The 521,212-nt window shown below is 42.7% G+C and overlaps 2 protein-coding genes across 7 annotated transcripts; both read left to right on the forward strand.

Annotated features, from left to right (window-relative positions):
• The first annotated feature begins 41,449 nt into the window (after positions 1-41,449).
• On the forward strand, positions 41,450-294,156 carry MEGF10 (multiple EGF like domains 10). Of its 3 annotated transcripts, XM_030193579.1 has the most exons (26): positions 41,450-41,465; positions 49,955-49,962; positions 50,734-50,858; positions 53,429-53,530; positions 67,045-67,145; positions 74,397-74,489; positions 133,223-133,469; positions 139,675-139,795; positions 148,637-148,773; positions 174,361-174,573; positions 192,845-193,019; positions 193,631-193,751; positions 196,588-196,751; positions 210,419-210,521; positions 241,168-241,314; positions 245,712-245,846; positions 247,834-247,962; positions 264,483-264,611; positions 271,107-271,235; positions 272,865-272,993; positions 274,930-275,166; positions 277,251-277,378; positions 281,757-281,883; positions 285,140-285,184; positions 288,202-288,408; positions 292,562-294,156. In XM_030193579.1, the coding sequence occupies exons 3-26, from the start codon at positions 50,743-50,745 to the stop codon at positions 292,720-292,722; spliced, it is 3,396 nt and encodes a 1,131-aa protein (XP_030049439.1). In that variant the 5' UTR covers positions 41,450-41,465; positions 49,955-49,962; positions 50,734-50,742; the 3' UTR covers positions 292,723-294,156. The 3 variants fall into 3 exon arrangements, with proteins under 3 accessions (XP_030049439.1, XP_030049437.1, XP_030049438.1); XM_030193577.1 differs by lacking the exons at positions 41,450-41,465; positions 49,955-49,962 and having other exon boundaries at positions 50,743-50,858; positions 281,760-281,883; XM_030193578.1 differs by lacking the exons at positions 41,450-41,465; positions 49,955-49,962; positions 285,140-285,184 and having other exon boundaries at positions 50,743-50,858; positions 281,760-281,883.
• A 29,164-nt stretch (positions 294,157-323,320) lies between these two features.
• Positions 323,321-390,463, forward strand: PRRC1 (proline rich coiled-coil 1). Of its 4 annotated transcripts, none has more exons than XM_030193582.1 (10): positions 323,321-323,433; positions 329,616-329,655; positions 329,759-329,889; positions 333,635-334,042; positions 336,764-336,915; positions 350,166-350,268; positions 354,623-354,786; positions 366,021-366,124; positions 372,074-372,176; positions 388,876-390,463. In XM_030193582.1, exons 3-10 carry the CDS (start codon positions 329,778-329,780, stop codon positions 389,083-389,085), a joined length of 1,356 nt encoding a protein of 451 aa, XP_030049442.1. In that variant the 5' UTR covers positions 323,321-323,433; positions 329,616-329,655; positions 329,759-329,777; the 3' UTR covers positions 389,086-390,463. The 4 variants fall into 4 exon arrangements, with proteins under 4 accessions (XP_030049442.1, XP_030049440.1, XP_030049443.1 ...); XM_030193583.1 differs by lacking the exon at positions 323,321-323,433 and adding an exon at positions 323,461-323,511; XM_030193584.1 differs by lacking the exon at positions 323,321-323,433 and adding an exon at positions 323,855-323,879.
• Positions 390,464-521,212: the final 130,749 nt, after the last annotated feature.

Consider the following 521,212-nt stretch of genomic DNA (forward strand, 5'->3'; position numbering starts at 1 on the left):
TTCCACAAATACCAGAATTACTTCATTGCAGATTACAGTAGAAGAGCTGGGAACAATAACCCAGAAAATTATAATCTATCAAACTCAACTATGCTGTCTATAAATAATAAATATTTTCTGGATATCAAAATGCAGGAAAATTGTGGACAATGGTAGAGGATGCAGCCTTATAACATTTTCAACTAACTTTTAAATGAGTTGTTAATTTTAACAAACTCTGGATATCTGAGATCTTTTTTTTTTTGTAGAATTTAAGAGAATCTTCAGAGATGGATAAATAACATTCTGCTCTATTGGGTAATTCTGTGAGATACAGCAGTTGATCAAGTACTAATTACTATTGTTCTCACATGTCTCTCCCACTTTGTTTTACTGTGTCGTTGGATTTCTTTATTGGGTTTTCAATACAAGTACAGTAACTAAAAAAGAGAAAGTGTGTACTTTATCTCAGGGGTTATCAATAGAAATCAAACAAAATAAAACATGGAAAAGAAAATAAGATGATACCTTTTTTATTGGACATAACTTAATACAAGAAATGTATTAAGTTATGTCCAATAAAAAAGGTATCATCTTATTTTCTTTTCCATGTTTTATTTCTATTGATAACCTTAAGAGTGGACTAACACGGCTACCACACTTCTCAGGGGTTAAAAATCCATGTGGGGTTACACTGCATGCATATTTACACCTGTACTGAGGTCGGACAGTGCACACATGTGCTTGCCCACAGGAACCGTGGAGAAAATGGCCAGCTTTACCCCTTTCTATGAGAAATGCATTGATTTCTAGTTGACTGTTTACTGAAATTGTTAAGGGCCAATTTAGTGGGATATCAAGCGCAGACTCCAGGGAAACAAAACCAAACACGATTTTTGCAGCGTGCCAGACGGAGCAGCTCACAAGATAGCAAATAAATGCTATACAGTTTACAGAGCTTTAAACTTCGGTTTGCATTTCAATAGATTCAGAAAAAGGTGTTCGGTAGCTGGATGTGAACGAACCCAGTACCAGCTTCAAAAATGGCATTTGAAACTCGCACGGCAGTACAAGGGAGAGCACCAATGCAAGTCAGTAGATCTCTACCACCAGGGCTTTGCAGCAACAGCTAGCGTTGCCATCAGGGTGCACTGGCAGAGCAGCACCGGGAAGCACAGTGTGGCTGGCATGTGCTTGTGGTGGGGAGGAGGTTTCCCTTCTTAGTCGGATCCTTTCTGTGGGGCAGAGTGACAGCAAGGGGAGTAGTGTCCAGGGAACCCCGTTGGACCAGCAGTGAAGACACAGCAGCAACACTGTGATCCCCCTCCCTCCCTGCAGAGGGAGGACACGGGACTGACTGTGGCTGGGAACTTCACTCCCAGGACAAACAGTGATCGCGGGACACAGGGAGAGAACAGATTTCTCAGTAGCTCAGTAGCTTCTTTCTGCAGTCGAGCAGGGTTTCGGTTCACTGGCCAAGGAAAAAGTGCTGCACAGTCTCTGGAGTAGAAGTTGAACCGCTTAAAGGACTAGAAGTTGAACTGCTTAGAGGAAGGTGTCGTGAATGAGGTAAGGACAAAAGTCTGAGAGAAGATGAAAGTGCTAACTAATGCACCTGCAAGGAATTCTTAGGTTGGGAGGATGCACTGGTGATTACCTGCGTTTGCCTGGCTGGAGGAAGGGGAGAGGAGGTTCAAGTATTTCCCCGAAGGTCCAACTGATTCATAAGGACAGTGATTCCTTAATATCACTAATGTGTGCTTAGCACAGCAAAAAATGGCTTATCACAGGGCGTGCTCAGACATTTTGCGGTAATTTCTGTGTGTACACACGCTAGCCATGCGCTAAAAAAATTTAAATGCATTTTTTAGCGCTGGGGTGGTCCTGGGGGCAGAGAGTGGGTGTGTTCTGCGCTAATTGGTTAATGCAGCTACATTGCTGCGTACTAACCGATTAGCATGTGGTTAGCATGTTAATGGGTGGCGGTAGGTGCTCATGCGCTAATGGAAAAATTAGTACATGGCCATTAGTTGGGGAAATAGAAAAATTGGCCATTTTACCCTAGCAGCAAAAATGGCCTTAGCATGTAGCAGGGGCGTAGCCAGACTTCGGCGGGAGGGGGGAGGTCCAGAGCCTGAGGTGAGGGGGCACATATTAGCCCCCCCCCAGCGCTGGCGCCCCCCACCGGTGCCACTGCCCCTCCCCCGTACCTTTTGACCCCTCTCCCGCTGCCACCAACTCTCCCCCATCACCACCAGGTAGCTTTGCTGGCGGGAGTCCCCAACCCCCGCCAGCCGAAGTCCCCTTCAGTGCCAGTCTCCGAGTCCAGCGCGTTCGCTGATCTGGATGCTGTTTCTGTGAGTCCTGACGTCCTGCACGGTGGCAGCGGGAGGGGAGGTTGAATGTGGCGGGGGAGGGTCAGCGGCAGGGGGGTGAAAACAGGGGGGCCAGGGCTAAATCTGCGGGGGCCCATGCCCCCGTGGCCCCACCTAGCTACACCCCTGACGTGTAGAAAAGACCCATATAAGGATGACCTAAGACCACTTTTTACCGCAGTTTGGCAAAAAGGCCCCTTAAACAGCTCAAAAGGTAGGTCCCAGGAAGAAACTGACTGGCTGTTAATTAAAACTTTTGGATTTCTGTACAAAAGTGAGGACTGAGGATTAAGTGCCCAAGGGTCCCACAAAAACAACAAAAATATCAGTGTAGGATCAGCACGGGTGAGATTTTGTGCTGCCTTGGTCCCACCTGATTAGGTTTTGTGTCTTCTGCTGCTTTGGAAATGTGGGGATGACATATGAATGAACTGTGCCAGTGTGGCTGCTTTGATGTTTTTTTATACACAGTGTAATGGCAGAGCTGGGCGAGCAGCCCTTTTCAACCTTTCAGCAGTTGAATATTACTAGACCTTCTTCAAATGCTCATCCTCACCTAATTCCGGCTGGTGATTTTAAAGCTTTTCAGTTGTGTAAAAGAGTTGCCCTGAGGCTCAAAGAACCATTAACAATTTCTTAGTCTCAGCTTGAGTATTGCTGGTTTATTTGCCTTATTTTATTGGGTTTCAAAAACAGTTTATTCCTGTTTGACGGGATGGCAGTATGCATTTTTATTCTCTTTTCGACAATGCTGACTTTTCTCTGCTCTTACTACTCTGCTGCATGTTCGTAGGGGTTAACTGTGGTTACACTGTTTCTGCTTCTGCTGTGCAAACTTACCCCCCTGTTTACTAAGTTGTGTTAGCAGCTGCCGTGCGGTTTAGTAAACAGGGGGGTTAGAAAACACAAAACTGGACCCGATACACAGCTAAAGGATGATGTGGGAGTGGGGCACGTATAATGTGGCTGGCTCCAAGGTATTTGATGACCTAGGCCAGGGGTGGGCAACTTGCGGCCCGCCATTGAATTTTATGTGGACTGCGAGACTGTGGAAAGTAGACACAGAAAACTGTACCAATGTTGTTAAGATGAATTTTGGTGATTTTAAATGCTGTGGGGCCCGTTTTCTAAAACTTAGCATGCATTCATGGATATTAGCACATGCTAAATGCTGTATATCTTATTTATTCCTATGGCCTCTATGGCACTTAGCATATTCTAATGTCCATTATTTTGCATTAAGGTTTAGTAACAGGGCCCCTATAGTTCACAAATATTTTCAGAGTAGCAGCAGAGAGCTGATTAAACTTTTAAAGTAATGACAGAAGTATATGGTAACAGGCCATTGTGGTCATAACTTTTATTCATTCAGGGGGTCTTTTACTAACGCTTAGCTTGAGTTATCTGCAGCAGGGCCCATAGGAATAAAATTGGCCCTGCAGTAGATAACTCGAGCTAAGCTTTATAAAAGACCCGCTCAGTCTTCCCATTGAATTTTGTTTGTAGTAAATTAAATGGCTCATTTGTTAATTTTTGTGGTGGCTTGCTAGGGATAGTACTGACATTCATGCAGCCCTCTGTGTATAAAGTTTGCTCCCCCCACCCTAGTTAAACCTTCACCTTTTTGCCCCCCCTCCACGAACAGTGGCTGAAGCCTTTCTCAACTCTTGTGGATGAGGTAACTGCTGTTATTTATTTATTTATTTATTGCATTTGTATCCCACATTTTCCCACCTATTTGCAGGCTCAATGTGGCTTACATAGATCTGTTATGGCATTGCCATTCCAGGGTATCAGATACAATTGGTGATGCAAAGAGATTGAGGATGGGAAAGAAGTTCTAGGAAGATAGATAATGAAAGATCACATTCATACTGGGGAGGATTAGTAAGGTGGTATAGTTAAGCTATGGGCTCTCTTTGTAGGCCTTGTTAAAGAGATATGTCTTCAGGGATTTGTGAAAGTTAGGTAATTCGTCAATTGTTTTCAGGTCAGCTGGTAGTGTGTTCCACAACTGTGTACTCATGTAAGAGAAGGATGTCGCATGTATAAGCTTGTATTTTAGTCCTTTACAGCTGGGGAAGTGTAGATTAAGAAATTTTCGGGATGATCTTTTGGCATTTCTGGGAGGTAGGTCCACAAGGTTTAGCATGTAGGTCGGGGCGTCTCCGTGAATGATTTTGTGTACAATTGTGCAAATCTTGAACGCGGTCCATTCCTTAAGTGGGAGCCAGTGAAGTTTCTCTCTTAGGGGTTTTGCACTTTCATATTTTGGTTTTCCAAATATGAGTCTGGCGGCAGTATCCTGGGCTGTTTGGAGTTTCTTGATGGTCTGTTCTTTGCAGCCAGCGTACAGTGCATTGCAATAATCCAGGTGACTTAATACCATTGACTGTACCAGGATCCGGAAGATGGAAAAATGAATGTATGTGTAGATGCAATATAATTATTAGATTACTTTAATGAATAGTTTTCTTTTTATCTATCAGTGTGTTGGTATAATAACAATAATGCATATACATATATTTAGTCAGATAAACCAAGATTAAAAAAAAATAAAAAAAATAATAATCAACAAAGATTTTAAAGAATTTATCATCATATATAGGTATAAAAAACATGTGTATGATCAAAAAATATGGTCACAAAATATACATATGAGTTTATCTTGTTGGGCAGACTGGATGGACCGTACAGGTCTTTTTCTGCCGTCACTTACTATGTTACTATGTGAAGACAAGAACAGAAAGTAATAGAAAAATAAGACAGAATGGGAAGAGAGGGGGAAGAAATTAGGTGTGAGACCAAGACAAGTGAAAGGATATATTAAACCAGACACACTCCAAAGGCTAAAGAACGGTTCAGTTAAGGTTTATTTAGGACTGTGTGCTGTTTAATTTGCCTTCAGGTTATGTTCAAACTCAGGTCCTGGCTATGAAAGGGTCTGACTCACCTACGTCCAATGATTCTGCAAATTAGCTGTATTTTGTTGGACTCTTGCAAAACTTCAGGCACAGGCAGCTCCTTGTGACTCTGGGCAAGTCATTTAACCCTCCATTGCCCCATGTAAGCCGCATTGAGCCTGCCATGAGTGGGAAAGCGCAGGGTACAAATGTAACAAAAAAAAAATGAAAACGACTGTGAATTTTAGAAGGATGCACATGTAAAACGAGGCCATTTAAGCGATCGAGAGAGAAGGGAGGGTTCCAGTGGCAGGAAGAAGTCTGGCTCAGTCTCCCACTCCTGTACAAAGTCATCACACCAATTATGCTCTACTGGCTACTGGTCCTTCTTCCAGAGTTGCCAGATGACAAAAATTTTCTCATCCATCCCGTACCCAAAAGCAGCCCAATAAATAGACCAACAATCAAAAATGGCTATGTGCAAGGGGGGGGGGGGGAGCAGTCCCCTTCCTTAGTCAGTGCCTCACCTGTGTGCTGCTGTATGCTTGCTCTGCCTTCTTCTCCTCCAAAATCAACTCCACATGGTGGTCACTCACTGCTCTGCTCACCGCCTGTTAGCGTATCTGGGTTTTAAAAAAGGTTAGGACAAGTTCCTGGAGGAAAAGTCTAAAGTCTGCTATTGAGATATATATGGGGAAGCCAGTGTTTATCTCTGGGATTGGTAGCATGGAATATTGCTGCTGTTTGGGTTTCTGCCAAGTACTTAAGTAGAGGAGTGTGGTAGCCGTGTTAGTCCACTGTTAAGGTTATCAATAGAAATCAAACAAAATAAAACATGGAAAAGAAAATAAGATGATACCTTTTTTATTGGACATAACTTAATACATTTCTTGATTAGCTTTCGAAGGTTGCCCTTCTTCGTCAGATCGGAAATAAGCAAATGTCCGATCTGACGAAGAAGGGCAACCTTCGAAAGCTAATCAAGAAATGTATTAAGTTATGTCCAATAAAAAAGGTATCATCTTATTTTCTTTTCCATGTTTTATTTTGTTTGATTTCTATTGATAACCTGCCAAGTACTTGTGATCTGGATTGGCCACTGCTGAAAACAGGATACTGGGCTAGATGGACCACTGGTCTGACCCAGTATGGCTATTCTTTTGTTCTTATGTCCCACCCCCTAAATGTCCACATTACAACTTCCCTACTCCTAAGTGTCCAGTCTCTCCCTTTCCCCTAGTGCCCCCCACTAATACACACAACTGTTCAGCATCTCATTCTCCATTCGCCTGAGTGGACTGACCCTTACATCACGTGGATGTGGCTGTTGCAGCTCTGCTGAGTCTGCCCAGGCATGCATCTCTCAACCAGAGTTCACCCAGACAATGCAAGGTCTTGAAAATCCATCATGATCAAGGCCTGCTGTGTCCTGCACCTCTCCAAACTTCCTGTTATGTAGGCACAGGATGCTGCAAGCCTGAGCCGTGATGGGTGCACAAGGCCCTGCGCTATCTGGGCTGACTCTTGTTTGTTCTCACTGACGTCGGTGCTGGGCAAGATGGTGGAGGCTATTATTAAGAATAAAATTGCAGAGCATATACAAAAACATGGACTGATGAGACAAAGTCAGCATGGATTTAGTGAAGGGAAGTCTTGCCTCACCAATCTAATGCATTTTTTTGAGGGGGTAAGCAAACATGTGGACAATGGGGAGCCGGTTGATATTGTATATCTGGATTTTCAGAAGGCGTTTGACAAAGTGCCGCACGAAAGACTCCTGAAGAAATTGCAGAGTCATGGAATCGGAGGTAGGGTATTATTATGGATTAAGAACTGGTTGAAAGATAGGAAGCAGAGAGTAGGATTGCGTGGCCAGTATTCTCAGTGGAGGAGGGTAGTTAGTGGGGTCCCGCAGGGGTCTGTGCTGGGTCCGTTGCTTTTTAATGTATTTATAAATGACCTAGAGATGGGAATAACTAGTGAGGTAATTAAATTCGCCGATGACACAAAATTATTCAGGGTCGTCAAGTCGCAGGAGGAATGTGAACGATTACAGGAGGACCTTGCGAGACTGGGAGAATGGGCGTGCAAGTGGCAGATGAAGTTCAATGTTGACAAGTGCAAAGTGATGCATGTGGGTAAGAGGAACCCGAATTATAGCTACGTCTTGCAAGGTTCCGCGTTAGGAGTTACGGATCAAGAAAGGGATCTGGGTGTCGTCGTCGATGATACGCTGAAACCTTCTGCTCAGTGTGCTGCTGCGGCTAGGAAAGCGAATAGAATGTTGGGTGTTATTAGGAAGGGTATGGAGTCCAGGTGTGCGGATGTTATAATGCCGTTGTATCGCTCCATGGTGCGACCGCACCTGGAGTATTGTGTTCAGTACTGGTCTCCGTATCTCAAAAAAGATATAGTAGAATTGGAAAAGGTACAGCGAAGGGCAACGAAAATGATAGTGGGGATGGGACAACTTTCCTATGAAGAGAGGCTGAGAAGGCTAGGGCTTTTCAGCTTGGAGAAGAGACGGCTGAGGGGAGATATGATAGAAGTGTATAAAATAATGAGTGGAATGGATCGGGTGGATGTGAAGCGACTGTTCACGCTATCCAAAAATACTAGGACTAGAGGGCATGAGTTGAAGCTACAGTGTGGTAAATTTAAAACGAATCGGAGAAAATTTTTCTTCACCCAACGTGTAATTAGACTCTGGAATTCGTTGCCGGAGAACGTGGTACGGGCGGTTAGCTTGACGGAGTTTAAAAAGGGGTTAGATAGATTCCTAAAGGACAAGTCCATAGACCGCTATTAAATGGACTTGGAAAAATTCCGCATTTTTAGGTATAACTTGTCTGGAATGTTTTTACGTTTGGGGAGCGTGCCAGGTGCCCTTGACCTGGATTGGCCACTGTCGGTGACAGGATGCTGGGCTAGATGGACCTTTGGTCTTTCCCAGTATGGCACTACTTATGTACTTACTGTATGTACTTATGACTACTGCCCCCAAATTGTGGTACCCTAGATGGTCAGGTCTTGTGGGGAACCTCTCTGCTCCACTTCCTAATGCTCTGGAGTAAGGGTTCCCTGACCTGTCCTGAGGAGCCCCCAGCCAGTAGAGTTTTCAGAATGCCTACAATGGTTATTATGCATGAGATAAACAAACAGATTTATCTCATGCATAGTCATTGTGGATATCCTGAAACCCCTACTGGCTGTGGCATCCACAGCACAGTTTTGGGAAGCCCTGCTCTGGAATATGATGGGGTAGCTGGTTAAAAGCCCTTCCCTCTCCCCATGGGTTAGTGGCGTAGCCACAGGTGGGCTTGGGTGGGCCAGGGCCCACCCATTTATGGCTCAGGCCCACCCAACAGTAGCACATGTTTAGTGGTAACTGGTGGGAATCCCAAGCTCCGCCAGCTGAAGATTTTCCCCTGATGGTAACGAAAACGCTACTCTCCATGACACTGGCACCTGCGCATGCTCAGTTTTCAGTGCATGACTGCTGCCAAGGTGGAAAGAAGCGTTTTCCCACCAGCTGAGATAATTTTTTTTGTGTGTGTGGGGGGGGGGGGGGGGGGGGGAACACTTGGTGTCCACCCAATTCTTGCCTAGGCCCACCCAAAATCTGTTGTCTGGCTACGCCCCTGCCATGGGTCCTGTGATAGCAGAGAAAGTGGGGCAGCAAACCCTGTGCTGACAGTAGGGAGGTGGAAAACAACAAAACAGATCAGTGGAAAATTAAAATAGACTTTATTAATAAAATAACATCTACAGTATATTGGCCGACACAGGCCGCAGGGTGTATGACGGCTCCTGCATGTCATCATCTGTCTAATTCATATGGTTTGTGCTGTTATTTTTTGAAGTTTAAGCCTATGAGGAAAAAAGTTTTTGTTTCCTGAGCATTTATGGTTACTGGTACACACATTTATAAACATTGATAGTAAGGGTCATTGAGTAGCCCCTGACGCAGCCCTGCTGGGCGAAACACGGCCTATGTCGGGCAATATACTCTAGATGTTATTTTATTACTAAAGTCTATTTTAATTTTCCACTGATCTGCTTTGTTGTTTTCCATCTTGGAGTTTGCGGATCGTCTGCCTTGCTGTTTTCTTGGATCCTGACAGTAGGGAGGACATATTATGCAGATCATTCCAAAGAGAGTGATGAATCTTGGGACTGCATCATTATGTGCACAGGGCTGTACTAGTTGCCTTGGGAAAAGCAGTGAGATGGTGCAAAATCAAGACTGGACCAGCTTTTCCAGCCTGCAGAAACCTTTAACAGCAACATTGGCAGCTGGGGTTTTTTTTTTTTGGAGATAACTATTCCCCCCCCCCCCCCCCCCCGAGTGTACAATTTCAGAGGAACTTGTAATAATCAGGATACAAGGTATGGAGAGCGCTTGTCTTTTTTTCCCATCAATGAGCGACAGTTAATGCTGGAAGAAGTTTGGAGGGGATGTACCTAAATCTGGTCCTGGAGTACCCCTCGCCAGTCAGGTTTTCAGGATATCCACAATGAATATGCTTGAAAGAGAATTGTATATAATGGAGGCAGTGTATGCAAATCAAGTTCATGCATATTCATTGTGGATATCCTGAAAACCTGACTGGCAAGAGGCACTCCAGGACTGGACTTGGGAAACACTGCTCTACATGAGGGACAGAACATCATAATCCTACTCTCTCCTCTGTTCACAAATGAGGCTGCACTTCCTCCTGAAGGGGAGTCTCCAGGGATGTGTTTGCTCTAATTCCCTAGGTCACTGGACTGTATTCAACCAGGAAAAAAAGGACTCCATTATCAGGCTGATGCAGTTTCTAAAAGGATTTGGTTAAAACCTTCCCAGACACATTCCTTTTCAAAGCTGAAAACAGAACAGGATGGCTCTTGAAGAGTTTTATTTACTATAGGGTTTTTCATTCCAAAAGAACAAAACGGGGGGGGGGGGGGGGGGGGGGGGAGGACTATTTTGAGTAAGATTCCGATTCCGCTCCTCTTCACTTCTGCTGGGAATGACATCAGAGGTGTAGGTAGACGGGTTTCATATATATTTACTTAGCTGCAAGCAACAGACTTAAAAACACACTAGAAAGAAGTGCAAAAGTCACATCTGGGTGAGGGAGCCAGAACATGGAAAGCAATGGTGACAAGGAAGAAATAAACTGGTTTTAAGAACATTCTTATTCTTAATTGAACCTAATCTCTTTTACAAGAGGGGTCTAAGGTCAGACCTCCTTTTGGAGTCAGCCAGAGAAAGCCGTTGCTTGCATGGGAAACGGGGAAACGTGCAGGCTCTCCCTGTCCTAATTCCACGCCACCTTAGCTGCCAGGGCTCCTGTTTTTGGGAAACACTCTGAAATGCCATCATTTCTTCCTAAGGTCTGCAGGGATTTTGTTTTCATGTTTGACTGACTCATTTGCACCCGCACAGCACCACCTGGGTGAATCTGGATGAGTAATTTCCAGCTGTCATTGTCTGGCTTTTTATTTTCAAAAAGGCTTACCCCACCGATCCAACTTAAATGCCTGATCCCTGCAACACAACAAACCTAAAGTACGTAATGGACAAAACTCAACTCTTCCGTTGTACGTTTCCCTAATGTGGCCATTCCACATGAACTTTATTTTACCACTACATCATTTTGTATTTGTTTTCTCCGGAGTCTGCAAACGCTTCTCCGGTACTATGCAAGCCACATTGAGCCTACAATTAGGTGGGAAAAATGTGAGATACAAATTTAACAAATAAAAATAAAATAAAATAATTAAATAAATGTAAAGTAGTGGTATTATATGGTGTCCAGTGCTGTCACTTTCATAGAAGGTGATGGGGATGAGGAATGAGCTCCAGTCTATCCCATTTCTTTTCTGCTGCAGTCTTCGAGATTTCAGTTGGTGTAATTCTCTATCGATCACCTAAAGTTAGGCACCAGGGATCATATTGATAATTACGCATGTAATTGCCGTAAGAGGAAACCGTCATAAGTCTGCAGTTAGGTGTCTAACTTTAGGAGCGAGCAACTTATCAGGGGCGTAGCCAGACTTCGGCGGGAGGGGGATCCAGAGCCTGAGGTGAGGGGGCACATTTTAGCCCCCCCCATGACGCTGCTGACCCCCCACCATTGCCGACCCCCCCCACCACCGCCACCATCAACTTTGCCCCCCCTGCCAACGACCCTCTTGACCTCTCTCCCGTCGCCAACCCTCCCCCGCCACCGCCTACCTTTGCTGGCGGAGGACCTCAACCCCCGCCAGCCGAGGTCCTCTTCTTCCGGCGCAAGGCTTCGTTGTGTTTCTGTGAGTCTGATGTCCTGCACGTTGTATGTGCAGGATGTCAGACTCACAGAAACAGAATGAAGCCTTGCGCTGGAAGAAGAGGACCTCGGCTGGCGGGGGTTGGGGTCCCCCACCAGCAAAGGTAGGTGACGGCGGGGGAGGGTTGGCGGCAGGAGGGGGGTCGAGAGGGTCGTCGGCAGGGGGGCCCAGGGCCAAACCTACAGGGGCCCAGGCCCCTGTGGCCCCACCTAGCTACGCCTCTGCTTATGTTAGCTCAATGATAATGATGATAATGATAAACTGATCTTATATCCCGCTAGTATCTCACAGTTCAAAGCAGGTCACATAATCACAAGAGACCAGAAACAAACTTCTGGGAATAAAAACGAAGAATGCAAACAAACAAAAATGTAGATGCAAGACATATATTTCTGAAACAAACAAGTTTTCATCCTTTTTTCTAAAATCAAAATATGATTGGGAAGAATGAAAAACATCTGCAAAAATCTTTCCAAAGCCTGGCTGCCTGAAAGTTCAAACTTATTTCAAATAAATGTAATCTATAGGCAGTTAGGCACGTATCTGTTAGTACTCTATAACCTCCACACCCCTAATCTAATCTAATCCAGTTCTTATATTGGGAGTTTTATGTAGATTACATAAAAACAATCAGGCATACCTGAAAAATACATAAATAACCTGTTACATTACAATAGCCTACAAATAAACCAACAAGGTCTATGAATTTAATACAGTTATTTCTTGAAAAGCCACGTTTTTAAGGCGTTCAACAGACGATAGTTATCAAGATGTCTAGCAGTCAACGGTAATGCCCTCCATAGTTTGACTCCTGCAAAGGAGAAAGCAGACTGAAACGACTTTATAAACCTATTAGCTTCAGCAGAGGGTAAATGTAATATCAAATACCTCACAGTTTCTTAATACTATCATAAATTGGAAAGATTATGAGAGAGAGCATATATTGAGGAGCCTGGCTATGTAGTATCTTAAAAACAGTAATACAAACGTAAAACTTTATTCAAGCTTGGATGGGTGGCCAGTGGGCCTTAATCAACAATGGTGTTGCTCTGGCAAACGTTCCTGCAGAATAAACCAACCTAACCACTGTATTCTGTAAAGTCTTCAGTTTTTTCAAAAGTGTACGGCTACATCCTACATATATCATATTACAATAATCCCCTGATTTGCCTCGCCCTCTTGCAAAATTGTACGCTATTGTAAAATGCTAATGGCAGTTACTTGTATACTGCTAATTAGATCCAATTAACAGCAATTATAACCAGTTATTGCTCTGTTAACATCAATTAACAGCTCATTATTAAATTAAATTACGCGTGTGCCACTATTCTAGAACTTCTGCTGCGAGTTTATAGAATCGGGGTGGGGGTGGGGATTCTGTGTTGCAAAGCGGAAGAGGGCTGTGTGTTTTAGTGGGGGAGAGGAGAGAAATGGAGGGACAGGTGAGATGGAGTGCAGATGTGTCAGACTATAAAAGGGTAGGAGGTGACCCTAGGATTCCCTGTCTGTAGAGACAGGCCCAGTTAGTTCTCCTTTTAATTATCATTTCAAGCATACGGGTGTAGCTGCAGTTTCTTATAATGAGAATAAAAGCAGGCCTGGATTTAGGCAATAGATGACATATCGAGCATCACAATTTCAAGACACTGAGGAGCTCATTTTCAAAAGAGAAAAACGTCCAAAAAGTGGCATAAATCTGCATTTGGATGTTTTTATCACAAAAATGTCCAAATTGGTATTTTCAAAACCAATTTTTAGATGTTTTTCTATGAAGTGCATAACAAGGGGGCGTGTCAGGGGCGTGTTAAAGGTGGGATCTGGGCGTTCCTAACACTGGGACGTTTTTCAGCCATAATGGAACAAAACAAAACCATCCAGGACTAAAACTAAGACGTTTTGAGCTAGACCTGTTTTTATAACGAATAAGGCACTAAAGGGTGCCCTAAATGACCAGATGACCACTGGAGGGAATCAGGGTTGACCCCCCCCCAATACCCCCAGATGTCACTGATCCCCTACCACTCCCCACAAATGTGAATACAAATATGACTTAGCAACAGCTTCAGATGTTAGAGCCAGGTCTATTAGAGCAGCATGCAGGTCCCTGGAGTAGTGTAGTGGTCAGTGCAGAGCAGTGCACCATGGAGTGGGGGACTCTGGTCCCTATCTCCCCTCTACCTGTCACATTTGTGTTGGAAAATGTGAGCCCCTCCAAAACTCACCAGAAACCCACTGTACCCACATATAGGTGCCCTCTTCACCCATAAGGGCTATTGTGTACAGCTGTGGGCAGTGGATTTTAGGTGGGGTTTAGGGGGCTCAGCATACAAGATAAGGGAGCATGTTTTTGAAGTCCACTAGGGTGCTCCATTTATCTTCTTGGATGTCTGGGAGACCGGTCTACTAAAAATGCTTGCCCCTCCTACATCCCAATGGCTTGATTTTCTACCTTTTTCACCTGGACATTTTTGTTTTGAAAATGGACCAAAAAAACAAAACGTCCAAAGCACAAAACCTTGTTAGAAGCAGTATTTTCTAAAACAAAAGATAATTCTTTTTTGGAAAGTGAACTTCTTTTTTTATTCAAGTTTTGGACGTGCTTTGCAAAACATCTAAAGTTGGACTTAGACGTCATATCGAAAATGCCCCTCTAACTCACCAAATACCTGGGCTAAACACTATAGGGCCATGGTCTCTGATCTTTGGAAGAGAAAACTCTTTTCTCCATTACTATCTGGTCCTGCCTTTGTGCACCAACACCTTAAATTGGGCCTAAATAAAACCAGGACCAGCTCAGATGGAATTTTAACATCTTGCTGAAAAAAGCACGTAGGGCCAGATTCTAGAAATGGCCCTGAAAATGCAGCACCAATAAAAATTCACTACTCAATGCTATTCTATAAAGGGCACTTTGGGATGAGCACTCTTAATAGAATAGCACTGAACACCTAATTCGGCACTCAACTGTTGAAGTATTAACAAAGGAGTTTCCCATCGTTTGTTTGAGGCTTTTCCTCCTATAACAGTAATATCGACTCTAGTAGATATCTGAGAAATGTGATTCGTTTTACGAAGAAGCGATATCCTACGAGCTCTAGTTGAAGATTTAGACTAATTCCTATTAGTTTTGCACATAACATGACAGGAATGAACCTCTTGTTCATTTGACACTCTATACAATGTTCTCAGAATGCAGCACCCCAGAGCTTCCCAAACCTGTCCTGGTGAATCCTTAGCCATTCAGGGTTTCATTATATTTACGCAAGTCTATTTCATGGCCCTGGCAACTCATGGTCAGAGCCCCTGGTTTTCTGCAGAAGATATTTCAAGATACATTTTTGTTAGTTTTGTTTTCTATTAGCTTTTGAAAAAACAAAGCACAATGGTATTATCAACAGACATAAGGTATCAATCATCAAATAAAATACTATGACAGTGAGCCCAGGATTAACTGTACCACACATATTGAAATTTAACCTACAAAAGCACTGAAATTGGTTTGCAAAACTAAACACAGTACTACAGTTAAGGACCTCATTTTCAAACCTGCATTAGTGTTAGCCTGTTTTATAGACTTTTGGCAATAGCAGTCAGCAATTAGCATATCTGGGTTTAAAAAAAGTTTGGACAAGTTCCTGGAGGAAGAGTCCATAGTCAACTATTGAGCTAGACATGGAGAAAGACACTGCTGTTCCTGGAATTGGTAGCATGGAATCTTGCCATTATTTGTGACCTGGATGGCCACTGCTGGAAGCAGAATATTGAGCTAGATGGACCATCACTCTGCCCCAGTATGGCTATTCATATGTTAGAAAAAACATCTTTATTGACATTTTCAGTTATAAGGGATACATTCAGATTGGAATCATAACAAAACCCAGCACAGACAATAGTCAGCAGTTCAACACAAAGTAATCTCCCCAGCCCACCCTCAGCTCAATCCTTCCTGTAACATCAACAGGCCAATATGATAAATTTTGACAGTCCCCATAAGAGAAACATTCAATAGGATAGGCTAGCATCAAGTTGAACCTAACTTCTCAAATTATTGAGTAAAGAACTTTGCAATCAAAGTGTTAAGGAAAATGAAAAGGGAGTCCACAATTTAATGAATGAATTAATGTTCTTGTCAGCCCCTCCCAGGACTGACAGTCTTTCCATATGGAGCAAATAGTGCGTCTAATTTTGTCATAATATGCAATTAGATGCACCATTTGGGTATATCCAGGTACTTGTGACCTGGATTGGCCACTGTTGGAAACAGGATACTGGGCTAGATGGATCTTTGGTCTGACCCAGTATGGTTATACTTATGTTCTTATTTTTTTTAGCAATTAAACCTTTCTTACAAATAATCAAGATTCAACTGTATCAACTTTAAGTCATCTTTTAAATCCAGTAAACATAATGTTATACTCTTGGGGAAAAACTGTCCCGAAAGATTTTCTACTTGACTCCATAAACTATCCTAAAATTTCACACTACCAGGACGTGTCCACCAACAATGGAACTAGGTTCCTTCCCCATTCTTACATCTATGCCAATTCCCCCGATCTTCCCTCTCAAATCCTACCACCCATTTAGAGTGCATATAAAGTCTATGGAGCATCCTAAAATGTGATTCTCTCAACAAAGAGCTCTCTGTCAAATTCACCTCACCTCACACTCCCTCCAAAAAGTCCCCCTAGGTATATTTGTTAACCAGGTCTTCTGGATTATATGTTGAAAAGGCTTTTTTTTGACATTTTCTCATATATTCTGTGTAATACTTTCCTGTAACTCCTTTAATCACTCCCTCCTGTGGCCAAAAATGGTCAAACTCAACTGCACTCCATGAGTCAATAGTGGTTGTACATAATGTTTCATTTCTATATATTGATACTTATCCTGCTTGCAGAGATATTTGTTTTCAAGCTCTTTGAAGGAAAGCACTTGGATGTGTCTCTTCTTTACGCAAATGGTGTAATATATGAATACCCTTCCAATCCCTTTCTCTGAATTCTATCCTTTGCATTCCCAGGGGAAATCCTCTATTCCCAAAGAGAGGTAGATAGGAGGAACAGTGTGCTGGCATCCCAGATCTCTGTCTGATCATTTTCCATGCCCATTTTACAGAATTGAGAAGCATATCATGTTTCAAATATTCAGACAAGTCTCACCTGTTCAAATGTAAAAGATATGATAATTCGTAAGTTTTCCCCATATTTTGTGTCTCAAAAATCCAGTCCCTCGCTTGTTGTATTAAACAGGCTATCTTGAAAACTTAAGATCTGGGAGACTCATACCACCTTCTTCCTTTAGAAACTGTAATGATGTTGGTTTCATTCTAGGTTTCTTTGCCTTCCCAAATAACAATTTATGCCACAAACAGAGATCTTTACCCAACAGTGTTAACTTGTATCAATGTGTGTTATGTGCCTAGTTATTAAGCACTGAGAATAGTAGGGCTTGTGTTAAACAACATATACTAACTTGCATTAATGGACATTAATGTATTTTAAAATGTTTTGACATAGGTTAAATGAGGCTGAGGGAGTGGAGAGTAAAGCGACTTGTATAAGGTCATGTGGTGTGTTAGCAAGGTGGAGGGGCATAATCGAACTGGGCACCCATCTTTAAAGGCACCCATCTCTAAGGACGGCCTGGCGAAGGGGCGGGGCATCCCGTATTATCGAAACAAGATGGGCGTCCATCTTTCATTTCGATAATACGGTCGGGGATGGCCAAATCTCAACATTTAGGTCGACCTAAGGGATGGTCAACCTAAATGTTGAGATCACCGGTCTTAGAGATGGCCGGCCTCGGTTTTCGCCGATAATGGAAACCGAGGACGGCCATCTCAAAAACAGCCAAATCCATGCCATTTGGTCATGGGAGGAGCCAGCATTTGTAGTGCACTGGTACCCTCTCACATGCCAGGACACCAACCGGGCACCCTAGGGGGCACTGCAGTGGACTTCAAAAATTGCTCCCAGGTGCATAGCTCCCTTACCTTGGGTGCTGAGCCCCCCTAAACCCACTACCCACAACTGTACAACACTACCATAGCCCTTAAAGGATAACGGGGGGCATCTAGATGGGGGTACAGTGGGATTCGGGTGGGTTTTGGAGGGCTCCCATTTACCACCACAAGTGCTGGTAAATGTGAGCCCTTCAAAATCCACCCAAAATCCACTGTACCCACATGTAGGTGCCCCCCTTCACCCCTTAGGGCTATGGTAGTGGTGTACAGTTGTGGGGAGTGGGTTTTGGTGGAGTTTGGGGGGCATTGAATATCTGAGGTTACTTCACCTACGGCCCCAGCTTACAAGCCATTTACTGCTGTGGGCTGATATCGACCCCATAGTAACATATTAAGGGCCCTGTTTACTAAGCCGTGCTAGAGATGCGTTAGTGCTTTTAGCGTGCACTAACCATTACCATTCGCTAACTGTGTAGGCGCCCACAATATTCCTATGGGCGCCTACACAGTTAGCGTGTGCACCTTAGTAAACAGAGCCCTAAATGATGACAAATAGAGACCTGTCTGATCCATCTAGTCTGCCTAATGAAGTGATTAGACCTGTACCTGCCATTCCTTGCATGTTACAATGCTGTATGCCTTGTATGCCTTCTAATACAGGTTTGCTGTCCTGTCAAAAAAAAACATAGAGTAACATAATAAATGACAGCAGATAAAGACCTGAACTGTCCATCCAGTCTGCCCAACAAGATAAATTCATTTTACTTGGTATGTGCTATTTTATATGTATACCCGAGTTTGATTTGTCCTTGCCTTTCTCAGGGCACAGACTGTAAAAGTCCACCCAGCACTGTTCCTGTACTAAAAGTTCTGAAGCTAACGTTGAAGCCCCTTAAAATTTACCCTCCAGCCCATCCATATCTATTCAGCCACGATCACAGTGCAGACCATAGAAGTCCGCCCAGCATTGGTTTTACTCTCCAATTACTGCTGTCGCCACCCAATCTCAGCTAAGATTCTGTAGATCCATTCCTTCTACACAGGATTCCTTTGTGTTTATCCCACACATGATTGAATTCCATTGCCGTTTTCATCTCCACCACCTCCCGCGGGAGGGCATTCCACGTATCCACCACCCTCTCTGAGAAAAAATACTTCCTGACATTACTCCTGAATCTGTCCCCACCCTCCAACCTCAATTCATGTCCTTTAGTTGTATTCCTGTAGTCACTACTGTTTTTATAACACTCAGGGCTTCATAATTCAGTAATAGAAATGGCTGGTGGCCCAATTCACATTTTATAAGACATTTATATCCGATGTTTAGAAGGGCTTTAGCTGCCAAAACAGAAAGAAAAAAAAAAAACAAGTCAGTTCCATAGATTTGCTTTGTTGGTTGGTGGTTTGTATTTATTTATTTATTGCTGCCTAAAACCTCTGCATATCTATTTATTAATTATTTATTTATTTATTGCACTTGTATTCCACATTTTCCCACCTATTTGCAGGCTCAATGTGGCTTACAGAGACTTGTTATGGCAGCGCCATGTCAGGGTAAAGAGTACATTCGGTATTACAGAGAGATCAGATATTACATTCGGTGTTACAAAGAAATCGAGTAGAACAAGCGAATCTACTCAAGCAGTTATAAACAAAGACATTCTGAATAAGGTAGGTGTAGTGTTATGGTGAGTTAAGAGTTATCGTGGTAAGCCTTGTTGGAGAGAGAGGTTTTCAGGGATTTGCGGAAGTTGGTCAGTTCGCTGATCGTTTTCAAGTGATCTGCAATCACACAAAAGGCTTGATTTGGGCTCTTCTGTTTTTTAATTTTTTTTTTCTTTATTGAAAATGTTCAAGCCAGAGATTTTTGATCTTGGTTTTACAGAAAGTTTCCTCTACCTAGCTTTATAACGCACACATCATGCAGTGATCGGCAGAGTTTTCAGTGTCATGTTAAACTGATTAATTCTAGGAAAGCGATTATGAAACGGTTTTACTCACAGAGATCCTGCCAAAGTGAGCATGGAAAATGAGATGGATGGTGTGAAACCATGCCTTTCAGCCTAAGCCGGCAGTGACAATAATTGTTACACAGCACTAGTCAGGGGACAGCAACACAAAGAAGCTATTATGCATGACTGGCTGGCATCAATGCCCACGCCGGTCAACAGCCATGACGAAGAGTGGTGGCCCCCAGGAAGCTGATACACTGAAAGCAGTCACTTTGAAGGTATTTTTTTTAAAGGATCAGATTCTACTGAACTAAGATTTATAATAAATCTGCCAGTGTTGGTGGCATTCCTATCTACAATAGGGACCTGCAAGGATGCGTCATAAATTGAAGTCATGCATCATGTGTACTGTCGTAACAGGAAATGCTTTCAGGCATTTAGAACTTCAGAGAAACCTCTAGTCTGTCACCTGCTGGCACATCCATTACTGAGGGTGTGCATTTTTTTAGTTCTTTTCAGTTCATTAGCGCACCTAAAACTAACCAAAATAAACACCTGAAAATCAGAAAAAAGACTGAAAAAGCCAAAAATGACGCATTATTGGCTCTCTTCATTTAGATTTAGAGTTCTCTTTGCAGTTGTTTTTAAGCCTGGCTCTTTCCATATTTGATTGTCCGGATAGCATCTGTGCTGTTTGTTGCATTATTTAAGGACCTCTGAAGAAGACCTCACTGCCAAAAATACGGCCTGTGTTGAATCCAGGGATGTAGCTACTATGGGGCCATGGGGGCCTGGGCCCCCGTAGATTTGGCCCTGGGCCCCCCTGCCAACGACCCTCTCAACCCCCCTGCCGCCAACCCGCCATTGCCATCTGCTACCTTTTCTGGCGGGGGACCCCAATCCCCACCAGCCGAAGTCTTCTTCCTTTGTTTGGTTTCTGAGTCTGACGTATGTGCAGGACGTCAGACTCAGAAACCAAACGAAGGAAGAAGACTTTGGCTGGCAGGGGTTGGGGTCCCTGCCAGCAAAGGTAGGCGACGGCGGGTGGGGGCGGGAGAGTCGAGAGGGTCATTGGCAGGGGGGGGTTCAAAGTTGTTGGTGGTCGTGCTGGTGTTTGCGGGGGTGTCAGCAGTGGCGCCAGGGGGGGGGGCTAAAATGTGCCCCCTCACCTTGGGCTCTGGACCCCCCTCCCGCCGAAGTCTGGCTATGCCCCTGGTTGAATCCAGGATTGTTACTTCTACCTGTTTACCATTTGGAATAAATTAGCATGCTATTACCTTTGATCATAGGGGTGGTAAAGCCCCGTGCTGATCCAGTGCTATTTTGAGAGTGCTTTTGATCATCTGCTCATCAGTTTGGCTATTTCTAATTAATGTGGCCAAGATGTACAGCCACATAGGAATGGACTCCTAAAATTTGAGAATAAAAGGGCTGGACAATAGTACATTTCCGGAGGAAAAAAAGCACAGGTGAGGGGCTAATGAGAGATTCCACTGTCCACTCCAGTTGCAGTGGAGAAAAGAAAGCAAATTCCAGTGGCTCACCCCATTCCACTGGCCGTGGGCCACTCTATGAATATGCAGGTTGTGTGTGATGCCCTGTGGGAGATTGTGGATGTGTGTGCACGATACCCAGGTTCCACCCATGATGCCTACATATTACAGCATTCTGGAATCTACTGCAGGTTCAACCGAGGAGATTACCGGTGGCTGGCTCCTAGGGAAGTGCAACAGGGATCCACAAATCCCTTACCCCCTCCTTCCACAAACCTTCAGCACTTCCTCCCTCTAGATGTTTCTATAACCCACAATCCCCACCCCACCTCCACAAGGTACCCAGACCAACCAATACACATCCATGTCTCCCATTCTGCTTCCCCCTAGAGGTGATAGAGGATACCCATAGCAGACCTGGCTCATGACCCTGCTAGTGCACCCCTGAACTGTGATAGAGGAGGACTACAACAACAGACATACCACATGCGGCATCATAGAGCGCACCTTTGACCAGCTAAAGAATAGGTTGTGATGTCTCGATCAGTCCAGAGGGGAGCTTCTCTATAGCCCAGAAAAGGTGGCTAAGATCTTCATGGCCTGCTGCATGCTTCACAGCATGACTCAGTGCAGAGGACAGGCCCTTCCAGAGGATCCACAACCACAGCAACCACAGCAGCAGGATCAGGGCTGTGCCTAGGGTCTCTGGCGCCCCCCTGCAGACCATCAGTTGGAGTGTGTGCACGCGCATCCCGCTTTAAATTTACTTCTCTCCGCCTCCGGCTCCAACGTCTGCGCAGCATCAGTGAATGTGCTGTCTGTCTGATGTCTCTCCACCAGCCTTCCCTTCGCTCGTTCGTTACCTCTGTGTCCCGCCTTCTTCTGATGTCATTTCCTTGAGGGTGGGACACAGAGGGAACGAACGAGCGAAGGGAAGGCTGGTGGAGAGACGTCAGACAGGCAGCGCTTTCACTGACTCTGCGCAGACGTCGGAGGCAGAGCAAGGTAAATTTAAAGCGCCGGGAAATCGGGGATGGAGCGGAGGAGTTAGGTTTTTAAAAAAAATACAACTTGACGGCGCGGCACCTTTGAAGGCAGGCGCCCCCTGCGGCGCTTACTGCGCTTACTATGTTGGCATGGCCCTGAGCAGGATGAAGACTAAGATGATGAGGAGCCCCCCTCTACACCCTCCCACAGAGCAGAGCAAAGTGCACACCAGCCAGGGAGAGGACTCCTACAGACCAATTTCTAGTGAAGATAAATATCATTTTTTTGTGGTAACAGCCCCCTCAACACTACCACCCCCCTCTCTGTGCACCCCCCCAATCGCATCCCTCTCCCCTCCCCTCTCCCTGCACACACACCTCATCAAACCCCTCTCCCCCTCCCCAGCACACACTGCTCAGCACACCCATCTCTCCTCCCCTCCCCCTCCCCTAGCACACCCCCCCCCATCACACCCATCTCCCCCTCCCTCCAGCACACACACCACACTAAGGCATCAATGTACAGCCAAGGCCTACTTCCCCTATCCCCATCCCCGTGGGGCTGCAGCACTCCCACCCCATGGCCGAGCAGCTGGTGGCAGCCCGGGCCTTGTTGCAGCAGACCCAGTGTCAGAATCATCCCCTGTGGGGCTCACAGTCCCCTCCAATTCCACAACGAAAACTACTGCCTCACCTGCCCACCGGAAATCTGGCCAACGAGTGGGCTGAGTGTCTTGCTGTGCTCTGGGCACAGGACCCAGCATTATCCAGCAGTCCTCCAAGTCTGGAGGTTTCATGCATGGCAGGATGGAATGTGCTCAGGATATATAAAAATTGTATAGCTCTTCTTTCCATGAATGTGAGAGCCATGCATACTGGACTCTGATTGGTCAAATTCATTATCCTTGACAGGCAAAAAGCATTCAATCAATTGGAGCCTGGCCTACATGGCTCCCTCATTCATATACTTCTTCATGCTCCCCACTGTTTGACTGGAATGTTGGGCTTCATGTAGGGGATGGCATGGAACGTCTCCTCCCTCCCTCCCCCCCCCCAATTCTGGCTGTGCCCATGGGACATTACAAGATGCCACCCAGCCACAGCTGTTGGCCAGCCCCCCTCCCTTCTTCCATAGAGCTTTCTGTCTTTGGAGAGCTGAGGCAGAGGGCTAGAAATTTCCTAAATTTCTGTTTGCATTCTGTCACATTTCAGGAAGATAAACTTTGCTTAACCATCAGTTGCAGGACTTTGCAAGTCTGTGTAGACAGACATGACTTCACTCCTCCAATCAGTATGCAAATGATGCCCTGAACAATCTAGGAATGTGCGGGAGGTTTCTAGGCTTAATTATTGCCACTGATGGAACTTTTAATTAGCAATCTAATTATTTCTAGTCCTTATCGGCACCAGCATTTTTGTTTAAAGGATTCCATGCACCTATCTGCATGAAGGTACTGCTTCTCTTCGGCTCTATGCATAGGAGAGCCAGACTCACACAGAGACCTAAAGCGTGGGGATCAGTTAACTTGCAAAATCCATGATGTAAGTACAGTGTACAGACCAGAAAGGCAGAAAAAAATGATTGCGCCCTGTGCCAGAGATTTCAAATGCAAGACAAGTTTCTAAACGCTTTTGTCATGCTGTTTCATTCTTCGGTAGTTAAATATCTAGCTCTGTTGCTGCAACTCTGCTCTTGGCTTTCTCTCATTTGCTGGGCACAAAGGACCCAATGTGCTGCTGCTAAAGAGAAATCAGTCACTTTAGGTGTGAAAATTTGCTCTGCTCAGGAGGCCAGTGTGCCCCTGGCTGCAGAATATGGGCGGTTTAGAGGAGTCTAGTTGCTCTGCTGTGGAAGAAGCAAGAGGATGGATTGGTTTGCTGGAATGCCTCTGGTGGGTGGCGTGGGGAGGAGGGACGAGGACAGGGGAGGAGGGAAAAGGCAAGCCATCCTACCTTTCATGATGGTCACCTAACTCTTTTAGTACTATTTTCTAGCTTTGTATGTGGTGGTGGTGGTGGTGTTGGGGGTGAAGAAATACATTGGTAGGTTGAAGAAATACATCAATACATCACAACCTACCAATGTAATACATCACAACCTAGCTACTATCAAGAAAGTGTTTGTCTATTTCTGTTTTTGAACTTGATCACGGTACATTCCATGACATCTCTATCCACCCATTACCTACTATTCAGAAATATTTTGCTTATATCTACTTGTTTAAATCTTGAATACGCTACCTTATGACACCTGTACCTATTATCAAAACTGTTTTGCTTCTTACATCCAGTTGTTAATACTCGAGTTTGTTATTCTCTATATAACAACAATAACTCTGTAAGCCACATTGAGTTTGCAAAGAGGTGGAAAAATGTGGGATATAAATGCAATAAATAAATAAAAAAAAACCACAATTGCAACAAAAGTTTGTTTTTCTCAATGTTGTGTCTATGAGGAAATGCTGACTACATCTGGTCCACTCTCTTTGCTTTTGGTTGCAAATTACTACAGTATGCAAATACGCTTTGTAGGGGTGAAAGTTTCCCCGAGCTTCAGGTCTGGTAAATATTGACCAAATACATGTGATGTCTTGTTTGTTAGTCGTTGTATTTGTTGGACATTAGTTATATATTTTTGACTACAATACAATATATCTGCCTATTGGGCTGTTATCATTTGTTAGAACACCCAGCCCAAAATATTAGGGAGCTCTGGTATATTAGAAGCACAGATCCAAATATAGTTTAGTCTTAATATAACTAAGTGATGCAATAAACATTCAGGAGCCCGATTTACAAATGTTTTTTTTCTTGTGAGCATGGTAGAAAATCCTCTTTATAAGTTGGTCCTTAGATAGCTAGAATACTCTTATTCCAGAAGGTGAAAATATATATTTCTCTTAGGACTGGACTTAGTAACCTGTGTTAATGCACTTTGGTTTAGTTGCTTGGTACATTTTGAGGGGCATAATCGAACGCGAACGCCCATCTCCATGGGCGCCTATCTCGGAGGACGGGTACGCGTGTCTTGTGTGCAAGGACGGTGAGCCCTTAGGTCCCGTAAGGCCCCGAGGGACCTTAAGGAACAGCCGTGCAACCCCAAGTCTTCACCCGCAGCGACCGCCGTTCACCAAGGGTTGAGCCCCCAGCTGCAGGCGGTCAACGGGACTTCAGGAACCGCGGGGTGCCGAGCTGACCCGGACAGGGACCAGGAGAGCAGAGGGCAGATGGAGAAAGAGAACATCCGATAACGGGCAAAGTTCAGGGCAGGCAGCAGACAACGAAGTCAAGATCCGGCAAGAGGTTGAGGCAGGCAGCGAGCAGGGAAAACCAGGAACAGTCCAAAGGTCAAAACCAGAAGAACAAGGAATGCAGAGAAACACAGGAACCACAGGAAACAGGCCTCGGGAACAGAACCTGAAGCAAAGTTCTAACTCAGTCTCTTCCTTAAGTACTGCCCAGCATCAGCCGCCCCGCCCCCGCAGGTATAGCCAACCAACCCGAGCCTGGCTATTGACAGAGCCCTTCTGATTGGCTCTGTCTGCCCAATCCAGCACATCAGAGGCGGAGCTCCAAACCCCCGCGCCCGGAAGAGACGAGGACGCCGGCCAACGCGCCCGGGCACCACCTCCTTCTCCAGTGCAAACACTGCCCCCACAACCGGCGACCGAGAGACCGGCGGCCGCAATCGCCGGCCTCAGGCCTCGGCCCCGGGCCGAGCGGCCATCACCGCGGCGGGGCTCGGCTCCCTGCCACGGCCCCCGAATCGCCGCCCCTTGCCGCGGTGGACGCCGGTTCCCGCCCCCCGTGGCGGAGGTGCCGGAGGGAGCAGCGGACGCGACAACGCGAAGGGGCGGGACAGACCATATTTTCGAAAAAGATGGGCGTCCATCTTTTGTTTCGATAATACGGTTTGTGCTGGGCAAATGCATCGCATTTGGGTGGATTTGAGCTGGGCGGTTATCGGTTTTCAGCGATAATGGAAACCGAAGGCGCCCAGCTAAAAAACGAACAAATCCAAGGCATTTGGTCGTGGGAGGGGCCAGGATTTGTAGTGCACTGGTTCCCCTCACATGCCAGGACACCAACCGGGCACCCTAGGGGGGACTTGTAAAAAGTAAAAAAATTAAAATAGCTCCCTTCCCTTGGGTGCTGAGCCCCCCAAATCCCCCCCAAAACCCACTGCCCACAACTCTACACCATTACCATAGCACTTATGGCTGAAGGGGGGCACCTAGATGTGGGTACAGTAGGTTTTGGGGGTGGTTTGGAGCGCTCCCATTTAGCAGCACAAGTGAAAAAAGGTAGGGGGGATGGGCCTGGGCCCACCTACCTGAAGTCCACTGCACCCACTAACAACTGCTCCAGGGACCTGCATACTGCTGTGATGGAGCTGGGTATGACATTTGAGGCTGGCATACAGGCTGGAAAAAAAAAAGTTTTGACAGTTCTTTTTTTTTTTTTGGTGGGAGGGGGTTAGTGACCACTGGGGGAGTCAGGGGAGGTCATCCCCGATTCCCTCTGGTGGTCATCTGGGCAGTTGGGGCACTTTTTGGGGACTTATTCGTGAAAAAAAAGGCTCCAAAAACGTGACCCAAATTCTGGCTTCTGGCGCCCCTTTTTTTTTCCATTATTGGCTGAGCGCGCCCATCTCTCCTCGGCTGATAAACACGCCCCAGTCCCGCCTTCACCACGCCTCCAACATGCCCCCCATCAACTTTGTTCATTCCTGCGACAGAGTGCAGTTGGAGGTGCCCAAAATCGGCTTTCGATTATACCGATTTGGGTTCCCATGAGAGAAAGGCGCCCATCTCCCGATTTGGGTTGAAATATGGGCGTCTGTCTCTTTCGAAAATAAGCTGGTTTCTATACCACTTTTTTGGGGAAAAACAAGGCAGTGCACAGTAGAAGGTTAAAGTCAATAGGGTATCAAAAATATAAGACAAAATAGAGCAAAATGACAAGAGCGAGGGGAATCTATACAACAAGGAGGTAAAGGAGTGGAGCAGGTAACAAACAGGATTGATCCACTGCCTAATTAGGCAGGTCAAGGGGACAAGGTCTGCTCAAATTAGTGGGGTTTAAGACTCAAATTTCACAAGAGAAGGCCCGTTCCTGAAATAACTCAGAAAAAAATTCCACAAGGAAGGTGCTAAAGTAAGAGAAGACAGAGCAACATATTTCCTCATGACAAATTACAGAAACAGAGGGCAGCAAGAATGGAGAGGACAGGCACAGGGGGCTTAAGGACAATGAGAGATAAAAAAAAAAGATATCACAAACAAACACCACCACCACAATAGTGTTTTCACTTAGTAAGCTCTTATGTTGACCTGGTCCACCTGGTATTCTATGTTTGGTTGAGGCATGACTGTCTCACTCTGATCTGGCCTTCCTCAACTAATGTTGCCCTCTAGGTTATCAGTATTAGCTCCTCTACGGCCTGCTAAAAAAGGAGGCAGTTTGGTTATTTATTCCCTTCTCATGGTACATCCATGAGATTTTTTTCTCTCTCCTTTACCTTAATCTGCCTTCTACTATTGATTTTCTCTTAATTTATCAGCCACCTTCAGGGGCCGATGATCAAAACACCGGCGCTATTCTGAATAGCTCCATAAAAATACCATCAGAATGGCGCAGAAGAACAATGTTCTAATGCTCAAAGCTAATGAGATGCAAATATAGGCGCGCTCATAGCTTTGAGCATTAGGGAGTTCGGCGGGAGGATTGTGTTTGGCGCGTGCGCAGAAGAGTTCAGCTCCTGTGTGCATGCGCCTGGTAAAAACTCGAACGTGAAGCACACATTGGCATCTGTTTTCTGCAACCTAAATATAAGTGTTTACAATCTTTTTTTCTGGATGCACGGACGCCAATGTGTGCTTTGTTTTTTTTCTACCCGATGTGCCCCGCTCCCCGGGTGCAGCGCCCCCCCAGATGCAGCGTGACCCCCCCTGTGTGCACGCCGCTGAGGGGGTGCCACGCGCGCCTATCCTTTGTTTGTTCCTTGCTCCCTCTGCCCCGGAACAGGAAGTAAGTAACCTGTTCTGGGGCAGAGGGAGCATGGAACGAATGAAGGACAGGCGCGCGCGGCACCCCCCCAGCGGCGTGCACCCGAGGCGGACCACCCCCCCCCCTTGTTACACCACTGTCTACAGCATGGCTGCATAAAATTTAGACGCAGGACAAGAATACCAATACCAGTGTGTGCTTCACGTTCAGGCCTGCTGTTCCTCACAACCAGGTTCAAGGGCTTGCATGGGCTTCCTTCTGCTTCCAAAAGCAATCAAAACCAGTAGAGTTTGCAGAAAGAATCATAAGAGAAGCACGAGAATAATGGGGAAACTTCTCTTCCTACACCCTAAGGCCTGCTCAGACCTGACGTTCTATTTTACAGCGGTAAGGCACCTTTGTTTCGGGCACTCTTTTCTGATCATTGGGGAAGAATACAAAATGACCTCATTTAAATAAGCTTGACTACATTTGCATGCTATCTGCCCTAAGGCCTGGCATGCTCGTTTGTTGCGCTAGACCCCTCTGATCATTCTGCGCTGGTAAATGCAGGTGCTGGTACGATGCTAATGGCCTCTAGCACCCGCGTTTACTTTTGATCATCGGCACCTCAGTTTCTCTTTCCTCTGTCATCTTATCTCCTGGCACACCCTTTCCTCTCGTTCTGTCGTCCTCCTTTGGGATCTTAATATTTTCTCCTGTGATGACTTCTTTGATGTAATCATTTATGACTTTTTGTCTTGTCTCCATGATGCAGGACTCATTCACCTTTTATCATTCCCCACACAATCTGTTGAATGTACCCTGAATGCGCTCATAACTCATTCTATTTTTGTGCCCAACTCCGTTTTGACACTTCCCTGGTCAGATCTCTGTTTGGTGTCTTTCACAATAAACCCTCCTTCCATATTTGCTATTCCTAGCATCTCTCACCCTGTTATTTTTAGGAACATCTGGGGCCTTATCCCTTATACATTTTTTCACCACTGTGATTAATTCCCTTCAGATTTTTCTTCTTTACCTTTACAAGACCAGGTTCACACCTGGAATAATATTTTGTATAGCACATTGGCTCCTGAGCACACTTACAATACTGAGTTGCATCACTCACAGCCGTGGTTTCACCAGGGCATCTGTCTTCTGAGACATCAACTCCACAGTAGGATCCTTCTCTTTCCAATCTTCAAGCTTTTAAAGATAACGTTGTCTTCTATAAAACCTTCCTGGCCAAGGCAAAGAGAATATCTCTTCAGATTATTGCAGCTTGATTCTAAATATTACACATCTTTTTTTCATATTTTTTAATTGTTGTACTAATATGTTTCCAGCTGTGAAACAATCTCAGCTTTCAGCTGGAGGCTTCGCAACAGGCTTCTTTGAGGAGATCATAATTCTAAAGTAGGGTTTAATTCAATATCACCCTGACCCACCCCCTTTCCTCTTGCCCACATGCAACCCTCCACTTCAGACAGAGTCATTATAACTTCTCTCATCTGTAATCTGCCATTAAAATCGTCTGTAGTACCTGAAGATTGAAGGGTGACCAATGTAACTCCAATTTTTAAAAAGGGTTCCAGGAATGATCCGGGAAATTACAGACTGGTAAGCCTTGACATCAGTGTCAGGCAAAATAGTGGAATCTATTATAAAGAATAAAATTATAGATAAACATGGTTTAATGGGATAGAGTCAGTATGGATTCAGCCAAGGGAAGTCTTGCCTCACCAATTTGCTTCATTTCTTTGAAAGCGTGAATAAACATGTTGATAAAAGTGAGCCAATTGATATAGGATATCTAGATTTTCAGAATGTTTTTGACAAAGTTCCTGATGAGAGATTCCTGAGAAAATTAAAAAGTCTTGGGATAGGAGGCAATGTTCTGTTGTGGATTTGGAATTGTCTATTGGATGGAAAACAGAGGGTAGGGTTAAAGGGCCATTTCACTCAATGGAGGAGGGTGAATAGTGGAGTGCCGCAGGGATCTGCACTGGGAGCAGTGCTATTTAACATATTTATAAATGATCTGGAAATCAGAATGACAAGTGAGGTGATTAAATTTGCAGATGACACAAAATTACTCAAGGTTGATAACACATGTGGACTGTGAAAAATTGCAGAAGACCTTAGGAAATTGGAAGAGTAGGCGTCCAAATGTCAGATGAAATGTAATGTAGACAAATAGAAAGTGATGCACATTGGGAAAAATAGTCCGAATCATAGTTACCTGATGCTAGTGTCCACCTTGAGGGCCAGCACCCAAGATAATGATCTAGGTGTCAAAGACAATATGCTGAAATCTTCTCCCCAGTGTGTGGCGGTGGCCAAAAAAGGAGAGCAACCAAAATGATAAAGGGGATGGAACTCCTCTCATATGAGAGAGGCTAAACAGGTTAGGGCTCTTCAGCTAGGAAAAAAGACGGCCGAGGGGAGATATCATTGACGTCTATAAAATCCTGAGTGGTATAGAATGAGTAGAAGTGAATCGATTTTATTACTCTTTCAAAAAGTACAAAGACTGGGGGACACTCATTGAAGTTAAATGGAAATACTTTTTAAGAAAATAGGAGGAAATATTTTTTCACAAATAGTTAAGCTCTGTAACTCAGGAGGATGTAGTAACTTCAGTTAGTGTATCTGGGTTTAAAGGTTTAGACAAATTCCTGGAGAAAAAAATCCATAGTCTGGTATTGAGACAGACATGGGAAAGCCACTGCTTGTCCTGGGATTGGTAGAATGGAATGTTGCTACTATTTGGGTTTCTAAAAAGTATATAAAAGGGGAAGGGGACACTCCACAATAAATCACCTGTAAAATCACAAGTACCTGGCAGAAACCCAAATAGTCACCAGTAAAAAACAGAAGTGCACCAAACGTGGCTAAATATTTTGAAAAAAACAATATCTTAAAATCTATATACTATTTTTCTTATTTTTAAATGATTTTTCTTTGCTTGAAGCATTAGCGTCTTTAAGAAGCTTTCAGAAGCTTAGCTGAAATTGGGTGGCGGAGCAGTTGGTGGGAAGAGGGGGTGGTGGTTGGGAGGCGAGGATAGGGGAGGGCAGACTTATATGGTCTGTAACAGAGCCGGTGATGGGAGGCGGGACTGGTGGTTGGGAGGCGGGAAATACTGCTGGGCAGACTTATATGGTCTGTGCCCTGAAAAGGACAGGTACAAATTCAAGGTAAGGTATACACATATGAGTTTGTCATGGGCAGACTGGATGGACCATGCAGGTCTTTTTCTGCCGTCATCTACTATGTTACTATGTAAGATGGTGCTGCATTTTTAATGCGCTGTACAATTCTTGCAGTGACCTTCTTTAAAACCACCCCGAAGCAGGTCGTTATAACTGAAATGCCATCTTGCTGCCTGTGGGCTTCGGGAGCAAGAATGCTCTTCACAGTGCTGTGAACCTGTTGATTCAGCAGCCTTTTAATTGTTGTTTGATGTGTAAAAGTTTGAAACAAGAAAATAAAATAGCATTAGGCTTTTTTGAGGCAGATGATTAACATTACTGAGAGTGCTTTGGATCTGAAATAGCTGTGCTCTATAAGAAATCCAATAGCCTAGTTCACTTTGTATGATGCTTCATAATTTAAAAAAATAAGAAAAATAGTGTATAGATTTTAAGATATTGTTTTTTTCAAGATATTTAGCCACGTTTGGTGCACTTCTGTTTTTTACTGGTGACTATTTGAGTTTCTGTCAGGTACTTGTGACCTGGATTGGCCACTGTTGGAAACAGGATACTGGGCTAGATGGACCATTGGTCTTACCCAGTATGGCTACTCTTATGTTCTTATGTTGAGTCACCATTTCTGTCTCAACGTGGCTAAATTTGTTTTCTCATTAAACCCATTTTTACCACGTATAGAGCTGTTGCCTTCCTATCTTCTAGTGTGTTTTTTCCAGCCACAACTACCATTTCTCCATTCAGTGGTAACTACCTGCCTATCTACTTCAGTCTTTCCTGATATATGGAAGCAGGCAGCAGATCTTAAGGCAGATCACCCCTCCGTGAATAATTACAGATCTATTTCCACTCTTTCTTTTGTTTTCAAGCAGGGGCATAGGCAGACCTGCCATTTTGGGTGGGCCCAGAGTTAACCTGGGTGGGCCCTTCCCACCCCCACCCCGTACATACATTCAATATACTGTTTTTTTAATGACACGACGTCTGCCCGTTTCTGTTTGAAACCCCTCCCCCAGTCCTACCTCAGAGAGCCAATGCCTTTCGCAATTCCTATAGGCAATCTGCGCCGGCTCTGCAGGCTTCTCTACCACTTTCCTGCCAAAGAAACAAGAAGTGACATCATTGAGAGCAGGACATGCTTACTGGGTGGGCCTGAGGCAAGACTGGGTGGGTCTGTGCCCACCCAGGCCCACCCCTAGCTACGCCACTGTTTTCAAGGTTGTAGAGAAGTTTATAGCAGATTAGCTTACCGATCATCTAGAAAAGACAAATGCTTACATCTCTGTCAAACTGGATTTCATGTCCACCACTCAACTGAGCAAACTCTTCTTGGTCTCACCAATTATATCAGATTGATACTGGATGGAGGGAGAGATGTCCTTCTCTTCCTTGATCTGTCAGCCACTTTTGATTTGGTGAGTCATACTACATTTATTTAGAGTGGCTAATTTGAATATCTGTTTACAATGCACTTGTTTTCAATCTTATCTTACTAATCGCTCGTTTGTTGTCCTTTATTCTTCTGTCATATTCAAACCTTGACTGCTTTTATTGGGTGTTCCTCAAGGTTCCATTCTAGGTCCTATACTATTTAATGTTTTCCCTGTCTCCCTTGCCCTACTCATTCATTCTGGGCTTTACTTTTTTCAAAATGGCCCTTGAATCCTCAGGGAGAGCCAATTAACACAGTAGTAGCTGACCTCAAAGTTCTTATTGGACCATGCGGACAAATCATAGGAACCAAACATGAAGGAGTCCCCCTATACAATACTTTCTGCACCAAAGTCAAAATTTTATAAGATGCCCTATATTCCACAGTCAACCAAATATATCATTTATACAATAGTGTCACATGATCTCTCCACCCTACACCCCCCAACAATCAAATTCCCGCATTCTGCAAAGTCCTCAACCTCTTCACAAATAATACACCATCCCTAAATAAACTGCATTGCTATAATCCAATTTTGAAATAACCAAAGAATGCAAGAAAACATGCAATATAGCATTATCAAAATATGGTCTAATTGCATGTAACATCCTCAAAGCACAAAACCCTAAATGAACCACCCGGGAAACCTGTTGCTCAAACTGTAATTCTGAATTCAGTACAACACCCAAATACTGAAACATCTCACACAATTTCTACTCCAGCACTTTTGAATAGCCTTCCTCTCTTCCTCAGTGCCTTCTATCAAATTTAAATCATAGCGTAAATCTTTTCATTTCTCTGTAACCTTTTCAAATCCATTAAACAAATAACTCCTCTATCTTCTGTTCTTTTCCTACCTTTTATATCACAGAAAGGCGGTACATCAAATCCCATTCCTCTCTCCCTTCCTTACTTAAGAACATAACATAAGAGCATAAGTGTTGATATTTAAGAAATATATGATGCTTAATTCTAAGTGGTTTGAGTGATTATCGTAATTAGGTATTTTCCTTGTAATTTTTATTAGTATGTATATGTATCATCTGAATGATTGGTTCATGTTCTTTTTTTATTTATTGTAACTCACATTGAGCTATATATTTGGTGTTTGTGGTTTATAAGTTTTCTATAGTTATAATAATAATAAAGTATCCTGTTTCCAGCAGTGGCCAATCCAGGCCACAAATACTTGGCAAGATCCCTAAAGAGTAAAACAGAATTTTTGCTGCTTAACCTAGAAATAAGCAGTGGATTGAATTTTCCCAAGTCCATCTCAAAATAGTGGCCTATGGATTTTTCTTTTAGGAAATTAGCCAAACCTTTTTTTAAAACCTGCTAAGCTAACTGCTTTTACTACATTCTCTGGCAACAAATTCCAGAGTTTAATTACAAATCAAGGCATATTTTCAAAGCACTTAGACTTACCAAGTTATGTGGAGGGGCATTTTCGATATGACGTCTAAGTCCGACTTTGGACGTTTTGCTCAATATGTCTCGAAGCCAAGTAGCAAATATAGCTCTGGGCTCAGCCAAAATATCAGGTCTGGCTACGCCACTGGCCAAAACTGAACCCCAAATTTGGTCAGCCTCTGTATATCATTAAAATCTTCAGTACTTGAAGATTGGAGGGTGACCAATGTAATGCAAATTTTTAAAAAGGGTTCCAGATTGATCTGGGAAATCACAGACTGGGGAGCTTGACATCAGTGCTAGGCCTGATGGTAGAAACTATTATAAAGAACTAAATTACTGAACATGTAAGACATGGGCTAATGGAACAAAGTCAACATGGATGTAGCCAAGGGATTCCTTGCCTCACCATTTTTTTAAAGGCATGAATAGACGTGTTAATCTCAGACTTACTGTGGGACCTCCCACAGTAAGTCCTTTTAAGCTTATTACAGCTTAGTAAAAGGACCCCTTAATTTCCCTAGCACCACCATCATGTCCCCAAATAGAGTGGAAAGATTTGTAAGTCATCTGCTTAACAATGATATTTTAACAAGGTTCCCTGGATGACCTTAATGAATATGAATCCAAATTAAATAACTAAGGGAATAAAACCCTGTAGAACATGTTACATCACAAACCTTTGATAGATTCTGCCCCAAATGCACTTAATACCAGATTAAAAAAAAATAGTTCCAAACCATTGACAAATAAATCCACTGATCCCTGCCACCCAGATGCCTTTGGGGGAATCGATATAACCCAGAAAATTGACGTTTTTCTAGCATGGCATATAACTTATACTTCTACATGCACTTCAGTACTTGACAAACTTTGCAGTTATGGAGGGGCATAATTGAACGAAAACGCCTATCTCCATGGGCGTTTATCTCCGAGAACGGGTCCGTGAAGGGGTGGACCGAACCGTATTTTGGGAAAAAATAGACGCCCATGTTTTATTCAACAATGTGTGAGCTGGGCGTTTTTGTTTTTCAGCGATAATGGAAAATGAAAGCGCCCAGCTCAAAAACGAATAAATCCAAGACATTTATTCGTGGGAGGGGCCAGATTCGTAGTGCACTGGTCCCCCTCACATGCCAGGACATCAACCGGGCACCCTAGGGGGCACTTTTACAAAACCAAAAAAACAGGTAAAAGAGCTCCCAGGTGCATAGCACCCTTCCCTTGTGTGTTGAGCCCCCCAAATCCCCCTCAAAACCCACTGCCCACAAGTCTACACCATTACTATAGCCCTAAGGGGTGAAGGGGGGCACCTACATGTGGGTACAGTGGGTTTGGGGGGGGTTGGACGACTAATAAGCATTAAGCAGCACAATTGTAACAGGTAGGAGAGGGATGGGCCTAGGTCCACCTGCCTGAAGTCCACTGCACCCACTAATAACTGCTCCAGTGACCTGCATACTGCTGCCAGGGAGCTGGGTATGACATTTGAGGGTGAAAATAAAAAGTTGTGAAACATCATTTTTTTGTGGTGGGAGGGGGTTAGTGACCACTGGGGGAGTCAGGGGAGGTCATCCCCGATTCCCTCCAGTGGTCATCTGGTCATTTAAGGCACTTTTTGGGGCCTTATTCGTGAAAAAACAGGGTCCAGGAAAAGTGTCCTAAATTCTAGCTAAAAACGCATACTTTTTTCCCATTATCGGTGAAATGCGCCCATCTTTGTTCGGCAGATAACCACGCCCCAGTTCCGCCTTCGCCACACCTCTGACACACCCCCATCAACTTTGTCCGCATCCGCGACGGAGTGCAGTTGAAAACGTCCAAAAATCGGCTTTCGATTATACCGCTTTATTCGTTTTTGTGAGATAAACGTCCATCTCCCGATTTAGGTCGGAACTTGGGCGTTTTTCTCGTTCGATTATAAGCAGGATGGTCTGCCGGGATTTAAGATCAAGATCTAGGAGTCATTTTAGTAAATGGGCTGTTGTGCCCACTGTCCGTTTGAGTAGCACAAAAGGAAAAATAACACATTCAAGTTAATGTTTAAAACTTGTTTGGAATTGAAAGAAAAACGTTGTCACAGAGCTAGATTGCATCTCCTGGTTCAGCTTGAAAAGATATCCAAAGAGCAGGCCAGATAGCCGATTTACCAGTGGTCCAGCTGGCTTTGTATATAAATTTACTGCTTAAACCCTGTGATACAGTAGGGCCTTTAGTGACTCTTTAATCCACACCCCGTGCAGATGACCCGAGTGAACCATCCTAGAAGACAAGAAGCTTGTTGTGCAGGAGGAGGCAAGAGGAACAGTTGCTCCTAGTCTGATGTGCAGCTGTGACATGTATTGTTTGGAAATTAGAGAAATTTGAGCTCTTAATCCCTTTTTTTTGGTACAGATGTTGTGAACGACATGTGTTTCTGAAATACGTGCTAGACTGCATTACATGAGTGCAACTAGGACCTACAGTGGTCAGACACTTATTATGACTGATTTGCAGAAGTTCATGCCGTTGATGCATTCTTTCATGTTCTTTGCTGTTCTTTCTACAGTATAGCTTGGGAATATGGTATGTATATCCCTATTTACAGTCTGAACTATGACTATCAATCATTTCTATAGTGCTACCAGATACACGTAAGAAAAAGTCCTTCTCCAGTCTAGTCAAGACACACACGCACCAGGCACATGGACAAGATGAGCCAAATAAGAGGCTTCTGGTTACAATTAAAAAAAAAATTATAGGTGGGATTTAATAAAAAGAATCTGCCTATCAGTAAAGTTGCAGCAAAGTAGAAATCAGGTATTAAATCTTACTGTCACTTTATTCAGTTAATTATCCTTTTAAACATTTTTAGAAGCTGGTCAAATTTCTTCTTTTTTTCTTTTGGTTTCTTGAATTTTTTTTCTATTTTTCTATTTTTTTTTTATTTTAAAAATATTTTTAAGTTTATTTTTGCTTCTTTTCCTTTATTTTTACTTTTCTTCATCCTAGTATACGCTTTACCCTCATCCTGCTCTCCCTCCCACTTGAGATTCAGTCTCAATAGCAAGAATCTTATTATTAATGAGTGTTAAGGAAGAAGGAACTGTTACATCAGGTCTTTTAAACCACGAGATCTGTGTCTTACTTGGATTCAATTTAAGTTTATTTAAAAATGCCCAATCTTAAATTGTATTATTCCTTGAGTTGATGATATCAGGTAAATCTGAGAGATAGGAGGTACTGGCAAAAGAAACAAGATGCATAGAATAGTAACATTTCCCTAATATTCAGACCAATTTTTCCCAGAGAGGACATAAAAAAATTAAACAATACTGGGGACAGATGTGAACCCTGGGGAACTCTGCACCCTGGTGATCAATACTTAGAGAGCATCCCTTTCTGTCACACACAGTAGCTGCGATTCAGCAAAAAATCTCTGAACCAATTAAGTACTGAATCTGAAATTCCAATGTCTGCTAACCTAGGGATCCTTTTACTAAGCTGTGGGAAATAGGGCCCTACATTAGTGGTGGGGACCATTTTCCACATGCACCAGAGCCCTTTTTACCGCAGCAGGTAAAATGCCCCCCTGAAAAAATTTGCATGCAGCAAGATAACTCTTACCGCAGGGAGCACTTTTTAACCCATTGAAGTGGCTATAAGGGCTCCCGGGGTAACTCGGTGGTAACCGGGCAGCATGCAGTGGTGCCCGATTACCGCCGGGTTAGCGCCATGCTACAAAATAAAATTTTCCCGACGCACTGGAAATGGTGCATGCTCAAGCCAGAACTACCGCCGGCAGCCGTGTTGGGCCGGCGGTAGCTCCGGGATAGCGTGCAGTAAACATGCCTTGTAAAAGGGCCCTCTAGTGAAGAAGCAATTAAGAAATTCTACATTTGGAGGGAGAGAGGTTATGTGGGGAGCATTTTTGATATGACATCTAAATACGAGTTTGGACATTTTGCTGAAAACGTCCAAAAATCGAATAGTGAAAATGACCATTTTCAAACCAGAAAAAATGTCTACCTTTTTTCTTTGAAAATGGCAATTTTCTAGATATTGTTGTGCTTAGTGAGTATCTTTTTGGACTATTTTCAAAATAAAAACGTCCAAGTGAAAAACGCACAAATCAGGCCATTGGGATGTAGAAAGAGCCAGCTTTCCTAGTACACTGGCCACACAGGCATCCCAGCAGAGCAGTAGGGCACCCTAGGGGGCACTGCAGTGGACTTCAGAAGGAATGGATCCTCAGAAGCTTAACCGAGATTTGGTGGCAGAGCCGGTGGTGAGAGGCGGGGCTGGTGGTTGGGAGGCGGGGCTAGTGCTGGGCAGACTTCTACAAATCAAGGTAAGGTATACACAAAAAGTAGCACATAAGAGTTTATCTTGTTGGGCAGACTGGATGGACCATACAGGTCTTTTTCTGCTGTCATCTACTATGTTTCTGTGTTCACATAAAAGGTCCCAGGTACACATCTCTCCACTGCCTCCTCATATTGTAGGGGGAGCCCTTCAAAACCTACCAGAAACCTAATGTACCCAACCACATACCACTACAATAGCCCTTATGGCAGTAGTTTTTTTATTTTTGGGGGGGGGGGGGGGGGGTTGGGTGGGCTCATAATATTGGATTATGAGCCTTGGGTCACCTTCTCTACAGTGCATTGCACTGACCACTAGGCTATTCCAGGAACCTGCTTGCTGCTCTAATAGGACTGGCCATAACATCTGAAGCTGTTATAGAGGCTGATATGTACTGTTTCATTTACATTTTTGTGGGGTGGGAGGGGGTCAGTGATCACTAAAGGAGTAAGGGAGTCCATTCCTTTATTTCTGCAGTGGTTTGGTTATTTAGGGCACTATTTTGTGGTTTATTCGTTAATAAAACATGTCTAGACCAAAACGTCCAACTTATAGCCCTGGACGTTTTTGTTTTGTTACATTATGGCAGAAAAACGTCCATGTGCTAGGAGCACCCAGATCCTGCCCTTAACACACCCGTGACATGCCTCCTTGTGATTTGAATGCACATTTGATGGACTTCATAGAAAAACTGGAAAGGCAGATAAGGGGGGAGGGCAGTTTGAAAGGTGTAGTTCCCTAATCTCTATGTTATGTGAATCAAATTTGTGTGCTGCTGCTGCTACTGTAATGGCTTCTATCATACAAATGCATTGGACCATGTTTTTCTGGGGGGGGGGGGGGGGGAATTTATTTCTGATCTGCCACATTTTTTCATCTACATGTATCTATTCACTGGGTTTTCCTCTAAGCCAAGTTTGGGTCCCATTCCTTTAAATTTTTGGAAAGTAATTTTGCCCGCAGACAGACATTTTTCCAACCCCTTTTGTATAATTTATTTCTGTTATGTTGGAAAGAATAAAAATCAGTTAACAGTCTGTAAGTGCTAATAATCTACTACCCCTTGCATCTCTCTTCTTCTATAAGGGGAAATAGTTTGGATGAGTTTCCACAATGCACAATGAATGACTGGATGTTTGCTGAAGTCAGTCTCTGAAACACTATTACTTTAATGGAACTGTTCCCTAGTCATTGTGCTTTTTGAAAGAGTAAACATGTTTACTATTCTACTCCATCCAGGTTTTTAAAAAATTCAGTAAAAGAAAAGCTTTTTTATTCAATTATTTGAGGCATCATACAACTATGCTGTTAGGCTATTGAGACTTTCAAGTTGCTCTGTCATCAGATAATAGCCGTGTCAATAAAGTTATTGTAAATTCAACAGCCAGTTCAGATTCTTTCCGTGCACAACCGTTCTTTATGTGCACATGCAAACAAAAATGTTTCAAGGGTTATCTGATGACAGAAAAGCTCATAAGTCTCACTGGCCTGATAGCAATATTATAAGATACTGCAAATTGTTTATTAATAAAATCTTTCTTTTACTGATTTTTTTAGGCCCTTAAGAGAAAATCCTAAAACTGGGCACCTGAATAGAGGCACCCAGAAGACACCTGGTTGGAGCCTATTCTGTAAAGGAATGTAGGCACCTAATTTCCTTTAAGAATACTAATGTAACTGTCAAAATTCATGCCTGTATGCTAGGCAACAAGGAGGTTTGATTGACAGGAGACAGCACCACATGACAAGGCTGATGCCATCTACACCCAAGGAGGTTTAATTGCTTCCCTACACAGCAGCTGCCATCTTGATACACTCAAAATACATTACTCCATATGGTGGCAAGCTCTGCCTACTGGCATCAGGACAGGTAATGGGCCAAGCACGCTCCTGCTGTCTCCTGTCAATTAAACCTCCTGGTTAGGCCTGAACACTTATACCAGTCATAGAGCTGGTGTAAGTGCTCACACTAAATGCCAGAGGTATGTGCATAACATCATTCTCTAAGTTATTCACTTGTGAGGCCTGCCCATGCTCAACCCCCTGATTTATGCCTCTTTACAGAATAGCGCTTAAGTGGAATTTTGGCTTTTGTGTCTGTATGTGCACACCCTATGCTGTCTATTAAGATATTTTATTGTATATTGTGCCATACTATGTACTGTTATTTGAATATTTTTACTGCTGCAATTGTCTATTGCCTATGTTCGACTTATGAGTATGTTTACTAAAGCGTGTTAGTAAATGGGCTTAGTGTGTGCTAACACAGGACTTTCCTGCATACTAAGCCGGTGGATATTGTGTATCTGGATTTTCAAAAGACGTTTGACAAAGTGCCTCATGAAAGACTCCTGAGGAAACTAGAGAATCATGGGATCGGAGGTAGGGTATTACTATGGATTAAGAGCTGGTTGAAAGATAGGAAGCAAAGAGTAGGGTTGAATGGTCAGTATTCTGAGTGGAGAAGGGTAGTTAGTGGGGTTCTGCAGGGGTCTGTGCTGGGACCACTGCTTTTTAACATATTTATAAATGACCTAGAAATGGGAGTAACTAGTGAGGTAATTAAATTTGCAGATGACACAAAATTATTCAGGGTTGTCAAGTCGCAGGAGGAGTATGAAAGATTACAGGAGGACCTCGCGAGACTGGGGGATTGGGCGTGCAAGTGGCAGATGAAGTTCAATGTTGACAAGTGCAAAGTGATGCGTGTGGGTAAGAGGAACCTGAATTACAGCTATGTCATGCAAGGTTCCGCGTTAGGAGTTACGGACCTAGAAAGGAATCTGAGAGTTATCGTTGATAAGACGTTAAAAACTTCTGTTCAGTGTGCTGTGATGGCTAAGAAAGCGCACAGAATGTTGAGTATTATTAGGAAAGGGATGGAAAACAAACCCGAGGATGTTATAATGCCATTGCATCGCTCCATTGTGCGACCGCACATCGAGTATTGCGTCCAATTCTGGTCCCCGCATCTAAAAAAAGATATAAAGGAATTAGAAAAGGTGCAGAGAAGGGCGACAAAAATGATAAAGGGAATGGAACGACTTCCCTATGAGGAAAGGCTGAGAAGGTTAGGGTTCTTCAGCTTGGAGAAAAGGCGGCTGAGGGGTGATATGATAGAAGTCTACAGATAGTGAGTGGAGTAGAGCGGACAGATGTGAAGCGTTTGTTTACACTTTCAAACAACAACAAAACCAGGGGACACAAGATGAAGCTAGAATATGGTAGATTTAAAACAAATAGGAGAAAGTATTTCTTTACTCAGCGTGTAGTTGGACTCTGGAACTCATTGCCGAAGAATGTAGTGACAGCAGCTGGCCTTACGGAATTTAAAGGGGTTTGGACAGATTCCTGAGGGAAAAGTCCATTGAACATTATTAAAAATTGTTTTTTTTTTTTTGGGGGGGGGGGGGGGGTTGCCGGGTTCTTGAAGCCTGGATTGGCTGCTGTCGGAGACAGGATGCTGGGCTTGATGGACCCTTGCTCTTTCCCAGTATGGCGGTGCTTATGTACTTATGTGCTTATGTACTAAGCCCATTTCTACTGCGCCCAGGAAATAGGGCATTTTCAAGTATTTCGTTTTCAGGTTATGTGCTAATGTTTGCATTAACACATGTAACCTGAAAAAAAAATGACGCAAGAGCCCTTTTGGAGTCAATAAGGGCTCCCCGCATTATGGATGCGGTAACCAGTTGGTGCGCACACATATCGATGTGCTAGCTGACTAGCATGTCCATGCCCATTCTCTGCACCTGACACGCCCCCTCCAAAAATAAATACAAAAATATAAATAATGCATGCTTAAAGCACACAAAAAAGGTTACTTACAAAAAAAAAAAAATGCTGTAATATGCTTTTTGGTAAACGTTTTCACATGCACTAAGGGCTAGATTCTATATATGGTGCCTGAAAAATACACCTAAGCGTATTCTATAAGTGGCCCCTAGATTTAAGCATATGTAGAATATGCTTGGTTGATATCCCAGCACCGAGAACTAAGTGAATCCATTTACACCAAGGGAAATGTGGCATAAATACTGGTGCGTAGATTTAGGCACAGGGGGCACATTCTATAACAGTGCAGATAAATTTTGGAATGCCCGTGAAACACCCATATCCCCGCCCATAACCACACCCATTTTGGCTCTGTGCATTAGAATTTAGGCACTGTACGCTACAGAATACGCTTAGAAAGTTATGCACGTAAATTCTAATTATTGCCAAATAGTGCTCATTCTTGTTTGTTAAGTGCTGTTAAAAATGCTGATTGACTTGTTAAGCCAATTAAGTTGCACATGTTGTTATAGAATATGCTTAGATTTCAGCACGGAACGCTAGGCGCGATATATAGAATCCTACGGTAAGTGTGCATTAGGTCTTAATGCCTTTTAATAGACATACCTCTTAGTCTTACTGTACACTGCCTTGGGTGAATTTGTTCAAAAAGGTGGTAAATAAATAAGTAATTAATCAATCAATTCATTCATTCATTAATGTTTGCTATTTATTATACACAGTGTTTAAGGGTTTGGCAATTAGCAAAGTCCAGTAGTTTCTTTTGGAATTGTCCAAATCATTCACCTGACATTATTTTTACATAGAACATTTTATTTATTTATTTGTAGCATTTGTATCCCACATTTTCCCACCAATTTGCAAGCTCAATGTGGCTTACATTTGCCGTAGTGGTGATTGCCATTTCTGGTTAACAGAATTACAAATGATATTGCATTCAAGTGCGTATATACATGGTAAAAGAATACATTATGGTATTGCATATAGGTTCCTGCGTGATGGATTGGATTGTAACTTATGTTATGTCATCAATTATAGAGAGATCTTCTTCGACATAGGGTTAAAGTGGTACTGCATTAAGGTGCGTACATACATGGTAGAGAAAAATACGTTATGGTATTGCATATAAGTTCCTGAGTAATAGATTGGATTGTAACATATGTTGGGTCGTCATTTATAAAGAAATCATTTTCGACATTAGGTTAGAAGTGGTAGTGATTGTTCATTAATAGCAGTGAGGTTAATCAGTCATGTGATGAGAGATCGGTTCTGTCTCGTTCATGATCAGTCTTATTGTTTGAGATCGGAATTGGGATGTCCAGGTCAGGATGTTCTTAGTTCTAGTGGTATTTTACAAAAGGCTCTTCTGAATGTGGAACTTTTTGTAAAACACCTATATGTGCCTGCACATGGAATCAAATCAGCCATTGTACAAATATAAACATGGAAAAAATAAGCAGCACAAACCCACAAACTTCAATGTGGAAAAGGGCTATCCAGAGGCGTATCTAGGTGGGGCTCCAGGAAAGCAACCACTCCCCCAAACGGACTTCCGCTGGTGTCGGTGCCTATTTTTCAGGCAGTGCGCACTCACGCCTACGTAGTCCACTCTCCACTCCCCCTGGCGTCACAACCTGGCTATGCTTCTGGGGCCATCCCATTTTACAAAACTAGATGTGTAAATAATGAGGCCACAGTTTTTATATGTGTTCATTTTGGAGACAGATATAAACAGTGGGGTGTTAAGGAGAATTACACCCTTGATCCCTTGCAATTTTCAAAAATGTGTGTTCCCTTTGAGTTGGTATAAAACCTGATGGGAAAAGTTTTCCCTATAAAGGTGTATTCCTTTTGTAATATATGTGTAGATTTCTGACCTGCCCAAGGCATGCTTAAACCTCACCCCCACCCCTTGAAATCTTTGTGTGATGTGGATCTCCATATGTAAATAGCGGCTTTCTGAAATTGCCATTTGCACTTGTGTACAATCTACATGTGTAAATGCTGATGTTTACATGTGGAGATGCATATAAAATAAACATCTTGGGGGGAAGTTATTAATGCGGGCTACTATTAAGATGTGTTATTTTACCGTTAACTCCAGTCTCATTGTATAACATGGGATCTTTGGTAAAACAGCACGAGTTAGTGGTAAAATAACACAGTGTGGTAGTGTGAATGATGAGAAGGCATGGAATCCTCATAAAATACAGACAGAGGGCAGTGCAGTGTCAAAAGGAAAGCTTTATTACTGTACAAAAGGGAAATAGGTCTGTTTTCTCACAGATTTTGCACTCTCAGTAAAGTTTCTCAAACACAATCCTTGAACCTTGTCCCTGACAGGTTCCACACTCAATATATACTACTGTTCCTTCTTCATTCAGGGTCCCTGCAGTTTGTCTCAGACACAGCTTCCGCAGGTTAAATATCCAGTCACTTCCTGTTAATTCACTCTCTTAATTTAGTTTCCAAGAAAACTTCTCCTACCTCACTGAAGCCTCTGCTGAGGGCCGCTTCTCTTCCCCAGGCTCTGCAGCCAACGGGAACACCTTGAGAGACCTCTGCACTTGGTGCTTCTCTGATCTGTTCAACTTCAGGGCACTTAACTCCAGCCTAGTCTGAACTCCGCCCCTCTGACTCAGCCCTTAGCAGACTAGCGCCACCTGTTGTAAGGTGACTGAACTGCACCAGTGAAGGAGTACTTTTCACTATCCCATCTATTCCCTCCCACACATCTTAACATATTGATAACTATGCCCCTTAATGTGGGATATTTTGGGGCCTCTTGTTACTTATGAGATTTGACATTCTCCTTTCCTCTGATTCTGGCCAGTCTTATGTTTAAATCAATCAAGCTCCAGAGCTGTCAGACTTTAATGAGCTGATGCTAACTGTTGGCAGAGAACCTGTTACCTACTGCATGACTGCTGGAACCACAAATTCCGTCTTCTTACTGTGTGGCAGCACTATTGTTGGCCCAGTGTCTGACACAGTCTCTCCAGTCAATCACTGCTAAGTGCCTAATTGTAGCTGTGCCAATTAAGCAGAAGGACCCTGTTCATGCTCTTGGTGCTTTATTAAAGAGCATAACACAGTGTCTCATTAAATCTACAATCAATCTTGATTTCTGAATTGGCAACCTAGATGTCTGTGTTAGTAAGGAAATCCCTGGGAAGGGGGCATTATGAGTTTATGATCAGCCAAACAAGTTATTATGTTCTTACACCTGCATGGATTGCTGATTTAATCAATGAATGTAACTGTGCTGCATCCAAAATTATAAAACCACTTTTCCATGACTATGTGACTGCCTGTTTGTGATGCCAGTGATGGAGTGTAACCTGCAAGGAGTGGCAGGTGTGGATCTGACCTCCTTATTGGCCAGGGTCAGTGGATCTTGATTCATATATTCCTTTGCCAGTTGTGTCTCTTGCGTGCCAGTAGAACTGGACAGGATTGCCCTGTTGGGCAGATATGGCCCTTGCATTTCTAAGATTAAAAGAGCACCAGGTTTAATAATGCAATTTAGATTACCTGCTGTGCAGTATGTGCAGCCCTGAATTCTGTATTTGTGAGTTTTGTACATTTTTAATCTTGTCTTTTATGCTGTGTAAAGGGAGAAGCTTAAAGGGCAATTCTGTAAAGGGCGCCCAGATTTAAGTGCCAATTGTGTGCTCCATTTTATGGAACAGGCACACTCGCATGTGTGAATGATGTCACAAATGGCTAGGCGCTATTCTATAAAACTGATGCATTAGTTGCATGGTGCATAACAGTGAATGAGCTGTATCAGCGGGCGGAGTAACCAGATCCATACTATAGATTAAGGAATCTGTGATTGCTTTTGCTTGTTCACTGAAAGTTAGCAGACCATTGGCCTTTTCTAACGATAAGAGGAATGTAGAAACTTTAAACAGCATTCATCTTTCTTTAATGACAGTATTACTGAATGGACTGGCCTGATAGTAATAGTGTTGCCAGTGAGTCTTAATAAAAAAACAAAACAAAAACAAAACATGACCATGATTCTTCGATGTACCAACGAGTGCAAAATCATGCATAGGGCAAAATCTCTGTAGGACAGAGCTGAATATTGGTCTAAAGCACATATGTTTTTGCAGCCTGAGAAAAAACACCACAGAGAGTCATGGATCCCATGAGAAATTTTGTAGAAGTCAGAGAGGTGTGGTAGCCACGTTAGTCCACTCTTAAAGGTTATCAATAGAAATCAAACAAAATAAAACATGGAAAAGAAAATAAGATGATACCTTTTTTATTGGACATAACTTAATACATTTCTTGATTAGCTTTCGAAGGTTGCCCTTCTTCGTCGATCTGATGAGGAAGGGCAACCTTCGAAAGCTAATCAAGAAATGTATTAAGTTATGTCCAATAAAAAAGGTATCATCTTATTTTCTTTTCCATGTTTTATTTTGTTTGATTTCTATTGATAACCTGTAGAAGTCAGCAAATGCATTTTTTCATTCTCTCACATTGCACACAGACAACCACTACCACATGTATGTGAAAATGAGGATTTTCAAAGCAGGATCTGCTCACTGATATCCCACTTTCACCTGTGTGAGAAACTGTGTAAATGAGATTGCAAGAGTTAAAATGAACTCCTGTCGCTAACCTAAACACTTTAGCAATGCTAATCAGTTGGACTGATTTTCTGTTGTAATTTTCTACAATAATTAAGTAAATGATCTGACATGCAATCAAGTTCTGCACTAGGGGGTTGATACAAAGCCAATATTGTTTTTATTTCCATTTTTATTCTTTCTCACCTAATGGAACTTTGGAAAGATAAGTGGTTGAGAATGTTTGTCTGGCAGACTGGGAGCAAATCATCTTTCTGAAAATTTAATGGAATTGGACTCAATTGGTGTGGGTAAAAAAACTGGGGAAAAGCACATTGAGTTAAAAAAAAAAATGGGCCAGCTCAAACTTAGGGTTCTAGAGATATGAAGTCTCCCACAAAATGATTGAATACATTTCTGTGAAAGAGGCAGTTCCAGCAGCTGCAACATATATACCTTGATACACTAAAACAGGGGTTTCCCAAACCAGATCATGGAGGCACCCCCAGCCAGTCAGGTTTTTGGAATATCCACAATGAATATTCATGAGAGAGATTTGCATTGTGGATATCCTAAAAACCTGACTGGCTGGGGGTGCCTCCAGGATCAGGTTTGGGAACCAGTGCACTAAAACATAGTGGTTAGGGAACTGCTCCTTTCAAACTGTCCTCCCCCTCTCCTCTCCTAATCCTAGATATACAACTGCCAACACAGATACATACACCAACACACATGCCTGCAGATATACCAATAGACATAATGCCACAGGCCAGACCCTCCAGGTCAGCAGGAATTCATTAATATATTACTTTTTCCCATAAATGAGGCAGGACATTGACTACTTTGGGATTCTTATTTATTCAAACTTTCACCATTGAGTTTATATATTAAGGTTTTCAATCCTAAATGTTTCATGTATTCATGATTGTTGTTATTTCCTTTTACTATATTTTCTCAATTTGATGTATGTTATGTAAGCCACATTGAATTTGAGATTATAATGAGAAAATGTGGGATAAAAATGTCAAAATAAATAAAAATAAATAAATGTACTATTGACACGCTTTAGGTGGATGCTTCACCGTAGGCTTCTAATGAGTAATTTTGAAAGCTAAATTCTTCCCCCTTTCACAGTTTAATCCAGAGTGCATTTCCAACAGGCAACCAGATCGCCTTTATAATCTAGCCTGAGTCTTCATAGTGCAGACTGGAGCCTCTGGGTTTTAATGTGCCATCCTATCAGCTTCCTGACTGCTGGTTATGGAGCCCTTTTACTGAAGGGTGTTAGAATCTGGGTGTAGCATGTCTTAACGTGAGGCTACGCCCAGATTCTACACAGCACAATGTAAGGCATTTTTGATTAACTTGTTTTTCAGGTCATGCGCTAATATTCACATTAGCGTGAATTACCTGTAAAAAGTTAAGGGCCCTTTACTAAGCTGCGGTAAAACGTCGCTTGTAGTAGTGTGGGTATGTGTTTTTGGTGTGCTCTGGGCCTCTTTTATTTACTGTGCCTGGGAAAAAAAAAAGGCTTTTTTAATGGGGCAGTAAATGGCTGTGTGCTAAAATAAAAAGTAGCTTGTAGTCTGAGCCCTTACTGCCACCTGTTGACCTGGCAGTAAGAGCAGTAGTCATGCAGCATGCACCATTGTGATCATGCTGCCGATTACCGCCGGGAACGCCCCCCCATGGTAGAAAATAGAAAAATATTTTCTCCTGCGGAATACAGCGCATGCCAACTTTGAAATTACCGCCAGGTGGCAGGGGCGTAGGCAGACTTTCGTGGGAGGGGGTCCAGAGCCCGAGATGAGGGGGCACATTTTAGCCCCCCCCAGTGCCGCAGACCCCCCGCCATTGCTAACCCGCCGCCGCCACCACCTCCACCGCCGATGACCCTCTCTACCCCCCTCCCGCCGCCAACCCTCCCCTGCCATTGCCGTTGCCTACCTTTGCTGGCGGGGGACCCCAACCCCCGCCAGCCGAGGTCCTCTTCTTCCTTCGTTCTGTTTCTGAGTCTGACGTCCTGCACATTGTACGTGCAGGACATCAGACTCAGAAACAGAATGAAGGAAGAAGAGGACCTTGGCTGGCGGGGGTTGGGGTCCCCCGCTAGCAAAGGTAGGCGACGGCGAGTTGGCGGCGGGAAGGGGGGGTCGAGACCCCACTTAGCTACGCCCTTGCCAGGTGGGCATGCTAACCCAGCAGTAGTGTCAATTTGGCACGTTATACGAGCAGTAGCCCATCTGCCGCTTCGTAAAAGGGCCCCTTAATGTGGAAGCACTTACCATTTCCTATTTAGGGGTCCTTTTACTAAGCTGCAGTAAAACGTGGCCTGTGGTAGTGACAGCTTGTCTTTTGGTTGCACGCTGGGCTATTTTTTACCACGTCTAGGAAAAAGGGCCTTTTTTTTAAGGGACTTGAAAATGGACCTGCACTAAAATTGAAACCAGCATCCATTTTCAGCCTGAGACCTTACTGCCACCCATTGATCTAGTGGTAAGGGCTCACATGCTACACGTGCGGTGACCGGTCGGCACATGCCAACTGCTGAATAATTCCGGAAACGCCGCCCATGGTAGGAAATAAAAAAAGAAATTTGTCCAGGCATTATAGGCACGTGCCAAATCCAAAATTACCACCAGGGGGCGTGCTAGCCTGGTGGTAGTCTTGTTTTGGCGCGTGCTGCACACACGTAGAGCCTACTGCACCTTTGTAGAGGGCCCCTAAGTGATCTCACGTTAATACAGTGTCAGCCAATTAGTGCACGCAAATGTAAACAAGCTAGCCGGATAATGCTTTCGTGCCCATTCGCCACGCATGACACATCCCCTCAAAAATATTTGTAAAAAATAGCAAATGCGTGAGTTAGTGTGTGCTAACAGACAAAACACTGCAAAATGCTTAAATGCATTTAGCAGTAGCCTGTTTTTCACATGCTAAGCATGCGTTTGGGCTTTATGCCCTTTAGTTAAAGGGCCCTCATAACTTATGAAACAGTGCAATTAAACAAGTCCATATGTATAAAATAAAGAAAGTGGAAAAAACTGGCTATTTGATCTTTCTGCTAAATTTATCCCCTGATATTCAAAACCATTTCACTGACCAGGAATGGCACCTGGCCAGTTAACTGATACTTAGCAGGCCATCTGGCGATATTCAGCGGGAGATAGTTGGCCGTCTCCCGCTAAATATCGCCGGTTAGTGCCTAGCAGATAGCAGGTTATATTGCAGGATAATTTTGTTTTAAAAGCTTTACTGGCAGGTGTCTTGAAACAGCTTCAGCGAAACATGGACCATGTCAAGACCCGCTTTCATCTCTTAAGCTAAGTGAAAGCTTTTCTTAAAAAATTAAAATAAGTTTTGCACAGAGAATGTTACAAAAGGTGGCACTTGGAGGCATTCACTATACATTATTAGAGAAGTTCTGTGATTACATGCCTGGACAACTATTTTGAAGATTCTCAAATCTGTGATTGTCCTAAGAAAGCATATGAGCATGTCCCTATTCATATACATTTATAAGCATAGGAGGAATTGAAGGAGACTTAGGGCTAGGTTTACTAAGCGGAACTATGGGCGCGTTAGCATTTTTAACGTGCGTAAATGGTGTATGTGCATTAAATGCTAATGTGCCCATAGAAATGTATAGGCACGTTAGCATTTAACACACCTTAAATTTACAGGTGCTTTAAAAACACTAACGCACCTTAGTAAACATACCCCTTAATGAAACGTTGCATATGTTATATGCAGATACTTTCTCTGTCCCTTGTGGGCTAACAATCTAAGTTTTGTACCTGGGGCAATTGAGGGTTAAGTGACTTGCCCAGGGTCACAAAGATCCACAGTACGAATTGAACCCAGTTCTCCTGGTTTTCAGCCCACTGCATTAACCATTATACTACTCATCCACTCAAAATTCTGAGGCAATTACACAACAGATTTTCATAAATCTCCATATTTACTTGTATTTTTGTGTCTTCTCTTGTGTCAACTAGACTGGGAAAATGGTTCTACCTTCACCCTGTCTCAGATTCTTCCCATTTATCCTTTTCCATCCATGGATGGGGACATCACTTTCTCTAAATCTGGAAGATCCGAATGTCTGCAGCCACTGGGAAAGGTGAGGATTGAACCGCTGTGTTAAGACTAGTTTAAACCAGTACTGTCTTTCACCTGCATTTTCATGTGCTCCCAGTTCCCACTGTACTTGCTGCCTCTTCCTTCCGAATTAAAACAACAGCTTTTGTGGTTAATACTACCAATATTAAAAAAAGGGACAGAACTGCATCAGGGCAGTATAATATAATGCCAGTTGTATATTTACAAGGCATAGGATAAATTAAACACTGCTTGCTTCCTGGAGTGCTTTAGAACTGTAAGGCAGACCTCTCAGTAAGAGGATGGGGTTAAGTCTGGAGGCACTACATACAGTAAAAGAAAGGAAGAGTGGTATTTAGAAAGCAGCAGTGACTAGTACACTGGAATAAAGGGTCTGTGCCACTCAGGGCAGGGGCTTACCCAGTTTGCTTGCCACCCCCCCCCCCCCCCAGACTGTCGGCTGTGCTGGTCCCCTGCCCTGGAACAGGAAGTAAAATCAGTGGGGGCAGGGGACTGGTGGAGTCAACAGCCGCATGACTGCTCTGTGCACCCCCTTGCTGCTTGCACCCAGGGTGGACCACTCCCACTGCCCCACCCTTGGTACGGTACTAGTTTAGGAGAGGTAAAATCCTTGAGACCTAATTAGGAGTGAAAATAAACATAGGCATTCCCACATACTGTACCCCTTCACTTGACAATAAATCATATATGGCAAAAACAAGGCCACAGCTTTATTAAATTAACAAAATCCAATACAATCATTAAGTGCATCGATATCATTGATCGGTCCCCTTTTCAGTCTAGCAAATTATATAGATTAGGCAAATCTCAGTATGCCACTTCAGGCAGTTCATGAATCTTCCTGTGCCACAAATTTTTAATAGCCACCTTACGGCTACCTATCTAGACAGATCTTTAAGTATTGTTTACAACATTAGATTTTAGAGGAAAGAAATATCACGATTGACTATTATTGACTATTATTATATTCATAATCCACTATATAGAAGTGGAGTTTTTTAAGACCGAGGATTATAACGGAGTCCAAGGAACGCTGGCGTTTGAGCACATTAAGCACAGTAACGCCATGCAAGGACTGATGAGGTCTTTTTCTCTGCTTCAAGTTTAATATAGAGAAAAGATAAAAAGATAAAATAAGAGAAAATAAAAAAAGACAAAGATAAGTAGGATTAATAGAATGGATACCGCATTGTACATAGGGCCTTAAAATTAGACAGAATTACACTATTGTTGTTCTCCCCAAACTTCCATGTTCTGTGAGTTTTCTCTGCTAATTAAGTTGCAAACTACTTACATACTGCACCCGCAATCATTTCTTAATTAGTTTATATGTGCTTTGTACAGTGATATTTAGAGAGGCATAATTGAAAAGGGCGCCCACGTTTTCCTGAGGACGTCCCGACGAAGGGGCGGGGAACCCATATTATCAAAAAAATCTTGACATTTAGGTCGTCCCTTCAGATGGTCGTCCTTAGACTTGGTCGTTTCTGATTTTCGGCGATAATGGAAACTAAGGACGCCCATCTCAGAAACAACCAAATGCAAGCCCTTTGGTCGTGGGAGGAGCCAGCATTCATACTGCACTGGTCCCCCTGACATGTCAGGACACCAACCAGGCACCCTAGGGGGCACTGCAGTGGACTTCAGAAAAAGCTCCCAGGTACATAGCTCCCTTACCTTATGTGCTGAGCCCCCCAACCCCCCCCCCCAAACCCACTACCTGCAACTGTACACCACTACCATAGCCCTTAGGGGTGAAGGGGGCACCTAGATGTGGGTACAGTGGGTTTGTGGTGGGTGTTGGAGGGCTCACATTTACCACCACAAGTGTAACAGATAGGGGGGATGGGCCTGGGTCCGCCTGCTTGAAGTGCACTGCACCCACTAACACTGCTCTAGGGACCTGCATACTGCTGCGATGGACCTGAGTATGACATTTGAGGCTGGCACAAAATATTTTTAAAGTTCTTTTTTGAGGGTGGGAGGGGGTTAGTGACCACTGGGGGAGTAAGGGGAGGTCATCCCTGATTCCCTCTGGTGGTCATCTGGTCAGTTCAGGCACCTTTTTGTGCCTTGGTCATAACAGGACCAAGTAAAGTCGTCCAGATGCTCGTCAGGGATGCCCTTTTTTTCCATTATGGGTCGAGGACGCCCATGTGTTAGGCATGCCCAAGTCCCGCCTTCTCTATGCCTCTGATACGCTCCCGGGAACTTTGGTTGTCCCCACAATGGAAAGCAGTTGGGGATGCCCAAAATTGGCTTTCGATTATGCCAATTTGGGTGATTCTATGAGAAGGTGAATCGAAAATAAGCCTGATAACCTCTTGATACTATGTATGTAAAGTTGCAGCACATTACCACACCTGTATGAGAATGAGTTTAACGTGGAGATCTAGGGGGAAGGTGGGAGATGTATAAGGGTAGGACTAAAGGTGGATGGGTTAGGATTTTATAAGATTGTTTTTATTGTAACTTGCCTTCATCTTTTTGGTGAGGCATAAATAATGAAATAATGGAAAATAAATATATTTAATAATATTCATATAATAATAAAGCTCTCTCTCTTTTTAGTTATTCAGTTACTGTTCAAGAATCCTACGCACACCCCTTTGATCAAATTTACTACACCAGCTGCACTGATATACTGAACTGGTTTAAATGCACGAGGCACAGGTAATATGTTAATATGTTCATAGAGGTTGTTTCTGAAAAGACGCATGTGTTTCCTATGATTGTGCTATTCTGTGTGTCATAAAATACATGTATGTGACATAGGTTGCAATCAGTAGGGTTTTCTTTACAAACATTTAGATGTCATAATTTTAAAGAAGCTGTTCTATTTAAGAAACAGAGAAATGGGTCAAGTCTGATCTAGTATACTATTATGCTTCAATTTTTCGATTATTCTTCTATTGTATATTACACTATTTTGTTTCTTGATGTTGACTGGTTTTCCTTTTTTTTGTTGTTTTCTACGTTGCTCTAAGCTGCTTATGAGAACACGAGGCACCTCTGTCATTATTGTGTCATGGGGATGCAGTGCAGAGCCCGGATGGAATTCCAACTGCTTTGTGCTTCTGAAGGCCATTATACATTCATTGTCTGATGGGGATCATGATCACAGAGTGAACACAGTCTGATCAAAAAAATCTGTTCTCACTTTGCAATAATGGGGTAGAAAGAAAGTCTCAGATCAGGAAGTAAAGTAAAAATGAAAACCATGAAGCACAGCCATGCATGGAACCCATGCCTTTTGTTTTTCTGCTGTGAATGTGAGTAGGGCACAGACACTCTGAAGTCTAGAATGCCAGACCCATTAGTATACTGAATACATTGTTCATATCTGACTGAATAATAGTCTAAAACTGAATATGAATAACAAATACACTGTACAAATTTTACACAGGATTCTCCAGTGTCTTTGCTGAACTTTCCTTTATTATTTACTACTTCCAGTTTGACCTTTGTGTTGTGAAGCAAACTTTCATATTTCACTTTTTTTTGTTACATTTGTACCCTGCACTTTCCCACTCATGGCAGGCTCAATGTGGCTTACACAGGGCAATGGAGGGTTAAGTGACTTGCCCAGAGTCACAAGGAGCTGCCTGTGCCTGAAGTTGGAATTGAACTCAGTTCCTCAGGACCAAAGTCCACCACCCTAACCACTAGGCCACTCCTCCACTTACATTTTATGCAAATTTGGCTATTCTAAGTGTCATAATTTAGGCTTTTATATGCTATAGAAGAGAGTTGTTAAATCTTGCTTAAAGAAAATGGATAAATGAAATCTTGTGTGGAAGTATTTTACACTAATGCATGAAGATCCAAGCAGAGCTGTATGCACCATGTGCAAGGCATTGATTTCTCATGATGTAGGCCAGTCAAAAAACTTCACAACCTTTGCTTTAAATAATCATTTAAACCACAAACATGCCAATGAATTTAAAAGCATGCTAGTGAATCTTGAGATGCTGCTGGTTCAAAGTTCAAATAAAAACCTAGAAAGTCAACTGAGCTTAAGCAATTTTATGTCAAGAAAGGCAGCAGGATATAGACAGCTCAGAGGCCCGGAGAGTGCAAGAGGCTATCAATGAAATGATAACCATTGATATTCAGCCTTTCTTCATTGTTGAAGGTGTTGGCTTTAAAAAGCTAACATCCACTCTAGAGTCTAGATACAAAATGCCATCAAAGAAATATTTTTTAGAAAAGGTTACCCTGTCAATGTATGAACAGATTAAAGAATTTCTTTCACCAGTGATTTGTGGACCTAACTGAATCTTTTTCAAATCTTACTATCGGATCAATGATGGCTTCTAGGAATAGTTTGCTATTTTGCATTGTGAGCATTTTCATGGAAGTCACACAGGAGCTTGCCTAGCTGAAGCTCTGTCTGAAAGGCTGGCTAATTGGAATATTCATGATTTCATATGAGATAATGGGGCCAACATATCAAAAGCCCTGAGTGATGCAGAGATACGTAGCATGAGTTGCTTTGTTCACACACTCCAATTATGCATTCACAAGTCTTTATTCTTACAAGTGACACTGATTAACATAGGAAGAAAATTTTAGTTGGACATTTTAATCATTCATTCAATGCCACATCATCTCTATGTGCTATTCAATGTGAACAGATCAACTTCTGGCCTATGCTGTGACTTAGATGAAACTCAATATATTTCACGTTAGAACATTTGTTAGAGCAAAAGAGGGCTATACTGAATGTTCTCTCAAAGGATTGGTAGGTTGTGAGCCAACATTTAAAATTGTGAACATAAATTTGTCTTTACAATTTCTTAAGAGTCAATCTTTATCAACATTTAACAACATTGAATATATTTGTCAAACTACGAATGTTAACTATTCTCAAATGAATGTGCTTATTTAGAACATGAAAGATTTTCCTTTTTTCTTTTTCCAGTTTTCCAATAGTCATAAACAGTGTCCAGATTTATAATATTTCCAGTGGCTAAATGTAATGAATCTACCCCTCTTCTGCTGCTCAGCTGCAAGTATAGGGTGCTCCTTCCTTTCCTACTTATTCTGACTCCAGAATCTCCGCTTCCCCCTTCTATCCCCCCTTCATAATTTACTTTCTCCCAATGCAGTAGTTGCAAGAATAGCTTCCCCCCACCATTCCCCATGTCAGTACTTCCAGTGATAACTGTTCCTCAAGTTGTACAGTGGAGGAGTAGCCTACTACTACTACTATTTATCATAGCCTAATGGTTAGTGTAGTGGACTTTGGTTCTGGGGAATTGGGTTTGATTCCCACTACAGCTCCTTGTGACTGTGGGCAAGTCACTTAACCCTCCATTGCCCCATATAGAAATAAGTACTGTTATATACTATGTAAACTGTTTTAAATGTAGTTGCAAAAACCACAGAAAGGCGGTATATGAAGTCCCTTTCCCTTTTCCTTTTTTAGCTCTGATATAGAGGCTTTCCTTAAAAGGCTTACGTTCAGGTGTGCTGCCTGGTTGTGCCCTCTGTCTGACAGGGCAGAGAGTGCAACCTGGTAGTGCACCTAAGTGCAGGCCTGTAGAGGAAAGCCCCACACTGTTACTACAAAGGTCAGGGCCGCCGAGAGACTGGGCCAGGCCCGGAGCAAGGCCGCCCCCCTCCGTCCGCCACCGGGCCGGGCCCCCTGCATTGAAATCACAGCGCCTCTCACCTCCGTGTGAAAGTGCTGCAGGCAGCAGCAGATCACCTCCCTTCGGGCATCCTTCCCTCCCTGTGTCCCGCCCTAGCTGAAGTTACGTCAGACGAGGGCGGGACACTGGGAAGGAAGGAGGGGGCCCGAAGGGAGGTGATCTGCTACTGCCTGCAGCACTTTCATATGGAGCTGAGAGGTGCTGTGATCTGAATGCAGAGGGCCTGGCCCGCTGGCAGACGGAGGGCAGGTGAGATTGCGGCGCCGGCCCCCCCTGGAGGCCCGGGCCTGGAGAACTTTGTCCCCCCTGCCCACCCCCTCTCGGCAGCCCTGGCAAAGGTTATACAGCTTCAGAAACAGGTATTACTGGAAGCACTGCCATGGGGAAAGGAGGGAGCGTGCACTACTATAAAAATTTCTTCACCGAGACCTTAAAATTTGTGTGCTAATACATGCGAGTGCAGCTTAGTGGGAACATTGGCTATACTGCTTTGCATTTCTGAAGTGGATGATGTTAAGGGATTAAACGTTCAGCAATGGACCTTGATGAAAGTTTGATACCTCCATGAAAGCCTTTTGAACAGTTAATCCACAAAAGAAGTAATTCCTCATCAACTGTTTCCATTGTTTTGCCTGCAGTGAAGTCTTCACTTCTGTACCTCAATAACATGTCTGATGATGAAATAAAGAAAGCAGTCTCGGAGACAATAAAACCTGTTACAGAGCGATTTTCACATGTTCGAAGATGCATTTCTTACAGTTGCCACATGCATCGAACTAAGGTTTAAATGATAAATGATAACAGGTGAATTAAAATGGACTGAGGCGAAAATTTAAGGAAAAATTTCAACAACTTTAGACCTTGAAAGTGAAATTAATAAATTCCTCATTGTGTCATATTTGCCATGAATTGAAGACCTAAACCTGAGTTTGTGATTCCTTCCACTATTGTTCATTACAGTTGGGTCTATTTTTTTTTATTTTTTTTATTTTAAGATTTTACACTTTATAATCAAGTACATACTTGTTTGAAAAGCAATACATTGCAAAACTAATATAAGGAAAATAAAAATAAATTGCAAGAAAAACATTTAACTTCATGCTCAAGTCCACAATTGGAAACAAGGTGTTGGAAATGGAATATATTTGAAGTATTTTTATCAGGATGGAGCTAGTAAAGATAACAGGTCAGTGTTTGAGAGCGTTTAAACATAATCAATGGGTAGATGTTTAAATGCCCCTGTTCTGCCTTGAAGTGAGAAATGTTGTTAGTTGAGCCGGATCAAAGAAAGTAAATTTATTTGACTGGTATCTTACCACACACTTACATGGGTACCGCAAGAAAAATGTGGCTCCCAGCTGAATTACTGCTGGTTTCATTAATAGGAATAATTTCCTGCGCTTTTGTGTCTCTCTAGAAACATCAGGAAACATTTGAACTTTCTGACCTAGAAATGTTTTGTCCTTATTCTTGAAGAACATAGACATCAACCATTGCTTGTCTGGTGCAAGCGCCACAGTCACTATTAACGTAGTTGGAATTATATCTTCAATGTCTGTAGTTTCTAGTAACGCTGTAACATTCATTAATTGGTCTTGTTCTTTTTTATCAGAATCTTCTTTAATTGGAAGATAGTAAACATATGTAAAAGGAGGAATCAACTCTTCTTTTATCCCAAATATCTCCATCAAATATTTCTTCCACATTTCCCTAGGGGGTTTGGTTATATGTTTAGGGAAATTTAACAAGCGTAAATTATTACCTCTAGCAGTATTTTCAAGAAGTTCAGTTTTTCTCCTTAATGAAGATAAATCCTTCATCATTGCCACCTGGTGTGTTTGAAGTATTTTTATATCTATATCATTTTTCTCCCTTGTCTTTTCCAATTCCCCTACTTTTATGTCCAACTTCTTTATTTTTTCCTCATGATTTTTCATTTCCTGATTTAATGTATTTATCTGAGGAGTAAGTGACTTTCCTAAGTCTGCTATCAGAGTCCACAAAGAGTCCATAGTTACTTCAGCTGGTTTGAGCATTTGAAAAGAAAAAAGTGGTGGTATTATTACCTCTTCCTGTAAGGACAGATCCATATTCAAACCAGCAACACTTCGCACCGAAGTAGTTGATATAATCGGCGTTTCAATCAAGGCACCCTGCTCTCCAAACGGTCGTTGTTCCGCCTCCCGACTCTGGTCGGTCTCACCACTCTCTGGGGAACGGTCTAGAGTCGTCTCCGAAGGAGTGCTAAAGCCAAAAGGCTGAGGGGGCGGTTCCCGTATGTCGGGGCTGAGCGTGAGCTCTAGCCCAGGAGACGCCGCTGTGCTTCCATCTGCACTAGCGTGTATCAGCGGGCTGGCTCCCGACAATCCAAACGCAGTAGATGATGGTACTGCAGTCATCTGTAAAAAGGACCGAATGTCTTGAGACGAAGATACCGTGCGTTCTGGGGCCCGGGAAGCGGACTTGCCTCGTCGCTTCGGCATCTCTAAAGGTAACGTTAGAGAACTGCAGGAACACTGCCTGTTAGCGTATTAGCTCGGCAGCCATCTTGTTTCCTCCAGTTGGGTCTATTTTTTTGAAAGGAGAACGTGACTTTCCCTTGAAAACAAAGAATGGTGTTACGGATAGCAAACTTAGCAAACTTTTAATAGGTCTCCCAAGAACAATTTTCCTTAGTTGTAAGTTAGAAGAAAAGAGTAATAGTGAAGTTATTAAAAAGCATAGTAAAAGAATGACTAAAGACTCCCTAAGCATTGAAATAACAATAATGACTATTTCTAATATTATTTTAAAAATTAAGAAATTATATTGTTTTATGTTAACATGCTATTTGCCAATTATTTGTATTTGGTATTCATCTTTGGGTATATGTCCAAAGGGGCATGGCCAAAGGGAACATCTGCCTGCTTTGGAGCCCCCTTCAGGGACAGTTAAGAGCAAGAAATTATTTTTCTCACTATGGTGAAGAAACAAAAGGAAATGGTGTTGGACCATGATGATCAACGGATCTATGGTCTCCCATGTAATACCCATTACTCCATGTGTGTACTTTCTCCCCTGTGGAGAGTTCAATCTTCTTGGTTCGCAGACACCTCCTCTCCAACCTGGTGGTTTTCTCCGAATATGAGGATTGACATAAATCCTCATATCCTACCTCAACTATGGAGATTTTGTAGACTAATCACTTGGAAATGGGTTTTACACCTGCTCAACTTTCCAAGGTGGTTTCTTTACCTTCTGAGGGAAAGAGTTTTATGCCTGTGATTGTTCTTCCAGACGAGGGTGAAATAACACTGAAAGATACATGGACTGTAGTATCCAGGACAGAGGCTTCTTTGAGGGGACTTCGATCCAGTTGTGTACTTTTTCTGAGGAAGCGGTCTTGAAATTTTCTGATCAAGAAAAAAAGGATGGAAGGTTTCCAGTCTCAGTTAATTAAAGAAGAATCTCAAAGTATTACACTTCTTACATAAGTACCTAAGTATTGCCATACTGGGAAAGACCAAAGGTCCATCATGCCCAGCATCCTGTTTCCAACAGTGGTCAATCCAGATCACTTGTTACAGCAGCTTCTACTGTTAAGGACAGTTTGTGGACTCAAAGGGGCCCTTTTACTAAGCTGCGCTAAAAGGGGGTCTGCGCTAGCATCAGCACATGTTTGACATGCGCTGAGGCTCCCATTTACCGCAGCAAGTAAAAGGCTGTCCATTTTTGGCAAAAAGAAATGGCCGTGCCCGTGCAGTAAGTGAACCGCATACTGCACGGCCATTTTGGTGGGGAGGCCTTACTGCCAGCCATTGAGATGGCAGTAAGGGCCCTCATGCTAACCCGGCGGTAACCGGGCAGCGATTACCACCGGTTAAGTTTCGGCGCTACAAAAATCAGAAAACTTCTGTAGCACTGGAAATGGCGCTCGCTGGGGGTGGGAACTACTGCCAGGTTCCTGAGGTAGTCTGGTGATAGTTCCAGACTGGTGTGTGGCAAGCCCTGGGTGGGCTTGCCGCGTCTTAGTAAAAGGGCCCCATAATTTCTTAGAAATGTTTGAAAATATATTTTGGGCTAGGAATTTGAGATGGTTAAATTTTCTTTGTACTCAAGATGGTTACATTTTCTTTGTACTCATTATCTTGCTCCGTTAGAATTGTTTAAAAAGTATCTTGAAGTGTTTCTCTACCCTGCAGTGGAATCTCTATTTTAGTTAATTTGTATTATTTGCCTAGAAGTGTCAGAGTTACTGATGCTGAGAGGGGAGAAGTGGATCATAGAGTGAGTGTTGATTCTGGATTTTTCTGTCTTTCTGCAGTCTTCCCAGGATGATACACCAATTCAGGCTACATTGTTAGTTACATTCTTTTCTGAGGGCTCCTTTTATAAAACAGCGCTATCAATTAGCATGCATTGAATGTGAAGAAGCCCGTGGGAATTGAATGAGCTTCTTCTCATTCAATGTGCTGCTTCTTGGTAGCATCACTTTGTAAAATGAGCCCTGCGCTTGAACAATAAAAATTTTTGAACTGTTGGTTTATGAAAAATTATGCTACTCTTTGTTGTCAGAAGGTTTGTATGTTCCTGGATGGGGCCAGGCCTACTCAACTTCATTGGAAGTCTATCTTGGTTTTAAAATCTTGAGTTTTGGCCTTGGAAATCTTATTTTCCCTCATATTTCCTTGCAAGTGTCTGTTGCATATGATTGTACTCGCTATAACTTTTCATATTTCTCCCAACTGGAGTGTTGTTTTGGTGGATAAGACATCTGATAATATTTCTTAATGCAACTTGGGGTGTTAATTGATGGCACATTGATAAGTTTGATTTTTGTTTTTGCCTGATTTCTCTTCTGGCTATATACTTTTTAATTTCTTTTCTCTCCGTGATATGGACTACTTGTATTGTTTTTAAAATTACTACTTATGTTCTATTGCCTACAATTTCTTTGTAGCTATAGGGCCCTGTTTACTAAGGTGCATTAGCGTTTTTAACACACCTATAATTAGCATGCGCACTAACTGTGTAGGCACCTATAATTAGCATGCACACTAACTGTGGAGGAGTGGCCTAGTGGCTAGGGTGGTGGACTTTGGTCCTGGGGAACTGAGGAATTGAGTTCAATTCCCTGCACAGGCAGCTCCTTATGACTCTGGGCAAGTCACTTAACCCTCCATTGCCTGCTACATTGAGCTTGCCAAGAGTGGGAAAGCACAGGGTACAAATGTAACAAAATAAAAATAAAAAACTGTGAAGGCACCTATAGAGATATTGTAGGTGTGTACATGGTTAACGCATGTTAAAAATGCTAATGCGCCTATAATGCAGCCTAGTAAACAGGGCCCATAATGTCTGTAAAAAGTAAATGCTAAAAAAAGGGTTTAAATTTATTGTGTTGATATTATAAGTAGCATACTGTGTGTTATGTGTACTGTTATTGGAATATTTATTTTTGTAATTATTTATTGTGATGGCAAGGTTGTTTTTGCCTTGGGTGAATTTATTTGAAAAAGGCAATGAATAAATCCACATAAATAAATACATAAATACATTTATTGATTTACTTATTGAATTTCAAGAGTCCTTCCCCGTGGCTCTAATGTTTAGTACAAATTGCAACCTATTTACAAAGCCGCACGGCAATGCCGACATAGCCCATTTAATGAGCTGTGTCTGCATTACCGCACCGGCAGCTACTAGCACAGCATTGTAAACAGGGAGATAAAATAGCAACAAATTTTTATTTTGAAATGCCCATGTAATCCTTTCCTGGGCTTGGCTAAGCCCTCCATGAGTAGGGAGGGGGAGAGGGGTGGGAGCCACTCATAATTGGGATGAATCTCTCTTCTGTTTCTACATATACACTAAGTTCCTATGTGTGAGCCCTCTGATGGGGGGATAGTTCTATCCAGGGCCCTGGCATACAGTTAGAATTACAGTGGAAGGCTGAAATAGTGTTTCAATATGTATTTACTGATGCAGTATGAGATGATGCAAAAAAGCGATATTGTTCAGGTATATAGCCAGTTCAGTAAATGAAAAGCGTAACTCCTAATGGCTTTGTATCTGTGATCCCTGGAATTAATTTTATCCCTGGAATCTTTTTTATCCCACGAACCACTCTTTCTGTGGTTCTTGGATGACTTCATAGACTATTTAAATAGGGAATCTTCAGTATTCAAATGAATCTCTCTCTCATACCTTGGATCCCATGTAGACTCCTTCACCAATTAAACTTTCTCATCCTTTTCATCTCTTTGGTATGCTTATTTATTTAATTAACATATTTATATTCTATGCAATCTAAATAGTTCTCGGCAGATTACACTATCAACACACACAATACATTCAAAACGAACAATACACAATCAAAGACATCGTAATAAAAACAAAACAATAAAAAATTAAGGCAGGAGGAAACAATAAAGAATCAATGCGGTTTCTAACAAGTTGGTAGCAAAAATTCTGCTCAAACCTAATTCACTCTCAAGGATTCTCTCAGGGTTAGACAAGAGAAAAAAAAACTCTGTAAACAGCCATGTTAAAGGTAATTCTATAATCTGGGCATGTAAATGCTAAGGGGCCCTTTTACTAAGCTGTTTAGGTGCTTACATGTGCCAAATGTGCACCAATTCAGAACTATGGCCTGGCTACTGCATTTCCTATCTCTGCCTTCTAGAGGTTTCCTGGAGGGTGGACCCATGCCCACCAGGCAGAATTCCAGGCAAGAAAACTCTGGCTGCTAAATAAGTATTAGACATAATAAATGTTTATTTAAATTGTCAAAGAAGCCAATCAGTAATTATTGAAATAGTAACAAATAAACTCCCAATACAGTATAATATGTAGCAAATAAAAACAGAGTTTTCCCTGGGAGCTGTCAATATGTCCACCTGCTAGTAGACACACTGAGGCTCACCATCCTCAGTTCTGTTTCCTCTTAAATACTTTTTCTTCCTTTCTTCATTATCTTAATTATAATTACCCTTTCTACCTAATGAATATGGATTTTTCCAGTATATTCTGTTTCCTGTTATGATGAATCCAGTTTCCAGCATGTTCCATCAAATTCTATCATTTACTCTCTTAAATTGACAGGGCCTGTTATGTACATAAGCATAAGTTTTCATTAGATAATGGGTAAAGTTACCATGTTATTACCCCCACACTCTTGCTAAGGCTACAATTTTACCGACACCCACTTACTTCTCCTTTTGATTGTTTTATCTGGATACTTCAGATGTCCTTAGTCATAGGAGTCTCTAGCTCTTAGTTGCTGACCAGCAACTTATCACAAGTTAGCATAGGCCAAATGTCAAACCACAGCCTTAGAAAGGTATTTTTCAGAAAAAAGCACATTATAGCTCTCTTGCAACTCTTAAGTCTGCTCCCAGCTCAAGAAAAGCAAAATAGCTATATTAAAATAAAAAGCTAGAAATCTGGAGGCTTGCACCTTTTCACAGTCTGTATGATATACACTACCATGTGGCCTGGGCGGTAATTTCATTTTTTACGTGCATCCACTACGCGAGCTGGAAAATATATTTTATTTTCTGGTGCACAGCGCTAACCAGGCAGCAATTGGCATTGTATGTGTGCTGATGATTACTGCCTGTTTAATGCATGAGACCTTACCGCTAAGTCAATGGGTGGTGGTAAGGTCTCAGGCCCAAAATGGACGCATGCCAATTTTCATTTTGCTGCATGTCCATTTTCATCTACACCAGCGCAGGCCACTTTTTGGTGCACCTTAGTAAAAGGACCCCTTAGAATACCAGTGCTTTTACACGCATATGTACACATATACCCACGAAATGCAAGCAGAGTGAAAAGGTACTATTCTGCAAATACCTTCTTAACTAACATAGTGTCTGTTTTTGTGAGGGGCATACACAGGGGTGGAGCATGGGTGGGAATCCCACTCATATGTGTAATTTATGGAATACATCCCTGCCACATTTAGATGCCCACACTCCAGCTTTGTGGTCGGTGTAAGATGTATAAATATTAAATAGCTAGGTTCCTTTATAGAATAGGCTGTTGCTGAGCAGCCTTGAGGTGCTTAAATTGAGGTGCCCAGTTAAAGACCCTTAGTGGACACCCCTAGTTTCTCTGCTGGGAGAGCCTGTCATTGGAATGCTCTGACTCCTTTCCTTCAGGTACCACTGAGACAACCAAATCTCTCTCCTTACGCTCTCCCCTGTTCAGATAATGGGGGTCACTTAGGGGTCCTTTTACTAAGCTGTGGGACAAAGGTCCCTTCGGTATTGGTGGGGGCTGTTTTTCCCATGCACCAGGGCCCTTTTTGCCGCAGTGGATAAAAAGCCCCCGCCCCCCCCAAAATGGCCACGCGGTAAGATAATCCTTACCGCATGGCCATGCGGCGGGGAGCACTTACCACCACCTCAATGGTAACCGGACAGTGCCACGCTAGGGAAAAAAAATTACCCGGAGTACCAGAAATGGTGCGCGCTCCAGCCAGAACTACCACCAGTGGCCTTGTTGGGCTGGCATTAGTTCCATTTTAGCATGTGGTAAGTCTGCATTGGGCTTACCACCGCTTTGTAAAAGACCCCCTTAGTAAAAAAGACCTGGATATGCCTTGTGACTCCACTGTTACTTTGGGAATGGAAGAGTAAGCCAAAAATCTTCCTTCCCATAACCCAAGGAAAACTAAGTTTCTCACCTTGCCATTCAGAGATTACTATCCTTTATTGCATTCATACTCTATGAATAAAATAAGAATTGCAAGTGAGCATACAGGACAACTGCCTGTTGTTTCAACATAAATACCTAATAGAAATCGGCCTCGATGGGGCACACTGTTAGAGCTCCTGCACATTCTATGAAATCCAACTGGAAATAGCTACAGGGAAAGACGCCAAGATCCTATTGTGGAGGAGTGGCCTAGTGGTTAGGGTGGTGGACTTTGGTCCTGAGGCCCTGAGTTCGATTCCCAGCACAGGCAGCTCCTTGTGACTCTGGGCAAGTCACTTAACCCTCCATTGCCTGCTGCATTGAGCCTGCCATGAGTGGGAAAGTGCAGGGTACAAATGTAATAAAAATAAAATAAATTCCCTCAAACGCTAAACAGAAATGGCCACAAGAAAACAGGTTGCGATCCTGCTTCCTTAATACCTAATAAAAATGGCTACACTGAATATAAAAGCTGAAACTCACCATTATAGCAAACACCCCAGGAACTGCTGTAGCCAATGGCAGACTCCTTTAATACTCCCACGTTTATTTCCATCTTCATATACCTACCAGCTATCAAAATATCACCTAAGTAGCATGACCCCTCAAAAGGGACACACTCTGTTAACAGATAGGCTGTACATACAAATGTAGATAAATAGTGCTCATATTTGTTGCATTATACTACACACCATTTTGTTTTAAGGAGAATTTTAATGATATTGCCATAGTTTTAGATTTATTTTTAGAAATAAATAAAAAATATAGAGTAAATGCTACTATAAATATATCCCACAGTTTGTGTGTAATGATTATTTTCTGTAATGTTCAGCTGTATGCCAGGATGCCAGACCCCATGCTCATGGCCGGCCAGTGACCCACTTCTTTTGGAGGAAACACTAGCAGCCCAGGCTTCCTCATAGAGGTCAGGGAACAGTTAGCAGAAAGGATCACAGCGGAGCGGAAGAGTCTTTTCACACAGAATTTTCTTCTATGTTTTACAATTTAAGTTGGTCTTCCAGTGATATGAATGAATACTGTACAAGTGCTTTTAAAACAAATTCCAGAGTTAAATAATTTTGGACATGTAAATTGCTATATGTCCAAAATTAGGCATCCAAAATGGTTTGGGATTTTGGGTATTCTGATGGTGATACCACTTACCCGACTGACTTTATATGTCTAAAAAGCGATGCTCAACCACTAAATACACAAATAAACCCCCTTGTTTACTAACCCACACGGCAATGCCAACATTCACAGTGAATGGGCTGTGTCGGCATTAGTGCATGGCAGCCGCTAGCATGGCTTAGTAAACAGGGGGGGGGGGGGGGGGTTAAGGTCATACATGGATATTTAGTGATTCCACCTAAGAGATAGCAAACTTGAATATACTTAATGATTTGAAACCATCTGTTAGGCGCTTCAAATTATACATTCAGCTGAAAATTTACCTCACAATGCTGTAATAGTGATGCACACTTGGTTGACTGTGTTTAAATGCTGTTTAAATATGTGCACCAGAATTTTACCATTCAGTCATTCTTGATCTAACTCATGTCCTGTCTGCTGACAAAGGAAGGGATGCTTTACTGAGATGCTGAATGAGATGCATTCTTGATTGCTGAACCTTTCAATACCATTTCTCTACTAGTAAGGGATGGCCACCTGCTCTCAAGGGTATGATAATATCATATCTTTGTGGTGCAGGGAAAGATCACTAGCCTTGTCCAACAGCAGTTCAACTCATTGGTCCACCTTTATTCCATTTTTTTCTATTGACTGAATGCTAGTTTGAATCAACTACATTTGCAAGATATGTAATACCCAACACCCTTGCTTTTTCAGAATCAGTTATCGGACAGCATATAGGCGTGGAGAAAAAACCATGTACCGGCGCAAATCCCAGTGCTGCCCAGGATTTTATGAAAACAGGGAAATGTGTGTCCGTAAGTGCAACATTTTTGTGAATTGAAATATGCCACTTATGAAGATTAATCTTGTGTATGTTGTCATAGAAGGCAGCCTAAGAACAGAGAATGAAGTGGGGGTAGAGCCTGTTTGAGGAGGGAGAGGAGTGTAGCAAAAGGACAGTGGTGGTTGAAGGCAGGGTTGTTCGTCATATGGATATAGTAGGCTTGCTGGTGAAGTGCAATAGCCTAGATGGAAAGATGTGTAAATTTGAAAAGTATGAAGTCAGCATGGAAATGGGATTTTAGTCTGAGTGAGTGCAGGAATCATACAAGAAGTGAACATTAGAAGTGAGCCAAGTGTAACCCCTGCCAGCCTGAGAACTCTTGCAGCTGCTATTTTCCTACTGTGCATGTGTACAATTTTAGGGAGGTAAAACTGGCTCTTGCAAGTTTAACTCTCTCGGAACTTAGGGTTCCAGCTTGGAAAGCCACTCTCTTCACACCCCCTTCTCCAAATGAAATAGTCCAGGCCAGATGTTGTTATCAATTAAAGGTTTATTTAAAGGTTTATTTAAAGGGGTAAGTAACAAAAAATAATAATGACAGAGGAGAAAATACCAAACAGTTTCAATTATTTCATTTCAGGGGCACAGCCAGACACCCAATTTTAGGTGGGCCTGGGCCCAAGGTGGGTGGACAGAAGCGTACCCTGCCCCTGCCCCACAGGTGATTCGATCTCTCTCTCTCCCACCTGCTGCATACCATATGATTTCTCACCCCCCCCCCCCATGTACCTTGTAAATAGCAGATCTTCACCAGCAGTGAGCAGCAACTGATACACACTGCTCATGCCAACCCCACAGCCTTCCCTCTGATGAAACATCCTGTTTCTGCATAGGTGGGAGTACGTCAGGGAGAAGGCTGTGGGACCAGTGCGAACAGTGTGTATCACTTGCTGCTCGCTGCTGATGAAAATCTGCTATTTAACAGGTAAGCAGGAGGAAGAGTTTGTAGTTTTCGGCTGGCGGGGCTTGGGGAACCCTGCCAACCACATAATAGGTGTGCTTCTACTGGGTAGGCCTGTGTCCAGTGTGGTTGGGCCTGCATGGTTATGCCACTGTTTCATTCCAATTCATTTACTAAGAATTTGCTATATCACTTGTTCGCAAATGATCACGATGGTTTACAATTCTAACATAATAACTGTATAAAAATTTGGAAAGACCTGCACACACACATACAGAAATTAAACCTTAAAGTAGAGCAGTCCTTCTTTTTAGTCCTGGAGTCTCACTTATGTTAAGCATACCTCCCTACTATCTCCTTTTTTCTAAGATATATTTTGCAGAGCTGGATTGAACTCGGATGTGGTCATAGATTCAGTTCCTTCTGGCTACCTGGTCCTCCCTGCCCAGATACAGTGGATATTTGCTGTATCCTCTCCTTCTTTTATAGGATCAGTGGCTCCCTGCTGCTCTCTTGTACTTCTGAGATGCTTACTTTCTCTCCTTGGTTGTACATATTATTTTCCCAGCACTGTGATTCAGTGGCTTGGCCAGCCAAAGACTCGTTCCCCTTTGCTCTATGGTTTAATAACCACTAACAGTGGCGTAGGAAGGGGGGGGGGAGCGGTCCGCCCTGGGTGCACGCCGCTGGAGGGTGTCGGCTCTGCGCTGGTGCACTGCCCTCTCTGCCCCGGAACAGGTTACTTCCTGTTCCGGGACAGAGAGAGCAGTGAACCAGTGCGGAGCCGACACACCCCAGCAACGTGCAGTCGGGGCGGATCGGCCCTCCCGCCCGTCCCTCGCCGCAGGTATGCGCTCCGGGGGGGGGGGGGGGTGCGCTCCAGCGGGAGGAGGGTGCACCGTGCTGCACCGGGGGGGGGGGGGGGGTGCGCAGCGGCGACCCGCCCTGGGTGTCAGCTCCCCTCGCTACGGCTCTGACCAGTAAACCAAAGATAGGCAACATTCTTTAGACTTGTTAATTATACCAGATCCGAATTCCTTACATAAGTACATAAGTAATGCCACACTGGGAAAAGACCAAGGGTCCATCGAGCCCAGCATCCTGTCCACGACAGTGGCCAATCCAGGCCAAGGGCACCTGGCAAGCTTCCCAAACGTACAAACATTCTATACATGTTATTCCTAGAATTATGGATTTTTCCCAAGTCCATTTAGTAGCGGTTTATGGACTTGTCCTTTAGGAAACCGTCTAACCCCTTTTTAAACTCTGCCAAGCTAACCGCCTCCACCACGTTCTCCGGCAACAAATTCCAGAGTTTAATTACGCGTTGAGTGAAGAAAGATTTTCTCCGATTTGTTTTAAATTTACTACACTGTAGTTTCATCGCATGCCCCCTAGTCCTAGTATTTTTGGAAAGCATGAACAGATGCTTCACATCCACCTGTTCCACTCCACTCATTATTTTATATACCTGTATCATGTCTCCCCTCAGCTGTCTCTTCTCCAAGCTGAAAAGCCCTAGCTTCCTTAGTCTTTCTTCATTTTAGTCGCCCTTCGCTGCACCTTTTTTAATTCCATTATATCTTTCTTGAGATGCGGCGACCAGAATTGAACACAATAAAGGTGCGGTCGCACCATGGAGCGATATAACGGCATTATAACATCCTCACACCTGTTTTCCATACCTTTCCTAATAATACCCAATATTCTATTTGCTTTCTGAGCCACAGCAGCACACTGAGCAGAAGGTTTCAGTGTATTATCGACGACGACACCCAGATCCCTTTCTTGGTCCGTAACTCCTAACGTGGAACCTTGCATGACGTAGCTATAATTCGGGTTCTTTTTTCCCACGTGCATCACCTTGCACTTGCTCACATTAAACATCATCTACCATCTAGCCACCCAGTCTCCCAGTCTCGTAAGGTCCTTCTGTAATTTTTCACAATCCTGTCGCGAGTTAACGACTTTGAATAACTTTGTGTCATCAGCAAATTTAATTACCTCGCTAGTTACTCTCATCTCTAAATCATTTATAAATATATTAAAAAGCAGCGGTCCTAGCACAGACCCCTGAGGAACCCCACTAACTACCCTTCTCCATTGTGAATACTGCCCATTTAACCCCACTCTCTGTTTCCTATCCTTCAACCAGTTTTTAATCCACAATAGGACTTTTCCTCCTATCCCATGACCCTCCAATTTCCTCTGTAGCCTTTCATGAGGTACCTTGTCAAACGCCTTTTGAAAATCCAGATACACTATGAGGCATATTTTCAAAGCACTTTGGGAGGCTAAGTTCCATAGGTTTCTATGGAACTTTGGGAGGCTAAGTGCTTTGAAAATATGCCTCAATATCAACCGGCTCCCCTTTGTCCACATGTTTGTTTACTCCTTCAAAGAATTGAAGTAAATTGGTCAGGCAAGATTTCCCCACACAAAAGCCGTGCTGACTCGGTCTCAGTAATCCATGTCCTTGGATGTGCTCTGTAATCTTGTTTTTAATAATAGCCTCTACCATTTTCCCCGGCACCGACGTCAGACTCACCGGTCTATAATTTCCCGGATCTCCCCTGGAACCTTTTTAAAAATGGGCGTTACATTGGCCACCCTCCAATCTCCTCCTATCATTACCTCACTAGTCAGAAGACTCCTCCCCTTTTTCTGGAAACTGCAGGGGTATAAACAGGCCACAACATAATTCTAAAGGTCTCTGCCATTTAAGCAAGGCAGAATCCTAGAGGCTTCTACACAAGGTTGGGGATTGATATGTCTTATACAATGAGGGAGGATTCATGAGAGAGTGTCCAAAGTACAAGACCAATATAGTTTCATAAAAAGAAACTGCTTCATCAATTTGCAAGTTTGTGGAAGAGAGATAGCAGTGAAGAGGATGCAAGATCCATTAGGTTGGAGATTCCCAAAGATTTGTGGTGGCTAGATGGTCACTAAGTATGAAATTTACCAGAAGATGGTCAGATAAGTGAATAACACAGGCGGACTAACTTAACAGAGGGCAATTGGAGGAAGGTAATCAAGGTAGTGGCCATGTTGATGAATGGGGGCAATAGGGCATAGCTGGATAGTAAATGAGATTTAGGCAAAGAGCTTTGAGGCATAAGAGTCAGAGGGGATCATCAGTATGGATGGATATAGTGGGATGGAGGTTCATGGAAGAAGGAAAGTTAGGAGTTGAAATTGATGAGGAAGAAAAGGGGCTTACCAGGGCATTGATAGAAGAGAGCTAGGAAGAGTGATATCAGGTGCAATAGTTTGATGGAGTAGGTCTAAAAGAAAGAAAATGAGTGGGATAAAGGAGGAAGAGGGGGTCTGATACCTGGAGGATGGGGAGAGTAATAGCCCGACACTGCCTCTGCCACAGCCATAGTTACTAGGGCTCTTCTTCCATTCTCTATAAGGGGGGAGGAGGGAAAGCTTAACAAATCAGGTCCTGAATGAGGTGTGTGGGAAAAACATAACTTTTATTGAGAGAGCAGTAATTGAAACAAGGTCCTCAAGAGAAAGCCTGGTCTTGAAACATGACAATGGAGGGAATGAGAGACAAAAATGTCTTGAATATAGGACATCTTGTTAGAAAGAAAAGCAGGCATTTCATACAGAACATGAACCATAGAGAAAAGACAGAGAAAGGAGAAATATAAGGAAAGCTGAAGAGAGGTTATCAGGTTTATATACATAAATGGGATGAGAGTTGACTTGAAGGGCCAGAATTGATTGGGATCAGAGTCTCCAGCAGAGAGGAGGAGGAAGAGGAGGAGAAGAATACAGAGAAGAGGAATGGAGCTATGATGATAGTGATGAAGATGAGATGGCCTCAGCAAAAGTGGTAATGGCTGGTTGAGAGAAAGAAATCTTTGAAGGTTGAGAGCAACAGACAAGCAGAAAAGAAAAATGCTTGGTTGGTGGAGACTACATGGAAGGGGGTCAGTGAACTTAATCTTTGGATTGATTTGCAATAAAGAATATGATTATGGAAGGATAACATCAGGAAGAAGTGTAGTGAAAGGAAAGGAAGAAAAAAAAAAGAAGAAGTGGTGCTTACCCTATGGTAGTTGGAGTGTGTCGAGTTAATTCTAAGCTACTGGAATGTGTTGTTGAATTGACTATCTGTTATATGCTACTACTACTACTTATCATTTCTAAAGCGCTACTAGACGTACGCAGCGCTGTACACTTGAACATGAAGAGACAGTCCCTGCTCGACAGAGCTTACAATCTAATTAGGCCAGACAAACAGGACAAACAAGAGATAAGGGAATATTAAAGTGAGGATGATAAAATAAGGGTTCGAACAAGTGAATAAGGGTTAGGAGTTAAAAGCAGCATCAAAAAGGTGGGCTTTTAGCTTAGATTTGGAGACGGCCAGAGATGGAGCTTGATGTATCGGCTCAGGAAGTCTATTCCAGGCATATGGTGCAGCAAGATAAAAGGAACGGAGTCTGGAGTTAGCAGTGGAGGAGAAGGGTGCAGATAAGAGAGATTTACTCAGTGAACGGAGTTCCCGGGGAGGAATGTAGGGAGAGATGAGAGTGGAGAGGTACAGTGATGTCCACTGATTGAACAACTATAGAATGGCAGAATTTTTATGGCAGAGTTGCAATTTTTATGCCAGGCTCCCCCAGAAAATGTACATGAGTGATTCAAGAAACTTCTACCAACTTGAGCTTGGTTGGATACCTTCTTTGAGATGTATCTTCAGCTTTGCTTGTTGACTGGTAGTTACTTTCACTTTCTCCCTGGCCAGGAATGTATCACTTCTGTAGTGTGCCCAGAATCAACCAACCTCGATAAATGAAGGATCTGAGCTTGGATGTCCTTTGCCTCTGCATAAAATATATTGTGTTACTGCCTGAGCCCTAGAGATGGCCATTATTAGCAGTTGTTTTGATTTAATTTTAGTTTAGAAACATAGCCCCTGCTTTCTTGTAGAAGATTTTTTCAAGATTTTGTAGCAGGAGATTAAAAATTCTGCATCAACTATCAACTGTGGCAGAATACATATGTATATATTTGCATATTAAATGATGTTTTTTAAAAACAGTGTAAACACAAAGACATGTTTTGGCATTTCTTTTCTGCCCAGTTAATAATGGAAGGGTGAAGGGTTTGAAAGATGGGGATCCAGAAGGGATTGCTGAGGAAATAAATGGAGATAGAGTATCAGGCAGGAGGGGCAAAGGATGGAATGGATGGAGATGGAAGGGGAGGTGGAAGAGAGGATGGGGATAATCATGGAGCAGAGGATGGAGAGGTAGAGAGAAGGAGGAGGGGAAGAGGAAGAGGGCAGAGGAGGAACATGAAGAGGAAGAAAAGAGGGAATCACAATGCACAGCCCCTCCAATCCCCTCCCTCACATCAACTCACTCCTCTCCTTCACCATAAAACCCCGATTCTCTGTCCTCCCAAACCTACTCATTCATTCTCCATCCCCACCCCATAACCCCCTCACTCATGGTTTTCTTCTGTCACTTTTTTCCCTTCTTTTCTGATCCCCATCCAGCTTATGAGGATGACAATGGGCCGAGGCACTGCATTGCTGCTGTCATGTCCCCCAATCTTCTGGCTGGGGCCAATTTTGTGCCTTGAGCCATTTGGGACTCTGTAGCATTGTACAGTTCAAAGCATGGCACTCTAGCCTGACAGCAGAAGAATGGTCCAAATGCAGATTTATGCCACTTTTTGGACATTTTTCTCTTTTGAAAATGAGCTCCATTGTAACATAGTACATGATGGCAGATAAAGACCTGCACAGTCCATCCAGTCTGCCTAATAAGAGAAACTCACAGTATATGATGCAATATATATTCTTGATCTTGATCTGTCTTTGCCATTTTCTGGGCACAGACTGTAGAAGTCTGCACGGCACTGAATGTACTGAATTGCTGTTGTAATCCACTCCAGCCCACCTAAATCCATCTAGCCATAATCGAGGCACAGACCGTAGAAGTCTGTCTGGCACTGGCCTTATGTCCCAATTACTAGAGTTACTGTCCGAGCACGGCTAAGTTTTGTTTTGATTCCATATAGGAATCCTTTGTGTTTATCCTATGCATTTTTAAATTCTGTTACCGTTTTCATCTCTGCCACATATATGAGAGGATACATGCCGGCTGTGAAATAAGACTGAAATGCTGAGTCCAGAGAGCATTTTAGTGTGTCTGTGAAATGCATCAGGAAAACTGTAAACCGTGAACTTGCTGTCTTTGTTCATGTTTTTGATGACATTTGAGATAAGAATATGAAACAGCTGTATCGTGAATCTTATTTTTCTTGTTTATGACTGGTTTCTTTCTTTGACAGCTCACTGCTCTGATAAATGCGTACATGGCCGTTGTATTGCTCCAAACATCTGTCAGTGTGAACCTGGCTGGGGTGGGCCCAACTGCTCCAGTGGTAAGATTTCACCTGCTCTTGTCTGTCAAAAATTGTCATTCTAGACTGGCAGTTTTCGAGGATCATTCTTCGTATGTCTCTCTCCTTTAAATAAGTACACTCATTTTGGTAGGGGATTGAGAACTTAGGGGTCCTTTTACAAAGGTGCGCTGAAAAATGGCTTGCAAAAGTGTAGGTGCAGGTTTTGGGCGCTCGCCGATCCATTTTTTTAGCGCCCCTTTAAAAAAAGGCCTCTTTTTTTGCTGAAAATGGACGTGTGGCAAAATCAAAATTGCCACGTGACCATTTTGGGTCTGAGACCTTACCGCCAGCTATAGACCTAGCGGTAAAGAATCTGGGTGGTAATGACCTACATGTGTCAGAAATTACTGCAAGGGCCACGCGGTAACTGGACAGTAACTCCAATTTGGCGCACATTCAGCACGCGTAGGGGCCTACGTAACTTAGTAAAAGGGGCCCTAAGTGCTCTCATGGGTCATACATTTAACTGGTGCTAGCATTTGCACTCCTCAAAGATAACCATGCAATTATTGAGAAGACAAACAGATACAGATGTTGATAAATACATTAGTGCCAATCTGTTCATGTGTTGTTCTTTCCCAGCAGAATGGTAAAACTTTACCATAAGCAGATGTAACCCTGGTTTCATCATACAGCTCTGGGCACCAGCTAGCTCTTTGGGTCAGGTACCTGAACCAGGGCCACAAAGAATAGTTTTATTTCACTGAGCTGAGCACAGGCCGGGACTGGGCTTGATCCTGGTAGGCCGTAGGGTTTTAAGACCTACTTTTACTTATTCTGTTTATTAGTCTGTGAGTAAATTGGTTTCACTCGCACTCCAAAGAAACTCTCCACTCCAGGTTTTATGACAAAATGCAATAAAGTGGAACACTGCAACAGGTAGATATCCAAACTACAGGTCCCTTCATATCAAAACAGTTCACTTTGCTGAAAGAGGTTTTTGTTTTTATTACAAATAAGGGAAGGGGAATTGGGACTTGATATACTGCCTTTCTGAGGTTTATGCAACTACATTCAAAGTGGTTTACATATATTCAGGTACTTATTTTGTACCAGGGGCAATGGAGGGTTAATTGACTTGCTCACAGTCACAAGGAGCTGCAGTGGGAATTGAACCCAGGATCAAAGTCCACTGCACTAACCACTAGGCTACCCCTCCACAAGGCACAAAAAGGTGCCTGAAATGACCCGATGACCACTGGAGGGAATCGGGGATGACCTCCCGTTACTCGCCCAGTGGTCACTAACCCCCTCCCAACCTCAAAAAACATGATTAAAACTATTACGTGCCAGCCTCAGATGTCATACTTAGGTCCATGACTGCTCATGTAGGTCCCTGGAGTAGTTTAGTAGTAGGTGCAGCGCACTTCAGACAGGTGGACCCAGGCCCATACCCACCCTAATACTTTTGTGTGGGGGAAACAGCGAGCCCTCCAAAACCCACCAGAAACCCTCTGTACCCACATATAGGTGCCCCCTTCACCCATAAGGGCTATGGTAGTGGTGTACTGTTGGGGGTAGTGGGTTTGGGGGGGTTGGGGGGCTCAGCATACAAAGTAAGGGAGCTATGTACCTGGGAGCATTTTATGACATCCACTGCAGTGCCCCCTAGGGTGCCCGATTGATGTCCTGGCATGTCAGGGGGACCAGTGTACTACAAATGCTGGCTCCTCCCACGTCCAAATGGCTTGCATTTGGATGTTTTAGACTTGGACATCATTGGTTTCGAAAATCGCTGAAAATCAAAGACGTCCAAATCAAAGGACATCCTTGGTATTTTCAAAACGAAAGATGGGTGTCCATCTTTTTTCGAAAATGACCTTTTCCCCGCCTCCGACTTTGGACGTTTTACAAAGACGTCCAAATTCCAACTTAGACTTTTCTTTTGAAAATGCCCCTCCAAATCTTTGGCAGATTGGCCTGAATGTTTTAAATTAGACATTGAATTTTAATGAAGGGGTAGATCACTATGGAACGTAATTATTTTATGTAGTGTACGCTGCTCATGGCACCAGTTTTGAGTTAAATATATTTGCTTCACTTTATATGAACTGCCCTTAAACAGCTATTTGAAGCTTTGTAAAATTTTAACAAAAGTAAAAAAAAAAAAAAAATCACCCTGTAGTTTGTGCTCAATTGGAGTTGTGAAAGAGCCTTTGTTGTACCTTGAAGTGAAAGATCCCCTGGAATTTTAATGTTTCCACATAGCAATTGTATGGCAGACTTGAACTGAGTTTCACATTGGTTTACTGTGCTTCAAGCAGGGATTAGCTAAGGGCAAGAGTATTTTGTTTGCAGGCTGCTGAATCAGTGCTTGGGACTTCAGTTTTGGCATGCCTCCACTTTTCAAGCAGAGTAGGAAAGAGACCTTGCATTCATGTCATTGTACTGCTGTAGACTGCAATTGGTCCTTCGCCTCTCTGTAACAAGAAATAAGATTTTTGTTGACCAGCTTCTGAAGGAGAATGCGTAACTTGAGCAATGCGGGTTGGTGAGGTGTTGGTATGACACAAGAACTTAGTGTTTCCTCTTGGTCACTCAGGGGGTAAATCTATAACCTGGAACCAACGTTTAAGCACGATATTTGCACAGGCAGTGAGCTTGTTCTTATAGTGGACTAGCGTAAACTGGCATTGGTGCACGCAAATACAGCACGTCTGTGGCTGGAGTAAATAGACATGCCTAAATGCCGCATTTATGTGCATAACTTACAGTATCCTGTAAATAGCTTGTGTAACTGTCAGCCCCACCTATGACACGCCCATGCCCCTCCTCAAAAAATGGAAAAAGGATCCAAATGAAGAAAACAAGAAGCAACATAAGCACTGGCAAGTTAGACGGAAAGCACTGATAAAGAAGGCTAAAAGAGAATATGAAGAGAAACTTGCCACAGAGGTGAAAACTCATGGGGCCTTGTTTACTAAGGTGCACTTTCATTTTTAGCGCATGCTAAAAATTAGCACACGCTAACTGTGTAGATACCCATAGGAATACGGGTATCAGCATCTACATGGTTAGCACACACTAATGCTTAGCGTGCGCTAAAAACACTAACGCACCTCTAGTGCAGCTTAGCAAACAGGGCCCATAGTCAGTAAGCCTGACTTCAGTGCTGGGTAAAACAGTGGAAACTATTATATAGAATAATATTACTGAACACATAGACAAACATAGTTTAATGGGACAGAGTCAATATGGATTCAGCCAAGGGAAGTCTTGCCTCACCGATTTGCTTGAATAAGTATGTGGATAAAGGTGAGCTGATTGATGTGTTGTATCTAGATTTTCAGAAAGCTTTTGACAATGTCCCTTATGAGAGACTCCTGAGAAATTGAAAAAGTCATGGGATAGGAGGCAATGTTCTGTTGTGGATTAGGAACTGGTGAAAATAATTGGGTCTGCCAGAACGGTTTGGGCAGCGGAGGCACTGGGATTTCTTCTACCCTGAAAAGGACTACATATCCCCATAAAATAATTACTCTGACCTTGTATTTGCTCATGACTGCTATACACGTTCTGAGAACTAACAAGCTACATGATCAGTAAGACACCCAGGATTAAGTGGATGTAATAATGTAGTCTTTATTAAACCATCTCACCCAAAGTACTGCAGGCAATTAGGTGTTCATCTCTGGAACATGATGGGACAGCGCTTCACACAGCAGGTGCAGTCTGATCTCTCTCTTCAGCCTTCTGCCCCGATACCCTTCAGACTGCCCTTTTTATACTCTTCTGATTCTATTCATCCCAATGGACCCTAACTTTCTCACCAGAACTCTTTGGCCCTTATCAGTTGATAAGAATGACTTCACATGTTCCCAAGCCTTCCCCTAGCCCCCCTTTTGGATTCCCCTCTCCCTCTATCTGCTCCCAAATACCTCATTTCAGCATTTGCTGCAGTGAAATGTGTGTCAGAGATGATCTTTGATTTTTACAGGCCTAGTTCTTAGCCTGAGCCATTGGCCTGTATTTCACTGAGAGCAAGGGACAGCATATTTCTACACTGGTTAATGGACAGAAAACAGAGAGTTTGGTAAAAGGGCCCCTTAGTTTAGGTTCCTAGTGCTGAGCAGTGGCCTGGGCCCCCATAGATTTAGCCCTGGACCCCCCTGCCGATGACCCTTTCGACCAACCTTCTGCCGCCAACCCTCCCCCACCATCACCGTGGGCTACCTTTGCTGGTGGGGGACCCCAATCCCCGCCAGCCGAGGAGGTCCTCTTCTTCCCCCGAAGGCGTTGTTCTGTTTCTGACGGTAGTTGGTTGTCCCACTGTTGAAAGCTGTTTGTCTGCCATGTACTTTCTCTCCATATTCTTCCTCGCCCTCTTTCTCGTCCCCTTCCACGATACGGATTGGTTGGATAATAAGGTGCCTTGTTGGTCTTGATGGGATTGTTGAGGTTCCACACTTTGTCTAAAAAATGATCCTGATGTAGTTCATCATCCATCCTTCTGTTGATAAGCAGCATAAAATGTATTGAACTTTTTTGGGATCTTGCCAGGCAGGGCTTTTTTTGTGCCGGTACGCACCGGTACGGCGTACCGGCACCTTTTTTTCTCCAGCGAGTCCTGCACCCTTCCTCTCACTCCCCTACTTACTGTTTTTTTTACAGACTCAGCAGCGTGAACTGTGCAGCGATTGAGAGAGGCTGGCAACGTCGGAGCTTCCCTCTGCGAGTCCCGCCTACTTTGTTTCAACTTCCTGTTTTCGCATAGGCAGGACTCGCAGAGGGAAGCTCTGACACTGCCAGCCTCTCTCAATCGCTGCACTGTTCGCGCTGCCGAGTTCGATGCTGGCAGCCTTTATCGCTTCACTGTCTGGCAAGCAGGCAGGCAGACAGTGGAGAAGGAGGATGGGCTGCAGGAAGAAGAATAGCTGGACATGGATGGGAGGAGAGGGCAGGGAAGAGTGAATCGCTGGACATGGAGGGGAGGGGAGAGAGGAAAATCACTGGACATGGATGAGAGAGGAGGGCAGGGAATAGAAAATTGCTGGATATGGATGGGAGGGGAGGGCAGGGGAGAGAGGAGAATCGCTGGACATGGATGGGAGGGGAAAGCAGGGAAGAGAGAATTGCTGGACATGGATGTGAGGGGAGGTAAGGGAAGAGATTCACTGGACATGGATGGAAAGGGAGGGCAGGGGAGAGAGGAGAATCGCTGGACATGGGAGGGGAGGACAGGGGAGAGAGGAGACATGCTGGACATGGATGGAGGGGAGGAAAGAAAAAAAAAAAGAAAATGCACATGGATGGAGATGAGGGAAAGGGAAGAGAGGAGAAAAACTGCACATGGATGGAGAAAATAGGCAAAAGCTGGATCCACGTTATACCTCCTCCAGTCAATTCCATGGAGGAGGACCTAGCTTTTACTTATGGATGTAGGGCAAGAAATGAAGAAGAAAGGGGGGAAGTAAAGAAATAAATGGAAAGGAAGCCCTGGAAGCAGAGTTAAGAGAACAGATAGAGAGCAGCAGAATCAGAGACTGGGACCAATATGGATAGAAAAACAAAGTTTTCCATAATTGCCAATTATCTGGACTCATAACATTCTAGTTACACTGGAACTATTGGACATTGGATGTGATGAACTTTCTGTCCCCATAAGACAATGCTTATTAACTTATGTAACAGACAAATTATGGAGAAACTCTCCAATCTGGGTCTTACACCATCTGATCAGGACCATTTCATTTAACACACCAATAAGATCCTATTCCATTTTTGTATTGCCTGCTCTGGACAGACCGTGCCACAGTGAGACAAATCTAAGTTAGGTATCTGCAAACATTTTTCCAGATCAGTTTTTCCTCTTTCTAATTATAAAGGTAAACTGTTATTCACGCTTTCCAAAGACAAACCCACTTTAACTAAAAAATGTAACCTTGACTGTTAAGACCAAATTACTGTGTTTCACAACCTACCACTAAATCTATCCCTACAACATTTATTTATTTGTTTGTTACATTTGTACCCCACACTTTCCCACTCATAGCAGGTTCAATGCGGCTTACGTAGTAGTAAGATTAAAAAGTATAATGGAGAAAATACAGTCTAAGCTTAACAAAGTAAAGGAGATGTGTAGATAGTATGAGCTGGTCACCCTTCCAGACTCCAGCCAGGCCTGACCCTGCTTAGCTTCCTCCACACACACAGTCACTACTGGGCTCTAGCCTTCTAGGTAACTCACAGGATTCTGTCTCAAACACTGGGGAGCTTTCTGCCTCCTCTTCTCCCTTCACAAAATGCTCATCAACACCAGGCTTCTTATAATTAAGGGTTTTATTAATGGCCATTTAACATACTCCTCATGGCTTATTTCTTCTTCTTTAACATAAACATTTCTTCAAGTCAAACATAGCAAAAAGGCACTTTACTCAGAGCCTGCTACTTAAACCCTTCTCCAACTTAAGACAGTTCCTCAAACTCAAACAGTCTAACACAAGCATCTACTTTCCTTCTCCAGCTGTCACCTTTTCCAGAGAGAGCTTCCCCAGTGTTTCCATCCTCCCTCCTACAGCTTTCCACCACTCTCTTAATAGAGCTGCCTGCAACCCTCTCACACCTGGTTCAATTTCCCAATCAATTGCTGGCTTCTCACTCTCCTGCCTAGAATCCTCCCCCTGACTCTGATTCCCTTGCTGCTGCAGTGCATTCTGGACCTTGTAGTTCCCTGCCTCCTCACAGTAGGTAACATTATAAGGGAGAAGGGTATAAGAAGTAGGAGGAGGAGCTAGTTTTAGGCTAGCTTGAGATAATCAGGTGATAGGGTTGGGTAAACATAGGGAAAAATTGGAGGAGGTGTGGTCTTAGACATTGACATTGTCACAGGGTCAGGTGAAGAATAGGTGGGTACATAAAGTTAGGTCGTGGATGGGACGATCATTTGACAATATAACTAAATCTAAAAGATGTCCTGCTCTGTGTGTGTTGCAAGAAAAGATAGACTAGATAAGAAATAATGTGCTATCCTATCGTTTTTTAGGTCCGTTTTCAAATGGCACTTAAAATGTTCAGCGTTGGATGTCTTATTGCCACTTTAGCTGCATTTTCACAGAACTGCATGTATAAAACAATATGTGTAGTTCAGTACATGTATAATTTTATACACATAGAAAAATGGGTGTGAAAGACATTTTGGGGTTGGGATCCACTATATATCCACTCTGCATATGTGTAGGCACCAATACTGGGTACCTATACATTTAGGGTCTGATATTCAGTTGGTGGCAATCAAGAGTTTGCTGACCACCACTGGCATTATCCCCAGAAATTCAATGCCAGGCCATCTCTGGGCTCCAACGTTGAATTTCTGGGTATACGTAACCGGCAAAAACATAACCAGTTATGTGTGATATTCAGCATTTAGGGTTTTTTTTTTACTAAGGTACGCTAGTGTTTTTAGTGCATGCTAGAAACAGGTGTGCACTAAACGCTAGAGACGCCAATGTATTCCTATGGGCATCTCTAACGTTTAGCGTGCGCCTATTTTTAGCATGCTTAAAACGCTAGCGCTCCTTAGTAAAAGACCCCCTTAACTGGCTGTGGTGAACCACATAAAGATAGGACTGTATTTTATGTGGTCCTATTTATGGGATTACCTTGGTTGGTTAAGTGCTGAATATCGGCCTTTAACCAGCCAAGTGCTGACTCCACCCCCAGAATGCCCCCCAAATAGCTGGTTTTGTGTTGGGCGCTAACCAGACATTTTCAGTGGCACTAGCTGGTTAAGTGCTGCTGAATATGCCTGGTTCTCCCTGAACAGGCATTTTAAATGTTCATGAGCCTCTCCTAGCCATTTAAATCATTTTAAAATATCGGTCCCTTCTTATATACGTTTGGTTTGAACATGTCAAAACTAGATATGACCTGAAGCTTCTGGGTCAAACCTATAATCTAGATGTGTGGGTGCCCAATATTGGCACCTAAACCTATACCCCGCCCCCCAGTTGTTTATATATATATATATATATATATATATATATATATATATATAATATTTTGTTTTTGTTACATTTGTACCCTGCGCTTTCCCACTCATAGCAGGTTCAATGCGGCTTACATATTATATATGGCAAAGTTACACGTACAAATCTGTGCACATTGCTGATTTGCACTTGCAACTTAATTGACTAATTAGCTAATCAACACCAATAATTGACTGCTAGCAACCAATTATTCAGCTTGAAAAGACCTTACAATCTCGATGTGGGGACTTACTTTAAAATATATTTTATAACTGTCCCAAACATCCACACGTTTACACTTTTACATATTCCATAGTCCTTTCCTTTTAAGTTTTTTTTGTTTTAAGTTTTGTTTGAAGAACGGGGATATTCAGAATAATCAACAGCTTGTCCCATTTGGGCACAGCGTCCCATATGGCGCTGTGTACATCTTCATAGATCTACCCGACATTTTCAAAACATTTTTTTTTCCTTTAATTTGTTTTTACTGTCTTCAGCACTCCAAATAGCATATAACTTCTAGCTTTTATACTACAATTAGTTGTAGTTAACTTGGGCAGCAATAGTACCACCGAGTGAAACCTCTGTCGACATGGCCAGGTTTTGTTTTTCTTCATCAGGGCAGAGGTTTGCAACTCATGGTCTGCTCTTGCAAATGCAAAAAAAGAGCAACCAATTATTGGCATTAATTGGCCTTCATTGGGGTTTATGTGCAGATCGTATTTTGTAATGATCTGTGTGCGGATCCTAGGGTGTGTATTTTTTTTTGGGGAGGGGGGGGCATTCATATAAATTACATGCATTCTTATACAATATGCCCAATCTGTGCCTAATTTAGATATCGGCACTAGGCAACTTAAGTTAGGTATGGATTAGACGCTCTTCTATAAAATGTTGATGCCCTTTATAGAATACCGCTCAACGTATAATTTTTGCATGCTGATTTTTTGGCGTGATTTACTGAATCTAGCCCATAGAGGGCAAGTCTATGATGCTGTGCTTATATTGAGGTACCTATTCAACAGAGCAAAGCAGATGCCTCCTTTCCTTTATAGAATACTAGATAGATAATTGTGAGCACATAACCCTAACCAAAGAGCTGGTGTAAGTGCTTGTGCCTAAATGCCAGATATATACGTAATTTCTTGTATTCTGTAAGTTATATTTATTTATTTATTAGGATTTATTTGCTGCCTTTTTGAAGAAATTCACTTAAGGCAGTGTACAGCAAGAATAAATCAAACATAAGCAATAGACAATTAGAGCAGTAAAAATATTCAAATAACCAATACAGAGTATGGCATAGTATACTATCCAGCTTATTTTCGAAAGAGAAAGACGCCCATATTTCAACCCAAATCGGGAGATGGGCGTCCGTTTCCCGTGGGCGCCCAAATCGGTATAATCGAAACCTGATTTTTGGCGTCCTCAACTGCAGTCCGTCACGGAGATGAACAAAGGTCACGGGGGCGTGTCGGAGGCGTGGTGAAGGCGGGACTGGGGCGTGGTTATCGGCCAAGGAGAGATGGGCATCTTTAGCTGATAATCGAAACAAGAAGGGCATTTTTGACGAGAATTCGGTCCGTTTTATTTGGACCCTTTTTTTTCAGGTCCAAGTCCCAAAAAATGCCCCAACTGACAAGATGACCACCGGAGGGAATTGGGGATGACCTCCCCTGACTCCCCCAACGGTCACTAACCCCCTCCCACCAAAAAAACCCACTTTACAAACTTTTTTTCCCAGCCTGTATGCCAGCCTCAAATGCCGTACCCACCTCCATGACAGCAGAATGTGTTCTATCCTCTGACAGCCTTTCCCTGGTTCTGATGTGGGTCTCGGGTGAGTGTGACACCTTTTCTGTTAAGGGCACTGCAGAGTCACATCAGCAATGCATTGTGGTGGGTGTAGGGTATTGGGCTCCGTGATTCCACTAGCTTGTGTTAAATGCTCACGATCTTAGTAGTTGGTAGGCTCTACTCCCATGGTGCTTTTCCCTCTGCTTACTGGGTCAGAGTGTGCCCTGTTTTGTTTCCGGTAGTCCATGAGGTAGTGGCCATTTGTGTAAGACCCCTTTAGATCCCTTTCATGTGTTAGCTACGTTACAGCACTTAGTTCTTACCTTGAATGTTGCTGAAAGAGGGCATTGTACAGCATTCTGCCAGCTCTGACCTACTGCTAATCTCAGTACAAGGGAGACTCGTTGCCAGTGGGGCACAACTTCTGATCTGCAGTTAACTGTGAGTAAAGGTGCTTATTCAAATAAAGGACGTTTTCAGCGAGATTAGTCTTCAGGTGTGAACTGCTGTGCCAAGGTTATACACCAGCAACAAGTCCTGTCCCTGGAGCACTTTTAGTGGGTACTGCAGTGCACATCAGGCAGGCAGACCCATGCCCATCCCCCCTCCCATCTGTAACACTTGTGGTGGTAAATAGGAGGCCTCTAAAACCCACTGTACCCACATGTAGTTGCCCCCTTCACACCTAAGAGCTATGGTAGTGTTGTACATTTGTCCCTCCCATGACCAAATGATTTGGATTAGGATGTTTCTGAGCTGGGCGTTTTTAGTTTCCATTATCGCTAAAAAAAAAAAACGTCCATCTCAGAAAGGACCAAATCCATGGCATTTGGTCCGTCCAAACCGTATTTTCGAAACAAAAGATGGACACCCATCTTTTTCAAAAATACGGTCTGTCCCGCATCTTCTCATACCCGTTTTCGGACATAGACGCCCATGGACATAGACGCGTTCGATTATGCCCCTCCACATTACAATGCCAACACAATACGTGATAAAACATTTTAATAGATAGCATAGAGTATAAGCAAAGATGGAACATATAGATAGATAGAGTAACAGGAGTAAGAAAATAAGGTATTAATTAAAAAAAAAAAGTTGCAAATGAGGTCAGAAAGGTGCTTGAACATTTTCTTAGCTAGGGTAGGAGTGGGTAAACATATCCTGCTATAGCATGTGCAGTCAGTGTCATTTACTTCTATTAAAAGCTAGGTTGAAGAGCCAAGCTTTCACCTGCTTCCTGAAGTAGACATAGTCTTGTGTTAATGAAGTCTTTCAGGGAGTGCATTCTGCATGGGGGCTACTTTGGAGAAGGCTCGCTTGCAGGTATCACATTGTGTGATGTTCTTTGTAGAGGGTATGGTTAGGGATACTTCTTGGGAGGACCTTAGTGACCTTGAAGGTATGTAGAGGGAGATCCTGTTCTTCAAGTAGTCTGGTCAATTTCCTTTAAGGGCCTTGAAGGTCAAACAGACAGTTTTAAATTTGGCTCTATATTGTACTGGTAGCCAGTGAAGTTTATGCTAAAATGGTGTGATGTGATCACGTCACTTACAACCTTCTATTAGTCTTGCTGCAGCATTCTGAATCAATTGGTGTTCGTGCAAACCCTTTGTAGTCAGACCATTGTAGAGTGCATTACAGTAATCTAGTCTTGATATTATCATGGCATGCACAACTGAGACAAGTCTTGCCTTCTCAATGTAAGGAGACAGGCAGCGTAGTTGTCATAAATGATAGAAGCTGCTTTTGAAGGTTGCTTGGATTAATATATTTATAAATGATTTAGAGATGGGAGTAACTAGCGAGGTAATTAAATTTGCTGATGACACAAAGTTATTCAAAGTCATTAACTCGTGACAGGATTGTGAAAAATTACAGAAGGACCTTACGAGACTGGGAGACTGGGCAGCTAAATGGCAGATGACGTTTAATGTGAGCAAGTGCAAGGTGATGCATGTGGGAAAAAAGAACCCGAATTATAGCTACGTCATGCAAGGTTCCACGTTAGGAGTTACGGACCAAGAAAGCGATCTGGGTGTCGTCGTCATCGATAATACACTTCTGCTCAGTGTGCTGCTGTGGCTAGGAAAGCGAATAGAATGTTGGGTATTATTATTAGGAAAGGTATGGAAAACAGGTGTGAGGATGTTATAATGCCATTGTATCGCTCCATGGTGCGACCGCACCTTGAGTATTGTGTTCAATTCTGGTCACCGCATCTCAAGAAAGATATAGTAGAATTGGAAAAGTTGCAGCGAAGGGCGACTAAAATGATAGCGGGGATGGGACAACTTCCCTATGAAGAAAGACTAAGGAGGCTAGGGCTTTTCAGCTTGGAGAAGAGACGGCTGAGGGGAGACATGATAGAGGTATATAAAATAATGAGTGGAGTGGAACAGGTGGATGTGAAGCGTCTGTTCAAACTTTCCAAAAACACTAGGACTAGGGGGCATGCGATGAAACTACAGTGTAGTAAATTTAAAACAAATCGGAGAAAATGCTTCTTCACCCAACGCGTAATTAAACTCTGGAATTCATTGCCGGAGAACGTGGTGAAGGCGGTTAGCTTAGCAGAGTTTAAAAAGGAGTTAGACGGTTTCCTAAAGGACAAGTCCATAAACCGCTACTAAATGGACTTGGGAAAAATCCACAGTTCCAGGAATAACATGTATAGAATGTTTGTACGTTTGGGAAGCTTGCCAGGTGCCGCTGTCGTGGACAAGATGCTGGACTCGATGGACCCTTGGTCTTTTCCCAGTGTGGCATTACTTATGTACTTATGGATTTGGGGGATCAGAGCACTGGAGCCGACTCTGTGGGTGTTCTGGGTGCTTGACCACCCCCAGTATTGAGAAAATTCCTTGTATGTATTGTCAACCAGTGTTTAAGCATGAATGACTATAACCAGTACAGAGTGGCAGTTGCGGTTCTGGCCACCCGGATGGATTGTGCAGGTCTTTATCTGCCATAATTTAGTGTATTACTGGGTTACTTGACCCTGGCAGCAGACAATACACTTAAGCAGCTTTCTGGATGTCAGGGTTTGGGGGGGGGGGTTGTAATAATATGTGCTGTTTCACACCTGAAAGGCTCTATGTATGCCTTTGTGTGTCATGGATGTAGGAGCATTTCTTGTTCTGAAAAAGTGGGCTGTCTCTTGTTTTCTTTTCTTGTGGTGATTATGAGAGATCTTCTGAAAGGGACAGACTGTATTTTTTCAGTTCTGATTGTAAGAAATCGTACATTCTATACAAGGAATGTTAAATGCCAAAATGAACATCCTCAGTGCTTTGACACTGGACCACATGTAACAGAGCAGCAATAATAATATGATGATATCTTAATAATACATCATCAGCCATCATTGGTGTATAATTCAGAAGCTGCCTGCACCACAACTGCTCAGCCGTCTGTTAAAACCTTGGTATTCCAGTGGACGTGACAGATTTTCTGTCTATATTTTCCATTGTGAGTGAACAAGGAAGTCTTTAATATTAGGTGTTGGCGCTCGAGCCTTCTCATTACTTTCACAGTATGGTGCTGAAGACTGCGGATTTACGGGCCATGGCTGGCTGAGTAGTTCTGTCAGAACTCAGCCTGCTGTGTAAAGCAGGCAGTGGGAGGTGGAGATTTCGTAATATAAGCAATGAGCCTCTCTACTTTCTCACTGTGGCTTTTCTCACTGTGCCCTTCCACCAACTTAGTTAACTGTTTATATGGACACCTGGTTCATGCAGCAATGACTCCTGTTTGCTGAAAAGTGAAAATGTTCAGTAATTACAAAAGTACAGGGAGTATGTGGAACAAAATGCATGCTCTTTACCAGGCACTAACCCCTTCATTCTATAATAGGTTACCTAAAGTTAGGTGCCAGTTACCCACAAGTTATAGAATTCTACCTTTACTTACTTAAGTGCTAGCTGTGCACTCAGTAGTAGTATATAACATTGGCATACAACATGCTTAGCACGTAATTGCAAGGGTTGCACACATGGAGGGCCATAATCGAACTGGGCGCCCATCTTTAAGGGCGCCCATCTCTAAGGACGTCCCCTGAAGGGGCGGGGCATCCCGTATTATCAAAACAAGATGGGCGTCCATCTTTCATTTCGATAATACGGTCAGGGACACCCAAATCTTGACATTTAGGTTGACTATCTTGACATTTAGGTCGACCTTAGAGATGGGCGACCTCGGTTTTCGCCGATAATGGAAACCGAGGACGCCCATCTCAAAAATGACCAAATCCAAAGCATTTGGTCATGGGAGGAGCCAGCATTTGTAATGCACTGGTCCGCCTGACATGCCAGGACACCAACTGGGCACCCTAGGGGGCACTGCAGTGGACGTCACAAATTGCTCCCAGGTGCATAGCTCCCTTACCTTGGGTGCTGAGCCCCCCAAAACCTACTCCCCACAACTCTACACCACTACCATAGCCCATAGGGATGAAGGGGGGCACCTACATTTGGGTACAGTGGGTTTCGGGTGGGTTTTGGAGGGCTCCCATTTACCACCACAAGTGTAACAGGTAGGAGGGGGGATGGTCCTGGGTTCGCTTGTCTGAAGTGCACTGAACCCACAAAAAACTGCTCCAGGGACCTGCATACTGTTGGTTATGACATTTGAGGCTGGCATAGAGGCTGGAAAAATGTGGGGGTTTTTTTGGCTTGGGAGGGGGTTGGTGACCACTGGGGGAGTAAGGGGAGGTCATCCCCGATTCCTTCTGGTGGTCATCTGGTCAGTTCGGGCACCTTTTCGAGGCTTGGTCTTGAAAAAAAAGGGACCAAGTAAAGTCGGCCAAATGCTAGTCAAGGACGCCCTTCTTTTTTCCATTATTGGCCGAGGACGCCCATCTCTTAACCACGCCCCCGTCCCACCTTCGGTACACTGCCGACAAGCCCCCTTGAACTTCAGTTGTCCACGCGACGGAAAGCAGTTGAGGACGCCCAAAATCGGCTTTCGATTATGTCGATTTGGGCGACCTTAGGAAAAGAACGCCCATCTCCCGATTTGTGTCGGAAGATGAGCACCCTTCTCCTTCGAAAATAAGCAGGATAGGCACTACTGTTCCTGCTAAGCTGAGCAGGAGTCCTCCACCTACAGTCTTGCCAGTGGGGGCTGCTGTTTCACTATCACTTTTTCAATAGTGAGGAATAGGCAAGCTCTGCAGGAGTACAGGAAAACTGCCTATCCCTTGCAATTGAAAACACCATGTTGAAGCACCGCCCCCCCTACTGGCGGCAGTGCATTTAGAGGACTCCCACTCAGCTTAGAAGGAACAGTGATGGGCAAGGCTTGGGTGAGGCTTAAGCGGGCCCCACATTTATATGTATAACTTGCAGAATACTGTAATATACATGCTAAAAGTGATGCATCTAGGCTCGCACATTTATGCCTGCTATTGACTCGGCGTAAGTGGGCATTCGAAAAATGCCAGTTTATGCTAGTGTTCTGTAATGGAATCTGGGCACCCGATACTGTGATAGAATTACCGCTTAGCACACTGCCTCACGGTGCCTAACTTTGGCGCCCTTTATAGATATACGCTCTAACAGTGCAATAAGGCAATTTCAAGAAGGAATGAGTGTAACATGATGTCAGTTCAATTGTCAGAATTAAATATGCAGCAGAATTATTGAAATGTATAGCATAATATTGATTATGCTGAATCAGATACCAAAATACAGCTTTAAAAATATTTGAAACTGCGGCAGAAACTGGCTTTGATAGCAGAGCTAGTCAATTACAAACACTTAACAGAGACAAAAGGACTGCTGCAAGGATCTCACCTCCCCCTTCCGCCCCCTTTAACAAAAGACTAAGAGACTGTTTCAAAGTTTTAAATTGACTCTCTTCCTCTGATCAAAAAAGCCTGGCTGATCAATACAACAAAGATCAAAGGTAACCAGTAGAGGCAAGGAGACAGGCAGGTGGGAAAAGTGTAAAATCCAGCTACTAAAGACAAAGGACACCTGCTGGCCGCCCCAGACAAATCTTATCAAAGGAGTATCTGTCATAGAGATTCAAGCAGGAAACCTTGCACTTCAATAAACCATTTGTCAGCAAAATCCAGACAGGAAGTCTTGTGATGTCATAAGACATGAGACCAAGATACCACAATGCTTTGCAACTACTCAGGGTCGTGTGCAAACCAGGAAGAAAATGCTCACAGGACATGCACTCATTCTTCCCTGCAAACTAAGAGCATAAAAACAAAAGCTGTTTCCCCAAGACTCGGATTCTCTCTTCAGCTGCAGTCCAGATCCATCTCTGCAGATGCCTTGCTCTTGAACATGTGCTCATCAACCAGCTGGACCACAGCATGCTCAGTAACAAAGATCCTGTAAGTTAAACTATAACCTTAAGATTTAAGCCTGTTACTTTGTTCTATTTTATGCACAAATTCTCTGTTCTAAGATCCTTTTAAAAGCTATCTCTCGTTTGCAATATTATTTATATTAAATAAATGTTTTTGAAGCTAAAAATATAGTCTCTTTGTGTTCTGAGTATATGGTCATGGCCACTTTTAAAATTTAGTGCCATGCTCTGAGTACATACTTTTAAATCTTGCAATATGTGCTAGTGAAATTACAGAAATATAGCATTTAATTCCTTTGTATTCTTGCAATTGTAAATCATTCTTACCTTATAGGTAAGTGGTGGAGAAACATTAGTGAGTGCTCTAGCTATCCCCAAGTATAAATTAATTCCTTGGTACATGAGAATAAGCTGGTAGCCTTTCCTTGGAACCTAAGTAATTCTTCAAAATTAACATGCTGCTAAGGGTCCTCAAGTCAAGATAGAGCAAACCAGTGTGTTTCTTCTAGCAAAAAAGGTGCCGGTACTCAAATGTCAGGCCTCCCTTCAGGGATGAGGTGCAGGACCTCAGAAACAGAAGGAAGCCTTTTGCGAGAAGAAGAGGACCTCGGCTGGCGGGGTTGGGGTCCCCTGCCAGCAAAGGCAGGCGATGGCGGGTTGGTGGTGGGAGGGGGGAGTCGAGAAGATCGGCGGCAGGGGGGGGGCAAAGTCGGCAATGGCGGGGTGGGGAGTCAGCGGCGCTGGGGGGGGGAGCTAAAATGTGCCCCCTCACCTCAGGCTTTGGACCTCCCCTCCCTTTGAAGTCTGGCTACGCCCCTGCTACCCGCACGCTAGCCCTACCGCTGCTTAGTAAAAAGGGCCCCTAAGGTTCTTCTAAAAACCTAGCAGTTATCACTTTTAAAAAGTGCTAACAGGCATATGTAGCACTGTACTGATGCACAGTTCCTACTGCATATAGCTTACAGCAAATGATTTTCGAACAGTTTACAGAGTCTGGCACTTTTGCGATTAGATTATTGTAATTCCCTTTATTTGGGTTTGAATTTGACTAAGATACAGGCTCTGCAGATTATTCAGAATGCAGCAGCTCGCATGCTTGGGGGCATAAAGAGATTTGAGCATGATTCCCCCATTTTGAAATGTTTGCATTGGTTGCCAGTAAGATTTTGTTTACAATATAACATTTTTGACTTTGATCCATCAACATATATATGGTAAGATCCCACAATAGTTTGTGGATTCTTTGCTCATGCATGAACCACAACTACTACTACTACTTATAATTTCTACAGTGCTACTAGACGTACGCAGCGCTGTACACTTGAACATGAAGAGACAATCCCTGCTCAAAAGAGCTTACAATCTAATCTGGACAGACAAACAGGACAAATAAGGGATAATAAGGGAATTAATAAGGTGGGAAAGATAAAACATACAAGGGTACTGTACAAGTGTATAGGGGTTAGGAGTTAAAAGTACAACAAGATTTACGTTATGTGAAGATGAAACAGATGTGTCTGTCGTTTATCAGAAACAAGGAATTGTGCTTTTTTTGTAGCTGAGGGGAACTTGTGGGTTATTTATGACTTTGTACAGATTATCAATGATGTAAGAAATTGTTGAAAACTTGTTATTTTGTAAAAGATTTCATTGATGGATGAAGATTAGTCTTTCTGAAGCAGCTCTTTCTATTATGTTTATGGCGCTTAAGATTTTTGAGTTTTTATGTCTGTTAATGTCTGATCGATATGTTTTATATTGTGAATGTTTTTATTGTAACCCGCTTTGATTTTAACGTGGGATATAGATTTATGAAATAAAAAAATAAAAATTAAAGACAAAGTGCACACAGTACATAGAGGGGCATAATCGACCAGAAACGCCTATCTCCATGGGCGTTAATCTCCGAGAACGGGTCCGTGAAGGGGCGGAGTGAACCGTATTTTTTAAAAAAAATAGACGCCCATGCTTTATTCGCCAAGGTGTGAGCTGGGCGTTTTTGCTTTTCACCGATAATGGAAAATGAAATCGCCCAGCTCAAAAACGAATAAATGCAAGGCATTTGTTCGTGGGAGGGGCCAGGATTCATAGTGCACTGGTCCCCCTCACATGCCAGGACACCAACCGGGCACCCTAGGGGGCACTTTTACAAAAACAAAAAAAAAGGTAAAAGAGCTCCCAGGTGCATAGCACCCTTCCCTTGGGTGTTGAGCCCCCAAATCCCCCTCAAAACCCACTGCCCACAAGTCTACACCAGTACTATAGCCCTAAGCGGTGAAGGGGGGCACCTACATGTGGGTACAGGGGGTTTGGGGGGGGGTTGGACGACTAGTAGCATTAAGCAGCACAATTGTAACAGGTAGGGGGGGGATGGGCCTGGGTCCACCTGCCTGACGTCCACTGCACCCCCTAACAACTGTTCCAGGGACCTGCATACTGCTGCTTGGGAGGAGGGTATGACATTTGAGGGTGAAAGTAAAAAGTTGTGAAACATCATTTGTTGTGGTGGGAGGGGGTTAGTGACCACTGGGGGAGTCAGGGGAGGTCATCCCCGACTCCCTCTGGGGGTCATCTGGTCATTTAGGGCACTTTTTGGGGCCTTATTCGTCAAAAAACAGGGTCCAGGAAAAGTGCCCTAAATTCTAGCTACAAACGCATCCATTATCGGCGAAGGGCGCCCATCTCTGTTCGGGTGATAACCACGCCCCAGTTCCGCCTTCACCACGCCTCCGACACTCCCCCGTCAACTTTGTCCGCATCCGCGACGGAGTGCAGTTGAAAGCGTCCAAAGTTCGGCTTTCGATTATGCCGCTTTATTTGTTTTTGTGAGAAGAACGCCCATCTCCCGATTTAGGTCGGAACTTGGGCGTTATTCTCGTTCGATTATAAGCAGGATAGTCTCCCAGACAGAGTCTGCTACAGCACAGCAGGCAAGTACTAATAAGCAAATTGATTAGAGCCTGCAGTCTTTATCTGCCAGCATCTGCTTTGAGGGATCCCATTCCTGATTCATAACATCACAATACATCTTTATCTGAATTGAGGAACTCAGTGTTCCCACTTCTTTTCTGTCCTGTTGTTTTTGCATATTTGGATTACTCTTCTTTGAGAGTCATTAAGGAGTGAATGCATAATTAAAATAGATCTGTGAATTATGCACATTTTAAAATGAATATCCAAATAAGACTTTTCCCACCTAAACAGCTTTCAACAGAACATAACATCGAAAGAAGGCATAATGATTTTTGAAACTTGCACGTCTTCTGCCATGACCGAGAAGTGGTTCAAAATTACAGGGAGGTGTATAGTGTGTTAGTGCATATAATGACAAGGTTTAGGTTTCTTGGATGTGGCTGAGGATGCTGCAGTGGTAGTATTCATAGTCTGCTTCACAAAAATATCCACATAAGTTTTCTAGATATCTTTATAAGGATAAGATGGCCGAAAATCCACACAAGAGCTGGGCTGCTGCATATGTGTTTCTAACTTATATGCATAAGTTATATTTGTAAGGGTAACTTTTGCAGACAAGTTATTTCTATAAAAATAACTTAGCTGTATAAGGAATTGTTGCACGGTTCATTTATATGGATAAAGTTATCTGAACAACAATTGAAGATATGCCCTGGCCCTCTTCAGCTTTCATATATTGGCTAAGGGGCTCATTTTCAAAACAAAAAAAAATGTCCAAAGATTGTCATAAGCTGACAGAAGGATGTTTTTGTCTTAAAAACATCCATGTTGCAGTTTTTGACACCCGTATTTTAGATGTTTTGCTACACAGTTTGTCCAAATTTCAAGGAAGTGTGTTAGGGGTATGTTTTGGGTGGGACATGGGTGGGATATAGGCGGCCCCAAAAGATGGATGTTTTTCTGCAATGATACACAATGAAAACATCTAGGGCCAAAATTAAGACATTTTTGGCTAGACCTGTTTCAATCACAACTAAGTGACCAAAAGGTGTCCTAAATGACCCATGGAGGGATTAAGGCATAACCGTCCTTTATCCCCCAGTGGTCACTGACCCCTTCCAACCCCCCCCCCCCCCAAAAGATGTGAAAGAAGCAGTACATACCAGCCTCTATGACAGCTTTAGATATTATGGCCAGTCCTATTAGAGCAGCAAACAGGTCCCTAGTGGTCAGTGCAGAGCACTGTAGAGAAGGAAATCCAGGCCCATATTCCACTCTAACTGGTACACTTGTGGTGGAAAGTGTGAGCTCTAAGATATCCACCAAAACCTATTGTACCTTCATATAGGTGACACTTGCAGGCATGAGTGTTATTGTAGTGGTGTACTGTTATGTACAATAAATTTTTGGTGGGTTTTGGAGGGTTCACCATACACTATAAAGGGGTAACGGTGAGATATGTACCTGAGACCTTTTATGTGAAGTCCACTGCAGTGCCCCCTAGGATGCCCCACTGCTCTGCTTGGATGTCTGTGTGGCCAGTCTACTAAGAATGCTGGCCCCCCCCCCCCCCCCCCCCCCACACATCCCAATGGCTTGTTTTTGTGCGTTTTTCTCTTGAATGTTTTTTTCCCCCGAAAATGGTCCTAAAAGATAGATGTGCTGAGCACAGAAACATCTAGCAAATGCCATTTGCAGAACAAAAAGCTGAATATTTTTCTGGTTTGAAAATGGCCATTTTCGCTACTGGAATTTTCGACATTTGTCACAAAACGTCCAAAATCGAATTTTGAAATCATATTGAAAATGCCCCTCCCCATGTCTGCTTAAACAGAAAAATTTTATCCATTTTGCTGGCAGATGAGTTTTAAAGCAATCAGCAGCCAATGCTATCTACATATGTGCCTTTGAATATATGACCTTTCTCTGATGATGAAGTACATAACTTACCAATGGGTCCTATCCTCAATAAAAGGGTTTTAAAGAATCTAACTGTAATTGACAGAGATCATAGAACATGTTTTATCTTTAAATTTTACTAAATATTTACAGAAAAATCTTAATGTAAATTTGCACTAAGAGAAAATGTTTGGCATATAAACATCTTCCTTGATATTCTGCTGGTGATGGAGAGCATTTTTCTAAATGTTGACCACTGTTGACTAAACTAGACTTGGATCTTCAATGCTGGGCCATGTCCAGGTGATACCTGGAAGTTATGTAGGTATGGCCAATATTCAGGCACAGTTAGGACTGCTATTTATGTGGTCCTTCTTTAATATAAGCAAGTGCAAAGAGATGCATGTGGGGAAAAAAGAACCCCTAACTATAGCTACGTAATGCAAGGTTCCACATTAGGAGACACAGACCAGGACAGGGATCTTGGTATCATCGTTGATGATACGTTGAAACCCTCTGCTCAGTGTGTGGCAGCGGCTAAGAAAGCAAATAGAATGTTAGGTATTATTAGGAAAGGAATGGAAAAAATGAAGACGTTATAATGCCTTTGTATTGCTCCACAGTGTGACTGCACCTCAATTATTGTGTGCAATTCTGGTCAGCATCTGAAAAAAAAATATAGCGGAACTAGAAAAGGTACCGAGAAGGGCAACAAAAAATGATAAAGGGGATGGGATGACTTCCCTAGGAGGAAAGGCTAAAGCAGCTAGGGCTCTTCTGCTTTTCATCTTGTAAGTCCTTTTCGCTGTTGCATGGTTCTCTGTCACAAGTTCCCCGGTGAATACTTAGGGACTGATGCACTTATGTCCCCAGAAAGAACCGCCTGCTATTTCCACCCTGGTAAAAATTACTAAGATGGAAATAGCGGGCGATTCACTAAAGAAGATGCATGCAAATGGCAGATGACATTTAATATGAGCAAGTGCAAAGTGATGTACAGTGGTGGAAATAAGTATTTGATCCCTTGCTGATTTTGTAAGTTTGCCCACTGACAAAGACATGAGCAGCCCATAATTGAAGGGTAGGTTATTGGTAACAGTGAGAGATAGCACATCACAAATTAAATCCGGAAAATCACATTGTGGAAAGTATATGAATTTATTTGCATTCTGCAGAGGGAAATAAGTATTTGATCCCCCACCAACCAGTAAGAGATCTGGCCCCTACAGACCAGGTAGATGCTCCAAATCAACTCGTTACCTGCATGACAGACAGCTGTCGGCAATGGTCACCTGTATGAAAGACACCTGTCCACAGACTCAGTGAATCAGTCAGACTCTAACCTCTACAAAATGGCCAAGAGCAAGGAGCTGTCTAAGGATGTCAGGGACAAGATCATACACCTGCACAAGGCTGGAATGGGCTACAAAACCATCAGTAAGACGCTGGGCGAGAAGGAGACAACTGTTGGTGCCATAGTAAGAAAATGGAAGAAGTACAAAATGACTGTCAATCGACAAAGATCTGGGGCTCCACGCAAAATCTCACCTCGTGGGGTATCCTTGATCATGAGGAAGGTTAGAAATCAGCCTACAACTACAAGGGGGGAACTTGTCAATGATCTCAAGGCAGCTGGGACCACTGTCACCACGAAAACCATTGGTAACACATTACGACATAACGGATTGCAATCCTGCAGTGCCCGCAAGGTCCCCCTGCTCCGGAAGGCACATGTGACGGCCCGTCTGAAGTTTGCCAGTGAACACCTGGATGATGCCGAGAGTGATTGGGAGAAGGTGCTGTGGTCAGATGAGACAAAAATTGAGCTCTTTGGCATGAACTCAACTCGCCGTGTTTGGAGGAAGAGAAATGCTGCCTATGACCCAAAGAACACCGTCCCCACTGTCAAGCTTGGAGGTGGAAATGTTATGTTTTGGGGGTGTTTCTCTGCTAAGGGCACAGGACTACTTCACCGCATCAATGGGAGAATGGATGGGGCCATGTACCGTACAATTCTGAGTGACAACCTCCTTCCCTCCGCCAGGGCCTTAAAAATGGGTCGTGGCTGGGTCTTCCAGCACGACAATGACCCAAAACATACAGCCAAGGCAACAAAGGAGTGGCTCAGGAAGAAGCACATTAGGGTCATGGAGTGGCCTAGCCAGTCACCAGACCTTAATCCCATTGAAAACTTATGGAGGGAGCTGAAGCTGCGAGTTGCCAAGCGACAGCCCAGAACTCTTAATGATTTAGAGATGATCTGCAAAGAGGAGTGGACCAAAATTCCTCCTGACATGTGTGCAAACCTCATCATCAACTACAGAAGACGTCTGACCGCTGTGCTTGCCAACAAGGGTTTTGCCACCAAGTATTAGGTCTTGTTTGCCAGAGGGATTAAATACTTATTTCCCTCTGCAGAATGCAAATAAATTCATATACTTTCCACAATGTGATTTTCCGGATTTAATTTGTGATGTGCTATCTCTCACTGTTACCAATAACCTACCCTTCAATTATGGGCTGCTCATGTCTTTGTCAGTGGGCAAACTTACAAAATCAGCAAGGGATCAAATACTTATTTCCACCACTGTATGTAGGAGAGAGGAACCCAAACTATAGCTATGTGATGCAAGGTTTCACATTTGGAGTCACCGCTCAGGAAAAGGATCTAGGTGTTGTTGCTGATGATATATTGAAAACCTCTGCTCAGTGTGCAGCAGTGGCTAAGAAAGCTAATAGAATGCTAGGAATTATTAGGAAAGGAATTAAAAACTAAAATGAGAATATTATAATGTCTTTGTAGCACTCCATGGTGTTATCGCACCTCGAATATTGGGTGCAATTTTGGTCACTGCATCTCAAAAAATATATAGCGGAATTAGAAAAGGTACAGAGAAAGGTGGCAAAAATAACACATGGGATGGGACGACTTCCCTATGACGAAAGGCTAAAGAGGCTAAAGAGGCTTAAGGCTCTTCAGCTTGGAAAAGAGATGGCTAAGGGGAGATATGATTGAGGTGTATACAATGCTGAGTGGAATGGATGGACATGAATCCAAAATACAAAGACTAGGGGGCATGCAGTGAAACTAGTAAGTAGTAAATTTAAAACAAATCAGAGAAAATATTTCTTCACTCAACCTGTAATTAAACTCTGGAATTTGTTGCCAGAGAATGTTGAAAAAGTAGTTAGCTTTGCAGGGTTTAAAAAAGGTTTGGTTACTTTCCTAAAAGAAAAGTCCATAAGCCATTATTAAGATGGACTTGTGAATATCCACTGCTTATTTCTAGGATAAGCAACATAAAATGTGTTTTAATCTTTGGGATCTTGCTAGGCACTTGTGACCTGGATTGGCCACTGTTGGAAACAGGATGCTGGGTTAGAAGGACCTTCTGTCTATCCCAGTATGGTAACTCTTATGTTCTTATAAATGGTGCAGTCTATTAGGGGTCATCTTTGTGTGGGAGTTTGTGCTTTCAAACAAAGTCTAATCTTTTCCAAAAATAGAGAACTGAACCCAATTGTTACCTGCTATATTCCTTATGATGAGGTTCCTTTATCAGTTCTTCTCTGCATTTCACCTTGCAACATATGATTTACTTAGAGTGCCCAATGGAGTCATTAGAGTAGCTATTATGCATAAACTCCCACTGACAGTCTGAAACCTGAGGAAAACCATTAAGTGGCAGTGTGCCCATCTTACCAGAACAACAGCTGGGCTGTTTCTAGCCTGCTGGGTTTTTTTTTTAAGTTTTTGAATACCAGACAGCAGTGGAAGCCACTGTGCAATATGATATTTGGCTAGTCTAGTCCCAAAGCTAATAACAAGGAAGCAAATACCTCAGAAGGAAGATGTACTTCACCCAAGCGTTGTTTTCATCTTTGTATCCTTATTTATTTATTCATTATGATTTATTTTGTGCAAATAAATCCCTTTAATCACCTGAGGAAAACTCATTGGTTAAAAGTCACGTGATATATAAAGTTAGGGGTTCTTTCCATTAAGTACCAACCATTCACAGTGAGATATGGGTGGGCACAGGCCCACCCATTCTTGGTTCAGGCCTTGTCTTGCCCACCAAAAAGGTTCAGTGGTAGCCACCTCACTCTGCTCTCTCCTGTCCTTGGATTTGGCACCCGCCCCCACCCATGGCCCACTAACTCCCCCTCCCTTTGATCTACTTCAGCATCCTTGCTGGTGCAGCCATGGTGCACAGTTACTGCCTGTGTTGGCTGCACAGGCTTCCCACTGCCACGTTCCTCTCTGGTGGGGTGTGGCAGAGGAAAGCCTTCGAGGCTGGCACAGGCAGATGTGCATCGTTGCTGCACCAGTGAAGATGCTGAGGTAGATTGGGGAGGTTGCAGGGCCACGGGCGGGGGCAAATGCCAGATCTGGGGCAGAGGAGAGGGAGAGAAATGCAAGACAAGTGGTGGTGGTGGTGTTTTGAAAGGCCCACCTATCTTAACTTTAGGCCCTCCCAAAATGGTAGGTCTGGCTGTGCCACTGACATGCAGCTGTGCCTGGAGTCAGAGACCTTTGCTGTCTCCATTTTGTGCCATTCTATTTTTCCTTCCACAATTATTATTTATTATTTTTATAGTGTTACTAGACATATGCAATGCAACGCTGTACACAAACATGTAAGTTTCGAGTTTATTAAAGCTTGATATACTGCGTATCATTGCACATCTATGTGGTTTAGCATTTAAAATTATCAAGAGTGAAAAAAAGAATAGAATGCCATACTTATATTTAAAAGATAAAGACAGTCTCTTTTCTACAGAGAGCTTACAATATAAACAGGACAAATAAGGGATTAGGAAGTTACATTTAGTATGGGAATGATTAAAACAACATATGTACTGAACAGGTCAATAAGGGGATAAGTGCTAAGAGCAGCATCAGCTCCAAGTACTTCATCAGGTAATAAAGGTATTTGACTTAAAGGAAAGTCAAGAATGGATAGAAATCCATGAATTTAATTCTTACCTTTATATAGTTGCCAGAGGGAAGTTGTTACTAGTCTCTAGTATTTGGAGAGATCATTTTGAAGTCTCTGTTGGATAATATCATTAATCATTAGAAGTGTACGGGGCGAATTCATGAATGGAGGAATCGAAATCCCACACTCTGATTATCGAACTCTGCTCACCTGACCATTGAAATTAGCCCCTTATCCAGCTGGTAGGGAAGAAAAGGTGAATGGAAGCCTCTTGTTATTTTATACATATAAGCATGCTGGAAATGAATGACTTTATTCCATTCTGGGAGAATGAGAGGCGAGACGTTTCTCCAGGGACCTTTTTCAGAATAAAAGTCTTAGTTCCTTTATGAAGTTGTTTTTGAAAATCAAGAAGAACTTAGCTGCTGCTGCTGCTCTTCTAAAATCACTTGCTGTTGGCTCTTCCTTGGAGAACTGTCATGTTTTTCCTTGACAGGTTTCTTATTTGCTCATTGCTCAGTGACAGGAGCACTACTATTTATTTATTTATTTATTTATTTATTTATTGCATTTGTATCCCACATTTTCCCACCTATTTGCGGGCTCAGTGTGGCTTACAATAAGACATGAATAATAGAAATACATTTGTTACGACTAAGTTATGGATTACATTGAACAGAGTTGTACGAGACATTCGAATATCAATGGGAGTATAACAATGGGACATCAACATAGAAACATTAGAAGGAGACAATGGGAAAAAAGGGCATTGAAAGTATCATGGTACATCATGAACTATCATGTTATCATGAACCGGAAGCCAGTAAGAAACCCATAATGCTGTTAACCACTTGACTGCAATTCAGCACATACAGTACAGTGCCACCTCTTTGTAGGGGCGATTAAGAGAAGCCCCTTACTAATTCTTTAAATTGTGTGAATTGAAACCTCACAGGTTAACTCTGCCTCTGATAGTGAATGGATTTTTTGTGGCTACAGGGAAACCAGCCGTCTCTGTTGGGATATGAAACTATAAAATGAAAGGATTTATACAAAACCATTTCCCCATTTGTAAAATGGGAGGTGACATGGAGATCTAGGGATAGATTTACTGTTGTTAATTTCTAGGTGCTATTGAATAAAATGGGACCTGCAGTAAAAAAAAAAAAAAAAAGCCCATTAATGCATTTTACCACACAGGATATTATGGTAGCACCTTTTAGTTAATCTAACCCTTAGTGTGATGACATTTGAACATAAAATTCAAAGCAGGAGAGGGGTTTTGTCTTTTTTTCCTTCTTTTCGGTCACTCTATCAGAAGACACAGAAATCAGGAGAGAAATTCCTGGCTTGATGGGAGTTAGACCCTAAGCACGAAGCAGGCCAAAGGACCAAGGAAAAAGAGAGGATTAACTTCTTCTACATTTAGGAGAGGTTGGAACTCCAAGCTGGAGCTGATATTATTTGGATGAGGAGGCCTCAGGTTCAAAGAAGTTGTCCAAAGTATTTGGACAACATTGTATTTTTCACCCAATTCTCTTGGCAGCATTTTCACTCTGAAACCTTCCTGGTGAGGGAGAGGTGTCACTCACAGAGAGTGCTTGAACTTGGAGGAGAAGGCTTTCATTGTCAGAATGGCTGATAGATTGAAAATATGCCCCAATCCAATGAGTTAGAGGTGTGAGGAGTTGAGAAATATCCACACAAACGCTCAAAAGGCTTCTTAGAGCTTTGAAGAAGTGAAGAATGTTGAAAGTAAGTGTCCTTTGAACTTTGCTTTTGTAGAAGAGAGGAAAGATTTGGCAAGTCTAGAATAGGACGAGACCAGTTCAGTTGCCATGTGTTAGAAAGAGTATAGAAGAGAGCACTACTACAGAGGAAAAAGAAGGTTTCCAAGGTGCATTAAATTTCATACTTAATGATGTGAGATGCTTATAAGGAATGGTGTTGGGGGAGGGGGGAGGAAGGTGAAATCAGGGCTTCTCCCCTGGCCAGAGAGTCCCAAGTCTGCCTGAACCTGAAGAAGGCACAGATGGAAGTAGGTTTTGGGGTCCCCTCCCAAATTTCCACACTGAGTTCCACCCATGAATAACACCAGCTCTGGTAGTTGTAGCTATAGTAGCGCTATAGAAATGATAAGTAGTAGTAGTATATTCCAACATTCTAGTCAATAAATAGAAAATGAAAGTATTTTTCTACCTTTGTTGTCTGGTCATTTTATTTTTTTTTAATTGTATTGGTCCCAATCTCTGGTTCTGTTTTCCTCTGTCTTCACTTAACTCTTAATAGTATCTCCTGTCCATTTCACATATCTTACTACTACTACTTAACATTTCTAGAGCGCTACAAGGGTTACGCAGCGCTGTACAGATTAAGAAAAGGACAGTCCCTGCTCCAAGGAGCTTACAATCTAATGGGCAAAATGTCAAGTAGGGGCAGGCCAGATTTCCCCCCCCCTCCCCCCCGCTTCTTCCTTCCCACCTCTTTTATTTATTTATTTATCTTTTCACTCTTCTAAATTATCATGCTGTTTTCTAGGGCATAGTGTAGCTTGTCATTCTCATTTTTCACTATTTTTTGATCCTTTGCCCATATACTCTTTTGGTTGCATTCACATTTTTGCATACTGTCTGTATATTTGACACATTGCTGTTATGACCTATAGTTGTCAAGTATTCTCTGGCGGCAGAATCAGAGAGAGGCTTGTTGTAATTCAAAATGAGGCTTGGCTTCTATTTATCACTGGATGCAGATCCTTTATTTATGCAGAACAATAGAGCCTGTGATCTACATGCAGATAATCCACAGGAGAACAATGCAGACCAGTACATTGTTCTCCTGTGGATTCTTTGTCTATGTACACGTCAGATGCCTTGGCATTTTGTATTCTTTGTCCACTTTGTGTGAGCCACTGTGTTTTCAGTGTGATCTACAGTTGCGATTTCAATGTCCATACACTCGTTCACCACTGGTAAATTTTTATTATTCATATCATTGCTTTCTGTGGCTCTAGAATATTTTGAGAGCATTGATCAAATTTCACTTGTTCACATTTTTACGTTGTGCCCCAGTGGGCTCTAAACCAGTGTTTCCCCAAGTCTAGTCCTGGAGTACCCCTTGCCAATCAGGTTTTCAGGATATCCACAATGAATATTGTAGAAAGTCTCTTGCTGGTCCAGGCGGTGGAGCCCTGCCCCCACCAGCTAAGAGCTCCTGTTCTTCCTTTTTTTCCTTTCTTCAGCAGGCTTTTTTCCTACAGCTCACTAGAGCCAGGGCTGTTTAAACACAGGTTAATTTACAGCCAGGCCTTTCTCACACCTCTCACTAGAGCCAGGCTGTTTTAAACACAGTCTCACAATATAGCCAGGCTTTTCAAACACAGGCCCCAAAATATAGCCAGGCTTTTCAAACACAGTCTCCAAAGTGTAGCCAGGCTTTTCAAACCCAGTCTCCCAAAATGTAGTCAGGCTTTTCAAACCCAGGCCCAAAATATAGCCAGGCTTTTCAAACACAGCCTCAAAAAGTAGCCAGGCTTTTCAAACACAGCCTCAAAAAGTAGCCTGGCTTTTCAAACCCAGTCTCAAAATATAGCCAGGCTTTGCAAACAGTCCCCAAAATGTAGCCAGGCTTTTCAAACACAGTCCCCAAAATGTAGCCAGGCTTTTCAAACACAGTCTCAAAATATAGCCCGGCTTTGCAAACACAGTCCCCAAAATGTAGCCAGGCTTTTCAAACACAGTCTCAAAATATAGCCCGGCTTTGCAAACACAGTCCCCAAAATGTAGCCAGGCTTTTCAAACACAGTCTCAAAATATAGCCCGGCTTTGCAAACACAGTCCCCAAAATGTAGCCCGGCTTTTCAAACACAGTCTCAAAATATAGCCAGGCTTTGCAAACAGTCCCCAAAATGTAGCCCGGCTTTTCAAACACAGTCTCAAAATATAGCCAGGCTTTGCAAACACAGTCCCCAAAATATAGCCAGGCTTTTCAAACACAGTCTCAATGGCAGCACTGCTTTTTCAAATACAACCCTACTTGCAGTGAGGCTCCTTTAAACCCAGTCCCAATGGTAGTAAGGTTCGTTTACCCACAGTCTCCATTGCAGCAATGCTCTTTTAAACACAGTCCCCCATTGAAGCAATGCTTTTCCAAACACAGCCCTAATTGCAGTAAGGCTCTTTTCAACACAGTCCCAATTGCAGCACTGCTTTTCCAAATACAGCCCTACTTGCAGTAAGGCCCTTTTAAACACAGTCCCAATCGCATTCGCATTCAGCCTCGGGTCCCACCCTCTTGGTCAGCCTTATTCTCCTGACCTCCTCCCGCTTGACCCGGGCAGCCCACTATACCTCCTGCTCTGACTGAGTCAGAGCCAACAGCTCCATGGGTTCCTCTGGTACATCCTCTGGTTCTCCTTGTTCCATCTCCTCTGGCTCATCTCCCTCTTTCTCCTCAGGAGCCCAGCCCATTTTCTCCTCTCCCCACCCCTCTTGCAGCTGATTCCCTTTTTCCTCATTAACCGGGCTCTGGGGCTTTTCTTTCCCCGCCCACTTATTCCACCACCTTTTCCACCAAGGTGGAGCCTCAGCTTTCTCCCTTTTTGGTTGGCCCCCTTCTGGAGCTTCTGGGATGTGCACCCTATTTCTCCTCTTTACTAGGTGCTCTCCTGGGGCTTTCTGGGACTTGTAGTTTTCTACCCTTATGTCCCTCTTGGGCAGGATCGGACCCTCCCCAGTATCTTCTTTCCTTTTTTGGTAGCTGGGGTTCCTCCCCAGCCTATTTCTTCCTGCATGCTCCTTACCATACTCCTTACATACCCCCCCCCCCCTTACGCTCACACTCCCCTTCCTTTTTTCTTCTTCCTCTGGGTCGTCTCCTACCCGGGATAGGGCATCCACATTCCCCAAACACTTCCCCGGACGATGCTCCACTGTGTACTGGAAGGGTTGCAAGGCTAAGTACCAACGCATCAGCCTTCCGTTGTTGTTTTTCATTAAGTTAAGCCACTTCAGAGGAGCATGATCCGTCACCAGCTTGAAGGGTCTCCCTTCTAGATAGACTGTACATTCCTGCACCGCCCATCTTATGGCTAAACACTCCCTCTCTATGGTAGAGTAATGGATCTCATGAGGTAGGAGTTTTCGGCTTAGATACAGAACCGGGTGCTCCGCCCCTTCATGTTCTTGAGACAGCACCGCCCCTAGCCCCCTACCCGAAGCATCGGTTTGCAGGATAAAAGGTTTATTGAAATCTACGGCCCTTAACACGGGTTCCTGGCACAGGGCATTCTGCATCTGCTCTAGGGCCCGCAACTCCTCCTCCCCCCATCTCAGCCGATCGGGATTCTTACCCTTCAACATATCGGTTAAGGGGGTAGCGATTTCAGAAAAGTGTGGGATGAATCGCCTGTAATACCCCACCATACCCAGGAAGCTCCGCAATTGTTTTTTCCGGTTGGGTCTGGGAAATTCTTGGATGCCTTTAACTTTGTTCAACAAAGGACGCACCTCTCCCCGGCCTACGTTATAGCCCAAGTACTTGACCCTATATTGGGCAAAACAACATTTCTTAGGGTTAAGGGTAAGCCCAGCCTCCCGGAAAGCTTGCAGCACTGCCCCTACCCGCTTTAAATGGGTGTTCCAGTCCTCACTGTGGATGACCACATCATCCATATACGCTGCCGCATAGGTCTGATGTGGTCTGAGTACTTGGTCCAGCAAGCGCTGGCAGCTGGCTGCTGCTGAATTGAGGCCGAAAGGCAGCCTTTTAAATTGGTATAAGCCCATGGGAGTACTAAAAGCGGTCTTCGCTTGGGCCTCGTGAGACAGGGGGATTTGCCAGTACCCTTTTGTTAAATCTAGAGTGGTCAGATACTGGGCAGCCCCCAACCTGTCCACTAGCTCCTCTATGTATGGCATAGGATAAGCATCTGTTTGGGAGATTGTATTAAGCTGCCTGAAATCAATACAAAATCTCCACTCCCCTTCCGGTTTAGGTACTAACACTACCGGGCTGGACCAAGGACTATGGGACTCCTCAATTACCCCAAAGTCCAACATTTCTTGTACTTGGGTAATGACTTCCCTCCTTTTCATCGGGGAGAGTCTATAGGGTTTTTGCCTTACTATCATACCCGGCTTGGTTACTATATCATGCTCTACTAAATGGGTACTCCCCGGACAGGCTGTCAACACATCCTTAAAGCTCTCTAAGAGCCTTCCTATTTCCTTCCTTTTTTCCTGGGGTAACTGGGGGTTAACTCCGGGCTCCCCATGCTTAAAAATCTCCCTTATCTGAGGCCCTAATTCCTCGCCCCCCTTTTCTTCCTCACAGGTTTGATACCCTACCCTCCCTACCCAAGGTTTCATTAGATTAACGTGAAATGTTTGTACCCTACCCCTCTCATTCGCCACCTCATAGGTGAGGGGACCGAGTCTCCTCCTTACGACCCAGGGTCCTTTCCACCGGGAGGAGAACCTATGGGGATCCTCAGAGATTAAGATCAAGACCCTGTCCCCTGGAGAAAATTCCCTCTCCCGGGTCCCTTTGTCATAATGTCCTTTTTGTTGTTCTTGGCTATGTTCTAGTCGGTCTTGGGCATATTCTTGTATTCTATCTAACCTGCCTCTTAGATCATGTAAATACTCCACCACAGTTTGATCGGTGGTCTCGGGGGGCACCCAGTGCTCCTGTACTATATCTAGCATCCCCCTGGGCCGCCTTCCAAACATTAATTCAAAAGGAGAAACTCCTAAGGAGTCTTGCATCTTCTCCCGGTAGGCATACAACACAAATGGTAAAAGCTGGTCCCACCCGGTCCTGTCCACCCCTAGGGCTTTCTTGAGCATACCCTTTAAGGTCCGATTAAAGCGCTCCACCATCCCATTGGTTTGGGGATGGTAAGCCGCCGTGCGTATATGTTTTATTCCAAAGGCCTCCCATACCTGCCTCAATGTTTGGGACATAAAATTGGACCCCCGGTCCGTCAATACTTCTTGGGGAAAACCTACCTCGCAAAAAATTTTTATGAGCTCCCTAGCGATATTCCTCGCCGAAATATTCCTCAAGGGCAGTGCCCATGGATATCAGGTGGCCATATCCATCACCACTAGCACGTAGAGAAACCCTCTCTGGGATCTTGTCACCGGTCCCACGATATCCATGGCCATTCTCCTTCCAGGTTGTTCTACCCTCGGCAGCGGCATTAAAGGGGCTTTTGGAGGGAACCTGTCAGATACCTTTTGACAGTTGGGACAGGATTTACAATACTTTTCTACCTCCCCATAAAGGGGTGGATCACGTGGGAGCATGAGCTGAACGGCGGCACGTTGTTGGGGCTCCGAGATCCATGCCCGATAATTGAATAAAACAAAGCTTCTCTGGACAATACTCGGCCTAGCGAATTGATCACTGTATGGACAGATACTTAAGGAGGACGGATGGGGCGATGGCGCAACGATCTTCCAAGAAAGAGAAGATAGAAAAAGTAAAGACAACCGGCCCCGAAAAAAACAATATGGCGGAGGTGGAGGTATTACAACCGGGGAATTTCTCCGAAGCGCAACTCGCGCAAATTACCACAGCCGTGGCGAAAGCCTGGGACCCAAAATGGGCGGAAATGGAGAGGACACTGGAAAGCCTAACCACGAGGTTGGATGGTGTGGGGACGCGAGTGGGAGATCTCGAAACGCGTGTGGCGGCGTTAGAGGATGATGGCCGTGGATATGGCCCTGACATTGCGACCCTTACAAAACAATTAAAAGAAAGCCATGAGAAACTGGAGGAGCTAGAAAATCGCTCTCGCAGGAATAATATCCGAATAGTCGGGTTACCAGAGACTATTCCAGAACGTAATTTGACCTGCTGGCTTGAGAATTGGCTTGCAAAGGAACTCGCGCTCTCAGACACCATAGGCCCGCTCGTGATAGAGCGAGCCCACAGAGTAGGCCGCAAGGCAGAACAGCAGACAAGGCCAAGAATAGTAATGGCCAGAATTTTCAACTTCCGCCACAAAAATGAAATCTTACAAGGCTTCCGACTGCGGAGAGGATCTTTAATACATGATGGAAACAAAATTCTAATTTTCCAAGACTTTTCAGCAGAGGTGCAACAGCAAAGACGCAAGTTCCACCCGGTATGCTCTGCCCTGGCGCAGAAAAACATAAAATTTACCTTGAAGTTCCCAGCCACCTTAAGAGTCTTGATCAAAGGCAAATGGGAATCATTTCCATCAGTTCCAGTAGCTACAGCGGCAATAAAAGAGGCCGGTTTGATGGAAGCTACCTGAAAGTTGGCTGTTAGTCCAGGGGAGCAGCCGAAGGCACTAATGTTGGTAAGCGAAGGGCATGGACTCACGTCCTGGAGTGATCTCCACATCCATCTTCGAGGTTTAGGGGATGGAAATTGGGTGTTTATGGTTATGGGGAAGGGATAGAAGGGGGGGAAGGCTAGGGGGGGAGGGGGGGATAAGATTTGGACACTGTACATCTTGGCATAAGAGATTTGGAAAGAAGAGGGGGGCAGGCATCACGTGTATGACACAATGTACTGTAAACGTTAGATATGATGGTTAGAATTGTGACATGGAATATAGGGGGAGTAAATTCCCCAATTAAGAGGGCGAAAATCCTAACAGCCTTACGGAGACATAGGGCAGATATTGCCTGTTTACAGGAAACGCACCTAAACGATCTAGAACACAGTAAGCTGCAAAAGATGTGGGTGGGAGAGGTGTTCTCGGTGCCGGCACAGGGGAAGAAAGGAGGAGTGGCCATACTATTCCGTAAAGGGCTAATATACAAAGCGGTACAGGTAGCGGTTGGGAAGGATGGAAGATATATCATCATTAAGATATGGATGCCGGGACAGGAGATAAGGCTAGTGGTTCTCTACGGACCAAATAACTATGACCCAGCCTTCCTCCGGAATTTAAGAGGGAAATGTGTTACCAAAGGACGAGAGAAATTGGTAATAGTGGGAGACTTCAATTTAGTGGTAGACCCCCAAATAGATTGCTCAAATAGCACCTCTGCCCACTACATCGGGCAAAGAGCAAAAGCTATGACCTCTTTTATCAGGGATCTTGAGTTAATAGATATTTGGAGAGCCCTACACCCTACAGAGCGAGAATACACACACCGGTCTAGGGCGCATGGCACGCAATCCCGACTAGACTATATATTAGTAGAACAGACAATGTTCACGCAAGTGGTGACGGCGGACATAGGCCCTGAGGAAATCTCAGACCATGCCTTTGTGTGGGTGGACTTGGAGCTCCAGACAGATCGGGAAGGATATAGGGGCTGGAGATTTCCAGCCTACTTGTACTCAGACCCCAAATTTGCACAATATTTAGCGGCCAAGTGGGAGGACTATGCAAAAAATAATATGCAGCATGTGCATACCCAGCCTGCCCTGTTCTGGGCAGCTTCTAAAACGGTTCTGAGGGGAGACATAATTGCTTACTGTAGTAAACGTAATAAAAATAGGGCTGCAGGCATTTTGCTATTAGAAAAAAGACTTAAGAGAGCCCAGAGAACACATGCTCAACGGCCGACATCAGACACGCTAGACGCCCTCAAATCCATTCAAGCTACACTAAACTCCCTGCTACACGAGAAGGAAAGTAGATCCACCCTGCATTATAAATACAGACTGCACAAATTTGGGAATAAAACTGGCAGGCTACTAGCCAGAGTAATTCGGTCGCAGGGAGGTCCCAGGGCAGTGACCACCTTGCGAGACGCAGCAGGGAACTTAAAACGAGATCATGGGGAAATTGGTCAAATATTCACAGAGTATTACTCCAAATTATACAGGAAACAACAGGCACCCCAAAAGGCAGACATGGTAAAATATATTGAGGAAGCTCAACTTCCCAGATTAACAGACCATCAAATAGAAATGCTAAATGCCCCATTGACAATAAAGGAGCTGCAACAGGCGGTGAAAGCACTGAAATTCCGGTCAGCCCCAGGCCCAGATGGACTTTCTGGCGAGTATTACAAACTGCTCCCTCCCAAAGCAATAATCCACCTTTTAAGTTACTATGATGAGGTGCTTGGTGATGGCTGTTTTCCACCTTATGCTAACACAGCTTTGGTGACACTAATTCCCAAAATAGGGAAGCCGATAGAGCAGCCAGGGTCATATAGGCCTATATCTCTACTAAATGTAGAAGTAAAGCTCCTAGCGAAAATCTTGGCAGAGCGTCTCGCAGGGTGTTTGCCTAGCATTATTGGACCCGAGCAGGTGGGCTTTATAAAAAAACGAAGAGCAGTCCATAATGTACGGAAATTGCTACTAGCGATGGCAATATGTAAAGAAAAAGAGGTGCCGGCGTGGGTGGTTAGCTTGGACGCAGAGAAGGCTTTTGACCAGGTGAATTGGGAGTTTTTATTTCAGGTGCTGGCACACATAGGGGTAGGGGGCTGGTTTGCGGGAGCGGTCCAGGTCCTCTATACAGAGCCCAAGGCTAGTGTGATGGTTAATGGCAGGAAGGAGAGAGAGTTTCCCATCTGTAGAGGTACCAGGCAGGGCTGTCCGCTTTCACCATTGCTATTCATACTGGCATTAGAACCATTATTAAAACACTTACTCGGTAATGAAGACATAAAAGGAGTGGAGATGCAGGGCAGGCCACTGAAAGTACTCGCATATGCAGATGACCTGTTACTGACGTTGACAGACCCTAATACCTCCTTAGCAATAGTACTGAGAGAGGTGGAAGAGTATGGCATGCACTCTGGGTTCAGATTAAATTATAACAAATCATTTATACTTCCATTGAAAGAGGGGGAGGGGGGCAGGTGGAGAGGCCCCACATCCTTGCAATGGACCCAAAATCCAATCACATATCTTGGTATACAGTTACCTGCAAATTTGGAAGCTCTATATAAGGAGAATGTTGGGAGGTTACTGGCAGAGACGGAGGAGAAGTTGAGCATGTGGAGATCACTGCCCATTACGCTTATGGGAAGAATTGCCCTTTACAATATGTGTATAATCCCCAAGTGGTTGTACGTGTTCCAGACTATACCACTATACTTGAAAAAGACAGACGAGAGAAAATTGACTAACATTACGCAAAGATTTCTCTGGCAGGGGAAGAGGGCGCGCCTTCCACTGTCCACCTTGACGATCCCAGTGGAGTATGGAGGACTTGGTCTGCTAAGTGTGAGACAACTGACAGTGGCGTGTGGAATGCGGCATATAAATGACTGGTACCGAGGGACGGAGGAGTTTTCTAATACCGCACTGGAGACACAATTGGTACCCCAATTGCACTTTTCTAACTACTTGCACGTGGGAGGAGGACCCATACCAGGGGTACTAAAGTACTCAGGGATAATGACTTCGGCTAAAGCGACGTGGGCTTGGATATGCCGGCTACACAAATTCCCCGCAAGAGTGACTCCGTTCCGGTCCATCTGTGGAAACAGAGACTTTGCGCCTGGAAATTTGTACGCGGTATTCCACAGATGGAGACAAAAGGGAGTGGAATACCTGCTGCAAGTGCTCACTCTGGAGGGAACGATAAAGCCGTTTACAGAACTGCAGAGGGAATATGGTCTGGAGGAGAGAGACAGATTTCATTACTTGCAGCTCAAACATTATATTGGAACTCTGCCATGGGAATGGCTGGCAGAAGATGTGCAAGAGGAGCTGGGGACGGCATTTTCACTGGGGGCGCAGCAGGAGGTGCCCCTAACTTACCATCATAGGCATATCCGAGATACAGCGGCGGAAGTGGATTACTTGCGACTGGCAGAAAAGTGGAGAGAGGACCTATTGATTGATATCACAGAGACGCAGGTAAAAGCACATATTCTATCCATCAGACGTTTATCCAAAGCAGTGAGTCAGTGGGAAATACAATACAAATTTGTGATGAGGCTGTATGTTGCCCCCCGCAGAGCTTTTCATCTGGGAGTGTCTCCTTGGGGCTCCTGCCCCAAGTGCGGAGGAGAGGGGGCATCATTGGGACACATGTTCTGGAGATGCAGGATAGTGGAGAAATTTTGGAGAGATGTGCTAACGTATGTTTCCAGGATATGGGGTTCACAGTGGACATATGACGCGGCCCTGCTGTTTGGACATCCGAGGCTAAGGGCGCCTAGACCCAAAGGATTCGCGACATTTGTGTCGAAAGCCACCATCGTTGCCAAACAAGTGATCTTGGCAGAGTGGATAACAAAGAACCCGCCCACCCGGCAGGCATGGAGAGTCAGGATGCTGTATCTAATGCGCCTGGAACGCCAAGAACATTACACCCTTGACTCGGCAGCAGGGCAGAAATTCCAACAGTGTTGGGCGACCTTGTGGCAGACTCTCACGCCGGCGGCCCGGAGTCACCTGTTGAACCTCTAGAGACTATGTGGACAATAATACAATGAGAGACTGATGCTACCTCCCCATAAATCCCGGGCCAATAAAATCTGGCCAATATTTGGTTTAGGGTAGCTTGGGAGCCCTTATGCCCCCCCAGGGGATGATCATGGGCCAGCTTTACCACCGGAGAACGGAAAGCCCGGGGAACTACTAGCTGTTTCCCGCCCCCCGAGTTTTCCCAGCTAGGCACCTTCCTATACAATATATTCCCTTCCACCATGAACCCGGGGCCTGCCTGATCTTCCCCCTGTTGAGCTCTTTCCCACGCATACTCCAGAGTAGGGTCATTGGCCTGCTCTCGGTGAAATTGTGGAAACTGTTCCCTCAATTCCGCTGGGGCCAGCGGCAAGTAACTTTCCCTCTGCACCCTCTGAAGAGCCTCCCTTCTATCCTTCTGTTCCTTTTTTTTCACGGCTTTCCCTTTTCTTTCTCTGCCCGGATCTCCCAGGACCTCGCCCTGAAAAGGAAAAATACCCCCTAAGTCTTCCCCTCCCCCCTCTGCCTCACGGTTAGACTGAGCCCTGGTAGTAACCAACACTTTTTTTTCTCCCATACATTCCATAAACTGGGGCCAATCCCTTCCTAAGATCATCTCATGAGGTAATCTGGGCAGAATAGCCACCGCCAACTTTATGTCCCCCAGGGGTCCCTGTAAGTTGACCCTGTGGAGAGCATAAGGCGTCTTAGCCCCATGAATACATTGTATGGACACTTTTCCTTCATAGATCTCCCTCCCCGGGGGTCTCCTCCTCCGTATTTGTTCCCAGAGCCCTCTAGAGATCATGGACTGATCTGCGCCTGAGTCCAACATTGCCGTAATGGGCACCCCCTCCACCTTAACCTGAGTAAGGTACCGGGGCCTACCCCCTTTTTCCACCCGAGAGATCCATCCCTTCCTCCACTGGCAATCCTTTTTTAAATGTCCCGGCTTCCCACATTTGAAGCATACCCGATTCCCAAAAGGGCCAGCCTTTTTACTGGGCCCGGCAACTACTTCGGTCCTCTTACTCCCAGCCGGGGGCTCTGGCTTGCTGAGGGAAACTTTGGGAGGAACCTCTTTCTCCACCACCCGCGTTTTCCCTCCCTCCAGCCCTGGGGTTCCCCACTGCTGGGCCTCTAGGTAGCACTCCAACCCTGCAGTCACCCCCTCCACCGTTTTACACCCCCTTTTTATTAATTCAGCCCTAATTCCTTCGGGCAGACCCTGAAGGAATTGCTCCACCACCAGCTCCTGCAATACCTCTTGCAGGCTGTGTTGCTCGGGCTCTAGCCATTTTTTCACTAAATCCATTAGTTTATTTGCTACGGCTTTAGGGGGGGGGTCCCCTTTTCCCACTTTGTGGCTCTAAACTTACGTCTGTAAGCTTGGGTACTGAGGCCATATCTATCCTTAATAGCTTCTTTCAGTCTGTCATAATTGGCAGCATCTACTGGGGATAAATCCCTAAAGGCTGCCAAAGCCTCCCCGGACAAAGAGGGCACTAACCTCACAGCCCATTGCTCTCTGGGCCACCCCGCCGACCCAGCCACCCTCTCAAAGGCCGTCAAAAAATCGTCCACATTGTCTTGTTCTGACAACTTCCCCCAGTTAAGTGTATGTAGTGATACTGGTCCTACCGCTCCTCCTCCACCGATCCTCTGTCCATTAGTTCCGGCTTCCTCCTCACGGGGAGCGGCAGCCCCGCTCTGAAAAAACTCCTGTAGCATGTGCAGTACGGGTTGCTGTTGATCCCGTGCGGCGGTTAGGGAGTCCTCGACTATTTTGGCTGTCAGCTCCTGTTGTTTTTGAAACTGCAGAGTCATCCATCCGAAGATCTCCTGGGGATCCATCTCCACCCACCGGCAACCGTACCTGGGGAAGAAACAACAGAAAACCACCTCCAAGTGCGATTACCCCTTTTGGATGTTGAAAGTCTTATTTTTCCCTTTTATCCCCCCAAGTTAGGCCCGCTTACCGGAACCCAAGATGGGTCTGCGCCTTTCTCAGCGTTGGCCCTCACGAGGGCTTCCCCTTCCGTCCGGTCACCGTCTCCCCTCCAACGACAGGTCCTGCAGAAAGATCCCACCACTGCCACCACTTGTAGAAAGTCTCTTGCTGGTCCAGGCGGTGGAGCCCTGCCCCCACCAGCTAAGAGCTCCTGTTCTTCCTTTTTTTCTTTCTTCAGCAGGCTTTTTTTCCTACAGCTCACTAGAGCCAGGGCTGTTTAAACACAAGTTAATTTACAGCCAGGCCTTTCTCACACCTCTCACTAGAGCCAGGCTGTTTTAAACACAGTCTCACAATATAGCCAGGCTTTTCAAACACAGGCCCCAAAATATAGCCAGGCTTTTCAAACACAGGCCCCAAAATATAGCCAGGCTTTTCAAACACAGTCTCCAAAGTATAGCCAGGCTTTTCAAACCCAGTCTCCCAAAATGTAGTCAGGCTTTTCAAACCCAGGCCCAAAATATAGCCAGGCTTTTCAAACACAGCCTCAAAAAGTAGCCCGGCTTTTCAAACCCAGTCTCAAAATATAGCCAGGCTTTGCAAACACAGTCCCCAAAATGTAGCCCGGCTTTTCAAACACAGTCTCAAAATATAGCCAGGCTTTGCAAACACAGTCTCAATGGCAGCACTGCTTTTTCAAATACAACCCTACTTGCAGTGAGGCTCCTTTAAACCCAGTCCCAATGGTAGTAAGGTTCGTTTACCCACAGTCTCCATTGCAGCAATGCTCTTTTAAACACAGTCCCCCATTGAAGCAATGCTTTTCCAAACACAGCCCTAATTGCAGTAAGGCTCTTTTCAACACAGTCCCAATTGCAGCACTGCTTTTCCAAATACAGCCCTACTTGCAGTAAGGCCCTTTTAAACACAGTCCCAATCGCATTCAGGCTTTGTGCGGGGACAAAGCCTCGGGTCCCACCCTCTTGGTCAGCCTTATTCTCCTGACCTCCTCCCGCTTGACCCGGGCAGCCCACTATACCTCCTGCTCTGACTGAGTCAGAGCCAACAGCTCCATGGGTTCTTCTGGTACATCCTCTGGTTCTCCTTGTTCCATCTCCTCTGGCTCATCTCCCTCTTTCTCCTCAGGAGCCCAGCCCATTTTCTCCTCTCCCCACCCCTCTTGCAGCTGATTCCCTTTTTCCTCATTAACCGGGCTCTGGGGCTTTTCTTTCCCCGCCCACTTATTCCACCACCTTTTCCACCAAGGTGGAGCCTCAGCTTTCTCCCTTTTTGGTTGGCCCCCTTCTGGAGCTTCTGGGATGTGCACCCTATTTCTCCTCTTTACTAGGTGCTCTCCTGGGGCTTTCTGGGACTTGTAGTTTTCTACCCTTATGTCCCTCTTGGGCAGGATCGGACCCTCCCCAGTATCTTCTTTCCTTTTTTGGTAGCTGGGGTTCCTCCCCAGCCTATTTCTTCCTGCATGCTCCTTACCATACTCCTTACAATATGTATGAACTTGATTTGCATACACTGTCTCCATTATATGCAAATCTCTTTTGTCTTTTGCCCCTTTAATGACAGCGATTTTATTTGACATTATCTCATTTTGGTATATTATATGCTTTTTATGTATTTATACTGTTTCCATTATGTATGTTTTTATTCAAAGCACTTAGACTTACAAAGTTACCATGGAACTTTTCTTGTACATCATATGAGTGCAACCTTTTTTGTACATATTGATTATTTAATATATATTTATGAGTCAATTTTGTTATCCTCAGTTTTTATTATTTATAGTGTCATCTATATTATTTCTATATTGATAATTATTTTTAATACATTTTACTCATTATGTATATATGTTTTTGTTTTATTGTTTTCTGTTGTTTGTTATCACATTTACAGAAGTGTCTAGACTCCTGAGGCAGGCGCATGTAGCACCAAAATGCAGGATTGCATCAAGTCACCCTTGTGTTGGAACTTCATTGGTCTACCCCTCCCCCTTTTTTGGTTTGTTTTATATCTGTGTTGGTGTGCCTGGGGGTGCCTTCTTCTTTTTGCTGATTTTATATCTTTCTCCATGCCCATCATCCATCTCCCATCTCTGTCTCCCCCCCCCCCCCCATATTCAGCATCTCCCATCTGTATGTCACTGTCTTACCCTAATCTTCAGCAACTCCCATCTCTGTGTCCTTGTCAGTAACATAGTAAATGACAACAGATAAAAGACCTGTATGGTCCATCTAGTCTGCCCAACAAGATAAACTCATAGCATAAGGTATGATGTGCTACTACATATGTATACTTGATTTTGATTTGTCCTTGCCATTTTCAGGGCACAGACCATAGAAGTTTGCCTAGCACTGGCCTTGCTCTCCAACTGCTGAAGTTGTAATCGAAGCCGCACTCCAGCCCATCCAGATCTGTCGAGCCATGGTCAAGGCACAGACAATAGAAGTCTGCCTGGTATTGGCCTATCTGTCCAGTGCCGGGTTGTAGACAGATAAGCCAGTGCCCGGCACTTCTGTATCTCCCTTCTCTATATCCATAACCCCCCCCCCCCTTGTCCAGCATTGCCCCTCTGTGTCCATGTCCCAATGCTCCCCCCATCCAGCATTGCTCTTCTGTGTTCATGTCCCACTGACTCTCCCCCATGCTCAATATCCCTCCTTCCTGTGTCCCTAACCCTTCCTATATCCAGTTTCTCCACACTCTCTGCCCTCCCTGTCCAACATGGCCTCTCTTTGTCCTATGCTTCCTCCACTCCCATGTGGTCCAGCATCTCTTTGTCTCTCTTCTTTCCATTCCCATCCAGTATTTTCTCCCACTTTTCTGTCCATTCCCTATAGGCTGCTATCTCTTCCTGTCTCTCTTCCCTTTCCTATCCCCCCTCTATCCTCTATCCCCCACAGTCCAGCATCTCTCTCTTACCTTCACTTTCCCCTCATAGTCCACAATCTCCCCCTCTCCATGATTTTCTCACTAGTAATCTAGCATCTTTCCTGCCTTTTTCCGCAGAGGTCCAGAACTTCTCCTTTTCCATACCCCCTGGCTGTAGTACCTGTCCCTCTCCCCCACACTGCACAAGTCCAGTGCCTCTCCCTTCTGCCACCTCCAAGGGCAGCAACTATCAATCTTCCTTCATTTCTTCCTCTCCCCATGGTCTGCCATCTCCCTCCCCACCTAGTTTAGCATCTCCTCCCTTTCCTGTTTCCTCACCCGTAGTCCTGCATCTCTCTTTCCCCCTCTCCTCACAGGTCCAGAACCTATTCCCCTCCTCCTCCCACCCATGAGCCTAGCACTTCTTCTTTCTGCCCCCTGCAGATGCAGCACACCTCTCTTCCTCCTGCAGCCCCTGCCCCCCTGCACAATTCAGTACCTGGTCTGCTTCCTTTCTTAACTACACTGCCCCCCTCCTCAGTCCTTTAAACCTTTTTTTTCTTTGCCAGCAGTGGCAGCAGCAGTGATTACAGGTTGCCTGAGCTGACACCAGGTCCTTCTCTCTGCTGCATCTCACCCAACTTCCTGTTTATGCATGGGCAGGAGGCAGCAGAGGAAAGGATCTGGCATCAGCTCAGGCAGGCTGTAATCATTACTGCTGCTACTGCTGGCAAAAAAAAAAGCTTTGAAAGACCGGGGAGGTGGGCAGTAGAGCTGAGAAAGGAAGCAAATAGACCAGGTACTGGACTCACAGGGGGGGGGGGGGGGGGGCTGAGGGAGGAAAAGAGAGAGATGCTGCACCTACAGAGGGAGAGGAGAAAAAGAAGGGAAGCGAGATACACGCTGAAATCTTCATAGAATTTTTAAAAAAGTCATGGCAGAGCTGGGAATTTAGTGAATCCCTTGACAGCTCTGACTGCACACCACTTGGGGGGGGGGGGGGGGGGGGGGGCTGGTGATATGTAGAATATACATGCTCAAAGGGCCTTGATCAAGAATTCAAACTTCAAAATTATTAGGGATTATAAGCTTAATGCAAACTACCCTTCCTTAGATAGAGTATGAAAGTTTGCTCAATAATAGGGATGCTCAAGCACCCACAGAGTTGGCGCCCATGGTCTCGATCACTTTTTAATTTGGCTTTTTAAGCATGCTCACAGTCTGCATATCATTAGCTTAGCGCACTGCACTTGAGGAAAAAGTGTGCTAACATTGGATGATCCAGTTTTAGTGCTTGTTTTAATGTGTAGGTTCCTAAAACACTTAAAGAAGAAACTGTGGCTAACTGCATTACTGAAAATATCTGTCTACTGTCAGTCCCTGCTCCTATGGCATTGTGGTGGGCATGGCACAAATTAGGTGTACGGCTCTGAGAATCATCATGTTTTCTCTGAAAACATCTGCATGAATGTCAGTGGATCATAGCAAATATTCCACTTCCAGAAGCCAGTAATATGTACGAAAAGCCCACAGTTAGTCAAAAATGACTGGTTTGTGGCCTACACAAAATATTTTTACTGTATTTTTATTGGAAACAGCTGAAACAAACTTGCTATTCTTAGATGGTGAGTAATATGGTTTCTGAATCAAGCTGTAAGAATGTCAGAAACATTTGCTCCATATAAAGATTTTAGGCCTAAATGTGTCTTTAAAGGAGTTTGGTATTCTACTTTCGAGAGTATTTGCTGATTTTTGCTAATGTTCTAGTCTCTTTCATGTTGTTTTCCCTGATCAACTCAATGAGTACACCTGAGCAATATCTATCCACTGTACAAATTTCACCTTCTCTTCCTGTGGCTAAACTTCAGTGAACTCTCACTTCTCTCAGTCTTCTATCTTGCCGCCACCGTTTCTCATCTCTACCTTTGTTCTTACCTGTCCTGTCCCCTGTGACTGATGGGCTGGAACTGTTCCAGGGAACCAATCAACCATGAGGAGAAGCAGGAAGCTCAGAGATACTTCTTCCTGGCTTCTAGTTTCAAGTTGCATATTTTTTGATATACCGCCTTATCGGGGTGGTTTCCAATATAAACAAAATAAAATTGCATTTTAAAGAGTGAACTAAAATTCAAATATAGGAAAGAAAGAGAATGGATTAGCTCTGCCAATGTATTTCTCTGCATCTCCATCCATCCAGCAACTGTTCAAGAGTGAGAGGGGAGAACTAGTGCTCATAAGACTTTTGAAAAAGGTATGTCTTAAGAGAAGTTTTGCACCTCTGAAATGAGGTTTCTAAGCGAGGGAATGAGGCAAAGTCATTCCATAAAATAGGGCCTGTGATGCTAAAAAGAGATTGTCAGAAGGTATCCAAATACATTTACTGAAATTGTGATGATCAGAGTATGGGAGGAAGTTCAGGATACTAACAGGCAGGAAAGAAAGAGTGGCAGTCCTGAATAATGGATTTTGTGAACGAGTGTCCCTATTTTGTAACTTATTCGATACATTCACAGAGGTCCTAGTGCTCACCTATCCAGTGCCTCCTCTGTGGTTGATCCCATACTGGAGTGAGCTTTGTACCTTCTCCGCCTACCCTACTAATACTACTACTACTATTTAGCATTTCTATAGCGCTACAAGGCATACGCAGCGCTGCACAAACATAGAAGAAAGACAGTCCCTGCTCAAAGAGCTTAGAATCCTGTGCACTCCACTATTCACCCTCCTTTCTTTGAGAAAAATGGCCATTTAACCCTACCCTCTGTTTTCTGTCCAATAGCCAATTCCTAATCCACAGAAGGACATTGCCTCCTATCCTATTTTTTCAGGAGTCTCTTCTGAGGAACTTTGTCAAAAGCTTTCTGAAAATCTAGATATACTACATCTAGACACACCTACACAGGCTTATAAGTACATAAGTACATAAGTAGTGCCATACTGGGAAAGACCAAAGGTCCATCTAGCCCAGCATCCTGTCACCGACAGTGGCCAATCCAGGTCAAGGGCACCTGGCACGCTCCCCAAACGTAAAAACATTCCAGACAAGTTATACCTAAAAATGCGGAATTTTTCCAAGTCCATTTAATAGCGGTCTATGGACTTGTCCTTTAGGAATCTATCTAACCCCTTTTTAAACTCCGTCAAGCTAACCGCCCGTACCACGTTCTCCGGCAACGAATTCCAGAGTCTAATTACACGTTGGGTGAAGAAAAATTTTCTCCGATTCGTTTTAAATTTACCACACTGTAGCTTCAATTCATGCCCTCTAGTCCTAGTATTTTTGGATAGCGTGAACAGTCGCTTCACATCCACCCGATCCATTCCACTCATTATTTTATACACTTCTATCATATCTCCCCTCAGCCGTCTCTTCTCCAAGCTGAAAAGCCCTAGCCTTCTCAGCCTCTCTTCATAGGAAAGTCGTCCCATCCCCACTATCATTTTCGTCGCCCTTCGCTGTACCTTTTCCAATTCTACTATATCTTTTTTGAGATACGGAGACCAGTACTGAACACAATACTCCAGGTGCGGTCGCACCATGGAGCGATACAACGGCATTAAAGAAGGGTTTTGACAAAGTTCCTCATAAGAGACTCCTGAAAAAATAGGATAGGAGGCAATGTCCTTCTGTGGATTGGCTATTGGACAGAAAACAGAGGGTAGGGTTAAATGGCCATTTTTCTCAAAGAAAGGAGGGTGAATAGTAGAGTGCACAGGATTCTGTACTGGGACCGGTGCTATTTAACATATTTATAAATGATCTGGAAAACGGAAGGATGAGTGAGCTGATTAAATTTGCAGATGACACAAAACTATTTAAAGTTGTCAAAACACATATGGATTGTTATAAATTGCAGGAAGATCTTAGGAAACTGGAAGACTGGGAATCCAAATGACAGATGAAATTTAATGTGTCCAAATGCAACGTGATGCATATTGGGAAGAATAATCTGAATCATAGTTACCTGATGCTGGGGTCCACCTTAGGAGTCAAAACTCAAGAAAAAGATTTAGACAATATGCTGAAATCTTCTGTCCAGTGTGCGGCAGTGGCCAAGAAAGCAAACAGGATGCTAGGAATTATTAGGAAAGGGATGCAAAATAAGACCAAGAATATTATAATGCCTCTGTATCACTCCATGATGTGACCTCTTGAGTATTGCGTTCAATTCTGGTCGCTGTATCTCAAAAATGATATAGTGGAATTAGAAAAGGTTCAAAGAAGCGTGACCAAAATGATAAAGGGGATGAAACTCCTCCCATAAGAAGAAAGGCTAAAGAGATTAGGTCTCTTTAGCTTGAAATAGAGATGGCTGAGGATGGATAAGATTGAGGTCTATAAAATCCTGAGTGGTTTAGAATGAGTAGAAGTGAAATAATTTTTCACTCTTTCAAAAAGCAAAAGTACACTCAATGAAATTACATGGAAATACTTTAAAAACAAATAGGAGGAAATATTTTCTCACTGAAAGAATAGTTAAGCTCTAGAACCTGCTTGGTTGTGAAAACAAATGGACCAAGTAAAGTCAGCCAAGGGTTCGTCAGGGACGCCTTTCTTTTTTCCATTATCAGTCAAGGGCGCCCATCTCTTAACCATTCCAGAGGATGTGGTAACAGTGGTTAGCGTATCTGGGTTTAAAAAATGCTTGGACAAGTTCCAGGAGGAAAAGTCCATAGTCTGTTATTGAGATGGACATGGGGGAAGCCACTGCTTGCCCTGGGATTGGAAGCATGGAATGTTGCTACTAATTGGGTTTCTGTCAGATGCTTGTGACCTGGATTTGCCACTTTTTGAAGCAGAATACTGGGCTAGATGGATCATTGGTCTGGTCCAGTATGGCTATTCTTCTGTTCTTATGTGACTGCCCCAGGTCCTGGTGTAAATGCACCATTCACAGAGACAGAAAGCAGCCTTGCTGACAGCCAGTAATAATAAGTTTATTAGAAGAGCAACTTTAAAAACAAAGAGGAATCTGAATGTCAAGATAACCAGTCAAATATTTTGTCAGAGGGTGCCTACCTCAGGGCCAAATTCAAAAGCCACTTTATTAGCATGCTGATTCCACCTAAGGAAATATACACATAAAGGATGTATAAAGATATTTTCTAGAAAGCGTTTAGGGGGGAATCCATCAAAGCTTTAGCATGTGCTAAATGCTAAGAAGACCCATGGACATCTTAACATTTAGCGTGTGCTACAGCTTTGATGAATTATCCCCTTACTGACTTACTTAACAAAATCAAAAGAGATACAAAAGGAAAAAGACTTTTTGCTTACAGTTTCAGGTTATTCCATGATGTACATTTTGCAGCTGAGGCAATAGAGGGCTAATTGACTTTCCAAGATCTCAAGGAGCCATGGAGGGGCATAATCGAACTGGGCGCCCATCTTCGTCCCGGCGAAGGGGCGGGGCATCCCGTATTATCGAAACAAGATGGGCATCCATCTTTCGTTTCGATAATACGGTCGAGGACGCACAAATCTCAACATTTAGGTCGACCTAAATGTTGAGATCGCCGACCTTAGAGATGGCCGACCTCGGTTTTTGCCGATAATGGAAACCGAGGACGGCCATCTCAAAAACGACCAAATCCAAGCCATTTGGTCATGGGAGGAGCCAGCATTCATAGTGCACTGGTCCCCCTGACATGCCAGGGCATCAACCGGGCACCCTAGGGGGCACTGCAGTGGACTTCATAAATTGCTTCCAGGTACACAGCTCACCTTATGTGCTGAGCCCCCCCAACTCCCCCCCCCACACTCCCCACAACTGTACACCACTACCATACCACTACCATAGCCCTTAGGGATGAAGGGCGGCATCTAGATGTGGGTACAGTGAGTTTGTGGTGGGTTTTGGAGGGCTCACGTTTACCACCACAAGTGTAACAGGTAGGGGGGATGAGCCTGGGTCCGTCTACCTGAAGTACACTGCACCCACTACAACTGCTCCAGGTACCTGTATACTGCTGCGATGGACCTGAGTATGGCATTTGAGGCTGGCAAAAAAAGTTTTTAAAGTTGGTTTTTTGAGGGTGGGAGGGGGTTAGTGACCACTGGGGGAGTCATTTGGTCAGTTCGGGCACCTTTTTGAGGCTTGGTCGTGAAAACAAATGGACCAAGTAAAGTCAGCCAAGGGTTCATCAGGGACGCCTTTCTTTTTTCCATTATCGATCAAGGACGCCCATCTCTTGACCATGCCCCAGTCCCGCCTTCGGTACACTGCCGACACGCCCCCTTGAACTTTTGTCGTCCCTGCGACGGAAAGCAGTTGAGGACGCCCAAAATCGGCTTTCGATTATGCCGATTTGGGCGGCCTTAGAGAAGGACCCCCATATCCCGATTTGTGTCAGAAGATGGGCGCCCTTCTCCTTCGAAAATAAGCAGGACATTGGGTTTCATCTGGGCATCCCTGGATCTCAGCCTGCTGCTCATTAGGCTATTCCTCTATGCCAGAAGAAAGAGAAAAGAAAGGCTAGAGGAGGAAAGAATAAAGAAAGGAAGAACTTTCTGTATGTTCTACATGGAAAAGAATTTTTTCCGTTCTGCAGTGTATATAGTTTTAATTTACAATAATAACAGCTCTTCATGTTAGCCATTTCAGGGGGAGGGGAAAGAATTTGACAAACCACATAGCTCTGGAGTCTGTGTGAGAGACCTTGCTTTCTTTCTAAATAAAATAAAGTAGTTCTGACCTTGATAAATAGAAGGACAATTTTTCTTTCTTTCTCCAATAAATGAGTTTTCTAAAATACCTGACCCTGAAAAATAAATAGAATTTGGAAAAAGCAATTTGTGTTTTAATTAGAAAAAATCCTTGGGGAATTTGGGAGAAATTAGTTAGTACTGCACTAGGTGATGAAATATTTTTTATTCCTACTGCATCTGTATTCTGTGCAGATGCAGAGCTTGTGGTGCTGAGCACATGCTCTAATGGCTTTTGCAGAAACATAAAATGTAGGCTACAAAGAAGCTGTCTTATCAAGCTATGCAATAGCTTTGAAGAGACACAAACTCAATTATTACCCTTCCTGGAATAGGCAATATACCTTGAATAGATCTTAGTTCAATTGCTGTGTTGTAGAATAATGTCTACCCTAAAGAATTATCTCAAAGCTTTTGATTCCAATGAAAGAAAGTAGGTCTGTTCTCTGCCTGGTTGCTCTGCCCTGAGGGATCCATTGTGAACAGTGAAGATCCAGTCATCCAAGAATGAACAATAATAGCCTTTGGGTTGCAAAGCACTGAAGAGCAATGATTACTTAAAAACTGTCCCATCCTCAGAACTGATGATGGCCATATAATGCAACCTTTTTAAGAAGAATGTGTAAATATTAGAGCTGTGAACCTCAAATAACTCAAAAGAAGAGTGCAGTAAATATAATCACAAAAACTTCACCAATTTAATATTCAGTATTCTGTAAATCCACAACCATTCATTCTTTCCTTTAAATTTTATACTTTTTAATAATTGGAAGGAAAAAGTCTCAGATACATGTAGGTGTATATATTTATTTATTTATTGCATTTGTATCCCACATTTTCCCACCTATTTGCAGGCTCAATGTGGCTTACAATACATCATGAATGGTGGAATTATATGAGAAAATAGACATTTGGTGTTACAAAAGGATCTTGGGTTACATGATAATGAAAAAACATGATAGTAGTATAACAAGCAGATATTGTAAGACAGTTCTGAATATATGTGGAGGAGTTGTGTATGTTCACATTTGTTGATCTTTGTGGTATGCTTTATTGAAGAGGTATGTCTTCAGTAGTTTGCGGAAGTTAGTTAGTTCGTAGATTGTTTTTAAGTTGCGTGGCAATGCATTCCATAACTGTGTGCTCAAGTAGGTGAAGTTTGACGCGTGCATTAGTTTGTATTTTAGACCTTTGCAGTTGGGGAAGTGTAGATTAAGGAATGTGCGGGATGATCTTTTAGCATTCCTGGGTGATTTTTAACCTGTTCTCATCAATCACTGGCTTAAAAAACCTTCCATATTTTTATTTGCAAACATTTTAATAGCAAATTACTTAGCTTTTGAATAATGCATAGGTCACCCTGTCCTTGGCCATCATTTCGTAGTGCCAAACCGCTGCATCAGGGGGTAATAGACCTGAGCCCATTCGCCAGGCCCCCTCCCTGCCCATCTTCAAATCCTTGCTCAAAGCCCACCTCTTCAATGTCGCCTTTGGCACCTAACCACTATACCTCTATTCAAGAAATCTAGACTGCCCCAACTTGACATTTCGTCCTTTAGATTGTAAGCTCCTTTAAGCAGGGACTGTCCTTTCTGTTAAACTGTACAGCGCTGCGTAACCCTAGTAGCGCTCTAGAAATGTTAAGTAGTAGTAGTAGTAGTTCTTGAAATAGTGCTCAGTATGTAACAGCTGAACCTGAGAACACTATTTGAAGAAAGTCTGTTACCCCTTGATACAGTGGTTTGGTACTACAAAATGGTGGCCAACATCGGGGTGACCTATCCATTACTCAAAAGCTAAGAGCCCTGTTTACTAAGCCGAGCTAGAGGCGTGTTAGCATTTTTAGTGTGCGCAAACTGTGTAGGCACCCACAATATTCAGTTAGCACACACTAAGTTTGTACACACGCTAAAAATGCTAGTGCACCTTCGTAAACAGGGCCTTAAGTAATGTGATATTTAAAGTTTTACAAATAAATAAGAATATTGCTAAGTATATTAGTGCACCTTAGTAAAAGGGCCCCAGTGTGCTCTAATATGAATATAAATATGAACATTAGCGCACTACCTAAAAGAAATAATTGAAAAATGCCTACAGTTCCGCTGCATTAGAAATGTGCTCAACGTGGAAAAGTCCCATGTTAAAGCACACTAAGCTCATATTCTAAAGCGGCTTAGTAAAAGGGCCCCTTTGTTAGCTGAGTACAATGCAGTGAATGGGACAAAATTAACTATTTGGATAAGAGGCTTGAAGAAAGCATGTTTAATATTCCCCCCTCTCCCCCCAAAGAAGTACATTTATTATTATAGGAGCTTTCTAGGAGTTTTCCGAAAGGAGGCTTCTAACTGTTGGAGTCCTTGTGTGCTCTGACACATGATGCAGGCTGTTTTAATTGGGAGGGGTAAGATTAATCTTCAAGACCTTCTGGTAGGTGCGAATGATACATTTCAAGTTCTTCTTTCCCACAAATGAAAATACCACACAATTGCTTGTTGTTCTCAAAGACTTTTTATCTGAATGGAAGAGTAGATTGTCTATTCTTCCGTAAATGATTGCAAGCTATCCCCCCTCCCCGATATTCAAAAGCATTTAACCAGACAGGTTCAGCACCTGACCAGTTAAATGCCCCCATAACAGGCTATCCAGCAATATTCAGATAGCAGATAGTCGGTTATATTGGCTGATATAACCAGCTATCTACCGATTTTCAGCTCCACTTTAGTGGTTATATTTGGCCGCATGAATATGAGGGATATCGTTGGCTTGTTAGAAGATAACCGGCTAAGTCTGAATATCAACATAGCTGGTTATCTTCTAACTGGCCAAAAATAAACTGGATATTCAATGTTATTTGTATTTACAAATTAATGTACAAGCAAAACACTTGAAAGTAAAGCACAAAAAGCAATACAAATAAAGGAAAGCATTAAATGCACTTTAAACCACCTGAGATTTGTGCTACTTAGTCCACAATTAAGAGCCCATGATAAGAAATACTCCCTTGAAGCAACAGAGACAAATAGTGAAATACTAAGGTAAAAATGAGAGGTTAAATTGAATCATACTACATATTTTCCTTTTACGGGAGTTATTATTCTCCACTCAAAGAAATGTATAACTACATTAACAATTACTTCAATTATTTAGCTTCTACCAAAAATCTCAAATGGTCTGGATCAAAAAACATATCTAGTAGTTGCCAAAACAACAACACACATGGAAAGGTGACCAAATGGACTCGTTGTCTAAATGCCAAAAACTTCTTCCGTTTTTCTTGAGTTGATTTAGTAAGGTCTGGAAAAACCCAAACCTTATGTCCCAAAGTTATCACTTTTAAACTTGAAATACAGTCTCAAAACATGATCACGATCTTGAGGAAAAAATGAAGGTGGCAATAAGGGTAGCACGGCTGACCTCTTCAGAGTCAGAACGTTCCAGAAAACCTGTTAAGTCCAAAATATCTTGAATTAAGTTATCCGCACCCCTGGTAGCATCCCTTTTCTTCTGAGGTAAAGTTTTAGAGGAAATAAAATAAGCTTTAGCCAAAGGGGGGAAACGCTTCCTTGGGAATATGTAGTATTTCTTCCAAATATTTTTAAAGAACTTTTCCAGGTGACAATATAGGATGTTTTGGAAAGTTTAAAATTCAAATAACGAAAGGAGTTTTCCAAAATCACCAAACATTTATCAATAAACGTTTTATCTTTTACAACAATAGATTGAACCTTCTGCAAGTCAGCTACTCGATTCTCTACTTTTTCCAGTCTCACCTGAGAACTCTTCACATTTTCAATAACAGTTTTAGAAGTGTCTTGTTCTGTTAAGGTATCGAGCATTCCAAGAAATGCCGCTTCTAGTGTTTCAGCAGAACTGGTCCACAGTAGAGCCAACTTAGAGGTAAGGAGCTCCGGAATGGTGGACTGACTATAAGGGAGAGTTGCCTGGGCTTCAGAGGGGAACTCTTGGTCTTCCCCTTATGCTTCTTCCCCAGCTTGGGAATTCATCAGAGCTCCCCATGCCACATCCTCTCATCAAGTCACCATCTTGGATCCTTTCACTGAATATCCAGGTTTAGATTTGCTAGGTTCTTTCTCATGTTATCCAAACCATCAGGGCTGTCTACCCTGTTATAGATTTTGGTATCATCTGAAAAGAGGCAAACCTTACCAGACAGCCCTTCAACAATATCGCTTACAAAAATGATAAAAAGAACCAGGCCAGGGATCAAACCTTGTAGCATACCAGTGGTAACATCCTTTTCCTCAGACTGAACTCCATTTACCACCACCCTTTGTCACCATTCACTTAACCAGTTCCTAACCCAGTTAGTCACTGTAGGGCCCATACCAAGGGCACTCAGTGTATTTTAAAGTTGTCTATATCTAACTGTGATAAAGGCTTTGCTAAAATCTAAGCACACCACATTTAGCGCTCTTCCTCAATCCAACACTCTGGTCACCTGCCGCCCAGGAACTCCCGAAGGTCGGCCCGCTCGTACCTCAATCTCCACTACCCTGCTCGCCGTGGCCTCAAATATAAGACCATCTATGGTTCCTCTTTCCCTTATCTCAGCACTCAATTGTGGAACGGGCTGCCTCAAGAGGTCAAATTCACTTCAGATCACCCAACCTTCAAGAAACGACTCAAGACCTTCCTTTTTGGCAGTGCATACGCCACGAGCCCTACAGGTGCCACCCCCTTTTAGCCCACGGCTCCCTCTGTGATAATTTATCACCTCCCCTCTCTTCCTCCTCAGTTATTTCTTTCTCCCACTTGTGACCTTGTCTACTGTACTTTGTACTATATGCTTATTAACTATCGTACGCCACATTGAGCCTGCCCATGGGTGGGAATATTGTGGGATATAAATGTCATAAATAAATAAATAAATAATAAAATTAGTCTGACAAGACCTATCTCTGTTGAAACCACGTTGCCTTGGGTCCTGCAATCTGCTGAATTTCAGAAACTTCATTATTTTTGTTTTAGAAGAGTTTACATTAATTTACTTACTAACGATGTAGTTCTCAACCTGTTCCTTATTTCCTCTTTGTGGAGAGGGACCACATCCAACCTTCTTCAGTCTTCTGGGACCATTCCTGACTCTAGAGAAGCATTGAAAAGATCAGCCAATGAAGCCACCATAACTTCCCTAAGTTCCTTCAGTACCCTTAGATGTATTCCATCCGATCTCATTGCTTTGTCCATCTTTAGATTAAGCTTTGAGTGTTAGACGTTCTAGTGAAAACACAGACAACTATGTGTCTCCAGTTATAGGAATAAGTTTACAAATCTATCAACCATCAAGAATTTTATGGTCAGCCTCTAGTTCTCTTTTAGAGATACCTTAGATTAGAAGAATATTTTTAATAGATTTTTAAGGTAGTCTGATCAAAATTATGGAACAGCTTACTGTTAAAATTAAGAAATGCTGAGAACCTGAAAGGATTTAAAAAAGACTTGAAGACAATTATATTTCAGCAGGCATATGGGAAGAATCAAGAATGAAGGTATATGAGTGGTATCAGTTTACTGGAGGATGTATAAAAAGAAGATTGCATTATTATTCAAACTTTGTCAATGATGTGGAGATGAGTAAAAGTTATGATGGTAACAGTGTTTGATATTGTTTTTGTGCTATGTTGTTTTTGATTTATGTTGTTTTATAATGGATTGTATATGTTCTAAATTGTTACCTGCTGAGAATGGTGAGATCGAGTGGGATATAAATTTTATAAATCAATCAATCAATCAATAAATGTATGTAGCTGAATCTGCCTGGTTAGGCTATGCAGCGGTCCTGAGTGCTTGAATGTTCAACCAGTTGCCATGCTAGTACTGATAGCTCCTTGGATTATTACAAAACTATATGGTTAGATATGAGAAGGAAGGCAGTCTGAGGATGAATTGAGTGGAGGATTTTATATGCTGATCTATCCACGATGATGGGATACAAATGAGGGTAAGAATAAGAGAAATCGTACAAGCAGCCCTACTTTATGGCTGTGGAACAGAAGAAAAAAGCAGACATGAATAAAGATAGTTAATTTAATAATTGTTCAAAGGTCCCAGGATTCACAAACCAATGCCCGACATGACCATGTTTCGTCAGAAGTACAGGCTGAGTCAGGAGCAATGAAAACTGTAACACTGATCATAAAAATACATTAATAAATAATTGAGTGTGTGTATATATATATATATATATATATATATATATATACTGTATATATATATATATATATATATATATATATATATATATATATAGCTATAAACCAACAGATATATGTGCTGCCAAGTACACATCTAAATACATAAATATTTAATTAAAACCATAAATAATTAAAACACCATGTAAATAGATAAATGCAGCAAAAACAAGTTAAAACATAGTATAAATAATTAAATGAGGCAAATAATAAAACACAAACACTAAGAAGTTCCAATTGGTATAACAGTAAAACAATGAGGATGGCTTACCCAGCTGGTGTGAAACTACGAACTTCACCAGTGCTGATTATAACTAAAAAAAAAGGAGTAAAATATCATTAAATCAGAATCATTTGAAGGAAATATTCATATATTAAAAAGTGGTGGTGCCACAGCCACCTCCTCACATAAAACAGATATTTAAAAAAAACCCCAATAGATCTGTTAACTTACATTTGTCTCTTCTTGGATCTGTTTGAAACCATAAAAACCAACTGGGGTCCTTTTACTAAACCACGGTAAAAAATGGCCTGTGGTAGTATAGGGACATGTATTGGGCGTGCTCCGGGCCAGTTTTTACCATATCTGCAAAAAAGGGCTTTTTTTTAAATGGGACTGGAAAAGGGCATGTGGTAAAACTGAAACCAGCGTGCATCCAAAACCGGCCTGAGCCCTTAACACCACCCATTGATCTAGCAGTAAGCGCGTGCCAACTACCATTTACTGCTGGAAATGACTCACGTGGGAGGAAATAAATAAATCATCCAGGTGTTATGGGCGTGTGCCAAATCTAAAATATAGAACAGGAAAAGTTCTCTACGATGACAAATCACAGAAGGCAAAAGTAGAGACTAATAGACGATTCACCACTGGAGACGTGAGTCCAACAGTCTTTATTATATCAGAGATAACGACCCGACACAGGCCGTGTTTCGACGCTAAAAAGCGTCTGCATCAGGGGTCAATAAATACACCAAGTAATGAATGCAAAACGAAGAGTCCTACTTGTATATGTGTTGTCAACTCACTGATCACGTAGCACCAAACAGAATATGCTGGTTTTGCTCTGATAGTTTGTATCCAGTGGTGAATCGTCTATTAGTCTCTACGTGTGCCAGATCTAAAATTACTGCCAGGGGGGTGTGGTAGCCTGGTGGTAGCCTCATTTAGGCACATGCGCATAGCACCTAACATGCCTTTGTAAAAGGACCTCACAATGTTTTAACTAGTTTTTTGCTGCATTTATCTATTTACACGGTGTTTTAATTATTTATGGTTTTAATATTTATTTATGTGTTAGTTTATAGCTATATATATATATATATATATGTATAAAATTATTTATTAATGTGTTTTTATGTTCAGTGTTACAGTTTTCATTGCCCCTGACTCAGCCTGTACTTCTGGCGAAACATGGCCATGTCGGGCATTGGTTTGTGAATCCTGGGAGCTTTGAACAATCATTAAATGAACTGATTTTCTTCATAAGGTTCTTCTTTCTTCTTTTCCACATTGGATCTAGTAGACTGGTTGCCTTCTTGTTTTCCTACAGCTACTTTATGGCTGGCAGTTGGGATATGTTCTTACAGTACCGCTAGAAATATTTGAATGGAATGGATGGGTTGATTGATGTTTTTCTTGGGGTGTTTTTTGGTGGTTTTCTACTGTGTTTACTGTGTAATGAGTTTTGAATAGCCACCAGAGTAGTCTAAAACTATAATAGTAGTAGTCTTCTATAAGCTTGGATTCTACCGTAAATCAGAACGAGACCCTTTCTGAATGCAGTGCAAGGGTAAAAAAAATCAAACAGAGATGTTTGAAAATTAAAAAAAAAAAATAAAGCAAAGTCAGAAACAGGATATATCATTCTGTTGTGCTCAATTCTGCTGGGTGTATTATTCTGGAGAAAACTAGAATATTTTCAGGTTCCAGGCCTTTTTAGTGGAGTAAAAGAAAAAGCGCTGTGGTACGGGAGCTTCTGTGGTCCCTTCTTCAGATGTCACTGAAATGATATCAAGATCGCTTTTACAATCACTTCTTACTTGTTAGTCCAGTAAAAGGTATCACAGCCTACAAAACTGAAATATATTATTCGAGTCATCAAGTCATAGTTGGATTTGGGAAGGAGTATTTTTTCACAGATGTATTATTGCCTACAGATACAGAGGGCTCAATATTCAAAGTCATTTATCAGGATAATGGCCTGTCCACTGATATTCAGTGGGACTATCCAGATGTGCCACTGAATGTCACCACTGGTACCTCGGCACTACCTGGATACTGCTGGAGTAGTACTGAGATGAATTGAAGGCGGAGTCAAAAGTTATCCAGTTAGCAACAATATTTAGTCTATCCATATAAAGTTAAGGATAACAAGAAGGCTGTCCTAATTTTATCTGGATTGCGGTACCACTCACCACTCTATACTGATATTGTGCACCAGCATCTTTCTGAATTCCAGCACTAAAAATCCATTTTTTGAGCCATGGCAGCATTAAAAAAAAAACACTGATTGCTGAGGCAGAATATCTGCCCAGCAAATATGATCAATTGTTAAAAAATTAGACAGCTGAACTATGTAACTTTGTAAAATGCAGAGGAGACTTAAGAATGCTGTAATGATCATTCCCTGAGCTGCTTTAGACCCTGTCTTAACCATAGACATTTCATAGATCCCTGGTTCTCATGCAGTTTCTCCCATTCTCTCTCTACAGCAAAACAGGGTCCATAATGTTCTCCTTTCCATCCCACAGCCTGTGACAGTGACCACTGGGGACCTCACTGCAGTAGCCGCTGCCAATGCAAAAATGGAGCCTTGTGTAATCCCATCACGGGTGCCTGCCACTGTGCCGCTGGGTTCAAGGGCTGGCGCTGTGAAGAACGCTGCAACCAAAGGACCTATGGAAATGATTGCCAACAAAAATGTCAATGCCAAAATGGTGCTGTCTGTGATCATGTGACTGGTGAATGCACCTGTCCTCCTGGCTACACTGGAGCTTTGTAAGTATAAGTATCAAGGTACATATGGATATGGGTGCTGGTTGGCACAGAAGGCAAAATTTGTTCTTCCTTTGTAATATCCATGGAAGCTTTAAGGGCAATTCTATATGATGTGCCTAAATTTAGATGCCATGTATGTACACCGATTTGTAGAATAGGTGCATTTATGCAAGTATATAACATCACTAATTGGCATTTACATGTGTAAGTGCTAAATGCTATTGTATAAAATACATGCCAAAATCACTTCGCGCATAAGTGTGAGGGGGTGTAAAATGGGCGGGTCATGGGCATGTCTTTGAGATACGTGCATAACTTATACAATACTATAATTTACGCACACTTCAGGGTGCACTTAAGCACCAATAGTTGTGACTGCCATTGACTTGGCCTAACTGTTGGTGCCTACCTTTTAGGCATTCTGTTACCAACTTATGCTAGTATTTTATAGTGGCATCCTGGTTACAAGACACCATTCTAGAACTGGTACTCTGCAAATGGCATTGGGGTACCTAAATCTTGGCACCTATTTATAGAATTGCTATCTTTACGATGACTTCATCTGCAGATCTGTTTAATTGTTAATCAAATTAGTATATTATAAAATAATTAGTGGTAATTATATAACTATTACCGTGACTGTTATTATACGATTCATATAGTACTTGAACTAGCTGGAACTTTGCTCTGCAAAACTACTCTTAGAATTGCATAACTCATGTGTGGACATAGGTATATGCCACAGTGCAGAGAGGGTACAAAGTACAAGACAGGGTCAAAAATACAGCAAAAAGCACCAAGAGCCTTCAAAAACGGAACGCAATTCCTTTAATGATCAAAATCAATATTCCAATATAGACCCGACACGGGCCGTGTTTCAGTGCACAGCGCCTGCATCACGGGTCAAGTAGCAATCTATTATAAAATGAAATTTTGATCAAACGTCTTCTTTATGATATAGAAGGAGTTCAATATGCTCTACAGAAAAATCACTCAGTGTATTAAAAGCAGTGAGTCCCTTCATTTCTTAATCAAGGTTTTTGCTCCTTGATCACGGACCTCTAGCGTCTTTTTCCTCTACACCACACTTAGTGTCTTTTTCAAGATAGCAAGTGCTCAACAGTCTCAAGTCCATTTATCCATATTAGGTACTTTCTCTACACAAAGGCCCCTGAGGCAGGCACTTGGCCGAAACACGGTGCCACGTCGGGCATTACAAATAAAGTCTTTTCTTCCATTACTTCATCTTCCTGTTGTTTCTGAAGGTGCCTTGCTGGTCTCACTACTCCTTTGTTTGACATTTTTTTCTTCCTTCAGAAGTATTATTATTTATTGCATTTGTACCCCGCATTTTCCCACCTATTTGCAGGCTCAATGTGGCATACAGAGTGTTGTTATGACAAAGTCATGACAGGATATTGGATACAATCAAAAGTAAGCAGAAGATGGATGAGGAATTAGAGAAGATGATGTTAGATAGGATAGTTTAGGAGGTGATTTGTGTCTTTAAGGGTTCTTTTTGTAGGCTCTATTGAAGAGATGTGTCTTCAGAGATTTGCGAAAGTTGCTTAGATTGTCCATAGTTTTTAGGGCTGGGGGTAACGCATTCCATATCTGTGTACTTCTGTAGGAGAAGGTAGTGGCATATGCCTGCTTATATTTAAGTCCTTTACAACTGGGGAAGTTCAGATTGAGGAATTTGTGGGCTGATCTCTTGGCATTTCTGGGCGGTAGGTCCACAAGGTTAAACATGTACAGTGGGGCATCTGTGTGAATGATCTTGTATACGATCGTGCAGATCTTGAATTCAATACGTTCCTTGAGTGGAAGCCAGTGAAGTTTCTCTTTTAAGGGTTTCGCACTTTCGTATTTGGTCTTTCCAAATTAGAGTCTGGCTGCGGTATTTTGGGCTGTTTGGATTTCTTAATAGTCTGTTCTTTGCAGCCAGCGTACAGAGTGTTACAGTAATCCAGGTGACTAATTACCATCGATTGTACCAAGGTACGGAAAATGTTTCTCAGGAAGAAAGGCTTAACTCTTTTGAGTTTCCACATCGAGTAGAACATCTTTTTTGTTGTGTTCTTCACGTGGGTATCGAGAGTGAGGTTTCGGTCGATGGTAACTCCAAGAATCTTCAGGTTTTCTGATATAGGAAGGGTGCAGTATGGTGTGGTTATAGTGGAGTAATTGTTTGTGTTGTATTGAGAAGTGAGTACTAGGCATTGAGTTTTTTCTGCGTTGAGTTTTAGCTGGAATGAATCTGCCCAGTTATGCACTAAGTAGCAGGGAGTAGTGCTGTCCATTCACGATTCGAATCAATTTGCCAATACGTTTTGGGCGAATCGATTTGTTTTAGGAAAAAATTGGGAGTCCTGATTCAGGACTTCCCTACCTACCTCCCTCCCACTGTCACCCAAGCAGCAGCAGTGACAAAAGAAAATAAACTCAGCATGACTGGTCTCCCTATTGATGCAGGCTGCTGGCTCTGCCCCGGAACAGGAAGTGACATTAAGGGGGCGGGACTGGCAGCGCACCAATGGAGAGTCCATCTCCATGGTGAGTTTAGCTTCTTTTGCTGTCACTGCTGCTCTAGAGAAGCAGCAGTGGTGTCAGAGTAGGAGGAGGAACAGGGAAGATGCAGATGCTGGATTGGGGGTTACAGAGAAGGGACGATGGCTGCGTGGGTGGAGAGATAGAAAGAGAGGGGAAGAGGCTGGATGGAAGGGAGAATAGAAAGAAGATACACCCTGAACAGAAGGGGGAGAGAAGGAGGGCAGACACTGGATGGAAGGGGGAGGGAAGGACAAGCGAGAAGGAAAGGAGATGCTGATCCTGGGAGAGAAAAGACAAGAGGGGATTGGAGACAGGAGGGAAGTAGGAATAAGGGGGGAAGCTGAACATGAGGAGAAATATGGACATAGAGGTATGATACTGGACATGGGGAAGGGGATAGGGACACAGAGGGGTCTTGCTGTACGGGGCAAGAGTAAAGATACAAAGGGGGAGATGCTCAATATGGCAGGAAGATAGGGGCAATGACACAGAGGGGAGTTGAATGATGGACATAGACAGAGAAGAAATGCCAAATGGACTAGGAGACCCTGGCAAGAGAGTTAAGAGAAGACAGAGAAATGTGGAAACCAGAGACATGATTCAAAAATTAGAAGATCAGACAACAATGGTAGAAAAATGAATTTTATTTTCTTTTTATTGATAGTAGCCTTAAAGGACTGAATTGAATTGCATCGAATCAAAAATGTTTTGGCCAAATCAGACAGCACTACTAGAGAGTAATTCTTTAAGAGGTTGTACTTTAAATGGTAAAGTAGACACCCACTTTGGATATTTTAATCATTTGCCCTTGGATGTGGCAATATATGCATGTAAACGACCCTTTACAGAATACCAGCTAGTTAAAAAGTACACTCCCCGACATGATGGCACCTACTTTGTTGGTGGGTGTGCACAGAGGCGAAGTTTGGGCAGAGCATGGGTAGAGCACACAAATATGCCCATAGTTTGTTTATACCACCACTTTCATACACAAGTCAAGGCGGTTCACACAAATGACAAAATATTGTAATTTATGTGGGCACATGACAATACTTACTTTTCTTTATAAAATAGCACAATTTCTTACCCCTGGATTCTATAAAGGGTGGCCGAATTTGGGCATGATCCCAAGATGCGCAAACAACCTAATTGAATAATGAGCCAATTAACACCAATAACTGGATGCTAACAATCAATTGGCACCAATTAAGAGTTGTGCATACATCTGGTTGTATGCTAGTCTATAAGCCTGGCTACCGAAATCCCATAGCATGCAACCCCCAAAGGGGGTGTGGCCATAGGAGGGGCATGGGCAGGTCAGGGGTGTTTGCAAAGGATGTGCACAGTGTTATAGAATTCGTGGGAATCCACACCCAACTTGCGTGCTAGGATTTATACCCGGTTTCAACTGGCTTAAGTCCTCACACCTAAACTTGGGTGCGGGAATCCCCTCTAGGCGCTATTCTATAAAGGGGGCTCATCCCAGAAAGTACTTTATAGAAGAGCGCTGATTTTTCCCGGGGCCTATTTTTCAGTGCAATTTACTGAATGCAGCCCCATGTTCTACAATTACTCTCAAGCCATGTTATTTCAGAATTGTGCAAAAAACAAACTTGTAGGCACTGTGATTTAGCTGTGCGAGATTCTTGATTCTATGCTTGTAGGGTGGGTATATGAAACATTTTCTCCTGTGGACACAAGAAGGTAAAACCCCTTTAATACATCTGGCCCATAATTTAGAATCATTTGGATTTCATTATATTGGAATTTGTAGATATTTATAAGCCAGTGAGGTTCTTTTAAATCTTTTTTTACAAAAAGGAGACTTAAATCTATTGCCTGCTGTGCAGATGAATGCCAGCTAAGTGATAAAGAAACACTGGTTTGACTGACATGTATGTAACCTGAGCCTACTATCCTGGATTGGGGGGGGGGGGGGGGGGGGGGCTCAAGAGACTGGTAATCAGGGTCCCATCAGCTCATCCACTAAGGACCCACAGAACACTCAGAAAATTTAGAATTACTGGAACATTTATTGAACTGGATAACTAATGATTTCACTTAATACAGTCCAGGTTTAACTCATGATTTCTTCTCAAGATGGTCACAAGTAGTAGTCTTTTCTGGGTTAGCACATGTGCAAAACCCTTATGCCTGTCCTGTGACTGGATTGAACCCCAGAGTGGATTTCAGTCTTCCGATGTACTTCAATACCATCCAGGCTAGACTTCTTATAACTGTCTTCTCCCTTTGGGCTGCCACCCTGAAGGTCTCTTTTCAGCAATGGGTAGACTGCATTCCACCTGAGCCCCGCTTACGGCCGGACTCCCCAATATGCCAAGCTTCTGGCTCCTCTGTTGGCTGATGCAATATAACAGCTTACTGTCTGTGAATCCAATCCATTGGTTTTGGTACTGCAGGACCCTCCTTAATTGCAATGGGTCACCTGGCAGGGGGCTATAGGTACAGTGGCGTAGCAAGGGCGGGGCAGTGGGGCGGTCTGCCCCGGGTGTCAACGGGTGGGGGGTGCTCCGTCCACCCCCCCCGGCGTGGCATGGCACCCCCCCGGCATGGACCCCCCCCCCAGCGCAGTGCCTCTCACTCCCCCCCCATCCGACAGTCCCCACCTGCCTATCAGCTGAGCTCCGTGCACCCGGCACCTCGAATCTGCAGCGCTGCTGACTGAAAAAGAAGAAAACCGTCTCATCGTTGGCCCTTCACTCACTGTGTCCCGCCCTCGAGGAAATAGGAAGTCACATCAGAGGGCAGGACTCAGTGAGTGAAGGGCCAACAACGAGACGGTTTTCTTCTTTTACAGTCAGCAGCGCTGCAGATTTGAGGTGTCGGGTGCACGGAGCTCAGCTGGTAGGCAGGTGGGGACTGTTGGAGGGGGAGTGAGAGGTGCTGCGCCGGGGGGGGGTCCACGCCAGGGGGGCGCCGTGTTGCACTGCACCCGGGGGGAGGGGTGCGCACAGCGGCGATCTGCCCCGGGTGTCAGCCAAGCACAGAATGCCACTGTATAGGTAGTTCAGACCTCAAGCAATCAAGGACTGAACTTCCCTTTTAGAACCTCTGAGCTTCTCCTGGGTCCTCCAGTCACTTCCCTAATGACTTTCCGCCCAGGGCTCACTCTATCATAACTCTTAAACAAACCAAAGGTTTGGCATACCGTAATTGCTCACCTAGGACCAGAGAGGGAATGAGGTACATCTATGTATTTATAACAGTCAACCTTTGCTGCAGAACTGCATGCATGCAAAAGTATGAGCTTATCTTGTCTTCCTCTCTTCAATAGTCCCTTTCCCTATGTGTCCTTCTGTCTGTCCTACCCTTATCCTTATTGGTCCTGTCTGTCTGACCTGATTTAGACTGTAAGCTCTTTTGAGCAGGGACTTTCTTTTCTTCATGTTTAATTGTAAAGCGCTGCGTACGACTGGTAGCGCTATAGAAATGATTTATAGTAGTAGTAGTAGTACTGTAACTGCAAGGAGAAACCCTTACCTGGCAGCAGTTGAGAAGAAGTGACCTAAGATCTAGTTTAGCCTGATGCTTCCCTCCTCCCCAGCCCAGATACAACTCATATTGATGAAGACATGGAAGAACCCCTCTCCACTGCCCTCTAATTGTTGCTTGTCGTGCATTCATCTTTTAGTTGTGAAGATCTCTGCCCCCCTGGCAAACATGGCCCGCAGTGTGAAGAAAGATGCCCATGCCAGAATGGGGGAGTGTGCCACCACATCACCGGAGAATGCTCCTGCCCAGCTGGCTGGAAGGTAAATCCAATGCATAACCACATCCCTCATGAACCACTTTCTCCATGCTAATCAATAGAAAATTAATCAAATGCTGAAAGCAGGCACCCTGAATTATTTCAGTGGTAGTAAATTATATCAAAAAGTTATTAGAATAAATGGCATGGTTCATCACTGCATTATTCTGTTTACTGTAGTCTTAATTACATAATTACATGCAATGATTTTGGCATTCTCAGTTCTTTATTGTTGCCTGTTTAAACCACAACATTGTGAATCAGCAGAATTGCAGATATGAATGCGCAGACCCACTTCACAATAGGGAGAGCAGTGGTTACTAATCACTGTTTTAAAATCAAGCGCTTAGAAAAATGAAAAAGAAATAGATGATTGAATATGTACATACTTGTGTTTTTAATAGCTGAAGGTGCTGAATGAATTCAGTGGTGGAGTGATAGAATGTTTTGGGGCTAGTGTTCGGATTATTTCTTATGACCAGGTATAGTCCATCAGGGACGAACAAGGTATCTGCTAGAATTTGGAGGAATGTTAGGAAGACGTTAAGAGGCCCTTTTAATAAGCAGCACTAAAAAGTGGCCTGCGCTATCCTCAGCACGGGTCTTTCCCACACGCTAAGGCCACTTTTAGCGCTGCCGTTAAATGGCCAAAATTCCTATTTCTACAATAATGGCCACATGCTAATTTTCACAAACAATATAGGAGCTCAAAATCATGGACACACTTCAGGTGAGAAGGAGGAAAAAAGCCTCAAGAAGCTCCTAGGTTTTTTAATAAATAACCTTAAAGGAGCGGGACTTCCTCATCATAGGCAAAAACCTCCATTATGTAGTGTGTTAACTATTAACTTAATAAACCGCTCGCTTAATGAACTGCTCAGAACACTGAAAACTTAACTTTGTCAGATGGTTTGTGCAAGATGTTACAGGATCTTGACCGTGATCAATGATGGCCAGCGTTTGGAATCACTCTTCTGCTTCAGGATCACGGGCCATGTAGATCTATAACTGAATAAAAGTAAAAGTAAATTGTCGTAGTGCCAGTGCAAAACCTTCTAATTTGTTCAAACAAGTGTGCTTACTTCTGTTCGGTACAGCCGACGGTAGCCGCAAAGACACCCACCCTGGAAAATGGCCACTCTTTTAAAGACTAACTGATGTCCCACGCTAGTGCTAGAGCTGCCAATCACTAGCGTTCAAAACAGAACTACCGTCATACTCTAAAGGATGGTACCATGCTTTGGGTTCTGGACTTTACAGGAAATGAATCCATTCAATTTTAGAGTTAAGTCCGGCTGGGATGGATGCATTAAGCATAAAAATCCATCTTTGCTCATTCTGTAAGAGTGCGCGTCTTCTGTCTGAAAGTTTTCATCCTCCGGCTGTAATTTGTTGTAAGACCAAACATCGTAGGGAACTGAAGTGATGTTTAAATTCTTCACAGCGCAGTGCTAAAGGAGACGTCTGTTTAATTGTTTTAATGGCGCTGTTATGTTCAATCAGTCTTATGTATAGGGTACGTGAAGTGCATGGCTATTACCATGTGAGCACTTACCGACACCTATTTTGTAGGCAGTAAGGGCTCACGTGCTAATCCTGCACTAAATCAGTTAGAGTGTGGCAATGCCAACATGCTAACTGATTAGCATAGCTGCTCCCACTCTCTGCCTCCCCCAAACATGCCCCCCAGCGCTACAAAATAAATGTTATAAACTATCACGGGACGCCTGAACGCACCCAGTAACAGTGCAATGAACCCGCGGTAAGCATGCTTTAGTATTTTTATTTATTATTTTAAAACCTTATGTGCCACTTAAAACAAAGTGGTTTCCATTAAAAAACATTCATAATAAAATAAACTAAACAAACACATACACAATACTAAATGAACAGTAATCTTATATCATCACTCTGCAACCAAAGAAAACAAATCTATGTGCAATCAAAAAAAACACAGTCACAAACAATTGGGTCTTTGAAAGTTTTTTAAACTGTATAAAGCTACCACAGTGATGAAACTGACCAGATCGTACATTCCACAGGGAGATTCCACCCGAAACAAAAGCTGAAGCTCGTATATCCTCATGACATAACCGCACCTCTACGTCAGTAGAAAGCTGCATAGCAGTCTCTGGCCACAGTGTGTGTCTCGGCTAATAAATATTCAAAGCTTGCTTCAAATAAAATGAAGCATCAGGAAATAAAGTCTGACGTATAATCGTCAGCACCTTGAAATTTATTCTTTTTTTAAAACTGGTAGCCAAGGCATTTGTTTAAGAAAAGGTGTTACATGGGAAAACTTCGACATACCCACTATTACTCGAGCAGCAGCATTCTGGACCACCTGCAGCGCTTACCACAGCTTTAAAAGGGCCCCTAAATTAGAAATCGAAGTGTTGTCCTAATTGGGGAGAAAAGGCAAGCCAATTTCTCCATGCTCTCAGTTACAAGTACGCTTGTAGACTCCATGTAATGCTGCTCAATATAACACAGCGTCACTTATAACACAGTCAAGGGTTGGACCCCTGTTCTTTTCTGGTATTATATATTATACTATAGACCTGATAGAATGTGAATTCTCTTATACCATGGTCAAATATCTTGGACCCCTACATCTGCGTTCTATGGGGTTTACAGTGTAGTTTATTTACAAAGCCATGTGCCAATCAGTACAGAGTGCTGTAGCGGAGCTGGTTTGTCAGACCTGTGAGACAGAAAAGGAAACTATTTTACCAAGCAGTGAGAGTTTCACTAGGAAGCTATCTATGTACAGTACAAAGCTGTAGCCTTTTTTTTTCTATTTTATTCAATTGGTAAAGTACACTTAAAGAAAATTATGCAACATTACAAGCAATAAGCTTGAACTCCCCCACATGTACCCAGAATTGTCTCATAATGTTTTCTTGTTATCTTACTATCTTAGGCTTTGGAGTCAAAAATTGTCTCCTACGCACCTGTGTTGCCTGGGACACATCAGGGAAAATGTTAACTTTTTGACCACAAAAAATTGCATCGTTATGTTGAAAAAAAGTTTTGATACAGCTATTTTATCTTTCTCATTGACAAAGGAAGCCAGAAGAGTAATTGGTGGAAATCACATCATGAGACATCTCTAAAAATGCTGTTAAATCAATTCACGCTCCATCCACCAGGCCCCATCCTTCCTCGCTCTCTTTGGAATCAATTTTAGCAGAAGAAATATAACACGTTAGAAGTCAAAATAGAATCAGCCTCACTCAACTCCAAGACTTCCTTGAAATATTTATTAAACAGCTCTTTAGGGGCTGGTAAATGAAATTTAGGAGTCTTAGGCGTCCTTTGACTAAACTGCCGTAAGTACTAACTTGTGCTTACTACAGCAGCAAAAAAGGGCTTACTTGCTCAGGCATCCTGCAGCAATTTTTGCATGTGTGCACCACCCACGTGCTGAAAAATAAAATTTATTTTTTAAGGCTAGGGGTGGAGAGTGGGTGTGCTCTGGGCTAATCAATTAGCGCAGCTACATTGCCGAATGCTAACTGACTAATGCATGGTTAGCACGTGAGCCCTTACCTGACTACATAAGGGGTGGCAGTCAGTGGCGTACCAAGGGCGGGGCGGTGGGGGCAGTCTACCCTGGGTGCACGCCGCTGGAGGGGTGCAGAGAGCAGCCACGCGCCTGTCGGCTCCGCTGTTTCCCTGCTCCCTCTGCCCCGGAACAGGTTACTTCCTGTTCCTGGGCAGAGGGAGCAGGGATCCAGCGGAACCGAGAGCCGCGCAGCTGCTCCCAGCAGCCAAGAATGCACCCGGGGGGGGGGGGGGTTGATGTGCTGGGGGGGTGTCATTGCGCCAGGGGGGGATGTCATGCTGCACCCGGGGGAGGGTGTGCATCGGCGATCCGCCCCGGGTGGCAGCCGACCTAGGATCGTCACTGGTGGCAGTAGAGGCTCACACACTAATGATCATGCACTAATGGGAAAATTAGCACGTGGCCATTAATACAAAAAATGACTATTTTACCCTGATAGTAAAAATGGCCTCAGCACATAGGAATGGCTTGTGTAAGGACGCTCTATGGCCACTTTTTACTGCAGTTTGGTAAAAGGGTCCCATAGATTCCTTGTTCAGTATGAATTTTCTAAAAGAGCTATCCTTAATATCGTTACCATATCCCCTCCTGTTCATTATTTTATTTATTTAGATTTTGCTCACACCTTTTTCAGTAGTAGCTCAAGGTGAGTTACATTCAGCTACACTGGATATTTCTCTGTCCCAGGAGGACTCACAATCTAAGTTTGTACCTGAGGCAATGGAGGGTTAAGTGACTTGCCCAAGATCACAAGGAGCAGCAGTGGGATTTGAACCAGCCACCTCTGGATTGCAAGCCTGGTGCTCTAACCACTAGGCCACTCCTCCACTCCATTAATGTCACAGAGATATTTAAATGTCTCTATCATATCCCCTCTCTCCTGCCTTTTTTCCACAGTATACATATTGAGGTCTATAAGTCTGTCCCAGTAGGCTTTATGACAGAGCAGGGGCGTATCTGCGTGGGGCCACAGGGGCCTGGGCCCCCGCAGATTTCGCCCTGGCCCCCCTCCCCGCCGTCAACCCTCCCCCGCTGTTTACTTTTGCTGGCGGGGGGCCCCAACCCCCGCCAGCCGAGTTCCGACCCGCAGTCTCCATATTTCGTCTTCCTCCGTGGCCATGCTGCAAGGAAGTAACGCTGCAGTGCTGATTCGTTGAATCCAGTTCAGAGTCTGACGTCGCAGCACGTTGTACGCGCGTACAACGTGCTGCGACGTCAGACTCTGAACTGGATTCAACGAATCAGCACTGCAGCGTTACTTCCTTGCAGCATGGCCACGGAGGAAGACGAAATATGGAGACTGCGGGTCGGACCTCGGCTGGCGGGGGTTGGGGCTCCCCCGCCAGCAAAAGTAAGCAGCGGGGGAGGGTTGACGGCAGGGAGGGGGGTGGAGAGAAGAGGCGGCGGTGGGGGGGAGGCAAAAATGTGCCCCCCCTCTCTGGCTCCGGCCCCCCCTACCGCCGGATTCCAGATACGCCCCTGTGACAGAGGGAGACCACTGACTAGTTTTATAGCCACCCTCTGGATCGACTCCATTCTGTTCATATATACTTTTGAAGGTGTGGTCTCCAGAACTGCACGCAGTATTCTAAATAGGGCTTCACCAGAGACTTATACAAGGGCACTATCACCTCTTCTTTCCTGCTGGCCATTCTTCTTTCTGTGCGCCCGATCATCCTTCTGACTTTGTCACATTTTCTACCTGTTTGGCCACTTTAAGATCATCAGATGCAATCACTCCAAAGTCCTGCTCTTCTTTTCTACACCGAATACTTTGGCATTCAAAAGAAGAGCAGGAGTTGGCAGTGATTGTATCTGATGATCTTAAGGTAGCCAAACAGGTAGAAAAGGCAACGGTCAAAGTCAGAAGGATGTTCAGATGCAGAGGGAGAGGAATGGCCAGCAGGAAAAAAGAGGTGATAGTGCCTTGTATAAGACTCAGGTGAGGCCCTAGAATACTGTGTGCAATTCTGGAGACCACACCTTCTAAATTATATATGAACAGGATGGAGTCGATCCAGAGCGGTGATTTTAAACCAGTGTGCCGCGGCACATTGGTGTGCAGTGGATGGTCTGCAGGTGTGCTGTGAGACTCTCAGTGGCTGCGGTGGCAGGTAGGGGTCCCCAAGCCCCGTCAGTTGAAGATGTCCCTGAAGGTGCCCAGAAGCTCCTACGTGCAGTTCAGCAGTCAGCAGCTGCTTCCTGATCTGCTGATGCCGGTACTCAGCACATGCTTAGTTTTCACCAAAAATTGTTTTGCTTCTCTGGTTCCGGATAAGTGAATTGAAAATCAAAACTTTTGTTGAAGCCTTTTATGTCTGCAATTGACTGCTGGATTTTTCTTCCTTTTTTCCTCATTTCTTAGGAGCTCTTAAATTTTATCTTGCCTTTATCAAACAATATCAAAGACTAGTGTTTTTTTTTTTTAAGTTGTGTGTATTGGGGGGGGGGGGGAAGAGCAACTTAAGGGGGTAGAGCAGGGCGAGAAGAGGGTAGAGAAGACGTATATCCTTAGAAAACTCATGGTGTGCCTTGACAATTTTAGCTTCTTGTCAGTGTGCCGTGAGATGGAAAAGGTTGACAATCTCTGATCCAGAGGGTGGCTATAAAATTGGTCAGTGGTCTCTATCATAAACCCTGGGATTCTATATATCGCGCTAAGATTTCCACATGGACATCGAAGTGTATTCCATAGCAATGCGCATAACTTAATTAGTTAACAAGCTAATCATCGCTAATAGTTGGTTGTTAACAAGCAATTATCAGCATAATTGACATTAATTAGAATTTACGCACACTATCTGCTAAGTGTATTCTATAACATGGTGCGCGTAAAGTCTATGTCGCATAGTTGAGAAGTGGTCGTGGTTATGGGCATGGAATGGGTGAGTCGTGGGCGTTTCTAGAATCTATGCGCATTGTTATAGAATACACCCGCTCCACGCCTAATTTAGGCATCAGGATTTACTCAAGGTTTTACTTGGCATAATTGGCCGCGACTAAATTTATTTGCCTGGACCAGCATTCAGCATATTCTATAAAGTACGCCTACATTAGAGCATACTTTATAGCATACTCTTCGATTTCTGCACAGAAATCTTGGTGTGATATCAGGGGCATAGCCAGACAACAGATTTTGGGTGGGCCTAGGGAAGAAGTGGGTGGGCACCAATTGTTCTCTCCCCCCCCCCCCCAACCACCACCCAAAAAATATCTCAGTTGGTGGGAAAACGCTTCCTTCCACCTTGGCAGTCTGCAGCAGGCACGCGCTGAAAACTGAACATACGCAGGTGCCGGTATCATGGAGAGTAGCATTTTCGTTTCCATCTGGAGGAAGTCTTCAGCTGGCCGAGCTTGGGATCCCACAGCTACCACTAAACGTGTGCTACTGTGGGTGGGCTTGAGCCCTAAGTGGGTGGGCCCGGCCCACCTGTGGCTACGCCACTGTGTGATATACAGAATCTAGTCCAAAGCGTACGGGGACAGACTTATAGACTTCAATATGTATACTTAAGTCATGAAAGAGGGGCTATGATAGAGATGTTTAAATATCTCTGTAGCATTAAGTTACAAGAGGTAAGCCTTTTTCAAATGATGGAAAGCTCCAGAATGAAAGGGCATGGTATGAAGTTAAGGTATAATAGGCTCAGGAGTAATCTAAGAAAATTTTTTTATGGAAAAAGGTGGTGGATTTGTGGAATAAGCCTCCCAGTGGAGGTGGTGGAGACAACTACTGTCTGAATTCAAGAAAGCGTGGGATAGGCATGTGGGATCTCTTAAAAAGAGGAGAAGATAGTGGATGCTGTGGATGAATAGACTAGATGGGCTATTTGCCTTTACCTGCCATCATGTTTCTATGTTTCTGTGTTTAAAAATGAAAGAATAGCAGACTGAATAGCTGGTTCTCCAAAGTCCCCAAAGAAGATTCTAAATCAGGGCCGCTGAGAGACGTGGAGGGGAATTTTTGAAAGGAACGTACAAGTTGCGATTTGGATATCCTTGCAAAATGGCAAAATCCAGAGGCGGGGGAAACCTGTATTTTTGAAATAAGATGGACGGCCATCTTTCGTTTCGAAAATACGGTCAGGGACATCCAAATCCTTAAATTTGGACGTCCCTGGATTTGGTCGTCCCTAGACATGGACGTTTCTGACTTTCGGCGATTTTCTAAACCAAAGATGTCCATGTCAAAAACATCCTAATGCAAGCCATTTGGTCGTGGGAGGCACTGCAGTGGACTTCAGAAATTGTTCCCAGGTACATAGCTCCCTTACCTTGTGTGCTGAGCCCTCCAACCCCCCCCCCCAAAACCCACTACCCACGACTGTACACCACTACCATAACCCTTACGAGTGAAGGGGGGCACCTACATGTGGGTACAGTGGGTTTGTGATGGGTTTTGGAGGGCTCACTGTTTCCTCCACAAATGTAACAGGTAGGGGGGGTATGGGCCTGGGTCCGCCTGTCTGAAGTGCACTGCAGTACCAACTAAAACTGCTCCTAGGACCTGCATGTGCTGTCATGGACCTGAGTATGCAAAAACAAACCCCACAATCCTTGGTAAAAAATATATCATATACTAAAAAATATATCATATACTACTAAGAACCAAAGATGTATGCTGTTGAAAAAACATGAAACAGGCTCACAGCAGTATGAAGTGAAAAACTTTAAAATGCTTATACAACAACACTTATGTTGTAAGTTGATAAATATCTTAATATTTTTTAAGAGTACCCTCAGAAATATCCACCTATTTTAAGGCAATATCATTGGTTTTGCCAGGTGGCATAGCACATCTTTCATAGGGCTAACTCTTATTCATAAGTGTAAGTGCTATTGCCTGAATCAGCAAGTGCTAACAAATAATATAGTGCACAATGTTAAAGAAAAAACGTGAACTTATCTTTAAACGTTAAAAAAAATTTTTTTAGTAGGAATACTCAGCTTGCTTGTCCAGCTTGCTTGCTGTGTACTTCCCAGTAGCAAAATGTAACTGCCCAAACGGCTTCCCCTGGTGACGCCCGACTCTGTGGGTTTCAACAATTTCCTCAGGGACTTGGGTTAAAGCCATCCGATGCTTCCATACAAGCCAGATACTATTGGCTGCACCATAGTTGCCATTATCACTGGATGCCAGCTGCAGATCCATGCATATTATCACCCTGCACTGTGTTGAAAAAGGTTTGGTTTTGTAAATCTGAACAATAGCTGCCTCTCCTGCATTCCCTCCCCTTGTTTTTCTAGCCCTAGTCATTAGATTCTGTTTCAATGCAGGGCACAGTGTGTGGCCAGCCATGTCCTGAGGGTCGTTATGGAAGGAACTGCACCCAGGAATGTCAGTGTCACAACGGAGGCTCATGTGACTCTGCCACAGGCCAGTGCCACTGCGGTCCAGGTTACGCTGGAGAACGGTAAGAAATAATATGTTGTTTCCACTTTGTGAGAAAGAACCATAAGCAACTTATTATGAATTTCTTTCTTTGACTGCTTTGGTGCTCGTGTGTTAAAATCTTTCACCTCCCTAGTACAGGGGTGACAAATTTCTATTACTCTGGATACTGTAATCAGGCCTGGCTTTTAGAAAATCCACTGAAGGCTCTGCTCTATTTTTGCTGTGATGATTATGACTAAGAGATGGATGGACGATGAGAGCCTAGTGTTTATAAACTTTATCCTGTGTTTTTTTTTTTAAATCAGGGAGAGTATCTACCCACATAAATGTTTATATTCAGAAAAATCCAGTTGTGATCTTCAGGTGACGGCATGACCATACATACCAAATAAACAGAGGAGAGAAGAGACCTCATATACAATTCCAAAAAACACTCTTCTCAAAGCTAGCAATAAATTACCATTTGTAATATAAGCAATAGCATAGCAGGTTTTTTCAGGGAATGGCCTTTTTCATCCAACCGAACTTGCCTCTCCAACAGGCGTGAGAAAGCCTGTGGAGCGAAAAATGTCACGTTGGATTTGGTCCCCGACCAACTTGGATTTAAAACGTCATGAAATGAGTACTCTTTTTGATAATGTTTACAAAACATGTAGAGTTCTTAAAGCGGGAATTTTTTCAAGTTTTGATAAAGTTGATACTTGATATGCTCATTGGATCAATGAGGAGGTGGGTGCATAAATCTTGAAGGTTTAAAGTTAATATTCCTTTAAGTGGCATTGCTGAGATCCTTTGTGCTATCTTTACTGGTGGACTCTTAATTGTTAATGGTCATTCAGTGTAGGACCCACCTGAGGTACTGTAAAATTTGCGTTGTTTTGAAAGTTTATCACTTTGTTCTGTGGCATAATTCAGAATGTTTGCCCATTCTATACTTTGAGTGTCTACACCACCTGATAGCCACAGTAAGTAAGGCGTCCAAATATCTTCATTTTATAGTTAATTTTTTTTTTTTTTTTTAATTTATATTTATTAACATTTTCCATTATTTTACAAGACCATCCGCTTGTTCAGGAAAAGTATATAATTATTTACAAAATTGTAAAATAATAATAAGAACAAGAAAAAATAAGTGAGGCTAAGCATCACAATAGGAAACTATACTCAAGTCCATAATTGTGATCCAAGATTTCAGGAAATTATTGGAGACAATATAAGGATTTATCAAAAAAGGAAAATTATACAAATATTGTTAAGTGGAGTAAACATATAACTTAACGTTTATCCATTTTCGCCGAGGTTATGAGTGAAGATACATGAGACGGTTCTGTGAATACATATTTTTTCTCCCCAAGCCTGACTATACACTTGCAGGGGTATCTTAAAAAAAAGGCACCCCCCAAGTGCAGAATTTCAGGCCTGAGGAGAAGGAATTGCTTCCTTCGTCGTTGGGTCTCCTTAGAGACATCAGGAAAAAGTAAAACTTTTAAACCCAAAAAGGGTTTATCTCTATTACGGAAGAACAAACGAAAGATCCAATTCTTATCTGGTAGTAATGCAACTGTAGCCACCAGAGTAGCCGCAGTTGCCATTTCGGTATCCGAAGTCTCAAGCAAGAGAGAGACATCAATCAGAGCTTCGGGTTGAGAGGTTCCTTTCCCTGGGATATAGTAAACCATAGTCATTGGAGGCAAATTCTGTTCAGGAATTAATAGGTTTTCACGCATATAGCGCTTCAGCATATCTATAGGAGTAACATTTTGAAGTCTAGGAAAATTGACAAATCTTAGATTGTGATTTTTGGTATAATTGTCAAAGAATTCCATTTTATCTCTAAGATTTGTCAAATCTTTTACCATAGTAGATTGTAACGTTTCAAGCTTTGTAATTCTCTGATCTAAATTAAGAAATTTTCCATCCAAATCTTTAATCTGTTGTTCTTGTACCCCTAAGTTATTTTCCAGAGTTTTAATTTTTGGTTGAAAATCATTTATCTGTTTAAGGAAAACTTGTCCCAGATTGGAAACCAAATCCCACAAAGCTTCTAGTGTCACATCCTTTGGTCTAGTAATAAATTCTTTGGGTAATTCAAACCTTACAGACTGGTCTCTGTCTTCACTCGGTCCCTCGGCGTCTCTCCCCTCAGTTTGCAGCGTTTCCACAAGCAAACCGCTCTCCAGTCCCGCCTCTATAGTAAGGGAGGCTTCGATTCAACGTTCTTCTGGGCCCCTTACCTCTCCAGGAGTGGACCCCGTCGAATCCAAGAGAAAGGAACTGGCGCCTATCGGCTGGGGAGGAGGAGTACGTTCGGCGGGGCTAAGGGTCACTTCAAGACCAGAGAGCGCCGAAGTCTCCGTTTCGCCGGCGCAAACCTCTGGCAGCAAACCGCCGTCTCGGTGAACTCCTTGTGATCTCAGGTATCGATCCAATGGACCAGGTAATGAGGGGGTAAGCGGGGAAGCCCTACCCGCTATTCTCCCTCTTCGTTTCGGCATTTCTCAGGAACGTGAGTCACAGCAACCTAACAACTTGCCGCCATCTTGGATCTTCCATTTTATAGTTAATTTACATATTTTGGCTATCCTGAAGACCAGTAGGAAGCCTATAAATACCATGGGGATCAATATTTAGATGCAGTGGTGAGCATCTTCCTGACTACTGCTGCTGGCGTATTTCCCAGATATTCAATGCCCATCCATGTCTGGGCTTCGGCATTGGATATCCAGTTTATGTGGAGCCGGCTAACCCATAACCAGTTAAGTCGATATTCAGAATTTAAATCGGCTATGAGTTAGCATATAAAGATAGGACTGTGTTTTTTGCGGTCCCGCTTATGCAGTTACCCTGGCTTAGGGCTGAGTATTGGCACTTAACTGGGCAACTAATGACTCCGCCCCCGGAATGCCCACAAAATATCCAGTTTTCATTTAGGAACTAACTTCTAATTTTCAGCGGAAATAACCAGTTAAGTGCCACAGAAAATCAGTAGATAACCCCAAACAAGTGATCGAACTGATCAGCAGCTAGTTAAATAATTTTGAATATCGACCAGCATGTTACCAATGAGAAGCAAAATGTGAAAGAACTGAGTTGTTTCAGTGAATTCTACTATTCAGACATTCTGCATGGAGCCCATTGTACCAGTGGTGCAATGCTACAGTATTAACAGAAAAAAGGGATAATGGGGGGGGGGGGGGGGGGGGATACAGGTTTCTACAAGTATCAGAACAAACTGGAAGCCTACAGTATTTGATCAAAGCCAAAACAGTTGTGTACTTCAGATTGCTCTAGAATAGCAATCTGAACTCAGGAGTCCCCAAAGGCAGTTCCTATAGACAAGTTTCACAGGATAGGGGTATAATTGTTAACCAAGTTTCCAAAAAGGCACTAGTAGGAAATACCAAGAAAGGGTTATAGGAGCTGCCAAAACAATATGCGTCCAGTCTGTGGGAACATAAGAATATAAGAGTAGTCATACTGGGTCAGACCAATGGTACATCTAGCCCAGTACCCTGTTTCCAACAGTGGCCAAGCCAGGTCACAAGTACCTGGCAAAACCCAAATCGTGACAACACTCCATGCTACCAATCCCAGGGCAAGCAGTGGCTTCCCCATGTCTGTCTCAATAGCAGACTATGGACTTTTCCTCCAGGAACTTGTCCAAACCTTTTTTTTTAAATCCAGATATGCTAATTGCAGTTACTACATCCTCCGGCAAAGAGTTCCAGAGCTTAACTATTCGTTGAGTGAAAAATATTTTCTCCTATTTATTTTAAAAGTATTTCCATGTAATTTCTTTGAGTGTCTCCTAGTCTTTGTACTTTTGGAACGAGTAAAAATCAATTTACTTCTACTCGTTCTACACCACTCAGGATTTTGTAGACCTCAATCATATCTCCCCTTATCCATCTCTTTTCCAAGCTGAAGAGCCCTAACCTCTTTAGCCTTTCCTCATAGGAGAGGCGTTCTAGCCCCTTTATCATTTTGGTCGCTTTTCTTTGAACCTTTTCTAATTCCGCTATATCTTTTTTGAGATATGGCGACCAGAACTGAACACAGTACTCAAGGTGAGATCACACCATGGAGCGATACAGAGGCATTATAGTATTTTTGGTCTTATTTACCATCCCTTTATTAATAATTCCTAGCATCCTATTTACTTTTTTGGCTGCCGCTGCACATTGAGCAGATTTCTGCGTATTATCTACAATGACACCTAGATGTTTCTCTTGGTTGCTGAACCCCGAGGTGGACCGTAGCATCAGGTAACTATGATTCGGATTATTCTTTCTAATGTGCATTACCTTACATTTGTCTACTTTAAATTTCATCTGCCATTTGGATGTCCAATATTCCAATTTCCTAAAGTAACGTGTGTAACATAGTAGATGACGGCAGAAAAAGACCTGCACGGTCCATCCAGTCTGCCCAACAAGATAAACTCATATGTGCTAGTTTTTTGTGTATACCTTACCTTGATTTGTACCTGTCTTTTTCAGGGCAAAGACCATATAAGTCCGCCCAGTACTATCCCCGCCTCCCAACCACCAGCCCCGCCTCTCACCACCGGCTCTGGCACAGACCATATAAGTCTACCCAGCACTATCCCCGCCTCCCAACCACCAGCCCTGGCACAGACCGTATAAGTCTGCCCTCTCCTGCAATATTTCACAGTCCGCACGTATTTTAATAACCTTGAATAGTTTTGTGTCATCTGCAAATTTAATCACCTCACTCGTCATTCTGATTGCTATATCATTTATAAATATGTTAAATAACACCGGTCCAAGTACTGATCCCTGCGTCACTCCACTGTTCGCCCTCCTTCATTGAGAGAAATGACCATTTAACCCTTCCCTCTGTTTTCTGTCCAATAACCACTTCCTAATCCACACCACAACATTGCCTCCTCCTATCCCATGACTTTAATTTTCTCAGGAGTCTCTCAAGAGGAACTTTATCAAAAGCGGAAAATCTAGATACACTACATCAACCGGCTCACCTTTACCCACATATTTATTCGTGCCTTCAAACAAATGAAGCAAATTGGTGAGGCAGGCAAGTCTTCCCTTGGCTGAACCCATGCTAACTCTGTCCCATTAAACCATGTTTATCTATGAGGTTAGTAATTTTATTCTTTATAATAGTTTCCACTGTTTTTCTGGCACTGACATCAGGCTTACCGGTCTGTAATTTCCCGGATTACCCTGGATCCCTTTTTAAAATTTGGCATCACATTGGCTACCCTCCAGTCTTCAGGTACTATGGACGATTGTAACAACAGGTTACATATTACTAACTGCAGGTCAGCAATTTCATGTTTGAGTTCTTTGAGTACCCTTGGATGTATGCCATCCATTCCAGGTGATTTACTACTTTTTAATTTGTTGATTTGGCTCAGTACGTCTTCCAGGTTCACCAAGATTTCATTCAGTTCCTCCACATTGTCACCCTTGAAAACCATTTCTGGTACAGACAGATCTTCTGTAAAGACTGAAGCAAAGAATTCATTCAGTTTCTCCCCTATGTCTTTGTCCTCCCTGAGTGCCTCTTTTGCTCCTTCGTGATCTAACAGTCCCACGGATTCCCTCACAGGCTTTCTGCTTCTGAGTTTTAGCCTGTTCAGCAAGTTTCTCTTCATATTCTTTTTTAGGCTTTTTTTTTATTAATGCTTTGCATCTGACTTGCCAGTACTTATGTTGCTTCTTATTTTCTTCATTTGGGTCCTTTTTCCATTCTTTGAACAACATTCTTCTGGCTGTAATATCCTCTTTCACTTCACCTTTTAACCATGCTGGCTGTTGTTTTTTCTTCTTTCCACCTTTGCAAATACGTGGATTGCACCTGGTCTGGGTGTCCAAGATGAATAACGTCCACGCCTGATTTAGTGTCCTAACCTTTGCAGCCGATCCTTTTAGCTTCTTTTTAACCATTTTCCTCATTTTATTAGAGTTGTCCTTTTGAAAATTAAATGCAGCTACAGTAGATTTCCTTTGTGGGTTCATCCCAGGCAGTAGCTCATACTTGATCATGTTACGATCACTGTTTCCCAGGGAACCCAACACTGCCACCTCTCCCACTATGCCCTGCACGCCAACAAAGGCTCAGATCCAAAATGGATCCCCCTCTTGTCGGTTCCTGAACCAGTTGCTCCAAGAAGCAGTCACTTATTACATCTAGAAATTTTATCTCCCTGGCACTCCCTAATATAACATTTATCCAATCAATATTGGAGTAATTGAAATCACCCATTATTATAGTGTTTCCCAATTTGCTGGCTTTCCTAATTTCTGTAAACATTTCTTCAGATAAGTGGATTTAACTGAATACAGGGCAATCAGGATGAAATCCACAAATGTAAGGCAGGTATTCGAGCAGTAGATTTAAGCAGTTTTCTGATGTTAAAATGTCTTCAGCTACTTGGGAAGGAATGGGAAGCTCTCCTTTTGATGGCAGCAACCCAAAAAGTATCAAGTGAACAGTTCATAAACACGTAACATATGGGATGTCTCATATCAAAGATTTATTGACCTAGTAGAGATGAGATAACAGCAGTGCTCCACATAGTCCCCATTCATTGAACTGACTGTTTGGACAGAAATCTTTGCAGAAGAATGAGACTTGCTGATTTCCTCCAATGATCCTATTTACAGAAACAGAGAAACAAAATATGGCAGCACTCCTATCCAGTGTCATCTCTAGACTCCCTTTCTCTCCCTCAGAGATCCTCTGTATTTGTTCCCTGCTTTCTCAAATCAAGATGCCATTATAATCTTCATAAACTCCAGAGGGAGGAGGATTAACACATCCAGCACCCTTTCCATAAAGAAATATTTCCTTAGATTATTTCTAAGTCTATCCTCTTTCACCCTCACCTTATCGCCCTTGTTGGATTTTCTCTGTAGGTTGAGAATGTGGGCTCCCACTTCTGGGGCTATTGAATAGTTTTGGATTAGTAGGGATGGGAAGGTCTAGTCTTGGCTTTGCCCTGTTGCTTTCTTAGGCTTGTAGTTCTGGTTTTCTGAAGAAAAGGTGGATCACAGATTCATATAAGCTATGGCAGTGGTTCCCAAACCTGTCCTGGGGGCTCCCCATCAGGATATCCACAATGAATATTCATGAGAGAGATTTGCATGCAGTGGAGGCAGTGCATGCAAATCTGTCTCATGAATATTCATTGTGGCTATCCTGAAAACCTGACTGGCTTGGGAGCCCCCAGGACAGGTTGGGAACCCCACTGGACTATGGGTTTTCCCAAGTATCCCAGATTCAAACACACACTCAAACATACTCAAACAGCGCACTCAAACACACAATACTTGTAGTAACATGTTGTGTATCATTGATGAAACCTTCTGCTCAGTGTGCTGCGGTGACTAAGAAAGCAAATAGAATGTTAGATATTATTAGGAAAGGAATGGAGAGTGAGAGCGAGACTGGGTGAAGGCTGTGGAGGGGATGATGCACTGTCATATTTTGACACTATTTGACGAAACATGTGCAAAATATGATGGTACATGGTTTGTCCCTCTGAATGTTACAAAATATAAATGTGGCTCCTGATAGAAAAAGATTGGAGAAGCCTGCTTTAAAGGAATGCAAAAAGATGAATTTTCTTTTTTTGTGTGTGTGTGTAAACAAAAATAGATGTGGCGTGAAGGATAATTCTTGAGTGGTAACTGTCCTGAGGGTAGGGGCTGTTTAGGCTTCAAGCTATCTTTGAAACAAAGCCAGCCTTTAAGCACTATATAAAGAATTAATTCAAGGACTGTGCAGTAAACACTGCTGAATGAATGGATAGTTAACATATGGACTAAAAGGTGAGTACCCTATTTGCTGTGCGGAAACAAAGAGATGGAATTGTTGTTTGGGTGGGTCTCATTAGGACCTAAATTGCCAAGGCCTGAAATGCCTAGTGGAAGTAATTTACATTTGCTTTTTTTTAATTTTTTTTAATCTTGTTTGTGGAGAAAAGAGACTCTGAAAGTTGCTTAGAACTGAAAAATATCCTGAAATCATTTCAGCAGTTACAGTACTTTCCTATTTTATATTTGAATGTTTGAAGTTGAACTGAATTTCACCCTGAGAAGGAAAGGGCGTGGAAATAAAGATTACCACAGCTGAAGCGAGTATCTTTGGAACTTACTTTGAGTCTCTACAGTGGAGCTGAGTTGAGTCCTTAACTTCTCTGTCATGCTGTGCCTGCAGCTGTTACATGTGTCAAATACACGCACCATAAACACACACACTCACACCCATAGTTGCACACAGAGGTAATGTTAATATTTCCCTATCAATCAGTTTTATTTTCTTTGTTACTAATTCTAAGAACTTAAGAAAAGCCATACTGGGCCAGACCTATGGTCTATCTAGCTCAGTATCCTGCCAATCCAGGTCACAAGTAACTGGAAGAAACCCAATTGGTAGCAAAATTCAATGCTACCAATCCCAAAGAAGCAGTGGCTTCCTCCATGTCCATCTCAATAACAGACTGTGAACTTTAATCCAGGAATTTTTCCAAACCTTTTTTAAACACAGATATGCTAATCACTGTTGCTACATCCTCCTGCAATAAGTTCTAGAGTTTAACTATTCTTTGAGTGAAAAAATATTTCTTCCTATTTGTTTTAAAAGTATTTCCATGTAAATTCATTGAGTGTCCCCAGGTCTACTCTGGAAACTTCTTTGAGAATCATACAGTTTTTTTTACCAGTTACTATGTGTATTGCCAAGTAACATCTGTTGCCATGGGCAGGGTCAGATTATTGTCCAAAAGGTAGAATGATAGAAAAATTTCCAGACAAATTACCTAAGTTTAAAACATCTGTCTGAAATTTTCTATGTAACCCAGGCCTCACCCAGCTCTAGCTCCAGACCCGGGCCACAAAAGAAGTTCACTATCTCTCACACTTCAAATCTCACAGTTTTTGCTTTCATTCAGGCCACTCTTACCCCGCACCTCCTTTCAGTCCACTTACAGTCGAGCTAGGGTGGGTTAATGGTGCAGAATAGCGATCCGGGGGTTTTGGAGACACTTTACCATTCAGAGTTCCACTCAGCTCTTCAGTCCAGGAACCATGCTGCACACCGAAGCTTAGTGACAACTTAACTTTTATTTAACTTCTGCAACAAGCAGCTGGTAAATTAATATACTAGCAACACAATTGAAGTACTCTTGAATAACTTAAAGTAATCTTTTGTTGTTCTATGGAGAACAACCAATACCACTTACTTCACAGGTATATTTACAGGGCTATGCCAGGTCTATTTACATGGAGACAAGTACTCCTGTCCATCCCTATCCCAGAGATTATGCTAACTCAGTTTTAAAAATGTACTCCCTAAATACACCTCTCCATCGGTAAAATGCGGTACTTCGGAAATATAACCAGTACCACCTAATAACAAAGGATGTGCTATAATAAAAAAAAGGCAATAACTGATCTAATACTCAATTTAAGACAATTCAATGCAAATTGAATCTGCAATGGCAAGACAGGTCCAATAAAATCCTTTTCCTGACTGCAAATCAAACTTACAATATACGACGGTGGGATTTAGTATTACATAACCTCTGTGTTATAGCAAATAAAGAACCATTTTATAAATGCAATCAACGTACTGTAGAATGTAAATTCAGTACATGTTCACATAAGGTTCACGTGTTCAGTTAATGGTCTGTAATTTGTGGCTGGGTCTTCAAGACATATGATTGATGCTTAGCAAATTGTAGAATGCTTCTCAGCTGCATAAATTTGACAGGTTCTAGATCCTGAGTTTCAAGCCATTTTAGAGTGGTTTCTAGCTCATGTACTACCTCAGATGATGTTGGACCTTACAATAATCTTGAATTGATCAAATGTAAAACAGTTTGTAATTGTCTTAAATTTTCTAAGCTCCCAAATGCCTTTTGCATTGATAGTCATTGATTAATCCAATATAATACCCAATACCTTGAGAGGCTCCAAATGGATACTGATACTACTATTAGTTAAACTTTCAAACGGTCTTCAGTTTTGCGGAAATACTAAACTGACCAAAACAGAAGAAATCTCTCGCAATCAGCAGCAACACACAACCACAGCAAAGGAGACAAAGATCACACAATCAAAACTCAAGGTTAGAGTCCCTTATTCACATTCACAGACTCAACACAGACCTGTGTGTTGGCTAAGGGGCCTGCCTCAGGAGTCTCATCGGATATAATGATAGTGTATAATGTTTTTGTTGTCTGTAATTAATTAGTAGTGCTTTGTCAACACACAGCTGGACAATCTGTCACGCGTAGAAAGTTTTCACAGTGAAATCTTAAAACCCATCCTTAAAAAGGCGATAAGACCAAATTTGAGAAATACTGTTACTACTACTACTACTACTTATTTCTATAGTGCTACTAGATGTACGCAGTGCTGTACACTGGGCATGAAGAGGCAGTCCCTGCTCAACAGAGCTTACAATCTAATTAGGACAGACAAACAGGACAAATAAGGGGTAAGGGAATTACTAAGGTGGGAATGATAAAACATGGGTACTGAACAAGGTGGGCTTTTAGCCTAGATTTGAAGAAGGCCAGAGATGGAGCTTGATGTACCAGCTCAGGAAGTCTATTCCAGGCATATGGTGTAGCCAGATAAAAGGAACAGAGTCTGGAGTTAGCAGTGGAGGAGAAGGGTGCAGATAAGAGAGATTTACCCAGTGAATGGAGTTCCCAGGGAGCAGTGTATGGAGAGGTAAGAGTGGGGAGGTACTGAGGAGCGAGCTGCAGAGTGAATGCAATAAGAGGAGTTTGAACTGTATGCAGAAATGGATAGGGAGCCAGTGAAGTGACTTGAGGAGAGGGCTAATATGAGCATAGCGACACTGGCGGAATACAAATCGTGCAGCAGATATGGCTTAGTGGGAGACCTGTGAGAAGCAAGTTGCAGTAGTCTAAGTGAAAGGTGATAAGAGTGTGGATAAGGGTTCTGGTAGTGTTCTCAGAAAAGGAAGGATGAATTTTTGTGATATTATAGAGAAAGAAACAACAGGTTTTAGCAGTCTGTTGAATATTTGCAGAGAAGGAGAGAAAGGACTCGAAGATGACTCCAAGGTTACGAACCGATGAGACAGGGAGGATGAGAGTGTTATCCACAGAGATACAGAATGGGGGAAGAGGAGAGGTTGGTTTAGGGGGAAATATAAGAAGCTCAGTCTTGGATAGTTTTATTCCTATGGCACTGAGGCAAGCATACATTTCCTAAGTTGCCTTCATCAGTTACAGGGTAAAAGATGCCTTCGTGTTGCTGTGGTGCTGTGTTATTTTGTGTGCCATAGCTAACAAGTGAGAAGCAGCTGATGGCACAGAATTAAAGGGAACTCTTGGTAGGTTCCATGTATATGCAATCATATCTTGGCACCAAACACACTCTCAGTGGAAAACATCTGTAGCAGCTGATCTAAAGTCCAACCCTCAATTTTCTCCAGAAACAGCTTATATTAGGGGCTGCACTGATTCTTCACTTTGGTTGGATTTTATTTTTGTCTTTGGTTTTTGCTGTATTTCTGTTCAGAAATCACTGTGAGGAGAAGAATATCATTAACACAAGTCTTACTCATGTTTCCAGTTTTGTGTGGGAAGCAGGCTTTTCTTTCTTGTTCACTACAGTGGCAAAAGAGGGGCTAAGCTTGGAAAGATGGGGGTGTCAACTTTGATCCAGTTCAACAAAATCCTTTCATTTTTACCACATATGTAGGGAGAAAGCCATCAGATTATTTTTCTCTGTGATCTCAACAAAATGCAAGGAAACCTGAAGGGACTACAGGGAAATCCAGCAGTCTTCAGAAATCCCAAATCAGATATTATATGGTTCAGTGTGGCTTTTTTTTTTTGTGAATCTACTATGTACCACAGAATTTGGGTGGGATTGTCAAATTGGTTTACAAACTTTTTTTTAGAGAGGTTTGCACACTCACAAATTGCATTGTTTTGCCTTGGTTATCTCTTCGTAGTGTTCCATGACTTCTGTGTTCGTTAAATACAAAATGTTAACTTGTCAAAGCTGCATTTAGTGTAACAAAAAACGGCAACAGGTGTTTGGTGGGCTGTGGAATGTAATGTAATTTCATGCAGATGAATTTAGAAGCTTAACTCTTTCCTTGAATAGACACTGTATGGGAGAGAGGCAGGTGTTTGGGGGGGGGGGATATTTTGCCCTGTCTCCCCGCTGCTCTCTGCCCCAGCCACAACCCCACATACCTGGGCTGGTGGGAGTCCCCAAGGCTCACCAGCAGAAGCCTTCCTTCTGCAATGTTTGCCGCCACAATGCCTACCTGCCCTGCCTCCTCCCCCCTCCCCTCTCACGCGCATGCTTGGTTTTAATGAAATTGAGCATGCGGGAAGACTCATGCCTGCTCAATTTTTCTAAAACCGAGCATGTATGTGGGGGAGGAAGCAGGGTAGGTATTGCAGCGACGAACATCACTGGAGGAAAGGTTCTGCTGGTAGGGCTTGGGGACCCCCACCAGTCAAACCAGCTGACTTTGGGGGGGCCCAAATCCACATTTGGGGGCCCAGGCCTCCAAAGCTCCCCCTCTGTGGCTATGCCACTGGAGAGAGGGCTAAACATTTAGTAGTGGCCCTAACTGCAGAGATATATGCTTACTGTTAAACACACACATATTGTAACTAATCCGATTTATTAAACACATTATACCAGTAGTTCTCAAACCATAGTGAGAGACCATCAGCTAGTCGAGTTTTCAGGATATCACTAATGAATATACATGAGAGAGATCTGCATATAATGGAGGTAATAAGCATGGTAATCTGTCTCATGCATTTTCATTATAGATATCCTGAAAACCTGACTGACTGGTGGTCCCCCAGAACAGGTTTGAGAACAACTGCATTATACCCATCCAGACTGTGTTAGTGTGCATGCATAATTGTGCTAACCCCCGGGTTATATATAGTTTGGCCAGAGCTGGGTGCACAGGGCATATGCGCAAACAAATGAATGAGTTAACGAGATGTCGACAATCAATAACTGGAGTTAATTGGCATCAATTTGGATTTGTGCGTGCATCTGGTCTAGTTGCTATTCTATAACATCTGCACCTAAATTTTATAGCGTGCAACTCAAAAGGAGGCATGGGCAGGCTGTGGGCTTTCCCAGAAATTAGGTGGGATGTTATAGAATCAGTGGCGTAGCAAGGGCGGGGCAGTGGGGGCGGTCCGCTCCGGGTGCACCCTGCTGAAGGGGTGCAGAGAGCAGCCGCGCGCCTGTCGGCTCCGCTGGTTCCCTGCTCCCTCTGCCCCGGAACAGGTTACTTCCTGTTCTGGGGCAGAGGGAGCCAGTGGAGTCGACAGCCGTGCGGCTGCTCCCAGCAGCTAGGAATGCACTGGGGGGGTCGTGCTGTACCCTGGGGGGGAGGATGCCGCTGCACACCGGGGGGGGGGGGGGGGGGGGTGTGCGCAGCGGCGATCCGCCCCGGGTGGCAGCCAACCTAGGAACGTCACTGTATAGAATACTTGGTTTTGTGTACTCAGCTGCTATCAATTGGGAGCAAGGATTTACACCAGGTTTCAGTAGGTGTAAGTCCTTGCGCCCAAAGTCAGATGCAGGAATCTGCTCTAAGCATTATTCTATAAACATAGGCGCCCGGTATAAGAGGCTTGGGAAGGCTAAGCCTCCCCAGCCACAGCAGGAAAGAGTTAGGTGTCGGGCGGGTGGGCGAGCGGCGCCGTGAGTCTCCCTGTTCCCTCCCCTTGTTTACTAACTGCCCCGCGCCATCTTTAATTTACCTGCATCCCAGCATCAGCCCGCTGCGTCACCCTGCTGCCTGTCTCTATTCTTCCCTCCCTTCGCGACGTGTTCGTTCGGCAGAGTCCCGCCCTCGAGGAAATGATGTCAGAAGGCGGGACTCTGCCGAATGAATCACATCGCGAACGGAGGGAAGAATAGAGACAGGCAGCAGGGCGGGCTTTGAAATGATGTGGCGGGCCGACGCTGGGACGCAGGTAAATTAAAGATGGCGCAGGGCAGATAGTAAACGAGGGGAGGGAAAGGGGAGAGGAGAATCGCGCTGGCGCTGGGTATGTATGGAGGGGGGGCAGGGGACAGAAGGGAATTCAATTGCTGGATATGCATGGAGGGCAGGGGAGAGGAGGGTTGCTGGAATGGGTGGATAGAGGGGATGGCAGGGGAGAGAGGAGGGTTGCTGGAATGGGTGGATAGAGGGGATGGCAGAGGAGAGAGGAGGATTGCTGGAATGGGTGGATAGAGGGGATGGCAGGGGAGAGAGGAGGGTTGCTGGACATGGGTGGAGAGGAGGTCAGGGGAGAGGAGATTTGCTGGACATGGGTGGGTGGCTAGAGGGGAGAGGAGGGTTGCTGGACATGGGTGGATGGAGGGGAGGGCAGGGAAGAGAGAGGAGGGTTGCTGGACATGGGTGGCTAGAGGGGAGAAGAGGGTTGCTGGACATGGATGGCGAGACGGAAAGACAGGAAGGAGATGCACATGAATGAAAGGGAGAAATTTTGGACATGCATGGAGGGGAGGGAAGACAGAGGAAGGAGATGAGATGAGGGAAAAGGGGGAAAACCTGCACATCGATGGAGAAAATAGGCAGAAGCTGGATCCACTGGACAGTCAAGTCTGCAGAGGACCCAGCTTTTACTTACGGATGTAAGGCAAGAAATGAAGAAGAAAGGCAGAAAGTAAAGAAATAAATGGAAAGGAAGCCCTGGAACCGGAGTTAAGAGGACAGATATCAGCAGAATCAGATACTTGGCCAGCATGATCAGAAAAGCAAAGTCACCAGACAACAAAGGTAGAAAAGATTATTTTATTTTCATTATAGTGTTTGGAATATGTCCACTTTGAGAATCAGGTGCTCAACATTAAAAGTTTATTTACTTATTTATGGCATTTTATCCCACATTAAACATGAATTAGGGTGTTTTGTGGCTCTACATGAGAATTGTGATATTATGATCCCTTGTTTCATATTATTGACGGTCTGCATTTTCCTTATGGGTGGTATATTGGTGTATTAGGTTCTGCCCAGTGTAATATTTATGGTACAGTAAGGTTCTGAGTGTGTTTTTGCACAAAGTTGTGCATAGTGTTTTGCAGTTGAGCGATTGTGGTTAGTATATGCTTTGAGCAACCACTTTATTCTTTGACATATGATGCATAGCTAATATCTAAATTTAATAAAAGGTATTAATTGTGACTTTTATTTTTATTTATTTTTTCTGTGTGTTATCAGACAATTATGGATTTAAGCTCCACCTCTGGCCCCACCCTTATCCCCGCCCCCTTTAGCCTCCCCAAACAGTTGGGCCACCGACCGCCTATGTCTATAAATGTCATTTAGCACTAAGCAACTTTTATAGAATTGATACTTAGCGCAGATCATAACGATGCCTAACTTTGGGCACCATTTATTGAATCCAGCCCTAAATGTACATGTATGACTTCAATCTAGAGAATTAGGAGATTCACAATAATATGCATCAAAAGTCTGACTGATCGAATCACTAAGCATTGCGGAGATCATACACGGACCACTGAACCCTGAGGCAGGTCTTTGAAATGGCAGCCATCGTTGGTCGTGGTCTGAGTGTAAGAAGGACCCGCAAGCCTAGACATCTGATAAAGTTAAGTAATGTCTGGAGTTGATTTGAATGTATAATGTGATTTAGTAGAAAACGAAAGATAAAAGCAAAGAAATAAAAATACAAGAAATTAGTAAGACATATACAGATGTTTTTTTGGCCGATGATGAAGCCCAGCCCCCGAAGCTTGTATACACGCTGGGGGCTTCTCGAGGCCTTTTCCTCTGTTTTTCAGTCAGACTTTTGATGCATATTATTGTGAATCTCCTAATTCTCTAGATTGATATTAATTTGGTTAAGGAGATTACCTCGTGTATATGCATATATGACTTCACCCATTTCAAAATTATGGCATAAAGTGCTGCTAAGAGTGTGCTGGTTCCAAGTGTGTAGATTCATAACATGCCCCTAAAGCATTTCTTTAACCAACCAAATTTATGTTTATGATGAATTTGTATACCTAATTTATAGCATTTGAAAATCCACTTCAGTGCATGTATGGGCCCTTCTACTAAAATGCGTTAAGTTTTGGGCTTATAACACCGAACTTTAATGAGCGGCAAGCCCAAAACCAATGCGGCATCAAGGAGTACTCCCAATATTTCTTACTGCATTCAGATTAACATGCGATACCTGAAGGCATTAAGTGATCCCACGTTAAATCTGCATTAGCCAGTTAGTTTGCAGTAAGTGTAATGCACTAGCTGGCCAAAGCTTCCATGCTCATGTTCTACCCATGCCAAATCCCCTGCCAGAAAAATTCTGAAATATTCAGTAATGTAAAGAGACAGGCAAGCTACTGCAAAACCCCTTAACGCATTTGTGCGGTGGTGTGTTTCCACATGTTAACCACATGTTACATGTTTAACACTCATTAGTAGAAGAGCCCCTAAGCCAGCCTACCCTAGAACTTTCTTTATGTATGTAGGTCCTGACTTAGCTTTTGAAAGATTTCCCTTTTAAGTAGTTCAGTGTCTCGTGCACAAATAACTGGTTTTCTCTTTCTTCGATTAAAGTATGGTTTATAAAATTTTAAGGATAACAAACATTCAGTACAATACAAGATAGTGATGTTTTCCAATTTCCATTCCATATGAGAAACTATATGATAATAGACATTTCTTAAAAATCGACAGTTCTTATAAATGTATTGATAATGTAGGACAATAATACATATAATTGGAGGAAAATTGAATAATGTTATGGCAGTTCAAAAGTTTGAATTGAATACATAATCTCAACAAATATGCAGATGAAATTAACAATGTACTTTAATAGAAGTTATATGAATCGTAAGTTAAAAGAAAAAGGGAGAAGTAAATATATATATATATATATATATATATATATATATATATATATATATATATATATATAATTTGGATGTTATTCTCAGGTGGCTATTTAGTTGGTTCTGACTCCAAAAATTGTTGTAAAGGTGACCAAATTTTATGATTACATATGTGAAAATTACCAGTATTGGCTGTATGATATCTATGAATTTGTAAGACATTATTACACCAAAAATGCATATTAAGTTGTGAATTATCCTTCCAATTGGAGAGTACATATTTAAGGGTAATTGCTATCAATGTGTCAAAAAGTATAGATTTGTGAACATCTAAAGAATGGTCTAATGTCAATGAACCAAAGATAAGCTTTTTAGGATTCATAGTTTCAGTAAAGTTCAATATGGATGAGATAACTTGCCAAACTTTGGTCCAAAATAAATTGGTACAATGGCATTCAAAGATTAAATGGAGAAGAGCATCTTTCGACAGACCTGCAACCATCATTTTTTGAGGAGTCCATAAAATTCAATGATGTAGGAAAAACAGAGATTGGAGGAAGGTTGATGAAGAAATGGTCTTACTTGTTTTAGCCCAAAAAGTACTCCATTAATGATTAGTGAGAGAACAATGTAGATTGGATTCCCATACTGAACGAAGATCTGTCTTTTCTTTAAAGGTTGATTTAATTAAAAATGTATAAAGTTGAGATGTGACATGTACTTTTTTGGGAACTGAGATGGTAAATTGAAGTAGGAAGGGTTGAAGTGTACATAGCGAACTTGGATAATGATTGGAAGTCATAAAATGTTGTAACTGTATCCAACGGAATTGTTGATTTGGTTATAATCCAATTGTGTTTGTAGCATTGGGAAAGGTTTCAATTTAGTATCGATGAAAATTTGATTAAGGGACCAGATTCTTGTATTAAACCATTGTTTCCAAAGTATCGGTTTATTATTAATTAAAATAATTGAATTATTCTAGATCATTGAATGAATGTTGAAATCATATGGAATTTCCATTAGTTTTTCTAACTGTAAAAGACAAGTAAAGGAAGAAGAGATTATGATATTACCCTTCAGAATATCTAATAACCTAAGAGGTATATGGAGACTGAGACGGTTTCCAAAATTCCTTTTTAATTTGGAGCCATAATGGAATATATTCGGTATCACTCAGTAGCCATTGGGATGCTTGATGTAAAATAACAGACTTATGATATGTAAAAAAGTCAGGAAAAGAGACTCCTGCTTTATCTTTCAAATTTTTGAGTGTAGTAAGCACTATTTTTGGAGTCTTATCTGCCCATAGGAATTGACTGAGAAGTTTGTCTAATTATTTATAAATGTTTTTTTGTTAATAAAACAGGGATCATGCTTAGAATAAAAGTAATTTTTGGTGCAATCATCATCTTGATGGTGGATTTCTGGGATAAGCAGTATAAAATGTTTTTTGTACTTTTTTGAGATCTTGCCAGGTATTTGTGACCTGGATTGGCCACTGTTGGAAACAGGGTGCTAGGCTTGATGGACCTTTGGTCTGTCACAGTATGGCAACACTTATGTAAGCAATCCCACCAAGAAAGGTGAAGCAGAGACCAATATTTGAGAAGAGATTGTATTACATCAAGAATGTTTAATGTTAATTTCTATCATTTCTTCAAGGGATGAATTTAGTCGTATACCTAGGTATTTTAGACCTTTGGACGACCAAACCAGCACAAGAGGAACTGCTATATTTGGAGTAGCATAAATATTAAGTGATAAAATTTCAGTTTTCTGAACATTAATTTTGTAACCTGAGAAAGCAGAGCAAGTCTTTACAAGGTTGAAGAAGTGAACAAGAGATTGTTCAGGATTTGCCGAAGCCTTAATCTCCTGTGATCCTATTTTAACTCCAGTTATTAGAGATGAGGACTGGAGGGCTAATAAAACTGGCTGTAAATCAATATTAAAAAGCATTGGTGAAAGTGGGCATCCTTGATGAGTTCCTCTTTAGAGTATAACTGGTTCAGAAAGGGAAGTCTTAGCTAGGATTTGAGCCGAGGGAGAGTTATATAGGATCTTTATTTTGTTCATAAAATCTTCATGGATTCCAGTCCATTGTAAGACGTGAAAAAGATACCATCATTTGACTCTTATCAAATGCTTTTTCAGCATCTATTAATAGAGCAACTATGGGGTTTGGATCCGATTTAGCATGAATAAAAACATGGTGGAAAAGGCGGGCATTATCGGTTATTAATTGTTAAGGCATAAAACCGACTTGATTGGGGTGAATAATTTTGGATATTATTATTATATTATTTTTCTCTTTCTTCTTTAATGCTATCTTACTGTTTATTCATTTTTGTTTGGTAAATTTTTGAAAGTTTGATTCTGATTGTTATTTCAATTTGTATACCTCTGTTTCTACAGGGTTGAATTTTCCCCTAGATATTTTATTTATTTTTTTGTAATCTGCACTAAACCTTTATGAAAAGTTGTGGAATATAAATCCATTGTATTGTATTGTATTTCAAATCAACAGAATGTTGGAAATAAATTATATATAAGGGGTCAAGAATGTCTGGGAGCAAAACAACTTCCAAAACCTTAACATAATGAGACCAGATTGGCATGGGAAAAAATCTGGGGAAAAAACACATTGAGTTGAAAATGGGTCAGATCAGACTGCAGGTACAAAAAAAATAAAGTCCTCTGCAGGAGAATACCTGAGATTTGTTGGCGGAATCGTGCAGTGGTGGTCAGGCACAGCTGTAGACAGAGTTTCCTCCTGTGACATCATCAGAGGCCCTGCGGGAGCTGTATAAGATCCACGCTGTACCACAGAACACAGCCGCGGGCACGTGGCTGTGGGTGTGTACTCGAAAGGGTGTGACCAAAAGGGCAGGCTGCGCCCCTTCGGAGTCCCTTCGGAGACTACAGAGGAGCGGGAGATTTTTGTTATCCATGGGGAAACCTAAGGGCACTAAGGTGGTGTAACCAGCACCTGTGAGGGTGAAAGGCCCAATGTATCAACACCTTCAGGTTATAACAGGTACCTCTATTATTGGAACAATGATTTAATTACCCTCCTCCCCAGTCTCCTTATCGTTGGGTGGTCGAAATCCACCTCCTCAACCTGCAGTTATTTGAGAGTTGCAGCAATCTTCCACAGGTGGAAGTCAAATTTCTCACGGAGTGGTATGATCTTACCCAGAGGCAAGTTTCGATCCCTGTGATGTTGGGCCCAAGGACACAGTGCTAGTTCCTATAAAGTTTTCTGATATTTTGTCTGCTTCTTCTCCATTTGACAAGCTAGAGGATGTTTCTTTAAAAGATAATGGAGCTGCAGTTTTCAGGATGGAAAAAGTTTTGCATGAGAACTTAAGCTATCCAAATTTTCTGAGGAAATCTCTCAAAAGCTTGCTGAACATGACAGTAAAGTTAAATCAGTGGAACAGCATGTGTCTAAGACAGTCTCTCAGATTAAATCCATTCAGACTACTATGGCAGCGGACCAGCGGTTACTAAAGATAATCTTTTAATACATATACAGATGGAAGCTATTGAGAATTCTGCTGGGCATGTAAAGTGCGTTAATTAAATTTTCCTGTGACACATTATCTGTCCCCGAGAGAGTTGTTTAAGTCATATTTAAGAGATGTTCTTCAGCACCCCAATTATGATTCTATAGTTGAGACTAATTTATATTATATTCCTAGGGGTGCTAAAGAGATTAAAACAGAGGGAGGAGGTAATGATGTGATTAAAGCTACGAGAATGGTATGGGATTTGCGTTACAAGATGTATGAGGACTTGCTGAACTAAACATGTATACTCTGGAGGAAAGGACAAACAGGGGTGATATGATACAGATGTTCAAATATTTGAAAGGAATTAATCCGCAAACGAACCTTTTCCGGAGATGCGAAGGCGGTAGAACAAGAGGACATGAAATGAGATTGAAGGGGGGCAGACTCAAGAAAAATGTCAGGAAGTATTTTTTCACGGAGAGAATAGTGGATGCTTGGAATGCCCTCCCACGGGAGGTGGTGAAAATGAAAACGGTAACGGAATTCAAACATGCGTAGGATAAGCATAAAGGAATCCTGTGCAGAAGGAATGGATCCTCAGGAGCTTAGTCGAGATCGGGAGGAGGGGATAGTGCTGGGCAGACTTATACGGTCTGTGCCAGAGCCGGTGGTGGGAGGCAGGGATAGTGCTGGGCAGACTTATACGGTCTGTGCCAGAGCCGGTGGTTGGGAGGCAGGGCTGGTGGTTGGGAGGCGGGGATAGTGCTGGGTAGACTCATACGGTCTGTGCCCTGAAGAGCACAGGTACAAATCAAAGTAGGGTATACACAAAATGTAGCACATATGAGTTGTCTTTTTGGGCAGACTGGATGAACCGTGCAGGTCTTTTTCTGCCGTCATCTTGTTACTATAATTAAATCCCCTGATAGTTTGGATTTATCCTCATTTTTGGAATCTTCACAAAGCGAGCTACTTTGCTTGTTACTTTGCAATCTGAAGAACAAAAGTTGATGATTTTGAAGGCATATTTTCCTATGAAACTATTGGCCTTAGTGCGCCCTCACACAGGTCTTTCCTGCATTCTAAGACCATTTTTGCCACGGCTGTAATAACTCCAGTTTTCTGTTTTTCTTTTTCCCATTAATGGCTATGCAGCTGTTCTTAAAAATGAGTGCAGGAGCACTTACCACCACCCATTTTGTGGGCGGTAAGGGCTCCTGTGTTATCTGTGCGTTAACTAGTTAGCATGTGGTGATGTAGATGCACTAACTGGTTAGCACAGGAATGCCCACTCTCCGCCCCTGACATGCACATTCCAAAACTACCATGTGATGCTGTAGCACAGTGTTTCCCAAGTCCAGTCCTGGAGTACCTCTTGCCAGTCAGGTTTTCAGGATATCCACAATGAATATGCATGAACTTGATTTGCATACACGGCCTCCAATATATGCAAATCTCTTTCACCTGACTGGCAAGGGGTACTCCAAGACCAGATTGGGGAAACACTGCTGTAGCATGTCTGCAGCAGTCCATTTGTGCTGCATGAAGTGTACGCTTAATGCAGCTTAGTAAAAGGGCCCCTAAGTCTTTAGCTTATATACCCACACATTGGTTGGATTTAAGTTTACAATCATTTGTTTTTCATTAAAAAAAGTTTTCTGGATAAATATGGGAACTTTATATAACCTTACAGAGCATGTACAGTGTTCCCATTATGTTTCCTGACCCAGTGTGTCGAACAGTGCTTTAGCAACTTGTGTTCAGTGAGAAATTTCCTTAAGGTTTTTTTGCCTGGCTTTCTTGTTAGGCATTATTTTCACTAGCAACATTTTATCAATTTTTATTTGCACACCGGTATACCTTTTTTTTTTCTCGATAGAGACATTTCCCGGTTGCACAGTCTATTGGGTCCCTTTATTAAGGTGCGCTAAATGATAAGGTGCTCATAGGAATATAATGGGCATCTTATAGTTTAGCGCATACTATTTGTTAGTGTGTACTAAATCTGTTAGCACGCTTTTATAAAAGGACCCTTATGTCAGTTATCATAATATTGCCACTATCAATTGCTGATCCAGTTTAATGGAAATTTAAATACAACCGGTGTATTTTGTTTTGTCAAATTTGTACATTATGTTTTAGTACCTTGTATCCCTGTGTGGGATTTCTTTGAATGTTTGCAGCCTGATTTAAAACAAACAAACAGTTGTACACATTATCCCCCAGAATCTATATACTGCGCTTAGATTTAGGCGCCGAAATTGGCGCAGATTTTATAACACCGTGCATAACTTAATTGGCTTAACAAGCTAATGAGTGCTGATAACAGCACTTAACAAGCAATAATGAGCACTAATTGGCACTGATTAGAATTTAGGCGCACAACTCACTAAGCATATTCTGTAAAGATGTGTGCTGAACTTCTAACGCATGCAGGCAAAAAGGGGAGTGGTTATGGGTGGGGAAATGGGCATTTCATGGGCGTTCTGAAATTTAGGTGCCTAGTTATAGAATATGGGTCAGTGCGTCTAAATCTATGCGCTGGGATTTACGCCATGTTTTAGTTGGTGTAAATGGATGCGTGCAGATTCAGGCGCTGAAATATCAACTACGTGCATTCTATAATCTGCGCCTAAATCTAGGAGCTGATTATAGAATATGCTTAGTCAGCGCAGATCTTTTAGGCGCCATATATAGAATCTCTTCCTATATGGCTTATCGACACATTGCTGTAGAACTCTTTTTGAGACATTATTATGATCACTCCTGAAGAGCCCTCTTTATCTTGCAGCATTTGGTTTATTTACAAATTACCTTTGCCAGAAGTGTACCATGGTAGTTTATAAAAATAATATTTAAAATGTTTTTAGTGTGATATGAATCACTGAACATTTGTTTTAATAAGCTATAGTGATAAGTTTCTTTGCAATAGGAAATTACACCTCAAATTGTTTGTAAAAGAATTTTGAAGTCTTTATAGATGTTATTAATGATCTCTCCAGGCAAGGTGACAATATTGTTGTTTGCTAAACAGACCTTTGTATATAAATACCTCCAGGCTGGCAGTCTGTTTTAGCCATATTTTGGTCATATTTCTCATTGTAACCTACCTTGATAACAATTCTCTGTAATGTCTTTGTCATTTTTTTCTCATACTGTTTTTTTTATTATTTAGGGGTCTTTTTAACAAGCCGTACTAAAACGTGGCTAGCACTAATGTCAGCATGTGGGTTTTCTGCCCACTGAGGCCACTGTTAGTGTGGTGGTAAAATATCAGCCGTGCCATATTTTTTGTAATGGCCATGTGCTAATTTCCCCATTAGCGCATGACCATTACCACAGGAGCCCTTAATGCCACTTATTTAGGAGGTAGGGCTCTTGCGTTACTCCCAGAAAACTACCATTGTACACCTCAGTGTGTCCCACGGTACTGCCCTTTTAGTGCACAGTAGGCCTGCGTTAGGCTTACCATGCCTTAGTAAAAGGGCCCATTAGATTTTTCTGGAGAAAAATGTTCATTTTATTTTAATTTTTACAGATTCATATATATAAGTTTGTATGTTTTTATGTTTATATTTTTTTTAGTTTTTGGGCCAGATATTTAGCCAGTGGCTATCTGCATTTTGCTGACTGCCACCGATGTTTTACCCAGAAATTCAATACTGGGCCATATCCAGGCTCCAACATTGATTTTCCAGGTATATGGAGCCGGTGAAAACATGGCTGGTTAAGGGGTGGGGGGGGGGGGGATTCATCAGGGTGTGGTAATGGTTTGCCCTTCACCACACCTTGATCCCTGCATGGCCATTTCTTTAAAAAAAAAAAAAAGAAAGACCTACCTTTTACCCACTATGGGAAAAGGGGACCTCGGCGCATGTCAAAAACATGCACCAATACCAGCACAGGCCCCCTTTTGCCGCAGCTTGGTATAAGGGGACCTAAGTGCTGAAAAGCAGCAATTAACTGGCTAAATACCAACTCCACCCTTAGAACGCCCCCAAAATAGCCACGGCAACTGGGCATTTTCAGTGCCACTATCCAGTTAAGTGCTGCTAAAAATACCCAGTTAGCCTGGACAGGCATTTAAATCATTTTGAATATTGGACCCACTATCTTCATGCATTTATTTATATGTATACTAGCCGTTGAGCCCGTGTAAACGGGCTAGTTTTGGAATGGGGGGAGTTCCGAGGCCCCCCCCTGAGGTCGCCGCTGTTCCGCCCCCCCGGCCCGAGCACTGTCTGTTATTGAACTTACATCGCACCACGCAGACGCAGCAGGCACATCAGCAAAGCTGCCATCGGGACGGGCTTCCTTTTCTGCCTGTGTCCCGACGGCAGCTTTGCGTGGTGCGATGTAAGTTCAATAAGAAAGACAGTGCTCGGGCCAGGTGGAGGGGCGGCGGCGGTGGCGGCGACTCCGGGTAGGGGGAGTGGTAGCAGTGACCTTGGGGGGGGAGGGCAGAGCGGTTGTGAGTATGTCTGCGGCATGCGCAGTAGAGACTTCCCGCTCTGTCCCGCCCCCTCATCACATATTGATGCAGGGGCGGGGCAGAGAGGGAAGTCTCTACTGCGCATTTGCGAGTGAGTACGACACTCGCCTTTTATATGTTTGATTTATTATTTATGACCCCTGACACAGACATATGCTTAAACATGGCTATGTTGGGTCACTGGTTTTGACAATAAAGGTTTCAACCTTGACTGCATTGCTCCTGTTTCATTTTTGATCTTCTCTACTTGGCTGTCTCCGTTCCTGGTTCTTGACAGTTATATTTTTCACATAACAGTAACCAAGAAAAATATTTGGGAGGTTTGGAGACACAACAGCCAGGAAGTTCAAAGGATGATGAAACATGGCACAATTATGCCTGCTTTTCCATCTTCTACTGAAGTTCACCGCTAATAATTATTGTTATACTCTGGTTACTTACAGGCCTATATTCTGTGGAAGTTATGTGTTTGCTGGTGGGTGGCAAATGTATAATTCCCTCATCCATAAATTCTTAAAATTTATACAGTTAATACAGAGCCAGATCCAGCGCACAACTTAATGCAGTGTCCGCACTGGCTGAATATAGGTCTTCCTTATATTTAAGAAATCTGTATATACAAAAAAGCCAGATGTCTGCTGAATGTTGTTTGCATGTACTGAATGAATGTAATACCCCTTCCTTATGCTTGGTTTTATTTTCAGGTGCCAGGATGAGTGTCCAGTTGGTACATATGGTATTCATTGTGCAGAGACTTGCCAGTGTCTGAATGGTGGAAAGTGCTATCACATCAGTGGAGCGTGTCTCTGTGAGCCGGGCTATACTGGAGAGCACTGTGAAACAAGGGTTTGCCCTGATGGCATCTATGGCATAAAGTGTGACAAAAAATGCCCCTGTCATGTACACTATACCCATAGGTAAGCTGTCTATCCTTGAATCTAGCTGGGACTGATATACAACTTGTAATTAATTGTAGCCTGACGACATGCAGGGTCTTTCATTAATGTTGAAGTTTTGAATTTGTTGAGACTAGAAGAACAAAATGAAATGGTAGAAAAAGATGGGCAAAGCAGAGAACCTTGATTTCGTCTGCCATAATGTTTTTTTTCTATTCTCATGTACTGCAGCAATTCTTAAAGCATGTCTCAAAACAATGATTTTCTGTAGTTTGTGCTATCATTGAAAAAAAAAAAAAAGCACAGCTCAGTAATCAAACTGACTCTCTGAGATGGATTTTTTTTTAGGGCAATGCATGCAGGACTTGGATTTTAATTTTTTTTGCCACATCATCCTAAAAGAATTTCTAAGAGAAATGTTAGATTTCCTGGTAGCCTTTTCCTGTGCCAAATCCATCTTGGGCTGCAGCTTTACTCGGAGGCCTTCAGAATGACACCAGCAACAAATCTGGCAGCAAGTTGTAGGGTGTTGTACACCAGCTGCCATCTTGGGAACTGTACTTGTACTTATGTGAAATATGCCGACGTATGGGGCTACTATCCGTGAAGTAAAGAAATGGAAATATGAAAAGTGCTGTGTGGATGTCTGTTCATGTCTCCTGTAGCTTGTCAGTTCATAAGATTTCCATTGTTTTAGGCTATGTGCTGAGCTTCTCAGTTGAAATAATGCTAAAAAGCGCAGCTTTCATATTAGCTGAAAACAAAGATCTGGTTCATATGTTGGGGGGGGGGGGGGGGGGGAAGAGGGAGAGTTTCATAGTCATTGTGCGATAGTGACCCCTATTGGCTCGGTAGAGGGTTCCTGACTACAGGGTTATGGCTGCATCTAACTTCAATTGTATGTATCTGAAAAGGAGGCATGGCCAGGGGTGTGTTGGGAGGGAGGGGGGGGGTGTTCCAGAAAGTTGTGCATGGATTTACAGACTTTACCTGAAGTCTGCCTAAGTCGGGGGCTGGCATTTACACTTGCTTTTAGCAGGCGTAAGTATGATGCCCAAAAGTTAGTTGTTGGATCCATGCCGAACACTATTCTCTAAAAGGCAGGCTGTCATTATAGAATAGCATTTAGCACTCAATTTTGTTGTAGCCAGGGGCGTAGCCAGACTTCGGCGGGAGGGGAGTCCAGAGCCCGAGGTGAGGGGGGCACATTTTAGACCCCCCCACGGCGCCACCGCCACCCCCGCCATTGCTGACCCCCCCCCCCCGGCGGCGCTACCACCACCAACAACAACTTTGACCCTCCCCCGCCGTCACCTACCTTTGCTGGCGGCGGACCCCAACCCCCGCCAGCCGAGGTCCTCTTCTTCCTTCGTTCTGTTTCTGAGTCTGACGTCCTGCACGTTGTAGATGCAGGACGTCAGACTCACAGAAACAGAATGAAGCCTTGCAATCTGCAGGGCTTTGTTCTGTTTCTGTGAGTCTGACGTCTTGCACGTTGTATGTGCAGGACGTCAGACTCAGAAACAGAACGAAGGAAGAAGAGAACCTTGGCTGGCGGGAGTTGGGGTCCCCCGCCAGCAAAGGTAGCAGATGGTGACGGCGGGTTGGCAGCGAGAGGGGGGTCGAGAGGATCGTTGGTAGAGGGGTCCAGGGCCAAATAAACGGGGGCCCAGGCCCCAGTGGCCCCACATAGCTATGCCCCTGGTTGTAGCAAATTTATATATTAAATATATATATATATATATATATATATATATATATATATATATATATATATATATATATATTATTATGTAAATACATGTATATTAAATATATATTAAATAAAATTAAAAAAAATAAATATTGAATTCCCTCCAAATTGGATTTCTTAGCATTTAGTACGTGCTAATTCCGTTAGTATGCGCTAAGCTTTAGTAAAAGGGCCCAAAAATAAAGTAACAGCAAACAGTTTTAAACAGGCTCGCAACATTTGCTGCCCTCGATCTCCTTTTTGTGAGCTACTTCTGATATTCTCCTTAACATCTCTATCTCTTTTCTCCTTCTCGAGATGGGTTTTGCATGTTCTCTACTTCTCAGTAGGTGCCTTTCAACTGTACAGGATTTCTGGTAGGCTCTTTTCGCCCCCTTTTACAATATGCTCAGTGCAGTTCAACTTGTGGAAGGTATGTTTCTAAGGAGGCACGTACTTTAAGTGTTAAAATACACACCCGCTTTGGTTGTGTTTTAATCGTTTGCACAGAGATGTAGCCATGTACACATGTATGACCTCCTATAAAATACTAACCAGCACAAAAGTACGTACTTTTGACATGATGCTGCGTATTTTGACAATGGGCATGCACAGGGTAGAGTTTGGACAGGACATACTTGTACATGTGTAGATTATAAAATACTATAATTTATGTGTATACTTGAAATGTATTGGTGCAGACAGTTACAGCAGCTCTAGAGCAGCTGTAAGTATCCGTGCCTGCAATGGAGGCATGCATTATGCCACTTTTGCTACTATTTTATGAAGACAAGTAGGTACCTACAATAACCCTCATATAGGCACCTTAAAAGGCACTTTAACTAGGTGTCCCCTTATAATATTACCTCCTTAAAGTGTAGGGCATTAGAAAATACCCTGAAATTACACTTCTTTTCCACTTTACTACTCCCATTATTTCAGTTCAGTATTTCCACATACCCAGTTAATTCCTTTCTCCTTTGTTCTAGCACGCTGCTTCCCCTCTCATTTACTACATGCTCATCCTTTCTAGAGTAGCAGGAAGGATTTTCCCAGGGCTTGGGGTCCCATCTCCTATCATGCAGGTCTTGTACTTCCAGTTTCATCACTCCTGAGCTCCTATCCTTCTCACCATGTTGGATTGTAGAACTAGAAGCAACTTCACTCTCCTGTCCTCCTAGCGATGGGATGTTCCCAAAGATCCATCACTTCTCCTGAGGCGTGTAGCCAGACCTTGGATTTTTTTTTCAGGGGGGGGGGGGGGGTCCAGAGCCCAAAATATTGCCACATCCCCTGCAACTCTTTGCCCCCTTGTGACCTCACATACCTGAGCTAGCGAGAGTCTCCAAGCCCCACCAACAGAAGCCCTCCTCCATCTCAATCCTAGCAGTGAGTCGTGTTTTTCCTGGGCTGCTGACACGCTGGCCACTCCACCCTACATCTGCTCATTTTTTGTGAAATTGAGCATGTGCGAGAGAGGCCCACCCCCTGTGCATGTGTGAAAACCGGGCAAACAAAAAAAAGCAAACACTGGGCCTTCAGGATTGAGAAAAATGTAGTCCTTTAATATCACAAAGACCCGACACGGGCCATGTTTCGGCGTATAACCGCCTGCATCAGGGGTCTGACATGAAGATACATAAAAATAAATTAAAACCATAGATTAATTAAACAATATCAGTAAACCATAATTTCAGTCATATGCACATAATTATCACAACTTAAAACCATATATATATATACACATATATTCACTACACTACATATACACCACGCACAGATATAAATGTATATATATTAAAAAACTTTTTAAAAACATTTAAAAAAACATATATTTCGAGATGATACCTATATATGCCCACCAATACATACATCTGTAAGCACACATATCCACACACACATATATATATGTATATTTTCTTAAATAAACCCTTACATATACATACATGTAAATTCACACATACAGTCATACCATATCACGTATTTCTAAATAAAGCATTACCAGAGCATACTAAACACTATAAAATCACAAATGTTGAATAACCATGTCTTACCAATAAACTCCTATCGGTCAACTTGCAAACTATGGCGCAAGAGGTAAGTGAAACAATCGGGGTAGAACTCCTAATGTGAGAGAGCAAGAATAGGGTGTTCATAATCAATCATCTAACGGTAGCCACATAATAAGCAATAAATACTTCAAGCAATGAAGATGACGCCCCCTATTTCGTAAAAAAAAAACCTTTACTTCATAAACAGTATATTAGCTAAAATTCATTATGATGAGGCCATATTCAGCATCTCTATATTGAAAGAACAAACAGAAAAGTGAAAGAGAGTCATTACCAGAGCCCTGAAAGCCTTCAAATTACAAATGCTTATATGCAGCTGCCGATTGAACAATATTCTTTATATTAAACCCCAATAGGGACTGCTTTGCCTCCCCTCGAGGCCATTTAATACATGTAACCGCAAAGAACATGCGCAAAAATCATGTAACTGACTCCCGTAAATTCGTCTTTCAAAACCAAAGGATCTTTGTAGCAAAATCTCAGTGCAGCCCATAATATAAAGAAGGGGGGTTTTAAACTTAATAAAACGAGCCTCATCCCCGAACGATATGATTAATGAAAAGAAACATTGCCTACCCGTTGTTTGAACAGCTCGTCTATATTCAGAAAGACGCCTCCAGTACTGAAAACCGCCAAAAGTGGGAGCGTGCGCATAAGGGTGTTTAAAAATATACTTCCTACAGTGACGTAATGGGGCGGGACCCGACATTTAAGGTAGTACTTCGGGAAACTCAGCAATAGCCTACTATAGGCTCTAAACCAAGATTCCCCAAAACAAGGGGCGTGCGCATAGGATTGTTTCAGCCTATATTCTCTACAGTAACGTCATAGGACGAATCCCAGCATTTAAGACGATACTAAGGGAAACCCCGCAATACCCTACTATTGGCTCCATCAAGGAACACGCTCCCAGATCGTTGGAGCTGAATACCCCATTCATATCCATTCATCCAATTGTACATTCTTCAGAATAAAGACATGGTGAACCTCAAACAAGTAAAAATAAAAATAAGGGGCCCCCAAAAACAATCAAAGTGTATACATGCATATTCATGGGGTCACACAACGGTCATGATATAATAAAAAGGGGACACATAACTGTGCGAGAGAGGCCCACCCCTGTGCATGTGTGAAAACCGAGCATGTGTGTGTGTTTTGGGGGGGGGGGGGCTCTCTCGCACATGCTCAGTTTCACAAAAAATGAGCATGTGTGGAGGGGCGTGGCCGGCGCGTCAGCAGCCCAGGAAAGCTCCGCTAACTGCCAGACCTTCTTAACTTTGCATAGAGTAGGGCTTCGTCTGGCAGGTCATGGGGACCCCTGCCAGCCAAAGTGGCAGACAGGGGTTCAATTTGGGGGAGGGGGGTCAAACCCAAACTGTGGGGTCCTTTTACTAAGGTGCACCAAAAAATGGTCTGCGCTGTTGTAGGTGCATGTATTGGATGCGCGCAGGTCCATTTTTCAGTGCGGCAAAATGAAAATTGGCTCGCGGCCATTTTGGGCCTGTCTGAATACTTGGAATAAACCAGGAACTCCAATCCCTCACAAACAAAATTGGACTTCCCAGGGGTGGGATGTACCTCCTGAAGGATGCTCAAAATTTAACTGGGTTTATTTGATCATACCCTCCCTTAGGCCTAGAACTCTTCAGTTCTTCACCATCTTCCACTCCTCTCCCAGTATAAATCCTAGTCGGAAATGGAAAAAATGTCCACTCCTTGCATGTACCCAACACCTGGAGCCTGTGGCTCCAAGACAGTCCTTGCTCTGTCCTAGCAAAGGACCCTCATTCACTCCTCTCTAGTTCCTTAATTACTGGACCTTATATAGTTCCCTACAAAACCATCCTCCAGTATAGCACAACACATAAAGGTCACTTCAGCGACAGGGAATCCAGAAATTTCCCCATTGACGTATGGAGGGATAATTTTCTGAGGTCCTGCTGCATTAGAACTTGTGTAATGAGTGTTCTCTTTCATAATGCTTGACTGTCTGAGTTATTTATTATTATTTATTTATGGTTCATTTATACCCCACATTTCCCCACAAATGCAGGCACAATGTGGCTTACATGAATTACAAAAGTAGAGAGGTACAACACATGAATTTTACAGCAGAATAAGGAGAGAACACTAACAACAATTAGGGTGACTAAACAGCAGAATTACTAATAGAGTAAGTTTTTTCAAAAAGGAACGTTTTCAACATCTTCTTGAAAAGGTGATGGTCAGATTGAGATTTTAGGTTCAGAGGTAAAGCATTTCAAGTCTTCGGGCTGGAGTAGTGAAAAGTAGAGGCAAAAAGAAGCTTGTATTTGACACCCCGGCAAGACGGATAATGAAGTTGGAGATAGGTGTGGGCTGTGTTGATGGCATTTCTAGGTGGGAGGTCTATTAAAGGAATCATGTATTCCGGAGCTAGAACGTAAATTATTTTATGCGTAAAGGTGCAGAGCTTGAAAGTGATTCGCTCTCTTACTGGGAGCCAGTGTAGATTGAGACGTAGAGGCTGCGCGGGAACCATGCGCGATTTGCCCAGGTTGAGTCTTGCAGCAGTTTGCCTTTTGGATGATTTCCACAATCAAGAGCAGAAAAGAAAATATATCCAAAGCAATTACCAAGAAAGACTTGTGAAACAAAGTGACATTACCATATCCAAACTTGTCTTTGGAAAGTACAGCTTTTATTCCCTTGCATAAACCTGTTCTTCCATTAGGGGATATTGTGATACCAGGCTGCATAGTGCATGGAGGAACTCTTGTTTCCCAGAAGCCTCTGCTCACTGAATGTTCTCTTTCTCTTTCATGAAATTTACTATGTCTAGGATTGTTTTCTAAAGACAGAAGTTTCCTACCAGCCTTTTTGGAAACAGAAGGGGAAATAACTGCCACATGCTTTACAGAGTAAATGACACCACCATGAACTGATTTTATTATGACATGACACACATAGGTGGTGGAAGAGTGGTCTAGTGGTTAGAGTTGTGGGCCAGGTACCAAAGACCCAGCATTCAAATCTCAATTTTCCCACTGACATTCCTTGGGAAAGTCATATGTTTTACTATAGCCTCTGATACCCATTTTGCTTTTTGAGGAAGGTGCTCATAGTAACATAATAGATGATGGTAGATAAAGACTTGAATGGTCCATCCAGTCTGCCCAACAGTCACTTCATTATCAATACATGATTAATGCAACACTGAATGTGGTATAAAATACATATACTTGATCCTGACTCTTTCTTTGCCATTTTGGGACACAGACCGTAGAAGTCTGCTTGGTACAGGCCTTATGTTCCCAATACTGGAGTTGCCATCAAAATTCACTCCAACCTATCCTAATCAGTCTTGACACTCTCTCTCTCTGTTTGTGCTTGTGCACTGTGTTTATGTGGAGATTTGCTTTCTTTCCTCGTAGCTCATAGTTTCTGTGTGAGTGCTGGGTGTTCCCAGCATGTGCTTGATTGCCTCACTACACTGCACCTGGGTCTATTCTCTGCTTGGCTGGTGTTGTGTTGTTTGTGGTAAGCTTGTCCCTTGTTCCAATTTGTTTGTTTGTTTAAATTTCCCTTTCCTCTGGGTTAACCCTTTCTCTACTGTGTAAGCCCTGCTTCTGGCAGGTTGTGTTTTGAAGCAGTCTTTTCCTTTTGTCTGCTTTTATTCCTTCTTTGCTGTGTCTGTCTCCTATTTCTGGTGAGCGTTCTCCTTATCTGATCTGTGTGTGTTAAGGCAACGCTCTCTGTTTGCTTACCATTCCCTTTACCTTTGAGTGCTGTGTGGCACAGCCTTGTTTATTCCGATATAGCAGTTCCCTTTATCCCTGTATGTTGTGAGTTTAGCATTGTGTATTCTTAGGTGACTTTCCCTCTCCCTTGTGTGCTGTATGGTACAGCTAGAGTGTTCTCTTGTGAGGTTTCCTTTATCCTTGTTCTGCCGGTGGCACAGCCTTGTGTTTCCTATAGGAACGTTTGTCAGTCCCTTTTCCCTTGTGTTCTTAGCTAGCGCTGTGTGCGTTGCTGGTGCTCCTGTTCCCTTTGGGGACCACTTGTTGTTCTTTCTCCCCTTCCCAGTGTATGATTCGATTCCTGTTTAGCTGTGAGGCCCGCACGCTTGGACTCTGTGTGAGTGGGTTCCTGATAGGCTGTGAGGCCCGCCTGAATGTTCTATCTCCCATTTTCTGGTGGTGCTACTTGGTTGTTGTGTGTGTGTGGGGCTTGGTGGCTGTGGTGGAGCGTAGGGCCTGTTCGGTCTACCCTAGGCCTTGGCCAAAACCTTATACTAGGCCTCGGCCAAAACCCTATACTAGGCCTCGGCCTGGGCTGAAGGGCTCACACCCAGATTAACACCTTCTTTGTGAAAAAGAATTTCCTGACATTACTCCTAAGTCTACCACCCTGCAACCTCAATTCATGTTCCCTAGTTTTACCTTTCCCTTTTTCTGGAAAAGATTTGTTTGTATATTAATACCTTTCAAGTATATAAACATCTGTATCATGTCTCTCCTATCCCTTTAGGGTATACATATTCAGATCTTCCAGTCTCTTCTCGTTCATCTTTTGGTGCAAACCTCATACCATTTTTGTAGCCTTCCTCTGAACCGCTTCAAGTCTTTTTACATCCTTAGCAAGATACGGCCTCCAAAGCTGAACCCAACACTCCAAGTGGAGCTTCACCAATGACTTGTACAGGGGCATCAATAGCTCCTTTTTTTTCTGCTGGTTATGCCTTTCTCTGTGCAGCCTAAATCCTTTTGGCTACAGCCACTGCCTTTTGTTCCTAATGTTTTGGGAGTAGCATAATGGTTAGTGCAGTGGGCTAAGAACCCGGTGAACTGGGTTTGATCCCCACTGTAGCTCCTTGTGACTCTGGGCAATACACCTAACCCTCCATTGACCTAGGTACAAACTTAGATTGTGAGCCCATGAGAGACAGACAAAGTACTTGCATGTAAACTGCTTTGGTTGTACCCTTAGAAAGGCAATATATCAAATCCATGATCCTTGAGATCCTCAGACACTTTCATCCCATAATCCCTCTCCCTGTCTGTGCATATCAGCCTGTCACCTGCTAGCACATACAGCTCCCTTGGATTTTTACTCCCCAAGTGCATCACTGTGTACTTCTTTGCATTAAATTTTAGCTGTCAAACAAATCAGTCTTCTGATTTTTGCTGATCACTTTTCATATTGTCCACTCCCTCCGTGGTGTCTACTCTGTTGCAAATCTTGGTATTATTTGCAAAAAAGCAAACTTTACCTTCTAACCTTTCAGCAATGTTGCTTAGAAATATATTGAATAGAATCGGCCCCAGTACTGTTCTTGAGGCATTCCACTACTCACCTTTCTTTCTCGTGAGTGAGTACGATTAACCACCTCCCTCTGATGTCTGTCAGTAAACCAGTTTCTAATCCAGTTCTCCATCTTGGGTCCTAACTTTAGCCTGTATAGTTTATTCAAGAGCCTCCTGTGAGGAACTGCGTCGAAGGCTGTGCTGAAATCCAAGTAGACTACATCTAGTGCATGTCCTTGATCCAATTCTGTGGTCACCCAGTCAAAGAAAGCAATTATTTATTTGGTAAAAATTTCCTTTGCTAAAACCATATTGCCTCAGATCATGTAGCCCATTGCACTCCAGGAAATTCACTATCCTTTTCTTCTGCAGCACCTCCATTACTTTTCCAACCACTGAAGTGATACTTACCATCCTGTAGTTTCCCACTTCTCTACCACCACTTTTGTGAAGAGGGACTATATCTGAACATAAATGTTGCCATACTGGAACAGGCCGAAGGTCCATCAAGTCCAGCTTCCTGTTTCCAACAGTGGCCAATCCAGGTCACAAGTACCTGGCAAGATCCCAAAAGAGTAAAACAGATTTTATGCTGTTTATCCTAGAAATAAGCAGTGATTTTTTTCCCAAGTCCATCTTAATAATGGCTTATGGACTTTTCTTTTAGGAAATTATTTGCAAATCTTTCTAAAACCCTGCTAAGCTAACTGCTTTTACCACATTGTCTGGCAACGAATTCCAGAGTGTAATTATATGTTAAGTGAAGAATTGTTTTCTCTGATTTGTTTTAAATTTACTTCTTAGTAGCTTAATTGCATGCCCCCCAGTCCTAGTAATTTTGGAAAGAGTAAACAACTGATTCATGTCTACCTGTTCCACTCCACTCACTATTTTATAGACCTCTCATACTCCCCTCAGCCGTCTCATCTCAAAGCTGTAGAGCCCTAGCCTCTTTACCCTTTCTTCATAGGGCCATGTGCATGCACTGTTTAAAGGGTTGCCGTTGTGCCACTGTGGCCTTCCTCTGCATTCTAGTCTTGGAATCTCTGATATCTCTTCCACCTCTTACTTTCCATTCTCTGGGATATGCTGTCTGGTCTTGCTTATGGTGCCAAAATCTTTAATCTGGCCCATGCATCCAATGGAAAAGGAGTAAAAAGGTAATAAAGTAGGGGACTCAGAAGTTGAGTTGAAAAAAGGTTAGGAGGAAAGGGAAGAGCCAAAGGAAAATGTATTGTCTATGGACAACTGTGGCCACTCTTCTACCCAGTCATATTATTTAAGTTTTAATGGGTTTTATTAAGGATTAAAAGTACAAGACGGCAAACTGATGAACAATAGTACAATGCAAAATCTATGCTAAAGTGCATGATAACAAATAAACAGTGATAAAAGAATGAACATAGCACCCTAATGCAGAAACAGAGAAACTGATCGTCCCAATTTTTGAACATCCTGCTACCACCTATCCCCATGTCTTATATCCTTTCAGAAGGCTGCAATTATGGCCCGTTGTCTGAGCTCTTATGACTCCAGGCCATCTTTATATAACATAAATGTACACATGACTTCCCTACCCTCTGACCCCCAACCCCTCCCCACCGTAGCCATAATAATAATGTTGCTCTGGCTGCCTTATTGGGGAGACTGCAGGACGGAGTAGTAGCCTAGTGGTTAGTGCAGTGGACTTTGATCCTGGGGAACTGAGTTTGATTCCCACTGCAGCTCCTTGTGACTCTGGGCAAGTCACTTAACCCTCCATTGCCCCTGGTACAAAATAAGTACCTGAATATATGTAAACTGCTTTGAATGTAGTTGCAAAAAACCTCAGAAAGGCAGTATATCAAGTCCCATTTCCCTTTATATGCTGTCATTTATTATGTTACTTTTTTAATATGTTATTATGACTCAGATCTGTAAGATCATGCTAAAAGAATCAGATTATATGGAGTGGAAACTGCAGGTCATTTTTTATGGATCAAATCACATTTCCTATGATCTGTAATAATTTCTTGCCTGCCAACCTGTATAGAACCCTTTTTTATTCTAGCCACTTGTAAAGGAGGGATTCCCCATGTGAACACATACTTTCCTCCTCCTCTGTGAAGGAAGCATGTGTGATCAGGGGAAATAATGTCTATAGTCTCAGCACAGTACTCTTAACTCCATCACCCCTTTCCAGTAGAAGTCTGTACATTTGTCAGAGGAACTCTTCAATCTTTCCACTCTGTAGGAAAGGAGAGTATGCAGAGCTATGAAGGGAATCTATCCCTAGCCTGGTCTCTTCTTTACTGGTATGAGAGAGGAAAAGTGAAGGATTCCTTCTAATCAGAGCAACTTTCTAAGTCCTGGAGGCTTGAGGGTGGCTAGGTTTCCTCTGAACTACATATTTTGGTGGTAGTTTTAATCTGGAAAACAGTATGGGATCCATGAATTTTTTGCTTCACTGGCATGGAATCAATTATTGAATGAAATATGAGCTCCTTTCTGATTTAAATGTTTTTCACTAGAGAATAAAAACCTACTTGTTTTCTAGAGTTTTTAGTTGATAAGATAAACTCTTTCTTTATATATTTTTGAGTTTTATATTCTTATAAGTTTATTGTGTTTGTTAATGTTTTTATTGTACCTCCATCTTGTAAAGTGGTGATTTGGCAGGATACAATAAATTTTAAAATAAATACATACATTTAATTTAATTTGAAGTGGTATGTATATATATATATATATTCTGCTTCTCCATAGAAAGTTTGATGTGGATTACGAAGAGAAATAGTAATCTTCCCACCATATTAAAATACAATTCAAAAATTTTAATGAACCCATCATTTAATAAAGCCTAACAAATAACATTTATATGGCAAATCTCTGTATAGAGAAAGAAAGAAAAGTAAGATTTACTGGTATAGAAAAGATTTACTCTGTTAACTGCAGCAGTACACATGCACATGTTTATACCAAACGCACTCCATGAAGGGGGACAGAGGGTGGGGGTGGGGTGCAAAGACTTGCTTCTGTCAGTAGCCCAAGATGGTCTTAAAACAGTCTTCCCATTGTAGTGCATTAGATTTGGTTGTTTAGTAAGAGCAAGGGGTTTTGTGAGCCAGAGAGCCTCAAGTGGATTATTGTATCCACTTTTGGGACTTGTATGTCTGAGCACAGCTGCCTGTGTCCATTTGTTAGGAGGTAACAGCTGTCAGGCTGCTCATTCAATGGCACTGCTGTTTCAGGTGGAGACAGCTGGTTTAAATGCCAGGTACTCAAAATGGGACTCTGCACATTTTAACAAATGTCATTTCATGAACACGTTGTCCCCACTTCACCTTATGCTGAACTAGTGGGTGCCATATCATTAGCAGACATGCACTTGGCCACCCTCGTTTCTTTGCTGTATCCAGTACTTGCCATTGTGACCTTTAGCACTGTTCTGAACTCCCTGGTGTTCTAACAGCTGGTAAAATCATTGCCATAATGTGAATTATCTTGGATAGTGCACTGCATACGGTAGTGACAATGTATGGTCATTGTGTTAGGGTACGTGTCAGTAGATAATTGACCTATATCTCAAGTTTTGTTGCTGGATTACTGTCAGAGAAAAGTTTGGATCTTCAGGTGTTGAAAGCTTACATACAGTACTGTGGTTGTATAGCGTATGGCTCAGTGGTTCTCAAACCTGTTCTAGGGGACCACCAGCCAGTCAGATGTTTGGGATCTCCTTAATGATTATGCATGAGAGAGATCTGTATGCCTTTCATCTGAATTATAGGCAAATCTCTCTCATGCATGTTCATTACCCTTACTCTTATGAGATCTCAAATTTTCAATCTAGTTACTACCAATATATTCCTATAACTACAATTTAGGTATACCACAATCTTTTTTTAAAATAAAAAACGGATTGTGGTATATCTAAATTGTAGTTACTGTGATAAAGGAATGCATGTTCATTAGGAATACCCCGAAAATCTGACTGGCTGGTGGACCCCAGTACAGGCTTCGCAACCACTGATGTAGCTCATAGCATATCCTGTAATGCTGTTAGGGGAGATCAGGGACCTCCTGGGTCCTTTTCTAGAAGAGGGGTAAGCTCTTAGATGCGTAGAGTCATTTTTGGCACTTTCTGCTAAAAATCCACAGAATCATTCTAGATGGGGTTGTTCCAAAATTAAAATATTTACCAGGGTACTTGATCCAGATGAATTATTTCACATACGGTATATTCAGATCTGAAACAATCCGTATAGGATAAAATCAAAAGTTAATATAGTCCACAAAGTAGTTACTGGAAATCTGTCCACACCAGGGCCCCCAGTCTCTTGTGATTCTGTGGTTGCAAAATAGGGCAACAAAATCCAGCTCTTCTCATGTAATTCCCTATTTTCTGTGGACCTGCCAAAAGGGAGAAAGGGTCGGAGCTAATGATAGTGGCCCTGTATATCCTCTTTCAGTCCCCACCTAGTTTGATTCTGGTTTTTTGAAAGGACAGCAACAGCATTATTTTTCTAGCTGCGTTCTTCCCTCTCTGCTCTCAGCCTAAATGCCGCATTTTCATCCATTCAACATGACAGTGATACAAGCTCGTGGCAACCATGCTGCCACTGTCTTCCTTCTACAACCAATCCACAGAATAGAAAATAGGTTAGGATGAGAGGATAGGGAGCAAAAGAGTAAGAGAGGAGATTAAATGGGTGTAAGAGGAAGAGTACACGAGAATCTTGGGGATGAGGGAGAGCACATGAAAGGAGAGCGAATGAGGGATATGGTAGAAAAAGCTGAGTGGGATGGGGCAAGAGAGTGAGTGAGAGGGATCAGAACATGGGGGAGGGGATTGGGTCGGAGCAGAGGAATAAGTACCAGAGGGGGTGCAAGGGAGCATGAGTGAGGGGACAGGAGTGAGTGAAGGGGTTCGAAAGAGATGTGGTGTGTAAAGTAGGGGATTGAAGCGAGCGCAAGTGAGAAGAAAGTTATAGGGAGGAGAGATGTGAGAGGATCATCCCACTGAAGACAAAATTTATGAAAATGACTAAAATAAAACTCTACATAATTTAATATGCAGCCATATGCAGATTTACTCTAATCTACTGCAATTATGGCAGAAGTTCAGAAACTTTGCCACAGAATTTTCCTACTCTTGCCACAGAGTTTGCCCTTTAGCTGCTGCAAGAAACTGGGACCTGTGACTGGCTTTCTTCAACAACCACTTTTGTTAGGCTCCTTTGATCTGTAGCAGCTTTACAGATCTGGAAATCCTCTTTTCTCATTTTGGCTCTTAGACACGTGAGGTAACTTTTCAATGACAACAAACTGTCCGATATTTAAAACCGTTTAACCAGCCAGGAACGGCTCCTGGCCGGTTAAACGGCACTTAATCGGCTTTCTGGCAATATTCAGCTGGAGACAGTGGCTATCTCTTGCTGAATATTGCCAGTTAGCGCTTAGCAGACAGCTAGTTATATTGAGCAATATAACTGGCTATCTGCCAAAATTCACGCATCACCATCACAATAGCAGGTATATCTTTGGCCGGTTTAAATTTAACTGGCCGGCCAAAAAACACCTAGATATTCAATGCCGATCACCGGAAACAGCCCAGCATTGAATATCCGGGCTCAGCGCTCACTGCGGTAGAGGCAGCTTAGCTACATCCCGTGGTCTGAATATCGGGCCCAAAGAGTCTGTAGCCCTTGCCACCTAATGTCCTCATAATCTTCAGATCTTCTTTTGAGGTTCTCCTGAACCTTGCCGTCACCATCACACTCTCTTTTCTGACTATTTGAGAGTTCATGTTTTGAGCTTCAGCACAATCCTAGAAGAACATGAGCCAGAATGTGCTCATGTTTAATAGAAAGATGATCTTTTGAAAGACACCTCTCATTGGGGAATGTCTGAGATACAACGCACTCCTTCTCTCTGAACTCATCGATTTTGATATGACTGAGTAAGGGATGCTTTTACTCCCTTAAAGGTGAATGATTTTCATGTTAGCCCACTGAGGATTAAAGAACACTGCACCACTTGTGTTTTACAGACTTTTAAAAAAACCTTTGATGTTGATTGCCCGTAAAGGGGTAAATATTGAAAAGCTGCCTAACTATCAAAAAGTACATGCACTTTGCAGCCCATACAAACTTACTTAATCTTCAAATGCAAACCATATTGAGAGATTGTGTCTAAAGAGGACCCGATATTTGGCCGGTAGAAGGCAGCACATTTGCTGTCAGCGGCACCAGCATTAAACCAGATATTTCAATGCCAGGGTATTTCTGGCCACCAGCATTGAATATCTGGGTTTATTTTGGCCGCTAAACAGTTAACCGGCTATGCTGATATTCAGCGCTAACCGGTTAACTTTTTAACAGTCAAAGATAGGCCTGCTAATTAAGTGACCTATTTTGACTGCTCAACATAGCCAGTTTGGCGCCGAATATCCGCACCTAACTGGCTATGTCATGCGATATATAGCTGGTTAGTGTCTAGCCACTAACTGGGATATTCAGTGGGAGATAACCAGTTATCTCCCGCTGAATTTCCACGGTTAGGCGTTTAAATGCTATTTAATTGACCAGGAGCCATTCGTGGCTGGTTAAATAGTTTTGAATATTGGGGGAGGGTGACTGTGAGGCTTATTTTCAAAGCACTTTGTCTAAATGCTTTGAAAATGAGCCCATATATGTACTTTTATTTCAAGTGCTCTTCAATTGGATTGTAAACTAGATGTGTGTGTAGACATTTGCAAAACATCACTATGCAGCCCCATTTGTTCTGTTTGCTCACTAGGCAGTGTATTGATGGCATTTTTTGGCCTGGTTTAATATCTATAGTGCTGCCTTTTCATGAGAGAGGTTTTAGCTCTTTAATTCTTGGGAGTTGGTGCTGTTATGGTATAACTAGGTTCTGAGTGTATTTTTGTACAAGTTTGTGCATAGCATTTTGTAATGGAGGGATTGTAGGTTGATCTTACTGAAGTGACATCAAAATTTTAATATGTTGTCATAACATCAGACAGGATTTTAACATATTTTGTAGTCTGTGTGTTGAGGTGGTTGTCTTTGTAGCAAATTTTGTGTTTAGTCATGTTTAAATTATGAGACATTGCATCTTGAAGGATCTTTACATACAGTTGAATTGTTTCTATAGAAGTGCATGGTTTAGTAGTGTTGGTAACTGCTTGAAATAATTGTGTTTAAAACACGTAAAGTGTCACCCATGATACAGAAATTCATTTTTAGTTGTACGTGAAGTCAATAAGAGTAGCTAATAGCCCTTTTGCAGGCCTTAGTCCCAAATACACCACGAGAAAAACCTCACTCATTGGTCTTCAGTTTCACTATTTGGGATGGGCTACCCTTGGAATTGCAGCATGCTGGCTCAGCATATTTCTTTCCCTCCCCTCCCTTGGTCCAGCAGTTCCCTTTCCCAGGTTACTTCCTTGCCAGCCCTGCTACTCCAAGCAAAAAAAACAAACAAACCAGTATAAAGACACAGAACTGCTGTTTAGTCAAGCTGCCAATTGCTCTGCCTGTTCCACCCCTTTTGACATGGACATTCTGGGATGGATTCAGTAAATGGCACCCAAATGTTGGTGCCAAAAAAAATCAGCACCCAATGCAATCCTATAAAGGCAGTCTGGGATAAGTACTCTTTATACAATAGCACTGGGCACCGAATTACATGCCCAACTTTGGGCACAAGGACTTACACCAACTGAAACTAGGTGTAAGTCCTTGCGTGCATCCATGGTATTCTATAATAGTTCACAATTTTCCGGAATGCCCCTGACCCTTCCCATGCCCATCCCATGGGAACGCCCCCTGTGCAGTTGTGTGTGGATATGCTTAGACACTACCCTATAACTTAGATGCTATCCTATAACTCAGTGCTTACTCTTAAACTTCACTTCTTTCACTTCACTATGGTGACAGAGCAGAGCTGGCTGCAAAGCTCTGGAATACACGAATGCTGCGTTCTGTGGTTTCCCCCCTCCTGTCCTATCAAAGATTGTAGTTCCACCCTCTTTCCATATCATTTGTTGTTGAGTCTTGTATGCTTTGTCTCCTCCTTTTTTTAGACTGTAAGTCACCTGGCAAGTACTGTTGGGCAGGATAGTAAATTTGAATAAAAACTGAATAAAACTTCCCATTTCAGCCCTGTTTTGGTCCCTTTCATCTGTTAGAACACGTTTCCATGCCGAACGTTGGGTGCTAAATTAGTACCTAATTTTAAGCATCATATATTGAGGAGAAGAACCAGCAGAAACATCAGCAGTGTAGCTTAGACGGCAGCTCCGCATCTTTATGCTGTGTCCCTGGACCAGAAGGGTGTGCCTGTCCATAAAAATCCACTGCTTATTTCAGAGATTTTCAACCTTTTTCGTCTCAAGGCACACTTACATGGCACTAGAATTGTCAAGGCACATCTCCAGCATTTTCCCTTCTCCCCCATCCCTACATGGTCCAGCATTTTCCCTTCTCCCCCCCCCCCACCCGCACGCAATCCCACACATGCTCCAGCATTTTATCTTCCCCCACCCATAAAATAGTCCAGCATTTACCTTCTCTTCCACCCCCTTCCATCCTCACAAATAGTCCAGTTTCTCTTCCTCCTGTTTTCTCTCCAGCCAGCGACCAGACATCTTCCCTTGTCTCTGACCTCCCCCCTCCACGCCCACCTTTTAAAAGTTTTCTTGTCTCCAGCATCAGTGGCAGCAAGCAGGGATTTATACAGGTTGTTTGTGCCAACCCTGGAGCCTTCTCTCTGATGTAACCTCCTACTTATGTGGAAGTAGAAAGTTATATCACTGGAACTGACCACTAGAGAGAAGGAAACTTTTAAAAGGTACACTCCATTCCAGCACAAATTAAGCTGGCCCTACTAATAAATGACCCTCAACTCCCATGGCACACCTGCGGACCAGCCGCGACACAACAATGTGCCATGGCACACTGGTTGAAAAAAAGCTGGCTTATTTCTAGGATAAGCAGCATAAAATCTGTTTTACTCTTTTGAGATCTTGCCAGGTGCTTGCGACCTGGATCAGCCACTGTTGGAAACAGGATACTGGGTTTGATGGACCTTCGGTCTGTTCCAGTATTTTACTGCCTAAGTACTTATGTAGGTTAAACTAGGTCTCCTGTTAATTACTCTCAGTGATTATCAGTCATGTTTAGTTTAATATTATTTATCTGTCACCCCACTTCTGCCAGCTGTCACCCCATGTCTGGAGAATGCTCCTGTAGGCCAGGCAGAGCTGGACTCTACTGCAACGAAACATGTTCTCCAGGATTCTACGGTGAATCTTGTCGGCAAATCTGCAGCTGCCAGAACGGTGCCGACTGTGACAGTGTGATTGGAAAATGCACCTGTGCCCCTGGCTTTACAGTGAGTCTGTTTTGACTTTCTCTTTTCTGTTCTCCCAAGTGAAATGTCTTCATCAGTGATAGTAATAATATCAAATATTATTTGCTTGTGTGTGTGACTGTCATCCTGGCCCTTTGTTCCATCTGCTGTTGAGGTCAATGGTGAGACATACAAACTTCTATAGCAGGAAGAATAAACAGCCAGTACTATGCAAATTGAGCAAATAGATAAGAGTTCACACCCTTCTTGGGATGAATGTATTATTTATTTGCAGATGTGGAAATCCTGGATTTGCAGACTGTGTGACAGTGACTATGGCATCAATAGTGTATCAGGGACATTGGCTCTGCATTTCAACGAGTGACAGTAGACCTTTGGGGATGAGGCACTGCAACAGAAATAGCCACTGGATTAGTCAGATGCATAGTATAGTGGTCCTCATAAGCAGAAGCCAGTTGTTGCAGCTGTGGGTTGTTATAATTAACCTTTCAGAACTACTCATTCAAAGTCTTTTCTGAAGTATATTTGGTTAATCTTGAAATTTAAGTGCAAATCCTGAACTTAAACATTTAAAATGTATGTTTTTTTCTTGGTATTTTAGCAATTGGAATGTTGTGTTTTTCTGGTTATAGGGAGCAGATTGTTCATTTCCTTGCCTGCAGGGGACCTATGGAGTAAACTGTTCCTCTGTGTGCAGTTGCAAGAATCAGGCAATGTGTTCTGCGGTGGATGGTTCTTGCATCTGCAAAGCAGGTAAGAACATAAATTGGTTTCCCATCTCTGGGGCCCCTTAGGATGTATGTCCAGGTGGAAAATGACTTTTTCTTCTGGAATGGAAGAAGAATGACTTTCTGTTCCTTAGTACTACAGAACTGTGAGACCTAAGTTTGATAATGCCCTTGGAGTTCTGCAACTCTTCCTGCCCAAATTTTCAAAAGGAAACTATTCATATAATATTGGCCCCATTATTAGGTAAACCTGGCCCATCCTTCTCATATTCCTCCCTCTGTCCCAGGTCATCTCAGTCCCCCTTGCAGAGTTCAGTCCTGCCACCTCATGCAGATGCTCCACTTGCCCAATGGCTGGACCTTCACCTTCCCCTTCCCTTCCTGTGAGAAGAGCTTCCTTGCAATGCTCCACCCCGGGGCCTTCCCATTGGCTGGATCCTAGCCACAGTCTCTGCTAGGTGGGGAGGATGCAGAGAACTGGAGAGCTGCAGATAGAAGTCTAAACTCTGAAAAGTATTCATACATTTTAATTGTCCTTCCAGCTTCCAGACATTAATAGAAAAATCTGTAAATTCCTTAAAAACAAAAGTAATATAGTTGGCAACCCTAGCCTCCTGAATACCTAGCACATCTGACAGGGCTCCCCTAAACATTTGTTCCCCAGGCATGTGCCTAGTTTGCCTATATCTTAATCTGACCTTAGATGTTCACAAGAGCACATTAAAAGTGCCATTAATGCATATTACAGCAATAGTATGGGCTATCTGCACCTTTAGTATGCATTATTTAATTACAGTAGTGCAGATCTTCCTGCTAAGTTCCCAGTGACTGCTTCTCTCAAAGATTAACACACTAGACACAGTGTTGCACTGGCTGAAGAGGCATGTTTATATGGTGAGCACAAAAAAGGACCAGTGATGTTATGAACAAGCCCACCAAAATGATATGTGCTTTTGGACTGGAAACAGACGTAATAGAGTTTTCATATGTGGGCAATGAATCTTATACAAGTACATGCGTAACAGCAAGGAGGAAGGGAGCCTTTCTGAAAAAGCAAACTTTGTCACATGGGAGGTGGACTTGCTAGTCAGAAAAGTGAGCAAATCTGCATCAGTAAGCATTCCTCCAAGAACCAGGTCTAAGAAGAGGTCAGGATTTTGCGTGATTTTGAGCAGGTATACATCGGTGGGTAGAAGTGCTGAGGTATAAGTCTATCACTATTATAAAATATGGAATATATGTATACTTGGAGGGGCTGCCTGCAACATGCTTTTTATCCACACATGCAAATCTCTGCATTTTGCAGCATACATGCATAAGATATGCTCTTCATAAAATTGCTAGCAATTTTGGTTGAAGTTGGAGTTATTTTTCCTGCCCAGGAACATCAGGTTGCTAATCTGTGGCTTGATGCACCTGGAGAACTTCCCAAAGAGGTCAACTTGGTAAAACTCCCCTTGAGGACACACAACATGTGATTAGTGTCTCACTCCCACCCCTGTAAGCCCACCACCACCTTTGGACACCCCTGAGAAAGATCCCACAAAGGTCTCCTAGGGTCTACATTAACTAATCATTAGTGGTACAGGGTGGCCGGAAAGGAATGTTCCCCAGTTGTTGATGCTGGACTATTGGAGGGCTAGGGAAGGGAAGAGGAAATGCTAGGCTATGGAGAGGGGTTGTGAAGGAAGGATGCAGGACATGGGGTGGGAGATGGGTGGAAGGATAGGAAAGGAAAGATGCTGGACTATGGGGGAGGGGGAGGGCGAGGGCACATGACTGAAGTTTCACCTAGGGCACCAGATACTCTTGGGTTGGTGCTGAAATCGTCAGCTACTCCTTCAAGCTCCAAGTCTAAACAAACTAGAGACGTATTACACATAATTTTAAACAGATGTTAATGTACCAAGCCATACGTACTGTATATTGCCATTACAGAATATGGAATAGATGTATACTTGAAAGAACTGCACAAAACATGTCTCTGTTCCATGGATCTGTAACTACATCCTCTATAAAATTGCTACACATGCATATATACTGTTTTGTACATACATAATCACATTTATACATATAAACTGGTACCTAAGGTTTATAAAATTTAAAAACAGAGAACTTTGCTCCTAACACGTCCTGACTGCCGACAAGAAGTGTCTTTGGTTGGAGCCTTTGATTTTCTCACTTCTTTTTCTAATCCTTACAGTAGAACGTTTATTTATATAGTAGTAGTTTGTGAGACTGAGGTGTCTTTCTATTAAAAGCAGGGGTGGACTGACCATACAGGCAACCGAGCAGTGTTCGAGGGCCCAGGGCTTGGAGGTGGTGGTGGGGGGGGGGGGGGCAGTGCTTCCTTCCCACATGCCCGATGTGCAACATCCTTCTCTCTCCTCCAGAACTGGGACTGGGACACCCCTGTCTCCTCCCCCTCCTGTACTCCCATCCTTGACGACCCCCCCCCCCCCCCCGTCTTCTCAGGTGGGGGCACTGGTAGCTAAATCGGCCATCTGCTGCTGATGCTGGAACTTTTCTCTACTGCAGCCCACCCTCTTCTGACTTCTTCACTCCCTTCTTCCACAACCACGGGCCACAGCAGAGGGAAGTTCCAGTGTCAGCGGCAGACGGCTGATTTAGCTGCAGGACCAAAGGAAAAGGTCAGTGGCAGGGGGAGAAGGAGGCAGCAGGACCGGGGGGGGGGGGGGCAATGGTCTTCATTGCCTGGGGGCTCTGACCACTCTCAGTCCGCCCCTGACTAAAAGTCTTAGTGCAATTGCTCTAATGCTTTTAATTATGAGGGACTAGAGACAAGGAATGCCCTGACCTTTTGATTTTCTTATCACTGATTCTGTATTTTCCTGTATCAGGCTGGCATGGAGTGGACTGCTCAGTCAACTGCCACAGAGGGACCTGGGGCCTTGGGTGCAACCTAACCTGCCAGTGCTTGAATGGAGGGGCTTGTGATGCTTTACAAGGAACCTGCACTTGTGCTCCAGGGTGGCGTGGGGAAAAATGTGAGCTTACCTGTCAGGTATGTATTTTGAAAGAAAATCTGAACTGTGCGATCCTATATCATATATATGAAAGCTCATTGATTACTACTGTCAGGAGCACTGACATTTTCCCTCTTCTGTCTCTGTCCCTCCTTTACAATTGTATACTTGATATTTCTTCTTTATTTTAGGTGGCAAGTGAGCAGAGAGAAAAAAAAAAAGAGCTATTACTTTAAAAGTTATTTTCTCTTTATAATGGATTTGCTTTTGAGTGGTGCATACAATTAATCTCTACCCCTTCACCAAACCTGTGAGGAGAGGAACCCTAATTGTCTTGGAACAGAAAGTTCCAAATCCAGGTCAGGCTGGCAGTGCTTGAAAGCCATTAGTTTGATAGGGTGTGGAGGTCCAATGTGAAACAAGTTGGAGATAAACATATATTAGATGACGGCAGAAAAAGACCTGCACGGTCCATCCAGTCTGCCCAACAAGATAAACTCATATGTGCTACTTTTTGTGTATACCTGACCTTGATTTGTTTCTGCCATTTTCAGGGCACAGACCGTAGAAGTCTGCCCAGCACTAGCCCTGCCTCCCAACCACTAGCCCCGCCTCCCACCACCGGCTCTGCCACTTAATCTCTGCTAAGCTTCTGAGGATCCATTCCTTCTGAACAGGATTCCTTTATGTTTATCCCACGCATTTTTGAATTCCATTACCGTTTTCATCTCCACCACCTCCTGCGGGAGGGCATTCTAATTATCCACCACTCTCTCCGTGAAAAAATACTTCCTGACATTTTTCTTGAGTCTGCCCCCCTTCAATCTCAGTTCATGTCCTCTAGTTCTACCGCCTTCCCATCTACAGCAAACTGTGCAGCTTTACTTTTAAACAGACAAGTCAAAATATAATTGGCCTGACTGCTGATGATAAGTAGGACATTTCAGCTAGATTTATTTAGAAGACAATTTACAAAGCCTCTTCTATATGTAAAGCAGAAAATACTGCATTTGCATACGTGTAACAGATGCCCACGTCACTCACCCCCCCCCCCCAAAAAAAAAAACGAATACAAAGAAACCAGTCGCTATTACAATTTGGCACCATTGTTAAGCAGATTCAGCAGAGAGGTCAAAGACTGCACAAGCCCAATGACTTTCACCAGAGATGTTAAGGGTGGACTATCGCAAAAAGGGAGATTTTTCAAGTGATGAATCTGAACTATAAAGCTAGAAAGTAGATTCTGAAAATTGTAAGGCTGTTTATAGCTATTCTGCCTGCTGTTTTAGATTTTTTAATTTGTAATTTTTATATTTCTATTTCTTATCTTTTCATTACTTTTTATTCTTTAATTTTTTTAGGGCTGCATTTTGACTAAACTTTGTAATCACGATTAATCACACAATTAAAAGTATAGTTTCCCCTCACCCCCAACACTGCAGCTCCTTGTGACTCTGTACAATGGAGGGGCCCTGCAGTGGCGTCAGCGCATCAATTTGCTGCACGCCTAGACCCCTTTTACCACAGCTGGATTTTTTTTTCTTAAAAAGGAAATGACTGTGCAGTAAATACAAACTTGCCATGTGGCCAGGGCTCTGACGCTAACCCAGCAGTAAAAATAAAAAATATTTCCAGTTGTGCCGGAAATGGTGCGCGGTGGCACTGCCATTGGTTCCCACAGTGGGCCGGCAGTAGTGCTGGATTGGTGTGCACCAACACCATGGTAGCTGTGCCGTGGCAATGTAAAAAAACAACAACTCTAAGTGGCTTGTCCAGAGTCACAAGGTGCCGCAATGGGAAATAAATAAATAAATAAATAACACACTTTTAATCGAAATATCATATATATTCTGATATTTGTCAACATTTGCTCATTTCTGATCTGAAGAAGGGTTACCTTCAGAAGCTAATCAAAAAATGTATTGTTAGTCCAATAAAAAAGATATCATTTTCTTTTCTGTTTTTTTTATTTCTATTTATTACCTTTGAAAGTGGACTAACATACCACTTTACTCAAATAAACTAATAAACCTGTTTTCACTTTTATTTTTTTCCAACAAAACAATGTTGGAAAGAAATTATTCATAAGAGATCAAAAATGCCTGTTCATCTGTCTGGCAGCAAAACTCTCCAAAACGTTCATGGAATGGGACCACATTTGGCCACAGAGGGGGAGGGGGGGGAAACGGAACCTGAGGAAAGACCCATCGATTTTGAATATGGGTTGGGTCAGTCTGGGGGTTCCAGAAAAGAAAATTCTTTCCAAAATAGCCCAATTCATATCTATGGGAGAGGGAGATAGGTTTAGGTTTATTAAAATTTGATATACCGCATAATAAAATACTAGGAGGTTTACAAAAATAAGATATCAATTAAAAGAAAGCGAGAAAGGATCGCCATTTCCAACAGGAAAGAAATAAGAGTAAAGAATAGCATCTTAAAATTATAAACACACTGCACACTACTCACCATACAACACACCAAGCAATAGATCCAGGGGCCACCAAGGATACCCCTGAAAGCAGCACGAACGCAAAAGAACAAGCATCACAGTCAAAAGGCAGCAGTAAACAAAAACGCTTCAGCTGACCCTTACCAAGTGAAAAAGTACAAACGGGCCTCCAGTAACAGGACAGAGGTAGACTTTCTTGTAAAGACCCAACACAGGCTGTGTTTCAGCATCCAAGCGCCTGCATCAGGGGTCGCAAAAATAGTGATATCTGAAAAGACTGCCAAACTTTTCAGATATCGCTTTTGGAGTACAGGACCGAGGTCTGTGCATTAGAAATAAGAAGTGCTTTTAATCTTGCTTTTTGGCAGGATTTTACTAGACTGTGATTGTTTAGAGGAGTATCTAGCAGACAATTTGAAGTACCAACAGTGGTGCTGCTGCAGAAATCACCATCATAGGATTTTTTTTGCAACCCCTGATGCAGGCACTTGGACACTGAAACACAGCCTGTGTCGAGCCTTTACAAAAAAAAGTGTACCTCTGTCCTGCTCCTGGAGGCTCGTTTGTGCTTTTTGACTTGGTTTGCTTTCTTGGTGTACTTAGAACCCTCTCTTCTTTACTCTTCAGCTGATCCTTAAAAGATGTCAAATTAGACTCCTGACGAACTGATAATGGCAACAAATTCCACAGCTTAGATCCAGAGACCGGAAACACCAACACCTCCAGCACAGAAACATTAAAACATAGCAGTTAGGACAGTGTTTGTCAATGTAAGGTTCAGGTGCCAATGGCGGACCCTGGAGAGTTCTGGGGCGGCCCCCCATTGTCTTCCTGTTTTTTTTTTCTGCTATTCTCTGCCTCTCTACCCAAGCTCAAGACAGAAAGGGGGAGGTACATAGGGGAACGAGGCCATGCTTGAAGGACAAGGCATTTTTCAATAGACAAAGGGAATATATTTGGAAATGCACATCTCCTTGAAGATACCCCCTAATGAAAAGTTTTAAGGTGTGCTGGCAGGGATGGATGTCATTGACACACACTAGTCAGCAGTGTTGCAGCCCCACATGGGATGATATTTGGCGGCTCTTCTTCAGCGCATTAGAATCCAAAGTGGCCCTGACTTAAAATTTAGTGAAGGCCATTGAGTTAGGGAATTGTTATTTTCAAAATGCCTCTTTATTCTTCTAATCATAGATACATAGAGAGCCAACACCAATCCACACACACACACAACCACACAGAGGCTGGAAATTATTGCACGAGGCATGTTTACTATTACTACTTAGCATTTCTATAGCGCTACTAGATGTATTCAGCACTGTACACTTGAACATGAAGAGACAGTCCCTGCTTCACAGAGCTTACAATCTAATTAAGACAGACAAACAAGACAAATAAGAGATAAGGGAGTTACTAAGGTGGAGATGATAATATAAGGATACTGAACAAGTGAGTAAGGATTAGGAGTTAAAAGCAGCATCAAAAAGGTGAGCTTTTAGCCTAGATTTGAAGATGGCCAGAGATGGAGCTTGACGTACTGGCTCAGGAAGTCTATTCCAGGCATTTGCTTTACACACCTGCTGCCACACTTCTGGCTGTTAGCAATTCTGATGTACATTTCATTTTCACTGTTGTAAATTCTACTATGAAACCCTAACCCTATCCCTTTCTTAATGGTTGCCATGTACAGCGACACCTTGTGACTGAACCATGTAGTCTGGTAATGGTTGCTATGTGTACCGCCATTTAGTGGTGAAGAAGCGCTGCAATACCTGCTGCCTTGGTACAGTGGCACCCTGTGGTTTAAATATACAATGTGTTCTTTCAAATATGTTGACAGTAACATCTAATGGTTAGATATTTAAGATTCTTATTATGACACATAAAGTACTATATACCAGGGGCATAGCTACAGGGGGCCACGGGGGCCTGGGCCCCTGCAAATTTCATCCGGGCCCCTGGTTTGGTTGACAGGGTCCCCAACCCCCGCCAGCCAAAGCCTTCTTCAGCGCCCATCTCCACTGCAGCTACGTTCCTGCCCTGCTCTTCTTTCTTCTTGCTCCTCCTCCTGTCTTGTGCACGGTGACTCTCCTTTACGTGAAACTGTCAGCATGCACAGGACAGGAGGAGGAGCAAGAAGAAAGAAGAGCAGGGCAGGAACGCGGCTGCGCCGGAGAACGGCGCTGAAGAAGGCTTTGGCTGGCAGGGGTTGGGGACCCCCGCCAGCAAAGGTATTTGTTTGTAAGGTGAAGGAGGGTACGAGGAGGTGGGGGGGGGGGGGGGCAGCGGGGCGGCACTCAAAATGTGCCCCCCAACCTCGGGATCTGGCCCCCTCCCACTGTAAGGTCTGGCTACGCCCCTGCTATATACCAGTGCTCCAGTCTATCTGTCATCTCTTACAATACCATATACAGTACTCCCACATACACACTCTATGTTCGCTTACTGATAAGTGATTGGTTATTCGTAGTTCCAATAGGGCCCGGTGGGAGTCTATGAGGACATGCACCTTCATTGTGGAAAACTCTTTCACAGTGTCTCCAGCTGGACACTTCTTAACCTTCCTTTCGTAAAGCATTGAAAACTTATTTTTTTTTTACTTTCTTTTGGGACTTGAGTATAGGTTGTTCCTATGGTAAGAGATTGTTTTTAAGTTTGCATGTTTTAATTGTATGCTTTCTATGAGTGGTATGAAAGGGTTAGAACACTGTGGTATGGGGGTGTATGCGCTGTGTGACTGTTCTTTCCTATTTTAGTAATGGCGTTCCTTTTCTATTTTCTGGAATTTTGTATATGTAAACCGCCTCGATTTGCCTGTGAGGTAGGTGGTATAGGAAATTAATAAACAATATATTATCACACTTGGGAGGTAATTTTAAAAGCATATGCATATATAAACAGAGGCTACCTATATGGGCCTTGTTTAATAAGACGCGCTAGCATTTTTAGCGCGCGCTAATGCTAGAGATACTCATATATTCCTATGGGTGTCTCTAGTGTTAGCACATGCTAAAAACGTTAGCATGCCTACAGCACAGCTTAGTAAACAGGGCCCATAGTGTTGATTTCAGAAAGCCACTGTTTATATGTGAATATTGCCGGGAGGCAGAAATTTCAAGAGGATGTGTTTTGGGCATAGTTAGGACAGACTAAAAATTTATATGTGCATTTCCCTTTGTATACATACATATTTTACACAATTTGCACCAGTTCTGAGGCACATGTAGTTTTTGAAAAGTACTTGTTTTGGCCAGGGCTGTAAATGAGGGATTAAGGGACTACTTTCTTTAATCTCCTGTTTCTTACTTTTACCTTGAAATTTAAAAATAGAAAACACTCTTTGAGCTTCACTAATTAATTTGTGGCATTTGGTTTCTAAAATTGGGCTACTTACACTTATATATGGAAGCTGTGGGGGGATGACACTCTTTATTTTCCCCTATATGTGTTTAAAATTGATGCTTCTGTTGTACATATTTTACAAATGGTTCCAGTACGTAAGTATTGCATATTGGGACAGACCGAAAGTCTATCAAGTCCAGCATCCTGTTTCCAACAGTGGCCAATCCAGGTTACAAGTACCTGGCAAGATTCAAAAACAGTACAAATATTTTGTCAAATAGTGGAGGAATTGTGAACTTCCTAACCTGGGTGCTCCGATTTCCCTCTTGATATGCTATACATAATGGGGATGTTGGTTTTGTTTTATTATGATTTCCAAATCAATGGAATATTTGGGAACCATTCGTTTGAAATCTCCTTTCTACTCTCCCTCCAGGTCAGAGGCACAAACAGAGAGGTCGGAAAGAGTTCCATGAGCTGCTTTCTCCACTTGTTTGACAGTGTAATTCTCTATTTCAGTGGTATACATTTCAGTCTCACTACTCTTTGAATCAAGGGGTTAGAAGTGCCTTGGTTTAGTCAGAATCATTATTCTTGGACTCTATATGAAGTGTTTCTGTTAAGTATGTACATTTAAATGATGACTATCCAAGCGCCACATGTGAATGGAAATATGCTATGTGGTATGGTTTCTAATTCTACCCTTTTTGAAGTATTTCCCTGAGAACTTGAAGGCTAACACTTTTTGACATTCTTTGGCATCGGATAACCTTGCTTCTTCAGTTATGGGATAAGTCCAGGGCCAACAGAAATGTATAGAGAAAAAAACATGAAAAATGCATTTTCCCTGATCAGGATACCACTGTTTCCCCCTCCTTCTGGAAAATTAGACAAGTAGAAGGCTTAGACGCATCGATGCATCAAGTGCCTCTGGGTTAGTAGAAGATACTTTAATATGAATTTGTTCCTTGCTAGACACCAGCAACCAAGTGTTCCTTGTGAATCAGTTTTCATGGACTCTAAGATGTAGGATCCCGTTCAACAACAGAATGGCAATGAAAACAAGCTGCTGGATGTTCAAGAGCAACTTATCCAGTCATTAGACAGATAAGTGCCATATCTCCCAGTTTTCAGTGGCACTATCTGGATAATGCTGCTGAAAATTCTTACAGACTGCCCTGGCATTGCACAGAAAGAAGAGGGTGGGCAGCCAACCTAACTCTACAAATAATTGGCAATAGCTGCAGTATGTACAGTTCATGCCACTCCTTGTGTGTGTGAGTGAGACTAACAAGTTAGTTACTTCTTCCAGTAAAGGCCTGATTGAAGAGCCAAGCTTTCACGTGCTTCCTGAAGTAGAAATAGTCTTCTGTTAAGCAAAGCCTTTCAGGCAGTGCATTCCAGAGTGTGGGGGCTACTCCGGAGAAGGCTCGCTTGTGGGTATCACATCGTGTAATGTCTTTTGGAGAGGGTGTGGTTAGTGATAGTCCTTGAGAGGACCTTAGTGTCCTTGTCAGTATGTAGAGGGTCATCCTGTTTTTCAAGTACTCGGGGCCTTTTCCTTTGAGGGCCTTGAAGATCAGACATAGAGTTTTAAATGTGGCCCTGTATTGTACTGGTAGCCAATGAAGTTTTTGTAAAAATGGTGTGATGTGGTCACGTCGCTTGCAACCTTCTACGAGCCTTGCTGCAGCATTCTGAATCAATTGAAGCTGGTGCAGGCCCTTTGTATAATTGTGTAGTACATTGCACTAATCCAGTCTTGATGTTATCATGGCATGTACAACTGGGATAAGATTTACCTTCTTGATGTAAGGAGAGAGGCAGCGTAGCTGTCGCAAATAGTAGAAGCAGCTCTTGAAGGTTGCTTGGATTTGGGGAATCAGAGTAAGTGTTGAATCTAATTGTATTCCAAGGTTCCTGACTTGTGATTTGAGGGGGAGTTTGTACTTCCCAAAAGAGATTTAGATGTCAGGTATGTATTCACTTGTGTTAGGGACCCAGGGAAGCTCAGTTTTACTTGGGTTCAGGCAAAGTTTGTTATGTTTAGCCCATTCTTGAATTGATGTTAGAGAGGTAATCAGTTTATTCAAGGCTGTAGGTAAGTCAGGTTCAATGGGTATGAGTAGCTGCACATCATCCGTGTAGATGTAGAACTGAGTACCCATTGACCAAATCACCTCAGCTAGTGGCTTGAAGTAGATATTGAACAGAATAGGTGACAGTATTGATCCTTGTTGTACCCCGCAGGTCAGTGCCCATGGGGCGATGGGTTGCTGCCAAACATTATGGATTGTTGCCTATCTGATAGATAGGATCTGAACCAAGTAAGTATTGTTCCATTGATACCTGTTTCTGTCAGTCATGCTAGCATGATATCATGATCCACAGTGTCAAAAGCTGCTGAGAAATCTACTAACACCGAAGCAAATCCCTTGTCTCAGTTTCTGTGAAGATCATCTAATAGGGATACAAGGACTGTTTCTGTTCCATAATCAGGTCTGAATCCAGATTGACATGGATTTAGCCAGTTTCTCTCTTCTAGCCAATCATTAAGTTGAAAACAGACTGTCTGTTCTATAAGTTTCCCTAGAAATGGGATGTTGGACACTGGCCGGTAACTTTCAAATTTGCCATAGTCAAGGTTGTTTTCTTTAGCAAAGGGTGAACCACTGCCCTTTTTAATGCTGTTGGTAGTTGCCCATTAGAAAGAGAGGCATTCTAAATTTTTGTGGCACCTTTTAGGAGGCCCATACTTGCCTGCTGCATTATCTTTGATGGGCAGGGGTCAAGGAAGCAGGTAGTTGGTCAAATGTCTCTTAGGATGTTGTCAAGGCTCTCCTCTTTCATTGGATTAAAAGTGTCCCATCTTTCGCTGTCAGGAGGGGGCAAATTTGTGCACTCCTGGTTAACTGATTGGAGATTGGGTGGGATTGCCTGTAAATCCTGGAGGAGACTTTTAAATTTGTTGGCAAAGTATGCAGCAAAATCATTGCAGTTCAGTTTAGATTGGGCAGGCTGTTTCTGTTGTGGGGGTTGCAGTAGGTTGTTTACTATACTGAACAACTGCTTGGTTGAATTGGCAGCCTGTGCAATGCATTGAGAGAGGTATTGTTTTTTGGTTGCTGTTAAGGCTTGGCGGTACTTTGTCGTGTGCTTCCTACAGTTTAGCCTGTCTTTATCCAGGCGAGATTTACACCATCTCCTTTCCAGTTTCCGTCCTTCGCATTTAAGGATCCAAAGTTCTGGAGAAAACCAAGGTGAGAGTTTGTGAGTGGGGCATGAGACCTTTTTTAGTGGTGCCATTTTCTCTAAAGTCTTGACTAAGTGTGTATTCCAAATGTCAACCTGTTCTGACACTGTAGTTGTTTTTTCATCCATCCATATGTGGATAGTCCAAGGCCTCTACGAAATTCTCAACGGTCAGCTTTTATTGTCTCTGATCTCCTTCCAAACTCTGGGAGGTGCCATTTTTTTCAGGTGGTCACTTAGGGAAAATTTAATTAGAAAATTGTCTGTCCATGATAGGAGTGTTATTTCAATACTGTTACCCCACAATTCTGGGATATCAACCCCTTTGTAGAATACCAGGTCTAGTATGTGACCCTTTTCGTGGGTTGGAGAATTGATCACCTGCGTAAATTCTAGTGCTGTCATCGTGTCCAGAAAGGCAGCTGTGGTGGTATATGGGGTTTGGATGTGCAGATTGAAATCTCCCATGATCACCAGCCTAGGGTAATTCAGGGTCACTTGAATAATCAGGTCTAGGAGTACTTGCACAGATAATGAGTTGTTTCGATGTGCTCGGTATATCATGAGCAGCCAGATTGGTTACTCCTCTTCAAGTTGGATTAAAAGAGATTCTGTTTCATGTAGCTGGGAGATGGAGATTCTGTGCAGTGTGATTGTATCCTGAATCAAGACTGCTACCCCTCCACCCCGTCTTCCTGGTCTTGGTTGATGTTGGGTATAGCTCAGCCAGTGGTAAATCCCTATTTTCATCTAGCCAGGTATCACTTATTCCTAGGATGTGAAGATGCTGTTCATGTATGACATCATGGATCGCCGAGGATTTCTTTGCAGCTGATCTGGCATTCACCAGTTCTATAGTTTCCAAGGGTGGTCTGGGGTTAGCTTTGGTGCGGTAATCTTTTAAGAACTGTTATGTAGGTGTTTGACCTCTTGCACTTTTTTCTTCTCTTTGGTTGGTGGGGATTATAGTTTCCTCTGCCACACACCACAGGGATCCCCAAGGTCTTGTAGTCTGCTGTACCAAGGCACATTTTTTTGTGTCAGAAGCTAGTTAGGCAGAATTTCACGGAGTGGCACTGCAGTCCCCCCTGTGGATCAGCAACCTTACTAGTTGACAATGCAGAGTTAAGGCTTTAAATAATCTTAAAGAACAGACCTTTTTGAAGTTGTAAATTCAGACCAGGCCTGTGAGATCAAAGGCTTCCAGCAACAGAGAAACAAATGGCTGTACCTTGCACTTCTATGTGAATTTCTTTGGAGAGGGGATTGATGGTTGACTTTAGTTTTAAGGAATCTAACAGATTCAGAATTTTAGAAATAGTTATTTAGTTAAAATAAAACTTTAACTTACGGATTACAGGTTTGAACTTTATAGTTTCTGGTTCTGATATCCTTGGATGTTCCAATTGATTCAGGTTGCTGTAGGTTTTTTCTTTGTTGTCCAGGAGGAGGGTTAAAAGTAAATATAGATCCAGCTCCTATCACAGGGCATAAGGAGAGCTATTTGTAAAATGAAGGGAAGATAAACGTTTCCTTTCTCCAGCCAAAATAAATTTAAAAAGTTTAAAGTAAAACTGAGGACTGGTGCCTCAACACAGACTGAACAGAAGTCAGTAAAAGTTTGAGTTGTAAATAAGCAAAAAGTGTATTATTTAATCTAAGTTGCAGAGCCTGATGTGAACCCAACCAGCCATGCATTTAACTCACACCCAACAGTCTTTCAGTGACACACAGTGGAAGTCATTAGGGCCCTGATGGCGAACCTATGACACGCGTGTCAGCACTGACACGTGTGCCATTTTCGCTGACACGTGGCGGATTTCAGCATTTCCTTGATTTGTCCAGGTTTCTCGACAAATCCGCCCCGCACTCCCCGACAGAATCCTCCGATGAGCACGCGACCACCTCACCTTCTTAACTCCTCTGCTCTGATGAATGCGCGACGGCGACGCAGGCAGGCTAGAGGCAGCATCTGTGCTCGTGCGCGTGCCAGCCAGCGCCTGCCTGCTCAGCATCAGCTGGTGATAATCCTGCACGCTGCACGCTTCACGCAGGTGCAGCGGCTTACTTCTACTGCCTGCAGCCTGCCGCCTTCTCTTCAGCTGCTGCCATAATAATCGCGAGTCGACAAGAGCACGAGGCTGCAGCGGGACGGTCTGCTCTCTGTCTTCTGACTCTTCTCTTGTTGTGCCCTGCCTGCCCCTTGCTTAGCCGCCGCCATAACAGTGAGGTAAGATTCTTAAGAATGGGCTCCCATGATAAATTGTTTGGGATAAATATAAGTAATATAACAGCAGGTTATGCCATGATAAATATCGCAAAATTATGGTTTTTTTTCTCGAAGTGACACACCACCCAAATTATGCTCGTTTTTTTTGGTGAATTTTGACACACCAAGCTCAAAAGGTTGCCCATCACTGTATTAGGGAGTCCTTTTACCAAGCTGCGGTAAAAAGTTGCCTGCAGTGGTGTGGGCGCATGGAATTGCCATGCGCCCAAGCCATTTTTTACCATGGCTGAAAAAACCTTTTTTTAAAATGGAAGTCATCAGTGGCCGTGCACTAATAAAAAAAATTGGTATGCGGAGATTTACTGCCTTAGCCATTACCGCCTTCTATTTAGTAGGCGATAAGGGCTCACAGGCTACTCATACGGTGGCACGTGGCGATTTCCATGCACTGCCAAATTACTGCTGGGCATACCCTCCACGTTAGAAAATACATTTTATTTTATGGGCACAGGAAATGGCACCAGAGTTTGAAAGTTTCATACTGTTGTCCATTTGCTGTTGTGACACCCTTATATAAATATTTTCATTGGTTGCAGGTTCAATATAGAGCATCTTATAAGGTCTTAGGATTTGTACATCAGGTGCTTTATGAGGACTTACTGCCATATTTGAAGCCTATGGTTCAGCTATATGCCCCAGGCAGGCATCAAGGTCAGATAATACTCACTTGTTTGTTACACCTAATGCAAGAGCGCGATTGGTAGCTACCAGAGAGAGATCTTTTTTCTGGCAGGTACCAGTGTTATGGAACAGCTTACCAAGGGCTTCTTTTAGAAAGCTGCACTACTAATTCTCGGTGTGGCAAATGAGAGAAAGCCCATTCAGTTCTTATGGGCTTCCTGGCGGAGTAGCCTGGTGGTTAGTGCAGTGGACTTTGATCCTGGGGAACTGAGTTCAATTCCCACTGCAGCTCCTTGTGACTCTGGGCAAGTCACTTAACCCTCCATTGCACCTGGTACAAAATAAGTACCTGAATATATGTAAACCGCTTTGACTGTAGCTGCAAATACTTCAGAAAGGCAGTACATCAAGTCCCATTTCCCTTTCCCTATTGGAGATTCTAGATGGAATGTTGCTACTATTGAGATTCTGTTGCTACTATTGGAGATTCTACATGGAATGTTGCTATTCCACTAGCAACATTCCATGTAGAAGCCTGCTCTTGCAGATCAGCAATGCGGCCACATTGCTGATCTGCAAGGGCAGGCTTCTACATGGAATGTTGCTAGTGGAGGAGTAGCCTAGTGCTTAGTGCAGCAGACTTTGATCCTGGGGAACTGAGTTTGATTCCCACTGCAGCTCCTTGTGACCCTGGGCAAGTCACTCAACCCTCCATTGCCCCTGGTACAAAATAAGTACCTGAATATATGTAAACCACTTTGAATGCAGTTGCAAAGTTTTCCAGAAAACATTTGAGGGAACCTATTGTTAGGGGATGGGGTACAGGTTCTACTATCTTTCCATTAATTGGGGCAGATTTTAGAGTATGTATGGTAGAGTGTATGGTCTTCTGATATGTGGGCTTTCCTATCATTTTATGGCATTCTTTTTCCTTATGCTTTCTTTGGAATTTTATTGCAAACCACTTTGATTATTAGAAAGGTGGTATATAAGATTTTATAAACTATTAAACTATCATGAGCCAGTGCCTGCAACAGCCACTTGGAGATTGTACTGGAGTCAGCACAGGCCTGAAGCAGCCCTGTGCCTCACACAGTTTCCATAGTAACAGGAAGTTCTGCAGGAGGAGGAATAGAGCTTGTTCACAGGCTCTGAACTGTTTTTCCAGTTGGTGTTGCCACTGCTCTGGTCCTGATTCCATTATGCTTTTTTTCCCATCCTCTGTCTATGGAAAACGAAATGAATGAATCAAGTCCTTAATGCTGGTGAAGGTTCTGCCTATTGGGGAATTTTGCCCTGTATGTAAAAAAAAAAACTTAAAATGTTTTTTTACCTGAATGACATCTTAAAACAACAACAACAAAGACACAAACATTTCAAAGAGTGAACAAGGAATTTCTGGAGGTAAATGCCCTGTCTTTCAACCTGCTTAATCTGAATCAAACCAAAGTTTGAGTTTACTAAAGTTTAGCTTGAGTTATCTGCAGCAGGGCCCTTAGAAATAAAATAGGCCCTGCTGCAGATAGCTCGAGCTACGCTTTAGTAAACAACCCCCCAAGTGATCTGTTTCACTTCTAACTTCTGCTGCTTAAAACCTGTAGTTGCCTAGAGACCAAAAAGATGTTTGATTTTGATGTGAGGTCAGAAACAGCTGTTCACGATGAGCTAGATTAAAGAGAATGGCAGAGATTTCATTTATCTCACTGTTTCCATTTTGACTTAGTTCTGAATTCTGATTCTTCTGGCAGGATGGAACTTACGGAATAAACTGTGCTGAGCGATGTGACTGCAGCCACGCAGATGGATGCCATCCAATCACCGGCTACTGTCGCTGCCTTGCAGGATGGGCAGGTAAACAGGAGGACAATGGGAACATGAGGGTGGTGCTCTCCTAAAGCAGAAATGATAGAGAAATGCTACCATTGATCAGTAATGAGACATAAACAGCAACACAACAAAGAAGAGAGACCTCAGCAGAGTACACAAATGAAACCAGGAAGTGGAGGTAGCCAAAGGATGGAGGCAGAACCATAGATCCAAACAGAATTCTTTGGATCCAACTTTCACTTTGTTTGAGGGAGCAGTGAACTTGGGTGCACCGCTTCTTTTCAGAATTACGAGACCTTGGGATTGTGGGTGCCATTTTGACATCTGATCTGATAAAGACTACATATGACCCCTAATGCAGGTATTGTGCCGAAACACGGCTGTGTTGGCTCAGTTAATAAAGATTTCTGTTTGGATCTGTGGTTATGCCTCCATCCTTTGGCCACCTCTGCTTCCTGGTTTCTCTTCAGTAATGAGACAAAGACATATTTTGCCCATGCTAAATAACACCTTGTCACATGAACGAACAAACAAACGTAGAGAAACTTCTGCAGCACTGATCTATAAATATTACTTAAGAGTATCCAAGAACCTAACCAGCAAATATTTAATGCCACAAGGTCAGGGAGCTTTGTATTTTAAAGACCTAACCTCTCTTCTTTGTTACTCATTAGAACAGTACTTCCTAACCCTTTCTTGGAAGTGCACCTAGCTAGTTGGATTTTCAGGATTTCCATAATGAATATGTATGAGATTAATTTGCATAGATGTACATACTACTTTGTTCATTGCTTTCCTGCACCTAACATTCAAATATGCCTCTTCTAGTTCAGAGTACAGTGAGATCAACTGAAAGGTATTATTGAAGATTGAGATACTTGGATAGTGAGAAGGCTGCCCCTTCCCCCATTTGTCTTTATATTACTTGTTTGTTGTTGCTGTTGTTGTTATACATATTTGATGAACAAAACAGCAGCAAATTATCAAAGAATACACTGCCAAGGCATAAAACAAAATGAAATTATTTTATTCTTTACAATTTGAGGGGAGCTACATTTTTCTAAAAATTCTTATAACTCATACTATCTCCAAATCTAGCTGGATAACAGAATCAACATATATAATCAAACAATATATAAAACATCATACAGACTATAAATTGATAACAATATTGATAATGAAAAACTCCATCCTAGACTATATATATTACTCTGGCCTAGTAGTTCTGAGGAAAAGCTTGCTGAAAAAGGTGGGCTTACAGTTGTTTTCTAAAAGTAAGCAATGCCGATTAGAATGTACGTACCATGGAAAGGTCTTCCAGAGAGCTGGTCCTGTCACCATAAAAAGTGAATCACGATAGATATCAAGCCTAATCTGTGTAAATGAAGGTACATCAAGTAACCCCTTACCAGAGAGCGTAAAGTACATCATTGATTACACATTTATAAAGCCTACTGTGATACAATGTGGAATATATTAATGCAAGTCCTTAAAAACGGATTCTCCACTCAATTGGCAACCAATGCAAACAAAACATTTTTTGAATACCTGTATTTTATTTTTATCACCAACTTTCAGTTCTGGTCAGTATATTCATATTCAAAGAAAAACTAATTATTTCCTTTCTTGTGTTTCAAAGATGCTGGGGATACAGTTAGGGGAGGAATTTCAAAGGGATGACAGAAAGGACTTAACCAGCTAGTTTAAAGACTTTGAAAATTTACTGGGGATGGGTAGATAAATTTAGGTTTCTCGTTTTACTCAGTGCTTTTTTTGTAGAAAAAAAGGTGCCGGTACTCGTTGTGGGCGGGGTCACCACACATGGCACCGCCCCTATTATAGCCACACCCATATTAGCCACACCCCTTATACCAGCCATGGCGTATATAAACAGACATCATTGAAAATATTATACTAGTATAGGAGAAAAAATAATGTGATTTTTTTTCATTATAAATAATTTCTGTAAGCTGTTACAGCTCCAGTATACCCAGTGCAAAATAAGACAAATTCCAAACACTAAAATGAAAATAAAATGATTTTTTCTACCTTTGTTGTCTGGTGACTTTGTTTTTCTATCCATATTGGTCCCAGTCTCTGATTCTGCTGCTCTCTATCTGTTCTCTTAACTCCGTTTCCAGGGCTTCCTTTCCATTTATTTATTTCTTTACTTTCCTCCTTTCTTCTTCTTTTGTTGCCCTGCATCCATAAGTAAAAGCTGGGTCCTCCTCCATGGAATTGACTGGAGGAGGTATAACATGGATCCAGCTTTTGCCTATTTTCTCCTCTTCCCTTTCCCTCATCTCCATCCATGCGCATCTTCTTTTTTCTTTCCTCCCCTCCATTCATGTCCAGCACTTCTCCTCTCTCTTCCCCTCCATCCATGTCCAGCATTTCTCATCTCTCTTCCCTCCTCTGTATCCATATAAAGCAGTAATTCTCTCTCCCCTCTCCTCCATCCAAGTCAGCATTTCTCCTCTCTCCTAGCCAACTCCTCCATCCATCCATGTCCAGCAATTCTCCTCTATCTCCTGCTCTCTTCTCCATCCATTTCTAGCATTTCTCCTCTCTCTCCTCTCATCCATGTCCAGCAATTCTGTCTTCCCTGTCCTCCCCTCCCTGTCCAGCGATTCTCCTCTCTCCCCTCCATGTCCAGCAATTCTCTCTTCCCTGTCCTCCCCGTCCAGCGATTCTCCTCTCTCCCCTCCATGTCCAGCAATTCTATCTTCCCTGCCCTCCCATCAATGTCCAGTAATTCTCTCTCCCCTGCCCTTCCCTCCCATCCCAAGTCCAGCAATTCTCTCTCCCTTGCCCTTCCCTCCCATCTCATCCTATGTCCAGCAATTCTCTCCCTTGCCCTTCCCTCCCATCCCATGTCCAGCAATTCTCTCTTCCCTGCCCTTCCCTCTCATGTCCAGCAATTCTCTCTCTCTTGCCCTTCCCTCCCATGTCCAGCAATTCTCTCTCCCCTGCCCTTCCCATGTCCAGCAATTCTCTCTCCCTTGCCCTTCCCTCCCAGCCCATCCCATGTCCAGCAATTCTCTCCCCTGCCCTTCCCATGTCCAGCAATTCTCTCTCCCCTGCCCTTCCCTCCCATCCCATGTCCAGCAATTCTCTCTTCCCTGCCCTTCCCATGTCCAGCAATTCTCTCCCTTGCCCTTCCCTCCCATCCCATGTCCAGCAATTCTCTCTCCCCTGCCCTTCCCATGTCCAGCAATTCTCTCTCCCCTGCCCTTCCCTCCCATCCCATTGATTTCCAGCAATTCTCTCTCCCCTGCCCTTCCCTCCCATCCCATGTCCAGCAATTCTCTCTCCCCTGCCCTTCCCTCCCATGTCCAGCAATTCTCTCTCTCTTGCTCTTCCCTCCCATGTCCAGCAATTCTCTCTCCCCTGCCCTTCCCATGTCCAGCAATTCTCTCTCCCTTGCCCTTCCCTCCCAGCCCATCCCATATCCAGCAATTCTCTCCCCTGCCCTTCCCATGTCCAGCAATTCTCTCTCCCCTGCCCTTCCCTCCCATCCCATGTCCAGCAATTCTCTCTCCCCTGCCCTTCCCATGTCCAGCAATTCTCTCTCCCTTGCCCTTCCCTCCCATCCCATGTCCGGCAATTCTCTCTCCCCTGCCCTTCCCATGTCCAGCAATTCTCTCTCCTCTGCTCTTCCCTCCCATTGATTTCCAGCAATTCTCTCTCCCCTGCCCTTCCCTCCCATTGATTTCCAGCAATTCTCGCTCCCCTGCCCTTCCCTCCCATCCCATGTCCAGCAATTCTCTCTCCCCTGCCCTTCCCTCCCATCCCATTGATTTCCAGCAATTCTCTCTCCCCTGCCCTTCCCTCCCATTAATTCCAGCGATTCTCCGCCTCTCCCCTGCCCTCCCATCGATGTGCAGCGATTCTCCGTCCCTCCCCTGCCCTCACCTCTCTCATATCCAGTGATTCTTCGTCCCCCAGCCGTCCTCCTTCACTGCCTGCCAGCCAGCGTCGGACTCAGAAGCGAACGGTGCAGGCAGCGATTGGCTGGCAGCGTCGTAGCTTCCCTCTGCAAGTCCCGCCTATGCGTAAACAGGAAGTTGTAGGCGGGACTTGCAGAGGGAAGCTACGACGCTGCCAGCCAATCGCTGCCTGCACCGTTCGCTTCTGAGTCCGACGCTGGCTGGCAGGCAGTGAAGGAGGACGGCTGGGGGACGAAGAATCGCTGGATATGAGAGAGGTGAGGGCAGGGGAGGGACGGAAAAATCGTTGCACGTCGATGGGAGGGCAGGAGAGAGGTGGAGAATCGCTGGAAGTAATGGGAGGGGAGGAGGAGAAAAAGGTGCCGGTACGCCGTACCGTTGCGTACCGGCACAAAAAAAGCACTGGTTTTACTACATGGCTACGTTTAGCAGCTGAAATCCTGGGCAGGTGCTTATGTTTAGCACTAGCTCAGCAAACCTAGATGCTAGTATAGGAGGCTTAAATCTAACCAGCTATGCCTTCATCTGGAGCCAGTGAGCCACCCCCTCCCTCCTGCCTGCTTTAAGAAAAGATTCAGCTCCATAACAGACCCCTGCCACTGGAAAGGCCCCTCCCCCAACACACCTAAAAGTGCATAAAATAAAGCCAGTAGGAGACACAGGCTTACTTCCTACAAGGGCTGCCAAAGGTATTTGACACCCTAGGCGAACCAATTCATTGTATCCATGATTACTGCCAGTCTTTCAGATGGACACATCCCACAAGATTGGAAACTTGCTAGCATAAGACCAAAACTTAAAGATCATACCCCACCAGCCATAAACTGTAATAACTACTGCCCCATTGCCAATCTCCAATTTGTCACGAAAATTGCAGAATCAGTTATAAATTCACAACTTCAAGATTTTCTCATCAAGACAAACGTACTGCACCCAAACTAAATTGGCTTCAGGCAATATCATAGGTATCACTACTTACATACTCTGCCACCTTGACCAATCAAAATCAGTCCTACTCCTCTCTTTAGATCTGTCCGCGGCCTTTGACTTAGTTGACCACAACATTCTACTAGACAGGCTATGCCAACTTGGAGTTAAAACATGATCCTCTCTTGGCTCTCGTCATACTTCTCGAACTGTTATTATTCAGTTCAGTTCAAAGACACTTCATCGGAATCTTTTTGACCTGCCTTCAGAGTCCCACAAGGGTCCATATTGGCTCCTACTCTTGTTAACGTACTCTTGAGCAGTGGCGTACCAAGGGGGGGGCGGTGGGGGCGGTCCGCCCCGGGTGTCAGTGGGTGGGGGGGTGATCCGCTTTGCTCCCGCTGCTCCCACTTTACCTTAAAAAAAAAATTTTGAAGCGTCTGCCCTGCCTGTTGTAAAAGAAGTAAATCTCTTCGCTTCGTCGTCGTCGGGCCTCATTATGTCCCGCCCTCCTCTGAGGTAATTTCCGCGAGGGCGGGACATAGTGAGGCCCGACGACGACGAAGCAAAGAGATTTCTCCAAAGACAAGCAGGCCAATATTCTCACTGATGGGTGACGTCACGTCGGCCCGGAGGACTTTCCAGCAAAGTCCATGACAAAAACAAAAATGTCCCCCGTCGCGTGGGTGGATGTAGTGCGCATGCGCGCGTCCACTTTCCCGCCCGTCGCGCGGGCACATTACTCAGTTTTTTCTTCTCCGCGTCTGAGGTGACACGGAGCTCGACCTTCGTCTTCGTGTTCCTCGTATGCCCGGAGGTGAAGATTCAAGAAGAAAGCGAAGTATCCTTTCTAGTTATCTTAGATATTGTTTCGTTTATTAAGTTTCCTTTCTTTTAGCCTGCGATTTTATTTAAATCGCTCGGTCGGGTTAATTTTTTCCCGTTTTTCTTTTATTTTTCTGTGTCCATCTTTTTATTGACACAATCGCGTCTTTTGATTTGGCAGGGACAGTTTTTCCCGAGATGTCAACGAAGACGCCCAGCGGCTTCAAGCCTTGTGCCCGCTGTCATCGGGCCATCTCTGGCACTGACACACACTCGTGGTGTATTCAGTGCCTTGGGCCGGACCACCGCTCGGAGAGCTGCAAATTGTGTCTCGCCATGAAAAAGCGGACACTGCTCTCTCGAGATGCCCAGAGAGAAAAGATTTTTGGGCCCGGTGCTTCGGCGTCGGCGCCGTCGACGTCGTCTAAGTCGGCGCCCTCTAAATCGGCGCCGGGGAAGTCGGTGCCGGTGAAGTCGGTGCCATTGAGGACGATGTCTTCAGGTCCGGCGTCGTCGAGGTCGACGTCGAAGGAAGCGTCGGCACCGGGAGACCGGGGACAGGCTGCCATTCGACCGATGCACGCTGGGAGCAGTGATGCATCGAGTGGGTCTCCACCCGCCTCGGCGCCTCCTGCTTTGCAGGCCCCCCGGGACCGTTCTGCGTCGGACCCGGCCCCGAAGAGACGTGTGGATTCCACGTCCTCTTCTCCGGTGCCGAGGAGTCTCGACGACATGCGTCGGGCAAAGGCCAAGAGGCATCGTCGTCGGTCTCCTTCGAGACACGGCACCGGGAGCTCCGGGTCATCGATTCACTCGATACCCGAGAAGCGTCGGTGCCGAGAGGACCGCTCTCCCTCTATAACTGAGGTTCCGACGCGTGGGGTCACTGGCAGCCGAGTCCCCACTCCCCAACCTCTGCAGACTTTGCCTCCGATGCCTCAACCGACCCCGCAGCATCTTCCGGCACCAACTCTGGATGAGCGCATGCAGGCCATGTTCCCATTTTTTATGGACATGATGCAGCAGTGGCAGTCGGCATCGAGGTTGTCGGTACCGACGGCGTCGGCGGTGCCGGTGTCGATGCTTTCAGAGGCACCGGTGCCGACGGCGTCGGAGGTTTCGGCATTGCCGATGCCGAATGTTTCTGCATCAGGCCTTCAGCCTGTGGTGAGGTCTGTCTCACCGGTACCGCCTCCGGCGCCGGTTTCTTTGACTTCCCGAGTTGACTCTCCCGAGATGTCGGAGCAGGAAGCTTCTCCGGAGTCTCAGGGACCATCAACTTCTCGGCACCATCATAGAGGCCGTCAAGCCTCTTCGTCGAGACGGGCTCAGATTCGGGCGGCTCTGTCTGAGCTTCTAGCCCCATCTGATGATGCCTCATCTGAGGACGATGAAGGAGTACATGGGGAGTTCTCTGGCGAGGATTCTCAAGGTATTCCATCTGACTCCACTCCCTCGCCACAAAGGCAGCTGTCTCCTCCCGAGAGCTTGTCTTTTACATCTTTTGTTCGGGAGATGTCTGAGGCCATCCCCTTCCCCGTGGAAATTGTGGACGAGCCCAGAGCCAAAATGTTAGAGGTTCTGGACTATCCATCTCCACCTTCATCTTCTGCCACGGTTCCTTTTCATGAGACTCTTAAGGAACTTATGCTGAGGAACTGGGAGAAGCCTTTTTCTAGCCCAACCGTCCCCAAAAAAGTTGAGTCCCAATACCGGATCCACGGGGAACCCAGTCTCATGCAGACCCAATTGTCTCATGATTCAGCGGTGGTGGATTCCGCTCTCAGAAGAGCCAAGAGTTCCAGGAACTTCTCCTCGGTGCCCCCGGGGCGGGAGTTTGCAACTCTGGACTCTTTTGGGAGGAAGGCGTATCAGGCCGGTCTGCTCGCCACCAAAATCCAGTCATACCAACTCTACACGAGTATTCATTTACGGAACTCTGTGAGGCAACTTGAGAGTTTGGTAGATACACTCCCTGAGGAGAAAGCCGAACCCTTTCGTCAAGTGATCAGGCAGCAGAAGGCGTGTCGCAAGTTCCTGTCCAGGGGCATTTTTGACACTTGCGATGTGGTATCTCGCTTTTCTGCTCAAGGTATAGTGATGCGCAGGCTCTCATGGCTGCGTGCCTCTAACCTGGAGGAAAGAACTCAGCGGAAGATAGCAGATATCCCATGCCGGGATCACCTTTTCGGAGAGAAGGTAGAAGAGATGATTGATCATCTCTACCAGCGTGATAACGCTATGGACTCTCTCTCCCGCCGGGCGCCTTCTGCAACCACTTCCACTGCTAGGAAGTTTTTTAAGGGAAAGAGAAGTGCTCCTTACGCTTCTAGGAACCGTAGGTACACTTCTTATTCCCGTCAGCCGGTTCAGGCTCGACCCCAGCCCGCTCGCTCTCGTCAGCAGCGGGCACCGAAGCAGCCCCCTGCAGCTCCCCAGCAAAAACCAGGGACGGGTTTTTGACTGGCTCCAGCAGAGCATGGCCGAAGTCAAAGTATCTGTACCGAACGATCTACCGGTCGGAGGGAGGTTAAAATTTTTTCACCAAAGGTGGCCTCTCTTAACCTCCGATCGGTGGGTTCTACAAATAGTCCGGTACGGGTACACTCTCAATTTGATTTCCAAACCTCCAAATTGCCCACCAGGAGCTCAGTCTTTCAGCTCCTACCACAGGCAGGTACTTGCAGAGGAACTCTCCGCCCTTCTCAGCGCCAATGCGGTCGAGCCCGTACCACCAGGGCAAGAAGGGCTGGGATTCTATTCCAGGTACTTTCTTGTGGAAAAGAAAACAGGGGGGATGCGTCCCATCCTAGACCTAAGGGCCCTGAACAAATATCTGGTCAAAGAAAAGTTCAGGATGCTTTCCCTGGGCACCCTTCTACCCATGATTCAGGAGAACGATTGGCTATGCTCTCTGGACTTGAAGGACGCTTACACTCACATATCGATACTTCCAGCTCACAGGAAGTATCTTCGATTTCGGCTGGGATCACAGCACTTTCAGTACTGTGTTTTGCCTTTTGGCTTGGCGTCTGCACCCAGGGTTTTCACAAAGTGCCTGGCAGTTGTGGCAGCGTCGCTACGCAGACTGGGAGTGCATGTGTTCCCTTATCTGGACGATTGGCTGGTGAAGAACACCTCTCCGCAAGAAACTTTGCAGTCCATGTGGATGACTACTCAGGTGCTAGAGATGCTGGGGTTTGTCATCAATTCTCCCAAGTCCCATCTCGTCCCAGCTCAAAAATTGGAATTCATAGGAGCTCTGTTGTGCACACAAACAGCTTGTGCTTATCTCCCAGGACCCAGAGCAGACAGACTTCTGTCTCTGGTTTCCAAAGTACAAGCATCCCAGCAGGTCACAGCTCGGCAGATGTTGAGATTGCTGGGCCACATGGCCTCCACAGTTCATGTGACACCCATGGCACGTCTACACATGAGATCGGCTCAATGGACCCTAGCTTCTCAGTGGTTTCAGGCCACAGGGAATCTAGAGGATGTTGTCCGGTTGTCCACCAATTTTCGCAATTCCCTCAGTTGGTGGACCATTCGATCCAATCTGGTCTTGGGACGCCCATTCCAAATTCCTCAGCCCCAAAAAGTGCTGACGACGGATGCATCCCTCCTCGGGTGGGGAGCGCATGTAGATGGGCTTCACACTCAAGGAGCTTGGTCTCTTCAGGAGAGGCATCTCCAGATCAACCTCCTGGAATTACGAGCGATCTGGAACGCTCTGAAGGCCTTCAGAGATCGGCTAGCCAACAAAATTGTTCTCATTCAGACAGACAATCAAGTGGCAATGTATTACACCAACAAGCAAGGGGGTACCGGATCTCGTCCTCTGTGTCAGGAGGCCGTGCAGATGTGGCTTTGGGCCTATCAAAACGGAATGTTTCTCCAAGCCACTTATCTAGCCGGTGTAAACAACGGTCTGGCCGACAGGCTGAGCAGAGTTATGCGGCCTCACGAGTGGTCCTTGAACATGACTATTGCCAAAAAGATCTTTCGAGTTTGGGGAACCCCATCAATAGATCTTTTTGCTTCCCAGGACACTCACAAGGTTCCTCAATTCTGTTCCAGACTTCAGGCCCACGGCAGACTAGCGTCGGATGCCTTCCTCCTTTTTTGGGGGACAGGACTCCTTTACGCGTATCCTCCCATCCCTTTAGTGGGGAAGACTCTCCTGAAACTCAAGCAGGACCAGGGAACCATGATTCTGATAGCGCCTTTTTGGCCCCGTCAGATATGGTTTCCCCTTCTCCTGGAGCTTTCTTCAGAAGAACCATGGAGATTGGACTGTTTTCCGACCCTCATTACTCAGAACGAGGGGGCGCTTCTACATCCCAACCTCCGGTCTCTAGCTCTCACGGCCTGGATGTTGCGAGCATAGAGGTTGCCTCCTTTGGTCTCTCTGAGGGTGTCTCCAGAGTCCTGTTTGCTTCCAGAAAAGATTCCACACATAAGTGTTACGCTTTTAAATGGAGGAGGTTTGCCGTCTGGTGTGACAGCAACGGTCTAGATCCTTTCTCTTGTCCTGCACAGACCTTGCTTGAGTACCTTCTGCATTTATCTGAGTCTGGTCTTAAAACCAACTCGGTTAAGGTTCATCTTAGCGCAATCAGTGCTTATCATTCTCATGTGGATGGCTTGCCTATCTCTGGACAGCCTTTAGTCATGCGTTTCATGAGGGGTTTGTTTTTGTCAAAGCCCCCTGTCAAACCTCCTCCAGTGCCATGGGATCTCAATGTCGTTCTCACCCAGCTGATGACAACTCCTTTCGAGCCACTGGATTCCTGTCATCTGAAGTACTTGACCTTGAAGGTCATTTTCTTGGTGGCTGTTACTTCAGCTCGTAGGGTCAGTGAGCTCCAAGCCCTGGTAGTTCATGCACCATTCCTTGTCTTTCATCATGACAGAGTAGTCCTCCGCACGCACCCGAAGTTTTTACCGAAGGTGGTGTCGGAGTTCCATCTGAACCAGTCAATTGTCTTGCCAACATTTTCCCCCCCCCCCTCACATGAGCCCGGGCGAAAGCAAGTTGCACACTTTGGACTGTAAAAGAGCACTGGCCTGTTACGTGGAGCGGACACGCCCCTTCAGACAGTCCGCCCATCTGTTTATTTCTTTTAATCCCAATAAGAGGGGAGTTGCTGTCGGAAAACGCACCATTTCTAATTGGCTAGCAGATTGCATTTCCTTCTCTTACGCCCAAGCTGGGCTGACTTTGGATGGCCATGTCACGGCTCATAATGTTAGAGCCATGGCGGCGTCACTGGCTCATCTAAAGTCAGCCACCATAGAAGAGATTTGCAAAGCTGCGACGTGGTCTTCAATCCACACATTCACATCACATTACTGCCTTCAGCAGCATAGCCGACGCGACAGTCGGTTTGGGCAGTCGGTGCTGCAGAGTCTGTTTGGGGTTTAGAATCCAACTCCACCCCCCTAGGCCCATGTTTGTTTTGTTCCAGGCTGCACTCTCAGTTAGTTGAATTTGGTTTCAGGTCAATTCTGTTTTTTGTCCTCGCCGTTGCGGGACCAAATTGACCTTTCTTTGTTATGTTGAGTGAGCCTGGGGGCTAGGGATACCCCATCAGTGAGAATATTGGCCTGCTTGTCTTTGGAGAAAGAGTAGTTACTCACCTGTAACAGGTGTTCTCCGAAGACAGCAGGCAATATATTCTCACAACCCTCCCACCTCCCCTTTGGAGTTGTATTCCTCTAATTCTGGTAATTAACTGAGGAATGTGCCCGCGCGACGGGCGGGAAAGTGGACGCGCGCATGCGCACTACATCCACCCGCGCGACGGGGGACATTTTTATTTTTGTCATGGACTTTGCTGGAAAGTCCTCCGGGCCGACGTGACGTCACCCATCAGTGAGAATATATTGCCTGCTGTCTTCGGAGAACACCTGTTACAGGTGAGTAACTACTCTTTACTTCTTTTACAACAAGCAGGGCAGACGCAAAGCGCGCTGCCTGCAACGACGCTTCAAAAAAAATTTTTTTTAAAGGTAGGGTGGGAGCAGGAGAGTCGGGTCGGGGTGGGCTTCTCAGATGGGAGAGGGGTGTTGTGGGGGTTCTCACATGGGATGGGGATGGGAATGGGGATGGGGAGGGGAGGGGAGGGGGGTTTTCATATGGGCGAGAAGGGGACTGAGTGGGGAGGGGTTCTCAGATGGGAGAGGGGTGTTGTGGGAGTTTTCATATGGGAGAAGGGGACTGAGTGGGGAGGGGGTTTTCAGATGGGAGAGGGGTGTTGTGGGGGTTCTCACATGGGGAGGGGAGGGGGTTTTCATATGGGAGAAGGGGACTGAGTGGGGAGGGGGTTCTCAGATGGGAGAGGGGTGTTGTGGGGGTTCTCACATGGGGAGGGGAGGGGGTTTTCAGATGGGAGAAGGGGACTGAGTGGGGAGGGGGTTCTCAGATGGGAGAGGGGTGTTGTGGGGGTTCTCACATGGGGAGGGGAGGGGGTTTTCATATGGGAGAAGGGGACTGAGTGGGGAGGGGGTTCTCAGATGGGAGAGGGGTGTTGTGGGGGTTCTCACATGGGGAGGGGAGGGGGTTTTCAGATGGGAGAAGGGGACTGAGTGGGGAGGGGGTTCTCAGATGGGAGAGGGGTGTTGTGGGGGTTCTCACATGGGGAGGGGAGGGGAGGGGGTTTTCAGATGGGAGAAGGGGACTGAGTGGGGAGGGGGTTCTCAGATGGGAGAGGGGTGTTGTGGGGGTTCTCAGATGGGGAGGGGAGGGGGTTTTTATATGGGAGAAGGGGACTGGGGTGGGGAGGGGGTTCTCAGATGGGAGAGGGGTGTTGTGGGGGTTCTTAGATGGGGAGGGGGGTTTCAGATGGGAGAAGGGGACTGGAGTGGGGAGGGGTTTCCAGATGGGAGAAGGGGACTGGGGTGGGGAGGGGAGTTCTCAGATGGGAGAGGAGAGGGGTGTTCTGGGGATTCTCAAATGGGAGAAGGACTGGGGTGGGGTGGGTGTTCTCAGATGGGAGAAGGGGACTGGGGTGGGGGTTCTCAGATGGGGTGGGGGTTCTCAAATGGGAGAAGGAGGCTAGAACTGGGGTCTGAGAAGGGGTCATGATGGAAAATGGGGCATGCCTGGGTCAGGTGGGAGAATGGGTCGAGCTGAATAGGGGGGCAAGGCATGTGGATGAAGGGGGCCGAAACTGGGGGCTGAAAGGAGGGTAGGTGGGATAAGGGGGCTAATACTGGGACTGGGGGCTGAAAGGCGGCAGGGGCTGAAATTGTGGGGACTGGGGGCTGAAAAGGAGACAGGGAGAAGTGGCTGGGGCTGAAGCTGAGGACTGGTGAGAGAAAAGGGCTGGGGTTGAAACTGGGGGATAAAAAGAGGACAGGGAGAAGTGGCTGGGGGCTAAAGCTCGGGACTGGTGGGAGAAAAGGACTGGGGCTGAAACTGGGGACTGGTGGGATAGTGGGGCTAGAACTGGGGGCTGAAAAAAAGGGGCAGAGAGAGGGGACAGATCCTGGATGGAAGGGGGAGGAGAGGGAGGGCAGACCCTGGATGGATGGGAGAGGGAGGGCAAATGATGGATTGAAGGGACAGAGAGAAAGGGCAGCCAGTGAATGGAAGGGGGAGAGAGAGAGGGCAGACGGGCAGATGGTGGATGGAAGAGGCAGAGATAGAGGGCAGATGTAGATGGAAGGCGCAGGGAGAGAGGGCAGACATTGGATGGAGGGGACAGCAGAGAGGGCAGACACTGGATGGCAGAGAGAGAACAAAGACAGATGCTGGATGGAAGGAAGACAGTGAAAAGAAGATGAGGAAAGCAGAAACCAGAGACAACAAACTGTAAATAAAATATATATATATATATTTTTTTTTGCTTTAGGATAAAGTAGTATTGTAGCTGTGTTAATGTTTATAATAGAACATGTAAATAAGGTAATCTTTTTATTGGACTAATTTTAATACATTTTGGCTAACTTTCGGAGAACAAAACCCCCTTCCGCATGTCCGGATAGGATATTGTAACAGCACTATACTGTATTGACCTGAGGAAGGATGTTTTGGCCTCTGAAAGCTAAATGTATTAGTCCAATAAAATGGTATTATTTTATTTTCTATATTTGTTTTATTTCTATTTGTTAATTTGTAAAGTGGTGATTGGTACTTGTTAGTTTTTTCAAATTTACATCTGCTGTCTTTATATTTTGCACAGTACTAGGGGACATTTTCTGTTTCTGTGGTGTTGCATTGTATGCAGAGTCTGGCATCTTGGGGGTTCAGTTTAATTTTTGTCTAAATAGAAAGGTTATTATTGCTTATTCTATAGTGGATTAGGGTGTATCTGTGTTTGTGAAAAAGACATGGCTTTCGGTTGGCATTGACTGTGTAAGATGGACGATCTGTGTTATTCTGCCTGGTTTCGTTTTACAGTAGGTGAATTGATGTTCTAGTGCTCACTGTAGTGTTTAAGATGCTTTCCTTTTCCTTGTGTGACTTGTAGAAATTACTGCTTATGGTATGCTAGAATTGCTCTATAGGTCCTGAGTGTTTTGTATTCTCGGCATGCCTAGTACTAGATTTTGGAGGGGGGGGGGGGGTGTTAAAAAATGACCGGCCCCGGGTGTCAACTACCCTAGGTACGCCACTGCTCTTGAGCCCCTACTAACTCTTACACAATCCCTAGACCTTACTACAGTGTATATATAACCAGATGACATTCAGATACTATGCACTTTAGACCTCGCCAGTGTTCACCAGATCCACATTATAAATAACAAACTAATATAGATAACTGACTTGCTGACAAAGAACAAACTCATCCTAAATCCTAATAAATCAAAATACATCCTCTTCAGTGATGGAACAACCAAACTACCCATTGGACTTATCCTCCTCTGATCCACTGATATTCCATTAGAATCATCCACAAAATCTTAGGTGTTTATTTATTTATTTACTAGTAAAAAAAGGCCCGTTTCTTGCTGAAATGAAACGGGCGCTAGCAAGGTTTTTGGCGGCGTGTGTATGTTTGAGAGAGTGTCTGTGACAGTGACTGTGTGCGTGAGAGAGAGTGAATGTGCAAGTGTGTGTGTGTGAGACAGTGAGAGTGGGTGCAAGTGTGTCTGTGAGAGAGTGTGTGTTTATGTGAGAATGAGTGTGTACGAGTGTGTGTGTGAGACAGTGAGTGTCCTTTGCTCTCCCCCTCTCAGGTCTGAGGACCCCCTATGCTGTGGTCTGAGGACCCCTCTTCCCCCCCCTGTCTGTGGTGTGAGGATCTCTGTGCTCTGAGGACCCCCCTCTCTCTGTGGTTTGAGGACCCCCTTCCCCCCTCTGTGGTCTTAGGGTCCCCCTCCCCTGCCCTCCCCCCCCTGCATAGTTTACCTTCGATAGAGTCGATGCGGGTTGCCTGTACCAATGAATCTTTGTATTTAGCAGCAGTGGCAGGCTGGCTTCAGAGTAGGCTATAGTAGTGAAGTCAGGGGGTTAAAAGAGATTTTATTGCATGTTTTCGGTGTGGGCACGTGATTTGCAAGCCCCTTCCCCCCCCTGGCGATATCACCCGACCCACTCCCCCTCCCCGGCGCATAACGAAGCCCCTCCCCTCGCCCATATGAACCCCCTCAGCACCCGCAAATGCTAACTCTGTGGCTGCTGCTGCTGCTGCTTCTCCTGTTCAGCAGCAGCAGCCGGAACATAAAGAAACATTTTTGAAAAAGTTGTTAAAAGTAAAACGCACCTCTGCAGCTGCTGCTCCTCTCCCCTCTGATGTCGCTGCGCTCCTCCGGGGTCTTCTCCAGGGGCAGCGACGTAAGGGGAGAGGAGGAGCAGCAGCAGAGACGTCAGCTGTCTGTTCTCTTTTTTTGTTGTTGTTAGTGTGGGAGAGCAGGTCGGTGATATTCGGGTCAGCTGGGCGGCAGGTTCGGGAGGGCGGCAATGTTGGGGCGGCGGTATTGTCCTCAACTGGGCGGTAGTTTCGGGAGGGCGGCAGTGTCGGGGCGGCGGTTTTCTGCTCAGTTGGGCGGCAGGGGCGGTTAGGTTACGCGGAGATATTAAAACTCACCCTCAACGTTTGCTCCGCCCTCGATGTCATGACGTTTGACGCGAGGGCGGGGCCTGGTGGCTTCACTACCATGAACCTTCGAACCTGAAGGAACTGTTGTCAGTGACTTGGCTTCACTGACGTCAGTGACCTCAGAACGTTGAGGGTGAGTTTTATTATAGTAGATTAGGATTTATTTACCGCCTTTTTGAAGGAATTCACTCAAGGCAGTGTACAGTAAGAATAGATCAAACATGAGCAGGAGGCAATTAGAGCAGTAAAAATATTCGAACAGCAATACAAAGTATGGCATGGTATACTACTTGCAATGACAACACAAAATATGTACTAGAATATTATAATTATAGTGATGGGTAAGGCAAAGTTGTAACATATAGATTAATTAGAAAGTAAGATGATTGATTTGAAGAAAGTTGCACGTGAGGTCAGAGAGATGGTTAAATATTATTTCAGCTAGGGTAGGAGTGGATAAACATGTCCCGATGCAGTATGTGCAGCCCAAGTCAATCCTTGTGTGTGTGAGTGAGACTAACAAGTTAGTTACTTCTTCCGTTAAAGGCTTGGTTGAAGAGCCAAGCTTTCACCTGCTTCCTGAAGTAGAGGTAGTGTTAAGCGGAGCCTTTCAGGCAATGCATTCAAGAGTGTGGGGGCTACTCCAGAGAAGGCTCTATTGCGGGTATCACATCGTGTAATGTCTTTTGGAGAGGGTATAGTTAGTGTAAGTCCTTGGGAGGATCTTAGTGTCCTTGGCGGTGTGTTATTCTTGATAACTCTCTCACATTCACACCACAGGTTTCTTCAGTTGTAAAAAGATCCTTACTTAAGCTCCAATTGATTTGGTCCATAAAATCCCTTCTGCTCCCCCCAGCACTGAACATCCTAGTTCATTCCCTAATCATTAGGCAATTAGACTATTGTAATACACTTTATAATGGACTCAGAGAAAAGGACCTCTGAAGACTACAATTGCTACAGAACACTGCCATCAAACTGATCACAGGTGCAAGGAAATTTGACCACATAACCCCCCTTCTTAAAGCAGTGCATTGGCTGCCTATTCTTAATTTATCACCCACAAGACTCTCCTTCTAGTATTCAAGATCCAACAATCTTGTTACCCTTACCGCCAGATTGGTTCTTAACCCCCTATTGTCCATTCAGAACGCTCAGATAATCACAGTAAAAATGCCTGCTTGTACCTTCTTTCAGGGAAATTGTCCACAATCATACTCAGTGCTCCATTTTCTCAGTCCAGGGCCCTGGGCACTGGAACTTGCTACTACAGCACCTTAGATTACAATCTTCACTGCAACAAAACTAACATTAACATAGTCTTATTCAATGATGCATACACCTGATACAGATTCCTGTGTTCTTGATAGACTGCTAGAGGCTGGTGTGGATGGCTTAGCTCCCCTCTCATGTGTTGACCCCTTAGTCTCTTATCAAACATTGTAGTTCAATTCTGGTCGCCGCATCTCAAGAAAGATATAGTAGAATTGGAAAAGGTGCAGCGAAGGGCGACTAAAATGATAGCGGGGATGGGATGACTTCCCTTGAAGAAAGATTAAGGAGGCTAGGGCTATTCAGCTTGGAGAAGAGACGGCTGAGGGGAGACATAATAGAGTTATATAAAATAATGAGTGGAGTGGATCAGGTGGATGTGAAGCGTCTGTTTACGCTTTCCAAAAATACTAGGACTAGGGGGCATGCGATGAAACTACAGTGTAGTAAATTTAAAACAAATCGGAGAAAATGTTTCTTCACCCAACGTATAATTAAACTCTGGAATTTGTTGCCGGAGAAAATGGTGAAGGCGGTTAGCTTAGCAGAGTTTAAAAAGGGGTTGGACGGTTTCCTAAAGGACAAGTCCATAAACCACTACTAAATGGACTTGGGAAAAATCCACAATTCCAGGAATAACATGTATAGAATGTTTGTACGTTTGGGAAGCTTGCCAGGTGCCCTTGGCCTGGATTGGCCGCTGTCGTGGACAGGATGCTGGGCTCGATGGACCCTTGGTCTTTTCCCAGTATGGCATTACTTATGTACTTAGTTCTAAACTTCCAACCCTCCTCATTCTGTCTTATGTATTCTCCCTACTTATACCCTACAATTAGATTGTAAGCCACTCAGATAACCTTGTTTATGGGCGGGATTGCAAATCTTTAATGAACTTGGAAACCTGGAACAGTTAGCTATGCATCTCTTCATAGTCCAGCATCACATCCTCCCTTCCCTTCTCCCCAGGTATCCATCATCTCCATTTTCCTTCTCTACCCCCACCCTAGGGGTACAGCATCTCCAGCAGTGTACTGATAAATGATTAACAGCAGGCGCTCTCCCCCCCCCCAAAAAAAAGTGATATATATGTATGTAACTGTATTACACATTTTATTGGTACAAAGGTACAGTGTAGCAACCAATTTAAAAATAATATTAAAATATGCAATATTCTTTACTGTAAATTCCATATAGCCATGCAACCCCAAGAACACTTCCCTTCCCGTACTCCTCTCCCTTCCTATAAGCCCACCCAACTGTTTTCACTCAACAAAGTAACGCAACAGATGTACAGATCAGTAGGACCAAAAGCAGGAAAAAACAAGTAAAAGTCATAAACACAGTTTATACCAAATTGTTTAATCACCCTTAGGTTTTGCCTTTGGGTTTAACAAGCAATACCATGTGCATGTAAGGTCTAGATAAATGAATTTCAATAATCTATGTTTAAGGCATATGCCCTAATTATGTAATACTTGGTAGCAATAATGAAAGAGTGATGGAATATTCACATAGCAGGCAGCCAACAGATTTAATTTCCACTGAAAATAATTAACGTATGAACATAAATATCATTCAGCTCCAACTGTTCTACTGCTGCTTTTCCTTAGCCATCATTATTCCAGGGACTCATCTATATACAAACACAGCCAGGAGACAGAGATTACCCCCCCCCCCCCCACAAAAAAAAACAAAAAAATGCCTTTTACAACCAGACTTGAAGAAGAAATAAATATATACCACAGAACTGGAAAATGGTGGCACATTTAGACTGACTCCTGCATGAAGGTAGCTCTGCCCTCATTATTCAATCTCTCTCTCTTAAATAGTAGTAATCAACAATATTAAGTGCATTTCTATAATAATATACATTTGGCATTCAAAAAAAAAAAAACAAAAGGAGCAAGTTCCCACAAACCATCTTTCTCTTTTGATCTAGGCATAAGAAAAAAAAAAAGATTTTAAATATTCCCAGGTTTCAACCTAATTCATGTTTAATGTGGGATATAAATGTCATAAATAAATAAGTAAATATATAATTAAATAGATAGATTTAAACTCTAAATGTTGAGTATCTGATTCTCATAACATGATGTCTGTTTTACTGGTCTTTTACCAGGAGAAAAAACATCTGCACAAATATAACAGTGCTAGTGTGTCCCTATAACCATCCTCTCCAAATGACATTTATAACAAATTACTACTGTACCTATGAAAAGTTATTCCATTATTATACTTCCTCTGTGAACATCTGTATGCTGCACAAGCAAATATAGGTGAGATTAAATAAAAATGCTACCAACAATAAAGAAGGACAACCTGGATGCAGCAGCTCATAGGCTTGCTTGCTTTGTTTCCAGTTTACAGTAAAGACAGCTGTGCAGGGAAGGGGAAGCAGAGACAAACCTAATTAGCTTCAACCTTTTGACTTCATGCTGTTTTCTGTTCTCAATCAAACCTCCTTGCCTAGAGCTAACACAGCATCATCACCTCCCCCACCCATCCAGCATACCTCTCTCAGCTTCCCACCTCAGATGATCCATTCCCTTCACCAGCCATCCTTCAAACCTCGCTACTCTTTCAGCAGCTGTAGCCTGGCTGACCCAGAACTATTTCTCTGCCATGTCTTGCCCTGCTGATGCAACTTCCTGTTTATGCATGGGTGGGATCTCTGGCAGAGAAAAGGCTCCAGGTTGACCAGGCAGCATGTTACCACTAGCACTGATGGAAGTGATGTTTGACAGGTGGCGGTGAGGGCAATGAACCTGAAGGAGGATATGAGGTGGGAAGGTGAGAGAGGTATGTTGGATTTGCGGGCGGGGGAGGAGGGAGAGAGGATGATGCTGTTAGCTAGGGGAGGAGAAAAAAAAACAGATATTTGTGTTCTGGCTGCCGGGCTCCATTCAACAACCGGCTTGCAAAATTCAACAAAATTTAACAACCATCTCTTACAAGCTGGTGCGAGCTGGCTCCAGTACACCACTGAGCATCTCCCTTCCCTTCTCTACCTCTTCTCTCAGGTGTCCAGCATATTCCTGTTAAATCATCTTCATAGTTTGAAGCATACTTAACCGGGTGGACTTCCACCCAAGTATCCAGCATGTTTCTCCCTTCCCTCCCCTCCCCTTCTCTACCCCCGCCCCCATGTCCAGCATCTCCCCTTCTCTTCCCCCCTCCCCCAGATATGCAGCATCTCTTTCCATTTCTACACCCCCCTAGGTTTCCAGAATTTCTCCCCTCTTCCCTGCCACTTGCCACATCTGCTTCCACTGCCCCCCACCTCAGTCTTCTCCTGCATAACCTGCATCAAAAGAAAAGGCAGCTTGGCAGCACTATTGGCCTGTCGGATGAATCCCCCTCAGACACAAACTTTCTTTTGGAGGGTATGGAGCATAACAGACCATGAGCATGCATATATTTATGTGCTCAAAGGCCCAGTGCCACGACACTGCTGCTGACAGCAGCTTTAAAATACTGTTCTACCGCTGTCTTGCTGGCTGTGCTGGCGCTGCACTGCTGCCTCCCAAAGTCTGCCACCCTAGGCAGATGCATAGTCTGCCTAATAGTGGGGTTGGCCCGGCTCCTATCTGCTCAGTTTTCAATATTGCTTTGATTCTATTCAGTGCCAGCAGGAAGTAAGACTATATACTCCTGCTGGCTTTGTTTTTGAGACTTTTTGAAAGATGGAGAGATGTTTCTGGGTATGGGAAGGTGGATCATGCAAAGAATACTTATTGGAGATCAGGTTTGTGGGAGAGGAGTTTTGGAGGGTGAAGTCAGTCAGTTGGGAGGGGGTTGCCAGGATACCAGGTGGGTAGGAGTGCAGTCAACACCAGGGCTGCGGGTTTCTTTTTCTTTTTTTTTTAGATCCAGGCTGCTAGAGTGGGGAGGGGGATTTAGAGAGGTTTCTCAGTATGGGGCAGAGGGCTTTGCAGATCAGGCTGGTCGGTGGGAAGAGGATAGCCAAATTGATGGGGTGAGGATTTTATAAAGGAAAGGATAAACAAGCTAGTGAAAAGTTTCAACCAAGGCTGGCTAGATTTCATTTTATTTTCAGCTGAAAAACAAGGAACCTAGGTTTGACTGAAAATTTGCTTTATTTAGCAGGTCAAACTCTAGCTAAGGATCCCTTTTACAAAACTGCGGTAAAGGGTCCCTGCAGTACAGTCATGCGCCAACGTCATGGTAGCTCTACCGTAGCGTTGTAAAAGGGTCCCTATGTTAGGTTAACCTCTTACTGAAATGTTGTGTTAAGCAGAATCGTAGTGCATGGTTACACTATATTGTCTGATTCTGAGCAAAGTGCCAGGAGGTCTTGGAGATGAAAATTACCCCTTAAATAAAGGCCAAGATGGACCAAGGGAAGCTGGGAAAATTTTCACAAAAAAAAAAATCTCACTCTCGCCTTCAAAGCAGAACATTAAAGCCAGTGCATTAAAAGCATACAGATAACATAAACATTACAACCAGACTATTGGATAGAGTTATTTATCTGATTCATGTGCCTATGGATGCTGAATGAATGCTGATTCAATTGTGAGGCCCCAGGCATTAAATGCAGGAACATTTCATCAGAGCTGCTTAACTGGAGTTTTGTCCTGGCCATTCAGCTATTGCCTAGCAACTTTTGAAGGCCCTCAAAGAGCTCTTTATGCACAGGGCTAGGAAAAACATTCTTTCACAGAATTCCTTATCGGCCTCAAAACAGACATAGATATCTATCAGAAAGATTTTTTCTGGCTTTACTTTTATTTATTTATGTATTTATAAAATCTTATATATTGTAATACAAATTGCAGTTCCTTCTATATGGCTTGCAAACTACGTATATAATAAAACCACATAAATTATATAAATAATAAAAAAATAACAGAATACCAATCGCTATTTCAACCCAGCCTGCAGCTATTTATAGCCTGCTTTAACCAAAGCAAGTTGCAAGATTAACATACATAATAAATCCATAAAAATTTACAATAGACGTAAAAAATTTCAGACAGTCCAAATGGCAGTGACTAATGCTTACCACCATCATTCTAAAAATGCTTTCACAAAATAGTGAGCCTTTAAATATCTCTTAAACTAGTATGCATTTGCACATTATCTCAGAGTACCCCAAAAAACCTCCTGCCTCCTCTGTCATAAACCTGTAATACACCACCTTGGGAAAGGCCGCATTTCTAGTTTCTTCTGATACTGATAATAACCTGTTTCCAGGTTCAATTCTATGGTCATCTTGTTCCACCATGCAGGAGTAACCACAAAGGACATCCTGGACTGTAATTGTATCCTACAATCCACGTTCACTGTTGGACTTTCAAATAGTCCTTCTTGACTTGATTTTAAACATCCACTGGGCACATACCACTGCAATCTCTTTGACAGATGTGGAGGGACATAATCTAAAGGGGTGCCCAAGTTTTCCTGAGGATGTCCTCGCAGGATGTCCCAGCGAATGGGCGTGGAAACCCATATTATCGAAACAAGATGGGAATCCATCTTTTGTTTCGATAATATGGTCGGGGACGCCCAAATTTTAACATTTAGGTCATCCCTAGAGATGTTCGTCCTTAGACTTCGTCTTTTCTGATTTTTGGTGATAATGGAAACTAAGGACGCCCATCTCAGAAATGACCAAATGCAAGCCCTTTGGTCGTGGGAGGAGCCAGCATTCGTAGTGCACTGGTCCCCCCTCACATGCCAGGACACCAACCGGGCACCCTAGGGGGCACTGCAGTGGACTTCAGAAATTGCTCCCAGGTACATAGCTCCCGTACCTTGTGTGCTGATCCCCCGAAAACCCACTACCCACAAATGTACACCACTACCATAGCCCTTACAGGTGGAGGGGGCACCTACATGTGGGTACAGTGGGTTTGGGTGGGTTTTGGAAGGCTCATATTTACCACCACAAGTGTAACAGGTGGGGGGAGTGGGCCTGGGTCCACCTGCCTAAAGTGCACTGCACCCACTAAAATTGATCCAGGGACATGCATACTGCTGCGATGGACCTGAGTATGACATTTGAGGCTGGCGCAAAATATTTTTAAACTATTTTTTTGAGGGTGTCAGGGGGTTAGTGACCATTGGGGGAGTAAGGGGAGGTCATCCCCGATTCCCTCCTGTGGTCATCTGGTCAGTTCGGGTACCTTTTCGTGGCTTGGTCGTAACAAAAAAAGGACCAAGTAAAGTCATCCAAGTGCTCGTCAGGGACGTCCTTTTTTTTCGATTATGGGTCGAGGACGCCCATGTGTTTCGCACGCCCAAGTCCCGCCTTTGCTACGCCGCCGACATGCCCCCGGGAACTTTGGTCATCCCCGCGACTGAAAGCAGTTGGGGACGCCCAAAATTGGCTTTCGATTATGCCGATTTGGGCGACCCTGGGAGAAGGCCGCCCATCTTCCAATTTGTGTAGAAAGATGGGCATCCTTCTCTTTCGAAAATGCCTGAAAGTAAACCCTCTCTAATGCTCTAAAAAAACACCAGAACTGAGCTGCTAATTATAATCCTTCCACCCTCTTCTCAAACACACGAAATTATTTTATAAGATAACACTTAGGGGCCCTTTTACTAAGCTACGTAAGCATCTACGCACACCCAACGCACGCCAAAATGGAGTTACTGCCCGGCTACTGCGTGGCTGTTGCGGTAATTTCATTTTTGGTGCGTGTCCAATACACACGTCTGAAAAATAATTTTTATTTTTCGGACACGTGTATCGGACGTATGTCAAGTGGCATTTGACGTATGTAGGTCATTACCGTCGGGTTACTGCGTGAGTCTTTACCGCTAGGTCAATGGCTAGCGGTAAGGTCTCAGACCCAAAATGGACACGTGGCAATTTTGATTTTATGCACGTCCATTTTCAGCAAAAATTTTAAAAGGGCCTTTTTTACAGGCGTGATGAAAAATGGATCGGCGTGCACCCAAAACCCGCGCCTACTATTTATTTAATTTATTACATTTGTATCCCACATTATCCCGAACAAGCTCAGGTTCAATGTGGCTTACATTCAAGAAAAACATGAAAAATATGGTACAGTCTGATAATTATGGCATTTAACATTTTAGGAATAATTGTGTGCTTGTCATGAAGCTAGGCTAGAGTATTGGTTATGTTGAAACATATAAGAGAGACGGCAACATTAGTTTATTCTCTTTTGATAAGATATGTACTTAATAGAAAAGCCTTTAGCAATTTACAAAATCTCAGATAATCTTCTAAGTACCTTAATTTCTTGGGTAGAGAATTCCAAAGTTTGGTACTCTGATATGTGAAGCCTGTGACAAGGATTGATTTGTAAGAAAGACCTTTGCAGTTTGGATAATGGAGCATGAGGTATTCTCTAGATGTTTTCACTGTATTACATGAAGGTAAATCAATTAGTTGTTGCATGTAAGAGGGTGATAAACCATATATGATTTTGTAACCAGTCATGCATATTTTAAAGGTGATTCTTGCATTTATGGGAAGTCAGTAAAGTTTTAACAAGAGATGGGAAGCCTTCTCAAAGCGAGGAGTACTGCATGTAAATAAATATAAAGCAAGAAGCGATATTTTGTGTTATTTGTAATTTTTTAAGGAGTGAGCTGTTTAATACTCACATATATGGCATTAAGGTAATCAAATTTGGATAGTACCAGAGATTGGGTGATAGTACGGTGTGGAGCTTGGGAAGAAAGAACGCAACCTTTTAAACTTCCATAGTGTATAGAGGACACTCGAGACCACCTTTGAAACCTGAGCTTCGAATGATAACTGCTGTTCGATAGTGATGTCCAGGATTTTCATCGACTGATCAAAGGCATATGATGTGTTGTCAATAATGATGTTTTTTAATTTGTTACCTACTGGGGGAGTTTCAGAGAAAGGTAGAAAGCTTTAGAGGGTATTTGGAGATTGCTTTATAGTGGAAGGGGAGATGAAAAAGGGAGAGAATGCCTCAAGGGGGTTTGTTGACACAAAGAAAATGCTTGTGGGTTGAGGGGTTGAATCAAAGGGAGAATGCTTAGAAGAAGAGAGTTTGAAAGAAGAATTATTCCTGGAATAGTGGGTGGAAAGAAGAATGTTTTAAAGAGGTGGAAAAGGGAGAGGGAGACTAGTAGGGACAGGGAGGGAGAATGAGAGAGAGAGAGAGAAGGACACTGGTAGGGACAGGAAGGTGGTGGTGCTCATAGGGGACCCCATCCCCATATCCTGTTTGTCATGCCTGCCTCTTGATCTCCTCCATCTTTGATGGGGAGATTGAGAGTGCTCTTGGGTCTGGCTTCTAAACCACATGTCAGTGGTTCTCATCCTTTCTTCTGTTATGACACACCTGACAGACAATATTTGTATGTGTGACACATTGAACACTAAAATTCATAGCTGAGCAAAAAAAATTCCTAAGTACTTTATTGTTAGGGAAATATAAAATAGTCTTAAAGTGATTTTAATTTTATAAACTGTTGTTAAAACTACAGTTATACATTTATTTTTCTCAAATACATTTTTAATCTTCATTATATCAGTGAGAAATGTGGGACTGGCGTGTTGCACATAGTTTTTCTATACGGGATTGAATGGATGGCAAATTTACACTAAACTTACTATCAACATCAAGAAATCTTTATCCATTCTATGGTCTATTCAGATCATAGAGCTAGAATGTTTCCCCTTGTAGCTTATCATACCAAACAAATATTTTAAATTCTGATGTCACCTCAGTAACAGTTATACAAAATCCGTCTACTGCCAGATACTGTGAAGTAACACAAAACCTTGTCAAAATGCTACTTAGAAAGTATGTAGGAAACAGAACATACGGACAAGGAGGGGTGTAACACTTTCATTTGGGACTGGTCACAGCAGGTATCATGGGGGTCCTGGGGGAAACTGGTCTTTACACTTCACCTACTCAGTGTTCCTGGGTCTTTCCTAATGACAAGAACTGTCACAGATAATATATGTCTTTGGTGGGGAGGGGGAGATGAGAAAAGGATAATATGTTGGGGGAGAAGTTTGGGGTTGGGTTAATTACCAGCCAGCTTCATTAAACTAACCAATCTTGTCTTGGGTCTGTGGACTAGCAGATACTCCCCAGCAGCAGGGGCGTAGCCAGACACCCAAGTTTGGGTGGGCCTGGACCCAAGGTGGGTGGGCAGAACTCCACCTTGTCCTACAAGTGATTTGGTTTCTCCCTCTCTTGCCTGCATGCCATATAGTCTTTCAAACATCCCCTCTCCCCCGTATATCTTTTAAATAGCAGATTTTCACCGGCAGCAAACAGTTGTTGGGAGTTTTTGGCTGGTGGGGCTTGGGGTCCCTGCCAGCCACATTATAGGTGTGCTGCTACTTGGTGGGCCTGAACCTAAAGTGGGTGGGCCTGGGCCCACCCCAGCCCACCCTTGGCTACGCCACTGCCCAGCAGACCATTATTTTATAAAGGATCTCTTCCTAGGCTGTATTACAGCCACAGCAACATTCAGTTGTAAAGGAGCACTGCCCCACTCTCTCATAATACAATACTTCTGGGGCTTCTAGGATCAGCCCTTGGACCAGTTTCTGCTTGCTTTCAAGATGCAAAGGTCTGTGGAGGAGGAGTATCTTTGTTGTCAGGGCCGGTCTTAGGCAGGGGCAACTGGTGTGACCGCACAGGGCCTCGCGCTGAGGGGCCGCGCTTCTCATACATGTTCTGAACAGACTTGAAAACTTGAATATATATAACTTGGAGGACAGTAAGGACAGGGGAGAAATAAGATGGGGGAGTTAGAATATATTGCACTAAATGAAAAATTAGATATAATAGGCATCTCTGAGACCTGGTGGAAGGAGGATAACCAGTGGGACACTGTCATACCGGGGTACAAATTATATCGTAGTGATAGGGTGAATCGGATTGGTGGAGGGGTAGCATTGTATATTAACGAGAGCCTTGAATCAAATAGATTGAAAATTCTGCAGGAAGCAAAACACTCCTTGGAATCACTGTGGATTGAAATTCCATGTGCAAAGGGGAAAAGGATAGTGATAGGAGTGTACTACCGTCCGCCTGGCCAGGACGAACAGACGGATGCGGAAATGTTAAAGGAAATCAGGGATGCAAACAAACTGGGCAACACAATAATAATGGGGGATTTCAATTACCCGCATATAGACTGGGTTAATGTAACATCTGTACACGTAAGGGACATAAGATTTCTTGATGAAATCAAGGACAGCTTCATGGAACAGCTAGTTCAGGAGCCGACAAGAGAAGGAAAAATACTAGACTTAGTCCTTAGTGGTGCTCATGATCTAGTGCAGGGGGGTAACGATACGAGGGCCGCTTGATAACAGTGATCATAATATGATCGGTTTTGATATTGGCATTGAAGGAAGTGAAACTAGGAAATCAAGTACGCTAGCGTTTAACTATAGAAAAGGTGATTACGACAAAATGAGAAAAATGGTGAAAAAAAGACTGAAAGGAGCAGCTCGCAGAGTAAAAAACTTGCATCAGGCGTGGATGCTGTTTAAAAACACCATCCTGGAGGTTCAGGACAAATATATTCCACGTATTAGAAAAAAGGGAAAAAAGACTAAACGTCAGCCGGCGTGGCTAAACAGTAAGATAAAGGAAATCATTAGAGCCAAAAAACAATCCTTCAGAAAGTGGAGAAGAGAACCAACTGAAAGTAACAGGATAGATCATAAGGAATGCCAAGCCAAATGCAAAGCGGAGATAAGGAGGGCAAAAAAGGACTTTGAGAAGAAATTAGCGTTGGAAGCAAAAATACATAGTAAAAACTTTTTTAGATACATTAAAAGCAGGAAACCGGCCAAAGAGTCGGTTGGGCCGCTGGACGAAAATGGTGTTAAAGGGGCGATCAAGGAGGACAAAGCCGTAGCGGAGAAATTAAATGAATTCTTTGCTTCGGTCTTCACCGAGGAGGATTTGGGGGGGACACCGGTGCCGGAAAGAATATTTGAAGCGGGGGAGTCGGAGAAACTAAACAAATTCTCTGTAACCTTGGAGGATGTAATGGGTCAGTTCAGCAAGCTGAAGAGTAGTAAATCACCGGGACCTGATGGTATTCATCCCAGAGTATTAATAGAACTAAAAAATGAACTTGCGGAGCTACTGTTAGAAATATGCAATCTGTCCCTAAAATCGAGTGTAATACCGGAAGACTGGAGGGTAGCCAATGTTACTCCGATTTTTAAGAAAGGTTCCAGAGGAGATCCGGGAAATTATAGACCGGTGAGTCTGACGTCGGTGCCAGGCAAGATGGTGGAGGCTATTATTAAGAATAAAATTGCAGAGCATATACAAAAACATGGACTGATGAGACAAAGTCAGCACGGATTTAGTGAAGGGAAGTCTTGCCTCACCAATCTAATGCATTTTTTTGAGGGGGTAAGCAAACATGTGGACAATGGGGAGCCGGTTGATATTGTATATCTGGATTTTCAGAAGGCGTTTGACAAAGTGCCGCACGAAAGACTCCTGAAGAAATTGCAGAGTCATGGAATCGGAGGTAGGGTATTATTATGGATTAAGAACTGGTTGAAAGATAGGAAGCAGAGAGTAGGATTGCGTGGCCAGTATTCTCAGTGGAGGAGGGTAGTTAGTGGGGTCCCGCAGGGGTCTGTGCTGGGTCCGTTGCTTTTTAATGTATTTATAAATGACCTAGAGATGGGAATAACTAGTGAGGTAATTAAATTCGCCGATGACACAAAATTATTCAGGGTCGTCAAGTCGCAGGAGGAATGTGAACGATTACAGGAGGACCTTGCGAGACTGGGAGAATGGGCGTGCAAGTGGCAGATGAAGTTCAATATTGACAAGTGCAAAGTGATGCATGTGGGTAAGAGGAACCCGAATTATAGCTACGTCTTGCAAGGTTCCGCGTTAGGAGTTACGGATCAAGAAAGGGATCTGGGTGTCGTCGTCGATGATACGCTGAAACCTTCTGCTCAGTGTGCTGCTGCGGCTAGGAAAGCGAATAGAATGTTGGGTGTTATTAGGAAGGGTATGGAGTCCAGGTGTGCGGATGTTATAATGCCGTTGTATCGCTCCATGGTGCGACCGCACCTGGAGTATTGTGTTCAGTACTGGTCTCCGTATCTCAAAAAAGATATAGTAGAATTGGAAAAGGTACAGCGAAGGGCGACGAAAATGATAGTGGGGATGGGACGACTTTCCTATGAAGAGAGGCTGAGAAGGCTAGGGCTTTTCAGCTTGGAGAAGAGACGGCTGAGGGGAGATATGATAGAAGTGTATAAAATAATGAGTGGAATGGATCGGGTGGATGTGAAGCGACTGTTCACGCTATCCAAAAATACTAGGACTAGAGGGCATGAGTTGAAGCTACAGTGTGGTAAATTTAAAACGAATCGGAGAAAATTTTTCTTCACCCAACGTGTAATTAGACTCTGGAATTCATTGCCGGAGAACGTGGTACGGGCGGTTAGCTTGACGGAGTTTAAAAAGGGGTTAGATAGATTCCTAAAGGACAAGTCCATAGACCGCTATTAAATGGACTTGGAAAAATTCCGCATTTTTAGGTATAACTTGTCTGGAATGTTTTTACGTTTGGGGAGCGTGCCAGGTGCCCTTGACCTGGATTGGCCACTGTTGGTGACAGGATGCTGGGCTAGATGGACCTTTGGTCTTTCCGAGTATGGCACTACTTATGTACTTATGTACTTATGACGTAGACATTTAAATACTTGAGCAAAGTAAAAAGCACAAAAGGACCTTCAGGAGCAGGACAATGGGTAATTCTTTATTGGAAAGACTCGGTAACTATTGGCCTGAATCAGGGGTCTGGCAAAATATAAAATCATAATGAATAAAAACATGTACACAATAAAATATATAACAATCAACTAAAAGGAACATGTACATTTGTACATTCCTTATATATACAAAATATATAGATGCATTCCTAATGTATATATATTATCACATGACATACCTAGTGGTTCCCATAGTAATGTAAAACACATTCACATAATTATATAAAACATAATTTAAAAATAATTAAAAATAAATAAATAATGCTTCATGGTAGCTCATAAAAGAATTCATTTATCTATACAAACAAACAGAGGAAAAGACAAATAAAAGATCACAAAACAAATATAACATGCCACCATGAGATAATGCTGCCTAGATTACCACAACCTTGGTAAAACAATTGCAGATCTGCCACTAACAGGGCTAGGTTAAAAATATAAAAACGCTGTAAATGGATGATATCAATAAACATAGAAATGAACAAACCTTTAGCAAGAAACAGTCTGTAGAATTAGAGGATATGAAATGAAGCTGCTGGGGGGGGGGGGGGGGGGGGGGGCAGGAATTGCAAAGCAACATAAACAAAATATATTTTCATGGAAATGCTTGAAATGCTTTTCCACAGGAGGTGGTGGGGATGAAAACAGTGAAATAATTCAAAATGGCAGGGGAGACACATAGAGAAGTGCTTATCAATCTTTTTCTGACTGTGACTCCATGATCGTGGCTAAATAAAATTGTGGGACCCCCCCCCCCTTCCTCCACAGGTGCAGAATTCTGTAGAATGATGCTTCTACACAGGTCCATTCATACCTGGATAGTTAAATGCATTTGAATATTGGCTGGACATTGTCTAATGGTGATCCTGTGTGTGGTCTCTTTGCAGGTATGCACTGTGACAGCATCTGCCCTGAAGGCCAATGGGGTCCCAACTGCTCATTGTACTGTAACTGCCAAAATGGAGCTTCCTGCTCACCTGATGATGGAATCTGTGAATGTGCACCAGGCTACAGAGGCACCACATGCCAGAGAAGTATGGGCCCTGTCCAAAGTCAATCTGAACCATTCTTCCTCTGAGAATTCTCTTTTCTGTTGGTAGTTTTATACTGTACAAAAGTATTTATATATTCAGGTTAATTTATGAAAATGTTTAGGCTACATCATACCTGCAGATTTCAACAACTAAAGTAAGGGGGGAAAAAGCAGCAAATCAGATCTGATTAAAGAGAGAAATAGTGGGGAAGAGAGAGGAGAAGGGGTATAAGAGGAGGAGGAGGAGAGACTGAAGAAAGGAGGGAAGGCAAAAGGAAATGGAATGGGAGAGGGCTAAGAAAAAGAGAAATGGGGGGGGGGGGGGGAGAGAGAGACTTTAGTGACACAGGGGCAGAATGGATGAGAGAGTGAGAGAATCTCCCAGCTTTTACAGTTACCCCATTCTTTTATTCCTTCCCCTGTGTTCATGCATTCCACTGACCACTCTCACACACTGTCAAGCAAATAATGAAATGATCCCTGTCAGAATCAAAGATGTAACAAGTTGGGTCAAATTTAGTGTGAGGAGAAAAAAAAAACCTCAGCATTAAATCACATTAAATTAAAAACCTTATCTTATTTCTTGAAATGTTTTTATTTTTTATAGTGCACAGATTTAAACCACTCATATCATTAGATCACCATTTCACCACCAACAGCCACTGTTTTTCCATTCTATAAAATAGAAAACTTCAAATGAAAACACTTGATATCTTCTTTACTCACATTTATTTAAAGGCACACCGCTTCAGAGGTTATCATGTCATTGAAACAGAATCATATGAATATCGTCTAAAGTCCAGCTATATTCAAATTTCCTAGATCTTCTTAAAAATAAAGGACTGAGGTTACTAAACTTATAACTTGCCTTTTTTGCATCTTCAGCTCCACCTGTTTCTTCTTGTTGGCAAACCTTTTCAAAATGGCATCTTCAGTTTTAAAGAACCCACAGATTTCATGGTTACATAACCTCAAATGGCCAATTAGAATTTAATGAAGATCTGCCTCTACCGTTTCCTTCTCTTGTATTAAATTTCATATATCTAACTACATCAGCTTTTCATAGCAATAATGCCATTAAATAGTGGTTATTAAAAGATAGAACTTATCCTTCTCAAAACTGCTTTCAAGCTCAAAACCGCAAAGCTAAAAATATTATTTCATTAATGTTCACTTAAACTGCACAGTATATAAATCTAATTGACAATAAATAGCATATAAAATTCATCTATATTCAAAAGGGCTGTTAGATTTCTTGACAAGATTTAGGGGGCCTTTTACTAAAGATTAGCGCATGTTATCTGCAGCAAGTCCCATAGGAATAAAATGGATCCTGTGGCAGATAAATTGCACTAACCTTTAGTAAAAGACCCTCTTAGATAACTTAATTTATGTTTTACTTTTTTTGAATCTTTTACTGCATGTACTTCTGTTCACTTGGCATACCCTAACAAATGGTGCCTCCATTTTTAACACATTAAAAAAAACCTAAGGGACCCTTTTACTACAATCCGGAACTACCACCGGCCCAACGCGGATGCTGGCAGCACCCCCAGTGCACAGCATTTCCAACACTAGTGGAAATATTGGAAAAATATTTCCACAGGGGGGTTACACAGCGGTAATCGGTAAGTGCTTCCTCTGAAATGGCCACATGGCAAGTGCAAACTTACCACATGCCAATTTCTTCTAGACGCTTCTAAGAGCAGAGGAGTAGCCTACTGGTTAGTGCAGTGGACTTTGATCCTGGCAAACTGTGTTCAATTCCCACTGCAGCTCCTTGTGACTCTGGGCAAATCACTTAACCCTCCATTGCCCCTGGTACAAAATAAGTACCTGAATATATGTAAGCCACTTTGAATGTAGTTGCAAAAACCTCAAGCAGTATATCAAGTCCCTTTCCCCTTTCTTTTTTTGGGGCTTTTTACCCGCTACAGTAAAAGGGGCCCTAGAGCACAGCAAAAACGTCCATCACCTCTCATGCAGGGTCCCTTTTACTGCAGCTTGGTAAAAGGGCTCCTAAATGGGAAAGCAAAGCTAAAACACAGATCATCAAAAAAATATTTTGCTTAGACATGCAGAACACAAGTGAGAGCCATGTCATGAAACTGAATGGCAAAACAGATGAAAAATGAAACCTCAAATAACGTGGCCTAGTGGTTAGGGTGGTGGACTTTGGTCCTGGGGAACTGGGTTCAATTCCCACTTCAGGCACAGGCAGCTCCTTGTGACTCTGGGCAAGTCATTTAACCCTCCATTGCCCCATGTAAGCCACATTGAGCCTGCCATGAGTGGGAAAGCGCGGGGTACAAATGTAATTAAAAAAAAGATAAAAAATGAAACCTCAAATCTCCACAGGGGGCCCCAAGGCACTTTAAACCAACCCCCAACTGGAGTCTAATCCTGTGACTGGTTTCAGTGAACACCAGAAAAAAGAGTAGGAGAAAAAAAACCTAACCCCACCTCCCCCCAGTGTCTCCTACTTTGTTTTTTTGGAGTTTTTTTTCTCCTACTCTTTTTTCTGGTGTTCACTGAAACCAGTCATTAGGGGATTGGTTTAAAGTATCTTGGGGCCTCCCATGGACATTTGACGGTTTCATTTTTTAATCTGTTTTACCGTTTGGTTTCATGACATGGCTCTCACTTGTGTTCTGCATGTCTAAGCAAAGTATTATTTTTGATGGCCTCCATTAAAAAAAAAATGCTCTCTCAGTCACATGATCCCAAGCAGTCAATTACAATGTAATAAAAAACTATTACCAGCGTTCCCTTCATTGTAAAAATATGGAAACTTAAGAAACAAACTATTAAAATATCTAAAAAGATTTCACATGACTCCAAATCAACTCAAACTAATTTTCTATATTAAGATTTGATTCTTAATTTTTGACCGTATCAACTTTTGATGAAAATAATGCTACTCAGTATCAGCGTTTAAACCCACTAACATGCTGTCCCACCTGGCGTGATGTCAGAAATGGGAGTGTTCAGCTTTGGTGTGCCTGTATTATTTACTAATCTTCTAATAGTGACCACTTATTTTATTCATATGAAATGCTTGCTAAGTGTGTTAAATGGAAACCACATAGAGGGGCATAATTGAACGTTGCCGGCGAAATAGGTCGCCGGCGATCTATTTTGGTGGCAGCGCAACAGCTGGCCCGAACCGTATTTTCGAAAAAGATGGCCAGCCATCTTTTTTTTCGATAATATGGTTTAGCCCGGCCAAATGCCAGAGTTTGCCGGGTTTGAGTTCGCCGGTTTTGTTGTTCAGCGATAATGGGAAAAACTGCTGGCCATCTCAAACCCAGCGAAATCCAAGGCATTTGGTCATGGGAGGAGCCAGCATTTGTAGTGCACTGGTCCCCCTGACATGCCAGGACACCAACCGGGCACCCTAGGGGGCACTTCTAAAAATGTTCAAAATATACACAAATAGCTCCCAGGTGCGTAGCTCCCTTCCCTTGGGTGCTGAGCCCCCCAAACCCACTCCCCACAACTCTACACCATTACCATAGCCCTTATAGGTGAAGGGGGGCACCTACTTGTGGGTACAGTGGGTTTGGAGGGCTCAACACTTAGCACCACAAGTGTAATAGGTAGGGGGGGGATGGACCTGGGTCTGCCTGCCTGAAGTGCACTGCACCCATTAAAAACTGCTCCAGGGACTTGCATACTGCTGTCAGAGAGCTAAGTATGACATTTGAGGCTGGCATACAGGCTGGTAAAAAAAGGTTTTTATTTGTATTTTTTTTTAGTGTGGGAGAGGGTTGGTGACCACTGGGGGACTATGGGGAGGTCAACCCCCATTCCCTCCGGTGGTCATCTGGTCAGTTGGGGCACCTTTATGAGGCTTGGTCGTGAAAATAAAAGGACCAAGTAAACCCGGCGAAATACTGATGAACGCCGCTTTTTTTCCCCATTATCCGCAAAAGCCGGCCATCTGGTAGCCACACCCATGCCCGCCCATGTCACGCCTTCACTACGCCGCCGACACGCCCCCTTGAATTTTCACTGGCGCGGCGACGGGAAAGCGGCGATGGTGTCAAAAATGCCACTTTTGATTATACCGATTTCGCTGCTTTTGAGAGATCATCGGCGATCTCCCGATTTACGTCAGAAGATTGCCGGTGATCACTTTCGAAAATAAGCCTGATAGTCACATCAGGGATCACTTGTGGTATATCAAGTGCTGAAATAATAGTAATAATACTTCTCCTAAGATTTACTGAGCGGTTACAACTATCCAGCATGATTCATTTTTAACTTAGAAAATTGCATTCAAACTATAGTAACTTTGGCACACTAATATTAACCTAGTTGCTAAATGTTTTGGTAAATTCCATGCATAAAAGTGAGCCACTCCTCGTATGACACTGCTGTGCTTTCCAATTGCAGTCTGTTCTCCTGGATTCTATGGGCATCGCTGTAGTCAGGCATGTCCACAGTGTGTACATAGCAATGGCCCCTGCCACCATGTGTCCGGGCAGTGCGACTGTCTACCAGGATTCACTGGAGCACTCTGCAATGAAGGTAAGAAGTAAAGGGTCCCTTTAACAGATGGACCACATATGTTCATTTCTGTACTTGAGTATGGTTTTTCCAATTTATGGCTGGACTTCCAATTAATGGAGCTGAGGGTGATCCCTGAGGTGGGTATAAAACAGCATTTTTGGTCTGTGCCTCAATATTTCACAGTCTCCTCCACATTTTCTCCCTATGTAAATAAGACATAATTAAAGGATCTCTGGTGGCAGGGGTGATCCATACGAGTAGGCAGACATGGAAAACCTTCTCAGAGATGAAGTCAGAATTTGCACTATCTGACACCTAATTTTACCAATGTCTTCAGATTAGCTCCATGGTAAAAAAGAAATCCAAAGATAGGTTACACGCCTGGTTCCTGGCCCAAACTCCAGAACTTATTGATTTTAATCTGAAGCTTCAGCACATTGGTCACGCTGGTTCTCACATTTACAAGTACCTTCTTAGCAACTCCCGCACTAAATGTACTGGTTTACGTAGATGCTGGGAGGAAGACATACAACAACCTATGTCTGATAAGCAGTGGGAACAGCTTTGGAAGTCCCTTTTCCGGTGTGCTAACTCTTCTAATACTATAATGTCTATGTATTTCTTTATGCATAGATCTCTTTGGACGCCATATAAGTTGCATGTTATCAATTCCTCTAACTAGTATATGTTGGTCTTGCCAGTCTCAAGTGGGTACTATAAAGCATCTTACCTTTGATTGTGTGTGCCTTCGTAAGTATTGGCTGGAAATCTGGTCACAGCTGGTAGACATTTTTCACCTTCCTGGCTCACTCACTTATCAATTTGTGATTCTCAGGGATCAGTATTACAAGAGTCTGCTGACTCCTAGTGAAGGGGCTCTTGTTAGCACCATGGTTTCTTTAGCATTGAAGGTAATCTCCCATTGGAAGTCTTTACATCAGGCTACCTACCAGGAATGGTGGAACTTAGTGCTCCAAATTTACAAATTTGAATCACACCTTGCAAAGAAATCTTCTCGTTTTGCTTCATATAGGGAAAAATGGCTACCACTTGTCTCTTATTTTGATATGGTACAAAGATAAGTACTAAATTTGATGTGTTTTTTTGGCATATGCATGCTTTATACTTTGATTTGTATCCTCCAGCCCCCCTCCCCTTTCCCTCTTCTTTTCCTCTTTCCTCCCTCTCTCTTGCTTTCACTTAATTTGATTCTGGATGTAGATTGCTACTTCTTACATGTGAGCTCCGGTATTGCCTTACTTTGTAAAATGTTACTTGTTGTTATGTTGTGAGCTCTTGATTGTACCTGTATCAAAAATCAATAAAAGAAATTAAACTTAGAAAGTCAGAAATGAGCAATTGATGACATATGAAACATAAAGGCATTCTAATGACAGTCTCATGGGGAAGGTCGGGTGGGTGGGGAGGGGGGAGGGGAGAAACAGGGAGGGGTAGATTGGTGATCAGAGAGGGTGACAATGCAGTATAATTTTATGGATTATAATGTGATAGGAAACCCAGATCTTTAAGTCCTGTCTGGTGGGTGCCAAAATATTTCATCATTTTAACTTCAAAGCTTTTACATTCCTAGAGGGTTTTGAAATTTCCGTTTAGTATTCTCACCATAAAATCATTAGTGCAGAGCTCTGGTCTGGCAAAATGCTGTCCTACAGAGGTGTCATCCTGGTTAGCTCTATAGTTTCTGATGTGGTGTCTGTGTGGATTCAATCTTGTCTTAAGCATTTGGCCTGTTTCTCCAACCTAGCATCCTTTTTTGCATTGAATAACATACACTACATTTGAATAAGAGCATGTGTAGGATCCCGTATGCTGAATGTTTTTCCAGTGTGAGCGACTCTGGGGTCCTGTAATACGAGTTGGCACTGTTTGCAACTTGATATCTTGCAGGGACATGTGCTATTCTCTTTTTTAGTTTCTACACTAATTTTTGTTTCAGATTTGGTGATGACCCAAAATAATCATTTTACAAATTGTTTCTCCACAGTATGTCCCAGTAAAAGGTTTGGAAAGAATTGTGCTGGAGTTTGTACGTGCACCAACAATGGAACTTGCAATCCGATTGATGGATCTTGTCAGTGTTATCCAGGCTGGATAGGCAGTGATTGTTCTCAAGGTAAGTTCAAAGATAATGTAGCACAGTCAGTTCCATTTGCATTTACTTAAACTGCACACCATTGTAATGCACACATTTTAAAATATTTCTCCTTTTATCTTAGTTACCCACTGAAATTGTTTCATTTAGGGGTCCTTTTACCAAGCTGCGGGGAAAAAAGGACCTGTGCTAGTGGCGGGGGCCAGTTTTCGCGCGCTCCAGGGCCCTTTTTTCCGCAGCAGGTAAAAGCCCCCCTCCCCCCAAAAAATGGCCACATGGTGAGATAACTCTTACTGCATGGTCATGCGGCAGAGAGCCCTTACCGCCACCCATTGATGTGGGGATAAGGGCTCCCTTGCTAACCCGGAGGTAGCAAGCCATTTCTGGAGGGTTTCTTTTTCCCCTGGAAATGTCGTGCACTTGGGGCAGGACTACCATCGACAGCTGCGTTGGGCCAGCGGTAGTCCCGGAAGAGTGAGCACTAAGCCCACGTTGGGCTTACTGCTGCTCTGTAAAAGGGCCCCTTAAAGAGCCTAATCTTCTTTGCTGCTTTTTATGGCACCATGTTTCTAATGCCCAATAACTATTAAATAGAAAGCCTGCTGTTTATTCTTATATATCTTCAGCTGAAATGTAATTTCCACTTTCATTCCGACTTTTCATAATATATTGCCCCTGATTTTGGAATATATAAACTTTTTTCTTTATGACAAAGATATCTTTTCAAACCAGTATGTCAGATCAGTCCTCATTTTATTTTACACTTTTAAAGTGAAGTCACACTTTGTACCTGATTGCCAAAAATAAATAGAAGAGCTACCCTCCATGGGTATCACACAGAAAAACACCAAACAGTAGAGATGACCATAAAGAAGGGGGTCTCACAACAAAAGGTGTCGCCAAATCTCTTTATTCAATCTTTAATTAACTCAACATGAATCGTGTTTCGACCAACAAGGCCTGCATCAGGAGTCTGAAGAACTGCAAAGAAAGAAATGCTGACTGTATCCTATATGTCAAAGAACCCCAGGGGTCCAAAGCATCCAAGTACCACTTCTTCCCCCCTTGAATAATTCAGCGCAGCCACACTTAATTTCTGTTCAGGCTGATACAGCAGGATATTGATTTACTTGAAAGGCTTCATATTGAGTGTGCTGAACAATCAAAGTGAAATAACTTGTTTTACCTCATGCATCTAGTAAGCGAAATATGGCACTATGTTGGACTGACTCGCTGTGAAGACTATTATCTTATTGGCAGTATAAAGATAAGTAAAAACTTATAAAGATTCGATCATGTTGGTTTTTGAAGAAACATTTCATGAAGTGAACATTTTTTGAAAAAAAAAAATAAAATGGAATGAAAAATAGAAATAATATATGAATAATTTAGAAACTGGACCGATGAGGAATGCTGATGTCATTTGACAACTCTGTTATGGTGAAGGTTCTTTGAACAGATCCACCTTTGGATGGTCTATTAAATTAAATTAGCTAGTACTGTTGGGAACTATTGTATGTGGATTAGATTGTTTTATCACCTGCAGATTTGAAAAGAATTAAGTAGAGAACCTAAACCGTCAATTCTTATGACATCATAATGGTACAAATTGCTATCCAGTTGATAACATAACAGTTTTGGGGCAATTCTATAAGCTCACACCTAGAGTTACATGCCACTTAAGGCAGTTTCATTCGTAAGTCCTGTAGGCACTGTTCTATAAAGTACAGTAATACATCGGTTTTCATTGACTTCGGTTAACGTCGATTTTTTCCGTGAAAAATTTGTCTCGGATTTCGTCGGCGTGCCCACGTGACCTCGCTGCTAATTTTGCGAAAACAAAGGGCGACCCACGCGTTCTGCTCAGATGAGGAGGAAGAGACAGGGGAGAATGTGCCTTCTTCAGAGATTAAGGTCATCTTCTCCATGTGGAGTAAGGTAAAGAGGTTTGTGGAGAAAAATCACCCAGACAAAGCTGTTGCAGGCCGTGTCTGCAACTTGTTTAATGATAATGTCTTGCCCCATTTTAGGCAAATCTTAAAGAGGCGGCAGAAACAGATCTCTTTGGACAGCTTTCTTGTGCGACATGGGTCCACTGACTCTGAAGCTGGTCCTAGTGCCAAAAGACCAAGAAGGGAAGTGACCCCAGATAGTGCCTTGATACCTAAGGTCCTTATGGAGGAGCATCCCCCTTCCAAACAATAATATCTGCACCTCTCTCTCCCTTCCTCGCCGTCTTCCATATGCCAAGAAGAATCTTCAGAATGGTAAATGCCATGTTAAATGTTCATTTATTCTTTACATTAGTTTTTTATATTCATTTTGTATTAATTTATTATTGTTTTTAGTATTAAACACTATATTTATTCTCTATAAAATGTGTTTTTGGTATGTATTTCGAAGTGTCTAGAACAAATTAATTGGATTTACATTGATTGATATGGAAATAATTGCCTCGGTTTTCGTCGGTATTGGATTTCGCCGATTGGTGCACCAATGAGGGTTTGCGCTTGTACTCTATAACAATTTAGGCATGCCTAAGGGCCGATATGGAACTGTATAGATTGTAGGGTCTAAAATGAGGTGCCAAATTATACAATTACCGCCATTGTTTTTCAGTATTTGGTTTGTATATGTTCAACCAAAGGTGTAGCTAGGTGGGTCACCAGGGGACCTGCCAATCCCCCAAATGGACTTCCAATGGCACTGGCGCCTATTTTTCATGCAATCTGTCGTGTTTAAAATATGGGTGCCGGCTGCAGTCCGCTCTCTGCTTCCTCCATGCCCTCAACATGGCTACAGTTCTGCTTTCAGCCATCCAATGTCATAAGCATTCAGTAGATCCTTCTCAAGCTGAGTGAAACCAGAGTTTCATTTTCCAAGCAAGAAGAGTTTTTGTACTTTTATTGTCCAGATTAGTCAGGCTAGTCAGTATTCAGCCTACAGCAGGCAGTGTTTTTTAAAACGCTGACCGCCGCAGGCAGAAATAGCCCCAGGTATTCAGTGTTGGGCCATGTCCAGGCACCAGCATTGACTATCTGGGCCTAAATGTTTAGGGCTGGCTGTTGAAGCTTATGCTTGTCCTGGCCAGTATTCAGCGAGGAGCTGCATAAGACAGTTTTGTGTGGGCCCCAGTTAAATATAAAATAAAAAAAACTGTACAGAGGCCTGCTGAAACCTCCTCAGGTCCTGATGTCTCTCTCCAATCACATAACCCCTCACCCCAGCCCTCCAACATGCAGGGGAATCCCTGGTGGTCCAGCAGGTGCGGTAGGGGCAGGAACATAGGCCACTCGCTCCTGCCCCTAGCTGTAGCCTTTCCAAAATGACTGCCGTGACCACTTGCGGCACCTTCACGGTACTACCAAAGTACTCCTTTTATTTTTGAAGGTGTGGTCTACAGAATAGTAACACAGTACTCCAAATGAGGTCTCACCAGAAGCTTACACAGAGGCACTATCACCTTCTTCCTGTCAGTCATTCCTTTCCCTATGCTGTCATCTTTTTCACCTGTTTGGCCACCTTTAAATCATCAGATACAATCACCTCCTGGTCCCGCTCCTCTTTTGTGCACAGAAGTACTTCATTCACTATACCGGGGGTGGGCAACCATGGTCTTCGTGGGCCACAACCCAGTCAGGTTTTCAAGATTTCCACAATGAATATGCATAATATTGATTTCCATGTACTGCTTCCATTTACGCAAATAGATCTCCTACATATTCATTGTGGAAATCTTGAAAACTTGACTGAGCTGTGGCCCTCAAGGACTGTGATTGCCCACTTCTGCTCTATATTGTACACCTCCTTTGGGGGAGATTGGCATAGACAATTTACACTCTCCACTGGCATGCAGTAACTTAGTCCAGGCCAGAACTAAGGTTATGAACTAAAAGGGTTCACTTAAACTTCCGGCTTTAAGCAATTGGGACAAAAGTCATATAGCAAGACTACAGGCAGAAGCGGAAAGCAAAAATAGCACCAAATATTTACAGTCACTCATTTGTCCCTTCAGGACTGTTTACTCCTGAGAGACTCCTTTGTACACCTTCCGAGCTAAACCCCAGATGTAATCACCACTATTAGTCTCTTACCTTTGTAAATCCCAGAGATGTCCTATGTGTCCCCTCCTGCTTCTGAGACTGTCGGGTTTTTTTTTAATGTCTCTTTCAACTGCTTCACTCCTTTCTCCTTAGAAACATAGAAACATGACGGCAGATAAAGGCCATATGACCCATCCAGTCTGCCCATCCTCTGTAACCCCTAATTCTTCCTGTTCCTAATCGATCCCACATGCTTATCCCACGCCTTTTTAAATTCTGGAACAGTCCTTGACTTCACCACCTCCACTGGGAGGCTATTCCACGCCTCCACCACCTTTTCTGTGAAATAACACTTCCTCAGGTTGCTCCTAAGACTATTCCCTCTTAACTTTGTCATATGCCCCCTCATTCCAGAGCTCTCCTTCATTTGAAAAAGGCTCTCTTCCTGTACATAAATGCCCTTGAGATATTTAAACGTTCCTATCATGTCTCCTCTCTCCCTCCTCTCTTCCAGCTTCTGAGACCGTTGTTTTTTTTTTAAATGTCTCTTTCAACTGCTTCACTCCTTTCTCCTTTTCCTCAGAAGTAGCATGGGCTGGTTCCCTGTTCCAGCTTACACTTCCAAGTTTTTTGTCTGTATACCAACATTCTTTTCAAATTCTTTTATAGTCTTCCTTATCAATACCTTGCATCTAACTTGCCAGTGCTTATGTGGCTTTCAGTTTTCTTCATTCAGATCCTTTTTCCATTTTTGAAAGATGTTCTTTTGGCTCTAATAGCCTCTTTTATCTTACCCTTTAACCATGCCAGTTGTCATTTGCCCCTCTTTCCACTTTTTTAATGCGTGGAACACATGTGGTCTGGGCTTTTAAGATGGTATTTTAAAAAAATGTTAATGCCTGATTTAAGCTTTTCCATCATATTGGTTTCAGTTTTGTTTTTTATGCTTTCCTGTCTGTCTTCTGCTAATTCTTCTTCAAACAGCTGCTATCCATTTGTCTTTTCTCCTCTCTCCTGCCTTTTTCTGTTCTCTCACTACACCTACCTTTGACATATTGATATTTCCTTTTTAGCTCTTTCCTCTTTTTCTTTACTGTCTTTCTGTTCACCCAAATGTTACTCTCTTTGTCATCCTTCTCCTTTTTTACTTTTCACTATCTGTCATATTCCATCTCCTTCTCTCACCCACTAGTTCTCCCATTCCCCATCTCATTCCTTCCACCAGCCTTCCATTCCCTTTCATCTTTAATCATCTTTCCATTACCATATTTCTATCCCCTGAAATTACTATCCTTCTAAAATTCATTTCCTTGCCGCCATCCCCTCCTTTGGCCTCTCCCAAATAGTTCCACCTTTTCCAGCATCATCCTCCCTCTACTCTTCTAGCCGAACACCTGCTCCCTCTTTCTGCCCTTCCAACCCTTGTAGCCTGACATCTCCCTGTTCCTTCTCTCTTCCCTCCTGTCTCCATCCTCCATAGTCCAGCATGTCTCCCTCTCTCTTCCCTCCCTCCAGTTGTCCAGCATCTCTCCCTAACTCTCTTCTGTCCCTAGATCTCCCTCTTTCTCCCTTCCCCTTCTTGTGCATCTCTCTCTTCCTTCCACCCCCATGTCCAACCTCTTTTCCCTCCTCCCTCTCTCCCATTGTCCACATCTCTCTCTTTCTCTCTCCACCTTCTATGCACCCCAAGTCCAGCATCTCTTTTTCTTCCTCCCACTCCCCATGTAGCCTCCTTCCCACCTCCATGTCCAACATCTCTCCCTGCCTTCCTTCTACCTCCTCCACCCCCATGTACAATATTTCTCCTTCTCTAACCCCTTTACTCCCTGTGCAGCATCTCTCCCTCCATCTCCTCCAACAATTAACCCCCTCTCTTCCCTCCTCCACGTGCAGCACCTCTGACTTTCCCTCCATTTCACAGATACAGCAAAGGAAAAATCCAGAAGGATGCTGGAGTGTATAAGAAGTTAAATACTTAGCAGGAAAAAAGAAGTGATGATGCCTTTGAGGGGCATTTTAGGTATATGACGTCCAAGTCCAATTGTAGCCATTTTGTTGAAAACATCTAAAATTCTCATCCTGAACATAACAATTTTCAAACTAGAAAAATGTCTATTCTTTTGTTTTGAAAATCACAATTTTCCAGACATTTTTGTGCTCAGTATGTATTTTGTTAGGTACCATTGAAACAAAATAAAGCCCTAGAGAAAAATGCACAAAAACAAGCCATAGGGATGGCTGTGTGACACCATTCCTAGTAAACTGGCTACACAGACATCCCAGCAGAGCAGAGGGGAAACCTAGTGGTCAGTGCAATGGACTTAAGATGGGATTTGTACCTGAGTCCTTTTATGCTAACACCCTTATTTTGTATTGTGATCCCTCCATGAATACCACTACAAAAGCCCCCAGGTCTATAGGTACAGTTGGTATTTTGTGGATTTTGGAAGGCTCATGATTTCCACTACAAGTATACTAGCTAGAGTGACTGACCAGTAGCCTACTCCTGGGACCAGCTTGCTGTCCTAATAGAATATCTGAAGCTATCACAGAGCCTAGTATGTACTATGAGTGTCACATCTTTTTTTTTTGGGGGGGGGGGGTGCAAGGGGGGTCAGTGACCACTGGGGGATTAAGGGAGGGTCATGCCTTAATCCCTCCAGTGGTCAGCTGGTCAGTTAGGGCACCTTTTTGTAACTTAATTGTGATTGAAACAAGTCTAGATAAAAACATCCCAAATTCTGTACCTGCCTAAATCCCTCTCAAGAACATACCCCCAATACGCCCCCTTGCAATTTAGACAAACTGGAGAAAACCGTCTCAAACCTGAGTTTTGGCAATTGCAACTTGGATGTTTTCCTGTGAAAAACATCCATCTGCTGCCTTTGTATATGTCTCTGGTGTACTGTCTGCAGTCCTGGAGATCCCACATCCAGCATAATATAAATTGGAAGGGGTCAGTCCAGATAGTGGCTACTAAAATGGTTATAGATTATTGCCATAAAGCATATAGGGACAGACTTAAAGATCTAATATGTACAATTTTTAAAGAAAGGAGGATATAGAAGAGATAGGGGAGATATAATAGAAAACTTTAAATATCTCGGACATATAAATGTACAAGAGGGAGGCATTTTTCAGTGGAAAGACATATCTATCATAAGGGGTCACAGAATGAGTGTGAAAGGCTGTAGATGCAGCAGTAACCTAAGGAAAGATTTCTTTACAGAAAGGGAGGTACTGTAGATGCATAGAACAGCCTCCCTGTAGAGATGGTGGACATGAGAAAAGTGTCAGAATTTGAGAAAGCAAGGGGCAAGCACAGAGGATCTCTGGGAATGAGAAATGGATTGTACAGATGAGCAGTTGAAGAAGACCAGTGAGGCTCTGTGGCTTTTATCATCATGTTCTGTTTCTCTGGAAGCCTGTTCTGCAGCTTTATTTCTCTTTCTCTTTGGCTCAGCAATTTCCTGTGTACCCTTGTGCCTCCAGTTCGATCAGAACTGGTTTCCATTAGGCTATAGAGCCATAAACTTCACTGAAACTACAATCAGAGCTTTGTGTAGCTATTAGCTGAAATAAGAAACACAGATGAAGACGATCTCTGTACAGGGGGATATGCTGAGAATGACTATTTACAGACGCTGAAAGAGAAGGAATCCCAGTCAGTATGCAACAACAACACCTAGTACCTGGAAGCAGGGTACCTGCTACTTGGTCCCCAGTTGAGGACTATCAGTGGTATGACTGGGCTAATTGAGTTGGAAGAAGATCTAAAATAGGAGGAAAAGCCCAGTAGTTGCAAACAAAGGCTCTTGATGCTGTACCCCAATAGAGGCTGGTTCCGATTAAAGTAGAAATCTAAGTGAGCAGAAGGAAACTGCTGGGTCAACTAAAAAGAAAGCATTGTCAACAAAATGAATAGAGTCACTATTTTGGGGCTACACTTAGTGACCATTACAGAGGATGTTTATTTAGTTTGTGCAAAAGCCTTCAGTTCCTATGAGAAATAAAGGCTTCATTCATTTCTTTATGACCCAGTGGCCTTTGATCTAGCCTTCTGACCTCTTTTTCTCTGTGCGACCTGACATTCCATACTGCCTGACTTATGGCCTTCCTTCAAAGGAAAACAAGAGATCTTCCTTCCAGGCTACATCGCAGCAGGGAGACGGGATTTAAAAGAATGGTCATCAGATTTTTACCTCATTTCATGGAACAAATCTTAGATGATATTATTGTCTTCCCTTTCCTAGGCCTCTGAGCATACAGTTATGAGGTATAAGCATTACATTGTTTGTGTGATTAATTAGTCACAATTAATAATGTATGAAAATTTTCTCCATCATTTCTACCACTTGTAGTGGTATCGCTAGACAAAAGTATTTTAGGGAGGCAATGGCAAGGCCAATAGATATTGGTGGGGCAGGGGAGGGCAAACAAAGTGACATATCTGTAGATCATGCCAGCACATATCAGCCTTCCCCTCCCCCACATTTAAATTACATATAAAATATACAGTCTCTTATGCATAAAGAAACTTCCAACCAGTTTCAGCCACCCAGTAAAGCTACAGTTAAAATTATTTGACAGTATCATTCAGTGAATTCTTTTACATGAGAGTGAAGCCTAGAGCCTATAAAGGAAATTGTGTATGTTCCGACCTGGACATCCCAAATCCAGCCTAGAAGCCCTATGATTTTTTAAGTCATGTTATGTGATCATATTTTATGTACTTGGAGTACATCTATTTTGTATAATCTGCATTGGGCTGGGAGCTGATTCTTAGAAAGCACAATATAAATCCTAAATTAAATTCTGTTTTATGTATTTAAAAACATTTTTATGTTACAAATCTACAATCCTTAACAATTTACTATAACATAAGACATAATACAAACAAGACAAAACAAGTAAAACAGGATAATAAAAACAAGAAAAAAAGATAACTAGTTACTACAATGAATACTGAAAGCAATCTGAACAGTTCATCCTCCTTATAAAAAAATCTGCTTAACTTATCAACTTCCAAAATCTCAACAAATTATCCTCAAGATGTAACTCAAGAGGCAACGCATTCCATAATTTAGGCATCATTTATGAGACTTATGCGCAGTTCGTTATCCCCATGTATCCAGGATTCTACATTTGCAGGTGCAACATCTACTCCAAGCCATGATAAATTATTTGAAATTTCTTGCATCCAGTGGTTGGATATTGGAGGTTGTAATTTTGGGCAGGTTTTCAACCCTAACTTTGCCATCCTGGGATATCAAAATTTTAGGTGGTGGGTGAGCAGGACAATTATCCAAGAGCAGTATTGCATTACCTTTCAGATGCCTAGCCTGCAAATGTTTTCGAATAGAAGGAACAAAGTTGTTATGGAACCAGGCCTGGAAAATTTCAGCTGTCACCCACGAATTTCTAGAATTGTTATACAAAAAAAGGTAATGATTTCATGTTAATATGATGGAAACAATGAGGCTTTTGGTACTTCCTAATGCAAAGAGGTGTAAGTTTGTGGCTGCCTGTTGCATTGACATTGAACAAGATGGTTAGTCTATCTTTGGTTTGTTTAAATCCTTCTTTTTTGTGGTTATCCTTCTTCAATGCTAGTGTTTTATCTGGCAGCATTTTATAGAATATTCTGGTCTCATCAGCATTGTAGACCTGTACTTCTCTGTAATTTCCAGCCTCAATAACTTTTTTCAGTTTTTGTGGGTAGGAATGGCAGCTTACTCATCTGAATATCTTTTTTCACCTGCAGTTGCTCTTTGAGATATCCCATGCCTTTGCTGCCATCTCTATAGCCAACCATCATTTGCTTTGAATTGACTGGATTCACTGTTAAGATCTCTGTCAAATTTCTCTGTGTATGTGCATATCGTGTCCTTGAGATTGGAATGCCCTTTTGCTGTTGCTGCATGAACCATGTGAACAGGGCTGAATCCAAGTTCACATCTTGTGCTAACTTTGCGCGTTTTCACTTGAGACCACATTCTTCGTTGATTTTGTGCAGGTAGTCAGTGGTCTTTGGTTGATTTTTCAACTATCCATCTGTGTCACCCTTATCAATGCACTGTATTGCTCTTAGTTTCTCTTTCAATGTATATGATTTGTGCCACTGTTGATGGACCTATTGAGTTGATACTGAATGATAATTCTTATGTATTTATGTGACTGTCTCTTCATCTCTGGCATCACTTCAGATTTCATTTCAAGACCATCATCATTTCTCAGTGCAGGAAAGGAATTTTGGCATTTGGCAGAGTGGGTGTCTGCATCACAGATTTTGATCTACTGGAGCCCGCTGTTTGTGGGAGTGGGAGAAAAATGCCAAGATGAGGCCAGATCGAAGGCAGGTGTAAATGTGTGTGCCTAAAAGTGGCATCCTGTGCATACAACTTAGTGAGTTGGGCGTGTTGCTTGGCAGCATGCCCATGGTCTTTCTTTGTGAACACCCCCTTTGCAGTTACACACAAGAATACTTAGGCGCCAAGCTACAGAATAGTGCCTAAGTGCACTTATGTGTATACCTTCCATTTCACCTCCATTTTGGTGCCTGTTATTGTAGCATGGAAGTTATATGCCAAGTTGGCACTTAATGATTGAAGTACTGTATAGAATGAGGGGCTGCATATATAAAGACCTGCTGTGTAAAATATTCGCATATTTACAGAATAGCATATAGGCAGATTTTTGACACTTATGCATATATGTGCACACATATGCAGTATATGCGATTATTATAAACATTTGCATGTGTAATTGGAATGTAAATGTTAGTGCCTATTTTATAAAATTAACCTCTTAATGCTGGAACCCATCATAACTAATCCTGAGATCTTAATGACCTCTGATGTACATAAATCCAAGATGCCAAATATGATGGCTCCCTAAAATATAAACACTGAAATATTATCACCAAAACTTTAAAATCACTTAATAGGAAGGCAATGAAGATCAAATAAAATAGGTATAAGGTGTGTTCTGCAATAATTGAAGATGCTGTAATGCAGTTCCTGACAATCCTCTGTACACCACATTTTCATAGACTATTGGGCTCATTTTCAAAAGAGAAAAACGTCCAAAAAAGTGGCATAAATCTTCATTTGGACATTTTTCTCACAAAAATGTCCAAATAGGTATTTTCAAAACCAATTTTTAGATATTTTTCTATGAAGTCTGTCAGAAGTGCGTTCAAATCACAAGGAGGACATCAGGGGCGTGTTAAGTGTGAGGTTTGGGTGTTCCTAACACTTAAGACATTTTTCAGCCATAATGGAACAGAACAAAACTGTCCAAAACTAAAACTAAGACATTTTGAGCTAATCCTGTTTTTTTATAATGAATAAGGCATAAAAAGGTGCCCTAAATGACCAGATGACCACTGGAGGGAATCAGGGGTGACTTCTCTTTACTCCTCCAGTGGCCATTAGCTCCCTCCCACCTCCCAAAAATGTGATTAAAAACAGTACTTGCCAGCCTCTATGCCACCCTCAGATGTTATACTCAGGTCCATTAGAACAGCATGCCGGTCCCTGGAATAGTGGTGAGTTCAGTGCACTGCAGACAGGTGGACCCAGGCCCATAATTCTCCCTATCTGTTACACTTTTGGAGGAAACTGTGAGCCCTCCAAAACGCACCAGAAACCCACTGTTCCCACATATAGGTGCACCCTTCACCCATAAGGGCTATGGTAGTGGTGTACAGTTGGGGGTACTGGGTTTTGGGGGGGCTCAGCAGACAAGATAAAGGAGCAATGGTGAGATGTGTACCTGGGAGCATTTTATGAAGTCCACTGCAGTGCCCCCTAGGGTGTTCTATTGCTTTCCTGGAAAGTCTGGGGGACCAGTCTACTAAAAATGCTGGCTCCTCCTATATCCCAATGGCTTGATTTTGTGCATTTTGCATTTGGAAGTTTTTTGTTTGAAAATGGACCAAAAAACAAAATGTCCAAATCACAAAACCTTGTTGAAAACAGTATTAAAAGATAGACATTTTTTCATTTTTGAAAATGAACTTCTTTCCTATTCAGATTTTGGACGTTTTATGCAAAACGTCTTAAGTCGGACTTAGACGTCATATCAAAAATGCTTCTCCACCTTTCTCATCACCAATGCATGAGTTAGTCACCGTGGAGGGGCATAATCGAACGCGAACACCTATCTCCATGGGCGTCTTTGTCCGAAAACGGGTACGTGAAGAGGCGGGACAGACCGTATTTTCAAAAAAATGGACGTTTTTCAGCTGGGCGTTTGTTTTTTTTTTTTTGCGATAATGGAAACTAAAAACGCCCAGCTCAAAAACGTCCTAATCCGAGCCATTTGGTCGTGGGACGGGCCACGATTCGTAGTACACTCGCCCCCCCTGACATGCTAGGACACCAACTGGGCACCCTAGAGGTCAGTGCGGTGGACTTCAGACAACGCTCCCACATGCATAGCTCCCTTACCACAGGTGCTGAGCCCCCAACCCCCCTCCCCCAAAACCCACAAATGTACAACACTACCATAGCTCTTAGGGGTGAAGGGGGCACCTATGTGTGGGTACAGTGGGTTTTGGAGGCCTCCCATTTACCAGTACAAGTGTTACAGGTAGGGGGGGATGGGCCTGGGTCCGCCTGGCTGAAGTGCACTATGGTACCCACTAAAAGTGCTCCAGGGACCTACATACATGCAGGCCTCTAGGACTTGTTGCTGCTATATAACATTGGCACACCAGTTGACACCTGAAGACTAATCTCTCCGAAAACGTCCTTTATTGGAATAAGCACGCTTACTCACAGTTAACTGCAGATCAGAGGTTGTGCCCCACTGGCAATGAGTCTCCCTGGTACTGAGATGAGCAGTAGGTCAGAGCTGGCAGAATGCTGTACAATGCCCTCTTTCAGCCACATTCAAGGGAAGAACTAAGTTCTGTAACGTGGCTAACACATGAAAGGGATCTAAAACTGGCTTACAAAAATGGCCACTACCTCATGGACTACCGGAAACAAAACAGGGCACATTCTGACCCAGTAAGTAGGGGGAAAAGCACCATAGGAGTAGAGCCTACCAACTACCAACATCGTGAGCATTTGCCACAAGCTACTGGAATCACGGAGCCCTATACCCTACACCCACCACAATGCATTGCTGATGTGACTCTGCAGTGCACATAACAGAAAAGGTGTCACACTCACCCGAGAGCCACATCAGAACCAGGGAAAGGCTGTCACAGGCTAGAACACATTCTGCTGTCATGGAGGTGGGTACGGCATTTGAGGCTGGTATAGAGGCTGGAAAAAAAGTTTGTAAAGTGGGTTTTTTTGGTGGGAGGGGGTTAGTGACCACTGGGGGAGTCCGGGGAGGTCATCCCCGATTCCCTCCAGTGGTCATCTGGTCAGTTGGGGCACTTTTTTGGGACCTGTTCGTGAAAAAAAAGGGTCCAAAAAAAGTGACCCAAAATCGTGGTAAAAATGCCTTTTTTTTTTATTATCAGCTAAAGACGCCCATCTCTCCTCGGCTGATAACCACGCCCCAGTTCCGCCTTCACCACGCCTCCAACACGCCCCCATCAACTTTACCCATTTCCGCGACGGATTGCAGTTGGAAACGCCCAAAATCGTCTTTCGATTATACCGATTTGGGCGCCCACGGGAGAAAGACGCCCATCTCCCGATTTGGGTCGCAATATAGGCGTTTTTCTCTTTCGATTATAAGCTGGATAGCATCCCAATCCAAATATGGATGTAAACATCTCATTTGTCTCAACCTAATTGATTGTACCACTAAGGAATTTTCACACTGAAGAACTCATTCTGATAGTTTGTGATAAGCTACAGCATGATCAACAGTGTCAAAATTACTTACTGTAATTGATTACAGATAGAGTGTGAGGGAGTTTTAAGTGGCAATGTAGTTTAGTATAAGAAGGCAAACAGCAGAAAACGGTCGTATTTTGTCAACAGTAAATAACTACTTTTAGTACCTAGCAGCTCAAGCGAGAGAATTTTTTTTCAATGTACAAGAAAGATTTAAGCTAAGTAAACAATATATTTAGTAAAGAAGAATAAAACAAAACACAGGTGGTAAAGCAGCTTACAGTGAAACAAGCTGGCCAAGCACAAAGATAATTAAATATATAGCCAGGAGATCTTAGCTTTTAAAAGAACTGTAGTGATCCTTCTTAAAAGAAAGCTTCATGTGTGCTTTCAGAACTTGTTCTACAGATGTTTCATGTTCAAGGCTCTAGCCTCTTCCTTAAAGACCCAAGCCTTTCAACAATTATCCAGGTAAAAAGGAGTCAATTAAACAAGTCCAGATCCTGAGTATTGCTGAGTCATTATGGAAATATAACAATAGATTTAAAATAAACCATCTCTATTCAATCGCCAATCAGAGCAAGCAGATAGAGCTAGAGATTTTTATTTAAACCCAAATATACCTATTCATACCCTTCTGTTATTTTCTGTGTATTGTAGAATAAGAAGGCAATTTGCTTGAATATACAGGCTAATGCTGGGAAGGTCTGCCTTTTACAACATTGCTCTGCAAAGGTCTTCCTGCTGCCTCTCTGTGGCTGTCTAGGGGCCTTTTACTAAAGGGTTGGCATGCGGCAACAGGCTTGCCATGCGCCAATCCAGAATTACTGCCGGGCGTCCCGAGTGAGGGGGGGGGGGGGGGGGGGAATGGCGGTTGGGCTCGGCGCTATTTCTCGGTGGCCCTGGATATTCATCCAGTGGCAGTCAGCGTTTTTTTGGCTGTCACTGGCTTAATCCCTGGTTATTCAATCCTGGGCCATATCCAGACACTAACATTGAATATCTGAACATATCTACTGAGAATTTAGACAACAATAATATATTTTCTTGCAGCGTTTTTTTCCATCCAAGAGAGATAAGAGCCAATATCCTTCAAAGTAAAATTTTGTAGCACTGCTGGGTCAATGTTAGAAGAAAAAGAATCAGCTGAAAGTTTTATTGGTGCTGGAACCGGTAACTACCACGACTCAAGCCAGCTGATGTCATACATGGGTCCTGAAGGATCATCTAAGAACTCTGCCCTGCTGCAGCTCCATGGGAAGATCTTGGTTATAGAAAAGTACCTTTTGCTTGCAGTCACTACCACGTCTCAAGCTGACGGCACACGTAGGTCCTGAGGGATAATTTAAGAACTCTGCCCTGCTGCAAGACCATAGGGGCACTCCCCTTTGTAATACTGAGGAGCCAGGAGTAGGATAGGCTTTGTTTTTTGTGATTGCCTTTATGGGGAAGCGGAAAAGTGGAAGATGATCGGCAAGGAAGATTGAGTCCGGTACCTGTAAGAGCATGTATCTTCTATGACTTTGTTCCCTGGGTCTTGTGCTGTGAATAGTCTATCAGAAGCCCCTCTCTCTTCTGGTATAAGAACCCCACTTCTCCAGCCTGCAATTGTGTTGGAAAAGTTGCTACCTTCTGAAGCTGTAGGTTAAAGCTTATTTATCAGAGGTGGGGGTCTTCTTCTGCTTCCCTGACACTGCTCTTTCTTTTGATAATATATGTTGTTGAAGGGGTGGAGTTCTTCCACCCCAAAACAAGGAGACTTTTGCAGAGGAAATACCACTTACAGTTTCAGAGTTTGCGGGGCCAGGTAATGCTTTAATATGTTGGTCCATCGGTTCTTTAACTGGAGCTGTCATCTTCTTTGCACCCCCTCCCTTTTCTCTTTCCCATTCGCCCTTGATCGAAGATACTCCCCTTCTTCTGGCTCCTTCTTGATGCCTAAGGGACTCCAAAGGGGTATGGTGTGCCCCTTTGAGTACGCCCTTTTGGGCACTTGCCAGCTCTGAAGATATAGGGGCCGATATTCAGACTGCAGAAGGTACTACTACTAGCCCGGTTAACTCCCACGGTCAGCGGTGAGACCAGATATTCCATGCCAGGCTGTTTCCAGTGACCAGCATTGAATATCCAGTTTATTTTTGACTGGTTTAAACTTAACCAGCCAAACCAATATTCAGCGCTGGCCGGTTAAGTTTAAACCAGCCAAAGATAGGCCTGCTGTTTCAGTGGTTCGGTTCAGCCACCAAATGTAGCTGGCAATGTGCGATATAACCGGTTAGCCACTAAACACTGACTGGGAATATTCAGCAGGAGATAACTGGCTATCTCCTCTTGAATATTTGTGGATAACTGGTTAAGCGCTATTTAACAGACCAGGAGTCATTCCTGGCCAGTTAAATAGCACTGAATATTGGGGGGAGGGGAAATAATGTCTGGGAGGCTTTGTTGCTGATCTCAGCTGCCAGATTATATCTATGGAGATGTCTGCACCAACCAAGCTCGCACAGCCCATTCCTCCAGGCAAACAGAGATCTCCATAATTTAATCCTTACTCCAAATGGAAGCAAAGTGAAATATCATGGAGGCTGAAGAATGTGTTAGAACTAATCGATTCAATGTGTTAAGTTTGCTTTACTGTCTGTTCTAGATATTTCTTCCTTTTGCAATACGACTAACTTAATTTTCTCTGTTCCAGCTTGTCCGCCTGCGCACTGGGGCCCAAACTGCATTCATACCTGCAACTGCCACAATGGAGCATTTTGCAGTGCCTATGATGGAGAGTGTAAATGTGCTGCTGGGTGGACAGGCCTCTATTGTACTCAAAGTGAGCAAAAGTTTTTTCTTCTTCTATAATTACTCCTGTAATGAAAGTAATATGCCAATAGCAAAACAGTAAAACATTAACCCATTTTCCTTCAATTTATGTTACATATCTGCAGTGTGTTTTTTCTAGCAAAAAAGGTGCCGGTACTCAAATGCCAGGCCAACCTTCTGGGGTAGGGTGATCACCGAGGGACCCACCCCACAATAGCCAGGCCCCCTGCAACCAGTCACAGAATCTATAACAAGGCAGAATTGGTGTGCAGGGCCTGAGCTCTTTCATTAAAATTTGGGGACCATGGGTCAATTTTAGCAGATAGTGGAAAAGGTGCCGGTACGCAATACCCCCAAGTACCCCCTCCAAAAAAGCCCTGCATACATGTTTACAAAGGGGGCAATTCTATAAAGTGATGCCTAAATGTACTACTACTACTGGTCATTTCTATAACGCTACTAGACAAAAACAGTGCTGTACACACTATATGCAGGTACTTTCTCTGCCCATAGAGGGCTTAAAATCTAAGCTTTTGTATCCGGGACAATGGAAGGTTAAGGTGATCTTTTACTAAGGTACACTGAAAAATGGCCTGCACTAGTGTAGGCACGTTTTGGACAGGCGCAGATCCATTTTTCAATGTACCTGTAAAAAAGGCCTTTTGGGGGGAGGGGGCAAAAATGGACGTGCGGCAAAATAAAAATTGGCGCGCGTCCATCTTGGGTTCTGAGACCGCCACCTAGCCACTTAGCGGTAAGGTGTCATGCATTAACCAGGCAGTAATCATCAACGCATATACACCACCGATTGCCGCTCGGTTAGCGCTGTGCATTCCAAAATTTAAAAATTTTTTGGACGTGTGTACTAGATGCACATAAAAAACTGAATTACCACCCAGGCCACACGGTAGTTCCAAATTGGCTTGCGTTGTGCACACATAAGCACCTACGCAGCTTAGTAAAATGGCTGCTAAGTGACTTGCCCAAGGTCACAGGGAGCTGCAGTGGGAATTGAACCTAGGTTGCCAGGATCAAAGCCCGCTGCACTAACCATTAGGCGGCTACTCCATGATAAACCTCATAAAATTACCACCCAGAAACAGTACCAGCCTATCCCGAACTTATTTAAATCTGCATTATCCAGACTGCAATGGACTTAGATACAAATCAACTTAAGCATCCAGCTTTTTTACATTAGTACACAACTGTGGAACGCAATGCCCAAAACCGTGAGATCTATCCATAACCATCTTAACTTCAGGAAACTACTGAAAACCAACTTGTTTAAGAAGGCCTACCCCCCCTGACCCAAATTCACTTCCTACTTCATGTGACACAACAAAATATGAACCGTACTAGATTTCTATAACTACCCTCTTTTTATTTCCTTGTTGTTTTATACTGATGTTTGTTACATGCTTTCTACTGTACTATGTATTTGTATTATTGAACCAGAGTCTACCTCTACGCTATTGTGTAAGCCACATTGAGCCTGCAACTAAGTGGAATAATGTGGGATATAAATGTGTCAAATAAATAAATGGGAATGCTTGGTGCCAATTCTATAATAATAGTGCAAAGCCACTTTGGTGCACCAAAATGTAGGCATGACAGCTTACACCAGGTAAGTGTACCTTACAATGAGTGCATCTGATACTATACTATAAGGTGCACATGTCTCTAGGCAGAATATTCATGACACACCTATGCTCCACCCACCGGTAGAGCCTATTTGCTGTTTTGTGCCATGAGACTAGCACACCAGTTTTATAGCATAGCACCTAACACATACACTTGCAATCAACAATTAAGGGTGCCAACCCCTTGCATTTGTTCTTGTATTCTATAAAACGTGGCACACAATTGGAGCCTAACTTTAGGTGCTATTTATAGAATTACCCTTCACATTTTCATACAGGTTGATATTCAGCTGTCCCAGTTGGTGTGTTTTTAAAAACAAGGTGGTTAAAGATAATCTAAATGTTCTGTGCTGGTATCTGGATTGCAGTTGGTGCTGAATATCAGTGCAGTATGGTCAGTGCTAGCTTGCTTGCTGAATAAGTGTCTGGATAACATTAGTGTAGCTTTTGGCTGTCCTAAAGATATCTGGATAATTATCCAGAGAGCCGGCTGAATATTATGAGTCTCTATAACTTCCACTTCTGCCCATGCTCCGCCCATGCACTACTCCGGGTAGTACCGAGGCTGTCTGATAGGATACAAGTGCAATAAATAAATAAATATTCAGCAGCGTATCCAAATATTGCTATTGAATATCTATGGATAGCAGAGTCTAAGCCAACAACAAATATCAGGCCTATAATTTCTTTCTAGATGTCTTCCATAGAGAGCTGTGGTATCTTCTGCCAGTTTTATTTTTTATTATATTTGTACCCCATGCTTTCCCACTCATGGCAGGCTCAATGCAGCTTACATATTATATACAGGTACTTATTTGTACCTGGAGCAATGGAGGGTTAAGTGACTTGCCCAGAGTCACAAGGAGCTGCCTGTGCCTGAAGTGGGAATTGAACTCAGTTCCCTAGGACCAGAGTCCACCACCGTAACCACTAGGCCACTCCTTTCCTCTGATCTCTTCTTTCTCATTGCTCCTTCCCAGTCTCTGTAACACATTCCTATGTCATTTAACCTAACAAAGGGATTGAAATTAGATTTTTAACGCTGTAATCAGAGAATGAGGCCTATACTTACATGCTTGTATTGTTTGCTACTTGCCAGTGGAATATTGCGTGAATTTTAAGAAATTGAATCTAGATTTTTAAATCTGTTGTGGGCAGGGAATGTCTAATTTGAAGGGCCTCCTGCTTTCATATATGTGTAAGTGCCCCGTGAGATCTTCTCAGGGTGCATTACTGTGTAACAGTCTCTTTAAGGAAGTGAAATTCACTTGCACATGGGTGTGAGCATTTACTTGTATTGATCTTTAGCTTTGGACCAAAGTACCTCATGAACTAAGTCAGAAAACAACAAGGCATGTGATCCGCCAAATTCAGTGAGGAAGATAAAACAAGGAGGCAGATCTTGTAAAAAAAAAAAAACCACAGTCTTTTATTCAGACTGAGAGCTTTTTGCTGAATAAAAGACTGTGTTCTTTTACAAGATCAGCCTCCTTGTTTTATTTTCCTCATGAACTAAAGGCATCAGAAGATTATTTATCCCTTAGGAAGAAGGTTAAGGCCTGGCCTTTTGCCAGGTGTGAACTTTCAGTTCCTGCAACCCAGAAGTTTGATAAGGGCACCGTTTGACATTTTATAGATTTGTTTGAATTGATCTTTTTTTTTTTTAATTATGCTGTTTTTCCCCATGGGTTTCCTTATATTTATTGAGGTTATTATGTTTTAATCTGTTTTAAGATTCTCTACTTTTATATCGTAACTTGATTGGATGACTGTAGTATGGCTTCTTGGATTATTAATTTGTATTTATTTTTATGCACTTTATTATAATCAGGTAGATATTTAAAGCAATTTAACTAGTCAGAAATGGTTCCTGGCCAGTTAAATTGCCTGTTTGAAGCTAACCAGTCATTTTCAGCAGCACATAACTAGTTAGTGCCACTGAAAATGTCTGGTTAGCGCCTACGTCAAAACTGGCTATTTTGGGGGGTGTTCTAGGGGTGGAGTCAGCTATTGGCATGTTAAGAGCAGATATTCAGCATTTAACTGGCCAGAGGAACAACATAAATAGGACTACATAAAAGTCAGTCTTATCTTTGTGGTGCCCCATAGTTGGTTAAGAGCTGAATATCGTACTTAACCGACTATGTTTTAGCAGGAGACACCATTCTCCTCGACTGTTACAAGTGCAGCAGAACGTGTCCCAAGCAGTGTCAGGATCCTTCCCCTGCACCAGGTAGAATTTGCAGCCTTCCAGACAGTTCTGAATCAACCTTTAATTGGACTTACCACTACCAGATACTTCCCCCAAGCTCACAGTGTCCACAAGTCTTACCACAGATGAGAGAGGCTCAGGGCTGATTCTGTGCCCCACACTCTCCAGCAAATCTCTTTCTTTTCTTCTTTTTTTTTTTAAGGTTGTTATGCTGGAAAAGGAGTGCTCCACAGGAAACAGGGAAGAGTGGAAGGGAGGGAATAAGTAAATTCATGGGGTACCACAGAGAGGACCAGAAGCAAAGCACTCAGACCCAGAGGCAGAAAAGCGTGTCCATCCAACTGCTGGAGATAGAAAATACTGAGAAGCTGGACTGGATGCCAAGACAGATATGTCTCAATTCAGTTTTCAGTTCTCTACCTGCTGGGACACAGCTATCCCACAGGTTCTGGAATAGTGGGAAGTTACATAATATAAATGTTTTCTCCTATCTTGATGATTAGCTGATCAAGAACATGTCTCATGAAGGAGCTCAGGGATCCATGGGCACAACTATCTGAGTACAAGAGTCACTAGAGTTTGTTGTAAATTATTCCAGATTTCAATGAAGCCAACTCAATTGGAATTCATAGGAGACCTGCCTGACACGACCCGAGTAAAGGTCTTTCTGCCACAAGAAAGGATTACCACACTGGTGTCCATAGTGAAATGGAAATAATGTCATCAAGGGCTTGTTGAAGATATTGGGCCACATAACTTTGACAGTATATGTAACTCCCCTGGCACATCTCAGAATGAAGCAAGCCCAATGGACCTTAAGCATGCAATAGGCCTCTCAAAAACTCTGGTGCATAGCTTGTGTCACCAACACTCTATCCTGGTGGATTGTCCAATCCAGTCTAGCTAAAGGACTATCCTTCCAAATTCCTCCTGTTTAGTTATTTAGTTTATTCAGTGTTTGATTAATTGCCTTTCACAAAAAGTTACATCAAGGTGGTTTAGAATTCATGCTAAAAATGGGCTAAAATACAGTATATTGAGGCAAAAATTCAACAAACAAAATCAAACACAAAAATAAAAGCTAGGCAACAGAGAAACAAACAATTGTCTTAAATAAATCAAGGAGAGGATATTTACAAACTGTGGTTTTGCACACCTATCCAAAGTTCTGTTTTAAGATAGTGTTGGATTTTCACCATAATCCTTCGTCCTGCTAATAATTTTCTTTTGGCTTCACACTCACAAAAATGAAAGTGCCTTGCAAACATTGGATTGCAGATGAGCCTTAGCCACCTTCTTGGAATGGACTAAAGCCCTTAGAAAGTCAACCCAGTTTTTTTGCTTCTCTTGCTCTCAGTAAACCTAGAATGTCATCACCAAACACATACTATCCAGTTGGTTAGAAGAGTGCATTTCCTTCAGTCCTCCAGAATCTCTTTGAGGATTAGAATCCAACTCTATCCTCTTAGGCCCCTACGCTTCACTTCTAGACTGCCTTCCAAAAGAGTAAAAATATGGAAATGGCTAGTTGCCACCAAAAATATATTGGTATCTGCTGTTTGCAGTGCTTTTCATATTGATTATATCTTCCCTTTTTTCTGTTGTGTGCAGCCTGTAGCTAGGGAGTCCCATCTGTCAGGACTTGCTACCCTGCTTTTGTTAATCCTTAAAGAAAACCAAGTTACTTACCTCTAGCAGGTGTTCTCTGTGGACAGCAAGATACCCCACTTACACACCACTTCCCCAAGGAGTTGTACTCTATTCTAAAATTGAATAAAGTCAAAGTAGTCCCAGTGTGACAACAGCAGGCAGGAAGTGACACATATGCATAGTGAGGTTTTTCAAAAGCTTCTAGAAAATGTGTAAGCTGAAAGAGCTATTTCTTGCACTGAGCTCTGTTGGTAACATCACCCATCAGTGAGGAGTTTTATCCTGCTCTCCTTGAAGAACACTTGCTACAGGTGTGTAACTTGGTTTTCTCTCCCTCACCAGACACTATTGCCTGTCCATGGGCTGAAAGGACCTGTCCCCTGAAGCTTAGCCACAAAGTTGCTTGTTGGTCAACCATAGTAGCAGCAATCTTTCCTCCCTGCCTCTGTGGTACACCCATGTCCAAATGGCTCCAACAAATGGGAGATCTGGGCCCAAATCCCTTGTGTTGTAAGATTATTTTTAAGTGGTTGTTTAGTTATTGCTAAGTCTTAACTAAAGGCATAAAAGAAGAGTTTGAGAGATTTGGTGGTAATCTCCTGTTCTGTACCTGCAAATATAGCTCCCCATCTTACCCTCCCTCTGCTCTTTCCAATAATAAGAAGAGAACAAGGAGGTAGAGTTTCTCTCCACACATCTACAAAAACATAAACATGCAGCCTCAAAGGGAGTATATTGCACAGGCACGAAACAGTTAAACTGACCACTCTAATGCATTTACGAGGTCCCTGCTGATAAATAATGATCCCTGGCTTTCTTTGCTTAAACATGTGTGCTTCATACTGAAACAATCTCTTTGTTAAGAACTGGAATTCAATGTACCATTTTTTTTTTATTCTTCAAGATCCAGAAAGTAATGTGTAGGAACTTTGTCAAAAGCCTCATTCGTATGTTAATTGCTTGTGGAATGCTTACTCCCCTTCTGTTTCTGCTTTTTCTGCAGGGTGTCCGCTGGGTTTTTATGGGAAAGACTGTGCCTCAGTATGCCAGTGTCAGAACGGAGCAGACTGTGATCACATATCAGGGCAGTGTACCTGCCGCACAGGTTTTATGGGGAAATACTGTGAACAGAGTGAGTGTGTAATAAAACCTGACAAAAGTGACACAATAGTAACAGCCTAATTAATACATCCTGCTTCTCACCCTTTTTGGCTAACATCCGAGCTATTAGCTTAGGACAGACCCTTGCTAGTCTTTTGGCTGAGACTGAGAACTTGGGTTATATTGGAACTCAGATGGAGGTTAACACTCTGCCACCCAGCCCACCAGGGGCATAAGACATCCGATTTTGGGTGGGCCTGAGCCCAAAGTGGGTGGGTGTGAGAAACCTGTTCCCCCCCTTTCCTGCCTGACAGCTCTTCCTCCCCTTCCCTGCAGGTGCTCTGGGGTCTCTCAACTCCACCTCAAACGCCTCCATACCTTTGAAATCTTTCAGTTATTGGCCGGCAGCGAGCAGCAACTCGTACCCGCTGCTCATGCTGGCCCCAAGCCATCCCTCTGATGCAACTTCCTATTTCTGCACAGACAGAACCAGGGCAGAGGAAAGGCTCTGGGCTGACTCAAGCAGCGAGTACAAGTCGCTGTTTGCTGCCAGCCAGGAACTGAAAGATTTAAAAGATACGGAGGGGATGGGGGTGGAGTTGAGAGACCCCAGAATGGCTGCAGAGTTGAGGAGGGGAGAGAGAGAGGCTGGGAATCTTCAGCTGGCGGGACTGGGAGCCCTGCCGGACATGTCAGAGATACACCACTGCTGTGTTCAACCAGGCCCACCCATGGCTACGCCACTGCAGCCCACCAGGGGATATGAAACCATTTCAGTCCTGGCCAAAGTGGGAATGTTAAAAATCCTGTGTAAAGAAAAGATTAAAAAAAAAAGGTTAAACCTTCTATAGATCAAGCAGTGGGAATATGAAATAACAACTAAGAACCCCTTCTGAGTAAGGCTGCATCACATGGCCATTTCTTACATAGGGATGACAGACTGCCGCAACACTGATTAGTAATACCCTCAAAGAAACAATCTCTTTCTTAAAACAGCCAGTGTGAGAAGGAGTATAGAATGCACATTTTACTAATGCAGATTTATCTGCAAAGAATATTGTGGTGCACTTTCTTCTTTTAGGGACCCTTAAGTGCACTAAGATCTGGGCTTAACACACTGTACCATGGGATTTTACCACATTCAAAGCCAAAATCGAATGTAGCTCTCTGGATGATCTTAAATGCCTTGCTTACACTTTTTTCCCTTTGCAGACGTTTTTATTGCTTTTTCAAGCCTTTTAGTTGTTTTAAGAAAAGTTGTTTAACATTTGTTCATTTTTTAATTCCTTTGGACAACAGTCTGTAAAATGTGAAATATCGTCTATGCCTCCTGCTGTTCTGTCATGGAAGTACATGTGGACAACACCAATAATTCTCAATTTAAGTGTTGCTACTGTATAAATCTTGAACACTTTAAAAGACTTTTATATAAATAATCATGCATCAGTTCGCATACATGCCAACATGCTTACACTGGTGAGTGAAAATTTAAGAAGAAAAAAGCAAGAAATCTCATCACCTCCCACTGAATATATGTGAGCAAGTAAACTTTCAGGACAGACTAAAGTATAATGGCATATCCCTATTAAATTAGCAGCTCTTGTTCTTGGTTACCTATTCATTTAGAAATATATTTTCTTTTTACTCTTGTTGTAAGCAGAGTGCCCAGCAGGAACATATGGGTATGGCTGTCGACAGGTTTGTGACTGTCTGAACAACTCCACATGTGACCATATCACAGGAACCTGCTACTGCAACCCTGGTTGGAAAGGTGCACGGTGTGATCAAGGTAAAATATAAATTGTTCCCTTCCCCCATGGTAAAATAAAGCACCGTGACTGAATGGAAAAGATCAGGTGTCACATGCAGTGAATGGCTGGTCAGTGGGTTGAGATCCTGGGGAACCAGGTTCAGTTCCCTCTGCAGCTCCATGTGACCCTGGACAAGTCACTTAACCCTCCATTGCCCCAGGTTCAACAGTAGTACAATGTACTATCTAGACTGTGAGCCCAATAGGGACAGACCCAGTACCTGTAAAGTGAAGCTGTAAACCGCTGAGGTCTAAGTGGTATGTAAATACTCAAATGAAAATGAATTAAATTCATTTGCATGACTTGGATCGTATTTCTGAGCTCACTCTGCCCAAAAGTCTACAAAGAAGAATGGAATACACAGTAAGGAACTTAAGGGCCCTTTTACTAAGCCACGTTGGCGCCTACTACGCGCACACAGCATGCGTCAGTTTGGAACTACCGCCCGGCTACCACGTGGCCCCGGTTGTAATTCCATTTTTTACACGTGTCCACTACGTACGTCCGAAAATTTTTTTTATTTTCAAACATACAGCGGTAACTGGGCGGTAAGTGGCAATGTATCCGCGTTGACAATTACCACCCGGTTAACGTGTGAGACCTTACCGCTAAGTGAATGGGTGGCAGTAAGGTCTCAGACCCGAAATGGACATGCGCCAATTTTTTATTTTGCTTCACGTCCATTTTCAGCCAAGAAAAAAAATAAAAGCATTTTTACAGGCGCACTAAAAAATGGATCTGTGCGCGTCCAAAAACACTTGCCCACACTAGCGTGGGCCATTTTTCAGTGCACCTTAGTAAAGATTAAGGACAGCCTTATTGCCTTCTACAGCGCAGATGCTTACTGTCTGGGTTGGGGACCAGTCTTTAAAAGTATTTCTAAACAGTTTTTATTATATCTTATTGCTTTCCTGTATTTGGGAGCAGTTTTCAAATAGCCTACATTGTTCATTGTTGCAAAGTTCTTCGGTACTTTTACCCTTCATCTTTCAACAATTTTCAAAGGGAAAGTGTATGAGGCCATTCACTTTGAAATATGCCATAGGTACATTTGTGAGTTGAACTCTGGTCCTCGACATTTCATGCCTTAGGCATCGGTCATTTTTGTTATACCATACTAACTTGGCTCAGGCTTCCCCTTTTAAAAGTATAGAGTAGCTTAGTGAATAGAGAAGCAGGTTGTGCATGAAGATAGCCAGGGTTCTCTCACTGACACTCTTTCTGGAAAATTCCAGAGCCAAAATTAGAGAGTGGTAACCAGGGCAATTGCCTAGGCCCCCATGCCTCAAGGACCCCCAAGCCTGCCTCAGGCTAAAGGAAGAATACTTTAAATGGGGGCTTTCGGGTCCCCTTGCTAGTTTCTGTCTTGAGCCCCTGCATATCCAGCACCTGGGTAATTCTGTGACAGATACCTATCAAAGGTGCTATTTAGAGTGTTTATTTTAAGCCTACTTTATAAAGCACAGTTAAGTACCTAGGAAAACCAAACATAAAAAAAGATATTCACATTCAATCCTATCAATGTTTTTTCATCATCTAGTGATAGGACTTTGAATATTGGCCAGTATGTTATTATAACCCTGCATAAAGCCTCAGTGCACTTTAGTGTATTGACCCCAGTGTTTATGTGAGTTTGGAAATCTGGTGATCTGAAACTTTTTGAAATACCAATATGTTAGAGAGATCTTTTCAGAAACAGGGAATCAGTACCAAATTTGTTATGTATGACACGTCACTTCAGTTCTTCTGTGTAGCCAACTGGAAATCACACACCGGTTCTACAGACGTGCTAAATGTTCTGTATTTTGGTGTCTCTGGGAAGCTTTGCAATGAGATGTACATCCATTATTTTTTATACTTCATGCTAAAGCCTTCCTTGCTCAACCTGTCTCTCTCTCTTTCTCTGTTGTGCAGCAGGAGTAATTATAGTTGGGAACCTGAACAGCTTAAGCCGCACAAGTACTGCCGTCCCTGCTGACTCCTACCAGATTGGCGCCATCGCAGGCATCATTATCCTTGTGTTGGTTATCCTGTTCCTGCTGGCACTGTTCATCATTTACAGACACAAGCAAAAGGGGAAAGAGGCAACCATGCCAGCTGTGACCTACACCCCTGCCCTGAGGGGCATCAATGCTGACTATACTCACTCTGGTAAGGAGCAAAAGGTACTGGGAGAGGAAGGATCATCACATCCAAGCTTATGCAAGTACCTTCCTTTAAACTCTATAAACTGTGTCAGAGGAGGAGTTAATCTTCATTTGGAAGCAGTTTGTTTCCAAAACCCATCTATTCAAACAGATTTACCCAAATGATTTGACCTACCATAAGCAAATATAAGCAACCAATCCATTTACTGGTTCATCTAATCATTAACAACAATGGCTCAGAAATTACCTCCTACCAATCTTCTTACCCTCCATGCTCTTCCCCTACCTCTTCTTCATCGCTCCACTTCCTTACCTATCCCTATCCTTTCTCTCATACCGCTTTTATCCCATTTACCCTTGTTTATTTGTCCTACCACATACCTCCTTTGTTGATTCAGATACTACAGATTGTATTCTCTTGTTACTATGTAAGCCGCATTGAGCCTGCGATGAGCGGGAAAGCGCGGGATACAAATGTAATAAATAATAAATAAAACTAAGAAAAATCCTCCAAGACTCAGAAGCTGGAAGTTCTGGGCCTAAAAGATTTAAGGGCAAATCTATAAATTGGTGCCTGAAGATAGGGTGCCATTTGGGCCATAAGTTATAGAATAATAGCACTTATGCATGTGATTGGTGCCATAAATTGGCATTTACAACTCTAAGTGCTAGGCACTATTCCGTAACATACATGCCAGAATTACTTAGCATGTACATAAGAACATAAGAATAGCCATATTGGGTCAGACCAATGGTCCATCTACCCCAGGATCCTGTTTCCAACAGTGGCCAATCCAGATCACAAGTACCTGATAGAATCCCAAATAGTAACAAGATTCATCCTATTGATCCTAGGTGCAAGCAGTGGCTTTCCTTGTATCCATCTCATTAGCAGACTATGGACTTGTTGTCCAACAATTTGTCCAAACCTTTTTTAAATCAGATTATGCTGCTGTTACCACAGCCTCTGGCAACGAGTTCCAGAGATTACCTATTTGTTGAGTGAAAAAATATTTCGTTCTATTTGTTTTAAAATATTTCCATGTAACTTCATTGAGTGTCCCCTAGTCTTTGTACTTTTTTGAAAGAGTAGAAAATCAATTCGCTTCTACTCATTCTACACCACTCAGAATTTTGTAGACCTCAATCATATCCCCCCCCCCTCAGTCATCTCTTTTCCAAGCTGAAGAGCGCTAACTTCTTTCACCTTTCCTCATATGAGAGGAGTTCCATCTCCTTTATCATTTTGGTCACTCTTCTTTGAACCTTTTCTAATTCCACTATATCTTTTTTGAGATACGGCGACCAGAATGGAATGCAATACTCAAGGTGAGGTTAAACCATGGTGCGATACAGAGGCATTACAATATTCTTGATCTTATTTACCATCCCTTTCCTAATAAGGAGGGGTGGGGGTGCACAAATGTGTGAAGAGTGGATGTGTATGAGATTCATGTGTGACTTATAGAATAACATGTTATGCACAGTTTAAGGTTCAAGGTTCACATTTAGGCATAATTACTGGCACCGAACTTTAAGTGTACCAATGCAAATTCATACTCGTATTCTATAATGGAATCTTGCTGCATAGATATTATTATAGAATTGGTGCTAAGCACTCGACAGTGGGGCGCCTAAATCTTGGTGCCAATGAATAGAATTGCTAAAATAGTTTTCTTAGAAATAAATGAAATGAAATAGTTTCCCCATTTTTCACTATTTCAGGGTTGTCTCCTTAAAACATGCTTCTACTTTTTTAAATGTGCTTTGCCTATTTCTAAACTTAAATCCCTTATCTTCCTGAAAATATGATTCTTCGCAAAATCTGTCTTTGGGGATTCTGGCAATAAGAACCTGAACAATAAGGCTGATGTTGCTTTAGCTGTACTGTCATTTGACAGCTTTCCTAGAGCAAAGTGTAAAACCATATATTTGCACAATTATTAAACTTCTACTGATGTGAACAAGCCCTCACTTGCCCCAAAGCCTGGCTAAAAAATGTTTTTATGCACATTCTTAATATTTTTCTGTCAGTAGTTGAAGGCAATATCCTGCTCATCATTGTATTTCCCCATCTTTATCTTTCAGACACCATCCCCCACAGTAATGGTGGAAATGCAAACAGTCATTACTTTTCAAACCCCAGCTATCACATGCTTACTCAGTGCTCAAGTGGACCTCATGTCAACAACATGGAAAGGATGGTCCTAGCAAAGGTAAGTTGTAGCAATCTCTCTCTCTCTCTCTCTCTCTCACTATCTTTGTGTTTGTGTATGCAAGGAAAGACTAAATTGTTGCCTGAAAGCTAAATGTTGTGTGTGTGCTTGGTCTGAAACATAAATAGTAAAGTATCAGAACAACAGTTTGGCATTCAAGATCTTACAGCAGTGTACCGAAATATGTCTGTCTCATGTCATGCAAAAATTGCACATACAACACTTGCTTTCAGGTGATGACATGTAGACTATTAAGGAAAGTGGTTCCACTCATCAAAACTTGGGATTAGGGAAATATACAGTCAAAATATAGCGTATCTCAAAAAAGATATAGTGGAATTAGAAAAGGTACAGAGAAAGGCGACAAAAATGATAAAGGGGATGGGATGACTTCCCTGTGAGGAAAGGCTGAAACAGCTTGGGCTCTTCAGCTTGGAGTTGCTGTCAGGCAGGCAGCGCCATAGCAAAGTGTAAGCGCTGCCACAGGGGTGGGAGACTGTGCACAGCAGCTGACAGCATTAAAAGAAGCGCTGCAGGGGTGGGAGAGGGTGAGGAAGTCAGTGGGGTGCTGGCCCAGGAAGGGGAGAGGAGGGAACAGAAGGGTGAAGTGTGCTGGACTTGCCACTGGCAAGTTGCCAGGGGCAGAGGGTTGGAGGGAAGGAAGAGAGGTTTGGGATTTGCAGAGGGGAGGTTGGAAGGAAGGGGAGAGGCTTGGGATTTGCAGAGGGGAGGTTGGAAGGAAGGGGAGAGGCTTGGGATTTGCAGAGGGGAGGTTGGAAGGAAGGGGAGAGGTTTGGGATTTGCAGAGGGGAGGTTGGAGGGAAGGGCAGAGGTTTGGGATTTGCAGAGGGGAAGTTGGAAGGAAGGGGAGAGGTTTGGGATTTGCAGAGGGGAAGTTGGAGGGTAGGGGAGAGGTTTTGGATTTGCAGAGGGGAGGTTGGAGGGAAGGGGAGAGGTTTTGGATTTGCAGGGGGAGGTGGATGGAAGGGGAGAGGTGCTAGATATGCAGGGGGGGGTGAAGGGAAAGGGGAGATGTGCTGGATACGCAGAGGGTTGAAGTGAAGGGGAGAGGTGCTGGACATGTAGGGGGGCTGAATGAAAGGGAAAGAGGTGCTGGACATGTGGGGGGGGGGGGGGGGGGCTGAAGGAAAGGTGCTGGATATGCAGATGATGGCTGAAAGGAAAGGAGACAGATGTGGACCTGCAAGGAGGGCTGCAGCAATGGGAGAAAGGTGCTGGACCTATGGGAGGGGTTAGAGGGAAGGGAGAGAGGTGCAGGGAGAAAGAGCCAGATGCATAAGGGGAAGGAAAGAGAGGAAGAGAAGCTGGTTAGGGGGTGGGATCAGAGAGGAGAGGGACACATTGGTGTGGAGGAGGGAGAAAGGGGACGTAGGGAAGTATACAGATACAGAAGGGAGATGATAGGCATTAGGTGGGAGCATGGGGACAGGGACACAAATGTGAGATGCTGTATTGGGATGGCACATGGGCACAGAGGGGTAATGCCTGACAAGGGGGGGGGGACGGGGATATGGAATAGAGATAAAATGCTGGACACTGGAGAGGGGGGTATATGGACACAGAGGGGGGGGGAGATACCAGACAAGGGGGAGAATAGGAACACAGAAGGGATATGCTGGGCAAGGGGTGCATAGGTGCACAGAGGAATGATGATGGATGAGGGGATATGAACACAGGGGAGATACTGGACAAGGAAATATAGGAAAACAGAGATGGGAGATGGATGATGAACATGAAGAAAGAAGAAATGTCAAATAGGAGACACTGGCAAGTGAGTTAAGAGAAGACAGAGGGAAGCAGAAACCAGAGACTGCAACCAATATGATTTGAGAAAAAATGACCAGACAACAAAAAGGTATAAAAAAATATTTTATTTTCAATGTTGTGAATATAACATGTTGGATTTGAAATGTACATCTTGCCAAAGTCGATGTTAAACATGGCTGGGGTCCAGGACAGAAATCTAGGAAAGGACCCCAAAGTCCATTACCAGGCTGCGCCTTCAGCTTCCAGCATGCAGGCTTTCTATGGCCAAGGAACCAAGCACAATTGCCCTAGTTCCATCCCCTAATACCATCCCTGGCATGTGCCATCTTTATATTTTGCACAGGAGCAAATGCCTTTCTTTCTTGTTTCTCTGGTGTTGTACTACATGCAAGGTCTAGTTTCTTGGGGTTTCCGTTTAATTTATATTTCTAGAGTTTGTGGTCACTTATTCTGTATTTGGCATTTGTGTCTTGTGTGTGTAACTGAGGTATTCTGTTAGCATGAAGTTTCCATGTAGCATTCTGTAGTCATTTGGCTTGTTCAGCTTTCCTGATAAATGTATTTGTATTGTAGGGCCCTTCTATAATATTTAAGGCACTTCTTTTTCATAGTTAGGATCTTTGTTTTTGGAAGTTAGTGTTGGCATGGTAGATTTGCTCTAGGTTCTGAGTGACTTTTGTTTTATAGATTTTTTTAAGGTTAATTTATAATATGTCTGTAATTGAGATTACACTAGAAAACAAAATTTCTTTGTATGATGAGTTTTATGGAGAATTGTCCTTGCTGTGCTCTGTATCCATTGTTGGTGGAGAGCCAGGAGGTTCTCTGGATGCAGAATGTGTGGCTCAATGGGGCTGAATAGTGCAGTCTATTGTACTTCCCTTAGCTCTCAATTGGCCTGCAGCCACTGAAGCCTGCTCTGCAACCCTCATTGAAGTTATGGGGAGTGGGGTAGGGACAGAGTATGAGTGCATCAGGTTGCTGTTTTTTCTCTTTCAAAAAAGTTGGCAACTCTAGTGCCCACCCATCCAACCTGTTGGCCCACCCAAAAATTGCCTTCTGGCTACGCCACTGGATGAAACTACAGTGTAGTAAATTTAAAACAAATCAGAGAAAGTTTTTCTTCACCCAACGCGTAATTAAACTCTGGAATTTGTTGCCAGAGAACATGGTGAAGGCGGTTAGCTTGGCAGAGATTAAAAGGGGTTAGACGGTTTCCTAAAGGACAAGTCCATAAACCGCTACTAAATGGACTTGGGAAAAATCCACAATTCCAGGAATAACATGTATAGAATGTTTGTACATTTGGGAAGCTTGCCAGGTGCCCTTGGCCTGGATTGGCCGCTGTCGTGGACAGGATGCTGGGCTTGATGGACCCTTGGTCTTTTCCCAGTGTGGCATTACTTATGTACTTATGTAACAAATAAATAAACTATCCCAGTTTTTTCACACAATCAGTTCCTATTTGGCCTCTATAAAACTCCAGTTTCGATTGTTTTATTTTGATATTATAACCTTTTAATGCTTTCTTCCATACTTCCTTATTATCCTCTGTTTTATTTTTTCCACATTTGTTCACTCCTTCTACATAATCTTTTTAATTCACTGTTCACTGTTATACCAAGATACCACCTTTTGTCTAATTTATGTTCCTTTTCTTTAAGGCTATTTCATCTAATACTTCCACAGTTCATCCAATTCCAACAAAAAACTAGTAGACTCAGTAGTCAGAGATATGAGTTATGATACATTCCATCCCAAAACTGTTTACCATCAATCTTTCCTTGACTCTCACATGGAGATACTAATGCTCTACTCTTAATACCACTTTCCTTCCAATTGAGAGTAAAGTTCAACCTATAATGATCAGACCATACCAGTCATAATCCTCTATCTTAAACTCTTGAATTTCTAAAAACCTATATGCTAATAGGTCTAACATATGCCTTTTTATGTGAGAAACCGTAAATCCCATAATTGTTGGAAATCCTTAAAGTCTCTAGTGTTCTCCTCACATAAATCACCTAAATGCAAGTTTACATTTCTAATTAAAATTAGAACTAGAAATCACCCTACTTACCTACACCACCTCCAAGTTACCCCAGCCCCTATAAATAAAGCTGACCCCTCCTGTCAGACAAAGACAAAAGAGATACCACACCTACATACATAGAGCTGTTGGAAAGAATTCCACGAGCCATGCTCTGCATGCTTTCCTTACTTGTTACTAAGAGACCTGATAATTCCCCTGACCATTTGCACTAGGCTGCAGTGATGTGCCCCAGGATATAGTGGATCAAAGTTCTACTGGAATTGGATACATGAAAAGATGTCATGTCCCTGTTTTCCTGATGGAGGGCTTGCAGCCTGCATGGTTCATGCTGACTAAACTAAGGATCTTGTATGATCTAAAGCAGCAACTAGGGAGGAAGTAGAAAAGATGGGAAAATAAGATAAACCATTGCCACCTCCTTCCCATATGCCAGTCCAGCAATCTTCAGTTCTTTTTCTAAAATGTACTCCACAGAGTTTATTATTCAGATTGCCGTGAAGAATAGTTTTATTTCAATCTTTGTTTCTTTTATTCCAGAAGTTGAAAAACAGCCAATTTTTTGTTAACCTTAAGAATGTGGATCTTGGGAAAGAGGGCACCATTCTAAACTGTACTGGAACATTGCCTGCAGACTGGAAACATGGAGGCTACCTGAATGAACTTGGTAAGAAAACAATTTTTTTTTCTATAGCGAGAGCCATTAAAGTAAGTTTTGTTCAGAATAAAATGCATTTGTAACCAATTGGAACTGGAAATTTATAATGTTTTTGCACCAGTAAAGAGATTACTGATCTGTAGTTAGCCAAAGAGAGAATATGCTATTTCAATGTGATTGAACAATGCTGAGAGGCTGGGTGATCATTCATGAGCTAGGGCATCAAAAAAGATTCTTCCCTGTCCCCTCCACCATTAAAGACCCAGGTGAAGATATGTGAGGTCTCCCACCCCCTCCACACACACTATCTCACCTATCATCACCTGGGTTCTGAGTGATGGGGGGGGGGGGGGGGAGGAGAAGAATCTTTGAGACCCTAGCTCAGGAATGATCACCCAAACTCTCAGCGTCTTTCAGTCTTTGGTCTCAGGCACTCAACCTAATAAGGCCACAGTTCACTTCTCATAACCATGGTTAAAAATATAAATTTATTCGGTGAATGATAGATCAACACAATTCATCTATTTTCACAGGCAAGAAGTAAAATCAGAAGTGCAAGATAGAAAAACAGGCACTGAGGGGTCCTTTTACTAAGATGCACTGAAAAATGGCCTGCGATAGTGTAGGCGCGTGTTTTGGGCACACGCAGAATCATTTTTCAGCGCTCCTGTAAAAAATGCTTTTTAAAAATTTTTCCAAAAATGGGCATGTGTAAAAATGAAAATTGCCACATGTCCATTTTGAGGCTGAGACCTTACCGCCAGCCATTGACCTAGTGGTAAAGTCTCACGTGGTAACCAGGCGGTAATGACCTACGCACATCAAATGCCACTTGGTGTGCGCCCCTTCCGTGCATCTGAAATATTTTTTGAATGCGCGGACACGCGACAAACATGAAATTACCGCAAGAGCCACGTGGTAGCCGAGTGGTAACTCCATTGTGGCTCACATTGGGCACACATAGACGCTTACGTGGCTTAGTAAAAGGGCATTCTGAAGCCTTCCTCTTGGCATGTTTTCTCTTCACCTTCTTCTCAGGCATCCTCAAAATCCTTCTGCAGGACCTGTCTCTGTAGTTCTACACTCACCAACAAATTTATGTCTCTGGGATCTGAAACAATATCTAATATCAACTCAAAGCTTTGGGTCCCATAAACCTGGGGGGGGGGGGGGGGGGGAAAGGTGGCACAGAGAAGAGGTAGAGGAAGGAAATCTTATCTGATAACCTCAATGGAAAAATTTACTTTTGAATATGTCCATGCTCCCTTGGAACAAAATAGTCTTGCTGGATATCCTATCCCCCAGAAATATCACTTGTCCTAGATCCATCAGCAAGCACTTCTGGCTGTAAGTCCTCTCACTCAGCTATCTTTAGCTGTTCATAGGGCTTTAATACCTACAACCTCCAATGGGTTGTAGCCACAGGTGGGCCTGTGCTCACCATTTTTGCCAAATAACATAATTTTGTATTTTTCTCAGCCATTATAGAATAGCATTCCAGATACCTGGAGCTTAATACAAGAGATTCACAGAAAGCTTAGTCCTATATTTCAATCTACCAGGAGTGGGTTTGAACCCAATTGGATAAATAAGCTGGTGCTGACCCACGTAGAATCTTAAAGACCATGATACAAATGTTGAACTGAACGTGTGTCTCCACTAGCAACCAATTAAGGGCCATCAACTCTATCACTTTTATAAGCAGAAAAAATTAAACAAGCTGCTGTATTCTGAACAGTCTGGATTTTCTTTAAAAGATTAGTTTATGTTTATTCACATGTTTGATATACCACTTGCCAGAAGCTGATTAAAGTGGTTTACAATTATTTAAAAATAAAAATAGAATAGAAAGGATAGATAGCACAAACACACAAGGAAAGCCTGAAAAATACAGGTCAAGACAAAGGGCATGAGGAGCTAATAGCAGAGCGCTTTCTAGACTTATAAACTCATGGGTTTGATGACCCATAGGCCAATTCATACAAGTATGTTTTTAAACTGGATTTAAAATTTTTAAAAGACGGTTCTGATCTGATGTATTTTGGCAGTTCACTCCACAATCTTGGGGCTAGACAGAAGAATGCAAATAAGCACTTGAAAATGATGGCTAATTCTAAATAAACTTTATAGTGTGTCTAATATCAATAAACATAAATAATGTTTAATAAATAGCAGATGGCACTTAATTTAGGGGCACATTACTGAATTATGGGCACTTTACTGAAGCACAGCAAGCCCACCGCAGGCTTGCCACGCAGCGATCCAGCTCCTAAATAGGTGGCGTTAAGGGCTCCGCCTGGAAATGGCTGTGTGGCAAGGGGGCCTCAGTGCATGGGAAACCTGCATGCTGATGCCACCGTAGGGGTCCTTTAACCACAGCTTGGTAAAAGGACCCCCTTAGAGATGGTTCCAAAACGCTATGGCTTTAGTCATATGAAGCCTATTTTGTGGTATTCATTGATCCATATGTAAATCAAACGGTCCCCGGAGCCCAACTTGGTGGATTTCATCAAGACTGCATCAGGGGTTTGGGTAAATGATCCACTGAAACATTCATATGCACTTTGAAGAGTCCTTTGAAAATCAAATTGCTAACTGTGCATCTTAAATAATGGCAGCTTGGCATTTTACCGTTCCTAGTGGATAAAGAAAGCTCTGCCCACTCATGAGTGATGTTACTGCAACAGGAGAAAACTTTATTAACTCCAAATGGACAGGACTCATCCAAAAATAAGAAAATAAATATGTATCTAATGAAGTGACCATACGATGAATATAATCTTAATACAATTCTTCTTATTTGCACACGTCATGAGATATTAGAGGAAGCTTTGTGATTATAACATATTGTGAGTCTAAGTAACAGCTTAAAAAACATGCCGTATTGATGGCTCAGTGATTGAATATGAAAGCTCCTCTTAATTTTCCTTTAATTTTTTGTTTTGCTTGGTGAACCTGAACCTGGAAGCTGGGCTGTGCTGATGGAAAAAGCGTAAGGTCAGATGTTCATAAGAACAGATGATTACAGCTGGCAGGAACTCTGGTGCTGGTGGAGGTGGGTGCAGAGTGTAAACGTTTGCTTGCACTCTGTACCAGGGAGGGAGAGGCTGTCCCATTCTGAGCAGTCTATTAGCTTTCCATGTTAGCAGCCTCCTCCCTCCAAATCCTATAATCGGATGCCATTGTTTCCTCTATAGTGAAATGAAAGATCTCATACTTCTTGTATCCTGTTTACCTGCACAAATGCTTTTTCTTCCTTCTAAAGGTGCTTTTGGTGTTGATAGAGGATACATGGGAAAATCCCTGCAAGGTGATCATATATTTATATCTATATATTACTTGGTAGTGTTTGCATGTGATGGCTGGGTTTTGTGTATAGTGCACATTCATTTTAGACAAAGATTTTCTGTCTCCTTGTTATGATCTCATGTGTTTTTTATTTTTAGCATTTATTGATTTGGTCAGCATTCAGTATGTCTCATGTGAGTCTAGTTACCAAACACAATGACATGTTTTTTATGGCCTTCATATCCCATATCCTCCTGTCAGACATGTTTTGGGGTGGTTGCCACTTTGGGGCCAGGACTTTGAGACTTGCAACAGCAGGGCTTTACTATTTTCCTTCAAAAGCCCACCTTTTTGATGCTGCTTTTAACTCCTAACCCTTATTCACATGTTCAGAACCCTCATTTTATCATCCTCACCTTAATATTCCCTTATCTCTTGTTTGTCCCCTTTGTCTGTCCTAATTAGATTGTAAGCTCTGAGCAGGGACTGTCCCTTCATGTTCAAGTGTACAGCGCTGTGTATGTCTAGTAGTGCTATAGAAATGATAACTAGTAGTAGTAGTTCCTTACTTTTTTTGATGATTGTAATTCTTTTTCTATAATTGTTCTTAATTTTGTTTTTATTTTATGTTGATTATAAATAAACTGCTTAGATAAATTTCTAATAGGCACTATATATAATATATATGAAACCTGAAACTTTTATTATGTCATGCATGAAAACATTGGGGTAGATATTCAAAGCAATTTTAATGGCCAGGAGCCTCTTTTTTTCTGTGGGGCTATTCGTAGATATACAGCGGTACTTAACTGGACAGTGCTGCTGAATATCCCCTCTAACCTCCCATGCCAAAACCAGCTAGTTTGTGGTTGGCCTGGGGGCAGAGTTATGGTGAAGCAGATTTGTCAGTTAGTGGTGATTTTCAGTCCACTAACCATCTGAGCAACTGCATAAATTTAGGACACAAAAAAGGCTGTTCTCACTTTAAGGGGAGTTAACCAGGTGCCGGTCTGAATATGGGTGGTACTGGTTAACTTCCAGGTCCTAGCCAAGGTGGTGCCATCCCCTTCCTCCTACCTCCTCCCCCAGAAACAGAGAATCACAACCCCCCTTGATTCCCCCTCCTTCCCTCCCACCCCCCAGAAACACATAAGCAACCCCCTTTCTGATCCCTCTCACCTCTGAGCATTAGAAGGGCCAGCAGGGCCCAGCTTCACCCCCCCCCCCACTCCCATATGCCTTCCTAGACCTACTTGGACATGTCCTAGTGTTCCAGTGGGATCTGAGGGGCAGGAGCAATGCCCACTCGCTCCTGCCCATGGCAGCTGACTCCTTAAAACAGCATCTGACTCCTTAAAAAGACTCCTCTAGCAGCAGTCTTGCAGAACAGTACATATTTTGACAAACATTTGGATATTATCTATGGAACTCTCAATTTAAATAGCATGTATACACTGAATAAAGTCACAGAATAAACAGCTTCTAATGGGAGATAGACTAATATATCACAATCAGGGATACAAACAGGCTTATTTTCGAAAGAGAAGGGTGCCCATCTTCCGACACAAATCGGGAGATGGGTGTCCTCCTCTCAGGGTCGCCCAAATTGGAATAATCGAAAGCCGATTTTGGGCACCCTCAACTGCTTTCCGTTGCGGGGACGACCAAAGTTCACGGGGTCGTGTCGGCAGCGTAGCGAAGGCGGGACTGGGGCATGATTAAAAGAAGGGCGTCCCTGACGAGCACTTGGGCGACTTTACTTGGTCCATTTTTTCTTGCGACCCAGCCTCAAAAAGGTGCCCGAACTGACCAGATGACCACCGGACATCACCAACCCCCTCCCACCCTAAAAAAAACAACTTCAAAAACTTTTGTCTTTTTTTTTTTTTTTTTTTAGAGTATGTCCTATGCTATGCCTCCGTCCCTGCGATGGCAGTTGAGGACGTCCAAAATGTGGATGTTTCTGTGATGTTGCCAGCCTCTATGCCAGCCTCAAATGTCATACCCAGCTCCATGACAGCAGTATGCAAGTCCCTGGAGCAGTTTTAGTGGGTGCAGTGCACTTCAGGCAGGCGGACTCAGGCCCATCCCCCCCCCCACCTGTTACACTTGTGGTGGTAAATGTGAGCCCTTCAAAACCCACCAGAAACCCACTGTACCCACATCTAGGTGCCCCCCTTCACCCCTTAGGGCTATGGTAGTGGTGTACAGTTGTGTGGAGTGGGTTTTGGGGGGGATTTGGGGGGCTCAGCACACAAGGTAAGGGAGTTATGCACCTGGGAGCAATTTGTGAAGTCCACTGCAGTGCCCCCTAGGTTGCCCGGTTGGTGTCCTGGCATGTGAGGGGGACCAGTGCACTACAAATGCTGGCTCTTGCCAGGACCAAATGGCTTGGATTTGGTCGTTTCTGAGATGGGCGTCCTGGGTTTCCATTATCACCGAAAACCGGGGACGACCATCTCTATGGTCGACGTAAATGTTGAGATTTGGGTGTCTCCGACCGTATTATCGATATGAAAGATGGACGCCCGTCTTGTTTCGATAATACGGGCTTCCCCACCCCTTCACGGAGCCGTCCTGCAAGGACGGCCCCAGGAAAACTTGGGCGCCCCGTTCGATTATGCCCCTCCACATCAAACCCTGGCTCAGAATATGAGTATTGTGCAATTGGTGAATTTTATGGGGTTGCAATCACAGAATGTAACAGGAAGAACCAAGTATGTCAAAGTTCTAGATTTTCAGCATTTTCTCCTGATTTCCTGGTTTCTCATTTACTCCATCTGTGAATTGTTCTCAGATAAATTCCACTCACTGGAAAACACCCAGATCATGGACAAAGTTTCAGACTCTGACCATTGATCATGACTTCTCAGTAGATAATATCCAAATGTTGGTCAAAATATATCATATGGGCTTTATTTAACTGAGTTTTGCCGCTGAGATGGAATGGAAGAAATACATTTGAAAGTTGGGATCCTTGTATACATATCGGGAAGAGCAGTGAAATTGCACACATTCACGTTGTCCTTTTTTCATTAGATCTGGTGAAGAATTCGGCCTGCAATTCAAGCAACTGTTCATTAAACAGTACAGAAAATCCGTATGCCACTATTAAAGACCCACCAGCGCTCACACCAAAAACCACTGAATGTGGATATGTAGAAATGAAATCACCAGCACGCAGAGACTCCCTTTATGCCGAAATAAACAACTCCGTCTTGTCTAACAAGAATGTCTATGAAGTGGGTAGGTGCATGTCTCACCACTTAGTTTCCTTATGCGCTCTAAGTAAAAGCTACAGATTTTATATCTTCAGTTTTATTAGATATGTGGGGGTAACTGCATAACAGGCACCTAGGTGAAAGTCCAAAAAAAAGCACCCTTTTAAAGAGGTTATAGACAATAGTCCAAAACAAACATGAAGGTTAATATTCAAAGAACTAGAAAGACAAACCTGAACCATTACTTCTCTCATATTTTATAATAAGAGCTACAAGCTAGATGAGTAAATAAAACATGTTTGTAAGACCTTCATACTTGGAACCTTAGATGGTAAGTATACCAACCATCTCACATGATTCAAAATATAATTATTAGCCTTCAAAATATCAAATTCACCTTTTTGAGAAGATATTTTTTCATTGCAAATAAACCTTCAAACAGCATTGGGGGAGGGGGGGTCAAACAAAAGTACATAGTGTCAAATTTTCTCATAGCTGGGACATTATGAGCCTTGATGTGGCACTCCAAGGTGTGGCCTGTTTAGGCATAAGCAAAGGAGATGCTGTCAACTAGCTAATTAGATAGTGTATGCTTGACAACAATAGTCTCAGTCTTATAGAAACAAAAATATGAGTGGAAATTCTAAGGGGTTTTGACTACCCTAAGTACAAGGCTAAGATTTGTTTGTAATCTACAGTATGTAAGACATGTTCACTATTGGTGCACCCATCCGTAGGTATGCTCTCATCCCATGTCAATGGCAGGCGTAAGTTTAGGGGAAAGTGTCAGAACAATTGATTGGTTTAGGTGGAATTCCCACATGGAAGGAACATTCAAAGAGTGCACGCAACCACCCTATTGTTAAAAAACTTGGTAAAGCCTGGATCACTCATCTAAGGCCTGAATCTCACTAACTCTGCATGCTTAAATGACCCCCAGGAAAATCAAATTCTTCCAGTGAGCTAAAGGAAGCTTTCAACAGCTGGATGGGAATGTTGAGGTCCCAAGACACATTGTATGGCTTAATGAGAGACTTCAGTATAGAAGCAAGTCCCACATAAATCAAACACCTTAAGACTAAATAGATGGGCTTCCCTTCTACAAAGTGATGATAAGCACCCGTTGCACTAAGGTGAGCGCTAACAGATTTGGTGCTGACTTTGAGAGATGTAGAAGTTATTTAAGCAGCTTTTGTGTGGAACAGGAAAAGGGATTTAATGCCTATCACACCATGTGGCCAACCTTTGCCATTTAAAAGCATATGAGCTCAAAGTGGATTCTCTGCTAGAAGCCAGAAGGATTAGAGGTACACTTTCAAGCAGATTCAGGGTAGCTATGGTTACCCTATCAATGGGCTGTGAAGGAAAGGGACCAGGTATTAGGATACAACAATGTTCCTTGCTCCTACATAATCATCTTTGGTGAATTTCCCAATCTGATTGGGTTCTGTATGGCTATCTCCTGAAGAAGAGGAGAGCAACAGCCACTGAGGGACAAATACCCTGGTCCTGTCTGAGTTTTAGGAGAGTTTTTCCTAAGAGTGAAATTGGAGGATATGCATTCCAGAATCCCTCCTCCCAATCTAGGCGGAAAGCATCTGAGGCTAATCTACTCTGAGACGCTCTCCTGGAACAGAATAAAGGACTTCCCTTTTCTGAGGAGCCATGAAGAAGTCCACTGTAGGTGTTTCCTACTCATGAATAATCATAGTTTATCTGCCAGGATATTGTCTTTCCCTGCCAGATAAGTTACTATGAGGGTGTTCCCATGAGAGATGGAGCAGGTCCATGTTCTGATGGTTTCCCAAAACAGGAGGTATAAACCTGTTGCTTTCTGCTTGTTTATGTAGTACATTGTCAATCTGGACTAGAATAATTATGTTAGCTAACTGATCTCTAAAAGCGTTTAGTGAATTCCATACATACCTTAACTCCAGGTTATTATGTCATGACATTTCTCCGAGGAAGACCTGAAAGACTGATCTGAAGTCCATCTACATGGGCTCCTGAGCCTAATTTGGATGTTTGTGGTAAGGACAGTTTGTACAGAGGAATTTCAAAGGGAACCCCTTGGTCCTTGAGAGGCTGGAAGACTGGGCATCCAAATGGCAGATTAAATTTAATGTGGAAAAGTGCAAAGTGACACGCATTTGGGAAAAAAATTACTCAAATTATAGCTACATGATACTAGGTTCCATATTAGGAGTCACCACTGAGGAAAGGATTTAGGTGTCATTGTAGAAAATACGTTGACTTCTTTTGCATAGTGTTTGGCAGTGGCCAAACAAGCACAGAATGTTATGAATTATTAGAAAAGGAATAGAGTATAAAGCAGAGAATACCCTAATACCCCTATATCATTCCATAGTAAGACAGCACCTTAAGTATTGTGTGCTATTCTGGTCACTGCTTATGAAAAAGATATAGTAGAACTGGAAAAGGTACAGAGAAGGCTAACTAAATGATTAAAGGGGTGGAACAACTGAGGAAAAGCTACAGAGGTTAGAGCTCTTCAGCTTGGAGAAGAGATGGCTGAGCGGAGATATGACAAAGGTGTATAAAATCTCAAATGAAATGGAGTGGGTAAATGCAAATCGATCCATATATAGACTAAGGAAGTTACACCGGAGCTCATTTTCAAAAGAGAAAAACGTCTCAAAAATGGAATAAAGGGGGCCTGCTTTAGGCATGCCCAAAACTTGGTTGTTTTGTGCCATAAAGGAACAAAGCAAAAACGTCCAGAGTTAAATACTCCCCTCGTGGTCACTGACCCCCCCCACCCCCCCAAAGATGTGAAAGAAACAGTACATACCAGCCTCTATGACAGCTTCAGATGTTATGGCCAGTCCTATTAGAACAGCAAGCAGGTCCCTGGAGTAGCCTAGTGGTTGGTGAAGTGCACTGTAGAGAAGGGGATCTAGGCCTATAGCCCACTCTATTTGGTACACTTGTGATGGAATGTGTGAGCCCTCCAAAACCCACCAAAAATCTACTGTGCCTATGTATAGGTGACACCTGCAGGCATAAGGGCTATTGTAGTGGTGTACAGATGGGTACTGTAGGTTTTTTTGGTGGGTTTTGGAGGGCTCCCCATACAATATAAGGGGGTAACAGTGAGATGTCTATCTGGGACCTTTTATGTGAAGACCACTGCTCTTCTGGGATGTCTGTGTGGCTAGTGTACTCAATTCTGGCTCCTGATACATCCCAGTGGCTTGTTTTTGTGCGTTTTTCCCTTGAACGTTTTCTCCCCAAAAATGATCCTAAAAGATAGATGTAGTGAGCACAGCAACATCTAATAAATGGCCATTTTCAAAACAAAAATATGGACATTTTTCTGGTGGAAAATGGCCATGTTCGCCATTGGACCTTTGGACGTTTTTCCCAAAATGTCCAAAATCAGATTTAGACATCATATCAAAAATGTCCCTCATAGTAGCACATTTAAAACAAATTGGAGGAAATAATTTTTTCATTTAGTGTATAGTTAAGCTCTGGAATTCATTGCTGGAGAAAGTGATAAAAGCAGCTAACATATCTGGGTTTAACAAACGTTTGGACAAATTCCTGTAGGAAAAGTTCATAAATCATTATTAAGGTAGACCTGGGGAAGCCACTCCTTATCCCTGGGATCAGTAGCATGGAATCGTGCCACTTTTGGGTATTCTATTAGGTACTTGTGATCTGGACTGGCCACTGTTGGAAACAGGATACTGGGCTAGATGGACCATTTGTCTGACCCAGTATGGCCACTCTTATTTTATGTACACATAATTTTTAGCAAGCTATGTGTAAGCTGGTGTAAGTGGTTGGCCTACATCAGGTATGTGCCTACAAATGAGTGCCCCTTTATAGAACTGCCTTTCATGTGTCCAGGTCACGTCAGAAAAGTATATTATAAAATTCTAGGACCAAACAGGCAAAGGGCCAAACAAATGTATCACACTAATTTGTCAAAAAACGGGCTGGACATCTATCTCCTAAATTAACAGGTGTATTGTAGTGAAGACATGTGGGGTTTTTGACAAGAAACCAGCTGAACTTAGCACACAATCAAGCAGACAAGCTAGTTGAGGTATTTGCAGTACTTCTAAGCAGGCCTCAGCACTAAACTATTTCTCTTTTTGCCTGTTTTGACTTTACCATTGGTCTAATATAGTTTTGCTTTCATCCTGCAGAACCTACAGTGAGCACTGTCCAGGTAACATGCAGCAATAATGGACCTTTCACTCAAGATCTCTATGACCTGCCAAAAAACAGCCACATTCCGTGCCACTATGATCTACTACCAGCTCGAGAGAGTTCTGCGTCCACCAGTGAAGAAACCAGTGGTGAATGATACCCTCATCCAGAGACTGCAGCATAGAGGAACTGCATTATACAGCACTGGGGTTTGACTGTTTGTCTTCCAGGCTGACCTGATGTCGTGCTGTGTTCTTTTTTTTTTCCCCCTGCAACCAGCAACAATGATAGAGACTCTCATGCTGACACTGATGCATACAGACAAGGTGCAGATGCCAAGCCTAGAAGACCCTGATTGAATATTCAATGGCAATTAATTTTATAGCACACCAGCATAGCACATTTACACTGCAGTCTATTAGCTAGGCATATAGTCATAGCTACCAGTTCCACATTATTTGAATCGTAATGAAAAATTACAGTTCTACTACAATGGAGTGAAATTCATTGCCATGCACAATTTGTATTTCCTTGTAGTTGGTCCACAGTTGAGAAGGGCAAGGACTATGTATTCTGCAGCCATGATTTACAGGAAAGTGGCCTTGCTAATGAGGTGGAGGTGGAAAACGTGTCAAGGTTTGATGGCTAGTGAAAAGATGTAATGATGATAGCTCTTGAAGTGCTTCCATCCTGGATTCTTCCTGCCAACAGAACATCACACCAAAGTACTTATGTGAAGGGGAGGAAAAACTACAATGAATGAGAGTAAGTGTGATGTCTCTCAGGGTAATCCATCTCCTCCATCTTGAGGCAGCTCCAGACCTGTATCTTGATCAGAACCTGGTGTAAAGAGACAACTGCCATGATATAACCAGATATTGATGTTTTTTGTGTGTGTGTTATGGGTAGAAAGTGTTGAGAAATTACTCTGAGAAAGGAAAATACAACAAGAATGCTCCTGAAAGAATGGTGGATAATACAAAGTAGCCTTTGTAAAACCATTTCCTACATTTTAGCTTCACAATTTTTCAGTTTTGTACTATGTTCATATCAGCAATTATTTCTTAAGTGGACAATGATGTCAATTTATTGGATTGCATGAGCATGTACAGAAACAAAATGAGTGGTGAATGGTGTATATTTGGAATGCTAGAGAAGGTTTATGTTTTTTTTGTTGTGTTAGAAATAATAATCTCTTTGCATACTTGCTGAAAAGCACTTTGACTGGGGAGAATAAAGTGGCGCTGGGTTTATGTAAAGAAACATATGCTTAAGCAGGCCTTTTGCATAGTGCTCACTTAGATATTCCGCTGTATTTTTCCAGTATCTTTATAATTGTATAATCTGTTTTTTTTTTTACTACTGTACTCTAGCTCATTAATACAAAATATTTTGTGCATCCTTTATTCCTGACATTTGGACAACTGGCTTTTATTTTGTTCAGTAAGAATCGGTATTGTTAAAAAGACACTGATGAATCACAAAGAAAAGAGGGAGCATGAGAACAATGGAGCCATAACCCCTTGTGTGTAGTAATAAACATTTTGAATGATGTATCTCATGGCCAATTATTGTATCATGGCAGTGGCATAGCTAGGATTGAATGGGCCCCCATGTAACACCATCGCTACCAAGGTAGTGGGGACCAATGGGTGGGGGGGGGGAGGATACACATTTCTTAAAGCTGACATATTACAATTAATAAATACAGAAAAAATACTTTTTTTCCTACTTTTGCCTGAGTGTTCCTTTGGTCCTAGTGTCTCTCTTCTGCTTTTTTTCTTAATTCTCTCCAGGGTCTCCTGTCTTTTTGACATTTCTTCTCCATGTCTACTATCCATATTTTTTAAGTGTCTCTATCCATCCTGTCCAGTGTCTCCCCTCAATGTCTGTGTCCCCGTCCCTATGCTCCTCCAGAGCCAGCATCTTCTTTGTGTCCTTGAGCCTCCTCATGTCTGGCTTCTCTCCTCTCACTTTCTTTCCTCCTGCGTCCCCCATGATCCCCAACCCCCCTAGGTGACCTGCCTTCTATAGTCTGACATTTCTCTTTCTCTCTCTCTCTCTCTCTTCCCTCTGCTACCCTCCAGCCCAGCAACTGCCCTCTCTTCTCCCCCTCCCTTATGCTCCAGGTCTCGCTTCCCTCAGCCCCCACCCCAGGTGCAGCATCTCTTTCCTTTTTCTCTTCTCATTTGATCCAGGCTCTCTCCCCTTCCCCCTCCCCGTGTGCCTGGGTCTGATGTCTTCCCCTCCCCTCTTCCCCTGCCATGCACTTGCATGGGTCTAGCATTTGCCTACCTCCTCTATTCTGCTCCCCCTGCTCCTCGAAATGCTGGCGGGTCGTGGCAGAGTCAGCGCTAAAGGCTGCTCTGTATCTGGCAGGTCTTTCCTCAGCCATGTCCTCCCCACAAGAAGTTGCATCAAAGAGGCAGGACTCAGTAGAAGAAAAGGCCCCGCCGGACAGAGAGCAGCCTTCAGCGCTGCTTCTGCCATGACCTGCCAGTGTTTGGAGGACCGGTGGTATGTGTGTGTGTGGAATAGAGGAGATAGGCAGATGCCAGACCTGTGCAAGAGAAGGGAGAGGGAGACGCCGGACCCAGGTGGGGGAGGGAAGGGGGCTCCAATTTCAGGCGGCCCTGGGCATTTTGCTTGGCTCACTCAATGGTAGCTATGCCCCTGCGTCATGGGGTACAGAAGAAATGCCAAAAAGATATGCTTCAGAACCGAATGAGAAAATATTGGTAGACAGTTGCCAACAGTGTCAGGTTTAAGGCTTGAGCAAAAGTCTCACCACAAATGGCATGCAAGGTACCTTGGGACTCTTCCTTCTGCCCCACACTTTTGTAGGAAATTCAGACCTTGGACAAAACATATGCTATTTCCAAAACACGCAAGTGAAAGGTCTTTGGCATTTTTGTGGCATTGCCTAATAGGTATTCATTTGAAGAACGTCTTGCATTAATTCGTATGGAATTATTTTTTTAAATGACAGGGATTTTTTTTTCACAGTTAGTGTAAATATTTCAATAAATTTTATCTTTCCTTTCCCCAGTTCAGTTGATTGAAGAGCTTGGCTTTTTCACTGTATTGCATTTTTTGGGAAAAGATGATGCTTCTTGAGAAGGTCATATGCAAACCTATGGGATAGTCATTTACCAGGCATGTTTTGACCCAGCATATACCTCAGAAGAAGAGAAACAAATACGGGCACCTGATTTTACCAATTTTTATTCTGGTCCAAAATATGTCAAACATATTAAAGGGGCCCTTTTGTTACTAAGCTGTGTTAGAGCACAATAGTAGCGCTCTAGAAATGTTAAGTAGTAGTAGTAATAAAACCTGAACTAGCTGCTTAACAGCTACTGCATATTAAAACCAACCAGCCTGAAAAAAAGCCATGCTAGCTGGGTAGCACAGCAGAGAAGTGGCTAGTGGTGACAGCTAGCAGGCAGATCACTACTGTGTGCTAGCTGTCATAGTACTTAGTGGCATCTCAAGAGATGGATTTGTGGAGCTGCACTATCAGCAGTCCAGTAGCACAACCACTGCCACAAGAAGTGTTGCAGTGGAGCACTCTCCCCTGACATTTTCCCCTGGTCCAATCATTCCTTTGCAAGTTAAAAATTCCTACACTCCCCCCCCCCCCCCTGAACATAAGTTCTGCCCCACCAGAGCCCAAACCCTCCCCGCACTCTGCTCCAAGACATATGTGGGGGCCTTCTTGGCAGTCTAGTGGCCCACACTGGGAGTGGTTTTCCTCTCTGGAACTGCACCAGATTTAAAATGGTGCAAGTGACCCCTAGTGGTAGTCTTGCATAACTACTAGTAGGATTGGCCCAGGTGAGACAATGGGGTGGGGGGGGGGAGGGGTGGTTGTGTCTTCATCAGGACAAGAAGAGATGTCGGTGGGAGGGATTGTGACTTCAGGAGGAAGCACTGCTGTGGCAGAGCTTTATTTTCAAGATTTGGGCTGGTACTGCATTACCTGCTGCAAATGCATGAAACACGGTGCTCATGCAGTTAAGTGTCTGCTATGAGTGGTAAATGTAGCACACATCTCCTGCACTTACCATACAGGATTTGTGGTATATTATTGCACCTAACACGTGGTAAGTGCAAAAACTTACTTTAGAAAAGGGACCCCTACGTTCCAAAATACTACTTTGCAAATAATCCAGAAAACACTGTATAAAGAACCAGAGTCAATCAATCAATGTGGTTGGAACTGAAGGTGGAGCCAGTGACGGTGCAAATTAATTAGCTGCTCCAACCAAACCTGTAGTTTACCCCCTTCAATTACTTATCAGACCCCTAGCCCCCTCTCCTTTCAAGAATATGATAATTAAACTGAAGAATCGGGATCACCCCAACTTTCCAGAACAAATTAGTAAAAATGTACAAGCCACTGCTTCCCCCGGGATTGGTAGCATGGAATGTTGCTACTATTTGGGTTTCTGCCAGGTGCTTGTGACTTGGATTGGCCACTGTTGGAAACAGGATACTGGGCTAGATGGACCACTGGTCTGACCCAGTGTAGCTATTCTTATGCTCTAATGAGTGATACCATTCTTTGTTTGAACATGTATTTTTCTGAAATGGCTGCTTCAGCTGTACATGCTAGTAAATGCTTATGTAGTTGCCAGAATCCTCATATGTATTTAACAAAAGGCTCCATAGTGAGCAGAGCCTCTTATAAAATACCAAGGGAACCATGAATGGTCCCACCCTGGACATTCCAATTCCTACCTCAACATAACATTCTATGTAAAATGGAGCTTCCTAAGTTTGGCTGAAAATGGGGACAAATGTAGGCTTCTAACTAAGAAGCTTAAATGTGGGAGCTCAGCTTTGTCCCAATGTGTTTCTGAGCAAGTACTGGCTCAACAGGGTAAACCGATCATGTCAGCTTCTTTCTGAAAATGCCTGCATCAGCGTCCCACTGGAGACTGAAGAGCTACAATAACACTGCACTGCTGGCAGGCACCATACAATAAGGCAGACACTAGTATGCTATCTGCAGGAGCAACAGAGAAAGTGAGAGTCTTAAGTCTCCTTATAAGTATGGATCCATGGTCATGTCTTGTGTGTCTTCTGTAAATTCTAGTACTATATTTCATATTTTCTTTAAAAGGGGAAATGGGACTTGATATACTGCCTTTCTGAGGTTTTTTTTTTTTTTTTGCAACTATATTCAAAGTGGCTTACATATATTCAGGTACTTATTTTGTACCAGGGGCAATGGAGGGTTAAGTGACTTGCCCAGAGTCACAAGGAGCTGCAGTGGGAATTTTATTGAACTCAGTTCCCCAGGATCAAAGTCCACTGCACTAACCACTAGGCTACTCCTCCACTGGAGGAGGAAATTGTTGTCAGTTGCATTTAGATTGCTGTCAACTGGAGATTGCTGTCAGTTGCATTTAGTCTCCCATCACAGGCTCCTGTATAGATCTGCTTCTAAGGGCTCACTAAAGTTCCTTTCTTCTAATCATGAAGGCCCTCAGATGCACTGGGAGTTCTCATTAGCGATGGGCTGTCATTTACAGCAAAATGGGAAATGTCCACAACAAAGAAAAATGAGCAGAAAAAACCAGGACATTTTGTGTTTTTTTTCATTTACTACAAATAGTTCCCCCTTTTACAAACCCGGGGGAGTGTGGGGAGTGCGCACTATTTGCAAAGACAGCACACTTTACGACATTGCTCCCATAACAACAAAATGGCCACGAAAACCTGACTAAAATGAAAATCCCATAAACAACAAAGGAAATGACATAAAGTGAAAATTTTCTGACTGCCCAGCCATAGTTCTCAATATGAAACATTTGTTACAAAAGTCCTTTATTATTATGTCATTTAGGGCCCTGTTTACTAAGCTGTGCTAAGGGTGCGCTAGTGTTTTTAGATCGCACGAAATATACTGTTTAGCGGACGCTAATTTTAGGTGCGTGTTTAAAACACTAGTGCGTCTTAGTAAAGAGGGCCCTTAGATGCAGGATTATAATTGATTTCATAAATTTGTAACTTTATATTTCCAATCTTAAATCATTCATCAGCTTTCGCCATTATGGAAATAACATGTTCTTGCACTTCCATATTATTAACACGCAGCACTTAGATTACCGAAAACTGAATTTTCGGGCTTGTTTACTAAGGGCTTCTTTTACATGACCTCGCTAGCAATTCCTGCGTAAACCCACTCATTTCTATGGGTTTCCTCTCATTTGCCATACTGTAAGTGCGCAGGCAGCTTTATATATTATAAACTTACACTTTCAGCAGAATTTCAAGCAGTCTTATTGTAGGATAAATCCTCTCTGGACAGAGCTTTGTCATTGCACTGTAATCCAGAATTTGAAACTAGACTTTTTTAATTTGTTAATTATATGCAGTGTTTTATTGGTGAAAGCCATTGTGGTAGTTTACAAGTTTATTTGTTCTATGCCTGTAATCAGACAACTTGAAGCATAAAACAAAGATAATGCTTAGGTAGATATCACAATTAATTTACAATATATAATACTCCAATATTTAAAATATATGTTTGTCTATGCAAATGTTAGGGGCCCTTTTACTAAGCTGCAGTAAGCACTAATGTGTGCTTACCGCAGGGTGTTCTCAGGTGTCTCATGGTTGTTTTGGCACCCGCACGCGCTTCCCACGCACTAAAAAATAATTTGTTTTTTTGTGCTAGGGGCATGTTTGGGGCAGAGAGTAGGCATGCCCAGAGCTAATCAGTTAGTGCGCCTACATCGCTGCATGCTAACCAATTACCATATGGTTAACACATGACCCTTGCCACCTAGAAAATAGGTGGTTAAGAGCTCATGCACTAATGGGAAAATTAGAGCTTGACCATTATTGCAAAAATGGAAAATGTGGCCATTTTACAACCGTGCTAAATGTGGCCTCATTCTGCAGGAAAACCATACGCTAGTCATAGACCAGGCCACTTTTTAGCTCAGCTTAATAAAAGGGTCCCTTAGTGAACTATACAATAACCCATGATAACCAAACAACCTATTATTAACAGGACGCAAATGCTGACTGCTTAAGGACACCTAATCAGTTCCAAGAGACTGTTTAAAAATCCAGGTGTTTAGACAAGATTAAGTCATCAGATGTAGATTCTATTGTAATACTTGAACATCAACATTTAAAATGTTTTTCTTATCTATGGTATTAGTGAATTTTCAGCTGAAAACTTAGGAACTATAAGGGGAATACTCGACACTCAACTTACCTTTGTAATTCTGCAAGCCTCATCAACATCCTGTATAACTTATTAACTTACGTACAGAAGACATGAACATATGAACACATGTGGACTCAATCCTATATAATAAAAAGCATATCCAACATTCTGAAGCTGAATGCATGGCTGAGGCATTCCTGCTGTCTGTATCCATCTCCTGAATTGACATCACGTACTTCCGGGTTTGTCACAGGCAGAAGTGACCAACCACACGAGGTTTCTCAGCTTCAGAATGTTGGAGGTGCATTCTATTAAATAGGATTGGTCAGTTCCTTGAAGCACAGCCAGTGCTCAGTGTCCTGCACAGTAACGCTCAGACACCAGAGAGAGAGGGGGGAGCTGACACCAGAGAGAGGGAGGGAGGGGGGGCCTGACACCAGAGGGGGGGGGAGGTATCTCTGTCACACACACACACACTCTCTCTCACAGTTAGTCTTTCTCTCTCTCTCACACACTCTATGTCTCACACTGTATCACATTCACTCTCTATGTGTCACACAGTCACTCACACACTCTTGGTCTCATACACTCAGTCTCACAGAGAGTGTGTCTCACACACATTCTCTCGCACACACTGTGTGTGAAACACACTCTCTCTCACACTGTGTCTCACATACGCACTTGCACACACTCTCATTCTCACACACACACTCTCTCTCTCACAGACACACTCGCACCCAGACTCACTCTCTCTCTCTCTCACAGTCACTCTCACATACACACTCCGAGGAAAACCTTGCTAGCACCCGTTTCATTTGTGTCAGAAACGGGCCTTTTTTACTAGTAACCAATAAATAAACCTACAACCACTGAAAAAACTCACTTCAAATATTTTGTCAATGATGGTGGAAGATGCAATGTGTCAGGCTGCAAAAGTGTACCTACCGTTTGTTGGGTGCAAATCAAAAAAGTTGAAAAAAGAAATTATTAATGACAAAACAAATAGCTAGATGGGAGAGAAATACAACTGTCATAGGTTGGGAAAAATATCACAGGAATAAAGTGGATTGAGGAGTAGCAAGAAGAATAAGTACTAAGGACAAGAACATAGATTAGTCAGGATTGCTACAGCATTTGACAGCTGCCAGAAGAACTCACCACTTCCCTATAAATCATATCCCCAGTAGAAATGTCCACAGGTGATAAAAAATATATGACTGAACCTTCTTTTCCTTTGTTCTATTTCTTCACCTTTATATGGTAGAGAAATTGAAATAAAAGATATTTGTGAATTGCATGACTTTATCTGGTGTTTTTGTAATGTCCCCTATCCCTGCTTGGTAATTTTTGCAGAGCCTCTTGAATCCAATGGAAATGCTGAGTTACTAATCCCCTTAATAAAAATGAATTCCATTACAATAAATAAAAAGATAGCACAGTAATATCAAGTGAAATGTTGGCAACCTTCCCCTCCCCCCTCCCCGAGAAAATCAGAAATCCATTGCCACTGACAAGTGATTTGAGGCTGCTGCACATTTCTTAGAAAACCATTAAATTGTTGAGGACAAATTCATTTTCTTGCAGCTTTCTCCCCTGATCTTTTAGGACAGTGCAGGAAAGTGTAGCTACTGAAAAGGCGTGAGCTGCAATGTTTTAAAAATCTGAAAAAATATCAATGTATTATTAGCCTGACAAAACAGAATGCACTTAGGAAAAGAATTTGCTAGGTTTAAGTATAGAGGTCTTAAAAATAAGTTTTACTGCATAAGCCTGACTGGCATAAACAGGGCACTGATTCTAAGATCCAGAATAAAAGAAAATGCAGGGCCAACTTTGATGAAGATGCTTTATATTAAAGACTTTACATATAATAATAGATGTTAATCACTGATGATTGATGGGTGCTTGTTTTATACTGTACAGAAAACCTTACTCCTTTTGGTAGAATTAATCTAGAAGCCACACTGCTGGGCTTAACACTGTGATGTATCTTGATTGTTACCCCTTTCCCAAACAGCTTGTATTTTGATATGATGAAGTGTAATATATTAGAAGCAATTGTGAGCTTTCACGGAACTGTTCTCATTTGTAAAAAAAAAAAAAATAATAATAAGAAAAACAGAAAACAGTTTTTCACTGTTGAGATCTATTTTCCAAAGACAACTGAAGTTCATTAGTATAACCGTTCACTAGAATTTATATAAACATGCTTGTAGATTGATGCAATAAAGTTTCTTGAAGAGACCCTTTCTTCCTTCTTGATTTTTTGGAATGCCTTTTGATATTTATAGAGGTTTTCTGGGCTACAAATGGATTAACAAGCTTCATATCTTGCAAGGCATGTCAGTTTTTTCACAAAGCACAAAAAAATCCTGGGCCATGAGTTCACTTTATCATGGATTCAAAGTGTGACCTTAGCAAGTTATTGTATTTCACATTGAGAAGAATAATTTAAATGATGCTAGGGTCTACTTTAGGAGTCAATACCCAAGAAAAAGATCTAGGTGTCATCGTAGACAATAGGCTGAAATCTTCTGCCCAGTGCAGTGGCGACCAAAAAAAAAGCAAACAGGATGCGAGGAATTATTAGGAAAGGGATGGTAAATAAGACTACGAATATTATAATGCCTTTATATCACTGCATGGTGCTACCTCACCTTGATTACTGCATTCAGTTCTGGTTGCTGTATCTCAGAAAAGATATAGTGGAATTAGAATATGTTCAAAGTAAAGCAACCAAAATGATAAGGGGATGGAACTCCTCTCATATGAAGAAAGGCTAAGGATGTTAGGGATCTTCAGCTTGGAAAAGAGGCAGATGAGAAAGAATACGACTAAGGTCTACAAAATCCTGAGTGATGAATGGGTAAAAGTGATTTTACACTCTTTCAAAAACTACAAAGACCGGAGGATGCTCAATTAAATTACGTGGAAATACTTTTAAAACACATAGGAGGAAATATTTTTTCACTCAAAGAATAGTTAAGCTCTGGAACTCATTGCCAGAGGATGTGGGAACAGCGATTAGTGTATCTGAGTTTAAAAAAGGTTTCAACAAGTTAGTTCCTGGAGGAAAAATGCATAGTCTGCTACTGAGGTACACAATGGGGGAAGACATTGCTTGCCCTGGGATTTGTAGCATGGAATGTTGCCACTCTGGGTTTCTGCCAGGTACTTGTGACCTGGATTGGTCTGACTCAGTATGGCCATTCTTATAATCATTTACCATAATATAATTGAGTAAATTAATGTAATATTAATATCTGCTCTTATGTGACAGGGAACAGCACATATGAACCTTTAGGCTTCATTTCAATGTTACTTTCAAAGTAGAGGCACCAGGTCCCAAGATGTGTTATCATGCTTTTAGGAGAATTGTTAAAAGCTTTCTTTTTACCTTATATTTGATAAGTATCTAAACTTAGCATGAATTATGATAACCATTATGTAAATATATTGTTATAAGTGGGATTATCTCTGTCTGTATCTTGATTGTGATCCACCCCGGTAAAGCGGAATAAAAATGTCAATATTAGATTAGATACCTCAAACAGGTTCATTCTTCCTACATCAATCTGATTCTTATCTACCCCTTTTGGTGCTTCCTTGCTTTAAACACAGAGGATTTGGGGTCATACTGCCAAGGTAGGTCCTACTTGACTTCCTTCGCCTTCCTTGGGGCCTCTAAGCCTATTATGCTGTGGCAGGCACTAGCCCACTTCAGGTGTTTTGGGACCTTTAACTACTGTTCCAGGACTTAACATCTAGGGGGCTTCATAGGTTACATTCATAGAATCTCTTTCATTCAGCCACTGATAGTAGGAAAGCTCCAATTCTTAGGGCAGTGTCCATTATCAAGAGTGAAAATTGCTTTCTGGCCAATATTCAAAATCATTTATTTGGTCTGCAGTGGCATTGGCTGTGAAAGTGTTTTTCAAAAGATTCTGGGGCAGAATGTACAACTTTGGACATACAAATTGCTACATGTCCCAATTGTTTGTCCACGAAAGGGTGGGATTTAGACTATTCCAGGGGTGGCACCCGTTAAGACAATTAGATGCTCATTTTCAAAGCATATAGACTTAAAAAGTTACTATGGAGCTTTGTAAATCTATGCGCTTTGAAAATGACCACCTTAACTTATACATCTAAGTAGCAATATGTAACCACATGGAGAGTAATTTTATAAAGACTCACGTAGGTAATGTGTGTTTTCACACATCTATGTTACGCCTATTTTATAAAGCCAAAGACATGTCTACATTAGGTGTAAAACAATATGCCCAAATGCAGATGCTAACATATATACACTGGTTCAAGGGCTGATGTAATGTTAGCACATACTTTCCACTTGTCCTATATAATAATTCTCACCTCCAACGTTCTGACGCTGCCTGGGACCGTGGCTCACTCGGATGTGGTCTGCTACCTGCGGTAGATAACACTGACGTCATACATCCCTTCGAGTCTGCTGCTTTCCCTTCTCTGAGCTCTGACTCTGGTCCCGCCCTTGCGGAAACAGGAAATGAGGGCCGGGCCCGGACCAGAGCTCAGAGCGAAGAGAAGGAAAGGCAGTAGACTCGCTGATCCTGCTCGCTCTTCAATGCTGCCTGGTAAGAGAGGGGGAGAGGGGGGTTGGCGATTTTAGAGGGGGGGGACTGGCACTCAGAGGGAGGACAGAGCGAAGGAGAATGAGGGAGGGAGGGGGACTGCTACTCGGAGGGAGAACAGAATGAAGGAGAGTGACAGAGAGAGGGAGGAAGCCATGGAAATCGGAGGGGAGGAAAGGGGGCTGTGGGACTTGGCGGGAACAGAGGGAGAGAGCGAGGGGGGGGGGAGGAAAACCTTGCTAGCACCCGTTTCCTTTCGTACTGAAACGGGCCTTTTTTTTTACTAGTATCTGCATAAATTAAGGAATTTTATTATCCGAGTGCTTAAGCATGAACTATGGCCAAACAATTAGTACACACCATGTAACATATGCATACCCTCATACTAGTTGCTATAAGGACACGTATGCACACAAATGACTAAAGTACTTTACCTTCTAAACCTAGGTGGCTCCTTATAAAATTACCCCTTAATCATATAAATTTATACATGTAAGCAGACAGCACAAATAGCAGTTATAGCTTGAAACATATGACTTGAATGGCCAAAGCTACAGATGGATATTCAGTGGTGATACCTTAATGGATTGCAAGGCTGAACACAAGTATAACTTGAAACGTTTAAATTACACATTTCAAATTATAGATTGATCACATGACTGAATAGTAACATAACGTAGAGGGGCATTTTCGCTATGATGTTTAAGTCCAACTTTAGACGTTTTGCAAAAAACTTCCAAACTCTGAATAGGAAAGAGGTTCATTTTCAAAAAAGAAAAACGTCTATCTTTTGTTTTCGAAAATACTGTTTCTAACAAGGTTTTGTGCTTTGTACGTTTTGTTTTTTGGTCCATTAAAACAAAAAAGTCCAAGTGCAAAACATACAAAATCAAACCATTGGGATGTAGGAGGAGCCAGCATTTTTAGTAGACTGGTCCCCCTGACATCCCAGGAAAGCAATAGGGCACCCTAGGGGGCACTGCAGTGGACTTCATAAAATGCTCTCAGGTACACATCTCACCATTGCTCCCTTACCTTGCCTGCTGAGCCCCCCAAAACCCATCCAAAACCCACTATCCCCAACTGTACACCACTACCATAGCCCCTACAGGTAAAGGGGGCACCTATATGTGGGTACAGTGGGTTTCTGGTGAGTTTTGGAGGGCTCACAGTTTCCTCCACAAGTGTAACAGGTAGTCCTGGATGGTTTTGTTTTGTTCCATTATGGCTGAAAAACGTCTAAGTCTAGGAATGCCCAAGTCCCGGCCTGAACACGCCCCTGACACACCCCCCTTGAGATTTGGACACACTTCTGATGGCCCTCATAGAAAAATGTCTAAAAATAGGTTTCGAAAATACTGATTTGAATGTTTTTGTGAGAAAAACGTCCAAATGCTGCTTTATGCCACTTTTTAGATGTTTTTCTGTTTTGAAAATGAGCCCAATAGTAACATAGTAAGTGACGGCAGATAAAGACCTGAATGGTCCATCCAGTCTGCCCAACAGTCACGTTCATTATCAATTCAAGATTTAACTCAACAATGAATGTGACACTATATACATGATCAATATTAACTTATTTTCTTTGTTATGCTATGTTAGCATAACAAAGATGCTCCCAGAGCAGATGTACACCTGTCTTTATGGTGACTCGTTATCCGTAAGTGCCCAGTTGCTAAGCAACAATCTCTGAAGCAAGGTACACCTGTTAGAAGGTGTTACATCGCAGAAGGGTTGCATCACCTTCTCCCTTTGTGGATTGGATGCTTTGTGCCTTATCATGAATTTTTGTAGATGAGTGTGGTAGCCGTGTTAGTCCACTCTTAAGGTTAGCAATAGAAATCAAACAAAATAAAACATGGAAAAGAAAATAAGATGATACCTTTTTTATTGGACATAACTTAATACATTTCTTGATTAGCTTTCGAAGGTTGCCCTTCTTCCTCAGATCGGAAATAAGCAAATGTGCTAGCTGACAGTGTATATAAGTGAAAACATTCAAGCATTACTATGACAGTCTGACAGGGTGGGAGGATGGGGGTGGGTAGGAGGTATGCATGGGGACATCAAAGCATATCATTGATATTCTAACAGGATGGGTGTGGATAGGTGAGGGGTGGGGTGATCAACAGAGAAATACAGCTTTATGGTTTATAATGGGCTAGGAACCCCAGATCCTTGTTAAGTCCTTTCTGTTGGGTGTTAAAATATTCAATCATTCTGACTTCAAAGGTCTTGCGTTCTTGTATGGTTTTAAAGTTACCTTTCAGGATTCTCACTGTGAAGTCACTGGTACAGTGTCCTGGTCCTGTAAAATGCTGACCAACAGGGGTAGTGTTGGATTATTTGTAGTAAATAATTAGCAGAATTTTATACACACAGCTTCAGCTTTAGAAATGTTAATTTCTTTTCTTCATCTCTCTCACATACACCCCAGAATAATTCACTGCTGAGTCACTTTAAAGTTGAAGTAACAAAACATCTGTTTACTCACAGTTTGTAGTTAGATATACAGTATATTCAGCAGGCTTATATATACATAATATAATACATTTGGTTTATCAGCTCTTTCCATGTGCTTAGATGGTAATGGATGCTCACACCATAGATCCTCAGCTTAGGAGAGACCATTTGAGCTCCATGTGCTTGCTGTTCCTAACCCCCACAGGAAGTTGCATGGGTGTGACCTCTCTAAGTAATTCACATCAGAGGTCACAGAGTAATCACAGAGAAAGAAATAAAAACATTGCTGACAGACAATGCATGTAAAACACAATACATTATTCCAACAAACCCCTTCTCATGCATAACTGTCATGCAATTATTAATTCATACAAAGTCCAAGCTTTATTCGCAGATTCTCAAAACGTTCTCTGGGTAACGGTTTGGTCATGATGTCAGCTGTCATCTCACTGGTGTGACAATAGTGTAGACTGATAACCCCTTCTTTCGCCAGCTCTCGCACGTTGTGATATTTCGTTGCGATGTGCTTGGTGCGTGACTGAACCTTGTCATTCTGTGACAGCCTGATGCAGCTCTGATTATCTTCCATTATCTGGATTGGTCTCTGTTCATCTATTCCAAAATCCAGCAAAAGTTTTTCAATCCACATCAGTTCTCTGCATGCTTCTGATACAGCCACATATTCAGCTTCTGTAGAAGACAGACTCACAATACTTTGTTTATGACTGGCCCAAGAAATTTGTACATTTCCATACATAAACACATATCCACTTGTGGATTTATAATCAGAATGATCCCCTGCCCAATCTGAATCACAGTAACATATTAGTTTTGGATTACTATTGGCTGAAATCTTTAATTTACAATCAATGGTACCTTTTAAATACCTTACCATCCTTTTAACTGCAGTCCAATCTGATTTGGTAGGTGAGCTGACCCTTCTGCTCAAAATTCCTACTGCATTTGCTATATCAGCCCTGTATGTGGTAGTCAGATATAAAAGCTTACCTATGGCTGACCTATATTGGATGTTATCTGGTAAAGGTTCTCTTACTGTTTCATCCTTCAGAAAATCAGTGATCATGGGAGTGCTTACAACTTGGGCATCTTGCATACCTAAACTTTCAATAAGCTCATTTATTTTCTGCTTCTGGCTTAGAAGATAAGAACCATCATTTTGTTTCTCAATTTCTATACCAAGATAGTATGACACATTACCAAGTTCTTTTATCTCAACATTCAGGTTTAAATATTTTACAATGTCCTTGTACTCTTGCTCACTTTCGCTTGCAATGAGCAGATCATCAACAAAAGCTAAAATGTATGCATATTGTCCATTTCTGCACCTAGTGTACAAGCATTTATCTGCTTCACCTTGCTTAAATCCTAAATTTGTCAATATTTCATGCAATTTGTCATTCCAACATTTTGCACTTTGCTTTAATCCATAAAGACCTTTGTTTAATTTACACACTAGCTGTCTTTGTTTTGTATTTATGAAACCTGTTGGCTGTTCCATGTACAAGTCTTCAGTTATATCTCCATGAAGAAATGCTGTTTTCACATCAATGTGGTTGACTTGCATGCCTTTTGAGACTGCAATGCTCAGAAGTGTTCTAATTGTCGTGTGTTTCACTACAGGTGCAAACACTTCATCAAAATCTTCTCCATATTTTTGAAGATATCCCTTTGCGACTAATCTGGCTTTATACCTTTCCACTTTTCCTTGTGCATTCCTTTTTAACTTGAATACCCATTTGCATCCTATAGCTTTCTTGCCAGGAGGTAATTTTGTAAGAATCCAAGTTTTATTTTTATTCAATGCATCAATTTCTTCTTGTGCAGCTTTACGCCATTCAGCAGCTTCTTCTGCTGGCATTTTCTCAATCTCATCCCATGTTAAGGGCTCTTGAGCTTCTGCTGACTTTGTTAGGTAAGACAGTCTTGGGGGTGGAACACCTTTGTTTTCCCTGGATGAGCGTCTGACAACAGGTTGGTCTGACCTTTCCGCATCCTCTAAATCTGAGAGTCCTTCTCCAATTGATTCCCCTTCTCCAACTGTACTGTCTTCTGCAATGATCCTTTCTGTGTCTGCTTCCTCTGCCTGTTCCTCGTTAGATACAGGTGAGTTGCTTTCAGACATCTGCCTTGGTATGGCATTTATATACACTGGCATGTCTATTATGGTTCTAGTTTCATATTCTGGATGATAAGGCTCATCTGGGATAATCCAGCCTTTATCAACCCTTTTGTTTTCATCAAAATATGTAACATGTCTTATGCCAACAATGCCAGTTTTCAGATTCAAAATTCTATATCCTTTGTGTCCTGGAGCATAGCCAACTAAAATGCCCCTTTCTGTTGTGGAATCCAGCTTATGCCTTCTTTGCTTTGGTACATGAGCATATGCTGTACTTCCAAATGTTCTTATGTGTGACAGGTTTGGCTTCCTACCATGCCATGTCTCATGTGGTGTGCGCTCAGCGCCTTTAGTTGGCATTCTGTTTTGTAGGTACACTGCTGTGAGAATGGCTTCCCCCCATAGTCTTTTAGGGAGATTGCTATCTGACAGCATACATCTGGTCATTTCCACAAGTGACCTAAATTTTCTCTCTGCAACAGAATTTTGCTCTGGTGTATAAGCTACTGTTGTGATATGCTGAATGCCTTCTTGTTCTAGAAATGTGCGCATGCTTTGTGAAGTGAACTCACCACCATTGTCGGTCTGAAGAACCTTTGGTTTTCTTTCAAATTTATTGCTCACCATGGCTACGTATTTCTTCAGCATGTCTGTGACTTGACTTTTTTCTTTCAGCAAATAGGCCACACAGTATCTAGAGAAATCATCCAAGAATATTAGCACAAATCTGTTATTTCCCAATGATGGGATATTAAACGGTCCACATAAGTCACTGTGTATTAAGTCCAGCACTTTATTACTCCTATTTCCTGTGTATGCAGGAAATGAGGGTCTCACACCTTTTTGAGTAACACAGTCTATGCATTTCTCCATTTTACCAGTATCTGCACTTATCTGAATGCCTGTAGCAAGTTGCTTACTGTAAAGATCCTGGATCACCTTAAAATCACGATGTCCCAGGCGGCGGTGCCAGATTTCCAGACTACATTTACCATCATTCTTCCTTACTTGCGCCATATGTGAGGCTTCACCTGAAATGCTCAGTTTATAAATATCATTATGCATAAAAGCTTCAGCATACACTTCATCATTTTTAGAGATTGTGCACTTACTGTTTTCAAAATGAATCACAAATCCCTTCTTATCTAATGTAGATACACTAAGCACATTGCAAACTGCTTGGGGAATATACAAGACATCACTTACAGGAATTTCTTTAACTTCATTAGACACTTTGCATTTTAAGAATCCAATGCCTTTTGCTTGGATCTTAGCAGTCCCTGCGTTTGCAGTATTAAGAATACCTTCTTCTGGACACATTTCCTGAAAGAAATCCTTACAATTGGTTAAATGGCATGTGCTCCCCGAATCCAAAATCCAAGTACTTTCATTTGAATTATTATTTACCATAGTCAAAGATTTTTCTGCCATTAGAAAGCTCTTATGTTTATCATTGTCCTTTGTACATTTCCTGCTTGGAAAATTCTTTTGTTCCATTGGCTTAGGTGAGCTAGAGGGGGTGTTTTGTGTTTCCTTACACCATTTAGATACATGTCCCTCCTTTCCACATGAGTAGCAAATCAGCTTGCCCTTGGGTGGAGTTTTCCCATAGCTCCGCCTTCCTCTATTCTTTGCCAAGAAATTTGTTTCATTTCTCTCTGACTGTCTTTGAGAACACATCTCCTCAGAATCATTAATTATGCATTCCTGCCTCAGTTTTGATGCTGCCTGTTCAAACGATTGCCCTTCAATGGCTTCATTCACAGACCTAAAAACATCAAACTTCTTTGATAGTGAGGTAAAAAAAAGTGCTCTTTTCAATGCATCACACATGGGAATTCCAGAAAGTTCTAACTTTTGAAATGAAGACATAAGATGCATAATGTGATCATTACATTTACTTTTATCCCTTAATTTGGTTTCATTCAACTCTGCCAACCAAATTGGTTGCTGTTTTGCATATGTAGTTGCATACATAGTTCTCAGTTTATCTAAAATTTCCTTTGCTGTATCTTTTGCCTCCACCAATATGGCTTGTTTCTCTGAGAGAGCTTCAAAAAACATGCACTTCACATAATAGTTTGCATTGTCCCATTCAGCCATATTTTCAGCTGTTCTGTTTTGGTCTAAACATATACTTAATTTCTTTGCTTGAAGGAGACATCCGAATCTTAGCTCCCATTGCTTATAATTATGTTCAGTTAACTTAGGCACCTTGAGAGAGTGGAAAAATGGTGAATTTCCTCCCTCAGCCATTTTAGCCTTGCCTTCTGTTTGGTGTGTGGGGGGGAGAGAGAGAGACAGACTGAATCTTTCTTTTAAAACTTAAGAGAAAAATTTGGCTTTTTCACTGCCTGGTAATATTTCTCTTCTTCCTTTTTCAATTCCTGGGCTGGGCCCATAACCCTTTTGTTGGATTATTTGTAGTAAATAATTAGCAGAATTTTATACACACAGCTTCAGCTTTAGAAATGTTAATTTCTTTTCTTCATCTCTCTCACATACACCCCAGAATAATTCACTGCTGAGTCACTTTAAAGTTGAAGTAACAAAACATCTGTTTACTCACAGTTTGTAGTTAGATATATATTCAGCAGGCTTATATATACATAATATAATACATTTGGTTTATCAGCTCTTTCCATGTGCTTAGATGGTAATGGATGCTCACACCATAGATCCTCAGCTTAGGAGAGACCATTTGAGCTCCATGTGCTTGCTGTTCCTAACCCCCACAGGAAGTTGCATGGGTGTGACCTCTCTAAGTAATTCACATCAGAGGTCACAGAGTAATCACAGAGAAAGAAAAAAAAACATTGCTGACAGACAATGCATGTAAAACACAATACATTATTCCAACAGGTAGGAGCCCTACTGGCACCAGTATTGTTCATGTGATGTCTATGTAAATTGAATCTTGTCTTAAGCAGCTGGCTTGTTTCTCCAATATAGCATCCTTCGTTACATTTTTTACACTGAATGATATATACCACATTGGAAGATGAGCAAGTGAAAGATTCCTTTATGTTGAATATCTTTCCTTTGTGGGATGACTGTGGGGTCCTGTGAAATATTTTGGCATAGTTTGCAACTGGATAAATTACAGGGAAGTGTGCCCTTCTGTTCCTTTTCAGTCTGTGATGGAAGTTTACTTCTGATTAGCTTGTGTTTTAAGTTGGGTGGCTGTCGGAAGGCCAGTACTGGTGGGGATGGGAATATCTCTTTCAGTAATTCATCCTCCTGGAGTATAGGTTGTAGATCTCTTATGATTTTCCTCAGTTTTTCCAGCTCTGGATTGTATGTCACTACAAGGGGGATTCTGTCTGTGGATTTTTTCTCCTTGTACTGTAGCAGATTCTCCCTGGGCGTTTTGAGGGAGGAGGCAATATTCTTGGAGATTATTTTGGGGTTGTAGCCTTTCTGTTTGAAGGATGCAGTCAGGCTTTTAAGGTGTCTGTCTCTGTCCCCTGGGTCAGAGCAGATACGGTGGTATCTTGTGGCTTGGCTGTAAATGATGGATCTTTTTCTATGTGAAGGATGCAAGCTGGAGTTGTGGAGGTAGCTGCATCTGTCTGTGGGTTTCTTGTATATAGATGTTTGTATACAGTCATCACTGATTGAGACCGTGGTGTCCAAAAAATTGACTTTTTCTGGGGAATTTTTGTAAATTCAATGTATTTGCTTCAGTACTGGGTCCAGCGCTCCCTAGCATATCTATGGAAGTATAATGCGGGATGGTTTTCTAGCTGGCATTCCCCATAAGGATGAATACCAGTAGTTATAAATTAAGAGGTTTTAGAGCTGCTGTCTTTCCTAATTTGAGCAACATTGGGCCCAAAAGGGCTGAAGAAGTACCAACAAATATCTTCCTACGCAGTCACAACATCAATGCATGCCGATATCCTTCTCAACCAGAACACCTCAGCCACACATACAAAACACAGATAGCCTCTCTTCAAATACAGGATAAGTGATCACAGAAAAAAGTTTTAGTGTAGAGAAAAAGTAATTCCTTTTCGTCATACCAGACCAGTCCAGACTGTCAGCCTCCTGCAAGCAGTGCCATCTCTGCCTAAATAATCTAGCTAGATGTCAGGGGAGCTCCATTGCCTTCTTTCTTCAACTCTTCTGATGGCTAGCATTTTTGGAGTCTATGGTGGTTGGAACTTGTGCACTGTTTCTGGGACACTTATATCTTGTGTCTCACTGATACCACTTGTGGTCACAGTTGTAGTTGCCTTTACAGGTTTTTACTACATAGTTTAACTTTAGCCTGGTTGTACTATTCCTCCTGGAATCTTTTTGTGGTGTTTTGCTTGCTTCTCAATTGGTTGAGGGGTACTTGTGGATCCCTAGTCTCTGGGCTGGGCTTAATGTCTTACGATATGACCTGTTATCACTCCTTTCATTAAGACTTTGGAAGACTACATTTTTATTTTCCATTCTTAGGCCTTGGAGGTGATTCCACCTGGAGTTGCTTATAGTTCAGCCAGTGGCATAGGAAGGGCGGGGCGGTGGGGGCGGTCCACCCCGGGTGTCAGCGGGTGTGGGGGGGGGGTGCTCCGGACCGCCCTCGTCTCCTCCTGCCCTCTTCGTTTTTTTAAAAAATCCATTGCTTCGCGTCTGCCCTGCGTGTGCTGTGAAGATATAGAAAATCACCTCGTTAGCGTCGGGCCTTCCCCCGTTGTGTCCCGCCCTCGAGGAAATAGGAAGTTACCTCAGAAGAGGGCGGGACACAACGGGGAAGGCCCGACGCTAATGAGGTGATTTTCTATCTTCACAGCACATGCAGGGCAGACGCGAAGCAATGGATTAAAAAAAAAAAACGAAGGGTGATGGCAGGAGACAGGGCTCTGTCAGCTCTCCACGAGGGGGGACGGGACCGGGTCGGGGGGGGGGGGGGTCAGATGGGAGAGGGGGAGCTCAGAGGGGAGAAGGGGAGTGCTCAGATGGGAGAAGGGGTGGGGGAGCTCAGATGGGAGAAGGGGTGGGGGTGTTCAGAGGGGAGAAGGGGATTGGGGAGGGAGGGTGGGTGAGCCCAGAGGGGTTCTCAGATGGGTGCTCAGAGGGGAGAAGGGGAGTGCTCAGATGGGAGAAGGGGTCTGAAGCTGGAACTGGGGTCTGACAAGGGGCAGGAGGGAAAATGGGTCCATGCCTGGGGCAGGTGGGAGAATAGGTCTGGGGCTGAAAAGGGGGGATGCAAGGCATGTGGTGGATGAAGGGGGCTGGAACTGGGGGCTGAAAAGGGGACAGGGAGAAGTGGCTGGGGGCTGACGCTCGGGACTAATGGAAGAAAAGGGCTGGGGACTGGTGGGATAGTGGGGCTGAAAAGGGGGGCATGTGGGAGATGTGGGCTGGGGCTGGAACCAGGGGCAGGTGCAATAAGGGGGCAGAGAGAGAGAGAGAGGGGACATACCCTGGATGGAAGGGGGGAGTGTGAGGGAGGGCAGACCCTGGATGGATGGATGGATGGATGGGAGAGGGAGGGCAGACGGATTGAAGGGGCAGAGAGAAAGGGCAGATGGTGGGTGGAAGGGGGAGAGAGAAAGAGGGCAGACTGGCGCAAATGGTGGATGGAAGGGGCAGAGATAGAGGGCAGATGTGGATGGAAGGAAGAGAGAGAGATGGCAGACTGGGGCAGATGGTGGATGGAAGGGGCAGAAATAGAGGACAGATGTGGATGGAAGGAACAGAGAGGGCAGACAGTGGATGGAAGGGGCAGAGAGAGAGGGCAGACAGTGGATGGAAGGGACATTAGAGAGGGCAGACACTGGATGGCAGAGAGAGAGAGAGAGAGAGCGAAGACAGATGCTGGATGGAAGGAAGACTGAAAAGAAGATGAGGAAAGCAGAAACCAGAGACAACAAACTGTAAATAAAATACATATTTTTATTTTTTTGCTTTAACATGTAAATAAGGTAATCTTTTTATTGGACTAATTTTAATACATTTTGACTTAACTTTCAGAGAACAAAACCCCCTTCCTCAGGTCAGGATAGGATACTGTAACAGCACTATACTGTATTGACCTGAGGAAGGAGATTTTGGCCCCTGGAAGCTAAATGTATTAGTCCAATAAAATGGTATTTTATTTTCTGTGTTTGTTTTATTTCTATTTGTTAATTTGTAAAGTGGTGATTGGTATTTGTTAGTTTTTTTAAAATTTACATCTGCTGTCTTTATATTTTGCACAGTACTAGGGGACATTTTCTGTTTCTTTGGTGTTGCATTGTATACAGAGTCTGGCATCGGGGGTTCAGTTTAATTTTTGTCTAAATAGAAAGTTTATTATTACTTATTCTATAGTGGATTAGGGTGTATCTGTGTTTGTGAAAAAGACATGGCTTTCGGTTGGCATTGACTGTGCAGGATTGACGATCTGTACTATTCTGTCTGTTTTCGTTTTACAGTAGGTGAATTGATGTTCTAGTGTTCATTGTAGTGTTTAAGATGCTTTCCTTTTCCTTGTGTGACTCGTACAAATTACTGCTTATGGTATGGTATAATTGCTCTATATATAGGTCCTGAGTGTTTTGTATTCTCGGTATGCCTTGTACTGGATTTTGGGGGGGGGGGGGTGTTAAAAAATGACCGGCCCCGGGTGTCAACTACCCTAGCTACGCCACTGAGTTCAGCCATGGCAGTACTTCCTTTTTGCTCATCTCCAATGTTCTCAGGAACTCTTTTGGGTTCACATGGTACTATCTTTGGTTCCCTTTTCGGATATGAAAGGGAAAGTTTGCACTAGGCTCATTTGTTATTTCTCAACAGAGAGGATTTGCTGCTTCCTGTTCTCATCTGGGAAGTTGTGGCTTGGCGTGCTGGTTTTTCGCCTCCTCTTTCTCCTTTTCTTCAGTTTGTTGTTCATGCATACTGCCACATTTGATTCTGCCTTAGTCTTCTATTGGTCCTGCTAGGTTGGAGTTATTTAGCTTGACATCTGTTGCTTCAGGCCATTATGTTCGGTTTACCTTGTTGCTTTATAGCACTCTGAATTTCCACATCTTGCGACTTTTCAGGCTTCATGGCCCTCTGTTCTCTGCAGTTTTTCATTTATTTATTTATTTATTATTTATTTATTACATTTGTATCCCGCGCTTTCCCACTCAAAGCAGGTTCAATGCGGCTTACATATTAATACATATTAATAGGGAATATAGCATATTGTTAGAGAAAGTATAAATTAAGAATAGCAGAATAATAAAAGGGATAAGTAAGTACAGATAGGCAATGGAGAAGTGAGAAAGATGGGAGATATAGTCTGGGTCAATGTTGTTGTCGTCTAGGTGTGGTGTGGCTCACAGATGGAACACCTTCTATGGCCTTCCACATTGTTTTCTGCCTCAACCTCAATGCACCTTTGGGGACTGTTCTTCAGCAATAATTTCCAACTGTCATTCCTTTGGTGTATCAGTTTTTCTTTTTTGGGTCAGGGCTCTATAGCTATTCTACCTTCACCTTTAACATCTGAGATAGCTCGCTTTGGGATCCTTTTACCAAGCTGTGATAAAAAATGGCCAGTGCTGTTGTCAGCGTGTGGGTTTTCCATGTGCTGCGGTCACTTTTAGCATGATAGTAAAAAGGTCGCCTTTCAATATTTTTTTGTAATGGTCACATGCCAATTTCCCCATTAGCACATGGCCATTACCATGGGAGCCCTTACTGCCATCAATTTAGGAGGCCATAAGGGATCCTGTGCTAATCCCATGCTAATTGGGTAGCGCACGATAATGTGCTTGTGCTACCTGATTAGTGCAGACACGCCTACTCTCCACCCATGGGTATGCCTCCCATGTTACAAAATAAAAAATATTTTCCAGTGTGGGATTAGCACACTCTAAGCAAAAAACTATTACGGGATGCCTCAGCATGTCCCGTGGTAGTGTTCCTTTAGTGCATGGTAGGCCAGCATTAGGCCTACCGTGCTTTAGTAAAAGGACCCTTTTTATTTTTCTTCTGCTTCTCTGTCAGCCCGCCCTTATGGATATTGCTCTGCTACATCCCATTAGTCTGGACTGGTCTGGTAAGACATAATTTTTCCTTCCTTTTCATCATACCAGACCAGTACAGACACCTGCCCACTTTATCTGTTGATTCCTTCTGTCATGCGGCATACCTTTTTTTTTTATTATTGAAATTTAAAAATAAACTACAGTAGAAATGAAATCACATTACAATTAAATTTTATTATCATAATCATAATGGAAAGAAAAAACAACTTATTCAATTCACCACATTACGGAAGCTAACCTTAATGTAGAGAATAGAGAGAAAAATTTCAAAACAATAAGGGTAATACTTATGTCCCCTGCTTATACCAATCCTTCTCCAGAGGAAAAATATCAAAGAAACAAGCTATATTTACTTATTCAAAAGGAAAACCTCAAATTGAGAAAGATCATTAAACACATAATTAGTTTGCTGATAGGAAATTAAATATCTACAAGGAAACCGTAAAAAAAGGTAGCTTGAACAGCTAATACTTTAGATTTTAATTGAAGAAATTGTCTCTTTCTCAGCTGGGTAGCTCTACAAACATCAGGAAAAATAGTAATCTTCTGACCACAATACATCAAGTCTTTCTTTGAAAAATAAGCCTTTAAGACTAACAAGTGGCAAGAGTAGCAAGTAAAGTAGCTCTAGTGGAAATAATATCCTGAGAAGTCTCAAGAAATTGTGTTAAGTTGGCAATTGTGGGTGGGATCATTAACGACTTGTTTTCCTTGTTCTGGCTCAATTGTTGAATTAGACAAATAAAATAATTATACAATAACATATTATCCACATCAGAAATATTTAAAACTTAATTAAGGTAATTCCTAAACAATATCTCTGGTGTCAAGAAGCATACCTTTCTCATGGTATCCTGGGGGGGAGGGGGGGAATTTAGTCATTTTCCTTACAGATATTTTTCCCTGGTCTCACTCACACTTCTATAGCATCAGTAAAATACCTATTTGCCAGTAGTGTATGTGTATGCACCTTCTCATGTCTTGGAATTACTAGCTAAACGAGACAGACTAGTCTCAAGTTTTCTCCTGGCTAATTGGGTCAGAGGCACCATTACTTGGCTAAACGAAATACCGTATATAAATCTACGTTTTCCTGATACAAATGTAAGTAGCAAAAAGCAAGAGAGGAAAAATCTACAATAATCTCACAGCAGTTAGCTGATCGAGCAAGACTTCATCATCGGCATAAAAAACCTCCCTGCACAAAATGTATTTCATTTAAATCCATATAATTTTTCAAAATCTGAAGTACTGACGTCAACTAGGTAATGTTGAATTAAATGAAGATCCCACTTCCTTTCTGCAAACTGAGATTTTCCATCTGATAGGAGAGGCATATGCTAGTGGGTTCATTACACAAAAAGAATTTCAGTTTCTAAATGTGGCACATGTGAAAATACCAGCATTGTACATTCCACCTAAAGTTCACAAGACACTGATTGATCCACTGAGGAAACCTATAGTCTCTGGTCGGGGGTCTCTTTTAGAACCTTTATCAATACATGTGGATACTTTTTTTGCATCCTTTGGTGACAGAAGGTAGATCCTATATAAAGGATTCCACACATTTTATGAAACGTTTAATGAATTGGGAAGGTCAAATGCAAGATTGTCTTCTGATGACTTTAGATGTAGTTTCCCTGTATACCTTTATCCCACAGGAAGAGGCTTTGCAAGTGTTGGAAGACTGAATCAGAGGCAGTCCCATGAAGTTCCAACTTCATTCATTCTGAGTCTGGCATCATTGGCCATGAAGAAAAATTTTTTCCAATATGAAGGGAGGATTTTTCAACAAATATCTGGCATTGCCATGGGGGCAATGATGGCATCGTCAGTGGCAAACCTTTTTATGATCCATTTTCAAGAACAATATGTTTAACCTTGTTTGTTTAAAGACTATATCAAATTGTGGGTTCGTTTTATAGATGATGTTATGGCACAGTAGCAAAGACAGATTGAATGACTTTTTAGGCTATCTATGTGTGAAGAATACACTATCACCTATTTGGATGTGTTATTCAGAAAAAGGACAACTATTTCAAGACTACTGTTTTTCAAAAGAAGACTGATGCGAATTCTTTATTGGATTATTCGAGTTGTCATCCAAAGTCTTTAAAAAGACAGCCTTCCTCTTTGTTACAATGAAAAAGATTTTAAAAAACAAGCACATAATCTTTGTGGTAGATTGAAAGATTGTGGCTATCCAGAAAGTGTGGTCAATGGAGCTTATTGAAGAGCTAAATATAATAATAGGGATCTTCTTTTCCAGTCACAAACTCATGTAGAAGATGATAAAAATGATATCTTAACCTGTGTCTTAAAATATACTTCTTCAGCCTCTAGTGTTGTGAATTTGATTTGAAAACATTGAAACATCCTCACTACATTACTTGTTTTTTCTCAATCTACTATCCGTTTTGCATTTAGTAGGGAAATTTGTTTTTTTTTTATATAGTTTAATGTTTTTATTGATTTTCAATATACAGGTAAGACAATGAATAACAATCTTGAAGCGAGGAGCACTGTACATATTTGTGTAAAAGACAATAATGAAGAAGAGGGAGGGGAAAAAGGTAGGGAAAAATTTAAAGGAACTTTTATGCTCTTCCATTTTGCCTTAGGGTGAACACGGGCAGATAGTGTTTGAGGGACATAAGAAATGCGGCATGTGTTCAATGTGTAATATCATGATGAAGACTACTCCTTTTAAAGATCCACAAACTAACAGAGAATGCTCACTGTTTATTAATACTACCTGTCAATCTGAGTACTTTGTATACTTTATTGTAAGTCCTTTTAAGAAGGTCTACATGGGATAGATGTCTCAGCAATTGAGTGTTCATCTGGTGGAACATAAAAGCATGATTAATTCTCAAAAGATGACGTCTCCACTAGCAGTTAATTGTGCAATTGTAAAACATACTTTTCACATACTACACTTCTAGAGGCGGGAATAAATGACAGGTTTTGTTACAGCATGATCAACAGTGGATTTTTTGTCTCAATTCGCTGGCACCACCTGGTTTAAATGCTAGAACTGAATGGTGTCATTTTTTCTAAGAGTTTTTCTAGAGCATTTTTTAGGAATATCTTTCACCTATTGTTTCTTTAAGGATTTAAGAAGACTTTTCCAATTTGCTGATTGGTGCATGGTGTGTTATTATAAATATATAGTAGTTTCCAGCAGTTGGACTGTGGCTAGCTCCTACGTTCCACCAAGTTTGAATTGAGCAGGAAGGAAGGAAGCATTGTTTCGGCCATTTTCAAACACAAACAGGCTCATTTTCGAAAGAGAAGGACGCCCATCTTTCGATACATGGATATGTCTGAAACATTTAACAAAGATGAGATTACCATGTATACCTAGCTGGTTATTTAAAAGTCTGTCCTTTAATGATGCCACGTGTTCAGAAATCATAGCCATAAGTATTGACAGTTATTCAAATATTATCACATGCATACACCAGAACAGGCATTCATACACACATTGCCAAAGTAAACAACTTCTACAGAGTACATCTAAAATTTAATTTTTATTTTCTCATTTCCATCTTCCAAAATTCCAGACAGCAGATGTACAGATCAGCAGGACCCAAAGCAGTCCAAAACAAGTAAAAACAAAACAACAACATAGTTTATACCTAATTGTTTAACCAAATGAATTGGACTTCATGGAAGATTGGGGAACAACTTTCAAATTCAAACTGAACAGAGACAAAACCAAATTCCTAGTACTACCCAGCCCTCACAACCCCACATCCTACCAAAATTTCACAATCAAGCAACAAACATACCACATCGAAACACAACTTAAAATACTAGGAATCATTCTTGACAAACATCTAACACTGGACAATCAAATATCAGCAGTAACATCAAAATGCTTCACAACACTATGGAAACTGAGAAGAATAAGAGACTTTCCCTAGACAATCTTTCCGGATACTGGTCCAATTAACAATACTATTGCAACTAGACTACTGCAATGCAGCATACATAGTATGAAAGGAAAACACACTAAAATTTCTAAAGTTCCTATAGCTAGCCCCTCAAAAACACGGCAGCAAGACTGGTTTTCAAGAAATCAAAATACAAAAGAGCAACCCCACTTCTTGAAACACTACATTGGCTACCAGTCATGGCAAGAATATTTTTCAAAGTGATCACCCAAATCTTCAAGATACTATTCGGAATGGCACCCGAATATATTCTAAAAGTGATTGAACTATCCTTAAGAAATGCCAGCCCAGAAAACAGAAACTACCTAATCCTACATCTACCCAACTGCAAAAACACTATCTACAAAACTATCTACACAGCAGGATTTAGCTATCTGGGTTCCAAATGGTGCAACTCAATATCAAAAACCATAAGAAGCATCACAAATCTCCTCCAATTTAGAAAACAAATGAAAAGCTACAGCTACCTGGGTTCCAAATGGTGGAACTCGATACCAAAAACCACAAGAAGCATCACAAACCTCCACCAATTCAGAAAACAAACAAAAACAAAAACCTACAAATTCTACAGCTAATCACAAAGATATTGTCATCTTCCTTTCAAATCTACTATATGAATAAATATCACCTAAACTCCATAACTGAACCTAAAAGCTACCACTACCTTTTCCTCTTCAAATCTATCTTTTCAAAAACTCTATGAATAACCACACGAACTACAGATGCCCTCTCCATATTGCACACCACTATTGTAACTCCACCAAAATGTAAATTGCAAGCCACTTTGAACCAAAACTTGTTTTTGGATAATAGTGGGATACAAGAATGCATAAATAAACTACCCTTAGGATTCATCTTTGGGTTTAAAACGCACAACTATGTGCATGTAAGGACTGAATAAATGAATTAAAACAAAGTTTACAGCAAATGCTCTTAATATGTAATACTCAGTATCAATAATGCAACAGTGATGGAATATTCACATAGCAAGCAGCCTGAACCAACAGATTTATTTTCCATTGAACATAATTAACTTTGTATGAACTTGGCGGCTAATAGTGTGCTGAACTGGACAACCCTGGCTCATTTAAGACCTTGTTTACTAAGATGTGCTAGCGTTTTTAGCGAACGCCTAAAATTAGCACGTGCTAAATGCTAGAGACACCCATATATTCCTGTGTCTTTAGCGTTTAGTGTGCGCTAAAAATGCTAGCACACCCTTAGTGCTGCTTAGTAAACAGGGCCCTTAGACTGCCTCTGCACAGAACTTCTGCATGAAGGAAGCCCCTACCTCATTATTCAATACATATCTGTGGAACAGTAGTAATAATAGTAATAAAGCAAGTGCACTTTTATAATATATCACTGCATTCCACAAAACAAAAAGGAACAAGTTCCCAAATGCCATCTTTTTCTTTTGATGTAGGCACAGGAAAAAAAAGAGGTTAAATGCACACATCAACCTTTTCCTATATGAGCACGCAATTCTGGAACGCGCTGCCATGCAACCTAAAAGCGATCTATGAACTGACCAACTTCCGCAAACTACTGAAGACCCATCTCTTTGACAAGATATACCACAAAGATCAACACATGTGAAACTCCTCACATATATCCAGAAATGTTTAATAATGCCTTCTGTTATATTACTATCATGTATTCCATTACCATGCCACCCAAAATCCTTCTGTAATACCAAATGTCGATTCTCTTCTTATTTCCACTATTCATGATGTATTGTACGCCACATTGAGCCTACAAAGAGGTGGGAAAATGTGGGATACAAATGCAATAAATAAATAAATAAATAAATAAATAAATGCTCTCAGTTTCAACCTAATTAATGTTTTTTTTAATTGTACTTATAAATAAGTCTGATTGTTAAGTACCTGATTCTCCTAACATGATGTCAGTTTTGATGGCCCTTTATGTTTGTGCAGCGCTGTGTACGCCTTGTAGCGCTATAGAAATGCTAAATAGTAGTAGTAGTAGTACTAGGTGAAAACATCTCAGCAGGAATACAGGGAGTCCCTATAGCCAGGCCCTCCACATAACACAATAATTTAAAATGTAGAACAAATTAGTAATGTGACCGATTAAAACCAATACTTCCTCTGTGTACATCCGTATGCAGCATAAGCCAGCATGGTTGAAATATAAGTGAGATTAAAGAAAAATGCTACCAACCAATAAAGAACGATAACGAAGATGCATAACCTCATACGTTTATTTCTTTATTTTGAGTGTACTAGATGAAAGATGACGGCTGCGCGGGAAAGGGGAAGCTTAGACTTACCTAATTGGCTTCAACGTATTGACGTAATCCCGTCTCCAGTTTTTTTTCTGCCAATTGCCGTAGGATTACGTGGCAGGTAGGAACGTCATCAAGCTGCGGGCATCTTGCCTCCCGGCTCGGGGTGGTGAGCACGGAGGAAGCTGTGTGCTTAAGTTCCGAAGTACAGTGAGAGCTGAACTGATTGTCAAGCGTGGGGCAGGTGAGACGCACTGGGGTCTAATATCTCAGCAACAGGAGTTCATATTACTTTGTGTCATAAGTGAGTTTTGGGAGCAAGGTGAGGGCAGCCTTCTCCTTTCGTCCTCCACCTTCGAATTCTGATGGACTGTGTTGATGGTATAGGGTCCTCGCATTTTAACGCTCAGCGGGAGGGTAATGCAGTATAAACCCTATGCATGCTGCTGTGCCTTTTTCTGCTTATGATGAGCCCGGCTGTGATTACGAGCATTGTAGTAGGAAGTGCTTTTCAAAGTTGACCCTCATTTTGTTCTTGCTGAGGGTCAAGGTTTGCAAGAGTGCAGAAGTAGTAGGATCCCACATTATCCATCGTTTACCTTTTGTCTGAAACCAGAATCTGGCAGGGTTTTTTTTGTATTGTGAGTTCTATGGCGAAATATCCAAGTGCTGCTCTGTTCCTGTTGTTGGGTAAGGGAGACTTCTCTGGATGCAGAACATATTTTTATAATTAACACTATGTGCAGGGTCAGGGATTACAATTTTTATAGTAGAGTCCTAGGCTATATAATTTATAGCATTCATTTTCTTTGTGTATTTGTGTGCAGGGGGCGGGGCGGAGGACGACCGGATTTGCTGAGTGTGTTTTTGTTTTATTGCGGCGTGTATCGGGGGAGGGCTCTTGTATTGAATCAGTGCAATGCTTCTATCACCGGGGCTGTTTGCGAGCAGGACAACACTGACTGCAGGTCATAGTTGGGGCTTGGGGGTAGGTAGGTTATCAACTTATCGGGGGACGTGGCACGCTGTCTGGCGCGCAGGCGCAAATGCCCCGGTGCAGGCCGGGTGCTGAAGTCCCGGAGGGGCTGGCCTGGGATTCTCTCCTTCGCTTGTCGGTATCCGAGGGATTCTCCTTCCTACTTCTCAGTCTGCTTTTTTTTGTAGCGCATAGGCTTCGTGTCCTCTTGGGTGAAGGGAAGCTTAGCCCTGGCGATTATGTGAGCATTGTGTGAGTTTAAGTGAAGCGCCGGGTGTGACGTCAGGGAGAGTCGATCGAAGTCGATATGTGCCAGGGTTGCAGGTAGTCTGCCCTTCAAAATCTCGAGACAAGAAGGACAAAAATGTGGAATGGAGCCATAAGAATTGACAGGAACGGCCAGGCCAGTGGTCATTATGCTAAGCATACGCGCCAACATGATTGGGGATACCAAACTCAATACAAACTTTCTGGACATAGTGAGAGAGCTTGTCGGCATCTTGTCTGGGACGATGGTCCATTCAAATCAGTTGGAAGTACATGTCACATTTCACGTTGTTCTAGAAACAGGAGATAACAATTCTAAGGCAGCCAGGCTAAATAGAGAGAGACTTTTCCAAACCGTATTTTTTTCTTTTAACTTGGCTAAATGACTAGCTTTCGTCGGATTTCTTGGCTGAAGAATTACTTCCTAAAATTAATTTTAAATCTGTTTTTAATTAGTTTTCTGGATTGATGCTTAGTTCTGGTACTGTTGGGTAAGAGTAAATGCACAGGCTTATCAACTTGTCATAAAAGTCATTTTATAGACTTTTGTCATAGCTCATTATTATTATTATTATTATTTAAAGAACCTTAACCCCCTAAATCTTTTTTCATTCTATCCCTAATTGACCTAACAGTATAACAGGCCATAATGCTATAATTCCCCAGAAACCAGTTAGGCAGGCGGTGACTGGATACTGTCTAATAGGTTAGTGTGTATGTAGGTGGCTAAATTTTATGAATTGTAGGCTTGCTAATGATGATAGCTGTTCAGATTATTGTAAAGCCTTGTAGTAACATGTCTGGGGGAGGGATTTTATTTATGGGTTCTTATATGCTCGTCTAACCAGGATGGTAGAGGACCACAAGGGTCATCTGCACAGAGCATCTGTTACAAACCTTGAGTATGACTGCACCATGCTTTTAAGAAGATTGAGAACTAGTGACCACTTAAATCTGAAACTTCAGTGCATTCTAATTTTGGTGATTATGTGCATTGTTACAAAACTTGCTATTAAGATGAGTCTTGGAATGTTAGATTACATGATGTAACAATCGTAATGGGGAGAGGGAGGACAGGCTGCTTGAATGAGGACCTGAGGTGACAGCGAGTCTCTAAAATCTACTACTACTTAAAAAGAAAAAAAATGAAAATATTTGGCAACAGAGAGATTTTCAGATGGGCTTCTATTGATAATGGTTCTCTAGTGATTTTAGCAAAGGTATTAATCTTGTAGGTTCAGAATCACAGGTTACCAGTTTTGAATATTTCTTTTTGGCCAGGTGTACCTCAATTACAGTGTGTTGTTTCTGCCATTTTTTGTGATGCTGGAGGCTGAGTGGTGGCCTTTCCTTTCCCCAGATCCTCTCTGTTGTTCAAGGAGTCATAGTTCTTGATGATACAAGCCATTTATTTGTTTGTTTGTTTGTTACATTTGTATCCCTCATTTTCCCACCTATTTGTAGGCTCAATGTGGCTTACATAGTACCGGAGAGGCCTTTGCAGACTCCGGTGTGAACAAATACAGAAGGGTGATGTTGTGGTAAGATCATGTTCGTGTGGCACAGCCACATTAGGGAATCGGAGAACGGAAGAGTTGTGTTATGTCCATTACGTGCTTTTTAGTTTGGTTGTGTTGCAGAGATTAGGCATTTAAGTTGGATCGGTAGGGGTATGCCTTTTTAAACAAGGTTGGGTTTTTAGTGATTTCCAGAATTTTAGGTGGTCGTACATCATTTTCAAGGCTTTTGGTAATGTGTTCCACAGTGTTGTGCTTATGTAGGAAAAACTAGATGCGTAAGTTATTTTGTATTTAAGTCCCTTGCAGCTTGGGTAGTGAAGTAAAAATTGTTAATTCTCAGGTCCTTGAGCAGAATGCTTTTACCCTGGTTTGATCTAGTATGAATATGCCCCATATGAAACAGAAGGCTAAAATATGTGGAGAGGGCTTAAGGGGTATATTTGTAACTTGGGTTGTTGCCGTAGATGAGAATGAGGGAGACTGTTGTCCGGTCAGTGCTGGAATGGTGATTGTTGTACTAGTAAAATTCATGGAAGGGGCTCATTACCACAAAGCCAAATGCCCAAGAAGCATAAAGTGCACTTTATGCTTCTTGGGCATGTGGCTTTGTGGTAATGAGCCCCTTCCATGATAGCTACTTCCTGGTTCCTTCAGCTTGTGGGTGGACCATTAGGTAGAACTGAGTGTTGGTGGGGTTGCTCACTGCTCTTGTCAGGGCTTCAGGAGTTGATCAAGGCTGAAAGAAACAGAAGGAAAGGTAACTTCAGCACAAATGCACAGTGAGATAGAAAGAAGACCAAAGCTTGAAAGGTGGTGAGGGTGGAGTCTTCAGGATGAGATGACTAGGGGCTGTGAATGAGGGGTGAGAAGCTAGTCGTCTTGTTGCAAATGCAAATAAATAGTATCGCAGTAAGGACTTTCTGACCGGCCTACCGTAGTTTGATATCCGTTTTATTGCTACAGACTCCCAATTGATCTGTCTTCCTGTTCACTTTTATTGAGCTAAGGATTTTTTGTTTATCCTGTACTTTCCTTAAATTCTTTTATTGATCTTCTCTTCCCAATTTTACTAGCAGATTATTCATACTATTGCCAGCCTTTCTTAATTTTTTGATTATATAGCAAGTTATCTTGGACAGACAAGAGCTAGATGAGATTACATGGGATAAGGTTCATCATTAGACTGGCTTTCTTCTTAATTTCAAAAACATAGCTACAAGTCTACGATGATTTCCAGCATGTCTTGTCCAAGAGCACCGACAGATTATACAAGCAGAAAAAAAGGTAAGAATACCATGTAAACTAATGCTCCAGGCACAACTATGTACCCCACTGCAGGAGGAAAAGAGTCTGAATCCACTGCGGAAGACAGAATGGTGCAGAAGGGAGGCCCAGAGCTGCCACCACTGAAGAGGGAAAATACATGGACCTGGCTCTACTAAGAGGAGGGACAAAGAGAAAGTGACCCTGGGAGGAGTGATGCTTGGAGGAAGGGAGAGGGGGGAGTAAAAAAAAAAAATAAATGCTGGGTGAGTAAGGAAGAAAAGAAATGGGAGTGAGGAGAAAGGTAGAAATTAAAGAAGGAAAGAATTCAGAGGAGATGTTGGAAGAGCTAAGATGATAGGTTTTGGTCAAGAGCCATTCTACCAGTGGTATAAGCAGTCTGATTTATTCTTAGATTGGCGATTTCATCCTCTTCGTTTCAGCTGTGGTTGTAACATCATGGCCACAGTAGAGGTTAGCTGGCAAGCTGCAGACTCCTACCAAAATGGACAGGTTCTCAGTCTGTAGCAAAAAGCCAAAAAGACTGTTCTCAGCTCATAGATCAGACTGTGTACCTGGATTTTAGCCAAAGCCTTGCTGAGAAATAATGCAATATAAACAATGCTGTACATGAACAAGATACTGGGTTGTAAATGTTCAACATAAGTTGAAGGTTTGTTAGTTATGGGGAGGCTGTTTCAGAAAGTTTTAGCTTCTTGAGATCTGTACATCTTATCTGATCGTATGTAGATAGGAATAATTGTGCATCTATCCAAGGAGCGAGTCTTCCAAACGATGACTGGTTGGACTAACTAACCCTTTAGTTGTTCAGTAGTGAACATTTCACTTATTTTGGTGTCTCTATAGCATTTAACTGCTTGTTGCCACACCTTGGATCCTAAATCATAGTTTGAGCTTTTAATATACTGGTTATGTATTTGTGGACCCAGAGCTTAAAACTCCTTGTGTGAGGTGTTTGGTTCTTGTATAAAGAACATGGCGGCAAATTTCACATAGTCGGTGATGAGTTAGAGTGAAGATTTCTGCAGTTGTTCAGTTGAGTAATTATGAAATTTACTTTTTAAATGGCATTTGTTTAATTTTACAGTTGCCTAAAGAAATGTTCCTCTAACCATAAAAAAACCTGTAAAATTAAACAAATATCAATAACATTTGGTGCTACTTTTCTAATTTTTTCTTACCTTTATAATGCAGTGAGATGTCTTGGAATATACATATATATATTACTGGGGATAAATCTTTAAACTAGAAGAACAGATCTCAAAGCTATATCACAAAAAACGTTCTTCCTTTAAAATATTTCATTTCTTTTATCACAATAAAATGTGGAAACATTTCTATATATCCACAAACTGTGTACATTCTCCCCACTTATTTTACTCATTGATGTTATTTCCTCAATTTCAAATCTTCCACTTGTGTCTTAGTTATTGTCCTTAAAGATTCAAATTATAATCCTTATAAATCATGAAAATCTTCTGAATCACATCAAACGGGAACAAAAGAGAGAAGATGTGAAGAGTTAGAAGGTGCTTAAAGACTGGAAACAGTATGTAAATTCCAGGAAGCCCTTGACACACCGCACTGATTCACTCTGATAAAATAACAATAATCCGAGAAGAGTGCTGGAGAGACTTTGTTGTGAACATTGTGCTCCCGTTTGATGTGATTCAGAAGATTTTCTTGATTTATAAGGATTATGTGAGTGGGTGATGAAGTGAAAGGTGTGACTGGATGAGTTCCGGAACTTGCATAGTATAAGTTGTTTTATATGATATATGTATTGTAATAAAAGACATGAAATATTTTAAAGGAAGAACGTTTTTTGTGGTATAGCCTTGGAATATACTTAGCCATTCATTCAAGGGCTTTGTGCCCCATAGCACAGCCCGACCGCTATAACACTCTTTAGTTAACCTGAGTTGTTACAGAAAGGGTCCTCAAATCCAGTTCTCAAGGTCCACAACCCAGCTTGGTTTTCAGAATTTCCACGATGAATATGTATGAGATTTATTGCCTTGACTGCTTCCATTGTATGCAAATAAATCTCGTACATATTCTTTATGGAAAACCTGAAAACCAGGCAGGGTTGTGGATCTTGAGGACTGGATTTGAGGACCTCTATGTTACAGAGTTCATCTGCTTTTAAACACAATGTACAGTGTTGCTGTAGCTCAGGTATGTTGAACTCATGACTGATGGGCCACTGCAGCAGTTGTGCATTCACTGATGGACTGCACTGAAATATTCATCATCCTTATTCTCCCCATTACAATTACTTAGGAGCCAAATCTACATTATGTAATTACCCGAGTGTTAAATTTTTACAATGCACATTAGGTAATATGATGCTCTTGCTTATTTCACTGCTCCTTGCAGGTTCTTCTGCCTTTCTAATGAGCACGCATATCCTTCTAAGGTTTGTATAAGCATTATTCTGATCTTGCTGTTTCAAAATGAAGAGTTGTACATCTTGATCGCTTCCTGAATACTTAAATCTTTCCAATTACTGCTCTTCCTAGTGCCTACTGAACGATTAAAATGATGGAAGAGAGTGGCATAGAGACCACACCACCTAGCACGCCCCCACCTAGTACTGCAGGGTCCACAGCTCCTGTTCCTGCCATCACCAATCCAACACCCGTTCCGCCAGGTATGGATCATGGTTGTTTCTAGCTAACTCTGTTGTATCAGGATTGCAGAGTCTAGCAGTGTACTGTAGTGAGAACTGAGTTGTTAATGTGGTTTAACCCTGTGCATATGTTTTTATTTTTCCAAGGTGTTTGTCCTACTTGCTCAATTTTCAAGTTCCAGTTATTTGATTTCTATATGGGCCAACAGTGTTTTTGATCATTTAATTAATGGTAGTTCTGTAACAGAAGCTAAATAAAATGTTTTTTCATCCCAAGCAATCTGGGAAATGTGGCAGTTATTCCCATGAAAAGCTCGGCTTCAGCTATTGACATGCTCAATTTTGTCTTGTATTTGTTCTAAATGTGTCATTAAGGATGGTCAGTAAAAGAAAGAAGCTTTGACATCCTTATGAAAATGGGACACTTCATCTAGATCAGCAACCCTTTATAAATATCAACTGAATGTGTACTGTTAGAAAATACAGTAAAATACAGGGCCCATCGGGAAATATCATTTCAGGAGACATGGTCATGATTGGTAAAATGGAAATTTGAAAATGGAGAATGAGTTAGCACCCCTCCGCCCCCAGCTGGAAACAACCATTCTAGAGGAAAGGTGTGGTAATGCAGGGCTGAATGATGGAGGCCCACGACCCACAGGATTAATGTGCTGGTGGCCAGAGGCTTGTTGCTTTAAACATTTTTTTCCCCTAGCCAACTTTCCTCCTGCTCTTTTAAGCCTTTAAATTGAATGGCTGAAATGCCTGTAACTTCAATTTTTGATACACTGGATTCCCCTCCCTCCCTCTTCCACACTAGACTCTTTTTTTTAACATATTTTCCTTTTAGCTCAGGGGTTCTCAGTCCAGTCCTTGAGACACATCTAGCCTGTCAGGTTTGCAGGATATCCACAATGAGTATGCATTGCATAAATTTGCATGCACTACCTCTTATTACATTTGCATAGAATGGAGGTAGTGCATGCAAATTTATCTCATGCATATTCATTGTGGGTATCCTGAATACCTGACTGGCTAGGTGTGTCTTGAGGGCTGGGTTGAGAACCCCTGCTTTAGCTCAGTCAGCAGCTGGTATCCTCGGCTAGGGAGTTGCAGACCACAGTTCTGGAACACTGACTAGGTCAGTGGTTCCCAAACCTGGTCCTGGAGGACCATCCAGTCAGGTTTTTAGGATATCCACAATGCAAATCTTTTATGAATATTCATGATTTGCATGCAGTGGATATCCTAAAACCTGACTGGTTGAGTTTCTCCAGGACCAGGTTTGGGAACCACTGTACTAGTTGTTGCTGTTACGAAGGCTCGGATTCTCCACATGAGGCTTTCATACTACCTTTACAGCATTCCCAGCTAACCAGAAGGGAGAGAGCTATGCTCAGAAATCCATCCCAGGCCCTTTGCTTGCCAGCAGCACACAGAACTGCTACTGAGCTGTTGGACCAATCCAGGCCCATTTCTTTCTTTCTTTCTTTTTTTTTTTTTTAACTGAGCTTCTCTTGGTTGTATGGGACCAAAATCCAATTGGGAATTAATACAATCTTTCAAACACCAAATTTAAAAAATGAAGAAAAGGCGCAACATGAAGTGTCTTCTTGAAACAGTATGAAAGAGACTGTTGGTGGCCCAGAAAGATAAAAGAAGGATAGAAAACACCCTACAACCTCAACAGAGACAAAGGCCCAAAGCTTGATAACTACTCATAGAAGGTAAATTTAGTGCCCCCCCCCCCCCCAAAAAAAAAGACTTTTCCCTGCCTTCATGAGCTCAAAATTGATTGGACAGACACACTTTTCCCGCCTTCAAAATTAATTGGATAAGAGACCAGCACACAGATGTACCACACAGCATCACCATAAAGAAAGCCACAGCAAAAAAATGCTTGACCCATGGTTTTAGCCATTTTGGACATGGCATCTCCTGGACAGCTGCAAGTATCATAACACCAGTTGCAGAAGCCTAAGAGAATAGTGTGAATTCAATCTGAGTTTATACCTGGAGTAGTGGAAGAGTGTTACTTGCCCAGGGTCACAAGGAGCTGCAGTGGGATTTGAATCAGGCCTAATCCTTCACTTTGGCTGTTACCAGTTCTAAGTACTTTTATGAAATACGGAAAAAAAAAAGGTTCAGTCTAGGAAAACAACCTGTTGGCACATAGAAAACAAGTTATCTCTTTTTGTCACAAGTTGGGAAAAGTCCCTTATCTTTTGCTCAAAATGCTTAATTTTTCCTCTAGAGAGACATGATGAGAACCAGTAAATAGTTCCTAAGCTGGGAATAAAAAGATTAAGAATCAACTCCCATTTAATTTTGATGCTGCTTTCTTAAAATTTGCGTGTTTCAGGAAGTTAGATCTTGTGTAGTTTTTAGTTCCAGGCACTTTAAACTTCACTAGGACTAGGTTGAAGTGAAGGTGACTTGCTGTAAAGTGTTCTGTGAAAGTAATGTAGCCTTCATGAGAGAAGCAAATCTTGTACCAATATACTGCTGCTGGCCCTAGATAGAGAATACCAAGGTGATGTGATCTGTTGACAGGCCCAGTTGCCTGATGTGATGCCAGATTTCAGGTGTTTAGATTACGAATTCAAGTGTGAACTTTAATGAATCTGTTCCTTGACCTGCTTTGAAAAATATTGGCCCTAAGAACCCCTTTTGATAAAGGGAAAAGGAAATGGGACTTGATATACTGCCTTTCTGAGGTTTTTGCAACTACATTCAAAGCGGTTTACATATATTCAGGTACTTATTTTGTACCAGGGGCAATGGAGGGTTAAGTGACTTGCCCAGAGTCACAAGGAGCTACAGTGGGAATCGAACTCAGTTCCCCAGGATCAAAGTCCAATGCACTAACCACTAGGCTACTCCTGCACAACCCAAGTGGTAAATATGGGCGAGTATATCTGGTATCTTTCTTCTGTATACATCTTGTTCTTCCCCGGTATTAGGTAGGACTTTTCTGGGTGAAGTCCTATTAAGGAGAATGATCACTGTTGAGTCTAAAATAGTTTTCAGGACCTTCTATATATATGAAACATGCTGTATTAGGGGCCCTTTTTACTAAGCTGCATTAGATGCAAACGCACCTCGAAGTGGCATACTGTGGAACACATTTGGGCGTCCTGCAGCAACTGCCAAATTAGTGTGTTCTAGCTGCTTGCTGAGAAAATATAAACAACATATTTTTTTGAGGGGTTGGGTGGGAGTTCTGCACTCACCAGTTAGTGAGCTACATTACCACACACTAACTGGTTAGCGCAGGAATACCGTGTCAGCCCTTACCACATACAAAATGGGTGGTTGTAAGTGCCAAGAGTACATTAAGGCCGCTTTTTGCTCCAGCTTAGTAAAAAGATCCCTTGGTGACTGAGGGCCCTGTTTATTAAGACGTGTTAGCATTTTTCACATGCCTCCAATTAGCGTATGTGCTAACCATGTAGGCCCCTATAGGGATATTGTAGGTGAGTATACAGTTAACACATGTTAAAAATGTTAACGTGCCTATAATTCTTCTTAGTAAAAAGGGCCCTGAGTATCGTGTAGGTTTTATTTTATTTGGCCAATATTCCACTATGTCCCTTCTTCAACAGGGACCTGTGTACTTACTTGGCTCTTCTGCTTACTAGTAATTAAAATGCCACTTTTTTTTTTTTCAAGAGCTTATAGAAAAAAAGTACATTGTTGTCATATTATGGATTTTTCTTTTGCACAATTAATGCAATTACCTTCTCTCGCCCTTTTTCTCTTTCAGTTTTGTCCAGTCCGCTCATTACGTCTAGCATACCCAGCATGCAGCCACACCCAGCTCCTGTATTCTCTTCAGCTGTGTCTCCCTCTTCAGTCCCTCCTCTGAGACCTTCCGCTCCTTTGCAGTTTACCTCAACTCATGCAGTTTCAGACTCATTTCCTCCAGTGAATACTTTGTCTGCTATGGCTATCAGTAACCCTGTCACCTTTTCAACACCTCCACCTCCTCCTCCTCATCTTTCCCCTGCTCCTCTTTCAAGCTCTGCACTTGGCTATGCTCTTCCTCCGCCTCCCACTGGCCCTCCAATGGGTGGATTTTCCGTAGCATCCGCGTATGACATCACTAAAGGTCACGCAGGACGAGCACCACAGACACCATTGATGCCATCCTTTTCTGCATCTCCAGTCACAGGTGGTATTCTAATTTACTCTTGCCTGATCATTACCCTGTTGATAGTGTTAAAGGAAGCGCATATGATTTCAAATACCCAAGACTTAAGTTTACTTCAAGCCTGTCTTTACCTTGAATATGCCAATGCATCGTGTGACCATAAAAGGCTAAATCAGTTTAGCAAAACAACTTGGCCAGATTTCCTTTTCCTTTTTAACAACAAAAAAAATGTAAACGCAAAATAGAATAAAAAAAGCTAGCAAAACTGTAAGTAGTTTTAGTTCAGTGACTGCATTCATCTCAAATGGTAGTGACTGAAGGGTAGTTCTGTATTATGGGGAATGCTTGCTAGTTAATGTGTCTATAGTAAATTTATATAAAAAAGTTTTTAGGAAACCTGTTTTGAAATATCTTTATGAAAAGTAAGCACTCAATATATGACCTGCTGAGGAAAAAGGTACCAAAATTGGGGCTACAAATAACAGAGATAAAGACAAGGGCTGTATCGAATATTTGTATTTGATTCGACTCCGAATACATTATTTGTGTTCAGCTGAATAGTGATTTAAATTTGAATACAATTAATCAGGGTCTCTATTGCGCTAAATCTTGCTTAAATAAACACTTGCTCTCCAATTTCATGTTGCTTCTTTTATTATATATATGTTAAAGCCCAATGGCCATTATTTGTGTTTGGCCGAATAGTAAAATATGTTATTTGCTAAATGTTTGAAGGGCAACTTTCATTTTTTAAAGTTTTGTGTAGTATAGGCTCAGTAAAATGAGACTAAGCAATTTTTTTTCACAACTTTTTCTCATGTTCTAAGCCTAAAAACTGTAGGTATGTAAAGTGGGGTATGTGATTTCTGGAGTTAATTACTATTCTATTGATGAACGTTTCTCAGTTTTTTAAAAGATGTAATTAGTCCATACCTGAGGCTGAAATTTTGCAGGATTATGCAGTTGATATCCCTCAGTCTTGAGGTTTAATTAAGTTACATACCCCACTGCGGGTACCATTTTGCTCAGCAGTTCACGTGTACCTAGGAAGAAAAATACAAGAACTGAAATTAAAATGGAGAGAGATTTGCAGACTGCTGTCCTGTTCCATGAATGTGGATAGTGTTGTAGGAAAGATTTAAAACAATGTGACATTAGTTACATAAGCCAACCAAAAGAACATATGTAGAGGGCTGTAGGCTTCCCAGTCTGAAACCTTGATCAGCCTAATGGGAAAGATGATCTTGAGATACAAGACCTGACCTGATATATAATGAAGGAGCAGGAGGCACCAGCAGATAACTATGCAATCTTAGATCCTTACTCAAACTACTGGGCATAGTATCTTTATAGAACTGACCTTCTTGTGTGACTGCAACAAACAGGCACCACATTTACACACCCATACACATAGATGCCTAAATTCTAGTGAACTGTATATTTTAAGTGTACAGTGATCCACAAAAATGCCAGCAGGATATCTAAATGCTATTCGGTGAGGGTGTGTGTAAGTGGGCAGGGCTTCTAGTTGTGTCCTGTCGCATTTATGCCAGCTGTCTGGTTGATGTGACTGGAAGCACATAAATGTTTGGCATGCTGATTGTTATGTTAGTATTGTATAACAGAACAAGGACGCCCAAGTACTGTTATAGAGCAGGCTCCTATTGTGTGTTCTCAGGGTGCCTAAATGGAGGTGTCCAGTTGTAGAATTGTCCCATAATGCAAGCTCGTTGCCACTGCTTTGTGAGTTCCATAGGGACCTTACTGAGCTGGGGGTTCAACCAGCTACACAGTCCCTATGTAGTTTTCATAGAATGTGGTAAAAGATTGTCTTTAGGTAACCATGTAGGGAGTAATTTAATAAGCAACTTGTGTGTAGAACAGCGTTTTAGATGCTTATATTATTGACAGGGTGTGGTAACCTAAATGAGGGCGGGCCTGGATAAAGCAGAGCAACACAGTGGGTTAAGGTGAACAGAAAATATTTTATTAAAAGTGCAAAAGGGGGGGAGGAGGGTCCAGTTCACAAGTAGGGGAGAAAATAACATAAGCTGGTTCTTAGATGTAGGAACGTCCTTTCGTGACCTGCTTCTGAAGGGCCACACTGTGCATTACTCTCTCTCAACAGGGCAGCATAGTCGTCTTGATTTTTGGCCTAGAACCCCAGAGATTCCAGACCAGTTGAAGGATACAATTCTGCAAGGTCCCAAGTTGAATTTGGCCTACCTGATTGTTGCAGTTCACTCATGCATGGTGTGGGGCGTATGCAGTGGGACTTTGCTGCTTCCCTCTGTGCCTCCTCAACCTAGCTGTGCCGTAAGCTTTTATTCTTTCTGGACCATGCCTTCCTGGTGGGAATGTGAGGTTTAAGGTGGTTCTGCCACTGTGAGGAAGTGGTAGCTTCCTACAGACCCCTCATAGAGGGGTTATTTGTGCATAAAAATAGACATTCTCCCCTATAAACATGGCTCCTACTTTTATGTAATGTATGCATAGGTGTTCTGGAGTAGCATCTGCGAGTGCATTTTATAACATACACACATGTTAATTTCTAACCTTGGAGCAAGTATAACTGTTTAGCAGTTTTCGAGTAGGCTATTCTATAAAGGTACATAGGAGCATAACATAGGCGGAGCATATGCACTTTTCTTGCCCAGGTACCATTTTATAAAACTAACCTCCACCACTCTTGTCCGTTGTGTTTTTAATTTATGATTATTTTAAAATCTTTTCTCTCATCAGGAATTGTGTCAAGTCCTGTCACTCAGCAGGTCTCTGTCCCCCATTCAGCAGGGAGTGGTTCTGCTATCACCTTCCCAGAACAACATGAGGACCCCAGGATGGCTGGAGGGCAGAGTGAAGGGCCAGGGGGAGGACTGTGGGGTTTTATAAAGGTAAGAAACGTTGTGCTTCATTTCTTAGTGGGAAAACAAGTTGGTGAAATGTACCTTTTTTATTTTGGTTAATTTGTGTTGCTGATTTGCAGCACAGACATTTAATTGAAATGGGGATGTTGATTATACTGATAATACAGACCAGACATACGATCCACTTGATCTTCTTTTTTGTTTCTTAAAACCGATTTCAGTGCAGCTGCCAAAGTATTTGAAATGCTATACAATGGGAAATATTTCACAGTCAGCACTTGGGTTAATATTTAGCTCTGTGCTGGTAATAAATTGTTAAGCAAATGTCTCTGATACAATGCTTTATACAGGTCCTATTGTTTGGGTTTTTTTTTTTTTTTTTGTTGATCCTTTTTTTCTTTTCTCCTCTTTCAGTTGTAACTGTCCCCTATGGGCCCACAACAACACAAGTCTTCATTTTCTGCTACTACATACCCACCCTGTTTAGCTCCCTCACTGCAGCGACAATCCTCAGTCAGGGACACCAAAATACGGTGACTCCTTCCAGAAGCCGAATGCCTGGCTATGGTGTATTCCTTTCAAGGGCTTTGAGTACAGGGGCAAACACGGAAAGATATTCAGCAGAGCCAGCTCAGCCCACTAGTTCTATCACAGAATTACTGACTGAAAAATAACTTGGCATGCTATAAGCAATGAGCATGCAGATTGCCGCCATGTTTTTAATGGAGCAGTAGTCCACAGCACATTGCAAAATGTCACCCTTCCTGTCAGTGCCTGAGTGGTGATTGGCTCAGGCATCGACAGGAAGGGTGATGTATTTCCCCTCCTCCTCGCCCACTTGACCTTATCAGATCTCCCTCTCCCCTTAAATACTTCCCTGATGTCTATTGGCACCCCTCCCTCACACCCTTACAATCTGACCTGACTTTATTTAAAAAAACAAAAGAAAACCACCTAAACTCATCTGTCTAGGACACTCCTTACCACTTTTCCAGGCCCTCCCCCCAAATCCCCATATTTGAAAGAGGCAGGAGCAATGCCCACTTACTCCTGCCTCTGGCACCCATCCCTGTGCAATGCATCCTGGGATGCATCAGGCAGGGGTCAGCCGGCCGTATAAGGGACTGATGGCCAAGGAATCAAACCTAGTGCTTCTGCACGGCAGCAAATCCTACTGTAGAGCTACCAGCCCTGCCCATAACTTGTATTTTTCATTGTTGCTTTACTTGTGCATTTAGCTGTTGACTTTGGGCTGTGAACAAGGAAATGGATACCGCCACCTAAACATATTCTTCTCTTTGAAGATCGGCTTTGATCTGGCAACTCCTGTACAGCATAACTAACAATTGGAGAAAGCATTAACTTGAGTTTTACACACAAGTTTTAAAAACTGTGCTGCACAGTTTACATTCTTCAGCTTATTAACCAGGACCACTGAAAGGTGACAGTAATTTTAGTACAGTTTCACTGAAATGAACCTTTTCTGCAACATAGTGCAACCTTAGCTTCCTGATTTTTGCTTTTACAAACTGAAATGCTTCCACAGTTGTCAAGGAAGCTCTTTGAAGTGTTTTGCAGAGTTCCTCTAGATTTCTTAGACAATCATTGAGGATAAAGCAATGCTACACAATATTCTGTTTTCATTTTTCAAGGCAGTTTTTATGCACTGGGTCATTGTCTTGTTCTCTGCAGTATTCTACTGATATCACAGTTCTTGACTAAACACTTACAGCAAAATGCATTGATAGCCATCTGACCTTGCTGAGAAGTTTAAATGAAATACCTTCATATTCTGCCACCTTAGCAATTTCAGATTTGAAAAAATTGTGTAGGGAATATTGATAAGCATTTCTATATCCCTCATAAATGGAATGCATGGTTGCTTACCTGTAACGGGTGCTATCTGTGGACATTAGGGTAGTACAGACACACTGGTAGCCTTCTCCGCGGGCTGCCTGCCCAGATGCTCTCTCCCTAGCTTGGTTGTGAGGGTTTTTTTAACTGACCAATCATGAGTGAGTGAGCACTTTCCGCTCTGTGCATGAACTGTATCTCTTCAGTTTTGTGAGTAGTCAGGATGTTCGAGGCAGTCTGGAAGGTGAATTGGGAAGTATGATGGCAAATAAGGGGAATATAACCCCAAGTCTCATTGAGTTTGTTGAGGAAATGAGAATCTGTGATTCCTGAAGGCAAAGTGTGTTTTGTTGTTGTTGTTTAAATCCAGTCTATTTTGAGGAGATGGAGGGGAGGGATGCTGTCTGCATTATCCTGTTGTCTGCAGAGAACACTGGTTACAGGTAAGCAACCATGCTTTCTCTGTAGAACAGGATAATGCAGACACACTAGTGATTCCATAGTTGAGGGTTGCTGTGTAAGTTTGTCTCCATTCAAGCAACCTGAGAGAATCATGAGTGGGTGGAGGAAGCTTTAGGAGAACTGTTGCAGAATAGTTTATTCAAGTCTGGCATCCCTGCAGGAGGCAAGATATAGACAGTAATGCTGTGGAAAGGAAAGGGAAAAGGACTTGGTATACCGCCGTTTTGTGGTTACCTTCAAAATGTAAGAGGGAGAATAGAACTGGCAAAGCACTTTGAAGCAGCGCCTTGCTCAGAGTGGGTCGGTGGTTCCCCTGCACTGTGTTTGGCTTTCTGTGTCAGCTGGCCGACAAGCGGCCTTCCCTCGGAGCTCTCACTGTGCACGGGGTCAGCACTTCGCTCTGGGTGAGCGTTTGGCGGGTGCCATTTTATTTTTGAGGAGCACGTGCATGGTGGCTGAATCGGTAAAGCGGTACTCCCGCTGTGGGGCGTGCTGGTCGACTGTGAGTGTTTGCCTCACCGGGTGTACAGAGGCACCTTACAGATTGGGTAAGGGCCTCTCTCCTGACTACTTTGATTCCTGCCATGAAGTGCACAAGGCCATTTTCCCGCACCTTCTGACTCTGGTCCTGGATATCGTAAGAGATGGTTACAGGATGGAATTGTCACCCTATCGCAGATCTCTTCTTGGATCCTTGTGCAAGCAACAGGCAGTTCTGCCCACTCTGCAGTTGCTCTTGGCACTCAGGGCAGTGCAGTCTGTCCTCCTCTAGGAGTGGGGAACCGAAAGGTATTCCATCTACTTTGTGGTCCTAAAGAAAGGCGGGACATTTTGTCCGGTGTTGGACCTCAAAGGAGTCAACAGATTGCTCAGACTGCTGCACTTTGGATGAAAATGCTGAGGTCTGTCATAGCCTCATTCTGGCTGGGAGAGTATTTGACATCCTTGGACCTCAAAGAGGCTTATCTGGCCTCCTCACAGAAGGCTTTTCTGTTTTGATTCCAGGCCATGCCATTTGGGCTCTCTACGGCGCTGTGAACCTTTTCCAAGGTCATGGTGGTGGTGGTGGCAGTTTTCCTACGAAAGGAGGGGATTCAGGTTTATCATTATCTAGATGACTGGCTGATTCGGGTTTCTTCTGAACAGGAGTGCATTGCGGCAACCTCCAGGGTGATGTCCCTCCTGATCTTTCTGGGTTGGGTGGTGAACTTTAACAAGAGCCTCCTTACTCCAGCTCTGAACTTTGGAATATCTGGGGGTCCAGTTCAATACTCACCAAGGAAGGGGGTTTCTTCATCTTGCTCACCAAGTGAAGCTCTGGGACCAGATGCACCATTTCTTGTCTCTCCCAAGTCCAAGGGCTTGAGATTGTTCAGGTCCTGGGTTTGATGGTTGGTGACTCCAGAGGTTGTCCTTTGGGCTCATTTCCACATGCACCCTCTTCAGGCCTCTCTGCTGAGCTGCTGGTCCCCAGTTTTGGAGGACTATGAGGTACGGATTTCATGGTCTCATCAGGCCTGGGTGAACGTGGCCTTCTGGCTGCGTTCTCAGAATCTCCAGGCGGGTCTTCCTCTCAACATGGTCATTTAGTGTCAAAACGTCAGAAGTCAGCCTGTCTGGTTGGGGAGCACATTATCTCCATCATATGGTGCAGGGGCTGTGGTCTCCAAAGGAGATCCTTTGGTCCATTGACAGATTAGAGCTTGGAGCAATTGGGAATGCTGTTTTGGTGTTTGCTCCTCTCATTTGGGACATGTCGGTGAGTTGCTTGGACAACATGACAGTGGTTTTCTATGTCAACAGACAGAGGAATGAAGAGGACTCCCCTTTCCAAGAAGGCTCATTTGCTCTTCCATTGGGCAGAGGGGAACGTTCCCCTCCTGTTGGCCTTTCACATTGCAGGAGCTCTGATTATGGAGGTAGATTAAGCAGAATATCTCTTGATCTTGGGGAGTGGCAGCTGTCCAGCCAGGTGTTCGAAATTATCACCTCCCACTGGGGCCCTCTAGATCTGATGCCGTCCAGGGACACTTCTCAGACCCGCACCTGCTCTGTTTTGATTATGATAGACTGAGTTAAAATAATAATTGGTGTAATTTTTTCTAAACTTAGAATACTTAGATGTTTGAGAGATTATTTGACTCCTATAAACATTTGTATGATTATTCACTACTAGTAAAAAAGGCCCGTTTCTGACACAAATGAAACGGGCGCTAGCAAGGTTTTCCTCATAGTGTGTATGTTTTGGAGAGTGTATGTGAGAGTGACTGTGTGTGAGAGAGAGAGTGAAAGTGCGAGTGTGTGTGAGAGAGTGAGTCTGGGTGTGAGTGTGTCTGTGAGAGAGTGTGTGCAATTGCGTATGCGAGACACAGTGTGATAGAGAGAGAGAGAGTGTGTTTCACACAGATACAGTGTGTGCGAGAGTGAGAGTGTGTGTGAGACGCTGATTGTCTGTGAGACTGAGTGTATGAGACCAAGCGAGTGTGTAAGTGACTGTGTGACACATATAGAGTGAATGTGAGACATAGAGTGTGTGAGAGTGAGAGACAGAAAGACATTGTGTGTGAGAGAGAGAGAGAGAGTGTGTGTGTGTGACAGAGATACCTCTCTCCTTCTCTCTTTATGGTGTCAGGCCCCCCTCTCTCTCTGGTGTCTGAGATTGCCGCCACTGCACCTAAGCAATTGGTGTGCTGGAGGAGGGGGAGAGAGAGTGTGTATGTGGGGGGGGGGGGGGGGGGGGGGGATGTGTTGGAGGGGTTCAGCTTGGAAGAGTTTGATTCCTGGCACAGGCAGCTCCTTGTGACTCTGGGCAAGTCACTTAACCCTCCATTGCCCCATGTAAGCCGCATTGAGCCTGCCATAAGTGGGAAAGCGCGGGGTACAAATGTAACAAAAAAAAACAAAAAAAAAAAAGAGGGGTGTGGGGGGCTCAGGAAGCGCTGCCAGATGAGAGTGAGGGAGTGTGTGTGTGGGGGGGGGGGGGGGGCAGGGGGTTCAGGAAGCGCTGCCAGATTAGTGAGTGACTGTGTGTGGGGGGTGGCAGGGGTTTCAGGAAGCGATGCCAGATGAGACAGAGTGATTGTGTGTGGGGGGGAGGGGGGGTTCAGGAAGCGCTGGCAGATGTGATTTTTAGAGAGAGAGTGTGTGTTTTGGAGGGGTGTGGGGGGTGGTGTTGGGGTGTTCAGCTTGGAAGAAGAGGGTGTGTGGGTGGTCTGGAAGCGCTTCCAGATGAGTGAGTGTGTGTGTGTGTGTGTGTGGGGGGGGGGGGGGGGGTTCATGAAGCGCTGCCAGATGAGAGTGAGAGAGTAAGTGTGTGGGTGGGGGTTCAGGAACCGCTGCCAGATGAGTGAGTGTGTGTGGGGGGGCAGGGGTTTCAGGAAGCGCTGCCAGATGAGAGAGTGAGTGTGTGTGTGGTGGGGAGGAGAGGGGTTTGCCAGATGAGTGAGTTGAGTGTGTGTGTGGGGGGGGGGGGGGCAGGGTTTTCAGGAAGTGCTGCCAGATGAGTGTGGGGGTGGGGGGGGGGGAGTTTAGGAAGTGTGGCCAATTGAGAGTGAGTAAGTGTGTGTGTTTGGGTGGGGGGTTCAGGAACTGCTGCCAGATGAGTGAGTGAGTGTGGTTGAGGGGGCAGGGGTTTCTGGAAGCGGTGCTTTGAAGATGATGGAAGGAAGCGCTGCCAGATTGCAGGGCTTTGTTCGTTTTTTGCGTCACTGCCTCCTCTATGCGATGTTCTTCCCCCCGCCGCCATCCCACCCACCGTTGCGTAGTTTTGCTGGCGGGGGACCCAAAATCCCGCCAGCAGAAGTTCTTTGTTGTCTGCTGACTCCGCTTGATCTTCGGCATTGCTAGCCTTTGCTGGGTGGGATTCTGTGCGTCGGACGTCCTGCACGTGCATGACCTCAGACGCACGGAAGCCCTGCCTGCATAGGCTAGTAAATGCTGAAGTTCACGCCGGAGTCTGAAGACAGGACTTGTGCTGGCGGGGTTTCGTGTCCCCTGCCAGCAAAGCAAAGCGACAGTGGGTGGCTTTGGGGGGGGGGGGGCAGCTTGGGGGGTGGGTGTTGCACCTCCAGCATTTTGTGGGCTGTTCTTTTCTTCTGATGAGCTTTGTTGGTTGTTTTTGGGGGGGGGGGGGGGGGGGGGGTTGGGCCTCGCTCATTCTGTTGGCGGGGCTTCATTTTAACTCTGTAGCTTTAGGGTGGTTTGTGAGGTTGGTGGCCAGCGTTTCCTAGGCAGGGGGAGGAGTAGGGAAACACGCTCCGCGTGTTTCCCTGCTCCTCCCCCTGCCTGGATGCATTCCCTTCTTTCATTTTTCTTTTGTTTTTCCGCCCTCGACATCATGACGTTTGACGCGAGGGCGGGGCAGCGAGTCATGTTCAGTGGCTTCACCACCATGAAGTTACGAACCGTTCTGGGAGTCTGAGTGACTTCAGAATGTTGTCCTCAGAACGTTGAGGGTGAGTTTTATTATATTAGATTATTGTGCCACACTTTGATTATTGCAATATCCTTTTTTTGGGGTCCTCTAAGAAAACTTTGAAGTCCCTACAAGTAGCACAAAATGGCATATGGCATATGTATTACTTGGCCTGTTAAAATTTGATTATATCTCTTCATCTTTGATGCATTTGCATTGGTTACCAATTGAATTCAGTACGTGTTCTTTTGTTGGTGTTCAAAGATTTGACTCTTTCCTCAGCTTTCCAGGTCCTGCCTCTTCAAATGTATTTCATGTTTCGTCTTTTCATCTTGTTCGGCTTGAGGAATATAGAAATTCCATTGTTCATCAGTGAACCAAAACATTGGAATTCATTACCTGCCTCTTTGATCCATGAGGACTTTGGAGATGTTTAAAAGTCTAAAGACTGTGTTGTTTCAGCAGGCCTTTGATAATTAAGCAATATCTAATGTCTGTCTGTCTGTATGTATATGATATATAAGTTTTATGTACTGTTCTATATGTTGACATTTTGAGAGTTTTTTGGGGCTCATTTTTGAAACAGTCCAAAAAATGACATGAAGCAAAGCAGCAGGTGGACGTTTTAGATGTTTTTGCAAGAATCCAAATCGCTGTTTTTGAAACTAATTTTTAAGACCTTTTTCTGTGCAGGTCATCCACATCTCAAGGGGGCATGTTGGAGACGTGGTTAGGGTGGGCTTAAAATTTGTATGTTTTTCTGCAATAATGGAAACACCTAGGGCAAAAAATAGAATGTTTTTAGCTAGACCTGTTTCAATAAAAGTGAAGTGCCAGAAAGGTGCTCAAACTGACAAGATGACCACTGGGCAGAGAGAGGCATAACCCCACCCACCCCCCTAAGAGGTGAGTGATAGTACATACCAGGCTCTAACAGCTGCAGATATAATAGCCATTACTCTTAGAGCAGCAAGCGTGTCTCTAGAATAGCCTAGTGATTGGTGCAGTGTACTGTAGAGAAGGGGACTTGGGTGGAAAGTGTGAGCAATCCAAAACCCATAAAATACCTACTGAACCCAGATATAGGTGACACCCGCAGGCATAAGAGCTATTGTAGTGGTGTACAGTTGGGTACAGTACATTTTTTTGCTATTCCTGGAGGGCTAACCATACAAAATAAGGGGATTGTGATGTGTACCTGCGACCTCTTATGTGAAGGTGCAGTACCCCCTTGGCTGCCCCACTGCTCTGCTGGGATGTCTGTATGACCAATCCAGTAAGACTGCTGGCCCCCAGACATCGTAATGGCTTGTTTTTGTGCATTTTTTCCTTGGAACCTTTTTTGTTTGAAATGATGTTTAAAGACACATTGGGTACAAAAATATCTAAAATAGGGTGATTTTTCAAACCAAAAAGACGTTTGGCACTGGATTTTTGGACATATTTGCAAAAAATGTTCAAAATCTGATTTGGATGTCAAATCGAAAATGCCTTTTTTTTGTTTTGTTTTGTTTCTACTTTTATGTATGTTGTGAGTTGTCAAAGATTATAGATAGAGCAGATTATATAATAACTATAAGCATGTGGATAGCTGATTGCCAGATTACATTAAATACTTCAGATTTAGTAGTGCTATTTATGCAGTTGATAGAAATTACATGCATAACTTTTTACTTCCCTATTTGTCTGGAATTTTTGTATATTTCTCTTAAGTGGTAATGGATTTTCTGCAGAGACATGGATGGATTTTGCCTGACAGCTAACAGGCAGCGGTGTACCAAGGGCGGGGCGGTAGGGGCGGTTCACCCCGGGTGCACGCCGCTGGAGGGGTGCAGAGAGCAGCCGCGCGCCTGTCGGCTCCGCTGGTTCCCTGCCCCGGAACAGGTTACTTCCTGTTCCGGGGCAGAGGGAGCAGGGAGCCAGCGGAGCCGAGAGCCACGTGGCTGCTCCCAGCAGCTAAGTATGCACCCAGAGGGGGGGGGGGGGGGTGCGCATTAGCGATCCACCCCGGATGGCAGCTGACCTAGGATCATCACTGCTAGCAGGACATTATTATTTAAAACCTTTTACCTCATCAGCATTTGATTTAGTCCATAGCACAGATCTTCCTGTTTCAAATTTCAAGGGACTTTGAAGGATTCCCCTCTCCCCCCCCCCCCCCCCCAAAAAAAAAAAGTACTCTGTTCAGATTTTGAATCTTTTTGACAGCGTTCACATAGATTATCTAAAGCGTAATGTCAATCATAAAACCCAATTTTCATTCATTCAATTTTTTTTGCCTGAGCCCCCCCCCCCCCCTCAAAGTATATTCTGTTAATAGCATTACCTGTTTTAAGGTATTCAAAAATGTCTCCGCATTGCACATTGTAAAGATCTGCAGTCAACCATTCATTCTTGAAGGTCGAGCATGTTTTCTTTTAAGACAGCCAAATTGTTCATCATTAGATTTGCGTTTCAGCATTTTTAATGGTACAACTTGCAAGCAACTGAATGCATGCTCCTCCACTGATCTGGAACTCTTCAAGCATGGTATGATCTGCTTTCAAAAGTCCTACTCCAGGCCTGACTGGAGCAGTGAAGTGATATGACCGGCCTCCCCTCTGTACGATTACCCCTTGTGGGCAGCCGACATTGTAATCTCCAAATGATCTGGAATTCTACAATGGATTATGTGCATAAGTACGTAAGTGTTGCCATACTGGGATAGACTGAAGGTCCATCAGGCCCAGTACCCTGTTTCCAACAGTGGCCAATCCAGGTCACAAGTACCTGGCAAGATCCCAAAACGGTACAATACATTTTATGCTGCGTATCCCAGAAAGAAGCAGTGGATTTTCCCAAGTCCATTTTAATAATGGCTTATGGATTTTTCTTTTAGGAAGCTATCCAAACCTTTTTTAAACCTTGCTAAGCTAACTGCTTTTACCACATTCTCTGGCAACAAAGTCCAGAGTTTAATTACATGTTGAGTGAAGAAATATTTTCTCTGATTCGTTTTAAATGTACTACTTTGTAATTTTATTGCGTGCCCCCTAGTCCTAGTATTTTTGGAAAGAGTAAACTTAAGTGATTCACATCTACCTGCTCCACTCCACGTGGTATTTTATATACCTCTATCATATTTCCCCTCAGCTGTCTTTTCTCCAAGCTGATGAGCCGAAGTTGTCCCATCCCCTTTATCATTTTCGTCACCCTTCTCTGTACCTTTTCTAATAAAAGGCATTATAACATCCTAGTTTTTATTTTCCATTCCTTTCCTAATAACTAACATTCTATTTGCTTTCTTGGCCGCCGCAGCACACTGAGCAGAGGGTTTCAAAGTATCATCATCAATGACTCCTAGATCCTTTTCCTGGTCAGTGATTCCTAACATGGAACCTTGCATCATGTAACTATAGTTCAGGTTCCTCTTTTCCACATGCATCACTTTGCACTTGCTCACATTAAACATCATCTGCCATTTGGATGGCCAGTCTCTTAAGGTCGTCTTGCAATTTTTCACAATCCTCTTGCGATTTAACAACTTGAATAACTTTGTGTTGTCAGCAAATTTAATTACCTCACTAGTTACTACCATATCTCTATCATTTTTAAATATGTTAAAAAGCTGCGGTCCCAACACAGAGCCCTGGGGAACTCCACTCTCTACCCTTCTCCATTGAGGATACTGACCATTTAACGCTTCTCTCTGTTCTCTATCCTTTAACCAGTTTTTAATCTGCAATAGAACACTGCCTCCTATCCCATGACTTTCCAATTTCCTCTGGAGTCTTTCATGAAGTACTTTGTCAAACACCTTTTGAAAATCCAGATGCACAATATTGACCGGCTCACCTTTATCCACATGTTTGTTCACCCCTTCAAAGAAATGTAGTAGATTGGTGAGGCAAGATTTCCCTTCACTGAATCCATGTAGGCTTTGTCTCATTAATCCATGCTTTGGAATATGCTCTGTAATTTTGTTCTTTTTAATAGTCTCTACCATTTTGCCTGGCACTGATGTCAGGCTCACTGGTCTGTAATTTCCCAGATCACCTCTGGAACCCTTTTTAAAAATTGGCATTACATTGGCCACCCTCCAATCTTCTGGTACCATTCTTGATTTTAAAGATAAACTACATATTACTAACAAGTTCCACAAGTTAATTTTTCAATTCTATCGATACTCTGGGATGTATATCATTAATACTCTGGTTGTTGTGGGTAGCTGGAGTGGTGGAGTGATGTGATTGGCCTCCCTCTGTGTGAGTCTTTTGCAGGGAGCCAAACACTTGATCTCAAATGATCTAGAGCTCTAGGATGAATTGCATGGGCTAAGTGTAGCTTTTTCTGATCTTTAAATCCTTACCTTGGGCCTTTCTGGAGCACTGGTGGTATGCATCTGGCTTGCTTTGTGTGCTGCTTCAAAATGGCATGTGCTGAGCCACATGGTGGTATGCATGCGCAACAGAGAGAACACCTCTAGCAGACTACATTTCCTTTACTTATTCCCAGCCAGGCTTAGTCCTAGAGGAGCATGTCATGACTCATAATGTTCGAACTGTAGCGGTGTTGGTAGCCCAGTTGAAGTCGACCTCCATGGCAGAGATTTGCAGAGTTACAGCATGTACTTTGGTCCACACATTTCATCTCACACTGTTGCCTGGAGCAGGACTTCCTGATGTGAATAGGTTTGACTAGACATACCTTCAGAATTTATTTGAGGATTGGGATCCAACTCTATAAAGTTAACAATATGAAAGATTTGTTGCCACCAGAAACAATGTTGGTGTCTGCCTGTTGCAATGCCATTGCTTATATTCCCCCCCCCCCCTTTTTTTTTTTTTCCTCTGTTGGAGGCAGCCTATAGCTAGGGAGTCCCATCTGTGAGGATTTTATCTATCCTGCTTGTCCTTAGACAAGTTACTTACCTGTAGCAGGTATTCTGAGGGTCCTAAGAAACAAGATGGCAAGCGATCTGCAAAATCCAACGTGGAGACAAACAAAGCAGATCAATCAGTGATATGGTTCAAAACTTTATTTTCAGAGATTTGCCCGACACAGACTGTGTTTCACCCACAAGGGCAGCCCTTGTGGGCGAAACACAGCAGGTATTCTGAGGACAGCAAGATAAAATTCCCCACAAACCCTTCCACCTCCCCAGGAATCGTATTCTAATAACGCTTGTTATGGCTCATGTGGTTCTGCATGATAGTGGCAGGTGGGAGCAGACAAGGGTGCGTGTGTGGTAGAATGCTCTCAAAAGCTCTGTATTGGTGCTGAAGGGATGTTCTTCTGCGGGATCTATTGGGCATTACCCATCTGTGAGAATTTATATCGTGCTATTATCTGAGAACACCTGCTACAGGCAACTATTTTCTGTTTCTTGAAAGGTGTATCCCTAGCAAACCACTTTTCAACCATGATGTCATGGCTTATTAAACCAAAGTCTTGTCATCCATGCTGTCCATGCAGCAGTATGTTTGTACCCAAGATGAGTCTGTCCTTTCGGCTGAGAAAATTCATGTGAACACTGCCTGTCTGCATACCTCTTTCATATGTTGTCCCTATGCTGTCTTTTTTTTTTTTTTTTTTCTTTCTTCAGGCTGCTGTACCATTAGTGTCTACATGGAGGCTGTAGTCTAAAGGTCTGATGCATTTCAGCAACATTACAGTTAGGTTATTGTTTTGGGCTACTGGCAGGTAGAACACAGGACCCTGTTCCAGGTGGAAAGAGGTCATCAACAGCAGCAACAAATTGTTTTCTTATGGTCTCTGGAGTACTTTGCTTCCCCTCTCCTGTATGTTCATATCTTTGGTCATCTACATCTGCATGTCGGACTTGTAACTGATTTAATGTGAACCCAGAAGTGGTGTGCTTCCTGTAGCTTGAAGTGAATTTCTTCCAGTTTTTTGTGTATATAATATAAATATATCTCTTTTCTTGCTTTTTGCATCATCTGTTGGTTTTTAATCATGGACACAGAACTCACTGGCTAACCCATGAACAGAATCTTCATATTCTGAATGCTTATCAGTCTGGTCACCACCACCATCTTCATCCTCCTTGCCTATTCCCTGAGGGATTTCATCAGTTAATATTTCATAATGGATATAATCCACAGACTAGCTCTCAGTATCTAGAAATATGTACCACATTCTCAGCAAATCAAGATCAGAATCTGGGTGTAAGCATCCCAGGCTGCTGCAGTAAGAATTAGAGGATGAGTCAGCAGTGGTGATGGGTTTGTAACAGTGTGTTCCACTCACGTCAGTGCTTACGTTATTTGTTTCATCTATTTGCAGTCAGCAGTTCTCACTTTGTCTGTTGCAGGCTTGAATTAGATTTAATCTAACAGTAAGCAAGTTAGGGATTACAGCTACTGAAAACGCTTTTTAAATAAAATTTACAAATAAAGGATCCATTCAACTTTTTTTTTCTTTTTCAAATCCCTTTATTTTTTTTTTGCAGTCCTGTGTTCTTGCTTGTTTCTAGGCTATGCTTTAGTATTAGCTTTTAGAATGCATGTGTTTTTAATGCCTGTATGTCTGTTGCTTTTATTGATAGGGTGTGGCTGGGAATCCTATGGTGAAGTCTGTGCTGGATAAAACGAAACATTCAGTAGAGACCATGATCACCACACTGGACCCTGGCATGGCACCCTACATCAGTAAGTGTTATAGGGCCTGTGTTACTACTAACTCTTGGTATAAAATATACCTACCGACTTCCAATTTGCTACAGGCCAGCACCCTAGTCACTGAAGATTTAATCATCACACTTCCCCTCCCCCACTATCCTTTATGTATATTTTTATTAAATGTGTTTTTAAAAAAATATTGTAATACTTCCATGTTTCTGATGTTTTTTTTTCATAAAAATTATTTGTCAAATCAAAATCCTCACACACATTTTTTAATGATTTCGTTCCAGGTGAAATGCCCGCAATTTTGTGCTATTTGTTTTTTCTCTCCCTTCTTAAATTTCCTTGCCTTCAGTCCATGCTTTTCAGCTGGCATGGTAGGATAGCTAAGTGCACACTTTCTTCCCTCTGTGGAACTGCCAGGGCCAATACATGGAAGATTCAAACAGAAATAGTTTGTGCTGCATTGTGTAGGAGCCAGCCTCTCCAAAAAAAAAAAAAAAAAAAAAAAAAAAACACTCAAAATGGGTTAGATCTGAGTGAAAACAAAATCTGCAAAACAAATCAAAACTCAACTGTTAACTTATTTGGCAAGTTAAATCTTGACTCTTAAACTGGGAAGTCATATTACATGTAGCTAGAAAGTGTATTTGCAGCTAAATTTATTTTAATGCGACTTTATCTAGAGTTAGTAATTTTCATTGATGTCAATGAGAGAGAGACCATTAATTTTAAACTATAAGCAGATCTCTTCTAAATACATAGCAGAAAATAGAATTTTTTTTCCATTGATTCAATGGGGTTTAAGATAATTTTAAAATAACACTGAATTAGAGGCCGATCAAATTTCAGTTTCTGTTTTGGCGCTGAAGCTAGCCTGAAATTCGAATTCAGCCTTGTTTTGACTTCAGTGGTCTTATCAGAGCAGGAATGATCCCCAGTCATTCCTGCCCATGCTGACTCCAATCTCAAAATGGCTGCTGAGACCTCGCGTGGCAGCCATTTTGACTGCCGAGCCAGCATGGGCAGGAGCGACCGGGGATCACTCCTGTTCTGATGAGATGACTAGACCACCAGGTTTGTAAGGTAGGCCTAGAGGGGGCAGTAAGTGGGCCCGTATTTGGTCGGGTGGGGGTAGAGTGAGGCCAGAGTAAGGTTCGTCTTCAAGGGGAGAGCAGAATGGACCTCACCTTTGGGGGGAGGGGTGTGTGCTAAAGGCTGCATTGGTGACCTCACTTGGACTTCTGCCTGAGGTGTGGCAATGTGGTGCGGAGATTCCTATGGTTGAGGAACTGGTATATGGATTCAGTATCAAGCTCCATTTTAGTGGTAAGCTCCTCTTTGGTGAGGACTTGATAAGTTGGTGAAGGATCTCGGAGAGGTTGGGCCACAGATGCTGCTAGAAGATGAACCTAGAGACAGTACGAGATCAGTGCAAGTAAGTCTTGTTTTCAAGGCACTTGGTTACCATCTAGGGAATAGAGCAGGACAGCACTCTTGTTTACAGATTTTGTCTTCAAGAAAGGATGAAAACAGGTGGATTTGGCAGGGTCAAGGGTCTCCAAAGCCTGTAAGGATGTCAGATGGACTGGAGGCCCCTTCTTTGATAGACTGGATAGAGAGCTGACTGTCCAGTTATATTGAGGAGTGTACCAGTGGTGGAATACCTGGGGGCCCAATTTGATATTCTAAAGGGGCAGGTTATATTGATGGACCAGAGAGTTACAGACCCAGGTAAGATTGGTGTAGACATACAGGACGCCTCAGCCTTGGCGCTACATGTAGTTCCTGGGATATATGGTGGAACAGATTCCTTTGACATGGACATAGGTGCAGTCATTGCAGATGTTATTGTTAAACCAGTGGTCAGTATAGTCTTAGAGACTATACTGACCACTGGTATAGGAGCACCTACCATGAATGATACTGGTCAAGGCTAGTCTTGCCTGATGGTTACAGAGCGAGAATCTCATGAAAAGGAGAGTGTGTTGGATGGTGGTGACAATGAGCCTGTTTGGCCAGTTGGGGAACTGATATAGGGCCAAGTAGTACAGGACTGGTGGTCATCCATTAAGGCCAGCAGAATGTTGGAAGCTTTTGAGCTATTGATTTGTAACAGGGCAGTTGGGCTTCTGTCTGACATTGCCATAGTGGTGGCCTTTGTCAAATGTCACGAGTATAAAATTGTACAGTAGCCCAGGAGGCAGCTCTGATGTTGGGTGGAAGTTCATTTGACCGCTATCAGCAGCTCATCGAGTGGGTGTACACAGCGTCCAGGCAGACTTCCTCAGCAGGAATGCTCTAGACTCAGGGGAATTGGGAGTTGTCCAGGAAACCCACCTCTCGTATCAAATCTTTATGGGGCATTCTGGCTCTAGATCTGATTGCAACAAATCAGAATGTAAAGGCCTCATGGTTTTTGGGGGGTTTTTCTTCCCAGCTGGCACAAAGGAGTTGGGGGTTCAGCCTGAGTGATGTGCTTCTGCAGCAGTGGCTGATGACAAGAGTTCTCTGTTTACCCCATGGTGTTTGATAGGTCACATAGTGCAGTGGCTTACAGCACATCCAGGCTTGATGGCACCATATTGACTCAATTGTCTATGGTATACAAACCTGGTTAACTCTCAAAGTGGAAGTTCCAGTTTCTGCAGGAAAGGACTCCTGTCCCAAGATTCGTGCTAATGTTGGATCCATCTCTCTTTTACAACTTGACCATTGAGAGGAGACATCTAAGGAGTATTTGGCTGATGTCATTACCACATTGTTGCAGGCAATCTCCATGGTGTATGCTCAAGTTGGAGTTTTTGAAGCCAGCAGTGCAAAGCAGTGTTACTCCCTTTTTAGCCTTAGAAATGCAGCTTTTGGCTTTCTTTAGGAGGGTCACAGAGGCCTGGCCTTCATTTTTCTGTAGGTCCAGGTGGCAGTGTTAAGTTTTCAGGGTCAATTGGAGGATGTATTATTGGTCTCGCACCCTGACATGGTGCTTTTTATTTGAAAAGGCTGATGCTCCTTTTGACTTTTTTGGTGCATCCAGTTGCCCAACACTGGAATCTTAATTTGGTTCTATGGGTATTAGAGGTACTTCCTCTTGAACCTGTTTAGAGTATTTCTGGAGGCAATTTGTTCAGTCAGGAGGATTTTGGAGATCTAGACTTTTCTTTGTCATGAGCCGTGCTTCCTTCTCACAGAGGCAGGAGTTTCTGTCCAGACTGCCCCTTCTTTCCTCCCAAAGGCTGGCTTACCATATGAAGCAGACGGACTGTGGGGAAAATGTTTGGGTCATCCATACTAATTTAGTTTTGAAGATCAACCTGTTTATCCTTTTTTGTGGACCTGAAGAAGGATGAAGCCTCCACAAATGTTTCCATAGCAAAGTGGATCAGGGGAGTGATTTTTTTCGGCCTGTTTCCTAAAAGGATGGCTGTTCCCTGAGTGTTTGAGAGCTCTTTCAACCAAGGAATTGACTTATTGAGCAGAGGCACACTCACTTTTGCCTGTAGAAATATGTAGAGTAGGGCTATGTATGAGTCTTTATCTGCTGTCATCTATAATGTTACTATGTGATGGACATTGCATTCCTCAGCAAAGCATTGTAGTTTAGATATCCTTGTTAGGGAGGACAGTCTTTGGGGTAGCAGTTCTGAGAGCAGGTGTTGCAAATGTCAGCCAATTTGAATGATCTGTTACATCCTATCCATTCTGGACTGGTCTGGTGGATAAGGAAAGTAAGATTTTGGTCTTTATCTGATAATTTCCTTTCATTGAGTTCTACCAGACTAGTTGAGTTCTGCCCAGTTGTGACACGTTTTGTGTGTTCTGTTCAGTCTTTATTGTTACCTACATTTTTGGGGAAAAGTCTTTTGAACCCTGTTTATTCTTCCAGGAAGTTGTTCCACATGAACAACTTGCTCTACAACCATGGGGTCTCTGGCAAATGTGTGGGTTGGGGTCTCCCATTTCCTTTGTTACATAAATATTGAGCATGTGGCTACACTGGTGTCCTATATAGGGCAAGCCTTTGATTTTCTGTGTCCATCTGCTGGTAGACGGGCTTAACCTTTTGTTCTGGACTGGTCTGGTAGAACTCAAGGAATGGAAATTAACCGATAAGACCAAATGTCTTTTTTATTTTTCTTTCTGTGTAACGCTTATGGCAAGAAATGAGTTGCTAAGCCCAAGCTATCCCTAAGTTTTGCGTGACACTTAGGATTAGGCAAAAATTCTAAGAGTTATTTCTGATGATTTCTAGAACAAAAGTGCACTGATAGTCATGGTTGTGCTGTTAATGACTGGCTGGCTGTCGCAGGAATTGTACAGGCCATAGTGCTGAACAGTAGTGAAACATTCTTTAATAAACCCCTTGTCATTCTTGTTTTCCTAGAAACTGGAGGGGAGCTGGATGTTGTAGTCACGTCGACTAAAGAAGTAAAAGTTGCTGCTGTTCGAGATGCTTTCCAGGAAGTGTTCGGGATGGCTGTGGTAACTGGAGAAGAAGGGCAGTCCAATATTGCACCACAGCCTGTAGGCTATGCTGCTGCATTAAAGGCGAGTCTTCAATGGTATTTTGACTAGAAAAAAGTGTCATCCCATAAAGGCATTTCTGTTAAAGCTAACTATCCAAATATTACTGTACTAGACGAGAACAGTTGCTTCATTAACTTGTATGAGGATGATTAGACATGCATCAAATAGATGACAGAACTGACACTTATTTACAGTGTGAAAACCAAAAGGGAGCGGCACTTGCTGTTGGGTTCAGAAAAACAGGATCTTTACTGTTGTACTCTGAAAGGATTATAACAGTAAAATTTAGAGGTAGCATATAGTGCATGACACCTTGGTTTTTGATATCATCTCCCTATTGGTTTGCGCATTTGTCAGCCTCTGCTTTTGCTGTTTTGCTTTACCTTGATAGGTAGTACCATAGATGACTGCATATACAATAATTTTATAGTAGTTCTCACACTCCGAAGGTACACAGATGCATATTTTTATTTTATGAAGGCTTCTGTATGGCTATTCAAAAATATATTTTTTAGGTTCCAATCCCAATATCCAAATGCTAAACCTGGACAACTTATATCCTTAATGTTAACATATACTAGTTACTAGTTTATGGACCTCAGCCATGTCACATGGGGTTCAATAAGTTTAGATGACTGTGATTTACATGCTCACTTTGTTATTAGTCCTTATATAGAAAAGTTTTTAATGATTCTTATAAGCAGTTTTCTTATGTTAAAAGTACTCGTCTCAGTTTTTCAGCTTGGGGGAATCTGTCATCCAACACGACACGTTTTGCTATAAAGCTTTTTCAAGGATAACCCCCCCCCCCCCCCTTTTTAATAGATCCTACTCATCTTGCTGACCATAGTGTTTAAAGCAGTCAAGATCTAAATCACAGTGGTCTAAACTTTTTGAACCCTATGTGATGTGGCTGAGGACCATAAACTGGTAACTAGCATTTGTTAACATTAAGGATATAAGTTGTCCAGTTTTAGCATTTAGATATTTTGGCACATTCTTTTATGAAGTATACCCCTGGGCAATATTTATAACTGCTAGCTTCTGTACATAAAATCTTGTTTTATCTGCAATTTGTTTTTTTTAAATAAAACTACACCCATTAAAGTCTGTTCAGTTGAGCTTCCTCTTCTTTGTTTACCTAAGCTTTTAAAGTCATTCATACAGCGTAATATCAACCCCCCCTCCCTATCCATCATATCTTTTACCTGATCTCTTAGCCCTTTATTCACCACAGTCCTCCATATCTATCCTAAGCATCTGTGTAAACTTCTGGTTTCCACTGGTAGGCCAGTACAAGCCTTGTCTTTTTTTCTTCGATTCTTATAGGATCAACACTTAATCCGTCAACCAGGCCCTTGTCCGTATCTTTCTACCAAGTTCTGTAATATTTCATAGTCCCCAAAGTTAGTGAATCTGTCTAGAAACAATTCCGGCCGCCTCATGCTCACTGAAGTTTGGATTTAAATTCTGATCCCTCTGCATATTACTTCATGAGCCTGGTCCAGACATACCACTCCTGTAGCTAGGCCCCACTCACGTTACCCTTGTGCAGATTTACCATCCTGTTTCTCCACTAGGGATCCTCCTTGCTTAAGACATTCAAAAAAGCATGGAATTACTATTTTGTCTTCACCACCATCTCTAGGATCCACAACCCTCTCTATGCAATTAAATATTTTCAGATCATATTCCTGACCTTGAATGCTGTGCCTGTGATATCTTTCAAGGCAGTTGCATGTCTTTCAGTCATCTGTCTCTCTTCTCCTCTAGAGTATACATATTTAGGTTTTGCTAAGTCTTATGCCATATGAATTATGCTGGAGACCCTGCACCATTTTATAGCCTTTTCTCTGGACTACCTCCAGCCCGTCCATATTTTTATGGAGGGATAGCTTCCAGGATTGGATATACCATTTTAGTTGAGGTATTACTGCTATCTTTATCTGCAAGTAATGCCTTTCCCGATGCACTTTAACATCGGTTTTAGCTTTGGCCACTATATTACTCTACTATTACAGTGCATTGAGGCCATTGGACACTATTACCCTGTGGCCTCTCTTGGTTTTTGCACATCAGCTTCTCCCCCTCCCTCAATTCTGTACTGCCCCTTAGATTTATGCTTCCCAAATACATTACACCACTTTTGCATTGATTTGTACACAAGGTTTGGGGGGTTTTTTTTAGATCACTTCTCATTCTGTATACTCTGCTGAAAATTTTAGTGTCTTCTGCAAAAAGGTAAGAACAAACTAAGGAGCAGGGATGGACCAGGCACCTTCCAAATAAAAGAAACCCAGAGTGTCTGAAACTGTAGCTTAAAAAAAAAAAGTTAATTAAAAAGCCACAACCAGCCAGGACCAATAATGTTTTATTTTATCTATGGAACAAACAAATGGACTTAACACAGATCTGTGTTTCGGTGAGAAACAACCTTCTTCAGGAATCACACAATCTACATGGAATCTGACAGAGTTCATATGCATTAAGAAGTCTCTTGTGAAACTATGTACGTACTTGGTGAAACAGGGAGAAAAACACCATGCAGCAGTGTGTGTATTCTGCAAAAAAGTAAATACTTCTCCCTGATCCTACAACAATACCAACTACAAAGATGTTGAAGAAAACTGGTCTCAAAATATACAAATAATTTTATCAGAATATGGGGTGGTAGGGAGCGGTTTGAAAGTGTGTTCCACAATTTGTTTTTATTGTATCTATGCTGCAGAAGCTGGAACTGCTTCTTCTATAGTAGTGCTTTGGTTGTGGATTTTTTTTTATGATGGGGAATGGGGACTGATTAGTCTGATCTGAACTTTCTCTTCTAACCTTTTTCTCCCATACCAAGTTTTCATCCCATCCCATTTAATTTTCAGAGAGTTGTTTTGCCCTTAGAAACATTCTCAACCTCTTACATAATTCTTTCCAAATTCCATTAAAATGTTGTTGTAGTGCCCCTGCTCAAAGATATGTTGTAATGTTTGTATACAAAACCAAAAAAAGAGGAACTCCAATCCTCATGAACATGTGCAAAACCCACAACAAGAAGTGAGGAAACAAGAGGAAGCCAAAGCTGGGTGATGTAAATGTATTATCAGAAGTATCTGACATGGCCATGTTTTGGCTGGCGTGCCTTTGTCAGGAGCATTAAAGACAATAAATAATTTTTAAAATACCAATTCCATAATATATCAAAAAAATGGAGATAAAAGGTATTTAAGTGCAGTACAATGATAAAATGCAAATAAAAACTGTAGATGAATATTGAAAACAGAATAGTAATAGAATAAATAAGACAATATGAACAAAATGGTCAATTGATGCACAGAGAGACTAAACATAAACGGATGAATGGATAGAATAAACTATATCTAAAAATACATGAATGCATAAATACAAAAGTATCAATTGAGAAAAAAGAAGGTTAATGGGCATTTGAATTGATGAATTACATACCTTGAAAGACACAGTACAACAAATATAGCAATTGAGGAAGATACGTTGTTCACACCTACAGATCAAGAGTCCATATCTTTTTTTTTTTTTTTTTTTTTTTTGGTCATCTTGATAAAGAAGACTACATACTCCTTTGTTGCTACAATTTATTGCAAACCTACAGATAAAAATGCATATTTATATTAATGTTTCCATCAAAGATCCTTGAAAGACAATTTACCATATTCCCAATTTCTCTAGTTAGATTGTGTACAAACAGTAAAGAATACCGAAGACAGGGTATCACTATGCAACATTTTTTGAACAGAGGAGATATCTGTCTTCTGTGTATGAAGATTATACTGAAGCGCTCATATCTGAATGTGAGACGTTATTGGTTCCCCAACAACAGAAGCCAGCACCTGACCTTGTATGTACATTAAAAGCACCATCGGGAAGTACTGGCACATTTTGAAATATCACCTTTGTTTCAAAGACAAGTGTGTCATTTTTGCTGATTCCAGAAACAGAAATCTACATGAGATCTTGGTTCCTGCTATGTTACTGGAATTGGAGATCAGTGCAACAGAATTCAATGGCCATCGTCCATGTGGTTATTTCTCTGTATGTACACACACAGTACTTATGAAATAATTCACTGATCTACAAACTGGCAAGAAATTTGTATTTAAATCCTCTTCTGACTGCAACACCACCTTTGTTATCTACATGATCTTCTGCCCTTGTAAGAAATTCTATGTTGGGAAAAACAAAGCAAATGCTTAAAACCCTCATAATCGAACATAGGAGTTGCATCAATAGAAATGTTAACTCTGCACCACTCACTGAACATTGGCAACTGCTCAATATTCTATTGATGACTTTCATGTCTTTGTTTTTAAGTGGATAGCCACTAGATGGCGCCGAGGGAACATGCAACAGATTTGGGCAAGAATAAAGAATGATTTATCAACTTAATACACTTCAGCCGTTTGGCTTAAATTTAGAGATTGATTACAACGTATATCATCAAAGCAATTCTTCACTACCCTTTTGATGTACTCCCTGGTCTCTTACATGTCGTCCATTTTAGAGATGTAAAGATCTCTGTGTCCCACCCAATCTGTTTTTATGATTCATTAGTTTCACATTATTTTAGATTTTAATGCATACATTTTTTGCTCCTTATAGTTGCTAGCCAGTGTGACACTTCTTTATTAGATATAACTTTTTAGTCAATTGCATAGTGTTTATTTGTAGTTTTTTATTCAATGCTACATTGCCAATGGAGATATTCTGTTGCTTCATTACTATTGTGCAGCTTTCTGCCTTTGTTACTTAGTTGGATTCAGTATATGCAGTTTGTGATGAAACAGTGGGTTTCCAAGCCTGAAAACTATTATTTGATGAAGTGTATTTCTCCTAATTGGTCACGACGGTGCCACACGGCACAGCTCGGATTGGTGAGTTTCAAAATATGGATGGAATAAATTATCTGTTAGTGTGCCAGTAACTTTAATTTTTTTTTTTAGTCACCACTTTCACACATCTCTCGTGCTCCTGCACAGCCATAGTCTTAGGCACCATCATTTCCTCAGTTTTCCTGCTGTTTTAGAGAGCAGCCTGTGTATTTTACTAATTGTATTTCACTTTTTAGCAGTCGCATTATATATTCACAATAGTAAATAGTTTTTCCATAAGACAGTCACTTATCTGTCTTCACTTAACACTTACATTTAGTCTTCCTCACACAAGCACTTTATATTCGCATTTTTACAATGACTTTCACTCTTTTAATACTTGTTTAGTTTGATCTGATTATGGCTTCTCAGTTTGCCCTCATTGCATAGTATGACATGCTTGCCTTAGTTGCAGCAATCTATGTATCTCAGCTGCTTGTTTGTTACATCTCTGTATCCTCTTGTGATTAGAGAATGACACGGGGACAAAGTTTGTTCCCAGCCGTGCAAGGTCTGTCGGATCCCATCTGCACAAGCCTCAAACAGTTATGATTTTACGTTTAAATCATTTTATTAAAGTATAAAAAAGAAACAATGTTCTATGTAACTTTTATTAATCGCAAACAGTACAGAGCAAGGATCAAGAAAACCCCCGTCTCCCCTTCCCCTCACATATATCCCCTCCACTATCGGGGAAAACTGAACAAGCCAAATTACTACAGAATGCTACATAGAAAATTCCTGCTAACAGAATACCTCAGTCACACACACAGTGCAAATGCCAAATACATAATATCTGACCAAAAATGATAAACCTATGTTAAACCAAAACCCCAAGAAGCCAATAAATAGAGATGCATTTCCTCCTACACCATACAAAATATAAAGATCACATATGCCAGGGATGGTGTTAGGGGAGTGCAACTTGGCCAGAGAGTCCTAAGCCTGCTGGAAACTGAAGAAGGCACGGCTTGATAGAGGACTTTGGGGTGCCCTCCCAAATTTCTGCCCTGGGCCCTAGCCACGTCTTAACACCAGCTCTGGCAGGATACATATTTCAAATCTGACATATTCTAACCACAAAATAGAAAATTAAAATAAAATTTCTACCTTTTACATAAGTAATGCCATACTGGGAAAAGACCAAAGGTCCATCGAGCCCAGCATCCTGTCCCTGACAGCGGCCAATCCAGGTCAGGGGCACCCGGCAAGCTACCCAAACGTACAAACATTTTATACATGTTATTCTCGAAATTGTGGATTTTTCGCAAGTCCATTTAGTAGCAGTCTGTGGACTTACGCTTTAGGAAACCGTCCAACCCCTTTTTAAACTCTGCCAAGCCAACCACCTTCACTACGTTCTCTGGCAACGAATTCCAGATTTTAAATATGCGTTGGGTGAAGAAAACTTTTCTCCTATTTGTTTTAAATTTACTACACTGTAGTTTCATCGCATCCCCCCCCCCCCCCCCCCCCAGTCCTAGTATTTTTGGAAAGCGTGAACAGATGCTTCACATCCACCTGTTCCACTCCACTCATTATTTTATATACCTCTATCATGTCTCCCCTCAGCCGTCTTTTCTCCAAGCTGAAAAGCCCCAGCCTCCTTAGTCTTTCTTCATATGGAAGTCGTCCATCCCCGCTATCATTTTCGTTGCCCTTCGATGCACCTTTTCCAGTTCTACTATATCTTTCTTGAGATACGGCGACCAGAATTGAACACAATACTCAAGGTACGGTCGCACCATGGAGCGATACAACGGCATTATAACATCCTCCCACCTGTTCTCCATACCTTTCCTAATAATACCCAAAATTCTATTCGGTTTCCTAGCTGCAGCAGCACACTGAGCAGAAGGTTTCAGTGTATTATCAACGACGACACCCAGATCCCTTTCTTGGTCCGTAACTCCTAACGTGGAACCTTGCATGACGTAGCTATAATTCGGGTTCTTTTTTCCTACATGCATCACCTTGCACTTGTTCACGTTAAACATCTGCCATTTAGCCACCCAGTCTCCCAGTCTCGTAAGATCCTTCTGTAATTTTTCACAGTCCTGTCGCGAGTTAATGACTTTGAATAACTTTGTGTCATCAGCAAATTTAATTACCTCGCTGGTTACTCCCATCTCTAAATCATTTATAAATATATTAAAAAGCAGCGGTCTTAGCACTGACTCCTGAGGAACCCCACTAACTAACCTTCTCCATTGTGAATACTGCCCATTTAACCCCACTCTTTGTTTCACAATAGGACATTTCCTCCTATCCCATGATCCTCCAATTTCCTCTGTAGCCTTTCATGCGGTACCTTATCAAACGCCTTTTGAAAATCCAGATACACAATATCAACCGGCTCCCCTTTGTCCACATGTTTGTTTACTCCTTCAAAGAATTGAAGTAAATTGGTCAGGCAAGATTTCCCCACACTAAAATCGTGCTGACTTGGTCTCAGTAATCCATGTCCTTGGATGTGCTCTGTAATTTTGTTTTTAATAATAGCCTCTCTACCATTTTCCCCGGCACCGACGTCAGGCTCACCGGTCTATAATTTCCCGGATCTCCCCTGGAACCTTTTTTAAAAATCGGTGTTACATTGGCCACACTCCAATCTTCCGGTACCACGCTCGATTTTAAGGATAAATTGCATATCACTAACAGTAGCTACGCAAGTTCATTGTTCAGTTCTGTCAGTACTCTGAGATGTATACCATCCAGTCCAGGAAATTTGCTACTCTTCAGTTTGCTGAACTGCCCCATTTACCGTGAATTCAGTAAGTTTCTCTGACTCGTCCGTTTGAAATACCATTTCCGACACCGGTATCCCACCCAAATCTTCCTTGGTGAAGACTGAAGCAAAGAATTCATTCAATCTCTCCGCTACGTCTTTGTCTTCCTTGATCGCCCCTTTTACTAGTTGGTTATCCAGCGGCCCAAACGATTCTTTTGCCGTCTTCCTGCTTTTCATATACCGAAATAAATTTTTACTATGTTTTTTTTGCCTCTAATGCTATCTTTTTTTCGTAGTCCCTCTTGGCCTTCTTTATCTGCGCCTTGCATTTGCTTTGATGCTCCTTATGCTGCTGCTTGTTATTTTCAGACAGTTCCTTCTTTCATTTTCTGAAGGCATTTCTTTTAGCCCTAATAGCTTTCTTCACCTCACTTTTCAACCAAGCCGGCTGTCTTTTGGACTTCCGTCTTTCTTTTCTAATTCGCGGAATATGTTTGGCCTGGGCCTCCAGGATGGTATTTTTGAACAGCGTCCATGCCTGTTGTATAGTTTTTACCCTCTCAGTTGTCCCCCTAAGTTTTTTTTTTTTTGTAATTTTTTTAACCGTTCTTCTCATTTTATCATAGTCTCCTTTTTTAAAGTTAAACGCTAACGTATTTGACTTCCTGTGTATAGTTACTTCAAGGTTGATATCGAAACTGATCATATTGTGATCACTGTTATCAAGTGGCCCCAGTACCATAACGTCCCTCACCAGATCATGCGCTCCACTAAGGAACAAGTCTAGAATTTTTCCTTCTCTCGTCGGCTCCTGCACCAGCTGCTCCATAAAACTGTCCTTGATTTCATCAAGGAATTGTACCTCTCTAGCGTGTCCCAATGTTTACCCAGTCTATATTTGGATAGTTGAAGTCACCCATTATTATCACATTGCCCATTTTGTTTGCGTCTCTGATTTTCTTTTATCTTTTCTGCGTCTACCTGCTCATCCTGGCAAGGCGGACGGTAGTACATTCCTATCACCGTCCTTTTCCCTTTTTATACATGGAATTTCAACCCACAATGATTCAAAGGTGTGATTTGTGTCCTGCTGAATTTGTAATGTATCTGAGTCAAGGCTTTCGTTAATATACAATGCTACCCCTTCACCAGTCCGGTTCACCCTATCACTACGATATACTTTGTACCCTGGTATGACAGTGTCCCACTGGTTATCCTCCTTCCACCAGGTCTCAGTAATGCCTATTATATCCAATTTTTCATTTAGTGCAATATATTCCAACTCTCCCATCTTATTTCTTAGACTCCTAGCATTTGCATATAGACATTTCAGAGTATGTTTGTTGTTCCTATTTGCATGATGCTTAGTACTTGACACTATTGATTTGCCATCTTTTGTTTGATCTTTAGTTGTATTTAAGGGCACCTGCTCACTTTTATTTTTTTAAATCATGTTGGTCTCAGGCTCTGGTTTCTCTTTTCCTCTGACTTCTCAACTCATTTGCCAGTGTCTTACCCATTTGGTATTTCTTCTTTCTCCATGCTCATCATCCACTTCCGTCGCTGTACCTATCTTTCCCCGTGTTCCGCATCTCTCTTCTTTATATCCCCTATACTTCCCTGTCCAGCATCTTCTATGTCCATCTCCTTGCATTCATCATCACCACTCTATTTGCATATCCTCTACACCTCTATCCAGCATCACTTCTGTGTGTCCCTATGTCCCCCCCCCCCCTCCCCAGTCCAGCATCTCCCTTCTGCTTTTCTATTCTCCCCCATGCCTAGTGTTTTTCCTCTGTGTCCATATACCTCCTCCCATGTCTGGCATTGCCCCTCTGTCCATATACCATCTGCAGTCTATCTCCCCTTTATGTCCCTGTCCCTATGCACTCTTCCATGCTCTTCATCTCCCTTCTGTTTCTGTATGCCTCCTGCGTCCATCTTCTCCCTTCTCTTCCTCCTCCACATCAATTCTCTCCCTCCACTGTGTGTTCAGTATTCCACTGTCTTTCGTCCAGCACCTCTGTCCCTTCCTTCCAGCAGTTCCCCTCCCATGGGTCCTTGCCTCCCCCCCCCCCCCAATGGGTCTAGTGCCTCTCTCACCCCCCAATGGTCCAGCACCTCTCTCCCTTCCCTCCAGCCCCCCCACCCTGGTAGCTTTTGTGCAACCAGCCGACAGCAATCTCCATAGGCCTGCTCTGAGGCCTTCTCTCTTCCAGGTCCTGTCTTCTGATGCAACTTCCTGTCGTGGACTACACAAAGTATATGTGTGTGTGTTTTTTTAATACATATCTATCTATATATATTTACAGTAAAAGTTATTGATTGATTACAGCCCTAACAGAGCCATGTCAAGACTTTGGAAGCAATGAACGCTTATTTACATCATCCAGCTTTGCTTTCATCTTCTTTTGTAACATTTGTATAGAAATTACATTTCAGGTTTTGAATGTCTGTAAAATTTCTGTAAAATCTGGCCTAACATAGCACCCTTCTTCACAAGTAGAATCTCCTCATGTTGAGTGGTTTTAACACTTGTGTCCTATTATATGTACTGGTATAATTTGTGGCTTGATATGTTTCAGGGACTTCTTCTTTTTGAACTTTTATTGCGAGATTGCTTTTTACTAATTTTTGCTTCAGATTGAGTGGTTGTCAGTGTTTTTGTAATGTATGTCCTTCAGTACAGTAAGTGAAGAAGGGTGCTGTGTTAAAGACAAGAATCAATTCATACAGACATTTGATCAGATGCCACAAAACACACCAAGGTGATGCCTCTGTGGGGGAGCACTTTTTCAGGACCAGAGCACTGCACCAGTGACTTTTATGGTCAGAACACTAAAAGCAAATTTTAAAACAATTAAGGAATGCAAGTTAAAATAAGGTACTTTTCAACTAACAAAGGACTTAGATTCAAGTTTCCTTCACATTAAAAATCATAAAACTCTACCTCTTTGTCACCTGATCACTGGTTCATCAATCTCCTTCCCATCCCTTCTTTGCCCTTGAGACTGACTTTGGAATGCTTTTATGTTTTCACTTATGTCATCTTTTGCTCACTGTCCTGACCTGATGTTTTGGCCTATTACAGGTAGTCAGAAAATGCATTTTTTTTTTAACCTGCTTGTATCTTTGAATTAGAAAACTATACATTGTGGTCCTAGGGCTGGCTGCTCTGACCAATTGATGGCAGCATTGAGACTGGGAACCGGTGTATTCTGATATTTCCTTCAACAGTAGTTCTTCCTTGTAGGCTTCTTTCGTGAAGGACCCCTGTTCTGGGGATAATGTGCCATTATGGGGATTGAGTGGTTATTGGCTTACAGTCCCTGTTCTCACTAGCTTGCTGTTCTTTGTTAGTAGTTGAACCCATGATAACAAGCAGTGAAGGGAGGAAGTGTAAGAGATTGGGGGAAAGGGTGGACAGATTGACGGTCTGCTCCTGGGGAGTCAGCAATTTGTGTTGCTAATATAAAGATCTTTCCAGTGGATGGCTTACATTTAATTAAAACTAGTCAGGCTTGCTAAATGCCAACCTGTTGACAGCCCTAGTTGCAATGCTTTGCTTTATGCTTGTGTCATGCTATTTTGCATTACAGTAATGTTTGATGCTGTGTTGTGTTTTCTAGGGAGCCCAGGAAAGGATAGACAGCTTGCGGCGCATGGGATTGATGCATGAGAAGCAGCTTGCTCTGTCTGTGGAGAACTTCATTGCAGAATTGCTTCCTGACAAGTGAGAGGCTTTAATGTATATCTAAACCTTCTGGAATAAATGCTTAATTTCCTCAGCAATCCTCCAGACCGTTCAAGATGCTTGGGTTATGCACTCCTACCAGCAGAGGGAGACTGAGAACACTAAAACGTCTTATACAAGTAGCCTGTGCAGACCTTCTACTAACCAGTATTTTCTCAGTCTCAGCAGAGGGTAGATGTGTGCAGCCTGTGCAGTGCACTCAGTCTGGTAGGCCCATTTGGGGTTTCTAGGTTGGGTTGTAAATGTTAGAGAAATCACACTTGGATCTCTATTACAGGGTGTAAGTCCTAAGGGGCTTCTTATTCCCTGTGGGGTGTCACACCCGGTTGGCCGGGTCCCTTCCCCTGTGCTTTTCCTCTGGAGGACTGCTTGACCTCGGCTACAGACCTTGTTCTGTACCCTTGAGGCGTTTAGGCATCAGCAACGAGGTTTAAAAAAAAGATTTTCAAAAGGTGGCTATTTTGGCCATTCTTGTGGCAGTCCAGAGATAAAACACCTTCAAGGGCATTCTTGCCTTAGGCGGTTTTGCCTGTTAGTCTGTCAGAGCACAAAGCAACTGATTGTTTTTATTGTGTTCGTGGCCATTATGTCTAAACCGGCGAGGTGTCGGTTTTTCGTGAAGCGCAGCATTGAAGTGAAAGATGGCCAATGTAAATTTTGTGGGGAGCCTTCATTGTCAGCGCTCTTGCCCCCCGTGCTTTCCCCTGAGTCGGCGGAGGTGTTGGGTGGCGATTTGACCGCACATTCCGGGCCAGCAACGGCGGGGCCAGTTTTGGCGGGAAACGCGGCCATTTTGGCTGTGCGTCCCGGGTTGGCCTCAACGGAGCTGTTTTTGGCGGGAAGCGCGGCCCTTTTGGCCGCGCATTACGTACCGGCACCGGGGGACCCTTGTGTGGTGGGAAGCACGCCTAGTTTAACCGCAGATCACGCGATGTACCTGCTGCCTCGGGAGCGAGGGGGGTCCGTCGCGGAGACTGCGGGAAGTGTTGTTGGGGATTCAGCAGCGTCGGGGGGAGGGGGGGGGGTCTGGTTTCCCCCCTGAGTTTGTTTGGTCTCTTTATAATGCCTGGAGTGCTGGCTCCATGTAAAAGGCCAACGCTCTTTCAGTCCAAGGTGTGCAAGCTGCTTTCGCCAGGGTAGGCATGAGGATGGGGAAAAATATTGGCAAGACAATCGACTGATTCAGATGTCCAAAGCCTTTGATAAAACTCAGAAGCTCTATCAGATGGGGAATGACCTTTTGAAACCAGCTTAAACACAGATTTCCACTACTTTAGATTTGCAAACTTTAAGTTAATATAAATTAATATTCTGGAGAGAGATTTCATACTTAGTTGATCATCTGACTTTCTACAGTGCCATTCTCGGAACCTTGGTTTCTGTTTCTTAAAAGTAACCTATTTGTCGTAAGATCTTGGTAGAGTTTGGCTTAAAGGATGCCTGCTAAATCCATACCGTTCCTCTTTGATACCGTTATCTAGGTGTGACATCGTAAGATTCCTAGGAATATGAATTCCTCGGTTCTTCCAAGATAACTGAAAATAGCAACTACAGAGCATTTACTTAGGGATTTTATTTTTTTAACTAGATTTAGAGATGGACTTATAGCTCCTTATCTTTCTTATGAAAGGTTTATAGAGCACATAGCATTGCCTAGCCTATATCCAACTATCTGATTTTCTATTAAATAAAAATAATTCTGAATTGTTTGGTTTTGTAGTAGTAGTTTCAACTGTACCATGGTCCTGGGACCGCTTTGATTGGAATGCTTGATACCCTTTAGCATGAGCTTGATAGAGGCTGCAATTCTTTGCTAATCCTAGTTGATTATACAACAGTTTAGTATTCTTGATCTCCAGAATTACTGGATTGTCTAGTTGATCTAAAAATCATAGACACAGGTTATGTCTACTTTGAATCTCACTTTGTGGAGAGGAAACAATGTGTTAAGCTGGGTGGGCGAGCTCTCTGAGAGAGAGCTCATAGGGGGATGTGTTGTCTTAGGTGAATGTGAGGAGGGTATTTTATTTTTGTTACATTTGTACCCCGCGCTTTCCCACTCATGGCAGGCTCAATGCGGCTTACATGGGGCAATGGGAGGGTTAAGTGACTTGCCCAGAGTCACAAGGAGCTGCCTGTGCCTGAAGTGGGAATCAAACTCAGTTCCTCAGTTCCCCAGGACCAAAGTCCACCACCCTAACCACTAGGCCACTCCTCCACTGTTCGATGGTAACTGGGAGAGGTGGAGGGGCTTGGATGGAGGGGGGGGGGGGACACATGCTGAGGTAGGGGAGCAACAATTTTAGAAAGTTGCTGTCATGTCTGGGTGAGGAATGGGGGCATGTTTGTTTTTAGTGGGTTTTTCTTTTTTTCCCCCTACCATTTCCAGCTTTCTGAAATAGCTGCTCCCTCTTCACATGTAGGGGCTGGGACGTGCAGCCCTGCTTCTGTTTTACAAGAGGTTTTTACGTTTACAGAGCCTGTTGTAAAATAGTTTGGGAATGCAACACTTCCTAGCTTGGATGTTTCACAACGTGATTTTTTTTTAAAGACATATGTGTCATTTGTTACCGATATTAACTGGAACTTTGTGCAGTTTGTTAGGGATGTTAGACTGATTTTTGTAGAGAATGTTCCTAATGTGTCACAATGTTTACTGTTAAATACTGGTGGAATTTTGTTGTGTTACTTATTCCCTACTATTGTGTCTCAATTTTGTTTTTGTACTTTTCTGAGAAGCTTGAGACAGTTGCCTTTTACCACTCTGATATAGCTTATAATAAATACTATGAATAAATAATAAATTTTCTCCTCTGCATGTCCTTTCTAAAAAGCCCTTCTGACTTAACAGATTTAATTTCTGACTTGACTTTTGCTATTCCCATTTATCACTCTGCAAGTTAGAGTAAATCCAAGTTCTTGTGACTCCTTGCATTCTTGTTTTAAACTCCTTAATTCTGCAGTATATCAAGGGAAAAACCTAAGGGGTACAATTTGATTTACAACGTTACTCAGTTTAGAGGCCTACGCTCCTACTGTCTTATCAAGTTTCAAGCAGTTTGTAGATTTAGAACATTCTGGTGCCGATACACACATACTGTGACCAAGATGGTGTCACTAGGGTTTCCTCTGTGCTGCGTTCCGTGGCTCTTTAGTCCTAATTAGTATAGGGAAGAAAGAAGCTAAGCTGAAAATGTACTCTCTGGGCTCTGCAAAGCCTCCCCTATTGAAGAAGGCTACTACGGAATCTTGTGGACTGCAGCCCTCTGCAGAGGCTTCTTCGGCTATGGGCGATTCTAAGTGCTCTACATCACAGAGTTTGGAAGGGGCTTTGCTAATCCCGACATTTCCTGCTATGTTACCACAACCCGGAAGCGGATTGCTGGGCATTTCGGCTGCTCCTCCCGCTCTGAAAGGGAGTCGAGGGATTGTGGTTTTGGAGGGCTTACCACTGGCAGCATCTTCTCCAGGGGTTCAAGAAGAAAGAGGAGCCTCGAGTGGTGATGTGGCACTGGCAGCGAACCTCTCTGGAACACCACAGCTCCTGGGTGATTTGTGATGGTTAGAAAAGCCAACAGTAGTCGTTTTAGAAACCTTGTGGGAGGCGCTGCAACAAACGTGATTTATTACAGGTACATACTAATCAGATTACTAAGAGATTGGATAACGATACCTCTCTGTGTTTGGAACAAGCTCAAATTCAAAAATCAACATGCTGTTTGAATAGACTCTTGAATTAAATGATACAAGTGATCCAGAGCTTTAAAATTGTTCAGATTAAGGAAAGAGACTTATTACAGAGAAAACTAGTATATCTAGAAAATCAATATAGAATAATTTGCCCTTCTTCAATTTTATTATTTATTGGGATTTATTAACTGCCTTTATGAAGAGATTCTCTGTTCCATCTATAGATATGGTTAAAAAGTACTTTAAAGAAATCCTTGTACATGCCTGTCCATTTCAGATGTGATCACTGGGAGAATCCTCCTGAACTACTTCTCGGCCACCCACTGTTCCTCCAATTTGAATTCTTGGAAACATCTGTGGAGCTTATAACAGCAAGGCAACAATCTTGGTCACCTTTGCTTTTGTACAGGATTGATAGTTTTTTTTAACTTTAAGCATATATCTGAATTATTGTTGCAGTCTACTGTCCAAATTTTTCCTGACATGTCTAGAATGACCCAATCTAGATGCAGGGAATTATTGGGGTTAAAATTGAGTTCTAGCTCTAGGGGCTACATTCCTATTAAAACTTTCTTTCAGATGCTTTGTTTTGTGGAAAAAGTTTTTTTTTTTTTTTTTGTGCTTTGACCCTAAGCAGTTGACTTTATCTTGCTGTTATTAAAAAAAAAAAATCAATCACCAAATGTTGTTGGCTAATCTTATAAGTTCCTTATCCAGCTGCTGAAGTATCCCTGGTTATATTTCCTGTATGTTTATTTCTTTTACTTGGTCTCCCAAAAAAATTCTTAAGAGCTGATTTTGTATTTCCTGTTTTAAAGTTTGTTTTCTGTGTTAATTTTGAATTGCCTTTATTCACATCGTATACCTAAATGTAAACTTTGAAATCTCATAAATTTAAGAAAAAAAAATATTCTGGTGCCTTGTAGCAAAATTTTCTACATTAATTTTGCTCTTCCCAAAGCACCTAAATCACTGGTGTTCAAAATCTTTTTTTCAAGTGATCTGACAAGATGAACTTGAAATACAGACTTTATTAACCAAACCCATCTCTGTATCATTTAGTAAAGTAAACAAAACTTAAATGAGTGGGTTGGTCACTAACCAGTTCCAGGGCTATATTAGATAAGAAGGTTCTAAACACCAGGGTGGTTTTGAATTGTAAGTAATGTTATGTAATGTAACTACATGCCGCTGTTGGGTTAGTTGCATTATGAGGTTTGAATATTTTATCTCACATTATGTTATGTGATTTGTATTTTTTTTTCTTGCCATACCCTGGGTTATTGTTTGTCATCTCACTGTTTTCTGTGGAGGAATAGCCTAGTGGTTAGTTCAGTGGACTTTGATCCTGGGGAATTGGGTTCAATTCCCACTGCATCTCCTTGTGACTCTGAGCACTTAATTCTCCATTGTCCCAGGTACAAAATAAGTAACTGTATATAATATGTAAACCACTTTGATTGTAACCACAGAAAGGTGGTGTATCAAGTCCCATCCCCCTTTAGCACCATTGGTTGTTCTGGTTTTGTTGTCTCCACTGTTTTCTGTGCTGGACTCTTCAGACAGAAATGGTTCCCAACTTTTCAGAGTTTGACACCAAAACCAAATTAGGATCTAACAAAGAGACATTACTCTACTCCCTGAGCCAGTCAGGAGCACGTGCTGTGATGGTTCCCTGTCTAAAACTGTGTCTTCTAGAAAGAAATGCACCAGAGGCCTGATAATTTAAAATGGAGGGCAAGGCCTTAGATCATTTCTCTTTTCTCACTGCTGAGAGATGTAGATTTTTCAGCAGTCTGGCCTAAAAATAATCTCCGATAGTGCTGAAGTCTCCCACTTGGTGTCCTGCAACGTTATGGGATGGTGGTGTAGTCTTTACCCAGCTAGTGAAAACTACTTTCTGATTTCTCCAGATTGTCCATTTAGACAGCTAAGGTTGAAGTACTTAGATGAATAGCTGGCAGCATTTGATAAGATTTTGGCATTATTGGGATGGCTAACAAAATTAAGTGCAGATTTTAGGTTCCTAAAAAACAGTCGTTGACGTGAAGAATTCAGCTCTAAATTTACAGAGGGTCTAACATTTTATTAGCAGCTTTTGCCTTAGCATTTTTAATTGCCTCTTTAAGAGACGTGTGAACGGTAATTTGTGTGATTAGCGATAGGTGCAGTGATTATGGAAAAATATATAATGCAATAATTCCCTGTGGTTGTTTTCCTTATATGTGCCCTATACAGGTGGTTTGACATTGGCTGCATTATTCTTGATGACCCGGCCCATGGTGTTCATCTGGAAGCTTTCACACAAGCTACACCAGTGCCTATGGAGTATGTACAACAGGTCAGTTTTATAGCTTGTCTACAAATGCACAGGCAGTGTAAAACAGATAAATTGGAAGACAGATTCACAGAAATGGTGCAGGTTTGGGTTTTGGAATCTGTGTTGGGTTGTTTTGTGTGTGGCTAATTTATTTTCCAGGATAATGTTTTACACAGTTACAAAAATAGACTGCAAAAAGGAGAGGGATTCCACTGTTTTAGAACTTGCCTTCCCCCACCCCCATTCATCTTATGGGGATAATGCAGTCATGGCTTTTCAGTGTTTATGTGCATCATGGGGAAATTAAGTTTAAAATGCCAGAAGAGAGCTTATAGCACCTTCAAATGTTGAAAAGCTTACCTGCCTGGTGTGGCTGCAGACCTCTCGCTCCTGATGCCGCTAGACCACCAAGGCACGACGATAAGGGAGGGGAGGTGATACAATGTGGGTGGAGGGAGGGAGCGCTAAAAAAAAAAAAAGTGGGTGCAGGGAGGCTGGAAAAGATTGGAGAGGGAATCTGGCTTTCTTGGGGGGGGGGGGGGTCAAGGTGACACTGCGGTACAGGTGTTTAGTGTGGAGTTGGGGTGTGACGGAGCGTGGCTGAATTATATTTTGTGCCTTTTTTTTTTTTTTTGGTCACAGCAAATATGGTAACACTAGAAACTTCTTGCCATCTCCCTAGACCCTAGATCTCTTCGCAGCATTTGACTTGGTTGATCACTCTCTTCTGATTCATTGTCTCTCCACTTTAGGGATTTCTGGCACTGTTCTCTCTTGGTTTTCTTATTTTCTTGAAAATATATCCTTCACAGTTCACTCCTACCACCACCACACCTAGTCGTCTTTTAAATCGTGGTGTTCACCAGGGTTCTCTTCTTGCTCCCTTTCTCTTTAATCTATTTCTGAGTCCCCTTGCCACTCTTTTTCAGTCAACTGGTGTGTCTTTTCATTTCTGTGCAGATGATATTTTCATTCTTTACCCAACTGATCCTTAGTCCCACCATAGGCCCATTAAATGACTGTTTGTTTTATTTCAAGCTGGCTGGCCGATCAGAAGCTTGTCCTTAACAAAGAGAAAACGATTGGTTGCTGGTTTACAGGAGTCCCCACAGCTCCGTTGAACATCTTTGGATCTTCTATTCAACCAGTGGAGTCCTTTCATTATCTGAGGGTAATTCTTAACTCCCACCTGACATTTACCCCCCAAATCCCTAACATTTGCAAGTTGGGGGTTTTCGTTCTCTGGCAGCTTTGCTCAGGACACCGTTACTTCACTACTAATATTTTCCACTCCCTCATTGTTGCACTATTGACTTCTCGTTTAGACTGTTATAATATTGTATATCTGGGCTGCACTTTCTCCGATCTAAAAAGGCTTCAAACTCTAATATTTCCATTAGGTTACTGTGCCATGCTCAACGTAGGGACCATGTCTCTCGGCTATTTCAGAAGTTTCACTGGTTACCTATACACCAACAGATAATCTTCAAATTATTGACTCTTATTTTTAAGCTTGCATGGTAGAGTTCCTCTTTATCTGAATATACTCACCATTTCTTATTCTCTGGCTTGTCTCCATTCTTTTAATGATCACCGACTTGTATTACCAAGCCCTAAGTTTGCTCAGTTGGAGTTCACCAGAAATTGTGCTTTCTTTTTGCTGCATCCTGATTTTGGAACTTGCTCCATCTCCATATCCATGCTGAAACTTCATTTAAGGCTTTTAAACCTGCACTAAAGGCTTGGCTTTTCATACAAACCTTTGAAACTGTGATCCTCTTTGAGAATTCGACACTATGGTAGTATGTTATAGATTTTAGCTTTCTGTTTTGCGTCTCTGATCTTATTTCCTCCTATTCTGTACTTAATTAGTGAGTTGGTTTTTGTTAGGATGTGGTATCTTTCCTATTCAAATTGTAGTTCTTTTTTATTTCCAATCTTTTTCTATTTTATGTAAACTGCTGAGACCGAGTTAGCTTTAGCGGTATAGCAAATTTACCATACATTTATTCTCTGCCTTTCCTAGCTGCCATCACTCGTATTTATCATGCTAAGTAGCTTTCATTAATATCGTATGGAAATCAATTTTTAAAGGGGCCCTGGCTGGCTGTGAGAGGACTTAGTTGGTGGAAGGAGGATTGAAGCACCCTCAGTTGCAACATTTGATTATTTGGGTGTGAGGGGGGAGATCTGGATATCCTTAAGCCCCACTACATGAATTCTCTAAGAGAAAACTGAGAAGGCGGTTGTGGGGGGCAGCATCAGTGCTAGCTGGCGAAGATTAGTTGTACAGCCTAGTAGCTGGTTTAAATTTTAGGATTTCCAGCTGAAAATAAGCTTAACTTAACCAACCAAATCTGTCCACCTAAGTCATGTTCTCAGGGCTTTATTAAATATCACCCTTCTATCTCTGCCAAGTTCCCATCCACTTCTGCTTTAAATTCCTTGTTTTTTTTTTTCTCTCTCAGGCCTATGATACATCTGCCTATTTCAGCTTTTGAGATACACTGCCTATGCTCAGGGCAGGCTTTACTTCACTCGTCCCTTTTAGTCTCTGGCTCATTCACTTGCACACTTTTCCCCTTGCTGCCTCCCTCTCTGGAAATGTTTGTATTCTTGCAATGCATCTGCCCTGCCCCCTTACTCCATCTTTTGTGTCATTTGAAGACATTCCCTCTTAGATTCCACTAGTTTTCATAATCCTCTCAACATCTCCTTGCTCATTGTCCTCAATTCATTTACTGCGTCAGGCTCATCTTTACACCTGTTCTTTTTCTTTGTTTCCCCAGTTCTAAGCTCTCTGGAGAAGGAGATTCCTTTACCTATTGTATGTGACCTGTGTTAACACAGCAATACAGTGTATACTTAATCTATTTTTTTATCATAGTGTACATTGTGGTCATATAGAAAAATAAAATAATCATAACTTGCTCCTACCCTGCCTATGAGGCAGAATCAGACCATCATATACAGATTTTTATTGTGCAACATGTTGTCAAGTAACAAAAGAAAATTAGGTTTTCACCCAGGACATAGTATGGAGACAATTTTAACCTCATTTCTTAATGACGTGCATAGCATGTTTGACCATGGTTTGGTCACCTTAGCAGTCTCTCTCAACGTCATGGCTTCTTTCGACTTGGTTGATCATCATCATCTTTTGACTAGATTGGCATTTATTAGACTGAAGGGCTAAGTCTGGAAATGGTATGAATCCTTCCTGACTTGACTGCCTCTCCTCTTCTTCAGCCCTGGTATGAGGGGTACCTTAAGGCTGAGTGTTGTCTCCACTACTGTTTAATATTTTCTTGAGCCCTTTAAGTGCTGTAATATAGGATTTTAGAAATTTTACATATTTTTATGCAGATGACATCCTTCTTGTAGCATATACCCTGACTACTGGCCCATATCTTATGGTTTTGCAGCATTGCCTTGATGCAATGGCTGGTTGACTCTCAAAGCATCCTTTAGTACTTAATATTGAGTAGACGAGTGTGTGTATTGGATTCCAAGCTTCCCTGTTTGCCCTTCTATGGTCCCAGTTTTGTAGGCTGTTCCACAAAGGTAGTTGATTCTTTTAAATACCTGGAAGTCAGAATTGATTGCCAGCTCCTTTACTGAGCAAATCTCCAGGGTGGTGATTCTTTGTAGATTTTATGAATCAACTATTATAACATCGTTTATGCAGAAACTACTAAACCTAATCTAAAACGTTTACAAACGCTTCAGAATGCAACAATAATACAGCTTGTAGATTTGATCCCGCAATCCTATTGTTACAGTATCGCTGTCTCCAGGTTCATTTAAAGAATTGAATTTAAGGTGTTAGTGCTTGGTTATAAGGCCCTTTATGAGAATAATCCATCTTATTTGGCAATCTTGACTCTAGCTTTTTTTTTTCTGGCGATGTCACCCAGATTTTCTGATCCTAATTTAGTAAGGCTAGATTAGAATCCACTCATGAAAGTTTCCAGTACCACTTCATTCGGAATTTAGAACATTTCAGAGACTCTTCTTTTTACTGGTGCCTTTGGAAACCAGTCTGTGGGATTTGCCTGAGGATTGGTGGGAACTGCCTACTTCCTATGTCTGTTTTGGTGTTTCTGTGTATGAGAGAGGACAGCCTGCTCTCTGTCTGGTTTCTTTGTGTGTGAGAATAGACAGTCTGCTTTATTTACTTGGCTCTTCTGTATGAGAGAGTTCGCTTTCCTATTATTTAAAAAAAAAATTGAGTTCCATTTCTAGCCTTTTTATTATGTAAACCACCTGTAACTTATCAGACTTGGCAGTAGCAGATTTGAATGATAAAGCAGGAGAAAGTGACATGTATCTTGTCTGCTTCTGCGTCTCTCTCCCTACTTCAAAGCATAATGTCTCAAGACCTGCATCACAGAGCAGAGACTTGATTGCAGGTGGCAGTTCACACAACGTTCATTCAGAAGATGCTTCCAATAACCAGTTAAAATCCTAACCACTTTATACAAGTGATGGCTGTTTTCCTGTTACTGTTCTTTAACAAGACAGCAGAGGATGCTGTTCCTTCACTTTACTTCAGAAGTGCATACAGCCACATTATTTTCATTCTCATCTTCCATCAGTTTCCTCTTCACTGTGTTGTAGATTCTTCTTTTAAGTCTTTGTGTACTGTGTTAAATATCTTCAGTTGTAAAGAGACTTTCAAGAACATCATGAAACTCTAGCTCAGATTAACACTCTTCCAGTTAGAACAAAATCTATTGTTTAGTGTTCCAGCAGTGATCTTAGTGCGTAAAAATGGTATTTGGGTTGCCCTTGTATTACTGCCTGAAATCTTGGCCTTTACACTTATTTAGATTTAGCTCACTCCTTTTTTTTTTTTTTATTTTTTATTTATTTGTAGCTCAAGGTGAATTATATTAAGCTGCAATAGGTATTTCCCTGCTCTAAAGGGCTCACAATCTAAGCTTGTACCTGAAGGAATAGAGGGTGAATCGACTTTTCCAAAATTACAAGGAGAGTAGCCAGGATTGAACCTGGGCTTCTCTGGTTTACAGCCTGCTGCTCTAACTGCTGTGCACAGTTTGTTTCCTCATCTCAGATACAGTTGAAGTGGCTATAAAAATGAGGAGGATATGAAATGATCTGCAGAAGAGAGGCTAAAAATGTTATGGCTCTTCAGTTTGGAGAAGACTACTGAGAGGGGTAGTAAAGGAGGTTTATACTAACATGTGGGGTGTGAAACAACTAAATAGGGGATGATGGTTTACCCTTTCAAATAATACTTAGCACTGGCTAACACTTCATTGAAGAAACTGGCAGCAGATTTAAAACAGATTGGAGAAAGTGCTTTTCCTGTAGAATTTGTTGTCAGAGGATATGGTCAAGGTGTTTAGCATAGCTGGGTTTATAAAATATTTAGGCATGGAGTCACGTGGTGCCATGAGCTCTGGTCCCCGCCAAATGAAGACCAATAACTGCAGCATAATTTTCGAGTTTGTATTGAGCTGAGCACCTACCTGGGTAGAAGCATTTTATGGGCAAATTTATGCATAACTGTCTGTGAGAAATGGCAGGAAAATCCAGTAAAAAAGAGAGGCAGCGCAGTAAAACTATAGAAGACAAGATGGAGGTGGCTGCAGGGACTGCAGTGACTCAGTTCTCTGAGACAGCCTTAGCAGACATCACTAAAGCGATTACAGCGGCTCTTGACCCAAGAATGGATTAGCTGTCAGCACAAATTACAAACCTAGAGGCGGCATTTCAAGGAATAGGAGCTCGAACAGCTGAGCTTGACGGCAGGATTTCTACTGGGGAAGATGGCGTGGAAGCGCTGAAAATGGATGTTGTTGCCTTGAAGGCTCAAGTTGCAATGCATTATGACTGCATAGAAGAGCTTGAAAATCGCTCGGGGAGAGCAAACTTTTGAGGTTCATAGGCTTTCCTGAGTCCTTAGTGGATCATAAAATTGTGCAAGTTCTGGAACAATGGCTAAAGAATAAATTTCCTTTGACCAAAGAAATGGGCACCATTCGACTAGACCGGGCACACCGGATAGGAAAGCAACAAGACAACAGAATGCGACCAAGAGTGATTATCACTTAATTTCAGAGTTATCCCCAACGACTAGAAGTCTGGAGACAATATCGGATAAATCGTGACAGATTTACATATGATCAACATTTTTTACTGGAGTTACAGGAGAAGTGGTGGCGCTTTGGTCCTGTTTGTTCCATGCTGACGGATAAACATGAAATTTATGCTTATCTATCCAGCCTTTCTCAAAATTCAGAAGGATGGTTACAATTTGATGACGTGGCCAAGGCTCAAGCTTTTCTAACAAAGCTGAACGTGCTAGGAGAACTGTCTACATCTAATGGATGATTCTGTTGGGAATGGTGGAAATGTAAAGTATACTTTGATTGTTAGAGTACTTGGAGTAAATGATACGTGCAGATTTCAATTATATGAGATGTACGGTTATAAAAGTGGCGGGAGCCTTTTAGCACTGGTACATGCTCTAGTGAACTAGTAGTTTGTCTAGTGCATATGTTGGGGTTTTATAAAGTGGCACTTTTGGTTTAGCTATGGGTGAGGGGGAAGGTGGGGATTTTGGTTGGTGAGTAGGGCCTTAATTTCCACACACAAGTTACTGATGTATGGGGACATGACTGAGTTTTTTAGAAAGTGTCCTGGGTGGAGCTGGGCACCTGGGACATGTACAACTTATCTGTTGTTGGCTCCGTTTATTGTTGTTGGAACTGGAAACCCCATGCGGTAGTCATTTTGGAATGTTGGGGGGGGGGCGTATCCTCCCCCGTGAAGCGTGCAAAACTTGACAGTGTTGAAAAGACGCAACATAGAGGTGTCATCTTCGAGAAAATCATCTTACAGATGCAGAGCACTTAAAATTAAAGAGACAATGGGTAGGGGAAGTCTATTATGCCTAATCAGGTATAATCAGGTATGGAGGGGTGGCAGCGCTCTTTCATAAATCCCTTGTGTGTAAAGTTGAGGAACTGAAAAAGGAAACAGAAGGCAGAGATATATTACTAAAATTATGGTTACAGGGGAAAGAACTTTTTTTTTTATTAAATGTTTATGTGGCAACCCCCTATAATTCAAAATTCTATACTGCCTTATTGAAATTGTTACAACCATACTCTGGGACTGAGTGATGGGGGACATGAACGTGCCCAAATCAGATAGAAAACTGCTTTCTTGAATATTTTCAAGACCTATATACACATGGGAAGGTGGTAGAACGAGAGGACATGAAATGAGATTGAAGGGGGGCAGACTCAAGAAAAATGTCAGGAAGTATTTTTTCACGGAGAGAGTAGTGGATGCTTGGAATGCCCTCCTGCGGGAGGTGGTGGAAGTGAAAACGGTAACGGAATTCAAACATGCGTGGGATAAGCATAAAGGAATCCTGTGCCGAAGGAATGGATCCTCAGGAGCTTAGTCAAGATCGGGAGGCGGGGCTGGAGGTTGGGAGGCGGGGATAGGGCTGGGCAGACTTATACGGTCTGTGCCAGAGCCGGTGGTGGGAAGCGGGACTGGTGGTTGGGAGGCGGGGATAGTACTGGACAGACTTGTACGGTCTGTGCCAGAGCTGGGGTTGGGAGGCAGGACAGACTTGTACGGTCTGTGCCAGAGCCGGGGTTGGGATGCAGGGCTGGGCAGGTGAGGATAGTGCTGGGCAGACTTATACGGTCTGTGCCTGTGCCAGAGCCGGTGGGTGGGAGGCGGGGCTGGTGGTTGGGAGGCGGGGATAGTGCGGGGCAGACTTGTACGGTCTGTGCCCTGAAGAGCATAGGTACAAATCAAAGTAGGGTATACACAAAAAGCAGCAAATATGAGTTATCTTGTTGGGCAGACTGGATGGACCGTGCAGGTCTTTTTCTGCCGTCATCTACTATGTTACTATGTCACAGAGACCAGATGTACCTATTAATGCCATTGAAGATTTCTTGAGAGGCTATTGTACCCAAATTACTACTACTATTACTTCTATCATTTCTATAGCTCTACTAAATGTACGGAGCGCTGTACACATTATATGCAGATACTTTCTCTGTCCCTAGAGGGCTCACTAAGATTTTGTATCTGGGGCAATGGAAGGTTAAGTGACTTGCCCAAGGTCACAAGGAGCTGCAGTGGGAATTGAACCTAGGTTGCCAGGATCAAAGCCTGCTGCACTAACCATTAGGCCACTCCTCCCTGCATTAGGCCACAGAGGATACACTTGGTGTTTTAAATGCGCCTCTTCGGACTCAGGAATTACAGAAAGTTATCAGGTTGTTACGCCAGCATTCTGCTCCAGGGATAGATGGCTTTAGTGGGACATTTTATAAGACACTTCAGGGTCAACTTATAAGGCTGTTAATTGAATACTATCAAGAGGTAGTGAATAAAGGTGCATTACTGCTATACTCCAGTGTAGCACTTACAACACTAATTCCTAAACCAGGTAAGCCCTATGATGTAGCATATTTATATCGGCCAGTATCTTAATGTTCATGTGGCAGCTCAGCTGGCGGAATATCTTCTGACACTGGTTGGATCAGAACAGGTTGGTTTTGTTAAGGCCAAACAGTCAGTTCTTAACATAAGGAAAGTGCTCTTGGCCATGTCCTACTGTCAGGCAAATGACATCCCTGCTGTGGTGCTTGGTCTGGATGCAGCCAAGGCATTTGACCAGGTACAATAGCAACATCTTTGTAGTATTGTGTGAGGTGGGAATAACAGGGTGGTTGTTACAGGCAGTGCAAACCTTGTGCTCTTTCCTGCAAGCACAGATTTTGATCAGTGGAGGTTGCACTCAGACTTTTGAAATTGGTAGAGGCACACGGCAGGGATGTCCTCCCTCGCTCCTATTATTTGTCTTCTCCCTGGAGCCCTTCCTTTGAGTATTGATTCTATTGGACACAATTCCTGGGCTCAGGCTTGAGGGTCACAAAGTTATGGCATATGCAGATGGAGTTTTTTTGTTTCTGACTTCTCCAAGAGAGGCATTGCCATACTTTTTAAAGTCTGGTGGAATGCTTCGGGAGTTTCTTGGGATTTACACTAAACTTGTTCAAATCTAGAGCTTTGCCAGTATTGGCCTCATTCTGTGCTAAATGGACAGGAGATTTTCCATTTGTCTGGTAAGAAAGAGCACTGCCTTATTTAGGAATTTGGTTACCTGCTGATTTGAAAAAAACTGTATTCATTGAATGTTAAACCGTTGTTAGACGGTACAGAATTGAAATTGTACCTTTGGAGGACCTCTCCCTTGTCAATTAGGGGCCGGATACACCTGTTCAACATGATACAAGCCCCCAAATGCAAAAATATTTGTGGTTGGGGAAAACACCCTCGTCTCCCGCTGACCACGGTTCAGACGCTAGAGGCATATTGTGGGATGGGTCTGCTTAATATCCGCTATCTTACAGTGGCCAACGGGATGAGACACATCAATGACTGGTTTTGAGGTACAGAGTCACTCTCTGCCCCATCACTTGAAACTAGCTTTATTCAGGGGATCCACTTTAGTCACGTGCTGCACACCTCCAATAAGTTGCCTAGGGGTACTTTGGCGGACTTTGGATTCCTGAAATCTGCAAGAGCAGTGTGGCAGTGGGTATGCTGTTGCTTTCATTTTTCCTCAAAGGGTGTCCCCGTACTTATCCATATGCAATAACCCGGACTTTCTTCCTGATCAGGGTAACTCTGTGTTCCATGCCTGGGCTGAGAGGCATCTGCTACATATTACATGTAACCACAGAGAAGGGAAGTGTGAAATCATTTGAGGAACTGCAAAGGGGTCACGGTTTGCCAGATGCACATCAATTTGCCTAGCCACTACATCACATCTCTACAATGGCAGGACCTCACCGATGTTCAAGAAACACTATCAGCGGCCTTACGTTGGGGTTGCAGCTGCCAAGTGCCGTTAAGCTTCTACCATTGTTTTTTTTAAAAAGATAATACTCCAGATGCTGACTATAAATCGTTGGCAAGGAATTGTTCGACAGATCTTGCAAAAACTGTAACTGAAAGTCAGATAAAAGATTTTGCACTGTTTGCCTAAGCATTATTATAATATGGTACATCAAGAAATCATGTACAAATTTATCCTTGATTGTATATTTCCCCGCATAGGGCCTATTTGGCAGGTATTGGTTCCCAGGATAAGTGCCCTAAATGTGGGGCACAATTGGCTACGTTGGGCCACATATTCTGGCATTTTCCGAGGATAGAGGCCTTTTGGAAGAGCATTCTGAGGTCGGTGGCGGACATATGGCACTGCACAGTAAGGTGTGACCCCTTACTGCTTTTTGGTAAATATCTTGCTTTATTGCCAGCTCTACCAGGATTTAAAACCTTTTTTTTTTTTTTTATCATGCCATTCTTTGGCTCCAGAATGCAGAGGTGGTGTGTGCAGTTTCTGGTGCAAATGAGGTTGGATCGCAGTGGGATTTGTGATTGGGATACCCAGGCAGGCCGCACATTTCTGGAAACAATGGACCCTCTTTGGCAGTCAATGCCTCCCAGGGCTCGAAGTTTTCTGTTAAATTGTTGAAGTCATGTCCTCCATGATACTTGGCTTTATGGGGTGTGTGGAAGTAGAGAAAGGGGAGGGGATTGGTTCTTGTTGGGTAGAACATGTAAAATTCTGTCATGTTCGTGCCTTGTATTTATTTCAATAAACGGATTTCACCATAAAATATTTAGGCAAGTTCTTGGAGGACAATTCCATTAACAGTTGTTAGCCATATATACTTGGAACTCATTACTTCTTCTGGGGATAAGCAATATACAGTGGATTGGCCTGGGTTGGGGAGAGAATGTTGTAGTTGATGACACTGCTTCTAGTTTTATATCTAACATCAGGTTCATCAGTGTCTGAGAAAAGCTAGCTTTTTGACAGCAGTTACAGTAAACAAATCTTCAGCTGGTTGTTCTCTTGTCACATATAGTATTCAGTTGAGTGAGTTGTCTTCCTGAAAACAGCTACATACAGGCAACCTTAAAGGTCCTGTTTTTATACACTGCCCTCCTTTTTCCCCCCTTCCTTTTCTCCTTTACCAAATGTTAACATTTTGCAGTCACACAATGACCCAACCCCCAGAACCATGAAAAAGAGAACTTTCTGCTCTTATTTTGAAGCTAGGTATTTTTGTACTTGGCACTTCCCCTCTCAAAAATGCTATGTTAGAGCTCATTAAGGAATGAAATTCAACCTAAGTGCACCACACTGTCCTTATAAATAAGGATAAACCAGACAGTACCAACTCACCTCTGTTTTCCATAAGTCACCAAGTCTCACTTATAAATACTTGGTGCCTTATGGAAAACAGAGGTGAGTTGGTACTGTCTGGTTTGTCACGTAACTAGGACATGAGCTAGACAATAATTGTAGGGCAGGAAGAAGGGGGTGAAGAATTAGAGACTTTAGCTTTCTTTATAGATTTTCTGTTGTCAGTACCGTATTTCAGAAGTAGGTGCTAGAACATGGATACACGTCCTGTTGGAAAACAAAACAAGCTGAACTGTACACTGGCAGAATTACACTTCCTGAACATTGCTAGACCTTCATTTAATACAAAATAAAGGACCACAAATTAAAAACAGAAATATACAGACAGTCTTAAATGGAGACACCAAGAAGCCAGACTGAAATGATGGACACAATACTGGAAAGAGAAACACATTACTACTCTACTGCAACTATGGGGCCAGTCTTGTGGGATGAGCTGTGAAATCTTAAAGATTGTCAGAAGGCTGACTCTGTAGTAGGAGGGTATAACATACAATTAAGCAGGTATCAATAATGATGGCAATTTGTTGATTGGAGATGTCAGTCTTCACCTTGAAAATCCTGATAATCATCATACCAAGCAATTCCTTGATTTGTCTTCAATGCCAATCTTGTCTCGTCAAAGGTCATCAATTGGATATATTAGCAACCAAATTTGGAGACTCATTTAATTTTTCTGTGTTTAATCCATAATGGTTGCTGATTCCTTGGTCAGATCATAGCTGCCTCACATTTATATTAAATTGGATGGAAGCTACATTTAATCTTAAAACAAGAAAATATTCTCACATCTTTCAAACCAGAGGTAAAATTGATCCTAAAAATGTTTGGGCAAATTAGCAATTTAGTCAACTATTTTCCTCTCCTCCATCCATTGGCTTTATTAAAAAATGGAATAACGCCTATAGCATAGTTCTAGACAAGATAGCACTGATCAAAACCAAATCCAGACCTAATCCGAGGTTATCTCCCTGGTACAATATAGATCTCTTAGAAATGAAACAAACATGCAGAATATATGAAAGAATTTGGTCTAAAACTAATGATAATTAGATAAATGGGGAAACAGCTCCTAAGAGAATACAAACATATGATTTCCAAAGCTAAAATTACTTATTACTCTAAATTCATAGGTGAAACAACAATTAACCCTAGAAAACTATATGCTTTAATTAATTTCTGAATACTCACCAGGTAACCTCCATAAATGAATCTGTCCCTTCGGCGGACCAATTGGCCTATTATTTTGAACAGAAAATAACTAAAATAAAACAAAAATTGAAAATCCCTTCCATCTCATTAGACCAATTCCTTAATTTACAAAATCAATCACCCTTTTGCTCATCTATGAATAGAATGTGGTCGACTTTTCAACCTGTCACATCAGACCAAGTCAATAATTTCCTTTGCAAATATACCAAATCACAATGCTTCCTTGACTCCTGTCCTAATTATCTCTTGAAACCAGCCCGTACGGTTTTAATTGATCACCTACATTCAAGTCTTAACTTTAATGTTATCTCAGGGTATATTCCCTACTTGCAATGGTAGCATATTCTTAACGCCAATCCTGGAAAATAGTCAAATTAGTATTATTTCCAGCTACAGACCAGTGCCATCAATACCTCTGTTAGTCAGAGTTTTGGAGGGGCTAATCACTCATCAGTTAATAGAATATCTTCAGCTTCATTCAATTCAATTGGGTTTCCGGCCCTTGTATAGTACTGAAACCGTTCTTACTACATTAGTAGCAAATATTAGATGAGAATTAAGATTAGGCAACAAAATTTTAGTTCTCCAATTTGACATGTCTAGTGCATTTGACACAGTAGATCATGACATCCTTTTAAACATAATTTGATTATTATGGAATCTTTGGGAATGTCTTGAAATGATTCTCTGGATTTTTAAAATCCAAATCTTACCAAGTTAAGCAACTGGGTACTATCTCGTTGTCATGGGTTTCTTGTAGTGAAGTGCCACAGGGTTCTCCTCTGTCACCTATTTAGTTTAATATTATGATGATCCCTTTAGGCCATTTGCTAGAATCAAACAGGTTTTCAGCATTCATATATCCCATTCATCAAAATATTATATGAGATTGCAAACAAAATCAGAGTAGGTATCGACTTAATGGAATCCTGGGCTCTTAATTTTAAATTGAAACTTAATACTGATATTTATGGTAGTAACTAGCCCTTATCGCAAAATAACCATCTCAAATTTTTATTTGGATTCAACAATGAAAATCTTGGGGATATTAATTGATCAGTTTCTTTCTTTCAATTGCCAAGTTTCCAAAGTAGTCTCGAATGTTTTTAATTCATTGGTCGTAATCTTTTAAGTTTCCACATTCTTTCACACTTGAGTTCAGTCATTAGTCTTAACCAAATTTGACTGTTGAAGTTCAATTTATGTAGGTATTAAGTGGTGTCTCCTAAGAAAAATACAAACTGCACAAAACACGGCTGCCCGCCTTATATATAGATCGTGTTAGGTTAAAGTATCTCCTCTTAAGGATCTACATTGGTTGCCTGTCAGTGAAAGAATTTCATTTAAGTTCTGTGCTCTTGTTCATCAGAGTCTTTATGGTATCTTACCCTCTTATATGATAGATCTCATTAAGTTAATCACCACAAAATGCCACCTCATCTAGATAATATCTTGTATTACATTTCCCAAGTTGTAAAAACTTAACCTACAAAACTATCCATAATGCTAATTTTGCTTACCAAAGTACCAAACTCAAACTCATTACCCAAGTATATCAGAAACTCAGTCAGTTATAATCCCAATAAATAAATGTTGTTTAGAAGTTTACTTAAAGCCTACTTCTCTGTGTTCAACTAATGCAGGGTAGAAATGTCATCCGTCACAGGCTTTCTATGTCTGATGTACCTGAAAAAGTTCTAAATGTGTTTGTTTCTGTGGCTAGTTTTTCCTCGTATTCTCTTTTAGCCTTCTTTGTCAGTGCTTTGCATCTAACTTGCCAATTCTTATGTTTGTTTTCTTTATTTTGATCCTTTTTCCATTTTTTTTTTTTATTATTTTATTTATAAGTTTTAACAAATTATTACAAGAACTCTTGTAAATGAAAAAATGGAAGAAAATATACATCATTTTCATAGGAAAATCAAATTATAAGGTATTTACATTGTCTCATCCATTTCAAGTCCACAATATGGGAGAAAAAACAAGGTACGATTCCAAGAAAAGTTTTCCTCATTAATACATAAGATCAAGAAAGAAAGGGAAGAGAACATAATATGCCTGTTATAATCCTTTTTTACGGAGTAGATGTAGACAGAGCCTGTAATTGCTGACTAGAATTAACCGCAAGCTTAGAATCAAGAAAATTGTTCAATTGACATGCATCATAGAAAATATATGTGACTGAGCTAACTTTAATCACGCATTTACATGGAAAGTTTAACCAGAATAATCCTCCTAACTGTAGGACCCTTGGGCGGAGCTTCAAAAATGCTTGACGTCTCCTTTGTGTTACTCTGGCAATATCCGGGAATATTCTAATTTTGTTATTCATAAAGAGTTCCTCTCTATGACGGAAAAATTGTTTAAGAACCCAATCACGGTCGGGTTCTAACACAAAGGAGACAATCAATGTTGCTGGAATCGTTGTCATTTCTTCTTTTTGAAGTTCTTGCGTTAAGTTCAACATGTCAAATGAAGCATCAGGTCTTTGTTCTTGTTGGTCCACTACACCTTTTTGTTTCTCAGTTTTATATGGAGGCAAATAATAAATTTTTGAAATTGGAGGATATGCTTGTTCAGGAATCTTTAGTATTTCTGATAAATATTTTTTAAACATTATTAGTGGAGCCATTAGTGTAGTTTTTGGAAAGTTAATCAATCTAAGAGTTTTAGCTCTTAGTTGATTTTCCAAATTTTCAGTCTTTTGATGTAAAATAATATTCTCTTTTATCAGATTTGATTGTATTTGTTGAGAAGTTTTTAATGCTTCATTACATGAAATTAAAGATTTTTCAGTGTTGCTCATTCTAGTTTCTAAAGCGTCAATTTTTTCCAAAGGCAATTGAGTTACTTGTAGCACCTGAGATATCTTCTGTGTAAAAGAGTTCTCAAGTCCCACCAAGGCTTCCCAAATTGAGTCAAGAGTTATATTCCCAGGTTTAGAAGGCAAAAATGACTTACTGGATGTAGTAAGCTCAGTCAAATCTCTCTTCATTGTCTGCTCCTGATTCCCAGCCAGCAATTCACTGAGTCTTTTTCCTCCGACTTCCACAGCCGGTAGTTCTTGGTCTGTTACAGTTCCCTCTGCTGAATGCACTTCCAGGTCAGAGACACTGAGTGCTTCCTGCCCCTGCTGCAGACCCCTTGCCGGCATCATCGGAGGACTCCGCTGTTCGGGGCTAAAGGTGATATCGGCCTCAAGCTGAGGGAGCAAGAAACCTCCCATTGCTCCCTCCTGCAGCGAGGAATCCTGCCCCGTTACACCCACAGGCTGCGCAAAACGGTCCATCGGTCCCGAGACCACGGCAGCTGTGGAGGGAGTCACCCGCTGCCTGCCCCTCCGTTTCGGCATCGCAAGGTAAAAAGATTACAAGGGATTTGAGGGGAAACGGGTAACGAGCCGTCTGGCTAGCGTTCCCTTCCGGACGCCATCTTGTTTTTTCCTCCCTTTTTCCATTTTTTAAAGATGTTTCTTTGGCTCTAATAGCCTCTTTCACATCACCTTTTAACCACACTTTCTGTTTGCTCTTTTCCACCTTTATTAATACGTGGAATACATCCGATCTGGGCTTCCAAGATGGCATTTTTAAACAAGGTCCATGCCTGATTTAAAGTCCTAACTGTGCGGCCGATCCTTTTAGCTTCTTTTTAATCATTTTCTTTTTATCAGCCATCCTTTCAAAAATTAGATGCTGCTACAGTCAATTTCCTTAGTGAATTCCCTCCAGCTATTAGCTCAGATTTGATCATGTTATGATTGCTGTACCTCAGCAGACCCAACACCATTACCTCCTGTACTAAGCCCTGCATTCCGCTAAGGAATGTCATTTTTATTTATTACCAATGTAATTTCAAACTAATGCAAATCCCTAGGACTTACTCTTACGCGTAAATAGTAGAATGCATTCTAGGCCTTACTATCTGCATATGCTTTAGCATCATTGCAACCAAGATTTTTGTGTAAATCATATTGTACAGTACTACAGGAGTAAGTCTGTCTTAACATGCATGATTTTGAAACAATGCTGGATCATTATCCATTGGTAGTACAGATTGTCCGTTGTATATAATTGGCCCAACAACCTGAAAGCTGGATTGCCCTGTTGGGCATATTTACTTTGTGGATACTGTGTTTTGATTGCATTGCTGTCTGGCGTTTTCAGATTTGTGTATAAATCTCTCACATTCTTGCTTATATAAATAACTTTCCCTTTTATTCTCTAGGCTCACAGCCTTACCCCTCATGATTACAACCTGCGCTGGTCTGGTCTCTTGGTGACAGTAGGAGAGGTGTTGGAGAGAAATCTGCCACATGTGAGCAGGACTGACTGGCATGTAGCTTTCACCGGCATGTCCCGCCGTCAGATGATCTATAGTACAGCCAAAGCTCTGGCTGGCATGTACAAACAACGGCTACCAACCAGAGCCATGTGAAATGACACGCCCATGCTCTAAGCAAGACTATTGCCTTTCGGTCGGAACTGACCATATCTGCAGCTCATTTTATAACTTCTATTGGAATAATTCAGCAATTTATAATTTACCTGTAAAATGTAATTTTGTTGTGAAAAATTAGTCGTCAATACAGCCATGGATGGGCACACTTTTTTAAATGGACTGTTTGTCCACATTTGAAATATTTATGCAAATCAATTTGTTGACAAACTGAGAACTGTAAGACCATGTGGCATTATCATATGTGCATAATATTCCTTGGCTGAGACCTTTCGTTATATATAAACTACAACTATAATGCATTTTTTTGAAACTTTTATACTGAGGAACAATATGCATTGCACAGATCTGTTGTTGGCATCTTTGCAGTTTTTCTAGGGGTGAAGTGGGGTGATGTGCAAGAAACATTTTAAACTGAGTGCACAGCTTCAGTCTTTAGGCCTGCAAACAGGAAAGACTTTCAGGATATACCTAAAGAATATGCATAAGACAAATGTGCATGCATGCTACCTTCATTGTATGTAAATCTTTCATGCATATTCATTAGGGATATCTTGAAATTCTGGTCTGTTTGCAACCCTCGAAGACTGAACTTGTGTACCTCTGCTCTAGACTAATGAGTTTACATGGCTATGTTTTTGCTGAAACTATTTGCTTGCTATGGGAATGGTCTGTCAGGCACAGAGTGGAACTCTGCACTTTTGAAGGAAAAGGGTCAGTTGGGTGGGGGGGGGGGGGGGGGGGGGGTTAATAGCCAACTGTCATGAATTCTTGCCGTGCTGTGAATACATCTGAAACACTTGCCCTGCAGTAAGGGAGATACACTGTACTGTTCTTTTTAGGAAATGAATGCTTTTTAAGAATTTGCTTTGCTTCACAAAAAGACCTACAACCAGCCTCTGGGTATATCCAAAGGTGCAATAGCACTAGGTAGTCAGTATTTCTCTGCCTCCAGTAAGTGGAGGACAGTAGTAGCTGGTGCAGCAGAAACTGTTAAGGCCGCAGTCTGGCAGGGCCGCTCCCCCTTAGAGTTGCCCCTCCTTTTGGAGAAGTGTGAGTACAGTGTACCCCCTCTCAGGGCCAACAGCCCTCCATCAGGATCCATTGGGGTCAATTCTGCCATCCTCCTCCTCCCCTAGATAGGGAAAGACTTGCTGGGTAGCCAGCACAGCGGTGCAAGAAGATTAGCTTGCCAGCTTTACTTAATGACAGATCAAGGCTGAAGATATGTAAGCTGCAGAGGTAGAAATATTTAAGCAGTTCCACCTTGTTTTTATCAGCTTCTATATATTTCTTCCCTTCACTTCTGAGTCTCTCAATGCCACTTTTACACTTCCTCATATCAGTAAAATATCTTAAAAAAAAATATTGTCCCTGCATTTTACCATATTGGATATTTTTTCTTCTATTTGCATCTGTTGTCCTACCTACCTTACCAGTTTTTTTTTTTTTTTAGCTTTTCCAGATACCATCGCCTGTCTTCCCTTTCTGCACCAAGCTCTTACTGACCCTACTGCAACAGGAAATAAGGTTTTCAAGGCACAGCATAGGACTGGAATGGGATGAATTTGGTTTTAGCCTCCCAAATCCAGATGCAGCTAGCCAAGGAGATGCCAGCTGAGCCCACTGCCATTTTGGACACATGCTACATGACAGGTGCATGGTCTGGGTCTGCATAGGGTGACCCCCCCCCCCCCCCCCCCCCAAGAAGAAAACCCCTGCAAGCAATATACTAATCAAAAAGGGAGTGGAGTTGGTCAGTTGGAGGACACAAGAAGGTGCCTTTAATGCCAACACTTGTAGAGAACATATTGGTGCACTTTGAGCAAGTAGCATGTTAATAAAGAGTAATTTTTTTTTTTTTTTACTTTGCATCATTTCCAACATTGATGCACTGTATGCAGATTTATTCCGCGTTGAAACTAGTTTCTGGATCCCTGACACAGGCATATTGCCAAAACAAGGCCATGTTGTGTCTTTGGTTTGTTGCGAGATTGTGAACAATAACATTTGTTTTTCCTGGATGGACTATCAAAGGTGGCGTCTTGTATTGTCCATTTGGCTATCTGTGCTCCTTTTTGATTTGGCCCATGTAGAATCAGCAGGTGCCACCCATCCTTACCATGGAGAGGAGAAAGCAGGTGCAGCTTTGGCAGAGTTTTCTTTGTTTTGTGGTTTTTGCGTTTATTTGGATGATGCAAATTTACCTTTCATTACAGAATCAGATCACCAGGGCATGGAGAGGAAAGACCCCTTACCAGGAGTTTCAGCTTTCATCTTGGGTTCCTAGTAGGTTTGCTGGGCTGGAGACATTAGGCAGTATATCAAACTTTTATTAAATTTGAAACTTGAAGCTGGGCAGTCAGAGCCAGAAGTAGATCAGGATTCAGGGGAAGAATTGTTGGAGGAAGGGGAAGGTACCCCCGTTGAAGGATAAGGATTCCTCAGTAATCCACCTTTTATAGAAATAGGAGATGCCACTGCTCAACAAGTGGGTCTCTTCCGCTTTACAAAACTCAGTGGTAGCAACTGAAGGCAAGCAGAAAAGCAACCCCATTCTGGAGGGGATCCTGCATCCCCCAAGATCTTTCCTGCTTCAGAGTTATCAGACAGTGAACCACATGTACCTCACTTTTTAAATTAAACAGAAAATGTTACCAAATGTGCTCATAATTTAAAACAGACCAAAACAGGTCAATTGCTTGTCTTTATAAAGGTACTTTAACTTAGCACTGTAACATACCCATGTGCTCAACTACCATACCAAAAATTTTTGTTAGAAAAAACATTTTCAAATATTTTTTTAAATGAAACTTATTTTTTTGAAGTTAACGGCTCATTAACCAGGGCAGCCTTTTCATGATAACAAGCTTGAGACTGGTGTGATATATCTCTCAAGCAGTCTCTTCCATGCTGATTCAAAAAATATCACATCGAACAGTCTCAGCTTATCGGTGTGGGTTCCTTGAAACAGCCGCAGTGAAATATGGTCTGTGTCAGGACCCATGAACGGCTGCCCTGGTTACTAAGCTTGTTAACTTCAAAAGATAAGTTTCATTAAAAAAAAATTTTTTCTAACATTTCTTTTGGAAAAAAAAAAGTTTGTTATGGTAGTTGAGCACAATGCTAAGAGTGCGATGATTAAAGTACCTTTTATAAGAACAAGCAATTGACCTGTTTTGGTCTGTGATGGTCCACTTTAAATTATGAGCACATTTGGTAACATTTTTTTGTTTAATTTTCAAATGGGAGTAGATGTGGTTCACTGTGGGGATAATTGTTGATTGACTCTATAGATTTCCCCCAGTTTGTTATTAAGTTGGGTTCTTCTCTTTAATTTGATTCAGAGTTATCGGAAACATGGTTACTTTGGAGTGGGGAAATTGCTGAGGTGCCTGTGAGGGTTAGCAGAGCCGTTGTGTAGCTCTACCCTCTTCCTAAGGATGAGGAGGAGTCATTTGCCGTGTGGATGTGCCTACATCAGCAATGATGAAGCAGGTAACTATCCCAGTGGAGGGGCGGCAATGCTTTCCTGGTTCCTTTGAACCAGAAAGGATTGAACTTGGGACAATCCATGTGTATAACCACCAGCCTGGGTTGGATGACTCAAGATAGATGGTCAGTAAACAGGTTGTCCTGGATTTGTGGCTTAGTGGTTCGAGGGCTGTGCAACAATACGATAGTGGACTGCATCAGCAAGTAAGGACACACTAAGAGCCTGCCGGTGGCAGACCTGATACAGGCTTGGGGGTAAGCAGAACCTCAGGACCATAGCAGGCAGAGAATTTTCAGCTTCCTGAGATGAAATGCCTTAGAACCCCAGGGCAGTGGGAGCTGAGCAACAAGGCCTGGTAGATTGTGGATAAGTGGAGCTTCCCTGTTATGGACCTAATAGTATTTGCCAGAAACCAGAAGGTTGAAATGTTTGTAAGCAGAAAATAGAGCTGGGTTCCAATGGGACAGACATGCTTACGCAGCCTTGGCGCCCCTAAAGGAGGTTCTTTGTGTTTCCACCATGGCCGATGGTAGGGCTTCTGTTGCTTGTTGGAGAGACATATGGCGGTGAATCTCATGATGCCAGACTGGCCCAGGTGGCCTTGGTACATGGACCTTTTGAAGCTTCTGTTCAGGGCCCCATTAAGTCTCTTATCAGAAGGGTCTTGACACCAAGGGCCAGTGGTTCTGGAAGATCAGAATCAATTTGCCAGCAGTGGTAGCAACAATGGGTATGCAAGAAGCTGACATCTTTGGCTTATGTGCGAGTCTGGAGAATTTGAGTCCTGATGCTAGACAGTTGGTGTCTTCCATGGAAGTATGCAATCCCAGAGATTCTAGTGTCCTTGCAAATGGCACTGGTGAAAGGCTTGGCTCTGAATTCCTTGAAGGTTCAGGTGACTGCTGTTTCCTGATATAGAGGGGAGGGGGGGAGTCTGTGGCAACACATCCGTATGTAGCTAGATTTCTCAAGGGGTGAACTATGTTTGTCATCCTGCTAGGATTGTGCCATCTTGAGTTATGAATTTGGTGCTGTGAGCCTTGGCTGGTGCACTGTTGGAGCTTTGTACAAAAACCTTGTTCTAAAAGTATTTTTGGTAGCTGTTCAGTCTGGAGGATTTCTGAGCTGCAAATCCTCTCATGTAGGGAACCCTGAAAGATAAGTAGGCAATGATTTAGACAATTCCATCCTTTTTGTCCTAGGTATTATCCCTTTTTATGCAACTCAGGATGTGATTCTGTCTGTGTTTAAACCATCCAAGGGAGGTCAGGAGTCAAAGCTTCTCTGGTTGGATGTCTGTAAAGCATTATTGAGGTACCTGAAAGTGACCATTCCCTTCTGCAAGTCGCTGTTTTTTATTTTTCAGGTCCACACAAGAGGAGGGCAGCCTCCAAACTGTTTACAAGTGGATTTAGCTACACTATGGAGGCAGTAGATATTGGCAATGGATGTTAGACTCTGGAGGAGATCCAGGCACAATCTGCCAGATACTAGCAGCATTCTGGGCAAAAAACAAGTTAGTTCCACCAAAGGGTATATGCAAGGCATGAGTGTGGTCTTTTCTGCAGTCCCTCGTCAAACATTATCAATTGGATGTGCAGTGTAGAGGAGATGTGGCCTCTGGGAGCACGGTGCTCCAGGATGCATTGGTTTCTACCTGAGTTCAGGGAGCTTGGGTATGCCCTGATTTTGTCTGGACTGGTCTGGCAAGATGTGAGGGAAGGCGAAGTTTGGACTTGCCATTAATTTTCTTTCCTTAAATCCTTCCAGTCCAATCCAGGACCCACCCAAGAAGTTTAGGAGAAGTAGGAGTGGTGCATTTCAGTTGTGTAGCTCTTGGGGGGGGGGGGGGGGGTGCTGACCCAGAATGTCTTGCTCCTGGTGAGACAGGGTTAGGTGGGAGGGATAGAGGATTTTCCCAGATCCTTGTAGTTTAGTCTTTGGAGACTGAAAGTGCTGGTGTGTGTGTTTGGGGAGGGGGAACAAAGCATTAGTTGAGAGAGAGGGGTACGTATTGACTTGTTTTAGTTTTTAGTTGCAATTATATTGTAAGGTCAGGCTTTGACAGTTGAGTACTGCCTGGCTAGTGCTGCTGCACCTCTGTATATACCAGGAGCTAGAGACTGGTTACAAGTTGTTCTCTGCCTTTATCTACTGGTAGGGGAATATAATCTGTCTGGACTGGTCTAGCAGAATTCAAGGGAAGAAAACTGATGGTAAGTTTCAAATTGTACCTTAAATTTGACTTATTACAATATTGTGTTCACCTGAACAGCCAAAATACAAAATATACTGATAAACACAAAACTCACATTTGCCACAGCCTGTCTAGTAAAATAATTGCTAATGGACCACCCTTAAATAGTTGGATTTTTCTGCGGCACATAGACTACAGAGGTATTCATAGGAATTGGGTGGATTTACTAGAATAATTGCTCTCCCCAATCTCTGTGCAGATGTGCCACATTATCAAGATATTAATGATATATTTGCTATAACCTGATGGATTATGTCTATATCAATCCAGAATCATGGGTTTATACTCCTTTAACTATAGATGAAGTCAGACTGGTTTGACATACTGTTACTATTTTCCCTATACAGGGTCCCACACAGATTTGTACTTAGTGTTTTGTCTATCTTCAGTAGATGGAAGGTTAACATACTCATGCAGCCTTAGTAGAATAGGTCAAGAGTTAGTCAATCCCTCAGGGCAGTGGTCCAGTTGGGTCACTCCCCCTTGGAGGTGTTAGGACTAATCACAAGGGCTTGAATCAAGTTATCCATCTGGACTGGTCTGGTGGGATTTGGGGAAAGAAAATTTAGCAGGTGGATTTAATTTCTCAATTTGAAGTTGAAGGTAGCTTACTAGTGCCTTAATGTAGATGTCAAGCAGGTCCTGAACTACCTTACTTAGAGGCTCCAGCACTCATTTGGTGCTGTATCTGCAGGACACTGTGGTGGCATTTTTCATATGTTTCACAGTAGGACTGATGATATTGTATAATTTATATTTCTGTGTACTTGTAATATATATACTGTACTTGGAAAATGTTGATGTTTTAGTATACTGATGAAAGATTATTTGCTGTACCAGTCTGGTGTGTGTCAGAGGAGGTCCCTGGGTCAAATGGAAAAAAAAGTGCATATAGGAGAAATGAGGTAAAAGACAATTGGAAGAAAAACTGCAGTATTAGATTAGGGAAGATGGGGTTTTGTGGTGATTCATGGAATTTTTCCTTAATGAAATATCAGTCTGGGTGATACTCGAAAGTAGAAAGGTTGCGGGTGTTGCTGGTGAACATGACACTTATCTACTTGCTTCTACTAGCACCACCTAGGAGTCCTCGGGAGTAAATTTAAGATTCACTACCACAGGACCCACTTATTGGCCATCATTGCAAGTGGTTGGGTTGTGAATGCTAGCTGAATAGCCAACACTAGCACCAAGCATGTGCCTTTTTCACTTGTACTATATTCAAAATAAATACTAACAGTAACCTGCTGCTTAACACTCTGGAGGGGATTCATCTAGTATTCAGAGCAATGAAGTTTCAAGTGTATCCATATGTGGTGTACCACTAAGGGTGTCTTTTATGTTCTAGCGTTTAGTGCTAGCTGATTTTTAGTGCAAGCTAGAAATGCTAGTGCAGCTTAGTAAAAGACCCCCCTAAATGTGCCATGTAAGCGGTTTGCAATACATCAAAACAAAAAATAAGTACACAAGAAAAGTACAATAAAGAGAATTTCTTGTTGCAGATCTGTAGGGAGATCCATCCAAAGAGAAGGCCAAGTGATGCTAAAAATGATTGACGAGTAGTGCCCAATGTTGTGTTTTGAAGCTAGTTTTTTCTGTGAGGAAGAGTTTCCTAGAAGGAAAGTAAAGTATGCGAAAACATGATAATAAGAAGAGGCAAACTATCTGATGTTACAGGTAGCCAGTCCTCTGAGTAAAGGTATAACATGATCACATTGTTTAGCATTTGTAATTAGCTTAATGGTTGTATTTTGAATTGAAGACAGATCTATTGTGTGTAGACTGTGGAAAAGAGAATTATAAACATCCAAATGTGTGGTGATGAGGACATGAATTAGAACACCTATTGTGAAATAAATTATCCACAGAGTGAATGGGACATAATTTAAAATAACGTTTTTGTACTACAGACTATGTGGGAATGCAGAGTTAATTTGGAGTTAAAGGTGACTATCAATATTTTAATAGAGGATCACATTGCAATTGGAGATCCATTGAATTCCAAGGAGAAGGGTACTAAGTAAGATCTCTTTAAGAAAATAAGCCATGTTGCGATTTGATAAGTGAATGCCTCTGCCTGCTCAAGCAAACTGGAATAAATAGGTTTCAGTGTTCTAGCTGCAGCATCATGGATGGAGCTAAAGATAGAGATCTTCCAACTTTTTTTTTTTTTTTACTTTGTGTGTGTCTTTCATGTAAACTGGCATTGGTAGGGAGATGCTTTTTGTCTAATTGGAAGCTAGGTTGGTCCTTTTAGGGAGCATGATAGTTGTCTTTCAGATAGAACAGGTTGGTTGATAGAGCCAGGGCTTCCTAAATATTCTGGAGTCCTCACAGCCAGTAGATTTTCAGGATATCTGCAATAATTATGCATATAGTGAGTTTTCAGTGTATGTAAATTTAATGCATATTCATCATGAAAATAAAAAACCTGACTGAGGCTCCAGAACAGGTATAGTAATCCCTGTGTGTAATATTTCTGAAAACCAAATTTGCTTGTCTTCAAGGACCCAAATTGATCATTTGATTAAAAAAAAAGGTATGTAATAGAACACATTGACAAATGAGAGTTGATGGTTAGACTTGAATTTTTTTGTTTGTGAATCACGTGGAAGTTAATTGTTGCAAGCTTATCCTGTTCTTTGAAGGTTCAGCACTACCGGAATCATTTTTTTTTTAATTCAGCTGATAAGTATAGCACATCAAAGCATTAAGAGGGTCTTTTCTGTTTGTATTAGACTTTCATTCCTAGAAAGGATTGTTAAATACTGTGGACAAATTTAGCAGTTGTTCCTGCTATATTGTCCACAGTACTGTTCTATTATGTAACTTTTAATTACCAGTTGGGTATAAGCTTTAGTTTGCATCCCTTTTCTGTGGTAAAGGGTACCCCACCACTACCAAAACTGTTGGGCTGCATTCAGGAAGAAAATATGCACTGGTACCTAGGAGGGAAAATGGTTGTCAAGTTATAATGGATGAGATCAGCAAACTCTTCACCCTCTGCCTTATATGCTAGTTTGGCATCTTGTGCTACTCTGGCTTTTTATTTTCTCTAGGTGCTTCCAAAGTAACATTTTAGATACAAGACGCTTTAACCAACTTAATATATTTGTACCTGGGAGGGTACACATTCTTCCTGATATATTTTGCCATTATTGGCCAGCTATGTAAATTATAATAAAATGTTTTTACAAATACTACTGTGATTTTGTCTTGCATTTCTTTTATTGTTTGCTTTTATGGAACTCTGTGAAAAGATGCTCCACTATTGCTCATCAGTCATTTGAAACAGAGAAATAATATATGATGGCAGATATTACAGAACACAAGATGGTAAAGACCACTTGCAATTAGCTGAACTCTAATTGTTATTCATATCTGTATTGTGTATTTTATCAAGTTTCAAGTTATTTGATATGTTGCCTATCTCAGGAAAACCTAAGAGATTTGCAATAGCAAATCATCTATAAGATAAAGGTGCAAAGCAGACTAAACAAACCAAGGGAAACCAAGAGGGTAAAACGAGGAGTGGTCCATGGATTTGTTATACTGCCTTTCTGTTGCACAACCAAAGCGATTTACATTTTTATTATATGCAGGTACTTTCTCTGTCCATAGAGGGCTTATAATCAGTTTTTGTACCTGGGGCAGTGGAGGGTTAGGTGACTTGCCCAAAGTCACAAAAAAGGAGCTAGTTCAAGGCAGAAACTTGCATGGAAATGGAGTTCTGCGGGGTTCCCATGGGGATGGAAACAATTCTGCAGGATTCCTGTGGGGACGGAAGCCATTCCTGCTAGGTTCCCGTGGAAGTGTATGCTGCACTTGTACCAGCCTTTCACCAAGTACCAAGTTCTTTGAGTGCTGTCCTCCTCTTTGCTTTAACAGCACAGATGCGAAAAGTCTCCATTAAGGAGATGGTGGAGACAAAAATGGTGACGGAATTTTTAAAAAGGCATGAGATGAACACAGAGGATCTCTAATTAGAAAATAAAAGTTATTAAAAAAAACCCCTAAATTTAAATGGCTGTTTGTGTGTGGATGTGTCAAGTGATGCTTAGGTGGTGATTCTGGCTGTGATAAACTAGGTCTGATACCGGGCAGACTTGCATGGGATGGGCTGGAAAGGGCTTAGCAACTTTAGTGGCTGGAACCATGAGGACAATGCTAGACAGACTTTTTTACTGCCTGTTTCCCCGCAAATGAGAAGACAAATAGGCTGGAGTGGGCTTCAACGACAACTCCAGCAGTTGGAACATAAGGATAGGGCCAGGCGGACTTCTATGGTCTATGTCCCAGAAATGCCAAAGAAAGACCATAATCAAGTATATAATATCGCGTTTGTTGTTGATTTAATTATGAATTGATAATGAGCGTGACTGTTGGGCAGACTGGACCAGTCAGGTTTTTATCTGCTGTCACTTACTATGTTACTATTAATCCTCTCTGCTCCCGGGCTGATGCGCAGATGTCAGCTCTGAGACAGACGCAAGCATCAGATGTCACCTGACCTACTGGTGCATGCATGTGGTGACCTTTCAGCACACAGTGCCAGTGAATCAGAGACAAGTCTTACATGTGCGCACTAGAGTGTTCCAACTTCTGTTCCTTCCTTGCTTGCAGTGCTGTGAATTGAACCCAGAAAGAGACTGAGAGCGCTGACTGGAATTTTTCTAAATGTACCATTAAATTCTTGTGGAGATGGGTGGGGACAGGTTAAATTCTTGCGGAAATGGGTGGGGATGGGTAAGATTCCAGTGGGGACAGGTAAGAATTCTGTCCCTGTGCAACTCTCTAGTTCAAGATGAAGTTCAAATTTATTTGATATACCACAAAATTTTAACAAGAAATCTAAGTGGTTTACAATATATGATAAAAAGGGCAAAAAGAAAAGAGGGCAACACAAAATACAACACAGTACAAGGGAAAATGAGAAGTTACATAGCAAAAAGAAAGGGGGAAGGGGAAAGAACAATATAAGCTTGGAGCTGTCTCTATCATATTTCAAACAGCAGAGGTACCGATGGAAGGATGAAATCAGGTGTCGGGGGGGGGGGGGGGAGGCTAAAGAAAAATAGGTCTTTAAGTGGGATTTAAAACTACGAAAGGACTTCTCAAGCTATAGGTACTGGGGAAGAGCATTCTATAAAGTAGGGGAAACTACACTGAAACGAGCAATGGAAAACATCTAGAAACACCTGCCAGAAAGAAGGGACCACAACCAGGCCTTGACCAGCAGACCTATGCAATGGCATAGGGAACCAAGAGAAGCCAAAAAGGAGGGGAGACCTGGACCTGATAGGATAAGATGATAAGCTTAAAAGGAATCCTGTAAACGACATGAAGCATGTGTTCTGCAATAAGAAGAGGAGTAACATGATCATATTTCGGTTGTGTAGAAGCGTCACTGCCGTGTTTTGAACTAATTGCAATCAGTGTAACTGATGTACAGGTAGACTTATGAAGAACAGTTACAATAATCAAGCCTAGACAATACAACTAAATGAAGAAAAGCATGAAGCAAACTAGGAACCAAGAGAGGGCAAATAGAGCGGAGAGGCCTAAGAGGCCCTAATGCATGTGGCTTGGCATGACTTGGTTCCTAGGGAAATTGGCCACTTCTATGGCAAGAGTCAGATTTTGCTACTCTCACTGTGACCATGGAATTGTGGGAGAGGGGAGTGGGGGAGGTTTTGGTTATGTCTGGTATCTGTTATAATAATATTCAGCACTAAAAACATTTAAAAATATTTTCTAGAGCTGCTCAGCTGCAGTTGTAATTGATCATGGGGAGGTTTGAAGCTGGAGCTGTTGGGGTGTGAGTTTCAGGGCCATGCCAACACAGTAAGCGGGGTAAGCACCGCAGGGGGGTGCCGACCTCTGGAGGGCGCCGCCACTGTGCTTACCCTTGCTGCTTATCCCAGCTCCGCGCCACCCTGGGGGCTTTAAATCTGTTATCTAAATTTATCTCCGACGTCACAGCAGCTGAGCAGCATCAGTGAAAGCGCTGCTGACGTCTTCAGCCTTCCCTTCGCGCTCGTTCGTTCCCTCAGTGTCCCGCCCTCGCAAGAAAATGATGTCAGAAGAAGAAGGCAGGACACTGAGGGAATGAATGAGCGTGAAAGGAAGGCTGGAGGTAAATTTAAATGAAAAATGGACATGGATGGGAGGGCCAAAGGAGAGGAGAAATTGCTGGAAATGGAGGGGAGAGGAGAGAGGAGAATTGCTGGACATGGATGGAGGAGGGAAGGGGAGAGATGGACATGGATGGGGAGGGCAGGGCCCAGGGAGAGGAGAAATTGCTGGAAATGGAGGGGAGGGGAGAGAGGAGAATTGCTGGATATGGAGGGAAGGAGAGAGAGGGACATGGATGGGAGGGCAGGGCCCAGGGAGAGGAGAAATTGCTGGAAATGGAGGGGAGGGGAGAGAGGAGAATTGCTGGATATGGATGGAGGAGGGAAGGGCAGAGAGGGACAAGGATGGACATGGATGGGAGGGCAGGGCCCAGGGAGAGGAGAAATTGCTGGAAATGGAGGGGAGGGGAGAGAGGAGAATTGCTGGATATGGATGAAGGGAAGGGAAGACAGAGGAAGGAGATGCACATGGATGGAGGGGAAGGGAGAGAGAAGAAATGCTGGGCATGGATGGAGGGGCGAGAAGAGAGAGGAAGGAGATGAGATGAGGGAAAAGGAAGAGAGGAGAAAAACTGCACATGGATGGAGAAAATAGGCAGAAGCTGGATCCACTGGACAGTCAAGTCTGCGGAGGACCCAGCTTTTACTTAAGGATATAGAGCAAGAAATGAAGAAAAAAGGAGGAAAGTAAAGAAATAAATGGAAAGAAAGCCCTGGAAACGGAGTTAAGAGGACAGATAGCAGCAGAATCAGATACTGGGCCAGCATGATTAGAAAAAGAAAGTCACCAGACAACAAAAGTAGAAAAAAAATTATTTTATTTTCATTTTAGTGTTTGGAATATGTCCACTTTGAGAATTTACATCTGCTATCTTATTTTGCAATGTATAGCAATTTGTTTCTAAGAATATTGCTGATAATTCCTGTCAGTGTGGCAAGTGGTGAGCGATCATTTTCACGGTTAAAAATCATAAAAAATTATTTGCGATCAAGTATTTCGCAAGAAAGGCTTGTAAGCCTTGCCATGATTGCTAGTGAGAATGATACATGTGCCCAGTTAGATATCAAAGATTAATTACTAATTTCGTGAACATGAAAGCACGAAAAGCTAAGTGGTTGTAAACCCTCTATTTGTTCAGCAAATAGGGGAGGGGGAGGGGGCGCCAACTGATAGTCTGCAGGGGGGCACCAGAGACCCTAGGCACGGCCCTGGTGAGTTTGCACCCTTCCTCCCCTCCCCCCCCCAATCTAACCTCTAGTTTGATCTCCCTGCTTCTTGTTATTCCCTCCCTTGCCCCAAAGGAGCACATTTCAGAACCAAAGTGGTAACTGTATTCTTAGAAGCATTGCAGCTACATTCAGAGCTGCCCCAGAGCAGCCTGAGTTCACAGCCTGTCATTAGGAATTGCGTCACCTGCAGCAAAGTAATGATGATTCTTCCTCTGAGCCTTTCAGACCAAAACATCAGCTTGAATGAAAATGTTCTCTTTATTGCTTTAGCAGGAGCACTAGATTTCTGATGCTTTGCCCACATCTTTGGTTTGTAGTGTCAAATAGCTACAGCTCCTGTACATTTTATTTATTTATTTAAGATCCAGTTTCAGAGAGATGCTATTGTCTCATCCACTCCTTTATTAAAATGTGTGAGAATGACTGTTATTTGTAAATATAAACAGCTTGGTTTACTGTTTGCTAGGCTGCTCTCTCAGACCTCTTGTCCTCTCCTGGGGCTGTGAGCACAGTCTCAACAGCCACCCACAGTCAGCCAAAGAGCAGTAACCACGTTTGGGAAAAAGAGCCGGTTCTCCTGTGTGGCAATGCAGAGAACATCCACTGAGCCCCCAGCCATGGAATTATTTTTAGCCCTTTTTAAACCTATTAGATGTTTTTAACAAGAAAGGTACCAAATTAATTTTGGTTGTTTTGAAAGCTCTGGTCCCATGAGGTTTATTGTGGAAAACAGACACAGCTGTATTGCATTTTTTTCCAGAGTTCATTAATGTTTCGTCCCCAGTGAGGTATAAAAATGGAACATGCAATGATCCATAAGGTCCTTAGTTTTGGGGTAAGGAGGAAAGGGGCCCAGAGCATTAACTGGGGAGGCGGCCTCAAAGCCTGCCTGCAGGCCATACCCCCTCCTGTTTGAGGCAGACTTGGAGCACCCTGTGACAAGGAGGACCAGGGCAATTGTCTGCCAACTCCTAACACCGGAGTTGAACCATGGCCTGTGAACTGAAATCATACAACTGTGGCAGAAGGTCCCTGGTTCAACTTCTGGGTCAGGCCTTCCTTTCTCCTGCAGGGCCGCTGTTAGGGGTTGGCACACAGGGCAATTGTCCCTTTTATCTTTTGGATACCTAGCAGCGCGTGCAGCAGATTATCTACAAAACAGTCTTTTTCAAGACTATTACGCTATTGTTGAAGGATTATTTTCATCATCATTCAGTCATCTTTTGTGCAAGAGACTGTTGTGACGTCTTCAAAGATTTCTTCATCATCATTGACTCATTGTGTCGAGTCTTCAAAACCTCCAATAAACTTTTGATTTAAGCACATCGTCCAGTTTCTGATATCCTTGGTCGCTCTCCCACTTTTTGGACTTTGTTGCCTCTACTGTGGGGTGTTTGAGTTCTCTGCTTGCCAGCGGATCTTCTCTCACAATTGTCCTGGGCCTCCATGCCACAAGGGCCCCAAACCTGCCTCAAGCTAAAGGAGGCATAGCCTGCAGGTGGGCTTGAGAGTCCCTCTCCAGTTGCTGCCTTGGTCCCTCCTGCATGTTTAACTCCAGCTGTGTTCCCCAGATCAGCTAGAGTGCTGTGGAAGCTGCATTCACAGGAAACTGTGGTGGTGGTGATGGGGAGGGGGGGCATGGTTATCATTAAGAGTGACACCTAACGGCTGGATGTAGAGCCTCAAATACTGGGTTCCAGAAGGAGCTCTAGTGTACAGCTGCTGGCCTCAGGACTGGTATTGCAATAAACAGATGAGAGAGAGTAGATATCAATTCAAGATGGTGATTTGAGCAGTCATGGCGTGGTGGAGCTCCTGAACTCCAGTGAGTGGAGTGGTCTTTGGGAATTTTCCCTGTGTTGGAAATGGGGAAAAGGAAGGGGAAACCCAAGACCCTTACCTCCTCGGGCTTGGTGGAAGCCCCAACCGCCCGACAATCCGCCCTGGAGAGTTTTGGGGTCCATGCGCTGGGACAGAGGACACATGCCTTGACGGAATCCGCAGCTTTGGAGGCGAACCGCAGTGTAGAGGGCATTTTGTTAAGTCCACAACCAGATACAGCTCCTCCAAGCCCGTCGTGATGTCGACCCCGGGAAGGTTGTCATCTGAAGAAAGTCAAAGTTTTTTGCTCTCTTCGCCTGCTGCCAGAACGCTGTTTCTAGAGAACATGGAGGTATAGTGAAACCGTCTGTTGCAAACTATGGAATCATTATGGGAGGCGATACAGGGGGTGAATTCCTCCCTTCTTCAGTTATTTAACTCGGTTAGGGGAGAGATTACAGAACTGAAATAGAAGAATTTGGAAAAAATTACTACACTAGAGGATGGGGTTCACTTGCAGAGCTTTGCTGCTACAGCAGCCAGGGACAGAGAGTTTCAAGTGAGAATACTTGGAAAATCAGGGGAGGAAAAACAATCTACAATTCTTAAATTTTCCAAAGTCTCCTCTTATACCTGCTCTTGATCCTGCATCTACCATGTGACTCACTGAGAGCCCATCCGGACTGCTCTCTGTAGGCAGATCAAAGCAGAGCTAGAGTGATGCACTCTGCAAGTTTTCATGTGGATCTATAGGGAAATAACAAAAGACTTAATGAAGTCTGGCAAGATGCAGGAAGAATCCAGCAATGCCTAGCAAGAGGGCAGACAGAGCTGGCCTAATTTTAGATCAGCCATTCATCAGATCAGTATTACCAGCCTTGGAGAGATACTAGAAGCTAATTACTGGGCAATATGATTTTTGTTTCCTTAATGTGAGTGGGTGTTTTTTTTTTTAAATAGATTTTTGGATGTTGATCACAGAAATTACATCAAAATATTTCTATAACGTATGGTGTTCCAGAAGTTTACCTGGAATGTAAAACATTTGAAATCAAAATGATGAAATATTTTGACATCCACCAGACAGGACTTAACAAAGATCTGGGTTTTCTATCACATTATAAACCACAAAATTCTACTGCTTTGTCATCTCTCCCAGGTCTCTCACCCACCCAGCTCACCCTTTTCCTATGAAACTGTCATTGGAAGGCTTTTCTGTTTTATTTATATATTCTGATATTTGTCAACATTTGCTCATTTAAAGACGGTGGTGTTGCCTTTGAAAGCTAATTAAAAAAGTGCGTAGAGCTGTTTTGGTTTTTCAGATCAGTCAGCTTTGTATAACATTCCTTTTGTTATTTAGTAGGGCAATTAGCTTGCTTGTGTCTTCGTTTTCTCACAGACTATATACAGGCTTGCTTAACCCTAGTAATGGGCTATAAACTTTAAAAAGTGTCTGTGTCAAATAGGCTTTTAACGTAACAGGGACATTTTCAATGAAGGACCACAAAGAGTGATATGTATTCAATACAAAGAGCAAATGATGAATATTTGAGAAAATACCATACCAAAGAAACAGAATTATGTGAAGGTGACCTTAGAGGTCAGAGTTGAAGAATACCAGATAAGTAAGAGAGAAAATATAAGGCATTAATACCCAGATGATCAAAAGCCCCATGCTGTTCCAAACAGTGCTCTAAAATAGCGCTGGAACAATACGGGGCGCTATTAGACCTATGATCAGAGATAATGCATGCAAATTTAAGCAGCGCAATTTTGTCTGATCATGGGGTAGAAGTGCGGGCGAATTGTGCCGAACATTGGCTCAGCACAATCCTCCTGCACTTGTTTGACAGGTCTGGGCTGTCAAAAGCCCAAACCTGTCAAACACAGGGGCTGGAGGTCCATGGGACCACCAGGCCCTGACTACCCCTGCCCCAAGCAATGGGGCCTGGAGGTCCGGCGGACCTCCGGTCCCCCCCGACGACCCCCCCCCCAGGTTCAGGGAGGGCTGGAGATCCGGTGGGTCTCCAGCCCCCCAACCCCCCCAGAAAATGACTCCCGTGGTCCAGTGGCCGCCTGTCAACCCCCCTCCTCCCAGTGAGCGCCGGGGGGGGGGGGTGGAGGTCCAGCGGACCTCCGGTCCCCTCCGACAATCCCATCCCCTCAGGTTCAGGGAGGGCTGGAGATCCGGTGGGTCTCCAGCCCCACCAAATCCCCGGAAAATGACTGGCCACCGGTCAAATCCCCTCCCAGCGAGCGACGGGGGGCTGGAGATCCGGCGGACATCCAGCCCACCCCAACTCCTCCCTCCTAGTGTTCTCTGTCGAATCCCAGCCTTAAAAAGAACCACCTCCCGGCTCCCCTACCTTTTAGTAGGAGGAGGGAGGTAGCCTGCCTCCCTCCTCTTCCTTGGTTGACGACGCACAAAATGGCGGCATCCAGCCCCGCCCAGTGCATCCTGGGATGCGCTGGGCGGGGCTACAGACCATATAAGGGAATCGGGCGGTAGACCTTCGATTCTGTGGTGGACATGGAACAGAACGTCCCGACCAGTCCTTAACTGGGTGGTGCCTGCAGCGCCGAAGAAAGGTGTGCAGATGACCAGTGTGAGGAGACAGAGACACTGAGGGGTGCCAGCCGATGATCCATATCTAAGGTGATTGAGAGAGTGGATTTGTAAATATATGCCTTTGGAGACGTCAGGTGGTAAGTTATATACTACTACTAATTAACATTATGTATGTATTTTTTCCTGGTGTATTTGTAGGTGTAGAAATTTTAGTTCTGTGTGAGTATGTAACTTGACAGAACTGTTTAGGTGCTAATATGCCTTCCCTGTTAGAACAAGTATGTTTGCAGTATCCCCTATATAAAGATGACAGTCAAATATTCAGAGAAATGGGATAAGTTGACTAAGAAAGATTCACAGTTCCAGTGGCCTAAAGAAGGTACTCTGGAGACATGTTTGTTGCTTACTCTTTTGATCATCTTAGAGCAGGAGAAAAAGAGGAAGTCTTTAATTGATCATTTAAAATTATGGGACCTTTGGAATAAGACAGCTGATAGGGGTAGTTCCCCATCGGCTCCACTGCCTCCTTCATATAATCATAATGAGACAGGCTTATTTCCATATGTAGAAAGTTCAAACAAAACAATTCCATTAATGGAATCCCCCGAAGGAGCAGCAGGATATAAGGCCCCTCCATTAGACGAGGATTTGATGTTTGAAACTTCCTCATCTCTTCAGGACTCTACAGTGTCTATGACACGGTTAACACCTCAGAAAAAATTAGTTCCTAAGGAATCAGGGGCTTTGCTCTCTTCTACTTCTATAAAATCTCCACTAGATAATAATACAACAGCTGATATGCAGTGGAATTATATTTCAGGGGCAGAACAAACAATTCCTTTAATGGATCCTGTAGGGTTAGTGGAAACTTTAGCTGGAATGGGTAAGCAGGAGGAAATAGGGCAGATAGATGAACGAATTAGGCGTTTGGAAGAGGAAATTAGCACCATCACTAATTTCTCTGTCCAGACTAAACCCCCTAAGGAAATAGAAGCTCATGCTGAAAAATCTGACTATTTTGTGGATCCCTGGGTTGCTAACTTAGCAGGATGGACGGAAAATTTAAACTCTCAAATAGCACCATATCCCAGGGAGGGCTCCTTTAGCCCTACACATATGAATACTGCCCAGTTATGCATTAGGGGAGCATTAGGAAATCCTTCATGGGATTATAAATACATGCGGGCTGGATTACAGGTATGGGAAAAGTATGAAGTTCAGGATAAAATAAAACAGGGTCAGTTCTGAAGATGAATGTATAAGAAAGTTAATGATGAGAGGTTTATTTCAGGGAGCACAGATTACTTGGAATACTCCAGGAGGAAGGGGTAGGAGAATGCAGCGAGGTCCAACTAAATTCTCTTCTAGGGAGGATAGTATAGCCAGACCTAATCGAAGGGTTAATAGTAAGTGCTGGAATTGTGGAAATAGGGGACATTATTCTTTTGAGTGAAGACAGAATACGGGAGTGATGTGGTAATGAATCTACATGGGTATCTATGTTATATGCCCCAAAATGTCCTGCTAACTTATAAAGACGAGATCTCCTGACCCAGTTTAGTATTAACATTGATTTTTACACCTTCTTCGATGCCCTCCTCACTTGCATTGCTATTAAGACATTTTTTTTTCTCTAAGTCACAAGACATTTTAAATGCATTCCAATTAGAAGGGCATGAAGAAGTATGGGCTACAAGAAAATAACCCAAATGGAAATGCTACCTCTGTGAAGAAGGTAATAATAGAGTTAAAAGATCCAGGACAAGGTCCTAAAAGATCACAATACCCTCTTAGCCAAGATGCCATTAAAGGTATAGCTCCTGAGATTCAGCGATTACTAGCCCATGGAATAATTGAGATTAGCAATTCGCCCTATAATACACCCTTATTCCCTGTGGCAAAAGGTAAAAGTAAGTGGAGGATTGTACATGATTTTTTTTGAATGAATTGGTTGAGTCAGAATACCCTAATGTAGAAAACCCAGCTACAATGTTACAGTCTGTTACTCTGGGAAAATATCATACAGTGCTAAATTTATCTAATGCATTTTATTGCATAACATTAGCCGAAGAAAGTAGACCCCTGACTGCTTCTCAGTATAGGGGTTCCACTTATCAAGGGGCACATTTGTTGTCTATGTACATATTACTAATAAGATTATTTGTGCTGTGTTTCTGTATATCTGTGGGTTTTATTCTGTTGGCAGCAGCAAGGAGTTTACCTCTTAAAGACCTCCTGTGTTGGATTTGCTTTGTTTATATAAATTTATTATGTATCTATTTTGTTATTGTTAACTGTAAGGGTAATTTTAAAACCCATATTGCAGTATTCTACAGAAATTCTTTTGCTTATCATGACTACCTTATGCATATAACATCTTTTGTTTTCCCTATACTTAATAATACTATCTCTTTACCTCCTTTATCAATCGTTATCTACTACTACTACTTATCATTTCTATAGTGCTACAAGGCATACGCAGCGCTGTACACCATACACAAAAAAAGACAGTCCCTGCTCAAAGAACTTACAATCTAGATAAGACAGGAGATAGAACAATAAGGTAAGGGAATAAAGAGGTGAGGATAAAAGGACAGGGCAAAGTTAGTCCAATAAAAAAGGTATCATATTTTCTTTTTTATGTTTTGTTTTATTTCTATTTATTACCTACAAAAAATTACAGAAATTTGTTACAACACTTATGTGCCAACATGACCAGTAGAAAATTAACACCATTCAGTTTTAAAATATTATGATGCCATTTAGCCTTATTGTTATGTATTGCTTCTAGCAGGAGCTGATGAATAGCTGGTTATTGCGTGACCTGATGGTTAATTACTGAAAATGTGGGGAAATGTGTCAATCATGCTGACCCTTTCTACTACATTTGCAGTGAGTCCTTTCTGAATGGGCAAAGAAGAACCATGAGTCCACTGGTAAAGGCAGCCTATGAACTGTGTTTTGGATGTAAATTTGGCAATCAAGACAAAAGCTGGGCATCATTTGTAGTTAATCTTAGAGCTTGGATCAAAGGTTCATGACCAACCATTTATTATTTATTAGGATTAATTTACTGCCTTTTTGAAGGAATTCACTCAAGGCAGTGTGCAGCAAGTATAAGTATAAGTCAAATATAAGCAATAGACAATTACCACAGTAAAAATATTCAAATAATACAAAGTATGGCGTGGAGGGGCATAATCGAACGGAAACACCTATCTCCATGGGCGTTTATCTCTGAGAACGGGTCCGTGAAGGGGCGGGCTGAACCGTATTTTCGGAAAAAAAAAGAAAGTTTTTGAGCTGGACGTTTGTTTTTTTTTTTTTTTTTTAGTGATAATGGAAACTAAAAACGCCCAGCTCAAAAACGTCCTAATCTGAGCCATTTGGTCATGGGAGGGGCCAGGATTCATAGTACACTCGCCCCCCTGACATGCCAGGACACCAACTGGGCACCCTAGAGGTCAGTGCGGTGGACTTCAGGAAAAGCTCCCACATGCATAGCTCCCTTACCATGGGTGCTGAGCTCCCAACCCCCCTCCCCCAAAACCCACTAGCCACAAATGTACAACACTACCATAGCTCTTAGGAGTGAAGGGGACACCTACATGTGGGTACAGTGGGTTTTGCAGGCCTCCCATTTACCAGCACAAGTGTTACAGGTAGGGGGGGATGGGCCTGGGTCCGCCTGCCTGAAGTGCACTGCGGTACCCACTAAAAGTGCTCTAGGGACCTGCATACACGCAGGCCTCTAGGACTTGTTACTGCTGTATAACATTGGCACACCAGTTGACACCTGAAGACTAATCTCTCCGAAAACGTCCTTTATTGGAATAACCGCGTTTACTCACAGTTAACTGCAGATCAGAGGTTGTGCCCCACTGGCAACGAGTCTCCCTGGTAGTGAGATTAGCAGGTCAGAGCTGGCAGAATGCTGTACAATGCCCTCTTTCAGCTACATTCAAGGTAAGAACTAAGTTCTCTAACGTGGCTAACACATGGAAGGGATCTAAAACTGGCTTACAAAAATGGCCACTACCTCATGGACTACCGGAAACACAACAGGGCACACTCTGACCCAGTAGGCAGGGGGAAAAGCACCATGGGAGAAGAGCCTACCAACTACCAACATCGTGAGACTGTAACACAAGCTAATGAAATCACGGAGCCCAATACCCTACACCCACCACAATGCAATGTTGATGTGACCCTGTAGTGCACCTGAGAGCCACATCTGACCCAGGGAAAGGCTGTGAGAGGATCGAACATATTCTGCTGTCATGGAGGTGGGTACGGAATTTGAGGCTGGCATACAGGCTGGGAAAAAAAGTTTTTAAAGTGGGTTTTTTTTGGTGGGAGGGGGTTAGTGACCACTGGGGGAGTCCGGGGAGGTCATCCTCGATTCCCTCCAGTGGTCATCTGGTCAGTTGGGGCACTTTTTTGGGACTTGTTCGTGAAAAAAAAGGGTCCAAAAAAAGTGACCCAAAATCGCGGTGAAAACGCCTTTTTTTCGATTATCAGCTAAAGACGCCCATCTCTCCTTGGCTGCTAACCACGCCCCAGTCCCGCCTCTGACATGCCCCCATCAACATTATTCGTTTCCACGACGGAGTGCAGTTGGAAACGCCCAAAATCAGCTTTCGATTATACCAATTTGGGCGCCTTTGCCAGAAAAACGCCCATCTCCCGATTTGGGACAAAATATAGGCGTTGTTCTCTTTCGATTATAAGCAGGATAGTGTGCTACATTACAATTCCAATACAATACACAATAAAACATTTTAATAGCATAGGGGGTAAGCAAAGATGGAACATATAGATAGATAAGAGTAACAGGAGTAAGAAAATAAAGGACTAGTTAAAAAGAGTTGCAAGTGAGGTCAATTCTATTTACTGTCATACTAGCGCAAATAAAGTCTGTAGGGTTTCTTTTTCCCGTGAATAGTTTTTTTCCTGCACTTACATAGCATTGTTAATAGTTTCACATGCAATACTTATATTTTATTTAACCTTGCCATTTTCTGTCCCAATGACATGGAGAGAGCAAGAAAGACCATGTTACAGATATATTTCTGCTTGACAAATGTTTAAGACTTTTCTTCCAAAAACAAAAGGCAATTTCATATCCTAAATTTCCATCGGTTTTGAGACTTGTGTCACATGACGACAGTCTTCCTGTGCTGGAGCCATCAGACAACTCTACCTTAGACAGTGTTGAAGCAGCAGATGAGACATTAGATTTCAACAATGAAAATGATCCAGATTTTCAGCCATCACAATCAAACAAGCCTCATCTAATAACTCGATCTGAATTAAATGACTTGGACAGTGAAGTCCACATTTCAGCCAAACCCTGTGTTGGCAGGAATATTCTGATTCGGGGTTGTAAAAATTTCCCAGGTTGGCTTAGCCTAACCAGTAAAGGGGAGTTAACAGGACAGCAGACCCAGAGGAGCCCTGGGGAAGTTCCAACTGGAAAAATTCAAAGAAGGCAGCAGAGGTTAAAAGGGACTCAGTCAGAGACTCAAAAAGAATTCAAGGGGCAAGTATTGGATTATTGTATTTTTTGAGGGTTGGTGGTAAAGTCTCACACCCAACATGTTAAAACCCAGACTGCAGCATGAGGGATCAAAACCCCAAACACACATTGAGTGTTTCACAGTTTGTTTGTGTTTTGTTTACGGGGATATTAATTTGAGATTTTCTAGTAGAAGATTCATAGAAAGAGATCTTGCATTTGTTGGATGGTATACTCTCTTTCAGAGAAGTCTGGGGTGCCCAGCCCAAGACCTGCAGAGAGATGAGAAGGATCAGTGCAGGAGGAAGTGGTACAGGAGATGGTCTACTCAATTACAGAGAGAGAAATTGTTTGTTTGATGAGATTTATTTAATAGAGAACTTTGGGTTCCTACAAATTGATTTTCTTTAAATGCTTTTTATTTTTTTATTCAAGTGACATTTCAAATTGGGGATATCACCAAAGTAGGGTTTTTTTTCCAGTTAAAAACAGAAATCTGAGCAGACATTTGCTTTTGAATGGAGTTTTCTCCATTTTGAAATTTATTTAGGATACATTTACCCCCAGCTTTTATATATAGTGCTCAGATTGGATATGGGTGCCCTCCTGAGATTGGCATGGGATTTAATTGGCTAATGAGTTGTTAACCAACAATAATTAGATGCTAAGAACTAATTAATGTTAATTGGCACCAATTGAGATTTTGTGTGCGCAACTTGCGCATTATTCTATAAAGCTGAGCGCCTAAGTCCCATAGCAACTCAAAAGGCAGTGTGGCAATGGCAGGGGCATGGGCACGTCAGGTGCTTCTGAAAAGTTGTGTGTGTTGTTACTGAATAATGCATTAACATGCCCAAGTTGGATGCCAGCATTACACCAGGTTTTAGCAGGCATGTCTGGCACCCAATGTTAAGGCATGGGAATCTGCACTAAGGAGTCTTTTATTAAGCTGTGGTAACTTTTTTTTAGCTTGCAATAGAAATCAGATGATGGTAAACGCCGAGATGATCTCTGACCTCATGTGCAACTTTCTTTAAATTAGTCACCTTACTCTCTAACTCTTATTACTGCCTTACCTATCTTTGCTTATCCCCTTTACTGTCATTTAAAATGTTCTATTACATATTGTGTTGACATTGTAAGTAGTATATTATGCCATCCTTTGTATTGTTATTTGAATATTTTTACTGCTGTAATTGACTATTGCTCATGTTTGATTTATTCTTACTCTACACTGCCTTGAGTGAATTCCTTCAAAAAGGCCGTAAATAAATCCTAATAAATAAATAAATACACAAAATATTCCTCTGGGCGTCTTGGAGTTTACCACCAACTGCTTTCTACCATGAGCTAAAAATGCTACTGCCGCTTAGTAAAAAACTCCCCTTTGTGCGATTCTATAAAGGGTGTTCACCATTTAATGAATCGTGCTTAGCGCTGATCTTTTCCAGCACCTATTTTTGAGCACCATTTATAGAATCCAGCCCTTAGTCCATTATTCTGAAAGAACTTACTTCGCTGGGTGAACAGTGAAGGTCTTAGGACACTTTCCCTCCCCCTATCCATCAGGATCCAATTGCTGAGTTATACAAATTCCTTTCTGTACCCCTTGGGGTTGGCAAGCATGAACTGCCACCACCCAGTGAACCAGGCTATGCGATGCAGCTGTTTCACTAATTGAATACTACTCACTAGTGCAACTACCTGCTAGGTCAGAACTACAAAACACTCACCCAGGTAAACTTGCTTGATGGTGTTTGGGTCTCAGTTGGAACCAGGTCCCAGAACCAGAACCCAGCTCCCCCCAGACCTGTTATTTTGGATGGGCCCACAGTTAAGCTGGTGGGCTTTTTTAAATGATTCCCCCCCCCCCCTTTATCCTACATCTTGCTCCCTCTTCTCCACCCCCAGATCTGGCATTTATCATCACAACCACCCGTCCGTCCCCTATACCTCATGTACCACAGCTACTTCACGGGCAACAGAGGTGACATGCATCCACTACCTGTGCCAACTTCCTTCTACTGTGTTCCGCCCTCACTGATGTTGCTTCCTGTTTCTCTCTGGAGGGATGTGGCAGAGAGAAGCCTGCAGGGTATGTGCAAGCAGCAGATGCCCGTCCTTACCCCTGCTTGTGAAGTTGATGAGGTACATCAGGAAGGGATAGGTTTAGAAAGGGGGGGGGGGGGGAGCAAGCAGAGGCAAACACCAGATCCAGATGAGGAAGAGAGAGGAACAAGGCAGTCACTGCTGAATTGTCTTGGGTGGGCCTGAGCCAAAAATGGATGGGCCAGTGCCCATCCAGACCCACCCGTAGCTACACTACTGCTCAGCTGTATTTCCGTGGAACACCAGCCTGACAAACCACCAAAAAGAAAACTACAAACAAAAGAATCTTATCACATTAGCAAATGTTTATTCTTACCACGATTAGCAACAAAACAAAAAGTATTTGTAGCAAAATCGAGGGAAAGTTAGATACATAAGCAATAGGAAAACGCCAGCTGAAGAGGCACCTGTCCCACAATTGGTGGAGACTAACTGTGAGAGGTTTTCAGTGACCTCCTCACCCTTCTCTCTTTGAGCTCTTATATACCCTTTTTCTTAGTTCAGGGCACAAAGAAACTGTTTCTGGAATGTCATTTTTAAAAAAAAATTATATGATTGAGAAGGCAAATAAAAGAGATATTTCCTGGGTCCTAATTAGGCATATTCTTGCTAAGACTTTTTATTTCACTTATACAAAGTAAAGGGTCATGGCCCTGAGGAAAAGGGTACATTCTCAGGAACCAGTTTGTTTTTCTGTCCCATCTTTTCTCCCTCACCTTAAGGTGCCAAGGTCTCCTCACCTGCCCTACATTCCTTCCATAACTCTCCAGCATAGTATAGGGCTGATGGAAACACTGGCCACTTGCTTCCTATCTTATCTCCAGCTGGCCTCCTCTTGGATCACACATAGTGGTGGATGTAATTGTACTGTACCAGAATTCTGTTCCTCAGGGAGAAGGGGTGGGGGGTTGTTTCTTCTGAGGTAATTGATTAATTGCTTTGGCCTGAGTAGTGCAGGGAAATGAATGTTTGGGGTTTGTTTTTTTAATCCACAGTAAGGGAAATATATTTAACATCTCATTTTTGTAGATCTGTATACCCTCAGCACTGGGCCTTCATATTTACTAGACCTTCAGCACTAGGTCTGCCATTCTCCACAATGGCTACCTGGTTGCCAATAATAATAGCACAAAAGAAAAGTGGGAAATGGACCAATGACTCCAGGAGAATGGGAGATAAATTTGAAGAACCACTTTATTAAATGACTCGACACAGACAACTGTGTTTCGGCCAAAAGGCCTGCCTCAGGAGTCTGAAAACAATAGATATATTAAAAACATCAATTAAAATAAAAATAAAAATAAACAACAAATATAATCAAAATAATGTAATAAAAAGAACAATATATTGACAGAGAATATGATATAAATATAAATGATAAGACAACATGAATTTGTATAAATATAAATATAAATAATACAGAATGATAAGACAACATGAATTTATATGATCTAATATTTAAACAAAAAATAAAAAATATAATATAAATATAAATAAATATAATAAACTGTAGTCAAAGATACATATATATGCACATATCATCACATGTCCATATGTGAAAACTCTATAGGATATAGCAAATGTAGGGAAAAAGCATGCTTGCATATTGTATTGCGAAACGGGAGGTCAAAAGGGGGGAAGAAAGTATACACAGTGTTTGCACTACACTGTGTTGGTGTTTTGTGAAACGGGAGGTCAAAAGGGGGGAAGAAAGTATACACAGTGTTTGCACTGCACTGTGTTGGTGATTTAAATCACCAACACAGTGCAGTGCAAACACTGTGTATACTTTCTTCCCCCCTTTTGACCTCCCGTTTCACAAAACACCAACACAGTGTAGTGCAAACACTGTGTATACTCTACTGCTTTACATTACCGGATCAACATCGTGCACATTTTTCTCCCCTATTTTTCTTGATTGATAAAGACCTTAGGACACATATATATATATATTTTTTGGTCTCAACACCATACATAATAATTTTTTTAATTTTTTTGATTTATATTTACCGTTTCACAAATGGAAATCCTGTGGGACAAACCTTTAAAGTATAATATATTTCTGCTTCAATCTGAGCTGGAGTAATGTCCTTCCCTTTCTATATATATTTTTTTACAGACTATTCGACCTCAAGTCCTTACTTGAGAATACAAGGATCACCAAGGTCGGTCTTTATATATATTTCTTTATACATATTTTTCTCATAGTAACATCTGATCTCATCATGTTTCTATGCATTCACTGCATTTCACACTTTCTATAATCATTGGTCCAATACTCTTTCTGTAAATGTGCTTTGTACATGGCCATATATATATATATATATATATATATATAAACTTTTTTTAAATACCCTCAGCATACATGTGTATATATAAACATATTTCTTTAATTTTTAATTTTTAGTTTGTTTTAAAGATACACATACATATAATATGTATATAGTTTGTTTTAAAGATACATATACATATAATGTGTATGTGTGTATGTGTGTGTATGTATGAATCTGTATCCATGTGTATATGTGTATATATATATATACATATATTTATATATATTCCTGGTTTTCTTCGTTCTAATCATAGATTTATATGAGTGCACACTAGTGCAATACAATATGCAAGCATGCTTTTTCCCTACATTTGCTATATCCTATAGAGTTTTCACATATGGACATGTGATGATATGTGCATATATATGTATCTTTGACTACAGTTTATTATATTTATTTATATTTATATTATATTTTTTATTTTTTGTTTAAATATTAGATCATGATGATTTTTCCTAAATGGCTTTACGCCATGCAAACACTACCTCTCCGTCTATTGCAGAAGGACTTGAAGAAGGTTAACAGGGCTTTTAGTCAATTCTGCTGGGCAAAGAAAAAGCCCAGATTGCAAATGCATTTCTTGATGGGGGGCTGGCACAATGGAGGACTGGGTTTACCAGACCTTCGTAGTTACAACTGTGCCTGTTTACTGAGGCATATAGGAGACTGGGTGAATCAGACAAGTGAATACACCCCATTAGAGATTGAACAAGAATACTTCTCGCCCTACGACCCTTTAACACTTTTGCATCAAGAACGGCGAAACCTGCCGATAAACCTTAAACACTGTGTGATATTACAGCCATTAAGAGAGACTTGGAGAGGGTTCATGAAACCTATGGGGGGAAAGGCCACAATTACTGGATTATTATCTATAAGGGGTAATTTGAACTTCGATCCGGGACGGGAAAACGTGGCATTTTTAAGATGGGAAGCCCAGGGGATTTCAAGGATAGAACACATGTTGGATGGGGAAGGGAAGTTGATGGAATTTGAAACACTACAAACCAGACTAGGTACACATTGGGGAGATAGGTTTGCATATGCTCAGATTAAGCACTACATTCTTAGTTTGGACCAACCAGCTTTGCAGATGAAAACGGAGGAGAAAGTGAGAGATTTCTTCCAAAAATTGGAGATTACTGGGGTAACAGTGTCGGCTATACATAGGGCATTAACATTAATTTCCACACCCAAGAATTTTCAGTCCATTAAACAAATGTGGGAAAGGGACTCCGGAGGGAATTTAGGGAATTGGGATGTAAGAGCCACCCTGAGAAATATTCCTGCCCTTACGGTAGATGAGAGGTTGAGAGAAAGTGGATACCGAGGAGTAATGAGAGCTTATTTCTCCAGACAGCAACTTGCACATATAAACCCCAGAAGTAGTGATAGATGTGTTAAGTGTAATGCTACAGTACATACATTATATCATGCATTTTGGGGTTGTGTGAAGATCAGAGCTTTCTGGAGTCGGATCCAGACGTATATGTCTACTATAGTGGGAAGGGTAATAAAGGGATCCTGGGATCACTATATTTTAGATACACATTCAGGATTTCGGATGACGGATAAGGGGATGAGGACTTGGTGTCGAAAAGTATGTTTAGTGGCCAAGAAAACTATACTACAACACTGGGTCTCTCCAGATCCCCCGTCCTACTGGCAATGGAGGAATCAAATTCATTTGCTAGCCACCTGGGAGGCCAGAGAGGCGCGGGGATCCCCCAAGAAGAAAAAGGCCTTTATGCAAGTTTGGAATGGATATATAGATACGTTAAGCCCGCGAGGTCGCAGTCTGCTTTTGAATTTTACCTGTTAAATATAAGATTATATATTTGTACCTATGGTTTTCATTGTTGAAGTAGAGGGGAGATTATGCTCCTTGGGAGGGAAGTAGGGGGGGGGGGGGAGGGGAAGGGAAGACACACCAATGGGGCCCAGAAGAGTATAGGGCTCACTTGGGAGATTTATTGGGGAATGGGAGGAAGGAGGGGAGAAAAAAATGTTTAAAAGATTGTTGAAGGATGTTATCACTGTTTGTAAGATTGGAAGCATCTGGGGCGAATGTTGTAGACCCCTGATTAAGGTTGTGATACGATGTGTACATCAATAAAAAATTGTTGAAACATAAATATTAGATCATATAAATTCATGTTGTCTTATCATTCTGTATTATTTATATTTATATTTATACAAATTCATGTTGTCTTATCATTTATATTTATATCATATTCTCTGTCAATATATTGTTCTTTTTATTACATTATTTTGATTATATTTGTTGTTTATTTTTATTTTTATTTTAATTGATGTTTTTAATATATCTATTGTTTTCAGACTCCTGAGGCAGGCCTTTTGGCCGAAACACAGTTGTCTGTGTCGAGTCATTTAATAAAGTGGTTCTTCAAATTTATCTCCCATTCTCCTGGAGTCATTGGTCCATTTCCCACTTTTCTTTTGTGCTGTTATTTTCACGTGGGAGTTAGCGTTCATCCACTTAGGTGGATCACCCTTTCTTGACAATAATAATAGCCAGTTGAATATTCATAGCAGGGGTGTTCAGGCCAACAATTAATGTTTTGTTTAGTTCCCAGTGTTCATGAGACTTAAAAAAATTATTCCTTCATTAAAAAAAATATTTTTTTGTAAGGATGCACTATTTTGGCCAAAGGATGCACTCTTATAAAAGAATGTGCACTATTGACAATAGGTAAAAAAACAGAAATGTCAGGCTTTCCATATCATTTCAAATGTAATGCACACCCCTAACTTGCAGTCCCATTGTTGGTGTATAGTTTACATAGTGATAGTTTATTCAGTATTTGATATATCGCTGTTACAAAAATATCTGGTCACACCTGTTAACAATAAAAGCTAATAAGCAAATTAAAATAATATAAAAGCACACCATTTGAAGACAGGAATTGTGCATTCATATAGGAAAAGGAGGAAAATCTGATGAGTCTGTCAGCTAAAACAACAAGGTCAGGAGTCACCAAACTCAATGTCAATGGTCATGCAAAAAAAAAAGTCATTAAAAGCAACTTGACTTAGAGAAGACAGGTTTAGATCGAATTTGTGGGGGGAGGTTTTTCCATGGTTTAGTATGTTATACTGTATTTATTATATTGTTATCTTTTTTGTACATTGTACCACATTTTATTTAATGTAATCTTATAAAAAAAAAAAAGCTCTTTCAGAATAATGGACTATGGGCTGAATTCTGTATACAGTGTCTAAAATGTAGGAGCTTCGGAAAAATGAATGTAGTACTATTCTATAAACCGCGTCTAAAGTATATCATGGTTTATAGAATAGCGCATAAGCCAGGGGAATGCACGTACATTTAGGCATGGCCATTTACACCACTGATGTAAATGCCGACGCCTCAATGTACACATGTTACCCCAAATTCTATTGAAGTGAAGACAAAAGGGGAGGTAAAAAATCCTCACGAAACTGTGAAGATGAAACAAAAAAGTGAGGAGAATGGATGAGGATACCAACTGTTTTATATTTATTCACTTAAAAAATTATGTGTACATAACAGCGACCCTTTTTTTTTTTTTTTTTGATTTGTTTAATTTCTGATCTGAAAGAATCCATGCGTTTATTAAAATCTTCATGTGTTTGTTCAAAATTGCTGTCTATTTTTTTTAAAATATCAATAGACCCATTGTATTCTATTTTGAGATTATCACTTCTTTTTTTAGAAGTTTCTGCCAATAATATCATTAGGTCTAGTGAACATTTGTTCAAAATTGCACACCACTGGTCTAAAAAATCTTGATCGTCTGTGAACATCGTGGGTGCTTTGGTAATCCTTAGGCCTCGTGGGATCCGTTTGTTTCTGCAATATGTACACACAATTTTTTAAGTGAATAAATATAAAACAGTTGGTATCCTCATCCATTCTCCTCACTTTTTTGTTTCAACCCCAAATTCTATAACAACGTGCGTGAATTTGATTGGCCTGACACACCTACACTCCCCCCATGGCCATGCCCCCTTTTCAGCTACACACGTTGGTATTTACATGCACCTCTTTTTAGAATACTCCTAAAAAGAAGTGCTTTTATATTCCAATTATTGCCAATTAGTGCTGGTAATTGGTTGTTATTGGCAAATTATGACTAATTGGCTCATTACTCAATTGAGTAGCATGCATAAATTGGCCACATGCACAATATAACACATGCTACTTGTCACGCCTTATATAGAATCTGGCCCTAAATGTATCCTAAATAAAGGTTGACTGGGAGTAAGCATTTTAGTAACTTTACTTCAAGTTTATTTGCTGTTTACTGGCTGCACATATTCAATTTAAGCTATTGACTTTACTGTTTAAGTTGTAACTTGACATGGCTCCTCTTCCACTGAAATCTGTTCTGACTTTACACTAGCCCATGTGTTGTCTGACTCTGAATCTCAAGAAATTTTGGCAGTTCCATTTGATAACAGCTTGATAAAATATTCAGTCTTTTCTGTTGCTGGATCATGGTCTTGGAATACGCTGTCATCTGCTCTTCATTCAGAGCCTCATTTGATTTCCTTTTGTAAGAAAATCAAAACATTTTTTTGCAGTTTTTTTTAATGTCTTGTGGGGAAACTGGCTTTTTTTTGTAGGCAATTCTGTTATAGTTTCTGTGTAATATCAATTAATGTTTGAATTTTGTGATTTAGTTGTTACAAGTTTCAAGATTTGTTTTATGTCATTATTACTAGTGTTTTCTTAACCACACTTGGAATTTTAGATACGCAGCTTATAAATCAATCAATGAAGAGCCCGAAGCTAATATTCCAGCTGAACACGATATCAACAGAACCTTAAGGATTCCAAGAAAGCAAAGTGAGACCAAATACACAAAAGTGTAAAACAAAGGTACAAAGGTATTTTAGACTTTAACTACATTTCCCCATCAATCAGTGGTTCAGTCCATTATCAGGATTCCATAGCCTTGTGCATACTAGAACTGGGGTGAAACATTATACTTTTCTGATAATCAATGGGGCTAATTTTTGAAACAGGAAAATCATCCAAAAAGTGGCACAAAAGTGGCAGATGACGTTTTTCTTGCAAAAACATCCAAATTGCTTTTTTCAAAACACATTTTAAGATGTTTTTCTATGCAGTTTCTCTGCAGTGCATCCAAATCACAAAGAGACATGTTAGGGCAGCCAGGGACGGGATTTGGGCGTTCCACAACTTAGACATTTTTCTGCCAAAATGGAACAAAGCAAAAATGTCCAGGGCTAAAAGTTGGACATTCTGTTCTGGACCTGTTTCAATCACAACTAAGTCATAAAAAGGTGTCTTAAATGACCTGATCACTGAAGGGTGATCCTAAAGATGTGAAAGAGACAGTACATACCAGCCTCTATGACAGCATCAGAGGTTATGGCTAGTCCTATTAGAGCTTGAATTACCGTGGCTGCTGGCACCAGACTTGCTGTCCTTTAACAACAGTCGTTTTAGAGCAGCAAGCAGCGGGGCCCCCAAGAGGGGGAGAAAGATCCCCTGGGCCTGACCTCCAAGGGAGGCCCGGTGCTGGGGTCTGCCTTTCTCCTGCTCCTCTGTGATGGGACCCAGGTGATTGCGTGAACATGATAAGTCGGGTCCTGGAACACAGGAGCAGGAGAACTAAACCTAACGAGCTAGCAATGTGGTTTTTAAACTAGTTCTAGCCGGTTTAGTTCGCAAGTAGTAAAATGAGACATGCACAAAAGGGTCCTCCGAGCCATTTTCCTGTCATGGTAGCAGCTAACGGAAATGGAATGCAAAGCTATTATGTCTCTTGGCAGCCGTGGCAAGCAGGTCCCTGGAGTAGCATTGTAGTGGGTGCAGTGCACTGCAATGTACAGAAGGGGGACACAGGCCCATAATCCACTCTGTTACACTTGTGGTAGAAAGTGTGAGTCCTCTAAAACCCACCAAAAACCTACTGTACTCATATATAGGTGACACTTGCAGATATAAGGGCTACTGTAGTGGTGTACAGTTGGGTACAGTAAGCATTTGCAGACAGATGATCAAAAGCCCCGCGCTGTTCCAAACAGCACTCTAAAAATAGCGCTGGAACAGCATGGGGCATTATGAGACCTATGATCAGAGATAATTGCATGCAAATTTAAGCATGGAATTATCTCTGATCATGGGGTAGAAGTGCGGGAGAATGGTGCCTGAGCATGCTTTAAGCACAATCCTTCCACACTTGTTTGACAGGTCTGGGCTGTCAAAAGCCCAAACCTGTCAAACACAGGGGCTGGAGGTCCATGGGACCACCAGACCCCAACTACCCCTGCCCTGAGCAAGGCAAAATGGGGGCAGGAGGTCCAGCGGACCTCCGGTCCCCCCAATGATCCCCTCCCCCAGGTTCAGGGAGGGCTGGAGATCCGGTGGGTCTCCAACCCCCATAACTCCCCTCAGCATTTCCAAAAAAGTCCCTGGTGGCCCAGTGGGTAACCAACCCCCCCCCCCCCCCCACGAGTGACAGGGGGTCTGGAGGTCCGCTGGACCTGCGGTCCCCCTGACACTCCCTTGACACAGTTCAGAGAGGGCTGGAGATCCAGTCCCCCCTATCTCCCCAGCATTGATAAGGGTCCCTGGTGGTCCAGTGTCATTCCGCCCCTCCCTAACTACCCCCTACCCCCTACCTTGGGTTGGAGGAGGGAGGTAGCCTGCCTCCCTTCTCTTCCTTCGATGCTGCAAAATGGCGGTGCCCAGCCCTGCCCAGTGTATCCTGGGATGTGCTGGGTGGGGCTTCACACCATATAAGGGAGTCTCCCTCCTCTTCCTTCAACGCCGCAAAATGGCTGCGCCCAGCCCTGTCCAGTGTATCCTGGGATTCCCTGGGTGGGGCTTCACACCATATGGTGTGAAGCCCCACCCAGCGCATCCCAGGATACACGGGGCAGGGCTGGGCACCACCATTTTGCAGCGTCAAAGGAAGAGGAGGGAGGCAGGCTACCTCCCTCCTCCAACCCAAGGTAGGGGGTAGGAAGGTAGGGAGGGGGGCGGATTGACACTGGGCCACCAGGGACCCTTGCCAATGCTGGGGGGGGGGGTTATGGGGGACTGGAGACCCACTGGATCTCCAGCCCTCCCTGAACTGTGTCAGGGGGGGTCAGGGGGACTAGAGGTCCAGCGGACCTCTAACCCCCTGTTGCTCGAGGGGGGGTTGGTTGCCCATTGAGCCACCAGGGACTTTTTTGGAAATGTTGAGGGGAGTTAGGGGGGGCTGAAGACCCACCGGATCTCCAGCCCTCCCTGAACCTGGGGGGGGGGTCGTCGAGGGGACCTGAGGTCTGCTGGACCTTCAGCCCCCTGTCACTAGGGGGTCTTCGGGGTTTCTTTGTTGGGGGGAATGGGGGCCTGCTAGCATGCAAATGCATGCTGGACAGGGCTCAACATTCCTCCCCAATGATCTGCAAACCCTAACGCTAGCTCGGAGCTGGCGTAGGGTTTGCCGCAGCCAGTGACCCAATCTTTGGAACGCTGGTCACTGATCATTGGGGATGAATATGCTTAGCCCTGTTTTGCATGCATTTGCATGCTAGTTGCGTTCAGAGTCCTCGAGCACGTTGTTTCACACCCTCGGGGCTCTGATCATGGGGCGGTAGCAAACGCTAGCGCTAGTATGGCGCCAACAGCCTCTAGTGCCGGCGTTTGCTTCTGATCATCTCCCTGTTGGTGGGTTTTGGAGGGCTCCCCATACAATATAAGGGGGTAATGATGAGATGTGTACTGGGAGCTGTTATGTGAAGTCCACTGCAGCACCCCCTGGGTACCCCACAGTGCTACTGGGATGTCTGTATAGCCAGTCTACTAAGAATGCTGGCCCCCATACATCCCAATGGTTTATTTTTGTGCATTTTTCCCTCAGGCTTTTTTTTTCCGATAATGGTCACAAAAGAAAAACGCACTGAACCCGAAACATCTAGGAAATGGCCATTTTTGAAATAAAAGATAGACATTTTTCAGGTTTGAAAACGGCCATGTTCGCCACTTGATTTTAAAAAATTTTCAGCATAACATCCAAAATTAGATTTAGATGTTATATTGAAAATTCTCCTCAATATTTAATGATCCATCTATATGTTGCAGATTGTAAGGATGCCACTGCATCTTCTCCAAGAACTAACTTCCTCACTAACACAGGTCATGCCATGCAGTTGGCTGTTTCCCATTTTAAGGACAGGATTTAGAAACATTGACATCATATCCCTGTGTGAAGAATGTTGGGAATGCAAAAAAACATCTGCTTTTTAAAATCTGCTGAGGGACCTGCTGCTTCATTTCTATGTTCTTTAACGGAGAAATATATGCTACTATAATGTTAAGTTCTGCTTCCAGATGCTGAGCGTCTAGATTGCAGATAAAATGCCCTCAGCTAGATTTTTTTAAATCTATCTCTGAACATGTTATGTTCTTAACACATTATGTTGATTCTTGCTGTAAACAAAAATAAAATCAATAAAAATAAATTGAAAAAAGAAAAAAAAATCACCCAAAGAAGAAGAATGAGAGCTGTTACAGGGAAAGAGTAGAGGAGGTTCTGGGAATGCAGTTCATTTTTTAAAGAATGCAATGAAATGATTCGTACATCCACTATTTTTCTACCTGGTTTACATCTTGTCCATCATTACCGAAACTTCTGCTCCTGAAATTGAACAGTAATGCCTGCAGTATTTTGTTTTGACTTATAATTAATGAATTAATTTTTATTTATTATATACCGCCTGAAAGCTATTGAAGTGGTGTACATTCAGATACAGTAAGTATTGCTCTATCCCTGAAGGGCTCAGAATCTATAGGGCCCTTTTCCTAAAGGCCCTGTTTACTAAGATGCGCTAGCATTTGTAGTGTGTGCACAAAATTAGCATGCACTAACTGTGTAGGTGCCTGCAGGAATATTGCGCAGGTGCTAATGGTTAGCGCTGGCTAAAAATACTAACGCACCTCTAGTGCGTCTTAGAAAACAGGGCATTAAATGACTGTATGCATTAACACATGCTTACTGTACGCTAAAAAGCACTACTGCAGGACGCAGTAGTTCTGGGATCAGTGTGCGCTATCCACGTGCTAAAAAGTAGGTTATATTTTTTAGCACAGGGTTGTGTTTGGAAGTGGAGAGTAGTTGTGCCCTGCTCTAATCATTTAGTTCAGCACACAGTGCCTGATTAGCACCCTCTCTACCCCTCCCTAGTCATCAGCATCTTCCTTTTCTCCCTCCCCCCCCCTCCCAGTTGGCCAGCTTCTCATCTCCCCTTCTCTACCCTTATCTTGTATCCAGTATCTGCATCCAGAGTGGAGAAGTAGCTTAATGGTTGGTGCAGTGGCCTGAGAACCAGGGGAATTGGGTTCAATTCCCACCACAGGTCCTGGTGACTATGGCAAAGCACTTAACCCCTCTATTGCCCCAGGTACAAAATGAGCACCTGTACATAAAATGTAAGCTGCTTTGATTGTAACCACAGAATGGTAGTATATCAAATCCCATCCCCCCTTCTTGCTGTAAGACCTGTCACTGCTGTCTCCCTACCTCCTCCTTGGTCAGCCAGAAGATTAGGAAAGCATTAGTGCTGTCTTTCTGTCAGAGGGGGCAGGGCAAAACAGCTCTTCAGGGTGGGTCAGTGCCAGGGCCAGTCCTACCATTAAGCCAACTGAGACAGGGGCCTCAGGCAGTACTCTTCATGGAGTGGCATCTTGCTCCTTTTCACCCCCTACATCAGCCATGGTCTGGATTCTCCCCCTTCCTTTCTCAACCTTCTTCCCTGAGTTTACCTTCTTTTTTGGTTTTCCAAAAGTTGGCGGTGGCAGTGATTCTCATACACTGCCCTGTCACTCACACCGGCTTCTTCTCTGTACTGTGGCCCACCTCCGAGGAAACAAGAAGTTATGTCAGAGAGGCGGGCTGCAGTAGAGAGAAGAAGGGCAGCATATGGGAATCAGTGCCACCGCCAACATTTGGAAAAAAAAATAAGAAGGTAGACTCAGGGACTGGATTTGAGAAAAGAAGTGGGAGAAGCCAGTCTGTGGCTGGAGGGGGGGGGGGGGGGGGTGGAAGCAGTGAAGAGAGAGAGAGAGAAAGAGAGTGAAGAGAGAGATGTTGGACTTCATGGGGGGGGGGGGGGGGGGGTGCCATCTCATCCTTCGCCTCAGTTGGCAGATTGCCTTGGGCCACCCTTAGTCTGTGCTTACAAGGCCCATGCAACACTGATGCTTCTTTAATCTTTGTCTGACCCGGGAAGAAGCGGGAGGAGGCTAGGAGAAGGGAAATAGGGAAGGCTCTGTCACACACCAGAGCTGCACCACCACCCCCTAAATGCTGCTGCCTTAGGCAGATGCCTAGTCCAACTAGTGGCCAGGTTGGCCAGTATATAGCAGGGGCGTATCTGGAATCCGGCGGTAGGGGGGGGCCAGAGCCAGAGAGGGGGGGCACATTTTTGCCTGCCTGCCTCCCTCCCCCCCCCGCCGTCAACCCTCCCCCGCTGCTTACTTTTGCTGGCGGGGGGCCCCAACCCCCGCCAGCCGAGGTCCCGACCCGCAATCTCCATATTTCGTCTTCCTCCGTGGCCATGTGCTTCAAGGAAGTAACGCTGCAGTGCTGATTCGTTGAATCCAGTTCGGCGTCTGACGATTCAACGAATCAGCACTGCAGCGTTACTTCTTTGAAGCACATGGCCACGGAGGAAGACGAAATATGGAGATTGCGGGTCGGACCTCGGCTGGCGGGGGTTGGGGCCCCCCGCCAGCAAAAGTAAGCAGCGGGGGAGGGTTGACGGGGGGGGAGGGGGGCCAGGGCGAAATCTGCGGGGGCCCAGGCCCCTGTGGCCCCACGCAGATACGCCCCTGGTATATAGTTCTGTGAAGGAAATTGTAACAGTATGGCTTGTTATCTTGTCCCAATAAGTGGTGAATTGATGTTCTAGGAACTGGTATAATACCTTCAAAGCTGCCTTTTCATGGGCTGTGCACCTGGTTATAAGTGGCATGGCTGCTGTGGAGGCAGGTCTGTGGGCAATCACTCCACCCTAAGGCCAGCTCTGCACTGAGTATTAGGAAAAAAAAAAGCATTGAATGTTAATTGCTTTCCAGAGCTTCCAAGCTACCCCGTTCGGGGAGGGAGATATTAAGTCATTCCTGTATTTCTGCCAACTTCATCCTTGTGCGTTATGAGACCTGCAGCACTGATTTCAATGGGTAGAATTAGGGACCACAAACACCACACTGCTTTGGGATGTAAATTCAAAACCAGCATGACCATTAATATAGAAAATAGGCCATTTCCCCCCAGATTCTATATATGGTGTGCAGAGTAGCACGTGTAAATTTGTACACACGGCCAATTTACACATGCTATTAAATTAAGTAATGAGCCAGTCAGTCTTGATAATTGGACATAATTTAGAATTTATGTGCACTTCTAAAAAGCGGTGCGTGTAAATTCCCACGTGTGCAGCAAAAAAGGGGGCATTATTAGATGTAGGCAGCACTGTACACATTACATACAGGTACTTTCTCTGTCCCTAGAGGGCTCACAATCTAAGCTTTTGTACCTGGGGCAATGGAGGGTTATGTGACTTGCCCAAAGTCACAAGGAGCTGCAGTGTGGGAATCAAACGCAGGTCACCAGGATCAAAACCCACTGCACTAACCAACTACTCCTCCACCTCTGGTTATGGGAGGAGTGTGGGCGTGTTGGGGCCAACAATCGCATCTAAGCATGTGGTGATAGAATTCGGGGGGAGCGTGCCCAGATTTGGGTGCAGGCCTTTACACCAGCTTTTCACTAGCGTAAATGGCTGCGCCTAAATCTAGGCGCATCTACCCAGCCTATGCGCTATTCTATACACCTTGTCTGAATATAGATGTGGCTTATACAATACCGCTAGGCGCTTGAATCGGACGCGCCTAGATTTTAGTCGCCATACGTAGAATCTGGCCCTTCATGGCTAAAGTAAAAATGGCCTTAGTACATAGGAAAAACCCGCATACGGGCATGCTAAGGCAATTTTTACCACACCTTTGAAAAAAGACCCCTATGAGATATTACATCTACATTTTGGGGTCATTTGCTAAAGGTTAGCTTCAGTGCCCATAAGAATAAAATGGGTTCTGAAGCAAATGCATATGCTAGCCATTAGTAAATAAATTGCAACTCACTTTAGACATTGTGAAGGAATTTGAATAAACAAACATGCTAGGTTTAATTATTTATTAAGATTTATTTACTGACTTTTCAAAGAAATTTACCCAAGGTGATATACAGCAGGTGTAATTGGACATAAGCAATTTTCAATTTAAGTGACAGTATGACCCTGTTAAAGTATTCAGATATTGACAAAAAGAACAGCAAAGTACACTTGAAAATTTGCAAATTAAATTATATTACTAATAATATTGTAACTGTGAACTCACCCTGGGCACGATACCTTACCCTACAATACCCTTAGCATACCTCAGGCGAAGCATCGTGTATCTGACAGAGTTAAAGCACAGACATTAAACTAGCCTCTCTCATTTATTTCTAAAATAGATGAGGAAAATGTAATCTAATCAAAGTAAATAAACAATTTAAGAAACAAATGACTAAAATGAGTTTAAAATTGAATAAATTTTGCTATTTTTATTTCCAGATGCACATATATATATATTTTTGCACAACTAAAATAATTAACTCATGTTTTGTTTTGTTTTGTTTTTACAGGTTTTAAACTCTCTAAGAATGGATGCTCCCAACAGTTATTATCAGATACGTATTTGTGTTCATAAGGCAAATAATTTTTAATATAACATACTGCAAAATGTGCACATTGCTGTCTCCAATGATATTCAGTCTTAAAGAATTTGATGCTTTGTGGTTTCTTTCTCTTTTCTCTTCTACAGGTGTTTCAGTACTGAACAGGTAAGTATAGCTCTGATGGGTTTTTTTTATTTTGTTTTATTTATTTACCCAGCGCTGTTCTCTCTCAGTCTCTCCTCCTGTAGTCGCTCCTGGCTTAACTTCGCTGGCCTTCAAGCTTTCTTGTTTAATTCTTCATCTTTCTTGTATCGTTGGGTACCATCTCCACAAACAGGTTCAGGAGTCCGGAACAGATCTGGTATACCTACTGCGCTAATCTTTTAAAAATCAATAAAGGAAAACCCTAGGCTATCTAAATTTTTTCTAAAGTTACTTAGAAAAACAGACCCAAAAATTTGTTCTTACACTTCCCTATCTAGCTTTCCCGGTAAAATAAATTATAATTATGTATCCCTATGCTTTCCTCCCATTAAATTGCTATATTTTAAATATATATATACGAACCCCCACTGACCGGTCCTGTCACCGGAGTTATTAAGCTCAGTGATAGGGATCAACCTTATGACCATTGGACACAAAGGCCTGAGAACGCCTTTAACCAAATAATTCTCAGCTTCTGCAGTGTCAGATGTGACTCAGTAAAAGTTTTCCCTATCTAATAACAAGTCTTCAGACAACTGTGAAGGATGCACTATTAAGTCTCCCTCACAAGATACTGCTTTCAGAATTCACAGCAGCTCCTTCCCTAAATTTAGTTATTTCAAAATGACAGCCATCTGTTAATTTTCCACAGAGCCACATTAAATATTACAAAACCAATCCTTCTCCAGAGCTGTCTCGTTTAGATACCATTCACCCCTACCATCACTTCTACAAAGCCTTGAAGAGACGCAAGTGGGTTTTTTTTCCTTTTCTTTTTTATAAATATCGTCACACTGCAGTCACAATACCAACCCTCTCAGTAAGTTAAACAAACCTCTTGAATTTATTTAAAACAAATTCCTTTACTGCACTGAACAGAAACCCAAACTATATGTCTGCTCAGCTCTCAATTCACCTCCCAACTGCCAACAGACCCCGTTTAGAACCTCATCACACTCTGCCCAGAGCTCGAGCTCTCAGCACGAGCCCCAGTAACTCTACACCTTCCCAAAATGTACATAAAGCCTTCAAACCTTATATTAAACACTTTTTAAGCATGTAAAAATACACAGCTATTTAAAAGTATAAATATTAGTACCTTTTCCCCTCTGAAACCCGAAAATCTCCACTTTTACTTCTGGCACGAGCCTCCTGCTGCTCCGGCACGAGTCAGCAACCGGCTCGTGCCATCAGCTGTTTTCCTCCGTCCTCGTGGCTTCTTCCATGCGCGTGCCACCCAGTCACTCACCCACCAACTCAATTAAATAAAAAAATAAAATAAAAACGTCAGGGAAGGGCACCGGAGCACTTCTCCAAACTTCCCCTCCACTCTGTCCCACGCTGAGTTCCTCCTCTCTTCAGAACCGGCTCTGAAAATTAAAAGAGCCGGTTCCCTTTAAGAACAGAGGCCCTGCGTCTCAAAACGTGCGTCTGACGTCATGACGCGACGTCAGACGCTCACGAATGGCCAATCGGGTCTTCCCCAGTTCCCCTGTATCCTGACTCCTCGCTATAGCGCCAACGCGCCGACGCGCCAACAACAACCCGGGCGGACACAGCCCCAACATTCCACTCCAACCCCATCAGCACCAGAAGCCCAGGTACACTAATTTAATTAACCCCTTATGGGTTACATTCGTGCGGGCTAAAAATAAAAATTGTTAACTGTAACAATTTTTCTTTAAAATTTACTATTCAAATTTTATATATATAAATACTGTTTTAACACCACATGCTTCACCCTCAATTTCTACAGCTTAACATCATTAAACATAAAATTCTATACACAATAATGTTCCGTAAGGAACGCAGGTCTCTTTCCTCTAGTTACTCTCGAAGAACTTCTAACTTCTTTTGAGGAACTAGAGGGTACAGTTATATCCTCCTTCTCCAAAGGCATTGTCAGATTACCGGTTGATGCATCACACAACGGTACATTTGTAACCGTATGAATGATGTACCATTCAGTTTTTTTAATTGACTCATTACTCACAGTACTTTCTGATATATCATTTGTTTCCTGAATTACTTTTTGTTTCCGTAATTTTTCAATATTAACAGCTTGAGTCTCCGAGACCTTTCGCAACTGGTCTCTATGTAACACTTTTGTGGCTCCCTCTTTGTTTTGTACTCTATAAACATTAGGAGCATAAACTGTAATTACCTTATACGGTACAGAACTCCATACATTCTCTAGTTTATGTCTACCTCTGTAACCCTGATCTCGAACCACAACCCAATCTCCAGACTCCAATTGTTCTCCTCTGTTTTTCTGGTCAAAATATTTTTTATTCTTCATCCCCGACTTCTCGGAGACCAAGTTTGCTATCTCGCGTGCCTCCTCCAAACGTTGTTTTCTTTTATCTATCCAGTCGCTCAAGGTAACCTCATCTTTCTCCAACAATTCATGCGTCTCAAAAGTTTCAGGCAGGAGAGAGTGTCTACCCAAAAAAAGATATGCAGGCGTATATCCAGTAGAGCTATGTACTTGACTGTTATAAATCTGACTTATTTCGCCCAAATAGTCAGACCAACTCCTCCTCTTATCCTCGGACAAAGTTCTTATAAGGTGACAAATTGTTCTATTAAATCTTTCACACCTGGAGTTCCCTCTTGGGTGATAGGGCGTTGTTCTGGATTTCTTTATCGCGTACCATGCACATAATTCTTTAATCACCTCTGATTCGAAATTTCTCCCTTGATCTGAGTGTAAACGTTTGGGAACACCATATACTGTAATCCAATGTTTGAGAATCATTTTCGCAGTAGTTTTTGCTGTCTGATCTTTGGTAGGTAATATGACGGCAAACCGTGAGAACATATCACACAAAAATAGCACATTTTCATAGCCCTTCGAATCTCGATCTAATAGAGTATAGTCCATGTCTACCACCTCAAGTGGCTCTTTGACTGTGAAACAAGACATTGGTGCTCTTTCCTTCGGGCAAACTTCCTTTGCTAGAATGCAGGAAATACAGTTTTCCACCCAATGTTCTACATCAGTTGACATCTTTATCCAGTAATACTTTTCCCTCAAATTTCTCAACATACTTTCAGTGGAGTAATGCCCAGAACAATCATGATGCAGTTTTAAAATTTCTGGCTGTTGGGCACGAGGAATTATCAGTTGATAGATCTGTTCCCTCGTTCTCGGATGCTCTAATTGCCGGAAAAGAATCTTATCTCTTAACACCAAACGTTTTCTTTGTGCCCAATATTTTTTTATTTCCAAAGATTTCCCAGAAAGATCAGGGGAACTCCTCTTTTCCATCCAATCAATTATTTCCCCAATTGCACTATCTCTCCTCTGAGCCTCTATTATTTCCAAGGTAGTGTACATAGAATTCGCTTCTGCCGAAACGGTAGCCTTCAACACTTTTTGCTGCTTTACCCGGGACAAAAGTTGCTTTGCTGGAAAAACCCAGAAGTCTTTTTCTGTATCTTCTTCTACATTTTCCTCCTCTTCATGTTTTGGTAATCGGGATAATACATTCACATTCTGGTTTGTTCTGCCTGGTCGGTATTCCACTTCAAAATCTAGCTCAGCTAGTTGAGCTAGCCACCTCTGCTCTACCGCCTGAACTTTGGCTGAACTTAGGTACTTCAGTGGATTGTGATCTGAGCGTACAATGAATTTCTTATATAGTAGGTATTCCCGAAATTTCTCGGTGGCTGCCCACTTCAGCGCTAACAGTTCCAATTTAAAGGCCGAATAATTTTTATCATTTCTCTCAGATTTACGGAGACCCCGGCTCGCATAGGCAATTACTTTTTCTTCTCCATTTTGTATTTGTGAGAGTACCGCTCCCAATCCTTTGAAACTGGCATCCGTCGTCAAGATGAAAGGTACATCAAATACTGGGAATGTCAACAGTGGGGCAGACATGAGTTTCTCCTTCAAAGCTTCAAATGCTTCCTGGCACAGCACATCCCAAACAAAAGGTACTTCCTTATGGTGTTTCTTGGCCTTTCCAGTTAACCGATGCAATGGTGCTGCTATCTGCGCAAAATTCTGCACAAACTTTCAATAGAAGCTTGCGAAACCTAAAAAACTTCTCAATTCGGACTTTGTCTTTGGCGCTGCCCAATTTCTTAATGCACTAGTCTTCTCGGGGTCAGTGGCCACCCCATCCTCGGACACCACATATCCCAAGAAGGTCACTTTCTTACTGAACAATTTGCACTTTGACGGCTTCAATTTCAATCCGCACTGTTGTAAGCGTGTAAAAACTAGATCCAATCGTCGCAAATGCTCCTGGAAACTGGAAGCGTACACCAGGATATCGTCCAGGTAAAGCAGGAGTATTTGGAACACGTATTCTTGGAGCACCATCTCCATTAACCTCTGAAAGCTTGCCGGGGCGTTGCATAAACCGAATGGCATTCTATTCCACTCAAACAACCCGAACGGAGTGGTCACTGCCGTTTTGTTAATGGACTTGGGATCCATTCCCATTTGAAAGTATCCGGATGTAAGATCAAGCGATGAAAACCACACGGCATTTCCTAATGCATCAATAGACTCTTCAATTCTTGGTAACGGGTATGCATCCTTGATGGTAGCGGCGTTCAATTTTCTATAATCGCAGCAGAATCTTAGGGACCCGTCTTTCTTTCTAATAACCACCGCTGGGGATGACCATGGACTTGTACTCTGTTGCAGAATCCCTTGATTTATAAGCTCGAACACATGTTGCTTAAAATCCTGATACAAGTGAGGCGAGACCCTCCTGTATGGCTGCTTAATGGGAGCCACATCACCAGTGTTAATCGCATGGGTTGCCATAGATGTGAAACCAATGTCTTGATTGTTGACAGAAAACACTTTCTTGTGTTTTATTAGAAGTTGTTTTAACTCTGCTGCCTGACTGATGGAAAGCGACTCCCAATCGACTCTGACAGCTGGAATTTCCAATTCTCCTTCACCCTGACTTTGATCTCTTCCCACATCCTGAACAAGGTCCATTTCCTCTTCGGGGCACAAGATGATGTCTGGCTTCCAAACTTCGGCCACTCTAGCCCTCGGAGGAATGACCAATTCCTTAGTCCCCACATTCATGACTCTAACCAAGATATTCCCTTTTTTTGGTGTGACCAATGCATTAGCCACCAATAATCCACCTGCCGAATGCCCGCTTCTTGTACCCGTTACCATCATTGTACAGGCCCTCATACCTTGCACATTCTGGCATTTTCCCTGTAATATTCTTTCTGCCATTGGAGGGATAACCTCAGGACTCTTTCCAACAGTTTTAACAAACCCCAGATGCTCAGAAGTGGTTCTCTCAAACACTCTCCTTTGTTCGATTGCTGCAGAAATACTCTTTAAATCTTGTACCCCCAGATTCTTTGTTAAATTGTTCAGGTCCTTAAACAATCCATCCAAGTATTTCAGCACATTCATACCGACAATTCCGGGAACTGATTCCTCCCCTTCGGATGTGACTTTAGTGTCCCGGACCACAAAAATACATCTCTCCGGAATCCTTTGCCCCATGCACTGCACTTCCGCCGCAATGCACCCTATCACTGGTAATGCGGTTCCATTGGCCACTGACACATTTATCCAACTGGCATCTTGTAGTTCATCCACATTTTTGAAATTCTTATAATAATGACTTGCCAGTATGGTGGACACATTGGACCCAGTGTCCACGGTACAATCCGTAGCTACTCCACCAATCAGTAGAGGAATGACTGGACTAGCTCCTATTGCTTTCTCCTGCAAGGAGTTCCAATCTTGCGTCGAAATTTCGGACTCCAAGGTTTGTATCTTGGCCTTTTGTGTCACCGCATCCCCCTGTCCTTTCTCCGGAACATTCCTTGCAAAACTGGTGCTTGGCTGCTCATTCTCTGTTCTCACCAATTTAGGCACCGCTTTCTCACTCCTGCAGAAACGAGCAATATGTCCCAGTTCCCCACAGTTGTAGCACATCACTTTAGAATAGTCCCTTGGCACATATCTTCGAGCAACCTCTGGTTCTCGTCTTTGTCCCACTCCATAAGACGATTCCCTCCTTCTCTGTTGGGACAAGAAATCCTCCTGCTTCTTCTCCATCCTTTCCAGTCTCTGAACTATTTCCGTTATAGGGTCTCTTTCCGCAAATCCCCCAGTTGCACCTGCCGTCATATAAGAGGGCATCAAATCCGACTTGTCCCGCTGCAGTATTCGTACAGAGCACTCCTGCGGTCGATATGGACGCCTCTCCTCCTCAGCCCAATTGATGGCGGCTTGCATAAGTTCCTCGAATGTTAACTCAGGGTTCAGTTCTACCCGACGGCTCATCTCCTTTCTCAGCACATCATCTCTCAACCCTAAGATCAGTTGTTCTTTTAAAACATCTTCGGGATTCCCTACCCTCTGAGGATCCCTTGATCTAATGGTGTGCAATCCCTCTTGCAGTTGGTAAGCAAATTCCCGGATGGTCTCTCCTACTCTCTGACGTCTATCATAAAACTCCTTCACCTTAAGCCCTAAAGGTACCTTGTCTCCGTAAACTTGAATTAGCAAATCAAAAATGTCGTCCACTGTGCAGTGCCTTCTAAGTGCCGAGAACTTTACCGTATCCTTTGCTTGACCCTTGATGTGATCCTTCACTATATCCAGCTTATCTTCTTCTGCAACTCTCAACATCTTCAAGGCCACCTTGGTACCTTCGACCCATTCCTCCACTGAAAGGTCTCCAGCCTTCCTGGCAAATCCAAAGAAATCTGGAATTTCCTTGTCTTTCCTCAGCACGATGGTGTTGGTTACTACGGGAGTCTGTCGTGTATCCCTCAGAGCTCTCACCATCTCTTTCAGTTCCTCCATTTCAGTTCTCATGCCTTCCATTTTCACTGGAGATTGGGTTGTAGCTAAAATCAAGGTTCAAATTGTGCAGACAAAACTTTGCAAATACAGTAATTACTTTTAAGAAAATATTGGAGTTTTTACCTCTTTACCAAATTTAGTTCCCCCACACCAAATTCTTCAATATAAATAAGAATCCTGTCACCGTGACGCCATAAATGTAACTGTGAACTCACCCTGGGCACGATACCTTACCCTACAATACCCTTAGCATACCTCAGGCGAAGCATCGTGTATCTGACAGAGTTAAAGCACAGACATTAAACTAGCCTCTCTCATTTATTTCTAAAATAGATGAGGAAAATGTAATCTAATCAAAGTAAATAAACAATTTAAGAAACAAATGACTAAAATGAGTTTAAAATTGAATAAATTTTGCTATTTTTATTTCCAGATGCACATATATATATATTTTTGCACAACTAAAATAATTAACTCATGTTTTGTTTTGTTTTGTTTTTACAGGTTTTAAACTCTCTAAGAATGGATGCTCCCAACAGTTATTATCAGATACGTATTTGTGTTCATAAGGCAAATAATTTTTAATATAACATACTGCAAAATGTGCACATTGCTGTCTCCAATGATATTCAGTCTTAAAGAATTTGATGCTTTGTGGTTTCTTTCTCTTTTCTCTTCTACAGGTGTTTCAGTACTGAACAGGTAAGTATAGCTCTGATGGGTTTTTTTTATTTTGTTTTATTTATTTACCCAGCGCTGTTCTCTCTCAGTCTCTCCTCCTGTAGTCGCTCCTGGCTTAACTTCGCTGGCCTTCAAGCTTTCTTGTTTAATTCTTCATCTTTCTTGTATCGTTGGGTACCATCTCCACAAACAGGTTCAGGAGTCCGGAACAGATCTGGTATACCTACTGCGCTAATCTTTTAAAAATCAATAAAGGAAAACCCTAGGCTATCTAAATTTTTTCTAAAGTTACTTAGAAAAACAGACCCAAAAATTTGTTCTTACACTTCCCTATCTAGCTTTCCCGGTAAAATAAATTATAATTATGTATCCCTATGCTTTCCTCCCATTAAATTGCTATATTTTAAATATATATATACGAACCCCCACTGACCGGTCCTGTCACCGGAGTTATTAAGCTCAGTGATAGGGATCAACCTTATGACCATTGGACACAAAGGCCTGAGAACGCCTTTAACCAAATAATTCTCAGCTTCTGCAGTGTCAGATGTGACTCAGTAAAAGTTTTCCCTATCTAATAACAAGTCTTCAGACAACTGTGAAGGATGCACTATTAAGTCTCCCTCACAAGATACTGCTTTCAGAATTCACAGCAGCTCCTTCCCTAAATTTAGTTATTTCAAAATGACAGCCATCTGTTAATTTTCCACAGAGCCACATTAAATATTACAAAACCAATCCTTCTCCAGAGCTGTCTCGTTTAGATACCATTCACCCCTACCATCACTTCTACAAAGCCTTGAAGAGACGCAAGTGGGTTTTTTTTCCTTTTCTTTTTTATAAATATCGTCACACTGCAGTCACAATACCAACCCTCTCAGTAAGTTAAACAAACCTCTTGAATTTATTTAAAACAAATTCCTTTACTGCACTGAACAGAAACCCAAACTATATGTCTGCTCAGCTCTCAATTCACCTCCCAACTGCCAACAGACCCCGTTTAGAACCTCATCACACTCTGCCCAGAGCTCGAGCTCTCAGCACGAGCCCCAGTAACTCTACACCTTCCCAAAATGTACATAAAGCCTTCAAACCTTATATTAAACACTTTTTAAGCATGTAAAAATACACAGCTATTTAAAAGTATAAATATTAGTACCTTTTCCCCTCTGAAACCCGAAAATCTCCACTTTTACTTCTGGCACGAGCCTCCTGCTGCTCCGGCACGAGTCAGCAACCGGCTCGTGCCATCAGCTGTTTTCCTCCGTCCTCGTGGCTTCTTCCATGCGCGTGCCACCCAGTCACTCACCCACCAACTCAATTAAATAAAAAAATAAAATAAAAACGTCAGGGAAGGGCACCGGAGCACTTCTCCAAACTTCCCCTCCACTCTGTCCCACGCTGAGTTCCTCCTCTCTTCAGAACCGGCTCTGAAAATTAAAAGAGCCGGTTCCCTTTAAGAACAGAGGCCCTGCGTCTCAAAACGTGCGTCTGACGTCATGACGCGACGTCAGACGCTCACGAATGGCCAATCGGGTCTTCCCCAGTTCCCCTGTATCCTGACTCCTCGCTATAGCGCCAACGCGCCGACGCGCCAACAACAACCCGGGCGGACACAGCCCCAACATTCCACTCCAACCCCATCAGCACCAGAAGCCCAGGTACACTAATTTAATTAACCCCTTATGGGTTACAATATGATACAGTGTCAACACAGGACACTAACACACCACAGTAAAACAAGCATACAACAATACACAATGCAAGAGAGTAAAATGTTTCTACAATCGAGGCATGATATTCACTATGTCAACACAATGCTCATGAAAGCTTCTTAACAGACAACAAGGGAGATATGTGGAGGCAGAGTATGTAACAGACAAGACAGGGAATAAGAAAGGAGTTGGAATAGATAAAAGTTGAGAATGCAAATTTGAATGTAAATTTGCATCTACAGTCAGATAACAGGTGCATGCAAAATTTTCTTTTCAGTACCTTGTTACTCTAGTGTTTCAGGAAAGCAGTCCTGTCAGTGTGCCTTCAGAGTCAAGTGCCAAAGCTCTCACATCTTTCCTAATTTTCTCTCAGCATGCCTACTCTTTATCATGTAGCTGAAGAACTTGTCACACTCCCCATGAGAAGTTCCTGGAAGAGGCAGAGAATAGCAGTTAATTGCCTTTTATGTTCTCAAACCATCAGACATGATTTTAAGAATAGCACTATAACAGCTTTGAAACCATGACTCAAAGGAATATCATTCGTTTCCTAATAATTCCAAGTATTCTGTTTGCTTTTTTGGCTACTGCCACACACTGAGCAGAAGATTGTCCATGATGACACCAAGTTCTTTTTCTTGGTTGGTGACTCCTAATGTGGAACTTAGCATCATGTAGCTATAAATTGGATTATTCTTCCCAACGTGCATCATTTTGCATTTGTCCACATTAAATTTCATCTGCCATTTCGATGCTCAGGCATCCAATCTCTTCCTGCAATTTCTAACAATCTGCATGCTGTTTCACAGCTTGGAATAGTTTTGTGTCATCTGCAAATGCAATCACCTTACTCATTGTTCTCATTTCCAGATCATTTATAAATATGCTTAAAAGTACTGATCCTTGCGTCACACCAGTATTCACCTTTCTGCATTGAGAGAACTGGCCATTTAAACCTGCACTCTGTTTTCTATCTTTTAGGGCCCTGTTTACTAAGCGCACACTAAAAACGCTAGCATACTTTAGTAAACAGGGCCCTTAACCAGTTCTCAATCCACAACAAAACATCACCTCCTATCCCATGGCTTTTTAATTTTCCCAGAAGTCTCTCATGAAAGATGTAATTTTTAGACAATGGAGCACGAGGGGTACTTTTAGGTTAGAGCATAGGGTCAGAACTGGTATAAAAGTATTAAGCATCCTTCGTAAACTTTCAGCCTTCCCACCCTCCCCCAATTAACTCTCAAGCCCCTACATTCTCTGCTGAGGATTTTGATAATTAAACATAACATTCATAATCACTCCAACAACACCCTTTATAGAACAATCATATAAAGACATATAATTAGACATTGTACCTTTAAATATTAAACTTTGTTTCATAGATAAATACATAAGGCCAATTTCCAAAAGACATTTAGGGGCTCATTTTCGAAACAGATAAATGTCCACAAACCTGCATAAAGTGGAAGATGGATGGTTTTTTTTTTTTTTAACAAAACATCCAAATCACTATTTTTGAAACCCATTTTAAAGACTTTTTTCTATGCAGTTCATATGCAGTGCGTCCAACTCATAAGGAGGCGTGCAAGGATGGAATTTGGGTGTTCCCATTACTGGATGTTTTTCTGCCATAATGGAACAAAACAAAAACGCCCAGGGTTAAAAGTTAGACATTTTGGTCTAGACCTGTTTCAATCACGACTAAGTCACAAAAGGGTGCACTAAATGACCACTGGAGGAATTAAGGCATAACCCCACTTACTCCGCCAGTGGTCATTGACCCCTCCCACCTCCCAAATATGTGAAAGAAACAGTACATACCAGCCTCTATGACAGCTTCAGATATTATAGACAGTCCTATTAGAGCAGCAAGCAGGTCCCTGTAGTAGCTTAGTGGTTGGTGCAGGGCCCTGTAGAGAAGGGGACCTAGGCCCATATCCCACTCTGTTACACTTGTGGTGGAAGGTGTGAGCTGTCCAAATTCCAAATCCTATCATATCCACATATAGGTGACACCTGCAGCTATAAGGGCTATTGTAGTGCTATACAGTTGGGTATAGTTGGTTTTTGGTAGGTTTTGGAGGGCTCATCATATAATATAAGGGGGTAATGGTGAGATGTGTACCTGGGACCTTTTATGTGAAGTCCACTGCAGACCCCTGCTGCTGGGATGTCTATATGACCAGTCTACTAAGAATGCTGCCCCCCCCCCCCCCCCCAATACATCCCAATGGCTTGTTTTTATGCATTTTTAGGTTGGACATTTTTTTTTTTTAAATGATCCAAAAATGTAGATGCACTAAGCACAAAAACATCTAGCAAATGGCCATTTTCAAAAGAAAATGATAGAAGTTTTTCTGGTTTGAAAATTGCTATGTTCGCCACTTGATTTTTGAATGTTTTCAGCAAACCATCCAAAATCAGTTTTAGACGTTATATTTTTTTATTTATTTGCATTTGTATCCCACATTTTCCCACCGTATGGCAGGTTCAATGTGGCTTACATATTGCTAAAAAGGCAGTTACAAAATATAGATCTGTAGAAGTCTAGTACGTAATACAGAAGTACAATAAATGCTTAGGTTGATATATTAGCATATTGTGAGAGAGGTTAATATTTTTGTTTTCCCATTTCTGAACTTTTCGTGATGTATGGTGTCATATGGAAAAAGCCCCTCTTAACCTATGTGAAAACTGCTCACTGTCCCTGTAGGTGAGATTAAGTACAGATGGTTCTTTGAGTTAGTATAACTGTCGGGGTCTACTGGTTTGCTGTGATTGCAGTTGTTCTTTGCTGCTCCCCCCCACCCCCCGAAGCTGCCACTGTAGGTGATCACTTAATCTGTCTAATGATTAAGTCAGCCCTGAATAGGTTGGTTGATAGTAGCAATCCAACCTTTCATATTCCTTAAATGTTTGAGATGAAGGGCTCACGAGTAGCGGGAAAGGGAAATGGGACTTGATATACCGCCTTTCTGAGGTTTTTGCAACTCCATTCAAAGCGGCTTACGTATATTCAGGTACTTATTTTGTACCAGGGGCAATGGAGGGTTAAGTGACTTGCCCAGAGTCACAAGGAGCTGCAGTGGGGGTGGCGTGGGCCTGGGTGTGCCAGGGCCCACCCAATTAGGGCTCAGGCCCTCTCAACAGCAGCACACGTATTAGAGGTAGCAGGTGGGGATCCCAAGCTCCGCCAGCAGAAGACTTCCCCCCCAGTGGCGTTCCTAGGGGCGCTGACACCCGGGGCGGTCGCCGATGCGCCCCACCCCCCCGGTGCAGCGCGAACCCCCTCATCACCCCCCCCACCCCGGCGAAAGAACCCCCTGGGTGCACGCCGCTGGGGGGGGGGGGGGTGCCGCGCACGGGTCAGCTTTGTTGTTTCCATGCTCCCTCTGCCCCGGAACAGGAAGTAACCTGTTCCGGGGCAGAGGGAGCTGACCGGCACGCGGCACCCCCCAGCGGCGTGCACCCGGGGCGGGCCACCCCCACCGCCCCCCCTTAGTACGCCACTGCTTCCCCCTGATGGTAATGAAAACGCTATTCTCCAGGATACCTTTAGATTGTAAGCTCTCTTGAGCAGGGACTGTCCTTCCCCATGTTTAAACTTGTACAGCGCTGCATAACCCTGGCAGCGCTATAGAAATGCTAAGTAGTAGTAGTAGTAATACCAGCACCTGCGCATGCTCAGTTTTTAGCGCGTGACTGCTGCAGACTGCTAAGGTGGAAAGAAGTGTTTTTCTGCCAGCTGAGATTTTTTTTGGGTGGTGGGTGAAGGGGAGAACACTTGGTGCCCACCCACTTCTTGCCTAGGCCCACCCAAAATCTGTTGTCTGGCTACGCCCCTGAGTGGGCAAATTCAGTTGCCCAGGATCAAAGTCCACTGCACTAACCACTAGGCTAGTGGTTAGAGCACTGGTCTTGCAATCCAGAGGTGGCTGGTTCAAATCCCAATGCTGGTTCTTGTGATCTTGGGCAAGTGACTTAACCCTCCATTGCCTCAGGTACAAACTTAGATTGTGAGCCCTCCTGGGACAGAGAAATATCCAGTGTACCTGAATGTAATTCACCTTGAGCTACTACTGAAAAAGGTGTGAGCAAAATCTAAATAAATAAAGCTGCAATGAAGATAGGCTTTATAGCCTAGAAACTTCAAACATAATGGCATGCCATGCGTGCAAGGCTGATTCAGTTTGCTTTCTTTTGCAGGGCCACAATTCACAGCAGACATTTTGCTATCCCATCACTTCTTGTCCATTAAAGATCTTCTGTGCTTATCCCATGCCCTCTTGAATTTTTGTCTCTGCTTCCTCCTCTCTGCATTTTATGCGTGGAATTTCATTCACTTACAACTTCGTTACATAGCTTTCTGAAATCCCTATGGTAACAGTTTCTTAAATTCAGCACCATAATGCATACAAATGTTTGGCATTACACAACATATAATATTCTTTCATATTAAGAAATTAGAATTGCTTAAACCATTGCTGTGCCTTCTGCCTCTGGTGCACCCTTATGCTAAGTTTATTTATTTATTTATTTTATTGATTGATTCTTTTTTCTCTCTCCAGACTATAATTCCTTCTCTCATGCCCAATATGCCTCTTTTCTTTTCCCTGACTATCACGTTCATGTTTTACTTTTTCTCAAAACACACATACTTTCTCTCTCTCTCCTATCCTCTGCTCCTCATTGTCTGCCATTCTGTTTTCCTTTCCCTCCATTATATTTGTCTTCACTGCTATCGGCCTTTGTGATATTCTTCATCTTCTAAGCATTCTACAACTTTACATAAGAATATAAGAATAACCATACTGCGCCAGACCAATGGTCCATCTAGGCCAGTATCCTGCTTCCAACAGCAGCCAATCCAGGTAACAAGTACATAAATATTTATTTGTTACATTTGTATCCCACATTTTCCCACCTATTTGCAGGCTCAATGTGGCTTATATAGTACCGTAAAGGCAAGTCCGGTAGAGAAACAAATACATGGTGATATTGTGGTCGAATAAGATTCAGGCACAATGGGGATCGAAGAGAGGAAAGGTTATAAAGTGTCCATTACAAGCTTTGGTTTTGCTGTGTTGCAGAGTGTAGGCATTTATGTTGGGTCGGTAGGGTATGCCTTTTTGAACAGGTTGGTTTTTAGTGATTTCCTGAAGTTTAGATGGTCGTAGGTTGTTTTCACAGCTTTTGGCAGTGCGTTCCATAGTTGTGTGCTTATATAGGAGAAGCTGGATGCATAGGTTGCTTTGTATTTGAGTCCTTTGCAGTTTGGGTAGTGGAGGTTTAGGTATGTTCGTTATGATCCAGTTATGTTTCTGGTTGGTAGATCTATGAGGTCTGTCATGTATCCTGGGGCTTCGCCGCAGATAATTTTGTGGACCAAGGTGCAGATTTTAAAGGTAATACATTCTTTGATTGGGAGCCAATGCAGTTTTTCTCAGAGGGGTTTGGCACTTTCGAATTGTGTTTTACCAAATATCAGCCTGGCTGCTGTGTTTTGAGCGTTCTGAAGTTTCTTTGTGAGTTGTTCTTTACATCCCACGTAAATTCCGTTGCAGTAGTCTGCATGGCTTAGTACCATTGATTGTGTTAGGTTACGGAATATTTCCCTCGGGAAGAAAGGTTTTACGCGTTTAAGTTTCCACACTGAGTGGAACATTTTCTTTGTTGTGGAGTTCAGTTGGCTCTCAAGTGTAAGGTTGCAGTTGATTGTAACGCTGAGTATTTTTAGGCTATCTGAGATAGGGAGGGTGTGGTCTGGGGTGTGCCATACTGGGACAGACCAAAGGTCCATCAAGCCCAGCGTCCTGTTTCCAACAGTGGCCAATCCAGGTCACAAGTACCTGGCAGAAATCCAAATAGTGGCAACATTCCATGCTACCAATCCCAGGGCAAGCAGGGGCTTTCCCATGTCTATCTCAATGACATGTCTCCATATCTCCTACCACTTTTTCCTTCTCTTTGATTTTTATGTTCAAACAATTTTTATTAAGGTTAAAGAATATAAGAAAAGAAACATATTAAAAAAAAAAACAGGTTTCATATTACATCAACTCATTACCCCCCCCCCCCCCCCCAACTTGAATCCCCTCTCTCCCAAACCCAAAATTATAGCACAATAATTCATAACTAACAGAGGGCTTTGGCTCTTATAACCTCCCCTTCTCTTTGATTTTCTTCTTCTTCTTCTCTTTGTCTGTCTGACTCCCATTTCCTTTCCTTTTTCTGCTCCTGCCTTCCTTAGCATATTCCTAAGGTCAGCAATGGAAAACGATGCTCTCAGATACTGCACCATCTATTTATTTATTTATTGCATTTGTATCCCATATTTTCCCACCTATTTGCGGGCTCAGTGTGGCTTACAATACATTGTGAATGATGGAAATACAATTTGTCACAGTACGGTTATGGGTTACATTGTGAAGAGTTATGGGAAGACAAAACCAAAGTCAAGATATCATTTGGGAATAGAACAATGGAAAGTAACAATGGGGAAATGATAGGGCGATAGAACAATAGCAAGAGGGCATTAGGGTATAACAATTTTATCTGTGGGTAGAGTTTTAAGTATGGGGAAGAGGATTCAGAAGAGAGTGTATTGATGCAATTCTATTAGTGTGTGTGTATTTCTATCTGCATGGGCCATTAATGTGTTATGTACCGCACTGGCCTTGCAAATTTCTTCTCTGTCTTGGGAACCCAAACCCCCTCTTTTCCCCATGTGTGGCACTGACTTTATAATATATTATTCCACAAACAGACATATTTGCCCTGTAAACAAAATCAATTATTACATTTATCACTCTATATTTAAGATTAGGTTATAGTTTCCAAACTCAATATACTAGTGTGGTTGCAATGTCATCCACTTAGATGTGTAAAAATAAAAGATCAGCAAGGAAGCTGAGGGCTATAGTTATCAATCTGGGTTACCATCAAGATCTGTTACTGTACTGTCAACCCCAGTTATTAGTAAGTAGGTCTCGTTGCATAAAATGGAACCTGTGCTATAATAGCACATTAGTGGTAAAATAACATATCTTAATGGTAGTCCATGTTGATAACCACCCCCCTCAAGGTGTGCAGCTGCTTTTTCTGTTAGTTTTATCACTCCTGTATAAATGTATCACCCTATCCTATTACTCTACAGCACTTTATAGTTTTGAAAACAGTCCCCACCACACCACTATTGCAAAGCATCCTATAACTTACTCGTAGATTTGGCAACGTCATCTGTAGGCTATTCTGCACTGATGAAAGAGGCATAGCTCTGAAAAGCTATCAAAAATGGATTAAGTAAGTCCAATAAAAAGGAATCACCTGGAACTTATTTGATGACCTCCAAAGCTGACAAACAGTGGGAAAGATCAAGGGCAGATGAGATGAGAATTTGCTAGGTAAGAAGAAACACTGTCCTAGTAGTGAGGGATGGGATGCAAGTAATTTGTTATTTCCCTGTTCTAGTGCGAGAGTGCCTTTGTTGATGCTCAATCTGTCCACCTGTACACATTGTACAACCTGGCAGCACATCACCTAGTTTGGATAACATTCAGCAAGGTGAATTTTCCATAAAAATGGTTGGTCCTTTCCGATGTTGGTATCAATTGCTTCATTTTTGAGCCAGTTTACAGACTGCAGAATCAGCTGGAAATATACCCAATGATGTTACATAGGCATACATTGCCCCACTTATTTTTACATGGTTGATGATTTGTTTGAAGTTATCACTAAAAGCTGCCTACCCAAGGTCAAAGAAACAGTGGTTCTTCCAAAGTGTCCCAGATACAGTAGCTAGAAGTGCCACTTTCTGATTGGAGTTTTGGTGTTGGGTATTTTCATTCCTATCTATTTTGTTTATTTAATAAAATGGTGTGGTAGCTATGTTAGTCTACTTTTAAAGGTAATAAATAGAAGTAAAATTAAAAAAAGATTTGATGATGCCTTTTTTTATTGGTCTAAATGTATTTTTTCTCTAGCTTTCAAAGTCAATATCTTCTTTGAGTCAGAAAAGGGTCTTTTTAAAAACAATTCTGTAGACTGCACTTGCATAACTTTGGAACAGGTGTGCACTGGTTGGTATTGGAGCTGGTTCTAGAAGTCTGTTCTATAAAGGCATATAGACACCTACGTTGCCTTTTAAAATGGACTTATAATATGTGCCTTTCTGGTTTAGATTTATTAAAATTTGATACAATGCAAAATACAAAAAGATCAAAGTGATTCACAATGAAAAGAATCATATAGAATAGAACTCCACTTCCCCTCCCCCCCCCCCCCCAATATATACAGAAGAAAAATCTCATTACTTCCAATTATATCAGGTAGAGCAAATCTATCGCATCCATTCATGGAGCAGCTAGACCAAAAGCTTGCGAAAAATAAAATGTTTTCAGTACAACTTTAAATCGCTACAAACAGGCTTCTATCCTAAGTTGAAGTGGAAGTAGATTTCACAAAAGTGGTTCCAGCCAAAAGAAAGCCCTTTCTCTAGTAACAGCCCTACGGGCCACAGCCGCCACTGGAATTTGCAAGCAGTGTTCATCCACTGATTTCAAACTTTGCAAAGTTGGTACTGCTAGTGTAGCCAAATACACTGGGATTCGAGCATACAAAGCTCCATGAGCTAGCGCTAATAATTTATAGTATGCTTAACGGACAACCAGTGGTAGTGGAGAAGGGGGTAACGTGATGGTATTTATGATCCCCCTTCAGAAATCTAATGGGCGCATTTTCAAGCATTTGTAGTCTCTGGATTTCTCACATAGATCAGGCCCTATATGTCTAGCTGGGCAGCACAATAAAGTAAGCATTAGTGAACTATCTACTTTTGATGTTCCACTTATACCTGGTTCTTCTTAAACAGATAGCGCACTACTGAATGTATGCATAATTTAAAACCTCAAATTATACACTGGCCCATCCCCCTATATTTTAGCCTCAGTGCTTACATCAGCTAGCTCCCCTCAGCAGCATGTAATATTGAGCAGCAGAAAATCCTGCTTAGGGATACCTAGGAGAAAAGGAGAAACAGGGGTGATATGATACAGACGTTCAAATATTTGAAAGGTATTAATCCGCAAACAAACCTTTTCTGGAGACGGGAAGGCAGTAGAACTAGAGGACATGAATTGAGGTTGAAGGGGGCAGACTCAGCACTAATGTCAGGAAGTTTCATGGAGAGGGTGGTGGATATGTGGAATGCCTTCCCGCGGGAGGTAGTGGAGATGAAAACGGTAATGGAATTCAAACATGCGTGGGATAAACACAAAGGAATCCTGTTTAAAAGGAATGGTTCCATGGAATCTTAGCGGAGACTGGGTGTCAATGCCGATTATTGGAAACAAAACGGGAGCTAGGCAGACTTCTACAGTCTACGCCCTGATCATGACTGAATAGATAGGGATGGGCTGGAGTGTAAATGTTAAGGGGCTTCGATGTTAGCTTCAGAACTTAGTACAAGAACAGTACTGGGCAGACATCTATGGTCTGTGCCCTGAGAAAGGCAAGGACAAATCAAACTCGGGTATACATATAAAGTATCACATACCATGTAAAATGAGTTTATCTTGTTGGGCAGACTGGATGTACTGTACAGGTCTTTATCTGCCATCATTTACTATGTTACTATACGTTATTATCATTGATTAAGCATCTCTGCGCTCTCAGGGGCTGATGCAAAAACTACCAAGGGGGTCTATGCACATGTGGGAGGGCGCAGGATGCAGAAAGGGGTTCAGTGCAGAGGCTAATGTGTGCGGTAGAGCAGCACACAGCAAAATGAAAATGAATGGCAAGGAGTTTCTTAGCTATTCCACCCCAATGCAGAGAACTGCTGCAGAAGTCTTTGAGATGAGAACAATACTCTGGGTTCTGTAAACAGCACCTAAAGTTAGGCGTCAAATTTTGTGTGCAGTCTTCATTTCTGCGTGTAGCCTAATTGGTTAATTGGCACTGAGGCTATTTTAATTGGCCTTAATGAGTGCTAATTGGAGCCAATTAATAGTTTTGTGTGGAAATGTCTTACAAGGTATTGTATAAGCATTGCGCTCAATTTCCTTGCTGCACAACTGCAAAGTGGACATGGCCATGGGAGGGGCACGGGTGGGTCAGGGGTGTGGCTGGAAGTTAGGCAAAGTCTGATAGAATACTCATAGTTCCGCACATAACTACCAGGACTTTGGCGTCAGCATGTGTAGATGCTCATGCCTAACTTTAGATGTGGAAATCTATGCTTAGCGCACATTCTATAATGGCAACACCATATGGTGCTGCATTATAGAATTTGTGCTGAGCGTGGACCATAATGACACTTAACTTTAGGCTTCGTTTACTGAATCTGGCCTAGTGTGGGAATCTGAAAACCGGGTCTAAGGAGGTGTATACAGGTTAGCTCATCCTTCTGTAGCAGTTGCATTGGGACAGAAAAGCTAATAGTCCCCCCCACAGGCCTTTCAGACCCTGATTCCTCCCAAAGATGAACCCCTATCCTGTAATCCCAACCAACCCCTCTAATTCTTCCCTGACCACCCTCCAAAAATAGAAAAAAATCCCTGGTTTCTTGCAGACCCCCTACCCCCAATCTCTCCCACCCCTTCACATATAGCCCTGGTATCTAGTGGTACCCCCAGACCCCACAACCCCCATGAGCCCCTGAAGAACCCTGATCCCTAATCCCCTTTGAGATAATCCCCAATCCTCTGACCCCCCAACAAAAATATTAGTGCGGGTGTCTAGTGGCATCCTCAACCCCTCATGACTCCCTCCAGGACCCCTAGATCCCCTCCTTGGTATACCTTCAAGAAGAGGCAGGAGTGATGCCCACTTGCTCCTGCCTTAGCACCTCCATCTTCAACAATGACAGCGCCTGACCCTGCATGGTGGGTAAGTCTGCTAAATAAGGGAATTTTTCCCTTCATTTGGTAATCCTCCAAAATTGATTACACTAAATGTTTGTGGTCTTTTTCCTTACTTGGCAGCATATAGATGTTTCCAAAATGGCACACAGACATGTCTACGGTCTGAAATACCTACATATACATGTATGTACTGACACACAGATGCGTATGTATCCATGGTTCCTTCATTGATGTTATCAATGTTCATCTTTAAAAAATGGATGTTCCCTCTGCTTGTAACCATTGCATATATGTCCATTCCTGCATGTATTTTAGAACAGGCTCTACTTTAGTAGATCCTGTTCTAAAATGCTACCTGAACTGTACGAGTCCTGAGCTGGACTTCTCAGTTCTGATTTCTATATTCTATCTAACATGGGACCTTGATTTTTCTCTCCTCTTGTGTGCTGTTACTTTGTGCTCCAGATGTATTTCTTGTCACTCTCCAAGATATATGGCTCTGAATTCCCCAATGATTCCCTTCTCTTAAAGTGTGGCTCAACTGCTTACTAGATCCACTGCTCTCCAGCTTCCATTCCTTTCCCTTTTAGGACTGCAAATTATTAGTGTCTTCACCTCTTTCTCTAGTGCTTTTGAAGATGGTACCAGATCTTCCAGCTGATCTAACCCCCTTCTTTTTCTTCTTTATGCATTTTGTGCCTCAGGGAACAGTTGTGGACCACACTGGCAATCTCTGACTCTTTTTCACTCTTTTTTGTCAGTTAAGTAAAGCAGATGCCAACAGTAGCTCTAATGAGGTTGTACCAGCAGGGCAGAGGTGGGCCATTCTGCATATCTGGTAAAGCTGGACCAGAGTCATACCTGGGCCCATACCTTAGAGAATATCAGAGAGCTGATTGAGGGCTGGCTAGACTTGAAACACACAAATTTTCACGTTTTTCTTTACAGATAGTGGCAGCAACTTGAAAAGGGCATTGGTCAATTGGAGCACCATGGGGAACATGTTGTGTACTTCCTACAACTGGCAGCTGTGGAGCAAGTGGCTTCCCCTCTTTTTGGCAGCAAAGAGAAGCCTGATATCCTGCTTTGAGTCCTTTTCCTATGGTAGGAGTAGGGTAATGGCAGATCTTCTCTCTGGTTACTCTTTTCTTTGGCAGGAGTGAGAGATAGCTTATCTTACTTTTGGCAGTAGTAAGGAAGATGAGCTATTGCTCTGGGTCCTCTGCTGCTCCTCTTTCCTTTGGCAACAGTGGGGCAGGTGTGTTTATACTTCTTAAAGGCTAGTCTGCAACTATGCGATGTATTTGCAAGGGGGTGGGGTATACATAGGCAGGGCTTCCACTTACATGGATAACTTACAGAACAAGTTATGGGCATCCTTGCTGCATTTAGGTGCTTGCACTTATGCCAACTCTATGGGCCCTCTACATGTTAGGCATATCATTACTGGGTTACACTAGTATTCACAATACTCCTGACAGGAGTAGCCTAGTGGTTAGCATGGTGGACTTTGGTCCTGGGGAACTGGGTTCAATTCCCACTGCAGGCACAGGCAGCTCCCTGTGACTCTGGGCAAGTCACTTAACCCTCCATTGCCCCAGGTACAAATAAGTACCTGTATATAATATGTAAGCCACATTGAACCTGCTATGAGTGGGAAAGCACAGGGTACAAATGTAACAAAATAATAATAATCCAACTGGTAAATTTGATTTTCCAGCAGCTGATCACATTCAGATAGCCAAATCTCATTTACACATAAAAATATCAATTTCTTTTCTCAGAAATCAAATTTGATATTGAAACAGATTTGTTTTTCACTGGCCTTGCATTTACTGAACCTATAGAAAATGTATTTTGCACCTTATTGGGTTCATAAGAGATGAATGGAAAAGCAGAAAGTACTCAAGAATGATAGGCTGCTGTCCTTTAATACTTCAGGGGCCATACTGACCTCTACTCATAAGCACAGATACTGATGACATGGAAGTCTCATTATCTCCCATCAGAACCTCAGCCAAACCTCAAAATCATTATACTAAACAATAAAAAAAAGTAATAACAAAGTAATACCATTACAACCTCAGCTAGAAAGATAATTACTTTACAAAATAATACCGGTACACAAATCGGCATACTAAGGGGCAAAGGGGCATGCCGCTTAGATGTGCCCGTTTGATGGCATGTCCGTGATAGTGCACCTGTACTGCTGATGTCATCATTGTAAAAAGCATGTAGATGGAGTTTCATGAAATCATCTACCAGTAACAGAGCTCACCATCCTAGCATGGATGACCAGAAACAAATAAGTCCTAATGCCTTTGCATTCTGCAAAGCAGCAGCATCAAAGGAAACCACACTAGATGTTCAGTTCTGTAACTAGCACAATTTTCAGAAGCAAATAGGTGGAACATGATGATGTCATACATTGGTGATGGAGCTTACTGTCCTAGCATGGATGGCTGGAAGCAAATAGGCCCCACTGTTCTTGCACTTTATAAATCAGTACCATTAAAGGGAGCCATATTCTTTCTTGAGCTCTAGGAATCTACAGTCTTAGCATATATTGACTCATAAATTACATCAAGGGTGCATTCATTTTTCAAGACCTTTACGGGGCCAGTCTATAATTTCAAAGTAGTAGAAGAACATAGGAACTGCAAGCTGATTGATAATTTATATCAGAGGCTTAACAAAAAGGAAGTGAAAATGTAGTGAGATGATAATTCATCCCGCTTTTATGTCTCTCTCTTCAGTATCTGTTTCAGGATCACTGTAGTAATGAGGATATGTCAGTAGTTCATCACAGGTGTGGTAGGATGACGTGAATAAGATAAATGTAATGGTATGCACTGTGGAAATAAATAAACTCCATGTCCAAAAAGCTTTTTAAGTTCACCCTCTGTATATGTACTGATAGATGATAAGAACAAGTAACTATAATAAAAGCAAAGGATTTATTTATATGAATATAATAATAGAAAGTGACTATTTACAAGAATGAAATGTTTCCACTAGAACAGGAACAATCCACCCAAAAACTTATCTTCTCAAGATAAAAAAGCAAAGAGTGGAACTGAGGCTGATAGGCGATTTTCAAAAAATGGAGGAAAAAGACCTCAAAAGTCAGCTGTGCTTAACAATTCTTCTAACAAAGTACAGTACAAACGAATCATTCATCACTGGTCAAAAAACCTCCAAAGCCCAATTCATGGCATTCTTTTTGTCCATTTAAATTGCACAATTTTAAATTCAATTTCAATGGACATAGAAATATTCAGTATCAAAATTCTTTGGAAAAGAGAACTCACATTTATCAGAAATGAGTTGGAATAAAGACACACTGCCTATCAGCAACTGCTTACTATCTGTTACCCGCAAGCAATTACAGAGTTTGACCATATAACCTGCATATATTTACAATGTCTCTCCCAGGGACGACTGAAGAGGCAGGTGTTTGTCTTCTCCAAGGCAGTGTTCACTCCAGAGTGCTCAGGTGTTCGATGAGATGAGTTGATACAAGATCAGATGAAAGTCATGAAAGTCTAGAGAGGCAAGGGTCTCTTTCCAGATAGATTATATCTTTCCGTTATCAGTACAATGTCTTGTGATCTGATAACAGCTCAGAAGGTGATTGGCTTGAGAAACCACAGGAATGTATTCTGGCAGCCTAGAGGTCAATGTGACCTTTTTGTAAGGAAAGTAAATAAAAGTAATAGGAAAAGGAGGCTGCTTTGGTTCTCAAAAGTAGTAGCTGAAAAGGTAAGGAAAAAGAGGTTAGCCTTTGTAAACTACAAGAGATCATAGAAAGAGGAAGACAGGCAATACTATCTGGAAAAGCGAAGAGAAGCTGATAGAGTTGTCAGGAAAGCAAAGATAAAAACAGAAGCAAAAATTGCCAATTTGGTAAAATGGGGGGACAAAACATTTGTTAGATATGTTAGTGATAGGAGGAAGTATGAAAGTGACATTGTGAGACTCAAAGGTGAAGGGAAGGAATATGTAGAAACTGATAAAGATAAAGATAATTGCTTAACAAATACTTCTATTCTGTGTTCACAGCTGAAGGGCCAGGAGCAAGACTGCAGAAGACAAACACAAATAGGAATGGATGGATGGTAGTCCCTGAACAATTTTCAGAGGACTGTGTTCATGAAGAGCTGGCTAAACAAAAGGTGGGCAAAGCGATGGGACCAGATGGCATACATCCGAGGGTACTGAAGGAACTTAGGGAAGTTCTAGCTGCTCCACTGACTGATCTTTTCAATACTTCTCTATAGTCAGGAGTGGTACCAGAGGACTGGAGAAGAGCAGATGTGGTCCTTCTCAACAAAAGCGGAAGTAAGGAAGAGGTTGGGAACTACAGGCCAGTAAGTCTGACTTCTGTGGTAAGTAAATTAATGGAAACACTTTTAAAACAGAGAATAGTAAAGTTTTTGGAATCCAATGGATTATAGGATCCAAGGCAACATGGTTTCACTAGAGGCAGGTTTTGTCAGAGAAATCTGATCAATTTCTTTGACTGGGTGACCAGAGAGTTGGATTGAGGGAGAGTGCTACATGTGGTGTATTTAGATTTTAGCAAAGCCTTTGGCACAGTTCTTCATAGACAACTAATAAATAAACTGAGTGCCCTAGGTATGGGCCCTAAAGTGAGAGACTGGGTTAGGAACTGGTTGAGTAGAAGGTGACAGTGGTAAATGGAGCTCATTCTGAGGAAAGTTATGTTACCAGTGGTGTGCTGCAAAGTTCAGTTTTTGAGCCATTTCTTTTTAACATTTTTGTACATGATATTGCTGGAGGACTATCTGGTAAGGGTTACCTCTTTGTGAATGATACAAAAATCTGCAATAGGGTTAACATGAGGAAAGACTTAGTGAAGCTAGAGGAATGGTCTGGAATTTTGCAGTTAAGACTTAATGCTAAAAAAAGCAGGGTCGTGCATTTGGGCTGCAAAAACCTGAGAGAACGGTGCAGTTTAGGGAGTGAAGAACTTTTATCCACAACAGAGGAGTAGGACTTGGGTGTGATTGTATGTAATGATCTTAAGGTGGCCAAAACAGGTAGAAAAGGTGAGATGCTGGTGCATAGGGAGAGGAATGGCCAGTAGGAAAAAGGAGGTGATGATGCCCCTGTATAAGACTCTGGTGAGACCTCTTTTAGAATACTATCCAGCTTATTTTCGAAAGTTAAAGACGCCCATATTTCGACCCAAATCCGGAGATGGGCGTCCGTTTCCCGTGGGCGCCCAAATCAGTATAATCGAAACCCGATTTTTGGCATCCTCAACTGCAGTCCGTCACGGAGATGAACAAAGATCACGGGAGCGTGTCAGAGGCGTGGTGAAGGCGGGACTGGGGCGTGGTTATCGGCCGAGGAGAGATGGGCGTCTTTAGCTGATAATCGAAACAAGAAGGGTGTTTATGATGAGAATTTGGTCCGCTTTATTTGGACCCTTTCTTCAGGTCCAAGTCCCAAAAAAGTGCCCCAACTGACCAGATGACCACCGGAGGAAATTTGGGATCACCTCCCCTGACTCCCCCAGTGGTCACTAACCCCCTCCCACCAAAAAAACCCCCACTTTACAAACTTTTTTCCCCAGCCTGTATGCCAGCCTCAAATGCCGTACCCACCTCCATGACAGCAGAATGTGTTCTATCCTGTGACAGCCTTTCCTTGGTTCTGATGTGGGTCTCGGGTGAGTGTGACACCTTTTCTGTTAAGGGCACTGCAGAGTCACATCAGCAATGCATTGTGGTGGGTGTAGGGTATTGGGCTCCTTGATTCCACTAGCTTGTGTTAAATGCTCAAGATGTTAGTAGTTGGTAGGCTCTACTCCCATGGTGCTTTTCCCTCTGCTTACTGGGTCAGAGTGTGCCCTGTTTTGTTTCCGGTAGTCCATGAGGTAGTGGCCATTTGTGTAAGACACTTTTAGATCCCTTTCATGTGTTAGCCACGTTACAGCACTTAGTTCTTACCTTGAATGTTGCTGAAAGAGGGCATTGTACACCATTCTGCCAGCTCGGACCTACTGCTAATCTCAGTACCAGGGAGACTCGTTGTCAGTGGGGCACAACCTCTGATCTGCAGTTAACTGTGAGTAAACATACTTATTCAAATAAAGGACATTTTCAGCGAGATTAGTCTTCAGGTGTGAACTGCTGTGCCAAGGTTATACAGCAGCAACAAGTCCTGTCCCTGGAGCACTTTTAGTGGGTACTGCAGTGCACTTCAGGCAGGCAGACCCAGGCCCATCCCCCCCTCACCCGTAACACTTGTGGTGGTAAATGGGAGGCCTCTAAAACCCACTGTACCCACATGTAGTTGCCCTCTTCACCCCTAAGAGCTATGGTAGTGTTGTACATTTGTCCCTCCCACGACCAAATGGCTTGGATTGGGACGTTTCTGAGCTGGGCGTTTTTAGTTTCCATTATCGCAAAAAAAAAAAAAAAAAAAATGCCCATCTCAGAAGGGACCAAATCCATGGCTTTTGGTCCGTCCAAACCGTATTTTCGAAACGAAAGATGGACGCCCATCTTTTTTGAAAATACGGTCTGTCCCGCCTCTTCACATACCCGTTTTCGGACATAGATGCCCATGGAGATGGGCGTTCGCGTTCGATTATGCCCCTCCACGTACAATTCTAGAGACCACATCTTCAAAAACATATAAACAGGATGGAGTCGGTCCAGAAGGTGGCTACTAAAATGGTCAGTGGTCTTCGTCATAAAGCATGTGGGGATAGACTTAAAGATCTCAATATGTACACTTTGGAAGAAAGGCAGGAGAGGAGAGATATGATAGAGACACTTACAAACCTATGTGATATAAAATGCATAGGAGATGAATCTCTTTAAATTGAAAGGAAGCTCTGGAAAGAGGGTTCATAGGATGAAAGAGAAAGGGGATAGACTCAGAAATAACCTGAGGAAATACTTCTTCATAGAAAGGGTGGTGGATTTTTGGAACAAACAGGAGGGAATAAAGAAAGGGTGGGGAAGATAGGCTCTATCAACCATTTGCAATAAATATCATTGTTTAATTAAATTATACGTCCCCCATTGTTTTGATAGAGCCTATCTTCCCCACCCTTTCTTTGTTCCCTCCTATTTGTCTCGTGGGGATTAAGTGCACCTCCACACTTTGTGTGGTGTTTCTCTGGCTCGGATTTTTGGAACAGCCTCCCAGTGGAGGTGGTGGAGAAGAAAACTGTATCTGAATTTAAAAGAGATTGGGACACGTACTGGATCTCTAAAGGAGTGATAGGGAGAGTAGATGGCATGGATGTGCAGAATGGATAGGCCATATTGTCTTTATCTGCCTACATTTTTCTGTTTGTTATGACCAGAATTCCTTTCATACATAACAGGTCACAGGTCCTTTTCAGACAAGCATGCCTGGAAATATTTCCAATCACAGCACAAGCCTTTCTTTAGAACAGGTATAACTCACACTGCACAGATGTAAAAGGTCCCTATATTGTGAGGCATAGTGCATCCCAGGTCCAGTGATCTGAATCCCACAGGGATAGCAGGGCAATCTCTGTAATATACTTGGGCTCTCACCCCTATATCACCACCTTCCCCTTCTGGTCCCCGTACTTGTAGAACAGAAAGGAAATGGGAGAAATAGGAGCAGAGACTGGAGCAGAATACTCTTGCTGCTTTGGCTCTGTAGTCTGAAAAGAAGTGATGGAATAGCATTCCAGCCTGTTCTGGTGTTTTGGAGAGGGCTTGAGCCCTCAGAAGTGAGAAGGTCAGTGGGTTTTCTTGTGCCTCCCTACCAATTCACCTCTGCGGCCATGAATTGCTGTAGTCACTGAGCCAGATGCCCATAATGCAACATTGTTCCAATGGTGAAAGAGTCATTTAACTAACTAAGGAACATTATTTCTTAGAGTTTCTGAGATAGCTGCTCTCCCTATGCTCTAACTAGCACAATGATGTCTCACCTAATGCAGAGTTCGGTACTGGCAAGGGTACCATGATGCGTTGTCTAATGTACCTGAGGAAAAAGCTTGGAAAATGTCATGAACCTCTGGACAACACCAGATGCCATTCTCACTCCAAATGTCCTAACTTTAAGTGTTTCTTTGGGCTGAGGCCTTTGTGCTTCTCTCTACTTTCCTTGTTAGTGATATGTTCTTACCTAACACCCTAAAGACAGGTGGCCTAGAGACAGGATAAAATATAATTAAGATGGATCTGGAACAAGATCCCCTTATTCACATTATCAATTCTGTGTTTCCCTTCAGTGAGAATACTAGATATTTCCATTGTGTAGAGTGGTCAAATGAGAATTTGTTGAAAATTGTATAGGAGATTAGCAGGGGCAGACTGACCGTTCGGGCAACCGAGCAGTGCCAGAGGGCTCAGAGGCTCTAGAGGGCCCAGAGATTCTCCCCATCGCTGGCACACACTACAGCCCCCCCAAGCCTCAGTGGGCCCATCTCCAGTCCCTCCTTGAAGGGCTCTGGAGGTTTAGCGGTCTCTGTGGGGGCAGAAAAGAGCAACAATTTATACTTCCTTCTGCCGCTATTCTGCCCCACGCCACCGTGTTTTAAAAGTGGCTGCCGAGACTCCCTGTGGCAGTCTCTTGAGACTAGACTTGCGAGACTACCATGGGAAGTCTTGGCATCCATTTTGAAAACACAGCCATGCTGGGCAGAATAGCAGTAGTGGGCAGGAAAAAAAGGGGGGGGGGTCTTTCCTGCCCCCTAAAGAAGCCACTAGACCACCAGTTCCCTTCAAGGTAGGACTGGAAAGGGTCTACTGAAGCTTGGGGGACTGTAGTGTATGGGAGGGGGGGCTGGGGCGGCAGCGCAACAGTTTAGGAAAGGTGGAGGTCAGCGGCCAGAGGGGGCTCAATGACCCTTGCTGCCCGGGGGCCCAGGTCACTGTCAGTCCGCCCCTGGAGAGTAGCCCCATGTGGCATAACATGTTGGTGCTTAATTGTTTGAAAAGGAGGAGTCAGCGGCGTACCAAGGGTGGGGCAGTGGTGGCGGTCCGCCCTGGGTGCACGCTGCTGGAGGAGTGCAGAGAGCAGCCGTGCGCCTGTCGGCTCCGCTGGTTCCCTGCTTCCTCTGCCCCGGAACAGGTTACTTCCTGTTCCGGGAGCAGAGGGGGCAGGGAGCCAGTGGAGCCGACAGGCGTGCGGCTGCTCCCTGCACCACTCCAGTGGCGTGCACCAGGGAGGAGGGGTTGATGCGCTAGGGGGTGTCATTGCGCCGGGAGGGGGGTGTCGTGCTGCACCCGGGGAGGGGGTGCGCATCGGCGATCCGCCCCGGGTGGCAGCCGACCTAGGATCGTCACTGGGAGGAATCACAGGGAGCAAGGCAGGAAACAAGCTGGTTTAGGAGATGTAAGAGGCATACAGAAGAAGCTGTTCTGTGTTCTAATCAGTATGCTATCTATTTTGGAGTAGAGCAGGAAAAGGAGCAAGAGAGTTGGCAGCAAAAAGAGAGTCTGGGGCCAGGGTGGAAAATGACTCAGGGAAATGGAATTTTGGAGCACCACAGGAGCTATAGGCGGTAAGGAGACCTTTACAGAGCTGAAACTAGTGGAGGGATTAGATCAAGGAGGAGGAAAGCACAGGATGAACAAAGACATACAGTTCCAGCGGAGTGTGGGAACTAGAAACTGGAGGAAAGCGATGTATTTGCCCCAGAAAAATAAGAAAAATACTAGCCGGTTTCTGAAATGGTATAGAATGTGACCTGCTTGCTTCAGTGAAGGTTTGACCCTGTTGCATGCAAGGATTGATAATTCTGACTAGAACTGGATAGTATGGATAATAAATCTTTTAATTAAATAAAATATTATCTTGCTATAGGCACTGAAATGCAGTTAGCCAACTTTGGCATCAGCTACTAAGGAGCTTGGGGGCACAAGTAAAAGTTAGTTTATTCCTCTCTCCCAACCAAAAAAGGTATTCAGCTGTGCCTACCAAGTGCAGAACATGTCAGCAAGCATGGAGTTGGGAGAAGCACAGGCCAGAGCAACAGTGCCAATATATAACTTGCAAGTTTACTGGCAGTGTTTTCCCAATGGCATCAAGTGCCAGGAGAGCAGATGGACTTTCTTCTGGCTACCTCAGTGGTAACTGGCCAGGGACAAAAAGACTGAGTCCTGGCTGTTCAGCTCATTCTTGTGCAATGCTTGTATACTTCCTGACTTTTTTTTTCTATTATCTCTAAGATTTCCTGTGGTTTGGGAGGAGGGAGTGTTTTAATGCTTTTTGAGGTGTACTGTCAGAAAAACACTGCAGTGGCAGTGGTTATAGCTTATGCTACATGGAGGGGCATAATCGAATGTCGCCGGCGAACTAGATCGCCGGCGATCTATTTTGGTGGCGGTGCAACAGCTGACCAGAACTGTATTATCGAAAAAAATGGCCGGCCATCTTTTTTTTTCAATAATACGGTTTAGCTCGGCCAAATGCCAGAGTTCGCCGGGTTTGAGAGCGCCGGTTTTGTTTTTCAGCGATAATGGAAAAAATGCTGACCATCTCAAACCCAGCGAAATCCAAGGCATTTGGTCGTGGGAGGAGCCAGCATTTTTAGTGCACTGGTCCCCCTGACATGCCAGGGCACCCTAGGGGGCACTTCTAAAAATGTTTAAAAAATACAAAAAAAGCTCCCAAGTGCATAGCTCCCTTACCTTGGGTGCTGAGCCCCCCCCAAATCCTCCCAAAACCCACTCCCCACACCTCTACTCCATTACTATAGCCCTTATGGGAGAAGGGGGGCACTTACATGTAGGTACAGTGGGTTTTTGGGGGGTTTGGAGGGCTCAACACTTAGCACCACAAGTGTAACAGGTAGAGGGGGGTGGACATGGGTCTGCCTGCCTGAAGTGCACTACACCCATTAAAAACTGCTCCAGGGGCTTGCATACTGCTGTCAGGGACCTGGGTATGACATTTGAGGCTGGCATAGAGGCTGGCAAAAAAGTGCTTTATTTTTAATTTTTTCGTGTGGGAGGGGGTTGGTGACCACTGAGGAAGTACGGGGAGGTCATCCCCCATTCCCTCCAGTGGTCATCTGGTCAACTGGGACATTTTTTTGAGACTTGGTCCTAAAAATAAATGGACCAAGTGAAGCCGGCAAAATGCTCGTCAGAGCTGGCCATCTTTTTTCCATTATCAGGCGAAGCCGGCCATCTCATAACCACGCCCCCGTCCCGCCCCCATCCCGCCTTCTGTACCCTGCCTTGAAGTTTGGCCGGCTCCGCGACGGAAAGCAGTTGGCGCCGGCCAAAATCGGCTTTCCATTATACCGATTTGGCCAGGTTCAGGAGATCGCCGGCCATCTCCCGATTTGTGTCGGAAGATGCCCGGCAATCTCCTTCGAAAATAAGCTGGAGAGTCTCCTTGTAATCACAAATGTGTGCATGCAAACTTCTCTGTATGTACTTATGGCATACTTTGGGGGATGGAGAAATAATTATTTTATAAACTGTGCAGTTTCTTCCACTGTTTTTAAATAGGGTTTCTATTTTTGGATGTGCATAAATTGTACATTTAGATGTTTATTCTCCAGCTAATTAGGGGCTCATTCTGGGTACAAAAAAAAAAGTGTTTTTGCACCACAGGTACTATTGTTGGGTATCTTTTTCAGTGAAATCAAATGTGTATGTTTGTGTCATTTAGGAGTGAGTCATCAGTGCAGAAAAGGCACAAAAAACAGAAGAGAAGGTACGAGACAAGCCAGGGGAGCAGTGAGGGTGTGTTAAGGGAACTAGTGTTTTCCTGTGTTTATCCAATAAACACCTGTTTTAATGTTTTGCTTCAGTGGTGGTTTACTGGTGTTTGGTAAAAACCTAAACCCATAAGCCCTTATTTATAAAACACAGACACATATTTAAGCAGCCGTTTTCCCGGTCACACATCTTTCTACCCCACCTGTATAAAATTACTGCTCACATGTATAAATTAGTGCTATCTTATTTAGAGGAATTTGCATAATAGTCCAATGAGATGCAGTATTAAGCTCAGAGATGTATTTGTTCATGGCATTCCCTGGGTGAGTTTATGTTTAGTTAGGAGGTACAAATGTTGCATTTAGGTGCTTTTCTTGAGATGCTTCAGATCGGTGCATGGTCGTAATGACACATTTTCTTTTCGCAGCATGACTAGAGAAAGCACTGTCTTGATTTATCAGTCTCTTTGACCACATTCTAGCTAAAGCAACTGATTAAGCTCTTTGTACAAATACTTTAATTACACAAGTACCTTCCTGGTGGCATGAATGATTATAGTCTGCTGTTTTTCATATGTATCTTATTTCTGATTTGCAAGGATTCTGTCTCCTGAAAATACCTTTGAGTTTCTTTCCTGTATCATGCTCCAGGTAATGTCAGGATGTATAATCTGGCTGTGCGGAAAGCCTCCGACTCTGCATCCTCTGGAACTCTTCCCCCTTGCCTTTGTGGTTTACATACGTATTTCACAAACCTTAAGTAATAATCATAATCACATTATTAACACTTTTCTTGGAATTGTTTTGCCTTTGTTCAGGTGTTGCTATGTTTTGTTTTGTTTTTGTCTGGAGGTATATAAAAGTTTGCTGCTAGAGCCTGTTGAGGACAATAGTTAATCCATTGGCTAAGTGAAAGATTTTCCATTACTCACAGCCTCTCTGCATTACTTTTACTGGGGTTGCTAGATGTTCTAACTCTTTTGATAGGACCTGTTCATCACCCAGGACCTTCCACTGCTTTGTTCTATAGTTTTGAGAACTGTGTGGCCCTCCATAGCCTAGATATGGACTAGGTCCATGCAAAGAGATCCAGTTTTTATACATTTTCATCATGTTTCTCTGCTTTTGTGCCCTGCTGTTTCTATACTGTCAGACAGACCTTCATTTCTTTGTGGACCATCACAGCAGTCTGTAAAACTGAAGCACTCTCTCAAACAAGAAATCTGTGAATGCATGTTCCATTTTCTATTGTATATATCCCAGCCACCTTACCAAGCATTCATGAAACGGTCAGGACCAGGGCTGGAGTTAAAAGGGTGCAAACAGGACAGTTGCCAGAGCCCCCAATATACAGGGGGACCTAAGCCTGTCTGAATGAGAAATGGCCTGCTGGTGGGCTTTGGGGTCCCCAGCCAACTTTCTGCCCTGGGCTCCAGTATGTTTAACACCAGCCCTGGTCAGGAGAAAGCTAGTTACAAATTGCTGCAAGTCTCACTTTCCACTCCAAACCTAAGCTAAAAAGTGTAGTTTCAGCTCCTCTTTCCCTGAGATTCCAAACCTGCTGAATCTGCTACAGAATTGCTATTGGGAGAAACCAGCAAATCAGTTGCTGCTCTCTCCCTCATGATCCACCATCACAATCTCATGTTCCTTTACTGCCCCCACCCCTCCACACTATTGCATGCTCTTTCTACCTACTCCAATCAAATCAGCATCCAATATCTCGAATCCTCTTCTTTCTGGGCAAGTGCATAAACACTTTCTATCATCATGCCTGCCTGATTGGGTTCTTTCTTTTTTCTATACCTCACTCCTATCCCTAGGGACCAGCAATTCTCAATTGGATTTTGTCATGAAATTTGTTTGCTGTAAGTATACCATGTTGGCCCAAGACTAAAGGTGCTTCTCAAGCACTCAGTGGAGCTGAAGAGGGCATGGGTGACCCATCCAGCACCATTTGAAGATGGCTGCAAGTGATCCATGGTGGAGCCCATCAAGATGGTGCTGAACATAAAGATTCCTGATGGATCCCATCACATCATCATGAGTCCTATTGGGCCCATGCTGAGGATAAACAAAGAACACCCTTCCTGGGCCTGGTGGAAGGAATAGAGATAACTCCTCTGATAGATACAGTGGCAGCCTTCCTGAGCATAGAAAAAGAGGAAGCAGTGGGTAAGGATGATCCTTGGGTGGAATGAGAACGAAGGGATGATCCAGGCAAGAGTGAGAGAGAAAGTATGAGCGAGGAGCTCAGTCTGGGTAGAAGAGAAGGAATGAGCACATCAGATAGTTACTTAAAAAATTCTGAAAGAGTCCATCTTCAGTTGCTGTATCTGTCTATTACACATATACACATAAAAACTCACACATACAACATCTGGGGCCTGCTACCTTTGTGTTGCTGAAGCCAGGACAGTGCATTGTTCCTGGCTGTGGCAATGCAGTATTAATTTTCTCATGGTAAGTGAATCCCACGGTTAAGTTTTATTGAGGTAAAATAAACTCTGGGCCTCTGGGGACAGGGAAAACCCAGCAGTATTTGAATGTAACTTATCTTGAGCTATTACTGAAAAGGCATTGCTAAAGTAATCATTTAACCGGTATATTACTGAAGCTTTAAAAAATCAGTTAGGGGCAGTGCTAAACTGGGTGCCTCCATTTAAACTTTAGATGCCTACTTTCCTTTAAAGAACAAAAATATAATCAGGTTTAGACACGCCTAACATTAAAGTTAATGCACTTAATGCCATCCATAGGGCTGGTGTGCACACCTAAGTGTGGCAGGAATGTACATAATTTACAGTATTCTATAAGTTACTTGTATAAGTGGGAGCCCGACTATGTTCCAAGCTGCTTCTTCTCTGTGTACCCCCCCCCCCCTTACAAATATGTGCTAAGTGGATATTTGCAGAATAGCACATAGGCAGCATGCAGACATGTACAATACATGCTAATATTCAAAACATTTACACGTGTAACACATGCATAAATGGTAGGGCCCAGGTAACAGAATTTCCCCTTTACCCCCTAATTCTATAAAAGTCACTTGTGAAAACCAGTGAAGAAGAGTTTCCACATCTTCTGCTTTTCCAGTTGTCTTGCGTTGACTTTAAGGATTAGTGTTCTTCTGCCAATCCTCAAGAAGCTTGTTCTTCTGCCTGTAGATGCTTGAGATTTGGTTTGGATGCACTCCATACTCTTTTGCAACGAAAGTCTGACATTCCTTATTGTCCAGTCTTTTTATAATATTGATCCTACCTGCGAGTGATAGCGCTTTACACATGCATGGTGATACAGCCATTACTATTTAGAGGCCATACTTTTGGTACTCTGCCCCCACTACATCCCATAGTTTTGGGACAGACACAGAATCAAACTTACGCTTAGGTGCTTGGTTACAGGCCACACTTTTGGTACTCCATCGCCACTACATCCCACAGTTTTGGGACAGACACAGAATCAAACTTGTGCTTAGGTGCTCGGTTCAACTTTACAGTCCACACTTTTGGTACTCCACCGCCACTACAACCCACAGTTTTGAGGCAGACGCAGAATCAAACTTGCATTTATGGTTATCGAAAGAGGAACAAAATAGTGGGCACCCTCCTCCTTCACTTGGCAAACAAGCAAGAAATAACATGGCAGTCACACAACCTCTTCACTCTGCATGACACAAACTAATAGCCAATAAAGGAGAGAGAGGAAAGAGTGAAGACCGCCAATCCAACCTCATTGGTTCAGGTCTTATGATACAGTATTTAACTGCTGTGCCGCACAGTGATTGGACATCATGAAGCAAGGTTGAATGGATCGCTCAATTGGCATTAGGACTTTACAAGCCCCAGAGCCAATGAGGAAAATTGCAATTAAAGGAAGTGAAGTTGTAAAAAATGTGGTTCAAGACATTGCACTTCAGTAGTGTGTCAGGAAGGCCGACAGTTGCTCAAAAGCGCATGGTTCGGGATAAGGCATCTTTCAAAGATATCACCAAAACAGGGAAGATAGGGTATCCTGATAGTGAGGTTGCAAAAGAGGTCATAGTAGATCAGGTGTCCTTAAATAAAAACTGACAAAAGATTTCAAATTAATACTGTCAAGTACTGAGCATGATGTAAATAGGAACAACAAACATAGTTTGAAATGTCTATATGGGAATGCCAGGAGCCTAAGAAATAAGATGGAAGAGTTAGAATATATTGCACTAAATGAAAAAATAGATATAATAGGCATCTCTGAGAACTGGTGGAAGGAGGATAACCAGTGGGACAAATTATATCGCAGTGATAGGATGGATCGAATTGGTGGAGGGGTAGATTGAAAATTCTGCAGGAAACAAAACACTTCTTGGAATCACTATGGATTGAAATTCCATGTGTAAAGGGGAAAAGGATAGTGATAGGAGTGTACTACCGTTCGCCTGGCCAGGATGAACAGACGGATGTAGAAATGTTAAAGGAAATTAGGGATGCAAACAAACTGGGCAACACAATAATAATGGGTGATTTCAATTACCCCGATATTGACTGGGTAAATGTAACATCGGGGCATGCCAGGGAGGTAAACTTCCTTGATGAAATCAAGGGCTGCTTTATGGAGCAGCTGGTATAGGAGCCAACGAGAGAAGGAAAAATTCTAGACCTAGTCCTTAGTGGAGCGTATGATCTGGTGTGGGAGGTAATGGTATTGGGGCCGCTTGATAACAGTGATCATAATATGATCGGATTTGATATTAGCTATGAAGTAAGTATACATAGGAAATCAAATACGTTAGCGTTTAAATTTAAAAAAGGAGACTATGATAAAATGAGAAAAACGATGGAAAAAAAAACTTAAAGGAGAGGCTGCGAGGGTCAAAATTTTACATCAGGCGTGGATGCTGTTCAAAAACACCATCCTGGAAGCCCAGGCCAAATATATTCCGCGTATTAAAAAAGGAGGTCGGAAGACCAAACGACAGCCGGCGTGGTTAAAAAGTGAGGTGAAGGAAGCTATTTGAGCTAAAAGAAAATCCTTCAGAAAATGGAACCGACTGAAAATAATAAGAAACAGCATAATGAATGTCAAGTCAAATGCAAAGCGCTGATAAGGAAGGCTAAGAGGGACTTCGAAAAATAGATTGCGTTGCAGGCCAAAACATAAAGTAAAATTTTTTTTTAGGTACATTAAAAGCAGTAAGCCAGCAAAAGAATCGGTTGGACCGCTAGATGACCAAGGAGTGAAAGGGGCGATCAGGGAAGACAAAGCCATAGCGGAGAGATTAAATTAATTCTTTGCTTCGGTCTTCACCGAAGAAGATTTGGGTGGGATACCAGTGCCAGAAATGGTATTCAAGGCTGACGAGTCAGAGAAGCTTAATGAATTCTCTGTAAACCTGGAGGATGTAATGGGGCAGTTCTACAAATTGAAGAGTAGCAAATCTCCTGGACTGAATGGTATTCATCCCAGAGTACTGATAGAACTGAAAAAAGAACTTGCTGAGTTATTGTTAGTAATATGTAATTTATCCTTAAAATCGAGCGTGGTACCGGAAGATTGGAGGGTGACCAATGTAACGCCGATTTTTAAAAAAGGTTCCAGAAGAGATCCGGGGAATTATAGACAATCTCTTCTTTCACTCCTACAACTTCTTGTTTTAATTCAGCAAACCACCCTTGAAGCTTGTCATGGGAAATCAGAGGCGAGAGGGCCTCACTCTGATCTGCACACCATTCTGCCATGCTGGCTCCTTGCTCCTCACCATCTGTATCACCATGAAGCCTGTTCAGTTCCTCATGGGCCTTCTTTCCTATGCTAAGCATTGTATTATCCCAGATGTCAGCAGCCTTATGTCTCATCACCATCTTCTCCCGGTAAGCCAAAACTTCACCTTGTGGTTATAAATGCATCTTCTCTCAAGAAACAGCAATAGTGGTGGACTGCTGCTCTTATTGCTTGGGAGTGGATGAAAGCTAATTGCTCAAGCAGCCATCTTGGTGACTGATGTCACTTTCTCCCATCAAGAGGGGATCTGGTATGCTCTTCAAACCAAGACAGTGAAGACGAGAGGAGAAAGACAAACATAAGACTATCCTAGATAAAGAAGAAACCTTGCAATTAGTCATGTTTTATGGTTAGCATCTTGGATGTATTCTTAGCAGTGTGGAGAAGATAACTAAGCAGACTAGACAGGTAAGATACTAACTAAATGGCAGCATAAAAATGTCATTTTACTCTCCCCATGGAAATACATTATCAGATTATCACCATTGAAGAAGTTGAATTTTAACACAACTTGAATGGCTGAAGAATTATTTGTTCAAGTTCATCTGTTTAACACCAAGACTTATTTTCTCCTCCTCCCCCCTTCAAAAAACCCTTTTTTATGGTACAGATAATGTGAAGAGGGCTACACTTAGATCAGTAGCAAAGTCAGGCTTCAATGACTGGCAGACATATCAGCGTGCAGCAAACTAGATGGGTCACTTGCTCGTTATCTTCCATCTCTTACTACGTCACCTAGTATTCCACACTGTCTGCAGTATTTATCAGTTTGACATCTGGGAGTCCAGTGGTCTGGAAAGGATACAAAAATGCCTACCTCTGTCGCTGCATCCAAAACCAAGAAAGCAAAAGTTTAATTAGACCTAAAATATGCCAAGTCATTGGCTAGGAAAATTATGTTCTTAATTTCAGTGACTTTCATCTTAGTGCGAGCGCATCACATGTTTCCTTAGCACCTACAAAAGGCCAAGAGTAGCACAAAGGTGATAAATAACAAACCCTCTCAAACTGTTTTGCTACTGTGCAAAATTTCATATTAAAACGTGGAACATTAATGAGAACATTACCCATTAAAATGAAAAGGTCATGCCATAAAGCGTGGCTTAATTTGCTATGAATAGCTTGACAGATGCTCCAATAATAAACTGCCTATCACGATCTCATTAAACACTAATTTACATTGATATAAAACAACCTTTGCTAAATGTGGACTGCTGTTTATTTCAAGTCTATGTAATGTCAGCACTGGAAATTAGTTTGCACACCACACCTTGTGTGGTCTTGCACCAGAAGCAGAAAATCATGTTGGACCTTGAACAGTACACGTGGAGGGGCATATTCGAATGCAAACGCCTATCTCCATGGGCGTTTATCTCCGAGAACGGGTCCCTGAAGGGGCGGGCCGAACTGTATTTTCGAAAAAATGGACGTTTTTGAGCTGGGCATTTGTTTTTTTTTTTAGCGATAATGGAAACTAAAAACGCTCAGCTCAAAAACGTTCTAATCCGAGCCATTTGGTCATGGGAGGGGCCACAATTCGTAGTACACTCGCCCCCCTGATATGCCAGGACACCAACTGGGCACTCTAGGTTAGTGCAGTGGACTTCAGAAAAAGCTCCCACATGCATAGCTCCCTTACCATGGGTGCTGAGCTCCCAACCCCTCCCCCAAAACCCACTACCCACAAATGTACAACACTACCATAGCTCTTAGGGGTGAAGGGGGCACCTACATGTGGGTACAGTGGGTTTTGGAGGCCTCCCATTTACCAGCACAAGTGTTACAGGTTGGGGGGATGGGCCTGGGTCCACCTGGCTGAAGTGCACTGCGGTACCCACTAAAAGTGCTCCAGGGACCTGCATACACGCAGGCCTCTAGGACTTGTTGCTGCTGTATAACATTGGCACACCAGTTGACACCTGAAGACTAATCTCTCCGAAAATGTCCTTTATTGGAATAACCGCGTTTACTCACAGTTAACTGCAGATCAGAGGTTGTGTCCCACTGGCAACAAGTCTCCCTGGTACTGAGATTAGCAGTAGGTCAGAGCTGGCAGAATGCTGTACAATGCCCTCTTTCAGCCACATTCAAGGTAAGAACTAAGTTCTCTAACGTGGCTAACACAGGAAAGGGAACTAAAACTGGCTTACAAATATGGCCACTACTGCATGGACTACAGCAGGAAACACAACAGGGCACACTCTGACCCAGTAGGCAGGGGGAAAAGCACCATGGGAGAAGAGCCTACCAACTACCAACATCGTGAGACTGTAACACAAGCTAGTGAAATCATGGAGCCCAATACCCTACACCCACCACAATGCAATGCTGATGTGACTCTGTACTGCACCTGAGAGCCACATCTGACCCAGGGAAAGGCTGTGACAGGATCGAACACATTCTGCTGTCATGGAGGTGGGTACGGCATTTGAGGCTGGCATACAGGCTGGAAAAAAAGTTTTTAAAGTGGGGGTTTTTTTGGTGGGAGGGGGTTAGTGACCACTGGGGGAGTCCAGGGAGGTCATCCCTGATTCCCTCCAGTGGTCATCTGGGCAGTTGGGGCACTTTTTTGGGACTTGTTCGTGAGAAAAAGGGTCCAAAAAAAGTGACCCAAAATCGCGGTCAAAACGCCTTTTTTTTCGATTATCAGCTAAAGACGCCCATCTCTCCTCAGCTGATAACCACACCCCAGTCCCGCCTCCACCACGCCTCTGACACCCCCCCCATCAACTTTATTCGTTTCCGCGACGGAGTGCAGTTGGAAACGCCCAAAATCGGCTTTCGATTATACCGATTTGGGCACCTTTGCGAGAAAAACGCCCATCTCCCGATTTGGGTCGAAATATGGGCGTCTTTAACTTTTGATTATGAGGCGGGCGGTAACTCAAAATTGACTTGTGTTTGGCATGCGTAGCCACCTACATGGCTTAGTAAAAGGGCCCCTGAAGGAGTGATAAACATGCAAAAGGATCTAAAAAAGTTAGAAGAATGGTCCAATGTTTCGCAATTAAAATTCAATGCAAAGAAATGCAGAGTGAGGCACTTAGGGAGCAGAAATCCAATGGAGACGTATGTGTTAGGTGGTGAGAGGCTGATATGCTCAGACAGGAAGAGGGACCTTGGGGTGATAGTATCTGAGGATCTGAAGGCGATGAAACAGTGTGACAAGGCGGTGGCTGTAGCTAGAAGGATGCTAGTCTGTATAGAGAGAAGTGTAACCAGAAGAATAAAGGAGGTGTTGATGTCCTTGTACAGGTCATTGGTGAGGCCCTACCTGGAGTATTGTGTTCAGTTTTGGAGGCCATATTTGCTAAATATGTAAGACGTCTTGAAGCAGTCCAGAGGAAGGTGACAAAAATTATATGGGGATTACACCAAAAGACATATTAGAAGAGAATATAAGACCTGAATATGTATACACTGGGGGAAAGGAGGGACAGGGGATATATGATACAGACATTTAAATACTTGAAAGGTATTAATAAAGAAACACATATTTTCCGGAAAAGGGAAAATAGTAAAACTAGAGGACATGAATTTAGGTTGCGGAGTGGTAGACCTAGGAGTAATGTCAGAAAATTCTTTTTCATGAAGAGGGTGGTTGATCCCTGGAATGCCCTCCCGAGGGAGGTGGTGGAGAAAAAAAACTGTGGCGGAATTCAAAGTGGCATGAGATGAACAAAGAGGATCTCTAATTAGAAAATGGATGGTATAAAAAACCCCAAAACTTAAAGGGTTGCATATGAGTTTGCATGTTAAGTGGTGCTTAGATGGCAATTCTGGCTGTATCAACTAAGGCCAGTGCTGGGTTGGCTTGTATGGTCTGAGTCCTGCATATAGAAATCCAGGTTTAGGATGGGCTGTAGAGAGCTTCAACGGAAACTCCAGTAATTTGGAACGTGAGGACAGTGTCGAGCAGACTTTTACGGTCTGTGTCCCACAAATGACAAGACGGATTTGGATAGGCTTTGACGGCAACTCCAGTATCTGGAACATAAGGACAGAGCCGGGTGGACTTCTACTGTCTGTCCCAGAAACAACAAAGAAAGACCATGATCAAGTATATAATATCACATTCATTGTTTATTTAATCTAGAATTGAGAATGAATATGATTGTTGGGCAGCCTGGTTGGACCATTCAGGCCTTTATCTGCAGTCGCTTACTATGTTAAAACAAAGCCTGTTGGCTGTTCATATGTAGCTCTTCTTTACATCACGTGGCCATGATAACACATTTTACATGTTGGTGCATATTCTCAGACTTGCTTATAGCTTCTTTGGTGAGCCATAAATATTCTGTTCTCATGTTTCAACTCATTTCCATAATCATCCAAACTTGAAACTGTGATAACATTTTCTGTGCACAATACAGTCTTTATTCATTTGCTGGTTAGCATGTGTAAGAGAAAACAAAGTGGCCTAGAAGCTAGAGCAGTGGAGTCACAAATTCTTTTCTTTTCTTTTTAGCATTGCTATATACCTGGCAAGATCCAAGAACAGTAAAGCAGATTTTATGCTGCTTATCCTAGAAATAAGCAGTGGATTTTCCCCAAGTCCATCTTAATAATGGCTTATGGACTTTTCTTTTAGGAAATTAACCATACCTTTTAAAACCCTGTTAAGCTAACACATTCTCTGGCAACGAATTCCAGAGTTTAATTACACATTGAGTGAGGAAATATTTTCTCTGGTTTGTTTTAAATTTACCACTTAGTAGCATCATTACGTGCTCCATAGTCCTAGTATTTTTGGAAACTGTAAACAAGTGATTCATGTCTACCCCTTCCATTCCACTCAGTATTTTATAGACCTCTATCATATCTCCCCTCAGCCATCTCTTCTCCAAGCTGAAACCTTTCATCATAGGGAAGTCGTCTCATTCCATTTATCATTTTCGTCGTCCTTCTTTGTACCTTTTCTAATCCTGCTACATCTTTTTTGAGATATGGTGACAAAAATTGCATACAGTGTTCCAGGTGCAGTCGCATCATGGAGTGATACAAAGGCATTATAACATTCTCATTTTTGTTTTGCATTCCTTCCAATAATTGTGAACATTCTATTTGCTTTCTTAGCTGCCACTGCACACTGAACAGAGGGTTTCAACGTATCGTCAAAGATGACACTTAGATCCTAATATGAAATCTTGCATCACATAGCTATAGTTTCAGGGCCGTGCCTAGGGTCTCCGGCGCCCCCCCGAAAACGATCGCTACACTACCCGCCCTCTTCTCCCCAGATCCTTTTTTTTTTGTTTAAATTTACCTCTCCGGCGCGTGGCAGCATAGCGTTAGTGAGGAGGCGGCGCTCCCCCGCCCCGACGTGTCTTCTTCCCTTCGCTCAGTGTCCCGCCGTCAGAAGAAGGCGGAACCGAGCGAAGGGAAGAGACTGACACATCGGGGCGGGGGAGCGCCGCCTCCTCACTAACGCTACGCTGCCACGCGCCGGAGAGGTAAATTTAAACAAAAAAAAAAAGGACAAGGATCTGGGGAGAAGAGGGTGAGGTAAGCATGGTGCGGCGGGGCACCCCCCAGAGGATGGCGCCCTCCTGCCATGCTTACCTCACTTACCGTGTCGGCACGGCCCTGTATAGTTTGGGTTCTTCTTTCCCAAATACATCTCTTTGTACTTGTTCACATTAAACATCATCTGCCATTTGAACATAAGAGAAGCCATACTGGTTCAGACCAATGATCCGTCCAGCCCAGTATCCTGTTTCCAAACAGTGGCCAAGCCAGGTCACAAGTAACTGGAAGAAACCCAATTAATAGCAACATTCCATGCTACCAATCTTGGGGCAAGCAGTTGCTTCCCCATGTCTGTCTCAATAGCAAACTATGGACTTTTCCTGGAGGTACTTGTCCAAACCTTCTTTAAACCCAGGTACGCTAACCAGTGTTACCACATCCTCCAGCAACAGAGTTCCAGAGCGTAACTATTTATTGTGAGAAAAAAATATTTCCTCCTATTTTAAAAGTATTTCCATGTAACTTCCTTGAGTGTCCCCTAGTCTTTGTACTCTTGAAACGAGTGAAAAATTGATTTCCTCCTACTTGTTCTACACCACTCAGGATTTTGTAGACCTCAATCATATCTCCCCTCATCTGTCTCTTTTCCAAACTGAACAGCCTTAAACTCTTTAGCCTTTCCTCATACTAGAAGAGTTCCATCCCCTTTATCATTTTAGTTGCTCTTCTTTGAACTGTTTCTAATTCCGCTATATCTTTTTTGAGATACGGTGACCAGAACTGAATGCAATACTCAAGGTGTGGTCGCACCATGGAGCGATACAGAGGCATTATAGTATTTTCGGCCTTATTCACCATCCCATTCCTAATAATTCCTAGCATTGTGTTTGCTTTTTTGGCCACCACTGCAAACTGAGCTAGCAGAAGATTTCAGTGTATTATCTACAAGAACACCTAGATCTTTTTTGGTTGCTGACCCCCAAGGTGGACCCTAGCATCAGGTAACTATGATTCGTATTATTCTTTCCAATGCGCATCACCTTGCATTTGCCAACATTAAAGTTAATCTGCCATTTGAAGGCCCAGTCTTCCAATTTTCTAAGGTTTTCCTGCAATTTCACAGTCTGCATGTGTTTTAACAACCTTGAATTGTCACCGCACTCGTCATTCCGATTTCCATAGCATTTATAAATATGTTAAATAACATCGGTCCTAGTACTGATCCCTGTGGCATTCCACTGTTCACCCTCCTCCATTGAGAGAAATGGCCATTTAACCCTACCCTCTGTTTTCTGTCCAATAACCAATTCCTAATCCATACCAGAACCTTGTCTCTTATCCCATGACTCTTTAATTTTCTCAGGAGTCTCTCATGAGGAACTTTATCAAAAGCTTTCTGAAAATCTACATACACTAAATCAACCAGCTCACCTTTATCCAAATGTTTATTCATGCCTTCAAAGAAATGAAGCAAATTGGTGAGGCAACACTTATCTTGGCTGAACCCATGCTGCCTCTATCCCATTAAACCATGTTTATTTACGTGTTCCCTAATTTTATTCTTTATATTAGTTTCCACTATTTTGCCTGGCACTGGCGTCGGGCTTACCGGTCTGTAATTTCTCAGATCACACCTAGAACCCGTTTTAAAAATCAGCATCATCACTGGCCACCCTCCAATCTTCAGGTAGTATGGACAATTTTAATGACAGGTTTCATATTACTAACAGCAGATCAGCAATTTCATGCTTGAGTTCTTTGAGTACCCTTGGATATATGCCATCCGGTCCAGGTGATTTACTACTCTTTAATTTGTCAATTTGGTTCAGTACATCTTCCAGTTTCACCAAGATTTCTTTCAGTTCCTCCACATCATCACCCTTGAAAACCATTTCCGGTACAGGCAGATCTCTTACATCTTCTTCCATAAAGTCAGAAGCAAAAAATTCATTCAATTTCACAGCTATGGCCTTGTCCTCCCTGAGTGTCCCTTTTGCTCCTTCGTGATCTAACGGTCACATGGATTCCCTTGCAGGCTTTCTGCTTCTGATGTACCTGAAAAAGTTGTTATTCTGAGTTTTAGCCTCTGTGGCAAGTTTCTCTTCATATTCTCTTTTAGCCTTCTTTATTAATGCTTTGCATCTGACTTGCCAGTGCTTATGTTGCTTCTTATTTTCTTCATTTGGGTCTTTTTCCCATTCTTCGAAGGACAATCTTTTGGCTGAAATAGCCTCTTTTACTTCACCTTTTAACTATGCTGGCCATCATTTTCTCTTCCTTCCACCTTTGCAAATACATGGAATACATATGGTCTGGGCTTCCAAGATGGTATTTTTGAATAACGTCCACGCCTGATTTAGTGTCCTAACCTTAGCAGCCAATCCATTTAGTTTCTTTTTAACCATTTTCCTTATTTTATTATAGTCACCCTTTTGAAAATTAAGTGCAGCTACAGTAGATTTCCTTTGCAGTCCCTTTTTTATGATCACTGTTTCCCAGAGGACCCAACACCGCCACCTCTCACACTATGCCATGCATGCCACCAAGGACCATATCCAAAATGGCTCTCTCTCTCACCAGTTGCTCCAAGAAGCAGTGGTTTTTTACATCTAGAAATTTTATCTCCCTGGCACTCTCTGATGAAACATTTATCTAATCAATATTGGGGTAATTGAAATATTGCCCAATTTGCCAGCTTTCCTAATCTCTGTAGCAGCAGTAAAAAGAGTGGGAAAATGACCGTGGATTCCAGTGATAAGACGGAGAGCCTGATTTCTTAAAAGAAAATTTATTGATAAAAAGACTTGACACAGCACCATGTTTCGGCCAATGGCCTGCTTCAGGAGTCATTTGATGGAATCTCTCCAAAGTAGGTATCTTATAGCAAAAAATGTAAAGTGGAAGTCTGAAAAACTGACGGTTTATGCCTCAGATCTACAAGGATTTTTCTGGCCAACAGCAGAAAGATTGAATTCACAGTCAAACTGTATACAGATTCACCATCCAGATCCAGCAAACTCAGAACAGCTGTATTCAGCACTTTGAACTCTAGGAATTGATGCAGCAGAGCAGATGGCAAGAAATCCAAAGGCTGCAAGCATACAGGAGGCCCAGTCCAATTACTCTGAGTAAAATGCTGCAAACTACCTCTGTTCTCTGTCATCATTAACACTAGTATTGTCCAGATATGCAAGAATGTGCCTTTCGAAGTAGCTATCTTCTCCTCTGCACAGGCAGGTGTACCAAAAATGTCCTGAACCAGTGGACTTCTTAAAACAGCTTAAAACTTCCCATCAAATAGAAACCACAGCAGGGACTCACTTCCTTGTCCAATCAGAATCCAAGTGTTGGTAGAATTGAAAAGTGAACTTGCAGATCTATTGTTAGTATCTTTAAAATCAAGCATGGTACCGGAAGATTGGAGGGTGGCAAATATAACGCCGATTTTTAAAAAGGGTTCTAGAGGTGATCCGGAAAATTAAAGACCAGTGAACCCGACATCAGTGCTGGGCAAAATGGTAGAGACTATTATAAAGAATAAAATTACAAAGCATATTCAAAAGCATGGATTAATGAGAAAAAGCCAATATGGATTTAGTGAAGGGAAATCTTGCCTCACCAATCTACTACATTTCTTTGAAGGGGTGAACAAACATGTGGATAAAGGTGAGCCGGTCAATATTGTGTATCTGGATTTTCAAAAAGCATTTGACAAAGTACCTCATGAAAGACTCCAGAGGAAAGTGGAAAGTCATGGGATAGGAGGTAGTGTTCTATTATGGATTAAAAACTGGTTAAAAGATAGAAAACAGAGAGTAGGGTTAAATGGCCAGTATTCTCAATGGAGAAGGGTAGATAGTGGGGTTCCCCAGGGGTCTGTGTTGGGACTGCTGCTTTTTAACATATTATTTTCTAGATATGGGAATAAATAGTGAGGTAATTAAATTTGCCGATGACACAAAGTTATTCAAAGTGGTTAAATTGCAAGAAGATTGTGAAAAATTGCAAGACAACCTTACGAGACTGAGAGACTGGGCGTTCAAATGGCAGATGATGTTTAATGTGAGCAAGTGCAAAGTGATGCATGTGGGAAAGAGGAACCTGAACTATAGTTACATGATGCAAGGTTCCACATTAGGAGTCATCGACCAAATATTGAAAACTGAAGTAGATAATGGTGTCATATCGACTAAAGAGTTTCAGTATTTATTTAGAAAACATCCCACTACGCCACACATTTACTTTTTACCTAAAATACACAAGATGCTACAAGACCCCCCAGGGCGCCCTATAGTATCAGGGAGGAACTCGCTCAATGAACCATTATCACAATATTTAGACTTATTTGCAGCCTTGCCTTTTACAAATCGAGTCCTATGTGCGAGATTCAGGTCATCTTATTCAAATGATTCAAGATATTGATTTAGCAGATGTTACTGTGAAATTAGTATCCTTGGATGTGGTATCTTTATATACCAAAATCCCACACGAGAGAGCTATTGAACTCATTTCATCACATTTAGAACAGTTAGACCTGTCAGATAGTAAAATCAGATTGCTAAATAGATTGGCGAGAATTGTGATCACTAATAATGTTTTTCATTTTGAAGAAAAGTATTATAGTCAAAAACATGGCATTGCGATGGGGGCTACTGTAGCACCGACAATAGCTTGCCTTTATATGGCTAATTTTGAAAAGAGTTTTGTGTATAAGTCTGAGTTTAAAAAACACATTATGATCTGGAAACGGTTCATTGATGATATCTTTATAGTATGGACTGGTGATGATACACAATTGACAGCATTTTTTCAATATATTAATAATTGTGATCAATACATCAAATTTGAAATGTTGGATGGTGGATCATCTATAAATTTTTTGGACATTATAATTTCTCATGAGAACTCCAGATTTGAGACTACGGTCTACAGAAAACCGTCAGACACCAATACTTTGCTGCATTTCTAAAGCCATCATCCATATTCAGTGAAGACTGGGATCCCACTGGTCAGTTCTTGAGAATTAGAAAGCTATGCTGTAGAGATGAAGATTTTAAAATAAAAGCTTCTGAAATGTACCAGAGATTTCGAGGAAGGGGCTACCCGCATAAGATTATTAAAAAAGCTCACAAAAGAGCCTCTAATACGTACCAACAATGGTTGTTGCAACCGAAAACTAAATCTAGGGATCAGCGAGATCGGCTCACATGTGTATTGCCATATTCGTTCCACACTGGACAAGTGAAAGCTATAGTAAGGAAGCACTGGCTAATATTAGCCCTGCTTGACTTTCAAGAATTTCCACTGTTTGCTTGCGCTCGTGCAAAAAATACAGGGGAACTGTTACAACGGCGACATACAGTTGATACAAGAATGACTTCTCAGTTGAAGAGGGAACATAGCCCTTGCTCATGGTGTGTCTATTGTAAATATGTGTTGCGGTCTAGTCAGGTGTGTCATCCGGTAACTGGCCAAAATGATGAGATTCGCACTAATACGGACTGTGAGTCGTCCCAGGTTGTCTATAGGATTGTCTGCCCCTGCGGCAAATGGTATATTGGCTATACAACTAGGAAGATAAAACAGCGTATAACCGAACATATCGGTAATCTGAGGATATTAAAAAGGGAGACACCCTTAGTCGAACATTGGACAACTTTGAACCATACATTGGAGGATCTAAAATATACTGTGCTAGCACAAATCAGAACACCTTTTGATGGTGACATCGCGAGATTGCTCAGAAACAAAGAACAGAGGATGATTTTCCAGTGGGACACTGTCATTTCACGGGGATTGAATCGTGAAATCGAGTGGTGGCAGGACTAATGGAGAGGTGGAGCTAGTAAAATTTAGAATTATAAGACAGCGCACGCGTGGGCGTCTTTTCAAAAAGGAGAGTCGTGGGCTGGGAGAATGTCTCACCACAGGTATGCCTAAAAGCGTATAATAAACAGTTCGAGAAAAGTGGCGTGAAAATAAGTGAAATTAACTGACTGCTTAAGGAGACTAAACTGCACTGCTGCTTTTTTTACGCCTATATAGTCATTCTAACTTGCCTTTAACTTCTAGGTTACGTTAATTCACCTGATGAAGCAACACCGTTGCGAAACACAGCTGGTGTTGGGAAGATCGTTAAGACGACCATTTGAGTGGTTGAGGAGAAATCTGAAGTGGAAAGGACTATTTTATGAGTACACAAGTGCACTTTCACATTTATTTTTTCACTCTGTCATATGGATTGTATATGGTATATGGATTATAACATGCTATCACGAGCAGTGCCCCAGGAAACCGTCTCCAGATAAGTACTTTAAAAATCAATAATTGATTGCTATATATGCGTTACAAAAAACAAATTTTTTTTCTTTGATTTTGGAGGCAGGTTGGGACACAGTGCAGTGATGTTTGAGTGATTACATATTATAGTCAATCATGCGGAGTGATTGTTAATATGCACAACTGAGCACTGTAGTATTTATTAATATATTTATTATGAATATGAGTTTGAAGAGACTGAAGAGCATTTGAAAAAAATATAAAAAACTAACCAAGGGTTTCTATTTGTAAAGCAAATTTTTGATTTGTGAAACCAGGAGAGTACTAGTTACCCCAGATATTTTGCATTGTCAATATGGATTTATGTCAGATGTTTTTATAGCTAGCAAAATGTAGTATGAGATAGGTTCTTGATCTAGTAGACATGGAGGGGCATAATTGAACGAAAACGCCTATCTCCATGGGCGTTTATCTCCGAGAACGGGTCCGTGAAGGGGCGGACCGAGCCGTATTTTCGGAAAAAATAGACGCCCATGTTTTATTCAACAATGTGTGAGCTGGGCGTTTTTGTTTTTCAGCGATAATGGAAAATGAAAGCGCCCAGCTCAAAAACGAATAAATCCAAGACATTTATTCATGGGAGGGGCCAGGATTCGTAGTGCACTGGTCCCCCTCACATGGCAGGACATCAACCGGGCACCCTAGGGGGCACTTTTACAAAACCAAAAAAACAGGTAAAAGAGCTCCCAGGTGCATAGCACCCTTCCCTTGTGTGTTGAGCCCCCCAAATCCCCCTCAAAACCCACTGCCCACAAGTCTACACCATTACTATAGCCCTAAGGGGTGAAGGGGGGCACCTACATGTGGGTACAGTGGGTTTGGGGGGGTTGGACGACTAATAAGCATTAAGCAGCACAATTGTAACAGGTAGGGGGGATGGGCCTGGGTCCACCTGCCTGAAGTCCACTGCACCCCCTAACAACTCCTCCAGTGACCTGCATACTGCTGCCAGGGAGCTGGGTATGACATTTGAGGGTGAAAATAAAAAGTTGTGAAACATCATTTTTTTTGTGGTTGGAGGGGGTTAGTGACCACTGGGGGAGTCAGGGGAGGTCATCCCCGATTCCCTCCAGTGGTCATCTGGTCATTTAGGGCACGTTTTGGGGCCTTATTCGTGAAAAAACAGGGTCCAGGAAAAGTGTCCTAAATTCTAGCTAAAAATGCATACTTTTTTCCCATTATCGGTGAAATGCGCCCATCTTTGTTCGGCAGATAACCACGCCCCAGTTCCGCCTTCGCCACACCTCTGACACGCCCCCATCAACTTTGTCCGCATCCGGGACGGAGTGCAGTTGAAAACGTCCAAAAATCGGCTTTCGATTATACCGCTTTATTCGTTTTTGTGAGATAAACGTCCATCTCCCGATTTAGGTCGGAACTTGGGCGTTTTTCTCGTTCGATTATAAGCAGGATGGTAGACACACTAGCTTTCTAACAATTAATACACAGAGATTGCAAGTACAGCAGCACAATTTCCAGATTTCCTAAAGCTATTAGATTTTATGACTTCAACATCTGCATATTTCTTTGGCAAACAGACTACAGTACACTAGGTACAGTGTGTATCTCCAGGAAGATGCCATTGCTACAGGTGTTCAGGATGGGTTTCAAGGTCAGTGGTGGAAAACTATCAATTCCTTATTAGTTATAAATATGTGCAGACGTATTAGGTGCATGGTAACAGACAAAATGGGGTTGAATTAACACAAGTTTGAAACTTGCTAGCAGTGGTGCCAATCAAGGCTACAACCTTGGCTGCTGTCTACTCACATCGTCTTTCATATATTTTCCTAATTTAATCACACTAAGGAAAAAAAATTATCTAAAGTGGAGAATATATTGTGGATTGTCACTAGGCTGTTTGTATGCCAGGAGTACTTTTAATTAAATTGGTTAGTCAAAAGGCCTAAAGAGACAAACAGGCTTTGGAATTTATATAATAAGAGCATTGTGGCAGTGTATGATTCCTTCTGTGTTCTTTTTAGCTATGTTTTGCTGTTGCAATAGTGTCTAATGGGGAGGGTCAGTCTGTTCGTCTATATGCATAGGTTTGTCTGCCTGCCTATCCAAACACAAGGCACAGAAAGGAGAAGCCTGCTGTGGATGAGGCAAAGAGGAGAGAAGTGAGCCACAGGAAGCCCAAACCCTGAAACACAGGAAAGGGAAGGCTGCCGTAGCCACATGAAGAGGTGCAGTGTGTCCAGAGGGGACACAGAAAGGTAAAAGGAACCTGGGAGAGGGAGGAGGGAATAGAGTTAGAGTGTGTGCAGGAAGGAAGGGGGGCAGTACACATAGTTAAGAGTAGGTGCCAAGGGGAAGAAAAGGAAGAAATAACATGAGAGGTAGAACAGGAAGAAAAAGGGATAAGAACAGCCCAAAATATACCTTGCCACATCTCTATACCCTACCAAACACCCACAACTCCCTAACAGTCCTACATCCCCAACATCCACGCTGTAGGCCACACCCTATGAGAAACACTCACACACAGAGATCCCAATATTACCTCTCCCCAACCACTATCCCACCCCACCCTATTTCACCCCATACAAACTCCTAACTGTACCCAACACCTTATACATACCCTTATTCCCAGAGGAACATACCTATTCTCTCCCATATGCATGCACCATACCCTCCCACATTTAGAAGTCACATATAGCATTAGTGACTACACAAAGACTACATATCTTGTGTCTCGTTCATTCAACCTGCCTCTGCTACTTCATTGATTTAGATACATGTTTTCATTTCTCTTCTCACCAAGTCCACCAGAAAAACATGCATAGGTCTACAAATGGAAGAAGGGGAAATGTCGATCCTCTTATGTGAAATTCTAAGTCAAATATACTCTTATCCACTCACATTGACTCACCACATGAGAGGAGTGACTGAATTGGCTTATAGCAATAATTTTATTTATTTATTTGGTGCATTTGTACCCCACATTTTCCCAGATAAGCAGGCGCAATGTGGCTTACATTAAGTCAAGAGTATACAATTCAATATAGAGATGGCACAGAAACAGAATGTGACAGGAGGGGAAGGTACACGGGCAAAGGACAGGGGTGAAGAGCCAACAAATGGTAGAGGTTAAACAGAGGAGTAGCCAGGGGAATAAGCCTTGGCGAATAAGAAGGTCTTTAAGGACTTCTTGAACTGCTGATGGTCGACGAGCTCCTTAAGCTATCGTGGCAGGACATTCCAGAATTTTGTGCTGATGAAGGGGAAGGACGAAGCATAAAGAGTCTTGTATTTTACAATGCTCTGGGCATTCCTAGAGGGCAGATCGATTAGTGTAAGCATGTATTCAGGGGCTTCTCCATATATTATCTTGTGTGTAAGTGAACAGACTTTAAATGTTATACATGTTATACTGTTACAATGTTATACTGTTTAAATGTGTCACAACATGTCACATCTTTAGTTGAAAAAATCTCCCCTCATTTAGTTCAAAGGTGAGACCCGTCTTTTTTCTTTTTTAATTTTTTTATTCTTTACATTTCCAATGTTATAGAGCTCAATGTCACAATTCATATTCACTGTCCACAGAAGTGCATATAATTCAGTCCAAGAGATTTAGTGCAAATGTTTCTCAACACTTATCTTTGAAGCTATTCACAGCTGCTCAACAGAGCTGCCCATTTCCTTGTTTTGCTCGGCTGCATCAGGAGGGTAATCCTTGTCGAGGATTTTTTTTGACTGAGGTACAGCGAGTTTTGGATATTTACTCTTTGGGTGAGTGAGATTTTGAGAAGAAGATTTATGGCCAGATAAATGACTCTTTTTTTTTTTTTTTTTTTTTTTTTTTTTTAGCTGTGCACAGTCAGTAATTGCTCTTTTTGAGTATGTAAGCCATTTTCTCTATACAGATTGCTATTTGAGAGGACTTTAATCTTTGATTCATTTAATTATTGAAATTTTAAACCCAGCTTTTTGTGAGCAATCTTTTCTCCCTTATTTTTTCAGGAGATTTTCATTGCTTTTATTTTTTTTTTTGCCAGGTGCTCAGTTATAGAATTTCCACCTTAAGTCCCGAAGACAGGGTTTTACTGCTGGAATTCATTGACAGAGAATGTGTTAAAACAGTTAGCTTAGCAGGGTTTAAAAAAGATTTTGCTAATTTCCTAACAGTCCATACGCCATTATTAAGATGGACTTGGGAAATTCCACTGCTCATTTCTAGGATAAGCAGCATAAAATCTGTTTTACTGTTCTGAGATCATGCCAGGCACTTGTGATCTGGATTGGCCACTGTTGGAAACTGATACTGGGCTCGATGGACCTTCAGTCTATCCCAGTATCACAACATTTATGTTGTTATGATCAAAATCACCAAAATAATGAGAAAAATCCAAAACATCAAACTGAAACATGCAGCATTAATGGAAGAAGATCTTAAATTCAGATGCTCCAATAATAAATTAAAAGTAACATTGAAAAAGAAAGAAGGAGAAGATGGAAATTATGTTTTGTCTCCTATTTCTGAGACAGCTTGAATTTGAATGCTGCTAAAATGAAATTCTGTTCTAAAATCAGACTCTTTTTGGAACAGTACTGGCCTGCCAGCAACTAGTAAAGTCTAAGTCCATTAACCAAACTGGGGGTAAGCTAGAGTAAATATGTGGTATTGACTCTGTGTGGAAACATTAAACATAACATCTTATTGAAATACAGAGGTTGTAAGTTTCTACATATTTATTTAATTGGATCTTAATTACATTTGCTAATTAATTTGTATACCTATTAATTTGAGCTAAATAAAAGTCATTCATTAATTCCCAAACAAAGTTGTATTCACTGAGCACCTCTCACATATATAAAGCACAGCATTAGGAGGGTATTCAGGTAATGTCTAATAAGGTATAAACAGATCTTCTAACAATACCACACTAAAAATATACAATATCAGTCTGACTGCTGTGAAAGTCCACTAGAGGAAAATGTATTCAAACACAAGGGACCCGACACAGATTCATGTTTTTGGCATGAATGCCTGCTTCAGGGGTCACTATATCTAACCATAGAACACATTCATACAATTAAAATTGTAAGCGAATGCATTAAAAATTATAATAGTAAATAATTTGTATAAGAAATAAAAACAATTTCAGCAATGGCAAATACAAAATACATAAAAGAAAGTCGCAGAAAATCTATCTATACAGGATATCTGACTATAAAACAAATCCTAATAACTTACGTGCATGCTTAAACAATTTGAATTTTATTATTTCTAGTCCACCCTTATCCAGGGTGGAGTACAAACATACATACATAAAATCAAAGAACAAAACACAAACACATAATAAAGCACAATTACCAAAAATATCCAACAGAATACAGCTCCAACAGGGAGTCCAATCAATCTATATCATTCCTTCAAACGAAGTCATCATAAACTGTGTACAAGAAAAAGCATCTCAAACATTTCTTAAATGTAGACAAGCAGGTTTAGAGCTAAATATTAGTGCATGCTAATGCTAGAGACAACCATATATTCTAACGTGCTAATTTTTAAGGTGTGCTAAAAGCGCTAGTGCACCTTACTAAACAGGGCCCTTAATGTTTAATCCGCAATGGCAATTTATTCCATTCAGTAGGAATGGAAAAGTCTGAACATATTAAAAGTGAGAGACAAATATTGAAACTGAAAAAATAAAACCTATGACCAGGGAGGTATATAAAAAAATCAAAAGACTCATGGGGGATTAAATCACCAGTATTGAAACCGATGCAATATAATACGTACAGAAAACTGTCCAAGCAATGAAACAGAAATTAATTGATTTCAAAAACTAATAAAAAGCAAAAAAAAAAAGCATATAACTCAGGGGTCCTTTTCCTAAGTCGTGGTAAAAAGTGGCCTGCGGTAGTGTGGGCAAGTGTTTTGGGCACATGCTGGGCCATTTTTTACCATGGCTGGGAAAAAAGGCTCTTTTTAAATCAGGGCAGTAAATGGACGTGTGGTAAAGTCAATAGTAGTGTGTTGCTATTTACTACCTGAGCCCTTATTGCCACCCATTGACCTAGTGGTAAGGGCTTATGTGCTACATACGCAGTCCTCATGCAGCGTGCACCAATGTGGCCGCGCTGTCAATTACCACTAGGAATGCCCCCGTGATAGAAAATAGAAAAATATTTTCTAGCGTGGGAAACAGCTCGTGCCAACTTTGAATTTACAGCCAGGTGGACATGCTATCCGGGCAGTAGTGTCGATTTGGCGTGCACTACACGCACGGACGCCCTACCGCTGCTTTGTAAAAAGGCCCCTCAGTGTCCAAAAACAATGTGCGCAAATCAAGGAATCTCTCTATATAAAATGCACCTCCAACATTCTGAAGCCTCCACAAGTCCCAACGTTCTAAATGCATGGTGGTGAAACCAGGAATTCGCCCATGAGTGATGGCCCCGCCCCCCACATAAAACGTCATGATGTCGAGGGCGGACCAATGATACTCAACCAATCGCATTGCGAACCCGTTACTAAGCGACGGAACGTGACATAAGACACATTGCGGAACAATGAAAACCAGCAGCACACAGTTGCTACGCGACATCAACAGCAACGCTAAAAGGACCATATAGATCTCTGCTCTCCACACAAACAATGGACACGGAGGGCATATGAGGGAAGGAAAAAAAACAGCACATACACACACACTCTCACTCTTAACTGGCTATAATGAGCAACTGACCTGCCACTATCACAGGGACTGCTAGCACCTCTCTCTCTCTCTCTCTCACACACACACATACACACGGGACACAGAGGGGATGGAAGACGAGGAACGAATCGTTGGGCATGGAGGGGGCAGCAGGGGAGATAAGGCAATAACTGCCTCAAATGTTTGTGCTGTGCTATGTGCAATTATAATGCTGTCTCTTCATTTTGACCCTACCCTTTCACACTCTCGTTCACACAGATGCACATACACACACTTACACTGTCTATCTCACACACACACGCACCCACACACATATACACACTCTCTCACACAGACACACAAACACGCCTCAAATGGTTCAGCTGTCCTATGTAAAATTTCACTGCTGTCTCTTCATTTTCACCCTACCTGTGCACATTCTCTTTCACACTGAGACACACACACACACATACTTTCTCTGTGTCACACACACACACAGACACACATATATATACACACTCTCACTCTCTGTATAGCCTTGCTAGCGCCCATTTCATTTGTTTACGAAATGGGCCTTTTTTACTAGTTTGACAATAAAAAAATGTGACTTGCCAGGCAGAGAGCAGACTGGAACTCGCATTCAAGAGGAATTTAAAACCGCTGCCATACATGCGTTGTTTAAATAGTCCCGAGATACCCACAGGAGAGGGTGCGGTTTACATCTCACGATCAACCGGTGCAGCAGTAAAGCACTCACTTGCAGAACAAGACTATTGTGTACTTAAAAAAGTGTAACCATGTACAAAATCATAAAGCAGCTGCACAGTAAAAAATTTGCCGATGCAAAAGTACAGTAATCAGGTGAAAAACAAGTACATTATTCATCTGAGTGTTGCTAGTGATAAAGGTAAGAAGTAAAGCATCCCAAGGAACTCTAGAGTGTGATAGTGAATATGAGTGAAAGATGAACTCCTGATCCATAATGTTTACAAAGCGCTTACAATGACGAAAGATGACCAGTGACACATGCAGAAGGTCCCCATGACTGTCAAAAGTTGTGAATATAACAAAATAGAAGCTGTTAAAAATTTGGGTGACTCTCTTCATAAAGGCATTTAATAAATCCCAATAAATAACGTAGTAATAAAGTAGTCGCTGAGGGCCACGGCAATCAAGCTGGAGCAGCTGGGGGTCTTCCAGGCTAACTGGACTTCATCATCCACATTATATCGTAATTATGACATCCTCATTTAGGTATTTTTCTTCCCCCCCCCCCTTTTATCCTAAATAAGCTGTGCTAAAAACTGGCCTGCACTATTATTAGAGCGTGGGTTTCCCACGTGCCACTTTTAGAGTGGATGTAAAATGGCCGCATTTTCAATTCCCTGAATTAATGGCCACGTGCTAATTTCCCAATTAGCATGTGGCCATTGGTGTGGGAGCACTTTCCACCACCTAATTTCTAGGCGGTATGGGCTCCCGTGCTAATCACGCTAATTGGTTAGCAAGCAGTGATGTAATTGCACTAACTGATTAGAGCAGGGCATGCCTACTCTCTGCCCCTAAACATGCCCCATGCTAAAAAATTAAAATCTGTTTTTTAGTGCATGGATGGCATGCGCTGATTGCAACACTACTGCAGGATGCCTCACTGCGTCATGCTGTAGTGCCTTTTTAAACTGTGGTAAGCATACATTAGTGCTTACCACAGCTTAGTAAAAGGAGCCCATAGTTTGTTCTCTTCATCCTCTCCTATGTTGAGGGCTTGGATCAGTTGTCTTTGAATAATGGTATATTTAGGGGCCCTTTAACTAAGCTGTTTTTGCCACGCGTTGAGGCCTTTTTTATCACAGCGGGTAAAAACGCTGAAAAACAAAACGGGTTACTGTATTGCCATGCAGGGGGGGGGAGCACTTACCACCACCCATTGAGATGGCGGTAGGGGCTCTCGTGCTAACCCAGCGGTAATCGGCCAGCAAATGGCTCTGCCCAATTACCGCCGGGTAACCCCCTGCGGAAATATTTTTCAAATATTTCCACTAGCACTGGGAATGCCACATGTTGGGGTGGAACTACCGCCGGCACCCATGGTGGTAGTTCCCTATTGACGCGCAGTAAGCCTGCAGTGGGCTTACTGCTGCTTTGTAAAAAAAAGCCCCTTATTTCCTTCACTTACAACTTGTTTTCTGTATCAAGTGATATATCTTGTTAAAATGATTGATAAAAAATATTTTTTAAAAAAAGTAAAACTGTGGAGATATGAAGAAAACAGAAAGAAGAGATCAAAATGAACATTCATAGAACATCTGACTTACTTTAGAAGATGACCTCAATACCTTATCATAGGTTTGAAAAATCACTAGTACACCTTACAGTGAATGAATGATCAGTTCTCACTGTATCATCAAACATAGGCAGATTTTCCTTGAAGCACTGTTTACTGTAGGCAAAATCTTATGGGTTTATGAAACCGGGATAGCTTACTGCTGCAGTTTACTAAATCTTGCAGAGTTCTTGCTTGCATTGCTGTGGCCAGGAACTATGCATGTTCCTAGTTGTGAGAATGTGTGACAGCCCCCTCTCCCCATCTCATGGCCACAAGACCCTTATGAGTCCATCCCCATAAAAGTTCCCTTGAGATCTGATAGGGAACCTATAGTCCTTTGCCTCCCTCCACCCCTACTCATTCCATAAATAATAACACTACTGAAGCCAGGTCCCTCGCTGTTTCATTGACGCCAAAGGAAGCTCTTTTTTGTTTTGCTGCAGATATGAGAAGTTTCTTCTCTTGTATCTTCATTTGTTGTTATTGAGTGACGATCCCTATTAGATTTTATCTGACCCCCTGGTGCAGGCGTTTGCTGAAACATAGGCTGTGTCAGGCCATTTAATAAAATTGCTTCCTCTGAATTGACTCCGCCTTGCGATTCCATCTGTGGCTCTATACACTTCTACTGCCCCTCACCCCTTGCTTTTTAAACCCTGCTGCCTTTAAAATACTTCAAGATCCTCCTTTCAGTCTTCCTCTTCTTGAGCCCTCTCCCTAGCTTACCCCATCAGAATGATAGTCTTCAAGTGGCAGGAATGTTTTCCACTCATTTTTAATCTAGTGTACAAAAAAACTTGTACAGCGCTGCATAACCCTGGCAGCGCTATAGAAATGCTAAGTAGTAGTAGTAATGTTGCCTCCTTTGAAAATGGCCCTAGTTGGTCCCCAGTGCCTCTCATGTACTGGGCAAACACAAGCCATGAGTCTTTTGTTTTCTACCTTAAATTCAACTGAAATATCTGCAGAAGGTCTCATCACACTTGTACTAATCCAGAATCAATGCAGTACTCTTAATTTCAGCAATCTACAGAAAGTTCCTTGTTTATGTATTTGTAATAAAACTGATGGAAATGAAGAGAATGAGTTTCTGGATGCTGATTGGGTTTACCTTGCTGTCCTGCAACTCAGCAAGCATGTGTTGTAAGGACTCACTCTGCTCAATAAACAGCACATCTCAGAATGTTGCTACATTCAATATATCTATTAAGAATTTTCTTTAAATACCTACAGACTATAGTCAAGATGTTGCAGGAATGGATGCATGAATTACCCCTATTGTTAGCAGAATCTGTGGTACTTCAGGAGTCAGACAGCACACATCAAAATGAGAGAGAAATCTTCTTTATTTGCCAGCAAACAAAGTAGAACATCAGCATTAAGTCTCTTCTTCTCTTTCTCAGCTCTCTGTGTCTTTGTGGCTTCTGTCTCAGCTGCTTCTCTCCTTCTGCTGTCTCTCCCTCTGTCTGTTCCTTCTGCTCTCTTTCGTCTGTTCCTTCTGCTCTCTTTCTTTTGTCTGTTCCTTCTGACGTAAACTGCTTCTACTCCCACTTAAATACAGTGCTATCCCCCTCCTAGCCTAGCCCCCCTTACTCTCCAGATGGTAAAGAATAGATTGGTTACCTTGCCTCAGCCAATCAGCTCTATAAAAATATCAGTTACATAGGTTCCAGACATCCTAAACTGACCTGTGACCTGGGCCCCTCACACCAGACATTTGGGCTCCAGAACTCCTGCATGTTATTATGATTAATTTCTCATATTCCTAGTACTAACTGCTAACTGAACTCTGGCATTCATTAAAGGGTCAAGGGCCAGTCTTACTTAATAGCATACAGCTATGGTTTGTTATTACTTTCAGGAGGCCAGTCCTACACTTAACTATAATTAATCAAGACTTTTCTTGACCTTTTTCACCCACCAGCTCCATACATTAAACCAGCCAGAACTGCAGATAAGTCAAAACACATGTTTGACCTCTTCACTGCAGTCCTTGCTTGAAACGTCAGACAAAGAGTAATACAGAATTTAACAGACATTCTACACAGAAACAAAACTTATTAATTTACACAGAATACAGCATATTCTAAAATAAGCAGAATCAGTATTCCTTATAAGCCATATCTACATATTAAGAACTTCTAAAATCTAACTCATTTATATCTAGAATTATTTAGAATCTAACTAAACAGCATTTCAGCCTAATCCTTTTAAATTGCCTGCAATATACCTTGTTCATAATAGGATACATATGTGTTTGCATTAGCAATCCATCAATCACAAGGGACAGAGTTTCATTTCTCACTGACCTTTCTAACCTTTAGTCTGGCAACGCTGGATTTCTAAATAATCTAAACCATCTGGCATTCCTTCACTGTACTTGCAGAACTGAACCAAACTTTTAAACCCCAATTAATATGGCTTCTTATATATGTATAATTATGCCCATGCTGTCTCATTCCCCCCTTTGAGACTAAAATCAGCTTATGCAGAGATAAGTCTCACAACTCAAACTCTGGAGATTATAGTGATCCTAACTAAGAATAGGCTTGTGAATCACCATTACCTTACTTGTTAAGGTCCGACGGCATACTGCCGAAGCACATGAGGCCAGGAAACAAAACAACAACCCTGCTAAAACTAAAACTATTAGGGAAATAAACAAAGGACGTATCCAGGAGGTCAATGACCACCACCAGGAGGTAAGGTCTAATCCTCCTCGGTAATCCTCCACATTAAGGCTGGCCAACTGTAGGACTTTATCCATAGCATGCCTAACTACATGCGTCCTATTTATGACAATGGTACAGCACTCTGAAGAATTTAGCACTGTGCAGAGGCCACCCTGGGCTGCAAAGAGATAGTCAAGACCCATATGGTTATACCGAGAAACTATACTTAATTCATTAATTTGATCCTGCAATGCATTGACTACCACGTTCAGCTCATGAACTAAAACATGGAGTAGAGACTGAAGTCTCCGGGTAGCCATGCCCAGTTCAGTAATACCCGCTACCGGGCCCCCAATTGGAATCCAGGCCGTAGCAGAAAGGGCTACAAGTCTCTTTTTAGTCAGAGGATAAGTAGAGTTAATATACTGGAGGGCTAATTCAATCGCCTCATCCTCTGTGGCAACGGAGGAAGGTAAGGACAAGGCCTCTCGCTTAGAGCGGTGCGGGGATGGTGGCTTGAGGAGAGGAATAACTTTAGGAAAATAATTCAAAGTTACCAATACACAAAAATCATATGTGGGGGGAAGAATCATGTGGAGGACATTATCACAGAGCCAGTAATGACCAAGGAGAGGGCAAGGAAAGTTCCCAATAAATGTTGGCACAGGATGGACACTAGGATGCCCATAATGCGAGCCCCTATCCCAGGGGGAACTAAGAAGAAATGGAGACTTTGTACACCATAGGTGCCAATCCCCAATTGTGACAGACCGCTCATATGATGCAACCCCTTCATACCCCGGGGACTTATGAAAGTAGAAAATAGGCCGGGACACTATAGTCTTCTCAGTAGTAAGGTTAGGAGCCAGATAATCACCTTGGTCATAATCTACAGGTATGGTAGTAGGGCACATAGGAGTACCTGGAGAAACTACCCACACAGATTCCCCTTTTTCTGGGAGAACATTAGTATAGTTACAGGGAATGGGAAGAACAGTTGAGATGTCTCTTGTTAAACAAAACACTCCAGAAGCTGGATAGGGAGACGTAAAGACTGGCCTTAGAGAAGAATCAGAGGGGGAAGTAGCATTATAAAAGGACCACCAAGTATAATCCTGGCTCCAAGGGCCTGAACTCGAGAAGTAGGGAGGTATAAGAGCTGGGAGCTGCACAGGAACAGGAACAGCTGGGACATCTGTAGTATAAGGAGAAAATCGGGAACACACAATACAAGGGGAAGTAATCTTTGCCTGGCTAATTAGTTCCTGGACTGAGTGTAACCAAAGGTTGGAGCGAGTTGGGGTATTAGGAACAAGGAGGCAAGGAGTAGAAAACAACAAAAGCATCCAAACTACTAACATTTTCTTTCTTCCTAATCTAAAACAAATACAGCAAACTAATTAAGCAATAATATTTCAACAGTCTGTGCTAATCACAGATTACTCTCATATAATGTTCTCAGTCTTTGAGTTCTTATACCAGTTGGGATAGACCCTCAACTGACAAGGATCAAGCTCTCAAATTCCAAGAAAGCCAGAATCTGGACAAGAAAGAGTCTCAGTGTGAAGCCGAAGTTCAGCAACTCCTGCAGTATGCAGTTGACCCTTCTTTTCAGCTAGTAGATTCTTTGGTTCGGGTCAAGCGCAACTTCAATGGCTCCGCAGGATCTCTTTCTGCTCTCCACTGTTTAGGCTCCGTCTGATCCTTGCTGGGCTCAGTCTGGTCAGCAGACTTAATTCGAGACCAATGGACCCATGGAGTTATCCCTGCGACCTTCACAGCTGTAGGGGTAGAAAGCAAAACAGTAAAAGGTCCTTTCCACCGGGGCCCCAAAGGCTGGAGCCTCCAGTCTTTCACCCAAACTCTATCCCCTGGCAGGAAGGAATGTACCTGAGCCTGGAAGGGGACAGGGTTTATTTCTCTCACATAAGACTGAAGCTCAGAAATTATCCTGCCCAAGAGGGCTACCTGCTCCTGCACCTGGGCAGACCCTAAAATCCCTATGTCTCCCTTAATTCCCTGCAAAATGGCTGGGGGCTTCCCATACACAATTTCAAAGGGAGAGAGGGCTGTTCCTTTAGTTGGGGTGCATCGGAGGCGGAAGAGGGCTAGTGGCAATGCCTGTGGCCATTTCAGTTGGGTTTCCTGACAAATCTTTGCTAGGCTATTTTTCAAGGTTCTGTTTGCCCGCTCAACCTGCCCTGAACTCTGGGGACGATAGGCACAATGCAATTTCCAGGTAATGCGCAATGCGCGGGACAGGGCCTGAAGTGTAGCTTCAACAAAGGCGGGACCATTATCTGAACCTATGGCAAGGGGCAGTCCATACCTGGGGATGACATCCCTAAGGAGGGCTCGAGCTACTTCTGTGGCTTTCTCAGTGACTGTAGGATATGCTTCCACCCACCCAGAAAAGGTACAGACCATGACCAAAAGGTATCGGAGCCTACCGCTCCTGGGCATTTCTGTGAAGTCTATAACTAGAGACTCAAAGGGTGTTAGTCCCCTAGACTGAACTCCTGGTGGAATACGGGGTCCCTGACGAGCATTATTCTGGGCACAGAGAGTACATCGGGCAGAAGCAGTGGCAACCAGACTATCCAATCCTTCCAGCACCACTACTCGACTGAGTAGGCGGGCTAGTGCTGTTTTCCCTAAGTGTGATAGGTCATGAGCTTGAGACACTACAGGCCAAGCTAGGTGGCGTGGCACCAGAACTCTGGTATCAGGGAGATGTAACCAGCCATCAGGTCTCCTTACTGCACCTTCCTCTTGAGCCCATTTCTCTTCCATTTGGGTATACATAGGCATCCATTCTTGCAGTCGAATTTGGAACAGGGGAGTCACAGTACTTGCTGGGGGTCCTCGAGCAGCTTCCTTGGCCACCCGATCAGCATGGCGATTCCCTCGGGCCACTGGAGTATCTATCCTTTGATGTCCCCTGCAGTGAATGACAGCTACCTTCTTAGGTGCCCAAACAGCCTCTAGCAGCTGAAGTATTTCAGGTCCATACTTAACAGGTTGGCCTGCGGCATTTATGAGTCCCTTTTCCTTATACAAAGCTCCATGAGCATGTAGAGTTGTGAAGGCATACTTGGAATCAGTATAAATGTTGGTCACCAGTCCTGCTGCTAGCTCCAGAGCTCGTATGAGGGCCACAAGTTCTGCTTTCTGGGCTGAAGTTCCTTGGGGCAGGGCTCTTGCTTCTATCACCTTGTCTTCTGTCACCACAGCATAGCCTGCCAATCGCTTGGAGTTCTCCACATAACTGCTTCCATCTGTGAAATAAATTACATCTGGGTCCCTCCAAGGAACATCTTTAAGATCTGGTCGACTGGAGTACACTTCATCCATGGTTTGGATACAGTCATGATCCGGTGGTCCCTCAGATGCTGGCAAAAGAGTGGCGGGATTGAATGTAGCCACTGTTTCCAGGTGTATCCGTGGATTCTCACACAAACTAGCTTGGTACTTAACCATACGGTTATTTGTAAACCAATGGTTGCCCTTATACTCCATGAGGGTGAGAACTGCGTGGGGGACTTTAACAACCAGTTCTTGCCCCAAGGTCAACTTATCAGCTTCCTGAACCAGTAAGGCTGTTGCTGCAATAGCCCTCATGCAGGCTGGCCATCCTTTAGCCACTCCATCCAGCTGTTTAGACAGGTATGCAACAGGCCTCTGCCAGGATCCCATCATCTGGGTCAGCACACCCAGAGCAACCCCCTGTCGCTCATGGACATACAATGAGAAAGGTTTCTCCACATCAGGAAGGCCTAACGCAGGGGCTTGGAGTAGGGCTTTCTTTATGGCAATGAAGGATTGTTGAGCTGTAGGTCCCCCATTCAAATGGTTCCTTTTCACCCCCCTTTGTGGCCTGGTAAAGGGGTTTCGCCATCAATGCAAAATTTGGAATCCAAATTCTACAGAATCCGGCTGCTCCCAGAAATTCCCTAACTTCCCTTCTGGACTTGGGTTGGGGAATTGCAGCAACTGCTTGCTTCCTACTGACATCCAGTCTCCGACTTCCCTGGGAAATGCAAAAGCCCAGATACTTCACTTCTGACTGACAAAGTTGGGCCTTTGAGCGTGAGACCTTATAGCCTGCATCCAAGAGTAGCTCCAGCAATTCTCTGGTAGCCTCAAAACACTCTTCCTGAGTCACTGCTGCAATCAGGAGGTCATCTAAATACTGGAGTAAAACTCGCCTGGAAGGCTCAGATTTAAAAGTCTTAAGGTCTTGCCCTAGGGCTGTCCCAAAAATGGTGGGGGAGTTCTTGAACCCCTGTGGCAGGCGGGTCCATGTATACTGAAGCTTCCTTCCTGTTACTGGGTTTTCCCATTGAAAGGCGAAAAGCAGTTGACTGGCGGGGGCCACCCGAATACAAAAGAAGGCATCTTTTAAGTCTAGTGTCGTGAAATGGGTAGCTCCAGAAGGTATCAATCCTAGCAGGACATATGGATTAGGCACTACAGGGTGTAATGAAATAGTGGATTTGTTGACCACTCGTAAGTCTTGGACTGGCCGGTAGTCCTCAGTCCCTGGCTTCTGAACCGGCAACAGTGGCGTATTCCATGGAGACTGGCAAGGTCGAATAATTCCATGGGATAACAAACGATTCAGGTGTGCTTGGATCCCTTCCAGAGCCTTTCGGGGAATTGGGTATTGGCGAAGATGGATTGGCCGGGCACTTGGAAGTAAGTCTACATGGACAGGAGGAATATTTCGGGCCAACCCTGGGGGATTATCTTCTGCCCATACCCCACTGACCTGAAAGCTGTCTGCCAGGGGTAGGTCAACTTGGCCATGCGACTGATGCAGCCGCCATTCTTCTTCAAGGGGGCAGCAGAAACTCAATATACCCTTAGGGCTAGATGTCGGGGGCCGAAAGGAGACTGAAGTCTGGCCATCAGAGTCAAAGGAAATTTGGGCCCTAAGCTTGGACAGCAGGTCTCGACCTAACAAAGGGATTGGACAGTCTGGCATATACAGGAATTCATGAGTGACTGTGTGTGAGCCTAATTGGCATCTACGGGTCGTCAGAAAGGGCCTCCGGTTCTGCAACCCCGTGGCTCCCACCACTCGGACAGTTTTTCCAGACACAGGCGCTAATCGCTCCGTCACAACAGAATGTTCAGCTCCTGTATCAATCATGAATGGAATTGAGCGGCTCCCTATAGTTAACTTGACCATAGGTTCCTGGGAGCCCAGTTTGTAGGAACCCGGTCTGTCCTATTCGTCCCATTCTGCCATCTCGGCTATCCCGATGATGTCAGATTCAGGAGGCTCATATCTTCCCTCTCGAACTCGGCCTCGGCTTCCTCGATCTCCTGGTCCCCTTCTCAGTCCCTGGCGCCTCTGGGGGCATTCATCTTTCCAGTGCCCTCTTTCCTTGCAGTAGGCACACTGGTCCCTCTCCAATCTTGGTCTGGGATTCTCCCCCCTTGGCCGGGATTGATTGAAGGAATCTCGGGGCCTGGCTGGCGGTCCGGGGTCCCACTTTGGCTTCCCATTAGCTAGAGGTCGACCTCGGTTAAGGGTGGAGTTAGTAATGGCTGCTGCTAAAAGGTCGGCCTTCTTCTGCATCTTCCGGTCAGCCTCTCGGCGCACCTCCTGATCCCTATTAATGAAAACCTTGGTTGCGATCTCAATTAGCTGGGTGGTATTCATCCCTGCGAATCCCTCCTGACGCTGCAACTTCTTCCGGATATCTGGCATACTCTGGGCCACCAATGCGCTATTCACCATTCTCTGGTTTTCTAGTGCCTCAGGGTCAAATGGGGTGTATGTTCTGTAGGCTTCAATTAGTCACTCTAAAAAGGCCCCAGGGGATTCAGTTGCCCCTTGGAGAATTTCAGAGACCTTTGCCAAATTAATGGGCCTCTTTATGCCTTTCCTCATACCTTCCAGCAAGTCCCGGCAATAACCAGACAACAGTTCATATTGCTGCTCATTATTTGGATCCCAAGCTGGAGCTGCGCGAGGGAACCGAGCTCTAACCCATTCCTCTAAGTTCTGTGTCCCCTCGGGGGCACGCGCTCGCGTGATGGCCTCAGCATTTTGCAAAATCTTCCGCCTCTCCTCAGTTGTGAAGAGGGTCAGGAGAAGTTGTTGACAATCAGTCCAGGTTGGGTTATGGGTGGCCATAATGCTAGCCACTAGGTCCACCACTGCCTGAGGCTTTTCAGTATAAGAGGGGTAATGCGTCTTCCAATTCAGGAGATCGGTGGTTGTGAAGGGTACATACTGGTAGGCCTGTGCCTGTATAACCTGACCCTCATTATTAGGATCCGGTCGAGTGATGGTTACCTGTCGGAGTGGCAGAACTCTCGAGGAGGTGGGAATGGAATCTGAGGTAGAGCTAGGAGCTACCCTCCTATCATGCTCAAAAGTGATTGCAGCAGGTCTAACCCATTCAGTGGAGGTGTGTTGAACCCCTGAGGGATGGGGAGGGGTACTCATAGACTGAGAGGTGGTCACAGGTGATTCAGTCCATTGAAAGGGATGCCGGGCCCCTAATGAGTGGGGAGGGGTATTAGAAGGAGAGGCTGGGCTGTCGGGAGTTGAGGAGTCAGGGAGTGGAGCCCAAAGCGGGTCTACAGAGGTTAGCAGGGAAGGATGTGGCACAGAAGGGTAGAGGCCGGATGAAAAGTCCAACCTAGGATGTGGCGGGGTTTGCACAGAAGAGGAGCTATCCGGAGAAGCCTGTGCTGGAGAGGCTTGGACTGGGTGGCGTGGATCTCTGGGGGTGGCATGGAACCCCAACAATGGGCCATAAGGTGGTGGCTCAAGATCTGAGGGGTCATCAGAGAGTATGGGTTTCTCAGACAGGGTAGGGGCGGAAGCCACCGATTGGGTGGTAGGCTTCCTGGGGCTCTTTCCCTCTTCCAGTTTAGATTTTCTAATCTTTCTTTGAGCACGGCCTAACATGAATTTTACTGGGGAACCCATATAAATTTTCAACCAAGAGGGAGGGTCAGTCACAAGGCTGTCCCAGGAATCTATATAGGGGAGTTGTTCAGAATATTCTGGTTCTCCTACAATTATGCTGTAGACCTTCCGGATTACTTCAATATCTAAGCTGCCACTAGAGGGCCACCCCACTCCCATAGATGGCCACTCAACTTCACACAAGGTTCTTAGAGTACTTGAGCTTAAAGTCTGTCCATAATCATTAATTAAAAATCCTTTCTTGAAGTTCTTAAGCATACACTCTAGGGGAGTATCAATTTGTCTAGACGATTTCCCTCCCATAATGCTTACAGTTACAACACACAAAAGGGAAGGAGTTTTTGGATTTGTGGTAAGGGGTCCACAGATCCGAGACACAAGGTAGACAGACAACAATCGCTTCCTTCGGTCACTGGCCAATTGAACTCGCGTTAATTGGAAACGCAGTTATAAGAAGTCCGCACTCATTTAACATTCACGCATCACACATTCTGCACAAAAAATCCCACCCAACAATTTCAGATTTCTCAGATACAGATAAGCTCAAGCGGTTTCACTGCTAGTCCCCACGACTAGAAGCTACTAGGGCCTTCGCTGAGAGTTGATCAGACTCCCCTTCCCTCAATTTTTGAGGGGCTGGTTTACAGTTTCCTAGCTAGGATTACAATACAGAATACAGAATACATACCCGGCGAATGTTCTCCAGTCAGTTGGGTGCTGGGATTAATGCAGGATTCAGGATCCCACCGCTACCACCAAGAATTGTTGCAGGAATGGATGCATGAATTACCCCTATTGTTAGCAGAATCTGTGGTACTTCAGGAGTCAGACAGCACATATCAAAATGAGAGAGAAATCTTCTTTATTTGCCAGCAAACAAAGTAGAACATCAGCATTAAGTCTCTTCTTCTCTTTCTCAGCTCTCTGTGTCTTTGTGGCTTCTGTCTCAGCTGCTTCTCTCCTTCTGCTGTCTCTCCCTCTGTCTGTTCCTTCTGCTCTCTTTCTTTTGTCTGTTCCTTCTGACGTAAGCTGCTTCTACTCCCACTTAAATACAGTGCTATCCCCCTCCTAGCCTAGCCCCCCTTACTCTCCAGATGGTAAAGAATAGATTGGTTACCTTGCCTCAGCCAATCAGCTCTATAAAAATATCAGTTACATAGGTTCCAGACATCCTAAACTGACCTGTGACCTGGGCCCCTCACACCAGACATTTGGGCTACAGAACTCCTGCATGTTATTATGATTAATTTCTCATATTCCTAGTACTAACTGCTAACTGAACTCTGGCATTCATTAAAGGGTCAAGGGCCAGTCTTACTTAATAGCATACAGCTATGGTTTGTTATTACTTTCAGGAGGCCAGTCCTACACTTAACTATAATTAATCAAGACTTTTCTTGACCTTTTTCACCCACCAGCTCCATACATTAAACCAGCCAGAACTGCAGATAAGTCAAAACACATGTTTGACCTCTTCACTCCAGTCCTTGCTTGAAACGTCAGACAAAGAGTAATACAGAATTTAACAGACATTCTACACAGAAACAAAACTTATTAATTTACACAGAATACAGCATATTCTAAAATAAGCAGAATCAGTATTCCTTATAAGCCATATCTACATATTAAGAACTTCTAAAATCTAACTCATTTATATCTAGAATTATTTAGAATCTAACTAAACAGCATTTCAGCCTAATCCTTTTAAATTGCCTGCAATATACCTTGTTCATAATAGGATACATATGTGTTTGCATTAGCAATCCATCAATCACAAGGGACAGAGTTTCATTTCTCACTGACCTTTCTAACCTTTAGTCTGGCAACGCTGGATTTCTAAATAATCTAAACCATCTGGCATTCCTTCACTGTACTTGCAGAACTGAACCAAACTTTTAAACCCCAATTAATATGGCTTCTTATATATGTATAATTATGCCCATGCTGTCTCAAAGAATCTATAACAGTGCAAACAAAATATTTGCATGTGACCTTTTAGTTAGGAATATAGCACATAGAACTCACTGTGAGGCATATTTTCAAAGCACTTTGGGAGGCTAAGTTCCATAGGTTTCTATGGAACTTTGGGAGGCTAAGTGCTTTGAAAATGAGCCTCTTTGTCATCCCAGTATTCTCCATTTGTCTTTTTCTGCAGGTATGAATCACTGAGCCTCCATTTTGTTTTCTGAAAGAAAATCAATATAGCCTTGTAGATTTCAGAATCCTCAAATGTTTTGGTCTTATTATTCACAGTGACTTCTATGCTTGCAGGATGGAAAAATCTAAGCCTTGCTTTCATATTTCTTATTTCATATGACATTTTGCAAGCACTTTTTCCTTTTCTGTGCTGTGATTTTTAGATCTGTGTAAATCAAAATTCAGGTGCCTATACCTTGACTTTTTTTCGCCAGGATTTTATATTAACTAAGGATAACTCAAGATACCAATTACCACTGATATCAGGCATTTCTTATTGGGAAGTTATTATACATGGAACAGCACTCTCTGGTGAACTCTGTTATAGTGGCAGATTTCTGGGGCTATAGAACATTTTACTTTTTAGGGTCCTGAGAAGTGTGTGTGTGGTGGGGGGGGGGGGGGGGGAGACATAGGAGAGAAATTATCAACATGGACTACCATTCAGCTGTGATATTTTGGGCAAGCTTTTGGAGGGTCAGTCTGATCGGGCCCACCAGTTAGAGGTCAGTTTTGGTTTCCATATCCCTTGTTCTTTCCCATCTCCTCTTTCTGTGTGAGTGTATAATAACTTTCCTATTTTTGAATGGAGTTCCTTTCCGTTTCACATTGTGTGGTAGCCTGTTACACTGCTCTGCTCTGCCCTGGCAGCTAGAGCAGTTTAGCAAGTTCGAAAAAACTATAATGTAATCCGTTGGGTTGGTCGTGAGCCCTTGGGCCCTGGCCGAGGCCAGCAGGGCGCCGACCCAGGCCAAGGGGAGACCGACCCACCACCGCACACCCCAGCTACACAATACCCCCTAAGCTACCCCTCCCCCCAGTCCCTCAGGAAGAAGGGAAATAGGCATACAGGCGGGCCTCGCGGCCGAACCGGAACCCACGCAGACAGAGCCACTCGTGCGAGCCTCACGGCTGAACTGGAACCCAATCACACACAGGGAGGGGTGAAAGAACCCAGAGGGCCCCAAGATGCCAGACACGCGCTGAACACCAGCAATAGGGCAGAGGGGGAAACAAAGGACCAGAGCGGGCCACGCCCACGCAGGGGACTAGCGCAGGACAGGGGAACTAACCCAGCAACCCCCTCCCCACCAGGGTAGGAGCCCCAGGCAGAAGCCAGAGGAACCAAACACAAAGGAAGGCAGAAAGCCTTTGCCTCAAACCCACTGTAGACAGAGGCACACAGAACATAAAGGGTTAAGCTTGTAGAGCCAGCAGAGAGAGAGTGCCATAAATCAACAAACAATCAGAGAGAATGCTTCCCCTCCCGAGAGGGAGTGGAGCCCATCCAAACAAACACACTGGCAGAGGCAGGAATACAATACACACAGTACACAAAGGGTTAAACTCACTGAGCCAGCAGGCCAGGACACTGGGAAGAGAAATCCTTAAAACAAACAAACAAAGGAGAACGCTCTCACTCAGCCCAGAGCCCAGGAGGCTGAGCAATGCCCAGCCCCCACTAAACAAACGAGCAGCTGACCCTGATTACAGAGCTACGCGCACACACACACACACAGCAGCAGCTAACCCAGAGGGAAGGAAAAGAATACTCTAAATCAACACAGATCCCTGTCAGAACCTAGAGCACGTTCTGAGAGAAACCTATCAGGCTTTCCTGTTACCACCAGATAAGTAACGCAAAAGCAGAGAAACTCTTCAGCTGCAGGCTAAAGTACTATCCCCTGACGTCAGCACAACCCCTGGCAGCCAATCAGAAGAGACGTCCCCCCTCCCCCTCAGCCAAACCGGCAGAATCATAACATATAAACTATTGCGTAAAATGGGTCCTGTGCTAAAATAGCATAAGTTAGTGGTAAAATACCCCGGGAACCGTAGCCCACATTGATAACTACACCCCTCAGTCCCCAAGGCTCTGATGTGAAGCATGATGCTCTTGGACAGCACACTATAGTCTCTCTAAAACTTCTTTTTACTCTTCTATAATTAAGTCCACTGCACACCAGGTTGTGAATTAAAATTATAATTTACTGGATGATGTTTTTCAAAATGTATTCTGTTGATGCACAGGAAATAAACTCACAACTACTAAATGCTTTCTTAATCTTCAAGTAATTAAGATGCTTGTTTTTTTTTTTTCTTCTTCCGACTCCCTCTGCTTTCTGTAATGTTTCTTCTCTCTCATTGTTATATTCTGAAAACCAATAAAATATTTTGAAAAAAAAAAAAAAGATGCTTGGTTAAACCTCTCATAGAAACAGAGAAAATTGAAGGCAGATAAAGACTATATGGCCTATCCAGTCTGCCCATCCCTTCCATCTACTATCCCTTCCTCTACCTTAGAAATCCTACATGTTTGTCCCATGCTTGCTTAAATTCAGATAATCTTTGTCTCCACCACCTCCACCGGGATGCTGTTGCATGAATTCACCACCCTTCCCATGATGAAGTATTCCCTCGGGTTGCTCCTGAGTCTGTTTCCTTTCTTCATCCTATGCTCCCTCATGTCAGAGCTTCCTTTCAAATGAGAGACTTGCCTCCTGTGCGTTTATGCCACGGAGCTATTTAAATGTCTCCATCACAGCTCCCTTTTCCTGCCTTTCTTCCAAAGTATACATATTAAGCTCTGTAATTCTGTCCCCATATACTTTATGACAAAGATCTCTAACCATTTTTGTAGCCTCCCTTTGATCCAACTCCACCCTGTTTCTGTCTTTTTGAATTGTACACAATACTCTAAGAGTTCCTTTTACTAAGCCATGGCAAAAAGTGGCATGCAGTAGTGTGGGCATGTGTTTTGGGCGTGCACCGGGCAAGTTTTTACCGCGTCTGGGGAAAAGGGCTTTTTTTCAATGGGCCGGGAAAAGGGCCTGTGGTATAATTGAAATCAGTGTGCACCTATTTACGGCCTGAGCCCTAATGCCACCCATTAATCTAGTGGTAAGGGCTCATGCGCTACACATGTGCTGACCGGTCGGCATGTACCAACTGCCGATTAACGCTGGAAATGCCGCACGTAGTAGGGAATAAAAAAATAATTTATCCCAGTGCTATGGGGGCGTACCAATTATAAAATTACTGCCAGGGGTGCATGCTAGCGTGGTGGTAGTCTCATTTTAGCATGCACTGCATACGCGTAGAGCCTACCATGCCTTTGTAAAAGGGTCCCTAAATGAGATTTCACCAGAGACTTATACAGAGGCATGATCACCTTCTTTTTCTTGGTAGCCATTCTTCTCGCTAGGCATCCAAGTATCCTTCTTGTTTTTGCCATCGCCTTTTCTACCTGTTTGACCACCTTAAGATCATCAGATTTGATCACACCTAAAATCTAGCTTCTCTTGAACGCACAAAGGTACTCCTCTCTAAACTGTACCGCTCCTTTGTTTTTTTTTTTTGCAGCTCAAATGCATGCCTCTCCAAATTCTAGACCATTCTTCAAGCTTCACTTGGTACCTCTTCATTTTATCAATATCATTGGGGGTGTCTATTGCAGACTTTGGTATCATCTGCTGTGACCCCATGGGGCCTTCACAAGTTTGTAATCCACAGGCCACTGCAATTCTTCAAACTTCCCCGCTGAGCAGCCCTCTTGCCAAGAGGAAACACAGAGACAGCCCTCCCGTCCGGATCCCCTTGTCCACGATTTACAAAACTCCAGACCAACAGTCTTTCTTTTTTCCTTTATTTATTCTTTTCAGCAAAGTCCTTGATACACACAAGCAGTAGGTTTGCTTCAACTTCCCTTCACTCCCTTCTCATTACTTCCTGGGGAGTTGAAAGGGGTCCCACCCAACCTCTGTCAGCCTCTAACATCTGACAGCCCCCCTCCTGACCCCAGTTGAAACCCCTCACCCCCTGTTGGAGTGCTTCTGTAGCCACTATTTTCCCTCTTTCACAAAGTCACAGAACCATGTGGCTAGGAGCCCTTTTACTTGCCCACCTTTAGCTTGATCTAAGGCTGAAATGTCCATGGACTCTCCTCCTGCAGTCTCCTCGCTCTCCAATCCTCCTCCACCCTCTCCAGACTGCCAGTTCATGGGCTCCTCTATAGCCCTCTTTACCAGCTGCATCCCATCATCATTATCCCACTCTCTCAGCTGTTTCCTATTTGGTTCCTCCAGCCCTCTCAGATCCTCCTCCTTTCCCCTAGGATTCTGGGACTCGTAGTAGGGGTAACACTTCCTCCTCCTACCTGGCCTCTCTCTCAGGGGCTGCTGGGACTTGCAGTCCTTCAGCTTCATTGCCTTCATTGGTGAAGGAGACAGGCTGCTTTCCCCCACCGGCCTTGCACTTCTGATTCTGGCCCTTACGGCTCTGTCCTCCCGGGGTGACCTAGGGTACCCAAGCGACCTCCCCCTTCCCGCTTTCCTCACTGCGCGACCCTCGTTCCCCACCTGATCACACTGCAGAAAGGCAACCCCTATCAGAGAGATCCAGCAATATTGCTGATGTCTTATTTCCTGGAGATTCCTAAGTAGCACTCCCCTCTAGAGTATAGTTGAAAGAACTCTTTTTTCAGGGATAAATTTCTCCCCCCCCACCTTTCACTTACAGTGAACTTCTCTTATTGGGGCCAAAGGCATAGCCCACCTCCACCCAGCTTGATGTTGGCCAAGTACTGAAGGATTTACACGGTACCAGGGGGTTGGGGGAGGAAGTTAAGAGACACCAGATTGCCAGGAGTCTTCAGCTGGTGGGGCTTGTGGATCCCCACCATCCATAAACCAGCTGTACTGCTGCTGAGTGGGCCTGTGCCCACCTGGACCCACCTATGGCTACACCACTGCTTGGGGCAGTAGTGTCTGCACACTAACTTCACTTTTCTCTTCTTCCACATATACCTCTACACACACTGTAAGCGCATTTCTTCACACACTCACATTCAGACGATCCTCTGTCTCACATGTTCCTGGATTCAATCTTGGACATCCAACCTTTTTACACTTGTAGGACTCTCAGCTCTCAGGCTCATACAGCTTCAACCTGGCTCCTTTCAGGCATCACCTCTCACTCCTAGGTAACCTTCTTGTCTTACTATATTTGCCATCTGAAGGGACATCTCCATTCCTCCATTAGTGGTACCACTCATTTGTCCCTTTATAAGTATTCATGGGGTGTCCCTCCTGCTTGGGTAACCCTAAGGTATTCCTCCTTTCAGGCTGTTCTTTTTTCTACTTTCCATGCTTGGGACTTAGGTGGTACTTCATGGCCCAACCCTAACAAGATCACAGACCAAAAATTGCCATTCTGTATTTGCTGTTGGGCATCAAAGAGACAAAAACAAACTTCTCTCTCCTTCTAGATATTTGTACTGAGGCTAGATCAGCATTCAGAATCCTTCCTATTTCTTTCTAGATAATACACTGAAATCTTCTGCTCAGTGTGCGGTGGTGGCCAAAAAAGCAAACAGGATGCTAGGAATTATTAGGAAAGGGATGGTGAATAAGACCAAAAATACTATAATGGCTTTGCATCACTCCATGGTGTATCCGCACCATGAGTATTGCGTTCAGTTCTGGTCAACGTATCTCAAAAAAGATAAGCGGAATTAGAAAAGATTAAAGAAGAATGACTAAAATGATAAAGGGGATGGAACTCCTCTTGTATGAGGAAAGGCTAAACAGGTTAGGGCTCTTCAGCTTGGAAAAGAGATGGATGAGGGGAGATATGATTGAGGTCTACACAATCCTGAGTGGTGTAGAACGAGTAGAAGTAAATTGATTTTTTACTCATTCCAAAAGTACAAAGACTAGGGGACACTCAAGGAAGTTACATGGAAATACTTTTAAAACAAATAGGAGGACATATTTTTTCACTCAATGAATAGTTAAGCTCTGGAACTCTTTGCCAGAGGATGTGGTAACAGTGGTTTGCGTATCTGGGTTTACAAAAAGGTTTGGACAAATTCCTGTAGGAAAAAGTCCATAGTCTGCTATTAAAACAGACATGGGAAGCAACTGCTTGCCCTGGGACTTGTAGTATTGAGTGTTGCCACGATTTGGATTTCTGCCAGGTAATTGTGACCTGACTTGGCCACTGTTTGGAAAACAGGATACTGGGCTAGATGGACCATTGGTCTGACACAGTACGGCTACTCTTATGTTCTTATATGTTCATTTGGTGCATACCTTGTTCTGTGTCTCACGCCATTGACCCTGGAACTTGGCAGCAACGGAAGGCAAAAAAAAAAAAAAAGAATGAAAATTTCCCTTCACTGAGAGTTTACCCCTTTGGTTGTGGTGCTCCTTCTTTTCATTTGTCCCATGGCAGGTTTTGTCCTTATGGTCCCAACTTCCAAAGGGCATGAGGCTCCTAGCTATTGAGTTCTCTGTATACTTCTTGGGGCTGAAAAATAAAAAAAACTGTTTTCCCTCCAAAATTCAATCTTTTAAGACAATTGGGACCTCCTAGCTCCTCCCCAGGCTTTTCCTTTCAAGTAGTTCAAACATTTAATATCACTCCACTAAGACCTGACAGATAGCAAAAGCCAGTTGGTCAGGCAGCCAGACTTAACACTATAATGGCTACTAATAGTAAGAACACTTTTTTTTCCAAAGGGAGATCCAATAACATTTCCAAATATTAGAGACCCATAACATGTCTACCTACAGTCTATAATGGGGTTGTCAAATCTCAGTCCTCAAGAGCCACAATCCAGTTGGGTTTTCAGGATTTCCCCAATGAATTTGGCTGCAATTCAGATTGACATGGGGAAGCCACTGCTTATTCTGGGATTCCCCTGGGATTGGTAACATGGAATGTTGCTACTATATGGGTTTCTGCCAGGTACTTGTAACCTGGATTGGCTGTTGGAAACAGGATACTGGGCTAGATGGACCATTGGTCTGACCCAGTATGTCTATTCTTATGTTCTTATGCATATTCATTGGGGAAATCCTGAAAACTCAACCTGGTGAAGGCCAAAGTTGGACATCCCTGATCTATAAGCTATTCACTGTAATAAATGCCATTAAGAATACATGATATCGGCTCTAATAACATCATGTCAGTAGAGTAGAAGGATAATAAGAAGGAAACATATGGAACCAAAGATCAGTTAATGCTGAATAAAGACATCATGGACAGTGCTAAGTGAAGCAGAAATCTCAGTATAGCACAGATCGACTATAAGAAAGCATCTTGCATTCCTGAATAATAAATTGCCTTGAAATGCACAAAATGAACCCTGGTTGGATCAAGTGCACTAACTTCATCATGAAAATGTGGCAAACCATACTCCATCTGAAGTATGAAAATGTACAGTTGGTTATTCCTAACATCAAGATCCAGTAAGGCATATCTCACGGAGATTCCCTGTCAGCACTTGCTTTGTATAACCCATAATCTACCAAAAATCTTATTAACTCTTTGGGCAATGGGTTTAGCCTTAATGCTAAAAATGGCAATGATCCAGAGGTTATATCACACATTGGCACACTTCCATTCCAAATGATAAAAAGCTGGATGCAAGAAAACAGGACATAGTGGTGAAGGAGAAAAACACAAGCATTGCATTGATTATGCAGGTGTCAGTGCCAAACGATAATTTTGTAAATTGTGGGGAGAGAAAGAAGATCCTCAAGTACCAAGAAATGCAGACAGAGTCTATTTAATTATTGTTATATGGCAGGCCCCTCTCCCTTGTGAGAGCAAGGAGAAAATCCTTGCTGTGAAATAGGGAATTGCTTTATTATATAGGACAGGAAGTGGACTAGTGGTTAGAGTAATGGGTGGGAAGCCAGGTTTCAAGTCCTGCTTCTGCCACTGATACTGGGCAAGTCACTTTACCTCTGTTGCCTCAAGTACCCGCTTAGATTATAAGCATTTTGGATCACGGATACATTATACCTGAATACCTATCAGCACTGTGCAGCACTACCTTCATTCACTGGTGTTATAAATAAATAATTATGCTATGTATCATTTTATAAACTATATTTGTTAAACGTATGCTTATATATGTTTATGAAATGTGTTTTGTGACTTGTTGCATGCCACTTAGAGTCATCCTTTGGATTCAGTTAGGGTACAAACATAAATAAACATTATAGTAATAATATGTATTCTTTCCATCTCAAATTCCTTCATGAACTGAATTACCAGTAACTGTGCCAGAAATTTCACTGATCATCATCTTTCTTTGTTGTGAAATCCCCCAGATTCTCAAATTATTTGTCAAACTGATATTTGCATCTTTTAAGTTCCTTTTTTAATTCAGTAATGATGTAGACTTTCCCTTCTATGGGGTCGGTGTAACCCTTTTTGGAAATCATGTATCTGAATAGAGCAGCAGTTTCTATTCAATTTTTCTCTATCTCTCAGAGCCTCCAGTGAGCCTGCTGAATTGCTTTTGCTCTATACCAGTGGTTCTCAGTCACAGTGATATGATGGCTGCTACTACTACTACTTATCATTTCTATAGTGCTACAGGGCATACACAGCGCTGTACACCATACACAAAAAGACAGTCCCTGCTCAAAGAGCTTACAATCTAGATAAGACAGGAGACAGACAGAACAATTAAGGGTAAGGGAATAAAGAGATGAGGATAAAAGGACAGGGCAAGTGAGCAGTGGTTAGGAGTCAAAAGCAGTGGTGGGCTTTAAGTTTGGACTTGAAAACGGCCAAAGAGGGTGCTAGACGTACAGGCTCGGGAAGTTTATTCCAGGCGTGAGGTGTAGCAAGATAAAAGGAACGGAGTCTGGAATTAGCAGTAGAGGAGAAGGGGACAGATAAGAGAGACTTATCAACAGAACGGAGTACCCGAGGGGGGGCGTAGGGAGAGACAAGAGTGGAGAGGTACTAGGGAGCGGCAGAGTGAATGCACTTATAGGTCAATAAGAGAAGTTTGAATTGAATGCAGAAATGGATAGGGAGCCAATGAAGTGACTTAAGGAGAGGGCTAATGTGGGCATAGCGACTTTGGTGGAAAATGAGTCGTGCAGCAGAGTTTTGGATTGATTGAAGAGGAGAGAGATGGCTAAGTGGGAGGCCGGTGAGAAGCAGGTTGCAGTAATCTAGGCGAGAGGTGATAAGAGTGTGGATAAGGGTTCTGCTAGAGTGCTCAGAAATGAAGGGATGGATTTTGCTGATGTTATAGAGAAAGAAATGACAGGTTTTGGCAATCTGCTGAATGTGAGCAGAGAAGGAGAGAGAGGAGTCGAAGATGACCCCAAGGTTACGAGCTGATGAGACAGGGAGAATGAGAGTGCTATCCACAGAAATAGAGAAAGAGGGGAGAGGAGAGGTGGGTTTAGGGGGAAAGATGAGAAGCTTGGTTTTGGCCATGTTAAGTTTCAGATGATGTTGAGTCATCCAGGCAGCGATATCGGATAGGCAGGCTGAAACTTTGGACTGGATGTCGGTTGAGGTATTGGGGGTAGAGAAGTAGATCTGGGAGTTGTCAGTGTAGAGATGGTATTGAAAGCACTGGGATGATATCAGAGAGCCAAGGGAAGAAGTGTAGATGGAGAACAGGAGAGGACCGAGAACAAAACCCTGAGGTACACTGATTGATAGTGGGATAGAAGTGGAAGAGGATCCACCAGAGTGTACACTAAATGTGCGAAGCGAGAGGTAGGAGGAGAACCAGGAAAGAACAGAGCCCTAGAATCCAAGTGAAGACAGCGTATCAAGGAGTAGGCTGTGATCAACAGTGTCAAAAGCGGCGGATAGATCGAGAAGGATGAGGATAGAATAGAGACCTTTGGATTTGGCCAGTAACAGGTCGTTGGAAACTTTTGTAAGTGCAGTTTCAGTTGAATGAAGAGGGTGAAAGCCAGTTTGGAGTGGGTCAAGAACCAGCATGAGATGAAAGAAAGTCAAGACAGCGGTGGTGAACGACGCGTTCAAGTATTTTGGAGAGGAAGGGGAGGAGGAAGATGGATCGATAGTTGGAAGGACAGGTAGGGTCAAATGAAGGCTTTTTAAGGAGTGGCTGCTGTGACTAATGAGCTGGGAGATGTGTCACCAAAACTTTGACAGACAGCTAACCTGCACTTTCCGTAATAGGAAAGCAAACAGTTACCTGAAATCTCTGCCACCTTTTCTCATTATTGCTTCCCCCAGCCCTGGTTAGAAATGTGGGGTCCTGTTTGCTCTCTTCTTTTAATTTTGACTGCAGTGGTGTGGTGAGTTCTCCCAGCAGGGCAAAGGATTTCAAGTCTGGTTGTGGTATATGAACTATCCTTGCAATTTGAGGACATTTTAATTGCCATTTTCATCAACTTTAAATTTTTATGATGTCACTTCTGTCAAAAAGCAAGTTGGTAGCTATTTTAATTCACTCATCAGCTGCAAAGTCGAAGAGAAAATCAGATATTGGACCCCTGATGTAGGCACAATTCACTGAAACATGGCCGTGTTGGGTCATCATTTCAATAAACTGGTTGAATTCCAAACTTAGTTCTGCTTGATCGGTCCCACTTTTTATTCTTCTTCTTACATGTTAGTTAGAGCTACAGTCAGTGACAGCACACAGTATTGCTTTCAGAAGTTTAGCAATTTATCTAAATTACCAAGTTATAATGTTAGATACAGTATTTGTTCTTTTTCATAGTTAAAAATATCTTTGTTTTGACAGCAGGATCTCAGAGTACTGGGCTAGGAGGTAGCCGTTATACAGAAGACAGGAAAACTTTAAACACAAATGCATGTTGAAATGCAAATTTACTATGAATTATTAAATAGATGTGGAGGAACTCATTTGCTTGTCACCCTTGTTGTGTTTGCTTGACACCAAAGGCCAACAAGCACAAATCAAAACAAGGCAAACTAAAAGATTAGAACAGCTCTGAGAGTAGAATTTTCATTGCACCGAAAGTGTCTCCAAAGGGCTTCTCTTATGCTGTGAATGTTTCATGGTAGAAATCAGGACAAGTTACACTGCAGTCAGGGCCACCTCGAGGGTATCTGACACACACTCTAGATGAACCTTTAGCTCTGCACCCACCCCCTGAGATGGCTCAAGGCCCTAACTCCCCCCCCCCCCCCCAAGGTTGCCACCTTCCTGCCCTAGATGGATACTTAATATAAAATAAATACAGTTTCTTGGTGGGTCCAGGTCGGGATCAGTAATCACTGGGGGGCTGTTGGCATTACAATCCACATTCTCTTCACTGGCACTTAATAACTCAGTTCATGCCAGAATTGGGGTTCTGAACCAAAAGGTTTACTTAAAAAAATCACAACAATAGCAAATGTACAGATAGCAAAAATAAGCAAACACAATCACTTATTTGTTCCTTCAAGACTCTCAATGCCTGTGAGACTCCTTTATTTCTTACATACCTATGCATTTTCATAGTTAGTTTATCCCCCAGACAGGAACACCACTGCTAGTCTTTTCTCTTTGCAGATCCCAGGGGCATCCTCTATGCCTGCTCCTGTACCTCAGGACCATGATCCTCTGTTGTCTCTCCTGTTTCTCCAATTGCTTCACTCCTTTCTCCTTCTCCTCGAAATAGAGTGGGCTGATTCTCTGTTCCAGCTTACACCTCCAAGCAAATGCAGAAGCCTCAGCAACCCTGTCACTGCTCAACATTTCTTTACTCTTCTTGGCACTACGGCTGAGCTAGTCAAAATCCTTGATCCCCTCCAGAACTTGGTACAATGGTTGGGGTACCAGAGCCAATGAACTCTGCAGTATGATGGCCAGGGAAGCAGGAGCCAAAGAAAGAATTCATACAGGGCTGGGGTTTTACACCAATCACAGTTCTGCACCAAAAAGATCTCCTCTCGCCATTACTTCCAGGGCCGGATTAACACTATATTGCAAACATGTCCTTTCCTTTTCCAGCCCTTTCCTGACTCATACGCAGTAGAAAAAAGCCCTTTCTGCCTTGCTTTTGTGGGGATCTTTTTTTTTTTTTCTTTTACAGAAATTTGATATGTCCAATTATCAGGATTTATGATTATCCGGACCACCCTCCACAGAGGATAGTCCGGATAATCGGTGTTCTACAGTAGTTCTGGATTTCTGAAACCCTATCCTGGTACAATATGGTACACGAAGCACTGATTTAACTTGGTAGTATCAGGGACAACAAACAGCACACAGAATTGGGATGTAAGTTCAACTACTAGATTAGCCAAAAAGACTCCCTCCTGGAGCTGGGTGAGCCAAGAACCAAAGAAGTCATTTTCACACTCCATTACCTCTGGTACAAACCAGAGGTGCCATGGAACAATGTGTCTGAGGTATATTTTTCCAAAGTTACAAACGGAAACAGCAAAATGAAATATATCACTTTCTTTGATGTTTAAGAAAGGATATAAACAGAGAGAAAACTGTTTTAGGAAATTGTTCAAAGGGATTTGCCCAGGAAACTTAAAAGCTAGAAGGGTAAATTCCCTGGGCTGAAAACTTCCTGTTATCTAGTATATGTACAGGTACATTTGTAGCAGTGGACTTTCAAAGGGAACATAAGAATAACCATACTAGGTCAGAAAAATGGTCCACCTAGCCCAGCATCCTGCTTCCAACTTTGGCCAATCCTACTACTACTACTTACCATTTCTATAGTGCTACAAGATGTACGCAGTGCTGTGCATTTAAACATGAAGAGACAGTCCCTGTTTGAAAGAGCTTACAATCTAATTCGGACAGACAGACAATCCAGGTTACAAGTATGTGGCAGAAACCCAATTAATAGCAACATTCCATGCTACCAATCCCAGGGAAAGCAGTGGTTTCACCCATGTCCATCTCAATAACAGACTATGGACTTTTCCTCCAGGAACTTGTCCAAATCTTTTTTAAACCAGATACACTAATTGCTGTTACCACATCCTCCAGCAGCGAGTTCCAGAGTTTAACTATTGTTTGAGTGAAAAAATATTTCCTCCTATTTGTTTTAAAAGTATTTCCATATAATTTCATTGAGTGTCCCCTGGTCTTTGTACTTTTTGAAAGAGTGAAAAATCGATTCACTTGTACCCGGTTTACATCACTAAAGGTTTTATAGACCTCAATCATATCCCCCCTCAGCTGTCTCTTTTCCAAGCTGAAGAGCCCTAACCTTTTTAACCTTTCCTCATATGGGAGGAGTTCCATCCACTTTATCATTTTGGTCACTATTCTTTGAACCTTTTCTAATTCCACTTTATCTTTTTTGAGATACTGTGACCAGAATTGAACACAATACTCAAGATGAGATCGCAACATGGAGCGATACAGAGGCATTATAATATTCTTGGTCTTATTTTGCATCACTTTCCTAATAATTCTTAGGATTGTGTTTACTTTTTTGGCCACCACCGCAGACTGGGCAAATTTCAGCATGTTGTCTTCAATGACACCTAGATCTTTTTCTTGAGTGCTGACTTCTAAGGTGGGTCCTAGCTTCAGGTAACTTTGATTCAGATTATTCTTCCAAATTTGCATACTTTGGACCTGTCCACATTAAATTTCATCTGCCATGTGGATGCCAGTCTTCCAGTTTTCTAAAGACTTTCTGCAATTTTTCACAATCTGCATGTGTTTTGATAACTTTGAATAGTTTTGTGTCATTTGCAAATTTAATCACTTCACTCATCATTCCGTTTTCCAGATCATTTATAAATATGTTAAATAGCACTGGTCCCAGTACAGGTCCCTGTGGCATTTCACTATTCACCCTCCTACACTGAGAAAAATGGCCATTTAATCCTACCCTCTGTTTTCTGTCCAATAACCAATTCCTAATCCACAGGACTATTCGTTTTTGTGAGATAAACGTCCATCTCCCGATTTAGGTCGGAACTTGGGCGTTTTTCTCGTTCGATTATAAGCAGGATTGCCTCCTATTCCATGACTTTTTTAATTTCCTCATAAATCTCTCATGACAAACGTTATCAAAGCTTTCTAAAAATCTAGATACAACACAACTTTTTCTTTATTGCTACCAAGTATTACATATTACAAATATTATGGGTATTTGCTTTAAACTTTGATTGTTTTAATTCATTTATCCAGACCTTACATGCACATGGTATTGCTTGTTAAAACCAAAGGCAAAACCTAAGGGTGATTAACCAATTTGGAATAAACTGTGTTGTGCTGTAGAAGTTGTTGTTTAATTTTGTAATGTGTGCATCAGGGGCGTAGCTACGGGTGGGCCTGGGTGGGCCCAGGCCCACCCAATCAGAACTCAGGCCCGCCCAGTCAGTGCTCGTAAAATTGGGCATTAAAAAAAAAATCTGTGAAGCCGTTTGACAGGCAGCGCTTCGCGTCTGCCCTGCGTGCATTGCAAAAGAAGGAAATCGTCTTCGGGCCTTCCCTCACTGTGTCCCACCCTCGGAAGGCGGGACACAGTGAGGGAAGGCCCGAAGACGATTTCCTTCTTTTGCAATGCACACAGGGCAGACGCGAAGCGCTGCCTGTCAAACGGCTTCACAGATTTTTTTTTTTTTAAGGTGGTCGCTCCCCCAAATTTGTAAAAAAAAAAAAAAAAGGCGCCTATGTGCACATGCGCTGTGCGACAGCACCATTTCCCCTGGCAGTTGCACGTGGCACCTATGAACATGCGCTGCACCGCCACCCGCCACCTGGTACCACAGACAGAATGCCTTGGATAATCAGCCCAGCTGTTTGACGACGACGGCGTTGGCAGCGCTGGCTTGGCCTGTTGGCTGTGTGAGGTGAGACTGACGCTCAGCCTCTGCCTGACTGATTCATGTCATCATCAAACAACTGAAGCCCCTTCTTCTTAAGGTAGGGACCGCGACCAGGCGACCACCGACACAGTTCCCGCTGCGGGTGCTGACTGCGTGTGCATGTGTGGTGTGGGCTACTGGGTGGGGGGATAATGGATCCTGGAATTGGATGGGTCGGATCAAGTCCACCTCCGTGGCACTTGCAGAAGCTCACCCGACCCATCCCCGACACAGCACAGACAGGGCAGCCAGGAAGTTGGAGAAAACAGAAGATGAGGTGTTCCTTCTTAAGATTTTGTTTTCTTTTTACTTATTTGACAGCTTTTTAATTTATTTAAAAGTTTCCTGTATCTAGGTTTAAGTAAATATCATGAAATAAAAACTGAACATCAGTAAAACAGCTTAAAAGTGATTATAGCTGGTAGAAACAGCAGTTATAATTCTCTGTATTTTATGCTCATTTTTCTATGCTGTTCTAAACAATTCACATTGCAAAATTTCTGTGAGAATGTTCCTTGATCTTAACTGTTTCTGTAATCTGCCTTTGGGATTGGGAAGCCTGGTGTTATAAAGATGGAATATACTGAAATTCAATGGAAGTAAAATTAAACTCTCCTTTCATTGGGGCATATGGAATGACGTCTGCATCTGGTGTCTGTTTTGGTGGCCCTTTACTAGTTGAAAAGAGAGAAGAGAAGGGGAAAGGGAATGGAAAAGAGAAGAGGAGGGGAAGAGGAAAGAAGGGAGGTGGAAAGGGAAAAGTGGAAGAAAAAGGGCATGATAGAAGGGGAAGGAGAAAGGGTGGTAGGGGAAAGGAGAAAAGGGGGGAGGAGAGAGAAGGGAAGGTGAGGAGGGAAAAGAAGAAGAAGAAGGGGGAAGGATGGAAAGGGTAAAAAAAAAGAAAAAACGGGAGAGAGAAATGAGGACAGGAAAGTGGAAAGGGTCAAAAAAGGAAATGGAAGAGAGGCGAAAGGAAGGAAAGAAAAGGAGGGAAAAAAGAAAAATGGTGAAAGATGAAAGGGAAGATCTGGTTTCATTTTACAATAGGTGAATTGATGTTCTAGTGCTCACTGTAGTGTTTAAGATGATTTCTTTTTCCTTGTGTGAGTCGTAGAAATAACTGCTTATGGTATGGTAGAATTGCTCTATAGGTCCTGAGTGTTTTGTATTCTTGGTATGGTGGTTTTAAGGTTTGCAACATAGGTTCCGAATATGTATGTGGTTTATGTTGCTGTAGGACAACTGTTGGGCAGACTGTTTATTAAAAATGATTTAGGATCCCCAAGAAAACTATTCACACCTATATATACATAGTGCCCACCCATATTAGCTCTGGGCCCACCCAAAATGTCAGGTCTGGCTACGCCACTGGTGTGCATAAGATGCCTGTTCTTGTGTATGCATGTGATAATGTTTGAATAACTGTCTATACTTATGGCTATGATGCGGCATCATTAAAGGACAGACTTTTAAATGCTCAGCTGGGTATATATGGTAATCTCATCTTTGTTAAATGTTTCAGACATATCTATCAACTTGTTCCCATGATGTTACTGAGTTCTATTATTCTGTCTCACTGTATTTTCAAATATAAGGGCTCTGTTTACGGGTACACTAGCATTTTTAGTACACACTAATGATTAGCACGTGCTAAACGCTAAAGTCGCCCATAGAAATATATGGGTGACTCTAGTGTTTAGCTTGCGCTAGTTTTAGCATGCGCTAAAAACTCTAGCATACCTTAGTAAACAGGGTCCTAAGCCACATTGAACCTGAGTTTGCTTAGAATAATATAGGATATAAATGTCAATAAAAAAAATCCTTTATCCTCCACCTTTTAAGGCACTGCCTATCCAACTGGATAGTGATGGCACAAGGAAAACAAGCTTGGTCCAGTGAAGACTAACTCAAAACAACCTGTTCCTTAGCTAGGTTATAGTATTATCATATTGAAAATGTGACCATACCATGCCTTTGCGGTTATCTTCCACTAATAAGTTAAATAATTAACTGGCTTTCTGGATTATGTAACCTTTGGATGCATGACTAGGAACAAAAACACACACACATATATACAATATCACAATTCCTCATGTACAGTCACAAAACAGCCTTTTAGGGTGAATAGAGTTCACAATGAGCTCCTTTTATTATTGACCAGATAGAAGAGATAAGATTTTTCAGTTTTGGCATAGTCTAAGCCATCACAAGTACAACATATAAGAAAACCAATGGACTGCATTAGAGGCTTATAGCCCATTTAGTTATGTTTGTACAAATGGGAGATCTGCATGAAACCAAACATTTATTTTTATTATTTTGACTGATAAAAACCACTTGTCCATGAAACGTGCTCAAAACAGAGTAATCCATTTGTGTATCTAAAATTTAAACTTCTATAAAAGAAATGAGACAAAGATGTGATTCCATGTTCCCCAGTGACAGGAAAGTTTAATTTTACTTCCATTTAATTTCAATATATTTCATCTTTATAACACCAGGCTTCCCAAGGCAGATTACAACAACAGTTAACATGAACCTTTCAGGAAACAGGATATCCTCACTGAGATTTGGCCATAAATTACTGTATTCTACAGAACAGTGTAGAAAAATGAGCACATGATACAGAGTTTACCAGCTACAATAATTTTTTAAGCTGTTTTAGTGTATTCAGTTTTATTTCATGATATTTATATCTAGATATGGGAAGTTTTTAAATAAATAAAAAAGCTGTCAAATAAAAAAAATTCCCTTATCCTCCACTTTTTAAGGCACTACCTATCCAACTGGAACAGCTGTAGACTTTTTACAGGTGGACCATGCATAGGCTGGCAGTTATTTTCTCATAAGCTTTTGCTATTGTTTTCAATAGTGTTTGCCATCATTTTGGATGAACTAAAATGGTGGCAAGTTCTGCCTTACTGGCCATACATGCACACAATTTAATGCAAGCTACTCACTGCACCTTATATAGAATCCAGCCCTTACTGTGATTCTTAGTTATGCGTAGTCCTCTTTTTTGTACTCTGCAGTGAACTAGTCATGATAATTGCAGAAAAATACCTGCATATAGTGTGGCATCTGGCGAGTTCCCACCTGGACAATTCCTACCCACCAACTACCCTCTGGACAATTGCTATCTATCTCAATTACCACCTGGATAATTCCCCCCTCCCATGTGTCAATTCCCACCTGGTTAATTCCCACCCAGTTAATTCCTCCCCCCCCTCCCCGGTCTGCCTTTTCAGTGCTCATTTGCTCTTTGTTCTGCTCTTCAAGTACTTGATCTTCCTCTCTCCTCCCTCCTCCCTCCCCAACAGTTGCCTTGCCCTGCCACAGTTACCTGCGTTTCAGTCCTCCCATTCCTTGTTATGGTGATTGGCGCATCTATTCCCAACCTACTACTACTTATCACTTCTATAGTGCTACAAGGCATATGCAGCGCTGTACACCATACATGAAAAGACAGTCTCTGCTCAAAGAGCTCACAATCTAAATAGGACAGACAAACAGACAGAACAACTAAGAGGTAAGGGAATTAAAGAGGTGGGGATAAAAGGGTACAGGGCAAGTGAGTAGTGGTTAGGAGTCAAAAGCAGCGTTAAAGCTCCCAATGACCAGCATTGCTCTTACTTCTTCTCACGCTGATACCAGTACTATGCACTGTGCACAGCACATAGCATTGGTGTCAGCATGAGGAGAAGAAAGAAGTCTCGGTAACAGCAATGACTGTCATTGGGGGAGAGACAGAAGCACTGGCAGAGGACAAGGCAAGAGTGATATGCGGGAAACCGAGGGGGAGGGGGAGTGGAAGACAGAGTGTGGGTCTAGAAGTGGTGGGAAAATGGCTGTGATGTGGCAAACAAATGGGCCTATAACACAGCCTGCAGACTATTAAAACTGTATATTGGGTTCCACTATAAATGCTAGTTTTAAAAAGAAAACTAGAGATACATCCAATTCAGCCTTATAACTGTCTTCCCCTCTTCCTTCTTTCTAATGGTTTACCAAGTAATAATCTTTTTCTTCACACTTCTTGTGTTTGAAGTATATTTGACAACATGTTATGGGAAGGGAGGGAAATTGTCCTTGTTAAGGGGGAGGGATTAGTTAGGGGGAAATTGACCTAGTTGGGAATTGTCCAGGAGGTAACTGGTGAGTGGGAATTGTCCGGGGGAATTGTCCAGGTGGGAACTGACCTAGAACCTGTATATATAAACCGCTTTGATTCTCCTCAGAGAAAGGCGGTATATATATGAAACTGTATTGTATTTTATTGCTGGAGCCCATGCAGTATTCAGTCTTGTTTAAGCTTGGTTCTGACCTGGAAGAATATAGAGGGCAGCAGCAGCAGGGGAACGTGAAGTGGGGAAACTCTGTCTTGCATGCTGGAACCCCTCCCCCCCATAATTCTGACACCCTAGGTGGAGGCCTAGTCTGCCTAGTATTAGGGCCAACTTGAATGCAGTCTGCAACAAAGATGCTAAGTGACCCAGCTGCCAGATTGACATTTTAGTAGCCATGAATTTGTTTTGCACTTCCATCTCAGTGCATTGTCGTAGTTATAATCATGCTTCTTCCAGTTAATCATGAGAACTCTGAGGGTGGTTTACAAACAACTTGAGCAAATGGAAGAATGGACACCTCATGACACAGTCAGCAGAAGTGTAAGTACATAAGCACATAAGAGTTGCCATACTGGGACAGACCAAAGGTCCATCAAGCCCAGCATCCTGTTTCCAACAGTGGCCAATCCAGGTCACAAGTACCTGGCAAGATCCCAAAAAAGTATAAAACATTTTATACTGCTTATCCCAGAAATAGTGAATTTTCCCCAAGTGAGCCAGGAGTGATAACGCACAGGCCAAGTTCAGTCTAGGAGTCTCCAGGTAGATGTCTTCTACCAAGGAAGGTCACCTTCCCCTTGGGCTGAACCTGTAGGTCCACATACATTCATCTCCGCTCACTATCTGAATAAGCACTGAATATATTTAAATGCTGCAGCTGACATTAAAAAAGTCAACTGAGGTGTTTATTAGCCTATTTATTTTTCTGGGACCCTAATTGGCTTGGCTAATGATTTATTTTCAAAATATAAGTAATTGCTCTCTTTTGCTCCTGTCATAACATGTTCAAACATGCAGTGAGGACCTACCCCAAGCGTGTTAGATCACAGGAGCTAATTGAAGCCCCCATCCATCCTGTAACATATTCATAAGACGGAGAGCACTCTCTGTTCTCTTATCACAGTGACTAGACAGGGGTGTTCAACCTTTCACAGGCTTAGATCAAAATATTAAAAATGCATGTTTTTCCACAGTTCTCATTTACAGGGTACCAGAGAGATCAGTCACACTCTGCCTCTCACTTCTGCTGGTTGCCTGGGCCAGTTACCTTCTGTTCACTAGGGATGTGCATTCATTTGAAATGACATGCAAAATGTCAAGAATATTTCCCAAGTTATTTTATTTCACTGGACAATGATAATGAGCAGAAAAAACATGAAATTTCATGCTGTCTTATTTGCTGCCAGTAGTACACACTCCGACTGATATCCAGCAGTGATGGTCAGCATTTTTATGTCCGCTGACGGCTGTATTCCTGTACATTTAGTGTCGGGCTTGTCCAGGCACCATGATTGAATATACAATTGTATACTGGCTGCTAATGCTTATGCAGTTAAGTGCAATATTCAACCCTTAACCGCATAAGATAAGACTGCTATTTATGTGGTTCAATTTATGCGTTTATCTTATGCAGATAAGGGTTGAATATTGGAACTTAACCATATAGTGGCCTAGTGGTTAGGGTGGTGGAGTTTGGGCCTGAGGAACTGAGTTCAATTCCCACTTCAGGCACCGGCAGCTCCTTGTGACTCTGGGGAAGTCACTTAACCCTCCATTGCCCCATGTAAGCTGCATTGAGCCTGCCATGAGTGGGAAAGTGTGGGGTACAAATGTAACAAAAAAAAAAAAAAACCTCTGCCCCTGGAATGCCCACAAGTTAGCCATTTTCAGCTCAGGCACTAACACCGAATTTTCAGCAGCATTAACCAGTTAAGTACTGCTGAATAGTCGCAGTTAGCCATGGACAAGTGTTTTAAACGACCAGGAGCCTCTCTTGTTATGTTATCTTATATTCTATGTTATACAGAGCTTATTATCCCCAAATACCAATGCATAATTCATTGTGAATCGCAAAATAAAAGGAGACATAACCCCAGAAACTACATAACATCATAAATGAAAACAACATGATCATAATCAAGAAAAGCACACCATAAATACACTTAATCAATCCAGACATTTACGAAACAAGGTTGTTTTCAAAACTTTACGAACTACTTGGTAATTCCTAAGCATACAGTATTCTAAAGGTAAAGAATTCCATAAAGAAGCAACAAGATAATGAAAAGAAGAATTAAACAACTTCCTAAATCTCATTAAGCGGACTGCTGGAAAATGTTAGGAAATTCTGGTGGCCAGAAGACAACTTTTGTGCTGAAGCCATGTTCCCTGGTGCGAAGGGAGAGACCTGAGGCAGGGACTTAAAAGCCCACAAATTTCCCAGGACACGAAGGAGAGTTACCTATCCTCCCACCCACCCATTGCTTTGCTTGAAATTTTCTATTTTGTGCACATCGCAGCTTGGAGAGCAGGAATACCCAAGTCTGGGTGAGTAGAGTAGCCCTAGTTCATCAAGTCATGGCTGGTGCAGATGGGTTCGATGCACCAGGGTTGGGTACACCTTGCTGTGTGGCAGAAGTGTCCTGGGTACAGTATTTAGCGCATTGGTCAGTCTTGCTTATGGGGGCAGACTGGGTGCTTTACCTGTAGCTTCTAAGAGATTACAGTTTGGCATCCTGTTTTGACTGCTTATGTTAAATACAGTCATGTCTTTAAAATAAAGCTGCGGCCAAGTTGCTCCCATTTAATTTACAAAAGTGTATGTGCT

This window comes from Microcaecilia unicolor, chromosome 2 (genome assembly GCF_901765095.1).
Source record: "Microcaecilia unicolor chromosome 2, aMicUni1.1, whole genome shotgun sequence".
Taxonomy (NCBI): domain Eukaryota; kingdom Metazoa; phylum Chordata; class Amphibia; order Gymnophiona; family Siphonopidae; genus Microcaecilia; species Microcaecilia unicolor.

What these genes read in the sequence shown, in the direction of transcription:
- MEGF10 (XM_030193579.1), top strand. Translation starts at nt 50,743, where the DNA reads ATGGTTCTACCTTCACCCTGTCTCAGATTCTTCCCATTTATCCTTTTC. An exon ending in TGGGCCCAACTGCTCCAGTG is followed by an intron (nt 74,490 to 133,222) that starts GTAAGATTTCAC and finishes TCCATCCCACAG; the next exon opens with CCTGTGACAGTGACCACTGG. An exon ending in TGGAGCACTCTGCAATGAAG is followed by an intron (nt 245,847 to 247,833) that starts GTAAGAAGTAAA and finishes GTTTCTCCACAG; the next exon opens with TATGTCCCAGTAAAAGGTTT.
- PRRC1 (XM_030193582.1), top strand. Translation starts at nt 329,778, where the DNA reads ATGATGGAAGAGAGTGGCATAGAGACCACACCACCTAGCACGCCCCCA. An exon ending in TCCAACACCCGTTCCGCCAG is followed by an intron (nt 329,890 to 333,634) that starts GTATGGATCATG and finishes TTTCTCTTTCAG; the next exon opens with TTTTGTCCAGTCCGCTCATT. An exon ending in GCAGAATTGCTTCCTGACAA is followed by an intron (nt 366,125 to 372,073) that starts GTGAGAGGCTTT and finishes TGCCCTATACAG; the next exon opens with GTGGTTTGACATTGGCTGCA.